The sequence below is a fragment of the Polypterus senegalus genome, chromosome 12, assembly GCF_016835505.1.
Source record: "Polypterus senegalus isolate Bchr_013 chromosome 12, ASM1683550v1, whole genome shotgun sequence".
Lineage (NCBI taxonomy): Eukaryota > Metazoa > Chordata > Cladistia > Polypteriformes > Polypteridae > Polypterus > Polypterus senegalus.
Window position 1 is genome coordinate 14850184 of NC_053165.1, and position 576716 is coordinate 15426899.

At 42.5% G+C, this 576716-nt stretch overlaps 3 protein-coding genes across 8 annotated transcripts in view; all 3 read right to left on the reverse strand.

The window, feature by feature from the left end:
* uba7 (ubiquitin-like modifier activating enzyme 7) overlaps positions 1 to 130228 on the reverse strand; it is a 289490-nt gene extending 159262 nt beyond the window's left edge. The window contains exons 1-23 of one of the 5 annotated variants that reach the window (XM_039770998.1): positions 130162 to 130228; positions 129302 to 129351; positions 124895 to 125063; positions 122271 to 122405; positions 121417 to 121523; positions 118550 to 118640; positions 109055 to 109187; positions 105606 to 105703; positions 104976 to 105122; positions 103781 to 103936; positions 101301 to 101411; positions 99531 to 99611; positions 92461 to 92616; positions 88547 to 88712; positions 84692 to 84888; positions 70606 to 70670; positions 58136 to 58331; positions 48937 to 49005; positions 48331 to 48405; positions 39475 to 39658; positions 39299 to 39387; positions 32989 to 33081; positions 28734 to 28925 (exon numbers count right to left, since the gene is read on the reverse strand). In XM_039770998.1, the coding sequence (XP_039626932.1) occupies positions 28734 to 28925; positions 32989 to 33081; positions 39299 to 39387; positions 39475 to 39658; positions 48331 to 48405; positions 48937 to 49005; positions 58136 to 58331; positions 70606 to 70670; positions 84692 to 84888; positions 88547 to 88712; positions 92461 to 92616; positions 99531 to 99611; positions 101301 to 101411; positions 103781 to 103936; positions 104976 to 105122; positions 105606 to 105703; positions 109055 to 109187; positions 118550 to 118640; positions 121417 to 121523; positions 122271 to 122405; positions 124895 to 125063; positions 129302 to 129348 (2757 nt within the window). In that variant the 5' untranslated portion in view covers positions 129349 to 129351; positions 130162 to 130228. Of the gene's footprint in view, positions 1 to 28733; positions 28926 to 32988; positions 33082 to 39298; positions 39388 to 39474; positions 39659 to 48330; positions 48406 to 48936; positions 49006 to 58135; positions 58332 to 70605; positions 70671 to 84691; positions 84889 to 88546; positions 88713 to 92460; positions 92617 to 99530; positions 99612 to 101300; positions 101412 to 103780; positions 103937 to 104975; positions 105123 to 105605; positions 105704 to 109054; positions 109188 to 118549; positions 118641 to 121416; positions 121524 to 122270; positions 122406 to 124894; positions 125064 to 129301; positions 129352 to 129625; positions 129839 to 129869; positions 130005 to 130161 lie in introns of those variants that run through there. The other 4 variants (XM_039770997.1, XM_039770999.1, XM_039771001.1 and 1 more) reach the window with 4 other exon arrangements.
* A 4908-nt stretch (positions 130229 to 135136) lies between these two features.
* On the reverse strand, positions 135137 to 161713 carry LOC120541044 (TRAF-interacting protein). The gene is made up of 16 exons (XM_039772308.1): positions 161313 to 161713; positions 155868 to 155979; positions 153461 to 153518; positions 153189 to 153272; positions 152092 to 152131; positions 147980 to 148107; positions 146278 to 146372; positions 145881 to 145994; positions 144628 to 144715; positions 142887 to 142976; positions 142015 to 142103; positions 140393 to 140548; positions 139369 to 139414; positions 139167 to 139286; positions 138027 to 138077; positions 135137 to 135713 (listed from the first exon to the last, which is right to left on the reverse strand). Exons 2-16 carry the CDS (start codon positions 155963 to 155965, stop codon positions 135603 to 135605), a joined length of 1368 nt encoding a protein of 455 aa, XP_039628242.1. The 5' UTR covers positions 155966 to 155979; positions 161313 to 161713; the 3' UTR covers positions 135137 to 135602.
* A 16029-nt stretch (positions 161714 to 177742) lies between these two features.
* On the reverse strand, positions 177743 to 431713 carry LOC120540444 (caM kinase-like vesicle-associated protein). 2 transcript variants are annotated; one of them, XM_039771262.1, is made up of 11 exons: positions 431292 to 431713; positions 227701 to 227808; positions 225759 to 225890; positions 222066 to 222140; positions 219303 to 219441; positions 208448 to 208568; positions 205204 to 205279; positions 189087 to 189223; positions 187129 to 187207; positions 184515 to 184602; positions 177743 to 179853 (listed from the first exon to the last, which is right to left on the reverse strand). In XM_039771262.1, exons 2-11 carry the CDS (start codon positions 227793 to 227795, stop codon positions 179488 to 179490), a joined length of 1308 nt encoding a protein of 435 aa, XP_039627196.1. In that variant the 5' UTR covers positions 227796 to 227808; positions 431292 to 431713; the 3' UTR covers positions 177743 to 179487. The 2 variants fall into 2 exon arrangements, with proteins under 2 accessions (XP_039627196.1, XP_039627197.1); XM_039771263.1 differs by lacking the exon at positions 431292 to 431713 and adding an exon at positions 313752 to 313819.
* Between the last annotated feature and the right edge of the window lie 145003 nt (positions 431714 to 576716).

Genomic DNA, 576716 nt, shown 5'->3' on the forward strand with positions numbered 1-576716 from the left:
AGGTACCTTGAAATGACCTTGTGTGTCCAAGAAGGAGGTTTTATGGGAATGCAATTGAGACAGAAAGTGACGGCAAACTCACATTGAGAGACATAAGGATACCGAGGAAAGGCACAGGAGGAACATTTCAAACGCACCAAGTATTCGCAGGTATGTGAATGATGTCTTCATAGCAGGTAATGAAGACTTGTTTACCATTGATGGTAGTCAAAACCAGACAGAAGGTGAGCAAGGTGCCTGAAAATGGCAGTCAGACGTAATCTAGAGAGGAAGCTCTGGCCAACACAGGTTGAGATGCATGAAGATATGGAGGAAAGGCGCAGTAGGAACACTTCAAACACAGGAAGTATTCGCAAGAATGTGAATGATGTCTTCACAGAGGGTAATGAGGGCCCATCTACCATTGATTTTAGTCAAACAGTGGACAGGATGGGAACAAGGAACTTCGAAATGACAGAGTCTAAGAAGCAGGCTGTATGGGAATACAATCCAGGGATGAAGTGACGGCAAACACACATTGAGATGCATGAGGAAACAGAGGAAGGACGCAGGAAGAACACTTCAAACACGAGAAGTAGTCACAAGAATATAATCAATGGCTTCATAGAGGGTTAATGAGGGCCCCACCTACCAGGTAGTCAAAAAGTGGACAGGAGGTGAGCAAGGTGCCTCAAAATGGCAGTCTGAGAATGAATCTAGAAAGAAAGCGCCAGCCAACACAGGTTGAGACATATGAAGATACCGAGGAAGGGCGCAAGAGGAACACTTCAAACATGGGAAGTATTCGCAAGAATATGAATGATGTCTTCACAGCTGGTAAGGGGGACCATCTACCATTGGAGGTAGTTAAAAAGTGGACAGGTCCAAGAAGCAGGATTTATGGGAATGCTAATTGAGAGAGAAAGTGCCAGCCAACACAGTTTGATACCAAAAAGATGTAGAATGAATGATGAAGGTACAAGGTAAGAGATATCAAATATTTTCAAATTTATACCTGTTGTTGACAAGTAACGTAGCTGGTGAAAAAATAAATGATGTGCTGTGGTGCCGCTTTTAAGAAAGTCAATAGATTTCAAATGGATTGACGTTTGATTCATGTTACTACATCCAATGTCCCCATCTCCATGCTGTTCCAGACCATTTTTCTAAAGATCTCGCTTTTCAGCAGGAGTGCACCCAGAACTCTCTTAAAGACCATTCTTTTCACAGAGCATTTGGTTTTTACAGGTGCATTTTTAAGGATTAACGGACCACATCAAGAGCCACCCAGCTGGGTTTCTTATTTGTCTGCAAAATTTGACTTGATCCCGTGAACTCACAAGGTTGTAGAAATAATACTTTGATTTTATTCTTTGCTCATATACTGACTTGTTATTTCATCGATGTAATGATTGCCGTCGTTCTGCTTATCAGTTATGATGACTTTTGATGCTAGGATGCTACGTGCTGCTCCTCGTGGTGTGGACCCGGTCAAGTTAGAGAAGACTGAGATGTTAGAAAGGTTTCTGGTTGGAATTCTGCTTTTGGCTTTGTTATGGACACTGACAGGAGGGTATCTAGAGACTCGAAATTGACCCTGTGATGGGCTGGACCCCCATTTATTTACAGTTTATCGAAACTTTTACTTGCATGCGGTAATCAACATGTAACACAGCACCGCTTGATCAGGGTGGGTTCCTGCCCTACACCCAGTGTTGCCGAGATAAGCTAGAGCCCCCGCAGGCCTGAACTGGATTATGCGAGTTTCAGAGCTCGGTGGCTTAGCACTGATACCTGATAAATCTCTCCATCTGTCCAAACATCTGAGCCACAGTTTGCTATCCTGGTAAACACAGTGCTAACTGAAAAGGTTATGAAGACAACAACGGTAACTAAATCTGCAGGCAGGTTTTCTAGGCTTGTATGAGATGTTGTCGTTGAATGTCACGTCTGAAGGGTGTGAAGATGACATAAGGCCTGTATCCATGTTCAGGAGGCCAGATGGGATGCATTAGTTTGCTATTGACAGAGGCTCAGTGCTGGGCTCTCTGGCTCATGACTGTTGATTGTCCCTAGATGAATGACAAGAAGTCAAAGAGCACTTACATATGCGTTATTTTAAATTGTACGTTTTTAGGTCAGACTTTATAACAACTTTTAATTGGCAAACATTGCCTAAACTTTAACTCCCCAAGATGAGTCACATTGTAATAAAAAATGGCTCTAATGGCACTAATGGCACAGGCTTCAATAATGCAGGGGTCAATTAGTTGCCACATTGTGACAACATAAACTAATTTTATAAAGACATTTACAGCCACATCTCCAAGGGCCAGCTGACTGAGCATAATGGCAGGCCGGAAGGAAGGATCATCTTTCACATTTAAGGGAGAAACTCACACAAATTAATGCAGGTACGGGTTTAAGCCAGGTTAGTAAAAAAAGAAGACTGCAGTGAGGATGGTATTACAGACTCTTGACAAATAGTCTCGCAGGGCCGAATGCGATTCTCAAATGAAAATATACGTCTGGGGACAACCCGTTCAAAAGTGTGCCGTGAATGGCGGTGAAATCCTGTGCTACAAAGGCTACACTCAGGAGGGTTTCTTCCTAAAACACCCGTCCCTGGTTTCTCCAGTCCTTGAATTTTAAACTGCTGCCGGGGTTTGAGGGAGACAGCAAAAGATTCTGAACAGAAGACTTGGCACCGATAGAAAATAAAAAGCTAAAGCCGCTGTCATCCAATCGGGAGCTCAATAGCACAAGGGAACTAAAGCTTAAAAATCAATTTGCCCCACGCCGTAATGAGCGCTGAAACAGTGGAGACACAAACACATGTAGACCACAGCAGCTACCGGACTCCACACATTTGAGAAGTACCTCTGTCTGCAATCTGACATCGTTCTGTCATTTTAACTATTGCATCACTATATGACAAAACGGCAGCAAATCGAGCTTAGATAAACATTGCAGTCTATGGGTATACGACGAGTTAAAATGCTGCGGCTATGTTTGCATTTCCAGTTCATCGGTAATGTTAAATTTCTTTGGTTATTTCTTTAGACGTGCAGTCAGAAGGTGGATGTTGTGCAGTCTCATCTGTGCATCTACTGGTGTCGTTAGGCAGGGTTGTTGATTCGGGTGTTTTGAGCACTGAAACCTGCGTTATCCACTCTCTTAACAGCAGTCCTTTTGACCAAATGTGACACACCATTGATTTCAAATGCATATTTTGTAGTTCTTATTTCTCATGAATACAGCTGCCAACTCTTTCACGCTTACATCGACGTGTCGTTCACAGTTGCCATTTGTCTATCGATGCCACCGTACGTCAACATTTAATCTGATTCTACAGAAAGTTTATTTTTAAAAACACACAACGTGCTCTCTGCACGCGTGACACATATCTATATGTGTTATCTTTAGAAGACTTTTTCGACTGTAGATTACTTCTCGTAAATAGAAACTTACTGTCAGTCAGGACCAGGTAGATGAGAGCACCTCTGATCTTTGCAGGTCAATATCACTGCCCCTATTTTGAGCACCGCCTTCCCGAGGCATTGGATTGGTTCAGAAATGTGCCTCTCAGTGAGATGTCTAATTGGCCCCACCCACTTTTAAGTACAGTTCACTCCTGGTTGTCTCCAGACGTGTACAGTATATGACCCGTCTGACTTCAGCAAGGCTACATAACAAATGGTCGAACCTCAGCATTGTATTAGTTCTTATCAGTGCAGACAATTCTGAAATTGAAACTTACAGATAAGCATATTTATTGTTCAAACTGTAATGCACCGACTGCTCGTCTTTGTACTGATTAGAAAAATTGGAACCTTAAAACAAAAATGTATTTCAATTTTCTACAGATGCACACGTAAAGTTCCAATGCTAAAGTCAGCTTTTCCAGACATTCTGAACATCGTAGAATCAGAATCTAAGCTTAATTCCATAGCAAATTTTTGAAGGATGAATGAGAAAATATTAAAAGGAATTAATGCGCAAAAAATGAATACCATAGACATGAAGGTGTAGGTGAATGATAAAGAAGTTAGAGTGCGGTGGCAGCTAAACGTATAGGACTTTTTTGTGCTCAGCATTTTATTACAATTGCAGAAGGAAGCAATTATAAATATACAGAAGGTGCCGACTTGTCATAAGCATCTGGGGACAAAAAAAATAACTGCTTGAGTTGACAGACTGGTCACTGCTGTTTAAAAATTTAGTGGTAGAGGATCGTAGTAATGACTGTTTAATTGAAACAGCAAGCACTTGAGGAGTCCAGTCCTCGATATGCAATGGAGTGGAGGCTTGAATGGCATTGTAAGCTATTTTGGAATTTATTCTTCCATTTTCATTTTATACAGATGCGGTGGACTGGCGCCTTGCCTGGGGTTTGTTTCCTGCCTTGCACCCTATGTTGGCTGCGATTGGCTCCAGCAGACCCCCGTGACCCTGTAGTTAGGATATAGCGGGTTGGATAATGGATGGATGGATAAATTTTATATGGAATTAGCCACACTAGCAGTCAAAGATAGCTAATAGAACAATTTTAAAAGATTTGCTATCTGTTGCCCTACTTTACCTTCAGTGCCTTTCCTTAGTATCCATTGGTGGTAGAGTGAGAGACCCACCAACTCCAAATTAAATGCTGGGGTGCCAACTGGGTAACCCTTTCTAATAACAGCCTTGGCCAGGCACATGATGGCACAAAATCAAAAATATAACGATTAGGCCATAAGGACTGCAGAATAAAGGCTGAGTAGCTCTGAAGAGCAGTTAAGACTCAGGTTGGAGCTCTGTCCCAAATTAGATGCCACTTTTCAGGAGCATTTTGATTTTATTGTCCTTCGACCAGCATTGGGCATCTTCTCGAGGCTATGGTTGGATTAAGAGATGAGCGGCCCATCGTGTCCCTGCGTAGTAGTGCCTACCTCTTATGAACCTGGAAGGCTACCTTCTGATACACTATGTGTGACCCTGTGTGTGTTTGAACCTCTCTTAACCAACGTTACTTCTCTTGAGTGTGTTCCCATAAAGTCTACTTCTCAGACTCTATCGTTATTTTCAAGGCTCCTTTCTCGCCTATTTTCCGTTTTTGTACTTCCTGTCTTTGAAGGCGACTCTCTCAGCGTGCTTCCCATATCTTTTCTCCTCCTCGTGTGCCTCACATTCACATTTCCTCTTTCAATCATATCAGCAAAGCCAAACTGACCAATCACTCCAAAGCTGATTTGACCAATTACACCAAAGCCAAACTGACCAATCACACCAAAGCCAAACTGACCAATCACTCCAAAGCTGATTTGACCAATTAGATTGCTCAGAGGGACTGGACTGGACACACACACACACACACACACACACACACACACACACACACACACACACACACACACACACACACACACACTCAGACCTTAGTGGTTTATTATAATAGAGAGATATTCATGCTGTTTCAAACAACATCATGTTCAATGTCAATTCTTTTTATTTGAAATTCTCCAACAGCAGACCTGGATAAAGACCCCCACAGGCTATTGGGTGACCTTGGACCTTAACAGGGAGCTGATCGATCTTTTAACAATGCAGCACGCAGATATCCAGTCATTTAATTTAATTTGGCTCATGGAGATTCAGACGTTTCATCAATAGTGAGGAGTCTCCCTTGGTCATTTTTGTGCATGGAGACTCAATCTTTTCATTGAACTATTGGTAAAAAGGCCCCTTTTTGGGCTTTTGGGACCCCGTGTGTGCACCCAGAATGCCCTTATGGTAGATCCGCTCCTATCTAACAGAGACCGTGAAATGAGCTCATTCCTCATTGAGGGAGTCCATAGTGGTTCTCCCATATTTTGATCCAATATGTAAAAGATTCCATAAATATTTACCTCATTTTGAAATAAATGGGCTCTGGAGCCAATGAACTGCCTTCAGATGTACTCTGGGTAAGCTAACCTGCTCCTAAATTAGGAAAACAAGCAGGTTACAATAAACAGGGACATTAAATTGATTTGGTGTGAATAAAAATGGAACCCCTTGTGTGAGAGTGCCTACTGTGACGGACTGACGTTCAGACCAGGGGTGGTTCTTGCCTTGTAACTAAAGCTACAGGGATGAACTGCAGCTCCCTAACAGGAAAAAAAAATACAGATTCAGAAAATGGACAGGTAGAATTTAAAACGTCTATATAATGAGAAGGCAAGCAAAAATGACACCTTTTATTGGCTCACTAAAACAATATGTCAGCTTTCGAGGCAACTCAGGCCCCTTCTTCAGGCTGGATGTAATCACATCTTGTAATCCCAATTTACATCTCACCTGAAGAAGAGGGCAGAGTTGCCTCGAAAGCCGACATATTGTTTTAGTGAGCCAATAAAAGGTGTCATTTTTGCTTGACTTCTCATTACATTCATAATATCAGTATGCTGCTGCTGGAGTATGTGAATTTCCCCTTGGGATTAATAAAGTATCTATCTATCTATCTATCTAATCCTGCCTACTATACTACAATGAATATCTATCTATCTATCTAATCCTGCCTACTATACTACAATGAATATCTATCTATCTATCTATCTAATCCTGCCTACTATACTACAATGAATATCTATCTATCTATCTAATCCTGCCTACTATACTACAATGAAATCTATCTATCTAATCCTGCCTACTATACTACAATGAATATCTATCTATCTATCTAATCCTGCCTACTATACTACAATGAATATCTATCTATCTATCTATCTATCTACCTAATCCTGCCTACTATACTACAATGAATATCTATCTATCTAATCCTGCCTACTATACTACAATGAATATCTATCTATCTATCTATCTATCTAATCCTGCCTACTATACTACAATGAATATCTATCTATCTAATCCTGCCTACTATACTACAATGAATATCTATCTATCTATCTATCTATCTAATCCTGCCTACTATACTACAATGAATATCTATCTATCGATCTATCTATCGGCTAACACGGTACAACACCCTAGTACTACACCAATGTATGTGAAAGTCTTAAGAGGGTAAGGACCAAATGTCGTTTAAAGACACTGAAGTTCCAGACAGTGTTGAAGGAACAGAATGAAGACCAGAATAGAATAAAACAGATGGGCTTCAATGAAGCAGAGTCAGCGATGTCTACAGTATGGCAGGCTGAAGCCTACACCGACAGAGGTCAGAGGACAGGATCACTTTCACCCCTCCGGGACTCATCTGCACCGGCCTACTGCAACCTTGGGAATTGGGTTACGCATTGATTCAGCGCAACATGTCACAAGAAATGGTAACTCTCATCGGTGATGGAACTGGCACACATACAATCCAGACAGCCCGAAGCCTCTGAGTCTGCTTGCTAAACGATCCATTAACGCTTTGATAAAAGGGGGGGTTGGGGATTGGGGGGAGGGTGTCCATTTTCAATCCCCAGGGAGCTGTGGATCCATAAAGGAGAAAATGTTTTCTCAAACCACAAATAAATGCAGGGCTTAATGCAACTAAAATGGGGAATTTGTGTCATTCTGTATTTGCATTCACTTTGGCTGGTCAATCAGATCAGTTGCCTCTTTGAATTCATATAAACCCCAGGATGCACGGCATAGCAACCAAACTGTAGTGCGCACTTTTGGATATTTCACTTTTTAAATTGCATTAAGCTCTTTATGGTTTTCCAAGGAAAAAATTATAATCTGTTAGCCGCCACCACAAGCATGGGCACACTCAGGACTGAATACTCATAGAAGTGTAAGAGTATTTTGTTTTCCTTCTTCAGAATTTTTTTCTAACATAAAACAACAAATTTAGAGTTCCAGTAATTTCAAATAAAAATACCACAGAAAAATATAATTGTAGTTGTTAGACAATCTCAACACATTTGCAAGGCATCATTAGAAATATAGAAACCAAAGACCTGTGTGAGTGTGTGTGTGTGTGGAGCAGTCTGCTCTGCTCATGCTCAACCACAGCCACTAGATGGTGCATGCATGCACTTTTACATTTTTGTGGCACTTGCATGCACCTCACTTCTCACTACGAATGACAACAACGACGTCATGCTAATGAGACAGATAAAGAGACACAACGTCGAAACGAAGCAAACGTCAACAACGTGCAAGTGAAACGCCTCAGTAACGGAAGGCAAGGCTTCAAGTTTTCACTAAAAACATTTGGGGCGGCACAGTGGCGCAGTGGGTAGCGCTGCTGCCTTGCAGTAAGGAGACCTGGGGTTCACTTCTCGGGTCCTCCCTGCGTGGAATTTGCTTGTTCTCCCCGTGTCTGCGTGGGTTTCCTCCCACAGTCCAAAGACATGCAGGTTAGGCGCATTGGCGATCCGAATTTGTCCCTAGTGGGTGCTTGGTGTGTGTGTGTGTGTGTGTGTGTGTGCCCTGCCCGGAATTGTTCCTGCCTTGCACCCTATGCTGTCTAGGATTGACTCCAGTAGATCCCTGTGACCCTGTAGTTAGGATATAGAGGGTTGGACGATGACTGACTGACTGATTGACATTATACGCAGTGCACCACACCCAAATTACACAAAGCAAAATGAATTTGAACAACTAAAGAAAACATTAAAAAAAAATGGTAAAAATGTTTCAATCAAATTTCATCAAAACTAGTCCCCCCACCATGGGCATGGCCTCATTTAAAGTGCTATCGGCTTGGTATGGTTAACTGAAAAGGAATGAAGAAAACTGCTATTTCATGAGTGGTTTCAGAAACCATGGGAAAAAACACACAGTGGAAGTTAAACAGGAACAGATCTGTGATGGTAATGCACCCTGCACCCTGTGTTGGCTGGGATTGGCTCCAGCAGACCCCTGTGACCCTGTGTTGGAGAATGACTGACTGACTGACTGACATTGGCTATTTGGAGATATTTTCTCGAGATAATGATTAATAGTACTCATATGCCAGCGATACTACTAAGATATGGTATCGCCAGTTGGGCAGCAAACACGTGGACTCAGACCCCTCAGTTGTCTCTTTTCTCCTAATTAGCAACCAAACAATAATGAGACCGAAAACGAGCCGCCACATGACCAGCTCCCCTGTGCCCATCACACAATATCTGAAAGTAAAAAAAGGTGAAGGCCTCAGTAAGGCTGATCTCTCAGGTCACCAAAACATTTTCACATTGGTGTTCTTAGAAAAAAACAGAAAATCAGCAGTTTTGGAAATGTCTGCTGTGGCAGAATGAGAGCAGCAACAAGCCGTGGAATGAAATAACGGGTTTAATTACCAGCAAGAATTGGCTTCTCATTAAGAGATCGGCTGGAGTGAAATTGGTTGGAGTTTGAAGGCCCAATTTAGCTGGTCATCTGTTGGCTCTTTTTCATATCACATTTCTGTTTGGCTGCCATTTATTGAAGAAACGAATCAATTCAGAGGACTGAATCCTTAAAAACAGGGCTATTAAAATGATGGGAAAAAAGTTAATTAGCAGTGAAAACTGGTCACTGATTGGGAAAAGGGTCAGAATGAAAACCTGCAGCCACTGCGACCCTCCAGGCTTGGAGTTTAACATCCCGCCATAAGGGATGGCAAAGGTGAACCCCAATAAGGGTGAAACGTGTGTTGTGTACTCTGTTATTTGGCAGGTACTGTATCATACTGTATATGTGTATTTTTTTCCTTAAGTCAACGTAACTTTTAATTTTCTAGGTAAAGCAACACATCACATTAAAAATGTCTACTGAATCCAGTTAGTAAATTATTTAATTGTACAGTTGTACAAGAGGTAAAAATAAAGATCGTCGTGTCTCTCACATGAATACAAAAGACTGAGGTTCGCGGCCTCATAGTGTCTGAAGTGCGCGGTCTAAAACTGTCCTGACTGCAGCCAGATACTCCTCCATGTTGCCCAAGTCCCTCGATTCTACTTTCTCTGCCCTTTCAATGTAGTTTGGTTATCATTTGCAAACCTGACAATTAATTACATTTTACTAGGGACTACAGTCGCCGGAGCATCTTCACACGAACACACTTCTGTAACTTACAGTGGGTACGGAAAGTATTCAGACCACCTTCAATTTTTCACTCTTTGTTATATTGCAGCCATTTGCTGAAATCATTTAAATTAATTTTTTCCCTCATTAATGTACACACAGCACCCCATATTGACAGACCAAAAAAAGAATTTTTGAAATTGTTGCAGATTTATTAAAAAAGAAAAACTGAAATCTCACCTGGTCCTAAGTATTCAGACCCTTTGCTCAGTATTTAGTAGAAGCCCCCTTTTGAGCTCATACAGCCATGAGTCTTCTTGGGAAAGATGCAACAAGTTTTTCACACCTGGATTTGGGGATCCTCTGCCATTCCTCCTTGCAGATCCTCTCCAGTTCTGTCAGGTTGGATGGTAAACGTTGGTGGACAGCCATTTTTAGGTCTCTCCAGAGATGCTCAATTGGGTTTAAGTCAGGGCTCTGGCTGGGCCATTCAAGAACAGTCACAGAGTTGTTGTGAAGCCACTCCTTCGTTATTTTAGCTGTGTGTTTAGGGTTATTGTCTTGTTGGAAGGTAAACCTTCGGCCCAGTCTGAGGTCCTTAGCTCTCTGGAGAAGGTTTTTGTCCAGGATATCCCTGTATTTGGCCGCATTCATCTTTCCCTCGATTGCAACCAGTCGTCCTGTCCCTGCAGCTGAAAAACACCCCGACAGCATGATGCTGCAACCGCCATGCTTCACTGTGGGGACTGTATTGGACAAGTGATGAGCAGTGCCTGGTTGTCTCCACACATACCGCTTAGAATTAAGCCCAAAAAGTTCTATCTTGGTCTCATCAGACCAGAGAATCTTATTTCTCACCATCTCAGAGTCCTTCAGGTGTCTTTTAGCAAACTCCATGCGGGCTGTCATGTGTCTTGCCTCTCCTCAGTGTGTGGAGACAACCAGGCACTGCTCATCACTTGTCCAATACAGTCCCCACAGTGAAGCATGGCGGTGGCAGCATCATGCTGTCGGGGTGTTTTTCAGCTGCAGGGACAGGACGACTGGTTGCAATCGAGGGAAAGATGAATGCGGCCAAGTACAGGGATATCCTGGACAAAAACCTTCTCCAGAGAGCTAAGGACCTCAGACTGGGCCGAAGGTTTACCTTCCAACAAGACAATGACCCTAAGCACACAGCTAAAATAACGAAGGAGTGGCTTCACAACAACTCGGTGACTGTTCTTGAATGGCCCAGCCAGAGCCCTGACTTAACCCAATTGAGCATCTTTGGAGAGACCTAAAAATGGCTGTCCACCAACATTTACCATCCAACCTGACAGAACTGGAGAGGATCTGCAAGGAGGAATGGCAGAGGATCCCCAAATCCAGGTGTGAAAAACTTGTTGCATCTTTCCCAAGAAGACTCTGGCTGTATTAGCTCAAAAGGGGCTTCTACTAAATACTGAGCAAAGGGTCTGAATACTTAGGACCAGGTGATATTTCAGTTTGTCTTTTTTAATAAATCTGCAACAATTTCAAAAATTCTTTTTTTTGTCTGTCAATATGGGGTGCTGTGTGTACATTAATGAGGAAAAAAATTAATTTATTAATTTATGTTATAAACACTGACATAATACATTAACATATTATAGTGGACTATAATATTACCATTTCCCCTGAATATTAAAACACCCCTGCGCTCCACAGGTTGTCCAATGCAGCAGCCTGTTGACATTTTAACAGCTGACTCTAATTCACTCCAGTCTCAGTGCTGCCTACCTATGAAATACGATCAGGACCAAAACGTAACATGCACGGCTTGTGTAATCCTGGGTTGAAAAAACGCAATATTGGCCACTGATTAGGTTACTTCATTTAAAAACAGAGACATAAGGCAACCAGATGGGCATGAAATGAATTCCCCGCTCGCCCCGGTCATTGATGACATGCAGGGCAGTGTGAAACCTCTCCCTTCTTATTTGATTTTCAGTCTGTCACCAGCTCCAACTAAAACACAGCAGTTGGTACTTTTCTCAATTCCAGATAAAACAGAGGAGAGCCATTATTTATGATTAGCTAGCAATCCGATGAGTAGCAAAGTTCAAAAAGTTCTACAAGCATGCGTCACTTGAATTCATTTGTGATGTATGCTCATCCCCTTTAAACACCGTAAAGGACAGACTGAACAGCAGTAATTTATAAAATCGATGGGCTACTGCAGCGTCGGGATAGCAGGTGGGCCATGGCCGACCCTGGATGGAGAACCGAAAATGCTTTGACAATTGTGCTCGACTCACAGTGACAGCATCGCATTTGGATCGTGGCCAACCCCGGAGAAAACAAACTTATCCACCGGTCTGATGATCAAACTCGATTCATGCTGCCAGCATCGTAACTAGATCACAGCTGACCCCAGAAAAACCCCATTCACTGCACGGCTGACCACGGAAAAACCCCATTCACTCATCCAATGATCAGACTCGTTGGATTACAGCCGATCATGGATGACCTTCCCAACCCCAGCTCTGAAGATCACACCGAATTCACCACTGATGACCATGACTGATTCATCTAAGGCTCTTGTGATCGTACGGGAATCCACTTTTGATGATCAACAACAATAACAGCAATGTATTTCTTGTATAGCCCAAAATCACAGGGATATCCTTAACAGGCCCTGTTTTTTTGACAGTTCCAAGTCTTGACTCCCTAAGAAGAAAAGAAAAATCTACCAGAAAAATCTCCACTCCACTCCACTCCACTCATTAGACCATCATGCTAAATTCACAGTGGTTAACTTCCCCAGTGTGGCTCTGGAACACATTGGGCTATTATATTAATCTAGCAAGCCAAGAAATTGCTACCAGACGAAAGAACGCACACAAATCCTCATCACGTCACCAAAAAAAACTCAAGTCTAACATTAGCTGGGTGATGTAACTGGCATCTTGAAATTCGCTTTTTCTTTCACCAGGGTTGCGTTCTGCTCTGTGCCCTAGATGGGCAACCCCATGACCCTGAACTGGATTAAGCAGGGATGATGATGATGGGCAGATGAATCAGTGGGCCCAAGACCAGAGCTAACATTGGGTCAGATCCATCCATCCATCAATCCATCCATTATCCGACCTGCTATATCCTAACTACAGGGTCACAGGGGTTTGCTGGAGCCAATCCCGGCCAACACAGGGCACAAGGCAGGAAACAAACCCCAGGCAGGGCACACACACCCACACACCAAGCACACGACGGGGACAATTTAGAATCGCCAGTGCACCTAACCTGCATGTCTTTGGACTGTGGGAGGAAACCCACGCAGACACGGGGAGAACATGCAAACTCCACGCAGGGAGGACCCAGGAAGCGAACCTGGGTCTCCTAACTGTGAGACAGCAGCACTACCCACTGCATCACCGTGCCGCCCTGGGTCAGATCAGATCACATTATACAAAACAACAGAGACTGATGAACTAAACAGAAGAAAAATCAACAAAGTTGTGCTTCCTTGTGTGGCTTCATGTTTTGACAGTTTAACGGCTCCCAGAGTGTGTGGATTTATGTAATACTTCCTTTTACTTGTCCTCTCCTTTTCCTCCCTAAATGCTAGTAAACTGTTTCCAACCCCTCAAACGTTAAAGCATTTTAACAGGAGGCGGCCACTTACATCAGCATGTGGGGGTCACTTCATGAGTCAAGTATTATCCCAAATATTTTTACTGCTTCTTTGATTTTATTCTAAAATTTGTTGGTTGCTACTTGCGACTGGCACTGTACCTCTGAGGCTCGGCTGTTTTCCTTAAAAGTTTAGGCAGGCACACCATGAGTGGTATCCCCCCCTTGGGTTCACAGTATTCAGTTTCTGGCTTACTCTTTGGAATAACCGTAGATCAGCAGATAAGCACACATGGCAGAGAACATGAGCTCAATTTGATTCTCCTTCCCTGAATATTCATATTGCACCTCATTGGCCATCAGAACATAAAAGTTTGACATTCTGTCCGTCAAGTTTGTTGGCTAACAGCTACGCTGTTGCAATGTCCCTTTGGTTACTTCTCAAATGTTGTCTGTGTTTCCACTTCACCTCCATGACTCTGCTTTCTTTTCCCTTTCTGTAAAGAGATGCTTTCTAATTTGTGTCTCAAATTCACGTCTCTTTACTTTCCACTGCTGTTGTTGAGTACTTTAAAGGAAGGCCAGAATAGACTGGCTTCTCGACTGGGATGGATGATTCCTTGCCTGGCTAAAGGGCCCATGTTGTGGACAGAGGGCACTAATGGAAGGATGTTCCAGTTTAAATGGATGGTGTTCCCTTTCCCGGATGGGATAATGAAACAGAAGGAAAGAGGGACTGCCTATCAGAAGCCATATATTCCCTCCACTGCACTAGGTGGCGACACTCTTTAACTGGATCACCCATGTGCCCACTAGTGTTAGACCGGTATTAAAATTTTCCATCTCAGTCTTCTTCTTTTGGCTGCTCCCTTTAGGGGTTGCCACAGCGAATCATCTTTTCCATATCTTCCTGTCCTCTACATCTTGTTCTGTTACACCCATCACCTTCATGTTGTCCCTCACCACATCCATAAATCTTCTCTTAGGCCTTCCTCTTCCCTGGCAGCTTTATCCTTAGCACCCAATATACCCAGCATCTCTCCTCTGCACATGTCCAAGCCAACGCAATCTCGCCTCTCTGACTTTGTCTCCCAACTTGAGGTGACCCTCTAATGTCCTCATTTCTAATCCTGTCCATCCTCGTCACGCCCAGTGCAAATCTTAGCATCTTTAACTCTGCCACCTCCAGCTCTGTCTCCTGCTTTCTGGTCAGTGCCACCATATCCAACCCATATAACATAGCTGGTCTCAGTACCATCCTGTAGACCTTACCTTTCACTCTTGCTGATACCCGTCTGTCACAAATCACTCCTGACACTCTTCTCCACCCTGCCCTGCACTCTCTTCTTCACCTCTCTTCCACAATCTCCATTATTCTGTACTGTTGATCCCAAGTATTTAAACTCATCCACCTTCACCAGCTCTACTCCCTGCATCCTCACCATTCCACTGACCTCCCTCTCATTCACACACATGTATTCTGTCTTCTTCCTACTGACCTTCATTCCTCTCCAGGGTCTCCTCAACCTGCTCCCTACTCTTGCTACAGATCACAATGTCATCACCAAACATCATAGTCCACGGAGGCTCCTGTCTAATCTCATCTGACAACCTGTCCATCACCATTGCAAATAACAAAAATCTTCCATCTCAGTACCAGTGTCAAAACGATACCAAAGCCAATAGCAGATAACTCTCCCCCATTCCACATGTGTCTCCCTGCTCCGGCGTCCAAATGCTCACCCTGATCTGCCGCACTTTGCATTTCATTACAATGAGCAGCATGTGTGGTATTGCCTGTTGTCACACACGCGCGCACGAATAGGGGACTGCCAAAACTGGCAGCCTAGCTTGACCGTAACACAGACGTCTCCCCATGTTGTGTGGTGTAGGAATGCACACTGTTTGAGCAAAGCACCACCTGAGCTCCCAAAATTTATGTTCCTACCCCTCCATCATGTGACTAATGCACCACAATTGCTGTACAGCAACAGAAAGAAATGGGAGGGGCCAGCGGAAGAAGGAACATAAGAGGGTGGAGCCTAAACCCACACCTGAAAACCGAGGCCTCGGACTCTAACAATATTTGAGTATTAGTTTTAAGTTGGACTAAAGAAGGATATCAGCTTCCTGATGAATTGCTAAAGATGTGAGACAAGAGAAAAATGTAAAGAAGTATGGCAGAAAGGCCATAAATGGGATGGCTACGAATATAAAAAGGGACATACACATTTGTTTATTTGCGTGGAAACAATCTACTATATAACAAAGTGCTACTCTAGATGTCTGTGTCTGGTCCCTCCAAGCAATCTGATTGGGCAGCTTAGCATTTTTGAGATTGGTCAGTTTTGGCTTTGATGACGTGATGAATGGAGCAAGCGCTGGGCAACAGAGGTTGAGACATACAAAGATACTGGTAAAGGTGTAGGAGGCACACTGAAAGTCGCCTTCAAAGACGGGAAGTATTTGCAAGAATACGAATGATGCTTTCACAGTTGGTAATGGGGGTCCCTGTCTACAAATGGGGGTAGTCAAAATGAGGACAGGAGGCAAGCAATGTGCCTTAAAATGGCATAGTCTGAGAAGCAGGCTTTATGGGAATGTGAGAAAAAGAGACAGCACTGGGCAAGAGAGGTCCAGGTACCTGTGGATACCAAGGAAAGGTGTACAAGTAACACTGGAGGTATAATTAGGGAAAGAGATATTACATATTTCAAAATGTCTTCTACTACAGGAAATGTGCCCAATACATGAAGTTGCAGTCAGTACCTCATACACAATCCATAGAATTCCACCACACGGTTCACATTGCTTTTCTTAAGCTATTGTTCCGAGGATACCTCCAAATTGACACTTTGCACAGAATGAAAAGGTAATTAGAATAAGTCAGATTACACCTTCTAAACCACGAAGCAATTCAGACCCAGAGGCTACAGACTCTTGTAATGCCGCACTGTAAACACAAGTTCTGCCGTGTGGTAAGCAGCTTCAGGGCGCCGATTAACACCTCTGATTGTCTCCTATATGAGGCGGCTTGACGAAACACACGGCACACAAGTCTGTAGTCGACAATCAGAGAAATCAGAGGTCGTCAACCCCTCCACCCAGGGGATAGTTTATATCCACTTAAGAGAAATATAACAAATATATACAACTTCAGAGTCGTATTATTATTTTTAAAGGTGGCATCCCGGCCTTGTAGCTGTGTTTGTGGAGTTTCTGTGTTACAAAGGCGTGTTGGATTTCATTTCTGACTATAAGTTGGCCTTGTAGGAATGGGTTCTGTGTGCAACTGTGCCCGCCCGGAGACAAACTGGCAATCACAACAGCAGGGATTGGGTATGGACCAGCTTAACGTTTAGGAGGTTAATGGAGATTCAGTGCGAACATTCAAGATCCACATCCACATGATCCGGTCCAGTATCACGGGAGACTAAACCTGCTGTATCTCTGCAGCACTTGGCTCAACGTATGGAAAGAAAACCAGTCCATCATGTGGCCCACTCGCAAGCAGGGGTCCAGTTTGGAGTAACTCCTTCCTTCCTTGATCTGCTCACCCCCATTTATCATTAACATGGTAGAATTTCTGCCACTTTTTTAAATAAGAAAGTATGGACATTTCATAACTTCAAAGATCTGGACTTGATTCTTGTCCAAGTTACTGTCTGTGTGCCCTGATTTTTGACTTTTTCTCATGTTTTTATCTTGTATTATTTTTTTTTTATCCATGTTCATAGGTTTAGTAATAATTTTCAAATGATTCATCTTAGTTTTGTTCACTACCATTTTGTCTCATGGCAGCCTTTCACATTGGTGGTTCCCACGCAGAGCGGACCCCAAAGTGAAGTGTATGACATCATAAAGATTGGTGCAATGAAAGCAAAATTATCGGAGTTTGATGGATTGTGATAAAAAAAAAAAAATCGGGAGTGGTCTCCCCTAGACTTTCTTGTATACTCAGATAGTAAATCGCAAGACAATGATTGTATTTTTAGATTATGTTCATTACAGAACCATTAACAAATTAAATCAAATTAATAAAAGATTGAGCAATTATAAAACTAAAGTTAAATAAATAGGACTCTGCAGTTGCATGAATAAAAGCTAAAGTACCACTTCCGGTAAACAGAAATAGTGCAAAAGTTTATCAAAATCTTTGCATCAAATTTTTGGACGATCTCAATACTTTGTATACAAGAAAGTCAGGTGGGGCTAAAACATTGAGATTCATTAAAATCTCGACTTTGAACCTTTAGACAATTCCAATATTTTCCCTATACTTCATATACAAGAAAGTCAGGGAAGTCTAAAAGGTCGAGATTCATTACAATCTCGACATCGAATCTTTGGACGATTCCAATACTTTCCCTATACTTCATATACAAGAAAGTCAGGGAAGTCTAAAAGGTCGAGATTCATCAAAATCTCGACTTCGAACCTTTGGACGATTCTAATACTTTCCCTATACTTCGTATAAGAGAAAGTCAGGGAGGTTTAAAACATTGAGATTCATCAAAATCTCGACTTCGAACCTTGTATGATTCAATTACTTTTCCTATACTTCGTATAAGAGAAAGTCAGGGAGGTTTAAAACGTCGAGATTCATCAAAATCTCGACCTCGAACCTTTGAATGATTCCAATACTTTCCCTATACTTCGTTAAGAACCTTTGAATGATTCCAATACTTTCCCTATACTTCGTTTATGAGAAAGTAACGATTTTGAGAGTTATTTTTCCATTATTGACTTGTCTTCTGCTAACTTCTTACTTACTGTGTTTTCAGTAGAGTTTTATGGTTTGCGGTTTGGGTTTTGATGCTCTCACTTGCTCTTCTGGTTTTGATTCATTGCTTGTTTAAATAAGTCCGCTGCTTGTCGGGGTATTCAGACTGGATACTACCTTATCAGCGTGCATTTGCCTGTTTTCAATGTATCTGCACAGAATTTTCTTGTTTTTTTACTCAATAACAGACACTGTATATGCAAAGTCAAATGATAAACCTAAATCGGTCCAGTGTCAGGTAAAGCAGGTTTGATAGTGGATGGACAGATGAATTTTAGATAGATAGATAGATAGATAGATAGATAGATAGATAGATAGATAGATAGATAGATAGATAGATAGATACTTTATTAATCCCAAGGGGAAATTCACAATATAAGTCAATTTTATATAAGTCTGCACATATTTGGTAGATATGAAGGAACAAAATTTTACCAATGAATATTTCTGTTTAAACTTATAAATAAGCAAAATAAAAATGTAAGAATTTAAGCACATTCACACTCTATCAGTCCTATCTTTTTTAACTTTCCACTAAGGATTAGTGCCCTCATGGAGATTAAACCATTTTTCCATCAAAAAGTTTATAGGAACCTGGCACCTCTTGTAGCAGTAACAAGAAACAGAATATTTTCCTGGAAGAAGAAGGCGGCCCACCGCAGAGCACATTCATTCAAAACTAAATGATCACGGAGTGCATTATAAGATATGGCCGATATGGTCTGGCACTGGAGGCCATCAGTAAAGACTTCTGGACTTTTTATTGACTTGCTTTGTGTCAAACTGAAACTCATTCACTGCACAGATGGAGCATAAATGTTTTCTGAACGCAGAATAACATGAAATGTAGGCTGAATTAAAAAGATAAAACAGCAAAGCCCCGTACAAAAACTGTGAAGCATCTTCCCTGAATTTTGGCAGGAGTTTCAATATAATTAAGTTGCTTTCTAAGCAAGGCTTTATTTTTTTTTCCTTTATTGTAGAACTAAATATATGGCCCCATGGTGGTAACAGATCTACAGAGCACACCAGCATTTAGTGGTTTCCACCACACAGCACTTTAGAATACAATCCTGTTATTCTTTAATGAGGAAAAGCAAACCTGCATGAAGAGAGCTAATTGTCGCAGATGAATGTTTGACAATCGGAGTACAGTTGGGGAAAGACTTCAGCTTCAACCCAAACCTTCCAAAAAAACACTTCCCAAAATGTCCACTAGAGCCCCCAAACCACCTGCCCATAAGGACAAACACAGAATTCTTACAGAACAAAAGGATTTATTTTCTCAGGATGCTTTGTCACACAAATGAAGCTCTAAGAAGCACAAGTGGCATAAAGGAGCTGCTTAAAATAAAAAGGCAAACAAACGCGAATGCAGCCCATAATCCAGTAAATCGCACAAGCGCAGCCAAACACAGGAACGAACCAACTCCGGGGGGCATTCACAATGAAGCGTCAGGAACTGTAGGGAGACCCTCCGGTTAGGGAGAGTGGAGGGAGGTTCATGGCGGTGGTTGTTCGGCTCTGTGTATTGTATTTACCCTCTTTTTTTGACACCCACTGCACACCCAACCTACCTGGAATGGGGTCTCTCTTTGAAATGCCTTTCCCAGAGTTTCTTCCATTTTTTCCCTACAATGTTTTTTTGGGGTGGGGTGGGGGGTTGTTTATTTGGGGGTGGGGGGCATCAATAGACAGGGCCTGTTAAAGCCCACTACAGCACTCCTTCGTGTGATTTTGGGCTAGACTAAAATAAATTGTAATTGCAATTGTAATTGGCAGGTGGTTTCATTATTGGGGGACCACCCACAAAATACATGGAACACAAGACGGGCGAAGAAAATACAGAGCAGACAAGCAGCAAAGGTAACATTAACATCAATAAATGGCTCAAAGACGAACAAAAAGGACACAACACATGGATCTGAACCCCAGCCAGGGGAGGAACCCTGACCAAAATATAACACTTTGGGGGGCACAGAGTGGCGATGTGCTGAATGTCGATTGACATATGTAAGAAAGAGTTGGACTGAACTTTGTACACGTGGAAATAATCTGCACTCCATTAGTCACCATTTCTTTCTTTCTCTTTCTTTCTTTCTAACCTGAATAGGTTTCCTAAGACTATCACTGTCATATTTCAAAGAAATGAATGTTAACCCCTTGTTGCCTAAATTTATTTACAGTTATATAAAAAAAGAAATTATTTGTGTTTTTGCTGTCATTTAAGTGGAGATTGATAATTTTGAATATAGCACACAAGCAAACAGCAAGCTGGTAAGTATTTTTATCATGGCACAACTTACCTCAAATTTGGACAATTTCTCGAAATTAGCAGCCAGAATCCATGTGCACAGCCACACCAACAATTTGCTTCCAATCAGGCGGATGTAGTTTCCACTACGACTGCTAGATGGCGTGACCAGTGCTTCCAAAATAATCCATGGTATGTATCGAATACGCGTCAGCCAGCATTGACGGGATACATACTCTGCCTTGGCTGCATTCAGGCCGGAAGCGGTTTGAAGCAATTTGATGACAATCGTCTACAAGGGGTTAAGGTAACTGGAGGTTGCAATTTGACTCAATAGATGTCTATGAGGCCAGCAGGAGGCGCTCACCCTGTGGTCTGTGTGGATCTCAAATACCCCAGTGCAGTGACGGGGACACTGTGATTTTAATAAGGTGGCATCCTTCAGACGAGACGTGAAACCGAGCTCTTGACTCTCTGTGGTCATAAAAGATCCCTGGGCGTCCTTCGGGATACACCACGGCCTGGTCATTTTGGCACCCTAATCATTCCCTGTCTGTGATTGGCGCTCTCTCTTTCACCTCTTTGCCACCTAACAGCTCATGTGTGGTGAGTGTACTGGCACAAAAATGGCTGCCGTCACATCATCCAGGTGGGTGCTACACAATAGTGGTAGCAGTGACGAAAGCACTCTATAAATTTAAATAATAATCATTATTCTAATTCTAATTATTATTAGTTTTGCCTCATATGCCTGATCACATCTTTCTTTTGTCTCAGAGTTTTTCCTCTCCATCCTCTTGCTTTTCTAGCACAGAGGTGCTCATATTAGCTTAAAGGAATACCCAAAAATGAAGTAATCAATGCAGACCTCAGCATATTCAGCATTAATATTTGCATGTAGTAATAAATCTCAAAGCATGTGTCATTCCAACAGATGGCGTATCACAAACATTTATAGTAATAACATACATTACTACAAATGTTTATGATGCGCCATCTGTGGGAATGACAAATGCAATGCATATGTCTGCTAGATGCCATTTGGTATGTGGGGCCAGGGCATCACATGCCTATTCATAGGCAACACCCACTAGCTGGCATTTGCAGTGTGGACTCTGTGTAGTGTGAATAATGCCAAAGCCCCAGGGCATGCAAGTTTAATTCAGCCACAGCTTGCTAGAAATCAGTATGGATAATAAGACACTTAATCTTTATTACTCCAATGAAAATGTGATGTCACTTTCTAACCCGCTTTATCCAGACTAGGATCACTTGGGGGTATAGCATGTCTCAGCTAACACAGGGCGCATGGCAGGAACAAGCCCAGGGCAGAGCAGCAGTTCATTGCAGGGTGAACACACACACACTCTCTCGAGCCAATTCAGCATCATACACGTCTTCAGACAGTGTAGGCCCATATGGACATGGGGAGAACATGCAAACTCCAAACAGGGAGGACCCAGGTGGTCTCCTTACAGCGAGGCAGCAGCACTACCACTGCATTACTGTGCCACCCCTCCATTGAACATGGTGAATTAAAAATGAAACTGAAGGAGCACCGAGTTTTCTCCATTCCCTGCCTTCAGTGAGACTTCAGGAGGCGGCTGAGTGAGGTCAGGCTCTCTGCCCAGGAGAGCGTATTTCTGTCATTGACACCATTCTCTTCATACAGTATTTGGGTGAGTGAATTGTTCATCTTATCATTTTCTGTACACTTTAGGGTATTTATTTTGGGCAGTCATAGTCTTGTACGTTTCCAGCAGGAGTCGCTGTTATTCAGGAGGGCCTGACAAATTCCAAAACAAGGAGAATTTAAAGCAGGCTCCATCAGCATGAGGATGATTTGAGGTTCATCTAAACTCAATCAGTTGCTGTAGCTGCTCTGCCTTCCCCCAGCAGGCTCTCGTCTTGAGTGCCAAGTTTATAAAGACGATGTGTGTTTAATCTAAAGTTTAATGCCTGTTTCCTGTGGCTGATGGGTGCCAGAACTGAAGGCTAAGCGAGAGGTCAGGCGTGGTGCTGAAGTACAACGACCCGTCTGGGAAGCTTGAGACGTGGCTTTGTGCCAAGCAACTGAAAGCGCTAGAGAAAAGAGTTTAAAAGTTGAATATGCTCATGTTATTTAGGGCCAGCTTGAGGGGAAGTTATTAACTCGCAAACAGACATTTCCTCTCTCACACCAGCCTGCACATTTGCTCACTTAAGTCAAGAGGCCCAGACATTCAATGTATAGATGAACTTCATTAGACAAAAATCAGATCCTGCAATCCTTTCCATTTTTGTGACATGCATTATAAAATGTTACTCTTGCTGGAACTGCTCTGGAGGTTGATTCATATTGCTCTCTCTTACTGCTTTGTTTTTAATTGTTCTTTAATTTTTAAATGTGTATGTACATAATGGAAAATGCAAAAGGGCACCTATTGCCGTTGTCACATCTCTCTGCCTCTCCACTGCATGAAACATCTCAGCTGTTAGTACACCCATTTTATTGAAATGTTGTATAATTATTATTCAAGGAAACAATGGAGTCCTCTCTGGGCAGCACTCTCTGGTGGCATCCAGAAACTCCAACAGGGCTGCCATCCCAAACTACAAGCAAACTACAGTGGGTACGGAAAGTATTCAGACCCCCTTCAATTTTTCACTCTTTGTTATATTGCACCCATTTGCTAAAATCATTTAAATTCATTTTTTTCCTCATTAATGTACACACAGCACCCCATATTGACAGACAAAAAAAAAGAATTTTTGAAATTGCTGCAGATTTATTAAAAAAGAAAAACTGAAATCTCACCTGGTCCTAAGTATTCAGACCCTTTGCTCAGTATTTAGTAGAAGCACCCTTTTGAGCTAATACAGCCATGAATCTTCTTGGTTTTAGATGTAACAAGTTTTTCACACCTGGATTTGGGGATCCTCTGCCATTCCTCCTTGCAGATCCTCTCCAGTTCTGTCAGGTTGGATGGTCAACGTTGGTGGACAGCCATTTTTAGGTCTCTCCAGAGATGCTCAATTGGGTTTAAGTCAGGGCTCTGGCTGGGCCATTCAAGAACAGTCACAGAGTTGTTGTGAAGCCACTCCTTCGTTATTTTAGCTGTGTGCTTAGGGTCATTGTCTTGTTGGAAGGTAAACCTTCGGCCCAGTCTGAGGTCCTTAGCACTCTGGAGAAGGTTTTTGTCCAGGATATCCCTGTACTTGGCCGCATTCATCTTTCCCTCGATTGCAACCAGTCGTCCTGTCCCTGCAGCTGAAAAACATGATGCTGCCACCGCCATGCTTCACTGTGGGGACTGTATTGGACAAGTGATGAGCAGTGCCTGGTTGTCTCTACACACTGAGGAGAGGCAAGACACATGACAGCCCGCATGGAGTTTGCTAAAAGACACCTGAAGGACTCTGAGATGGTGAGAAATAAGATTCTCTGGTCTGATGAAACCAAGATAGAACTTTTTGGCCTTAATTCTAAGTGGTATGTGTGGAGACAACCAGGCACTGCTCATCACTTGTCCAATACAGTCCCCACAGTGAAGCATGGCGGTGGCAGCATCATGCTGTGGGGGCGTTTTTCAGCTGCAGGGACAGGACGACTGGTTGCAATCGAGGGAAAGATGAATGCGGCCAAGTACAGGGATATCCTGGAGAAAAACCTTCTCCAGAGTGCTAAGGACCTCAGGCTGGGCCGAAGGTTTACCTTCCAACAAGACAATGACCCTAAGCACACAGCTAAAATAACAAAGGAGTGGCTTCACAATAACTCTGTGACTGTTCTTGAATGGCCCAGCCAGAGCCCTGACTTAAACCCAATTGAGCATCTCTGGAGAGACCTAAAAATGGCTGTCGACCAACGTTTACCATCCAACCTGACAGAACTGGAGAGGATCTGCAAGGAGGAATGGCAGAGGATCCCCAAATCCAGGTGTGAAAAACTTGTTGCATCTAAAACCAAGAAGACTCCTGGCTGTATTAGTTTAAATGGGTGCTTCTACTAAATACTGAGCAAAGGGTCTGAATACTTAGGACCAGGTGATATTTCAGTTTTTCTTTTTTAATAAATCTGCAATAATTTCAAAAATTCTTTTTTTTGTCTGTCAATATGGGGTGCGGTGTGTACATTAATGAGGAAAAAATGAATTTAAATGATTTTAGCAAATGGCTGCAATATAACAAAGAGTGAAATATTGAAGGGGGTCTGAATACTTTCCATACCCACTGTACATACAGCTCTGCGGGTGTCAAAACAGAGGAACACTGGCACCTTTTATACTGGGTGTCACACACACGCGATTAGGGGGCAGCCAACGGGCCTGATGGAGCACAAAAGAACGTGAGATAGGGGTATGGAACAGCATATTTATGCCTTTCTCTCTTCCTCACCAGGAAACCCGAAAATCTGAAGTCGTCACATCAGTCATGGATTCTGTGCTCGAAAACGCCTTCCCGATGCTGGAGATAAGCTAACTTCCGCATTCCGTCCATCACCGATTCATCCGTCTTCCTGTGATGACTTAATTTGGGGTCCCTCTCCAATGCCCTCACCTCTGGCCCTAGTGATGACGTCATCCTCACTTCCTCTATCTCTGTGATACTTCCGGCCATGACTATATAAAAACTCAGTCTACCGTTTTTTCTTTGCCAACTGTTATAATTTGTACATTTTAACTGGTGTATCAATGCCAATTGGCTGCCTGATCCATCAACACTATATAGGGACAGTTCCCCAACCTTTAATCTGTTTTCTGTGGTATTATTTCATCAAATGGGGTATGAACTGTTCTTGGTGAGCAGTATCCCCAGTCCATTCGTTATATCTTATATACCACATCTTATATACATCATATATAAGATATACCATATCTCATATCTTATTATATATGGCCAGGGGGAACACCCATCTGTCCTGTTCTTCCATAATGGCTTCCTGGTCATGTAAGGCACCATATTCACCTCAGTTGGACACCAGTCCACCCATTACATCTATCACAATAGATAGACGGATAGATAAATAGATGGATAGATAGAACTTTACGTGACCCCCAAGGGGAAATTTGTCTTTTTTTTTATAACTAGGGGGCTTTGCTCACCAATCCACCCTCAGCCTGCGCTACGTGCCAGCCACTTCGCGTCTCTGTCGCTAGTGTATGTGGATTTCACTTTCACCAATCAACAAATCTTTTAATTCTCACAGATACGCCTCTTCATTGGGAAACACTACTTTTCCCTGATGGCAACACGAATTAGATGATCTACAAGTCTCCGAGTTAAACTTAAGTTTAAATCCGAACAATATATTCAATCTCTTTTTGTTGTTCCGCTATTTCACCGAGTAATAATTTCCGTTTGTTTGCGCTAGCAAGATCTTTACTATAATTTTTTTCAGACTTTCGAATTTTAGTACTTTCATTACCTCTAACCTGCTTTGCGTGTGTATCACACCAACGTTTTTGAATTCTTTAAGACGTTCTACTTTGTAATCTACTCTTTGTCTTTTATTTCCGGCCCTGGGTGTGGTTAAATCTCTTGGCAAAAAGGCTTGTCTTGCTGTACGTGAAAGTATCTCTCTGAAAAAGTCACGTCTCGTCCCAGGCTCAAAAGTCTCGTCTCATCCCATGATTTTTTCATTATAATAGAGAGATACATTTTCTGGAATAGATAGATAGATAGATAGATAGATAGATAGATAGATAGATAGATAGATAGATAGATAGATAGATAGATAGATAGATAGATAGATAGATAGATACTTTACTAATGACATATAGAACGTAGCTAAAAGTATTGGTACCTTTACACTTAAATGATGTCACAGCTTAAGGACTGCCCTCAGCCTATATACGAGGGGGACGGGGGGCAAAATTTCACGGAATCTACCAAAGCACAGGAGTAGGTGAAGTTCTAGAATGTGTCACTAGGTATCGTATGCCTACAAGCCTGGAGATTCATGCCACTGAGTGGCATCGTGTTGAGTTGCTCGCGTGCATTGTTGCTTCATATACCATTTGTGTTCACCAGATCTTGTACCTTTGAATTCTTTTTTGTTCTCGAAATTAAAACAGACACTGAAGGGAAGATGATTTGCTGCTGTGGAAGAAATCCTGGCTAAAGCTTCAGGGTCGCTAGGTCAGGTCAGATTGGAGAGTATGCACCAGTGCAGTACGTTGCTGCACCCACCACCTTGCGAAAAGACAAGGCGCTAGACAAGGTAACAAAAGATGAGAGTACAGAAAATGTTAACAGGAATGGGAAAAGCACAGAGAGACGTGGATTACAGCTCAAGGAGAGGAGATTTAGGGTGACAAAAAGGAGATTGCTGTAAGTTTTATAATATATACTTTTTTATGACAATTATAGGAATCTGTGGGTCTGCCCCCCGTCGTACGTGAAGCTGGGGAGCAGGTCCTTCAATGATTAACTAGAATTCATTCTGAGTATTTGGAGAAGTGCATTATTTTTCTGGTTCCTGTCTTGGGTTTACGATTACTGGATTTGCTGGTTGTGAATTGTCCATTTTAGGAAAACCTTTTGCTATTTCTCTTCTATTTTGATTATATTCAAATACATATTTTTTATATTTATATTCTTTGTGGACTTATTAATCAAGTCAAAGGTTACATAGCTTTCCTCTCACTCCTCATTTTGGTATATTTTGAACTTTAAAAGCCTGGTTTTCATTTTTACGATCTGGAAAAGCCTGCCAGTAGAGTTTGAAGGGTCAAGCTGCCCGGGGTGAGGCTTACCTTTAAGCAGGCCAGTAAAGACTTTGGCCTGATTTTCGGGGTCTTTTGGAAGCTCACACTCTTTTGCTATTGTGGAAACACATGCAATACCAAAAAAAATGTGGACAAATCCGAACATCGTCCTCTCATAACAGGCTTATGTTACGAGTTTGAGATTTTTCCGACCAGCTGTTTTAGCTCTAGGCCATCCTCAAGAAACTGCAACATATAGACAGACACACATCTATCATCGAGATATCAACGTTTTCTGTATTGGGGACCCTAGAACATCGAGATCTGTTGAAAACCAGACATTCTTGACAAATCTAAAACTTTCACTTCTCCCCCATAGATGATAAGTTATATTGAGGGAGGACACAAAGCAAAAAAAACACACATGAAAAATAATACTTAAAAAAATAGCAGAAAAAAGTCAAAATAAACATAAATCAAGAAATAAACTCTAGCCTCGTATTTTAAATGTTTCTGTCAACCTCAGTGCCTCCAACTGATGTAAACTACGCACACCATTTCATTTTAAGAAGCTAGAAACTCCAAGGAAAACTAAAGATAACAATTTCCAACTTATTGGATGACTTTATAAAGGAATTCAACTGAACTATCAAGTGATCGTGCTTAAGCAAGTTGAAAATACAAATAAATATCAACTAGCCAAGTTGATTGAAGGCACACATGTAAACCTTTTTAGACTTCTAAGCCGCTCTTGGTGTTTAATGAACTGCCTGCCAGGGGGGATGTGTCTGCTCGGATAGTGTAAGTCAGGCACTTTTGTAACGAACAGACATCACGCTTTAAACCAAAGTGCAGCCTGCAGCCATCTGTACGCTCTTTAATTATAAAATATTAATCAGGTGGGGAATCGGGCTTGGCACGTGTTGAAAACACTGCAACCACTGAAGTCCTTACATGAAGAAAGTGGTACGTCGTAAATGAACAGGAAGCCACTGTATATTCTGATTTAGAGCTACATCAATGCTTATTGCAATAGCGCATCCCAGAGGGGCTGGATGATGTGCCAGTCCAGCACGAGGCATTCACTTTCTTCCCTTTTTCTCTATTTTGTGATGCATCAAAGCCAAGGTTTCAAATATATTCAATTTCTGTCTGTTGTCAAGGCCAAGCAAAATAAGGGGCAATGCCAAACAGCAACTTTAAGGACTCTCATCACAACCACCCTGGCAAGGTCTGTCAGCCACCCGCCTCTAACCATAACTTGCGGCTTTTCAGAAAATTTGTAACTTGTGAAGTTTGTATGAAATGTGACAAACTTCAGGATCGATCAATGCATAGGTGGGTCACTCACAACTTCAATTGTGCTTCATTCTGCTTTATACTTTAAATAATGTAAGCTGCTGGTAGAACCTGCAAACCAACGGCTGACTTGATGTTGCTTACGGCGGGGATTACGACACTCCTTACTTACCTTGTATACCGGAGCAGCGCTGGGAAGGAACTGAGCATAGTATGCTGTCGCCAGATTGATGAAACTGTCGCGGTACAAGCTCAGCTTTTTATGGCCTTGAATGACTTTGTACAACTCCAGGCACACGAGACCAACGACTGCCGCTGTAGTGGTGGCAATAGCTGGGATGATCTTACCGACAATCAGTTTACTCTGAAGGAAGCAAAAAGAAACAAGAGAGAGATACATGTAGGCTGAGATGGAACGCTGTGGAGAGTAAAGCACAAACCAAACATCTTCAATGCCCGCTAAAACTGAAGTGGTTGCATTGAAATAATCCGATGCTTTGGTTATGAGGAAAATGCAACATTGGGAAAGTACTAAAATAATAATTTCAAGAACAATAAATGCTTACTGTCTGGGGATCACACCAGGACAAAAACAGTAGAGTAAGGTCTTGTATATCATGACGTCTGGGCTAAGGAATCAGGTAAGGAATAGGGGCTGGAATGATGTCAAACCCTGGGGTTCATACCCGACTCTAAACTGTCCACTTAGTAATATGTAACTGACTGAGATGGTCACAGTGGAGAGAGAGGGACAACACGCACATTGGGTCCACTTGTATGGCATGAATGACAATAAAGTTCACTTACTTACTTACTTACTTAAAGCACAGGATGATCTTGGATTTAAACAGATCAATGCTGTGGTAGAAAGTGTTTTTGTTTTTTCTACCTATCAATAAACTCAAGCCGTTTTTGTTTTAATGGCCTACAAAAGCTCATTCATGCTTTTGTCACATCTCGTTTGAATTATTGTAATGCCCTGTATATCAGGATGTCCCAGCTGGGGCAGAATGCAGCTGCTAGAGATTTGACTGCTAACTTGTGAACATTGCAATCGAGCTCCAGCCTCACTGGGTCCAACATGCTTTAGGCCTGCACCAAGTTAACATCACCCTGAACCCAAATCTTTAAACGCCTGTCAGACAGCCTCGGTGTCACACATCCCTCCTAATCTACTAATAGCTGTGTTTGGTGGGCTCACAGAGGGGCATAAAGTGGAGAATGATAGACAAACTGTAATGGCCTTTACCTCACTATTGGGAGGTGGACTTGTCTTGCTCAACTGGGACAACCCTAGCCCACCTTTTTTAAGTCAGTGGGTAACTGATGTTATATGCTATATAAAACTGGAAAAAAATCCAAATTCTCACTTAGAGGATCTGTGTACTTGGAGGATTTACTGAATGTAGCGTGTCTCCTCACTTAATGGTACTGACACATTGTATTAGTTCTTCTGAGCTCAAAATGTGTTGGCAGCCTTCAGCTGATATGCACCTAAAATCTGGAATAGCTTTACTGATAGAAATTCACCAGGCTAATGTGGTGGAGCATTTTTAAAAAAACTGCATGGCATTCTCATACATTTTGTTAAGCTATGTGTGCATTAACTCTTTGAGGGCTGAATATTTTTACCAAAAAATCATAGTTTCTGAAAAGCAAGCGTTTCCCACAGAAATCAACAAAAAACATCTGTTGCTGCATGTTGTGGCTGCCAGTTTGGCAAGAATGTATGGCAGGCTTGTAGCCAGGCTGTCTTTGCGTGGCTGGGACAACGTCACAGTGCATTGTAATCTGGTTTCTACCTCTTGTCATTGTTAAGTGGCAGTCTTCCCTGGCGAACATTGTCAATGCAATGATTAGCTGGGGACCAATCAGCTACGCATTCACTTTGATTTCTTGCCAAATGTCAGTGCCATTTTTGCTGTTGTTTGTGCCTTGCTACTCATGCAAGCTCAGGAAATCACGGTCAAACCAATGAATCTAACTTTCCTTCTAGCAACGGAGTCCAAATAAAACATAACAGTTATGTTAGTCAGTCGTCAAGTCCTCCTTTAGACAAAAGTCAACATCAGCCCTGAACGAGTTAAATTATCATTTTCATTAAGGCTATGCAATCCCTACTATTCTTTCCTGTACTCTTTCTGGTTTTCTGTGGTGGCGATCCGCGCCACCTCCACCTGATCAAAGCACCGTGCAGTCTCTACATTGATGGATTGAAGGTCCGAGGTCCACATGACCATCGTCATCATCGAATTCTTCCACACAAAGCCTGAAACCCATAAGGCCTGACTGAGATCATTTCTGTGAGGTAGAATGCCCAATGGAGGCTGGGTGGTCTCTTGGCCTTGGAACCCCTGCAGATTTTGTTTTTTTGTCTCCAGTCCATCTGGAGTTTTTTCTTTCCACCTGGTTATCGTACCTTACTTTATTCTTTGTTAATTAGTATTGCCTAATCTTATTTTTGCTTCATATACATGTTTCCTTCTTCGTCCTGTAAAGCACTTTGAGCTACACCACTTGTATGTGCGATAGAAATGTTGTTGTTGTTCTCTTTTCAGTGTCCAACAATAGTCGGCTAGAATCGATGGATTCCACTTGCCCTAAATTCCACTTTTCCATCATGGCCAAGTCCCGGTGAAACCTTTTCGCCGCGCTCCTCATGGACAGCACCAGAATTAGCAGGGATGAAGTCCACCTGAGAATGCAGTAAATGAATCTATCGTTTTGCACATCCTGGTTTTGTATGCTTGAAGCACGCTGGATGGTGTTTGGTGCTCCGAGAAGTATCACATCAGCATCAGCAAGCGATGAAACACTCTAAATTCAGTAAGCGTTCGTTTCATGTTTCTACAAATTCCTACGTGAAGCAGCTCATCTGAAATAATATCTGTCTTCGGCTTCAAGCTATCCATCATAATCACAAAAATTTTATAAAATAGGAAATTAAAAAAAAAAACAAAAAACCGCATTGTTCAGTGTTACTGAGTAAGTTATGGTCGATGCTATTCCACTATCCATGCTGCTTAATCCAATTTAGGGTAGTGGGAGGCTGAGCCTGTATGGGGGGCACTAGTCACAAATATCCACAAACTCACTCATACCAGGCCATTTTAAAGATCTTTGAGAGGATCCTGGTGTGCTCTGAGAAATGGGCACCAATACAGGGAGAATGTGGCGCCAACTGCAGGCTGGGATTTGAACGCAGCATCACTAACCCGAGTGTCACCATACTATTGAGTTGTGGGTCAGGCATGCACACCAGAGGGTCACCTTCCAGGTTTACCAGAAGTAAGTGACACCACCCCGGGGCCAGAGGGGGCGCTGTTGCCAACACTGTCATCTCTGTTTTCATTCACATTGGTGAGGAAATTTTTTCCCTTCTGGCCAGAGTCCTACAAAAGAGTGGACACCCCAGAGAAAGGTGTCTGATTTCGGACCTACCAGAATGGTGCCAGCGAGGGAGACCCACTCGATCGAGCTGCTGCCCTTAAAAGAAAAGTCATGGAGAGCTGCTTTATGTTTCTGTTTAACTGCCATTAAGTGTTCTTTTTGTTTAATATTATTGGGGTTAGGAATAAAAACGGTGACCCTGCTGACACCCTAACTTCTCCTTGACATCCACGCGTGTCCTTTGACCCGTCCACAGGACATACAGCTGCAGACTTTTTATGACTTTCCACTACGCTTTATTCTCGTGCCACTTTTCCTTTTAACTTGATTACTTCAGCGGTGAAACGAGACTTGCACGTCTTCTATAGAAATCTATAAAATATTGTAGCTTTAATGAACAGTTTACATGATGAAACTCGTTCTGACCCTAATAATAAAATAGAATAATAATAATAATAAAAATCAAAAATCAAATCAAAACCACAAGCTGAGTAACGCTTGCACCTGGACGCCATGCGTGGAATGTGGTGTATCTGACTTTATGAAGACAAGCTTGGGCAGGCAAAGCAGATTCGACATTAAAAAGTGGCTTCTATTGAGAGGGAGAGAGAGAGGGGAGCGGGCTCTTTCCTGGAATTCTGCCCTCCCCGCCCACTCAAACTGGCATATGACAAGGTGGAAACCGGAGGCCAGTGCCACTCTCCTCCACACGAGACGCCATACCGCTGCTGCCCAAAGGCTCCAGGCCTGGCTTAACCCTGTAATCACCCGAGGTGTGTGTTTGTCATACAAAGGAGTGCGGGGTTGGGCGAGTGGGTGGGATTTGCTCAGAGAAGGTGACCAGCCGAAGACAATGGACTCCCAAGCCCATCCCAGTCGTGAGGATTTAGGCTGCTTTTAGTGTTGCCCTGAGGTTAAATGCAGTGACTGGCAAACATGGCAGAGAAGGATTTGCACCCCGTGAGTCATTCCATTTGCTCTTTTGTCTTTGTTCCCTGAATTGCTGTCTCCAGTAAATGACGGGTAGTTGGTCTCACCTTGTGGCGGTCAGCGGGGGGAATGTAGTAATTTTCAGCTCGGAGGTTGGAGGCAGCAACAATAAAGTCTACATGCAGGTTAGTGTCATCATCCTGGAAAAAAAAATCAGAAAATAATACAAGCAGTCAGGTCGAGGGCCTTCTCAATTCTGGGGACAAGTTTAACAATTTTTAAAAAGCTCCCTAAACCTTGCTACCTATTGTTTGAACAAAACAAACTAAAATAAAAAATATTTAAATTACGAGTTACGTCTAAAGAGAACTAGAGTTGGCTATACAGTAACCTACCAAGTGATTAATTAACAGGACGACAAAGCCCACGTCATTAGCGTGAAGTCTTGTGCTCTGAGATCACACATCGGCTGCTTTTGAAGACCTTCTTATTGCTTTTTTGGATTTGATTACTTTGTCATACTGGTTGTTGGCCTCGTGAATCTTTCCCTGACATTCATATTTTGTTTTGTCTTCATTTTGATATAGTTGATAACAGCGTTGTGCACTAGCTAGTTCAAAGCAGCGCGTTCATTGAAGAATGGTGAACTTAACGTAACGTATTTGCAAGGGAAGAACCTGAACGTGAGCTATAGTTCAGTTTAATGTGACATTCTGGATCTGGTTTAGGCGCAGATTAAACGTTTTGCCTTACCCTGTAATGTAAGGGTCGGAGCCGAATCCAAATACAGCATTCGGATAAGCACAAGTAATGGATTTTTATGAATATTTATTACGTACGAATGTTTTCACATTTATTTGTATTCGGGGAAAAATAACGTCAAGTCAAATAGGCGCTGTCTGTGTTTGCCTGCTTGTGCTTAAGCTGCAACCTCGCTGACACGATCACACGGTGAAGCTCTGCTTTCGCTTTTATGAAAACGTTGGACTTCACGAGGCCACTTTATATTTTTCACTGTTGGACATGCAATATGTGATGCGAATTTTGAGTGTAATTGGTTATTTCACCTACACGCTGGTTCCACAGTCACCATTTGTATCACACGGTTAGAAACAGAGCGGTAATTTATATGTATACTTGCATCTGTTTCATTTCTTTTTTGACCGGGAGGATATTAGCATATATGGTTATACGTGTTTGTTGCTCGGTGTAACTCAATAAAGTGTATTTAAATAAAAAACAGTATTTATAATTATTGTATTTTATTCAAGAACACCATAACGTCAAGAACACCTCAGCCGGAAAAGGGTGGAGTGCCCTCTCAGGGTTGGGGGGGAGATCCTGCCCCAAGTGGAGGAGTTTAAGTATCTCAGGGTCTTGTTCACGAGTGAGGGAAGAATGGAGCATGAGATTGACAGGCAGATCGGTGCGTCGTCTGCAGTGATGCGGGCTCTGCATCGGTCTGTCGTGGTGAAAAAAGAGCTGAGCCGTAAGGCAAAGCTCTCAATTTACCAGTCGATCGACGTTCCTACCCTCACCTATGGTCATGAGCTATGGGTAGTGACTGAAAGAATGAGATCGCGAATACAATCGGCTGAAATGAGTTTCCTCCGCTGGGTGTCTGGGCTTTCCCTTAAAGATAGGGTGAGAAGCTCAGTCATCTGAGAGGTGCTCAAAGTAGAGCCGCTGCTCCTCCGCATCGAGAGGAGTCAGATGAGGTGGCTCGGGCATCTGATCAGGATGCCTCCTGGACGCCTCCCTGGCGAGGTATTCCAGGCACGTCCAGCCGGGAGGAGGCCCCGGGGAAGACCCAGGACACGATGGAGGGACTATGTCTCCCGGCTGGCCTGGGAACGCCTTGGGATTCTCCCGGAAGAGCTGGAAGAAGTGGCCGGGGAGAGGGAAGTCTGGGCTTCTCTGCTTAAGCTGCTACCCCCGCGACCCGACCTTGGATAAGCGGAAGAGGATGGATGAACACCATAATAGCCTAATATAAGGCATGCAAAACTGAAAAAAGTAAATTCATGGGTCATTTATTCTCACTCCTTAAAAACTACAAAATGAACTGAACATGAACTAGTTCAAAATTGAAATGGTGAACTATGAACGTGAATTTATTCATTTGAATCTGTGTGAACTGAACTTTGAGGGAGTTCTTGTGAGGTGTGAACTTGCACAACGCCGGTTGATAATTATTGGTGTCTTCTCCCGATGCCATTTTGTTCATTTTGATTGCCACTGTTTTCTGTTGTCTTGATGTTGCTTTGGAAATGACCCAGAAGTGTGCACACATGACGTCACCTGGTTAATGGTATAAAGTAGTGGCTCCCAAACTCGGTCCTGGGGACCACCTGTGGCTGCAGATTCACAATAAGTGATCTCATTTAGTTAGCTGGACTTTTTTTCCTGTTCTCTTATTCTGCATTCAGAAAAACACTGCAGTATGAGTTTTTCATGATAAGACCTTTACAAATATTTTTGTTTTAACTAAAGCTTTAAACGTTTAACTCTTTTGTGTTGTTTTCCTATCATTTTCCTTTAATTATGTGTAGTCTGCTCCTTTCATTGTACCCAAATAATGACAATGAACAACAAGCAAATCAGCCACCTGGGCGAACAACACTAAATGACCAAAGGCTGCCACTGCTTCAGCGTCAGATACACTAATTAGTAATAATGGAAAGGAGGAATGGAGATCAGGATGAACATAAATAAAGAGTAAAAAAAATAAATTCATATATAATGCTTAATCTTTATTAAAATGTATTAACACCTCTACCTCTGTCATTTCTTCATTGACCCCAAATCACAGAAACTACGAAATAACAGCTCACTTAATTAGGCTGGGAGTCCAATTAAAAACAAGAGGTAAGTTGGAAGAAAAATCCCGCAGCCCCAGGGGGTCCCCTGGACCAAGTTTGGGAACCACTGGTATAAAGTTTGCACTTGGCACTTTGTCATTACCCAAGTTTGATGAATCGTTCCATTTAGACTTTGCACTTACTTTAGTTATCGTTTTTATGGTCGGACAACCATCTTCTCTCTCTTTCATTTTTACTAAAAAAAATTGAATTTTATCTTGTCTTGATGAAAAACACTCAAGGACAGCAGTTGAAATTAAGGGGAGTAGCATTTAAAACTGAAGCCAGGAAACACTTTGTTTTTTTAAACACAAAGAATTGTGGGACTCTGGAACAAACTACTGACAAATGGAGTTGAAGCAGAAACCCTGACAACCTAGATAGAGTGTACTTCTACTTAAAAGAGTTAGAACATTCGAACATGAGAACAATCTGGACGAGAAGAGGCCATTCAGCCCAACAGAGCTTGCTATCCTGTCCAATTAATTCTTCTAAAAGAACAACAAATCAACTTCTGAAGGTCCTAAAGTTCAGCTGTCTACCACACTACTTGGTCTATTACTCCAAGTGTTTGTGGTTTTCTGTGTAAAGAAAAACTTCCTAATGTTTGTGTGTAATTTCCCCTTAACGAGTTTCCAACTGTGTCCCCGTGTTCTCGATGAACTCATTTTAAAGTCACCGTCTCGATCCACTGGGCTAATTCCTTCATAATTTTAAACACTTCACTCAGGTCTCCTCTTCATTTCCTGTAAAGGCTCAGCTCTTTTAATCTTCCCTCATAACTCATCCCCTGTAGTCCTGGACTCAGCTGAGTTGCTCTTCTCTGGACCTTTTCTAGTGCTGTTATGTCCTTTTGTAGCCTGGAGACCCAAAACTGCACCCAGGACTCCAGATGAGGCCTCACCAGTGCATTATAAAGGTTGACCAGAACCTCCTGTGACTTGTACTCCACATATCAAGGTGCTATATAACCTGACATTCTGTTAGCCTTCCCTAACCCTAACCGTAACCCTAATTTCTGTTAGCCTTCTCTGCACACTGTGTGGCAGTTGATTGTGTCAAGTCCACTACTGAGTTTGTTACAAGAAAGTGTATTCAGAATAAAACAGAAAAAAGATTCAATAAACCCCAAACCATATTAAATGCTCACAAGTGAGCCTCCATGACAGCTGCCTATTGCTGTTTTCTCCAGATCTTATCTGAGGAGGCCTTGGGCTCTGTGCTGCCATATACCATACAGGCATCGTCTTGCATTAATTAACACTTTCAGTCGCTAAAGCAAAAAAGGTGAAAATGTGGGGTTCTGTTTCTTAAACATTTGTAAAGATTTCAAAGAGCACAAGAAAATGTGACAAGAACGGCTTGTTCTACGTCTCGGGAGTCATCAATCCACAGAGGCAGCGAGTTATTCTGCAAGAGTGTCAGGCTCCATGTCACATGAGCTCTGCTATGTGACCTGCTTTGGACCCTTTAATATAAAATATATAGCATATTGACAAATAGCTTATGGTCGTTTGAAAATGAAGCGATGCGAACATCAGATGGTTACTGAGCTGCCAGAGTCTCTTCTAAAGTTTATTGCTAGTTTATTGCAGGGGGTCTTTTCACCACTCGGATTCAATAAAACATTCATGTGTCTGAATGGCAAAATATCCAAGGGGTATCACATACACCCCCACCTCCACTCCTGGGTTGTCCAGGTGCTAAAAATCGCTAAGAGGTGCCACCGTGCCTTCTCCGCTGGAGTCGAGTCTCCACGTGCCACTCATACTGGGCATTACAGCGCTTCATTTAACGGCTGGGTATCCACATGCAGCACTGCTTTTAAAGTATGACCAACTCTCTAATAAGGAACTTTACTTATTGAGTCACCCAGGGGACTGTGGGGGTCTGACACCCTCCCTCACTACTTGCTGTTCTTGTGTAGTTGCTATATAACAGGTTTGACATTACAGACTAGTTTTTCTGTGTTTCCCTCAGTACAGGTAGAGAGAGGAGAGAGACAGGTTGGGAGCAGGCATTGATTACAGCACGTTGCCGCACCCACCGCACAACAAACCACCCGTACTGGGGCTCGAGTGCAGCCGAGTGCAATGGGTGACACCTCAGCACCATACTGGAACTGTTTGAGGTTTTGATTTGATTTTTACGGTGGCTGCCACCAATCCCCAAGTGTTCCCTGTGAGCTGGAGGACCTGCTTGCAGGGCTGGGTGCAGATAAACATCATACCCAGGATGGAGCAAATGCTGGCTAAGGACCCAACAGAGTAGAGTTGCTTCTAGCGTTTTATGGGTTTCGAACTGGCAAACCTTCTGACTGCTGGTGCAGATGCCTAACCACAGAGTCACCTCTCTGCCCAGTACAGGTAGCTGGTGCTCAAACAATGGCTCAAACCAAGGAGCTCACTACCACCCTAAGTCCGCCCACTGTCCAGGGCACCAGTCCAACCCCTTCGCACAAATACCCACACTGGGCCAAATTCAAATAGAAAATTAACTTAACCTGCATGCCTTTGAGAATGTAGAATTAAAAAATGGAGCACCTGGAGGACAACCCACAGAAATATCACTTGGGGTCCAAGCAGAGATCAACAAGGCACTGGGATCAAAACTGGGACACTAGAACTGTGATGCCCAAGGAGAAAGTGCAATACGTTAAATATCCAATGTGTCAAATTATTAGGTCTTGAGTCATTGTAGGCCCTTCTGTGCGTCACTGTGTAACTCTTTGCCCTCTCCTTAGAAACTCTTGGCAGTAATGACCCATACTAAGCACTCTTCTCTTCTTTTCGCTTCCATAGGCAATAAGAATGCCTCTCATGACTTCTGCAACCATCCCTGTGATGATGAAGCTAGAATTCTCCATTCAGGTCACACATATTGCAGTCACGATCTCATCGTGGATGACTGAACGTCACCTGAAACGTAACCTCTCCTAAGTCTGATGATATCTTGTATTTGGCTCGACCCTCAAAACTGAACTTAAGCATCGTCCATGATGATGTCTCCCCTCTCGCCACTCTACACTGTCAAGAGCCCTGGTGCAACCCTGAAAGACTGATCACCTTCTCTTTTCATTCAATGGCCCTGTCCTGTTTTTGCGTTCTGCAGAATTATCACAAGACTGGGCCCTTTCTCACAGATCCAGCATCCTGGGTTCAAATTCTACACCCGGCTATTGATCATGTGGAGATTCCACATTCTTCTTGTGTCTGCGTGGGTTTTCCTCCTGGTACTGCTTTCCTTTTAAATCCCTAAAGAACGTGCAGGTTAGTTTAACCGGTGATGCCCTTAGTGGGTGGCATGTATATGTGGGGCTCATGCAATGGACTGGCATTTCATGCAACCAGTAGGTGCTCTGTCCCACCATGACACTCAATTACACTATGTGGGTTGAAAAAAGAGACATTTTCTAAGCCACTCAGTCCTTGTACAGCGTTGTGGGGGGAGCTGGAGCCTATCATAGCCTGTGCAGGGGGCAAGGCAGGAACAAACCCTGGACAGGGTGCCAGTCCATCACAGGGCAAACACACACATACACTTGAAATGACAGTACCTTCTCAAATTCAATTGGATTCATCTTGAAGATTCCAACTTTCTGTAGAGTGTCCAGTTTTTTCATCGCCTCCTCTAGTCGGTTGTCATCTGCAAAAACAGCAGTGAGAGCTGAAAAACTGAGCAAGCAAGAATTTAATCAAAGCGCCACTGCCCTAAATCAGATGTCACACAGACCTACGGTCTCCTTCTTCATCTCGTCATCTGTGGTAAAGATCTGCACCCCAGACTTGGGGGTAAATTCTGGCACAATGACTATTTTAAGGGTTTCAGCGATTTCTTGGTGGTTTCGGGTTCCCTTGATGCCATATGTGTTTGCAAACAAGTTTGCTGCAGCCACTATGAAATTCATATGGGTGGCCTGGAAAACAAAAGAGAAAAAAAGGGTCATATGAAAGTAACATTTGGAACTGCTGCTCCGGTCTGTCCGTTCAAAGCCACTTTAATATGTAAGCACAATTCACCCCAAAATGTATACATTGGCTACGAAAACTACCCTCACTGCCCCATGGATAGCTTTAAATTACAAAATCATAATCAAACAAATCACCAGGACCAGATAATATTTACCCTCGAGTTCTTGAGGAGGCCAGAGAGTACAGATAGAAACCCTTGACACATGTTTATAGGAAGTCACTGCACACTGGAGAGATTCTGAAGGACTGGAAAATGGCAAATATCCTGTTATATAAAAAGGGCAACCAGGCAGATCTAAACAACGAACAAATGATCGATAGATAGATACTTTATTAATCCCAAGGGGAAATTCACATACTCCAGCAGCAGCATACTGATAAAGATGGCTCAGTGCCATTCAGCACACATGCTTCATCCTTCATCTGCATCAGTGCCATTTCACTGGGCACAATCGATAGATCGATAGATACTTTATTAATCCCAAGGAGAAATTCACATACTTTAGCAGCAGCATACTAATAAAGATCAATATTAAATTAAAGAGTGATAACAATGCAGGTATAACGGACAGTAATCTTATATAATGTTAACGTTTACCACCTCGGGTGGAATTGAAGAGTCACCTAGTGAGGAGGAGGAACGATCTCCTCAGTCTGTCAGTGGAGCAGGACAGTGACAGCAGTCTATCGCTGAAGCTACTCCTCTGTCTGGAGATGATACGGTTTAGTGGATGCAGTGGATTCTCCATGATTGACAGGAGCCTGCTCAGCATCTGACAGTGACAGGACTCCGAGTCGTATTGGAAGTCTGATGTATGTTGGCTGAACAGGACCGGAGAAAGTCCAGTCCCCAGTGGCGCTCCTGTGATGCTGACCACAATGTCAGACCTGCAGTTCCTGAGACGCACATACTGAGGTCTGTCTGTAAGATAGTCCACGATCCACCAATGCCACCAGGTATGAATCTACTCTCATCTCTGTCAGCTTGTCCCTAAGGATCAGAGGTTGGATGGTGTTGAAGGTGCTAGAGAAGTCCAGAAACATAATTCTTACAGCACCACTGCCTCTGTCCAAGTGGGAGAGGGATTGGTGTAGCATATAGATGATGGCATCCTCCGCACCCACCTTCTCCTGGTATGCGAATGGCAGAGGGTCGAGGGCGTGGCAGACATGTGGCCTCAGGTGGTGAAGCAGCAGCCGCTCCATAGTCTTCATCACATGTGACATGTATAGGCCAGTAAGCTTAACATGCATCACAGGAAAATGAATGGAAAGAATTAAGGATAAGATTAAGAAGCACATGGCAAGGATAGGAGATATTAGGAACAGTCAGCATGGGGTCAGTAGAGGGAGGTTGTGTTTTACTAACACGCTGGAATTCTATGAGGAAACATCTGAAGTATATGATCAACGTGGAGCAGATGATATTATTTGTCTGGACTTTCAGAGAGCATTTGATAAGGTGCCACATGCGAGGGTGGGCATCAGACTAAAAGAAGGGTGTTGTGCAAAATTGGTTTTTACACAGGAAGCAGAGGGTGATGGTGTGAGGAACCTCATGTGGGATTTTCTGAGGTTAAGAGAGGTGACCAGCAGGGGGTCAGTGTTTTGGATGCTGCTGTTTTTAACAAATGTAAATGATTTGGATTGGAATATAAAGAACAAGCTGGTTAAGTTCACAGATGATACCAGGCCAGGTGGATTGGCAGATAATCTCAAATCCGTTAAATCATCACAGAGGGACTTGGGCAGCTGCAGGCTTGGGCAGATTTGTAGACAATGAAATTTAATGGCAGTAAATGTAAAGCATTACATGTAGGAAGTGAAACTGTGAGGTTTGAATACACAATACACACCTTATGAGAAGGATTTAGGAGTGTTCAGAAGCCATCAAGAAGGCTAACAGAATGTCAGGTCATATAGCGCCTTGATGTGTGGTGAGTACAAGTCACAGGAGGTTCTTCTCCAGCTCTATAACACACTGGTGAGGCCTCATCTGGAGTACTAGGTGCAGTTTTGGTCTCCAGTCTACAAAAAGGACATAACAGCACAAGAAAAAGTCCAGAGAAGAGCAACAAGGCTGATTGCAGGGCTACAGGGGTTGAGTTATGAGGAAAGATTACAAGAGCTAAGCCTTTAATGGAGATGAAGAGGAGACCTGAGTGAAGTGTTTAAAATTATGAAGGGAATTAGTCCAGTGGATCGAGATGGTGACTTTAAAACGGGGACACAGTTGGAAACTTGTTAAAGGTAAACTTCGCGCAAACATTAGGAAGTTCTTCTTTACACAGACACTTGGAATAAGTGACCAATTAGTGTGATAGACAGTAGGACTTTAGTGACATGTAAAACTCGACTTGATGTTATCTTAGAAGAATTAAGTGGACAGAACTGGCGAGCTTTATTGGTCTGTGGCCTGTTCTTGTCTAGATTGTCCTACAAATGTTGTACTCAGTGTTATCATCAATCTGCCATGGCAAACACAATTAATGGACGCCAACACAGCCCGCCCTTCATCTAGGACAACGCTTTATATTAATGATATCGATTAACAAGCAAAGGTGACACAACACTGAGCTCCTGGTCTTTGGCTGTTTACAGATGTGCACATTCTTCCCACCTCTCGGAGGGTTTTCTTCACATACTCTTGACAAGCATGTTCTACGATGGATGGGCCTCTCACACAGGGTGGATTTCTGTCTTTTTATCTGATTCTGCCCAGAAAGGTTTAAGCTCTCCACTGTCATTATGGAGACGTATGCTTTTTCAAAGTCTGTCTGGATTTTCGGGGTGTTCTCCAGTTTTCTTCCATATCGCAAAGATGAGGTCTGATGATGTGGTAGGTCTACATGCCTGCTTATTTGTATATGTGAGAGTATGCAGCTTGTCTTGTGGTGGGCTGACGTTCATTCGGGTTTAATCTCTATGAGGGACGTTCAAAAAGCTAGCAGACAAGAGAACTACTTATCGGATTTAGATTGGGTTTTTTCTATAATTTGCTTGAACATTTCGGGTTGATTTTGCGACTTCTCTCACTGCGCTAAGAATCAGACTTCCCTTGCAGGAGCGATATATTCATGCTAATCCGAGAGAGAGGCTGCGGGCCGATGGCAGGGGGAAGCATGATGTCAGGAGTGGGGAGCTAGGCAGGGTTCGCCTCACTGTCCCGCTTCACTACTACGCGGGCGGATCCTTTGGGGGGGACAGCTAGTTCATAATAAATGATGTGCCGCTGACAAGACCAAACAGTATCGTTTTGAGAACAGACCCGAATGAACTCATCCAGACGTCAGGCGACAATCGTAGATGCGTATGGATCTGAATTTACATTCTGCAGAAGAACAAAATCTTGAATTGAACTGTCTTGCGACAATACGCTCCAAGGTAAAATTTGAAAGCACGGTTCTTAGTGACGTCCGGCTTTCGGTAAAAGATGAACATCCGCTGCTAAGTAGTAAAGCTCAGTGCATCTTAATTCCTTTGGCGATATCATTATTATGGATTTTCGGCATTCGGTGCGATAAAAAATGGAAATACCGTGCGAAAATCAACGTAGAACACGAAATGAGGGAGGGCTGTACCGTGATTTGAAAAGACGTGTAGTGAACAACAGGCTCATCCGTCTCACTAATTATAACCATCGGTAAATTGGGATTTTTTTGTGATGTTTGCTGTTGAATCTTTTCAACTAAAAGATCATTGCTGGTTCTTAACAATTATATTCATTCAAAAAGGTTAAAAGAAGGTCTATATGCCTGCTTATTTGTATATATGAGAGCATGCAGCTTGTCCTGTGGTGGGCTGGCGTTCATTCGGGTCTAATTTCTATGATGGACGTTCAAAAAGTTTCCAAACTTTTTTTTTTTAAACTCTATTTGTTTCAAAAACAAATGACATTCCTTTTCTACATAGTCACCTTCCTTTGCGATGCGATTTTCCCAGCGTCGTACCATCTTTTTAATGCCCAGTTACTACTCCTACCTTAACCGTTTCCAACAAATATATGAAACATTTTTGAACGTCCTTCGTACCTTGAATCACTTGCTGCCCAGATGGGCTTTGACATCTCCTTGTCCCTGTCTGTGTGGATTTGATTTGTTCTCTCCAAATCTGGTTGGGTGGTCTTCTACTTTTCCTTTTTTCCCTTTCACATCCCAAAGGTAAAGTTACAGTAAATTGTTTGATGTGTGTAGGGGGTGTGTGTATATTCCTCCAATACACATTATTTATTTAGTTATCTTTTAGAGAACTACACTTTGAAAGTATTTCATTTAGTAGAAGGACATTGCTGCCTCCTGGATCCAGCATCTCTAGCATCCTGGGTTCAAATTCTACATATCTGAAAGAAGAGGGATGCCTCACGCCTGGACAAACTGGTGAAGAAGGCAGGCTCTGTTGTAGGCACGGAGCTGGACAGTTTGACATTCGTGGCAGAGTGACGGGCACTGAGCAGACTCCAGTCAATCATGGAGAATCCACCGCATCCACTGAACAGGATCATCTCCAGACAGAGGAGCAGCTTCAGCGACAGACTGCTTTTACCATCCTGCTCCACTGACAGACTGAGGAGACCCCACGCTATGCGACTCTTCAATTCCACCAGGGGGGTAAACGTTAACATTAAACAAAGTTATTATCTGTCTGTTATACCTGCATTGTTATCACTCTTTAATTTAATATTGTTCTTTATCAGTATGCTGCTGCTGGAGTATGGGAATTTCCCCTTGGGATTAATAAAGTATCTATCTATCTATCTATCTAATCCTGCCTACTATACTAAAATTAAAGTCTATCTATCTATCTATATGGAGTGTGTTCATTCTCCCCATGTCTGTGAGGGGAGTTGGAGTAAATGTTGGCTCTGTGTCATTTTGATCAGGAGTTTCAGCATAAATGGACGATGTGATGGGCCGGTACCGCGTCCACAGGGGTTTCCTACCTTTAACCCTGGGATACCAGGATGGGCTCCAGACCCCTGCACCCTAAACTGGATCAAGCTGGAATGAGAGCATTATGTTATGCATATCACTTTGACAATTTGTCATCATTCCCTAAATGCTAAAGCAGATATCCGGGGTAATTGCAATGCCGGCTGCTTTAGGGAGGTCATAGCTGTCTGGGTGGGTTTAAGTCCCACTGGAAAAAAAAAAAAAAAAAAAAAAAAAAGGACGACGGATTGCTTTGGGAGAATTAAGTAAGAACAACAGGAACGTTAAGAAAGTTTTAGCTCCTCTTAGAGGAAATTCAAACCTCACCAGTCCATTTACAAACGGACATGGAGAGGCTTTGGGTGTGTCCCGCTTGTTGATTTAGAGGGGCTTAAAGCCAGTTTTAGTTGTAGTAGATCAGTTGGAAACCTGCGTTACTGGAATACATGACAAGACAAACAAAAGACCACCACCACCCCCCCGGCCTAGAGTCACTTAAATGAATTGGACATTTCAAAAGCTGACAGTTTCACCGTCTTAAAACATATTTTGCATTGTGAGCACAATGTGGGCTGTTTGAAGGGCCAACAAAGAGGCCAGATGTGCCTGAAAATATTAGCACCCTTGCATTTTATTCCAATTATGCACCATTCTTCATGGAAAGAATTGAAATTCAAAGATCTTTTGTCATCCATGCATGCATTTCTTTGCTTTGCAGTGGAACAAAACAAAACAAAACAAAAAAAAAAGTTGTCAAAAGAACTCAATTCTTGCTCATTTTATAAAATGGCCAAAACATCTAGAAGTTATGAGAAACGATCATCTCGTAGTGACTCTTCATGTAGACCTGTGGCTTTTAACGATTATCACGGGTGTCCTCAATCTTGTAAATCCCTCATTCAGCCGGTGTAAATGGAGAAAAGAAATCACTTAACTGTTGGGTTTCACACTAAAACAGAAGGAAAAGCAAAGAGTTGTCTCAGGAGGCAAGGCAGATGGTAGCAGCCAACGTAAAAGTGACAAGACCATTTATGTCCAAATGATGTTCCTGTGACCACTGCTGCCTACACCATCTGGATGTTTGAGACCCACGTAGCAAACATCTCTGAACATGGCTGCTTCTGGGGAAAGCTGACCCAAGACTGACGACTGACTAACTTGTAATCTGATAGAAGAAGAACTCACTTGCTTGCTCTGCTTATTGCAGGACAGCTCAGAATCAGTTCTGTATCGTCTAAACCGATAACGTAGCCACGGATTGAGGACTGCAAGACAACGTGAAGTGTTTTACTGAACACATAACTATTCATGGTGGCTCCAAAATCCATACTGACCCCTACTCTCTCTTCTGTTTCTTTTCCCGGTTTTCTGTGGTGGCGACCTGCACCACCACCACCTAATCAAAGCACCGTGATGTCCTTACATTGATGGATTAAAAGCCAGAAGTCTACATGACCATCATCATCAAGTCCTTCCATGAGAACCCTAAATCCAAAGAGGACTGTTTCATTTCTGTGAGGTAGAACATCTAGAGGGTGCTGGGTGGTCTCGTAGCCCAGTACCCCTGCAGATTTTATTTTTTCTCCCCAGCCGTATTTTTTTTTTTTTTAAGTCCTCCCTGGCCATCGGACCTTTCTCTTATTCTATGTTAATTAGTGTTGTCTTAGTTTAATTCTAACTTTGTCTTTTATTTCTCTTTTCTTCATCATGTAAAGCACTTTGAGCTCCATTATTTGTATCAAAATGTGCTTTAGAAATAAATGACGTTGTTGTTGTTGTGTGTGTTGTGACTGCAGTGCTGTTCCTCATTTGTCAGTCAACGCAGGCTTTTCTTTCTTCACCATTCAAGAACTTTGAACTCTGAGGAGATGGTTTGGGGTTGTCGTTTTATTACAAGCTAAGACCGATGTTTGGGGGGGGTCAGCTATTTTGGGTCTTCTAATAAACATCTGATTGCAATAAAACAGTGCCTTTGTTGGTCTAAGACAGGCTTGCTTTTTGATTTGTGTGTAATGCTGCCATGCCCGGTCTCACCACTGGCCGTATGGGGTGTGCATGTTCTCCATGTGGGTTTATTCCTGCCTCTTAGACTGAATGGCAGGGCTAAACCGAGTGTGAGCACCAGCTGTCCCCATAATGGACTGGCAGAACGTGTGCCATCAGTTCCAGCTTTGCGGTGTTGCGTTGCTAGGCTTTAACTCCCTAAAATTAGAATTAGGAGAGCAGGTCCGGGCAGTGACACAAAGACAGGATTAAGAAAAGAAACAATTCAAGAACAGGGCGGCACGGTGGCACAGTGGTCACACTGCTGCCTCACAGTTAAGAGACCTGGGTTTGCGTGGAGTTGGCATGTTCCCCCCGTGTCTGCGTGGGTTTCCTCCCACAGTCCAAAGACATGCAGGTTTGGTGCATTGGCGATCCTAAATTGTCCCTAGTGTGTGCTTGGCACCCTGCCCGGGGTTTGTTTCCTGCCTTGTGCCCTGTGTTAGCTTGGATTGGCTCCAGCAGACCCCCGTGACCCCGTAGTTAGGATAGAGCGGGTTGGATAATGGATGGATGGATGGAATAATAAAGTATATCATAATCATAATAAGAATCAATTCAACAACCATTAAAGGCAAACATCCCCACAAAAAAATTGGAAAACAGAAGGAAGCAAACCACAACAAAGAACATCTTGATGTTCTGAAAGCTTTGAAAAACTAGACATTGTAAATTCAACCCCAGTATACCACACTTGGGTGGCAAGGTGGTGCAGGGGTGGCACTGCCACCTCGGAGTAAGGAGGTCAGGGATTGTGTTCCCTGAATGCCGTTGGCATGTTCACCCCATGAATGCGTGAGTCTCCTCCTGGTGCTGCAGTTTCCAAACGTGGTGCTAAATTGGCATATGTGTGTGTGTGTGTGTGTGTGTGTTCACCCTGCGGTGGACTGGCACACTGTCCAGGGATTGTTCCTGCCTTTCACCCAATGCTTGCTAAGATAGGCTCCAGATTAAGTGGTCTTAGAGGATAGTATGCTATACCACACGTTCATAATCTGTAGAACTTGAACAGGACAGAGACAATAAATCAAGCAAAGCTTCTACAATAACCGTTTAAAGAGTGCTGGGTATTAAAACCAGCTGCCATGGACCTCCGAGTCTAACTATTTATACCCTTACAGGGTCCCTAAGTGGTTTATCGATTTTGGGTCCCCACCACTTTCCTCTGTGTGGGTCACAGTGCCCCCTTAATGCCGGCTTAGCTAGTCGGAGAAAGTGAAGGGAGCGTCAGGTTGATTTGTTTCAAACCTAGCTTTCTTAAGCCTGACTTACTAGTATGGGATGTTATTTGATTTTAATAAAACCAACACAATGCTGAAAAAATAAACCGTCAACAAACCAGCAAAGCAAACCCTGAAAGGCAGGCGGCTCCAAATTAGCAGCCTTTGGTTTCTAATAAAAATGAATCTAAAAGTCTTATGGGGCAGTGGCACACTTCCCGACGTTATTGTTTTTTCTTTTTGTTACAAACTAATTATAGCATTGTTTTTTGATTACAGGAACTCTCCTCAACACCCTACAATTAAGAGAAATGCCTGCATTATGTTGTGTCTGTGCATAATTGTGCTTTGTAAGAGCATTCAGGTTGCCACATTTAAACACTCTTTGTGAACAAACAGTTTCGACTCGCTGGGTGGTATCCTTACATTGTCTGGGTCAAAGTTCAGAGTGCGTGGACAACGCTTGGTTCCTGACCAGAATGGCTTTCCAGAGCTTGACACCTAAGTTGGGAAAAAACAGAAAAAAAATCAAATCAAATTTATAGACAAGGCCGGTGACAAAGACACAACAGTATTAAAGATAACTCTACACAACAACAACAAAAAGAAGAAAGCTTGTTACATTTTATTGTTTTATTTCTTCCTGGGTGGCATGGTGGCACAGTGGTAGCGCTGCTGCCTTGCAGTTAGGAGACCCGGGTCCTCCCAGCATGGAGTTTACATGTTCTCTCCGGGTGCTCCGGTTTCCTCCCACAGTCCAAACACATGCAGGTTAGATGCATTGCCAATCGTAGTGTGTGCTTGGTGTGTGAGTGTGTGTGTGCCCTGCGGTGGGCTGGCGCCCTGCCCTGGGATTTGTTTCCTGCCTTGCGCCCTGTGTTGGCTGGGATTGGTTCCAGTGGCCCTGTAGTTAGGATATAGCTAGTTGGATAATGGGATATTTCTTCCTTGGTGGGGTGGCATGATAGCTCAGAGGTTAGTGCTGCTGCCTCACAGCATCCTTGGGTTCAAATCCTACAGCTGACTGTTTACCGTGTGGAGTTTTCTTGCTTGTTCTTCCTCATCTGCCTGGGCTTCCTCCACCATTTCCAAAATGGTTTTCTATAATAAATAATAATAATAATAATAAATTTTATTTATATTGCACTTCATATTTTAGAAATCTCAAAGTGCTACATAGTAAAAACAAACATAATAAAACAAGAAAATCTATGTATGCTTTAACGAAATATGTTTCTAAAAAGATGAGTTTTAGATTCCGTTTAAAACATCAGTCGACTGTGGGGCTCTCAGGTAGTCAGGGAGGGCGTTCCACAGTCTCGGCACCACAGATGAAAAAGCCCTATCACCCATACTGCGAAGCTTGGTTCTAGGGACTTGGAGAGTGTTAGTGTGTACAGAGCAGAGAGTGCGTGAGGAGGTATGAGGGGTAAGGAGTTCCTGTAAGTAAAGGGGGGCATGTCCATAGATGCACTGATGGGTGAGGAGAACGACCTTGAACTCAATTCTGAGAGGAACAGGGAGCCAGTGAAGGGTTTTCAGGATTGGGGTGATATGGTCATGCTTTCGCACCCTCATCAGGATCCTGGCAGCGCAATTCTGAATATACTGGAGTCTCTGAATACTCTTGCCAGGAATCCCGATGAGGAGCGCATTACAGTAATCCAACCTGGAGGAGACAAAGGCATGGACGAGCTTCTCTGCATCTTCCAGGGTGAGAGTTGGTCGGAGTTTAGCAATATTCTTGAGGTGGTAGAAGGAAGACTTACAGAGGTGTTTGATGTGGGCGTCAAAGGTGAGTTGAGGGTCCATTTTAACACCCAGATTGGTGACAGATGTGGAAAGGGGAATGTTTTGGCCAGCGAAAGTGATACTGGTGATGGTAGAAGAGCGGAGATGGTGTGATGTGCCAACTAAGATGGCTTCTGTTTTGGATCTGTTTAGCTGAAGAAAATTGATCCTCATCCACGCCTCTATGTCCTCCAGGCAGGTAGTCAATGTAGAGATTGGCAGAGGAGCAGTAGAGGAGGTGGGGGTAGTCCTGAGGTAAAGCTGAGTGTCATCAGCATAGCAGTGAAAAGATAAACCATGTCTGCTAATGACATTTCCAAGGGAGAGCATGTAGATGGTAAAAAGGATGGGGCCTAGCACAGAGCCCTGTGGGACACCACAAGTGACGTTGTGGGTATGAGATTTTGCGCTGCCCAGGGCGACGTGCTCAGTTCTGCCGGTCAGGTAAGATGTGAACCAATTTTGAACATTTCCAGAGAGTCCAATGGTGTATTTCAGGCGGTGAAGGAGAATGTTGTGGTCTATTGTGTCAAAAGCAGCTGTCAGGTCAAGGAGGATGAGTAAAGAAGGGGAACCAGTATCTGCTGTTATCAGAAGATCATTGGTGACCCTGACCAGGGCTGTTTCAGTGCTATGGCCAGGGCGGAAACCAGACTGAAACTTTTCAAACAGATTATTCAGTTTGAGGTGGTCATGAAGTTGAGTTGCAACTATTTTTTCCAGAACTTTAGAGAGAAATGGAAGATTGGAAATGGGCCTATAATTGGAGAGAACTTCAGAATCCAGGGTGGGCTTTTTCAGTAGGGGTCTGATGACAGCAGTTTTTAGTGAAGAAGGAATATGGCCAGCCAAAAGGGACTGGTTTATGATCCTGGTGATAAGTGGAGAGACGGCAGAGACGTTGGCCCTCAGTAAAGCTGAGGGAAAGGGTCCAGGGAACTGGTAGACAGTTTCATTTTCCTGATGACATCCTCCACCTCTTCCCGTTTGGCAACAGAGAAGGAGCAAAGGGGCTGGACAGTCTCAGACAGTAGGTCGACAGTTGGGGGGCAGGATATCCGTGGTGGAGAGGTGTAAGCGGATGTTATCAACTTTTTGTTTGAAGAAATTGATGTGCATATTGCACCTCTCATCGGTGGCCTCAGAGTGGGCAGGTGAAGGAGGTTTGAGAAGGTGATTTATAGTTGAAAAAAGTTTTTTGGGGTTCCTGGAACTGTTGCTGATGATGATGGAATAGAACCTGGACCGTGCAACCTTCAGAGCTTCTGCATACGCCCTCTTGTGTTCCCTATAAGCCTGTTTGTGGACAGTCAGCCCAGAGGCCTTGAACTGCCGCTCAAGGACACGGCCAGCCGTCTTCATTTTCGCAGTTTGCAGGTGTACCAAGGTGCTGAGCACGAGAATGAGACGGACCTGGATGTTAAGGGGGCGTGGAAGTCCAGGAGACTGCTCAGGGACTGGTTGTAAAAGTCCACAAGGTCAGCAACAGAGAGGGAGCTGATAGGGTCAGAGGAGAGAAGTTTAAGGTCCAGGGCCAAGGCATCCACATTGATGTTCTTCAGATTTCTGAAATGGATCTGTCGTTTTAGTTTGGTATGGGGGGAAAGAAAGGGCAGCTCCATTGACACTACTTTGTGGTCTGAAATACCAAGATCATATACCTGTAAGTTACTGATTAAGGCAGAATTTGAAATGACCAGGTCAAGTGTGTGACCCCTGGAATGTGTGGGGACATCAACATGTTGTTGTAGATTGAGAGAATCCAATAGCTCAAGGAAATCAGCAGTGAGATAACCTGTGGGACTGTCAACATGAATATTTATATCTCCTAGAATTATGATGTTGGCAGAGGTAGCACAGAGTGTTGTGAGATCAGTCATTTCCGGGATGAAGGCAGAGTTGGGTTTTGGAGGTCGATAGATAAGGAGAACAGTCATGGGAAAAGGAGGCTTACATTTAAATGCAAGGCACTCGCAGGAGGATGTTGCAGGTATCAAGATACGGGACAACCCCAAATCCTGACGGTGGATGATAGCTAAGCCACCACCACGCCCAGTGCTGCGAGCTGCTTCCAAGTAACTGTAGCCAGGAGGACAGGCTTCATTTAGGGCAGAGTAAACCTCTGACTGGTGCCATGTTTCTGTCAGACACATGAAGTCAAGTCCTTTCTCCCTGATGTGTTCTTCAATCAGTGTGGCTTTATTGCAGATGGATTGAGAGTTAAACAGTTCAAATCTGACTAATGACTGTGAGGTCAATCTCTGTACTGGTCGCAAAACATTAAAATCCACTCCACGCAGCTTAGAATCAACTCCACAAAATAAATCCAGGCGGGGATGTGAGAATCTCGCGGTGTTTCTCTCAATAGCTCTGATGTTTCCCATGCTGGAGTGCAAAGATCTCACGCTACTTTCAGAGTTGATAGTAGCTGGAATGATGGTGCTCTGATGACGTGACGAAAGATGGAATATTTCTAAAGTGGCCCAGTGTCCACGAGTGGGCTCAATGAGGAATTGATGTCCCGTCCACAGATGCTACCTGGCCTTGCACCCCCATGCTGTTGGATCCATATACGACTCTGAATTTGAATTAAGCAGGTGTGTCCCCGTTATGTTGTTTTATTCACTGACGGCGGGGATCATGAAAACATGATGACAATGCATTGCAGTTGGACGGTCATTCTGATTGGCAGATAAATAGTACATTATTATGATCAGATATGGGTTGGCACCTCATGGCTCCGCCCTTGGGCCTGAAGTTGCTAGGATTGGTTCAGCTCCCCATGACTTAGAACAGGATTAGGCAGGTTAGAAACTGGGAAGGACCCAATCAGGACAGCATGGAGTGCGAGGCAGGAGGCCAACCCACTTCAGAACTCTCAGCTCCCTAAAACCCTAAGCAGGTCAAAGGAAACAGAATGAACGGGAAGAAGAATAGAGTAGGTTTCACTCCAAATAAACTATTATTTGAAAAAGATGAGCAAAAGTTGCTGATGTGGCTCTGGAGAAGGGATTCTGGGTAAAATGTCTGAATTTGAGGCTACCTAGAGTTGGGGGAGGGATGAAAGGGATCAGAGCTGTGTGGTTCTTCAAATCCCTAATGTCTATCCATTCATCTACCAATCTTCTTAACCCACTTACTCAGCCCTGGGCAGGCAGCTCCTCATTATCACCCACTCTCATGCCAGTTTATGATCATCAATTACTCTGACATGCAAGTCAGAGGAGGGAAGAAAACGAATGCATACACGGGGAGAACATGCAGTCTGCACACAGACCACGACTGGCCTCACGACTTGAGCCAACAAAGCAGCTTATGTGTGGGTGCTGCCCTAACTACTGTGCTGCCCTTTAATAACCTCATCCTCCCCTAAAACGTCTTTATTTCAAAGGAATACTAAGCTCCATTTGGTTTGGCTATTTTCCTATTGCAGAATGCCTGCAGACATTAAATAAAAGAAACATTTAATGGGGCCACCTGCTTCTCTGATGTTCCCCTGTAGAGGAGCCTCCATGCCATCACACCTCCACACTTTGAAGTATTTACATCTTGACACTCAAAGTTTACTTACAATCACGTCACAAATCATGTGCTGAAACTCAAAAAACAGCACTGTGCTCTCTTTCGTGACATTTTGGGATTCACAAGTAGTCAAAATGAACAAATATTACAGTAAAGTGATGGAATACGGATGTTTTGATTCTACAGAGTACTTAGTATTGGAAAGAACTGGCAGAAAAATAAATTTGAGTTTTCAAAAGAATTTCTCAGAGGCTGATAATTTCCACACGTAATAAGGTACAGCAGTCACGGCATGCCTGGTTTGGTGCACAGCCAAAAAGCTGCCTGTGGCAGACATGAGCGAAGATGACGGGGCTGATAAACTTCTGTGACCTCGGAGAATGAAATGAAAAAGTCTAAGCTGGCAACTCCTGACTAAAGTCAAGAACCTGCGCTGGTCAAAAATGAGTGAGACCACCATCATCAGGCTGTCATCATATTGGTTTAAAACCATAAACAGCAGCCATTAAAGCCCTATTATTATTATTATTATTATCATCAAAAGTAAAAAGTCTGAGTGTATGATTATATTAACTAGAACCTTAGCATTTATTTTCATTTTGTATACAAGGTTTTCATTCTGTTTTTCCTGGCGAGGGTCACAATCTGAGCTGACTTAGCAACCTAAACTCCAACAACTTCCTCCTGGGGAATTCCCAGACACTCCCAGAGCAGAGGAAAGTCATAATCACTGCAGAGGGTCCTGCATCTACCCCTGGCTTTCTCCTGGTGGGCTGTGCCCGGTACACCCACCATGGGAGCCACACACAGGCATTCTAATTAATACTACTACACTACACTGTATATATACTGCTCAAAAGAATTAAAGGAACACTTTTTAATCAGAGTATAGCATAAAGTCAATGAAACTTCTGGGATATTAATCTGGTCAGTTAAGTAGCAGAGGGGGTTGTTAATCAGTTTCAGCTGCTGTGGTGTTAATGAAATTAACAACAGATGCACTAGAGGGGCAACAATGAGATGACCCCCAAAACAGGAATGGTTTAACAGGTGGAGGCCACTGACATTTTTCCCTCCTCATCTTTTCTGACTGTTTCTTCACTAGTTTTGCATTTGGCTACAGTCAGTGTCACTACTGGTAGCACGAGGCGATACCTGGACCCTACAGAGGTTGCACAGGTAGTCCAACTTCTCCAGGATGGCACATCAATACGTGTCATTGCCAGAAGGTTTGCTGTGTCTCCCTGCACAGTCTTAAGGGCATGGAGGAGATTCTAGGAGACAAGCAGTTACTCTAGGAGAGCTGGAGAGGGCCATAGAAGGTCCATAACCCATCAGCAGGACCAGTATCTGCTCCTTTGGGCAAGTAGGAACAGGATGAGCACTGCCAGAGCCCTACAAAATGACTTCCAGCAGGCCACTGGTGTGAATGTCTCTGACCAAACAACCAGAAAGACTTCATGAGGGTGACCCAAGCGCCCCATGTCCTCTAATGGGCCCTGAGCTCACTGCCCAGCAGCATGCAGCTCGATTGGCATTCGCCATACAATGCCAGAATTGGCAGATGCACCACTGGTGCCCTGTGCTTTTTACAGATGAGAGCAGGTTCACCCTGAGCACGTGACAGAAGTGAAAGGGTCTGGAGAAGCCATGGAGAACATTATGCTGCCTGTAACATCATTCAGCATGAGCAGTTTGGTGGTGGGTTAATGATTGTCTGGGGAGGCATATCCATGGAGGGTCACACAGACCGCTACAGGCTTGACAAAGGCACCTTGGCTGCCATTAGGCATCAGGATGAAATCCTTGGACTCATTGTCAGACCCTATGCTGGTACAGTGGCTCCTGGTGCACGACAATTCCTGGCCTCATGTGGTGAGAGTATGCAGGCAGTTCCTGGAGGATGAAGGAATTGATACCATTGACTGGCCACCACACTTTCCTGACCTAAATCCAATAGAACACCTCTGGGACATTATGTTTTGGTCCATCCAATGCCACCAGGTTGCACCTCAGACTGTCCAGGAGCTCAGTGATGCCCTGGTCCAGATCTGGGAGGAGATCTCCCACAACACCATCTGTCATCTCATTAGAAGCATTCACCGATGTTGTCAGGCATGTATGCAAGAACACAGGGGCCATACAAAGTGCTGCGTACAATTTGGAGTTGCTGCAATTTAATTTTGGCAAAATGGACTAGCCTGCCACATCATTTTTCACTCTGATTTTGGGGCGCCTTTGAATTCAGGGCTCTGTAGGTTGATCATTTTCATTTCCATCAAACGATGTGGCATCCTTTCGTTCCTAACACATTACCCAGTCTATATCAGTATAGATATCCAGGAGGATTTCTTTTTCCCATTGAGATCTGATGTGTTTTCAAAGTGTTCCTTTAATTTTTTGAGCAGTTTATATATATATATATATATATATATATATATATATATATATATATATATATATACACACTGTATATTCATTCATAGCATATCTGTAGTCTGAGTCCTGATCTGATTGTATGGGTGGTTACCAGGTAAGGCAATAAGGGCAAAACACGTGTTATGACTCTTTGCATTATTCGACAGTAAACTATGTAATATATATATATATATATATATATATATATATATATATATATATATATATATATATATATATATATATAAATATATATAAAATATATATATATATAAAAATATATAAAAAATCCATACAGACGTTTTTCAAAACATGGCAGGATCTAATCAGTAATATTTTAAAATAAGTTCATGAAGCATAGAGAATTTATTAATTTAGGTATGTTTAAAAGCTGTAAAATTTTTATGCCGTTTGGCTTGCTCTCTCTCTCAAGGGTGGGGATCGATCTGTTCTTAACTCTATTTTTCTTTTGTAAAAACTTGATTGCTTTGTATGAAGTGTAATAAAATTAATAAAAAAATATATATATATATAAATATAAATATATAAATATAAATATATATAAATATATATATATATATAAATATATATATAAATATATATATATATATATAAATATATATATATAAATATATATAAATATATATATATAAATATATAAATATAAATATATATATATATATATAAATATATATAAATATATATAAATATATAAATATATATATATATATATAAATATATAAATATATATATTGTGGACGCTGGCTTGGACACACACAGACGGACATCTTATGTTCACCCAACACACGTTTATTTTTGCAAATATTTACAGTTCAGTGCACTCTCAAGCCCCAGTGCCTCCAGCACTGATTCCCCCAATGTCCAGGCCTCTCAGTCTCTGTGCCTTTCTCTTGGCCACCTCTAGTCCTCCCTCCAGCTCCATCCTCTTCCACCTGACTTCTGCCGATGGCTGGAGGGAGGCGGCCCCTTAAATAGGAACCCGGATGGGCTCCAGCTGCTTCCCGGCATTCCTCGGTAGCCACGCCCCAGTGTGGCGGAAGTGCCAGCTGCGCACCCGGAAGCCGTCCGGGTGTCCCCTGTCATCTTCCCCCCAGCACTTCCTGGTGTGGCCCTTTACCCGAGGCCCCCAACATAACCAGGAAGGATGCCCCCTCACGGTCTGGAGGAGGCACAAGCCCTCCTCTGGTCCTCCTGGGCGTCCCGGCCGGGCTCCAGCCTGTATATAGGCTTGTGCCTCCTGCAAACCACGAGGGGGTGACCGCCCAGGTTGTGTTGGTGGCCTTGGGTAGGGGGCTTGGAAGCCCAATCCTTTAGGGGCCCGTGGCCACCGCCAGGCGGCTCCCCGGTGCCTGAAGAACCCTGGAACCCAGCACTTCCGCCACACCTGGAAGTGCTGGGGGGAAGAAGAATGGGGACACCCATTGCACTTCCGCCACACGGGGGCGTGCCCATGGAGGAATGCCGGGAAGCAGCTGAAGCCCATCCGGGTTGGTATAAAAGGGGCCGCCTCCCTGCATTCGAGAGCAGAAGTTGGGTGGAAGAGGACGGAGCTGGAGAGAGGACTGGAGGCGGCCAGAAGAAAGGCATAAAAGACTGTGAAAGGCACGGACTTTTGGGGGATTGGTGGTGGAGGCACTGGGATGTGCACTAAAGTCTGTAAATAGTGTATATATAAAACATTGATATATAAAAAATAAATATATATTTTTTTTTGGAAGGTCTGTGGTACCAGTTCCTCTGAGCAATCTGATTAGTCACTTTGATGTTGCCGTGATTGGTCAGTTTGGCACTGGTGACATAACAAACGGAGAAGTATGAGTATGAGAAGCATAAGTCATAAGAGGCACACTGAGAGAAATGGCTTGATCCCACTTTGGACTCCAGAAGGGTTCAATGGGACATATATTGTAGTTCAGAAGGACAACCCTGTTGTCGTCCCTGGGTGCCACCAGAGGGCACTCCTGGGAAAACATCTCCCTACTTTGTGGAGTTTACACATGACCCAAAAGTGCTTCTGCCATGCTATGTTGTGACCTCAGAAGTACTCCCGGGTTCATCATAAAAGGAGCCATCTTGCCTTATTGAGGGAAGTCAGAATCAGGAGAAAGAGGTTGACACTCAGTGTGGAGGTGGAAGGAGACAGAAAGGCATCGTATGTTACTGGTTTATATTATGTGGACTGACCTACAAGCCTGTCAATATATTCTTATGCAAACAAATAACTTAACTGTTTTAATTTGGAATGGTGTCTGTGGTAGTTGTGTCTGGCGTGCTGGGCTCAGCTGACCTCCCTGGAGTCCACACAGTCACCAGCGAGTCTTACCCGCACGCCACTGCCGAGACGAAGGGAGTGCCCAGAGTGAAACCCATACAGACCCAAGCAAGAAGGTGCAAACTGCATGTGGAGTACAAACTAACTTAGAAATCACATATGACAGAACACTAAGCACTTGTTATTATAATAATAAAAACATGATACCGATTTTTCAGGAAAATTATGCAGCAGCTGCATTATGTTGTTATTGTAGAGTCTCTCCCATTGGTTCCGGGCCCAGCTGACACAGTCAGTCCAGTTGTTGGGTTTCCACGTCACCAGACTGTCATACACCTCCTCCAGGACACCGAGAGCCTCAGCACTGCCCTGCTTTAATGGATTCTTAACAAAGCCGGGGTCTCTGCAGCCAGACAAAAATGTGTGGTTAGCATTCATGAACACTTTATGTAACCCCAGCTTAGGATCTAAAAACATTTGCTTTGCATCTGATGCTTTTAAAATATTAACTTTCTCCAAAATGTTTAGTAAAGTATGACCAAAAACTGCATAAAAATGACTAAATCATATAAACCTGTATTTATTTTTTCATTTTATTGACCCTCATTTAACCTTCTTGGCATTACCCCCAAAGCATTCTCAGTCTCAGATATCTGTGTAAAAATGGTTAACCCCGAGTATGTCTTAGGTTAAGCTGTTATGAGCCAGTATACTCCCTAAGCCAGAATAACACTAAGGACCATATTCTGCTGCTGTCTGCTGGATAAAGTAACATATATATCCATCCATTTTCCAACCCGCTGAATCCGAATACCGGGTCACGGGGGTCTGCTGGAGCCAATCCCAGCCAACACAGGGCACAAGGCAGGAACCAATCCTGAGCAGGGTGCCAACCCACTGCAGGACACACACAAACACACCCACACACCAAGCACACACTCATGCCACAAAACATCATGAATAGTTTGTTCTGTGCATTCTGCCACATTATGGTAACTCATCAATATTTATGAGTGGGCGGAGCCTTTAAGCAAAACACACAACAGTGTGTAAGCAAAACTCTGTAAAGCCAGTTTTAGAACAAACTGAACCATTAGTTCAATTCTACTTATAACACAGTTCTATTCTATGAGTGAATGGGGGATCAAAGGCAAAATATGATGTGCAATGAATTTATGAGGTTAGAAGATCCATTTTAATCACAACCTTAACTCTTTTAGGGCTAATTTTTTTTTTTTTTTTTCTTATCTCCCAGGGCTGAATATTTTTCCAAAAACTGACATTTTTTAAAAAAGAACACAAAGCAATTGTGTAAAATATCAAATCAACAAAAAATATTTACTTTTGACAAATGTTACTGTCTTGCATGCACTGTCTTTGCAGCAGCACGTACCTATCACCATGCTGCATAACCTGTCCAAAGCCACCAGGGAACAAAGCACATTTGGACCAATGCTCCCTGATGTTATATCACCAGTTCTGTCCCATCTCTATTTGTAATACCACAACACGCTTCATCTCGTCTTTTGTTGTGGGTTTACAGTTTGAAAAACGAGAATGCGATGCAAACGCAGCCCGTGATTCAAAAAATTTCTCTGCCTACCTGTTTATCTCATCTGACGGTAGCTGAAAAGCCGCATCAGGAGAGAGCAGCCTGAAGTACAGCAGCTGGTGATCTGTCGTGTCCAACAGCGAGCCATGCTGTTGTGTGAAGTCCAGCAGCCAGATCGGCTCTCAACGGATCAATGTCTGTGTATTTATCCCACGCGAACCTTGCTGTAGATGCATCGGCTGCGCGAATCGCTCAACTGGCAGCAGATCTGCTGGCGCGGCATCGGCTGGTGTTTGATCAGCTGATGCCGGCTTCTCACTCTCTTGCTCGATCTCCTGATCACTGTCAATAAAATCCGATTCTGAAAAATCAGAGTCCAACTCTGCATTGTCTGCCAAGTGTTTTCTTTTCTGCACTCACTTCGCTCCCTCATCACATGTCGATGCCATCTTGCCATTGTTTACATTTCGCAACTCACGCACACGCTAGGATTAGTTGCCGAGTCAACGAGTCTAGCATTCCTCCAAGCACAGAGGGAATGCCTGTGACGTGACAGTGAGATTTGTCGCCATTAACAGCTGATTATTGCCCTCTATCCTGGATGTCGACTTTAGTCGACATTCGCCCTCAACCCCTCCTGTCGACAAAAGTCGACATCCGCCCTAAAAGAGTTAATATATGGGGGACATTCAAAAAGTTTTTGCACTTTTATATTTTTGTTGGAAACGGTGAAGGCAGAAGGAGTAGTAATCGGTCATTAAAACGTTGGTATGATGCTGAGAAAATTGCATCATAAAATGAAGGTGATGCCATTTGTTTTTGAAATTCTTAATAAATAGAGTTAAAGAAAAAGCGTGGAAACTTTTTGAACATTCCTAGTAGAAAATGTAAAATCTGCATATTTTGTTACGAATGAGCCGACTCCTTAGCTTTATACTGCTTTAGTTGAATTGAGCCATAGTGATGACAATGTGAATTGGTCATCAGAAGATGGCACGGACAGTTAAACTTCTGTAATATGGCACTCTACGACCGAACAGCATGGGGACTTTGCTTATGTGAAGCTTTACCATGGTGTGAACTGGTGCGTGGCAAAAAGTCAAAATGAATGCAATCACAGAGAAAGACAAGATAGACGTTAACCCCCTGAGCACTGACCACAATGTAGCAACTGTCAATGCTTCTGTCAGGGGGAATGTGGAAGTCACTAAGCCTTGCACTATGCCAGCCTATAATAACAAAATGGGTGATATCCATCGTGCGGATCAGGCAAATGTAATAAGTGCACAAAGAAAGACGTACCTACTGTCCTGATTGTGTTTCAAAACATGTCACACTAAAGGACATATCGGTGCAGCAATGGACACTAAGCAGACCTCTCCTACAGTATTTAGGTTGATGTTTAGGTATTGACATAATAACATTTTTTTCTTGTTTTTGGTTTTGCCTCATTTTTCCTGGAGGTAAACATAAACCTGAGGAGGATACTCCACTTGTAACACAATGTGCAGGTGGTCCTTTTCTATATTAAGGCAGTGCTTATTGCTTATTTTGTGCTTCTTTAATTAATGTTTTTGTCATAAATTCTTTATCCATAAACATTATTATTTTGGACAGCCCTGTTGATGCCAGAGGTTTGACGGTTCCTCTCTCTTACAGTTGTATTTTTCTGTATTTTGAACTTTTAACACATTGAAATGGATTCTCACCTTTCCATGGGGGTTTTGGACACTTGTTCAGATATTTTGGGGCTCAGATCCTAGCTAAGCTAACCAACAGACCTGAGACACCTAATAACACCTTCTTTGACTATGGCCGCCAGGCTTACATGTGGCTGCCTTCAGACTTGGCGTATATGTCTTACCTGCTGTGGCTGTTCATTCAGGTCCTGTTCCACCTCCTGTTCAGGTTAAACTTGCCTCCATCTCAGTTACCTCAGATAACTCCTATCAGTGATGGCCTGATCTATGAAGCAATTTATCTGCCTCTCATTTTTGGGCCTGCAGCCAGAACAGACATAAATGAACTGGCCGATGCATTACAACTAATGACTACTTTCACTTCTGAGGTCCTTCAAGAACTTTTGGCTGAGGCTCTTGCTACAAGAAGTGTGCTGTTGCAAATATTGTGACTGACCAAAGATTTGGAGACACCTTGCTGCCCAATGTGCCAAATGGCACGGGAGGAACTAAACAAAGCTAAAAACCTCAACATCGAATTCTTGGACGATTACAATATTCTCCTTAAGAGAAAGTAAATCGGACTTAGTTACTGTGGGCCTAAAACATTGAGATTCATCAAAATCTCAACATCGAATTTTTGGAAGATTCCAATACTTTCCCTGCAAGAAAGTAAATCGAACTCAGAGAGGCCAAAAATGTTGAGATTCATCAAAATTTGAACGATTCCAATACTTTCTCTATACTTCGCATATAAGAAAGTCAGGGAGGTCTAAAATGTTGAGATTCATCAAAATCTCGACATTGAATTTTTGGATGACTACAATACTTTCCCTATGAGAAAGTAAATCGGACTCAGGGAGGCCTAAAATGTCGAGATTCATCAAAATCTTACAATACTTTCCCTATGAGAAAGTAAATCAGACTCAGGGAGGCCAAAAATGTTGAGATTCATAAAAATCTCAACATCGAATTTTGGAAGATTCTAATACTTTCCCTACAAGAAAGTAAATCGGACTCAGGGCGGCCTAAAATGTCGAGATTCATCAAAATTTGGACGATTCCAATACTTTCCCTATACTTCATATATAAGAAAGTCAGGGAAGTCTAAAATGTCGAGATTCATTAAAATGTCGACATTGAATATTTGGACAATTACAATACTTTCCCTACAAGAAAGTAAATCAGACTCAGGGAGGCCTAAAATGTCGAGATTCATCAAAATTTGGACGATTCCAATACTTTCCCTATACTTCATATATAAGAAAGTCAGGGAGGTCTAAAATGTTGAGATTCATCAAAATCTTACAATACTTTCCCTATGAGAAAGTAAATCAGACTCAGGGAGGCCAAAAACGTTGAGATTCATAAAATCTCAACACATCGAATTTTTGGAAGATTCCAATACTTTCCCTACAAGAAAGTAAATCGGACTCAGGGCGGCCTAAAATGTCGAGATTCATCAAAATTTGGATGATTCCAATACTTTCCCTATACTTCATATATAAGAAAGTCAAGGAGGTCTAAAATGTCGAGATTCATCAAAATCTTACAATACTTTCCCTATGAGAAAGTAAATCAGACTCAGGGAGGCCAAAAACGTTGAGATTCATAAAAATCTCAACATCGAATTTTTGGAAGATTCCAATACTTTCCCTACAAGAAAGTAAATCGGACTCAGGGCGGCCTAAAATGTCGAGATTCATCAAAATTTGGACGATTCCAATACTTTCCCTATACTTCATATATAAGAAAGGCAGGGAAGTCTAAAATGTCAAGATTCATTAAAATGTCGACATTGAATATTTGGACGATTACAATACTTTCCCTACGAGAAAGTCATTCGTACTTAGGGAGGCCTAAAACGCGGAGATTCATCAAAATCTCGACATCGAATTTTTGGACGATTACAATACTTTCACTATACTTTGTATACGAGACAGTAAAAAGTACTTCAGTTATGTTAGAACGAATGTTTTGCTTAGAAAATTTGCAGACTGGCTGGAATTAGTCTGCCTTCGACTCATAAGACCACACAAATGTAGTCTATGGCTGAAAATCGCTGGAATGTGACAGAGCCTTTAGCTCTTGTTAATCAGACTGATTTCAGTATTTGCTCCGAGTTTCACAAAAGATAGGCGTGTTTGACTGGTTTTCACTTAGACACATTTCAGGCTATGTTTCCTCTTCCGACCCGTGATGAATTGACGCTGAGGCCTGGCAATGTAGGCTAGCACGGTGGTAGAGCAGTTAGCACTGTTGCCACAAAGATTTCCCAGAACAGTCCCTTTCGATTTGGAGTTTCCAGGTTTTGTTCTCTAGATGTTCAGTTTCTCCTTCATACGTCTCCGAGGTTATTTATCAACTCCAAACTGGCTCAGGATGAGTGATTGTGTGTGTGTGTGTGTGTGTGATGTTTGCCCAGCAACAGATGGCCACTCTGTCCAGAGCTGTGCCCGGTGCTGCTAGGATGGGCTTTGGCTGCCTGGAATCCTGAAATGGATGGAGGTGTAGATTTTCAAATAACAAAAAAAGGTCGCTCATGGGACAAATCAAAGACATCTGGCATTTCCAAAATATAAGATAATCGACATTTGTTTTTTCTTTTAATACCTGAACGTGTTTGAATTAGTGAAGCTTTACTTTTGGTAACAAGCTCAAAAAGTTGGAATTCTGTCTCTGAAGCTCACGCTGGGTGCTGAGCCAGCTTGGATTTTTTGAACAAACACTTTATAAACAGAAAGACTTTTATTTAAACAGTGCAGGGGAAAGTAAAACGAAATCAGTTTCAGATGTTTACACTCGGGGCCTAAACAGGAAGCAGGCCAGATCTGCCTGTCATCTGGTTAGTAACATATGACTGATCTTCAACCATCCAGCCTTACTGGGCCCAAAGAAAAAAAAATCTCCTTCATCTGCAACAAATTGAATCTTTCTTTGTTGTCTGCGGTCTTCCTCAGGTCTGCACGGACTTCAATTTCAAGCTGTTGAAACCTGGTAGGCTGACATCGACCATCTGCCTGGATATGCAGCAGGTAAACCGAGAGCTGCCGTCTGTCTCTCAGTAAAGTGGAAAAAGCAACAATGAAAGATTTACTGGGCATAAAATGAATGGGGGGTCAGCTATCTCACAGTTCATGAGTCCCGGGTTCAAATCCCAGTTTGGTCACTGTGTGTGTGTGTGTGTGTAGTCTGCATGGAGTATAAACCGTGCCATAAGGCGGTGGAGGTTGTTTGGCGTCTATAGTGCCCAGTGAAATGGCACTGCTGCAGATGAAGCCAACAAACTAAATAAACTGGTTCAATTGTGGGAGTCTGGCTGGACTTACTGGAGGACGTAGGGGGAACAGACTGGTCACTCAGGAACCTGCTTACTGTCCTGCACAATGACTGTCCCCGTAATGAGGTCTCGGCTAAATGGAGGACCACCTTCAGTAACAGCCTGAGACAACTGTGCTGCTCCAAGGAGCGTCGTGTTGGGGTTGTTTCTACCCTCGGCCATCAGGCTCTGTAATGAATCACCCTTCTGCTGAGGTGATCTGTAACGTGTGCTGAATGGCACTGAGCTGGTGTGGCAGACATCTTAACAGACAAAGACGCTACGCGCCAATGAATGACAATCTGTACGGTGAATTGGTAACGAATAAATAGGTGCAGTTTTAATCACTTTACACTTAGTAAATACCGAAGCAATGTTCCATTACATATTGGTCATTCTTGTTATGCACTGTTACAGTAGATTATGATATTTCTTGTTATTTGTGTGTATATTTGAGCCTTTCATGTCTGCTACTATAACACTGCAATTTTCTTCAGGATTAATACAGTCTCTGTCTGTCTGTCTATCTGAAATTTAGTGCCTTGCCATTCCTATCTGTCTATTATGTAGTGTCATCTATCTATCACTTATATAGTGCCTTTCATATCTATCAATCTATTATATAGTGTTTCCTATCTATCTATCTATTGCGATGGATGGCCGGCTTCATATTCCGGCCCTCACCCCCAGGCCGCCGGAAGGAGCTCTACTGACAGCATGGACGGGCCCCGAATTCCAGCAGGGCCTCATGGACTATGTAGTTTTTATGCACAGCCCTCCTGGATACCTTGGGGACCACTGGGAGTCGCTCACGGGAGGCCAGTGGACTCATTTATGCCCTATAACCCGGAAGTGCGTCATAATCCCGGGACAGGAAGAAACGACGTGCTTCCGGGGTGAAGATAAGGACTATTCACCCTTACCTGGAAGGAATAAGGACTTGTGGATTGTTGGGCAGGAATACCTCCGGGTCAGGGGGTATAAAGGGACTGTGGGAGCTCCCAGACGGCGAGCTGTGCTGGGTGGTAGGAGGGCAACGCGCCTGGGAGTGGAGGATTGTGGTTTATTATTATTATTGTTATTGTCTTTGGTTTATGAGTAGTGTGGAGTGGAGAGTGCTTAGTGCACATTATTATAATAAAAAGAATTATTGGAGCACTTTTACCTGGTGTTTGGCGTGGTACCCGAGGGGTCAAGGGAGTAATAGCGCCCCCTACTGCAACGCTATCTATCTATCTATCGCTTTCACATCTGTCTTTTGAACCATCTATTACACACTACTAAAACAAATTAAAAGGAAACTTAATCATCCCAGTCTAACATCAAGTCAATGAAGCTTCAGGGATATCGACCTGTCCATTTAGGAAGCAGAAGTGACTGTGAATCAACTTCACCTGCTTTGGTGCAGAGAAAAGTGACAACAGGTGACCTGGAGAGGCCAACAGCAAGACAACCCCTAAAAAGGGAATGGTGGCCAGACAGTTGCTCTCCTCTTACCCTTCCTGACTGGTTCCTCTCTAGTTTTGTGTTTTACCAGTGTCCTTGTCACTACTTGGTAGCATGAGGCAGTACCAGCAGCCAATTCAGGTTACACAGGTAGTTCAGCTCCTCCAGGATGGCCCACCCATATGTGCTCTCACAAGAGGGTCTCAAGAGCACTGAGGAGATGCCAGAAGATGGGCCGTTACATGAGGAAAGCTGGGGGACACAAGGGCCAGTCAATGGCATCAATGCCTTTGTCATCCAGGAACTGACTACACACTCTGGCCTTAACTTTTTTGAGCAGTAGATTTTGCTTTTCACATCTGTCTGTTATAGAGTATCTTGTATAGCCATCTACCTCCTACCTATGGATCTGTCCATTTGTTATATACTGGCCATCATGTCTGTCTGCTGATGTCATTATTATTTATTTAGTGTCTCTTCTATCTATCTATCTATCTGTCTATTAAATAGTGCATTTGCACATCTATCTATCTATCTATCTCATAGGAATCAGACAATGAGGGAGAAAGTCTAGGCTTGGTAATTTTCCAACCCAGACTAAATCTGAAAGTAGGAACCAAGGGTTTTGCCTGGATTGTGATTTAAGTCTTAAAACTCATATACAACATGGTTCTTAGACTGCCTTTTTTAATTTTAGAAGCATAGCAAAGTTAAGATCTGTTCTTTCACTGGAAAGCTGATGTATGTTTTTATTACAAATCATCTTGATTACTGTAACTCCCTTTTTGCTGGCTTACCTAAAAAGACCATTAATAAACTACAGATTTTTCAAAATGCAGCAGCCAGGACACTGAGAAGAACAAAAAAAAAAAAAACAAAACAGATCAGGTTACACCACTTTTGTACAACCTTCATTGGTTGCCAGTGTCTTTTAGACGAGATTTTAAAGTTCTTTTACTCGGTTCTAAAGCACTTGATGGCCTAACACCATCATGCATTACCGAACTCCTGACTTTATATACTCCCATGAGAACACAGAGATCTGGTAATTCTAAGATTCTTTATATACTCAGAGTTAAAGGAAAATATAGAGGAGAGTCAGCACTTGGCTATTATGCCCCAAAACCTACCAGATGAAATTAGAGAAGCTGAGTCACTTACTACCGTTGAAAGATTATTAAAGACCTATGTTTTACTTTCAAAATTTTAAATGAATCTTTTTCTTTATTTTATTTCTCCCTTTGTTCCATTTATTCTTTACGTTGTATGATTCTTTAGTTTTATATGTTGTGGTTGATTTCTTATTTATTCTGTAAAGCACTTTGAGCTGCATTTCATGTATGAAGTGTGTTATATAAATAAAGTTGTTTGTTGTTATTATTTTATAGAGCACATTTCTTATCTATCTATTATATAGTGCCATTCACATCTATCTATCTATCAATCATATAGTGCCTTTCATATCTATCTATCTAATCCTGCCTACTATACTAAAATTAAAGTCCATCTATCTATCTTATCCTGCCAACGATGCTATCTATCTATCTAATCCTGCCTACTATACTAAAATTAAAGTCCATCTATCTATCTTATCCTGCCAACGATGCTATCTATCTATCTATCTAATCCTGCCTATTATACTAAAATTAAAGTCCATCTATCTATCTTATCCTGCCAGCGATGCTATCTAATCCTGCCTACTATACTAAAATTAAAGTCCATCTATCTATCTATATATCTAATCCTGCCTACTATACTAAAATTAAAGTCCATCTATCTATCTTATCCTGCCAACAATGCTATCTAATCCTGCCTACTATACTAAAATTAAAGTCCATCTATCTATCTTATCCTGCCAACTATGCTATCTATCTATCTATTGCATTTTCCTGTCCATTATATTGTGCCTTTTCTATCTGGGTGTGGATTTTCTTGTGATTATTTCAGCTTTCTTCCCACAACCTAAAGATGTGCAGTTTCTTTTTCTGACCCTCAAGTGTCTAGTGAGTAGCCTGCCCTGCTGTTTTGTGGCGGATGCTCCTTAAGACCCCTAAATGGATTAAGAAGGTTTGACTGATGGGCAAAATGTAAATCTAATGCTAAATATAAACACATAAAGTCCAGAAGAACAATTCAATTCCAAATAAAGCAGAAAACAATTTGCACAATCCCAATAAAAGGTTGTGTTACATTTTTAAAGCCATATTTGGTCAAAGAAGGCAAAAGCAGAATAGGCAGCCTTTACAAAGCATTTCTCAGGGCAAACAGACAGCACCAGGAAAATGTAATAAATGTTGTCATCTTGTGGGACTCCTGCCCAATAAAGTTATCTGGAAGCGTCTGCAGGATAATGTGGGCTAATCCCCCAGATCAGGCTGTACTGCTGTCATTTCTTCAATGTGTTTCATTTCTTCTCCTTTTTTTAATTTTTTGCTGGATGGGGGACTTGCTGTGTTTAATCTTTGTGAGATTTATTAAGTTTGTGAAAACAATTACAACCTGCGCCTCTAATTGTACGCCTGAAATGAATAACAGAGAGACTCGTTATAGATACCCGTTAATCCAGCAGGAAATGGAAGTTTATATAAAACTACATTTTGTTCAGCGCTCAAGGACAGAAAACATTTGTATCTCAATGAGACAAAACAGAAATGATTTGGCTGAGCGTTTGATTTTTTTTTTCAGATGGTTACACTGAATGATCTCTGTAAAGAAAAATAGAATTTGGGCTCTAGGGGACTTGCTATAGTGCAACTTTTAGTCATGTATTACCGATAGATACCGGAAGTCCAAACTGATTATCTGTAAAGTAAACCTGACAGTAAACGGCGGCAAAACCCGATGTGAAGCTAACTCTGGTCTGCTGAATAAATGTAAGGGATATGTCACAAAAAAAAAAAGAGGTCCATACTTAATATCCACCCTGTTATTTACATTTTGAATCAACTTCTACCAATAGGTGGTAACAAGAGCTGGAGCACTGAGTTACAGACAGACAGACAGACAGACAGACAGACAGACAGACAGACAGACAGACAAAAAGATATGAAAAGGCATGGTTAGATAGATAGATAGATAGATAGATAGATAGATAGATAGATAGATAGATAGATAGATATTTTAGTGTAGTAGGCAGGATTAAATAGATAGATAGATAGATAGATAGATAGATAGATAGATAGATAGATAGATAGATAGATAGATAGATAGATAGATATTGGTACCTTTACCCTTAAATGATGTCACAGCTGAAGGACCGCCCTCAGCCTCTATACGGGGTTGGGGGATGGGGTGGACCCAAAATTCCACAGAACCATCAATAGCACAGGAGTAGGTGCCCCTTAATAAGACCCCTTATTACTTTGCAAGATGCTGAAAAATGGAGTTGACGCTTTTGTTTTCAGTCGACTAGATTACTGTAACGCACTCCTCCCAGGACCACCCAAAAAAGACATCAATCAGTTGCGAGTACAGAATACAGCTGCCAGAATCTTAACTAGGAAAAGAAAATCCGAGCACATCACCCCAGTCTTAGCGTCACTACACTGGTTACCCGTGTCATTTAAAATTGACTTCAAAATCCTGCTTATGGTTTACGAAGCCTTCAATAATCTTATATTTCAGAATGCCTCTCACCTTACACTCCAAATCGTAACCTTAGATCTTCAAATGAGCGTCTGCTTGTAATTCTAAGAGTTACATTTAAAAGAAGTGGTGAGACGGCCTTCTGCTGTTATGCGCCTCAAATCTGAAATCCGAGTTTACCGATAGAAATTCGCCAGGCTAATATGGTGGAGGACTTTAAAGAACTGCTAAGAACCCATTACTTTAACATGGCTTTCTCACAGCTTCATTTTAGTGTAACCCTGATATTATGTATATTCTTTTAATTATCTTTCTTTTTTTCATGGCTCCGTACTAAGCTCTACTTTCTCTGCTGATCTCTTTACGGTTTTCTGTGGTGATCTGCGCCACCACCACCAGATCAGGGCACACCGTGCAGTCCCTCCATTGATGGATTGGAGGCCAGAGGCCCAAATGACCATCGTCATCAAGTTCTTCCACGTGAAGCCTGACAACCATGAAGACTGATTGAGATCATTGATGTTAGGTAGAATGCCCAATGGCTCCTGGGAGGTCTCGTGGCCTCAGGACCCCTGCAGATTTTTTTTTTCTTTTTCGCCAGCCATCTGGAGTTTTTTTTTTTGTTTTTTGCTGTCATCCTGGCTATTGGACCTTACTTTATTCTTTGCTAATTAGTATTGCCTTATTGTATTTTTAGATTTTTTTCCTTTTTTCTTTCTTCATCTGTATGAAAACATGCTGTAGAAACAAACACAGTGGTTGTTGTGTTTGTTATTACGCACCTGTGGGCGCAGCAGAAACACCTCAACTTGAATTGTACGAAAACCACAAGTGCCAATATTGGTACATCGCACACTAACCCAGGGCTCTCATGTGATGAAATCACTTAAATCCTGAATTACTGCGGAACGGAGGCCATTACTAATAAGAAAGTCTGAAGGAGCAGTGACTCAAACGTGCCTAGAGCTACACTGATCTTCACTGCCAGCATCAGAATCCACCAAATCATTAAAAAGCTAAACACTGGGAGCTTTACCATCAAAGTATTCTTTACAAGGAACAAAGAGAAATCAGGGGCTTGAAATGGTAAACTTACTGAAAGTATCGAGTGACGTTTTCTGCCGATGTTTTGAAGAGCTGTTCGAAGGTGTCTCTGGCCCACTGAAAAACATAAATGAAGGTCATCTTTTAAGTATATAAGCATAAAAAAAGAGATTATACTGCCACAACGGCATAACAGGTCCATAATCAATTCCAAAGAATCCTACTAACGGAAGAGAAAACGTATACCTAAAACCCCGGGGGTCTTTCCTTTAGGACACCCCCTAGCAGCCCCAGGTGTCCCTGCAGCTCCCAACTACTCTCAAGTCACTTCTAGTCATGACAGCAGGTACCAATGTGCCTGTCACTTACCACACAAGAGGAGACGACTGCTCCATTAATTACCAGAAGGACAAACAAACTGGAATTGCTTTTACTTCACTACTGGCACGCAGACTTGTCTTGCTCAGCTGGAAGAATCCTAACTCTCCCCTTTTAAGTCGGTGGGTAACTGATGTTATATACTATTTGAAATTGGAAAAAATCTAATTCTCACTTAGAGAACAAAACTTTTTCAAAACCTGGCAGGATCTAATCAATAACATTTTAGAATACGTTTTTAAAGCACTGAGGAAGTAGATTCTCCCCCTACTCTTTCTTTTCTTCTCCATTTATCCAGGTTCACGTATTAATTTATCTATTTACTTATTTTTACTAGGTTTAAGTTTTATTCTGCTGCCCATGCTCTCTTTCTCAGGGGTGTGGGTTGATTAGTTTTCAATTCTATTCTTGTAAATTGATCCATTTGTATGGAATGTTGTGTGATTTCAATAAAATCAGTAAAATAAAAAAAAAATAAAAAAATGACCATCCCCTCATCCTCCCCACCATTGACCTTCCATTAGTTTAGCAATCCTGTGTGGAGATGATTTGGCTACACTGGCCAAACCATCCAAATACCCCCATAAACCCCTCAAACAGTCAGTATGTCTTTACGGTGATCAGTTTGTAAGTGGTAAGAGAGATAGAGAGATGGAGAGAGAGAGATAGAGATAGAGATAGAGATAGAGATAGAGAGAGAGAGATAGAAGATAGATAGATAGATAGATAGATAGATAGATAGATAGATAGATAGATAGATATGAAAGGCACTCATGAGACAGAGAGATAGATAGAAAGAGAGAGAGAGAGAGAAGAGATAGAGATAGAGATAGAGATAGAGAGAGAGAGATAGAGAGATAGAGAGAGAGAGAGAGAGATAGATATGAAAGGCACTCATGAGATAGAGAGATAGAGAGATATTTGTCCCCAAGGGGGAATTTTATTAAAGCTCTTTAAATAAATAAATACATAAATAGATAGATTAATACTGTACAAGCGCATGCATGGACACAAACACACCCACCAGAACAAAACATCAAATTTCATTGAAGACAGCATCTGCGGAGCCCACTCGGACGCTGGCGCACTCTCCACGTATGGCCAGCTCCAAGTCTATTATTGCTTCTTGATGCAAAGGGAATTGTCGGCAACCTAACATCAGCTAAACTACAGAACTGATGTTGATGTTTCCCTACCAAAGAGCCTCTTTGTCCGGTCGTTGTTCAGGGAGTGGATGCAGTGGTGGTGCACTGCTACAAGTACTTGGGGGTCCGTGCCATTGACAGGCTGGACTGGTCTCAGAGCACAGAGAAACGATCGAAGAAAGGGCACAGCAGATGTTTGTTCATAGGAGACTGTGATTCTTTAATTTGGGTTGTGGCATCCTTGACATCTTCTGCAAATCTGTGATGGCCATTGTGGTGTGTTGGGCCGGTTGCATTACTTTAAGAAAACCCCCTGAATGAACAAATTAATTTAAAGGTAGGCTCAGTTATAGGACACACTCTGGGCCCCCTGAAGGTAGGAGTGGAGGAGACAACCGTTGTGATCAATGCCGCACGACCCCTCTGTGACACACCGACACTGAGGACTTTCAGCATTAAGTTTGCCAAGAAATGTGTCTGGGGCGATACGCTTTCACAATGCCTCACTGTAACAGTCTCTAGTCTTTTTATCTTTAGCCAAGTAATTCTGGTGAGTATTTGAGGAGGTTGTTGTTGTTTGTTATAATTGTCTATTTATTTACTGAGCTTCTGCTAAAAGTTCAATTTCACATTTGTGACAAATCTGTCTATTATAGTGCCTTTCCTATCTATTTATCTAAACAGTATAAAAGCTTGGGTGATGGTAATTCTCCACCGAGACAGGAGATGGCGCTGTATAATAACATTTTCTCTTCTCCGCCCTCTTCAGAACGGAAGACTGACACCTTTCCACCCCTAATGTCACTTCCACCTCTCACTGACACCGTTCTGTCACTTTCTCCCAGAATGCCTTGAAAGCATGAAGAACCACCATCTTGGACAGTCAATACAGGACAATAGTCCGCGGAAGACTCAGATTTATACATTTACATTTTTTTGAGCCTTTTCAAATATGTGGGATTAGCCACAAGGTGCCCCAAACTTCTAACTTTGCTAGTTTAAAGCATTTATTATTGTGTCTTTCCTATCTATGTATCTTTTATATCATGTCTTTCATATCTATCTGTTGACTGCTGGATGCGGCAGAGTGGTTGCTTTTCAACATGAACCCTGGAGTGCCAGAGGATTGCCACCTGGAAGCACTTCCAGGTCCAGTGGATGCTCTCTGTAGCAGGGCAGCCTGCCGCCAGCAGCTCCTCCTAGTGGCACCCGACTACCTCAACAGGGTTGCCCAGCAAAACTACAACTCCCAAGCGTTCCTGCGGGTGTTCAAACGGCAGTCATATAAAAGGGACGCTGCCACCTGCTGTACTGGTTGAGGAACACAAAGCCGTGGGAGGCAGTTGCCCTCTGGACTTCCCTCACGATAGCCTCCTGTCTGGGAACAATACCACTAACTCACCTGATCGGGATGCCCAACCGTCCATATCAGTCCTTTATCATGGCTTCCTAGCTGGGTAAGGAACCAACCACTGCAATCAGGGTGCCAGTCAACCCGTGCCTTCTGTAACATTTCTTGAAAAGCAGTTAGACGGCGCCGTAATCACATGTGACATTCAGTGACATGTACAAAGCAGGATAATTGGAACAATCTGGATGAGAACAGGCCACTCATCCCAAGATGGGGTTTGCATACTGATGTTAGGGGGATAGCAGAGTTCTTTATTTGTAATAAATATGACAAAATCTCTATAGTCCGGTTTGCACTTTGTCAATCCAGGGTATTGAGTGTTTCTTGATTTAAGAAAGAAATAAATGTAAATAATTTAGTCCAGGGCTCCAACATAATAAAATGTGAAAAAAGGTGACAGGGACAGAGTACTTGCATATCTTATTGGAGCAACAAGGCATGAATGGAGTCCCACCGTCACTTAGTGCTTCCCCTGTTCAAATTCTACACTCTTAGTGATCTGCTCCTGTATATCTGGTGAGAATGAAGAGCAGGACTACTCAGTAATAAGCCGGCAAAATGGCCGATTATTAAAAACTATCCATCCATCCATTATCCAACCCGCGATATCTTAACTACAGGGTCACAGGGGGGCTGCTGGAGCCAATCCCAGCCAACACAGGGCATAATAAGGCAGGAAACAAACCCCGGGCAGGGTGCCAGCCCACCGCAGTATTAAAAACTATACTTTCTCAAAACCATATAAATCTGAGGGTCACACTGAAGACTATCTGAAATGAAAATGAGAAACGTCTGTTATTAAGGAAACTGGAAAAAAAAAAATTCCATTTACTTCTCATGCCTCTTGGAATAAACTGATCTTCACTCCAGACGTTGCCAAAAATATGACAAGACACCAACCACAGCTTGATGAGAAAAGATAATAAAAGAGAGAAAAGTAGAAGGCCTTCCAGGGAGTGGAGAGGAAGGAGATAGAGGAGCAAAACAGTGCCAAACAAAATGTTTGGAGCCGTTAATTAAAAAAATAATAACAATAATATAAAAAACAGCCTTGCGTAGGATCCAGAGCAACATTTTCCACATCCACTACCTTTCCTGACCTGGCGTCTCTCCCTCTCGGGCCTCCAAATGCTGTAGTGGCCTTCAGCCATCAGGGCGCTTGTTCTTCTTGCTGTCCTTCAGATTGTAATGGGTGCTGAAAACACAAATCCTGACCCATCTGTTCGGACCACTGTCTAATGATGTTCCTTTATTACACTGTATAGGATTATCTTTTTCTTCATATTGTAGCAGTGCTACTATTAGTTAAAACTGCATCTCCCAGCAGTCCCTGCAGAGGCTCTGACTGGTCTTCTGTCTGGGGTGCAGGGGCTGTTGGGGTCAAAGGTGGTCAGAGTGGTGGGGTCTAAAGAGAGAGGAGTGTTTTTATTTTGTATTTTGTGTTCTGTGTACCTGTCTGGCTGCCTTCTGTTGATTAACCGTACTTAGTTGTTGTGTCCTGGATTGTTTCATTGTTGGGGTCTGGATTGTCTTCTGTCTACGTGTGTGCTGAGGACTGATAGCGGATTCATGGTCTTCCAGCAAGAAAAGGAGCGCTCCTGAACCGTCCACCCATCTTCACCTTTACAGTGTCTACCGGTAGGACTGTCTATTCATTCCCTTTCAGCGTACAGATCTCGGAATTACTATCTTCATCATTTCATTACATCCAATGCTGTTTTCCATGGACTTTGCTGTGGGGGGTTGTTTGTGTTTAAGTGTTTAATGTAATATCGCCGTAGGGGTACGGGGTGGTATGGTTTTCATTCATTTCATTTAATTTCATTATCTATTATATATATTTCTCTTCTGGTTCGTCCTCCTTCCTCTTCAAAATCGGTCCCCCCCACATGCAGCCCACACGGCATTTCTCGATTCCTATCCGTCCTCTTCCAAACCCTTCCCCACGCTGCCTGCGGCCTCCCATACACCTCCACGCTGCTTTTCTCGACTCCTATTCCTCCTTCGGACTACCACATTCCCCGCTCCTCTCTCATGACCCCATTGGTATCACGTCACTGCCCGATATCTAGCCTGACCGCGTGAACTTTCACTTCGGCCATGTGTGCGCCTGGGAGTCTTTTCCGCAGCCTGCTACAGGAAGGTACTCTCTCGTCCATCGGCATTGGTTTTGCTCCTTGCTATTTTCGATATACTGGGACGCTTGTTTCCTAAGCCTTTGTTATAAAATGAACGACAATATCTTCTCTGTCGACGGGTTTTTGTACAACGACATCTGTATTAAGGGGTCCGGCAACTGCCTGTTCCTATCCGTGGGTTATTTCTTGACACAAACGGTTGACGAAGGCAATGCACTCTCAGTGCGACACAGGGTAGTAGATTTCGTTGCATCACATTGGGACAGATTTGGAGACGTTCTTCCTGTTGTTCTTTCCAACGCAAGTCGAGTTATCACAACAAGTCACGAGTACTACCGATCCATGGCAACATCTACAGTTTATGGTGGTGAAGCTGAAATTCAAGCTCTTTCCGAGATTCTCCATGCTACCATTGTCATTTACTTCAAACACGACCCCAACATCCCGCCTTGCATTACATTTGCAAAGATTTGCGTTAATCTACAACAACCAGCCTTCAGCCACGGTCAGTTGTATGTGGTTTTTTCTATGGTTAGATCTTTCGACTCATTATCTGTCATCTCCAGCAGAACACCTATTCACAACTGCGTCTTTCAAGAAGTATTTCGTTCTTCTTGATTTCTAAATTCTTTTCTCACTGTTTTCCCGTTCCTATTCGTACACCGCGGTATGCTACGGCGGGCGTCGGCTATATTCTTTAATTGGTGTTTGATCCCAGTGTGCATTATTTTGTCTCTGTTTGTGAGTATGTGCCGGTCGGGCCAAGGCTGGGAGCATCCCTGGAATCTCCTCCATAAAAATAAATAAATCACCGTCTTCTTGACGGTGTTAATCTTAGTGGCACCGGACCGCTACAATATCAAGGAAGACATCCAATCTGTTTTCCAAGCCCACATAGTAGAACTGACAGTTGTTGAGAGGGAGAATGTGACCCACTTCCTGGTCCAGTGGATCCACCAGCAGCTCCTTCTAGTGGCACCCGAGGACCTCAACAGGGTTGCCCAGCAAAAATACAACTCCCATGCAGCCCTGCAAACGGCAGTCATACATGAGGGATGCTGCCACCTGGTGTACTGGGGGATCACAAAGCTGTGGGAGGCAGTCACCCTCTGTCCTTCCCTCATAATGGCCTTCCGGACCAGGAACGGTACCACTAACCCGTCTGATCGGGATGCCCAGCTGTCCATATCCTTTCTTTATTATGGCTTCCTAGCGGGGTAAGGACCCAGCCACTGGAGCCAGGGTGCCAGTCACCCCATGCCTTCTATGACACATGACATTGCTTGAAAAGCAATATGCACAAACACACATCTGCACTTACTCACACTTGGCCAATTTATGCCAGCGTCAGTTCCTGCCTTGCACTCAGTGCTCCTGGGATGGGCTTCTTGCCCTGCAACCCTAAATTGCATCAAGGAAATTCTAAAAATGGATGAACGGATGGATGGGCTACTCTGCACGCCTTTGCCATTATGGCAGAGAATGAAGAACCCAGAGAAAAAGGAACAGATATTAGGAGACTAGCTGGCTGACTGACTGACCATTATGTTGGTCACTAGCTGAAATACCCAGCTTTGCCCGGGAGGAAAATAAAGTGTTTTTTTTTTTTTATTATTGTTTGGGAAAAATATAATTAAAAAAAAACACAACTTTGAAAATAAAAATAAATTAACAAACATAATGAAGACTCACTAATGTGCTTGTCTTGCGGTCTTGTATGTATGTTACCATCCAGTTGACACTTGGAACTGGCCAACTCTATTTAATTTGAAGAGCAACAGGCGGGCATGTGGTGGCGCTTACACATAAAGAATGCTGGCAGTCACCTCCAGTTCGCCCTCTGGTGGTCGTTCCAAGGTTCATCTGGATGATCACATGCATACAGGACTGCAAGATCACCCCCCACCCTACCCAGAAGGGGGTGGGTTAGGGTTGATTTCACCCTACAGTATTTTTAGTCGACCATTGAGAAACATGTGTACCACGTTACATGAGAATCGCTCCAGTCATTCGGAAGTGATACTGGAATAATCGTACATACACACATACACACACACACACACACATACACATCCACATTGACTTTTATATCTATAGATCTAGGTACTGCGTCGTTAAAATGACGTGTAAACATGAAGGATTTGCAGGTCTTATGCTAAATATGTGATATAAAGAGAAATGCGTCTCCGCTAAGCCACCTCAGACCACTTCCAAGGTGAGGTTATGTTTGTATGTCACACTAAAGAGATGAATACACATTTCACCGACAATCTGTAAGCGTTATAAAGACCCAAAGCTGCCCATTCTAGAGTCTTGTTGCATTAGTAATAAATGGCTAATTGATGAACTTATTATATTTAAACTAAAGTGGGTACCGGCCAACTCTATTTAATTTGAAGAGCAACAGGTGGGCATGTGGTGGCGCTTACACATAAAGAATGCTGGCGGTCACCTCCAGTTCGCCCTCTGGTGGTCGTTCCGAGTGGATGGATGATCACATGCATACAAGACCACAAGATCACCCCCCACCCTAGCCAGAAGGGGGTGGGTTAGGGTTGATTTCACCCTACAGTATTTTTAGTCGACCAATGAGAAACACGTGTACCAAGTTTCATGAAAATGGCTCCAGCCGTTCGGAAGTGATGCTGGAGCAATCATACATACATTGACATATAGATCTGTGTACTGCGTCTTTAAAATGACGTGAAGGGTTTGCAGGTCTTATACTAAATATGTGACATAAAGAGAAACGCGTCTCCACTAAGCCACCTCAGAGCACTCAAAGGTGACATTTTGTTAGTGCGTCACACTAAAGAGATGAATACACACTTCACCGATGATCTAGAAGTGTTATGAAGACCCAAAGCTGCCCTTTCTAGGGTCTTGTTGCATTGGTAATAAATGAATAATTGATGAACATTTATTATACTTAAACTAAAGTGGGTACCATCCACTCAGATTCGGTGGGCACTGCCTCAGGAAGCCAACAACTGAGCTTATTAACCAATCTGTTCTTTACAGTCCTCCTGAGAACCACAGAAAGAGAAGCAGAGGCGCACCACGCTTGTCATACAACAACTACGTCGACAGATGAGTAAATCATGATGTGCCACCAGCGGGAGTTAAACTGGCAGTCGAAAAAAGTGGGGAACGATTGTGAACGTCTGCAAACCCAGAGTATCTGCAGTCAAGTTGCGGTGGTGATGACTGTGTGAGGTGAACAGATGGTGACCTGCAAAGAGGCGACCAGAGACATAAGTGAGGCAAAACACACATTAGAACAGTATATCTAAATTATGATTATTAATACTAGGATGTGTGTGCGTGCCCTGTGGTGGGCTGGTTTTCTCTCACAGTCCAAAGACATGCAGGTTAGGTGCAATGGCAATTCTAAATTGTCCCTAGTGTGTGCCCTGCGGTGGGCTGGCGCTCTGCCCGTGGTTTGTTTCCTGCCTTGTGCCCTGTGTTGGCTGGGATGGGCTCCAGCAGACTCCCGTGACCCTGTAGTTAGGATATAGCGGGTTGGATAATACTAGGATTGATCTATTTACCTCTTTTAGGGTGGATGTTGACTTTTGTCAAAAGGAGGGGTTGAGGGTGGTAATCAACTGTAAACGATGACAAAACCTGCCATTACACTTTCATTTGACTCTCTTTGCTAGAGGGAAAGTTAGCTTGGTTGGTCTGACTGAGATTCCCTATGCTCAGGTGAGAAGTGAAGAGCAAACGACGGCAAAAATGGTATCGTCATCTGGCGGGAGATCGAAGCGAAACTACTCAGTGGAAGACATTTTGGCATATTATCACTGAATTGGGACTCTGACTTGTTGGACTCCGATTTTTGACGCAAGTGATCTGGAGATCAAGATCAAAAACAAAAGCGAGGTACCCGCATCAGCTGATCGGAGGTGCTGAACACGTTCACGTAGCTGACGCACCTACGGCAATGTTCGCCCCCTGTGGACCGTCACTTACAATGACAAGTGGTACAAACCAGATTGTATTGCACAGACAACATGGCAGCCAGCCTGCCACTCATCCCTGGCAGCCCTCATGCTGCCTGCGTGTGGCTCGGGCCACGAGAGACGGCAAACTGGTGGCCACAGCACACAGCAACAGACATTTTATGTTGATTTACATGTGAAATGGTTTGCTTTGTGTGCTTTTCAGAAAACTGCATTTTTTGGAAAAAGCATTCCGCCCTCAAAGAGTTAAATGACGCAGTTAACAGCAGCGCTATTACATGAGGAGCGTCGTGCAGCCATTCAGTCATAACAGGGTCATCTTTCATCCCCAACTTCAGGACAGACGTGCGCACGTACAGTATGTAAAGAATGGCTAAGTCTACGCCGTGTGAAGCAGACGCGCCCAACACGATCAAGTTGCGCAGCACAAACCAGGACAGCCACGTTAGCACATATCTTCAGTCTGGAAGGGATTCCTCTCCATTCTCAGGGAGGACACGTTTCATACGCAGCAACAGATGGACGGCAGCTGGAGTTCATTTCCTGCAGAGGCCCTGCATTCTAACAGGCATGGGAACTCTTAGAGGACTGGGACCCTGACGCCACACGGCAGCACACGGAGCAGGCCAGCTGGGGGTTTGGAAATGATTTTAGGGCAAAGCAGGGGCGACGGGTTCAGCAAATGCATGAGAATTCTCTCAGATTCATCAGCGTTCACATTATACGGTTCCTTTCACTGCAAGCATTATAAGAAGCCAACAACAACAAAAAAATATATATATATATATACTGGTATTTTTACAAGTAATTGCATGGCAAAGAAAAAAGAAACATTCAATCAGAAATATTACAAGAAATTTGTATGCTAGTGGTAATGAGATATGAGGGATTATTTGTGCAACTATTGCATGATTATGTTGGGAAGGCAAGGGGGCGCCAGAGAGCCCCAAACCCCGACACGAACACACCTGGGTTCAAATAAATGGGTGTTTTATTACAAAATGCCTCATACACACACTTTCTGGGTGGCATGGAGGCGCAGTGGTAGCGCTGCTGCCTCGCAGTTAGACCTGGGTTCGCTTCCCGGGTCCTCCCTGCGTGGAGTTTGCATGTTCTCCCCGTGTCTGCGTGGGTTTCCTCCGGGCGCTCCGGTTTCCTCCCACAGTCTAAAGACATGCAGGTTAGGTAGATTGGCGATTCTAAATTGGCCCTAGTGTGTGCTTGGTGTGTGGGTGTGTTTGTGTGTGTCCTGTGGTGGGCTGGCACTCTGCCCGGGATTGGTTCCTGCCTTGTGCCCTGTGTTGGCTGGGATTGGCTCCAGCAGACCCCCGTGACCCAGTGTTTGGATTCAGCAGGTTGGAAAATGGATGGATGGACACACACTCTCCTTAAATCACCTCTCTTCACTCTGCCTTCTTCCAGTTGAGTGTTGCCGTCCTTCCTCCCAGCTCCAACTCACCTGGACAAGGCAGCGCTGTCTCTGTTATTGTGGGCCCAGGGGTACTTGCAGTGGCTGACATGGCCAGTTGGAAGCCTTTCCGGGTCATAAGAAAGTCTCCCCCAGCTATTGTCCGCCAGGGACCCCTACAGCACTGCTGCTCCAGACTCTAACTCCCATGCAGCCCTGCAGGTGTCCCTGCCAGGATCATATATGTGGGACACTGCCACCTATCAAAGTGGTGGATGAACTGCTGCCTGTCGTCCTCTACTGCAAGTCCTTGTATTTTTTGGGCATCCCATTCAGAACAGAGATCATCAGGGGTCCCAGCCGGGTATTTCCCCCATTTAGTCTACCCTTCCATTATGGCATTCCGGCCAGGTTAGGATTTCAGCTCCGTCCTGGGTGGGACACCCAACCGTCCTCTGGGGTATCTACAATGTATGTTTAAGTTGCTGTATAAAATCTGTAAAACTGTAAAGCTGCACTAAGCTAATCTTCAGTTACATACAAGGAAGTCAGAGTGTATTCAGACCCCTTCACTTTCTGCACACTTTATTGCAGAATGTATGTATTATTTGCCATTCTGCCCACCAGTTTACACTCAATAACCCATAATGACAAAGTGAAAGCATGTTTTAATAATAATAATTCTTTACATTTATATAGCGCTTTTTTCACTACTTAAAGTGCATCAGTGGGTGGGAGCTACTTGAACCACCACTAATATGTAGCATCCACCTGGGTGATGCGACGGCACCCATTTTTGTGCGTTCACCACACATTAGCTAAGGGTGATGGAGACAGTTAGTCAGTTAGAGACAGGGGAGGATTACGAGGCCAGTATGACTGGGCCGTGGCGGGCAATCTAGCCATGACATCTGGATACACCCTACTCCTTATGTTCTTTAATGACCACAGAGAGTCAGGACCTCAGTTTTACATCTAATTCAAAGCACGGTGCCCTTGTCACTGCACTGGGGCATTGGGATCCACATTCAGACCTGCTGGCCTCACCAACACCTCTTCCAGTACCATTTGCTGGTTGGTCTCCTATCCAAGTACTGGCAGGGCCTGCACACACTTAGCTTCAGGTGGGTGACTTCTTCTGAAGTGCATACTTCTGTGACAGAATTTCTAGCTATGAGTCTTCTTGGGTGAGTCTCTTCAAGTTTTGCATGCTAGGATTTGGGCAGTTTATTTTATTTTTTTTTTTTTTATTATTTGATATACAGCAATAATCCCTGAAGGGAAATTGTCTTTTCACGTGATCTTTGGGGGTCAGCCATTGTACAGCACCTCAAGAGCAATAGGGCCCAAAACAGAGTAAGATCCCTTCTAGTGGTAATAGGATTTGAACTGGCAACCTTTCAGGTGCCCGCGCAGATTCTTAGCCTCAGAGCCGCCAATCCACTTGTCCTTCTTGGCAGATCCTCTCAAGTGTCATTAGATTGGAAGGAAAGCCTCTGTAAATGTCAGGTCTCTCCACAGATGTTCTCTGGGCTTTGCTGGGGTCACTCCAGGACACTCAGAGACTTGTCTAAAAAGCCACTGCAGCGCTGTTATGCTTACGGGTTATTGAACCGTTGCCCCAGTCTGAGATTGTGTGGTCTCTCTCTGTGTTTGGCTGCCATTATCCTCCTCTCAATTCTGACCAATCTCCATGTGCCTGCCGCTGAGAACCCCCATAGCATGATGCTGCCACCACCATATTACACCCTAGGGATGGTATCAGGGCCATCTTAACACATGGGCATGCTGGGCAGTTGCCCGGGGGCCCCACAAGCACAGGGGCTCCATGCTAATTTATGTATGTTGTGACTTGCTGAGTGGTTCTGTAGGTAGGGACCCCAGTGCACTGCTTTGCCCGGTGGGGGTCTATAATGCTGTTAAGATGGCCCTGGATGGTATTAGGCAGGTGCTGAGCAGTGCCCGGTCTTTGGGTAGAACACCAAGCACAATATCTGCCAAATAGTTCAATTAGTATCTCAGCAGACCAGTTGGGCTTTTTCCCCCCATGCTTTAAGAGTCCAAGTGGGCTATCCTATGCCTTTGACTAAAGACTTGGATGGTATTAGGCAGGTGATGAGCAGTGCCTGGACTTTGACACATGTTGTGCTTGGTGCTCCCCTCCAGACAGATTGATTATTATCTCATCAGACCAGAGGGTCTTTTCTCTCAAGTTCTAACATTCAGGGTGGATTGATGGCTCTGAGGCTAGAGATCTGCGCCAGCAATCAGAAGGTTGCCGGTTCAAATCCCATTGGGCCCTTGAGGAAGGTGTTTAATTCACAGTATGACATGAACCTTCATCCAGTCCTACAAGCAAGTCCTCCAACTTACAGGGTTGGTGTCAGGATTGGCACTCTAGCTCCCATAAAAGAAAACCTCACGCTGTTCCATTCCAGTCAGATTAGTGTGGTGCTGTGGCTGCACTCGGGTCCTAATTTGAGAACCTGAGGTGGTTTGTCATGTGATGGGTGCGGCAGTGTGCCGTATCAGTGTATGCTCTAAGAGTCCAAGTGAGTCCATCTGTTTAGCCACTCCACCATAAGCACCTTATTGACAGAGTGCGGAAAACTTCTGAAGCTCTGTAACAGTGACCTTCCTGACCCAAGGCCCTTCTTGCCCTGTTACTCAGCTTGGCTGGATGGCCAACTTTAGGAAGAGTCCCGGTGGTTCCAAATGTCTTCCATTTCACAATTCTTGAGACCACTGTGCTCCTGGGAACACTCAAGGTTTTAGAGATGGTTTGATTCCCTCACTCCAGTCTCGGGTGACATGCACACTGGAGCAGATTATCTTCATGGACCTCTGTGTTTGGATGCATCCCAATTCTGAGCAGTCTCCATTTACCTGTCACTAAGAAGCCAACTTACTCATTTTTAAAATGCAAATCTTCTTGATTTGCACCTTTGCTAAATTAACATTTTTGCACTTTTATTATATATATATATATATATATATATATATATATATATATATATATATATATATATATATATATATATATATATATATACTCATGCTGGATTATGTTGCTTTTCCAAACAGACCATCACTCTCAATATGCAGAGTGCCATGAAACATTAAATATGAAAGGGGTATCTCACATATAAACGTCTACACGTGGAAGTGTGTATGTCTGTCCGGCCCGGAAGTGAGAGGTGGAGTCGAGCTAAGGGCTCCACCTCCGAGGATACGCACAACGGCAAAAAGAAACCTCCGAAGAAACACAGTCACATAGCTGCTAATACACAAGCGAGACGAGCACGTTGGCAAAACGAATCCGCCTAGGAGAGAGACGCCCAGAGCAGTTCCTTTCAATTGCCTGACATCTCTAGAATTTAATTTTTTTTGCTGACGATTTTTAATAGTTTCTAGGATTGCAGGCTTTTTACAACACGGGCTTACACAGCTAGTTAAGAATAAAAGCTTACAAAGTGCAGCACTGCCATTAATGAATGAAATCAGTGGGCCCCACTTACCTTGACAACCTGAAGCTATCCCTAACCTAACCTAACCTATTCAACTGTTAGACATATTGCTCATATAACAACATTTCAGAGTTTCGTCTCCCGGTCTCGGCGCAGACATTTTGATCAGAAACATTCAGCGAATCATTTGACCAGTCCAGAGCACACACCACAAGGTCGACTTTACCTGCAGAGTGTGTTCAATCGCGTAGGGGAAGTTCTTGAGTGTGCACAAAGGGAACGCGTTCTCCTGCCGGTCTGGCACTTTCCCATAAGATCTCGTCAGGAAGGGTACAATGACTTGTGTGTGGCCTTTGGTGCCCAGAGTTCCGGATTCCAACAGTGGCTTCTGGTGTTCGACACAACACCCGTCTACGTATACTCCTTAAAAAAAAAAAAAAAAGAAGAAGCAGCAGCTTTAAAATGCTGGACGTTTTGAAAGTCAAATTAATAAACTTACTTACGTGAATTTGCTTGGCAGATGCTTTTATCCAAAGCGACTTACATAGGCAGTAAACACAGTCGAGTACCATTAGGCTTGGACCTTTTTGTTCAGCAAGTGTAATAGGAACAGGTAACTACAGTTTAGGGACGTGCGGTCAGGGGAGGTGTCATCATGAAGAGAAAAAAAAAATAATAATACAGCAATGATAACATAAAATGCTTTGTCCACTGGTCTGTGCTATAAAATTATTTTCTGTATCATTCCAATAATTTTGATCGTTGTTATAGTCAAAATTGCTGAATTGCCGCATTTCCTGTTCAAATACAGGGGGGAAACGTGAGGTGTGGTAGCTATGAGCCTCACCTCACCTCAGACTGTGCTGTCGGATGCAGTTGGCGAGTGCCTATTGTTGTTTCTGTATGTCACCAATATAATGTTTGCAGACACGTTTATTATACACCCTGACTTTCAAATATCTTTAATGAATGTGTGCGACATATTTAGTCTTGCTGTTCGGACACAAAACCGCAGTGAGAAGACACCAGGTGAGTGAGGCAGACAGTACCGTGCCGCCCTGAAGGAGGCACATTTGAGCCCAGCAGGTGCTTGTTGCTGCTGTTCTTCTACGCAGAGGCGCCAATAAGTTAGCGAGATCAAAAAGTCAAGTGCATTGCAGCGGTCCGTTTATTTTTTATTTATTTATTTATTTTGTTCCGACTGACTGCCAAAATGGCTCAGTGTGTTACCCAGGTGTGAGCCCATGATGACAACAGTGACCCGAGCCTGGATTTTAAAGGTTGGCTGTGCCTGTTCGAAGAACGTCTCCTCTGGATGCAGGATACCAAACCGGGGTAATCAGAGAATACGTCAGTTGTTTAGAAGGAAGCCCCAGGGCTCGTGAGTTTTTATAGGACAGTTTCTTGCCATGATTTTACCACATTTTAACAGATTATTTACTGTTCATTAGTGACTTTTATAACCTTCACCAACACTGACATTTTGGAAAGTTTACATACTTATTTATTTAGCTTTGATCACTGCACTGTTGCACTTTGGGTTTTGTGAACTTGATTGACTATTTGTTGTCTGCGGTGGACTGGCACCCTGCCCAGGATTTGTTTCTGCTTTGTGCCCTGTGCTGGCTGGGTTAGGCTCCAGCACCAACCTGTGACCCGATTCAAGACAAAGTTGGTTAGAAAATGACTGACTGACAATTTGTTTCGCTGTATTTAAAGGTCTTGAACACTTTGCACCACCTCTAGACTGTGTGCATCATCATTTGCTCAACTCTTCCACGGCCTATAACTACTGACAGTTCCAGGTTCATGATAACAAAGGACGTGAAGCGTGAAACTTGGACCATCACAGTGTCACAACAAGTCTGCTTTGATTGTTCACCTTCCCTACAGGAGATGCCCGAGGTCAGGTGTGGAGGCAATCACACCAAGCCAGTGATTTTGGTTACCGGTTGGGTGAATAAATGGGACTGCTTATTCCACAGTGTGTTATCAAAACTTCATAGATTTTAAAATGGAAGAGTCACGAGCTCTTGGCATGTTGAAAACTACTAAAGCGCCATGAAAGATGTCACGCTTAAAATGCTAATTTGAGCAAAGGGGAAGCACCGGAGGACTAGAAAGTTGTAAATGTGCCACCAGTTTTCCAGACAGGAGACAAAAGAGACCCTGGCAATTGCAGACCAAAATGTCAACAGACAAATCGAGGTCCATCAAACGCACAGTGGTGCTCGAGTATGGAATGCTGACCAAGGTTATTAGTTTTGCCTTTTTATATTAGTTTTTATTTCTAGATTTTTTCTGACCTTACTTATAAATTCAGTTTAGTTTTAGTTTTCCTTCATTGTGTATTTTTAGTTTTACTTTAGTTTTTATTTTACAAAGACATTTCTATTTTATTTTTATATATATATTAGTTTCAGTTTTAGTTTTAGTAATTATGGTACGGTTAAAGAGCTACTGTGGAGTTGAGTTTTTGTGTCACAATGAGTCAGAACTGTACACGGGTTTGGATATAAATATGAGTTTAATGTTAGTGGAAGTTTACTACCCTACGTGACACAGTTTACTATTTGGTTTTGGTTTTGTCAGATTAAAAACAAACATAATCAAAATCAGGCACTGAATATGAACAATCTTACACAATTTTATCATTTTAAAAATATTTTCTATGTCATTTTCTATGTCAAGCACTTTGAGCTACTTTTTGTATGAAAATGTGCTATATAAATAAATGTTGTTGTTGTATTTGTACTAAACAAATCTGCGCTGCTGATGGCACTTTTTTCCTTTTCTGTCCCCCCTGGCCATTGAACCTTACTCTTATTCGATGTTAATTAATGTTGATTTATTTTGTTTTATAATTGTGTCTTTCATTTTTCTATTCTTTAATATGTAAAGCACTTTGAGCTACTGTTTGTATGAAAATGTGCTATATAAATAAATGTTGTTGTTGTTGTTTCCTTTTATTGCCCAGAATGGGCCAATTTGTAATGACATTTTGGTGAATTTTAAGGTGTGAGGGTTTTTTACTCTAAATGTCTACAGCACACAACATATCCTGCTCCAACGACAATGTGCTTATAATGAATGCCTTCAATATTGCATTCAAAAATCTCATATACTGGGCTTTGTTATTTTCTACCAGCCATATTGATCTCTGATTCCATCTCAGGCACAAACAATTTATAGACAGAATTTTGCTACCTGCAGGCCTGAAATGATATCAAAAATCAGAAAACAGAATCTACTGTGCGCTGACAGGTGTGATCATGAAAATCACAGGGGCTTAAGAAGAACAAGGCTCTTAGGCTTGAATCAGTGTGCAGACCCCACCTAGCTGTATTGAGGGAAATAAAGAAAATCAAGCATGTAGTGTGAAAGTTATGGGCAGTGAGACTTGAATAGCCCATCATAAGAACAGTAAACCCATAATGAATATGTGTGGGTGGCTGGTGGTGGATGACTTTCAGTTTTAGAGTTAAAAGTTATCAGGGTTAAAAACTAGCAGCAAGAACATTCATTCAAAAATGAAAACTAAACTTATTTTAGTAAACTATTATTTTATTTTAGTTAGTCTTTCCAGCTACGTTAATAGATTCGTTTAGTTTTAATTTTTCATTTCGGTTTTGTTAATTATTTTATTTCAGTTTACGAAAATGTTTTTTTAATAATAGTTTCAGTTTTGATTTTAGTTTTCATTAACTATAATAACCTTGATGCTGACTTACAAAATGGGAGACTTCAGATGAAAAAACATTCAACTCAACTCGCTGTCGTATTGAGAAAACGAGAGAGCACGGGCTGCTTGCTTAAATCCAAAAACTATAGAAAGACTGAGAATGCACACAATTGTAATAGGTTTCTGAACGCTGGCATATCCCATCTTAATCAAATGAGACCCCTCGTTCCAGAAGCCCCCATACTGTTATTCTGTTTGGTTTACTTTTGGCTTTCAGGGTGGGAGTTTTTAACCCTTCGTGTTTACCACTTGCTGTCTAATGACTTGTACAAATTGTACAGATAATGAGCAAATGTAACCAAAACGAAGCGGTGATGGTCATTAGAAAATGTCACTCACTGGCTTCCACGTTGTCCAGAGCAGTGAATACAACATCCAGCTTGGAAAAGAATTGGTCTCCATACACATCACTTGTCTCGGGTCCGAGTCTGTCCTGGCGAGCTGTTATCCTTAAGGATGGATTCATTTTTCGGACTGCCTTTGCTGCAGTGATGGACTTCATTTTCTAAATTTATGACAAAATAACATTCAACTGTTAAAGCAAAGTATAGCAAAAGAATGCAATTTATTAAATAGTATACAGAATGAAGATTTAGGGCCAGTCGGGACCGGACATCTCTTAATGGCAGGCGGCCTTATTTTACAGGACATGAGATTTGCAGACTTGCATTCCGTGATAATGAGAAGGTCACAAATGGGCACAAATGCACAGTGGGTAGCTCTAGGGATCCAAGTTCCCAGAGTGTGTGTGTGTGTGTGTGGAGTTTATTGGTTTGTAATATGAACCCATGATGGTGGGGCAACAGTGGCAACAATTCCGGCTCCACGACATATCATTCGGATGTGTGGAGTCCTCTGGGCTTGCAAACAGATGAGGCACAATTCAAGTATGCAGAGCAGATGGGGGAAAGTTTCAAGTGTACTTATTTGGCTGACGACTTACAACATTTATAATACAATTGGTTCCATTTCTTTTGGTTTTCCTATTGGAGCACAGGCAGGTCAAGTGACTTGCTCATGGTAAAATGGTGTCAGCAGTGGGATTTGAATCCACAACCTCAGGGTCTGAAGTCCAAAGCCTATTCTCTTCCTGCACAATTTACTGTGTTGTAGATTTCATTTAAAATGAAAATGCATTTGCCATTTTTGGCTGTTAATCTACACTCAGTAACCCATAATGACAAAGTGATGATGTTCAAAAATGCTGCTGCAAGAGTGATTACAAGAACAAGAAAATACAAACACATAACTCCGGTAATTAAATCCTTACACGGGCTCCCAGTTAAGTTTAGGGCAGATTTCAAAGCCCTCCTTTTAACATATGAAGCCTTAAATGGCCGAGGTCTGGCTTACTTATCTGAATTTATCATGACTTATAAACTAGAACGCACATTAAGATCTCAAGATGCTGGTCTGCTTATGATTCCAAGAATTAATAAAACAGGAGGTCGAGCTTTTAGTTACAGGACCCCTAAGCTGTGGAGTGGTCTGCCTGCTACTATAAGAGATGCCCCTTCGGTCTCAGCTTTCAAATCCCGGCCGAAGACTCACAACTTCAGTTTAGCACACCCTGACTAGAGCTGCTGATTAACTGTACAGACTGAATCTCTGTTGTTAGTCACTGGCACTAAAACATAAGTAACATGACAGTTCTAATTTGTTACTAACCCACACCTATTCTGTTTCTCTTCTCGGTACTCAAATGTGCCACGGCCCACGTGCCAAGTTGTTTTGCCCGCCTAAGGTAAAGTCATCCCTGATAGAGGATCGCAGGAATCATCAGGTAGAGGGGTCCTTTCATTGGATTGGCTGACCCAGCGCTGACTCAGCTGTGGAATGGCCAATAGTGGGAGGCGGCTTGATGGCTGAGGTCTCCAGGACTCTGAACAAATCCAAATCGTATTATGGGATATCATCGACTGTTGAATTCTGCTCTCTACTTGTAATATTCCCATTACACTATTATATTGTATTGAGGATGACTTGTGTTCTGTTCTGTGTGTTGTATTGACCCCCTGTTTTTGACACTCATTGCATGCCCAACCTACCTGGTAAAGGGTCTCTCTTTGAACGCCCTTTCCCAAGGTTCCTTCCATTTTTTTCTCCCTACAAGGGTTTATTTTTTAGGATTTTTTCCTTGTCTTCTTAGAGAGTCAAGGCTGGGGGGCTGTCAAAAGGCAGGGCCTGTTAAAGCCCATTGTGGTACTTCTTCTGTGATTTTGGGCTGTGTTGTATTGTAATGCGTTTTCAGAAAGGTCTGCAGATTTATTAAAAACTGAAATCTCTCATTGCTAGAAGTATTCAGACTCTTTGCTGTGGCACTCCAAGTTGTGTGTCAGGTGCATTCTGCCGGATTTGATTCTCCTTGAGTTGTTTCTAGAACTTGATTGGAGTTCACCTCTCAGAAACTGAATTGACTGGACTTTGTTTAGAAAGGCACACACTTGTGTATTGAAATTCCCACAATTCACACCACATGTCAAGACAAACACCAAGCCATGAAGTCTAAGATACTCTCTGCAGGCCTCTGTGATTGAATGGTACAGAGGCACAGATCAGGGCAAGGGGAATCAAACCATTTCTAAAGCTTTGGATGTTTCCAGATGCACAGTGGCCTCAAGAACTGTGAAATGGACAGAGATTTGGGACCACCAGTACTCTTCCTAAGCTGCCTACTCAAAAAGGAATAATCGATTAGAGAGCTGACCAAGGAGGAGCATTAGAGGTCCTCTGCTGAGATGGATGAACCTTGTAACAGTACTACAACTTAATAGACTTCACTTCCCAGCTGCCCCGAGGGTATTGCCATCATTAGATGTCTGAAACAGGCACAGCGGTTGCTGGGGACAAGATGGGCCAGCGGGTGTCCTGAAAAGGAGCCAGCTAAGCAGCAAGGGAAGGTTTGTCTGTGCTTCTGTTCACCCGTTTGTCTCGTCTAACATAACTCGTGTGGAATATCGTTTATATCCTGGATCGTGAGCCTGTAAGGATGTATGTACTGTTGTGTGAATAGTGGTGGATTGGTCATCGTGCTTCATCGGTGGGAGCGCGCCCACAAATCTCACCATTCACCACATCAGGACCACCGGTAGGACTGTTTATTTAATATGCTACTTATGGAAAGCTATTCCCGGGATCGTTATCTTTCACTCCATATACTATGTGAATTTCCCCTTGGGATTAATAAAGTATCTATCTACTTCTTCCGTTAGTTTGTTTCTTGGGGACAGATTCATGGACACTGTCATGGGTGTTTATTGTTGGGTGTTGTATTTTTTTTAATCACCAAAGGGGAAGGGGAGGGTTATCCGATTTTTTTGGTGTTTATATTTAATTTCCATTTAATATACTATTCATTGATTTATTTGATTTATTGGATTTGTGTCTCTGTCTGTGAATGAGTGTGGGTCGGGCCAAGGCTTGGGTGAGCTCCTGGAATTTCCCACCAAAAAATAAATAAATAAATCACCGTCCCTTCGAAGCTGTGAATCTGAGCGGCACTGGACCGCTCCAACCATGCCAGCAGCAATCTTTGAATCAGGTGTTCATGGTACCGTGGATAACTCCTTCTTGGAGTTTGCCACACAACATTTAAAGGAGCCTGAGAGCACAAGGATGAAGATTCTCTGAACTGAAAACTGAACTAATTGGGTAGAAGTCCAAGCAGTATGTCTGGGAGACAACCAGGTCCTGCTCATCACCTTCCTGATACCATCCTTACAATGAAGCATGGTGCTGTGAGGGTGCAGAGACGGAGAGACTGGTCAGAGATGGAATGAAGGATGAATACGGCCAAATACAGAGTGGTCCTGGAAGAACACCTGCTCCAGAGTGCACGTGATCACAGACTGGGGCGACAGTCAGCCAAGACAATGCTGGAATGGCTTCGGGACAAGTCTTAGACTGTCTTTGAATAGCCCAAGCAAAGCCAAGACTTGAACCCAACAGAACATCTGTGGAGAGACCTGAAGATGGCACTTGACAGTCGCTTCCCATTCAATCTAATGGAGCCTGAGAGGATCTGCCAGGAAGAATCGGATCAACTGCCCAAATCCAGTGGAGCAAAGCTTGTACCTTACCTGCTGGGAATTCCTGGGAATCGCCAAGTTCTCCAAAACACAATCTGATGGACCATCACTGAAGGACTACTGTTATCTATGCTGATATTGTTGTTCATTTGTGCACAGATTTCAGTAAAATGAATGTGACTGTAAAAATGACACAACAATAAAAAGCAGGCCTCTGCCCCTTACCCCGACATCTTGAAGCCGAAACAAGAACTGCCGGTTCAGATTTGAGTGCTCGATAGAATCCATGTCCGTCACAGTAATGTTTCCACCCTTTTCAGTCGCAAGTCCCATCATTGCAAAGTTCTTCAGCAGCTCGCAGCCAATGGCCCCAGCTCCCACCTCAAAAAAGAAAAAAAAACCAAATAGCCCAGTTACTGAAATGAATATCAGACTGTTATCAGGACACCTTCTTAGAGAGTCAAGGCTGGGGGGCTGTCAAAAGCAAGGGCCTGTTAAAGACCATTGCGGCAATGCTTGTGCGATTCTGGGCTGTGCAAGAAATAAACTGTATTATGTTGTATTGTAATGTACTAGAGGGCAGCTATGCCAGCTGTGAAAATGACTGAGGAGTATTGGGTAAGGGGCACAGCAGCTGGTAAGTATGGGTGGGAGGAGCATAACCTCTAGGGGGACAGCACTGGCAGAACACAAGGCTCATTCAGAGACTGTCGGAGTCAGGGCTGGGACATATTAATGTATAGCCTTAACTTTTTACCACTAGAGGGCACCAATGCATCCTGTGAAAAAGTCTAGGGAGTATTGGGCAAGGGGCACAGAAGCTGGGGGCAACAGTGGCTCTTGTGAAAATGGTTGATAATTGTAGGTAACTTTTATAGGCAGCACTGGCAGATCACATGATTTGGGGCAAAGCAGATGGTAAGTATGGATGGGGATGGAGGTGCACTGGCAGGCCACATAACAAATTCAGTGACAGTCCTCAGTCAGTGGTGGAGACTGAACTGACAGCCTTACTGGTTACCACTAGAGGAGAGCAATGGCAGCTATGAAAATGACCAAGGAGTATTGGGCAACGGGCATAGCAGCTGGTATGTATGGGGGGCATAACCTCTAGGGGGAAGCACTGACAGACCACACAATAAATTCAGAGACAGTCCCCAGTTAGTGGTGGAGACTGAACTGACAGCCTTATTGGTTACCACTAGAGGACAACAATGGCAGCTATGAAAATGACCAAGAATTATTGGGCAAGAGACATAGCAGCTGGTATGTATGGGTGTTGGGGTGGGATGAGTGGAAGCACTGGCAGGCCACACAACACAATCAGGGCCAGTCCCAGTCAGTGCTGGAGACTGCATGGACAGCTTTATTGGTTACCACTAAAGCACAGTAATTCCATCTATGAAAATGACCAAGGAGTATTGGGCAAGGGGCATAGCAGCTGGTATGTATGGGGGGGACATAACCTCTAGGGAGCAGCAACTGGCAGACCACACAACACATTCAGAACCAGTCCCAGTCAGTGGTGGAGATTGAACTGACAGCTTTATTGGTTACCACTAAAGGGCAGCAATGCCTACTATGAAAAAGTTTAGGGAGTATTGGATAAGGGGCACAGAAGCTCTTGTGAAAATGATAGATAGATAGATAGATAGATAGATAGATAGATAGATAGATAGATAGATAGATAGATAGATAGATAGATAGATAGATAGATAGATAGATAGATAGATCTACTGGAATAGATAGATAGATAGATAGATGACGATCACAGACATTTGTAGAATAAAATACACTTCTACAAATGATGTGATGCATAGATAGATAGATAGATCTGTTGGAATGACAGAGACATAGATAGATGGACACACAGATACACAGACACTTATCCCAAGGGAAATAGATAGATAGATAGATAGATAGATAGATAGATTCACAAATTGTAGGTAACCTTTATAGGCAACACTGGCAGATTACATGATTTGGGGCATAACAGATGGTAAGAATTGGGCATAGGCTCTAGGGGCAGCACTGTCAGGCCACCAGTGCCTCAGACACTGAGCCACACAAAAGCTTTAAAACCAAAATCTCAGTTGGCATTTTGTTATTTTTGCTGTCAGCGTCCACTAAGGCCGATACCAGGCAGATGACTTCATTGAAAACTGGACAGCCTGCCACACAAAGGGCTTTGGTACGTATCGTGTTACGTATTGTGTGACAATCATTGTGTTGTTTACAAGACATACAAATTATTGTAGCTGACATCATAGATGAGTCAGTGCTAGTGTATGAGGCACCCGCCTGCAGTCAATGATATGACAAAACCACACAAGCACGCGTGATACTCAGAATGGAGTCCAAATCAAGTGGCTTTATGTGACACCCTGCTCTTGACACCACAAGGCTGGCACTTTCTCATTCTTTGACCCTAACCAAGCAAGGCGCTTGTGAAGTACGCTGGCACGTACAGGTAGGCACTGCTGAGTTAACAATATACTTCTGTCACATTTTGTTAAGTCGCTGCCTTGCGCTAAATTCATTTTAATTTCACGTGCTCCCTCCTCAAGCAACACTCTGCATGTCAGAATGGCAAAGCAAAATCAAGATTTCTCCAAAAAGTGATATGTTCAATTGAAACAAGTAGTCGGACCCTCGTTCAAGCCCCTTTGGCAGCCATTCCATCCTGGAGTCTTCTTGCTTTCTTGACCCGACAAGGTTTGAACGCCTGGATTTGGATCTGTCTGGAGTGTTTTAGACCATCACAGCACCTCAGATACAGGGAGCTGATTTACTGCAGGTAGCCCAGGAGTGGCCCTGCTTATTTGGGACTTGAGATTCTCACGTTCTGTTTCTGGGATGAGGACATGCGATGAATAAATGGGGCAAAGAGGAAAAGGGAGAAAAGTAGGGGTGGCCGAAGTGAAGGCCGATGGATAAAATAAAAGAAGATCTGAAGGAAAAGGGGTCTGACTGGACAGGAGGGGCAGGAGAAGGTGGATCATGCACATTGACCCCCACCTAGAAAAATGAAGAGCATGACGAAGAAGAAGATACTCGCTTTCTGTTCATCCTTTCTTTGCATGTAGTCCTGTATTTATTTATATATATATATATATATATATATATATATTATATATATTATATATATATATATATATATATATATATATATATATATATATATATATATATTGCACAGTTTAGCTTTCTTGGCATTATTCTACCGGAGGAAGCAAAAATCACAACAAGCGCGCCCCCTTCTGTTCACATTATAATCTCACAATTATCCTTACGATAAAAACTCAACTGTTTTCTCTTTATTGATTACATCTCGCCTGAAGAAGAGGCCTGAGTTACCTCGAAAACAGTCAATATTCCAATAAAAGGGGTCATTTTCCTTGACTTCTTATTGCATCCATAATGGCTAACACGCTACAGCACACCCTACCATTATTAAGAGCAGCGTAATAAACTTTGGCTGACCTAATCCCACGTTAGTCAAGATCGTTTCGAAAATCTCCAGCTGTATTTTTTTCTATAGTTCATACAGTTGTGGATGTTGGCTGAGATACATACGGAGTATCCACGTCAGACACGCGAAAAGTCCACGGGCTGGACATTCATCTTAATATAATCTGTGAAAATGTTCACGTGCTATACATCTTTTTCTAAATTTTTTGTTCAACTTTTATTTTGATCCATTCTGTGATAAAACATTCCCCATGCAAAAAAAGGTATAAGGAGACCCCACCCCCTTGGCAGGCACTTGGTGACGTCTGAAGCACGTGACCTTTGGGTGACGCGTATCGCATCATCAGAGCCGGCTGCTCGTAAGTGAGAAGACATTATGGGTGGATCTGGAGGCGGGGTAACTGTCAATCAAACTCGACTTTAGCAGTTTAAAATGAGGTGTCACGCCCACTTTACTCCTGAACGCTGCAATATCTATTCGCGTGCGTCTCATCTGGTGCTGAAAAAGTGTTTTTAATTTTTTATGGGACTGATGAATAAAGAGATGCGTTGTCCCGTTTATGTTTAATGAATTCTGAACTCGTCGTCGAGATCGGTTATGGAGGGCATCCACGGCCAGCGCTCAGTTCTCTATATATGATCCCTAATAAGGTTAAGTATGTCCTTCCTCTGTTATGGCGCCTAAACATTTCACACTGTTTGCTAAAAGGTGGTCTTCATTCTGCTAAAACTTGACCACTGTAACCACTCTTTTTATAAGCTTTGTCCAATACTTGTTTTCATTGTTAAACTGTCGTTTTTAGCACCGAAGCTGTTCAGCCATTAAGAGTACCACGTATAAGGTACGCAATCATAGCTTTTCTTCGGGTCTCCGTTATTTCCTGTTCAACCAGGCGTCCTGGCCATCACCATAGCCAACGGCCAACGTGCCACATCTTAATTAAACAATCAATTCTTGGGTCTTCTCTTCCACCGCCTTTGTTAGCTTCATCGCCGCAGGTGGAATATCCACAGTGGCAGCGCAGACCAAGTTTGCAGGGTCTTGTGGAGATGACGGCGGATGATGGTGGTGCTTCAGGTGTCTCATGCTCTTCAGATTCTTTAGAACAATCTAGACGAGAGCAGTCCATTCAGTCCGCCCAACAAGGTCTATCTACCGAATTCCTGCAAAATAACATCAAGTCGGGTTCTGAAGACCACTAAAGTCTGGCGGTCGACCATTCAGGTGGCTGTTAGGAGCACCAGCTGCAATGTTACCATCCATCCATCCATCCATTATCCAACCCGCTATATCCGAACTACAGGGTCACGGGGGTCTGTGTCCCAGCCGACACAGTGCGCAAGGCAGGAAACAAACCCAGGGCAGGGCGCGCGCACACACACCAAGCACACAGCAGTAAACTCGAAATCGTAATTTGGCTCAGAATACTTGACTTTAGAGATCATCCCGCAAGCAGGTCCTCCAATTTACAGGGAAAACGTTGGGGTTGGTGGCAGGATTGGCACTCCAGTCACCATAAAAGGCTTCACACTGTTCAGTGTACTGATGAGGTGTCGCCTGTTGCACGCACGGCTGCACTCGGGTCCCAATCCAGGTGGTCTGTCGTGTGGTGGGTGCAGTAATGCGCATGCTCCCAACGTCTCTCGTTCTCTCTTGCTTACGAAGGTCCTGCTCAAGCTACACTTGGTGTGCTTTTCGATTTTTCTGTCACAGATCTTGGGTAATAACCATGAAACTGTAACAGAGCTTAGCCACGGATATAATAATCCACCGAATTCAATTTGAACTCTGAACGCATTGCATCAAATTACTCGTGAAGCTGTAAATTATTCCTTACTTTAATGGACCAACTGGGCAGGGCCCTTGAGGTTAACAATAAAAAAAAAATAAAAATAAATAAATAAAGTAAGTTAGTTGGTCAGTCAGGACTTCTGATCAGTCCCGAGGCTGAACTGTTCAGGAATCTGCCTCTCTTTATGGGCTACAATGTTTCATACGGCGGCGTCATGATGGTAGGCGCTGTGTTCCTCAAATCATGTACTCACCTAAAGTTCAGTTCTGGGTTCAAAAATGGCGAACAGCTTCCTAAGGAAACATGTGTGTTTATTTATACAATGAAGGTTATTGCATGAGACGGATTGCCAAGAAACTGAAGATTTCATGCAAAATAGTCTGTTACTGTCTTGAGAGAAGAGAACAGGCTGGATATGAAGAGGAAGACGGCGATGGGCAAATGTATTAGGAGGAAAAGGTCATCAGAGTGCGCGATGTGGGAAAACAAGACACTCTATAGTACAGGCCCTCAGTTGGCATCTTCCTTAAATATACGCAGAATACCAACCAGTGTCACATTAGAACACTGAGAAGACGACTGCGGACTGCTGACAATAAAACACTTCTCCAGTCATCTTTCGTCCATTGCCATTTTAATCTTTTCTTTTAAATTTGCCTTTTTTATTTGAAGCTACGTCTATGGCCAGCATCCCGGAGTCGTCTTTTATTAGAATGCGAAAAAAGCGCGTTCAGCTATTCAAATTAGCCACGTGCCTGGCCGCGCGACACATCGGCAGGCATTTCCTGGCTTCTTGCGCCCTCTACTGGCTCCTTTACCTTAAGACTCTTACGCACTTCGACGATAACAGAAACCAAGAAAAAGAAATAAATCAGATTTTTAGCGCGCTAAAAGCAAAGAAAATGCATTTTTTTCCGAGCTAAATTGGTAAAAAGTACAAGAAAAAAATATGAAAGACTTTTTCAAATGCAGAGTGGCGTTTGGCGTCTGGCACAAAACATCCAGGAGTGAAGCTAAAGTATATCAAAGTTAAGATAACCAAATTAATAAAATCAGTTACTAATTAACTAAAAGAGCTGACAGAATTGAGAAATTAAAATAAAATCACCTCACTGCACTTTCCTTCGTGTCCATTCTCTTTTGTTTATTGATTTGGGGATGGTGACTGCTGTATAATAGAATAGATAATAAGTTATAGCATTGTAGTGAGATGTCATACAGAATGACACCTTTTATTGGCTAACTAAAAAGATTACAATATGCCGGCTTTAGAAACATCTCAGGCCCCTTCTTCAGGCGAGATGTAAATTGTGATTACAAGATGTGATTACATCCTGCCTGAGTTGCCTTGAAAGCTGACATATTGTAATCTTTTTAGTTAGCCAATAAAAGGTGTCATTTTTGTTTGATTTCTCGCTGCATCCATAGTGGCTAACGCGGTACAGCACCCCATTACAGTCCTAGAGTCATATTGTAATACATTATTTTGTGTGGTCTTTCTTTCTTAATATATAACACCTTTCAGATCTCCCACTTACCCCCATCTTTGTTCAGCCTACTTTGCATATTCTTGTTTCTAGATGCTGTATGGTTTGTTTAATTACTGCTGTAGTTGTGTAATTGTAATTTTGAAGGAATCTCCTGTAAGTGCTATGAATCAACTTTCATTGAAGAGTGAGGTTATAAGATAGATAGATAGATAGATAGATACATACATAGAGAGAGAGAGAGAGAGAGAGAGAGATAACTTTAGAATAGTAGGCAGGATTAGATAGATAGATAGATAGATAGATAGATAGATAGATAGATAGATAGATAGATAGATAGATAGATAGATAGATAGATATTAATTTTAGTATGGGAGTAGGGTGGATCAGATAGATAGACAGGCAGACGTCCATGTGTTCAAAGCAGAACTAAGAAGTCTAACTTGACCTAATGGTAAAACCTTATTTAAAGATCGATAATCACATTAGCTTCACTTTGTCACAATGATTAAAAAGTAATATCCATTTTTGAACATAAACCTACCATGAATAATTTCTGTCTGGACAACTTTTCCTGAAAGGCAGAACCAAACACAGCAATCTGTCCATCGTAGCGACTCCCTCTCTGCAAGAAACACAGTTGAGAAGATTAAACATGGAGCTCGGACCAGCCTTTGTTTACATGGAGTTCCACTTTTTCCAGGTCCTCCAGTTTCTTGAACTTCCTAAAGTTCATTTATGAAACATTTGGTTTTTAAGCTTCAGGTGTCACCAGTCCAGTTCTGACCCAAACTGTACATCAGGCTACACCTTTGCTGGTGGGTCGAGGTGTCCATATTGGTCCAGAAGTTCTGTTTTAGTGTGCATTTCATGTACGTTGCTTTTATGGTGTGGCAGGTGGCTGGCACCCTTGGCATCTAGGATGCCTTCTTAATGGAAGGACCAGGTGAGAAAGCACCTACACGGCATTATCTCCCCCGGATCACTAGATGGAAGCCCCCACTCCCGGGTTGTTACAGTGGCATGGATTCCCACAGGGTTGGGTCCTGGGGGTGCTGCAGGCTCTGGTAATCCCTACTTTGTTGGGCTCCTGCCTCAACCAGACCAGGCTTACAGGACACCGAGGTACTCCCGGGTGCAGCTGCTGCAGCTCTAGGAGCCAAATTCAGGAGAAAGAAAGATGAAGCCTGCTGGGAGGAGTGGAGGCAGACAGACGAAGAGAAGACCAAGTGCGGTGGGTACTTGTGCTTATTACATTTGGTTGGTACTGCTGTGGGGTTGGCATGGTGGTGCGATGGTAGCGCTGCTGCCTCACAGTAAGGAGCCCAGGGTTTGCTTCTCAGGTCCTTCCTACGTGGAGTTTGCATGTTCTCCCCGTGTCTGCGTGGGTTTCCTCCCACAGTCCAAAGACATGCATTGGTGATCCTAAATTGTGTGTGTGTGCTTGGTGTGTGTGTGCCGTGTGGTGGGCGGTGCCCTGTCTTAAATTTGTTCCTATCTTGTGTTGGCTGGGATTGGCTCCAGCAGACTCCCGTGACCCTGTGTTAGATTATAGCGGGTTGGACGATGACTGTCTGACTGACTGCTGTGAGAAACTCTTCTCAGAGAGTTTCACATTATATAGAGAGCCTTGTGTGTTGCTGGACTTGTGCCTGTGTCTGTCTGTGTTGGGTTATCTGGAGCGCCCCCTACAGGCCACAATGAATATAAAATGTATATACGATACGCATTCAGTGCAATTAAAAATAATAAATCTAATTGAATCTGCAGCTGGATTATTTTTGAGAGACACATTGGGTGTGTGTGCGCACGACTGGGCCCTGTGATGGACTGATGGGGGTGCTCCCCGTCTGTAGATTTATTTTTCCTTGTTTTCTTAATCTGTACATCCCGGAGTGTACATTACAATCTCATAATCTCAAGCCGGTGGTCTTTGAGCAGTTCTGCTGATTCATAAATTACCATAGGAGGCTGAGCCCTCAGTTGTAGGCCCTTCAGCTGTGGACTGATCTGTTCACGAGTCTACGAGATGTGCCTTGGGGTGGTCTCAACACTTAACCCCCTTTAACCGATGTGTGCCTTTTATTAGAGCCGCAGATCAACTATTTTTCATTAAAACTTGCCAAGATCTGGACTTTTGTTGCATAATTTTTCACCATTTTTTCTTGGTCTCTCAAATGAATGCAATTAAACGTTCAGATGGCTTCAGCTCAGGACTTTCTGAGGTCGATATTTCTGCAATAAATTCGACCTGAGGTTTCGTTTGTCCATCTATTACTGTCGCTCTGCAGTATTTAAAGTTCATGAAGCGTACCGGTGAACAAGTCTCCTCGGTGAGTCTGCAATCGCTGGCATCTTCAGGCAGACACTCCAGAGCATCAAAGTATAGCCACTGCCTGAGGGGAGTGAACTTGCCGCTGCAGGCCTGGGTAGGGGACAAAGACCACAATAAGAGTTAGGAACAATACACTGAAATCACAAAAAAAAAAAAACATACCGCAATGTCACGGAGTTCATTAAGCTCTTGGGTGAAGGTGCAGCGGCCATCACTATTGCCTCACATTTCCTACCTGTAACTGGTCATTGCCTTTTCTTCTTATGTCTGCATGGGCTTCTCTCCGGCATCTTGGGAGGTGGGTGTGCATGAGTGTGCCCTGAACTGGATGAGCAACCTGTGCGGAGTTGGTCCTTATGTTCTGTACTTGGGTCACTAGGTGGCTATAGAGATATATATATATATATATAAAATTGATTATGGTTAATTGAAATGCATAAATATATAGGGTGGGCCATTTATATGGATACACCTTAATAAAATGGGAATGGTTGGTGATATTAACTTCCTGTTTGTGGCACATTAGTATATGTGAGGGGGAAACTTTTCAAGATGGGTGGTGACCATGGTGGCCATTTGGAAGTCGGCCATTTTGGATCCAACTTTTGTTTTTTCAATAGGAAGAGGGTCATGTGACACATCAAACTTATTGGGAATTTCACAAGAAAAACAATGATGTGCTTGGTTTGAACGTAACTTTATTCTTTCATGAGTTATTTACAAGTTTCTCTTTGTTTACAGCCATTGACATGTCGCAGAGGTTAACACGTGAGGAGCGGATAGAAATTGTGTTGATGTCTGGTGAACGCAGTAACCGGGTCATTGCAGCAGATTTCAATGCAAGACACCCTACGAGACCACCCATCTCCCATGCTACAGTTAGTAAACTGTTTGGTAAGTTTCGTGAAACTGGTTCAGTGATTTGCCAAAATGTGGACGCATGAAAACTGTCACTAATGAAGAAACATCAGTGGCTGTCCTAGCTTCATTCAGCAAGAGCCCACAGCGTAGCACTCGCCGCATGTCACTGGAGAGTGGCATTAGTCGAACATCCCTTCGGCGGATATTAGCTACTCACAAATGGCACCCTTACAAACTCCAGCTACTGCAGCATCTCAACGAGGATGATCCAGATCGGCGCACTGAATTTGCAGAATGGGCAAAACAAAAATTGGAACAGGACCCTCAGTTTACACAGAAGATTTTGTTCAGTGATGAGGCAAACTTTTATGTGAATGGCGAAGTTAACAAACAAAACCGCCGCTATTGGTCTGACACTAACCCACATTGGATGGATCCCTCCAAGACTGTTGGAACAAAAAAATTGATGGTATGGTGTGGTATATGGGGTACAAAGAGAGTGGGGCCATTCTTCATCAATGCAAACCTCAAGGCCACTGGATATGCGAAATTGCTACATGATGATGTGTTTCCCTCTTTATGCACTGAAGCTGGCACGTTCCCTGAGTTTTTCCAGCAAGATGGTGCACCACCACATTATGGGTGTCAGGTCCGAGCATTCCTAGATGAACAGTTTCCTGGAAAGTGGATTGGTCATTGTGGGCCAGTTAAATGGGCCCTAAGGGTCTCCCGATCTGACCCCCTTAGACTTTTATCTAATCGGAGGGTCGCAGGTTCGATCCTGGCTCCCGGCATGAGAATGCAGCTGTTGTGTCCTTGGGCAAGACACTTAACCTACCTTGCCTGCTGGTGGTGGTCGGAAGGATTGGTGGCGCCAGTGTTCGGCAGCCTCACTTCTGTCAATGTGCCCCAGGGCAGCTGTGGCTGCATAGTAGCTTATCATCACCAGCGTATGAATGTGTGTGTGAATGGGTGAATGACTGTTGTGTTGTAAAGCGCCTAGGGGGGTTCTTGAACTCTAGTAGGCGCTATATCAAATACAGGCCATTTACCATTTTTATCTTTGGGGTCATCTGAAGGCAATTGTCTATGCTGTGAAGATACGAGATGTGTAGCACCTGAAACTACGGATACTGGAAGCCTGTGCTAGCATTTCTCCTGTGGTGTTGCTATCAGTGTGTGAAGAGTGGGAGAACAGGGTTGCATTGACAATCCAACACAATGGGCAGCACATTGAGCACATTTTATAAGTGGTCAGAAACTTGTAAATAACTCATGAAAGAATAAAGTTACGTTAAAACCAAGTACACCAAGTTTGATGTTTCACATGACCCTTATATATATAATATATATATATATATTACCATTTCCTATTGTACTTGCTGAACAAACAGGCCCCAGCCTAATGTTACTCAGTTATGTTGACCTTTTTTTTTTTTAAGTTGCTTTGGATAAAAGCATCTGCTACGCAAATAAATGTAAATGTAAATAAAATACAGTGACCATAATTTGAAAATGTAGACCCTACTTCAGAACTTGTTTTTATGATTTGGCCGATTTCTTTCCCCAGACTTATCATCCAAGGTCCCTTAAATTACCTTCATGACTTCATGCGCTGCTAATCCTCCAATGAAAGCATTGACGGGGCTCAGGTCTCCCATTGCGCCAAAAGCAAATTGACGCACAACTTCTTCATTCACTGGACACTTCCATGTTATCTGTTTTGCAATTTCAATGAGCAATTGTGCATCATCCTGGAGAAAAACAATAATATCAGTTTTACACCAGTTATACGTGTGGGAGGCAATGATGCAATGGACTCTCAGACTACAAGAACCAAGATTCTCTGGTTTGATGGAACCAAGATTGAACTACATGGCCTCAATTCTAAGAGTCATGTCTGGTGGACCCCAGGCACTGCTCATCACCCACACATCGCTATTCCAGTGGTGAAACATGGTGGTGGGGTTTTGGGAACTGGAACATTAGACAGGGTTAAGGGGACGCTAAACCAAGCAAAGTGCTGAGATATTCTTAATGCAAACGGACTCCCAGAGGTGCTCTGGACCTCCGACTCGACCAAAGGTTCATAAAGCAAAGACAACACAGGACAACCCTTTGAACGTTTTGGATTTTCCCAGCTGGAGCCCAAACTCAAACTCAACTGAACATCTATGGAGAGACCTGACAATAGCCATCCACCGGTGGTCCCCATCTAACCTGATAGACCCTGGGAGGATCTGCAGAGAAAATCCTCCCAACTCCAGCTGGGTGAAGGTTGTCACGTCAAACTCAAGAAGACTTGGCCACTAAAGGGGCTTCAACTAAACACTGAGTAAAGGGTCTGAATGCTTGTGTCACTAAGGAGATGCCAGGTTTTTATTTTTAAGAAAATTGCCACAGTTTCTAAAATCCTGCTTTCGCTTTGTCATTCTGGGGTACAGAGATGTGGCTTGATGAGGGGGAAAAAATGAACCGAAATGATTTTAGAAGGTGGACGCGACATCACCAAATGTGCAAAAAGTGAAGGCGCATGAATACTTTTTTAAAAGCACTTTATCCACCAGCGTGAAATGAAGCTGTGCTGGTGACTCATGGTGGCCCAAGACCCTTTAATACAGGGGTGGGGGTCTCCTGAATATTGTCAGCTACCTTGAAACTCTTTGTTTCTGTTCTTTAGAGTGAATCACTTTGAAAAGTCGTATTAATGGCAGAGCCCACGTAGACAGGCAGTTGATGTATGATTAAAGTTAAATTAACTTGCCGTCACAAATATGTAACTTCCTTCTTTACCTCTGCTCTTGGTTTAGGAAGCCTTTTAGTCATTTGAACAAAACGGTGCAGAGCTTGAAAGGCGACATGAAGGGTTTTGTGCTGTTCCTCCTTACAATAGTCTGTCATGACGATCTCTGGGTCCTTTATGGACTCACTCAGGGGCTTCTGTGAGAAGCAAAAGAAAGAAAGAAGAAGTCAGTGGTGCAAACAGAAGGATGAACATCTGGCAGGAGGTCTGGCCTTTCATCCCAGGACTCAACACCTCGATAATCAGATCAAAGAGGTAAGGACATCGAGGAGATCCCTGTGGCCAGCCGACTCGAACTGGGATTGCATCTTGGATGTGAATTTCCCCACACGATTAATAAAGTTGATCTAATCTAAGGCAGGGCTTCCTAAATTGAAATGTTTTCCTCTTCAAGATGGACATATTCAGTACGTTTCAAGGCTTCTGTTTTCACGTCTGGACTAAAGCTGTTCGAACTCCATTTTAAAATGCAAGAACAGGCTAGGTAGTTTTATTATTATTATTATTATTTATAAAAACGCTTCACTTTAGAGCAAAGTTTTGTGTGTGACAAATGAATCTCAAGTAAGACAAAATCTTTAAAAAGAAAAAAAGAGTGGAGCAGAGCTGAAGAAACTTACAAAGGAGAAGGTCTGGCTCATTTTGACTTCTGTCACCATCCCTCCTTCTTTATACGCCATGAAGCCCGAGGTGTCGTCGATGCTGAACTCGTAATCATCTACAGTAAGAATCAAAAAGAAAGAAAAAAACAGGTGTCCAGCACAGAACTCTTCATTCATTCACCTTTCTAACCCGTGTGACTCAGTTCAGGGTCATGGCGACCGCACTCTTCTACATCATAAAGACACCACCTAAAGTACAAGGCCCACATTATGATTATTGTTATACTGCACTATTTTTAAAAACATGCCAGTCAGAGGCCTCACAGTTGCCACATTTTTTAATTGAATTGTAAGCAGATCAGGTTGAGTAAATAACCTGAAATGGTACAAAAAAAAAAAAAAAGGCTAAACTGACTGAGGTTAAAAAAATAATTAGGTTATCAATAACAGAAAAATAATGTCAAAGTTATATAAAAAGGCCTTTTTCAAAGAACAGGCAATGGGTTAATAATTTCCAGCTTTTCTGCAGCAATGGAAGTTGATGAAGCCTTGAAAAGGGATGTAAACAATTCCTACAGGTGTCCCGACTTTTGTTGATTACTTACAAACCCTCCATGCTGGAGCCAACTGTGTTGCTAGACCTTACTTGGACAATACTGGACCACACACTGAAAGCAAACAATTTGGACAGCCATGGATAAGGGTCTGAATACTTACATAAATAAGAGATTCCAGTCTTTAATCTTTAATAAATTTGAAAACCTGGCTGAAAAATGTTTTCATTTTTTGTCACTATGGGTTACTGATTGCAAACTGGTATAAAAAAAGGCAAATTTATCCATTAAAAATGAAAGCACATAGTAAAGTGTACAGAAAGTCAGTGGGTCTGAAAAAATTCTGAGTCTACTGTGTGTGTGTGTGTGTGTGTGTGTGTGTTATGTATATACACTAATATATATTAAATAGTGTATATACTGTGGTGGGCTGGCACCCTGCCCAGGATTGGTTCCTGCCTTGTGCCCTGTGTTGGCTGGGATTGGCTCCAGCAGACCCCCATGACCCTGTGTTCGGATTCAGCGGGTTGGGAAATGGATGGATGGATAGTGTATATACAATAAAAAATATATATTCTATGGTTTATATACAATCAAATATGTACACTAATATATAGTATATAGTATATATACAGTGCAAGAATATATATACAGTGTATGATATATATTTTATAGTTTATATACCATCATATATATATATATATATATATATATATATATATATATATATATATATATATATATATATATATTTATTTTATTATATACACACACAGTACATGCTGTCACACACGTGTGCACGGAAGACAGCTTAAGGGCTCAGGTGATGGTAATTCTCCACCAATCCAGAGGGTGGCACTGTGTGATAATGTGCCAGAAGACTGACGGCTGTCCTCCAATGACATCACCTCTGGTGTTTGCCTGCCTGGACCCGCCTCTTCCAGCTTAGCAGCCATATGACTGGAAAAGCTGCCAACTTTGACAGTCAGAATATGACTCAGGTCTAGAAAGACTTGTTTGGTGTGCAGTATTTAACATGTTTTTATACTGTTTCACTTTTATAATAGACAGGGTTGGCCACAGGGTGCCTCATTTCATTTTCATTGTCCTGTGTTTCTATTACCAATATTTATATTTGTACATAAATATATATACTAAACATAAATAAATTATATATATATATATATATATATATATATATATATATATAAATAAATATATATATATATATAAATATAAAAATATATATATATATATATATAAATATAAATATATATATATATATATATATATATATATATATAAATATAAATATATATATATATATAAATATAATATAATATATATAATATAATATATATAGTATAATATATATATCCATCCATCATCCAACCTGCTATATCCTAACACAGGGCCATGGGGGTCTGTTGGAACCAATCCAAGGCAACACAGGGCACAAGGCAGGAACAAATCCCAGGCAGGGCGCAAGCCCACTGTAGGGTACACACACACACTGGGGGCAATTTAGGATCGCCAATGCACCTAACCTGCATGTCTTTGGACTGTGCGAGGAAACCCATTCGGAAACGGGGAGAACATGCAAACTCCACGCAGGTAGGACCCGGGAAGCGAACCCAAGTCTCCTTACTGCAGTGGTTCTCAACCTGTGGGGGCGGGCCCCCCTTAGGGGGGTGCAAAGTAACCAAAATGGGGTGTGAAGATGTGAAAAAAAGAAAACAAGAATCAAAAATATGAAAAAAAACATCTGTTGAAACCAAAACAAATTAACTTAAACTACATTCTGATACTAGAACAATAAATATAGAGTTAGATAAATGTCGATAAAAGTTAAGTAGGTTATAATAAAATATGCATCTACATTTCAAAAAAATATTAGGGGGGGGCACGATTAAAACTGTTATGAAAACTCGGGTCGCAAATACTTAAAGGTTGACAAACGCTGGGTTACTGCGAGGCAGCAGCACTAACACTGTGCCACCCGGTATATACTGTATAATATATATATATCTATATCTATCTATCTATATCTATATCTATACATATCTATATCTGTATAGATATAGACATATACATATACATATATCTATCTATCTATCTATATATATATATATCCATCCATCCATTGTCTAACCCGCTGAATCCGAATACAGGGTCACGGGGGTCTGCTGGAGCCAATCCCAGCCAACACAGGGCACAAGGCAGGAACCAATCCTGGGCAGGGTGCCAACCCACCGCAGTATATATATTATATATATACATATACACACACACATCGATACTGACACAGAAGTGTGCTTAGGGAGCACCTCCAAGGCTCTACTAAGGTAACATTTTTGTTTAAAATGTTTGGGGCACCACTAACTCCTTCCTTTGCCCCCACAGACTGGATGAGAAGTCCAGAGATGACCCCTAATGTCAGCATTTCACCCGTAGCTTCCACCCTGTTTAGAGTTAAGACTGCATTGCTAGACGGAGTTCACTTTAAGGTCTTCCCATGAGAAGGACGCTTTGCCGACTGCAGAAATGAAACTTCAGAAGTACTGAAGAAGCCGACTGAAACAGCCAACACAAGGCAATAGACTCCCTTTATTTGTGTTAGACTTTGTTTTCTTTTCTTAATTTAATTTCACTTGCTTCCATTAAACTGGATACCGGGATGGTCTAACACCCTTTATGATCTCCTTATTTCTTCTAATTTTACTATACAGAAGTTTAAATTACAGTATATACTGCATATCTCTCAGCTTTAATCAGTGAAGAGAGAACACTGAACCCCACTGACTAGCACAGCGGAGCAGCCTGATAAACATGGCGGAGACTGACAAGGCAATACAAGCGGCAGCAGCTTAGTGTTACTGTAACTGTGATCGGCAGCATTTCAGATCAGCTTACTGAGGACTTCAATCTTCACAGGTGGGCGGTTATTGAGCTCTGTCATTCCGAAGACCCCAGAAAATGTGACTTGATCTCCATTTTGAAATCCATGGGCCTCCTCGTCCAAACAGCTCACCACACCAGGATTATCCTAAAAGAGAGAAGGAGCAAAATCAGGCAAAATAAATATAATCCTCTAGAACAACACTATGGAGCAATCTGGGGCTACAACATCAAACTTCATTAGTTTACTTTTTTAAACAATAGCAGTGTTTATGAAAGTGAATACACAAAAGGCGAGATATGAAGACTCTAAAGAAAATCAGCAGCAGAATTAAGCAAGATGTTCTCATGAGAAGACAGACGGATATGACAAGTGCACTATATGACTGACAGACAGAAAGGCACTATATTATGGACAGAAAGACAGCTAGATAAGCCACTAAACAATAGATGGGCCAGCGGGGCAAAGGCCATCGGAGGGACGTTTAGCCCAGTGTCCCTGTCGCAAAATGACGACAGCCCAATATAGCCCTGCAAGTAATTCTGTAGCTTGGCACAAAGCCACTATGGCACCGGGGTAATACCACCTCGAGCAAACAGACTCACTGGGCTTGACTGGGGAGCGAGTTAATAGTAGAAAAGTCAAAAAGAGATAAAGCTACCGAGACCAAGAAGAAGAAGTGAACTAGGAATACTTAAACTACATGAGGCAGCCCACCTGTTAGACTGGGGGGTCGAAGGGGTTTAGAAGCTGTGGAGAGAAGCTACAGGTTTTGCTCTTTTCCTTGTATTTACTACTTTATTTTATCCCATTGAATATTTTTTGACTACCTTAGTCTTTTGGTGTTATTTTGGGCACTATAAAATATAAAAAAAAAAATAGCGTTCATTCTTTACTATATACTGTATGTTTTGTACATGTCAACATGTGTAACACAGACATACAGTCATATGAAAAAGTTTGTGAACCCCTCTCAGCCTGCATAATAATTGACTCTCCTTTCAACACAAAAGATAACAGTGGTATGTCTTTCATTTCCTAGGAACATCGGAGTACTGCGGTGTTTTCCGAACAAAGATTTTTAATGAAGCAGTTTTTAGTTGTATGAAATTAAATCAAACTGGCTGTGCAAAAATGTGGGTCCCCTTGTCATTGTTGCTGATTTGAATGCCTGTCGCTGCTCAATGCTGATTACTTGTAATACCAAATTGGTTGGATGAGCTCATTAAGCCTTGAACTTCATAGACAGGAGTGCCAATCATGAGTGGTCAAAGGTATTTAAGGTGGTCAATTACAAGTTGTGCCCCCCTTTGACTCTCCTCTGAAGAGTGACAGACAGCATGAGATCCTCAAAGCAACTCTCAAAAGATCTGAAAACAAAGATTGTTCAGTCTCATGGTTTTGGGAAGGCTACAAAAGCGATCTCAGAGGTTTAAACTGTCAGTTTCAAGTGTAAAGAATGGAATCTGGAAATTGTAGGCCACAGGCACAGTTGATGTTAAACCAACTCAGCAGGTCTGGCAGGCCAAGAAAAATCAGGAATGGCATATGTGCAGGATTGTGAGAATGGTTACAGACAAGCCACAGATCACCACCAAAGACCTGCAAGAACATCTCGCTGCAGATGGTGTATCTGTACATCGTCCTACAATTCAGCTCAATTTGCACAAAGAACATCCGTATGGCAGGGTGATGAGAAAGAAGCCCTTTCTGCACTCACGCCACAAACAGAGTCACTTGTTGTATGCAAATGCTCATTTCGACAAGCCAGATTCATTTTGGAACAAAGTGCTTTGGACTGATGAGACAAAAATTGAGTTATTTGGTCAGAAAAAAAGCGCTTTACATGGTGGAAGAAGAACACCGCATTCCAAGAAAACCACCTGCTACCTACTGTCAAATTTGGTGGAGGTTCCATCATGCTGTGGGGCTGTGAGGCGAGTTCAGGGACACTGGGGCCCTTGTTAAAGTCGAGGGTCGGATGAATTCAACACAATATCAACAAATTCTTCAGGATAATGTTCAAGGATCAGTCACAAAGTTGAAGTTACTTAAGCAGGGGTTGGATATTCCAACAAGACAAGGACCCAAAACACAGTTGGAAATCTACAAAGGCATTCATGCAGAGGGAGAAGTACAATGTTCTGGAATGGCCGTCACAGTCCCCTGACTTGAACATCACTGAAAATCTGTTGGATGATTTGAAGCAGGCTGTCCAAGCTCAGCAGCCATCAAATTGAACTGAACTGGAGAGATTTTGTATGAAGAATAATCAGAAATACCTCCATCCAGAATCCAGACACTCATCACAGGCTACAGGAGGACAGCGTCTAGAGGCTCAAAGGAGCAAAAGGAGGCTCAACTAAGTATTGATGTCATATCTCTGTTGGGGTGCCCACATTTATGCACCTGTCTAATTTTGTGATGATGCATATTGAATATTTTCTGTTAATCCAATAAACTTAATGTCACTGCTGAAATACTACTGTGTCCATAAGGCATGTCAGATATTAAAAGGAAGTTGCTACTTTGAAACCTCAGCCAATGAAACAAAGATGCAAAGAATTAAGAGGGGATCCCAAACTTTTTCATATGACTATATATATATATATATATATATATACTGCTCACAAAAATTAAAGGAACACTTTAAAGAAACACATTAGATACATCAGATCTCAATATGAAGTTGGATATCTATACAAATAACGACAGGGCAATGTCTTAGGAACAAAAGGATGCCAAGTCTTTTAATGGAAATAAAAGTTTTCTGCCTACAGAGGGCTCAATTGTGTAGACACCCTAAAATCAGAGTGAAATGAAGATGTGGCAGGCTAGTCCATTTTTTCAAAAACTTAATTTCTGCTACTCAAAATGCTTTTCAGTATCTTGTGTGGCCCCACGAGCTTGTATGCATGCTTGACAACGTCGGGCATGCTCCTAATGAGACGACGGATGGTGTCTTGTGGCATTTCCTCCCAGATCTGTATGAGGGCATCCCTGAGCTGTTGTACAGTCTGAGGAGCAACCTGGCAGCGCCTAATGGACCGAAACATAATGTCCCACAGATGTTCTATTGGGTTTAAGTCAGGGGATCGTGAAGGCCATTCAATTGTTTCAATTCCTTCATCCTCCAGGTACTGCCTGCATACTCTTGCCACATGAGGCCGGGCATTGTCGTGCATTAGGAGGAAACCAGGACCTACTGCACCAGCGTAGGGTCTGACAATGGGTTCAAGGATTTCATCTCGATACCTTATGGCAGTCAGAGCACCATTTCCTACGCAGTAGATGTCTGTGCGTCCCTCCATGGATATGCCTCCCCAGACCATCACTGACCCACCACCAAACCTGTCATGTTGAACGACGTTGCAGGCAGCATATCGTTCTCCTTGTCTTCTCCAGACTCTTTCACGTCTATCACAGCTGCTCAGGGTGAACCTGCTCTCGTGGCAGACTTGCCAATTCTGGTGTTCTTGAGCAAATGCCAGTCGAGCTCCACGGTGCTGGGCAGTGAGCACAGGGCCCACTACAGGACGTCGGGCCCTCAGGCCATCTTCATGAAGTCTGTTCCTGATTGTTTGGGTAGAGACATTCACACCAGTGGCCCTCTGGAGGTCATTCTGTAGGGCACGAGCAGTGCTCAGCCTGTTCCGCCTTGCACAAAGGAGCAGGTATCGGTCCTGCTGATGGGTTGAGGACCTTCTACGGCCCTGTCCAGCTCTCCGAGAATAACAGCCAGTCTCCTGAAATCTCCTCCATGTTCTGGAGATTGTGCTGGGAGACACATTAAACCTTCTTGCTGCAGCACGTGTGGATGTGCCATCCTGGAGAAGTTGGACAACCTGTGCAACTTCTGTAGGGTTAAGGAATCGCCTCATACTGCCAGTAGAGATGATTACTCAAGCCAAAACTAGCACGAGTGGAAAACCAGCCAAAAAGATCAAGAGGGAGAAACTTGAAATGACCTCCACATGTAAAACCAGTCCTGTTTTGAGGGTTTTCTAATTGTTGCCACTTTAGTGCACCTGTCGTTAAGTCCATGAACACCAATACAGCTGAAAGTGATTAACAATGACCTCAGCTGCTTAACCAACCAGAAAATTATCAGACAGGTTTAATTGATTTCATGCCAGGCCCAATAAAAAAGTGTTCTTTAATTTTTGTGAGCAGTGTATATTATATATATACATATATATATATATATATATATATATATATATATATATATATATATATATATATATATATATATATATATATATATATATATATATATATATATATATATATATATATATACACTGCTCACAAAAATTAAAGTAACACTTTTATTTTATTTATTTTTTTATTATACATATACACAGTGTTGTGCAAGTTCACACCTGACAAGAACTCGCTCAATGTTCTGTTCACACAGATTAAAAGGAATAAATTCACGTTCATAGTTCACCATTTCAATTTTGAACTAGTTCATGTTCAGTTCATTTTGTAGTTTTTAAGAAGTGAGAATAAATGACCCATGAGTTTACTTTTTCAATTTTGCATGCCTTTTATTAGGCTATTACAGTGGTCTTGAATAAAATACAATAATTATAAATACTGTTTTTTTACTTAAATACACTTTATTGAGTTATACCGAGCAACAAACACGTATAACCATATATGTTAATATCCTCCCGGCTAAGAAAGAAATGAAATAGATGCAAGTATACATGTAAATCACCGCTCTGTTTCCAACCGTGTGACACAAATGGTGACTGTGGAACCAGCGTGTAGGTGAACTAACCGATTGGGCTGCCACTCAAAATTCATGTCACGTATTGCATATCCAAACAGGGAAAAATATAAAGTGGCCTCGCAAAGTCCGTTTTCCTAAAAGCAAAAGCGGAGCTTCACCGCGTGCTCGTGTCAGCGAGGGTGCAGCTTAAGCACAAGCAGGCAGACACAAACAGCGCCAATTTAATTTTAAGTGCCAGGGACCTAAAAAAAATTAGTTGTAATGAGATTCTGCATTTGATTCTCATTTTGAATGAAGATCGAATTACAGTTAGGTCCATAAATATTTGGACAGAGACCACTTTTTCTAATTTTGGTTCTGTATATCACCACAATGAATTTTAAATGAAACAACTCAGATGCAGTTGAAGTGCAGACTTTTAGCTTTAATTCAGTGAGTTGAACAAAACGATTGCATAAAAATGTGAAAGAACTAAAGCATTTTACTAACACAATCACTTTATTTTAGGGGCTCAAAAGTAATTGGACAAATTAAATAACTGGAAATAAAATGTTCATTTCTAATACTTGGTTGAAAACCCTTTGCTGGCAATGCCAGCCTGAAGTCTTGAACTCGTGGACGTCACCAGATGCTGGGTTTCCTCCTTTTTAATGCTCTGCCAGGCCTTTACTCTCAGTCGCTGTTTGTTTGTGGGCCTTTCTGTCCGAAGTTTAGTCTTCAACAAGTGAAATCCACGCTCAGTTGGGTTAAGATCAGGTGACTGACTTGGCCATTCAAGAACTGCCCACTTCTTTGCTTTAATAAACTCCTGGGTTGCTTTGGCTGTATGTTTTAGGTCATTGTCCATCTGTATCATGAAACGCCGCCCAATCAATTTGACGTCATTTAGCTGGATTTGAGCAGACAGTTTGTCTCTGAACACCTGAGAATTCATTCGGCTGCTTCTGTCCTGTGTCACCTCATCAATAAACACGAGTGTCCCAGTGCCACTGGCAGCCATGCACGCCCAAGCCATCACACTGCCTGACTCCACCGTGTTTTACAGATGATGTGCTATACTTTGGATAATGAGCTGTTCCACGCCTTTGCCATACTTTTTTCTTGCCATCATTCTGGTAGAGGTTCATCTTGGTTTCATCTGTCCAAAGAATGTTTTTCCAGAACTATGCTGGCTTTTTTAGATGTTCTTTAGCAAAGTCCAATCTAGGCTTTCTGTTCTTGAGGCTTACGAGAAGCTTGCACCTTGTAGTGCACCCTCTGTATTTACTGTCATGCAGTCTTCTCTTTATGGTAGACTTGGATATTGATACGCCGACCAAGCCCTGGAGAGTGTTGTTCACTTGGCTGGCTGTTGTGAAGGGGTTTCTCTTCACCATGGAAATGATTCTGTGATCATCCACCACTGTTGTCTTCCGTGGACGTCCAGGTCTTTTTGCGTTGCTGAGTTCACCAGTGCTTGCTTTCTTTCTCAGGATGAACCAAACTGTAGATTTTGCCACTCGTAATATTGTAGCAATTTCTCGGATGGGTTTTTTCTGTTTTCGCAGCTTAAGGATGGCTTCTTTCACCTGCATGGAGAGCTCCTTTGAGCGCATGTTGTCTGTTCACAGCAAAATCTTCCACATGCAAGCACCACACAAGTCAACTCCAGGGGGCTCATGTATAACGCCGTGCGTAGAACTCGCACTATAACATGGCGTAAGCACAAAAGCCGAAATGTGCTTACGCACAGAAAAATCCAGATGCTGGAATCTGTTTGTACTCCAACTTCCACGTTCTTCTGCTACATAAATCCCGATCAGCGTGAAAACTAACGCTCGTGCACGCGCTTTATGTCCCGCCCCAACTCCTCCCAGAATTACGCCTCTTTGAATATGCAAATCAATATAAATCGCCCTTAAACTCAGCCTTCTGTGAAAAGACAATGGGAAAAGCACGGGGAAAATATAAGAATTTCAGCGAATACCAAGTGGAGGCAAAGGAAAAACATACTATTTGTTCAAATAAACCGTGGTATAATCAACAAAAGGAAGTTGATCGAGTGACATAGCGTGTTGGAGAAACTTGAAAGCTCACGTTCACAAAATCGCACAGTGCCGGAAATAAAAAAGAAGTCACATATCAAAGTCAACGTGAAAAGCCGAGTTGTAGCCCACTGTCTGAGTGTCATATGAAAGCTTATTAGGGTACAGAGAAAAAAGGCACACGGTGGGGAAAAAGCACTAAATGTCAACTTCAATCTCGACATTTCCACTTTAATCACGTAGTTTATTTTGTCATTAAAGTAGAACATCATAAACTTCATCTTAAAATCGTTTAATTAACCAGTTTCTCAAATCACATCGTAATTAAAGTAGCACGTTAAATGCTTTGTTTTGTATTTGATCTTCTATGTGCTCTGTGTGTGTGAATCACTACTTGCTTCTTAAACCGGCTCTCTTCCTCCAACTGGACACAGAATCCATTACATTCGTGATATTACAGCTCTCTGAATAACTAAAATACTGAGATGTATACGTGATATCATTTTCATGATGATAGGAGTTAAAGCACGTTATTAAACATGTGTTTCACTTGATGAAATAATTTATTGCAGCAGTACTCAGGGGCGGCTCTAGGCTTGTGGTGGCACTGGGCAGAGGAAGAATCGGTGGCTCCTTCCCCCGCCAATGTCAGTAAGGTAGCTTATGCACGGTGGATGGCCACGTCCGTTGCAGACACTGCATAGCCATGCTCATGACACAAGCATTTAACTTTTGCCAAATTTGTCGCTGCTTTTAGCTGTGTTGTTATTTTCTCTTTCTGTTTTATATTCAATATATATTGGCGTAGCCGTCACTGCAGTCAGTGCTTTTCTTTCCCAAGTAACCGATCGCCACACAATCAGCTCTGTAATAAAAGTTAAGCCATCTGTAAGCTTAGCGCATTCTTCAAAACGCTTAAGGAACATTGAAATATCTTCGTAGTACATGTTTAATTATTCTATCCTTAACGACACTCCCAGTGAAGAATATAGATTATTTAAATGAAGTTAAAGTTTTATCTGTATAATTTAATAAACATATTTTGCTGCATTTCACCTTAAAAATGATATCGTCATCATATGTAAATACGCTTTATAAAGTGGCTCAGGTTGTGAGATATTATAACTGTAGTGCAAGTTTACAGTGGGGTGATTGTACTTATAAGTACAAACAGTTCTACAAGGAGCAATTGATTGAGTGCATTTAAAGTTCTTGGGATGAAACTGTTTCTGAACCGCGAGGTCCGTACAGGAAAGGCTTTAAAACGTTTTGCAGTGGCTGAGACAGCGTGTCCTTGAAGCTGTATACCGATAATTCTCTTTCCGATCAGCTGCTGCTGTGATTCACACTCAGATACAGTGATATAAATACTCCAGTGGTGCAGTGAGAGTAATATGGAAAAAGATGATCCGCTGTGGCAACTCCTAACGGAGGAGCTGACAGTGAAGAAGAAGAAGAAGAAGAAGAAGAAGAAGAAAGCAGTTATGGTATTTGGAATACTATGGCTGTTCCCTAGACCATTATATTTTTACGAGTTAATTACAATCAGATGCGTTACACTAATAAACAATATGCGGTTAGTTTCTGTGTATTTATAAAGCCGCGTCAGGAAAATAATGAGTAATCACACAGGAACAGTAGCACTGCTTTGACGCTGGGTGCCGCCAGTCTGCAAAACCGAGCGGAGAACTTGCGTACGACAAGGCATGAGGTACCGTGGAAAAGTGCGTGGCTTTACGCCAAGTGTAGGTTTTATACATCGCGATTTGAACGTGGAAAAGTTCTTACGCAACATTTCTGTGCGTACGCACCATTTATACATGAGGCCCCAGGCCTTTTATCTACTTAATTGATAAGACATAACGACGGACTTGAACACACTTACACATGAAATAGCCTTTGAGTCAATTGTCCAGTTACTTTTGAGCCCCTGATATGAAGGGATTGTGTTAAAAAATACTTTAGTTGCCTCACATTTTTATGTAATCGTTTTGTTCACCTCACTGAATTAAAGCTGAAAGTCTGCACTTCAAACTGCATCAGAGTTGTTTCATTTAAAATTCATTGTGGTAATGTACAGAACCAAAATTAGAAAAAAGTGGTCTCTGTCCAAATATTTATGGACCTAACTGTATTTTGACTTCTGTGCTCATGATGAGGCTTTTTGTTGGTCGTAATGATAAATTAATTCAGAACATGATTGCATTCTTATATGATTTATTTATCAGATAAAAGCAAAACATGTAAACTCTAATAGGCTCGCTGGTTTGCTTTATACTCGCAGGGAAGGAATGTGACGGAGGATTGGCCGACTTGCCAATGACAACTTGAACGAGTCGCCATATCTCCTGGATCAGCTCTGCAGTCAGATTATGTGCGGACGGATCACCGAACTGATAAACAGCGATTTCTGTTTATCCACCGAGGGACGCCGAGCAATGGTGACGCAACTGTCAATAATTTGGAGGTAACTGGCTTAACCCTTGGGTTGAACGAGTTCTTTTTATTTATCTATTTTTCTTCCAGTGACCTAAAACTTGTTCTCTCTCTGTATAACATCTGCTGGGGGTTTCAGTGCAAAAACAATAATAGTCAAAGCACTACAACCTAAAAAAGCATAGAAATTACCAAAAAAGAAAATTTTATTCATGAATGCTTACAAGTCTGATCACTGCCAAAGAGGGAGGAAAATCAAGGTAAGGATTAAAAGCTTTACAAATATGAATGAAAAAACCAAAATGTACCTTGGAGATGTTCAGTACTAAGGCCGAACGCGGCTGCTCTCCATCAGGATCTGACACAACAAACTCTTCTCCAAAATCACAAAAGAGCAAACTGAAATGAGAGAATACACAACGTTACAGTTGATATGCTTAATAAACCATAACCGAATCCTCTCTTCCATTAGGGCTACGCTGTCGTGCCCCTCATACAGCGAGCGAGTCATGGCGTCGAGTGTTTCCAGTTCGTCAGTAATGTTGAATTTCTTTAGTTATTCGTTTAGACGTGCGGTCAGAAGGTGGATGTTGCGCAGCCTCATCTGTGTATCTACTGGGGTCGTTAGGCAGATTTGTCAATTCAGGCGTTTCCAGCACTGAAATCTGTATCTTCTGTGGTTCTTCATAATCAGCACGTCATATATTTTGCAATTCATATTTTCACTAACTGATGAGCGACGTTGTGTTTATCCACCATGGGACACAGAACTACACGACTGCATATGGAAAGGAGGTAATTGGCTTGACTACCCGGGTTGACCCATGGTCATGAGAAAATTTCAACCAATCGGGAAGCAAGAAGCGCCAAAGTGCTGCTGTAACCAGGAGACAGAAGTGGATCACATGACATGATCGGTCGCAGTTTGGCGTATTTCGCAGTCACTCGACACCTAAACACCAATGCCCGGCCCGGATGCCACCCCTTTGGCACTGGATCCGGGGGAGCAGCCATGGGATGCACATTATGTCCCCCGGAACACTTGGTGTCAGCCCTCCTGGGATTGCATCGGGGCCACAATTGTGTTACACTGGAGCTCATCCCTGTTGGGCTCTTTGGCCACCGCTTCCTGCGCCCGTGTGGGCCACTAATCAAAGAGTCAGGAGGAGGACGACGAAGCTGCCTGGGAGGAGTGGAGGATATTTCTTTTGTATTCTCTTGGTGTTTTGGGACGGTGTGGCGGCTGGGGGACACGGGGAAGACAAATATTTCATTTGAAACGGTCGGTCACCACTGTCAACTAATTGGGAAAACTGGCCTTTTTTTCCCCCCAACCACAGGGTGCACCTCGGAGAAGAACTGATGAAAAAACCACTCTAAACATCTGCATTTATATTACGCGACCGTGGCTGTTCGTTTGTCTGTCCAGGATTTTAAAATCGCCCGTAGCTCGCAAACCATTTGACTTATTGACCTAAAATTTGGTACACATATACTACGTGACCTCTGCGATCCACTTTCGCGGTTATGATTGACCTCCAAGGTTATTCCTCTTTTTATTTTATTATAGAATCAGCTCTCGGCAGCGGCCACCAGGGTGGCTGTGCAGCACATGCGTACGGGCGCCGTTCTCTTCCCTACCACCTTCGCCGTCACTTCCCCTGTCTCTTCATATTTTAAATCATTCTTGAGGCAGATTGAAGAATTAAGTGCCAGCTTAAGTGAAAAATTAAGGAAAACGCAACACAAACACTGACTTTTAACGTGAAAAGATGCCGACGGAAGAAGAGAAGCAGCGGGCCGCTAGGGTGGAGAAAAGAAGAGCTGCTCAGGAAGCAACAAGCGCATCAACCTCTGAGCAAACGAACGATAAACGTACAGAGGAAGAGGATGAAAACTAGGACTGCTCAGCCGTTACTGATTTGTTATAATTTGCGTTTAATTCTTTATAACTAATTGTGCCAAGCTACCAACTGCACCCTACATCTGTCAGATATGTATTATAGAGCTATAAACCGTACTATGGATTAATTTAGGGTGCCATGGAAAAATTTTGAAACATTAAGTGCGGCGTGAACAGAAAAAGTTTGGGAACCTCTGGTACAGCCCTTTACCCCCGTAAATTGAACTTTCTTTGCTATATCTGTAAACCGGAGTGTTAGGATATTGTCTCACTGCTAGCACAAACTGTTAGACACGTCTGCAAATCGGAGATGACATACAGTCTCCAGACGGCGCTTGACGTGCCTAAAGTTGCGACTGTATGACGGAACTTTGACAAGTGAAACAAGACTTAAAAAAAGAACTTTTCTTTAATATTTTCCTCTATTTTTCGTGTGAACTGTTTTGCTTTGAATTTCACTCAAAAATTTAAAATGAAGATATTTGGTCTGTGGAATTATTTGAACACGCGCCACACTATTGCCAGAGCAGTCCTATGAAGCAAACTAATAGTGCGAAACTAATTTGGGACCAAACGCAGCTACAATTATTTTAAACAAATAAACAAAACAGCAAAACACAAACTAGTGAAAAGTGAGGGGTCAGTGCTTGGCTGAGGAGTCAATGGTGCGAAGCTACCATCTGCGGGATTATGACTGAACATCTCAAAATCAGAACGAGACAATACCCTAGCGCCGTGGACCCTCAGTGGGCCAGAGATAGCCAGAGGTTGGGTGGACAAGTGAGGAGGCTCGTTCGAGATGGGGCTCATCCGGGCCGCTCCCTCTTCCTTTTTCGCACCGCAAGTCCGTGAGGAAACCTGGTGCTAAATCATTCATAGACGACTTGATGTACGGACATCACACGTAAGAACGTTGACAGCCGAGTGGATGAGGCCCTATCCCTAACCCAACCCACCCGTTTGACGTGGAGGTTTAAATTCAGTGGAGTGAGAGTAGGCCAGGTTCACCCCGTCATGAAAAACTCACAAACTCAAAGGGTTGGGGAATCATGAAAGTCATCTGATTAAAGAATTCGTGGAGGACTTTACAAACAGCGGAGAACGTCCACGAGATTACGGATCACTTGTAGAAGTGAGAGTAGAAATGCGGATTTCCAAGCGACTTGGCAATTCTGCCGTGTGCCATTCCTTGCCTTGTACTTAGAATTGGCACGGCAAACGTGTTCAAGCACCAGAAAACCCACACAACCCACTCAGAGACACATCCCTTACCCACACAAGCCCTTAGTGTCAGCCACAATGAAGCGGATATTCTTGGAATGGCACAGTGTCCCAATCCGAAGTTGCTCATCCAGAGAGGAGTTGGTCAGCACCACCACCTGCAAAAAAAACAGGAAGAGACTAACGCCATATCGTGGAATGGTGCAGTCCACCCTATCCATCCATTATCAGGGTTACAGAGCCCCCCCTTACATAATTCTGCAACCTCAAGCATATGCCAAGACCCAAGATAGGAGAGGTACCAGGCCATCCAAGGACAGGAAAACCTGGAAGACCTGAAGAAAAAAACAAAAACGCACAGAGACAAGAAGGGCATGCAACCTGAAAAACAGGACCAGGACCTGAACCCCCCCAGGAGGTGAGGTGGCAATGGTCACTGCTGTGGCCCCTCCATCATTTACATCTTAGGGATGAGAACTTTCTTACCTTCCCTCATGCAGCCTGCGCTAACATCTGTACATGCAACAAAAAGGGGGCGACAAGATAACTTGTGCCCATTTGCCATTTGAGAAGCTCCATCATGCTCCTGTTGCATTATCCATCCATTATCCAACCCTCTATATCCTAAATACAGGGTCACAGGGGTCTGCTTGAGCCAATCCCAGCCAACACAGGGCACAAGGCAGGAAACAAACCCCGAGAAGGGCGCCAGCCCACTGCAGCCTGTTGCATTATTTTTTTTGTAAATTAAATGGTGGGTTTTGGCACCCTAACTATTTTGGGGGCTCACACTGCCTTCTCCCTCACATCCCTACAGTATAAATGGCAAGAAAGATTCTTAATTCTTGAAGTAGGCCAGTCTTCCTAAAATGCCAAGAAACAAACAAACACTTAGTGATGCCAACCTGAAATGCTGACAGGTAGTGTTGGTTCAGAGACCCGGTGTAGGAAGCCACCTGGACGTAGGCATTGAGTTCAGCTAGATGAGGTTCACAGCATTCAGCCCGGTTCTTCCCAACGTCGCTCTCCTTCAAGAAAAACTACAAGAGCCAAAAAAAAAGAGGAAAAGTTGATGAATTCACGTTGACAATTCTCTCTAAAAATGGGAAATGGGGGTTGAGTTGAAGGGGAAAACGTGGCCGGTTCATACAGTGGGGGAAATAAGTGTCTGATCCTCTGCTGAATTTGGAAGTTTGCTCGCTTACAAAGAAATGAACAGTCTCAAATTTGTATGGTAGTTTTATTTTAATGGAGAGAAAATTCGGAAAAACACATTACATAAAAGTTATCAATTGATTTGTATGGCATTGAGTGAAATAAGGATTTGATCCCCTACAACCCAGCCAGAATTCTGGCTCCCACAGATTGGTTGTGTGCCCACGTGGCACACACATTACAATCAATCAATTTCAGATACCCCTGATCTGAACTCATTATGTGTAAGAAGCACACGGGTCCACAGAATCAGTTTCTTCCATTCCAACCTCTCCACCACAACACCAAAGAGCTGTCAAAAGACGTCAGGGACAAGACCTGCACAAGGCTGGAATGGGCTACAAGACCATTACAAAATAATCTTGGTAAGAAGGTGACAACTGTTAGTGTGATTATTTGCACATGTACAGGTCTGGATGTTCACTGGCAAACTTACGACGGGTCTGTACTGTACATGTGCTTTCTTGAGCGGGGGTATCTAGCAGGAACAGCCAGAATTCAATCCAGAATGGCGTAGTGTGTTAGCAACGGTGTTCTTGGTGACTGTGGTGGTTCCAACTACCTTCAGATCATTAACAAGCTCTTCCCGTGTAGTTTTGGGCTGATCCCTAACCTTTCTCACGATCATCCTCACCCCATGAGGCAAGATCCTACATGGAGCTCCAGACTGTGGGTGATTGATAGTAATTTTATATTTCTTCCATTTCCGCATAATCGCACCAACACTTGTCACCTTCTCACCAAGCTTTTTGCTGATTTTTCTTGTAGCCCATTCCAGCCTTGTGCAGGTCTTGTCCCTGACGTCCTATGAGAGCTTTTTGGTGTTGCCCACTGTATTGGAGAGGCTGGAATGGAAGAAATTGATTCTGTGGACAAGTGTGCTTTACACACATAACGAGCTGAGATCAGGAGTATCTGGAATTTATTGATTGATTGTAATCTGTGTGGGACTGTAGGGTGGATGGTTTAACTGCTGGAACCCACATTCTCGGATGGCGGCCTGTAATTGACAGGACATGTGAACCGGCGCATTGTCGTGAAGAAGCTTCCTTGACTCGCATGAGGACTCTCCTGATCTCCTGCCTCTTAGAATGTTAGACTCGCACTGAGCCACAACTGGGCAGGAGTAACCTTGAGACATATCGCAGCATCCCCAGACCTGCTTCAACATCCTTGCTACTTTCTTTCATACTCAGGTAGATAATTATTGAACACTCCTGGTAGCTATACGGCGGGCCTACCTCAGTTGGCAGCGATTCTTCAACTCGTGGCAGAAAATATTGGCACTGCGGTCATTTTTTCCAAATAATGCACCAGTTCTTACATAAAATGATTGGTGTTAGCAAGTGCATTTCATTTATTTGCATTGGAAGAACACAAAAAACCTGGTGGTGTCGGTTGGGGGACACCAAATCTAATATAATCTTTTATTTCATGCAGAACCCCAACGAGGGTATTGCCAACAAAATTATTGGCCTGCAATGTAAGAAGTAACTGTATTTCAAGCAGGTTGTCCTGTGGTCATTGGTATTCTGAACTGCCCGTCACACGCCACAGGTGCTGGCAATTTTAACGTCACATAATCAAGATGTTTAAATAGAGAAAAAGGTGACGTGACTTGTGTTTTGGGTGCCACATCACTGCACTGAGGAATTGGGACCCACATTCAGACCACAGGGTAAGCGCCCCCTGATGGCCTTGCCAACGCCTCTTCCAGCAGCAACCTAAGCTTTTCCTAGATGGTCTCCCATCCAAGTACTGGCCAGGCCTGAACATGCTTAGCCTCAGACCACAGGGTAAGCACCCCCTGTAGGCCTCACCCAAACCTTTTTCGGCAGCAACCCAAACGTTTTCCTAGATGGTCTCCCACCTAAGTACTGGCCAGGCCTGATCATGCTTAGCCTCAGGTGGATGACGTGCTCTGAAGTGCAGGTGGTATGGCTGTCGACATTCCATTTTATCCATTTAAAATTAAATCACAATAAAGTATGCAGAAAGTGAAGGGGTCTGAATGCTTTCTGAATCCAGTGCAGTATTTATCTTATCATATATTTTTATCCAACATCAGACAGCTTCTCCTCGTCTGCACACGTCTGTTTCAAATTGAGCCCACGCAGCTCAGGGCACCTCACACACAAACACACGTGAAGCCGTCAGCTTGGTGACTTAATGTTTAGGCCACCACGCCACAATAAATGGCAGCCTTCGAGTGCTGAGTAAAGTGCAGACCCAAAATTCAATTGCTATCTGGACAACAAAGGCTCTGCTAAAGCTTCTTCTACGAAGAACGGGCGTGAAGATAAAAGGGGCCTACCTGTGATGAAAGATCCCCCCATTGAGCCTCTTCTTCATCGTGGACGGTGACTGATCGGACTCCAGCTAGCACGACATTCTTAGCTATCTCAACTCCCAGTCCTCTCATCCCAGAGATGAGCACGTTGGTGTTCTGCAGGCACAGCATTGCCTTGTGGCCCAGCACATACCTGAGGGTCAGAGAGGTGAACCAAAATGATTATATCGACCTAACCATCTGGTTCTTTGATGGCACTTTACGGTTCTTCGCTGGGTTGTGTGGTTCCTCGTAGAGCCACTGCTTGACAAAGGACAATTTCATACTGGGAAGGGTACTTTGTGGTTTGAAAAACTTCCTTATAGGTGGGAAAAAAACATTTATGGTAGGCTGCCTAGCAGGACACTGAGATCTACAAAACCTGAACTTCGCTTGTGTTAATGTATGCAGTTAGAGTCTCTTTAAAATCATTACCCCTTTGGTATTTCACAAATCTTTTACCACCTAGTCATGGCTCTTTACTCTGTGGACCCTGTTACGAATCTAATGTGATAGAAACCCGGGTGCCAGTGAGCCCCAAACCCCAACACGATCACATAAAGGCAGTCCCGGGTTCAAATCAAAGATGGTTTATTACCCAAAGATATGACCAAAAGTAATAAAGCACAATTCCTCTCCTCTCACCACCTCCTTCTCCAGTCGAGTGTTGCCTTCTTTCCGTCCTCCCAGCTCCAACTCGCCTGGATAAGGGAGTGAGGTCCCTTTTATTGAGGACCCGGGAGTACTTCCAGTGCCAGGGCTACTGCTCCATTAGACGTACTGCCGGGTCACACAGAAGTCCCATATAATAGGGAGTATATCTCCCTACAGCGTCCTCTTGTGGTACCCTTGGACCCCAGCAAGGCAGTGCTGCCGAACTACAATTCCCATCATTCAACACTGGTTCACAAATGGGCGACAATACAGACTGCTGCTGCCATCTAGCAACTGGAGGGAATAAACACCTCTCATTGACAGTCCTTTTCTTCTTCTTCTGAACCATGTCTGGTCGGCACGCCTGCCTTTTGTCTGGGGCATCCCATCCGGTTAAGGAATCTTCTTCTCTGTCCAGGCTGTCCATCCATCCCCTTGGGGGGGTCTCATTTGGGTATAGCCCCTTTCTCTTTGTTGGCTGGGATCCTTGACTGATCTCTTGAAGCCCCCTGTCTGGGCAAAGAACCATCCCCCATCCTGGTCCAACCCGTGTGGCACTTACACAAAATAAATAAAAGTTCTTTCTGGAACCTCCAGGTTTCTTTTTTCTTAATTAGCCACCATATCTCAATAATGAGATACAAACTGAGTCAAGACCAGCTAACCTGCGCCCTTCATACAATATCTAAAAATAAGAAATGGTGAAGATCTCAATCATGCTGATCTGCTCAGGTTCAGGGCCGGATTAAGGTGGGTGCTATTGATGCTGCAGCATTAGGCCCATTTCTCTAATAGGCCCAGATGAAAACAGACGAGAATTTTCTGGAAGCTGAACAGTTTTCCTTTGCTATATTAACCTCAAAATAATTCTTAGAATGAAATTTGGAGTCCAACTTTCGGACGTCTAGACACAGTGTTACTTATTATACAGTTCCTATTGTTCTTTGAGCTGTGACGTAACTATAACGTCGTTGTGTTTATTGTTAACCGAATATTTCAAGTTAATGCTATCAATTTTACGTTAAACAGTTTACTTAGTAATTTAGCTGCGTTTTTTTGCAATATCTTGGGGATTCTTGCCACTTTATTATTGTTCTGTAAATGCCACGTAGTAAATTTTTCACCTTGAAAGTTAGTTGTACAGTAAAAAAATCGATGGCTATTTAAATGGTTATCTGTAAAGGTAAAACTAAAAGCCGGCATAGATGTTTAGAATTCTTGAAATCCTCGACAGGATTCTGGTCTATTATGAAATTTAAATCGTGGACAAATTTTTACCCTCAAGAGCCTGAACTGGGTCACTTTGACCCAATGTCTCTGCAAACTCATTTTTTCTTACTCTGTTTCGCAAGAGAATTGCAAATTTTTGTGTATTTCATTGTTATGTGATCTACATTAAGTGCACTTATGTGTATTTCCCCTTGGGATTAATAAAGTATCTATCTATCTATCTTTTCAGACAATTGCTATTGAGTGTTAATGTTACATAGTTTGATGTTAATCTCGAGTTGTCACGATACTACGTCGTTATTATTATTCATCCTTATATATAAAAGCGGTCGGGTGAGTGCTACGCAGGCGCGGAGTTTCACACACGCCCCGTCTATTTTGCAATGCACGATGGGATTTGTAGTTTTTTTCCAGGTAAAAGATGATTTTCTACTCCAGACTGTGCGATATCTTCTTCTTCTTCTTTCTTACTATATAAAAGTGGTCGGGATTGTCCTTCCGTCCCGTGAGTGGAAAGCGTAGCGGTATTCTGCTTATCACAGACTTACTACTTGCAGCTTGCGGTACGAAGCGGCATGATGTGAGCAGAGTTCTGGTGCTCACATCGCTCCCTTGCTTTTGTGCGCGATGCGCTGGAAAAATAGACAAAATGATGTCTCTGGAAATAATTAATGTTGATGGAGTACAAATGCCTCACCGCGTAGTAAATATCAGGGGGGTTCAAAAGGGCGACCTCAATATAGAAAAAAAGTTTAATTTCATCACAAATATAACAGAAACTACGAGTATTAAAGTAATACCGCTCAAATGCAATATAACCCAATGAATGAGTTTGTATAAAATATCAAATTGATCTACATATTGAATTGCATTAAAAAGTGGTCAACTTAAAAGTCGGTCGCCTTAACAGGCGGGTCAGCCTAGTGTTCAATAAAGGCTGGCTGGCTGGTTGCGTCGCAAGCAATTAAGGCTCCTCGGTCGGTCTGAGTGCGCATGTACGGTGAGTGTCGAATGCACGTGCGCCAATGCCGAGAAAAAAACAGGCCTTTTTTGCGCTGCAGCATCAGACCCAATTTCGTCTTAATCCGGCCCTGCTCAGATCCACAAAATATTTTGATGACGCTCTTAGAAAAGAAAAAAAGAAAAATCATCCGTTATGGAAATGTCTGCTGTGACAGAATGGCAGCACCCACGTGCCACGGAATTAAATAAAGGGGTTCAATTAACGACAAGAATCAGCTTTTCATCGAGAAATCTGTTGGAATGAAATCGTTTGGAGTTGGAGGCCATGACTTAGGTGGATAAAATGTGGCCATACTTCACATCTCATTTTTGTTTGATTTTTTTGCACCTTTTAAAGAAAAAAAGAAGCAATTCAGAGGACTGAATTTTAAAAACCAAAAGGGAAAGACGGGAAAAGAAGGAACTTAAAAGCAGAAATTGTTCAGTGATTTAAGAAATTGGCAGGAAGGAAAACCTGCGGACCTGGCGCTGTGGCATCGCTCTGAAGAACCACTCTGGCATCTTTATGTTTAAGAGTTTATTAATTAGTGTAACGAGGTTTAATTAACATTTCATTTACATTCATCCAGTTTATACAGTTAAAAAACTTTTTTTTAATATAGTAAGGACCAATAGCAACCCATGGAGATATTTCTTTAAGTTTCTTTTTTTATTATTATTTTATTGTGAAACGCCGCCAGTGCAGAACTGGGAGGTGCTTGGCGTCAACACCTATGCTGTGTGGGCGGGGCTTTGCAAAGGAAAGGCGAGCGCGATCGGGCGCGTGCACGCGCTCTCGGTTGACTACTATGACGGCCGATGTCAGGTGACGGTTTTCTTTTCAGATAATATTTCTTATATTGTATTATTTAAATGTAAATATACTCTTTTTATTACAGGGCATGTAGGTAAGAAGAACCTGTTCATGTTCTTTACTGCATATATCCGTTTTATGTAATGTTTTAAAAGTTTGCCAAATCAGTTCTGTGATGGCCGCTGTTCATATTCTGTACTGTAGCGAAAGAAATCAACTTGCAGATGATTGGAACAAATGATTGTGTGGCCTCCATTTCACATCTACAACAACAAATAAATCACAACGCAGAGGGGCGCCTGAGAGAAAGAATTTACATTATTGTTTTTTTTTTTTAAAAGCACAACGAATCGACTTCATATGAAAAGAAACTTGACAGAATGAAATGGTGCTTGGATCAAGCAGTTCTACGAGGGTACTGTGTACACAACCCAGTAAAGACCCATAAAGTGCCATTAAATAACATTTATTATTATTATTATTATTGAAATAGTGAACATGGTGGTCAGTCAGTGCTATATTATACAGTATAATGGCAACTACCACCCCAAGTCCCTGGACTGGGTTAATAAATTGGATGGATGGATATCCTGAAATGTGTACAAAGTCAATCAATTTGTAAATACAAAAACAGAAGTTACGGAAACAAACAGAAACGAGCCCAGGGCAGAGAACACGAGAGCTGTACTTACAGTTGCCTGGAGTAGAGGCTTTCATCGATTTCCGCAGTCTCAGACATTTTCTAAAAAAACATAAAGAAAAAGGGCAAAAACAGGTAGATTTGAACAGGATAATGTCCTAGCACACACAAAAGCGACATCAAGTGTCAGTTCGCGACAATATTTGATGACAGCGCACGGCCATTCACCGGCGCCCCTCGTCACGCCCCCTCTGAGCGCAGCGCCTCTCGAAGGCTTTCTGATGGTACGATGGACTTTAAGGTGACTGCCTGTACACGTCATTTACGGTTCATAGAAACACACAACGTAAAATAAAACGGCGGTTTAAAGGCGCACCTCCGTTAAAAGGCTGCAGTAAAATTAAAACTTCCCCAGATCATTCTGGGGTGCGTGTGAACTTCGGGAGCTCGCCGTGCAGATTCTCCTTGAATTCATTGATCTTGTAGACGGTCAGATGCAAGAGTTGCACAATTTTAAAGAAAACCGTCTGCAGGAATTGAAACGCACCGAGACCTCCAAGGATGTCTGTCCCAATCCACCCCCCACCATACCCCCCAATACCGTGGCTCAAGAATCCTACCGGTTTGTATAAAGGCGAAGATCGCACGGTAGCGCGCAAGTAGAAGAAACGTTCAGACTCTCAAGTCAGTCAGTCAGCCTGCTCGAGTTTCACTTTCGATTGTTGCGCAGACTCCTCCTCCCCGACTTCCTTGCTCAATTGTTTCGTATCACCGATGCGGCGTTTTCGCAACGTTCTTGCCTGATTGCAGCAAGCCCGTTAAGTCGGTTCACTTTCAAACCTTCCTTTGTCAATCAGCGATGTTTTGAAATTAAAAATTGGAGTAAAACAACAAAACACTGTATAAATTTACCCGGAATTGGTTTGCCTGTTTGCTTTACTTCTAACGTTTGTCCACTGATCGTCGGTGCTCTGCCCCAAATCTCCTTTGCTCTCTTCTACCTTGCGAGTCGCGCACCTCGGTGGAACGAAACCACGCCCCTCAGCGGGCGCGTCTTCCCTAAGCTATGAAAGACACCAAAAAGTGATTCAATGAGTAAGTATGTGTGCCTTGCACCCCATGCTGCTGGAATAACCCCCACCCACCAGAGGGCTTTCATAAAACAGAACATGCGTCTGACATATGAGGTGCCATTTTTGGGTAACACATTCCACCAGTTTGAAATACAAATGTGAACCAAACAGATGTACATCACCAATAACACACATGCAGCACATGCCTGGGGTCCTCACTCCATTTGTGTTAATTCAGTTGGAAATGTGTTGGTAAAAGTGATGAGCTCCTCTATGCACATCATCCATCCATTCCATCCATTATCCAACCTGCTATATCCTAACTACAGGGTCATGGGGGTCTGCTGGAGCCAATCCCACCCAACACAGAGCGCAAGGCAGAAAACAAACTCTGGGCAGGGTGCCAACCCACTGCAGGGCACACACACCAAGCACACACTAGGGACAATTTAGGTATGCACATCATAACAGTCACAAATCCAATTCAACATCACTGTGAGGCAGAGCCTTTCTCGGCAGCACTGGGTGCAAAGCAGGAAACAGCCCTGGACTGTTTGCCAGTTACCATCGTATGCACCAGTTGGGCCACCAGTTAACCTTAACCCGCACGGAGGTGGGACGACAATCTGTGTAGACAAAGCCCTCATGGGCATCAACCAGGCACAGAACTCAAACACAGGATCTGTGACATGGCAGTACTGCCCACTATGCCACCATACAGAACAGATAGTGACCTATACAATGACGTGGGTGTATGTCATGTTCAACTGTTTTTTTTTTTTTTCACCCAGTGCTTGTTTCTGCTGAGAAGTGGCAGCCCCCATGAGCCCCCTTAACATGAAAAAGCTAAATTAGTACACAGAAGTCCTCTTTATAGACCACAGCTCAGCACTTAACAGTGTTCTGTCACCAAATCAGACCATCAAACTCCTCACTTTAGGACTCGGTGCCATCTTAGTGGCGGAGTGGTGGCTCTGGTCTGCGCCAGTATCTGGAAGGTTCTTGGTTCGAATCCCCGTAACTGCCAAAAGAGATCCTACTCTAATTGCTGGGGCCCTGTAGGTAATCCAGGGGTGTTGTGCAATGGCTGACCCTGCGCTCTGACCCCAAGGGGGTATGTGAAAACTAACAAATTCCTAATACAAGAAATTATACAAGGCGACATGAAGAACAACAAAAAATAAATCAATCAATTAAGCTTCTGCAGCCGGATTTTGGACTTTCTAACCTGCAGACCTCATCCTGTTTGGACTCCATGCTGACCCTCAGCCCATTCACTCCACAGGGTGGTGTGCTCAGCCCTCCTCTGTGCTCCTTGTTCACCTCTGACCCTGTGGCCAGACATGGTCCAACTCCATCATTAAATGGGCTGATGACCAACACTAATGAGGAGATGAGAAGAGGTCCACCTCCTGACTCAGTGGTGCCTTGGCTCTTATAAATGCTGGTAGCACTTTCTGGTACCTTACTGAGTTGTGTGGCTCCTCACAGAGCCATTGCTTGACCAAGCACCATTTCTTTTTGGGACGAGTTATTTGCACATGAAGTTTGTTCTTTGTGCTTAGAAAAACGTTCTAATACCTAAAAAAAAAAATAAAAATAAAACAAAAATGAACAACCCTGAAATCTTTAGTGCATGGTGGGCTACCTACACTAACAGGTTGAGAAAACTGGGCGTCGTTGTACATCTTAAGTGAAAGTCCCTTTGGATCCGTGACTCTGGAACCTGTGGTGGATCTAAAGGAACTAAAGTTCCTTCTAGAACCTTCATGTGGACGGGTCCTTTGAGAACCACAAATGGTTACTTCATGGCAGGGGTGTCCAAGTCTGGTCCTAGATGGCTGTAGTGGGTGCAGGGTTTCATTAATGAGGAGGGTTCTTTTGGGAGCCAAAAAAATAGGGGTCTCCTCTGGCATCACTCTAAAAAACCATCATGGCCCCCTTTATTATTAAGAGTGCAGGAAAACAATCTGACCGAAAGAGCTGGCCATAGACTTCAGGAAGCAGAAGGAAGACAACTCTGTCTTCTTCATTAGAGGGGATGCTGCTAAAAGGGTGACCATCGTGGATAAACTGAAGAGGGCACAACACATTTGGACTCTCCAGCCCCTCTAATTCCTCGAGTGTCCGAGAAGAGGTCGCATCTGGTCTCCAGAACTTCTGCAGATGTACAGTGGAGTCCATTCTAATTGGCTGCATTGGATTTTTAATAAATCTGCAAACCTTTCTTGTCAGTTTGTTGTTATGGCTTAACTGAGAGATGGCCAATGAATCCCATTAAAATGAAATCTAAAACACAGTAAAGTGTGCAGAAAGTGAAGGGATCTGAAGGTGGTAAAGTGGGCATGAATTTACTCCAAAACGGTGTACGCAAGCTATTTATCAGAGCCCACCTTATTAAAATGTATTATTTCACCTTCAGACTTATTAATCAACAGGGGCGTGAAAAATTACCTGCGTAAACCAGTCAAACAATACACGAGGAAGTTAAACAACATGAAACCAATAAAATAACCCGTACAGCAATCCATTTAGTGCTATGAATAAACTAAAACATACTGACAGAGCATCCAAGAAATCAATGAGTGGTCCCAGTATTAGGACCACCTGCTCCTTAAAGCAAGAAGCCAATTGTATGGCTCCATCTTCAGGCCAATAATGGGCTTTGGGAGAAGGGGGGCAGTTGTTGTTTGACCGGACACTAGCATGGGCACTGAGTGTAAGCAACACCCTGAGACTGCTAGGCTGGACTGGGGAGTCCCAAGATCTCCAAAAGAGGGCCGTCCTGCAGTTTCACACATTGTAGAGCTTTGTACAGTGAGCACGCTGGCAGCTCTGTGCTAATGGCAGGTGGGGCACTCCCTGCATCCCCCAGTAGAGGGCGCTGTTGTGCAAAAACTAATGTAGTAGTAAACGTGCCTCAGTAATTTAACAAACTGTTAAGACAGATAAAAGTTCTCCTTATGTATCTATCTATCTATCCATCCCTCCCTAGGCTTTTTAAATAAACATAGCTAAATAAATACACAGAGTGTAATACACACATATACATACATATACACACACACACACTATGGTCTAAAACGGCGAAGCCAACTCCAGTTCTGGACGGCCGCATTGGCTGCAGGTTTTCATTCTAACCCTTTTCTTAATGAGTGACCTGTTTTTGCTGCTAATTAACTTTTTGAATTCATTTTAAAAAGACTCAGACCCCTTAATTGTTTCTTTTTCCTTTCATCCAAACAATAATGAGATACAAAATGAGCCAAAACAGGACCAGCAAACTGTCGGTCATACAATATCTGAAAATAAAGAAAGGTGAACGTCTCAGGAATGCTGCTCTTAGAAAAAAGAAAATCAACAATTTTGGAAATGTCTGCTATTGTGAATTTCCCCTTGGGATTAATAAAGTATCTATCTATCTATCTATTACACAATGAGAGCAGCAACAAGCCATGGAATTAAAGAACGGGTTTAATGAACGACAAGACCAGGCGCCTAATTAAGCAACTGCTTGGAGCGAAATTGGTTGGAGTTTGAGGCCTTGACTTAGTTGGTCTTCTGTTAGCTCACTCATTTCACATTTCATTTCTCTTTGGGTACCATTTAAGGAAAGAAATGAAGAAATTCAGGGAAGCAAATCTTAAAAACCAAGTCAATTAAAATTAATTCAAAACAAGTTAATTAGCAGCAAAAACAGATCACTAATTAAGAAAAGGGTTAGAATGAAAACCTGCAAGCACTGCATCCCTCCAGGACTAGAGTTGTTAACACCTGGTCTAAACCCACATCAGAATCACTTAAATGATAGAAACTGTGATTTGACAGTCAAAGTGACAGATTATGCAGGTGTATTCCTGTTGATATGAAGGAGCCCCCCGTAGTGTTTCTTGACACACTTCTGTTGAATAATTCACTGGCTGAAAGTCCTCCGTGCTGGTGTGTCATGGTGGATGTGCAGCGTTGTTCATAATGACACTTAGTGAGGATGTGCAGCGTTGTTCATAATGACACTTAGTCTTGTCTTCATTCTCTCCTCCTCTACTACTTCCAGGGGGACTAGAGTGTGTCCCATAACTGAGCCTGTCCTTTTCATTAGTTGGTTGGTTGGGTGGGCCGCTCTTGATGCGAGGTTACCAGCTCAGCAAACCACACTGGCCATCACAGAGTTAGAGGACGTGAAGGCTGTCTTCATCATAGAGGAATACCGTCACCTAAGGGGAAAAAAAGCAGCCTGCTCTGCCCTTTCTTCAGTTTTTTAAAGACCACTCCAGCCTCTCAGTGATGTGGACCCCCCAAGCAATTGTAAGAGTGGACCACCTCTACATCCACTCCTTGAATACCAACTGGGTACAGAGGCTCTTTGTTGAGCGAAAGTCAATAAGCAGTTCCTTGGTTAAGTTGCAGACAATTCCCTTCGCTCCAAGAAACAAAGACCACCCCCCCCCCCTTATCAAAGCTGCTCTTCTCTGTCTCATCCCCCTTATCAATACACCCCAGAAGTGAAGAGCCATCTGAGAATTTCTGCCAGAGACGCGACCTGCCATTTCATTTTTAGTGTGAGGAGTACAGAGTCACGTATTCACAGAAAAGCTCTTGGACCACCACTGGGGATGAGGCGTCCAGTAAAGAAAAAAAGAGAGAAAGAAGAAGAAACGTATAATACATCAAGGTGAAATGATCAAGAGGGTTCAGAAATATGTGCAAAGAAAAGCCCCCACTGTAAATCAAAGACCAGATACCAGGAGGTGCGAACAAGTGAAAGCAGAAGGGAACGCAGACCCGAATACCACAAACACAGAGAAAAGGCGGGATACAGTCAGACTTCTATTTTTATTCTAGAACTAGTTTTAAAAAGAAAAATGTGGAATAAATTAAACACACAAACATCTACATTTGAAAATGTCAGTACTGAAGGAAGTTCATGGAATGGTGACATCTTGAAATTATATAAATTACTGAGATCATCTACATGACAAGTCTGCGTTATGACATATTCATATTCACAAAAAAATAAAAAAAGGTAAAATTGTTTAGCACAGTGCATCTCAACATGATCTAGCAAATGACTGCGGGCAGCCTACAGACATTATTTTCTGTCATCTGCACATGTCCAGTAAAACCCTACACCATGATAATAGCCGTCTGTAAAGTCCAGGATCCTCCCTCAGTATGTTCTGGAAAAACAAATGACATAATTACAGATAGGATTAGGGTTTGATATGATACTCTTTGTCCACGTTGGTGGTCTAAGTGTATGGTCCATTTCGATTTATGGCTTCATTCCAAGAAGCTGTCCAGCTTAGGTAAATTAACCGAGGGTTTGGTAGGTCTGGTCACCTTCTTGCGCTTGGCCTTAATTGCTAGAGGACGGATTTCTGAGAGAGGAGACTGAGATGAATTAAGGTTAGGGAAAAAACCAAAACGGTTAAAGCTCACAAATGCTCTACTACACGCTGCCGAATAAATCACCAATTCCAATATCTGAAATTAGATACTCTACATCAGGGGTGCCCAATGCGTTGATCACGATTGACCGGTAGATCGGAGAGGGAGTGCAGGTAGATCACGTTGCATTCAAAAATTAGTATTTTTTTTTTAAATGTTAGTCTATCATATATCCTCCCTATGGCATTTGCCACTTGATTGACATACTGGGCGGCCATTCTGAAATCTCCTTTTTTCTAACATACTGGTCATCCCGCATGCACGATCAAACGCGCGAGCTACTGCATAACTCCGGCAGTGATCTAGTTAGCCTTTCAATTTATATAGACTAAAGAAGGGATTTAATAAAAAAAAAAATTGTCCATGGGCTGGATGTGGAATTGGAAGATGAATGTCACAATCGAAGTGCGTTTTTCTGATCTGTCAACCTGTCACTGCTATTCCAAAGAAGGAAAATGTGGGAAGGCACTTTCGAACTGTTCATAAAAACTGCAAAACTGACTTCCTTCCCAAAAGCGATCTGAGAAAGAGAAAGGAGAGGGAACTAAAATCGCAGTTAATCGGACAGCCGTCATTTTTCACTCAGCTGAATTCAAAAGCAAAGGCAGACACACCGAAGCATCGTTCTGGGCGAGTCACTCGATCATTAAGCATAAGAAGTCCTTCCAAGATGGAGAGATGCTAAAAGATGCCTTCGTTGAGGCAGAGGGCTAGGGAGAAATTCATGCTGAGATTTCAAGACCCATGGCCAGAGAAAAAGGAGTTTCTCCTTGTCATTAAACATGCAGAATACAAGCAACTTAATAACAATCAATGGCCGCTAGACTTGGCATTTTTTTTTCCCCGATCTGACCAACATGTTGAATGAGCTTAGTTTACAGCTCTAAGGAAAAAGAGAAAACCAATATGGCCAATATGATTAGCCCAGTTAATGCTTTCAAACAAAAAATATAACATCAGTCCTCAAAGCTGCAGAGCTTTAATTTGGGGAACATCCAACACCTCACGTCAGAGCTGGAGACGCAATGGAAGGCGTGAGCGCAACTTGACAGCATCCGCTACACAAAGCAGTTCAAAAATTGTCTGTCAGACTTTATCAAATGGAAAAAAAGTAACGATTTGAGTGTTGCCCAATGTAGCGGAGTAAGAGTAGTGTTTCTTCTTCACAGATGTATTCAAGTAAAAGTAAAAAGTATGGTGCGGTAAAACTACTCTTAGAAGTACATTTTTAAAAAGTTACTCAAGTAAATGTAACTCGTTACTACCCAACTCCGATACTCAGCATATATATCTATATCTCATGTCATGCATGTGTGCCAGAGGGTCATCTTCCAGGTTCTCTCAAAGTAAGTGAGTGAGTGTGTGTATATGTATATATATTATATATAGCATTTTTAAGGTAGGTAGATCATTTTGACCTGGTCATTTTAAAAGTAGCTCGCATGCCAAAAAAGTGTGGGCACCCCTGCTCTACATGCATTTCTAGGTTTTTCTAAGCCATATTAAAAACTCTGCCCACAGCTGAAACTCATACTTTATAAAAAGATGTTTGTGGACTAGCTGACCAACCACAAGCGTTACCCTGGTAGGTGACCACCTAAATAATCAGACCTATCAATGTAATACTGCGATCTTCACCCTGTCAAGTACGCCAACTCGCCGCCGTGGTGTAATGTCAGAGGTTTTGCCTCAGGTGCTGATGTTTGAGGTTCGATCCCCCCAGTAAGGTGAAGCAAAGCTGCATACACGTGATGAGCCAAAAATAAGAGCGAAACACATGTTGTGTACTCTTTGTATCATTTGGCAGGTACTGTATCACACACATATATATATATATATATCTCATGTCATGCATGTGTGCCAGAGGGTCCTCTTCCACGTTCTCTCAAAGTAAGTAGCACCACCTCAGGACAAGAGTGGGTGCGGTTCCCCTCACAACCTCAACAAACCACCCATTGAGGGCACTGAAACCAAAGCAGGCCCTGCATGATATAAAAGGAGACTGCTCCTGGATTGTGGTGTCTCATTTTCATGGTGACCTTGCTTCTGTGCTCAACTAAACCAGAAATGCTTGTTAGATGTTCCAGAGAGGACAACTATAGCCATTGAGAAGGCGCACAATTTTCTTTTTTTGGTCCCAGTTAAACAGGGTTTTGGCACCTTAAGCATATGACTTTATCCTGCATCTTTATTCGCCCCGCTACAAAACCCACAAAAGTTTAAGGGTTACCATAATGTAAAACTGGAGAAGGATACAGGCTGAATAAATTTTGTTCTTCCGCCAAGCCCATCAAAGCCAGTTCTCATCTGTAAGAAAATTAAAAAAAAATTAAAATAGTTGCATTTTTGTTAACACCCTCTTCAAAAATTAAATGCAAACGACAGACAAATAAATACTGTATAAAACTTTTGGAACTTTCTAACTTCAACTGAAACAGTAGGCTCTTCCTATATTTTTCATTTTACAATCACTGAATTAACCACTACTTCTGTCCTGTGTGGCACACGATTACAACCATGTTATTTACATATTGAGATTTAAAATGTCAGTATGTCAAGCTTCTTTTAACAATTAATTTTTTTCCCCCTGAATAGTAGGCGTCCACTTCTTAAAGCCAACATGGCACACCTGGGCCTGCACCAAATTAACATCATTCTGGACCAAACTCTTTAAACACATTTCAGACAGCCTTGGCGTCACAATCCCTCCAAATCTACTAACAGCTGTGTTTGGTGGGCTCCCAGATGGGCTTAAAGTGGAGAAGGACAAACAAACTGGAATGGCCTTTACTACACTATTGGCACGCAGACTTGTCTTGCTTAACTGGAAAATTACTAACTCATCTATTTTAATTCAGTGGGTAACTGATGTTATATACTATCTGAAACTGGAAGAAAAATAAAATTCGCACTTAGAGGATCTGTGCAGAACTTTTTAAAAACCTGGCAGGATCTGATCAACAACACTTTAGAATAAGCATTTAAATTATGGAAGTGGATTCTCTCCCCTCTTTTGCTCCATTTATCTTTAGTCAATGATTTACTTGTTTTTACTAGCTTTAAGTTTTGCTCTGCTGGCCTAGCTCTCTTTCTCAGGGGTGGAGGTTGATTTGTTTCAAACCTTTTTTTTGTTAATCTTGAGTTATTTGTATGAAATGATTTTATTGCAGTCAAATAGCAATAAAATAAAATAAAAAAAATAACTGGCACACCCTGTGGTGGGTTGGCACCCTGCCCGGGGTTTGTTTCCTGCCTTGCACCCTGTGTTGGCTGGGATTGGCTCCAGCAGACCCCCATGACCCTGTAAGGATATAGTGGGTTGGATAATGGATGGATGGATGGACTGGCACACCTCAAGTTACAATTTTAAAAGAAGAAAGCAGTAAAAATGCTTACCATGCTTGAGACATTTCTCTGTGAGTTAAGCATGCTTCTAAAGGTTTTCTTTCTGAAGAGAAGAGAGTTACAAAGGAAAGGACCTATGGTTGTATCTTCTACTTCTCGAGGCCTCGAGCTCTGGATATGAAAAACAAGATGCAAACCTGTCAGAAAACGAATACCTGAGATCTTTTCTAACTTTGAAAGTCCAGTTTATTACCTTGTTGTCTTCCATGGATTTTTTAAGTTGGCCAGTGTCATTTGATCTGAAAGGGAAAACAAAAAAAAAAAAAGTTTGCTTTTGTTCCCCTAATACAATGCTGACATTCATCAAAAGAGGATAATTAATAAATAACTAAAAGCATTTTACTTTAATTAAATTACTATTTCATTTGATTCAAGACTAAAAGTCTTAAATGATATATATATACGCCCCTTCTACACATGTTCCAGGGAAGCAACCATGGACTACTCAATACCCCAGGACGCTTGGTGGCAGATGGTGCCTCAGTTTCCCGCAGGGCTCCATGGGAGAGGAGTCCTCCACAGCCCTGTGGGGATCAGAGGTGGTCACCAGGGGGAGCTGCATGGGTCTTGGAGCCCTGCTGGACAAGTCTTCAGCCCCATCTGGAAGTGCAATTGGAACCAGGTGGTCAAGCACTTTGAACACTTTCAGGTGGGTTATAAAAGGGGTCAGCCAACACCACTCAACAGCCAGAATCGGGAGGAAGAGGACGAGGTTGCCAGGGAGGCGTGGTGGTGCCAAAACAGGAGTGTTGTTGTTTTGATTTAGGTGCTTTGAGACTGTTATGCCTGTGGGGTTCATGGGGAAGACGTGCCCCACGGGTGAAGAGAAATGAAGTCTTCTTGTGTTTTTACACGTGCCTCAGTGTGAGTCTGTGCCTGGTTGGGCACAATATAGTGCCTTTGATCACAATATATACCAAAATTGAAATTGTACTTAAATCAAGCAATATAAAAAATGAACACAAACTAAAAATAATAAATAGCTTGGATCTTACAAACTTTTGATTTTATTTTTCTATAATTTAATATTTCTAGCTATAGCTAGTCACATACAGACTACTCATTACTTAAATATAAAGATTTAACACAAACTATGACTGGTTAGTATAAAAATAACAAACCACAGTTTTACCTGATTTTACTTATGACCTGAAAGATCTGTGTGTTTAAAAACCTAAACTTTATTACAAGCAATATTAAAAAGCTTCATGACTTACTGTACTGTATCCAATTTGATCTTTTTGCTGGGTGCAGTGATACACTTGTCAGCAGACTGTGTAGGAGTGGGTAAATCATAGGTGGCATTTAAGTCAATGTCCTCATCATTCTCTGGCTGGTGTAGAAAAGGCTGCTTTAATTCTAGAGGAGCTGGGCTGCAAAAAATGAAAACAAGTATGTGTTAAAGAAAAAGTAAGTTAAAGAAAATCACTAATTTTTCTCGGGCTCGGAACTCAATATACAATTATACCAGAGTTACACTGGGGGTGACACGTAACGGTCCGCTTTATAATATTAAGCCTGAATACCTCTTGGGACAGTGTTTTCCTGCAATTTAGAAGAAATAGCATCATGCTGCAAACAAAATCAATTCAATGCTCTCTACCACTTTATGGTAACTCTGAAGTGACTCGGTCATTTTCATGGGTGAGGAAGACTCTCCAACAAAAAAAACACATTGGCAAACAAAAAGCTGTAAAGGCAGTTTTAGAATAAACTGAAATGCTACAATTGAGTGATAGTGATGATAATGTGAATTGGTCAATAGACGTTGACATGGAATATGAAACTAATGCATGATATGGCACTGTAGGTGCGAATATGCCCAATGAATTTGGTCATGTGACAGTAGCTGCGTGACAAAAAGGCAAAATAACTGGGCACACACTAGGGACAATTCTGGATCGCTAATGCAACTAACCTGCATGTCTTTGGACTGTTGAAGGAAACCCACACAGACACTGGGAGAACATGCAAACTCCACCCAGGGAGGACCCGGGAAGCAATCCCAGATCTCCTTACTGCGAGGCAGCAGCTCTACCACTGCGCTACCGCTGCTGCCCCTCTTGCAAAAATGCTAATGTTTTATTACTGTTCACTATTTTGTTTAAGGTTTGCATGGCTAGATGAAATAAGCATACATGTAGTATTTTTACATTTGAATTTTTTAATAATTTCACTGTTACAATGCAGATGCACTGCAGATGTGAAAAGGACATAGACAAAGCGGATGACAAAAAACAAAAGAAAAAAAAAAAAAAACACACACCACTGACTTGTTACGTTTAGCCTCACATGGCATTCAGGTATTGCATCACATTTAACTACCTTTAATACAACTGTGTGAAATCCAATTTGTTCTTTGTTAGTGTATATGTCTACTTTATATGTAATGTTAAAGAAGCTCTTATCTGTTGTCCTAAAGCATCCATTAAATCAATTAACAATTGTGAAAACTCTAACGCCTCTAAACACATGCAGCATCCACTTACAAATGAGTCGTCTGAACACATCTAAAGCAGCGGTCATTCCACAGGGTGCGCGAGACTCACAGTTAATACTCAGTGTCATATCTCTAGTAATCATCAGCTGTCTGGTTTAAAAGTCTATATACTCATTATGTTGTGGTCATCACTAGCATCACACATGTACAGACATTTTAGTTTCAATATAGTGCCACATTATTACTTAATGGAATTTTAAAATTACCCTATGAAAAAGAACACTAAAAATATGGGATATGATACAATTAAAAACACATGTGCAATTAGTAAAAAGAAAAAGCAGAGACCAAATGTGAATTTAATGTTTTGGTGTCTTGTGTGACGTCTCCTTAACTTACCTTTCAAAGACCAGCCGGCTAATTGCTTCATTGGTGCGGGATGGTGTACTGAGACTCTTCTGCAGAAATTCCACCTTTTTTTTCAGACTCTGTGAAATACATAAGTAGTATAGGCCTAAAACCTCGGCAAAAGAGAACACAATTCAGAAAAAGTGTAAAAAAATATACATTGAGTAACTGAATGATTAAATACAGCTTCTGTCATATTATAGATGTATTTAACTCAATTGTTTTATGGTGGTGATACAGAGTGCTTATTGCATCAGTCTTGAAAAATACTAACACCTTTGCTGCATTTTTGGGAGTACTTGATCAGCCATTCATCTAGTCTGAAATAAAATGGGCTGTTGATTTTTAGACAGCACTGCCTGAATTGATGCTAACTACAACGATTATAAATCTGAGCACAGGGGACCTTGTGTGCATTCAGCAGTTTTCCTGAGTCTTCTGATTCTTCCTTTAACTTTCTTCTTGCATGAATACATTAATGAGAGCTTTACACTAAAGCACACTTACTGATCTGTCAAAATGTTATTTTCCATATGGTACTTCTATAGTGGTAGTATGACTTAGACTATACAATTATGATTTAAATCATATTACTCTCTTACGATGAACTCCTTAAACATTTTGTGCATAGCCACTTGATGAACGACTTACAAACAGATAAAGTCTGACATACGTGTCTTAAAAAGAAGGAAATATCTTTGTGTGTTTCCTTTGTACTCCACACTGGTACATCCAGCTAGAAAGGTCCCTGTGAGATGACATTTTAGATACCTAAACAATCCAACACCAGAGCATTTTTATTGCACACAACAATAGTACACTTTAGAAGACTTTGTTTTTATTGTCAGAAAGGCCTCAACTACCGTGATTTGCTTATCTGAATTCCTTAGGTCATCCTGGGCAGCTTCAAAGTTGCATTTTGCTTCTTTTAGTTCCACAACGGTTTTCTGAAGCTGTAAAAACACAGTGTAACTGGATGTGAATATACTTTTGTATTTTTGTAAACAATGAAATTACACATAACTTAGAGCTAGCTAAAAAAAATATAATCCAAGTCTTTAAAGCGTGACCCTATGTCAAAATAGATCAGTGACTACATTAATAAAACATTTAAACCATGTCTTACGTACACTCACCTAAAGGATTATTACGAACACCTGTTCAATTTCTCATTAATGCAATTATCTAATCAACCAATCACATGGCAGTTGCTTCAATGCATTTAGGGGTGTGGTCCTGGTCAAGACAATCTCCTGAACTCCAAACTGAATGTCAGAATGGGAAAGAAAGGTGATTTAAGCAATTTTGAGCGTGGCATGGTTGTTGGTGCCAGACGGGCCGGTCTGAGTATTTCACAATCTGCTCAGTTACTGGGATTTTCACGCACAACCATTTCTAGGGTTTACAAAGAATGGTGTGAAAAGGGAAAAACATCCAGTATGCATCAGTCCTGTGGGCGAAAATGCCTTGTTGATGCTAGAGGTCAGAGGAGAATGGGCCGACTGATTCAAGCTGAAAAAAGAGCAACTTTGACTGAAATAACCACTCGTGACAACCGAGGTATGCAGCAAAGCATTTGTGAAGCCACAACACGCACAACCTTGAGGCGGATGGGCTACAACAGCAGAAGACCCCACCGGGTACCACTCATCTCCACTACAAATAGGAAAAAGAGGCTACAATTTTCACGAGCTAACCAAAATTGGACAGTTGAAGACTGGAAAAATGTTGCCTGGTCTGATGAGTCTCGATTTCTGTTGAGACATTCAAATGGTAGAGTCAGAATTTGGCGTAAACAGAATGAGAACATGGATCCATCATGCCTTGTTACCACTGTGCAGGCTGGTGGTGGTGTAATGGTGTGGGGGATGTTTTCTTGGCACACTTTAGGCCCCTTAGTGCCAATTGGGCATCGTTTAAATGCCACGGGCTACGTGAGCATTGTTTCTGACCACGTCCATCCCTTCATGACCACCATGTACCCATCCTCTGATGGCTACTTCCAGCAGGATAATGCACCATGTCACAAAGCTCGAATCATTTCAAATTGGTTTCTTGAACATGACAATGAGTTCACTGTACTAAAATGGCCCCCACAGTGACCAGATCTCAACCCAATAGAGCATCTTTGGGATGTGGTGGAACGGGAGCTTCGTGCCCTGGATGTGCATCCCACAAATCTCCATCAACTGCAAGATGCTATCCTATCAATATGGGCCAACATTTCTAAAGAATGCTTTCAGCACCTTGTTGAATCAATGCCACGTAGCATGAAGGCAGTTCTGAAGGCGAAAGGGGGTCAAACACCGTATTAGTATGGTGGTCCTAATAATCCTTTAGGTGAGTGTATTAGCAGTATACCAGAGTTAATTGGCATTCTTGACCAGACTTACTGTAAGTTTAGGTAGCTACTCACTACGAAGCAAAAGCTGTTATGTAAGGTTGTTTTAGTTAATGCAGTGTCTATGACATTAAACTTTATTGTCTTCATCAAAAAAACAAACTACACACCTATCATTAATTAATACAAATAAAATGTACAGAATATAAACATTGCACCAGACTAATTCATGTTAAACCACAGAGCTATAATAGTAAACCTACCTTGTTATTGACAGAAAACAGTTCTTTCTTCATTTTTTCTATCATTTCATTTGACGTTTTATGGCTTGCCTTCAAGTTTTCATATTCTCTGTAGGAAAATAAATTCCTTTCATTACATGGGTGAAAAGGAAAAGAATTCATTGTTTCTCTTTATATGTAAACTAAATATTTTGGATAGCTATCTAAATTTAAGCATTATAAAACACCTTACAGTGCTTTATACAATTATGTATAGAAAAAGTACACTTGTTTCACAAACATTTTTATAATTAGAAAATTTTCAAAAAAAAAAAAACAAAAAAAAAAAAACCAGCATTAAATAAGGAAATGTTCTAAAGAAAAAAGTGAAACTGTTGGTCTTGTTCCTTTAAAACATCGGTTCTCAAACTGGGGTCTGCGGTCTCAAAGCGGTTTCAGTGGGACCGTGAGAAATGATTGCATATTTATACTATTTGTATTTTTATATTTATTAACCTTTACCAACCGAGGGGAAGTAACGATGATATGATAAATGATATGAGAGTTGTACTGGACAAAACAAAGCCAAACATAGAAGAACTGGTTAAGGCAAAGCAGATCATCCATCCCATTAAAATTTTAACTTAAATTTAATAAATAAGATGTACGTAATATTTTCTGAATTAATAATGGTTTGTCAAAAAATGTTTTATTCACAGCAGCCTGTACATATGCAGTGCCGCGCAGTGGGTATGTGGCACCCTCGTGCAAAGTATTTGGCGCCCCCAATTTTCTTGAAATAATATTGATTTTTTTAATTTTTAATTAATAGGATCCGCAAGCCACCGAACAATTTTTAAAGGGACCGCCACGCAAGAAATTCTAAAGAAGTTTGAGAACCTCTGCTTTAAAATGTCATTGACGCCATTTTATTTAAACTACTGTCCACGCATATAAGTGAAGAGTTTCTAAATAGCACTACAGTATTACCTCAATAGAAGGATATTTAAATATAATGAATGTTTACTTCTATTCAAAACCAAAGGTCTTCCTTGTTAATACCCCAAGGGGAAAACTGCCTTTTCACGTGACCTTTAAGGGTCAGAGCACTGGGCCAACCATTACACACCAGTACAGCACACCCCTGGAACAATTTTCACACTAAGCGATATTTTGTTTGGAAAAGCTGGAGAGCCTTTCCTGAAAAGAAAACTCACTTTGACATCCATTGAGAAAGCGTCTCTGAATTTGAAATATATCTGAAAGACTTGTACTGTTATTTGCTCAGAGCTTACTTCTTGAGAGAGATACAATAGATGGAGAGTTGCTCCACGGCAGACTGGCCCACGCCCATATCTTTAACCATGGCTTCTACTTCTTTCCGCTGGCCTTGTATCAGAAGATCAAGACTGTCAATGAAGAGGACAAAAGGGATTCCAACAATGAAAACATGCCTTCTGAAACTGTAAATTTACCACATAGATAGTATGGAAAATAAAAAGTTATTACATTCATGTATTAGCATAAGTAGATATGAAAACTTATAAGCATTAACCTTAGTGCAAGTGTTAATACAAGTCAGGTATACCAAGCAAATAGTTAAATAAAGGCACTGTGATATCAGTCAACATAAACAGGGCTTTTCTTTCTATCACATACAGAAAATGCAACATATTGGGTGCAAAAAGATACCTCTCAAAGGTTTTCAGCTTGCTTCTCAGTCGCTGCGACTCCTCCTTAGCTAACTTAGCATCATTTTGTTGCTTTTCAAGGTACTGCATTTGTTTCTTTAAAAAAAAATAAAAAAATCTCAAAATATACAAATGAACATTAAAAAAAATGTTTTAAATTAAAACAGAATCTATACAAGAATGTAGATTACTATTTTAAATCCTACAAAGTGGGCAGCATGAAATACTAGTACTATTTCATGATAAGATGATGGTTAATACTAGCCATACTTTGGAGTTGTCTATTAAATAATGCTTTAGAAACTGGAGATTTATTAAAAGAAAAAAAAACACATTTTTTTGCTGTTACTTCTGCTGCACAAAAATATATCTATTATATGAATGTAGAGAAAAGCCAATCAAAATGACACCTTTTATTGGCTAACTAAAAAGATTACAATATGCAAGCTTTCGAGGCAATTCAGGCCCCTTCCTCAGGCAAGATGTAATACAGAAACTGGAGTACCCTGTGTTTTTATACACACACTAGGACAAGACACAACATTGGTAAATCTTTAAATGAAAAATCTTAAATGTAAAAAATTTAATAGATTCATTCAGGCTAAGATTAATTTAACAAGAGAGAGATGAACAACGTATGGTCAAGATCTTTAGATAAGATAACTGTCCAACAAAGTCCTTTGAAGTTTGTGATGAGTTTTTCAAAACAATATGGGTCTGTAGTCAGGTAATCTGTGTCAGTCTGAGAGATGCAAACAGTCCTCATACCTGGCTATAAAACTCTTGTCTCTATTCAAGCCATGCTGTAATGTATTAAATTTTAACATGAGTTTAACTTCTATTATATGAAAAAATCTAGGAACAAGACGAGACGTGATCTTCTCAGAAAGACACTTTCACGTCCCGCTAGACGAGACTTTGTGCCAAGAGATTTAACAACACCTGGGGCCGGAAAAAGACAAAGAGTAGATGACAAAGTAGAACATCGTAAAGAATTTAAAAACGTTGGCGGGATACACATGCAAAGCAGGTTGGAGATAATGGAAGTATTAAAATTCAAAAGTCTCAAAAAAATTATAGTAAAGATCGCATTAGCGCAAACAAACGGAAATTACTCGGAGAAATAACGGAACAGCGAAAAGAGATCGAATAGTGTTTGAGGAGGCCTGGGGTAGAAGAGACACAACACAAGGCAGTGAGAAAAAGGACAGCTGCTTCACAGGCTTTTAAAATGTTTGAAGCGCCGCACGAGATGCAAATCACACAGCACAGCAGCAGCTGATCGAGCAAAGAGGAGGTAAGAAAAAACCCCAAAAAACTGAACTTGGGGTGCGTTCAGTCCCCCTCTTCAAAACGGCATGTAGCGCAGGCGGGGTGGGATTGGCGAGCAAAGCCCCCTAAGTACTTCTATAGTATACGTCCTGTTTACAACATACCAGCTAACTTTAACAGCAGACATTATTTTGCGTTTTGACGACAGAAACCTTCACTGATCCATCCAATCATTCATGTTGTCAGCGGCTTATGCTGTTTAGGGTCACTGCACCCATGTCAGCTTAACTGAAGCAAGGTTGGGACTAACCATGGACAGGGTAACAATTCATCACACTCTGGGGAGAAGGAGTACCTAGATCCTCAAAAAATGAAGAACTCAAAAGAACGCATATCAACTAGCACTGAAAAATACTTTGCCCTTGCCTTACCCGTAGTGCAGAGCACAGCATATCCTTTTCATCCAGCTCCCTCTTCAGCGACTGCAAATTAATGTTACCAAGATGCACCGTCTCCCTAAGAGATTCAATAATCTTTTGACACTCCTTAATTTCTTTTTCTGAGGAGAAAACCAAACTAGTAAATAGGGCAAAATGTTGGCCTCTAAGTAAGTCTGTTTAATGTGATAATGTTACTTTCAAAAGACCAGATAATGCAATTAAAACACAGAAGTTTGACACCGATCAAAGAAAAGATGTTAAAAGTATCTTTCAAACCCCCAAAGAAATATCTAAGCTAATTCATTTCAGACTTTCATTCATTATACCACTGCATTTTGAAACACGGGAAATATTTTTATTTTTAAAATAAATTATTTATTTAATTTTTTTTTATTCACACATTGTTTGCACAATAGGAAAAATAAGCCAGACTATTACCAAACTGTCATAAACATCATGACAACATCTGATTAAACAGAAGTGTCAAATCTGCTACAATTATCATTTAAACATATTTTGAAATGTACTATATATTTTTGCCTGTGACCCTGTGTTAGGATATAGCAGGTTGGTCAATGACTGACTGACTATATTTTTGATCCTGTGAAACAAGAAGGCGATGAGCTGCATTGTGACAGCAATAAGACAGTAAGCCACATCTTTTGTAAAGAGAAATATACAATAGTAGAGAAATGGGGCACATTTGTCCTCAGTGGTTAATCTAAATATCTTTAAATACACCAAAGTTAAAATGGCTGTAACAATATCCGTAAAGTTGAGTGAAGTGTATCAATAGAAAAAGACCAGTTAGGCCTGGTGCAAATGTATACTTGAGCCATTTAGTGACAAGAACAGGCCAAACATGTTTGTTTTAAGATGTCAATACCTATCTGATCTCTTACTATAACAACCACACCAGATAAACACTCTTACTGTACATTTCGTGATCATTTGGGTGACAATGAATATGTGCAATACACAACTTGCGCTTGTGAAGGGTATGTAATGAGAAGAATCAGTTAACTGCATGCAAACCATTATGACACAAAGAAAACACTGCAACACACTTTGTATGTTCAAATTTAGAAACAATACCTCGATCGTTCACAACATTAACACCACTACCTAGTGAAGTGAATAACATGGATTATCTTGGTACAATGGCACTTGTCAAGGGGTGGGATGTGTTAGGCAGCAACTGAATTGTCACTTTTTGAAGGTGATGTGCTGGAAACAGGAAACATGGGCAAATGTAAGGATCTGAGCAAGTTTTACAAAGGCCAATTAATGATGGCTCATCGACACTGGGTCAGAGCATCTACAAAATATCAGGTCTTAATGTGGTGTTCCCACTATACACTTATTAGAACCTAGTACCAAAAAAAGGCAGGACAACTGGTGAAATGAAAACATGGTCATGGGCACCTAAGGCTCACTGATGCACAAGGTGAGCGAATGCTAGCCCATCTGGTTCAGTCTCAGAGAAGAGCTACTGCCGCACAAATTGCTGAAAAAACTCAATGCTTGCCATAAAAGAAAGGTGTCAGAACAAACAGGGTGGATGTCTGGGTGTGTAATTTCCCTGGGGTAGACATGGCAGCAAAATGTACTATGGGAAGAAGGCACAGCGGCAGAGGCAGTGGGATGCTCAGGCAATGATCAGCTGGGAAACTTTGGGTCCTTTCATTCATGCAGATGTCACTTTGACACGTACCGCCTAGCTATAAATTGTTTCAGACCATAATTCAACAAGAATTATATTCACCATTTCATGGCTAAGATTTTCCCTGATAGAAAGAGTGGTCTCTTTCAGCAAAATAATGTGTCCTGCGGCACTGCAAAACGTATTCAGGAATGGTTCAGGGAACATGGCAAAGAGTTGAAGGTGTTGGCTTGCCCTTCAAATTGCCCAGATTTAATTAAATCTAGCATCTGTAACAGATGCTAGGAAAAAAAAAAAAAAAACAAGTCCGATCCATGGAGGCCCATCCTTGCAACTCACAGGACTTAAAGGATCTGCTAACGTCTCGGTACCAGACACCATAGGACATGTTCAGGGGTCTTGTGAAGTCAATGACTCGATTGGGTTACAGCTGGTTTGGTGGCATGAGGGGCACCTACACAATACACTGTGTGCACAATTATTAGGCAAGTGAGTATTTTGACCATATCATAATTTTCATGCATATATTCCATCTCCAAGCTGTATAAACTTGAACACTTATTTGATTTAAGCATAACAGGTGATATGTATTTGCGTAATGAGGGAGGGTGTGGCCTAAGGAGACCAACACCCTATATCAAGGTGTGCATAATTATTAGGCAGCTTCTTTTCCCTAGGCAAAATGGGCCAAAAAAGAGATTTAACGGACTCTGAAAAGTCAAAAAACTGTAAAAAGTCTTTCAGAGGGATGCAGCACTCTACCAAATTGCTAAGATATTGGGGTGTGATCATAGAGCCATCAAGCATTTTGCTGCAAATAGTCAACAGGGTCGCAAGACACGTGTTGAGAAAAACAAGACGCAAATTAACTGCCACAGATTTGAGAAGAATCAAACGTAAAGCAACCAGGAACCAGTTATCCTCTAGTGCTGTCATATTCCAGAACTTCAACCTACCTGTAGTGCCTAGAAGTACAAGGTGTTCAGTGCTCAGAGACATGGCCAAGGTAAGGAAAGCTGAAACCCAACCACCACTGAACAAGACACACAAACTGAAACGTCAAGACTGGGCCAAAGAGTATTTGAAGACAGATTTTTTTTTTCTCTAAGGTTTTATGGACTGATGAGATGAGAGTGACACTTGATGGACCAGATGGATGGGCCCTCAGCTGGATCAGTAACGGGCACTGAGCTCCACTTCGACTCAGACGCCAGCAAGTTGGAGGTGGGGTACTGGTATGGGCTGGTATTATTAAAGATGAGCTAGTTGGACCTTTTCGGGTTGAAGATGGACTCAAATTCAGCTCCCAAACCTACTGCCAGTTTTCAGAAGACACTTTCTTCAAGCAGTGGTACAGGAAAAAGTCAGCATCTTTAAAGAGGACCATGATTTTTTATGCAGGACAATGCTTCATCACATGCATCAAAGTACTCCACTGCGTGGCTAGCCAGTAAAGGCCTTAACACTAGAATAGAATGTTTATCTTAGCTATAAATTATTTCCGTTGCATAATTATGGTTTTCAGATTTATGACTACAGATAGCAAAGAGACATTATTATGCTTTATACAAAAATCACATTTTAAAATGTTGCACTTTAAACAATCTAAAGTTATTACAATCACTGTTACGGCAATAAGTTATATTGAAATAAAGAAAATTCAATTAACATGTAATCTGCATTAAAATACAAAACTGTCTCCTTTTTTCCTAACTGTCATCTTCTGCATGGTACATACATATTTAGGATGCTCTAGTCTGTGACTGCACCTCAGCAGATAATAACCCACCTTTTCATGTCTTGAATTTTCAAAGGGACAATATTTTTTAGCAAAGATCAATTACATGCACCCACTGTTTGGATTAATGCTGAATAAAATAATAATAATAATAATAATAATAATAATAAGCAGTGGACAGTTTTAGCATATTTATCAAAAATAAATTCCATAGCATAGACCCTTAAAAAAATCAACATGAATTATATTCACATTTGTTTCCAGTAAAGGGAGTAGTTTCCTGTCAAAACCTGTGGAGGGCAGTATAGAGCTTTAGAAAAAGTAATGTGTTCTGGGCTTTAAGGCTCTTAAGTGCGGATTACAGTCTAAAATGTTCTGCTTACACAAATACAAGGTCATAAGAAACATCATCAGGTAAACAGGACAAGAGATATAAATGAAAGTATTACTGAAAGATTTTAAACGTATCTGCTAGTGAAGGAAACAACAAATCAGTACAAGTTTAATCCAGCTCCATTGTATTACACGTCTTTATGACCACCTTAGACATTATAGAATTCCCACGTACTAAAACCCCAGATGCCAAACTTTGAAATGGCACCATCTACTTCTAGTCATCTTAATATCTCTACAGTAAACAATTTAAAGCCATAATGTAAAATCAACAGATAGACAAACAAAATCTTTAATGTTACTTCTTACCTTTTGAGCTGAGCAGAATTTTGACATTATCCACTTCATTCTAAAAATTAATTGACTTGATTTTAGTGGAGGTAGAAATAACTCTAAAATTCACAACTTCTAAGAATTGCAAATCAGTATCTATATTTTATATTCTGAGAAGTGACATAACCACATGTTCAAAATAAAACCCGAGTTTGGAAACAAAGAAGATTTCTCAGCTTCCTACAATGTTTATCACGACTTTATATTGCTTGTGACTATCAACTAATAAATAAAACAAAAAAGCTATTAAATACAGTACCCTCTCCAGATTCCTTGAACTAAAACTCCATGTTATATGTATACTACATTTTAGCAAACTTTAAACAGATTTTATAAAAAAATCTATTCACATTAATCATTTGATTAACAATAATATTTATAATCTTAAATTAAAGACTAGTCTGCACAAATCAAATTTATATCAAATATATTAGAAAACCAGTACCATTATGCAAATTTGCAACAAAAGATTACATATCAGCACTGAGCAGACACCTCTTTAGAAGAAACTTAAATCAGCCTAAATTAGTAAATGCTTTCCTAGTTTCATTCTCTACATTTCCTCACTTGATTTCCCTTCTACCTGATATTTTAACTTACTTTCATTTTCCTTTGTAACACGCTTTTTAAAATGGCCACAATGCTACAATTATCTGTAAAAGTTAAAGTATTTGGTATCTATAAAACTCTTATGCTTATTATAAATTCTGCTTTGAAATTTGCTTTTAATGGTTGGTAAAGTTTATCATTTTTTTCTGGGACATGTACCAGTTTAAAAAAAAAATAAAATTATTTCATTCAGAGCCAGAGCTAGCATGAACAGACAGATACAATAATCCATTAGCTCTACCAAAGCAGTCCGAGGTATACATTTTTCACCCTCTTACGTTACTGTGACAAGATTTCTCTTTTGATTTTCAATATCCATTATTTAATATTAATTACTTGGAAACAAAGAACAAAGTAATTGATCACACCGGGTAAATGGTGATGAAGCAATTCCTGAGTCAATATTGTTACCACTCTTCCACAAACAGGTAAATCAGAAACAGACAAAGTAATTTCTACCACACCTTTAAACTCTCTGCGTCCAGGGGTGTGCCTTCCTCTGTGCCCACATCAAAGAATAATCGGTTTATTATGTGTTTAGTGCTAACCTGTGGAAAATACAAAGATTATTGATAAATATCTAGATAAGAACAAAAAGTTTATTATTTTCCAAGCAGTGATTCTTGTTTAAAAAAACACTCACACATATATACATACATACACACATATATACACACCCACACACATATAAGATTATGAATTAGTCAGGTTTTTGAGGAAAACTGACGATGCTTGCCTGCTTTCTACACTGAGGGCATGTCTTGGAAGGAGCAGTCTGAAACCACTGAAGAAGGCTAAAGAGAATTTGTAGACAGAAAACAAAAAAGAAAGGTTAATTAAATATTAGAAGACAAACACTGTGATTACAATAAAATATGTGCTACCTCCACCTTACGTTTTAAACGCACTTCTCATATTAGAACTACTTAGAATGAGGTTTGTCCATGAGAGTCCATCTGGACAGGAGGTAGCAGACTGTAAGACCAACATTGTGGACTACTGTCATTTCATTACAGAAGCACCTGAAGATTAACGTATACTTAATTTTGTATTTGCTTGAGTGTTCTGGGTCACTGTTTTGTTGCTGAAGCTGAACCTTAAGTAGATTTTGCTTTTTAACAAACGGTTTCATGTTTTCCTCATCAGGTACTCTCTGATATACTGTTGGATTCATGGCACTATGATGGCAAGTCGTCTAGGTCTTCAGGAATAAATACAGCCCCAATCAGTAAAGCTTCCACCACCAGATTCTGCTGGTCAACGCCAAACAAACCATCTGACATCATAACCAAAAAGCTCTGCTTTTGTCCAATACATCCAGAGCACATGTTCTCTTTTTCTCCCAGGTGTTTGCAGTTTGCCAGATGTCATTCATCTATAAATATTTTTGAGACAAAAGTCTTCTTCCTTTTAGGACCTCATATGTTGTCTCTTTTAGATGGTTGACTCGTGCACTTTGACATTGACCAAAGAAAAAGCGGCCTTACAAACGCTTGATATTATCCTGGGGTTCTTGAAGACTTTCCTAGTATAATTCAGTCAAATCCTAGGATGAATTTGGTGGGTCTACCAGGCCGGATAGATTATGAAAGGCCTGCAATTTTCTCCATTTGCGGATAAGTTTTAGGACAGTGGAATGAATGACTAGACATTGCTTGGAGATGGGTTTAAAAACCCTCCCTGTACTCATACGCATCAACAGTCTTTCTTGGGCCACAGAGTTTTGTTTTAAGCTTGGCATGATGTATTTTGATATCTCAAATGGTCGTACCAAACTACACGCTTCTTACCGGTTTCTAATCTTAAAAATATTAGGATGGTGTGTACTTATTTTTCCACACAGTGTAATTTGTTGATTTAAATTGTACAAATAAGTACAAAATATTTTTCAATACTACGTTTTAAAATTATATCAACTTTATCTACTAATGTGGTTGAAACAACAATCTAATATAGGCCTACTTATGTACAAAAATACATTTATATAACACCAAAAATTTAAAAAAGAAAAACCTTTTTGAGTAGTGTTTTTACTTTTTCACACTACTGTATATTCAAAGAATATTTAAATATGAATCATCCTAATCTCAATTAATGCCTGATAACATTAGGGCACATTTAACAAGGGCCCAACTCGAGTCATTTTATTGTGGAGGCCGCCAAATACTTTGAAATTGTAGCCTACAGTAACTTTGTGAAATTTGCCTAATGCCATTAAGGGTGGCAGATCCTATCATAAAAGCATTGAATGCAACAAATGCTTTTGGCCCTCATATTTCTCAGTACTTCCACACTAAGAATAAGATTTAAATATGATGAGTTGTGCTAAAAGGTTCCCCTATGGGTTGTAATAGGTTTATATAAATTAAAAAAAAATATTAATGGTAAAATTTTGCAAATCTATATCCCAATACCTTATATTGTAAAATGTAAATGAATACATTGCATTTTTAACTCGGGTATCGTGATAACATGATTTAGGATATCATGCGGTTATAAGCAATTTTATCCACTACCATATAATACCGTAAAATTCAGCTAATGATGAACATCAGCTCACATACAACACATGCACAGGTAAAGCACTTTGCCATCAATCACCCTTGAAGATGTGCTTGTTATTTAAAACCAAAATCTGAAAATTCTAATTTTCACATAACCATATACAGTGGTGTGAAAAACTATTTGTCCCCTTCCTGATTTCTTATTCTTTTGCATGTTTGTCACACAAAATGTTTCTGATCATCAAACACATTTAACCATTAGTCAAATATAACACAAGTAAACACAAAATGCAGTTTTTAAATGATGGTTTTTATTATTTAGGGAGGAAAAAAAATCCAAGCTTGCCACTGTGGAAGAATTTTAATGCTTAATATCAGACTGATTAAACAGATAATTATGACCACAATAAACAAAGGAGATACAGTGTAGTTGTGTGTAGTTACTAAAAATGGAGATGCATCATGCTAAGGACACCATAGTTATAAAAAAAATATTACAATTGTGTGCACATACTGTATGTTGGGAGAAGAAGAAATAATGAATGAAGGCTAACTGTCTATGGTGATTTGCCAATAGGGATATGCTAACACGTTAATTTCAGCATGAACCTTAAGGAAAACATGTTACAATTAACTTACCACTCATAATGAAAGGTGTGCCCACAGTGTATAGCTGAAACATCTTTTGAATGATCAAAGAAATCGGAGCAGATGATGCAATAAGCTCGAATGGGCATTTTTCATGCAGAATCTGAGAGAAAAACGAAACAAGTGGATTATCACATCTACTTCACAATTAAAACATCAACGTATACTAAACACTTAGTTTTATAAGGTTTTCCATCAATGCCCTCCTCTCAAAAATAAAGTGAGGCATTTGCCAAATTGATAAAATGCTCTTCTTTCTTTGCCATAAATTATATTGCTATGAAAATCTAAAGGCATTGAATTATCACACCATAAAGAGTTTCAAGTTTTAATTTCATTTGTGATTATCCTCTTAAAAAGGATACTTTAATTTTTAGCGTTTTGAAATACTCCTAGAAAGCAGGATTAAAGAAACTGCAGCATAAGCTTCACATGGGGTGATCAATTTCGACAGTTCAGAGGTCAAATCTTAACTGGGTAACACGTTTCAAAACCAGTTCTTTACCTAGCTAAACATTTTCATTAGCTCATTTAACACCGAGCATTTAATGAAAACAACAAGCCATCAACAATACAATTCAACACCATGTTTTTAAATAAGACCTGCTGGAGTGTACTTCGAGAACTTGCTCAGAATCGCACAGCAGCTCGGATGCTGGGGTCCAACTGTTTGTCCTGTGGATGCCAGACAAATGTTTCGGCCATGAGACCACACCATGGTAAATGAAAATGTCATCCTTTAAATGGACTCCACAACACGCTGCACTGTACTTGTATAATTCAGACATGAACAGGGTAAGCATGACCATCTTGCCATTTTTAGAGTTTTATTAGTAACTAGCCATCGCCCGCGGCTTCACCAGGTGTACAAATAGTCCAGACCTTAGGTGTCTGTAAGAACATTTTGAACTTTCACAAAGCAGCAATAATGATGTGGTCCAATGCTGACAGGCATTATAGAAAATTTTACACATACTCCTCTGTTGCCTGCTGTACAAGTTTATCGACTAGATAGATAGGACAGATAGAATCTAGGAGAGTAATTCTTTTTTTCCCCTCTTCAGAAAGCATTTTGCAAAAGTACTCCATGGAAAGACATGAAGAGCAAGGGGAAAAACATTGTAAACACAGAGAGGAGGAGAAAGCAGTGCTTCCTTTCATCTTCCCTAAAACCAAGAAATAACAGTTAATTACTTCACAAATCCTACACATAACCCTCACAGACAAACTCGAAAGCAAGTCTGGCAAATCGTGACCAGATTACTGAATGCTGGCCTGCCATGCCTGCAGTAGAGTAGGCAGGAGTGTTACAGACACTCAAAACCTCAAAATGTGTCTCCAAAACATCTACATTTGGAAAGACCTTGGGGTGTGTGTGTGTTTTTTTAACTATCGTGTGTCTTTGTATATAATTATTTGTATTTAACACATTGCTAATGCGGGTGGCACGGTGGCGCAGTGGTAGCGCTGCTGCCTCGCTGTAAGGTGAACTGCAGGTTAGGTGCATTGGCGCTCCTAAATTGTCCCTAACCTTATGCAACCTCACCTCTTCAATTTGGTGCAATTCGTCAAAACAATTGTACTTATGTATTTCAATCATATTCAAATTTCTGTAAATTTTTTTTATCCCAATAAATATGTTGTGAATTTGTTAAAACACTTCTGTTTTCCTTTTGTCATGCTGTCCGTTTGTGTATTGTTTGTGTAAGATGAGAAGCATTTATTTAAAATGACAGTTGTGTCACACGATTACCTGATCATCTTGTGTGGGGTTACTCATTCAGCCCATTTTAACTTTAAATCCTGTTTGGTACTTGAGAAATACTTGAGAATACTGATGTTCTGTCCAAGAGAGGACAGAGCGGACTATAATTCCTTAGAAGACTGGCATCCTTCAACATCTGCAATAAGAGGCTGCAGATGTTCTATCAGATGGTTGTGGCGAGTGCCCTCTTCTACGCGGTGGTGTGCTGGGGAGGCAGCATAAAGAAGAGGGATGCCTCAGGTCTGGACAAACTGGTGAGGAAGGCAGGCTCTATTGTAGGAGTAAAGTTGGACAGTTTAACATCTGTGTCAGAGCGACGGGCGCTGAGCAGACTCCTGTCAATCATGGAGAATCCACTGCATCCACTAGTGCTGTGCGATATGACGATATATATCGTGGGGACGATAGAAAAGTGTCTATCGTCCTATTTCTCTTCTATCGTTTCTAACCTAATTTTATCAATTACTAAAGAAAATATTGCATTAAATAGGCTATGACAAATGAATGATAATGTCTTGTCGCTATGCAATGCATACTCTGTCCTTTATATAAGTGATAATCAAAAATAAAAATGAACTTTTTCGCAAAGAAACTCCATCTTGTGGTTTTGTGACAGTTCAGTTAAATGTCACTTCAAAATAAAGTTGCAAAAAAAAGTATGCAATGATATTTTTGTCAAACTTTTAAGAGAATAACTGGAAACGTACTTTATTGTGGGTGGTTTATTGTGATATATGGATTATTTTATATCACAATAACGATATATCGTGATATATGATTTTTCCATATCGCCCAGCACTAGCATCCACTGAACAGGATCATCTCCAGACAGAGGAGCAGCTTCAGCGACAGACTGCTGTCACCGTCCTGCTCCACTGACAGACTGAGGAGACCCCACACTATGCGACTCTTCAATTCCACCCAGGGGCGTAAACGTTAACATTATACAAAGTTATTGTCAGTTATACCTTCATTTTTATTACTCTTTAATATTGTTTTTTTGTATCAGTATACTGCTGCTGGATTATGTGAATTTCCCCTTGCGATTAATAAAGTATCTATCTATCTAGAAGTGACTCTGATGCTTTTCTTCTGGATAATGCACAGATGAGAAGATGAAGGTGTCTAAAATATTTACACTTTGTAAATGTCTGTATGTGTGCCCTGTGCTAAGAGTCACATCCCATCTTTGAATTGTTCTTGGCCTACTCTCAACTCTTCTAGTTGCTAGAGGATGTGCAGGCTCAGAAACACAACTTTTAGGCAAAGTAATGAAAAAGTAAAAAAAAAAAAATATGTATAGTGGGTAGAACATGAGAATAGGGTTCAGTGTTACAGGTGACAGCAAACTCGAAGGACGGTAATTTGAAGAATAAGCAAATCAATATCACCTTATTTACTCTTTGACAATGATTATTATCGAAATATGTACTGTATCTACTACAAAATAAGGTTTTATGCAGTAGAGTATTATGAAGTCAAGCAAAATGACACCTTTTATTGGCTAACTAAAAAAATGATAATATGCAGGCTTTCAAGTCAACTCAGGCAGGATGTAATCACAATTTAAAGGGGCCCCGAGTTGCCTCAAAAGCTGGCATGTTGTAATCTTTCTAGTTCAGGGGTGGGCAATGTCAGTCCTGGAGTGCCACAATGGCTGCAGGTTTTTGCTCCAACCCCGTTTCTTAATGAGAAGTCAATTATTGCTGACGAAGCACTCATTGCTCAAGTGAAATTTTGCTGCTTCATTTTAGTGGTCTCGCTTGTTAAAGATCCCCACCCTTAATTGCTTATTTCAGTCTTAAACAGCAGCATTCAGTGTTTTAATGACTCCATATTAGCAGTAAGATATAGATGACAAAGCAGGCAGCAGTTCTCCATCTAGCTTGTTTCCATTTACATCTGTGTGTGTTCATCATGCACGGTTTGGTGTTCGATTTAATATAACACTTCATAGAAAAATGTAACAGACTAAAAATTATCCTTTTAGGTTTCAAATCATTTAGGTGATATCGTTGGAAAGGAAAAAAAAAAATCTACAATATGAGAACTTTACATTGCAGACTAACAAGCCATAAAACTAAATCAGGTCTGAGATTGGTAAGCATTGGTTTCTAATTAAGCAAATGGGTTGGCATGAAAACCTGCAGCCTCTGCGGCTCTCCAGGACCAACATTGCCCACCCCTGTTCTAGTTAGCCAATAAAAGGTATAATTTTGCTCGACTTCTCACTACATTCATAATGGCTAACACGGTGCAACACAGTAGTACTGCAATGGAGTAAGAAATACACCAGGTAAGCCGGTTTCTCATTTCTATTAAAGTAAAATGAAGTATTCAGTATGTGAATAGGTGGAGTGGTGGCTCTGAGACTAGGGATCTGCGCCAACAATCAGAAGGTTACTGGTTTGAATCCCATAAAACGACAAAAGTGATTCCACTGTGTTGTACCCTTGAGCAAGACCCTTAATCTGAAATTGCTCTATCCTGAGTATGACGTTAATCTGCATCCAGTCCTACAAGCAGGTTCTCCAAGTTGTGGGAAAAACCTGGGGGTCGGTGGCAGGATTGGCACTCCACCAACCATGAAAAAAAAAACATTCAAACTGTTCCATTCAAACAAATGGGGTGCGGAGGTGTCACCCGCTGCATTCTGGTCCTAATTAGGGATCTTGAGGTGCTTTGTCGGGGGGTTGCAGGAACGCGCTGTATCAGTCTACACTCCCACAGTGTTTTAATAAATTCTTGTTTATCACGACGGAGTTTTGCTACATATTGGTCAAACACATACAACTTACATGCAAGTGACCATTTTAATGCTCCTATACTACTTTTTTTAAGATTATAAAGCTAAAGTAGCTACTGCCCCTTTCTAAGGGTAATTCAAGTTGTCTTTTTGTCAGATAAGGATCCAAAACTTCTGACAAATAAGGAAAAAATATAAGCAAACTAAGCAAATATTTACAGAGTAAGAAGAATTTACAGAAGCCTGCAGCAGCAGATGCAATGACATCTGGCTTTAAGCACTTCAAACAATAGATTCATAAGAAGGAAATTAGAAGAATTCCCTCATCGAATCATCGAGTCTGGTGATCAGTAGGTTTTAATGCAGCGTATCATCCTAAAACCCTGCTACTCCGGCATTTATGGTCCACAGCGAAAAGCAGCTCATTTCCCAAGATGCCACTTCTCTTGGATTTTATATTGACTTTAAAGACCCATAGCAGATTTCAATGCTCTTTTAATTCCGTAAAAATCTGCATGGCATTTGTATAATTTGGCACACACTTTATTGCTTGAGTTGATGCACACAATAAGATGCAAATTCAAATGTACAGGTTAGGAATAATAACACTAAGAATATGGCATCCACTGTCTTAAGTTTCATCCATCCGTCCGTCCGACCATTATTTGAACCCATATATCTGATTGTAGGCCGCTTTGAACCGAGGGTTATCCCGGATTAATAGAGCAGAAGGCAGAAAAGAGCTTCAGCAAAGGCATCAGCGGCAAGATCTGAGGAGGACTATATTTCAAATTAAAAAGGATTCACTTTTACATGAAGGGAACAGATGTCGATTAACGATTTCTATCCCAGCGAATGGAGCTTGCTAATATGCAATGCGCAGTTCACATGGGGACATTTACTGAAACGAAATAACTCTACTTACGTTTGAAAGTCCGGACACGGTTCTGCTTGCTGACGGTGGTCTGCTTTCCTCCCGTGTGGTTTCATATACAGTAAGCAAGGTAACAGCTCAAACGCTGTAAAAAAATGACAACACCAACGGCTATGGAAACGGGACGAATTAGTAATTGAGCCAGTCACCTTCGAGCAACAGTCATGGTTACCTATAAACACATCCAGTCTAGAAAGAAAGTAATACTTTTAGCACTTGTGATCGCATGAAAAGAAAAAAAAAAGATTTTTTTTTTTTTATCCGATGGAATCAGATTTACACCCTTAAAATCTGTGACATTTTCGAAAGAAAACTTTGGAGTTTTCCGTTTCTTGACAGAAAATGCTGCCTGGACTTGCAAACAAACCGATCACTTCTAGCCCAGTGTTTAAACGCGTTTCCGCTTCCCGCGGTTAGTTCAAATACCTGCGACGCAGCCGCATTGTGCGTCCGAAAAAAGGCCCCGTCCTGCTTCGATTTGTAGAAAACGTTCCGGACTCTGTTTTTAAGTAATACGTGATTGAACTGCAAAAGCGCCGATTATCCTTGTAAGGAACAAAATTGATACGCGAATCACATTTCGTTAAAGCAGCACGATCTTATCTGAAAAATACTTGGTATTTATCCAAAATATTTGTTCTATCGGAGAGAACGTTACTTTATTAGAAATTAAAGGCAGTTATTTTATTGCACAATTTCTAAATTCGGTGGAATGATGAGCAGGCTAGTAAAGTGATGACCGGTGTCTCAGCAAAGGTCTGTAGTTATTAGTTCAAATCCCAACAAGGACGGTGAATAGCGTAATCAATCTAACTATATATCCAGGGCCGGATTTAGACTTGATAAGGCCCTAAACTATTTGAGACATGGGGCCCTTTATAAGTCCAGATATTCTATGTAAGTGCCAAATATGATTTGTTTTGGGGGGCCCCCAAGAAGGCGGGGGCCCTAAGCTGTAGCTTGTGTAGCTTATACGTAAATCCTGCACTGTATATATCCATCCATTATCCAACCTGCTATATCCGAACTACAGGGTCACGGGAGTCTGCTGGAGCCAATCCCAGCCAACACAGGGCACAAGGCAGGAAACAAACCATAGCGGCAGCCCACCGCAGGGATATATATATATATATATATATATATATATATATATATATATATATATATATATATATCCATCCATCCATCCATTTTCTAACCCGCTGAATCGAACACAGGGTCACGGAGTCTGCTGGAGCCAATCCCAGCCAACACAGGGCACAAGGCAGGAAACAAACCACGGGCAGAGCGCCAGCCACGCAGGGATATATACATATATATATATATATATATATATATATATATATATATATATATATATATATATATAAATTTTTTTAATTATGTATTTAATATAAATTTAATTTTAACGCAGCGTTTCTTGTCACATCTAAAGATGTGCAGGATGACTACATATCAGAATTGACGAGAATTAGTGCGCGTTGCCTCCGATGCCCACTCCCCGCCTGCCCTGCTGTCCTGCTTTATAGTAAACTGTTCAGGTAACGCTTTTGAAGTAGTTTAACTTTTTCTTTCTTTCTTTCTTTCTTTTCCAGACTGGACCTGATGGAGCGATGGCAACCATTGTGAGAATGGATTCTCTGCTCTTTCCATGGCTCTTTTAGTGGTTTGCGGTCCATGAAAGGACCACTCTCCATTGCTGCACTAAATGGAATGCTGCTTGCCGTTTTTATACCTTCCCTGCCACTGGTGCTGAAGCTGCTCAATGGCACCATAGAATACCAGCTGCTATGGCTGGTGAACCATCCCCAGGCTGATGCAACTTGTCAGTGCTGTTTCAAAGCCCTCCCTTTAAAGTTTCTGCTGTGGCTGCCCAATAGGTAACAGGCACATCAACAGGGTTATTAAGAGTTTGTTTTCAGGTGGTGCAGAAGGGATATTAAGTCATACACAGTCATGTGGTGCAAACTGCATTTCTGTGTTCAGTGAAATGTTCATTATATGTGAGCAGGTGAACGTCCTTTTATGGAGCTGCAGATATAACAGTTTTTTGGCCATTATCCTTTTGTAAGCTGATGGTTCAAGCAGCATTCCACGTCTGGATCTTAGTTTTGAGACTGCTCTGTACAGCCTCTATGATTTGTCTTGTCCTACCCCTGTGCAATGCCAGATCTGCTTTGCAGTGCTCATCTGGAGCCAACATGAAAATGAAGTTTTGCAGCTCAGAGAGTTAAAACTGTGTCGGAGGAGACGCAGTGCTGGATCTACAGAGGTAGCAGTCAATTGGCTGCCTTTCTTCCTTCCTGTACTGATGGCACGTACAGCATCCCTGATCCTGACTCTCAGCAGCAGAACTCTCCAACAACTCTTCAGAAGTAAATTCTGGGTCCCCTTGGCACTTTGCTAAGTCAAACTCTTGTGCTTCTCCACACCCCACTTCTGACACCAATGTAGTGCCAATGGAGTCCTGCTGTTTATATTGCTCTTATAGGAAGCTCAAGCAAACTCAGGCAGGAGGTAGATACAAGTTTAGTCTAAACTCATGATTTATTAACAAAAATGGCTCATAAAGAATAAAAGTACAATAAGAGCAGAAAAATGTAATGATTCACTTAAAAAGGAATCATCAACAAGCAAAGCCCTCAAAACTCAATCCAGTAGCCAGAATCCTTAAACAGAGCAAAAACAAAAGAAACAAAACAGAAAAATACAACAAGTTTAACAATCTGTGATACTCAAAAGAAACCCCAAACCCACCTTCATCAGAGTGCATACAATGTATACCACAAGGGACTGCAATTCCCATGAGCCTTTATAAGTCCAGGAGCAGTCCCCCAATGGAGATTAGCAGGTGGCCCCGCCCCTTCAGGAGCATGATCGAGTGTCCCTTTCTCTTGCACGATTTGGCTCAAAAACGAATCAGCACATCGTCTTGGTATTTTACCGTTCAGCTGTTTTACCTGTAGACCGTCCTCAAGAAACTGTGACACACAGACAAACACACACACATACCCATCATAGAGATATCAATGGTTTTTGGTCTCGGGGGACCCTAAAACGTTGAGATCCATCGAAAACCAGAGATCAAAATTTTTGATGAAACTAAAGCTTTTGCTTCTTCCCCCCATAGATGATAGGTTATGGTGGGGGCAGGCACAAAGCAAAAAATTTAAAATAAATAATGGTGAGAAAGTGTGACCAACACTACTTCCACGCTGGCCTCACACACCCAAACAAAAGAATAAAAAAATGTATAAAGAAGACACAAGACAAACATTTGAATTCCAGCCCGTGGGAGTGAAGCACAAAAGTAATTGTGTTAGCACGGCTGAAAGTTCTTACTTATCTTCTTCTTTTGGCTGCTTCCGTTAGGGGTTGCCACAGCAGATCATCTTCTTCCATATCTTCCTGTCCTCGTCATCTTGTTCTGTTACACCCACCACCTGCATGTCCTCTCTCACCACATCCATAAACCTTCTCTTAGGCCTTCCTCTTTTCATCATATTGTTCTTTAATACTTTTGGAATGGGGCGGCACGGTGGGGCAGTGGTAATAAGGAGACCTGGGTTCACTTCCGGGGTCCTCCCTGCGTGGAGTTTGCATGTTCTCCCCGTCTCTGTGTGGATTTCCTCCCGCAGTCCAAAGATATGCAGGTTAGGTGCATTGGCGATCCTAAATTGTCCCTAGTGTGTGCTTGGTGTGTGGGTGTGTGTGGCGCCCTGCCCGGGGTTTGTTCCTGCCTTGCGCCCTGTGTTGGCTGGGAATGGCTCCAGTAGACCCCCATGTCCCTGTGTTAGGATATAGCGGGTTGGACACTGACTGACTGACTTTTGGAGTGGACCTTTTAGAGTGGGAAACACGTAGCAGTCCGCTTACCATCATACTGGTTGTACCAATGTTATTGAATATGAGAGGCACGCAGATTGTGGCAGACTGCAGTCAGCAAGAAGAACACTTGGGCTCACATAGCCGGGTGTGCACTTTCTGTGAGTCAAATCCAGGACAATGCCACGTTTGGAGATGACTTACACTATTATAGCTCTGCTGTTTTTGCTTCCTTAGCTCAAATTTGTAATCTTTGCCGCACACTTTTTCTGCGTCAATTACAAACACAGGCTGTTAGATATTTTCCCCTTGCTTCATCCATTCGAAGTACATGAATAAGACAATCTGGAGTCCTTTACGCAGTGTGAAATATATTCTTCTTTCAGATCTGCCAAATCTGCCCACACAATGTTAGTATCCTATTTTATTTTTATGTATACTGTATATACACCCTTCCCAGTGGGGTTTAAAAATGCATTCAGCTATCTGATGCTCCCTGGGTAGTTGTGCATGACTACTTTTTGGCTGTTTGCTTTGAGTGCGTTTAATCACAGCCTGCAATGCAAATGGATTTCCAACTACTGTAGTGCGGCAAAGGCGAGCAGATCATTTAAGGATAGCCAGTCACCTAAAAGTACCATGTACACAAGCAAAGAATCCATATCAGCACTTGACGCTGGAGCTACATTGGTGATAGTAGTGGGATGAGTACAACACTTACCATCCGATTTAGCAAAGTGGGCTATGGAAACCACAGTGGACCTGCTTGGCTTTTCTGAGGAGTTCCTGCAGAGTCTCAAGGCTGAGTTCCAGGATCTGGAGTGCTGCTTGCAGCATCAGTACAGGGAGAAAAGCAGCTGAAGGTCGGCTAACCCTGCAGTTCCACTAATGCTCCTCCATCTGCTAAGGCCCATTAGTGGATGCTAGCGGAGCTTAAAGCTCATGGAGTTGTGAATACAAATGTGGAAGATCGAGTTGCCACTGACCCCAAGTGAGTCTGGTGAAGTAGGGCCGGTGGTAAAACTACACAGACAAAGGACGAGGCAGATCTTAGAGATGTTACCTAGCAGCATTGGAGGGATAGTTTGAAAAGTGAGATCCCCACCTGGAGTGTTATTTGTAGTGTCATTTCAGCAAAGGAAAACACCCAAGAGACTGGTACATGAAGAAGGTGCAACCTGCTCACTTATAGTCGACAGATCACAACACAGAATTGCAGTGTTGCACTACACAACAGCGCAGCGCTCAAAATCCCCAGTGCGCCACCAGAAAACACAGTGTCCACCTCATCTTGACAACAAAGTGCCTATCGCTGTGCTTTTGTTCTTAACCACACAACAAAAGACCACCCCACCGTTTCAGAGTTGTGTGCCGTTTCGAGGAGTTGGAAGTTGTCACTGGTGAGGGCAGCTTTGAAGGGGAGGCTATGTAATGGCACTGACCAGTTACATTAGCCAGGGATGTCACCCATAGTATCAGCTAATACATATTCACTGACCTTTAAGAATGGACGCGCTCCTTTCTTTTTCTCTACCGAACTCAAGCAGACAAGCTGTACTCCTTTTTCTTCTCTGGGGTAGGTAGATAGATAGATAGATAGATAGATAGATACTGCCTTTCCCGAGGTTTCTTCCATTTTTTCCCTACTGGTTTTATTTTTTGGGAGTTGTTCCTTGTCTTCTTAGAGAGTCAAGGCTCGGGGGGCTGTCAAGAGGCAGGGCCTGTTAAAGCCTATTGCGACACTCCTTGTGTGATTTTGGGCTATACAAAAATAAATTGTATTGTATTGCATAGATAGATGCTTTATTAATCCCAAGGGGAAATTCACATACTCCAGCAGCAGCATACTGATAAAAAACAATATTAAAATAAAGAGTGATAACAATGCAGTGCAAGTTAAAAAATACAAGGTGGATAGTGTGAGGCAGGTGTAACAGTCTATAATCTGGTATAATGTTAACGTTTACCCCCTATGGTGGAATTGAAGAGTCGCATAGTGTGGGGTCTCCTCAGTCTGTCAGTGGAGCAGGACGGTGACAGCAGTCTGTCGCTGAAGCTACTCCTCTGTCTGGAGATGATCCTGTTCAGTGGATGCAGTGGATTCTCCATGATTGACAGGAGTCTGCTGTTATGCACCTAAAATCTGGAATAATCTGCCAATAGGAATTCACCAGGCTAATACAGTGGAGCACTTTAAAAATCTGCCGAAAACACATTACTTTAACATGGCTTTCTCATAGCTTCATTTTAGTTTAATCCTGATGCTCTGTATATTCAGTTAATTATCATTACTATTCATGGTGGCTCTAAAATCCATTCTAACCCCTACTCTCTCTTCTGTTTCTTTTCCCAGTTTTCTATGGCGGTGATCTGCACCATCACCACCTAATCAAAGCAGCGTGATGTCCTACATTGATGGATTAAAAGCTAGAAGTCCACATGACCATCGTCATCAAGTCCTTCCATGAGAACCCTGAATACAATGAGGACGGATCATTTATGTTAGGCAGAATGCCTAGAGGGGGCTAGTCAGGTGGTCTCATGGTCTGGAAACCCTGCAGATTTTATTTTTTCTCTCCAGCCGTCTGGAGTTTTTTTTTTTTGTTTGTTTTTTCTTTCCTCCCTGGCCATCGGACCTTACTCTTATTCTACGTTAATTAGTGTTGTCTTATTCTAACTTTGTCTTTTATTTCTCTTTTCTTCATCATGTAAAGCACTTTGAGCTACATTATTTGTATGGAAATGTGCTATAGAAATAAATGTTGTTGTAGATGGCAGCTCCCCTGGATGGAAATGGTTCCTCGGATTCCCTCAGGGCAGCATGGGGCATGGAGTTCATCTCTTCAGCCCTGTTGGGTGCCGTGGGTGCCGCCAGAGGGAGCTCACCAAGAACCCTTGGACTATTACGATTACGCCAACCCGGAAGTACTTTGGGATCACAAGGATGGAAGCCTGGAGTACTTCCGGGACACTTGAAAAAAGAAGATGTGGTGTTGATTTGGAGAAGAAATACTTCCGGGTCATGGACTTTAAAAGGACTGTGGGAAATCCCAGCAGATCGAGCCGGAGTTGGGTGGTAGAGGATGGAGCTGCTGGGAGTGGAGGATTGTTATTGTGATTATTATTATTATTGTTATTAATTATTGGAGACTTGTGGAGAGTGCAGTCCTTTGGGGACTTTATCTGAAGAATATAATTATTAAAATCTTCTAGTGCTTTTACACGTGTGTCTGGGATGTCTGTCTGGTGGGTTCAATGGGGCAACAGCGACCTGTAGCATCCACAATATATATATATATATATATATATACCGTATATATATTGTGATAAAGGCGATATATAGTGCCCGACCCGGCACAGACTACGCAGAGGCACGGGTTCACACTCAAAGGGCTTTTTATTTTCTTCAGCCGTGGGCACACGCCTTCCCCGTGTCCCACAGGCCCAACACAGTCTAAAGCACAAAATAACCCACACCAACCAAACGCTTCCTGGCACCACCACTCCTCCCAGGCAACCTCGTCCTCTTCCTCTCGATTCCGGCCTTGATTGCTGGGAGGCAGGTCCTTTTATACCCCAAAAAAGGGAGCTGATAAACCGTCCAGCGTGGTGGCTGGTTGTCCGCAGCACCCCCTAGCGGCCACCCCATCTCAAAACCGGGCTGCTGTGGTGGACTCCATGTCCCATGGAGCCACGGGGAAGATTGAGGAGGGATCCACGGCCAGGGAGGCTGCCCCAAGCGCCCGGGGAAGGTACTGCAATGTCCATGATGGCTCCCCCGGGGCGTATGCAGCAGAGGCGTCCCGGGCTGGGCATGGGACCCGGCTGTCCTTCACAATATATATATATATATATATATATATATATATATATATATATATATATATATATATATATATATATATATATATATATATATAGATAGATAGATAGGGGCGGCACGGTGGCGCAGTGGTGGCGCTGCTGCCTCGCAGTTAAGAGACCCAGGTTCGCTTCCCGGGTCCTCCCTGCGTGGAGTTTGCATGTTCTCCCCGTGTCTGCGTGGGTTTCCTCCGGCGCTCCGGTTTCCTCCCACAATCCAAAGACTTGCAGGTTAGGTGGATTGGCGATTCTAAATTGGCCCTAGTGTGTGCTTGGTGTGTGGGTGTGTTTGTGTGTGTCCTGTGGTGGGTTGGCACCCTGCCCAGGATTGGTTCCTGCCTTGTGCCCTGTGTTGGCTGGCATTGGCTCCAGCAGACCCCCGTGACCCTGTATTCGGATTCAGCGGGTTGGAAAATGGATGGATGGATAGATAGATAGAGAGAGAGAGATTTTAAGAGTGTATTTCTAATTTTCTAATCTGGCAACCCTACGGATGGAGCAACCCAACAGCTATGCTGCCACCAGGGCAGGCCTGAGCTAGGAAGGCTTCCTGCACAACAGATCCCTGTCACTGGCTGGGCTCAGAAGTCTCCTGGCTATGTACAAGTCTGTGTTTTTCTTCTAAAACCTGGGGTTTGGAGGGGAGAAGTTATGCGAAAGCAAAGCTACTGCTCTGTCGGCAGGAGTGCTAAAACGATCCTGCATTTGTACCAAATTAAAAGTGCAGTGTCTGCAGCTCCAAAGCTATGTCAGCACCAGCTCACAAGTACAGAGGTGTTATTCACGTGCTCAACACTCAAGGTTTATTTGGGCACTCTGTAATGACAGAAAGAGGTGATGTTACATTGATGACATAAAGCAGTTTGTATACAAAACTGAAGGGACGGAGCTGAGGACACGACCAGGAGAGATGGCGCAAACGGAAAGTCACAAGGCAGCTTGTCATTTGGCCACATTTCAGTCTGGGACTATCTGTGATGGGCCTGCCCTGGATGGCAACGCTGGTCGTGAAATCAGATGTCGCTATAACATATTTCAGAATAGATTTAATTACAACGAGGGTGATTTGGTGCTTTCATAAAACTGGTTACCACAATAAATAGCATCTCTTTTTTTTTATTTTGGCAGGGTACACATTGATTTCTGGAGGCTGAGTAATGGTGGCAAAGGTGACCTGATCAATCAATCGATCAATCAGTCGATCAGTGTAACATATCAATTATTTCAGGAAGATAAAGCTCAGTACTCAAAATCAAAGTTGAATGATTTGTGTGGGCGGCACAGTGGCACAGTGGGTAGCGCTGCTGCCTCGCAGTTAGGAGACCCGGGTTCACTTCCCAGTGTCTACATAGTTTCCTCCAGGTACTCGGGTTTCCTCCCACAGTCCAAAGACATGCAGGTTAGGTGCATTGGCGATTCTAAATGGTGCTTGGTGTGTGTGTGTGCACCCTACGGTGGGCTGGCACCCTGCCCGGTGTTTGTTTCCTGCCTTGCTCCTTGTGTTGGCTGGGATTGGCTCCAGCAGACCCCCGTGACCCTGTATTCGGATTCAGCGGGTTAGACAATGGATGGATGGTGACATTACAACATCTGCACTGGATATCCTCACTGCAGTTGGCATGACCACAAGAAAATGGAAGGAAAGGATCCAAAACGACACTGATCATATCATCGTAAAAACTACAAAATAATCCAAATACAACAGTAATGGAGTAAACCAATTCACCTAATGCAGAAATGAAAATATTAGAAAAGAAGCAAAATCGCAACACTGTCACAGATGAATTTTATTTTGGAATACAATCAACTTTTGGAGGTGGCATTGCTGTATGTATGAAAGTAGCCTCCCATCGTGTTTCCTGACACACTTCTGATGAGTGATTTGTTGACTGAAAGTCCTCACTGTTGCTGTGTCAGAGAGAGGATGTGCAGCATTGTTCATAGGAGCACTCAGTTTCATCTTCATTCTCTAATTTGCTACGACCTCCAGGGTGTCCAGAGTGCTTCCCACACATTACCTCTGCATTCTTCTTGCTATTTTGGCTGATTTGGCTGACGTTTCTTTGTCTTATCCTGATTTGGCTGTAATTGTGTATCATCTGCACGGTCCAGGTCACCTAGCTGTGTCGGCTGTTTCCCATTCTTTTTCTTCTTCCCTGCTGTGGTTGATTTTTTGATGCAGTTGATCACCAGAGTTAAAAGGAAAGGTGACAGAAGGCATTTCCTGTAAATGCTCTTTAATTTTCATTTATACCTTTGGAACTTTTGTAACTCAATTTGGTTTGATGATTGCATTTAGCTATGCATTTTTTTGTTAGTCTTTATTAATGGATTCTATTTGCAAACAATAGAATTTGCTCTTGTCATTCGCTTTGCTTTGGAGACCATAATTAAAATGTGTAAGTGCCGCATTATTAATAATGATAATAAAGGCACAGATAGCTACAGGTGGATGATATAAAACAACAATTCTAGAAAGTAATTTTGAGTAATTTTTCTCAAAAAAAAAAAAAGGTGAGCTGCTTCAGGCATTTTTATTAAAGGTAGCCTACTTAACCTAAATAATGACAGAAGCAAGTACAAAACTCAAAATGTTAATGCATGCCATTTATCTTTTTTTTTCTCCACACAACAGCTGGCCACTCAGGTTTTGTTCATAATATGAAATCTGAAAACAAGCCATTGTTTTTATTTATTTTATTTTAGTTAATTTTATTTTATCAACAAAAATCAGAACAAATAAATTAGGGAGACAAAGATAATGTTTTCAGTCGATATTAACATGATAGTAAGCTATCGTCAATGAGCAGAAATAAAATTCATACATTATCCATGTTTGTTTTTGTATATCTCCTTTCTCTGAAACGAAGAAAAACAAAGAAGCTGCAAATTAACAGTATAGAAAAGGTCTATCTGCTAGATAAGCGGACCCTGCCAGTATACAGAAAGTCGATATGAGAACAGGTCAACACAAAGAGAAAGAATTTAAAGCAGTGTGTACAACAGGAGAAGAGAAAGACAGCATCTGATGGACAGAGATTTAATAAAACGTGGACTCCAACACAATCCCCTCCACAAAAGCTGGGCGTCTGCTTTGTCCGAAAGTCCGGTATATACAGTTCACCTGGTGTCAGCTGGGAGATGATGCAAAACTACGAGCAAAATAAAACCAGCAAGACGGAAGGAAAATGTTACTTTAAAGGAGAGTTCAAAAAGGACCTCACTTTCTGAATTTACCCTACCCTACCCTGACTAAAAGTAGTATGGAGTTCCATTGTGTTGCACCTCACATGTCTAAGAACCTGAAAATGTGACTAACGAGAATTTCTAATTTGATTCAAGTTTTTTAAATTCATTCATTCCATTTTTTACTAGAAAAAAACAGCATTTGTTTGCAGCACTGTTCAAGGTGCATTAGCATATAAGGTGAAAAGCACCTACTGCAATAGTCCTGTCGGTTCGTCTGTCTGTCCGTATTAAAGAACTCAGCTCCCAGTGAACAGAATTTAGTGAAATTTAGCCTTCTCATTCTTCAGTTCAATTGCCATGGAGGGCGGCATGGTGGCGCAGTGGCAACACTGCTGTTTCGCAGCAAAAAAGACCCCGGTTCGTGCAAGTTCTCCACGTGTCTGTGTGGATTTCCTCCAGGTGCTTCAGTTTCCTCCCGCTGTTCTAAAGACATGCCAGTTAGGTGATTTAGCAGCACTAATGTGGCCCATCTGTATGTGTGTGTGTGTGTTTGTGTCTGTTCACCCTGTGATGGACTGGCACTTTGTACAAGGTTTGTTGCTGCCTTGCGCCTTATGGCTAGCTGGGACAGGCTTTGGCATCCCACCCTAGAAAATGACATGACAGTTCAGTTGTCGCTGAGAATCTCAAAAACTGGTCTCTGTACACATTTTGGAAATTTCAAAGCATTGCCACGTTTGCAAACTCCTCTGTCTTAAAAAAGAGAAACATTCTCTGTGACTTTGATGACAATCTGGGTGACATGTCATCTACTATTAGTTTGTGTGTCATATTAGTAGTAGATGACATTCTGTGTGACATATTAGTTTACTGTTTCAGTGTTGCCTAAAAGCAGTCACTTTAATATATATCATATATTTATATAAATAAATTGCAGTAAACCATTTTTTGTTGATCCCCACATGCAAGTGCATTATGCTGGCAATTATATAATTTAATGAATTTCACGTTCCCCGAGTCTTTTTAACATGGTCGCACTTCCATGATTTGGGAGGTGCTGAGCTGATTCTAAAGAGACCGCAGATCGTGTTTCGGTTTTGTGCCGTTGACCCACTTTAGAGGCGTTATTGAACGTAAATGAAAAGATAAGGCATAACTGCTTAGGCACAAATAATGCAAATGAAGACACACGAAAATCAGAGTTGCAATTCTATCTTATACTACAGTTCAACTGACAAAGTGAATGCTGATATAAATTTTTTTTATTTCAATTATTCAACACACGTGTTTTTTTTTTAAGCTAATACAGTTCATACAATAAGGTATATTTTTGCATGCAAATGAATCCGCTCTGTGCTTGGCAGAACTCTATCAAATCTTTACCCATCAGATGCTCACAAGCAACATTTTAATGTAGACTAAAATGTCTGAAAGCATGCCATTGTGGCTACTTCTACCAAGAGTATTTTTTATTTATTATTTATTTACAGCAGTAAATAAAGAGAGCAGTTTCCCGTTCATAGGATGCTTGCGTTAAAAAAAAAACACAGTTTGGAAAAGTGAGTGGTTTAGCCAAATTTTTCTCTTTGTCAGGAATCAGAATTGCATCTGACTTTGTTTTCTGGTGTTTTTAAATTAAAAAAAGAAAGTTTTGGAAAAATGGCACAGCTAAAAATTGCCATTCTGTTTAACTTTAGGTAAGGTACCTTACTTAGTGGCTGAGTCCCCCATCTGCCCCTCAGTGGGCACACTATGGCTGGAAATCCTTGAGTCTGGTAAGCAGAAACACAAACACACACAGTTCTGACGGATAATCCGTGTATAGTGTCAAAAGTATAACGAGAAGACATCAAAAAGGTTTGGGGAAGCCAACCGTATATTGTGCCCTGGCTGCGAAATGGGATCGGTTGATGAGTTGTGTTCATGTTCAAGTCCAAACCAGAACTGATTTTAAGGCTAAAGATGGCAGCTTTAAAGGCCGAGAAAGAGAAGTGACGTCATCGGGACCGGAACCAGAGGTGATGTCATCGGGACTGGAAGTGACATCATCAGTGAGCCCGTAACCAGACATTATTGATGGTGTCTGTATCGGAAGTGGCATCATCAGGGCCGGAAACGTGACGTCATCAATGGGGGCAGAAAGCAGAAGTGACGTCATCAATGGTGACGGGACCGTGTGGGATTTCATGTGGATGGTCTACAGAGGATTGAGAGAGAAAGTCGGTGCACCTCGCCACCCCCTGATCTGGCATGGAAATACTATTATTATTCAGGCCCTTTAGCTACCTCCCAATCACACGTGTGTGACAATAGAGGTGTCTTTGGTGAAATGGCACCATATGAGTAAGGACTGTCACACACACACGCATGGGAGGCAGTAGGAAGGACCAAAGGAAGGTAAGTCCACGCCAGGCCAGGGGATGGCAGGGTACAGTAAATCTTTCTCTTTTATTTCATCAGACCAGACACAGGAAATTCTGTCTGATTCCAACAATTTCACTTCTGGTTCCAGGCGCAAGAACTTTGTTATGTATTTTGTGTTAGTGGATCTACTTTTTTGTGGTGTATGTATACTGTTAACCATTATTTGTGCGTCAGGATTTTAGTTGGTAGTTCTAGCTCAACATGCACTAGGCATTACCCGGACAGAGTTAAGGAACCTCCTAAAAGATTTGAATGATAAATTTTTTATGCTGTTATAGTTAAAAATGTATGTAAGAATATATATATATATATATATATATATATATATATATATATATATATATATATATATATATATATATTTATTTTTTATTTTTTTTGATATAGCTTCAGTGCTGTGTGGGAGGAGTTGTTATGTATATCGTGTTAGCGGATCTAATTTTTTGTGGTGAATGTATACTGTTAACTATTATGTGTGCGTATGCACATTTATATAAGTTTTCTTGGTAATACAACAAGTCAATAAAAAAAAAACATGGAAAGTGTTTTTTTTATACAGCGTTTCTCAATTTTATATAAGGTAGAATGTTGTAAGACACAACAAACATCACTTCCGGTTTTGGGCCCAAGAACGCCATTTCCGTTTCCAACCCCAAGAGCATCACTTCCAGTTCTAGCCCCTAGATGATGTCACATCCGCCAACCTGCTTTAAAAGCCAGTAATTCTCCATTTTGTACTCAGTTCTGTTCTGGACTCAAGACTGTACACATCTGTACTTAATGTTTGCCTTTTGCAGCCTGGATTCAAGTATACGGGTGGCTGCCCGAAACTTTTTTCATATCTAGGCTATTCATTTCACAGGACGTACTGTATAGCTGCCTAGCTGGTCACACTATGGCTGACAATTGTGTCCTGGTCAATGGGTTACACGCTCCCAAATAATAAAGAACCTCCAGTTTAGGGTCAGTGTGAAAAGCAAAGCATTCCTCGTGATATTACTGTGCCTTTTCACACAGACCATCTCAAGGCTCAGGAACAAACTTCTCAGTTAGACAGCTGAAGTAGAGACCCTGATGACCCTGAAGAACTAAATGGATGAGATATTTGGACACCTTCTTATTATTATTCTTCTTCTTTGGCTGCTCCCATTTAGGGGTTGCCACAGATAATTATTTGTCTCCATCTATCCCTATCTTGTACATCATATTCTATCCCACCAACCTCCCTCACCATATCCATAATGACATTTATATAACCTGTGGTGGGTTGGCGCCCTGCCCGGGGTTTGTTTCCTGCCTTGTGCCCAGTGTTGGCTGGGATTGGCTCCAGCAGACCCTCGTGACCCTGTAGTTAGGATATAGCGGGTTGGATAATGGATGGTCATTTATATAACACTTTTCTCACTACTCAAAATGCTCTCCACACATGGAGGACCTGGGAAACGAACCCACAGTCTTCTTACTGCAAAGCAGCAGCCCTACCGCTGCACCATAAACCTCCTCTTTGGCCTTCCTCTTTTCCTCTTGCCTGGCGGTTCTGTCCTCAACATTGTCTTCCCGGTCTCCCCCTCATCTTTCCTCCACACGTGCCCAGATCATCTCAATCTCACCTCTGTCACTTGGTTACCAGATTGTCGTAACTGTGTTGTCCCTCTAATTCCTAATCCTGTCTACCCTTGCTACTCCGGATACCAAAACTATTAAAAGAAGCTTGACAGATTGTAATATTTTCTAAAGGTGTAAAAATTCTTCCACGGTTATAGAAAACATAGGGGCTGGAAAATTATTCTACGTGATCATGATTAAGTAGTACATTTCATTACTTTGCTATTTTTTTGTTTTATTGGATTTTTGTACTGTTGGTGTACTTGCACATTGATGACATCACGGGTCAACATTTTAGGACTGGTTGCTGTGAGGCCACATGATGCCAGGAGGTGTGTGAAGGCCGTGTGGCGTTACGTCATTTCCTGCACTTTGTTTCAAAGGAACGACCATTCTGTTTAGCTTGCAAAAACTCATGTTTCTTGAAAATTCGTTTGATTTTTTTTGTTATTTACTAACTACAAGCTACTTTTTGTTTTTGATTTCTAAATCTGGGGTGGCACAGGGGCAGTACTGCTGCCTCATAGTAAGGAGGCCGGGGTTCACCTCCTGGGTCCTTCATGAGTGGAATCTGCATGCTCTCTCCATGTCTGCCTGGGTTTCTTCCAACCGTCCGAAGACACGCAGATTAGGCGGATTGACCCTGGAGTGTGTATGTGCGTGTGTGTGTGTGTGTGGGGGAGGGTGTGTGTTATCTCTGTGAAGGACTGGCACCTTGTCCAGGGTTTGTTCTTGCCTTGCGCCCTATGCCAGCCGTGATAGGCTCTAGCACTCCCAACAACCTGTTTAGAAAAGCACATGACGTTTCTACAGTCCTTACGTGTAACCCATTTCTAAGTCCTGATATTCTTTCTTGTTTTCCCTTTCTTCATTCCACACCTTATTCAGGTTAATAAAAAAAATTAACCCTTTGATCTCCGTTTTATTAAGCATTCTAAACAGTTAAACATTGTAATATATTGACTCATATACCTTATACTTGGTTTCATTATCCTGCTACTGGTCAAAGTCTTGTTTCTGAATATACAAAGTTTCTCAAGGTTAACAGTAACATCTGAAAATGACGACAATGGCACTGAAAGACAAAGGGTGAAGAAACAGCACTTGGTCTTCATTTTCAAATTTTATCTCACAATATTATTATTATTATCGTATTTACGTGTGTACCACGCGCACATTTTTTCCCGTAAATTAGCATTAGAAAATCAGGTGCACGTCATACAAGAGGAAATGTAATTCTGTAATGTTTACTTCTTCTACTTGGGCTCACTCGCTCGCGCTCTCTCTCTCTCGCTCGCTTGCTCACGCACTTGTGCTTTCTCTCTCTCTCATTCACCCTATCTTTCACGCTTGCTTGCTCGCGCTCTCTCTCGCTTGCTCACGCACTCGCGCTCTCTGTCTCGCTCGCGCACTCGCGCTCTCTCATCTCGCTCACGCTCTCTCTCTAAACGCTTCCTATACAATCACAGCGTGCGTCGTACACGGGGCAAAACAATTTTCGCGATTTTCTTTGTAAAAATTAGGGTGCGCGTCTTACACGAGGGCGCGTGGTACACGAATACGGTATTATTATTACTACTACTACTACTACACTGGTTTGCACCGCAATCTTCCCATGCAAAAAAATCACTGTACTTTATAGATTTAGGAGTGGTGACTCTGTTGTTAGACACTGGAATTTCTCTACTACAAACCGTTTCCACGAAATACTGTATATATGAAAAGTGAATTTTTGGAAAACAATTGTTGATTATTATTTTTTTTTTTTAAAATAAGTTACATTTGTTTAACGGCTTACGTATTTTTCATGCTCAGAATTATATTGTGAGCTGAAAAATGGCAGTCAGCTATTATTTGGGGAGGAAACAATCTCAAATCGAGTAAATGCTAGATGTTTTTTGCTCTCCATCCATGTTTTCTTTTTCTCTCTCTTCTTATTCCTTCAAAATTCCCAGGAATTAATATTTAGAGGGATAGAAAGATACCTTTTTTATTTTCCAGAAGAGAGAAAAAGTTGGTCTTTAAATGTTTTTTATGGAGATTTGCAAGGTTGGGTTGCCTTGAGCAAAGTAAGCAAAGTGTTAAAAGGAATTCACAGCTTCCTGTTATTGGAAAACATGAACCGTGTCTGCCACAATTTTCAAAGGCGAGGAAACAAGTTGAGGGGCTTCTCTCTTCCGACCTAGCACTTGGGCGCAACACGTCTTTATAAATTCATTTTTTTACATTCTCATTTGGATTAGAGAGAACATGGAAGTGGTCTCTGATGAACGTGCTGAAGAAGGTCCATCTTTATAGTGGAAACTGCAGTGAGTCTAAGAAAGCAGGCATCCACTGTAAAACACCTTCAGAGGATTAGAAGAGGGAAGAAAATCTACATTTTGTAGGTAATAATTATATTTAAAACAATTATATGTATAATCTGTACAATTTTTCAAGTCTAAATAATTCTTTTTAAAACTGTATTGTTGGTCATTTTAAACCATCATCTCTCAAAAACGGGATGTGATTGCGTAAAATGAATTCTGCCCGCTCAAATTTTTAAAGAACACGTAAAATTTTTGACGTGAGCATAACAATATATTTTGTTACGTATTAAGTACCATTCCTATGCTCAGTGCACTTCAGTAACTTCAGCTGACCTTGCTAATTCTAGAAATGTGTATTATTGCTAATCTTTCAAAAGTGAAATTCCTGATCTCTGGTCTGCATTCATATGGCGCACTGCTGGGAAGTGGTGATGAAGTATAATCTATGGATACATTTTAAGGTGCACCACTATCACTGCCTTGGTTGGTCACATGGTTGGTGTCTCTGGTTTCTGGATGACTCGATTTGCTTACTTACAACATGAAGACCCCCCCCTGAGCTCTAAATGAAGTGAATGTTGGTTTGGACATGTGTGTTGAGGAGGCCATTGTTTTCCATTATTAATGATGTGACTACAGTAACTCACACAAAACTCGAACAAGTTATGGAATGTGAATGCTTTAAAGGTGCAGCGACTACATCTAAAATTGCTTTCACCAGTTGTTAATTTTTCAAAATGTTAAACTCGTGAAGAGAGAGAGAGAGATCGAGATCATTTATTGCAACACTAGCCAAAAGAATACACTAACTTAGCAGGCATCCTTCCAGAACTGACGGGGTACTGCCTCTTTATTCGTCATACTAATTATACTGTGTTAGAGAGTATTGCAAATTTAGCGTCACCATGCCAGCGCCTATATTACAGAATGGTGCCAGGTATACAAGTGGATCTTTAGCCGTTCTGCTTATTTGTATCCTCTGCGACCGCGTTCAGGGGTGCAGAGGTCTCCCCATTACATCTGGACGTCGGCTGTTCGTCTTCTGCGGTACCCACTTTGGCAGAGCTGTCTGGCTGGCCGGCAGCCTCCTCCGTAGCGCTCTCTGCTTTGCTGCTAGGTGCTGGTACGGCGGTGGCCGAGGCATTTCCGGGAACTAGAGAGCTCTCCGGGGTGGTGGTGGTGGTAACCTGGGGTGCGTTGCCCGTTGTTGGCTCTTTTGTTTCAGCTGGTGCTCCAGGTGTAGCCGGCGCAGTAGCCGCTGTCGCACTCTGCTCAGGTGCCCGTAGCCTTTTCATGATTGTGGTCACCCGTACAGCTTTCTGTGGATATAACAAAGGTTTAGAGTTAACAGGTTATATGCATGTTGCTTGAAATTTAGAAGTATTGTATTGTACATGTAGGAGGAAAATAGGCCTCCCAGCCGGAAAGGAGGATGGATTCTTAACCTGATGGGAGGCCAGAGTGGAAAGACAGATGGACTGGCCAGCTGGATAAAAAATAACATTTTGGCCAGCTGTTTTAATACAATGGATGGACCAGCAGAAGCTGGAAGTTGGGAGCAGCTCCTCCCCTAAATAGAAGGTAATAATAATAATAATAACAATAATACATTTTATTTAATAGGTGCCTTTCTTAACACTCAAGATCACCTTACAATGAAATTAAACAACGTTAATAAAATAAAAACAAAGAGAACGATAAAAATCAAATAGCAATAAGGTACAGAGGTAGGAGCAAACATACAAAGATAACTGGCAGTAACAGTGTTAAATTCATAATTGGTATGCCAGTTTAAAAAGATACATTTTGGGGGCAGTTTTAAAATGTGTTATTGAGTTATTGTAGTTGATGGATATGAAAGGGAAGAGAATTCCCAAGATGAGTGGCACTATGAGAGAACGCTTGAGCTCCCCTAGAACAGAGTTTGATGTGTGGTACAGAAAATAAAGCTGCAGATGAGGATCTGAGTGAGCGAGAGGAAGTGTAAGTCTGTAGGTGGGAGTGCTCCTCATGTGGCAGCCCAGGGGTGCTTGGGAGTTGGAGTCCGAAAGTGCAACCCTTTTGGGTTCCCTGGGTGCCGATAGAGGGTGCTGACGATGGAAGACCTCCCTTACTTTCTATATGGCCCAGAAGTACTTCCAGGAAGACGCGGCATGGCACCAGAAACATTCCCGGGTCCAGCTTTAAAAGGAGCCAGCGGCCTAACATTGGAGAGTCAGCATCAGGAAGCAGCAGGCAACATTTAACAGGAGGATGGAAGGAGGAAGAATTTGTTTTGTAATTGTACCTTTTTCATTGATCTTACATGGGTGATTGAAAGAAGATTAAATATCTTTTATTTTACCCCAGTGTTGTGTTGGGTTTTATTTTATCCGAGGTTTGGGGCTCAGTGAATCCCCCTACTGGTTACATACATCAAGTGCTATGGCACTTGATGTTAGCTCTGCTAAGATTTCGTGAGTCTAGTGAATATAGCCCATGCTCTTTCTGATCATTTCTGCTCCAGCTAAGATGACAGTCCCAGCGTGCCTTCTCACAATATATATACATGTATGCTTGGGAGGCAGTCAATGGACTTAAATAAATGTACTTATACGGGGGATCAGGGGGTGGTGATGTACACTAACTCTCTCTTTCCTCTGCAGACCCTCAGAAGGAAACCCCAACTGACCTCACTTCCAGCTCTAGCCCTGACCTCACTTCTGGCTCAAATCCTTGAAAAACATCCCCCTTCCAGCCAACCCACTATAAAACCACCATAATGTATCATGTACTTCAGTTCAGTTGTGGACTCAGTCTGTTAAGATTATTTGAATTGTTAAATGTTGCATTCCTGTCAAGTACAGTATATGGGGTGGACACCTGAAGCCTTCATCTTAGTTTTTGTTGTTTCTTTTTACAGTATATATATATATATATATATATATATATATATATATATATATATATATATATATATATATATATATATATATATATGTGTATAACAAAACTGATGCTGTCATTTCTCAATGTTGTCTCCATCTTTCTCAATGCACTTGCACCACCTGCCTAGAAGTGCCAGGATTCCAGCAGAATAAAATGTTTTGTCTTGTCCTCAACACCATTTGTGCACCTGACTTATTGTCAAACACTACAGCTGAGAGGTACTACTGTCACTAGTACAAGTTACTGTGACATGCTGGAGACCACTGTGAAGCCTGCTATTCGATCCAAGTGGTGGGCATTGCTGTCTCAAGGAATCATTTTGCTGCAAGACAATGACCCACACACTGCTAAGAAAACCAAGGCTTGTCTGGACTAACTGAAGTTTGAGGTATTGTCACATTCTCCGTATTCACCAGATTTTGTGCACTGTGTGATTTCCATCTTTTTGGACCGCTAGAAAACATCTGGGTGGTTGCCGATTCAAGACAGATAATGACGTGAAGAAAGCAGTGAATGAGTGGTGGCAAGGTTGAGACAAAAACTTTTATTCTGCTGGAGTCCAGGCAGGTGGCGCAAGTGCACTGAGAAGGGTGGAGATGACATTGAGAAATGAAATCATCAGTTTTGTGAAGATTCATTCCATTTTCTAATGAATACCTTTTTCTATCTTTAGCTTGACTCCCTCTCATGTATATATATATACACTGCTCACAAAAATTAAAGGAACACTTTAAAGAAACACATTAGATACATCAGATCTCAATATGAAGTTGGATATCGATACAAATAACGACAGGGCAATGTCTTAGGAACAAAAGGATGCCAAGTCTTTTAATGGAAATAAAAGTTTTCTGCCTACAGAGGGCTCAATTGTGTAGACACCCTAAAATCAGAGTGAAATGAAGATGTGGCAGGCTAGTCCATTTTTTCAAAAACTTAATTTCTGCTACTCAAAATGCTTTTCAGTATCTTGTGTGGCCCCCAAGAGCTTGTATGCATGCTTGACAACGTCAGGGCATGCTCCTAATGAGACGACGGATGGTGTCTTGTGGCATTTCCTCCCAGATCTGTATGAGGGCATCCCTGAGCTGTTGTACAGTCTGAGGAGCAACCTGGCGCCTAATGGACCGAAACATAATGTCCCACAGATGTTCTATTGGGTTTAAGTCAGGGGATCGTGAAGGCCATTCAATTGTTTCAATTCCTTCATCCTCCAGGTACTGCCTGCATACTCTTGCCACATGAGGCCGGGCATTGTTGTGCATTAGGAGGAAACCAGGACCTACTGCACCAGCGTAGGGTCTGACAATGGGTTCAAGGATTTCATCTCGATACCTTATGGCAGTCAGAGCACCATTTCCTACGCAGTAGATGTCTGTGCATCCCTCCATGGATATGCCTCCCCAGACCATCACTGACCCACCACCAAACCTGTCATGTTGAACGACGTTGCAGGCAGCATATCGTTCTCCTTGTCTTCTCCAGACTCTTTCACGTCTATCACAGCTGCTCAGGGTGAACCTGCTCGTCTGTAAAAGTTACAGGGCGCCAGTGGCTGACTTGCCAATTCTGGTGTTCTTGAGCAAATGCCAGTCGAGCTCCACGGTGCTGGGCAGTGAGCACAGGGCCCACTACAGGACGTCGGGCCCTCAGGCCATCTTCATGAAGTCTGTTCCTGATTGTTTGGGTAGAGACATTCACACCAGTGGCCCTCTGGAGGTCATTCTGTAGGGCACGAGCAGTGCTCAGCCTGTTCCGCCTTGCACAAAGGAGCAGGTATCGGTCCTGCTGATGGGTTGAGGACCTTCTACGGCCCTGTCCAGCTCTCCGAGAATAACAGCCAGTCTCCTGAAATCTCCTCCATGTTCTGGAGATTGTGCTGGGAGACACATTAAACCTTCTTGCTGCAGCACGTGTGGATGTGCCATCCTGGAGAAGTTGGACAACCTGTGCAACTTCTGTAGGGTTAAGGAATCACCTCATACTGCCAGTAGAGATGATTACTCAAGCCAAAACTAGCACGAGTGGAAAACCAGCCAAAAAAGATCAAGAGGGAGAAACTTGAAATGACCTCCACATGTAAAACCAGTCCTGTTTTGAGGGTTTTCTAATTGTTGCCACTTTAGTGCACCTGTCGTTAAGTCCATGAACACCAATACAGCTGAAAGTGATTAACAATGACCTCAGCTGCTTAACCAACCAGAAAATTATCAGACAGGTTTAATTGATTTCATGCCAGGCCCAATAAAAAAAGTGTTCCTTTAATTTTTGTGAGCAGTGTATAGATAGATAGATAGATAGATAGATAGATAGATAGATAGATAGATAGATAGATAGATAGATAGATAGATACTTTTTTAATCTCAAGGGGAAATTCACAGATATATATATATATATATATATATATTGTAATGGGCAGCCGGAATGCTTACCCGGCCGGGACACCTCCGTATGGGAAGAACTGGGGGACAGATTGCGGCCCTCCTGGCATGCTACGCTGCCACAGAGCAAGGAAGCTCAACCCTGCTGTGGATCAAGGACACCACCAGGGGGCGTGTGGAGAACGGCTGAACCCTCCTGTGCAGGGCTGCCGTCACACCTGGAAGTGCTGCTGGAAGGTGATCATGGAACAGCTGGAGCACTTTCGGGTTCTCTATAAAAGGAGACAGCTGCCGCAACTCAGGCGACCAGAGTTGGGAGGAAGAAAGACTGAGCTTGCTGGGAGAGGAATGGAGGCAGCCAGGAAAGACGAAGAAGGGACTGAGTATTGTGGTGATTGGTGCATTGTACTGTGACAAGAAAAATAAAGGTGTGTTGTGTGGCAAAGTCATGGTGTCTGTCTGTGGTCCGGGCTTCTGTTACTATATAGGGTTATATATACATACATACAAAGACATTAAACAATGTAACATTATTATCAAACATATTTGTCCTATTAAACAATAAGCAGAAAACTTAATATTAGTAATACTGTATGTTTAGCAACATTTGGATTGCAACTGGACCCTATTAAGATAAAAAAGCAACACTATTCAAGCCAGCTGAGGCTTACCTTCCATTTTGCTTTGGCGAAGTTCTTTTCAATCTGTGCACAGACCCCATCTTTGATATTTTTGTCTGAGGCAGCATTCCCAGAAATCCTGTAAGAAAAATGGATTTTCAGGTAAACATAACACCCACTGTAGCTCCACCTCTCAAGTTCAGTCCCCCCCTTGGGGTCCTTTGGCTGCAGGTTTTCATTACTGGTAAATCATTATACTTTGAATTTAACTCATTGCTATTCTGTTTCAGAAAGTTGTGAATATTTGGGAATTTACATCTATAAAAAAATGAAAAGTGAATTGTATTTAATTTTGTCTTAGATTTATGTACTTTAAATGGCTTTGTATTTGTGGTTCATTTTTGGTGCACAGTTTGCTCCCTTGATTGCAGCCATATCTGACAATTAACAAAGACAAAGGTGCAAATGGCACTGACTGCTAAAAAGAATCACCGGCCTCACTGTTATAGTCGCCTGTGTGCTCACCAGAAAATAGAAGCTTGAAAAAGAACTAAATAAAAGTTGGAAAAGCAGAGTAAAATGAAGTATCACCATTTTAAAGTTTAAATGCATGTTATGTTGCTTTACATTTTCAAAAAAAGTTTATAATATATGAATAAAAGGTAGAAACAAGAAAATGAATGAGGTTACAAGTCCAGTTAGGGTGGCACCGCGGGGCAGTGGTAGCACTGCTGCCTTAGAGTAAGGAGATCAGGGTTTGTCCCCCATGTCCTCCCTGCGTGGAATTTGCATGTTCTCCCCGTGTCCGGTGCTCCGGTTTCCTCCCACAGTCTAATGACATGCAGGTTTTGGTGATCTGACGATGCTAAATTGTCTCTAGTGTGTATTTGGTGTGTGTGTGTGTGCCCTGCGATGGACTGGCACCTTGTCCAGGAGTTGTTCTTGCCTTATGCCTTATGCTAGCTGGGATAGGCTCCTTCAGACCCCCATGACCACATTCAGGTTATAAAATGACTGACTGACTGACAAGTCCAGTTAAAAGCAATGCAATAAATGTACGAAGCCATGAGGGTCATCCTGGAGTGGACCAAAGGAGGAGCACTACATCAAGCATTACACGGCAGCATAAAGATGAAAGACGCCTCACGCCTGGACAAACTTGTTAAGAAGGCAGGCTCCATTGTAGGATTAAAGTTGGACAGTTTAACATCTGTGGCAGAGCGACGGGCACTAAGCAAACTCCTGTCAATCATGAATAATCCACTGCATCCACTTAACAGGATCCTCTCCAGGCAGAGGAGTAGCTTCAGTGACAGACTTTTGTCATTGTCCTGCTCCACTGACAGACTAAAGAGATCGTTCCTCCCCCACACTATGCGACTCTTCAATTCCACCCGGGGGAGTAAATGCGAACATTAATTTTATTTTAATTCTTTTCATTTTTATTACTATTTAATTTAATATTGTTTCTTTGTATCAGTATACTGCTGCTGGATTATGTGAATTTCCCCTTGGGATTAATAAAGTATCTATCTATCTATCTATCTATCTACACAGCAGGACAAAGCCCTTCAGGGCAGCGCACTGTAGCTCAGTTAAATCGAAGACCAGTGTGCCCCCTAGTGGCTAACATACTAGCGTTTGATGTCATTACACTGGTTACCTGTGCTATTCAGAATTGACTTTTGTTTATGGTTTACAAAGCCTTAAATAATCTCGCTCCATCCTATATGTCAAAATGTCTTTCACCTTATACTCCAAATCGTAATCTTAGATCTTCAAATGAGCGTCTGCTTAGAATTCCAAGAGCTAAACTTAAAAGATGTGGTGAGGCGGGCGGCCTTCTGCTGTTAGGCACTTAAAATCTGAAATAGCTGACTGATAGAAATCCACCAGGCTAATACGGTGAACTGCTAAAAACACATTACTTTAACATGGTGTTCTCACAGCTTCATCTTAGTGTAACCCTGATATTCTGTATATGCATTGAATTATCATTTCTTTTCATGGCTGCATGATCCATGCTAACAACTACTTTCTCTGCTCTTGTTTTTCTGTTTTTTCTGTGGTGGTGATCTGCGCCACCTCCACCTGATCAAAGCACCATGCAGTCCTTACATTGATGGATTGAAGGCCAGATGTCCACATGACCATCATCATTTAATTCTTTCACATGACGCCTGAAAACTATGAGGACAGATTGAGATCAGTTATGTGAGGTAGAATCCCTAGTGGGGGCTTGGTGGTCTTGTGGCCTTGGAGCCCCTGCAGATTTTGTTTTTCTCTCCAGTTTTTTCCGTCCTCCTGGTCATCGGACCTTACTTTATTCATTGTTACTTAGTATTGCCTAATCTTATTTTTATATATATATTTTTTCTTCGTTCCTTATCTTGCAAAGCACTTTGAGCGACATCATTTGTATGAAGACGTGCTATAGAAATAAATGTTGTTGTAGAACAGAGCCTTTTTCAGTACAGCATTATGTTTAGGCTTAGAGAAAAGTGTGAACCCTAGATAAGAACTAGAATACAAAAATAATAGTGAACTGAAACAAATCAGATCTTTCTAGCATATTATGCCATCCCCCCATGATTCCGATTTTTTTTTTATTAAATAAATACACAGAAGCACAGTCTTCATAGTAAAAATCAGATTTTGAAGTTACCATTCATGGTTAATGGCTTCCTGTGCTGTAAGCCTCTGGTCCTGATCGACTTCCATCAAACGTGCCACCAGACTTTTAGCTGCAACCAGTGAAAAAGAGAAATCAGGATGTTAAACCCAACGGTTACTCTGAAAAAGGACACTACAAGAACAGAATGAGCTGTGTTGACTATACTTTAAAATCACCATGGAAGATGGAGATGATGATGATGATAATGATGGTTACTAGACAGACAAAATCATTTTAGTTTTTGAATTTTTGTGATAGCCTAAAGTTTTTGGATAATACAATTCATCTTTTGTCCTTAGAAGAACTGCAATATGGCAGTTGGTCTTCTTATTGAACGTTCTTCTTCAGTGATTGACACGTAGAACAGTAAGGTATTGGTGGTGGTCTACTAGGCCTGGTTAATCGAGCAGACACCAGGGAATCTCTAGTCTGTGATAATGGGAGGCATTAAGGCACTGACGACTATTGTGTGAGTGAATGTTTAATGAGCAGTGGTCCTTATTTGTCTCCCCAAAACACCTTCAACCCCCCTAAAACTCTTTTAAGTGAGCTTCATGCATTGCAATTGTGAGATCACCAGCAAAATAGATTTTAGAGTTACCGTATATGCTCCAATAGAGGCCACCGGTGTTTATTTTCAAAACTAGCCTCAGCTCCCGGTGCTTAATAGAGACCGGCTGCTATTAGAGACAGGCCATTATTAACAAAAACCTTAAGAACGCAATATTTTTTCACGCATGTTGGTACAGGTAGGTACACAAAAATATCGGCTAATATTACAAAAGGCTACTTTATTTGAATTTCACAGTAGCGCAGTGGTAACGCTGCTCCCTTGCAGTTAGAAGACCTGGGTTCACTTCCCAGGTCCTCCCTGTGTGGAGTTTGCATGTCTGCGTGGGGGTACTCTGGTTTCCTCCCACAGTGCAAAGACATGCAGGTTAGGTGGATTGGTGATTCTAAAATTGTCCCTGTGGTGGGTTGGCGCCCTGCCCAGGATTGGTTCCTGCCTTGCACCCTGTGTTGGCTGGGATTGGCTCCAGCAGACCCCTGTGTTCGGATTCAACGAGTTGGAAGATGGATGGATGCTGCATAAGACTGTTAAAGATAAATGGCAATGTCTTTCTGTACCTTTCGCTGCGATTCATCTTCTGAATCTGCAATGACGGCTTCGTTGTTGTCCAGTTCACCATCGTCTTCCAGGTTTGTCACGACGCTTTGAATTCTTGCTGCAGACAATTACTCTCTTTCTTTAAAACACAGCTGATTTTCTTTGAGGCAATGAATTAATGAATCCTCACTGCCGTCAGTAGAATTAATGATGCCACAATTTTTGAAAGATTCCAGAATCACTTCATTTGAGATTTCATCCCATGCAGACATGATCCATGTCACCATCAGACGTCGTGAAGGTGCGCGCAAATTTCTGCCTCGTGTGAGTTCTTTGTCATTGTCACCTGCTATCCAATTTTCATAGAATGCTCTGATCTTGTCCTTGAAAGATTTGTTCCATGAAACGTCTGCTGGCTGCACATATTTTGTGCAACCTCCTGGAACAACTGCTGTGTCCATGTTGTACTTTTTGAGCTCCCGTTTAATGTTTGCACTGCTATGGCAACGATATACAGACGCTTACAATGTACGCTAGTAGGCAAATATCAAAGACCCGGCTACTGTTAGAGACCGGCTACTATTTGGCTACGTCCCCTCTGAAGCCCGGCGCTTTTAGAGACCGGCGACAATAAGAGACTTGGCGTTTAGTGGAGCATATACGGTAGTTTCACAAAGCAGTTTGTAAATTGAAACTTGGCTATTTTGCTCATCACTACCTACAGTCAACTTTCATTGACTTACTTTACTGAGACAGTGGACGGAACCGAACATTGCTGCTCAATGTTCATCCTGGGTTTGCTAAAAACACCCAACTACCATGTTTAGCCAAAGATCCATACCTGCATCAGATATGTCATCCCAGTATGGAGAATCAAACTCATAATCGCCAGCCAGGATCTTTCGAAATAAATTCTTGTCATGGTTCTCATAATCTTCATCATCTGTTTCATCATAAAATGGGGGATTTCCTGACAGCCTGCAAGGAACACATTTATGAAAGATTTTAACAAAGGAAATTGGTTCCAAGGGAAAACTTTCAGAAGTGTACGTTCGAAACCTGAGAAAAACATTTGAAAGTTCAGAATTTCACACATAGGGAACAATCTCAGAAGCATATTAACAATTCCATATATAATATACAGTATTTTTCACACATGTATTTCCTGACTCATTTGAGGTTAGCAATTCCTAAGTTTCAGGGAGAACATCATGGGTAAAGTAGTCAAGATGGGGCTACCTCCTACATACTCTGTCTAAAAGTCTTCCTCGCCCTGTCAGCATGTCAGCACTGATCAAGGTAATCAGGTTTGACTTCACTACTTTACAGACAGAAAAGCCTGAAGAAAGCCTCATCCAGTCTGATCTAGTCGTAAAGAACCTGGAGAGAAAGTGTCTGAAATATCAGCCAGGTGCAAGGATCACTCGATGCCTCTGCCCAGCTGTGAGAAATGTGGTGAACAGAGTCACATTGTTCACAAATTTCCCTGGCTGGCAAGCTTCTGAACTGCAGATGGAAAAGGGGATGGACTTAGTGACAGCGTCCCCTCTCTGCTTGAGGTGGTGTTTCTTACCTTATTGAAGCCCTGAAGATGTCCCCTAAGCACACATTCTTGACTAATATATATATATATATATATATATATAGTGGACTTGGCTTGTTTTCCAACCACCACACGTTTATTGACAACTATTTACAACACTAATTGGTCACACAGACCCAGTCACGTGCACAAAAACCCCCCAAAATACTCAGTCCTGGCCACAAATGCCTTCTTCGGGCCGCCTCCACACCTCCTCTGTGCTTCGTCCTGCCTCCTCCCGACTCCAGCGCTGAATGAATGGAGACGGCCCCTTTTATACAGTCCCCGGATGAGCACCAGGTGTTCCCGGCATTCCTTGCTTGGCCACTCCCCAGCGTGGCGGAAGTACCGGGTGTCCTCCCGGCAGCTCCCCGGGTGTCTCCCAAAGTCTTCCCCCCAGCACTTCCTGGTGTGGCGGAAGTGTTGGGGCAACAGGTCCCCAAGGCACTGGGGCGCCTCCTGGCGGTGACCATGGGCCCCTACAGGGTGGGGCTTCCATGCCCTGTACCCGTGGCCCCCAAAGCAACCAGGAAGGCAGCCCCCACGTGGTCCCAGATGGGTGCACGCCCACATCCAGTCTTCCAAGGCATCCCGGCCGGGTCATTGCCCCTGGCATCCACGACAATACAGTGGTGTGAAAAACTATTTGCCCCCTTCCTGATTTCTTATTCTTTTGCATGTTTGTCACACAAAATGTTTCTGATCATCAAACACATTTAACCATTAGTCAAATATAACACAAGTAAACACAAAATGCAGTTTTTAAATGATGGTTTTTATTATTTAGGGAGAAAAAAAATCCAAACCTACATGGCCCTGTGTGAAAAAGTAATTGCCCCCTTGTTAAAAATAACCTAACTGTGGTGTATCACACCTGAGTTCAATTTCCGTAGCCACCCCAGGCCTGATTACTGCCACACCTGTTTCAATCAAGAAATCACTTAAATAGGAGCTGCCTGACACAGAGAAGTAGACCAAAAGCACCTCAAAAGCTAGACATCATGCCAAGATCCAAAGAAATTCAGGAACAAATGAGAACAGAAGTAATTGAGATCTATCAGTCTGGTAAAGGTTATAAAGCCATTTCTAAAGCTTTGGGACTCCAGCGAACCACAGTGAGAGCCATTATCCACAAATGGCAAAAACATGGAACAGTGGTGAACCTTCCCAGGAGTGGCCGGCCGACCAAATTACCCCAAGAGCGCAGAGACGACTCATCCGAGAGGTCACAAAGACCCCAGGACAACGTCTAAAGAACTGCAGGCCTCACTTGCCTCAATTAAGGTCAGTGTTCACGACTCCACCATAAGAAAGAGACTGGGCAAAACGGCCTGCATGGCAGATTTCCAAGACGCAAACCACTGTTAAGCAAAAAGAACATTAGGGCTCGTCTCAATTTTGCTAAGAAACGTCTCAATGATTGCCAAGACTTTTGGGAAAATACCTTGTGGACTGATGAGACAAAAGTTGAACTTTTTGGAAGGCAAATGTCCCATTACATCTGGCGTAAAAGGAACACAGCATTTCAGAAAGAGAAGATCATACCAACAGTAAAATATGGTGGTGGTAGTGTGATGGTCTGGGGTTGTTTTGCTGCTTCAGGACCTGGAAGGCTTGCTGTGATAGATGGAACCATGAATTCTACTGTCTACCAAAAATCCTGAAGGAGAATGTCCGGCCATCTGTTCGTCAACTCAAGCTGAAGCGATCTTGGGTGCTGCAACAGGACAATGACCCAAAACACACCAGCAAATCCACCTCTGAATGGCTGAAGAAAAACAAAATGAAGACTTTGGAGTGGCCAAGTCAAAGTCCTGACCTGAATCAAATTGAGATGCTATGGCATGACCTTAAAAAGGCAGTTCATGCTAGAAAACCCTCAAATAAAGCTGAATTACAACAATTCTGCAAAGATGAGTCGCCAAAATTCCTCCAGAGCTGTAAAAGACTCATTGCAAATTATCGCAAACGCTTGATTGTAGTTATTGCTGCTAAGGGTGGCCCAACCAGTTATTAGGTTCAGGGGCAATTACTTTTTCACACAGGGCCATGTAGTTTGGATTTTTTCTCCTAAATAATAAAACCATCATTTAAAAACTGCATTTTGTGTTTACTTGTGTTATATTTGACTAATGGTTAAATGTGTTTGATGATCAGAAACATTTTGTGTGACAAACATACAAAAGAATAAGAAATCAGGAAGGGGGCAAATAGTTTTTCACACCACTGTATGTATGTATATATATATATATATATATATATATATATATATATACAGTGATCCCTCGCTATATCGCGCTTCGACTTTTGCGGCTTTACTCCATCATAGACTGTTAATGTAATCATATCTAAATTTATATCACGAATTTTTTGCTGGTTCGCGGATTTCTGCGCACAATGGATCTTTTAATTTATGGTACATGCTTCCTCAGTTTATTTGCCCAGTTGATTTCATACAAGGGACACTATTGGCAGATGGCTTAGAAGCTACCCAATCAGAGCACGTATTACGTATTAAATAAAACTCCTCAATGATATACGATATGCTTTCCTTGCGGTGCTTCGCACACTTCAAAGCTCTTTACAGCCCGTATTGATTTTTGATTGTTTGCTTTTCTCTCTCTCTCTGACATTCTCTGCTCCTGACGTGCATTACTTTGAAGAGGAAGATATGTTTGCATTCTTTTAATTGTGAGAAAGAACTGCCATCTCTGTCTTGTCATGGGGCACAGTTTAAACTTTTGACTAAAGGGTGTTATTTCATGTCTAGAGGGCTCTAATAATGTTAACAAACATATTTAGAAGGTCTTAAACAGGTTTTCTATGTTCTAACTGCGAAAGTATTAGATTTATAAATAAAGAATCCTACTTCGCGGAAATTCATTTATCGCGGTAGAGTCTGGAACGGATTAACCACGATGAACGAAGGTTTACTGTATATATATATATATATTTATATATTATATATGTATATAATATATATTTTTTTTATATTATATAAAAAATCTTGAGTCGAGACATGATCATCTCGGAGAGACACTTTAACATCCCGCGAGACAAGGAAGTAAGACAAAAGGACAGCAGCTGTACAGGATTTTAAATGATTGACACACAGTGCGACTGTGCAGCTGATCCGTCTGCATCTCCTTAGCTTGAGTTCAGCACCCCCCTTCACAACGTCAGTGGCAGAGATGCGAAGTGACTAGCGTGAAGTGCGCCCCTGGGGATGCAGGTTGCCGGGCTGGGCGAGCGAAGCGAGTAGGGGGCACAGCCCCCTAGTATATCTATATATATATAAAATCCAATGTCTGTCTGTCTGTCTCTATGTCTGTCCGCTTTTCACGAGAGAACTACTTAACGGATTTAGATCGGGTTTTTTTCTATAATTTACTTGAACATTCCGGTTGACTTTGTGACTTCTCTCATCATGCTAAGTATCATAGTTCACTTGCGGTACCGATTTATTTGCACAAATCCGAGAGAGACACTGTGGGCTGAGGGTCCCTCCTCACTCACACGCCACCCTCCGTTTGAGTTGCTCTACGTCTCCCCACGTATCGGAACGTACCTTGCCTCCGCTTAGCTACAATACCTGTTTGTTCAACAGACATTCTCATCTAGAGATTGTTAAGGAGTAACGTTTGACATTTTTGAGAAAGAGATTGGCAGAGATATCACGGCCACGTGCTTTTCTCCCCATGCAGGGGAAGCTGTCCCGTCATGATCAGATAGAGTGCCAACGTTTGACGTTGGAGTGTACCTACCTTCCACTTGGCCAGAATTACATTTTTTTTTTATTGATTTTTAAAGTTTGTTCTGTTTCACCACTATTCCTTTTATATATATATAACAGAGCAAGATGCAGAGGACAGGAAGCTATGGAAAATGATGATCCGCTCTGGCCAAAAGATACTAGACTATTGTCACAGATAAGCGGGGACACTGCCCGGCCGGGACGCTTGGACAGTCCCCGAGTTGGACAACACTGCTCCTTGACCACGAGAGGGCAGCCGCCTGGGTCTATTTGGGGGCCACAAGGACGGAGCTGGGATGCTTGTGAGAGGATGTGGCCTCCGCCGGGTGTGCCAGGACAATTAGAGAAGCCTGGATGGCAGCACTTTCGTCACACCAGGAACTGCTGTCGGAAGTAATTCCAAGGTCACCCAGAGGGCTTCCAGGTGCTTTCCTGACACTTCCGCCACACCAGGAAGTGACGTCAAGAGGAGCACCTGGGGCTCATCTGGGTCATGATAAAAGGGGCCGTCTCCTTCCAGTAGACAAGCCAGAGTTGGGAGGAAGGAGACGAAGCTTGTTAGGAGGAGAGAGGAGATCAAAAGAGGGAGAAAGAGAAAGAAGAAGTAGAAGAAGACAACGACAGTGGAGAGAGTTGGTGCTTGAGGACATTGTGGTGCAGAAACATTTAAAATAAAAAGAAGTGTGTTTTGGACATCCTGGTGTCGGTCTGTCTGTGTCTGGGGGTATGCTTTCCACACTATATATATAGTCACAGACGTTCGCACACATAGGAGGCAGTTAATAGGCTTAACTGAATGTTCTACGCCGAGACAAAGGTTGACTGGGGGCACTAATGCTTTTTATCCTTCCCCAGCAGATCCCCAGAAGGGAAGTCACTCTAAGTTTGTATCCAGTTCCTCCGCAGTATCCACTTCCAGACTACGGCTGCAACCAGGCTCTGACATCATTTCCGACAACGTCTCTTCCTCCTCTTCCTCTATAAAAACCCAACCTCTTCAGATTTTTGGACACAGTCTTTTGTTTTTTTTACTGAATTGTCAAATATATGGGGTGGACCCCCAAATCTTTTTGACATCTCTCTGTCTATCATTACAATATATACAAATATACATATATATATACTAGCTCTGTAAGCCCGTGCTGTAAAAAGCATGGGGTTCTAGAAACTATTGAAATTGTCAGAAAAAAAAATGAAATGTAATGTATAGATGTCAAATAATTGAAAGGAAGCGATCTGGGCATTTCTCTCCTAGGAAGTTTGGTTTTGCCAACGTGCTCGTCTCACTTGTGTATTAGCAGCGGGAGGAAAAGTAAAAGGGATACTGTATTGCTGATGTGTTTGTTTCGCTTCTGTATTAGCGGCTAAGAGAGTTTCTGTTTCCTTGGAGGCGGAGCCCTTACCCCAACTCCATCTGTCACTTCCAGGCCGGACAGACAGACAGACAGACACACTTCCATGCGTAGACGTTTATATAAAATATATATATATATATATATATATATATATATATATATATATATATATATATATATATATATATATATATATATATATATATATATATATATATATAGTGCATCCGGAAAGTATTCACAGCACATCACTTTTTCTACATTTTGTTATGTTACAGCCTTATTCCAAAATGGATTAACACACAACACCCCATAATGACAACGTGAAAAAAGTTTATTTGAGAGTTTTGCAAATTTATTAAAAATAAAAAAACTGAGAAATCACAGAGGCAGTGTTATGGGTGCCGAAGGTTGGGCAATATTTGGCGGAACTGTCCTTGGAAAGAGGGGGACAAGATGTCGGTTTGGACTAATATTCCCCCAAGGTTCTCCAGGGACCAAGATGTTCGAATTAATCAAGGCTCAACCAGAACGTCCTCTTGGAGGAAGACTTCCCGGAGGAAGCAGGCCGCGCCGAATCATTATAATTCGTCGTTGGGAGGGGAATACTGTGGAGGATGGCCGACTGTTTATCCCGGCCAATACTCCCAAGCCGCCAGGTGGAGCCCTCCTTGCAGCATGGAGGTCCTCAGAAGACCAGCAGGGCATCATAGACAATGTGGTTTTTATGCACAGCCCTGCTGGATACCATGGGGGCCACAAGAGGGCGCTGCAGGGAAGACAGAGGACTTCTTCGTGACCTATGACCCGGAAGGTCGTCATAGGAAGAGCGATGGGCTTCCGGGTTGAAGAGAAGAGCTTTTACCTGACCTGGAAGTGATTGAGAATCACATGGACTGGGGATTGGGACCGGGTCAGGAGATATAAAAGGACTGTGGGAGCTCCCAGACGGCGAGCTGAGCTGGGTGGAAGGGTGGCAACGCGTCTGGGAGCTGGAGGATTGTATTATTGTGATTATTAGTAATTTGTATGAGTATTGTGGAGGAGAGGGTGTTTTGTACACTGTGGCTGAAGAATAAAGTCGAATTGAGGACTTTTACCTGGTGTCTTGAGTCGTGGACAAGGGTTCAAGGGAGCAAGAGCACCCTTATCTACAATATATATATATATATATATATATATTTGTATGCATATATTACAATAGGGGCACACTATTTTAGAGTCTAGTGCATTTGGGATGCTGTCATCTACAATATATTTCATTGTCCGTTTTTGTTTTGTGGCACCGAAATGTAAAACATTCCATTAGGATGTGCTAGTGTAAGGATGAATGCCTTCTCTGCCACCAGACTGTGGTCCTGTCCTAAAGTCACAGCTGCTCATATGGCTAAGGATGACATTTTCTTCTCAAATGCAGTAAACCATATAGAGAACTTGAATGGTGGCATTTTCTTTGGTTCTCATCAACCCATCCACTTTTGTTTTTAAAACCAAAGCCTAATCCTGTAGCAGAAATTGACCCCAGTCCATAACAGGGCCTTCTCACACACCCGTCCACACTGACTCATATGGAGGCAGGCATCATGTAATCTAACATTAAAATATTTGGGGAGTGGGAGAGAATGAGAATGTTATATCAGAAAACGCAAGCAGACGTGAAAAGAAAGTCCAGCAAGAAAGCGCCTGTACCATTAATGGATCCCTGAAGGCATGAGGCTGCTGTAATAATCAGTGTGCCACCCTCTCTAGATTCTGAAATACAGTAAATGCAAAAAAGCTCACTAGAGAAGAGACTGTTTATTTTTTGCTGTGCTTTGATTAACATTTAATTTCTGTTGTGTTCGATTTTGTTGCATAATTCAAATAGTACTGCCCACTGCTTCAATTAAAATCTGTGAAAGCATACATTTGAAAAACATTAAACTGTGATTTCATGCTTTTAAAAAAGCTCGTCTCTTATGAGTGAAGGGTGGTGATGGAAACTGTGGAACAGAACGCAGCAGAATACCCTCATTTTAATTATACTTTTTATGTAATTGCTGTTTTTTTATTTATTTTTGCAGTCCTGAGTATCTTAATAACATATAAGAGACATACATTCTCCTACTGATGAATTAACAAAACCTTTTGTCTAACAAAAACAAAAAAAAGTATAAAAACACATTGTCAACTTATTCTTGCATTACCAATAAACCTTTATTTCTTACAGTGTCTTTTATTGAATGATCCCCACAAAGAGCTTTATAAAGCAAAGAGAAACTATAAAGCAAGATAAAAAAAAGAGTTTAAAGGTATATAAACTGAGGCTTTTCATGGCCACTATAATTAAAGGGATAATATTTATTATTATTATTATTATTATTATTATTATTATTATTATTATTATTAAGGGGCGGCACGGTGGCGCAGTGGTAGCGCTGCTGCCTCGCAGTTAGGAGACCCGGGTTCATGTTCTCCCCGTGTCTGCGTGGGTTTCCTCCGGCGCTCGGTTTCCTCCCACAATCCAAAGACATGCAGGTTAGGTGGATTGGCGATTCTAAATTGGCCCTAGTGTGTGCTTGGTGTGTGGGTGTGTTTGTGTGTGTCCTGTGGTGGGTTGGCACCCTGCCCAGGATTGGTTCCTGCCTTGTGCCCTGTGTTGGCTGGGATTGGCTCCAGCAGACCCCCGTGACCCTGTATTTGGATTCAGCGGGTTAGGAAATGGATGGATGGATGGATTATTATTAAGTATTTGTTTCCTCTCACATGATGTCTTTGCAGTTTTAGCTGGTAAATCCAGGCTACAACAAGAAGCCAAAGTGATTTACCTTGTGCAATCAGTCAGTCAGTCATTATCCAACCCGCTATATCCTAACACAGGGTCACGTGGTCTGCTGGAGCCAATCCCAGCCAACAAAGGGCGCAAGGCAGGAACAAATCCCAGGCAGGGTGCCAACTCACCGCAGGGCACATGCACACACCAAGCACACACTAGGGACAATTTAGGACCGCCAATGCACCTAACTTGCATGTCTTTGGACTGTGGGAGGAAACCCACACAGACACGGGGAGAACATGCAAGCTTCATGCAGGGAAGACATGGAAAGCGAACCCAGGTCTCCTTACTGCAAGGCAGCAGCGCTACCACTGTGCCACCGTGCCACCATGAGTGCAGTCTTTAATTATTATTATTATTATTATTATTATTATTATTATTGTCTATGATTCAGTACTCTAGTGTCAGCTCAGCTGTCTAGTGATAAGGGCACTGGGGTTCACGTCTCAAATGTTGGCTCTGTGTAGTTTGCATGTTTCCCCCCACAGTTCATGCCAGTTAGGTGGACTGGTGATGCTAAACTGGCCTGTGTCTCTGATCATGTTCTCCCTACGATGGACGGGCGTCCTCACTGATTGTCACTGCTTTGTGCTCAGTGCTTGCTGGCATACTCTCCATCTTCCCCACAACCTTCATTAAGGATAAATGGGTTCAAAAATGGATAGACAGTTTGACTTAGTGTATTATGCTCCTTGAACAATGGTGAAAATCTAAGGAGGGGTGCCATCAAGAGTGTCCTCACAGCCTGGTTTAGATCCTGCAACGCCTCAGACTGCCAATCCCTCCAGCGGGTCATCAATAAAGACCACTGTGCCTTCCCTACTGGGTATTTACAATGGATTCTGCATTTCGGAGGGACATGATCAGAGAGCCATCCCATGCCACCCCTCACATACCCATTTCGTTTCCTTACTGTCTGGAAGAAGGTTCAAAGTCAAATCATCTTGTATTTTCATCACAGCTCTGTGATACGGTGGATTCAGAAAGTACTCAGACCCTTTCATACATTTTATTGTGATGTAAATTTAATACTAAATGCATACATTTGCCATATTTGCTGTGCCCAGGATGCACATACAGTACATGGAGACTTACAGGGTCCTCAGTGCTCATGTAGCCCACCAGCAGCTCATTAATACTTGCAGCCAATCCAGAAAGCATTTAGACTCCTTGACTTTCTGCACACTTTATTTTTTTGTAGATTTCATTTCAAATGGATACATTCACCATTTTTGACCATCAATCTGCACTGAATAACCCATAATGATAAAGTGACAATGTGTTTTCAGAAAGGTTTACAAATTTATTAAAAATCAATAACTGAAACCTTTCATTCCTAGAAGTACTCAGACCCTTTACTGTGGAACTCCACATTGTGCTCAGATGCATTCTGTTTGCTTTGATTCCTCCTTCTAGAATATGACTGGAGCCCAACTGTGACATACTGAAATGACTGGACATCATTTAGAAAGACACACGTGTACCTTTGATAGAAGGTCCCACAATTCACTCTGCATGTCAAACCAAACCATGAAGTCCAAGGAACTTTCTGTAGACCTCCATGATCAAATGGTGGTGAAGCACAGACCAGGGCACGGGGATAAAGCCAGTTGTAAAACTCTGAGTGCTCCCAGAAGCACAGTTCACCTCAAGAACTATGAAATGGAAGAAGGTTGGAATTCCCAGCACTCCTTAAAGAGCTGGTCATTCAGACAAACTGAGTAACTGGGCAAGAAGAGACTTGATCAGAGAGTTGACCAAAAACGCAAAGGTCACTGTGAGTTTCAGAGGTCCTCTGCTGAGATGAGAGAACTTATTGGAGGGACGACCATCTCAGCAGCACTCCATCAATCAGGCGTTTATAATTAAGTGAATAACTCCAGACTGGAGTTTGTCAAACAAAATTTAAAGAACTCTGACTGCATAAAGAAGAAGATTCTCTGGTCTGATGAGTCTAAATCTGAACTCTTTGAGCAGAACTCCAAACATTATGTCTGAGGAAGGCCAGGCACCGCTCATCACCTGCCTAATGCCATCTCTACAGTGAAGTATGGTGGTGGCAGCATCATGTTATGTGGTTTTTTCTCAATCGCAGGGACAGGGAGACTGCACAGAATTGAGGGAAGGGTGAATGCAGCGAAATACGGAGGGATCTTTGAAGAAAACCTGCTGTAGGATGCACACCACCTTGAACTGGGGCAGCAATTCACCTTTCAGCACAACAATGACCCAAAGTATACTGCTAACACCATACTGGAGTGCCTTCAGGAGTGTCCTTGAGTGGGCCAGCCAAAGCCTACACTTAAACCCCATGAAACATCTCACAAGAGACCTGACGATGGCAGCTTAAAGATGCTTACCATCCAGTCTAACAGAGCTGGAGAGGACCTGCCAGGAAAAAAAGGAATCAGCTGCCCAAATCCAGGTTGGCAAAACTTGCAGATACTTGCCTTTTGATGCAATTACTGCCAAAAGGGCATCTACAAGTTAATCATTTTGAAGTGGATTATTATACGAATGCAAGATTTCAGTTTTTATTCTTTAATAAATTTGCAAACCTTTCTGGAAACCTGTTTTCATTTTGTCATTATGGATTATTGAATGTAGACTGATCGATGGGCAAAACGGGCAGATGTATCCATTGTCACGCATGCACGCCAGAGGGTCACCTTCCAGGTTGGCCTAAAGTAAATAGTACCACCACAGGACACGATGGAACTCGATCGCTAATGGTCTTGTCTCCATTTTTCCCCTCACAGCCTGGAGAAACCACCTCATGTGGCCCACCCAGTATAAAAGCAGAATGCTCCCGAAAGATGGCGTCTCATTTTGGTGTGCAGATCGAAAACCAAAGTTTGCTACCAAGCGATTCTCTCACAAAGAGTGCACTTAAGTGCAACCCTTTCTTTATTTTCTGTTCAAATTAAAGGGAGTTTTTCCCAGCTTGGCACCCCAAGAATTTGGCTTTTCATGGGTGAGAGTTTATTTGTTTCGAACCTAGTGTTATGGTGTATAAAATCTACAAATTATTCTCTATATTTTTATTATTATATTTTGCTCAATCTCAAAAAGATGAATTCAGATGTAGGACACTTGTATAGGCATTATAATAAAAAAGACATATTCTCTTCCCTTATACCTCACATTTTATAACAGTTGTTCACAGCATAGTGCTAAATGGTTTTACACCCTGGGAAAGGAGGACTGAGCCGATACCTCATGCTATTAATTACTTTATGGATGGACATCTGGGACAACAATTTGGTTTACAGTCTGGGAAAAGACAGATTAAAGAGTTTGAGCAAAATTCATCCATCATATTGACAGCCAGCCAATCAGGTGAATGCAACAATCATGTATTGTGAAACCATGGCATGAAACTTTATAATAAATATGCCTCATTTGAAAGCAATGTCAGAAGAAGAGAAACAGAGACGACAGAAGAGCGACATCAGAGAAGAAAACACAGACACGTATGACCAGTTTTCATCTGATCGTCAGTTAACAGCATTTTCATGAACATTGATTGCTAAATCAAATGCCGCCCTTGGACATTCATTCTTGTCATCTCTGCTTTTTTTTTTGTAAGCTTTTTCTGAAGACTATATATATCCAGACTTTTCTATCAGTCTTATTTTCTATTATTCTTTGTTCCAGTGGTATTATTATTATTCCTGTAATAAATACCACGCTGCTTAGAACTTTGTATGTTTTGTCCTAATTTCTATAGAGTGATTGAAGTAATAAGTTAGATTTGTTTGAGCACCATTACCTCTGTGGTGCGAGGTTTATTAAGGCTGAGGGTGAGAGCTCCACCCAATAGTAGGAAACAGGACATCAGGTAAGGCATTCTTGGCTGATAAATGGCCTATAGTCAAGAGTGCTGAGCCTTTGTTTGTTTAAATGTATTCTAGTAGACAAAAAGTAATATTTAGGTCTGAGATATCATTAAAACATTGTATGTTGTTCATGCTGATAATAAGTAAGTCTCTTGAAGTGCTAAAACAGTGACAGGCTTTGTTATTCCTAAAGCACTTGTGTGGTTTAAAGTGCTAAAGGTTAATCAGCATGTGTGTGTGTCATTCATGGGGGACTGTTGTGGTTAGGGTCTGTGTGTATGCGTATAGCTCTGTATGTGTGTGTTCATCTTAAAGTGCCACAATAGACCAACCTGATAACGAACTTGATGAGTACACTTTCCCTTGAGGAAAACAGGTAAAGGGTAAGTAGAGGGAAATACTACGATAACACACCTAGTTTTCGTAAACTTGACTTGCTTGTATGGAATGTTATTTGATTTTAATAAAATTAATAAGATGTAAAAAAAAAAAGAATTTGACTTTTGTCCTGCATCTTCATTCACCCCGCTAAACCATTTATTAGCCTACAACACGATGAAATGCATAGAAAATGACAGGGTCTAAATAATTTCTATTTCCAATGTATATTGATTTATTTTCATTAGAAATTTGCTTCCGATGTTCTACATGGAGACAGTACATAAGGACACAATGAATGAGTGATGGAAGCAAATATGGGTTAATGCTTCAGTTTTGGAGGAGTCTAAAGAAAAACAAGTCTGTGCTTTCAACATAAGAAGGACATAACATTCTGGGTGTTGACATCTCAGGATCTGACTCCACAAGACAAATCCTCCTTCTTCCATTGTGTTACGCTGGAGAGAGGATTTCAAGCCCCTCTGATCTCACCTGCCACATCCATATGACTGTCGATTCAACGATCAGATCAATGAATGGCAAAGGCAGTAATGGTCTTAGCGTCAATAAGCTTCAGTTTAGAGGAATGTCTGGACACATCCAATCCATGTCCACCTCATTAGTTTGACCTTCGATCAATGACATGAATGATTCTAAACAGCAAATTCTGCGCTGGGGCTGGCAGGTCATTCTTTCATTGTGTGCAGAGAGGGAGTGAGAGAATGAGAGGGATCTTAATATCCGTTAATAAGCCTGATCAGAACGGTGTGAACATATCCATCACCCTTTAGTGATCACAGCACAGAGAGGCTCGATGTTACGATAAGGGACTTAATGTTTTAAGAGCAGCATCACACAAAGGCTAACACTCTGTGACTGCCTGTACTTTGGGTAAACAAACCCCCTGCGGTGCACTCTGCTATTGATAATGAAATAAGTTAACCAAACGTTGATACTTAAATTGATTCTGCTGTTATATCTTTGAAAGATGCAGGCAATTTAGTTTAAATCTGGTTCTGTAGTCGAGATGCAGACACCTAAAGGCCCTGTCACTTTATGTGACTTGCACAGGGATTTTCAGTCACCGACTTCATTTATCAAGCCAGAAGCAGTCATACGGCCCTCCCATGAAAAACCACTGTATAATCTGACATACCCAGTAACTCAGTCTGCGACTCACCCCGACAAAGTCAAACAAGTCATAAGGGCGGGCTTGTGTGTGCAAGAAATTGAAAACTGATAAGTGTTCTGCCAAAGCAAAATGATTTTTATTTTAGGAGCAGAAGATGAAGTCACTGCTCACTGGGGAAATTCTGAAGAACTGAAAAATGTCAAATGTTATCCCGTTATATAAAAAGGAGGACCTGGCAGATCCAAGCAACTATACGCCAGTATGATTAACGTGTATCACAGGAAAAATAATGGAAGGAATTATTAAAGAGAAGATCGAGCAGTGCATGACAAGGACAGGAGTTATTAGGAACAGTCAGCATGGGTTTAGAAGAGGGAGGTCGTGTTCTACTAACATGCTGGAATTCTGTGAGGAAGCAACAGAAGGATACGATCAATGCTGAGTGTATGATATTATTTATCTGGACTTCAGAAAGCATTTGATGATGTGCCACATGAGAAGGTGGGCATCAAACTAAAAGAAGTGGGAGTTCAGGGTGTGGTGGGTGCAGAATTGGCTCAGACACAGGAAGCAGAGGGTGATGGTGTGAGGAACCTCATCAGAATTGATTGATTTTAAGAGTGGTGACCAGCAGGGGTCAGTGCTGGGTCAGCTGCTATTTTTAATATTTATAAATGATTTGGAAGTAACGAGCTGGTTAAGTTTGCAGATGACACCAAAATAGGTGGATTGGCAGATAACCTGGAATCCGTTAAATTGTAACAGAGAGACATGAAAAGCATACAGGCTTGGGAAGATTTGTGGCAGATGAAAGTTAATGTCAGTAAATGTAAAGTATTACACATAGGAAGTAAAAATGTGAGGTTTGAATACACAATGGGCGGTCTGAAAATGGAAAGTACACCTTATGAGAAGGATTTAGGAGTCATAGTGGACTCTATGCTATCAACTGTCAGACAGCGTTCAGGCGCCATTAAGAAGGCTAACAGAGTGTTAGGTTATATAGCGCCTTGATGTGTGAAGTACAAGTCACAGGAGGTTCTGCTCAAGCTTTATAACACACTGGTGAGGCCTCCTCTGGAGTCCTGTGTGCAGTTTCGGTCTCCATTAAAACATAGCAGCACTAGAAAAGGTCCAGAGAAGAGCAACTAGGCTGATTACAGGACTGCAGGGGTTGAGTTATGAGGAAAAATTACAAGAGCTGAGCCTTTACAGTTTAAGCAAAAGAAGATTACGAGGACACATGACTGAAGTGATTAAAATTATGAAGGGAATTAGTCCAGTGGATCAAGACTGTTATTATAAAATGAATTCAAGAAGGACTCGAGGATACAGTTGGAAAGTTGTTAAGGGTAAATTTCGCACAAACATTAAGAAGATTCTCTTTATACAGCTAACAACAGACACTTGGAATAAGTGACCAAGTAGTTTGGTAGACAGCAGGACTTTAGGGACTTTCAAAACTCAACTTGATGGTATTTTAGAAGAATTACGTGAATAAGACTGGCGAGCTTTGTTGGTCAGAATGGCCTGTTCTCCTCTGAATTGTTGTCATGTTCTCAATGAAACAAGAACAAAATGGTTATGTGTTTGATCAAAACTACAAAGACAAACTGAACTTTTTTCCAAGCCAGAGACATGAGACATGAGACAAGAATCAGAATAATACACCGGTAAAGTAAGTCAGAAAACCGAACCCACCCATCTCGCTAATTTACCAGGCAAATGATCACTGAAAGTAGACATATGCAATAATGTGGTCTGGTGCAGTTCCAGAGCCTGGTGTTTCACATTTCAAGAGCTCTCTGCATTCTGTGATAATAAATCATTTGTTTGGTGTTGCCCTATAGAGAAGGTCCATCATTTTCCCCTCCTTTCTAAGGGGTCTCATTGCCAACTGGGTTAGGCTCTAGCATCCCCTCACCACAGCCCTGTTCACGACAAAGCAGGCTAGAAAATGACTGACTGATGTTTCCTTAATGGTTCAGACCTCTGATACCTGACACTAAATATAATAAAAGACACTTAGGGCATTGTGCTAAATGAAACACGTCTTTATGGTGGCTACAGAAAATCATCTAATGTGGCGTTCGATCAACTTACAGGATGTACATGATGACTCCAATTGCCCAGCAGTCAACAGGCCTGCCATATCTCTGTCGGCCAACCACTTCTGGAGCTGGGATTGAACAGAAAGCACTCCATTATTCGTTATTCATAAAGTTAATTTAAGACCAACACACTATGCCAAATAAGGCACATTTACTTTTGTTCATTTCCTACTATTGGATCTGAAAAACAACCCTTTTGTTAGTCAATCAAGCATTATTTCACAGCCATTTTACATTAGAATAGACTAGATAAACTTCAAAAATTTCCAAAGGGAAATGTAGATGCATACACTGTCAGAAACATAAAAAAAAGACAGATTCACAGGACAAATAATACAATCAATCAATAGATAAATAGATACATAAATAAAAAATCAATACAGGAATGTATATCATGCAGAAATTGCAAAATGTACTTAAAGAGCGCCAGCATTTGGGATGTCACAAGGAAAAACCGAATTGCCTGATAGCAGCGGGCAGACAATTTGTAGAGCAACATGGTGGAAGTTGACAGCGCTACAAGAGAGCGCCTCCTGGAGGGAATGGGGGGGATTTTTCGTGATGGCTTCCAGTTTTACCACCACCCCCTTTCCCCAGTGTTTTCCAGGGCTCGCCTGTGATGCAGTGGGCTTTATCAATAAATTTGTTCCAGCATTATGCGTCTTTTGAGGGATGGTTAATTGCTGACCTGGCCTTTGTTTTAACTGACTTGCTTTTTAAGAATAAGAACACTTAACTGTTTTGCTTTTGTTTAATCAGCAGAGAAGAAATAATAGATGCAAAGCAATTGAAAAGGAATAAGAGAGAGAAATAGAAATATATGGGTAGTCTGAAGCAGGTTGTGAGGGACAGTAAAAGACCCCCAAGATACTAAAAAAAAAAAAAAGGTAGACTATATTGCCCAGTTAAGGGTGAGGGCACTGAGTGTGTTGCATATCTTGTTGTTGCAGTGGGCTATCAGTCCTCAACTTTGTTTGACAGGAAAACATATTTACGTTTTTCCAACATAGGATGGGTTTAATCATTTGTTTGCACCTTTTCCCTGCACCATATGTGTTGGCTTTCTACCACTTCCATGTCACTTTGCCTGTAAAAAATATCAAATAATATCTAAAGGAACATTTACAGTCCAAAACTGAATGGATGCAGACTGCGGACAGAAGATGCGCCCCCCAGTTCTGTTTACAGTACAATTATATGTGAGGCACTGTGCTGATGAAGAATCGTCCCATGCGTGCACACTGGCTTCCTCTTAGAACATGTCCATGTTTTATTGTCCAGTGCAGGGCTTCTCAACAGCCGATGGGTCATAAATTGCTATTGTTTATAATGGTAGTGGGCTGAGAAGTGGATTGCAGTGGTCATGCTCGATTCCACCCAACGCTCTGACGTTCACACTCAAAACACCCATCATAAAGTGTCCGACTTGTCGCTAAAGTCAGGTCAGCCCTACATGGATGTTCTGCCGCCCACTGGGCACCAACAGTTACCAGCTACTAAATATATTGTGTAAGACAAGCGCGGATAGCACAAAGAAACACGTTATATTTGGGGCCCTTTGGGACTTTTAGTTGTGCTGCTGGACAAAATAAAGTAATCAACGGTTTCTTTACACTTTTGACAGAGTTGCTGTTGATCATAAAACCATGGCTTTTTAAATACAGGGTGGTCCAGATCTAATTATGCAGATCCAGATCGTCTGGATGACTTTGATTTATGCAGGGGACGATTCCAGTTGTTTGCGAAGACAATTCTTCATGTCGTCAGTTCACACACTACTCGATGGTCCAGGATTTTTCGGGTGATTTTCTATGTAATAAAATGAATAAGTTACAGTGGAATGAAAATTTGCATAATTAGATCTGGACCACCCTGTATTTCAAACATAAAGTCCACTCAGTGGATTGTTCATTGTTCTCGATGGTCCGAGATTTTCCGTGTTTTATTGTCCAGTGCAGGGTTTCTCCACAGCCGATGGGTCATAAATTACTATCGTTTATAATGGTAGTGGGCTGAGGAGTGGGTTGCAGCGGTCATGCTCGATTCCACCCAACGCTCTGACGTTCACACTCAAAACACCCATGTGAAACCACCCCTGCCCTGATGATCACTCTCAATTCCCCCTGTGGGTCACAAAGATACTCAACATGGGAAAATGTGGATCATGACACCAAACAGATTGAGAAACACTGGTCTGGTGCAAGCACAGGACTGTGTGGACTCAAAAATCTGGAGGCACACATGACTGCTGATGAAATATATACCAAGTGGACTCTGACGGCCAAGTGGGAACATGGCTAACAGCGTGTTCATAGTAACCAAGCTCTGAAAGTAATAAGCATTTGTAAAAAGGAGTAGCAATGCCAACATAGTCAGCTAAAGTGATATAGCAAGGGTTGTGCCCCTATCTGTCCGGACAACCTCTTTTTGTGAATGCAACATCAATGGTCGTCAATTGACAACTGATGGTTTTCACTTGAAAACTGTCAAGCAGTACACGATCACCTATGTGACCAACAATTATTGTAGAGTAAGTGAGCTCAGGTTTGAAGACAAAGTCAGAGAGGTGAGATTCTGTTGGTTTGGACATGTGCAGAGGAGAGATGCTGGGTATAACGAGAGAAGGGTGCTAAGGAAAGAGCTGCCAGACAAGAGGAGAAGAGGAAGGCCTAAGAGAAGGTTTATGGATGTGATGATAGAGGACATGCAGGTGATGGGTGTGACAGGGCAAGATGGAGAGGACAAGAAGATATGGAAAAAGATGATCTGCTGTGGCAACCCCCAAATGGAGCAGCCAAAAGAAGAAGGAGAAGAAGTGAGCAACTCATTTTCAAGTGGAAAAGATCAAAATGGGGCAAATCATCTGTATAGCATCCTGTGCAGAATTTATCATCTTAGGGCATCGTTTTATGTTGGAACTGAGAATCGGAATGAAGAAAGAGTGAAAGGCAGAATGTAGGCATGTGTTACGCTGTCATTGTCTATGGCAGTAATCTATCTTGGAATGAAAATGGTGTAATGTGTTAATAAAATGTGTGGGGAAAACAAAATTGGTGTTTTATAGGAGAAAAGATAAAATGCCTTACTTTTTATGGAGATGGTGGTTTTGCTTATGATGACTAAAATACTAACAAAGGGTATTCTGTGAAAAGTTTAAGAACTCTGGCTTCATGGAGTTTCCTGGATGATGATGTGGAATCTCAAAAAGGCATCCTCTCCCTCCACGCCACACTTACCCAGGTATTCTGGGGTTCCACAGGGGTCCTTTATGAGACCATTCTCAAGCTTGGCCAGGTGGAAATCACTGATAACGATTTTTGAATTTTTCAGTCGGTTGTAGTAAACCAAGTTTTCCAGCTGAAACAATAAAAGGAAAAGACAGGAGACCCCAGTAAGAAAGGCACACTTAAAAAGGCAGACAGATTTTAACACGGAGAAATTATCTTGGTAGGCACACTCTTCACAAGTAAACATCTCGATTCCTTTGTCTGTTTATTAAGATTGTTCATTCTTAGCTCACCCGAAATTCAGAACACTTGTCCGATATCTTTTAAGAACTGGGACAACCTCCTCTGGCTTTGGATCGTTTTATTTTGGTTTACAAGATTTTTACATTTTAAGAGCTTAAAAAGTATGAAGTAGTGAAAGCTGCTCCAATTTGGGGTTTTCATAAGAAATGTACAGATTTTATTTTGATTACGTCCAATGCTGCTGGTTCAAAACTCTGGCCCACCTGATCATAAATTTCATTAAGCTGTTTTTATAAAGGAATGACTTTTTTGTGTACTACAAGATAATCATTACAGCAGGGGTCCCCAACTTCGGCCCTGGAGGGCCCCAGTGGCTGCAGGTTTTCATTCTAACCCTTTTCTTAATGAGTGCCCTGATTTTGCCACCATACTAATTGACAGTTAACTTGAATTTGTTGTACGTAGCAAAGTAAACGCATATAAAGTGAATCAGTAAACTCTGTGTGGGAAGTGTTTATAATTACTGCACGCAATAAAATGTGAATTCATTATGTTAATACTGGAATGGTAGCTCTTTTGAAAGTGAAATTATTATCGGTATTCTAAAATTCTTATTAATGCAAACAGGCCCACATATCACATTCACGTCAACGTACTTGACATTTTAGAAGTGCTGTGACTACAACATGTGTGGTAAGGACATGAGGGATACTTTTATTAAGTTAACTTGTTTAATGATTTTAGTTGATTGTTAGCTCAACTTCTGATTTGAGGTCCGCACATGGAGTTGTGTGCCAAGCTAATTAGATTAGCGATCAAGTGGCGGGTGCGATAATTAGCAGGCACCGGCTGGGGTTGAATTGGGTATAACAAGGAACGGATTCGCCCTGGATAAAGGTTGAGTTTTGTTTTTCAGAAAGAAATGGAGAGTGAGCGATCACTGATGGGAGAGGCAGCAGTACAAACGAAAGGGCGGCATCAGTGTAAAGAGTCGCCAAGACTCCGTGCTGTGGCTGTGAGGTGAGTTGTAGAGATGACGAGTGGGAGTGAGAGCTGGGAGACTCAGGACAATGATGGACGGATTAAAAGGCAGAAGTCTATGTGACCATCATCATCATCATCAAGCCCTTCCGTGAGAACCCGAAATCCAAAGAGGACTGTTTCATTTATGTTAGGTAGAATGCCCACAGGGGACTGGGTGGTCTCATGGTCTGGAATCCCTACAGATTTTATTTTTTCTCCAGCCGTCTGGAGTTTTTTTGTTTTTCTGTCCCCTGGCCATTGAACCTTACTCTTATTCGATGTTAATTAATGTTGATTTATTTTGTTTTATAATTGTGTCTTTCATTTTTCTATTCTTTAATATGTAAAGCACTTTGAGCTACTGTTTGTATGAAAATGTGCTATAGAAATAAATGTTGTTGTTGTTGACATGATAGGTAAGACGCCATTGGAGCTGTGGCAATTGTTAGCGGTAGTGGGTCGGATCTGCATGGTGGATATTGGATGTGGTGGACTTTGTCATAGAAAGAGTCAGGAAGTCCTTAGAAGTGCAGTTCAGATCTGTGTGGTGGTCTTTGTCATGGAAAGAGCAAGATGCATAGCCATCCAGAGAAGACCCCCTTGCAACCAAGAGTTCGGATCTGCATGGTGGATCAGGGATGTGTCAGGCTAAGTAGAAGAAGGAGCCAGTAAGCCATTACAAGTGCAGTTCAAATCTGTGTGGTGGATTAGTGGTGTGGTGGGCTGTGTCGTGGAAGGAGCTAGATGCATGGCCAACAAGAGAGGGGCAAGACACACCTTGCAACCAAGAAAGACATTATCAGTGCAGCTCGGATCTTCATGGTGGATCGGGCATGCGGTGGGCTGTGACAGTAAAGTCTCCTATTCTCCTGACGAGGACAAGGAAGAAACGACTGGAATGGAAAAGTTTTATCCCTACACCATTTGAGATTTTAACCTTTATTTATTTGGATCATTTATTTGGTTTTATTTCACGAATGAATGTGAAACATTTATTGGACAAATTAATTATTTGACTACACTTTTCATTCCCCTGTTTTTAAATAAACTGCCATTCATTTGATTTTGAAAGTCTGGCCTCATTTCATTTCATTCCCCTGCCCAAAGAAGTCTCACCTCATCGTGTTGCTCAACCACGGCGCAATCCCACCCATGTTCATTTGTCCTTGGCTTCAACTAGACTAATGGCAGAGCGATGCGGTGTACGTGTTTGAACTACCCATAATCCATCACCAACGTGTTGTATTACGTCAGCTTCTATCCGTTGCGTTTACTGCATAACTTTCAAACTGTCTTTACTTTTTGATTTTCCCTCGTATAACTATATCCATCCATCCATTATCCAACCCGCTATATCTTAACTACAGGGTCACGGGGGGGTCTGCTGGAGCCAATCCCAGCCAACACAAGGGCGCAAGGCAGGAAACAAACCCTGGGCAGAGCGCCAGCCCACCGCAGGGCCGTATAACTATACAGGGTGGTCCAGATCTAATTATGCAGATCCAGATCATCTGGATGACTTTGATTTATGCGGGGACTATTCCGGTTCGGCGCAAAGACGATTCTTCATGTCGTCAGTTCGCACACTTCTCGATGGTCCAGGATTTATCGGGTGATTTTCTATGTAATAAAATTAATAAGTTACAACGGAATGAGAATTTACATAATTAGATCTGTATTTCAAACATAAATGAACTCAGTGGATTGTTGAACAGAAGCAGATGATAATCAAAATCGGAGACCCTGACATTATTTCGTTATCTGCTGTAACAGCAAGAAAAGAGAGAGAAAAAGGTTTGGGGAACCAGCCAAATTGTAAGACAAAGTAAAGCAATTAAACGAGTAGTAAAATAAGACTGGGTCCAAACAGAACTTTTATAGGCGGTGTGCAGAAAGAGGCGGGGCTATGCGGAAGTGAGGTCAGTTGGAGGGCGTGGTCTGGACACGAATGCGGAAGCTAATGCCGGTTTAGCTGGGTTTCACCTCTGATGATCTGTAGAAGAGGGAGAGGAGAGGTTAGTGCACTTCGTCAACCCTCCCGAGCTGACATCTTATCCTCAGTTAAACCCTTTGACTACCTCCTATGCGCACGTGTGTGACACTGCTTACTGCAGGGAATCGGCGCCATCCCAGTAAAATCAATGATATTATATGATAATACCACCGTAGAGGATGTCTCCCTTGCTGTGCCCTGCTTAATAGCCATCCCCACCTGTCAGCCTATACCCAGAATCTCACTCTTATCTAAACAGGCGCCAACTGGGTGCTTCTTCTCTGCTGAAATAGCTTAGTGCAAGAGTTGCCATGCAGGTGCAGTCCCGATGACAACTGAAAAGTCAAAGACCAGCAAATTTAATCTTGTGCAGCGTTCCAAAGCTTTTCTCAATAGGAAATGAAGCATCGCCGCTAGAACAGCAGTAAGCTTTACTGTTTTAGTCGAAGATCAGTAACGATAAGTAAGGCAAGTCTGTGGAGTCAGGGTTTCCATTTTTAATTATCATATTCCAAACTGCCACAATGTCTTGTTGGCCAGGCAGCTGACCGTGAATATTTATTATCTGGCTCGTTGACACAGGCCCCAATGCCTACAGAGATCTTCATCTCTCCTGTTAGGTTTTTTATTTGACGTTTTGATTATAGTAATAAAATCAGCCAGATGGCTCTTGTCAATGTTCTAGTTAAGGCTGAGTAATAAAAAAGCATTTTTTTATACTCCTTATTATAAATCACTTTAGTAAATGCTGAAAGGTTTCTTTTGTTAACATCTTTCCATCTTCTCATTATTTTCTAACACTTTCCATCCAAATACAACGTCAGGAGTACAGAGGAGGTGTAAACTGCATTTCCTCTTCGAGGCTTTGGAATGTGTTTGAAGAGACCACTAAAAATAAAGTTACTGGCAGGAGACGAGTGTTATTATCAAGCAGATTCAACCTTAGCAATCGTTTCAGGTTGTGGGGACAGGGCAGTAAAACTGGGTGAGCAGCACACTCCTTCACTTCACGGCCTCAACGAATAACTCAAGCCATGCAGTCTTCGCACCGGGGGCGGCATGCTGGTTACCTTGGGAGTCGTGGATTCGATTCCCAGCTTGGGCTCTGTGCAGTTTTCCAGATAATATTAAATAATAAAAATTGATTTGATTTATATAGCGCTTTTTCTTACTACTCAAAGCACTCTCCACACAGGCAGGACCCAGGATGTGAACCCATGATCTCCTTACTCTGCTCGCTGATGGATTTTATTTTTGGGTATTACTGCTTTCCTTCCACACCCTGAAGATGGGAGTGTTGGGTTAATTGGCAACTCTGTATTAATAATAATAATTCTTTACACATATATAGCGCTTTTCTTACTACTCAAAGAAATTTACATAGTGAGTGTGGAGCCACTTGAACCATCACTAATGTGCAGCATCCACCTGGATAATGTGATGGCAGCCATTTTTCTGTCAGTACACTCATCAAACATGAGCTCTTTTCTGGTCATAACAACAACAACAACAACAACAACAACAACAACAACAACAATAATAATAATAATAATAATAGGTGGTGCAGTGGGTAGCGCTGCTGCCTCACAGTTAGGAGACCTGGGTTCACTTCCCGGGTCCTCCCTGCGTGGAGTTTGTATGTTCTCCCCGTGTCTCCATGGGTTTCCTCCCACAGCACAAAGACATGCAGGTGAGGTGTATTGGCGATACTAAATTGTCCCTAGAGTGTGCTTGGTGTGTGCATGTGCCCTGTGGTGGGTTGACACCCTGCCCGGGCTTTGTTTCCTGCCTTGCGCCCTGTGCTGGCTGGGATTGGCTCCAGCAGCATCCTCGTGACCCTGTAAGTTAGGATATAGCGGGTTGGATAATGGATGGATGGATAGATAATAATAATTCTTTAGATTTATATAGCACTTTCTCTCCACGCCGGCAGGACCCATTTTGTGAACCCATGATCTCCTTACTCAGCTCGCTGATGGATTTTATTTTTGGGTGCTGCTGCTTTTCCTTCCACACCCTGAAGATGGGCTTGTTGGGTTAATTGGTGACTCTGTATTAATAATAATAATTCTGTACAGTTATATAGCGCTTTTCTTACTACTCAAAGTACTTTACATAGTGAGTGGGAAGCTACTGTATATCAACCACAACTAATGTGCAGCATCCACCTGGATGATGTGGTGGCAGCGTTTTTTGTGCCAGGGCATCTCACCACACATGAGCTCTCTTCTGGTCAAGGTTATGGAGAGGCAAAAATCCAGTTAATAAAGAGAAGGGCAACCCCAGGACTGGGTACCAACTCACATCACCCCCACTCATTGACCCCGAGCCATTCTAGTTTGTGAAGGGTCTTCAGAACACTATGAGACCACAAGGGAACACATTCAAACTGTTCCCCGATGAAGGAACTATAGGTCAATAATAATAATCATAATAATAATAGTTCTTTACATATATATAGTGCTTTTCTTCCTACTCAAAGTGCTTTACATAATGAGTGGGAAGCCACATCAACCACCACTAATGTGCAACATCCACCTGGATGATGCGAGGGCAGCCATTTTTGTGCCAGTACTCTCACCACACATGAGCTCTCTTCTGGTCAAGGTTATGGGGAGGCAAAAATCCAGTTAATAAAGAGGGGGGCAACCCCAGGACTGGGTACCAACTCACATCACCCCCACTCATTGACCCTGAGCCATTCTAGTGTATGGAGGGTCTTCAGAACACTGTGAGACCACAAGGAAACGTTATGGTGGCACAGTGGGTAGTGCTGCCGCCTTGCAGTTAGGAGACTCGGGTTCACTTCTCTGGTCCTCCCTGTGTGGAGTTTGCATGTTCTCCCCGTGTCTGCCTGGGTTTCCTCCCACAGTCCAAAGACATACAGGTTCTACATTCTACATTGTCCCTGGTGAGTGTGTGTGTGTGCCTTGCAGTGGGCTGATGCCCAGCTTGGGGTTTGTTTCCTGCCTTGCGCCCTTGTGTTGGCTGGGATTGGCTCCAGCAGACCCCCGTGACCCTGTAGTTAAGATATAGCGGGTTGGATAATGGATGGATGGATATAGTTATACGAGGGAAAATCAAAAAGTAAAGACAGTTTGAAAGTTATGCAGTAAACGCAACGGATAGAAGCTGACGTAATACAACACGTTGGTGATGGATTATGGGTAGTTCAAACACGTACACCGCATCGCTCTGCCATTAGTCTAGTTGAAGCCAAGGACAAATGAACATGGGTGGGATTGCGCCGTGGTTGAGCAACACGATGAGGTGAGACTTCTTTGGGCAGGGGGAATTAAATGAAATGAGGCCAGACTTTCAAAATCAAATGAATGCCAGTGACCCTGTAGTTAGGATTTAGCAGGTTGGATAATAATAATAATAATAATAATAATAATAATAATAATAATAATAATAATTCTTTATATTTATATAGCGCGTTTCACACTACTCAAATCTTCAGTGAGTGGGTAGCCATTTCACCCACCACTAATGTGCAGCATCCACCTGGATGATGTGACGGCAGCCATTTTTGTGGCAGTACACTCACCACACATTAGCTGTCTTCTGGTTATGGTTGTGGGAGGCAAAAATCCAATTAATAAACACCAATGTACATAATACTCAGATCTACACCCTGTCAATTAAGTGAACCAACCACTGTGGCGCAACGTCAGAGGCTTGGCCTCAGGCTCTGACGTCTGAGGTTCGACCCCTTTAAGGGGATGCAAAAGTGCACACCCAATGGCGCCCAATTAGGGTGAAACACAGGTCATGTACTTTTTGCATTATTTAAATATATAGTCACACATGTGCGTCCGAGGATCACCATTCAAACTTTACCCCTTTATGTGATCCCACCCTGGGCACGAGAGTGGGCGCTGCCACTTACTGCCTTGTCATCTTCTGCCTCCAGTCTCAAGAAACCACCCAGTGAAGGCAACCGACCCCACCACTTCCAGTCCCAGAGCTTCAAAAGGACAATTGCCCGGAAGGAGGCATCAGTTATCGTAGAGGCGACCTGACCAAAGGAGCTCCGAGTCAGACGATCCATTAGCAGATCCGAATCCATTAGAAGGTTACCCCAATACATGGCAATGGCCTCTTTTAGTGTTTCCTTATTCCATCGAGTGCCCTTTTTGTTTGGCGCTGTTAGTAAATGGGGTGGGTGGGGGGATTTGGGGTGGGGAGCCGTGTTGCCATCCCAAAGTATTCCTGAGTTGTCGACCTTCCATCACTGGGGCTACCACAATATATATTTTTTCGTTTTGGCATTTCATAAAACTGCTTTCATGTACTTTCGAAAAAATAGGCATTTAGTTGATTTTAATGAAAATTCTTCATTGCTTTCATTTGCTGTGACCCAAATTACTTCTCAGCAAAGATTAAAAACTGCTAAGGCCACCAGCTGTGAGTTATGTGGCCCTGGAGAGCTGTTATGTCTGCCAGTCTTCATCTGAGTTACACCTTTAATTCCCAGTTAATTGTGTCAATAAACATAACGTGGTTTTGGTGTCCTGCGCACACACCGTGTGTCTTCAAAGTGGCTAAGGTGTCGTCACACAAAGCCAAAGACTGCCAGGTTAGCTCCGTCACTAAGTCGCATTTTGAAAGCCGGTACATTTTACGCATTTTAGTTACTTCATCAAAAAGTAAGCGTTTTTTAAACATTTTTTTGTAACAGTAACTCATATTCATTTAATATGTGCAAGTACATGAACTGGATTATGTTAACTACTAATGGGGCGGCATGGTGGCATAGTGGTAAAGCTGCTGCCTCGTAGTAAGGGAACCTGGGATCACTTCCTGTGTCCTCCCTGCATGGAGATTGCATGTTCTCCACGTGTCTGTGTGGGTTTCCTCCCACAGTCCAAAGACATGCAGGTTAGGTTCATTGGCGATTCTGAATTGTCCCTGGTGTGTACACCCTGCGGTGGACTGGCGCCCTGCCCGGAGTTTTTTCCTGCCTTGTGCCCTGGGATTGGCTCCAACAGACTCCTGTGGCCCTGTAGTTAGGATATAGTGGGTTGGATAATGGATGGATAAATACTAATGTAAAATTAGAGCCACATACATAGCATTTGTCTTTTCAACAGATGGCACATTACAGACATTTGTATAACTGTATTTTATTACATCTGTTAGAATGACAAATGCAATGCATTTTATTATTACACGCATCACATAATACATGGTGCACTGACATTAACGCTGAGGTCTACATTGATTTCTTAGATTTCAATCCATCACAGACAGGTAGGATTAGCATAAAATCAGAAAATAGAAAAGAGAAAAGCAACCACATCAAGTTCACTTTCTAGCTATTACATTCAAACATTCAAATCATCCAAGTAACTAGGAGCTTGGAAAAGAATTAATTTATTGTATGATGAGAACACTCAAGACGACACTAATCTTGAAGATTTAAATTTCAGTTTCAAGATACCCAGAAGCCAATAGCATCTCTTCAGACCCCCCAGAACCCCAAGTCAGTCCTTGTCCTGCAATGACTGCTAAACGGCTCTTGCTGTAGCTCTGCTTAGTCCTTGTTCAGCCTCTGTCCCCTTCAGCCTCTTTGTACCCCACAGGATCTGTACCCCACATTACACTCCTTGTTACAGATCCCGCGACTCTAATTTTCTGCCCGTATATCAACTATAGTTTTCCGTCTAAGCCCATCGCACGTTTATATTCATTAGGGGGGCTGCACTGTGAAATTAATTAGCTCAAACACCTCTAAGCTGCAGGTTGATGATTTCCGATCATTGCAGTAATGATGTGCAGATACTGCGGCCGTGAGTTTGTTTTTAGTGTCACTAGGGGACTTCGCCCTCAGCTCGCTTCACTCGCCAGCCCCTTTCCTCCCCCTGCCAGCGCTACATGCCGTTGTGAAGATGGAGGCTGAATGCATTCCAAGAAGATGCGGTCGCTCCTCTGAAACTCCCTCTTAAACGGTGATACAATGGGAAACAAATACATTTTATTTTTTACCTCCTCTTTGCTCGATCAGCTGCTGGCTTACTGCTGCTGTCATGCTGTGTGATCTGCATCTCGTGCGGCGCTTCGAACATTTAAAAGCCTGCACAGAAGCTGTCCTTTTGTCTCACTGCCTTGTCTCTCTTATCCCCCAGACATCCTCAAACACTTTTCGATCTCTTCTCGCTGTTCCATTATTTCACCGAGTAATATTTTCTATTTTTTGCACTAATGTGATCTTTGCTTTCCTTTTATTGAGACTTTCAGATTTTCCTACTTCCATTATCTCTAACCTGCTCTGCATGTGGATCACGATATTTGCTTCCAAAGGTTGTAAGTATGATGTGACTTGTCCATCTCACGAGACGTGAAAGTGTCTCTCTGTCTCTGTCAAAGATCACGTCTCGTCACAGGAGAAAAGTCTCATATCGGTGCAAGATTTTATTTTTATAATAGAGAGATGTAAAGACAGAGTGCACATTTGCTCACTCTGTGCATATACAGTACACTGACCCTTACAAAATTCCTTTTCTCTTCCATTCACTTTCAGCTCAGATTCTTTTCTTTTTTAATATTGAACATTTACATTTAACTCATTTCAGGCAGCAGGAGATATGAGTTAGTGTATGAACAGTGTGAGCAGTAGGGGGCGCTGTAGCATCCCAAAACCCCAAACACAATTGCACCAACACAAGTTTAATATAATAAAAGGGTTTACTTGCACTCAAATACCTTACAAAGGCTTTTGCAATTCTCACACTAATTGTTTTCCTTCACCTTTCACTCGTCCTCTTCCACCCGACTCTGACTTGCCTCGCTGAGGTCGGGTGGCTTTTATCTAAGACCCGGAGTACTTTCTGAGCTGGAGCATAGCCTGTTGGAAGCACATCTCAGGTTGACTGGAAGTCCGAGAAAGTAGGGACTATGAATCCCAGCAGCTCCCCCTGGTGGCCCCCATGGAACCCAACAGGGTTCGCCCATGGGACTACAGATCCCAGCATGCCCTGCAGGTGTCTGTGTGGGAATCCCAACCCATAGATACTTCTATTTGATGTATCAGAAGAGAAAATGTACAATTGTACTCAGCTCCCCCGGTTTTTCCATTGCACTGGGCTCCCTGATGGGGAAGGATCCTTGTCCAATCCCAGTTGGGATGCCAGTCCACTCATGCTGTCCAGTACAACGGCTTGTATGCATGCTTCCCCTGGAGTTTTGACTAACTTGTACTGGAGATCTGAGCAGCTGTCAGATTAGTAAGAGAACAAAGTTTGCAAAATATACCTTCACCCCTCAAGGTAAATTTGAAATATTAAACTATTCCATTGTTGAAGGAGCACAGAATGACGAGTTTGCAAATTCGCCAGTGCTTTTAAATGGGACATTTTGACGCAGTATACTTTAATTGAGATATAGAAAGGAAAACTGAACTGCACAATTGAATTTCAATGAAGAATAAGTGGGCTAAGTCAACAAAATTGAAATAGCTAAAATAGTTGTTTCATGTGGACAGACAGACAGATAGAAATGGCTATTGCAATAGGTGCTTTTTGCCTTATGTTAATGTACCTAAAAAAAGATAAAAGAAGCAGCATGTTGTTAACTAAACAATATGTCTCCTCTCATTATTACCTTCAGGTTTCGGTGTACAATGCGTAGGGAGTGTAGATAGGCCACGGCTTCCATCACCTGGCGGATGACGTTACTAGTGTCCCGTTCAGAGTAGTAACCCTGGTCTAAGATCCAGTCAAACACTTCTCGTCCTGTGGCTCTGCAAAGAAAAGACAACACATAGTCCTCAGACAGTACTCCTCAGATGACTCTCTGCTTTACTTTCTCAGGTCAATGTTCAGTGTGGGACACACGATGACATCAAGCAGCAGAGTGATGACTTTGCTCCATTTCAATCATCTGAATGAACGATTGAACAATTGGAAATGTGTTTGATACGAATTCAAGGAAACAGTTAGTTTGAAAAAAATCATGCTAATCCAGTTATTTAGGATCTATTCAAGGTGTACCAACAAATGTGTCCAGACCATTTTAGAAAATCTTTGTAGAATATGCAATACCTGATCTCTTGTCATGCTTGCTTTGCTTCACTCGATGACATAACATAGTCATGCCGGTCTACAAGTGACAATTACTTTTCATTGAATCACATTTTCTGAAGGCATACGGCACTTTTTCAATGAGCTGTAAGGGAATCAACACATTTGATCACGTCTGTATCTCTCCTTATATAATTTCTTGTATTAGGAATTTGCTAGTTTTCGCATAACCTTTGAGGTCAGAGCAAAGGGTCAGCCATTGTATGGTGCCTCTGGAACAACTGCCTTGCTCAAGGGCCCAGCAGAGTAGGATCTCTTTTGGCAGTAACAGGGATTCAAACTGTCAACCTTTTAGATACCAGCACAGATCCTTAGCCTCAGAGCTAGCAGTGACCTCCATGAAGTTTTTTTGGTGTTCACATCTTTCGTATGGCATACTGAACTGGCGACCTGATTGAGAGTATGACATGACAGAAAGAAAATGAAGAGCAGCAACATCTGCCAAGTGTAAAGCAAAATGCAGAATCCGATTATGTGATAGGAAGGAGAAGAATGACAGCTCCGGCATCTGCTATGTGTCAGGTACCTGCTGGTACTCACAAACTACAGGGGCTGAAACCTTACATATGAAGCAAATTCTAGAAGCCGCTCACGTGATAAGGAACATTGTCATCGGAAGAAAATAAGAGCAGCACCATCTGCTGAGCATCTCACTGTTGGGCGAAAATGTTTATCTTATATATAAACGTCTACGCGTAGAAATGTGCCTGTCTGTCCGGCCCGGAAGTGCGAGGCTACAGCATGAAGCTCAAAGAGCCAGCAAGGAGCTCCCTAGTTAATGAGTTGGAAAAAGAAAGAAGTACGAGGCTACAGCATTAAGCTGAAAATGAAACCACCAACTAAAGACAAACTCGCTTAGCCACTAATACATAAGCGAGGTGAACATATTGGCAAAATGAAAACTTTGAGGAGACAGGAACTCACTTACCCACTGATAGACAAGGGGAGCAACCACATCGGAGAAACGAAACCTTCGAGGAGAGAGAAACTCGCTTAGCTACTGAAAGACAAGTGGGGCGAGCACCTCGGCAAAACGAAACCGCACAGGAAACAGAAACTTGCTTAGCCGCTGATAGACAAGTGAGGCAAGCACATCAGTGAAACGAAAACCTTCAAGGACAGAGAAAGTCACTTAGCTGCTGAAAGACAAGTGAGATGAGCACATTGGCAAAACAAAACCGCCGAGGTGACAGAAATTTGCTTAGCCGCTGATAGACAAGTGAGGCAAGCACATTGGCGAAATGAAACCTTCGAGGTGAGAGAAACTCGCTTAGCTGCTGAAAGACAAAGGGGGCGAGCACCTCGGCAAAACGAAACCGCAGAGGAGACAGAAACTCACTTAGATGTTGAAAGACAAGTGAGGTGAGCACATCGGCACAACAAAGCCTTCGAGGAGAGAGAAACTCGCTTAGCTGCTGATAGACAAGTGAGGTGAATACATCGGCAAAACGAAACCTTCGAGGAGAGAGAAACTCAATTAGCTGCTGATAGACAAGTCAGGTGAGCACACCGGCGAAACTAAACCTTCGAGGAGACAGAAACTCGCTTAGACGCTGATAGACAAGGGGGTGAGCACATCGGCAAAACGAAACTGCAGAGGTGACAGAAACTCGCTTAGCTGCTGATAGACAAGTGAGGCGAGTACATCTGCGAAACGAAACCTTCAAGGAGAGAGAAACTCACTTAGCCAATGATAGACAAGTGGAGCGAGCACATCCGCAAAACGAATCTGCTGACTCTGCATTTCAAATTTTTTTCTGACGATTTCAATAGTTTCTAGGAGCCCAGGCTTTTTACAGCAAGGGCTTACACAGCTAGTTGTAATATAAAAGCTCGGTCCGCGCAAGTCCACCTAATACCCCAGGACACGATACATATGTGTTCAGAATTCACAATTGACTGCATGAATTGTGTTTATTGATCATTGATTATGACAAGGAACTCCACAATAACATTTCATAGACGATACAGAAAACAAGAAGCTGAGCAAGAGAGAAATCCACACCGACATTTCGTTCACAGCTTTGGAATGCAACATCACCAATGGTGTCACCATGAAACCGAGAACCAAAGACTGTCTGGCCAAAACAGATAATTTCAACTTGTTCTATTGGGCCACCTTTATCTGAGGAGTGGAGGTCTGTGTGTTTATTAGTTAAAATGTATTAAAAAGAAATGGATTAAAGAAGTAAATACACTTTTCCTCAGGGTCTTAAATATAAAATAAAAAAGAAAAAAAAAAGATCAAAATGTATTTCCAGTCTTCACCGGAATTAACACTTACAGTTCAAGAAAGAGGAAATACTCTTTTCGGGTTTCAAACACGTCGACCAACTGCAGAATATTTGGATGCTTCACCCTGACAACAAGAAGAGAAGAGAAGAGGACATTTTTAGATGTTGGCTGAGTATTCCAGAGAATTGGCAGCATTCACCCGCACCATGTTTATTTCATAATATGAAAGTCCCTGTTCTGCAGGAGTGCTGCAGGCGGCTGATCTTTTCTACGTTTCTCTTGGAGGAGGAATGAAACCTGAGAAGAGCCTGGGGATGCAGAGGGCCTGCCAAAAGACTGAGTCTGCTATCTTTACTTAGTCATAAAAGAAAAAGAGTACGGTAGTGGGGCCTGATGGAGTGCAGTGAGGGAGAAACTAACCTTTATCTTCATCCCTGCTACAATTCTAACTTTCATAGATTATTCACTTTATTCTCGGTGTGATTTTTATTTTGCTCCTCCTTGGAGAAGGAACATCAATACATTCTTAATATCTGATCGAGCAGAACGCACCAGGAGCCAAAACAAAAAAAGGAAAGAAAAGAAAAGACTTTTACCTGAGGGGTCACCTGAGAAATCAACCGCAACAAAAAAACTACAGCATAGCAAGAAACAAACGTGGCAAACACTTTGTTCAGAGACGTCTCGGTGGATGTGAATGGCATTCAGATGTGAGCAATAGGAACACTTCATTTAATTAGTTAGGAGTCACAACATTAACGGCATATAATCTGAATTAAGATAATCTGAGATAGCATCCTCCCAATTTGAGCCCCATTGTTTTGGACTGGCTGGTGGGACAGAACAATAATGCAAAATTTTGAAAAAAGACGCAAACTAATTTATTTACATACTGCTGCAATTAAAGTACAACGTTTTGCCATTAAAATGCAATATCACATGCCATGATACCACATCGAAATGTTTTTCTCTCTTCCCTGAAAGGTGGCTGAACGGCTGCGTCCACTACAGCACAATCTGCGGGAATGACTTCTTCTTCTTCTTTTGGCTACTCCCATTAGGTGTTTCCACAGCGGATCATCTTCTTCTATATCTTAATCAGCGGGACTGCCATCTTCTTCTTCTTTTGGCTACTTCTGTTAGGAGTTGCCACAGTGGATCTTCTTCTTCCATATCTTAATCTGTGGGACTGCCTTCATCTTCTTCTTTTGGCTACTCCAATTAGGAGTTGTCACAGTGGATCATCTTCTTCCATATCTTAATCTGCAGGACTGCCTTCATCATCTTCTTCTTTTGGCTACTTTTTTTAGGGGTTGCCACAGCGGATCATCTTCTTCCATATCTTAATCTGCAGGACTGCCTTCATCTTCTTCTTCTTTTGGCTACTTCTGTTAGGGGTTGCCACAGTGGATCTTCTTCTTCCATATCTTAATCTGCGAGACTGAATACTGTCTACTAAATGAGAGGGGAGCTTCAGCTTTCAAATGACAATGCGTTCCACTTTCTATGTTTTCTAAGTGAGGTCCCAAGGTGCCTACTTTGAAGGGGACAAAGGCGGCATTGTTCTATGTACAATGTTTCCTCTTTCTCATATCTTATATATATATATATATTAGATATGATCAAAAAATATGGTGAATGTTTTAAAAAGAAACGTTTATTGCAGTAAAAGATTTACAACTACTAGTCACCCTCAAAATACTCTCCTCCACCTCGAATGCACTTATCCCAACGCTCCTGCCACTTTGCGAAGCAGTTCTGGAAGTCTTCTTTCGAGAGTGTCTTTAGTTGGGCTGTTGTGGCTGCCTGGATGTCCTCAACGGACTGAAATCGTTTGCCTTTCATGGTCATTTTCAATTTAGGAAACAGCCAGAAGTCGCACAGTGCCAGATCCTCCTCACACATGCGCCAGTCTCGTGGCGTACCGTACCTCCGCATAGCTAATAAATGAGAGAACTTCTTAACAGATTTAGATCGGGCTTTTTCTAGAATTTTCTTGAACATTCCGGTGGATTTTTGCGACTTCTCTCATCGCACTAAGTATCATAGTTCACTTGTGGTACCGATTTACTTGTGCAAGTATCTGAGAGAGTGGCTGTGGGTCAAGGGGAAGGGGAGACAGGACCTCAGGAGTGGGGAGCCGGGTGGGACCCTCCTTATGAACGATCCAGCCTCCGTTCGAGTCGCTCTACTTCTCGCTAAATGTTGGAGTGTACCTCGCCTTTGCTTAGCTAACAATACCTGTTAGTTCATCAGACATTATCAGCTACAGATTGTGAAGGAGTAACGTTTGACGTTTTTGAGAGAGAGAACAGAGCTAAGTGAGTTTTAGAGGGTAGCTGCTGATTGCCAGAGATATCACGGCCACGTGCTTTTCTCCCCATGCAGGGGACGCTTTCCTGTCAGAGCTGAACACATTCAGATACAGTGCCAGCATTTGACGTCAGAGACTACCTACCTTCTGCTTGGCCAAATTTACATTTTTTTTTTATTTTCACTTTACTTTCACTACTACGTGGACGGAGTCGCGGGCACAGCTAGTCTTCACTAAATGGCCTGGGAACCCCTACAAGTTTTTTTTCCTCCAAACATCTTCCTGGTCGGAGTTTTTATTTTTCTGTCCCTCTGATCACAGCATCTGACTAATCATTATAATCATTGGATGCCTAAGAAATGAATTTAGAAATTGAATGCATAATAAGGAACTGTACTTTATGTATGACTTGTTTTCCTGTATTATGTATGTGTATATTCATTTATTTTTCTTTATTTTTTTGGTATTTCATTTATTTATTCATAGACACTTATTTCTAATCTATTAGAAATAGATATATTTATGTGAAGAAGTCAGTACACCCCCATCTCAGCAAATGGGCTTCTGACTTCTTCTGCAATAATAGGGTCTCATATTATATTACACTTCTCTCTGTCAGCCCTGACCACCCCCAAGCCCCACCCCACTAGTGATGCCCAGCAACCCACGATTTCTCATCATACCCACATTTCATATTTTTATTTTTCATTATCACACACTGTATAATCTGATCCAGTCAGTCAGTCATCGTCCAACCCGCTATGTTCTAACATAGGGTCATGGGGGTCTGCTGGAGCCAATCCCAGCCAGCACAGGGCGCAAGGCAGGAACAAACCCCGGGCAGGGTGCCAGCCCATCACAGGGCACACACCAAGCACACATTAGGGACAATTTAGGATCGCCAATGCACCTAACCTGCATATCTTTGGACTGTGGGAGGAAACCCACGCAGACACGGGGAGAACATGCAAACTCCACACAGGGAGGACCCGGGAAGTAAACCCTGGTCTCCTTACTGCGAGGCAGCAGAGCTACCCACATGTGCCACCATGCTGCCCTAATCTGATCCATCCATCCATCCATTTCCTAACCCGCTGAATCCGAATACAGGGTCACGGGGGTCTGCTGGAGCCAATCCCAGCCAACACAGGGCGCAAGGCAGGAACAAACCCCGGGCAGGGTGCCAGCCCATCACAGGGCACACACCAAGCACACATTAGGGACAATTTAGGATCGCCAATGCACCTAACCTGCATATTTTTGGACTGTGGGAGGAAACCCACGCAGACACGGGGAGAACATGCAAACTCCACACAGGGAGGACCCGGGAAGTGAACCCTGGTCTCCTTACTGCGAGGCAGCAGCGCTACCCACATGTGCCACCATGCTGCCCTAATCTGAACCAATATAATAAAAATAAAAACTTACATCTTCAGAATCATGATTTCATTTTTGGCAGCTTTTCTGACTTTCCTTCCATCCTTTTTTTGGAATTTCTTACAGGTATACATTTTTAAGGTGGTCTTGTCCTTGGCACGAAAAATTTCGCAGAATTCCTCCCTGTGGTGACAAAACAAGAGTGCCGATTACAATAAGACATTTTTAAACTGTAACAATGCCGTTCTGTATCACAAAGATTGTGCGCACTGACTACCGCTTTCTGGTTAGAGCCACCAGTTCAGCTAACATGAAGATCTTTGCAAATGTGGGAGGAAAACCCGTAGAGACCTGCAAAGAATGTGCAGACTCCACACGGACAAGAACCGGGTGTGGAATTCATTTTTCTTTTTTTTAACATTTTATTGAATTTATTAAAATCAAATAACATCCCAAACAAGCAAGTCATATTTTACAAAACTTAGGATTGAATCAAATCAACCCCACGTACGTGATTTGGACTCCTAACCCAGAACATTTGTGCATGACGTATTTTTGTTTTTTAATGCTTACACACATTACATTTTTTTTTGTTGACATTTTTTTGACTTGTTTGCACTTTAGCTGTGATGAAGATAGCTATTAGATTAAATAGATGTCAAACTTGATCTTCATGCTGTTCATAAATTTAATTTAAATACTTTCTGCCATATGTGACATTAATTCATCAGCTTATAATGTGGCTTATTATTTCTAGATGGCATTTATATCCATCCATCTATCCATCCATCCATCCATCCATTTATACAGTTTTGAAAATCATTAATGTAGTTCAGCTGTGCCAAACACGTCAGTTATGCCAAGTTATGCCCTCTTTACCACTGCAATCCTAAAGATGCATCAGAGACAGAAATGAAATTTGGGAGATCCGCAGGCAGCTCCACGTGCAAATCTTCATCTGAAGGAGTCAAGGTGGTGGTCAGGAAGCACCCTTGGTGGTGGGCAGCAGCTTTCTGACTGGTGATGGAGTAGATTGGCATCTCTTTATGTGGAAAATATGTAAAAAATGGACTGTGTCTGCACGATGATGTGAATGTGAGGTATCAAGAGAATTCATTGGGTGATGATCTGGTGGAAAAGTCACATTCTACTGTACTGACAATGTCTGTCACTGGCGATGACATGGTGATGTGCTTGATTGCATACACCTGAAGACAATGGGTGTGGCTGAGTCACCTGAGCACAATTATTTCCATTTTGTCCCCATAGTGTGTATGAGGACCACCAAAACGGACAGACTTCACCAAAGGTACATGGAGAACATGCAGACTCCACATACGAGTTGTCACGCACGGGAGGCAGCTGAAGGGCTCACAAAGGGATAATTCCATGCCAGACCAGGGGGTGGCAGGGTACACTAATCCTTCCTCTTTTTCATCGGCAGACCAACCATGGGAAATTTCGCCTGGACTTGAAGACGTCACTTCTGGTTCTGGGTCGAATGACATCACTTCCTGCTACGGGACCAGTGATGTCACTTCCGGTTCCGGCCACAGTCATGTCACTTCCATTTCTGGGCACAATGACGTCATTTCTTGTTCCAGGTCCAATGACACCACTTCTGGTTCCGGGCACAATGACGTCCCTTCCGGTTCCTGCCTCGATGACATCACTTCCCCTGCCTGGCTTCAAAACCTCCATCTTTGTCTGTTATGATTGTTCTGTTGTTGAGACCTGTTCTATGGAGCCATCTTTTCAATTTTGGCAGCCTAATCCAAGCATACGGGTGGCTGCCCCCAAACCTCTTCCCGTGTCTGTGCGATCAGACCACCAGGCGCAGGACTTGACCCCAGGACAGTGGATCTGTGAGCTAGCAGCTGTAACTAGATGTGCTACCATCCTGTCCAAATATCCACCTTAATAATATTCACCATTATCGCCAATCATACAGTCCAGCAAGCACAAATATTTCTCTCCACCATATTATACTCACGTTTTAATGATCTGCCCCAAATCATATTTGTCGGTCACTTCAGAGGGATTGTTGTAATCCTTCTTCTCCCCTAGCGTTAGACAGCCAAACGGCATGGCCTATCTTACCCTGAAGAAAACAAAAAGACAACACATTGGTTAGCGTAGGGGTTTTGATGAAATTAAATGACCTTTTTGTGATGTGAAATGGAAAAGAAGAACGAGCTTTGCGTTCCAAAGAATCTGTCACCAAGATGAAATCCTTCACGTTAGCTGCCGGCTGTATTCGAGGTTGTAGATTTCAACCCTCAACTACCAGTTTTAATATAAAATTCCGCCACTGTACGCCTCTCAGTGCATCACTTTGCTTACACGCTAGTCAATGGCAGAGCTGCGTGTTTCTCCATATTATTGTCTAGTGCTTCACAGCTCAAGACTACTGTGTTGGAATCGAGCCGTGGTCCTCTTTAGGAGCGAATGTCGACTTGGGCTGCTTACTCTTTGTATGGTGGTTAGTGCTGCAGCCTCATGGCTCCACAGTCCTGCGTTTCAAGCCCAGATTGTGTGCACTTTGCATGTTCCCATCACGTCCGCTTCCATTTTCCTCGGGGTTCTTTGTTTTTCCTCTCACTTCCCATTGACATGAAAGTCAGGTTAGTCAATTACATCCTCTCGGACACCTTTACATTTTATTGTTATGCAACATTGAATCACAGTAGATTTAATTTGGCTTTTTTGACACTGATCAACAGAAAGAGATGCCCCTTTGATGTCAATGTGAAAGCAGTGGTCTAAATTAAGTACAACAATAAAACACAAAATAACTGATTGCGTAAGTATTAAGTATTGCATAAGTCAATATGATGCCCCTAAATCAGTGGTTCTTCAATGTTTTTTTCTCATGACCCAACCTTGGTCTTTTTTGTGTCTTCACGACCCACAATCGCCACAAAGCATCGGTCAGTTCCATTAGAAAATCATCACTGATTGTCATCCTGGGCTGGGTGTGGGGGGTCCCACTTGGAGAATCGGGTTGCTTTAGCTTCCCATGGCGACCCATTACAAGACATGCAACCCAGTTCTCTTCCAGTATTCTTGTGATTCACGACTGTGTGCCACCAAACTTCTGACATCAGTGTAAGAACCAATGCACTAAATGCCCATCACAGGGGCAGCCAACTAGTTTAGAAGTCACAGCCTTAGTTCAATGAGACCACCCATCTGGGGTCTAAACTGATTGCAGCAGTGCCGAACCTTCCGAAACTGGGGCCTTAAGTGGAGCCTCCTTCTTGGACCCCCTACATCCTCCAAATGTCCCACAATGAGTCCACTTTGTCAGTATTTATTATAACAGCTTTAATTTGAATGATAAATACGTAAATGAATAATAAGTAAATAAATAAAGAAGCATACATTACAACCTTAACTATAACTTTTTGATTTGTTTCCTTTATAAATGAAGGTCTATTTGGTAATAATAATGATAATAGCAATAATAACAATGGTCCACTGTATCATTGTGCTATTACTATTGGATACTCAGTATAGCCAAAAATATCACTTGTGACATGATACAACAATTTTAATAATATTACTGCTAATAATGAATTATTAATACTAGTACTAATATTACTATCTATCTATCTATCTATCTATTATATAGTGCCTTTCACATATCTATCTATCTATCGATCTATCTATTATATAGTGCCTTTCACATCTATCTATCTATCTATCTGTCTATCTATCTATCTACCTATCTATCTATCTATCTATTGTCACACATGTGCGAGTAGGAGGCAGCTAAAGGGCTCGAGTAATTGTAATTAAACATCCGACCGGGGGCGGCGGAGTTCGCTGACTGTCTTTCTCAGTTCCCTACAGACCTTTCTTGGGAAATCCTGCAGGGTTCCGGCACCTCTGAAGATGTCACTTCCGAAGCCGGCCCCTTTAATGACGTCATTTCCGAAGCTGGCCCCTTTGATGACGCCACTTCTGGTTCCGGCCCCTTTGATGACATCAGTTCCTCTCAAGACCTTTAAAGTCTCCATCTTAGGCTACTATAGCCAGTTTTGTTTTGGACTTTGTGATATGCACATCGTGTATTTGATTAAGAATACCCTTTTGCAGCTGGGAAGAACAACATACGGGTGGCTGCCCCAAACCTTTATAATGTCTTGGACTCGTTTTTATGACACTATCTATCTATCGATAGATAGATAGATAGATAGATAGATAGATAGATAGATAGATAGATAGATATTAATTTTAGTATAGTAGGCAGGATTAGATAGATAGATAGATAGATAGATAGATAGATAGATAGATAGATAGATAGATAGATAGATAGATAGATAGATAGATAGATAGATAGATAGATAGATAGATATTAATTTTAGTAATGTAGGTCGGATTAGATAGATAGATAGATAGATAGATAGATAGATAGATAGATAGATAGATAGATAGATAGATAGATAGATCTTTATGACATCTGTGGTTATGTTTTGGAATGATTATCAAATGATTCTTATCATGAAATAGTTATAGCAGGTAACCTGCTCAGGAAATGTGACTTTTCCAATATGAATAAATCGAGAAGTGTATGTTGTGTAGAAACGTATGTGCTTGGACTTAGATTAATCTAACGTCTGTCTAAGATTAGGCAGAGCAGATGACAGCCAAAGTCTGTCACTTCCTTAATTTCCTGAGACATGGAGGCAGCGCAAATATAAAGACCTGTGTCATCAGCATAAAGGTGAGTATTGACATTTTTAACAGTTGAAGCATTTTATTGATATAAATAGAAAACAAAGCGGAGTCTAAAATGAAATCCTGAGGGACTCTGGGAGGCAAACAAATCATGGGTGAGTACCTGTGGCCATCTGCATAAATATCAGGGATTGATTCGAGCAGTCATTCGAGTAGTCCATTTACTGCAATCAAATGATCTAGAGTTGTGTTGAGGGCATTTGACAAAGCAATAAATAAAGCACTCTGATGCAGTACTTAGTGCTGCGGCCTCACGGGTCCGGTGACCAGAGTCCTGCTCGCTGTCTTTGTGGTGTTTGCATGTTTGCCTTCTTTCTGTGTGGTTTACTCAGGTTTCCCTTTTCTTGAGTGTACTCTTATGTCCTGCTGCTTTCCAAAGAAATAGAGTTTAGGTTGATTAGTGACTTTATATGGGATTAGTCAGGATGGGTACCTCACCATGTTGTCCGTATTGGAGGCTCCCTTACGTTTTCTTTATGTACTGTATTCTGATCTCAACTTCAAGTTCAAGTTTATTGTGAAATTGTACACTCTACAAGGTGATACTTGCTGTCATGTCTTCACACATTGTAGACAGTAGCGTTATGCAATCAAAAGATGATGGATGCATCACCACCCATTACATTCAACATTACTCTATATATTGACCCACCTGGACAACAAGAGAGGGGATTATGTGTGAATGCTATTTATAGACTCTCGCTCTGCATTTAACTCAATAATCTCCTCTAAACTCATCACTAAACTCATGGACCTGTGTCTAAACACTTCACTGTGCAGCTGGCAGGTGGTTCGGGTGGACAGCCACACTTCATCATCCCTCAATATCAACTAAGGGGCTCCACGGGGCTGCATTGTGAGCCCTCTGCATTTTTGACTACACGGCTATACACGACTCTAACATCATTGCCAAGTTTGTTGGTGACACATCTGTGTCACATCTGGCTGGAGTGCCAATCCTGCCACCAGCCCCGCACGTTTTGCCTGCTTGTAGGACTGGATGAAGGTTACCATCATACAGTATCCAGGAAGGAGTAATTGCAAGGTTAAGGGTCTTGCTCAAGGGCCCAACAGAGTGGATTTATATATATATATATATATATATATATATATATATATACATACAGTAATTAAGTAATTAATTTGGAATGGGGTGGCACGGTGGCAGCTGTGGAGACACCAGGGAACATGTCTTGAATCCTTTCTGTGTGGAGTTTGCATGTTCTCCCTGTGTCTGTATGGTTTTCTCGGGGTACTTCAGTCCAAAAACCTGCAATTCAGATAGATTAAGAGGCCTTAGAAAATGGTCTTGACATTTTGAATGTGGGCAGAAAACCAGGGTGCCCTCAAAGAAGCCCATGTGGGTCAAACAGTTCTCTTGGGTGTGATGGGAGAAATTCATGGCAATGCACATTTTTAAATGAAGAAACAAGAGGCTTCCCTTGTAAGGTCAAGGAGTGGCAGTGGGAGTCTGAGGAGCGAGGCTTGGCCTGGTGTGGCACAATGCCCTGTCAGTGGCCAGTGAAGGTGGCAGGGGCCCGAGTCAGGATCTTCAAGGTTGGCTATGCAGATCAGGATGTCTCCTCTGGCTGTAGGATCCCGTCATGGTGGGGTTAAGCAGAGATGTCAGCTTTAAGAAGGATGCACTGGGACTGCGATTTTATAAAAGTGTATCCTGCCATGTGATTTTAAAAGGATTGTTAATTGCTTAATTTTGGACTGTTTTAAACCTTCACTAGTCGCGTGATAATATGGATGAATTATTTCTTTATTTATTTACAGCCTCAAACTGCACATCAGCATTTTGAACCCTTGTTTGTTTTGTACTAAATAAAAGCACCTGCACACTTACACCACTTCTTGACTTGTCGCGGATCATCCTCGGGTACGTTTTACAGGTCCAAGTGAGTCAAGGAGTGTGGAGCCGACTCAGACCGTCACACTGAGAAGCAGCAATTCTAGCCTCTCTGGCGCCAAACCACCCTTTGCTTCAAGGTGTAATTCAGTCGAGCTAACAGTCACTCTTATTTAAGAAAACAGCAAACACCGACAACTGCACACTGGCATAGGACTGGCATCGAAAAGCGAATAGTGTGGCCTCTTATTCGTTGCTCAATAAGTGGTCTCCGCTTCTTCATTAGGCCTTCGTAGGTAAGGCACTATAACTTGCTAGTTGGGCTGATATTTCAATAGCTCCTATGAGGAAATGAATGCTTTGATTTTCAAACTCAAAACATGACGCCTAATCCTTTAAATATCTTTGAAGTGTACTTTAACAAGATTCTGTAGGATCTCGGCCATGCCAAAAATCTCCTTTTAACATATAAAGCATTAAATGGCCAAGGTCCGGCTTACTTATCTGAACTTATCATGAATAACAAACCACAGCGCACATTAAGATCTCAAAATGCCGGTCTGCTTATGATTCCAAGGATTAATAAAACAACAGCGGGAGGTCGAACTTTTAGTTACAGGGCCCTTAAACTGTGGAGTGGTCTGCCTGCTACTATAAGAGATGCTCCTACGGTCTCAGCTTTCAAATCCCGGCTGAAGACTCACTACTTCAGTTTAGCACACCCTGACTAGAGCTGCTGATTGACTGTGCAGACTGCATCTCTGTTGTTAGTCATTAGCACTAAAACATAAGTAATGTGGTAGTTATAATTTGTTACTAACTCTCACCTATTCTGTTTCTCTTCTCGGTACTCAAATGTGGCGCTTGGTGCCACGGCCCCCCTGCCAAGTTGTTTTGCCTGCCTAAGGTAAAGTCGTCTCTGATGGAGGATCACAGGAATCGTCGGGTAGAGGGGTCCTTTCATTGGATTGGCTGGCTCAGAGCTGACTTATCTGTGGAATGGTCAATAGCGGGAGGCAGTTTGATGGCTGAGGTCTCCAAGATTCTGAACAAATTCACATCCTATTATGGGATATCATCGGCTGTTGAATTCTGCTCTGTACTTGTAATATTTCTACTGCACTATTGTATTGTATTGAGGATTACTTCTGTTCTGTTCTGTGTGTTGTATTGGATTTAGCCCCTTTTTCTTCCCTTTTGGGACTTTTTCCCTGTTTTCTTAGAGAGTTGGGGCATCAAAAGGCAAGGCCTGTTAAAGCCCATTGCAACACGCCTCATGTGATTTTGGGTTATACAGAAGTAAATTGTATAGTATGTGTTGCTCTGCCAATGGAGTCTGAGGGCTTGGCTGCCATTTTAGAGCACTGAGATGATTAAGTGTGGAGGAATGACACGTCGGTGATTCTGCCAAACACTTTAGCTGTAACTCATTTTACTCTTTGGCCCGTGTGTTTTTGTGTCATTGACCCCGGGCTACTGACTCTCAGTTCTGTAATTTATGTACAAGAGAAGTAAGACTGACATTTGGAGATATGGCTCTTTAGTACGGTGGATGGAGATCACTGAAACGGCAACTCTTTTCTTGATGACTAGAGCACTACATGGACAAGTTGCCAAAGGAAAGCAATAGTGGGCATCAGTCAGCTGTGAATTATTCCAAACCTGGGCACCTCAGGAAAAAAAAAATCAATGAGTGATGAACTTGAAGAAATGCAGTTGCTGAAATAAAACTGGGAGTCGTTCCAGTTTAGTGTATGCAGGATTAAGCAGAAGAGTCAAATAAAAAAAAAATGGAGGAGTAGCTATTTCTGTAATTAAGTGTCCGTCAAAAGATGGAGAAACCCGAAGGATGAAATGTTATAAGAAAATGACTGGCACACGCTCAAGAAACATGAGCCTCTGAGCTGCAGGCCACCTTTAAATATGTGGCAGAGGGCCCGCTTTTAGAGGGGGTGCTCTATGACCATCCAATAATACCAAGAAAAAAAAATGCCAACACAAATGTTACCTCAAAGACGTGGCTGCAAATGAAGTGGAAGTACATCCAAATGGCTCCTCACTGAGACTTACTTGGAGTGTGCCAAGTATGGTGTGCCAGGTATGTGGGGCACCCCATGAAATGGTCTGCATGGTCACCTCTACCTTGTAAGCTTTCAAATGTTCAGAAATCATTTGTGGTTGAGTGAATACAACACAAGATCTAAAATAAATGTTGGAGGTGCCAACTGGGAATTATGGGACAGAACTAGTGGTCCTCGGTGGCACAAAGGAAAGCAAAAGACAAGACTGCAGTGCCTCCATTAATGGGTCAGTTCTGGGGTAGAGTCCAGGGCAGAGTGTGCATCCCAATGAGCCGGGAGTGCCAGTCCTGTCCTGTGATTAGAAGGGGCGGAGTCAGTTGGCCTTACTGTGCATTTTCACAGACGATTCTCATTATCGACAGTGCCACCTCTCTTCCTGGGCTGGTATTACTTACCACAGATGAGCCCAGAAGGTGACCCTCAGATGCACCCTAAACTATATGTATTGTGCCTAATATTTGTTTTTTAACCTGTTCATCATAAAACATGGGCAGCTATCCCCTCAGTATTAGCAACACTCCCGTGGAGAAGTGGACAGTTTCAGATACTTTGGCGTCGACATCACAGAGGACCTAACTCTGTCCAAACACACCAACACCTTGATATAGGAAAGTGCCTCAGGGAATTCAGGCCGCCGTCCCAACTACTTGAAAATATCCTGACAGGGAATATCACCGTCTGGCTTGGTAAGAACATGCAGCAGGAGGATCTACAGAGAGTGGTGAGGTCAGCTGAACACATCACTGGGTGGGCACTCGTGAACTTCAAGGACCTCTACACCAGGGGCAAAGAAAATGATCAAAGATACCAGCCATGCCAACATGGCGTCGTCTCTGTGCTGCGGTCAGGTAACGACACCACTACCTGAAGTTCTGCGCAGTGAGCCTATGGAGGGGATTCTGTCCACAGTCCATCCGCATCTTGAATAATATTAAAGTGTCTAGAGCTATAAGATTCCCTATGGTTGACTCCCTTATATTAAGTAATTAAGTTTTTTATTTAGTTTTTGTTTATTATTGATTACATATTTAGAATTCTGGTATTGCAAAGAAAATGATTCAATGATCCCAGCCATTCCAACAATGGCCTCCTCTCTGTGCTGCGTCAGGTTAACGAGACCACTGCCTGAAGTCCTATGCAGGGAAATTATGGAGGGGCTTCTGTCCACAGTCCATCCACTCCTTGAGTAAGGAAAGTGCCTGAAACTACATGGTGCCCTAATGTTAACTTACTTACATTAAGTTACTAGCTGTCCCCCTCGGCTAGGCCCCCGTAGTAGTGAAGCAAGACAAACTTTAAAATTCAATAAACAAACAGGTATCGCTAGCTAAGTGCAGGCAAGGTACGCTCCAGAGGTAGAGCAACTCGAACGGAGGCCGGCGCATGAGTGTGGAGGAGCCTGCCTGGCTCCCCACTCCTGACGTCACGCCCACACCCCAAGGGTAGCGTCTTTGTCGGATTTGCACGAATAAATCACTCCTGTAAAAACGAACTGTGATACATAGCGCAATGAGAGAAGTCGCAAAATCATCCGGAATGTTGAAGCAAATCATAGAAAAAAACCCGATCTAAATCCATTAAATAGTTGTATATGTCATAATATGTCATGAAAACAGACAGACAGGCAGACAGGAGTTGGATTTTACATATATATTGTAAACAAGCGCTATATAGCGCCCGACCCGGCACAGACTTACACAGAGGCACGTGTTCACACTCAAGGTTTTTATTTCTTTTTTCTTCAGCCGTGTGACACGTCTTCCCCGTGCCACACAGCCCAAACACAGTTCCAAAGCACCAAATAAAGCACAACACCAAACTTTCCTGTTCCACCACTCCTCCCAGGCAACCTCGTCCTCTTCCTCCCGATTCTGGCCTCGATTGCTGGGAGGCAGGCCCTTTTATGCCCCACCCGGGAGTGATCCAGGTGCCTGACCAGCTGGTCTTAATTGCACCTCCGGGTGGGGCTGATAAACCGTCCAGTGTGGTGGCTGGATCTCTGCAACACCCCCTAGCGGCCACCCCATCTCCCAACCGGGCTGTTGTGGTGGACTCCATGACCCATGGAGCCACGGGGGAGATTGAGGAGGAATCCACTGCCAGGGAGACTGCCCCCAAGCGCCCCGGGGGAGGTATTGCAAAGTCCATGATGGCTCCCCCGGGACGTATGCATCAGAGGCGTCCCGGCCGGGCATGGGACCCGGCTGTCCGTCACAATATATATATATATATAGAGAGAGAGAGATTAAACTATTTATTTAGGGATAATCTAATACTATCACATCCCTCTATTATAAAAAACAAATCTTGAGACTAGGGAGACGAGATCTTCTCGGAAGACAATTTCACATCCTGCGAGAGACACATTAACATCACGTGAGACAACATTTAAAACAAGTTCACGGACATCTAACTTAGCAGTTGTTGGAATGCTTTTGGCAGACACGCTTCATGTGCTCCCAGCTCTTAACACAATGACAAGCAGAACAGGCAGTTTGCCAGCAGCAGCAAGCCAGAAGATGATCCGACTGCTACTCCTTAACGTGCGTTCACCCAAACACCAATTCACAACGCGAAAGGCAGAGCCACGAAGTGGCAAAAGGACAGCTGCTGTACAGGCTCTGAAATGATCGATGCCCAGTGTGACAAGTAGAATACGCAGTTCGCCAGCAGCAGCAGAAAGACAGCCGCTGATCCGACGGCATCTCCTTAGCGTGCGCTCAGCCGCCCCACCTTCACATTGCGAGCAGCGTTACACATCCTGTAAGAAAGAGATGTAACCACGCCTGGGGCCGGAAATAAAGGACAAGTACAGTATTGTTTATACAAAAGTTTTAATGTAAAAAGTGTAAATAATGCATCCATTATCTAACCCGCTAAATTCTAACTAGAGGGTCACGGGGGTCTGCTGGAGCCAATCCCACCCAACACAGGAAACAAACCCCGGGCAGGACGCCAGCCCACACACACTAGAGACAATTTAGGAGCGCCAATGCACCTAACCTGCATGCCTTTGGACTGTGGGAGGAAACCCACGCAGACACGGGGAGAACATGCAAACTCCACGCAGGGAGGACCTGGGAAGCAAACCTGGGTCTCCTAACTGCGAGGCAGCAGTGCTACTCACTGCGCCACCGTGACACCCATAAATAATGCGTATGTAACAATTCCCATGAGAATTACAATCTCTTTAAATTGTATATCCGGTAAACTAAACCTGGAGGTGAGCGAGCGAAGTGAGCAGGGGGCGGAGGCCCTAATATTTAAAATTCCACTAATGAGTTATGATACTAACAATATCATGTATTATTGTTATTGTCCTTTTATATTCTTCTTAAAGGACACAGTCTCTGGAGTTGAGACACTGAGCCTTTCAATTCCTAGTGTACTGTATGTATAATTTGTATTGAATCTGATTTGTTGCTGTCAGTAGAAAATGGCATCTCCAGTACTTCTGGCCTACCTAACATCCTACAGCTAAATCTGCATCAGGACTCCGCCTCCGCTCCTGCCCCGCCTTTCACGGTTTGCTCTTTGCCCCACCCATGTGGCTGTGCTGCTAGGCAACACTAATTAGGCATCACTTCCATGATGTAAGGGGGCGGGGAAAATAAAACCAGAGCAGTGGCTTCCATCAGGGTTGTAAGCGTTGTATCATTTTAACCACTGGAAAGTCTCCTGCCAAGTGCTGAGTACAGAATTGAGCCCTTTGTGTAGTGTTTGGGCAGACATTGCTGCATTTTTTCCTGCCTTTAGTGCTTTGATTTTCTGTCGGGCTCAATTCTTTTTTTTTTTCCTGCTTGACCCATTCTACTTCACCAATGCACCTCATGCTGTCAAACCAAAAGGTTCCAGAAGGTGGCGCTAAACAGATTATTTTCTCTTAAGTTTCATGTGGGTCACTTCTACTCAAATGTGCCTTTGACATTGATGTGCAAATTCATTTTCATTTACAGTGCTGTTTTTTTCGGTTGCCACTAGGGGGCAGTGCAACCCTTCCTTTTTTTTTTGCTGCATCCTCATCGATGCAAAAAAGTTGAACTTTCTTAAAGAAGAAAGGAGAGGGGCTGGAGGTGCAAAAAAACAGCTGCTGAAATAAAAGTATGTGCACAAGGTGGTAGCGGTGGTCAGCGAGACTGAAAATTAAGGAATTCATCTTTATTTGTGTAAATCCAAAGAAATACGAGCATTTTGACAGTGGAAAACTAGAATGAAGGAAAGATGGCAGAAAAAGAGAGTTGCAGGTAGGGTTTGTGCTAAAGAGGGTGAGGGCCGTGAAGGGTCTTTTATTTTAAACTGTCAACTGCTTTCATTCTCTTCACCCCAACTCTTTAGTTCAAGGTGGGCTTTGAAAAAGATGAGAAAACAAAGACTGCTGTTTAAAGATGGCATCAAGGTTGAAAAATGGGAAACTGGCAAATCTGTGTCCTTCACCATTTAATAGAATTCCTGTTATTGGGTTGAGACTTGTAAGTTGAGTGACCCCCCTTCCTTCTTCACAGGGTAGAAGTGACCATGCAGACCATTTCATGCGGTGCCCCTCATACCTGGGCTGGGCACAAGTCTCAGTGACACTTCCACTTAATTTGCAGCCATGTCTTTGAGGTAACATTTGCGCTGGCATTTTTTTTTCTTGGCTGGTCATAGAGTACCCCCTCTAAAAGCGTGCCCTCTGCCACATATTTAAATGTGGCCTGCAGCTCAGAGGCTCATGTTTCATGAGCGTGTGGCCAGTCATTTTCTTATGAACGTGACACCAAAGTATGAATTTCCTGTGGAAACATTGAGCAGTTCAGAGAATATTAAAAGACTTGGTGAAAAGCGAGGCTGCACATAAAAAGACAAAGGTCTAAAGTTGGGGTTAAAAAAATAGACAAAAACTCAACAAACTATGGAAATAAACAGAAAGAATAATTCAGGGTGAATTATTGTAGTGATTTGAGGGGATTCCTTGTCTGGATGAGATTCCATGATAAAGTAAAATGCAAAGACAGGCTCTCTGACCGGATGGGATCAAGACTCCTTACCCAGCAGGGAGGCCAGTATGTTGGGAGGACCAGGAGAGATGCCAGCATTTCCCTCATATTCTCGAGAGGGTAGCGTCCGTGATTTTCACGTCCCCTTTGTAAACCCACAGGGCATCATGGTAATTAGAATTCCGGAATACAGCCCTATTGGGTCCCGTGGGTGCCACCAGGTAGGGTTCTTCAGTTGCTTACAATCCCGACTCTGTGTGACTTTCACCTGACCCAGAAGTGCTTCCAGTGGGCCATCTCCTAAAACTGTGTAAGAGATGGCCGGGACTACCCTTATGAAGGAAGGATGGGGTAAAGCAGATTTTTCAAGGATGCTGCCTTCCCCAAAACGCCAAATGGCAACTCCCCTGGAGTATAACAATGCCCGGGATTCCCGCAGGGCATCCTGGGACTTGAAGTTCGGTTTCTCATCCCTGTTGGGTATCATGGGTGCTGTCAGGAGGAGCCCAGAAGTAGTCCAGAGTCACGAGGACGGGAGCCCCAAAGTACTTCCGGGCTGATTAAAGAACTTGAGTTCTCCGTCTGACCTGGAAGTGTTGACAAGTCACATGGACGGAAGAGCAGAAGCACTTTCAGGTCAAGGACTATTTAAAGCAGCGTTTCTCAACCTTTAAGTATTTGCAACCCGAGTTTTCATAACAGTTTTAATCGCATCCCCCTAATGTTTTTTTGAAAGGAGCCCACTAATACCAATTTGTTCTTTTTTAATTAATGATATATCATAGATGCATATTTTATTATACTTACTTAACTTTTATCGACATTTATCTAACTCTATATTTATTTTTCTAGTATCAGAATGTAGTTTAAGTTCATTTGTTTTGGTTTCAATAGATGTATTTTTCATATTTTTGATTCTTGTTTTCTTTTTTTGCACATCGTTGTGCCCCCCTTTTTCTTACTTCCCCTAGGGGGGCCCGCCCCACAGGTTGAAAACCACTGAGTTAAAGGACTGCTGAAGACCCAGCAAGCGAGCCGGAGTTGGGAGGTAGAAGACAGAGCTTTCTAGGAGGTGTGGAGGAGAAATTATGAATTATTATTGCTTTATTGTTGTGTTTATTGCGGCTGTGGGGCTTGAAAGGCACTATTTAAAGAAGAAAACTATTAAAAGTCTTCTGGGTGCGTTTACTTTGTGTCCTGAGCGTCCGTCTGTTCGGGTTAAAGGGGCAACAGCATCCCCTAGTGTTCACAACTGGAAGTAGTCTCAGTCTAACATTGATGTTGCTCATTCAACGTACATTTTCTCTTTCAAGCAACTTAAGATTAGTCATTTAGTGTTGTAGCTTGAAATATTTGGTTTCAGATCTCAATCAAAGTAAATAAAATTGTTTGTACCAAAGTAAGTTATGGTGGAGGGAATAAACGTGAAAATCCTATTTCAGTTAACCCAGCGTTTCTCAAACTTTTAAGTATTGTGAATTTCCCCTTGGGATTGATAAAGTATCTATCTATCTATCTATCTATCTATCTATCTATCTATCTATCTATCTATCTATCTATCTATCTATCTATCTATCTATCTATCTATTTGCGACCCGTGTTTTAAAAACAGTTTTAATCGCACCCCCCCTAACATTTTTTTGAAATGTAGATGCGTATTTATTATACCTACTTAATTTATACCGACATTTATCTAACTCTATTTTTCTAGTATCAGAATGTAGTTCATGTTCATTTGTTTTGGTTTCAACAGATGGTTTTTTTTTCATATATTTCTTTCACATCTTTGCGCAAACCTTTTTGTTACTTCGCGCCCCCCTAGGTTGAGAACCACCGAGTAACCCTAATATTTGAGGTTGTTCGTGTGTTGTGTTTGAGGGCCGTTTGTATTTTCTTCTGGTCGAACTTTCCAGCGTGCAGGCTTTCCAACTGCCAAAAAAGAAGAACAACTTAAAAAATAGATTTAGTTCAGTATAAAACAAGTGAATTGCACCCAATCACTCTAAATGATTTGCCTCAACTTAAACATTGTGGGATCAATAAGCTAAAAAGAATGATATTGGTTCAGATTGAAAATATTAAGTGTGAATCATTACCAAACTTTTTTCAGTGTTGGAGGGCCGTTTGTATTTTCTTCTGGTCGAACTTTCCAGCGTGTTGGCTTTCCAACTGCCAGAAAAGAAGACCACTTTCTCGAGTGGAGTGGAGTGGAGTGGACGTGGCTATACAGGTCTGGTCATTTTCAGCAGCAGACTTTTATAACGGAGGATTTCTGGTAAGTAACCCTGCTTCTCAACTGTTCATTTTAAGTATAAGGACTCGTAATAAAACATACTTTCAAGAAAGCTGTAGAAACGTTGAATCATTTTTGTTGTATATTTAAGATTTACACTGCAAAATGCTTGAGTATTTGCACTAGATTTTTAAATAAAATGTAAAAATTACAGCATTGGAATGTGTTATGTTCATATTTCTAACAGCATAAAAACAGGATACGACAAATAAAACATTTTAAATTGTGACAACTTGAAAAATAGATTTAGTTCAGTATAAAACAAGTGAATTGCATCCAATCACTCTAAATGATTTGCCTCAACTTAAAAATTGTGGGATCAATAAGCTAAAAAGAATTATATTGGTTCAGATTGAAAATATTAAGTGTGAATCATTACCTTAATTATTTTAAGTTGAATGGAGGTTATACTTTTTCAGTGATAGATTTGTGAGGCAGCTGGAGTCATTGATTTGGTAAGGCAGTTGGCTTTGCTTTACTGTACAAGGTGCTTGGTGGATAAAAAATGGATTATTTGAACCAATGACTATGTTGGGCATTAGTGGGTCTGGCGTTTGGGGCTGGGTGGCGCCCCCTGCTGGTCACAACATATTAGTCTGTCCAGAGTAGTGGAGATGGCTTTGGACACCCGTCAAAATGCAGAGGGGGGGGGGGAATCAATAAATCAATATGAACTATGCATGTGTTCTGACACCAAGAAGGTGACAAAGAACTTTTAAACAAACTTACAGAAGAGGGGATGGAAGTCAAAAATAAATCCTAACCTGGAAGTCAGTGAAGCGCAACTGTCAACCCAAAGCCACAAAGCCTAAACTGTAGTCCGACTTGGAACTCGGAATTTCTGACTTCCCGACTCAAGCGGAGCGCAGCGTTACATTTAAAGTCCGAGACGTACAGATGAGTGAGAGGACTGGTCCTTGTGGTGCTCCGCTGCAGCTCATGTCCGCGTGGGTCGCAGTCCTGGAGTCTCCTAAACAGTTAATTCATACTGAATAAGGAACAATAACACTAAAAAAAAAAAAAAAGAAAAAGATGAAGAAGAGATAACGACTACATGGCAGGGCCTGATAGATCCTACAGTGCCAAAAGTCATTTAAGTTGAGCAAATATGGAAGGCTTGATTTCTGAGTGCGTCTGAGGCAAACCTTTACATTGCAAAGTGCAAGGCAGAGAGGAGCTCAGCAAGAGCCGATAACAGACATCTCTCATCCATTATCCAACCTGCTATATCCTAACCACAGGGTCACGGGGGACTGCTGGAGCCTATCCCAGCTAACACAGGGCGCAATGCAGGAAACAAACCCCAGGCAGGGCGCCAGCCCACCACAAGGCGTGCACACACACCAGGCACCATTTAGAATCGCCAATGCACCTAACCTGCATGTCTTTGGACTGTGGGAGGAAACCACACGGGGAGAACATGTAAACTCCACGCAGGGAGGACCCGGGAAGCGAACCCACAGGTCTCCTAACTGCGAGGCAGCAGCGCTACCCACTGCGCCACTGTGCCACCAATCTTACATTGTGACATTGCTAATGATGAAAATCGGTGCAGTGGACTCAAATAAATGTTCTTCTGTGAAAGTGTCAGGCCGCTAGATCAGTAGGGTACAAACTGTAGGCAGGTGAACCTTTAAAAAGTTACGGGGGGTTTCGCCATAACAGTGGCCACAGACAGACGGCTGCAAATGCACAAGTGACTCACCTAAGGGTCCAAACCCAGCGGTGGCTTTGCTAAATCTGTTTGAATTAAGTCAAGATGCTTCAATGTTAGATGGACGTCACATTTCCAACCGCTCGTGTAATCCACGGCTTCTCTCGTGCCAGCAGCTCAGAGCTGCAGCAGTCCAACACAGCGCTTCGCCAGCTGGGAAACAACTAACGTTGAAGTGCGCCCGCCAAATGCTTCGGCGTACCTGCCTTATCCGCAAATTAAATTAGAAGAGATGAAACATCGCCTCCATATGCCAGCCCATTTTTATCACCAACGGATTAGTGCTTGCGACACGGCGATAATATGTACGGACGACTGAACAGCATGACTCTGCCACGGTTCCTTAACAGTCACTAAGTTAGAAATGTCTGCAGTGCCAGGCATCTGGGCTTAGCTCGTTGGCGTGAGATCTCCCAGGCCGTCCCGGCCAATCAGTAAGCTTATTACCAGCTTTTCATGACACGGGAATATATGTCAGCTACACAGAGATATGCAATTTCACGCAGAAGCATATACAGTAGAGGACGGGAATAGTAAATGTGGAGGAATCCCAATAGGAATGCTTATCAAAAAAAAAAAAAAAAAAAAATGAATTATTACTGCCCGTGAGCGAAAAATGAAAAAAAAAAAAAAAATCGGGTTTATTAACACGAGTGGATAAATTGTCAGTTTAGTTCAACATGCTCACTTATTCGTCTTGGCTTCTCTGAAGGCTATTTCATCTGACTTTAATATGCGTATTAACTTATATAGCGCCTTTCACAGACAGAAAGTGCAGTCTGGTGGTGTCTGATCTGAAGTGAAAACTGTTAAATAAAAGGTACGCACCTTACCGGCCTCAAAACAGCTTGTTAGTTAGCGTGAAACACTGTGCTGTGTGGAGATGGTGCTCACTATTAAGGATCAGATCACCTAAACAAGGAAATGGACGGGTCTGTCTGTCTGTCAATCTGTAATATCTTTAAAAGATTATAACTATAGCATTCATCTACTCATTTCATTAACCAATTTGGGGTTCCCACAGAGCCAAAGCCAGAGGCTATCTTGGTGGTGTCAGGATGTACCCCTGTCTGAGGCAGTAGACCACCCATCATAGGGCATGCTGCTAGTCAACTTTAGGGCGTGGGAGAAAAACTTACACATACACCTTTGAGAAAATATTGATTTTAACACACGGCTCTGACAGTAAAACAGCAATACGAGTCAATAAATCACCCACCTTAACTAAAGGACAAGTGTCTGTGTATCTGTGTGTCAGTTCGGTTACTAGGTCTCTGTTATATGCCATTTGGAATATAAACGCAGTGTTAATGTTTGTGCTGCACCATCTGTTGGAATGAAGAATGCAATGCATTTTATTACAACAAGAATTGTAAAAAATGTTTTGGGATTTGTAAAAGCAGTGCTAATGTTTGTAATGCGCCACTTGTTGGAATGAAAGATGCAATACATTGTATTACCGCAAGCATTGCAGAAATTTGGTATGAGATTCACAAAAGAACTGATAATTTGGTGATATGCCATTTGTTGGAGTGAAAGATTCAATGTATTTCATGACTACACGCATTACAAAAATGTTGGTTTGGGATTTGTAAAAGCAGTGCTTATGTTTGTAATGCGCCACTTGTTGGAATGAAAGATGCAATGCATTTTACTACTGCAAGCATTGCAGAAATTTGGCATGAGATTCACAAAAGAAGTGCTTATGTTTGTGATATGCCATTTGTTGGAGTGAAAAATTCAATGTATTTCATTACTATGTGCATTACAAATATGTCGGTTTGGGGTTTGTAATAGCAGTGCTAATGTTTGGGGTGCACCATCTGTTGGAATGAATGAGGCAATGCATTTTATTAATACAAGCATTGGAAAATATTGGTATGAGATTCATAAAAGAACTGATAATATTTGTGATGTTGCCATTTGTTGGAGTGAAAAATTCAAAGCATTTCATTATTACATGTGTTAAAAAATTTGATTTGGGATTTGTAAAAGCAGTGCTAATGTTTGGGGTGCACCATCTGTTGGAATGAAAGAGGCAATGCATTTTATTAATGCAAGCATTGCAAAATATTGGTATGAGATTCATAAAAGAAGTGATAATATTTGTGATGTTGCCATTTGTTGGAATGAAAAATACAGTGTCTTTTATTACTACAAGTGCCTTTTATTACAAAAATACATTCCAATAGATGGTGTAGTGCAAATGTCAACACTGAAAACGTTGAGGTCTACATTAATGATTTAGATGTCAACCCATCTTAGATGAATAGCACAGCTAAACTAAATATATACAATTCTAAGGATTATCACTTTATAATGCAAAAACTCACAAACCTCTGTGCATTCAGCCTTGGTCTTGGTGTCATTCAACAGCTTATGCCATGAGATGCATAACATGATCAATGAATTGGACGTGACAGCTACTTTGCACACACAAAACCGGGCATTGGGACCTTCTCAAGGCCGGCAGTGACACAGCCACATATCTCATGGCAAACGGTGACACAAATGTTCAGTGTGGCTGACAGGAAGAGGACCGCAGCAAGTTCTGGTGACAGTGATAGACATTGCACAGGCTGAACGATCGTACACGCCGGGCACAACAGAAAGTTTTAAAGAGGTGGAGATGAGGTGACATCAGATGGCAGTGAAAGACATTGCAGCAACCTCAGTGTAGTGACCTGGAGTGCTGTGTTTCACGAGATGTGCATGCAGTACCTTTCATCGAGGACTGGAGACCCAAAGGTTAGTAGTCCTTTAATGCATATGCAATATATTTAAAAAAATATCAGCATGTCACAGAGTGGCCACGTTCCCATGGTGTAGCTCCTGTTTGGACACTCTCAGGACTTCATGGGGGGCTGTAGTTCTGGAGGGAAGTCCTGTTGGGGTGCTGCTGGGAGGAGGCCCCTTTGTCATCGGGGACCTGGGCATGCAGAGTAATTAGAAGATGAATGCTGGTAGTGTTACCTACTGTGACACCATGCTTTGCTTGTTTGGATGCTTGTCCACAGATATTTCCTATTATTATTATTATTATTATTATTATTATTATTATTATTATTATTATTATTATTACTTGGCTGATGCCAACAACAATCTGGTTACATTTCTTTTGTGTCCCAAACCCCCCCCATTTGGAACATAGACAGACGAAGACTCTTGTGTCACCTACAGGATTTGAGTCCACAACCTCAGGATTTAAAGTGCAAAGCCTCAGCCACTACACCACACTGCCTGTCTTTCCTTGAGTCTGGATATGCATATATAAAGTGTCTCACACGTTTGTGTGATAAACTTTTAAATTGCACGGGTCTGAAACATCACTTTTACAAGCAGTAAACATATAAAAGTAAAACATTTAATAATTGAAAACAAAATGTCAAATGAGTGGGGCTGATTTGGGAGATCCAGAATTAGATAGGCAGGAGTTGAAATCAGACAGGTGGACACACACACACATACACACACACACACACACACATACAGCCACATACACGCAAACACACGCACGCACGCACACACACATGCAAACACACTCACACACTCGCATACACAAACACACACGCACACACATACACACACATGCACACTTGCACACACACACCCCTACATACACACCCACATTCGCACACACAAACACACACACGCACACTCGCACACACACCCACACAAACACACCCTCAAACTCCCACACTCACACACCCATTCATGCACACACACATACCCACGCATTTTCACACCCACATAAACACACACACCCTCAACACACTTACACACACACACTCACACACCCACACACACCCTCAAACTCACACACTCACACACACATACCCATGCACTTGCACACACCCACACACTCACACACTCACTCACACACCCCATATTCATTACACCGTACACAGCTATGGCGCAGTGGCCAGTGGTGCACTGCAGTTTCTCCTGTTTTTGCAGCCCCCCATGAGCCTCTTCTCAGGTATTCACAGAGCATCCTTCTCTTCTCTTCTCTTCTCTTCTCTTCTCTTCTCTTCTCTTCTCTCCTCTCCTCTCTGTTTGAGTACACTTCCTTTCATTCAGCATTGCTCGAGGCAAAACTGCAGTCTAAGCATCGCCTGAGTCTAAATCATTTGTGGCTCAATGCCTTCCTGCTAGATACTCTTCCTCATCTGCATTCCCACAACACCCTGCCGGAGCAGCAATGTTTACTTTGCCAAGTTATCTGAAGGGCAGGTACGGCAACAGGACGGGTTAGTCGGGGGGCTTCTTTCTCGACTGCAGAAACTTTTTGAAAGAGAGAAGTCTGCCATCTGAACTCTTTTGTGGGAGTGTTGCATTGATTGTATCTTTCATTGAGCTGTGGCTTACGTTTTATAATGTGATCTTCACAGGATTGTGTGTATGTCTCATCATTTTGTTATAATTCATTCAAAATAATGCACTTTGCCAACCCAATAAAATGTACCTTTTTATTTAAATCAACTGACACAAATTCAAAGGGAAGCTAAAAGCTCTTTAAACATTGTCAGGCGCGTGCACATGGGAGACAGCTTACTGTAAGAGCTCTAGTAAGTGTAATTACTCTCCGAGCCAGGGGGTGGCACTGTTCTCTGACCCTATCTCCCTCTGTAAACCGGTTGATTGACAGCACTACCATCACTGACATCATCCTCCTGGTCCCGGCCCTTCCCTACCATCTTCCTTTACAAGTCGGTTCTGTTTGGAGCCGTGTCTTTAAAGACATCCCTGCAACTAACAGTGGGTTTTGATCTACTCTAAAAGCTGTTACATTATACAGGGTTACCAAGGTGGGACTCCAAATCTTTATCTGTGTTCTTTGTGTCATTTTTACAACATTTACATTCTGTTTAGTTTTTAATTAAGTGACGTAGAAATCAATCACTCTCGCATTTGTAAGCCTTTCTAGGGTGGCTAACTCTTTGCCCATCAGCTAACTCATCCAGGGGCCCGTTAAAAGACAAAGGATCCTTCATTTCAACACTCTAAATCCCACCGCTTCCACCAATCCCTTATCAAGGTCAGTGCCTACCTGCAGTACCAGACAAGGATCCATCACAGGCCACGCTCTCACATAAACCCAGACTTGTTAGATGGTGGTCTCGCTGAGCCTGGAGTGAAATGTGACTTAAAACTGGGTGGGAACAATTAGACTTCTCACTGAGTGTCACATCTCTAAACCAATCCAACTCCTCTTGGAGGCGGAGCTCAAAAAAGGGGCGGTGATTCAGAGCTCCAAATAGTGAGGTGCTCTTGTTAAGCCGATCCGACAGAGAGCAAGATCCTGATTACGATAAGCTGTCTACAGCCGAAAAGACCCCGTTCAACAAATACACGTGTATCCCGTCTGCTGAGAGCACATTACACGTGTTAAAAATAAACATAACCTGTTGCAAGGGAAAAAACAATTCTGTAAAATCAGATTATTCCTTGCACATCGATGAACTAGGGGTAACCGCAAACGATACGATGTGGCAGGCACTGTGTGTGCTCCCTGCTCTTCACAGTTACGACGACAGCGTAGGAATCGATGTAAGGATGAAAGAATTGGCAGCTACGATCGTGAAAATATGAACTGAAAAATATGCATTCAAAATAAATTATGTGTCACACCCAGTCAAAAGGACAGCCAGGTCCTGTCAATCCATTAGGTGACATAGGCGTGCTGGCATCTGAGGGGTGCCATTTATGAAAGTGTGATTTTCCTTATGTATTTTATTAGTATTGGGTACGTTTCTTTGTGTAGAAACTGCCTGTGTTGTGTGCCTTGTGTTTTGTGAATGGCTCCCTAGGAGGCGGGACCACCCGCACATCACCGGCGGGGACCTTCCTCAGCCCCATAAAGGTGAAGGCTTCTCACAGTTCCTGGTGATTGATTCTCAGATACGTTAGGGAGTCGGTGTGGTACTGTTTCTTCGGTGTGTATTGTGATTTATTAGATTTTTGTCCTCTTTCGCTCTGTCCTTTGACCAATCCTTGAATTCCGGTATTAGGGCTTTGTTTGCATTGGAAAGTCTTTTTGTTTGAGGCGACAGCATTTTACCTTTTGTGATCTACAGGGCTTGTTGAAGAACAGTTTGTGAAGAATAAATCTTTTAATTGTATAAAGATTTGGTGTGGCCCTAGTACCGGGGTTTTGAAGGTGTTATCCCCCTCCAGTGGTCATATTTGGAAAATTTTGGGACTTGTGTGCTTTGAGACTTTGAACTCACAACATCTCCCCAGATTTCAATCTTTCATTTTGAGGGCACAGAGAGTGGAAATTAGAACACTGGAACATTAGAACAATCTAGACGAGAACCAGTCCTGTCCGCTTAATTCTTCCAAAATAACACCAAGTCGAGTTTTGAAAGACCCTAAATTCCTACTGTCCACCACACTACTTGTAAGCTGATTCCAAGTGTCTGTGGTGCTGTGTGTAAAGATAAACTTCCTAATGTTTGTGCGAAATTTGCCCTTCACAAGTTTCCAACTGTGTCCCCGTGTTCTCGATGAACTCATTTTAAAGTCACCGTCTCAACCCACTGGACTAATTCCCTTTATAATTTTAAACACTTCAGTCAGGTCTCCACTTAATCTTCATTTGCTTAAACTGTAAAGGCTCAGCTCTTTTAATCTTTCCTCATAACTCAACCCCTGTAGCCCTCTAATCAGCCTAGTTGCTCTTCTCTGGACCTTTGCCGGTGCTGTTATGTCCTTTTCGTAGCCTGGAGACCCAAAACTGCACACAGGACTTCAGATGAGGCCTCACCAGGGTGTTATAAAGGTAGAGCAGAACCTCCTGTGACTCGTACTCCACACATCAAGGCGCTATATAACCTGACATTCTGTTAGCCTTCTTAATGGCTTCTGAACACTGTCAGAAAGTCGATAGATTAGAGTCCACTACGACTCCTAAATTCTTCTCGTAAGGTGTACTCTCAATTTTTCCGACTGCCCATTGTGAATTCAAACCTCACATTTTTACATCCTATGTGTAATTCTTTATATTTACTGACATTAAATTTCACCTGCCCAAGCCTGTCTACTATCCAAGTCCTCCTGTGACGATATAAAGCAGGGGTGCCCAATGCGTTGATCGCGATCCACCGGTAGATTGCAAAGGTAGTGCTGGTAGATTGCGTTGCATTCCAAAAAAATTTTTTTTAAACATTAGTCCTCCCTATGGCATTTGCAACTTGATTGACATACAGGGCGGCCAGTCTGAGATCTCTTTTCTTCTAACACACTCATCATCCCGCACGCGCGATCAAAAGCGCGAGCTACTGCAAAACTCTGGCTGTGATCTATTTAGCCTTCCAATTTATATCGACTAAAGAAGGGATTTTAAAAAACATATGTTTGGGGAGGATATGAGCTTTATTTGGAATTGGAAGAGGATTTTTTTTCTCTCACAATGTCACAATCGAAGTGCGTTTGTCTGATCTGTCAATCTATCACTGCTATTCCAACGATCTGAGGAGATCGTTCCTCCCCCACACTATGCAACTCTTCAATTCCACCCTGGGAGTAAATGCTAACATTAATTTTATTTTAATTTTTTTCATTTTTATTACTATTTAATTTAATATTGTTTCTTTGTATCAGTATACTGCTGCTGGATTATGTGAATTTCCCCTTGGGATTAATAAAGTATCTATCTATCTATCTATCTATCTATCTATCTATCTATCTATCTATCTATCTATCTATCTATCTATCTATCTATCAAAGAAGGAAAATGTGGAAAGGCACTTTCAAACTGTTCATAAAAACTATGAAACTGACTTCCTTCCGAAAAGTGATCTGAGAAAGAGAAATGGGAGGGAACTAAAATCGCAGTTAATCGGACAGCCGTCATTTTTCACTCGGCTGAATTCAAAAGCTCCTTGACTGCATTATTCGGCTCTACTTATTTATGCGAGTCAGCCTTTTCCCACATGAAGATTATTAAATGCAAATACAGTAGTGACCATAAATGTCTTGAATTGTTATTGTGCCATAAAGGTTATTCAGTAATGCAAGGTACAACAACATATATTTTATATATAAAGTATACTCAGTATATATATATATATATATATATATATATATCCATCCATTTTCTAACCCGCTGAATCCGAATAGGGTCACGGGGGTCTGCTGGAGCCAATCCCAGCCAACACAGGGCACAAGGCAGGAACCAATCCTGGGCAGGGTGCCAACCCACCGCAGGACACACACAAACACACCCACACACCAAGCACACACCCAATTTAGAATCGCCAATCCACCTAACCTGCATGTCTTTGGATTGTGGGAGGAAACCGGAAACACGGGGAGAACATGCAAACTCCACGCAGGGAGGACCCGGGAAGTGAACCCTGGTCTCCTAACTGTGAGGCAGCAGCGCCACTGCGCCACCGTGCCACCCTATATATATATATATATATATATATATATATATATATATATATATATATATATATATATATACTTTTAATGTAGGTAGCTCATTTTGACCTGGTCATTTTAAAAGTAGCTCGCAAGCCGAAAAAGTGTGGGCACCCCTGATATAATGGATTCCAAGTTATCTGTAGAATGCCTAGAGTGGGCTGGGTGGTCTCATGGCCTGGAACCCCTACAGATTTTATTTTTTCTCCAGCCGTCTGGAGTTTGTTTTGTGTTTTCTGTCCTCCCTGGCCATCGGACCTTACTTTTATTCTATGTTAATTAGTGTTCTCTTATTTTAATTCTTACTTCGTCTTTTTTTCTCTTTTTTCATCATGTAAAGCACTTTGAGCTACATTATTTGTATGAAAATGTACTATATAAATAAATGTTGTTGTTGTTGTTATCTGCTAATCCAACTATCATCTGCAAACTTAACCAGCATGTTACTTATATTCCTATCTAAATCATTTGTATATAGGGTGGTCCAGATCTAATTATGCAATTTTTATTACGCTATAACTTATTAAGTTTATTACAAAGAAAATCACCTGAAAAATCCTGGATCATCGAGAAGTGTGCGAACTGACGACATGAAGAATCGTCTTCACGCCGAACTGGAATCGTCCCCGCATAAATCAAAGTCATCCAGACGATCTGGACCTCCCTGTATATTAAAAATAGCGGCGGCCCCAGCACTGACCCCTGCTGGTCACCACTCTTAACATCGGCCAGTTCTGATGAGGTTCCTCGCACCATCACCCTCTGCTTCGTGTGTCTGAGCCAATTCAGATCCCATCCACAAACAACACCCTGAACTCCCACTTCTTTCAGCTTGATGCCCACCCTCTCATGTGGCAGCTTATCAAATGCTTTCTGAAAGTCCAAATAAATAATATCATAAAGCTCCACTTTCATCCTACCCTTTTGTTGCCTCCTCACGGAATTCCAGCATGTTAGTAAAACACGACGTCCCTCTGCTGACTGTTCCTAATAACTCCTGTCCTTGCCATGTGCTGCTCAATCCTTAATAATTCCTTCCATTTAATGTTCCTGTGATGCACGTTAAACTTACTGCCCTAAAGTTGCTTGGACCTGCCCGGTCACCCATTCTTATAAATGTTTTTATTTCAGGTGGCTTCAGAAGTTTCTTCAGGTGGATCCCCTTCACCATACTTACTAGAGCCTTCTGTCGTTCCTTCTGCTGTTCCAGAATAGTCGTGTCTTCTGGACCTTATGTATTACACCTTTAAAAAACTGAGCAGCACTACCGGGGTATTAGAAGTGGGGGGCACATAAACAGGACATGTTAATATGTTGTTCTGACCTTCAACAAGGCCCTGCTTAACGTAACTTGCTCAGAGCATTATGATAATTACGACATTTCTACTTGAGTCCCAGTCTCCTTTAACATCCAGTACTGCACTTCAGTTTTACATTTACATTTATTTATTTGGTCGACATCTTTATCCACAATTGGACACAATTAGTTCCATTTCTTTTCTTTTTTTCCAGCTGGAGCACAAGCAGGGTGAAGTGACTTGTTCTCAGGGTCACACCCTGCTAGTGGCTGAATTTGAATCCACAACCTCGGGGTTTGAAGTCCAAAGCCTTAACCACTGTGCCCCACTGCCCACTTCAGCCACCCACAAGGTTTGCCAATGCTAAATTTGTTGCTAAGGACTGGGTTATCATTTTTATGCAGATGATACTCAACTCTATTCCAGTGTTAAAAGTGCAACTTCATCAGAGTTTTCTCAGCTCACAACCTGCCTCAGTGAAATTAAAACCTGGATGGAGCAGAACTCTTTAAAATTAAATTGCAACAAAACTGAACTCCTGCAAATTGTCACTAAAGCACAACTTAATAAAATGAGCTCCTTCTCAGTCCCTCTTGACGGTGATCTCATCAGACCTTCTTCTGATGTAAGGAATCTTGGTGTCATCTTCGATTCCTCCCTCTCTTATTCCGCCCACATAAACCACATTAAGAAACTTTCTTACTTTCTCCTCCATAACATATCCCGTGTTCGCTCCTTCCTCTCCTTTGCTAACGCTGAGAAACTTGTCCCTGCTTTTATCACATCCCGCATCGATTATTGTAACTCGCGGCTGGCAGGTGTCCCTTCTAATCTTATATCACAGCTCCAGTTGATTCAAAACTCTGCTGCAAGAGTCCTGACACAAACCAGCAGCAGTGAGCACATCACACCCATCCTGCTCCGTCTTCACTGGCTCCCCATGTCTTACACGATTGAATATAAAATTCTGTTAATAACCTACAGAGCTTTAAATGGCCTCGCACCGGACTACATCAGTGACCTTCTAAATCACTAGGCTCCTGTTCGCCCACTAAAGGTCCTCTGATTCTGGTAATCTTGTTGTGCCCCACACTAACCTGCACTCCATGGGTGACAGCAGGGCCTTCAGCTCCATAGCATCCAGACTTTGGAATGGCATCCCGAAATTATTTAGATCAGCCGACTCCATTCATTCTTTTAAAAAACAACTTGAAACTCATCTTTTCATGAAGGCTTTTAACCCTTTCTTGCAGTTTACCTCTCTGTCCAGGTGCTCAGGATAATTTGTGTGTCTGTTATATCACAAATTAGGTTATTTGTTAAGTTTTTCTTTTAGTATTGAATTTAGTATTTTACTCTGGTTTATTGTCCTTTATTCTATTTAATGCTTTGTTATCTGTTTCATTGTTCTATTCAGGAAAACATATCCAATGTTACATACAGTCATATGAATAAGTTTGGGAACCCCTCTTATTTCTTTGGATTTTTGTTTCTCATTGTCGGAGTTTTCAAAGTAGCAACTTCCTTTTAATCTGTGACATGCCTTATGGAAACAGTAGTGTCATTAAGTTTATTGGATTAACAGAAAATATGCAATATGCATCATAACAAAATTAGATAGGTGCATAAATGTGGGCACCCCAACAGAGATATGACATCAATACTCAGTTGAGCCTCCTTTTGCTCCTTTGAGCCTCTAGACGCTGTCCTCCTGTAGCCTTTGATGAGTGTCTGGACTCTGGATGGAGGTATTTCTGACTATTCTTCCATACAAAATCTCTCCAGTTAAGTTAAAGTTGATGTCTGCCGAGCATGGACAGCCTGCCCATAGATATTCAAGTCAGGGGACTGTGACGGCCATTCCAGAACATTGTACTTCTCCCTCTGCATGAATGCCTTTTTAGATTTCGAACTGTGTTTTGGGTCATTGTCTTATTGGAATATCCAACCCCTGCGTGACTTCAACTTTGTGACTGATGCTTGAACATTATCCTGAAGAGTTTATTGATATTGGGTTGAATTCATCTGACCCTCGATTTTAACAAGGGCCCCAGTCCCTGAACTAGCCACACAGCCCCACAGCATGATAGGACCTCCACCAAATTTGACAGCAGGTAGCAGGTGTTTTTCTTGGAATGCGGTGTTCTTCTTCCGCCATGTAAAGCGCTTTTTCTTATGACCAAATAACTCAATTGTTGTCTCATCAGTCCAAAGCACTTTGTTCCAAAATGACTCTGGCTTGTCTAAATGAGCATTGGCATACAACAAGCGACTCTGTTTGTGGCGTGAGTGCAGAAAGAGCTTCTTTCTCATCACCCTGCCATACAGATGTACTGTACTTTATACAAATTGCGCTGAATTGTAGAACGATGTACAGATACATCATCTGCAGCGAGATGTTCTTGCAGGTCTTTGGAGGTGATCTGTGGGTTGTCTATAACCATTCTCACAATCCTGTTTATATGCCCGCTCCTGTATTTTTCTTGGCCTGCCAGACCTGCTGGGTTGGTTTAACAGCAACTGTGCCTGTGGCCTTCCATTTCCAGATTCCATTCTTTACACTTGAAACTGACAGTTTAAACCTCTGAGATCGCTTTTTGTAGCCTTCACCAAAACCATGAGACTGAACAATCTTTGTTTTCAGATCTTTGGAGAGTTGCTTTGAGGATCCCATGCTGTCTGTCACTCTTCAGAGGAGAGTCAAAGGGGGGCACAACTTGTAATTGACCACCTTAAATATCTTTTACCACTCATGAATGGACACTCCTGTCTATGAAGTTCAAGGCTTAACGAGCTCATCCAACCAATTTGGTGTTGCAAGTAATCAGCATTGAGCAGCGACAGGCATTCAAATCAGCACAATGACAAGGGGACCCACGTTTTTGCACAGCCAGTTTGATTTAATTTCATACAACTAAAAACTGCTTCATTAAAAATCTTTGTTCGGAAAACACTGCAGTACTCAGATGTTCCTAGGAAATGAAAGACATAGCACTGTTATCTTTTGTGTTGAAAGGAGAGTCAATTATTATGCAGGCTGAGAGCGGTTCACAAACTTTTTCATATGACTGTATACCCTGCTGTTTTTTTTTTTCTAAGACTCTGTGAAGCGCCTTGAGCATAGGGAAAGGCGCTATATAAATAAAATGTTTTATTATTATGATTATTATTATTATTATTACACGTCGGAGCTATTTTCCGATGAGCATAAAGTCCGTGCCAATGTCGTGAGTCACATCTACAAGGCAAGCGAGGTACAAGCGAGGCTCGTCTTAAACACGCAGTCACCTCGTTGATATTCTCGAGCGTGTTTACAACAACTTAATCAAACTGTACTCCCCTGTACACCTCGGAGTGGAGGATGTGCCGCACATTCATTTATTTTCTTTCTCTCCGACTGCTTTATCTCTCGGCTGTCACATCCTGTGCACGCCTCTCCATGCTTATCACACAGGTGCAATTACTGGATCAGAAATATATGATGTATAGATCCAAAACATCTCTGTTTGGTTAAAACACTGTGTGTAAGAATCATCAATCCCGCGTATGTATAGCAAGCTGAGTAGCTAGAGGAAAAAAATAAATAAAGAAAGAAAAAACTGGGTCAGCCACCCCCACCGCTTTCCAATTATTTCTTTTTCTATTTTTTGTTTAACTTGTGTACTCTTTTCAAGCTCGCAAACTATTCCCAGGCTCCATGCTTGTTTCTCCTGATCGATTGTTTAATAAAGGCATTTATGGTTTTAATAAAAAAAAATGATCATTGCCGATTTTTGCATCAAATTAATGAAACCTATAAATCTAAACGAACTCGCATTAATAGCAAACAAAACAATACCCAGCAGTGACCAACAGATGGAGCTGCACAGGATTAGGCTTAAATGAAAATGACAGCCGACTTGAAAAGAAGGCAAGCAAAGGCCTGGGCCTGGCAATGGAGAAGAGCAGACAAGCACACGGTGAGTAGAAATTCTGTTCTCTGCTTCTGATGTCCTCTAAATGTTCCTGCAGCTAGAAGAGGCAATGAATAGCCTGTGTGTTTGTTTGGGGGTCCACATCAGCCAGGACCTGTCATGGACAACAAACACGACATCAATGGCCAAGAAAGGTCTTCAGAGGCTTCACTTTCTGAGGAACTCCCAGAACAGCTGCTGGTTAACTTCTACAGGTGCACCATGGAGTCTGTCATCACGTATTGCATTATATTGGGGTACTCTGGCTGCACCTCTGAGAACAGGAAGACCCTCCAGCTTATCATCAGAAAATTACTGGCACTCAGCTACCATCACTAGACGATATCTTCACTACCCGCTGCAGCAGAAAAGCAGAGAACCTCTGTGAAGATCAAAACCACCACTGGCCATAACATTTTTGCTCCTCTGCCCTCTGGCAGGCACTTCAGAGCCCTGCATGCCCGCACTACAGCAATCAGCCTATGAAATGCACAGCGATCACTGCCCCTTCCTATAACAGAGACCACTACAAACTGAACTGAACATCTGCATCAACCACACATAGTCACACACTTATACGAGGCTCATTTGGAACCCCTGACCATTGCATTGATGGTAATCTTCACTATGACTTCATTTATTATTTATCTGATTATGCTTACATGTTTACCTTTACCTTTCTAACATATATATTTTTGAATCTAATCTGCACCTGAATCTAATCCGCATTCAGTTTTTGGCAATTTCTTAAAAGAAAAAATCAGGAGTAGAATGTTCTGACGGAAAATGAAGCCTGGCGTGATGAATGAGTGGGTAGTGTTAAATCTCGGGGTGACAAAGCATCCAGTTAAGAGGTTGTTCCTGTCATGGCTTGTTCTTGGGTAATCACAAAGCTGATAAGGGTGAGGCACACTTAAGGAGATGGATTGATCAATACATGGGAGGATGGATGAAGGAATGCAAGATCTTTCAGTGAAGGACTTTTAGTAACCTTTGCTAAAAGATAAAACCTATTGATGTATAAAATCCACATGAGGTTGATCAATCTATCACAACGGCGCCATTAGCATTCATTTCTTATTTATATAAGGTAGAAATGCATTATCAGAAAACAGCATTGTCTGCACTTCAAATTCCATTCAATGAGCCCAATGTTATTTTTTAAAGACAGAATTGTTTTGAAATTCTGAAGCCCACCCACCTGAACCTGCTTTTTCCATTAGTAGGATTGTGAAGAGACCAATCCCAGCAGACATTGGGAGCAAAGGCAGGAACAACCCCAGTACAGACTAACTAAATTTAATCCATGCTCGTAGTAGGGCCTGCAGCCCATCCTGGTAGCATCACAGGGTCCATTCAGCCTGGGACCAGCGATTAGTCATTACATTTAGGGATGCATGAAGAAAAACTGGGGTACCTACATGAACATACAAGTAGACAGAGGGGGTGGGGGGTTTATAAAGGCAGAGTCCACACAGACATCAAGCAGGCTTGGGGTTATGTCATGTTATGTTATGTAAGGTTAGGTTATGTTAGGTTAGGGTTGGATCATTTTATGTCAGGTCAGGTCAGGTCAAGTTATGTTATGTTAGTTAGGTCAAGTTATGTTGTGTTATGTTATGTTAGGTTAGGTTAGGTTAGGTTAGGTTAGGTTAGGTTATGCTATGTTATGTTATGTTATGTTATGTTATGTTATGTTATGTTATGTTATGTTAGTTAGGTTAGGTTAGGTTAGGTTAGGTTAAGTTATGTTATGTTATGTTAGGTTAGTTTATGTTATGTTATGTTATGTTAGGTTAGGTTAGTTTGGTTAGGTTAGGTTAGGTTAGGTTAGGCTTAGGGTAGGGGATATTGCCCGAAGGCATGCATGGGTACACTGTTCCCTTCATAAAAATTATTTTATTTTTAAAGGTACATACACCCATTCCATAAAATGTGAAATAAACTGTCCAGAACCTTCTCTATTTTGTCCTATCTATGGCTATTCTCTAAATTTTAATCTCTCTTAACATTCCCACTCATTTTTTCCTCAGTTTTTCAATTTCAGGTTTGGGTTCAAATATACCGCCCCCTACTGGTCAAACTTGAAAATTACTCAAAATTTGGAATTTAATGAGGTAGCAATAACCATCAATTTTAGCCCTATCCCGGATACTACAGTTAGGTTCCTAACGAATTCTATGTTAGTCCTACAAGGTATTATTCATTATACTTGATAAATACTTAATATGGCATATTTTTTTTAAAAAAAACTTTTAAACTTTTAGAAAACAGGCTTTCTTACTACATCTTATTTTATGTTGTTAGTCAGGTTAGGTTATGTTAGTTAGGTTAGTTTAGGTTAGGTTAGGTTATGTTATGTTTTGTTAGTTAAGTTAGGTTATGCTATGTTATGTTATGTTAGTTATGTTATGTTGGTTGGGTTAGGATAGGGTTAAGTTATTGGCGCTTTTCCACTGCATAGTACGGCACAGCACGGTTCAGTACAGCTCACCTTGGTTCGGCTCAGTTCGGCTCGGTTTGCCTTTCGACTGCAGTTTATTACCGCTTTAGAGTGGGCGGGATTATTCACGTGTCGTTATAGTTGCGCCGCCTCTACTGCTCACTCTTCATTTTTTTTAACTTGTCCCTACACTGTTTGTAAGTCCGATGGTAGCCATGTGCGCCCAAGAGCTTAGCGACCTCCTGAAAAACTTTTCATTCCGTCGCCCATCCAGCTCTCGCTGGATCCGCTCCTCGGCTACCAACGAGAGGAACGTCTGTACTTCCTCAATAGACCACGAAACAGCCATTTTTGGTTAAAACAAAATGGTGCGTCCGAACCTTCGCTGGCTGTGCTAAAAATCTAGCGGGTCTGTTGTGTCTCGTGTCGCAAGTTCAGTGACGCAGTAATGACGATTTTCTCCGGCCAATCAGTAACCAGCAGAGTTTACACGTCACGTTTTGGTAACGGTTCGGCGCGCTTGGAACCTCGGCTGAGGTGGTACTAAAAAAAGGACCAGGTACCAGGTACTGTTCCCAGTGGAAAACCCCCCAAAAGTGAGCTGAACTGAACCGTGTCATGCCGTACTATGCAGTGGAAAAGCGCCTAATGTTAGGGTAGGTTAGGTTAGGGTTACAGAGAATTCTTGTCCCATGAAGGGCAAGATGTGCACAGGTACACGTCGCCATGCAGGTGGAAACTACTTATCCCCACCCTGCAACAACACTTATTCCTAGGTCTAAAAAGCTTTTTAAAAATACCTTAAAATACCTTACAAAATTGCTAAAAGACCTTTTAATAAATATTCATAAATATTACTTTTAATAAACTGTACAAAATTTGCATAAAACTGCAAAGCAATCTTTCAAAAAAACTAATCATAAGGTCTAAAAAGCAATAAAACAAGGAATAAATAAAGCATATAAAAGCCATAAAATTTTAAAATAATATGTTTAGGGTTATTTAAAAAAACAGTGCTTCCTAGGGTTTTAAAAATTTAAAATCAGGGTTCTAAGGTTCTAACTAAATGCTATGTTTTGTTCTGTTCTGTTCTGCTAGGTTGGTTAGGGTTAAGTTATGTTAGGGTTAGGTTAAGTTGTTTAGGTTAGAATTAGCCAGATCTGAACATCTCCCCCTGCTAGCAGGTTTGGTGCACCCTGTAACTTGTCAGAGATGTCCATGTCTTCTCAGCTTACTGCTCGGCATTTCCCAGATTGTCTTTTTAGCGACGGCAAAAAAAAAAAAAGTAAAAATAAATAAAAAAATCAATGAAACAGAACGCTCTGGCGGTAGGAGAAGACAATGTTTCAGTTCATTCCTTGCTTTCTTTCCTCTAAGGCTTGTCTGAATTTATTATACTCAGTACATTTTTAAGGCAAGCATAAAATAAGCAGCATGGTGGCAAAGCAGCTAGCATTGCAGCTTCACAGATCCAACCTCCAGGGTGGGAATCCCATTTGCGGTTGCTGCCTGTGTGGAGTTGCTACAGTATGTCCTCCCTCTCTGTCTCTGTGAGATTTTTTTTCGGGGTGTCCATCCAAAGATGTGCGGATCAGACAGACCAAGGACTCTAAGCCCGCCCTGTGTGAGTGTGAGTGTGTGCGCGAGTGGGCTTCCAGTGGACTGGCTCTTCCATTCGAGGTCAGTGTACCAGATGTTTTGTCCTCCATTACCCTAAACTACATTAAGAAGGCTGGTTAATTCTTTGATGGATGGACTTTCTTTTATTGTCATTAACTAACCAGTACATTTCTCCATAACAGGCACCACCTGTCATCGATGGCAGGGCTTATTTTGAACCTCAAACCCTGAAGAACTCCACCACTATGAAATCTTTGGTCGTACAAATGTCTGGCAAGTCAAGGGAGGCTGTGCTTAAGTTATAAAACTCACTAATGGAGGTCTCACCTGGAGTACTTTGTTCAGTTTTGGTCTCCATATCACAGAAGAGACATAGCAGCACAAGAGAAAGTCCAGAGAAGAGCGACAAGGCTGATTCCAGGACTGAGAGGTATGTGCTGTGAGAAGAGATTGAAGGAGTTGAACCTTTTAAGTTTAAGAAAATGGAGATGAAGGGGGGAATGATTCTTCTTCTTCTTCACCCTCTTCATCTTTTTCTACCTGTACATGTTTGTCGTATACCCAGTGCCTCTTACAGTTACCTGTAACACGGAATTGAAATAATCGACATGTCAACAAAGCAACAAATTGTTCTTACTGCCTCCTAAATAGTGATTCTGATATCCCATTCATTTATTCTAACCATCCATTTTCTAAACCTCTTGTAATGGCATAATGAGCAGTGGGTATACAGCAAGCACCCAGTCCAGTGCAGGGCACCACCATTCATAATGAACATGAAAACAAAACAGCAAAATTTTCTTGCTGTCTCCTTAGAAATAATTCTGATATTCCTTTTATTAATCGAACCATTTTCTAAAAGCACTTATTTTACATCAGTATAGTGACATTATAGCTAGAAACAGCAAACGAAGCACTGGGTATATGCCAAACATCCAGTCCAATGCAGGATGCCAACACTCATAATCAACATGCCAGCTAAACAGCAAATCTTTCTTACTGTTTTCTAATTCATCCAATCCAATCACCCATTTTCAATTCAGTGCAGTGGGTAGCTAGAATTGGCCTAAGGAGCAGTGGGCATAAAGCAAGCACCTAGTCCATCTTAGGACACCACCGTTCATAATCGACATGCCAACTAAGCAGAAAATCATTCTTGCTGTCTCCTCAGAAATAATTCTGATATTTCATTTATTAATTGAACCAGCCATTTTCTAAAAGCAATTATTGCAATTCAATGCAGTGGGTAGCTAGAGATAGCATAAGAAGCACTGGGTATATGGCACACATTCAGTCCAGTGCAGGATGCAAACACTCATAATCAATATGCCAGCTAAACAGCAAATGTTTCTTACCGTTTCCTAATTCATCCGATCCAATCATCCATTTTCTAAACCAATGTATTTCAATTCAGTGCAGTGGGTAGCTAGAGATGGCATGAGGAGCAGTGGGCATATGGCAAGCACCCAGTCCAGTGCTGGGTGCCAATGTTCATAATCAAGATGCCAGCTAAGCAGCAAATTGATCTTACTATCTCCTAAGAAATAATTCTCATGTCTCATTTATTAATCTTAACATCCATTTTCTAAACCAATGCATTTCAATTCAGTGCAGTGGGTAGCTAGAGATGGCATAAGGAGCAGTGGGCATAAAGCAAGCACCCAGTCCAGTTTAGGACACCACCATTCATAATCTACATGCCAACTAAGCAGAAAATCGCTCTTGCTGTCTTCTAAGAAATAATTCTCATATTCCATTTTTTAATCTAATCATCCATTTTCTAAACCCACTTTTTTACATCAGTGTAGTTGGTATTTGGAAATGGCATAAGAAGCACTGGGTATATGCCAAACATCCAGTCCAATGCAGGATGCCAACACTGATAATCAACATGCCAGCTAAACAGGAAATCTTTCTTACCGTTTCCTAATTCATCTGATCCAATCGTCCATTTTCTAGACCAATGTATTTCAGTTCAGTGTAGTGGGTAGCTACAGTTGGCATAAGGATCGGTGGGGATATGGCAAGCACCCAGTCCAGCTTAGGACACCACCATTCATATTCGACATGCCAACAAAACAACAAATCTTTCTTACTGTCTCCTAAGAGATAATTCTGATATTCCATTCATCTATTAATCTAACCATACATTTTCTAAACTCACTTGTTTCAGTTCAGTGCAGTGGGTAGCTAGAGTTGGCATAAGGAGCAGTGGGCATACAGCAAACACCCAGTCCAGTGTGGGGTGCCACCATTCACACAAGGCCAGTTCACATCAGCCAATTAACTAGAAACAGCCAGTCCTTAACTTACTAATTATTATTGATTATATTTTCTGAACACAACATATGGTCATCGGTAATGTAAAATATTACGAGGGAAAAATAGAAAACTGGACCTGCACTGAGTGCTGTATACATAAATACAAAACTCAAGCAACATTTTCCTCAATTAATAGTAAGACTTCTGCTTAGTAAATGATAAATAGCGATACATCTATTTTCTTGTTCAGAATGGGGAGGAAAAAACAAAATTGGATATTCTACAGACACCCCTTGTGTGTTTTCGTCTTCTTCTTTCTTTTTGTGCGAGTGTGATGCAGCAGCTACAAAAGAAAGGCTTGGATAAATTGTTAATGCCAGAATCAGACCAGGCAATGTACTTAGAATTTAAAATCATTCTATCGATCACACACAAGCGTTCTCCAAGTTTAATGAAAAAAAAGAAAAAGAAAAAAAAAGAATAGCTCTTTGCGGAAAGCATTACATGAAAAATGAAAGGCAAAAACTTTTCAAACTGAAAATACAAAATGCAGAAGCAGGGCCTAAGGTGGGCTTGTGAGGAAAATTGGAAATCTTGCATTACTGTGCCGCCGTCCCTTGTTGCCCAGCTGTTGGTATCGTGTTGGTGTGACGACTATCAGAGTGCTGTTGTTTTTGGTTATTTGTCCCCAATTTGTCAGAATAAGCTTTGGCTGAGCCTTCATCAAAGACATTTTGGATGGTATGAAGAAAATCAAGTAGCTCAGTCAACAACAACATTTATTTCTAGAGCACATTTTCATACAGGGGCAGCACAGTTAGGAGACCCAGGGTTCGCTTCCCGGGTCCACCCTGTGTGGAGTTTGCATGTTCTCCCCGTGTCTGCGTGGGTTTCATCCCACAGTCCAAAGACATGCAGATCCTAAATTGTCCCTAGTGTGTGTGTGTGCGCCCTGCCCAGGTTTGTTCCTGCCTTGTGCCCTGTGTTGGCTGGGATTGGCTCCAGCAGAACCCCGTGACCCTGTGTTCGGATATAACGGGATGGATCATGACTGACTGATTAACATAGAATAAAAGTACGGTCTGATGGCCAGGGATGACAGAAAAAAAACAAAACAAAAAACGGCTGGATGGCTGGAGTCCACTTTAAGAGTTCCATTTGGACCAAAAGGCCGGAGTCAGGCAAAGTGCTGATATGACAAGTCAGTAATCATAAACCATTGTTTATAGAAAAATCTTCCTGCTGCTGCCAGGGCCTTTCTTGTTGGCGTGTCTGTAGCAGCACATCATGGAGGACTCACATCAGTGCATCTGAACCTAAAACATTACATTCTGTTAGCCAGGAGTTTATAAAATATGGCAAAAGCGATTGTTCCCAAGCTACACAGCATCACTCCAACATGAAGATTTTGTATGGCCTTAATTGGTTGCATTATCTAAAATTGCTGCTAGTACGTAGTGTGACCACAAGTGGGAACCAGTGAGCCAGTGTATGTATATATATATATATATATATATATATATATATACAGACTGTATATATATACTGTGAACGCTGGCCCGGACACAGACAGATGGACATCTTGTTCATCACTCAACACACCGTTTATTTACAATATTTACAAGTCTTTAATTGTGCACTACCAACCCCAGTGCCTCCAGCACCGATCCCCCAAATGTCCAGGCCACACAGTCCTTTTGTCTTTCTCTCCTGGCTGCCTCCAGTCCTCACTCCAGCTCCGTCTTCCTTCCTCCCGACTCTCGCCTCGACTGCTGGGAGGCGGCCCCTTTTATGGGAACCCGGATGGGCTCCAGCTGCTTCCCGGCACTCCTCCACAGACACGCCCCAGTGTGGCGGAAGTGCTGGCTGCACACCCAGAAGCCGTCCGGGTGTCCCCAGTCGTCTTCCCCCCAGCACTTCCTGGTGTGGCGGAAGTGCTGGGCTCCAGGGCTGTTCAGGCAGCGGGGCGTCGCCTGCCGGTGGCCACGGGCCCCTACAGGGCTGGGCTTCCATGCCCCTTACCCGAGGCCACCAACATAACCAGGGCGGACACCCCCTCATGGTCTGGTGGAGGTACAGGCCCTCCTCCGGTCCTCCTGGGCGTCCCGGACAGGCTGCTGCCTCGGCCGGATGTGGCAGATGATGGTCTGGAAGTGGGGTGCCGCCTGGCGGTGACCATGGGCCTCTACAGGGCTGGGCTTCCATGCCCCTTACCCGAGGCCACCAACATAACCAGGATGGACGCCCCCTCGCGGTCTGGTGGAGGTACAGGCCCTCTTCCGGTCCTCCTGGGCGTCCCGGACAGGCTCCTGCCTCGGTCGGATGTGGCAGATGATGGTCTGGAAGTGGGGCGCCACCTGGTGGTGACCACGGGCCTCTACAGGGCTGGGCTTCCATGCCCCTTACCCGAGGCCACCAGCGTAACCAGGATGGACGCCCCCTCACGGTCTGGTGGAGGTACAGGCCCTCTTCCGGTCCTCCTGGGCGTCCCGGACAGGCTCCTCCCTTCGGCCGGATGTGGCAGATGATGGTCTGGAAGTGGGGCGCCGCCTGGCGGTGACCACAGGCCTCTACAGGGCTGGGCTTCCATGCCCATTACCCGAGGCCACCAACATAACCAGGGCGGACACCCCCTCGTGGTCTGGTGGAGGTACAAGCCCTCCTCTGGTCCTCCTGGTGCCACTATATATATATATATATATATATATATATATATTTATATATATATATATATATATATATATATATATATATATATATATATACAGTATATATTTTTTGTAATGAATCTATAAGAACATTTGTCAGGTACATGTTGTTAATATTTGGGTGTTGGGGTCGAAAATACTATAGGGGCCCAACAACTCGGGATCCCGGTTTGCAACCCCCCAGGCAGACACGCGCTCCAGAAATGATCCCCTATCTGTCCCATCCAGGTGTTACATGGGCATCCCCTTAGCCTGGTCCAACCACTCGGGTCCTCAACAGTGAGGGTCTTGTGAGCCGGGCCACCCTCGGGTAATCGCACCACATGGCCGCAGTGCCGTAACCGACGCTCCCACACAATGTGCCTCATTTGGGACTCCATGAGCACCCGACTCACGACTCAGAATGGGTTAAAGAGGTCGAAAAAGCTCGGATGATTAACTGGTAACAGAATAAAATGAGTGTTAACGTGTAACAGTTACACTCATCTGTCCAAAAATATAAAGTAGAAGAACAATCCCTAAATTATGTGAGCTCTAGAGAGATCAACCGACTAAATAAACAACATTATGTTCAGCCTACAGAAGATGCAAAGAAGACAGCAGCTAAATGTTAATTAGGATAATAGCACCAGAGTCACAAGCTGAGACTTTGAAAAGGCAGATTTAGACCTGTGAAAAACAGAGATTTAAAGAAGAAGAAAAAAAAATATAGAAAGAAATAAAGAAATACGCCATCAGACTAGGTCACTCGCTAAAGTCATTTAGGAAATGTTCTAGAAAATGCAAAAGGGATGTGATCTCAGTCGGGTTACCGAATGAACTTTGACAGACGTGTTTCTGTTCACCTACTACTTTTTATTCCTTCCTCTTCCTTACGCCTCAGGCGTTTCAAGTTGGCATCGCTATTTTTGTATTTTTTAGCATTACGTGTTGTCTTCGCCAGTTTAAAGTGAGCGATTTGTTGTTTCTAACAAATAAAAATCTGAGCATCGTGAAACGGAAATTGCATACAGAAGTGAATTTCTAGTGGACACCCAGTGAAGGCGGACTGTCAGGTGTGTTACCAGTAGATGACAAAAATCTTGGAGCATGAGAGCGAGTCAAATGTCGACATCCAGTTTTCAAACTCACTGTACTTCTGCAGAAATAAACAGAATGACACAAGTGTGACGCATGGAGGATCTCCTCACAGGCTCGTAATTACCCGCTGGGGCGAGAGGGGGCGCTGTCGCTAACCTTCTCTTCTCCTTGTCTCTTCGCCCAGTGAGGGCACTTAGCCCCACCCCTTCTGGTTCACCAGCTATAAGAAAACTGGCCATCCTGGAAGGAGGCGTCTTTGGTGATCCGAATGACCCGCTGGACGGAGCTCCTGTGATAGACCCCAAAATTCTGCGCCTAGAGCTGAATCATTTTGTTTGCATTGCTCCATAAGGGAAAGAAACATTGTGCCAAGTGGCGATCCTTATCACTGGATGCTTCAGTTGATTAAACAGAAAGACCTGGCTGGCATCCCAGCTGTTATCTTTGTGTGACCTGTCATTCCTGCACTTGTCCACAAGACCAACTAGGCACCGTGTTTTGATAAATGATGTCAAAACGAATGAATGAAAAGAAGGCCACATCTCAGGTTCTTGCGTGTCTCAGTCACATAAGGTTTCTCCGCTAAGTAGGCCTGATCCAAATGTGCCCCAACTTCTGGTGCCTTTGCTGTGTAGTTAAGTAGCCTCCAAGACCTCCAAGGTCATCCCAAAAGTAACGTTTAATTCCATCCCGGGACTCGTCGAGTTAGTGATTGCTTTCGCGCATGCACTTTTGTGAATTATCCTACCTTGATAAAGCTGCTTAGACACTCCCCAAGTGTTTGCGCACGACGCCACATAATGCAATCAACGTCACTGGGTGAAAGATAACCAGTCCTGAAATGGGTCATCATAAACGTCATTCACAGTGCGGTGGGGAATTTCAACTCATTTTTCCCCATAAAGCAACCTGTACTTCCAAAACGACTCGGAGTCCTGCCACGTGCAAAAGTTTGCTGATGACACTGCTATCGTGGGCTACATCAGGAGTGGGCAAGAGGAGGAGTACAGGAAGCTAATCAAAGACTTTGTTAACTGGTGAGATTTGTCATAAAAACGAGTCCAAGACATTATAAAGGTTTGGGGCAGCCACCCGTATATTGTTCTTCCAAGCTGCAAAAGGGTTTCCTTCATCAAACAATCGATGTGCATATCACAGAGTCCAAAACTGAACTGCTCTAGTAGCCTAAGATGGAGGCTTTAAAGGTCTTGAGAGGAAGTGACGTCATCAAAGGGGCCGGAACCAGAAGTGACGTCATCAAAGGGGCCGGCTTCGGAAGTGACGTCATCAAAGGGGCTGGCTTCGGAAGTGATGTCTTCAGAGGTGCCGGAACCTTGCAGGATTTCCCGGGAAAGGTCTGTAGGGAACTGAGAAAGACAGTCGGCGGACTCCGCCGCCCCCTGGTCAGATGTTTTATTACAATTACTCGAGCCCTTTAGCTACCTCCTACTCGCACGTGTGTGACAGACTCAAACCACCTACACCTGAACACCAGCAAGACCAAGGAACTGGTGGTGGATTTTAGGAGGCCCAGGCCCCTCATGGACCCCATGATCATCTGAGGTGACTGTGCAGAGGGTGCAGACCTATAAATACCTGGGAGTGCAGCTGAATGATAAATTGGACTGGACTGCCAGTACTGATGCTCTGTGTAAGAAAGGTCAGAGCCGACTATACTTCCTTAGAAGGTTGGCGTCCTTCAACATCTGCCATAAGATGCTGCAGATGTTCTACCAGACGGTTGTGGTGAGCGCACTCTTCTATGCGGTGGTGTGCTGGGGAGGCAGCATAAAGATGAAGGACACCTCACGCCTGGACAAACTGGTGAGGAAGGCAGGCTCTATTGTAGCAGTAAAGTTGGACGGGCGCTAAGCAAACTCCTGTCAATCATGGAGAATCCACTGCATTCACTGAATAGGATCATCTCCAGACAGAGGAGTAGCTTTAGTGACAGACTTTTGTCACCGTCCTGCTCCACTGACAGACTGAGGAAGTCGTTCCTCCCCCACACTATGTGACTCTTCAATTCCACCCGGGGGAGTAAATGCTAACATTACTCAAAGTTATTGTCTGCTTTTACATGCATTTTTATTACTATTTAATTTAATATTGTTTTTTTGTATCAGTATACTGCTGCTGGATTATGTGAATTTCCCCTTGGGATTAATAAAGTATCTATCTATCTATCTATCTATCTATCTATCTATCTATCTATCTATCTATCTATCTATCTATCTCTCTATCTATCTATCTACTACCAAGAGGCAGAAAAAGTGGCAGACCACAATGGCATAGTGTGATAGATCAGAAGACGGAAACGTTAAGTAAATAATTTATCAATAAGTCAAGCCTCTCCTTCTGCAAAATGACAACATAAACCAAAGCCGGAGTCATGAACGCAATTGCTAGTTCATTTGCCAGAAGACCACCGTTATACTTTACACAAGTCACCCTCAGAGTACCTACAAACTTGGACAACGAGTCATTGGTGGCACCGGCTTATTTTCTACATCAGTACTGGGTAATGTCGGTCCAGGCTTCAGGATTTTTGCTCCATCACAGTTTTTTAATGAGAAGTTCAAGTGACATTTTGAGGGTTCATTTTAGTGGTCTCGCTTCTTAAGGCCCCTCACTGCTTATTTTCATCTTAAAGAGCTGCATTCACTGTTTTTAAAGGCTCTTTATTAGCAATGAGATCCAGAAGACAAAGGAGCCAGCAGTTGTCCATCTGACTTGTTTCCATTTACACCATCCATCCATCCATTATCCAACCTGCTATATCCTAACACAGGGTCACGGGGGTCTGCTGGAGCCAATCCCAGCCAACACAGGGCACAAGGCAGGAACCAAACCCCAGACAGGGCGCCAGCCCACCGCAGTTTCATTTACACCTCTATTTGAATTCATCCTGCACTGTTTGGTTTAATAAAACACGTAAGAGAAGAATATGAGAGCCTGAAAATGATCTGCTTTAGGCTTTAAATCATTTGGGTGATCTACTTGCAAAAGAAGAAACCCTACAATATAAGAGCCTAATATGGCAGACTAACAAGATGTTTAATTAATAAGAGTATGATTGGTTTTTAATTAAGCAATTGCATTAAAAATGAAAACCTGCAGCCACTGCTGCCCTCCAGAACCGATGTTGCCCACCCCTGAATTAAGGGTTCAAAATCTTAACAAGCTAGACCTCGAAAATGAAGCAACAATATCACTTGAGCAATAAATGACTCCTCATAAAGCAGTAAAACCTGTGGCCCTCCAGGACCAACTTTGCCCACCCGTGCTCTATAGGGTTGTGTCTGGTCACTGTTTTGGGGTGGGGGCGTGCCAAGCATCAAGAATCTGGGGGTTCACATAAATAACAAACTGGATGGTTCTGACAACACGGTGGCGCTGGACACGAGAGGGGCGGAGGAGACCGGACTTCCTGAGGAGACTCGGGTCTGCTGATGTGTGCAGGAACCGGCTGGAAATGCTCTACCAGTCCATAGTAGCCATTGTGGTGGTCTCTACGATATAAGAACTTAACAAGATATATAACAAGATGTATAATTAATAAGAGTCTGACTGGTTTTTAATTAAGCATTTGGGTTAAAAACGAAAACCTGCAGCCACTGTGGCCCTCCAGGACCGAAGTTGCCCACCCCTGAATTTTAATTAAGCAATTGGGTTAAAAACGAAAACCTGCAGGCCTCCAGGACCAACGTTGCCCACCCCTGAATTAAGGGTTCAAAATCTCAAGCGAAACCATGAAAATAAAGCAAAAATATAATTTGAGCAATAAATGACTCCTCATGAAGCAGTGAAATCTGTGCCCATCCAGGACCAATGTTGCCCACCTGTGCCTTATAGGGTTGTGTCTGGTCACTGTTCTGGGGTGGGGGCGTGCCAAGCTTCAAGAACCTGGGGGTTCACATAAATAACAAACTGGATGGTTCTGACAAAATGGTGGCGCTGGACACGAGAGGGGCGGAGGAGACCGGACTTCCTGAGGAGACTTGGGTCTGCTGATGTGTGCAGCAAGTGCTCTACCAGTCCATAGTAGCCATTGTGGTGGTCTCTACGATATAAGAACCTAACATTGCAGACTAACAAGATGTATAATTAATAAGAGTCTAATTGGTTTTTAATTAAGCATTTGGGTTAAAAATGAAAACCTGCAGCCACTGCGGCCCTCCAGGACCGACGTTGCCCACCCCTAAATTAAGGGTTCAAAATCTTAACAAGCGAGACAATGAAAATGAAGCAAAAATATCACTTGAGCAATAAATGACTCCTCATGAAGCAGTAAAACCTGTGGCCCTCCAGGACCAATGTTGTCCACCCGTGCTCTATAGGGTTGTGTCCGGTCATCGTTCTTGGGGAGGATGTGGAAGTGGAACCTGGGGGTTCACAAAATAACAAACTGGACGATTCTGACAACGCAGTGGTGCTGGACACGAGAGGGGCGGAGGAGACCGGACTTCTTGAGGAGACACGGGTCTGCTGATGTGTTCAGCAAGTGGCTGGAAATGCTCTACTAGTCCATAGTAACCATTGTGGTGGTCCATGCTGCAGGCTTCTGGGGAAGCAAAAGAAATGCAATGCCTGAATAAAACCTATTAGGACAGCCTGCTCCATCATAGGGCGACAATGGAAGTTGCTGTGGAAAAGAGGATGGTGGCGAAACTGGATGCTATCATGAAAAATCCCCTCCAGGAGATGCTCTGTTGGCGCACTTTTAGCCACAGGCTCATCCCACCACAAAGTGCTAAGAAGTGCCTCTGGGGGTCTTTTCTGCCTGCAATTCAATGCTTCCTCCCAACATCCTCTTGAAATATCCTGTTTATTTTTATTTAGAGATTGATTGATTGGTACAAACTGTAAGTCTGTATCCTTATTTTTTTTATGTATCTGCTGCTGCATACATCTCTATATCCCTAAGGGATTAATAAAGTTTATCTAATCTAATCTAATGATGCCCTGGATCAACCGGCCAGTCCCAGGGGTCAACGATACCGACCAGGAAATCCTTTCGTATGTTTGTCGGAATAAGCTGGAAGTGGACTGGTATCTCATCACGGCTATTCTTGTCATAGCATCATATTTTTATGCCTGAGATTCACACGAATCACACGGATTGCGGTTTCACAGATTCAAAAATAAAACAAGCAGTCAGTGAGACAAGCAAGGATGTTACCTGCATAATAATTCCTTATCGTCCAATTCCAACAGAAGGAATGCAAAGTGAGAAGGCGCCTCATAAACCTGCTCTCGTGAAATGGATTAGAACAAACAATACTTTCAAAGAAGTCTCAGACGTTTGTGATTAGGCAAATATGAAGGTTTTGTTTAACAATCCCGACTACCCTGTCTGCTGTCAGTCGTATGCATTGTATTTATTAATCTTCAGGTATAAGAAATGCTCGGTGGGTGAACTCAAAAGGGAACACCATGTGAAGAATGGCGCATGCATATTAGAATATAAAAACCGTTCATTATTTTCGATTTCATATTCTGAATAATTTTTCCTTCAAGATATTTTAATGAACACCTAATACAGGGTGAGCCGAAAAGAAGTAGCACATTTCAAACGTGTATTCTACTAAAACGCTAACAGATAGAATAAAGTTCATTACGACACATGAAAGGGTATACAAAACAGATTTTTTTGACAGTGTTTTAAAAATGATGTCTTCAAGCTGCGATACACTCTTCGAGATGATTTCTGAACGCTCGCGTGACTCGTTCGGCCATTTCAAGGGGAATTGTGGCGGATAACATCCTTGAGGACTTCGAGGTTTTCAGGTCGGTGTGTGTGTACCTTCAGCTTGAGAGAGCCTCACAAGAAGAAATCGCACCGAGTGAGATCAGGCGAACGTGAAGGCCACCCAACATCGCCGGGCAGGGAGATCAGCTTCCCCAGAAAACTTGCATGGATCTCCTCGCCATATGAGCTGTTGCTCCATCCTGTTGCCCCAGATATCCACCACATCCATTTCTTCCAGTTCTCTAGCAATTCAATGTAACGTTCTGAAATGATGGTGACTGTTGCTCCCCTCCCCTCAAAAAAGTAAGGTCCTACAATACTAAATTCTGCAATGGCACACCAAACTGTAGCACACTCACTGTGCTGGGGTCTCTGATGAAGTTCACGAGGGGTTGGTTTCAGCCCAATAGTGAAAGTTTTGCTTATTTATGCAACCGTTGAAATGGAAGTGTGCCTCGTCTCTGCACATGGTTCCGGTGCCAACGATGGTGTCACTTCTGGCGCCAACGCCGACATCACTTCCGGTCCCGATGACACCACTTCCAGTTCAGGCACCAACGATGATGTCACTTCTGGTTACGGCGCCAACGATGATGACACTTCCGGCCCTAGTGATGTCACTTCTGGTCTCGGCCTTTAAAGCTGCCATCAGTTCTGTTTTGGACTTGAACCTGGAACCCAACTCAACAAATAATACCCATTTTTCAGCCAGGGCATAATATACGGGTGGCTGCTCCAAACCTTTCTCGTTTCGTCTCGTGTCGATCCTTGTTACAACGGATACAGTTTGTTGTGTGTGTTAAGCTTTGGGTGTGAGTGTAAGCCAACCGATTATGAAGATGGTGATCTCCCCTAACCCCTCGGTAAGATACGGAGCAAAGACTTTTGTTTGTTTTCAGATTTAGGGTTAGGTTTACAATTAAGGTTTTATGGCTTCTTAAATTATCTGTCTCCAAGTTTTGACCGTTTTTACACATCCTTCCCATGTCACTCATACACACCAGAAGGCCTCCCGATCTACTTAGCCAAGGTAATCACTACCACTCTTGGGCAAGAGGGGACACCATTACAGAAAATATGAATCATATCCAAGCCTGGCAGCAAGGTCAGAAGAAAATCCCACCCCTTCCAGTGCTGGGGACGCAAGAACCAGAACCTTGGGAAGGTGGCATCTTCTAGAGTGGACCACAAAGGAGCTTGGATGAGCGATTACCTGCTACATAAGCCGTTTAGGTTACAATCATGTAATTTCGGGACTAGTTCTGTTGCCATTTCTTCTTCTTGAGTTAAAAAGTAGATGGGGTTACCGGGGTAGTACCCAAAATTTTCATGTTGTCTTTCCTGCTGCCTGGCTCTCAGTCACACCAAATTTCTGGTTCGTTTGCCCTTACTTACCAGGCTTAATTCTTTACTGGCAGAACAATACCTGTGTACTGTAGGTGTCCCCTATAAATAAGGATCTGAGATGAAAGCTGACTTTGCTGACTATTTTTTAATCTTAAATACTTAGAAAAGCACCGACAATATTTATTCTCTTTGAAGAGGGTGTTAACGTGTTGCATGCTGGTCGGACACGCAAGTAAGAATCCCAATGGACTCGTGACACACGTGACAATAAAATGGAAGTAATAGTCAGTCAGTCATTTTCCAACTCGCTTATTCCTGAATTGGGTTGTGGGGGGCCGGTGGAGCCGATCCCAGCTAAAACATAGAGTGCAAGGCAGTAACAAACCCTGGACAGGGTGCCAGTCCATCACCGAGCAAACACACACACACACACACAGGCCAATTTAGTGTTGCCAGTCCACCTAAACTTCACGTCTTTGGGAGGAAGCCATACGCAGACACAGGGAGAACACATAAACGACTGGTAGACGCGAACCCTGGTCTCCTTACAGCAAGGCAGCTGCGCTACCACTGCACCACCGTGCTCCCTTAGGAAGCAATATCACAATCCTATTTTAATAAGCCGCTTTTATAGCAGTGGAAAATAATGAAAGTAATAAATATTAACTGTTTGACCGGTGGTGTGAATCAAAGCAATGGCACAGAGCCCTTTATGAAATATCGCTCTTTTCCAGTTGTTTCAAAAACATCTGGGGAAACGGACGCATGTCTATTTATTGCTTTCTCATTTTGCACGTTTATTTTATTTCACTATTAAATGGCGACAGTGGGGGAAGTGAAAAATAGATATTGCTTATCTTAATGAACTGCTGAGTAAGCATTGCATTTACCTCCTGGGAGTCTGACAGTAGAATTCAACTCATGCGCAGAAGCCTTCACGGGGCACATGAATTCAGTGCCACTCTGATTCTGGCCTGGCCTCCTTTTACGTATTAAGCCTTTATCCAAGCCACTTACTCACTTTACTGAAAACTTTAATTGTTTCATTATTATCTACTAGCAGGAGTACCCGGCGTTGCCCGGGCATCTATAACCGGTGAATTTCCCAAATGAAAGAAACAGAACAAACATTTTTCTGACTGACATTAGGATATTAGCGGGTTGGATAATGGATGGATGGATTTTATTGTAAGTTCCTCCACTCTCGATTCTGTCTGCTGTGGCATTTCAGACGTCCTTGAAATAGACTTTCTTGTGGCATCTGAAGTGGACCCTCCAATTCTATGTCTTTTTTTCGGTGGCATGGGTATATTAGTGAAAAGTAGGACAATTATAATGTGTGACATGGTATGAAGTACGGAATAAGCACCACAGTGAGATGAGTTTACGTTATTTACAATATGTCGGAAAGCGAACAAATAGCAGCAGTCAGTCAGAAAGAGAAACACTGAAATTGTACTGTCAGTCGGGAAGGGAGCAAATAGCACCACAAACACGGAAAGCCAGTGAGAAAGAGTAGCACTGAGACCATACTGTGTTGAACTGTGATGCCATCTAACGAATGTTGGCGATGGTAACTGCAGAGAGAAGTGACATACAACCGGTGGTGCGTTTGGGGAAAACGGTGGAGGAAGGATGGTGTCTTTTTAAGGCAAGCCTCTGTTCAAATGTGATTGCATATAACGGACGTTGGCGAATGAAATACAGCACTATCAGTGTGTGTGGGAGTGTGACGTGCAGAAACACCGGTGTGTCAGCTGGTCACGCGTTCTGGGTCATTCACGTTTTACATCCATATGGCAGTTGCTCTTCACCCGATCAAAGCAGTCGGCATTCTCATAATCGGACACTTCCGGCATCTGTTGGCAATTTAAAGAAACATGGGTAAAGAGCAACGCGCAGGGACTTAAGCTGCCACTAGATGGCGCTGCGGTGAACGTCTGTTGGAACGTGTGGCCATCTTGTCGATGATAAGTACGGGGACATGTGCCGACGGTTGTGTCATTGAAAAGGTGCCCTGCAGTTCACCACGAACATTTTTCCGAACCAAACATACCCCATGACCTTCTCCTGGTCACAATCGAGCCTCATGCCCAGTTTGGTGCCGATCGGACGCCCGGTGCAGATTTGTATGGCGGACAAACAAACATACATACATACATCGACTCTGCTTTATATATTAGATAGCTAGCTCTCCCCCGTGGCTCAGCCCATGTAGTAGTGAAACAGGACAAACTTTAAAAATCAATAAAAAAATGTAATAATTTGTATTGAGAAAAATTTATATTGAATGCTTTTGTATCCGAGGGCCTCTTGATGTACAATATTTTTGGTTTTGCAATCAGGGTGAGAATGGAGCTGTGATCTCTTTGCAAAAAAATGGAAGAAGTTGACAAGGTATCTCTGGCCAAACGGAAGGTCGGTACGCACCAACGTCAAACATTATCGATATATCTGATTGTGTTCAGCTCTGACGTATTAGTAGTTTTTTATTATCTTATTATTAACTAGCTGTCCTCCGTGGCTCTGTCCACGTAGTTGTGAAACAGGACAAACTTTAAAAATCAATAAAAAAAAATTTTAAAAATGTAATTCTGGCCAAGTGGAAGGTCAAACGTTGGCACTGTATCTGATCGTGTCCAGCTCTGACGGGAGAGCATCCCCTTGTGTGAGGAGAAGATCACGTGGCGGTGATATCTCTGCCAATCAGCAGCTACCCTCTAAAACACACGTAAAGCTGATCTCTCTCTCAAAAACGTCAAACGTTACTCTTTAACAATCTGTTGATGATAACGTCTGCTGAACAAACAGGTATCGCTAGCTAAGCGGAGGCGAGGTGCGTTCCAACACGTGGCAAGAGGTAGAGCGACTCAAACGGAGGCTGGCATTTGAGTGAGGAGTCTATCAGGAGGAGCTTAGATGATAAAAGATGTTGTGACAACATAAACCCCTAAATCCTTTTCAGAGGTTACTTCCTGTAGGACAGCGTCACCCATTTGGTATTTATAAATGATGTTCTTTTTGCCCGTGTGTATCACTTTTCTACATTAAACTGCATTTTTCAAGGGTTTGTCCATGATCCAAAGCTTATCCAAGTCTTCTTGAATTGTTTTTACTACCTCCTCAGTGTCTGCCATTCCTCTAATTTTAGTATCATGTCCGAATTTCATAAAGTCACCAACTACTTTGAACTTTACTTCAGAACAGTGGATGGTGATACGCTCAACGGTGCAATGCTGGAAGCTCAAAGTGGGTTTTTGAGGCAGCTGGGCATCACACATATCTTTAGGACCATAGGTTAAAAAAACCCATGAAGTCATAAGGAGAACATGAACAGCAGCCGCCAGGCACAGGATTTGAACCCCATAAGCTGTAGCACTACTCACTGTGCCCCAATTCTTGTGCCCGTGCTCATCTTGTGTCCCCTTGTGAGTATGCCCCATGATGCACTGGCACCTTCCTTACAATGCTCTAGTGCATATCTATCATATATTTTTTCCCTGCCCTATCAGTGCATTAAGTAAGCTCATGAACGGATGGATGAACGTTAAAGCTGAGGACTCATGAAGCTCTTTGTTAATATTTCTGCCCATCTCAGATTTCACCTTCCACCATGTACAGATGCTTAGCATTTGATGAAGTCCACTGCTTGTCAAGGTCCTTCAGATCTATTTTTGGTTTTTGCCTAGCTGACTTGTGACGCACACAAACCCTGCTAGTCCGACTCCACGCACGGCACTATCTCACTGAAATCCTTCCAGACTTGCAGGCACGAAGTTCTAATCAGTGCAGAGCCTTCAAACAGGCTGCTTCTGCTCTCAGCCTGCATGGTGTCGGGGGGAAAGTGAAACTGAACAAAATAACAAGCATAAAAAGAAAAAAAGTGAGAGGGAGAAGAAAAAAAAAACTACCTCAGAAATCGTGTTTTTTTTTCTTGCCATGCCAGTTGACAGTTTGTCTGAACCACGGCGTATTGAACTCTTGGCTCTCCTCCAGTTCCATTTTCTCTTGAAATTTGTCAGAGATGCTTGCAGCCACAGCTTGTTTTCTAACAATCACAATCAAAAGTCTTTGTGTTTTGTTTCTTTGTCATACAAATCACCCCCCACACCTCCATTCATCCCCCACTGCCTCGTCCCCAACCTATTTTATTTCTTGTCATTATTCTATGAAGTGGCACGGTGGCTCAGCAGATCTCCTGAGATCTGGGCTCAGTTCAGTGCCTATGAGGACTCTGAATGTTCTTTCTGTCTCTGTGTGTTTTTATATTTGCAGCCAGTTCAGTAATCCAACCACATCACAAAGTCGTACAGTTTTGGTTGATTGGCATCTCTATGTGCTCCCCTGTGAAGAAGTATGAGTGATTGTCATGAGGACAATGTAATATATTATGATAAAAATATGTGCTTGTAGCGAATTCCTCTAATTGCAATGAAAGGTAAACGACACACACAAGAACCTTTTACCCTTACAAACATTTTCATACGATGGGTTCAGAAATGGGTAGAACTTTAGCCGTAATTTGATCCCCTTTACTAATGGCGAACTTTGTAAACCAGGATAGAGAAAATAGCAAGCCAGACGGGATTAACTCAATGAAACAAGTAGTATGTATAGTAGAGAAAGTAGAGAAAGCAAAAAATAATTATTTATACTGTATATTCCCCTTAGAAGGAAAACAAAAGAAATAAACAAATAATAATTAAAATGGGAATACTATAGAATATAATAGAACTGGCCTAGTGTAGATACGAAAGAAGGAATTAAAAAACCCTATTTACAGACAGAAAATGAATATAAACAGCACATAATAATAATAATAATAATAATAATAATAATAATAATAATAATAATAATAATAATAATAATTATATTTATAGAGCACTTTTCACAAACCCAAGGTCACTTTACATACAGATAATATATATATATATATAGTGACAGATAGGGGGCGCTATCGCTCCCTTGAACCCCTGTCCAAGACTCCAGACACCAGATAAAAGTCCAAATGATGACTTTATTTATATGCCACAGTGCACAAAGCATTCTCTCCACCACAATACTCAAAAACACACTAATAATCACAATGAACAATCCTCCACACTCCCAGACGCATTGCCACCCTTCCACCCAGCACAGCTCGCCATCTAGGAGCTCCTACAGTCCTTTTATATTCCCTGACCTGGAAGAGTTCCCAATCCCCAGTCCATGTGATCCTGTATCACTTCCGGGTCAGGTAAAATGTTCTTTTCTTCACCCCGGAAGCCCGTCGCTCTTCCTTTGAAGAACTTCTGGGTTATAGGGCACAAATAAGTCTTCGGTCCTCCCTGCAGCTCCCTCTTGTGGCCACTGTGGTATCCAGCAGGGTCGTGTATAAAAACTACATAGTCCATGACTCCTGGGGCACCTCCATACTGCAGGGAGGGCTCCATCTGGCAGCCTGGGGGTATTTGCTGGGATGACAAGCCGGCCATGTACCACTATATATATATATATATATATATATAATAATAATATACTGTGGCCTCCAGGAGGTGTACCAGCTCCCCAAACACCTTACACAAAGGCTCCAAAACAGATAGAAGAATTTCCCATGAATAAAGACTCTTTGTGCCTTTGTATTTGTGTCTGAGCCATTGTACTGGGTGTTTGTGGAGCCGGAGTGCCCCCTGGTGGCCTCAAGTGGCGTAGTCGGCAGGATTCCTGGCCGTCTGCTGGCAGGGACCTGTTTCAGCTTGCCGAAAGCCCTTACCCATCCGAAATGAGTAAGAGAAGGAGCAGGCAGACTGGGAATGCAGTGAAGAGCCAGATGCTCCTTCCAACAAGCTTTATCCTTCTTCTTCCCAAGTCTGGCTTGTGTTCATGTGGCAGGCAGCTCTTTTCATATAATCCCCAGGAGTGCTTCTGGTGATATGAAGTTGCAGATCTGAAGCATTTCTGGGTGAGTTTAGAGCCCTAAGGAGTTGGGACTCCCAAATACCGCAGCCACCATGGGATGCAAAAGGGCTATTCCCAGGACTAAAATGCCCGGCATGCCTTGTGGGCACCCATGTGAGAATCCAAACCTGTGTTTACTACCATCTAGCATTCTGGCGAGAGACTAAGCCATTTTAAGCTGTCCTCCCTTGTCCTTCCATCTCGAGGTATGTCCCATCCAGGTAAGGACACTGGACTACCCTCACAAAATAGACATATATTTTAGACAGATATACAGCAAATCTCATACCCCATAATTAACAGAACCCCTGTCCCTTTTTTAAAGAAGTATTCTCATCCCAGTGTCTTCTTCTTCTTCTTCTTTTGGCTGATCCTGTTAGAGGTCGCCACAGAGGATCATCTTCTTCCATATCTTTCTGTCCTCTGCATCTTGTTCTGTTACCCTCCCCCATCACCTGCATGTCCTGTCTCACCACATCCATAAACCTTCTCTTAGGCCTTCCTCTTTTCCTCTTCCCTGGCAGCTCTATAAATGCATCCTTCTCCCAATATACCCAGCATCTCTCCTCTGCACATGTCCAAACCAACACAATCTCGCCTCTCTGATTTTGTCTCCCAACCATCTAACCTGAGGTGACCCTCTAATGTACTCCTTCTTAATCCTAGCCATCCTCGTCACACCCAATGCAAATCTTAGCCTCTTTAACTCTGCCACCTCCAGCTCTGTCCCCTGCTTTCTGGTTAGTGCCACCGTCTCCAACCCATATAACATAGCTGGTCTTACTACCGTCCTGTAGACCTTCCTTTTCACTCTTGCTGATACCCGTCTGTCACAAATCACTCCTGACACTCTTCTCCACCCTGCCCTGCACTCTCTTCTTCACCTCTCTTCCACAATCCCCATTATTCTGTATTGTTGATCCCAAGTATTTAAACTCATCCACCTTCACCAACTCTACTCCCTGCATCCTCACCATTCCACTGACCTCCGTCTCATTCACACATGTATTCTGTTTTGTTCCTACGGACATTCATTCCTCTCCTCTCCAGAGCAGATCTCCACCTCTCTAGGGTCTCCTCAACCTGCTCCCTCACTATCGCTACAGATCACATCCCTGTGTATTTTCTTAAATATCAAACCTACCTGGACAATCCACAGTGAATTCCAAGTTACAGGAAAAAGGAAACAATTGGTGCATTTTCCCATTAAGCTAAAATGGGGTATTCTTACCGGTTAAGAGCTGAATCCTATCCCTGAAGCTGTTGAACACCTCACCCGGCTGTCATGGCATTAAATTGTCCCTCACTATGAAGTTGAAGACACCAGTTTCAATAGCAAAAAAGGCCGCACCACACACACAGATGTCCTCTGATGGTTTGCCAACACTTTTAATCATTTGCAGAAAAAACAATGCACACATGTCGGAATCTCGTGCCTTTTTGGAGGACCCCTTGAACTTCCTATCCAGGGTTCCCTTCTCCTCCTTTCTCATTTTTAGAGAAAGTGCATCCCCCTATGTTACAGACCAGAACATTACGCAACAACCCTCATTCCTCAAAGTGATATTCCACAATTATTTAATTCACAGGATATATAATTTTAAAGGAGAACAAGGTGGCAGGAACAGATAAAGTGAACATAATATGTAGGACCCACTAAACGCTTAGAGAAAAAAATACTTTAGAACTTACTGTAGGTATGATTTGATACGATACCTGAACGATATGATTATACATTAAAAAATTCAGACGTGGAGCGTCTTTAGATTTTACACCCTAGGAACATTTCAGTAATTATTTACCACTCTGATGCTGATCTATCTGATCATAAAATAGATCATTACAATAGCAATTGATGAGAAGAATTCAAAATTAATTGCAGAATGACAGTATTTGAGGGGTCCTCTCGAGTGCCTGCTTCTCTTGCACGATTTGGCTCAAAAACTAACCAGCATATCGTCATCTCATACCAGGCTTAAGTTTCAAGTCTGGCATTTTTCCGTCCAGCCATTTTAGCTCTAGACAGTCCTCAAGAAACTGTTACACACAGAAAGACACACACAGACAGACACATACCCATCATTGAGATTTCAGGGGACACTAAAATGTCAAGATCTGTCGACAACCGGGGTTCAAAGTTTTTGACGAATCTAAATATGTCACTCCCCTCTATAGGTGATCTATCCTGCTTACTATACTAAAATTAAAGTCTATCTATCTATCTATCTATCTATCTATCTATCTATCTATCTATCTATCTATCTATCTATCTATCTATCTATCTATCTATCTATGATATAGTGACTTTCCAATCTATCTATCTATATGGTGGTCCAGATCTAATTATGCAATTTTCAATACGCTATAACTTTTAAGTTTATTACATAGAAAATCACCCGATAAATCCCGGACCATCAAGAAGTGTGCGAACTGACGACATGAAGAATCATCTTTGCGCTGAACTGGAATCACCCCTGCATAAATCAAAGTCATCCAGACGATCTGGATCTGCATAATTAGATCTGGACCACCCTGTATCTATCTATCAATTATATAGTACCTGTCATATCTATGTAATATATAGTGCCGTTTCATATCTATCTATCTATCTATCTATCTATCTATCTATCTATCTATCTATCTATCTATCTATCTATCTATCTAACACCTGAGTGTTCACCTGAAGTAAAGGCTTATAATGCAGCTACTGTACCTCACAGGCCTGTATCTGATGTCTCATGCTTGACATGCAAAAATAGAATGGAAAAACATAACACATTTGCTGAGATTATAGATGAACTCCCGACACCTGGAAGCATTTAAACAACAGCAGCATGGTCAGAAAGCATGTTATTGACAAAATGGTGAACTAACGATACTTTGGAGACATGAAACTGTGCTGCAAAGTCATCACTGAGTCACATAAATGTGTCATGTAATCTGATATCCTCAGGCGATGAGATCAGCAGCTGTCGTTGTCAAGTTTGACATCCCCTATGACTGGAAGTCGTGTACTGTAATGCTGTCCAGAAAATGAATGGATCTGCTGTGTAGTTATTGCGTTAACAAGACACTCTACTACATTATTTTTCTTCCGGTTTGCGTAATATTGCAGTATACTATAACATAATGCACACACACACACAGCCATGTTTATTCCAACAGGAGTGCTCTATATTCAGCTCTAGCACTGAACCTAAATTAATCTGGCAGGGTCTTGCTCATTGCTGCTCAGTCTGGCCCCAAGGAATTCAGACCTACTTTACCAAAGTTTCATAGAAATTCTCTAATAAGGACAGCTAGCAGTCATCTCCAAAATGAAAATTAAATTAGGCTTTTGAGACATCCACTTATTCCAAAAAATGATCGACTTCTTTAAAGACTAATCAGATGACATATGTTCTTCCTGAGAAATGAACTGAAAATAACACAACATAACATTCCCTAAGCCGCTTAGTCCACTTCAGGGTCGAGACAGGACAGGCAGGCGGGCTCAAGGAGCACAGAGCACAAGGAAGGGACTGACCCTGGACGGGACGCCACTCCATCACAGGTCACACACCTGCACAGGGCCCGTTTGGCATCGCCATCTAACCCTCACCTCCATAGACTGCCCATAAAAAGCGGACATTTTCACATTTGATTGTTATACGGCGTTGGATCAAAGTGGACTTCATTTGGTGTAAACAGAAAAAGGTCAAAGTGCAAACAGATCTCTGTAAAGCAGTCCAAATTAATTACAAATATAAATCACAAAATAATTGATCACATATGTATTCACCTGTTATTTCACGCTTTATTATTATACAACATTGAGCCACAGTGGATTTAATCTGGCATTTGAATGAATCATTCTGACCCTAGAATACCTGACCAAGGCGGCCATCAGAACGAATAGAGTTCAGTTCACATGTTGGATTTGTGGACCTGCTCTATCTGAATGTCAATGACGTTAAATGCAAACCTGCAGTACAATGGAGTCCATCCGACCACATCTCACTCCCACCTACAGGCCAGCGATCGACAGCAGCTCTCTTACTCAAACCAGAAGGTCTTATCTGTGTCTTGGGGGGAATGGGTGTTGTTTTTTGTTATAATATGCAGTGTCCTCCATTATGTTTGGGACAAAGACACCTTTTGCCTTGATGTACCCGTCTGCTCCACTGTTTAAAATTACAAATCAAACAATTCAGACATTGTGATTATTGTAGACTTTCATTTAAGGGGATTTCCATACATTTCACTCACGCAACATAGGAATTGACAACACTTTGTCTGCACGGTCCCTCCCATCTCACGGCACCATAGTGTTTGGGACAATTGACTTCCCAGGTGATTCTGATTCCTCAGGTCGGTTTCATTGCTTCATAAGAAACCTCGGCTTGCTTCTTCCCTTTGGGGTCTGTAGTTATCATTGTTCTACATGAGGACAAAAGCTGTGCCAGTCACAGTCAAAAAAGCCATCATGAGAAAAATATAAAACCATTGGAGACATTGATAAAACCTGAAACAACTGTCTGGAATATCATAAGGAAGAAAGAACACACTGGTGAGCTCAGCTATCACAAAGCGACTGGTAGGCCAAGAAAGACCACCACAGCTGAGGACAGAAGAATCATCACTATGGGTAAGAACAAGTCCCAAACGCCTGTGTGAGAGACTTCAAGAGGCTGATGTGTGTGTGTGTGTGAGAGATGACTATCAGCAGAAGACTTCATGAACAGAAACACAGAGGCCATACTGCAGGATGCAAACCTCTAGTTAGACACTCAAACAGCATGGCAGATTATAGTTTGTGAAGAAGGACTTCAAAGAGCCTGCAGACTTCTGGGAAAAGGTCTTGTGGAGAGAAGAGACAAAGATAAACCTGCAGCAGAGTGATGGTGAGAAGTGTGGAGATGAACAGGAACTACCTGAGATCCAAAGCAGACCACCTGTGGAGGTGTTATGGCTTGGGCATGCATGGCTGCGACAGGTCCTGGCACACTTCTCTTCACTGATGATGGAACTGCTAATGGCTGTCGCTCGATGAATTCTGAGGTGTACAGAAACATCTGATCTGCTTGAGTTCCAGCAAATGGCTCCAAACTCACCAGACGGCACTTCATCCCACAACAAGATAATGAGCCAAACACACTGCTGAGACAACACAGGAGTTTATCAAAGATAAAGAAACAGAAAATTCTGGAATGGCCAAGCTAGTCACCTGATTCTAATCCAATTGATTAGGCCTTCCATATGTTGAAGAGGAAACTTAAGGGAACAAGCCTCCTGAAACATCAGGACCTCAAGATGGCTGAATTAGAGGCTTGGCAGAGCATCACCAGAGAAGACCCTCAGCACCTACTGATATCAATGAATCACAGACTTCAAGCAGTCATTGTGTGTGAGGGATATGTGACAAAGGACTAAATGTGACAATGGCTTTAATAGTCCTGCCATTACTGTGCCCAGACATTATGGTGCCCTGAAATGAGGGATTATGTAGAAAAAGGGTCGTCATTTTTACATGGTGTGACTGAAATGTGTGCAAATCCCCTTAAATGAAAGTCTGCAGTGTGAACTGTAATCACAATGTCTGAATTGTTTGATTTGTAATTCTAAACAGTTGAGCAGACGGGTACATCAGGGAAAAATGTGTCTTTGTCCATAACATTATGGAGGGCACTGTATATGCATTTTTTCTGAAGCTTCTGTAAAGTTAAAATTCTATCTATCTATCTATCTATCTATCTATCTATCTATCTATCTATCTATCTATCTATCTATCTATCTATCTATCTATCTATCTATCTACAGTATGTCCCTGTGGAACACTCTCAATGGATGAGGAACATATCCAGGCCTAATTCAAAATCCCATAGAGATTTTCGATTCTATAGCTTTAGATCACTCAGGTGCAGACAGTGGGTCCATCTCATGTACCAGCAGCCCCCCACCGGCATTTTACTGAGGGCTAACCACACTACCCTACATTTGCTCCTGATGGCACCTCGTAACTCCAATTCTTGCTGTTCTGGCCTCTCATCTTCCTTCCTTTCTAGGTGTTTCCTTATTTATGATGGTCTTTCTATCAAAGGAAGGGTCAAACACTTTGGTTTCAGCGTGTGGGGTGGTTACAAAACCCCGCAGCCATTATGTGGCTCTCTAACACCTTCAGAATGTTTTAATGAACAGAAAATACACACACAGAAGCAGAACAATATGATGGAGCTGGAGTTATAATGGTTTTGCATTTTGCATTTAAATTGCAAATCCTGCTTAATATTCCATCAGAGCTGGCTTAAAAGCGAGGTAAAACTGCTTTTCACAACGCCCCCGATCTCTTTAACACCGCTGAATATGACTGCCAGGTCATTGCATACAGACAAGTGGCCCTTGTCCAAAAGCATTCATTTCAACGTTGCTGATGTACTTCGATTAAGCAGGAGTCACTTCATCTGGATGTTCAAGCATGTCTTCAGTTTTCAAGATCCAGATGTAAAGAGGGATAAGGATGTCAGTCGTGATTAGGTGGATGGGTTTTGACTTCCTTGGATCTTCTGATCTCTTTCTCTCACTACCTAACTGTTTGTTACAGTTCATTTTTGCCAAAATCGGAATTTTTTATTTCAGAGAATTGCATAACACTAAAAAAAAAAAAAATAAAGAAATTGTGCCAATTTTACAGCAGGATTGATTAATGCTGTATTTACAATTCCGGCTCCATAAAAATATTTCCTTGGCAACTTGGCTTTGCTCATCTGATATCGCACACGGTGTAGGAGATTTCACAGTTTCATTCACTGTATAGCAGAATAATCAGACGGGATTTAGGCCACATCTGTGGACATGCAACTAGTGGCACAGAGAATGCAGATTTGACCATCTAGAATGTGCTCAGGTTTATTTCTAAAAATGTACTTATACATTGATATACTTGAAATTGCAGTTTGGTTGACACAGAGGGTAACACTGCTGTTGCAAGTCTGTGGGAGCCACTTGACTGTCCTGCCCCAGACATTGGCTTTCCCTGGAAACATGACTTGTTTCATGTGCTATAGTATTTCTCTCTCTCTGCTATATAGTGCCTTACCTATCTATCTATCTATCTATCTATCTATCTATCTATCTATCTATCTATCTATCTATCTATCTATCTATCTATCTATCTATCTATCTATCTATCTATCTATCACCAATGAGTGTTCACCTGAAGTAAAGGATTATCATGCAGCTACTGTACCTCACAGGCATGTGTCTGATGTCTAATGGTTGACATGCAGTAATTGAATGGAAAAACATAACACATTTGCTGAGATTATAGATGAACTCCCGACACCTGGAAGCATTTAAACAACAGCAGCATGGTCAGAAAGCATGTTATTGACAAAATGGTGAACTAACGATACTTTGGAGACATGAAACTGTGCTGCAAAGTCATCACTGAGTCACATAAATGTGTCATGTAATCTGATATCCTCAGGCGATGAGATCAGCAGTTGTCGTTGTCAAGTTATTATTATATAGTGCCTTTTCATTATCTCTCTATCTGTTGACCTATCTAATCTTGCCAACTACGCTAAAATATCTATCTATCTATTATATGGTGCCCTCTTTGAGTGTGTGTCTCTCTCTCTGGTATACATTGCCTTTGCCTTCTCTCCCCCTCTCTCTGGTATATAGTGCCTTTTCTAATTATCTATTTATGTGACATATAGTGCCTTCTCTGTCTTTCACTTTGTGTAATATATTGCCTTTTCTATCAACCTAGTGTATAGTTCCTTTTTTCAATCTATCAATCCATGTGGTATATGGTGTGTTTTCTGTGTGTATGTGTGTGTGTGTCTCTCTCTCTGGCATATAGTGCCTTTCCTATCTATCTCTATGGTATATAGGGCACTTTCTCTCTTTCTCTCTCATGTATGGTACCTTTCCTATCTATCTATCTATCTATCTATCTATCTATCTATCTATCTATCTATCTATCTATCTATCTATCTATCTATCATATTGTGTCTTTCATATCTATCTATATATTTATCTATCTCCTACTTGCAGCCAAATACATACTGAAAAATAAACACATTTCTAATAGGACATGTCACTGATAGTTCTCCAAGACACAGTGTTAAAATTCCATATCATTTTATTAGTGACTTAGATTTCCTTTTTTCAATTGCATGGCTGTGTTTATTTTAGTTATGCTCTAGCCGTGTAACACATTTGTGGATCATTATCTTTTCAATGACAATTACTGTAGTTTCATTACAAGGAGTACAGGACGGCCCAGAGAATAAGGTGCAATAGGATGTTGTAAGCTCCTTTAAAGAAAATGCAAAATCTTAAGTGATCACCTCCTTCCCCGTAGCCATAAATTAACCATCTTTGCTGGATTTCAAGAAATGGTTCAGATTTCTTGTAAATTAATGTCTATCACGTAGTGTCTTTCATACGTATCTATGGTGCCTTCAGAACGTTTCCAGACCCTTTCATGATTTACGCATGTTGTTATTTTGTTCCTTTTCTTTCTCATCAATCAACACTCAATACTTCAGAATGACAAAGTGAAAACAGGATTTCAGGATGGTTTATTTTTGCCACTTTATTAAAAACAAAAAATTGAACTATCACATTGACGCAGATATTCACACCCTTTGGTATGACACTTGAAATCTAAATCAGGTGCATCCCTTCTATTGATCACGTTGAGATGTTTGCACACCTGGTCTGAAGTCCACCTGTGGTCAATGCAGTTGACTGCATGAATAGGAAAGGCACAAAGCTGTCTGTAGAAGGTGCAAAGTGGAGTAAAAAACCAAACCTTGAGGTCGAAGGAATTGCTGAGTCACTGATCTGGGCAAGGCTTATTTATTTTACAAAGGGCCGGCTGTTCAGCCGCAGACCCACCATTCCACATATCTCCCCCCTTAAGCCTCCAGTTGCACAAGAAGGAACCACACACTAAAAACAGGCTGTCACTGCACTAACAACAAATAAAAGCACAATACCACAGTATGCCACTGGGTCCTCGATTTGGCCGCTTGTACCTGCAAGCCCATCCTTTCACTCCCTACCCAAAGCTCGTAAACACAGATACGGATATTAGCATTGTAGTATCACATAGCTATTCGACTGTGACTGACATTTACCATGAGCATTTTTCCACCACGTTCATTTTTCCCCCCTCTGCCATTAAATTCAGTTTGGTGAATCACCTGACAACTTTCTGTGTATGAATTGTTTCTCCCATCACAGCCGTGGAAGACCATAATCACTCTGGAGCTGCCACAGGCATCCTGGAGGCCAACCTAACAAATGCTCTTGTTGCTCAAATACTTTATTTTAGGAAATGCCTTCATGTTCGACATGGACTTATTTGTGTGAATGTAAACACTTAATAACTTTTTACAATGGATTTGTTGGTGGGATTTCTACATTTCTACATCAATAACATAAAATGTTAAATAATATAAGATATGAAGCAATGCTATCTGTCAGGTTACGTTATAATTAGATGTTCATCCTGTCTGGGGGAGAGGCTGTCTGGGTTCAATCCAGAACAGGATATCAACCTCCTTTTTTGGAAGGTTATTTTGACCACTAAATGGACTACAAGATGTGATGGAGGACGGGAGTTGAAGGTCCAGTGCTTGAGGGACTAGACTGCAGCAATGTCCTGCAATGTCCCCATGTCCAACTATTCTCATCCAGAGCCTGTCCCTTTAAAAAACAGTCTGATGAGCGTTTGGCTGCTTTCTCAGAAGGCTGGGTCATCACCATAAGTACTTTTGGGTTATCTATTCCGCTTGAGGGAGAGCAGAGAAGAGGAAAGGCTCCCCAGACAAGGTGGTGTTGAAGGAGGAGGATATGCCAGTGTTGTAAATGAGAGGTTAAAGGAGGAGGAGGAAGGTGAGCAGGTTCAGAACTAAATCAGGTTTTTGAGTGCCTTTCTGTTTGTTGTTTTCCTTTTGTTTGGATAATTATGTCCTTTTACATTCCAGAAAACCATTTTCCCCTTCGATAAGCCCATTTAATATTGGATTTTGTGATGTTTGAGTGGCATTCTCAGTTCAAACAGTCCAGCAGAAACAAAGTCAGAAGCGATTGCCAAAGCCGATTAAAAAAACTCAAGTGAAAGGCAAAAGGAGCAGAGCACAAAGGTCCTCGCCCTAATTAGTTTTATTCAGAGCACAAAATGTAGTTATATAGAAAATGAAAGCTTGGAAGTGGATTAGTGTGCCACTATCTTAAATAGGGAAGGTTACAGTGATACAACCAGGTTAGGTAACTGGCAACAGGCATCACAATCGTAAAAACAATATGGCGGAGGTCAGGCAGGGATATCCTCAAAATAGACCAAACAAAGAAATATAAGATGGCGTCAGCAGAATGGTTATGGAAGTGTTAAGTCGTAGGATAAACGACCAATCCCTCTGGTGCATATTTTTTGTTGATGATATTGTGTTATGTAGCATCAAAAAAGATCCTCAGAGGACGCTGGGAGATTGAAGAAGGGCTTTGGAAGATAAAGGGTTGAAGATAAACAGAATGAAGACAGAATATATGAGGTTTGAAATTTACATTTAGAAGTTAGCCTGCTGAGTGAACTAATTAAAAAGAGTGGACACAGTAAATTTAAATATCTAGGATTAGTGGTAGCCCAAGATGGAAAATTAGATGCAGTGATAACCCTTACAGTGCAGCACGGATGGAAGAGTTGGAAGAAGGTATCAGAAGTGTTGTGTAAGGCGAAGGTTAAAGGTCAGGTTTTTAAGACCGTGGTGAGACCAGCAATGAAGAATGGAGATGAGACACGGGCAGTAAAGGGAGTGCAGGAGAAGAAGTCAGATTTGGCAAAAATGAGAACGTGGAAATGGATGAGTGGAGTTTGAAAGTAGGACAGAATAAGAAATTAGATCATCAGAGGTATAACAAAAGTGGGAGAGACATCTAAGAAAGTACCGGAAAGGAGGGTGAAGTGGTATTGACATGTGATGAGGAGAGATGATGAATATGTGGCCAAAACAGTGATGGGGATGGGAGTAGAGGGGAAGAGAAAGCAAGGGAGGTCCAAGTGGAGGTGGATGGCTAAAGGAAATGAAGATCTGAAGGAAAGAAAAGGGTCTGACTTGCGAGGAGGTGTATGACCGAGCTGTATGGAGAAGGCTGTATGGAGAAGGCACCTTGAACTCACATAGTAGAGGGAAAAGATGAAGACCAAGAAGAAGAATATCTTTTATAAGCAACCTATAAGACTCATCAAAGAATTCCAAAGATGAAACAGATAACATCTGAAGAGGCCAAAACACAATTTTCCACAACATGCTCCTGTCTGAACTATGGACTCTGACACATCACACAATTTTACAATAATTTTCAGTCACAGACTTCATTTATATGTTAATCTGTTGACATCTCCAGAGAGTTCAGAACCAATGGGATCAGCCAGTAGCACAAAACATATAATATTCCTCATTGCTACAATTAACGATGGTGCTGGACCTCACAAACAAAAGAGAGGCTCATCTCTCTTTGATGTCTAGTGCTTTATGTACCATGACAGAATGGAAAAAACACAAAAATGCCATCTGCCGTTACATTATTGGCTGCTAGAAAAAAGGACACACTCATGATACTTTGGAAAAGTGTAACTGTTCTGGAAAGCTGTTATTGGGTCATATGAATTTGTCATGCTTTGTAAAATCTTGCCATTAAGTCTGACATCCCCAGACAATGAGATGAGCAGTTTTATTTATCAAGTTTGACATTCCCCTTCTGAGTAGAAGTTGTGTAATTTGACATTCTCCTGTGTAAACATAACATGTGAGATAAGACGAGACTAGCAACCTCGGCCATCAAGTCTGACATCCCTTACCAACTAGAAGTCATGTGACATCGAGTTAAGGTGGTGGAATTACAAAAGACACCATAGAATTCACTCTTCTGAAATTGTGGACCTGGAAGAAGTTCTAGGACTCTATTGGCTAACTCCGCCCACCTCTCCGCCCTCTGCCACTCCCACTCCACTATACTTTAAAGCAGGGCTGTCCAACTCCAGTCCTGGTGGGCCGCAATCTAACCATTTTCTTAATCAGTGAGCCATTTTTTCAGCTGATGAACTTGTTTTGCCTTCGTTTTAATTGACGTGACTAAGACCGCTTAGTTGTTTCTTTTTCTCTAATGAGCAGCCAAACAATGAGACACAAAACAAACTGCCACATGACCAGCTAACCTGAAAATAAAGAAAGGTGAAGGTCTCGGTTGTGGGGGCTACTCAGGTCACCAAAACATCTTGACGGTGGTCTTAAAAAAAACAGAAAATCAACAGTCTGCTGTGGCAGAATGAGAGCAGCAAGAAGTCATGATATTCAATAATGACTTTAATTAACAGCAAGAATCGGCTTCTCATTAAGGAACTGGTTGGAGTGAAATTGGCTGGAGTTTGACGTTACAGTTTAGCTGGTTATCCGTTGGCTCGTTTCACTTCTCATTTCTGTTTGGTTGCTATTTAATGAAGAAACAAATCAATTCAGAGGAATGAATCCTTAAAAACAGGGCTGTTAAAATGAAGGGAAAAGGAGTTAATTAGCAGTGAAAACTGCTCGCTGATTATGAAAAGGGTTGGCATGAAAACCTGCAGCCACCGCGGCCCTCCAGGACCGGAGTTGGATCCCCCTGCTTTAAAAGGATCTTCACCAGGGACAGCATCTACCCTTCAATCCTTGGGGTATTTAATGGAGTTGTTCCCATTTGGGACCCCAACCATTTTGTATTTTCAGTGTTCTTCACACTGGTTTAAATCTTAATTTGTTCTGATATAGAGCCCATCAGAGATCATTTAAAAAGCAGATTTAAGTGGGGTTACATATTTAGAGGAGAAAAATTCGATTGCATGTTAATTCCAATATATAAAGTTGTTTTTTAAAATTTTTTTGGAGATTAATTTGAGTTCTACGCGCTATCATTTCTAAGCCAACCAGACTTGTCTTTTTTTAGGTTTTAATCATGCCTTAAAAGTTATCTTGCTCCCTAGAAACTCTGCTAGCAAATTACCGAAAATTAAAAGAGAAGAAAGCACAGCTTGAAGTCCGCAGAGCAGAGGGAAAGGAATGAATACCAAGAGCAGGGTTATTAAAAATGAAGATGGTTACTAATTGGAGGGATAAATTGCTTCACCTACAGGTAAGCTAAGCAGGGCGACTTCCTTTTGTGGACGTCTGACTGAGACTAGAACAGGTGCTCATGGAGGGATGGGAATGGAAAACTAACCTCCATCTGAATGGCCATAACGGCAGCTTTTGTCTTTCTGGCACTCTCTAAAGGCTCTTTACCATGTCATACGTGAAAAATGATTATATAACTGTATTATACGGCATCAACCTACGCCAATCCATCCAGGTCATAGCCTCAGTAGGAGTTAAAAGGTTTGAAAGCTACTCCAGGATCTGAAAAGACCAGAAATGCTAAACAAATGAAAGGCACAATGTGAAACAACCACAACCAAAGCGGTAGCAGCCATTCGCGTATCTGCTGTTACCATGTGGCCGTGTCTCAATGCCGTGACAGTAAAGTGTCAGATCATGAAGATTCAGGTCACAGGAGTTTCACTTAATTAAATTTCATACCAAACACCACAATGGGGAAAAATGTGATCTCAGGGATTTCAACCCTGGCATGGTTGTTGGTGCCAGACGGGCTGGTTGGAGTATTTCGGTAACTGGGATTTAGTTTAGTCAGAATCGGTGCAAAAAAACAAAAAAAAAACAAAAAAACATCCAGCTAGCGGCAGTTCTGTAGATGGAAATGTCTTCTTGACATTCTTGAGTTCCTAATGACTCTCCAGAATGCACAGGGGATTCATTGGGAAGGGTCTTTCCAAACCCTGGAGCTGCCATCCTTTCCCCAGCCGTGTCATGTGATTATTATTTGAGCTCTTTTTTGTTGGTTCCAAATACAGGGGAGTCCTCGGGTTACGACACAGTCCCGTTCCTGCGACAGTCGAAACACACCATAGCCTAAGTCACTTACCCATCCTAACACATTTGCAAAATCATAATCTAGAACATAAAAAAAAACAAATAAGCCACAGAAAAAGGAAAAGGACATAAATATACTGTACTGTACACTGTGAGTGATTCCTTACCGTCATTCAGAGGGGACTGGGTGGTCTCATGGTCTGGAATCCCTACAGATTTTATTTTTTTCTCCAGCTGTCTGGAGTTTTTTTTTTTGTTTTTTCTGTCCCCTCTGGCCATCGGACCTTACTCTTATTCTATGTTAATTAATGTTGACTTATTTTGTTTTCTTACTGTGTCTTTTATTTTTCTATTCTTCATTATGTAAAGCACTTTGAGCTACTGTTTGTATGAAAATGTGCTATAGAAATAAATGTTGTTGTTGTTCATTCCTTCTGACCTCTTTACAATGTTTAACTCTACTTCCATCGTGATGGCTTTCCTCTTCTTCGAAGCACTGCCATCTGAAGACTTTGACTTTCGTTTAGGAGCCGAGATAAGGGCCACACATACAGAACACTTCCTCCACGCGCAACAAAACTCGTTTGCCAAGTCCCTCACTCATACTCTGCATTACTGCTGATTTTCATCCCGGCCAATACCCCCAGGCCGCCAGATGGAGCTCTCCCTGCAGCATGGAGGTGCCCCAGATACCAGCTGGGAATCGTGGACAATGGTGTTTTCCTCTACAGCCCTGCTGGATACCACAGGGGCCAACAGGGGACACTGCAGGGAGGCCCAGAGAGTCGTTTGTGCCCTATAACCCGGAAGTGCGTCTTAGTCACAGAGACAGGAGAAGTGACATACTTCCGGGGTGAAGAAAAGGACTTTTCATCTGACCCGGAAGTGATAAGGAATCATGGACTGAAGGATGGGAAACACTTCCGGGTCAGGGACTATAAAAGACTCTATAGAACACCAGAATATTGAGCTGAGCTGGGTGGAAGGGTGGCAATGCGTCTGGGAGTGTGGAGGATTGATTATTGTAGTATTGTGAATTTATTTATGACAATTGTGGAGAGGAGGGTTCTTTCTGCACTGTTTATTAATAAAAAGTCAACTATTTGGACTTTTACCCGGTGTCTGACGTTTGATCTGAGGGTTCAAGGGAGCAATAGTGCCCCCTATCTGTCACACTGCGTATTCTTCCGCTGCGCGCAACCAAACTAGTTCGCCCACATAGTCTGTAAGCACAATGCTAATGCCATAAGCCGAAACACTGATGTCTCAGTTTTTTTAAGTTTTTATGGGAGTGAGCGTTGTAAACTGAAAAATGTTGTATGTCGAGTTGTTGTACAGGACTCCCTGTATCTGACCCACTACCACGAGGAGGTAGCTGCTATAGTGGGTCTCCTAAGTTTCTACTTGTATTCCAGGCTGTCCATTAAGCCAGGGTCAGAAAATGTAAATGTAACCCCCCTGGAGCTGTGCTTACTTAGGCAGGGGAGCAGATGTAGGACCCACTTCCTTGTAGGATGTGAAGTTGTATTCTTAAGGTTTATCCAACCTCTGGGAGGACCACCCGTGCAGTTCCCCCTGTTTTTGAAGACTCTACTCTTTTCCTGCTCAATCCTGCAATAGAATGCCTAACACTGGGCATTCCCTCTGGGGTTGGGGCCATCTTAATCGATTGGACCCCCAAGCGATGCCAACATGGAGCAGAATCTCAAACAACATGTTGTGGAATCCATGGCATGAAGAACTGAGGCTGTCTGGAGAGCAAAAGGATGCCCTACCCAGTACGAGTGGTCCTAAGACTTGGCTAAGTGAGTGTACAGTACGTCAATATGGTGGAGTTCATAGTAATACAGGGCAGCATTTCTCAACCTTTACGTATTTGCGACCCGAGATTTCATAACAGTTTTAATTGAGCTTTTTTGAAAGGAGCCCACTGATACCAATTTGTTCTTTTTTAATTAATGATATATCATAGATACCTACTGTGGAAGCCAGCCCAGACACAGACAGGCGGACACGTTAAAGTCACCCAACACACATTTATTCACATACTCCATTATGTACAAGTGCAGCACCAACCGCCACAAGTCCCCAAAGTCCTGGCCACAACACAGTGCCTCTTTCCTTATTCAGGCCACCTCCTCCTCCTCTCCTCCAAGACCTTGTCTTTCTCCTCCCGACTCCAGCCATCACATGAAGGGAGGCGGCCCCTTTTATATGCACCCGGTTGTGCCCCAGGTGCTTCCCGGAAATCTTCCACTGACACTCCCCAGTGTGGCGGAAATGCCGGCTGCGTACCCGTAAGCACTCTGGGTGGCCCCGCTTCTCTTCACCCCGGCACTTCCGGGTGTGGCGGAAGTGCTGAGGTCCAGGGCTCCCAAGGCACAGGGGCGCCCCCTGGCGGTGACCACGGGCCCCTACAGGGTAGAGCTTCAATGCTCTGTACACGTGGACCCCAGAGGAACCAGGGTGGTCACCCCCATGTGGTCTGAGGCGAGCATAAGCCCTCTTCGGGTCTTCCTAGGCGTCCCGGCCGGGTTGCCACTCCAGTCATCTCCGACACTACTTAACTTTTATCTAACTCTATATTTATTTTTTTAGTATCAGAATGTACTTTAAGTTAATTTGTTTTGGTTTCAATAGATGTATTTTTCATATTTTCGATTCTTGTTTTATTTTTTTCACTTCTTTGCACCCCCCCAGGGGGGCCCGCCTCACACTGATATAGGGGGCACCCAAAATGAGGAATCTAACCAGGGTCCAGGCGGTGCCATCTGCTATTATGGTTATCAGTCATTCCTCTGTTCATTCGTTCATTTCCAAAACCCCAGGTTTTAAAACACAATTATAGAAACTGAAGAGCTGGGCTCCTTTATCCTTTACTGGAGTATGAGAGCACCGCCGTATGTGTAAAATAAATGATATATTTCCCCCCCCATTAATAATGCTAAGCTAAAGAAAAAAAATGATAAATATTCCTCCTGTATGGACTGATAGTTTTGTATTGCTCAGAATGTACAAACACAGCAGATTTGGGGGCTTCGAGCCCCTGCGTATTACCGTGCAAAAGAAAAACAGTCTTGAACACCTAATTAGACCCTCATCGGAGATTGTGCAAAATATCCTTTAATGCGGTGGAGCAAAAAATAAACACACGTATCAATCCAGTTTATGGAAGCATAACAAGACAGAATTTCTTCAGGCGAGATTCTCCTTTCGACTGCCGATCGAGTGCGAACAGAGGGCAGAAGAAAACAAATCCTGAGTCTTTGCGGTGTTACGTCTCCAAAGGACGGCAGGCTGTCTGCTGCTGCTTCTGAGTCCTCTGGAAAGACGAGGTGCGGAGGGAAGAAAAAGCCTGGCGGCTATCTCGCATCTTAAAAAAATATTCACGATAACACACATTAAAGTAAGGATTACGATGCCAACACAGTCAACAGTTGGATTTTTAACAATCGGGAGGAGCTGAATTTCTATATTCAACCTGCGCAGTTTAATTTCAGAGTTACACTTCATTTCTGTAGGATTTCTAAGCTCGCCTACCCAGAGCAGTGTCAAATGGAGGCCATTTCAGCAAGCATCGGGCACAAGGTGTGGGCAGACCCTGGCCAGGGTGCCAGGCCATCACACACACACATACACACCAGGGGCCAATTTAAAGTTGCCAATCCACCTGCCTTTGGACTCCAGACAGCAGAAGCCCACACCGACAGATAACACGAAAACTGTACGATTACAATTAATTTTTCTTCCGGTCAAGTTTCGAAAACCCAGTTCATCAAGACAGGGGCAACCTCAAGACTGGGTACCAACTCCTATGCGCCCGCACTCATTGACCCGGAGCCATTCTAGTTTATGGAGGGTCTTCAAAACACCATGAGACCACAAGGGAACACATTCAGACTGCTCCTAGATAAAGGAGCTATAGGTTGTTAATAATAATAATTCTTGCCATGTATATAGCGCCTTTCTCACTACTCAAAGCACTTTACATAGTGAATGGGGAGCCACTTCAAACACCATTAATGTGTGGCATCCACCTGGGTCATGTGACGACAGCCATTTTTTAGCCAATATACTCATCATACATGAGAAGTTAGGTGGTGAAGCAGTGAGCAACAGTTACCAGTTAGAGCGAGGGATTGATTAGAGGGTCCGGAATGACTATGCTATGGAGGGCAATTTAGCCTGAACATCGGGACGCACCCTACATTTTACAAAAGATACCCCAAAGAGTCAAGACCTGGTGTTTATGTTTCAGCACCATTTTTACAGCACAGTGTCCATCATCACTGCACTGGGGGAATTGGGATCGACGTTCAGAGCACAGGGTAAGCGCCCCCTGCTGGTCTCACCCACATCTCTTCCAACAGCAACCCAAGCTTTTCCTAGATGATCTCCCGTCCAAGTACTGGCCGGGCCTGAACACAGAACTGTGATTGAGTCCATCTGCTATGAGGCGAGGTCCTGCTGCCCGTCTTCTTATTAGTCATCTAATTGGTCAGAATGAACGAATGTGGACATGGCGCTGTGGTAGTTAGTGCTAACCCCTCACAGATCAATCCATTAATTTTCTAAACTTGCCTAGCCAGAGAAGTGTTGAATGGAGGCCATTCCAACAAGCATCAGGCACAAGGTGTGGGCAGACCCTGGCCAGGGTGCCAGGCCATCACACACACCAGGGGCCAATTTAAAGTCACTAATCCACCTAATCTGTCTGTCTTTGGACTCCAGATGGCGGAAACCCACACCAACAGAAAACACGGAAACTCCACACGGGGGTGTGAATCAGAACACCATGAGATCACAAGGGAACACATTCAGACTGCTCCCAGATAAAGGAGCTATAGGTTTTTGTGACGATGCAGGTCCGCTCCACGCTCCCATCCATCTTTACAGGAGCCCCTGAACCCTGCACCATCAGTAATGTCACCGAGATGAGCCGACAAGTGAGGACAATTCTCAAACATGAAGCCAGGTGATATTTAAAAAAAAAAAAGTGCATAAGTGCTTTTATTATAACAATAATCAAAACAAAAAGTGCAGTGCTTCAGTCCCAATAAATATTCCTTAAAACCAGTGTCCAGTGGGGATAAAAATCATCAATAAATAAATCCTTTAAAATCCGAGGTTAAAATAAAATGCAGAAGTTAATGCAGTCTCTCTCATCTCTCTCCTTTCCAGCCCACCTCCGTCTCTCTTTCTCCTCGGCTCACCCATTGCTCTCGCAGCCGGCAGAGGCCCAACAGCCACGAGCTCCTTAAGCCAACCTCCGTATTGGCCCCCTTACGGATGTCACTGCCAGACCGACGAGGTCGGCTCTCCTCCCTTCATCCTACGCGCACTTGTAATCGCTCCTCTGATCCCTCGGGAAGACACCTGCCTTGCTCACCCCACTCTTTCGAACTTTCAGTGGGGCAAACTACCCTCATAGAGCGCAACCGCCAAACGCTCCTTCGCGGGGCCCCAGCTCGTTCTGTCTCCTCTTTCTAGGTGGCCAGATCATCCTCTTCCTCGGACTGCTCTTTCCTCTCAATTAGCCTCCTTTTTCTCCATTTTTCCATTTCTCCCCTTCGATCGATCTCTCTATTCATATCCCCCTTTTTTTTTCTGGTGTTGACCCGTGTACTGTATATACACACACCCTCATGCGTCTCCGTGGCGCAGCGCCCTAATTACACGCTGCAGGAAGCCAATGAGGCTATCAAGAACGACCGCACCCGCACATACAGGTGCGACTCGCTCCAGCCACCTCATTTAACTCTCCGCGGTCGTGCAATCGCGCTCACGGAGAACAGCACGGCTATACGGATTTAAAAACCTGGCCCTTCTTTTTGAAGCGGCGGACCTGCTATACCATAGTTGTTAATAATGATAATAATAACTTGGGTCCTTTGCCCCCTGCTTGCTCCATTCGAACTCCCCCACTCCCGCGCTATGCTCCAGCCACTTTGCTTCTCTGCCACACGCGTTGTGAAGGGGGCGAGGGGGCTGAACGCACGCTTAGGAGCTGCGGTCAGATCAGCTGTTGTCTTTCTTCTGCTGCTGGCGATCTACGTGTTCTGCTTGTCGTGCGGCACGTCGATCGTTTAAAAGCCCGTACAGCAGCTGTCCTTTTGTCTCACTGCCTTGTCTCACGGGATGTCAAGTCTTTCGAGAAGATCACATATCGTCTCCTTCCAAGATGTTTTTTTATAATTAATAATAATTAATAATAATAATAATTCTTGACATGTATATAGCACCTTTCTCACTACTCAAAGCACTTTACATAGTGAATGGGGAGTCACTTCAAACACCACTGATGTGTGGCATCCACCTGGGTCATGTGACGACAGCCATTTTTATGCCAGTATGCTCACCCCACATTAGCTATTAGGTGGTGAAGTAATGAGAGAGATGGCCAATTAAAGAGAGGGGATGATTAGGAGAGGGGCAGAATGACCAGGCCATGGCGGGCAATTTAGCCAAGACATCATGGTATCCCCTACTCTTTATGAAGGATGCCCAGTGATCTTTAATGACCCCAGAAGGTCTAGATCTGGTGCTTATGTTTCATCCGAAGGAGGGCACCATTTTAACAGCACAGCATCTCCATCACTGCAGTGGGAGCATTGGGACACACATTCAGAGAACAGGGTAAGCGCCCTCTGCTGGTCTCACCCACATCTCTTCCAGCAGCAACCCAAGCTTTTCCTGGTTGGTCTCCCATCCAAGTACTGGCTGGGCCTGAACACAGAACTGCGATTGAGTCCGTCTGCCTATTAGTCATCTAATTGGTCGGAATGAACAAAGGAGGAATGATATGGCGGTGTGGTAGTTAGTGCTAACCCCTCACAGATCTGTCTAGGCAGAGAATTATTGAATGGAGGCCATTCCAACAAGCATCATGCACAAGGTGGGGACAGTCCCTGGACAGGGTGCCATGCCATCACAGACACACGCATACACACATAGAGCAGGGGCCAATTTAAAGTTGTCAGTCCTCCTAATCTGTATGTTGCCTTTGGACTATGGGAGGAAAACCCACACAGACAGAGAACATGCAAACTCCATGCAGGGGTGTGAACCCCACTTTCAAGACCCTAGTTCTAACACTACAGCATGACTATAATTCATTATTCTTCTGGTTAAGTTTGTGGGGAGGCAAAACCCAGTTAAGAAAACCAGGGGCAACCCCAGGACTGGGTACCAACTCACAAGCACCCATGCTCATTGACCCAGAGCCATTCTAGTTTATGAAGGGTCTTCAGAACATCATAAGACCACAAGGTGGTCACACTGCTCATAGATGATGATGATGATATAATAATAATAATAATTATTAACATGTATATAGCACTTTTCTCACAACTCAAAGTGGCTTGCGTGCTGAGGGGGGAGCTACTTCATCCACCACTAATGTGCAGCATCCACCTGAATGATGCGACGGCAGCCATTTTCTGTGCATTACGCTCAGCACACCTGAGCAGTTAGGTGGTGAAGTGGTGAGAGAGAAAGCCGCTTAGAGACAGGGGTTGATTTGGGGGGCCAGAACGACTAGGCCATGGTGGGCAATTTAGCTTGGAGATCGGGATACCCCCTGCTTTTTACAAAGGATCTTTAATGACCACGGAGAATCAGGACCTGGATTTTACGTCTAATCTGAAAGACAGCACCATTTCTACGGCACAGTGTCCCAGGTGGTCTTCCATCCAAGTATTTTCCGGACCCAAAACACAGAGCTGAGCTTTGAGGTGAGATCCTGCTGCCCATCTGCTCTTTAGTCACTGGACTGGCCTGATATGAATGAGCGAGGGATGGCCTGGCGGCGCAGTTGTTAGTATTAACCCTTCACAGATCTTTGCATGTTCTCTTAGTGTCTTGAATGGGCTTTTTTCCCTCTGGACACTCCAGCTCTCCTCCCGGATCCCAAAAGCATGGTTCATCAGGTTTTACTGGTGACCGTAAGCCTGTGAATAAGCATGTCCTCCTACAGGTTGGCACCTTTCCTGCCTTACGTCTAGTGCTACTGGGATAGGCTCCAGCCCCCCTGCAAGCTGGATTAAGTGGTCTCATTTTGTTGTAAACGAGTGAGGAATTATCCATGAAGATGTAAAGTTGCCGCTGTGATGGACACGGCATGACTCTGAACAGTGGACGTTACATTTAGGCAAAGAAAAACGCCAAACACTGTAAGGTTTTAACCTCAGTGCCACGTGTTGTCGCAGCTCACTTTGCATATTGCCAGCTTCTTCATTGCTCTTCTGCTTTTATCGACTTGCAAAAGGCTGACGTGAAATGAAATACACTATTTGTATCTGCTGTGTCTTCAATTTTCAAAGCCGTAATAAATAGTAAAATGCAGTTTAAATTTTTTTTTTTTTTTTGCAGAGCGCTAATTGAGGATTCAGTGGAAATGCTGACTGCAGTTCTTGCCAAGTAAGGGCAGATGATTTACGCTGCATAAATCCGAACGATTTACTGTATGCTGCTTCTGAAATATAATCTTCTTGTAATAACCTCATTTTTTTATTGCTCCGTTCCCCTCGCTCTGCGAGTCTACCTGTGAACACCTGAGCCCGAGTTTGTCTTTGTGTGGTGCTTATGGAGAACGACAACCCGTATTATTGAGAGCTCTGGACACTGGACAGCGGCCCCCCCGAAGCTCGGTGTCATGTCTTACAGGCTGGGATTGTAAAACACAAGGCCACTGGCTCATCATGGGGACACTGGGTGACCTTTGAGGGAGTAATGTAACCATCACAACGGTGACAACAGAGCTGCACGTAACCTGTACAAGATGTCCACCCTCCCGGAGACACTGGCTGTACTGGATGATGGGGTAAGTTAATGGTGGGCCTTTGAGTGGTGCTCAGCATTGCCTTGAAGCGTTCACTCAAACAGTACATTTATTTGGATCAAAACCCATCCATCCAGCTATATCCTAATGTCGCAGTCGGGGGCAGTAGTGCTCCCTTGAACCCTCAGGTACCACGCCAAACACCTGGTAAAAGTGCTACAATTATTCTTTCTATTATAACAATGTGCACTAAGCACCCTCCACTCCACACTATTCATAAATCACAATAATAAATCAATAATCAACAATCAACAATCCTCCACTCCCAGACGCGTTGCCCTCCTACCACCCAGCTCAGCTCACCATCTGGGAGCTCCCTCAGTCCTTTTATATTCCCTGACCCGGAAGTGTTCCCAATCCCCAGTCCATGTGCTCTTGTATCACTTCCGGGTCAGGTAAAAAGTACTTTTCTTCATCCCGGAAGCCCGTCGCTCTTCCTATGATGAACTTCCGGGTCATAGTGCACAAATAAGTCTTTGGTCCTCCCTGCAGCTCCCTCTTGCTGTGGTTTCCAGCAGGGCTGAGGATAAAAACTACATAGTCCATGACTCCCTGCTGGTCTTAGGGGCACCTCCATACTGCAGGGAGGGCTCCATCTGGCGGCTTGGAGAACTTGGCCGGGATAAACTGTCCACACCTAACTACAGGGTCACGGGGGTCTGCTGGAGCCAATTCCAGGAAACAAACCCCGGGCAGGGCGCTCACACACACTAGGGACAATTTAGGATCGCCAGTGAACCTAACCTGCATGTCTTTGGACTGTGGGAGGAGAGAACATGCAAACTCCACGCAGGGAGGACCCGGGAAGCGAACCTGGGTATCCTAACTGCGAGGCAGCAGCTCTACCCACTGCGCCACCGGCCGCCCGATTAATAGCCCTTATTTATTAATTCATAAATGACATTTGTGTCTTATATTTGTAAGCAAGAGTGAAGAAACCAGTCACAATGATTTATAATATCACAGGGTGTTCTGTTAATATCAAGAGGTCAGCATTTTCAAATAAAAGAACGTAAGCCAGTCTCATATTTTGTGCATAAACATAATTCCTTCCCTACCTAAATGAAGATCAAATCATATAGAAGTATAAAATCATAGAGCTCTCTGCATCATAACTAATACAAAGTGCAGTCATTGGTTTTTTGTGAGTTAAAATACTTATAATCGTCTGCTGTCGGCTGGCGCCCTGCCTGGGGTCTGCTTCCTGCCCTGTGCCCTGTGTTGGCTGGGATTGGCTCCAGCAGACCCCAATGACCCTGTAGTTAGGACACAGCAGGTTGGATAAAGGATGGATGGATTATTACTGATAATCATTACAGTTAATAATGTTTTTTCTGCTTTCTCAATGCCAACCTTATCTGAACAAGCAAGTTCAAAGAACAAATGAACGATTGAATAGGAAGGGGTGTAGAAGGAAGAAAGATGAAGATGAGAAGGCGTATCTTAGGCCGTATTATAGGTAGTCACCTCTAGGGATGGACGTGGGTGACTGCTTTGACTAGAAGGACACACACAGAAAGTATTTGTTACTTGTCATTTTATTCTGGCTTGTTCCATCTATCTGTGCACACGAGAGACAAAAACGTTAAAAAATGCAAATCAGGTCTCCCTTTTCAGTGCAGGCAGTCCGGCCAACTTTAAACAGAGGTGGCATTCACCCGAGGGGAAGCTATTTCACACTTCAGCTTTAATTATGTTGCTTTCAAATGTATTTACATTTTTTTCTGAAAGACTATTTTTTTGTTTTAAAATGTACATTGACGATTACGTATGTTGGGCCCTTGAGCAAGGCCCTTAACCTGTGATTGCTCCGTCCGGGGAATGACGATAATCTGCATCCAGCCCTGCAAGGTAGGCCCTCCAACTTACAGGGAAAACCAGGGAGTTGGTGGCAGAATTGAATTGGCACTCATAAAAAAAAAAAAATGTCACACTGTCCCATTCCATCTGAACTAGTGTGGTGTCACCGAGGCCGAGGTGTCACCCATCGCATGGCTGCACTCAAGTCCTAATCTGGGATCTTGAGGTGGTCTGTCATGTGGTGGGTGCGACGATGTGCTCTGTCAGCGCCTGCTCCTAACCTCTCCCTCTCTCTGATGATTACCTGAAGTCTCTCAGAATGGCCAGATAGACGCCTCTAGGGGAAGAAAGAGTGAGTCAGTGTGAATCGTACACCAAGAATGGAACATCAGAGGACAGCTCTGGAGGAAACTAAAGACATTGGATGAAAGGGGACAGCATGTCCACCTGCATTAGGAAGGGGGGGGGCTGTAACAAAAACTACATAGAGAGGTAAAATATATTTACATTTAAGAGGGTGCATTTTGAATGTGATTGTATTTGTATAGGGCGGCACGGTGGCACAGTGGGTAGCGATGCTGCCTCTCAGTTAAGAGACCTGGGCTCGCTTCCCGGACCCTTCCTGTGTGGAGATTGCATGTTCTCCCCGTGTCTGCGTGGGTTTCCTCCCACAGTCCAAAGACATGCAGGTTAGGTGCATTGGCGATTCGAAATTGTCCCTGATGTGGGTGTGTGTGTGTGCCCAGGGTTTGTTTCCTGCCTTGCGCCCTGTGTTGGCTGGGATTGACTCCAGCAGACCCCGTTGATAATGGATGGATGTATTTATACTGTATATGTTTGTCTACATCTGTGCAAAAAAAAAACACAAAAGAAGTGCCCAAAGGAGTCAATCCACAGTGACCAAGTCCCAATACATAAATGACAAGTTCAAATTCTTCAGCAGTACAAATTAATGTAAAAAAAAACAGAAAATACAAAGAGCAGCAAAACAGGGGCAACTCACCAAACCACCGGCGCATACACAACGTACCACAGAGGGACTGCAAATCCCATGAGTCTTTATAGAGCTGGAAGCAGTCCCTCACTGGTGATTGACAGGTGGCCCCGCCTCCTGGGGAACCTCCCATAAAAATGCATGAAACATAAAAGCTTTTAAAGAAGTGGTACGTAATTATTTTTTAAACTATAATACGTTAAACATATTGACTAAATGACAAATGCATGGAAAAATATTAGCAGAAGTAATAATAATAAATAATTCAAATTGAAAAGTGAATGAAGGAAAAAGAAACAAACATATGCCAAGGAAGGAAGGAGCCCAGGCTAAAACATAACCGATTGTGCCAATGATCCAAAATACAATACAATACAATTTATTTTTGAAACATCTGAGGACACCTGAGTGAGAAGATCTTGACAGCTCTGGAGGAAACTAAAGTCACCCCCCAAGGATGAAAGGGGACAGTGAGTCCACCTGAATTAGGAAGGAACTACATAGAGAGGTAAAATATATTTACATAAAGAGGGTGCATTTTCAATGTGAATGTATTTATATAGGGCGGCACGGTGGCGCAGTGGTAGCGCTGCTACCTCGCAGTTAGGAGACCCGGGTTCGCTTCCCGGGTCCTCCCTGCGTGGAGTTTGCATGTTCTCCCGTGTCTCGTGGGTTTCCTCCGGGTGCTCCGGTTTCCTCCCACAATCCAAAGACATGCCAGTTAGGTGGATTGGCGATTCGAAATTGGCCCTAGTGTGTGCTTGGTGTGTGGGTGTGTTTGTGTGTGTCCTGCGGTGGGTTGGCACCCTGCCCAGGATTGGTTCCTGCCTTGTGCCCTGTGTTGGCTGGGATTGGCTCCAGCAGACCCCCGTGATCTGTATTCGGATTCAGCGGGTTGGAAAATGGATGGATGGATGTATTTATATATGTTTGTCTGCATCTGTGCAAAAAACACAAAAGAAGTGCCTAAAGGAGTCAATCCACAGTAACCAAGTCCCAATACATAAATGAAAAGTTCAAATTCTTTAGCAGTACAAATTAATGTTAAAAAAAAAAAAAAACAGAAAATACAAAGAGCAGCAAAACAGGGGCAACTCACCAAACCACCAGCACACACACAACGTACGACAGAGGGACTGCAAATCCCATGAGCCTTTATCGAGCTGGGAGCAGTCCCTCAATGGTGATTGACAGGTGGCCCCGCCTCCTGGGGAACCTCCCATAAAAATGCATGAAACATAAAAGCTTTTAAAGAAGTGGAACTTAATTATTTTTTAAACAATAGTACATTAAACATATTGACTAAATGACAAACGCATAGAAAAATATTAGCAGAAGTAATAATAATAATAAATAATTCAAATTGAAAAGTGAATGTAGGAAAAACTGCGGTGGGCTGGCACCCTGCCTGGGGTTTGTTTCCTGCCTTGTACCCTGTGTTGGCTGGGATTGGCTCCAGCAGACCCCCCCATGACCCTGTAGTTAGGATATAGCGGGCTGGATAATGGATGGATGGATGGATGTAGGAAAAAGAAACATAAACATAAGCAGAGGAAGGAAGGAACCCAGGTCAAAGCATAACCAATTGTACCAGTGATCCTGAATACAATACAATGCAATTTATTTTTGAAATATCTGAGGACACCTGAGTGGGAAGTAGATCTTGACAGCTCTGGAGGAAACTAAAGACACCCCCACAAGGATGAAAGGGGACAGCGTGTCCACCTGGATTAGGAAGGGGGCTGTAACAAAAACTACATAGAGAGGTAAAATCTATTTACATTTAAGAGGGTGCATTTTCAATGTGAATGTATTTATATATGTTTGTCTGTATCTGTATGGTCAGCTTTCAATTTTTCTTTTTTCAGTGTGAAGTAACACAAATCAAAACTTAAAAAAAATAAAAAAGAACAATGTAAAAAATTGTATTTCAGCAAAGAAAAAAAATGGAATGCCCAGGATGTTTGGCTTCTTTATCAGAGGAAAAGAGAAGCCATAGAGAGCTGTCAGAAACCACAACCCTCCAAGATAATGGACGGTAACATGAAATACCCTTGTCAGGATGTCTGGGACCACTTCTTGTTGTGGTGTCAGAGTGGAGACACCATAAGAATTTTAAAAAGCAACCAGGAGATGAAACATAAATAAAATTGGAAACTAGGAGTCTGTCCTGTGTTTCTTCAATGCCAAAATGTCAGATCCAAAAGAAATAATAATAATAATAATAATAATAATAATAATCAGAGCCAGGGATCAGGCAACCATCTAATCTAATTGTAACACAAAACTACCACTGCCACAAAAGACATAGATTATCAGGAAATCTCAGTGGATCCTGAAGTTAAATGGCCTGATCTGACCGAGTCAGTTAGCCTGAGTAGTACACCACAAGTAAAACTACATATTTAAAGCTTTATTTTTTTCTCTTGTGGAGGACTGCCGGCTTCCCATGCCGGTCCTCACCCCCAGGCCGCCAGGAGGAGCTCTCCCGACAGCAGGATCGTGTCCCAAGGTCCAGCAGGGCCTTATGGACTTTGTAGTGTTTATACACAGCCCTGCTGGATACCTTGGGGACCACCAGGAGTCGCTATGGGGGGGGCTTATGGGCTCTGTGATGCCGTATGACCCGGGAGTACGTCACGGTCACGTGACAGGAAGAAATGTCGTGCTCCCGGGTTGAAGTAAAGGACTGATTGCCCTGACCCGGAAGGAATAAGGAACTGTGGACTGTTGGGACAGGAACTCCTCCGGGTCAGGGGCTATAAAAGGACGATGGTTCAGTCCAGAGAATGAGCTGTGCTGGGAGGTGGAGGAGCAAAGTGTCTGGGCGAGGAGGAGAGAGATTATTGTGTTTATTGTAGTTATTGGCAGATTTATGAGTAGAGTGGAAGTTGCTTGGTGCACATTGGTGGAAGACGAAAATAAAGAGTCTTGGACTTTTACCTGGTGTCTGGAGTTGTACCTGAGGGTTCAAGGGAGCACTAGCGCCCCCTACTGCCACACTCTAAATGATGATTTTTCTTTTTTTTAATGTACTGTGTGGATTACCTGAACTGTGCCACTATGTGAAGTGACACGTGTCTGTGCATAGGGGACACCTTAAGGGCTCTAGCAGTGGTAATTCCCTGCCGTTCCACGGGTTGGCGCTGTGCATTGACTAACACTCTCTCTCTCTCTCTCTCTCTTCATCTTCTGCGGACCAAATGATTGATAGCTTTAACACCGATGATGTCACTTCCAGTGCCTGTCCACCAGGACCCGCCTCTTCCTCAACAAATGAAGGCAGCGCCATGTTACTCAGTCTCTGTTAAGACTCCCAATTTGAAAATATGGAATTTTGCAACATCATTTGTAAAAGACATGTTTTTTTTTTTCCTCATTCCAATTATACGGTGGGTTTGCCTTCAAATGCCGCAACATTTTATGAGTCTCTGTCTCTCTCTCTCTCTCTCATACAATAGATAGACACCTCTAGGGGATGAAAGAGCAAGTCAGTGTGAATAGTCGGAGTGAATCGTACACCAGGAGTGGAACATCGGAGGACACCTGAGTGGGAAGAAGACATTGGATGAAAGGGGACAGCATGTCTACCTGCATTAGGAAGGGGGCTGTAACAAAAACTATACAGAGAGGTCAAATATATTTATGTCTAAGAGGATGCACTTTGAATGTGAATGTATTTGTATGTGTTTGTCTGCATCTGAGTGGTTTCATTTTTCTTTTTTTAATGTAAAGGAATGTAAATCAAAACTCTGAAAAATTCACAAAAGAACAATGGAAAAAAAAAATTGAAATGAGAGGAGATGTATACCCTGGATGTTTGGCTTCTTCATCTGAGGAAAAGAGAAGCCATAGAGAGCTGTCAAGCTAATGGACGGTAGCATGAGATTCACTTGTCAGGACGTTTGGGACCAAGCTGTTATGCTTCTTGTTGTGGTGTCAGAGTGGAGACACCATAAGAATTTTAAAAAGCAACCAGAAGATAAAAAATAAATAAAATAGGAAACCGGAAGTCTGTCCTGTCTTTCCTTAATACCAAAATGTCTGATCCAAAAAAATCTCTCTATTATAATAAAAAAAATCGTCGGAGATGAGACTTTTTATCCTGCAACGTGATCTTTTGAAGAGAGATACTTTCACGTCCCACAAGACGAGACTTTGTGCCAAGAGATTTAACCATGCCCGGGGTCGGAAATAAAAGTCAAAGAGTAGATGACAAAGTAGAACGTCGTAAAGAATTCAAAACCGTTGGTGCGATACACTTGCAGCACAAGTAATGACAGTACGAAAATTTGAAATGATAGTAAAGATCGCATTAGCGCAAATAAACAGAAATTATTACTCGGTGAAATGACGGAACAGCGACAAGAGATCGAATATATTGTTCAGATTTAAACTTTAAGTTGGAGACTTGTAGATCATCTAACTCATGTTGCCATCAGGGAAAAGCAATGTTTCTTCCCAATGAAGAGGCCGATCCACGAGAATTAAAAGATTCGTTGTTTGGTGAAAGTCAAATCCCATGAGACAAAATTTCAAACCCCGTGAGACAAGACTTTATGCAAAGTGATTTGAAAAAGTTCTGCCCACATCTAAAATATTTACAACCACACACACGGGTCAATAACTTCACATTTGTGTGAATGCTACTATCAGACATACTTCGTGTAGAGAGAAAGAAACAATATTCACTCATGGGCAGTTATACGTTGCGTTGTCACGACGTCATTCCAAACACGGAATCAAAATTCAGTGCGATACTGATGAAAGCTAAATGCGAAAAGAGATTGAATATATGGACATATTAAATCCGTACTAACCCTTACTCTCTCTTCTGTTTCTTTTTCCGGTTTCTTTGTGGTGGCGGCCTGTGCCACCACCATCTACTCAAAGCATCATGATGCTCCAACATTGATGAACTTAAAGCCAGAAGTTTACATGACCATCATCATCAAAGTCCTTCCGTGAGAACCCTAAATACAAAGAGGACTGTTTCATTTATGTTAGGTAGAATGCCCAGAGGGGACTGGGTGGTCTCGTGGCCTCGGTACCCCTGCAGATTTTATTTTTATCTCCAGCCGTCTGGAGTTTTTTTTTTGTTTTTTCTGTCCTCCCTGGCCATCGGACCTTATTTATTCTATGTTAATTAGTGTTGTCTTATTTTAATTTCTTACTGTGTTTTTTATTTTTCTATTCTTCATCATGTAAAGCACTTTGAGCTACATTTTTTGTATGAAAATGTGCTATAGAAATAAATGTTGTTGTTGTTGACATAGGCGATATGACAGAAGTATGTAGATATTGTTTGACTTTAAACTTTACGTCAGAGACTTGTAGATCGTCTAATTTGTGTTGCCAAAATAAGGTAAAGTAGTATTTCTTCTCAGTGAAGAGAATTGAAAGTTTTGTTGTTTGCGAGTGGCAGAAATGCAAAGTTGCTGTCGTGTAGTGCAGGCAGGGTGGTTGGCGAGCGAAGCCCCCTAGTTAATAAATAATAAGAATCAGAGCCAGGGATCGGGTAACCAACTATTCTAATTGTAACACACAACTACCACTGCCACAAAAGACTTTGATTATCAGGAAATCTCAGTCGATCCTGATATCAAATGGCCTGATCTGACCGAGTAAGTCAGCTTGAGTGGTACACCACAAGTGAATCTACATATTTAAAGGTTTTTTATTCTCTGAATGATGATTTTTTTTTAAATGTACAGTGGAACCTCGGGTCACGAACTTCTCGGACCACATACAAATCGTGTTACGACCATAAAGTTTGCCAAACTTTTACATCTGTTCATGACCACACACTCAGGTGACGAACAAGCCAGTTTCCCTTCTAGTTCATACGCGTGTATTCAGTCTCTCCCTGTGCATTCCCTGTGAAGCGAGCGAGCGAGCGAGAGAGAGAGCGAGAGAGAGCGTGAGAGAGCGAGCGAGCGAGAGAGAGAGAGAGAGAGAGCGAGAGAGAGAGAGGGCTGGCCGCCTAAGGCCGAGAAGGCAGTTAAAGAATGAACCAGGCTTGTTTTTAAAGAGACTGATTCGAGCATTGTTTTAATCTTGTTATATTTAATGAAGACTTTTTTCTATTGGATTTTAACCTCCACTTCAGTTCTGTTTAAATGGGATCATTTATTTATTGAAGGATTCTGAAAGCACTGCACTTTATTTAATTTGGTCTTTGTTTTTAATTGTTGTTTTGTTGATTTTATTAAAAGCACTTGGCACTTTTTGCACCATCCGATTGCTCCATTGTAGTGCCTCACTGTCGTGCTCATCGGTAACAATACCGACGGGTTTAAGGGCTCCCGGAAGCAAGATGGGAGCTTGCAGCGAACCCACATCGTCACAGACTTTACCTCAAAACTGTAATCTCCTCTCCACCCAGTTCCTCCTCACTTCCTTTATGCCAGAACTCGACTCATGCAAGGTTAGTTTTCTTGGTTGTTTATGGTTAGTTTTTGTATAAATTAAGGATTTTTCAAATTTTCATTTATTTCCCTGTGCTTAAAACTCATTAAAAAAAGTGTTTACTATGAACGGTTTGTAAGGCTGTAGCATGAACTCTTGCAATGTTAGTTTTCTCTGTTCAAGGCTTTCTCAGTGTTGTTCAATGTTTTTACATTTAGTTTACTATTACACTGTGCATTCTTTGGTATGATTAACTATTTTTGTGCTTAAAAATCTTTAAAAAAATATATTTACATATAGTTTGCATGGTCGGGAACGGATTAATTGTATTTACATACAGTCCTATGGGGGAAATGACTTCGGGTCACGACCAAAGTTTTGGTATGAATTACAGTTGTGACCCGAGGTTCCACTGTACTTGAATTATGCCACTATGTGTAGTGACACATGTCTGTGCATAGGGGACAGTTTAAGGCAGGGGTGTCTAACTCTGGACCTAGTAGGCCACAGCAGTTGCAGATTTTCATTCTAACCCTTTTCCTAATCAGTGACCAGTTTTCACTGCTAATTAACTCCTTTTCCCTTTTATTTTAATAGCCCTGTTTTTAAGGATTCAGTCCTCTGAATTGATTCTTTTCTGTATTAAATGGCAGCCAAACAGAAATAAGATGTGAAAGGAGCCTACATTTCACTCTAGCCAGTTTCTTAATGAGAAGCTGATTCTTGCTGTTAATTAAACTCATTATTTATTCCTTGTTGCTTTCTGCTGTTCTCATTCTGCCCCAGCAGACATTGCCAAAACTTTTGATTTTGTTTTTTTCTAAGGACACCGTCAAAATGTTTTGGTGACCTGCTAATTAAGGAAAAAAATACTAAGGGAGCGTGAGTCAAATTAATTAAAACTAAGCCAAAATGAGGTTAATTAGCAGCAATAACTGGTCACTAATTAAGAAGATAGTTAAAATGAAAACCTGCAGTCGCTGCAGCCCTCCAGGACTGGAGTTCTACACCCCTGGCTTAAGGGCTCTAGTAGGGGTAGTTCCCTGTTGTCCCACGGGTTGGAGCTGTGGACTAACTAACACTCCCTCTCTCTTCATCTTCTGCGGACCGATTGATTGACAGCTTAACACCAACGATGTCACTTCCAATGCTGGGCACCTGGACCCGCCTCTTCCTCAAAAAGGGCTCAAAAAATGAAGGCAGCACAATCTTAGTCAGTCTCTGTTAAGACTCCCATCTGAAAAGATGGAGCTTTGAAACATCATTTGTACAGTCGGGTCAGGTCAGGTTGGGGAGCATACACTGCTACAGCACGTTGCCACACCCACCACACGACAAAACACCTCAGGACCCTGGTTGGCAACCCCCCAGGCAGACACGCGGTCCAGTCCCACCCTCTGGAAATGATCATCTATCTGGCACAGCCAAATGTTACGTGGGCATTCCCTTGGCCTGGTGACTTCTGAGAACGCTATGTGCGCAATTACAAATAATAACAAAGGTAAAGTAAGAAAACCTTCAGACTAGGTACAGTAAATAAGATGGTAGGTTACCTCAAATTGCAAGCAGGTCTCTCCTGCAGCACAGTCTGTTTCAAACTGAATGCCTCCTTACAGCAGCTGGGGCCTTTAAGGGGCGGGGAAACCAGAAGAGGCGGGGTCTGTTGACCTCACTGGGTGTCTCTTCGGTAATGCGGAAAAAACAAAAGAGGAGAAGGTTAGCGCGGGTGCCTCCTCTCGACCCAGGGTGGTATTACCTACCTTAGATGATCCCAGAGGGAGAGGGAGATCCACAGACAGCGTCTAACAGTAATACATAACAGATAATGGCGGAGAAGAACAAGTAGAAACGCACTGTTGAGGCCTCATCTAGAGTGCTGTGTGCAGAGTTTTGGTCTTCAGGCTACAAAAGGGACACAACTGTGCTGGAAAAACTCCAGAGAAGAGCGACTAGGCTGATTACAGGGCTACACGGGATGAGTTATGAGGAAAGATTACAAGAGACCTGACTGAAGTGTTTAAAATTATGAAGAGAATTAGTCCAGTGGATCGAGACAGTGACTTTAAAATGAGTTCATCAAGAACATGGGGACACAGTAGGAAACTTGTTAAGGGTAAATTTCGCACAAACATTAGGAATATTTTTTTGCACAGAGAACAATAGACACTTGGAATAAGAGACCAAGTAGTGTGGTAGACATTAAGACTTCAGTGACTTTCAAAACTCAACTTGATGTTATTTTGTGGATAGGACTGGCAAGCTTTGTTGGTCTGAATGGCCTGTTCTCGTCCAGACTGTTCTCATGTTCTAATGAATGCCAAGAACAGAAGAGTTTTTGTTGAACTTTGGCCTTATGCTCACAGTCAGACACAAAGGGGCATCCCACCTTTGAGTTAGCTTCTGTCAGTAAAGACACAGGGGTCACAGATAGTAACATTAAGTGACAGCGGGTCCTGCAACAAGTACCATATGCCAGGAAGCTCAGAGCTTAAGATCACTTCTTCATACCTCAACAAATAAATTAAAACACTGCACACATTATCAAAAAAAAGGGCAGCCATTTTTGAGGACTATATTTAAAGTCAGCTCCGACCCGTTTGGAATATGCCGAGGATTTGGGTACCAACAGAGAATCTTCTGTGGGCGCCTCTGATCTTCATTTGATAAAGAGGGCCTGACGCAGTGCAATCGTCTCTTCTCTTTTGGCACTCATCCTTTCAGTAGCCTACATACTTCAAGTAAAAGAATTTGGCAATTACAGAATGCAGAAATGTGACATGTAAGCTAACAGCAGGAGCAGGAGACAAGCTAGGATTTCTTTTATAGTGCTTTGTATCACGGTTCTTTTTTTTTTTTTCTTTTATTTCTCGCCACTTGGAATGTAGAACTTTGTGTATATAGCCCATCTGTTGAGGAGGTGGAGGAGACGGTTCCAACATAAACTGCAGATATAGACATTTTGAATATCATCCATACATTTTCTCAAACCATCCCCCCCAAACAAATACCTGATTTTGGTGGTTGCGGGACCTTTGCCGAAAAAGATGAACACGAGAACAGAACAAAAACTCCCACTCGCTAGTCTTACTGGTGGCTCTTCAGACTGGACATCCAATGTGAAAGGTGAGGGATGGGCTACGTATGTAGAGGTCGGATTCGCATTAGCACTGGGACCACCAGAATTGAGGAGAAACCAACGTCTGTTTTAAAGGCTGTCAAGGTGTGTTATTAGTGAAGGTAGCCTCCCTTGTTAGTTCAAATCTGGGTCTCCACCTACACTAATATCACACCACTATAGCAATGCAAAAGTTGGCAGTATGGCCAAAAACAAGCAGACCGTCTGCCTGCTGAGCAACTCAAGCCCAGTTGGAGTCCAAAGGTTCATAAGGCCATAGCTTTATTAGCACAGAACTGCAGGATTAGTCTCTTTTATATGTTTGTTTCTGTCTATTATGGGGTTTTTATACATAAAAGTTAGTAAATAAAAGCATTTCACCCAGGGACTTGTCATGATCTGGCTTGAAATTTTTCAAACTGTTCCTTATTATTTGGGTATGGTGTTTGGGGGTTTCTGAGGCCAAAAAAGCTGCTGGTTATTTTCCTCCTTTGCTTCCTTGTGTTTTTAATCTTACTAAAACTGAATTACGAGGATAAATCCAGAAGTAAAGGCAATCTGAAAATTACATGGTAACTGCAACGGATCGAAGCTGACACAATACAACTCCTTCGTGATGTCTTATGGGTAGTCTGAACACACCCAGTGCAGCGCCTTGTTAGTCTAGTTGAAGCCAAGATCAAATGAACACGGTTGAATGATGCACCACGGTGAGATTTATTTAAGCTGAGGGAGTGAAACCTGCTGAAATTCACCGACAGATGTTGGCTTGTGCAGATCAGTTGGAGTAGCCATTTTGCACAAACTTTGTGATACCCCGATTCATCATTGGGGAAACCAGAGATGCTCCAACTGGCCCAACCAAGACACATACAGGCAGAGAAATGAGTTCAGGTCAGGTCAGGTCAGGTTGGGGAGCACCCACCACACTACGAAACAGCTCTGAATACTGGTTGGCAACCCCCCCAGGCAGACATGTGGTCCAGTCCCACCTTCCCGATATGATCCTCTACCTGCCGCAGCCAGGTGTTATGTGGGCGTCCCCCTGTCCTAGTTCAGCCACTCTGGTCTTCAACAATGAGGATCACCCTTGGGGAATCGTGCCACATGGCCGTAGTGCCATAACTGATGCTCCCTCACAATGCAGGTAATGTGCCTCATTCAGGAGTCCATGAGCAACACAAAGTCAAACCAGCTGTACCCAAGGATTCTCTGAAGAGACATAGTAATGAAGGAGTCCAGTCTTCATCTCAGGTCACTGGATAGCGTCCATGACCCACAACCATATAGCAAGACAGGAAGCACCAGGACTCTAAAGACTTGGACCTTTGTCCTTATGCAGAGATATCGTTAGCGCCACACACCCCTTTCCAGTGACCTCATGACCCCCCATGCTCTCCCAATCCGCCTACTGACTTCATAGGAAGAGTCAGTAGAGACATGAATGTCACTTCCGAGATGAATAAACCTCTCGACACGATCGACAGTCTCTCTGCAGACAGAAACACTACTGATGGCTGTGCCCAAGAGGTCATAAAAACCCAGACACTCAGACTCCTCACTCAGTCTCTCGAGAGCCCCGATCAGAGCATTCATTGACTTAGATAGATAGATAGATAGATAGATAGATAGATAGATAGATAGATAGATAGATAGATAGATAGATACTTTATTAATCCCAAGGGGAAATTGACACATGAATTCATGAATTCACTTCATGAATATCACAGCATTGTCAGCAAACTCAAGATCAGAGGACCCCACGACCTTGCCCCACACCCAGTCCATGCAACCATTGAACAGAGTAGGAGCAGAACACACCATTCACCAACCCTGGAATCAACTGGGATAAACACTGACGTTCTGCCTCCACTCTCCACAGCACTCACGGTACCAGTGTACAGGCCGACCACAACATCCAGCAACCTTAAGGGGATCCTGCAAAGTCTCAAGGGTAGCACAACCCACGTTTATTTACAAAAGGGCAAGTGCGTCTTCCTCGCTGCCTCCAAAAGCACAGTACACCAAGTACCACATATACAGTCCCGTCTTTTTCCTTTCTTCTCCCTTTATCTTTCTGCCTCCTCTAAAAGCTTCGTCCTCTTCCACCCGACTCTGGCTCCCCGAGTGAAATGAGGCGACTCCTTTTAAGCAGGCCGACTGAGAAGCTCATTAATCAGACCTCTAATCACTCCCAGGTGTGGTGAAGGCCTAAAGTAGGGTTCTGCAGCTCCCCCATGGAACCCAACCGAGGTTGTGCCAAACTCCAACTCCTAGCGTGCCCTGCGGGAATCCACGGTGCCACAGTCACCCGGAGAGCTGCCCTCTAATGTCCTGAGGGTGAGTAATGCCTTGCGGATGCTCTCACCCTTGGTCCTTCCGTCCAGCTGGTGTCCCGGCCAGGTAGTAGCTGTGGCCGCCCATCACATCATACATTATGACATGTGCAGATTCATAGCTGATATTCAAACATGCATCAACAACAAGCAATGTAATACGTCGATCTCCTCTGATAAGACATTTGCCATGTCGATGTGGGCTTGTGTGTCCGATGTTGCTGGTCGACCAGATTGAGTTTCGTTGGTTACAGTTGCTCTTCCTGCTTTAAACTTTTCTACCCATTGAAAGACTTTTCTTGGCGTTGTGCCGTTCTCACTTCTGTACTGAGCTCACAACTCAGCAGGGTTCACTCCCTCACTATGGCATGTTGTTCAACATTTGGTGCAATGAAACAGCGGAGCGTCCACGTTCATTTGACCTTGGCTTCAACTAGACTAACGTCAGAGCGCTGTGCTGTGCGTGTTCGGACTTCCCAGAAGCCATCGCCAACGTATTGTATTGCATCAGTCTCTATCCATTTTGTTTACCATTCCATTTTCAAATTGCCTTTATTTTTTGATTCACCCGCATATATCGTATTTACTCGTGTATGCGCCCTCGTGTATGACGCGCACCCTAATTTTTACAAAGAAAATAGTGAAAATCGTTTTGCCCCGCATACTACGTGCATTGTGATTGTTTAGGAAGCATTTAGAGAGAGAGAGCGCGCGATCGAGAGAGAGCGCAAGAACGCAACCAAGTGAGAGAGAGAGTGTGAGTGTGCGAGCAAGCGAGAAAGAGAGAGAGCGAGCGAGAAAGAGAGAGAGCGAGCGAGCCCAAGCAGAAGAAGTAACCATTACAGAATTACATTTCCTTATGTATGACGCGCACCTGATTTTCTAATGCTAATTTTCAGGAAAAAATGTGATCATGGTACACACATAAATACGGTATTCTCCTTCAGTGCCATCTTGCTTTCTTATGGACCATGAGAGAGAGGTGATGTGTTGCTAGGATGTGAAGCCCTATTGCTAGGAGGCAGTTCCCAAAAGTCATGTGTTTTGTAGACAGAAAGGCAAACTAAGAATCTTTTCAAATTGAAGAGAGTCCTAAAAAATAGGAAATTACAAAGAAAATGCTCAAATGAGCAAAAACAGACACGAGGGGATGCCTAAAACTCAAACAAATGGCAATACGCAATCCAGAAATCTTAATCTTTAAACAGAAACAAGAAGAGAGCCGTGATGACTGCACAGGATGGCAGCAGTTTTAAGGAGGATGGAATCGAGAGACGTAACGTGATAGTAAGAGCGAGCCGCCAGTCAAAGCCAAATGAAGTATGGCCAGGATGTGAGACCAAATGGTAAGTCAGGAATCGCAGCGAGAGAATCAAATAGTAGAATATTATCCCAAAAACACAAGACGTAACTCAAAGTCGATAACAGAAAATTATTTGTAGCCAGAGAGATCTTTAAAATAATTTGATTAAATTAGATAACATTTTGTTAAGTCAATGGGGAAATTCAAATGTGTACAGTAGCAGAAACATAAAATACAAGAATACAGACTCAGAGGACTGATAATACATCCAATCGATCAATCTTTAAATAAGTAATAAATAAAAATAAACTTAACTATTACATTGGGTGGAAACATTGAATTACCTTATAGCATCCATCCATCCATTGTCTAACCCGCTGAATCCGAATAGGGTCACGGGGGTCTGCTGGAGCCAATCCCAGCCAACACAGGGCACAAGGCAGGAACCAATCCTGGGCAGGGTGCCAACCCACCGCAGTACCTGATAGCAGTGGGCAGAAAACCCCCCAGAGGCTCTTCTTCACACACTATGGTGGAATGAGCCTGTGGCTTAAAGTGCTCCCAGACAGAGTGCCTCTTGGAGGGGATGGAGGGCATATTTCATGATGGCGTCCAAGTTTGCCACCATCCTCTTTCCCACTACAGGTACCAGTGTGTCCAGGGTTCAATCTGTGATGATACCGGCTTTCCTGAGAAGTTTATTCAGGCATTGTGTGTCTTTTGAGCTCAAGTTGCTGCCCCAGTAGACTGCAGCTTAGAACACCACACTGGCTACTGTGGACTGGTAGAACATTTCCAGCACATAAAAAGACCAGAGTCTCCTTAGCAAGCACAGTCTGCTCGGGCCCTTCTTGCCACAAGTACTGAATTAGTCACAAACAGTAAAGGAGTGTACTATATGATGGCGACCTTTACACCACCGGAGTAATTATGTCACAGGTCTCACACTCCCAGACGTCTTGTCCAGCAACATCATGACAACCATGCATTACAAAGAAGCAATTGCATTGCAACAAAATGGTTCCTCGGGAAGACATATTTTAAAATGAATGTATTTATAAATGTCCTAAATCAAAAAAACGGACCAGACTATTAAATTCTGTGATAACCTCTAAAACCCACCAGTATACTACCTCCATTATTTTTAGAGGCCAAGGAAAAGGCTGTAAAAAATAATAAGCAAATAAAAATAAAAAACAAAGTCCAAATCATGACCACCAGAAGAATTAATAGAAAACTCCAAATACATAAGGAATGATCTCCTGCTCCGGAGCCTTCTCTGCTTCTCTGGATTTAAGGAGCCAGAGGGTGGGCACAGGAGTGGTGACATCAGAGTGGCCCCGCCTCCCAGGGCTCCACCCACTAAGAATAAGGAACATAAGCAAGCCTAAAGTACACAATTGATCACTTAAAAAAAGACAGAAATGGCAAAAGTATGAAAATATTAATTCAAAATTGACAATGAAACATAAAATACACATAAATACAGACTCTTACATAGCATAGTCATGCACTCAAATATTTATATTGTTTTGGCTAACCTTGCCTGGTGAGAAAGACAAAAATGAATACAGCAATAAAAAATTACCAGTAACAGAATGGTGAGAGAAATTCACAATTTTATAGCAGACTTGAAACGTCAGAAATGACACATGTCACCATAAGTAAGTTGAACAGCTGCTGCTAAATACACTGAATGGTGTAAACAGTTGGCCAGGACTGCTCACAGTCACACACATTCGGATTTTGTATAATTTTGGACAATTTATAGTAAATTAAAAGACCGTTGCCAAATGATGCCCACAGGGTGATGGTTATATTAGAAGGAAATTAAGCAGACTGCACAGGGCAGAATCCCTGCGGTTTTCTGTATTTAGAAACGCATGAGTTGGCCTTCTGACAGATTAAGAGTAAGGATACACCGCTAAGGCAAGGCCTTTCTATTTGAGATTTTAGCTCTGTGACCAATGGGAGGACAAAATAAAGATGGGAATAAGAGTTGCACAGATTTCAGTTTGGAAAAGATATATTCCAGATTAATTGTCATTTCAATAAATGTGGGGTGGTGGATAACACTGCTCTGTCAGCGCTCCAGGGTCTTGGGCTTAAGACCTGCTTAGGGATTGCAACTCCTCCTTCTAGACCAGCAAGAAAAGACGGCATGACCAGTAGATACACCTTAACGGTAATCCAAGCCTAGGCTCTTTAATCAAAACTCTGTCTGATGTCGTGCACGAGAAGTCAGAGAGCAAAGCAAGAATATTACGAAACCAGAAAATCACCCAAGATAGCGCACACCAACAAGGACAAAGTGTCATAAATGTTCCACCATCATATAGGCTCAGTCACGGTGTACCTGAACCAGTGCTGTACCGCAGATAACAATATGAGGGTCATTCAAAAAGTTTCCGCACTTTTTATTAAGCTCTGTTTATTAAGAATTTCAAAAACAAATGACATCACTTTTCTACATAGTCACCTTCCTTTGTAATGAAATTTTCCCAGCGTTGTACCAACTTTTTGATGCCATCAGCAAAAAATGTTTTTGGTTGAGCGTGTAGCCACTGATGGCACCGCTGCTTTCTCATCATCATCATCACATGGCTGTAGCTGGACGCCCGGAGCGCTCTCTGCATCCGTCACAGTAGTACGGCCATTTTGGAACATTTCAATCCACTCATAGACGACTCTATGAGAGAGAACTTTATCCTCATACTTAGCACACATGCAGAGATTAATTTGTGTTCCCAGCACACCTTCTGCCCACAAAAAGCGTATGACAGAACGCTGTTCCTCTTTATTAGTTTGGCAGCCATCTTCACCACAGGGTGACAACTCTTACTCTACTAAACTGGAATGGCAGCTGGCTTGCCAGACAGAACTCGTCACATGGCACTCTCAGAAACAACCAATCAGTACTCCTGCCTCCTCCGCCGTTTCTAACAAAAATATAAAAGTGCGGAAGCTTTTTGAACGTCCCTCGTATTAATAATAATAATTCTTTATATTTATGTAGTGCTTTTCTCACAACTCAGAGCATTTTACATGGTGAGCGGGGAGCAACTTCAACCAGCACTAATGTGCAGAACCCACCTGGATGATGTGCCGGCAGCCATTTTTAAACCAGTTCGCTCACCGCACATGAGTTATTAGGCGGTGAAGTGGTGAGAGACAGAGAGAGAGAGAGAGACACAAATAGAGACAGGGGATGATTGGTGGGGGGGCACGGGGGACAGAATGACGAGGCTGATGTTGGGCAATTTAGTCAGGAGATCGGGATATCCTCTACTCTTTACGAAGGTACCCCCTGGGAAATTTTATAACCACATAGAGTCATGTCCTTGGTTTTACGTCTCATCTGAAGAATGGTGCCATTTTTACAACACAGTGTCCACCATTACTGCACTACACTTCACACCATGGAAGTTGACTGGTGTGCACTCTCCCTGCCTCCAGCTTTTGGAAGTATGATAATAATGTCCACAGTATATAGGCAAAGGGTTGGCATTTGCATTTTTGGAGCAACACACACCCCGGGCACCAATTCCCCCCACACAGTTGTCAAAATATGATGATAATGAGTGGGAATCATTAAGTTATTGAAAGTAAAACCAAAGAGTAAGGGTTGTCAATGCTGAGTGGGCAGCATTTACAAAAGCAAAAGTGCGCATGGTCTGTACACCATGGGACATGCACTCCATAAAGTCCACAGTATATACACAAATTAGTGCTATTTATTATTATTATTATTATTATTATTATTATTAGATTGCAGTCTAATAATAGCGTCTATCTGCTATGGACAATGAGGGGCTCCAAATGGGCTTCGACTGGCACTGCCTCAGACACTTTTTATCTGCTAATATTGCCAGTAAATTGCCAAAAGTATTGGGGCCCCTGCCTTTACGCACACATGAACTTTAATGACATCCCATTCTTAATGCATAGGCTTTAACATGGAGTTGGCCCACCGTTTGCAGCTCCAACAGCTTCATCTCTTCTGAGAAGGCTTTCCACAAGGTGTAGGAGTGTGTTTATGGAAATTTGTGACCAGGAGAGCATTTGTGAGGTCAGGCACCGATGTTGGACCAGAAGGCCCAGTTCGCTCGCAGTCTCCACTCTAATTCATCCCAAAGGTGTTCTATCAAGCCAGTCAAGTTCCTCCACACGAAACTCGCTCCTCCATTTCTTTAGAGATCTTGTTATGTGCACTGGTGTACAGTCATGCTACCATCCCCAAACTGTTCCCACAAAATTGCCCAAAATGGCTTTGTATACTGAAGCATTTAAGAGTTCCTTTCACTGAAACTAAAGGGCCAAGTCCAACCCATGAAAAACAACCCCACACCATAATCCCCACTCCATCAAACTTTACACTTGGCACAAGGCAGTCAGGTGAGTACCGTTCTCCTGGTCAGACTCGTCCATCGGATTGTGTGATTTGTCACTTCAGAGGACACGTCTACACAGCTCGAGAGTCCAGTGGCAGTGGGCTTTACACCACTGCATCCGACGCTTTGCATTGCACTTGGTGATTTAAGGCTGTTCGGCCATGGAAACCCATCCCATGAAGCTCTCGGCACAGTTCTTGAGCTTTTGGAGGTCTGTAGCTATTGATTCTGCAGAAAGCTGGCGACTTCTGCACACCTCAGCATGCACTGTCCCCGCTCCCCGTGGCCTACCACTTCTTGGCTGAGTTGCTGTTGTTCCCAGTTGCTTCCACTTTTGTTTTAATACCACTAACAGTTGACCGAGGAATATTTAGTAGCGAGGAAATTTCATGAATGGACTTCTTTCACAGGTGGCATCCTATCACGGTACCAGGCTTGAATTCACTGAGCTCTTGAGAGCTTTCACAAATGTTTGTAGAGGCCACCTACATGCCGAGGTGCTCGATGTTATACACCTGTGGCCATGGAAGTGATTGGAACAAATGAATTCACTGATATGGAGGGGGTTCCCAATACTTCTGGCAACATAGTATTTAAAATATATATAAAAAATGTATTTAATATATATAAAAAATATATAAATGTATATAAAAATGTATTTCTACTCTGAAATTACCATCACACTCAAGTTTTTGTGTGGTATCTTTGTGAGGACATTTTCTCGAGCACTGTGAGCAGAGCGCCAACACATACAGCACACTTCTGGAATGCTTGATCGCAAAGTGGATAAATCTAATTTCAGGAGACTCCTGCTCTAATTTAGCTTTAAAGTGCTTATTAGCTCATTAAAATACTTTTTCCTTGTAGATCTAGGAGGCCATTAACTTCTCCCTGAGATGAAATTATGGGTGAGAATTAAAAAAAGAAAAAAAAAATCACAATGACTTGGAGACAAATTGAGCATAATTACTATACAGGGAGCACAATTTTGTCAGGTGGAGCAAAAGACTGAGAAGCAGTTACGCTTCAGAAAGGCAAAGAAGAGCTCTCAAATGAGTTCAAGTGACAGTGGGATATGGTGACGAAGAAGCACCGGTGTCCGTCAGGCCTCTGATCACAATCAGTCAGGAAGAAAGTACAAAATTTAGGTTCAATTTAGGTTTAGAGAGTAAACACTAAGGATACACAGTGTCAGACATGTGTGATTAGGAGGCAGTAAAGAGCCTAAAGGTGAGTGAAATATCGCAAGATCAAGGGTCATCACGTGGTACTTACCTAAATCTCTTTTCATTAACAGAAAATCAGAGGAAAAGTAATTACCTCCACTTCTGGGTTCAAAATGGCCACAGACATCACTTCCGGTCAGACACGATGACTTCCGGTTCCACAAGATCACCTCACTTCTGTCGACTCCTGATGATGCTGGTTCCGGTTCCTGTCTCAACGTCACATCCTGCCAACCATTTCCTGTCCCATAATCCCTCTGTCTATAAAACCGCCATCTTTACAGCAGTAAAATGTTCATTGTTTCCAAAAAAGACTTTGAATCAGTTTCTTTATTTATTGTCTGTACGACAATATATGGGGACGGTCCCCAAACCTTTATACAGTGGTGTGAAAAACTATTTGCCCCCTTCCTGATTTCTTATTCTTTTGCATGTTTGTCACACAAAATGTTTCTGATCATCAAACACATTTAACCATTAGTCAAATATAACACAAGTAAACACAAAATGCAGTTTTTAAATGATGGTTTTTATTATTTAGGGAAAAAAAAATCCAAACCTACATGGCCCTGTGTGAAAAAGTAATTGCCCCCTGAACCTAATAACTGGTTGGGCCACCCTTAGCAGCAATAACTGCAATCAAGCGTTTGCGATAACTTGCAATGAGTCTTTACAGCTCTGGAGGAATTTTGGCCCACTCATCTTTGCAGAATTGTTGTAATTCAGCTTTATTTGAGGGTTTTCTAGCATGAACCGCCTTTTTAAGGTCATGCCATAGCATCTCAATTGGATTCAGGTCAGGACTTTGACTAGGCCACTCCAAAGTCTTCATTTTTTTTTCTTCAGCCATTCAGAGGTGGATTTGCTGGTGTGTTTTGGGTCATTGTCCTGTTGCAGCACCCAAGATCGCTTCAGCTTGAGTTGACAAACAGATGGCCGGACATTCTCCTTCAGGATTTTTTGGTAGACAGTAGAATTCATGGTTCCATCTATCACAGCAAGCCTTCCAGGTCCTGAAGCAGCAAAACAACCCCAGACCATCACACTACCACCACCATATTTTACTGTTGGTATGATGTTCTTTTTCTGAAATGCTGTGTTCCTTTTACGCCAGATGTAACGGGACATTTGCCTTCCAAAAGTTCAACTTTTGTCTCATCAGTCCACAAGGTATTTTCCCAAAAGTCTTGGCAATCATTGAGATGTTTCTTAGCAAAATTGAGACGAGCCCTAATGTTCTTTTTGCTTAACAGTGGTTTGCGTCTTGGAAATCTGCCATGCAGGCCATTTTGCCCAGTCTCTTTCTTATGGTGGAGTCGTGAACACTGACCTTAATTGAGGCAAGTGAGGCCTGCAGTTCTTTAGACGTTGTCCTGGGGTCTTTGTGACCTCTCGGATGAGTCGTCTCTGCGCTCTTGGGGTAATTTTGGTCGGCCGGCCACTCCTGGGAAGGTTCACCACTGTTCCATGTTTTTGCCATTTGTGGATAATGGCTCTCACTGTGGTTCGCTGGAGTCCCAAAGCTTTAGAAATGGCTTTATAACCTTTACCAGACTGATAGATCTCAATTACTTCTGTTCTCATTTGTTCCTGAATTTCTTTGGATCTTGGCATGATGTCTAGCTTTTGAGGTGCTTTTGGTCTACTTCTCTGTGTCAGGCAGCTCCTATTTAAGTGATTTCTTGATTGAAACAGGTGTGGCAGTAATCAGGCCTGGGGGGCTACGGAAATTGAACTCAGGTGTGATACACCACAGTTAGGTGATTTTTGAACAAGGGGCAATTACTTTTTCACACAGGGCCATGTAGGTTTGGATTTTTTTTCTCCCTAAATAATAAAAACCATCATTTAAAAACTGCATTTTGTGTTTACTTGTGTTATATTTGACTAATGGTTAAATGTGTTTGATGATCAGAAACATTTTGTGTGACAAACATGCAAAAGAATAAGAAATCAGGAAGGGGGCAAATAGTTTTTCACACCACTGTATGTTTTTGTGCAGTATTTTTTCTTGTTTATTGGACTTATCACAACAGATAGATAGATGGTGGCACTGACCAGAAAGCGGGATAAAGAGCTGGAGGTGGCAGAGTTAAAGATGTTAAGATTTGCATTGGGTGTGACGAGGATGGACAGGATTAGAAATTAGGACATTGGTGGGTCAGCTCAGGTGGGACGGTTGGGAGACAAAGTCAGAGAGGCGAGATTGCATTGGTTTGGACATGTGCAGAGGAGAGATGAGGGGTATAATGAGAGAAGGGTGCTAAGGATAGAGCTGCCAGGCAAGAGGAGAAGAAGAAGGCCTAAGAGAAGGTTAATGGATGAGGTGAGAGACAACATGCAGGTGGTGGTGTAACATAGCAAGATGAAGAGGACAGGAAGATATGGAAGAAGATCATCTGATGTGGCAACTCCTAATGGGAGCAGTCAGAAGAAGAAGTTTTCAAGTGACTACTCACACTGCACCATAGAGCTGACAGTCATATTTGTGCTCAAACTGTTCTAACGCACGTGCACTTGGGAGACAACATAAGGGTTCTGGTAATGGTGGTTACCCACTGAACCAGGGGATGACGCTGTTTGCTAATGACTTCTTTCTTCTTCCCTTTGAAGAATAGGTGGTGTGAATCTTAGCTGGGTTTTTCAGACCACTACAAGTTGGAGGAAGAAAGGATACAAAACCTTGAACATACCGTAACCAGTTGAACAGGTCGACCCCCCACCCCCAAATATCATTAACTGTAAATAAAATAGTAAATACCATTGATTTGCCTACAGTGTTGACACAGTCACTTTGATAAAAAAGTGTCAAGGGAAGCATCCCATCCTTTCTGGTGTGATCCCATCAAGTGATATCATGCCTCCATAACTCTGTTCCCACACGTTGCGGCCTATCGTATCCAACAACAGCTCTTTGTTGTCACCTTTTTTCCCAGAGACCACTTTCGACAAGGATCTACATCAGTGTTTCCCAACCTTTTTTTTGTGTGATGACACACTTTTTGTAACCAAAAACATCCCCAAGACATACCACTCTTCTACCACATTCATATATGTGCTCAACTGTCCAAAGGGGATGGACTACTGGAAGAGCCGATAAAAAATCAGCTGACACAGCACTTAGAGAGTACTTTGGTGACCGAGACCCCATGTTCACTCTGGCTGAATTCCAGATAACTTCTGTGATGATGGGAGAAGCTTCCATAAGGACAACCATCAATGACCTACAGTAGATTTACTATGGAGTGACCAGACAGAAGCATCTTCTTCTTCTTCTTCTTACATAGCTATTCCTGTTTTCTATATGGGGGTAGCTATTTTTTTTTCCACTAAGTTGCTTCATCCCTTTGTCCATGCCTCCCTGCCTCAGATGCACCTCCTATGCCCACTATCCACCAGCCCTGTGAGACCCACCGGCATCCACACACCCCAGCAGATGGACTCTAGCAGCCAGGAGACATGTCCGAAATGCGCCAAGTGCTGTGTCTGTGACATAGTGGTCATGGAGCCGCTCTATTGCCAGCTTCTCCAGGCAGTCCTGTCTTCCTCCTCAGGCAGTTCTCGGCCACCTGCGGAGCTCGTCTCTCTCAGGTTCAGACCCAAGTGCGCTATAACTATTATTTGCAAGGCACACCTGGGTACCACTGTGCCGGGGCACACTGTTCGATAAACCGTGATGTACCTACTGTGTATTTTAATACGTCAAGGTGGTGAATAGCATGAGAGCAATGATGATAAATTACAAGCTGTGCTTGGTCACCCAGATGTGGATGTGTAAATCAGAGAAGGTGATTAAAGGCTCAATCCGGTGCTGTGCGGTAATTGGCTGGTGAGTCCCAAGTGGGAGTCCAGCATGCAGTTCTGCTCACAGCAGTAGAAGGCAGCTGTAACTCGTGAAAAGAGTTCATAGAGGTGTAAAAATTATCATTTCAATTGTTACTTGCTGTCTGCTTTTCCTGGTGAGGGTTATGGTGTTAACAGCCTGAACAGATTCCGACTATAATTCCTTATTTAAAAATTATATCAAGTGCATGGAGGGAACACAATGTCATTATTTTGCTTGATCATACGAAGGATGTCTGAAGATTCTAATTTAATGAGCAAATCAGTAAAACAGATAACCCATATTTAGGTGTTGTTTCGAGATTTGTTTCTTGGTACTGCCCTTCTTTATAATTCAGTTTTCCTTTCATTGTCCCAAAGACATGCAAGTTATGTGGACTGAAGGCTCTAATATAGCCCGGCGTGTGCAAGTGCATCATGTGATGGGCTGGGGTCCCATGCAGAGTCATTTCCCACCTTGAATCTTCAGCTGCCTGGGTAGGCATGTGTGGTGCAGGTGCTGTACAGGACAGTCACCAGGAGGAGCTCCACCCGTGGTGTTCAGAAGCTAGTGGTGGGTTTGTCGCTGGATATGGTAGCTACCAAAGTACAAAACCTATAAACTGGTGTGAGTCCACAACCATACAGCAAGTACTCCCCCAGGACCCTAAACTGGGTAAGCAGGTTAGAAAATGGAAAGATGTGTGAGTTTATTCCAAAAATAATGAGGAAATGCTCTGACCCTAATACAATAGAATCCAATTTATTTTTCTATGGCTCAAAATCACACAATGGGCTTTAACCCGGGCCTTGTCTTTTGACAGCCCCCCAGCCTTGACCCTCTAAAAAGACTAGAAAAAACTCCCGCTAACTAACACTACGGTTTCCTCTAATTTGTTTCTTATTAGATACTTATTGTTTTGCAGCCACGTTCCCCCTGTCTGGTCTTCAAATTTCTCTTTTTTTTTAATCTTATTGATTTTATTGTAATCATTCCATACAAGTAGATCAATTTTTGCAAAAAATAGGATTGAAAACAAATCAATCCCCACCCCTGTAAATTTTCAAATTTCTCTTTTATGCTCAATATTTAAATTTTTGCTTTGTGAACTTCCCCACCATAACCTATCGTCTATGGGGGAAGATCAAAAGCTTTTAGATTCATCAAAAATTTCAATCTCTGGTTTTCGATGGATCTCGACATTTTACGGTCCCCAGATACCGAAAACACTGATATCTCGATAATGGATGTGTGTCTGTGCCTCACAGTTTCTTGAGGATGCTCAAGCTAAAATGGCTGGATGGAAAAATACCAAACTCAAAACTTAGATGACGATGTGCAGATTAGATAGATAGATAGATAGATAGATAGATAGATAGATAGATAGATAGATAGATAGATAGATAGATAGATATTAATTTTATTATAGTAGGCAGGATTAGATAGATAGATAGATAGATAGATAGATAGATAGATAGATAGATAGATAGATAGATAGATAGATAGATAGATAGATAGATAGATAGATATTAATTTTATTATAGTAGGCAGGATTAGATAGATAGATAGATAGTGTCACACATGTGCGAGCAGGAGGTAACTAAAGGGCCTGAGTAGCTGTAATACCACCACTGACTGGGGGGTGGCAGAGTGTAATGACTGTCTTCCCCAGCTGCTTGCAGAACCTTGCCGGGAAATCCCGCAAGGGTACGGCACCTTCTATGATGTCACTTTCTGGTCCCGATGACACCACTTCCGTATCCGGCCCCAAGATGGCATAACTTCCAGTCCCGAGGACATCACTTCTGGTTCCGGCACTAAAGATGATGTCATTTCTTGAGCGGGCCTTTAAATTTGCCATCTTTACTATACTGTATGTGATCAGTTCTGTTTTGGACTCAATCTTGTCAACAACTCTTTACATATTGTTACATTTGCAGCCAGGATACATTATACGGGTGGCTGCCCCACACCTTCATGATGTCTGTTTTATTTTTTTGTGACAATAGATAGATAGATAGATAGATAGATAGATAGATAGATAGATAGATAGATAGATAGATAGATAGATATTAATTTTAGTATAGTAGGCAGGATTAGATAAACAGATACAGTTGATAGATTGGTCTTTGCTAAGTTCTCTCCAAGTTCCCGACAATTCCAAGCTATATTAGAAAACAGATATAATGATATGCAATGAATTCCAGCTGCCCGCTAGCCTGGTCCACCTTTAATTAACTATTCTTCACTACATCTCCTTGACTGGACCCCCACCTAATTAGTGCTGGACACCCCGGAGCTGGCAGATCCCACTGCGATACAGAAGATTATTTTGAACATTGTGGATGTTGTTTTTTTGGAGAGTGCGGTAACATGTTGCTTTACCCGCACAATGACAGCAGACCTTGTTGAGCTTTCCTGAACAATGGGCTCAATAGTGCTAACAGAAATGGGGAGAAGAGACTTGTTAAGCAGTGATCAAGGAGCAGTCCCTGGCAGCTCTGGAGAGCGCAGTGTGAAAGCGGTCATGATTAACAGAGAGCCTCTGCTGCAGAGTGGTACACAGAGACTGCTTACGCTGATCATTAAGATAGGCCTGGAAAGAGGAAGGCGCCTTGTCCGACGGGCTCCTTCTCTTTCACTTGGCATTCCCTTCATGCTTGTGCTTTTGTGCCTAATGGATCTCCTGTCAGCCAAATTACATCCAACAGCGTCTTGTGGCCAGCTGGTGGACACAGACAGTAAATTAGTTATTTACAGAACACCTTTCTTCTTACAGTAGCCACACTCAGCCTCGCTCTTCATGCAGGCATCTAACCAAATAATCAAAAGGGCAAATTAGAAAGACCCAGAGTAGAACTCAAAGGGCAAGCATTTTTATAATCCTGTTCAGTTTATTATTCACTAAGGTTCTGGGAATATTTTAGAACAGAGGCTACCTGGATGAAAAACAAGTCAAAGCCCACTTGGAGCTCATCATTGTCCATAGTGAGTAGTCGGTATTATTAGACTCCGATGACCTTCCACCCTCTCATTGTCCGAAACACTCAGCCCTTTGCACTTTAAGGAGCACATGCCGCATGGCACCTACTCAGTATCATCACAGTTCGATGACCTGGAGAAGGAGGGTCCCCCTCGGGTTTACTTTCAATAACTCAATGACGCCCACTCATTATCATCATAGTTTGATGACTGGGTGAAGAGGGTCCTCATCGGGGTCCGGAGCATGCGCACCTTCTTTATCCAGAAAATAAGTTTAATATGTCACTGTGCTCTGTGCAAATATTTTAAATCCACTTTTCTTTCTGCTCACATGTACAGCTAACACAAGGCCAGCTTTAGCGCACAGGGGTTCACCATATAAAAACTACTAGGCAAGCTTTTTAAGACAAGACAAGTTAAGGCCAACTGTGAAATGGGCACCTTGTACTATTTCTTTGTGTCAAACTCAGCGTGAAATTGTATCCTCTCTTGGCCTTGTTTGGAATTGTATTATTCACCTAAGTGGGGGCCTGCACATGGAGAAAGGCTATAAAGCCTTGGAACATTGCCCGGCACACCTTTGAAACTGACGGATGGATGGGAGATAACGTCAGCCGATCCGGAAAATCCTTCCAACGCAGCGACGAATATGGCAGACTCTACACATCGGGCCCCCACTACCCGAAAGGTCTTGTCAAGGCTTCGTTGTCTGTTATGCTGTGTAAACTGTCATTAAAGAAAGCAAAGTTATTTCTCCTATGTTATTTCTTACCACCCTATCACTCAGGGAGGGGTATCGCCTTTTTATATTACAGTGGACCCTTGACTTATGAACTCAATTCGTTCGCGAGGGCTGCTTGTAACTCAAGTTGGTTGTAATCCCTACCCTAACCCTAACCCTAACCCTAACCCTAAGTCAAGACTATTTTTCCCATAAGAAATAATGGAAATACCCATAATGCGCTCCGAACCTCCCACAGCAACACTTACTTAACCTTTTCATAATAAAAAAGGGTTGTATAATGTGCATAATTTACCAAAACACCAATAATTTTTCTAATGTACTAACCGAAAAGTTCTAAAAAATGCCTAGACTACCAGAAACAACAATTTCATACTGTACTCACCATTTAATTTGACATCTTTGGGCTGCTGGAAGGGAGGAGGAGGAGAATGAAACGGAAGGTGGTTATTGTTTAGAAGGAGCCTCCTTATGCAAATCTTTTCTCTGTAAAATTGTCGAGATGGTGGATTTCGACATGCTGTACATATTAGCGAGATCGTTCACACGAACACCACTCTCATATTTCCGCACAATTTCCTTCTTCGTTTCGATTGTGATCGCTGTTTCTCAAGTTAATAATGACAGTGGTCGAGCACTCAGTTCAAAGCTGGTCGCGATGTGAACTGCTGTAATAATACACTCCAAAGCAAGCCGGTGCTGACTCAGCCTGATGACATCATCATGTGCCGCGCCAGCCCACAAGCTAACATCGCTTAACAATCACTTTCTTTACCTTCGTTACCTTCTCTTCCTTCCTTAGCAATTATGTGTCTTGCTTGCCATGGTCTTAGTGAATTATATATATAGATAAATCACTGCACTGACCGAAATTACGTCCACAAACACATGTATCTGGGCTCCGACTGACGCTTACGAACGCTCTCGGCTGTTTGTTTACAATCGCACAAGCGGATACAGGTGACTGCATTCGGGTCGTAACGCAAGACGTTGGTCGTAAATCAAAACAAAAATTTTGGTTGTAAATCAACTTGTTCGCATGTCAGGCCGGTCGTATATCAAGGGTTGACTGTATGTCTATATAGTTTTGAGTTATGTAACATGCCGCAATTACAAAAGAACTTATTCCAACAAGGGAGCTAGCGCCCCCTGCTGAATACACCTTCAGAAACACAAACCCTGCCCCTTTGTATACATACTGCGGGTGATATCAACATATTTCTATGACCCTGGGGTGTTGAGAGTGCACTTCACTCAACTTTTATAAATGGCAGCCCTCAGATGCGGCCCCCTACGTCACGTAATGATTGAGCGACTCTGACCTGGATGCATCTATTAGTTGGAACATGAGACCACGACTAAAGTGTTTATGTGGTCTTAATGAGACTTACAAAGCACAAATGACAGTTTAATGTATGGGCTACCTGCAGCACACACATCTATTAGTCACTCATTGCTCTGCAACAAGAACTTCACAAAGGCTTTATTCGGTCTCAATAAGATTTGCAAAGCACCAGCGACCACATTATGGAAAGGGGGCTACCTGGAGTGCATCTATTAGTCACCTACTGCTATGTGAGAAGACCTTAACAAAGAACTTATTTGTGTTACATAGCAATTAGCGACTAACCAAAGCATCATGGTGACCCCCTGAAAGACCCTCCTGTTCAAAAGTGTTACCAAAAAAAGTTGTTTTTTTAGGAGTAACAAATATAGAAAAAAATCGCATTGTATCCAACAAGCACCTCTGTTTTCTTTTATGAAAGAAATGCATTTTTTTTCTCCATGGCAACCATAACCTATTCAAATAAAAAATAAATGAAAGGGAGAAAGAGACACGGAGACGCTTGCTCAGCCGAGGAGATGACGCAGCTTTAGTGGAGGAGAATGTCTCATCCAAGTCAGAGGGAGCGTTCGGCTTTTCAGAATAGTAAATGTTACATATGAACAAATGAGAAGGATGAATGAAGGAGTATACAAAGCTTATCTCTCTATTATAAAAAAAAAATCTTGGAAGGAGACGAGATGTGATTGTCTCAGAGACACTTTCCCGTCCCGTGAGTCGAGTCTTCGTGTCAAGAAATGTAACTAGGCCCGAGGCCGGAAGCCCCGTGAGTCAAGAGCTTATGCAAAGAGATTTGGAAAAGTCCTACATGGTTATGTCAGACACATTTCTTGTAGTTAGTAAGAAACTATATTCACTCACCGGCAGTTATACATTGCATTGTCAAAATGTAATTCATCCATCCATTATCCAACCCGCTATATCCTAGCTACAGGGTCATGGGGGTCTGTTGGAGCCAATCCCAGCCAACACAGGACGTAAAGGCAGGAAACAAACCCCCGGGCAGGGCGCCAGCCCACCGCAGCAGAATATAATTCCAAACACGAAATCAAAATTCAATGTGATATTGACGAGAAGGTAAAAGCGAAAAGAGAACGAATATATGGACATAGGTGATATCAGCAGCAGCACCAAGCCAGCAGCTGATCGAGCAAAGAGGAGGTAAAAAAAAAGAAAACTGCATGTGTTTCCTATTGTATTGCCGTTTAAGAGGGGGCGTCGGAAGAGCGACCGCATCTCCTTGGGGTGCATTCAGTCCCCCTCTTCACAACGTGAGCAGCAGAGACGCAAAATCGGCTGGCATGTAATGCAGGCAGGGAGCGGGGGTATCGCAGGTGGAATGGGCGAGCAAAGCAAGCAGGGGGCTTCTTAAAGTTAAATCAGTTATTAAGGTTAATATTGTCACATGTACAGAGAAATTCTGATCAACATGCAACATTTTGACACTCGTTGGTGACAGGACCAGTAGGGGAGAGAATGACCAAAAACACCACAATACTTCTTCTTCTATGCTTGATTTCCACCGCTGTGGTTATATCTTCTAGGAGGTCTGCTGTCTGTTGTAGTTCGTCAGAGTGCCCCCCACTGGCTGGCACCCTCTGACCAGATATGGTTTTTCACTGTCTACAGAGGTGGGCAGATTTGGAGTATGTGCTCAGTGGTCTGTTCCTGTGAGTCAAACTCACAAATCGCTGAATCTCTGAGATCGAATCACTTCAGAGGTTTATCGAGGCAGCAGTGCACAGTTCTCAGATGGAAGATGGCGGGTCCTCCTTAGTTTATTGAGGTGGTCCCGATGTTGCCATATCTAGTATGGATTTTTTTTTTTTGCTTCTGTTTTAGAAGAGTCTTTGCTTCATTGTATGAGGTGGGGATCTAAGATTGGGGAAGCTGTGCTCCTCTTTTGGCCTCCTGGGCAGATTGAGCTCCAAAGTCTTGTTTGGCAATCCTTCTAGGAAACTGGGCTGAAGGCATCAAGACCAACACTCCAGAGCAAGTGGAAGAGATCAAACAATGTTTAAGCGAACGTCGGCAAAGATGGAAGAGAATAATACATAGAGGACTAAAATCGAGTCGAAAGCCCAGTAAGGTGACTTATTCTTGGGGAGGAGGAGGCAACCCTGAGTGAAAAGCTCAACCACCAAAGTTGGTAAACTGCAAACAATTTAAAGTGAGCAGAAAATCGTCCGCCTGTGCTTCAATGATACAATGGCCTTGCAGTTATCTTCCGAACTACAATCTTTTCGGAAGAAGGGACCTGAGTTGCCTCGAAAGCTTGCATACTGTAATCTTTTAAGTTAGCCAATCAAAGGGGTCATTTTGCTTGACTTCTCATTGAACTACAATACAATAGCGAGAGAGCATCATTTGGTTACTGGTCAGGTCAGGTCATGTTGGTGGCAGCGTTAGGCTGTTGGCGACGATTCTCTACAGCAGGCCCTGGAAGGCTTGTGAGGGTAAAATGAAGGCAACAAAATTCTGGAGGAAAACTTCATGTAGTCTGAAAGAAGCCTTGCCGGGACCACAAGGATCAAGCCAAAAGCTTTCAAGCAACATTGTGAATGTCCTGGAATGGCCGAGTCAGAGTCCGGATCTCCGCCTGTTGCAGGACTTGAGAGAGGCTGTTGGTAACACTTTAGTTTAGGGTACTACAATTACGGCACTATTACTTATATACTGTGTGGCAGACTGCTGGGGCCCTTACCTGGCCAGGATGCCTCTATACTGCAAGGACTTGGGGAGAGAACATATCCAGAGCTGTACATCCCCCAGAGTGATAGATGGAAGCCCCCCTGGTTTGCTGCAGTACCTCAGACTCCAACAGGGCTCTGTGGGAGTTGGAGTTTGGGGCTGCCCTGTTGGGTTCCGTTGGCGCCACCAGGGGGTGCTGCAGGTGCTGTTGAGCCCTGAGTGGCAGTGCTTCCACTACACCTAGAAATGCTGCTGGAAGAAGGTCGTGAAACACCTGGAACACTTCCGGGTGCCCTATAAAAGGAGCCAGCCGCCATTACTCTGGGGGGCACAGTCGGGAGGAAGACGGACAAAGTTTGCCTGTGGAGGAATGGAGGCAGAAAGACAGACAGAGAAGAGAGAAAAATACTACATTGCATATTGTGCAACGGTGGCACAGTGGTAGCGCTGCTGCCTCGCAGTTAGGAGACCCGGGTTCGCTTCCCAGGTCCTCCCTGCGTGGAGTTTGCATGTTCTCCCCGTGTCTGCGTGAGTTTCCTCCCACAATCCAAAGACATGCAGGTTAGGTGGATTGGCGATTCTAAACTGGCTCGCTTGGTGTGTTTGTGTGTGTCCTGTGGTGGGTTGGCACCCTGCCCAGGATTGGTTCCTGCCTTGTTGGCTGGGATTGGCTCCAGCAGACCCCCGTGACCCTGTATTCGGGTTCAGCGGGTTAGAAAATGGATGGATGGATATTGTGCTGCATAAGTGGGAAACAAGACAAAAGTGTTTCCCACAGCTGAAGAAACGTGTGCTGCTGATCACACCTTCATTCACCTTTGTGCAGTGTGGCATATTGACATACTGGTAAAATGAACTGTGACTACGAGGAATTCCCAGGTCTTACACTCATATCTGTAATATCAAGACAAACACGTCTCTGTTAAGACACCTCAGACCAGTCCAAAGTGAAGTTATCTTAGTTGGTCATATTGCAGAGATGAATAAACAATTATTTAATGTTTTGCACGTGTTATTAAGACCCAAAAAGCATCTGTTACTGTCTTGTTACATGATAGTTACTGAGCAATCGATTCATGTTACCGCTGTGTCATCTCCAAGGTCCTTGTCGTACATGCATGTCACAGGATAACCTTTCAGGTTTAATAGACGTAAGCAATACCACCCCATCCAAGAACAGTTTGGTGACCCACAATGCCTTTTCCAGCATGATGGAGCACCGGGCCATAAGGCAGAAGTGAGGACTAAGTGGCTCGTGGAACAAAACATCAAAATTTTGGGTCCATGGCCAGGAAACTCCCCAGACCTTAGTCCCATTGAGAACTTGTGGTCAATACTCAAGAGGCGGGTGGACAAACAAAATCCTACAATAATGGGCTGCCATCAGTCAGGGTTTGGCCCAGACATTGATGGACAGCCTGCCAGGGCGAATTGCAGAGGTTTTGAAAAAGAAAGATGTGCCAACACTGCAAATATTGACTCTTTGCATAAACTTAATGTAATTGTCAATAAAAGCCTTTGAAACTTATGAAATGCTTGTAATTCTTCTTCAGTGTTCCATAGAAACATCTGACAAAAAGATCTAAAAACACTGAAGCAGCAAACTTTGTGAAAACCAACACTTGGGTCACTCTCCAAACTTTTGGCCACGGCTGTACTAATTCTTAAATGGCACTTTATGGTTCATTAAAGGGTTGTGTGGTTCCTCATAGAGCTGTTGCTTGACAAAGTATTCATTCTGGGACTGTTTCTTTGCATATAAATTTGGTTCTTTGTGCCTTGAAAAACTTTCTAATATGTAGAAAATTACTGGAATCTTTAATGTATGGTAAGCCATCTAACAGGACACTAACAGTCTAAGAAATCCTGAACTTAGCCTGTGTTGTTGTATGCAGCAACTGCCTTTCAAAATTATGACCTACCGCATACAAAAGTTCGCTGCGACACTGCTATTGTGGGCTGCATCAGGAGTGGGCAGGAGGAGGAGTACAGGAACCTAATCAAGGACTTTGTTAAATGGTGCAACTCAAACCACTTACACCTTAAGACCAGCAAGACCAAGGAGCTGGTGGTGGATTTTAGGAGGACAAGGCCCCTCATGGACCCCGTGATCATCAGAGGTGACTGTGCAGAGGGTGCAGACCTATAAATACCTGGGAGTGCAACTGGATGATAAATTGGACTGGACTGCCAATACTGATGCTCTGTGTAAGAAAGGTCAGAGCCGACAATACTTCCTTAGAACGTTGGTGTCCTTCAACATCTGCAATAAGATGCTGCAGATGTTCTATCAGACGGTTGTGGTGAGCGCCCTCTTCTACGCGGTGGTGTGCTGTGGAGGCAGCATAATGAAGAGGGACGCCTCACACCTGGACAAACTGGTGAGGAAGGCAGGCTCTATTGTAGGCACGGAGCTGGACAGTTTCACATCTGTGGCAGAGCGACGGGCGCTGAGCAGACTCCTGTCAATCATGGAGAATCCACTGCATCCACTAAACAGGATCATCTCCAGACAGAGGAGCAGCTTCAGCGACAGACTGCTGTCACCGTCCGGCTCCACTGACAGGCTGAGGAGACCCCACACTATGCGACTCTTCATTTCCACCCAGGGGGGTAAACGTTAACATTATACAAAATTATTGTCTGTTATACCTGCATTGTTATCACTCTTTAACTTAATAATTTTTTTTATCAGTATGCTGCTGCTGGAGTATGGGAATTAATAAAGTATCTATCTATCTATCTATCTATCTATCTATCTATCTATCTATTGTGACAGATAGGGGGAGCTCTCGCTCCCTTGAACCCCTGTCCACGACTCCAGACACCAGGTAAAAGTCCCAACAATGACTTTATTCAATTGCCACAGTGCACAAAGCACCCTCTCCTCCACAATACTCATATAATAACAATAATAAACAATAAACCAATCCTCCACTCCCAGACGCGTTGCCACCCTTCCACCCAGCTCAGCTTGCCGTCTGGGAGCTCCCACAATCCTTTTATATTCCCTGACTTGGAAGTGTTCCAATCCCCAGTCCATGTGACTCTCAATCCCTTCTGGGTCAGGTACAAGTCCTTTTCTTCACCCCGGAAGCCTGTCATTCCCCTTGTCCACGTGTGCTTCCAGAGCGTAGGGAAAATACCCGTTATTCCTCCCTGCAGCGTCTCCTTGTGGCCCCCATGGTATACAGCAGGGCTGCGTATAAAAACTACATTGTCCATGATGCCCTGCTGGTCTTCTGGGGACCTCCATACTGCAAGGAGGGCTCCACCTGGCGGCTGGGGGTATTGGCTGGGATAAACGGCCAGCCATACATCACACTATCTGTCTATCTAATCCTGTCTACTATACTAAACGTAATATCTATCTATCTATCTATCTATCTATCTATCTATCTATCTATCTATCTATCTATCTATCTATCTGTCTGTTTCACAAATCTGGTACCAATTATTCATGGTTATTTACTCCATGGAGCCTGTTACGAATCTAAACAAATAAAAGTTCACAGAGGAATTTTCACGTGGATGGGTCCTTTGGGAACCAATAATGGTTCCTCCTATGGTATCGCTCTGAAGAACCTTTATTTTTAAGAGTGCACACTGGTGCCTAATCCAGATCTTCGAAATTCTAAATGGCATTGCTAATGTTAATCCAGCAGAATCCCTCCTGTTAAACAGTGACTCACATACTTTGTGGGAAATGAAGGAGTAGTACATTTAAGACAGAAGTTAGGAAGCAACTCTTCAAACAGTGAGTCCCAGAAATCTGGAATAAACTACCGAGTCACATTATTGAAGTGGAATTCTTGACAAATTAATTAAAAATTATCTGCTTGAGATAGCGGGACAACAATCTTCATGGGATGAATGGTCACTTCTCATTTGTTGCCCCCTTCTTAGTCAACTGAACCAAAGCAAAACTCGCTTCAGTGGGTTTCTAACCTAAAGCTCTCTTTCTGTAACAGGCTCACTGAATTTGAGAATATGCAGGATAGCATCATACAAATTAGAGACTAATGTACTAATGCCAATGAGAAATGAACACAAATTATTGCAGATCTGCTGTGAATTTGCAGTGCCTATACAAAGCATTCACTCCCCTGGGTGTTTTTATTGCATGCTATAAGAATAAATAACCAGCAGAATCAGACCAGCACTGTAGGTGGACAAACAAGACTGCTAAGCTGACTGGTAAGTCATCTTCACTCTATAGGGCCGAGCAAGTGAAGAAATCTGAACACGAGCATTTATAGAAAGTGAAATCCACCAATGACCAGTTCAAAATTTAAGCAATGGAAGCTCCTAATGTGCTTCCTTTTACATGAGAGAAAACCAGACTGTCAAAATAACAGGTGGAAACTGGTCTTAGCCTGGTGGTGCAGCCCACAGAATAACCAGAGCATGTCAAAGCTAACACCAAACTCTGGCTTGTGTAGGACCAACCCAACCTCCTGTCTGCCACATTAGGCTTGTGCAGACGCATAAACATAAATCTGATTGTATGGCTAGATCTACTCAATAGTGTCCATCATAGGTAACATCAGATACATTCAGACTGCCAGCATTATTTTCACTAAGTAAACAGAACAAGTAAGCCAGGGGGAACTCAAGTACCATCTCAATGGCACAAATGGAGGGTTTAACGGTGTCAAGCAGTGCCTTCCTTCTTGTCCTGTCAAGGTCCCATCTGTCATCACTGCAGGAGAGCTGTGTCTGCTCTTTACTTAGGCTCATGTCTCTGCCATGTGCCATGTGTTTTTAGCCTGTCACCCACCGCCCCCCATACCTGACCAAACTGAACAATAGATAGATACTGTAGATATTCATTTTAGTATGGTAGGCAGGATAGATAGATAGATAGATAGATAGATAGATAGATAGATAGATAGATAGATAGATAGATAGATAGATAGATAGATAGATAGTATTGTATAGTAGGCATAGATAGATAGATAGATAGATAGATAGATAGATAGATAGATAGATAGATAGATAGATAGATAGATTTCTTTTACTTTTTCATTTGTGTTCATGTGCAGGAGCAGAGTGCTGAAGAGAGGTGACCGTCATTGTTTTCTTATTTTTAGCGTCAAGAGACGTTTGCCACCAGGAGAGGTTGAACAGATGGAGATCAAGTTTCTGAATGGCTGCTTTAATTTAATTATCTACAGGGTGAGGCTTTAGTCTCAGGACGCTACTTTCGCTGCCTTCCTGGGCAATGCACAAAGCTCATAACCCCACTCCATGTCACTGGATAATACAATAATAAGAATAAATGAATGACAATGACAACACTACAACAATGCAATGTACACTCAGACACCAAGGACTTCCATTTCACATTGTAAAGGCTCAAGATAACGCACTTGCATTGCAGTAAATCAGCTTTTATTCACCATCTTGATTTAAAGGTTTATTTGGATTCTGAAATATAGACAGTAACAAAAAATAAAAGAAGATAAGCATCCTGGCACTGACAGTTCACTGTGTATTTTGTGTCATTTTCGTTAGTGAACGAGCACTCATTATTTTAACTTGGCTTTCTCATTGTTTCATTTTAATGTAACTCTGATACTCTGTATATGCATTTAATTATCTTTTTTTTATATCATGGCTCCATAATCCGTACTAACCCCTACGTTCTCTTCTGTTCTTTTTCCGGTTTTCTGTGGTGGTGATCTGTGCCACCACCACCTGATCAGGGCACCGTGCAGTCCCTACATTAATGGATTGAAGGCCAGAGGTGCACATGACCATCATCATGTAATTCTTCCATGTGAAGCCTGAAAACCACGAGGACTGATTGAGGTCATTGATGTCAGGTAGAATGCCTAGTGAGGGCTCGGTGGTCTTGTGGCCTTGGAACCCCTGCAGATTTTTTTTTTTCTCCAGTCATCTGAAGTTTTTATTTTCATTTTTTTCTGTCCTCCTGGCCATCATACCTTACTTTATTCTTTGTTAATTAGCATTTCTTAATCTTATTTTTATATTTTTCTTTTTTCTTTCTTCATCTTGAAAACGTGCGAGAGAAATAAATGTTATTGTTGAAGGACGGTTCAGCCAGTGGGCACTATGCCTAGGAGAATTACAATAAAAAATAAAACGTTCTGATTGCCAACTGTTCCAATGGATATGTAAAACAATCTGTACCCATGTTGGTGCAGTGGGCACTGTGACATCTTTTACGACCTAAACTGGCGACACTGTACTTCAGGTGGGCTCTTGGCTAACCAAACTGGAAAGACACGACACTTAACTGATGGATAATAAGAAAAAGTTTTATGCATGTGAACTACTTAGACACACATACTGTATTTTCAAAATGTAAGCAATAAGATAGATAGATAGATAGATAGATAGATAGATAGATAGATAGATAGATAGATAGATAGATAGATAGATAGATACTAATTCTTGTATAGTAGACAGGGTTAGATAGATAGATAGATAGATAGATAGATAGATAGATAGATAGATAGATAGATAGATAGATAGATAGATAGATAGATAGATAGATACTTTATTAATCCCAAGGGGAAATTCACATAATCCAGCAGCAGTATACTGTTACAAAGAAACAATATTAAATTAAATAGTAATAAAAATGAAAAAAAATTAAAATAAAATTAATGTTCGCATTTACTCCCCCGGTGGAATTGAAGAGTCGCATAGTGTGGGGGAGGAACGAGCACCAGAATATATTATTATTATTATTATTATTATTATTATTATTATTATTATTATTATCATCAATAAAAAATTGGAAAGAGCAGGTTGAGGAAATGAAAGAATGAATGTATTGGGCAGACTTTACCCAAGAGCACTTACAAAGCTGGGGTGTATGCCGGAGCTAAGAGTTTACATTCATTTTCTGAAATCCCATTTTCAGGGGAGAGAGCAGACTTAACAATAACAATGAAGATTATTTAATTAACAACTTTGATCCTTCATACATTTGCAAACCTTTCTGAAAACGTGTTTTCACTTTGTCGATTTTGGTTACTGAATGTGGATTGATGGCAAACGTATCCATTTAAAATGAAATGTACTGTAACAAGCTATTAAAGTGTGCAGAAAGTGACGGGGTCCGAAGACCTTCCGAATCCACCGTATGTACTGCACTGTACACATGCATATATTTATAAACAAAACAGTTCTAAATCCTGTTCTAGGCCTGATTAATAATTAATTCCTAAATGACTAACGCTCATAAAACAGCATCAATATTTTATCTCGGAGACTTTGCTGACAGATAACGCTTCACTTCAAGCCGTCCTTAAAGGCAGGGGGCTCTCCGCTTTCTCCTGGTGTTGATGCTCTTATTTGTCTTTTCCTGATCACAATACAAACAGAGAGTTTTCCTATGGTATGCATAAAATGAAATAAGTAACTAAGAATAAAAAAAGAAGTAGTTATTTGGTAACAGTTTGAATTCAAAAGAAAGTAACCTGTGCAATGACAAGCTGGATATGGCATCTTTAGCCTCAGGTTTATATCAAGAAAGACTCGGACAGTTTTATCATTATTTGACATAACTGTATTTGGTCAAGTAACAGCGCTCCCCTTAACACCCAGTCTTGTGCTGGCGCTCCCTAAAAGATCCTGCGCAGACATCACTGCCGATTTAGTATAATTTTATTTGATTTTTTTTTTTTCTTCTTCTTTCTTTTGAGCCAAGCAGCACGCTTGAGTGCTACTCGGTCTTTCTATGGCTTTGCAGGAAGTCCATTTTTCTGTTACCTCTTTTCTATGCCACTTATTCAGACAGGCATAGTGCCCTATTCCTGGCAGCACTGGGCACAAGGCAGGACACCAAATGAGGAAAATCGCCACAGAGGGACTCATTCAAATCATCAGTTATTCAAACAAAATGGGAGGAAGGCTGGAGTGCCTAAAGGAAACCCCACACAGACATGGATGAACATCACAAGCAGTGATTAAAACTGGAGCTGTGAGGCAGCAGCACCCACACTGACCTGCCACGCCGCCTGACAAATTTCATATGCTTTTGAGTTCTTTGTTTCTGAATACACCATTTGTCGTCGCCAAATCCGACTTTGCATTGTTTTGGTTAAATGAACAGAGCTCAGGTTAGGCTCCATGAGAAGCTTTATGTGTTGTTTCTTTTGTATAGAAAAAGGAAAATATAAGGACAGGCCGTGCAATTTCATAATGCCTAATAAGTTACTATCTTAGACTTCTTCTTCTTCTTTCTGTTGCTCCCGTTAGGGGTTGCCACAGCGGATCATCTTCTTCCATATCTTCCTGTCCTCCTGTTTCCTTAGGAGGCATTAGCTCTCCGGAATTGTGTTCTTTTGACATTGCGGCATGTTAAGTAACCGAAAAATACAGAAATATGACAGAAAAGGCGATATCCCTCCCATCGTGATTACGGCGGCACAGACATTGCATGAGAGACAAAGATATACTTTAGCTTACTTTACTGACGGTTTTTACGCGGTTACAGACGGGAAACTTATGACAGACTTTATCAAGGTGTGGGAGTCTTGATCTACGCAGTCTGCCATCTTTCGTCACCACGCTGAAAGGGTTTTCCGGACAGATGACATAATCTTCCACCCGACAGCTTCAAAGGGTTTGACTGCTTGTTCCATGTATTTATACTGTCTTCGCCACGTGCAGGGCCCTCTCTGGTCTCCAAACAAGGAGAGTAAGGATTCAGTTTCATCTCAGGAATAGTACAAATAAACTTAATATTATAACAAACTGAGTATAACACCTCCTCATCCTGTTACACCCACCACCTGCATGTCCTCCCTCACCACATCCATAAACCTTCTCTTAGACCTTCCTCTTCTCCTCTTACGTGACAGCTCTATCCTTAGCACCCTTCTCTCATTATACCCTTCATCTCTCCTCTGCACATGTCCAAACCAACGCAATCTCGCCTCTCTGACTTTGTCTCCCAACCTGAGCTGACCCTCTAATGTCCTCATTTCTAGTCCTATCCATCCTCGTCACGCCCAATGCAAATCTTAGCATCTTTAACTCTGCCACCTCCAGCTCTGTCTCCTGCTTTCTGGTCAGTGCCACCATCTGCAGCCCATATAACAAAGACGTATTTAATGGAGTCTACTTCTTCTTTTTTCGGCTGCTCCCATTAGGGGTTACCACAGTAGATCATTTTTTTCTATATCTTCCTGTCCTCTGTATCTTGCTCTGTTACACACACCACCTGCATGTCCTCTCTCACCACATCCATAAACCTTCTCTTAGACCTTCCTCTTCTCCTCTTACGTGACAGCTCTATCCTTAGCACCCTTCTCTCATTATACCCTTCATCTCTCCTCTGCACATGTCCAAACCAACGCAATCTCGCCTCTCTGACTTTGTCTCCCAACCTGAGCTGACCCTCCAATGTCCTCATTTCTAGTCCTATCCATCCTCGTCACACCCAATGCAAATCTTAGCATCTTTAACTCTGCCACCTCCAGCTCTGTCTCCTGCTTATTAGACTTCAAGGAAGTAAAACGACCGGCAGATATGAACCCCCTGTTTGCATCAGCATGCGCCCTCCGTTAAATGATCTTTTCACTGCAAGAAAATTAACCACAGAGAGAGTGATAACGCGCTGCAGAAAATCTCTCACCAAACAAAAAAGGGAATTCTAAAGATGACAGTGAATAACGGTTTATAGTACTGCCAAAGTATGAAAGTGCAAAACAAATAACAAGAACACAAATTTCTGTAAAATGAACCCAAGAACAAGTCAATGGGTTTTTGAAAAGAGCTTGGGCCGTGTCACGACACTGTGAGGCGTCAGACTTCTTTTACACATCGACTTTCTTTTTGTGTGTGATGACCCCCTATATTAAGGCACTTGTTTTTTTACGATTATTTATTTCTTTATTTTATTACTCCCTTCCTTATATTTTTGTACACTTACTGAAGCTGCTTTTGGATGAAAGTGTGCAAGTTTACATCAAGACCTTTATTACATACACACTGTGCATTACACATTTGGGAATGTGGAGTGACTAAAAGACTGTACGGTGCAGTTCGGCTGGATTAGTGTACACTGATATTACAGTGGTGGGCTCTCCCTTGGGTGGGTTTAGCAGGTTTAATCAAGTTGTTTTATTGCAGTCACTTATCTGCTTTTCTTAAGGCATCTAAACAAGTTGGATCTGGGAATCTATCACCGATTAGCTTATGTGCCATGTTCATGTAAGTGATAACGACAAAAGCATATACACACATTAAATTCTATCTATCTATCTATCTATATCTATCTATATCTATCTATCTATATATATATATATATATAGGATGGCACGGTGACGCAGTGGGTAGTGCTGCTACCTCACAGTAAGGAGACCTGCTTGAGTTTCCTCCCACAATCCAATGACATGCAGATTGGGTGCATTGGCAATCCTAAATTGTCCCTAGTGTGCACTTGGTGTGCGTGTGTGTGTCCTGCGGTGGGCTGGCACCCTGCCCGGGATTTGTTCCTGCCTTGAGCCCTGTGCTGGCTGGGATTGGCTCCAGCAGACCCCCCGTGACCCTGTGTTAGGATGTAGCAGGTTGGATAATGAATGGATGGATGGATGGATGGAGATATATATATATATATATATATATAGTAACAAAGGTGCTATATAGGCACCTGACCTGACACAGAAAGACACGGAGGCACGTATAAAAAGTACAAAGACTTTTATTTTTCTTCAGCTGTGGGACACGTCTTCCCCGTGCCACACAGCCCAAACACAGTCCCAAAGCACACACTGAAACCACAACACACTTTTCTTCCTCTACCACCACTCCTACTCAAGCTTAGTCCTCCTCCTCCCGACCCAGGCTCCCCGAGTGGTGGTGGCTGGCCCTTTTTATAACCCACCCGGAAGTGTTCCAGGTGCTTGACCACCTGGTCCTAATTGCACGGGTGGGGCTGAAGAATCGTCCAGCCAGGCTGCTGAGTCCATGCAGCTCCCCCTAGCGGCCAACCAAACCCCCAAACCAGGCTGTGGAGGACACCATTTCCCATGGAGCCCTGCGTGTGGTTGGGGAATCACCATCAGCCATGGAAGCTGCCACCAAGCATCCTGAGGTACTGGAGTGCCCATGGTGGCTCCCCCGGAACATAAGCAGCAGGGGCATCCCTTCCGGGCATGGGACCCGGCTGTCCTTCACATATATATATATATATATATATATATATATATATATATATATATATATATATATATATATATATATATATATATATATAAAATTCTAAGACTAATAGTGCAATGATTTTGTGCAACAATTTTATGTCACGCTTTAAATTGGGCTTATTTAAAAACCTACACATACATGTTTGGTATCAACCTTTTCAGAATTTATTAAACTTTAATGTGATGTTGTTAGATTTTTAGATTCTTATTCCGTTTTTTAATTATAAACTAAAAAAAATATCAAAAACTCACATTCCGAGAGAAGAGAGTTTATGCCAAGAGAATTAACCACGCCCGGGGCTGGAAGTAAAAGACAAAGAGTAGGACAGCTGCTGTACAGGCTTTTAAATGTTCGAAGCACCGTGCGAGATGCAGATCACAGGGCACGGCAGCAGCAGCAGTCAGCAGCTGATCGAGCAAAGAGGAGGTTTAAAAAAAACATATTTGTTTCCCATTGTATCACTGTGTAAGAGGGGGTTTCAGAGGAGCGACCACGTCTCCTGCATACACACACACACACACACACACACACACATTCAGGGGTGGGCAAAAGAATTTGCAATTACGCAAGACTGGTAATTTGAGCACTTACAAGATTGTACCGAAGTGCACACTGCCACTGTGACATTTATTTGAGTTAATAAAGTTTAATGAAGCTATTGAGTGAATAAAGCTATTGTAATAATCATAATCTGGATGGCTTTTTTCATACAAAAAATTGTAAACCTTGTTTTACCCAACCATGTGTGTATGTATGTATGTATGTATGTATGTATGTATGTATGTATGTATGTATGTATGTATGTATCTATCTATCTATCTATCTATCTATCTATCTATCTAAACTATTATATAGTGCCTCTATCTATCTATCTATCTATCTATCTATCTATCTATCTATCTATCTATCTATCTATCTATCTATCTATCTATCTATCTATCTATCTACTGTATCTCTCTCTCTCTCTCTCTCTCTCTCTATATATATATATATATATATATCCATCCATTATCCAACCCACTACATCTGAAGTACAGGGTCTGCTGGAGTCAATCCCAGCTAACACAGAGCACAAGGCAGGAAACAAACCCCGAGGGGGGCACCAGCCCACCACAGGGCACACACACCTACACACCAAGCACACACCAGGGACAATGTAGGATCGCCAATGCACCTAACCTGCATGTCTTTGGACTGTGGGAGGAAACCCATGCAGACACGGGGAGAACATGCAAACTCCGCACAGGGAGGACCCGAGAAGCGAACCCAGGTCTCCTTATTTATATTATATAAAAAAATCCTTCGGCACAGCAAGACTTTTTAGAGATGCGCTAAGAATCATAGTTTGCTTGCAGGAGCGATATATTCGTGCTAATCTCTCTCAGATTTGTGCAAATAAATCGCTCCTGTAAAAGCAAACTATGATGCTTAGCACGATGAGAGAAGTTGCAAAATTATCCAGAATGTTCAAGCAAATTATAGAACAAAATCCAATCTAAATCCGTTAAGTAGTTCTCTTGTGAAAAGCAGACAGAGAGACGTTAGATTTTATATAGAGAGAGATTTGCAAAAAAAGGTCTAAAATGTTGTTTTTGCTCTGTTATTCTTGGGTACTGAGTACCACGTTACGGGGAAAATAAATTTAAAGGATTTTAGCACAAGGCTGCAACCTAACAAAATGTGAAAATAAGTGAAATGGTCTGAAAATTTTCAGGAGTCAGGAGCAAGAAAATCTGAGGGCATGAGAAAAAAGCCAGTATGAGAAACCAAAAGCAGACGGTGAAGCTGATAAAGAAATCAATTTCACTTTTCAACATTTAGCCATAATAAGAAAATGATTGTCTTACATCCATAAAGTGTTTTATTTTCTCTCCTGCTACTTCCAGAAGAATCCATAACTGGCGTCACTGCGGTCCTACTTGCAACTGTCCTCCATCGACTTCAGCATGTTGTCTCCACTGTAGCTCACTCCACATCTGCTCTTATAATGGCAGGCACTTGGCTTTTGTAACCCTCTTAAACTTTCCCTCTACAAGGTTTGGTGTGACAATTGAACTTGCCCACGTGTGACGGCTCCCGGGCTCGACAAAAATGTTGTGTGTGTGCGGCCCACCATTCTCCAAGTAAAAAGCAATATGTCAGCATCAAAGACGAGGTTGTGCTAACTGATTAAGTTATTAAATGCACGGGTCCTGCCAGTGAACAACAGTTAATTGGACGCACTGAAGTGTGTCAGATTCTTGTTAATTGCCTTGCCCACTGGCATGATAATTTGATGCAATTAACTCGAATATGCAATCATTATGAGCAGATACTGGCACTTTTTGTAATAAAGAGTCTACATACCTCCACCATTCCCATTTTTTTTTTTTGCATCGCAAACAGAGTCGCTCAGATCTCGGACACTAAAGAGGGGGATGAGCCATTTTAAATACACAAAGAGTGAGGGTCACAAAGAAAATCTCATTCAAGGGTGACAAAAGATGATGCTGGCTGCATACAAGGGTGGCATGGCCGTTATGGGAGGTGGGGGGGGCCTGAGCGCTGGCTTTTGTTTTGTGTGTTTATGCTAACGGTCTGCGTCCTAAGTGGTACAATTTGGCCTGTCCTTTGGCCTACCTGACCAGTTTTACCCCAAGTAGTCATTCAGTTCCTCGAAAATAGTTATGTTTTGCACAAGTACCTTTACTTAATCTGTCACCTCAATAAAAAGACAAGTGTCTGGCTTGTGTGTCCACCTGTCCATTTGGTTGTAACAGAGTGTAACTGCAGACTGCAGTACCTACAAAGTCAATCATGTAATGCCCCAAAATCACATAATGCTTACAACACCAGTACAGAATGCTTGGTAACACAATGGTTCAGGTTAGGGTTGTGGGAGCTTATTGGACTCAGAGGATGTTCTGTGATATTGTCGGAGTTAAACCAATTGCGGGCTGTGGTTAGACCCATGTCTCTGGTTACTATATCTCTTTCATTCCAACAGATGGTGCATCACAAACATTTCCAGCAATAAAATGCATTGCATTGCATCATTGCAACTGATGGTGCATCACAAATATTAACCCTACTTTTACGAATCCCATACCAAATGGCATTGAAGAGACACATATACATTGCATTTGTCTTTCCAACAGATGGCACATCACAGACATTTGTAGCAATTAGTTACACTGCATTTGTTATTCCAGTAGATGGGGCATCACAAACATTATCACTGCTTTTATGAATCCCATACCAGATGACATACAGTACAGGCCAAAAGTTTGGACCCACCTCCTCATTCAATGTGTTTTCTTTATTTTCATGACCATTTACATTGGTAGATTCTCACTGAAGGCATCAAAACTATGAATCAACACATGTGGAGTTATGTACTTAACAAAAAAAGGTGAAATAACTGAAAACATGTTTTATATTCTAGTTTCTTCAAAATAGCCCCCCTTTGCTCTGATTACTGCTTTGCACACTCTTGGCATTCTCTCGATGAGCTTCAACAGGTAGTCACCTGAAATGGTTTTCACTTCACAGGTGTGCCTTCTCAGGGTTATTGAGTGGAATTTCTTGCTTTATCAAGGGGTTCGGACCAGCAGTTGTGTTGTGCAGAAGTCAGGTTAGTTGGACGCTCATTTATTTTTTAACAGGACAATGACCCCAAACACACCTCCAGGCTGTGTAAGGGCTATTTGACCAAGAAGGAGAGTGATGGAGTGCTGGAAACGGTCATGAAAAGAAAGAAAACACATTGAAGGAGGAGGTGTGTCCAAACTTTTGGCCTGTACTGTATAATAGAGACATTTACATTGTATTTGTCACTCCAACAAGTGGAGCATCACTAACATTACCACTGCTTATTTGGCTGGGTCTCTAGACATCTTGTTGGCTCCCACTGCCTAAAATGGCCATCTTCAAAACAGTGATAAGATTTACACAGTGACAAAAGGAAATACATAAATAAATAATTTTATTCCTGCCTGTACTCTTCAGTCCCCCACTTCATTATACAGCACTCTGTGTTACATCCCCTGCTACCAAGAATTGAGTCAGGTCCCTTGGGATTATTGTAGCAATGCAGGTCTTCACTGCAGTTCTCTTCCCCTCACATCCCAAAAGTGTATAAATGAGGTTACTCTTGTTTTGCCAAATGAGTTGTGAGCCAGCATGCCCTGTGACGAGCCAGTGTCCCTTCAAGTGCTGTTTGGGGATGCCACAAAAAAGGCTTCTGCTTCACAGAGCCCTAAACATTATGTAAATGGGTGGACAATACGATGAAAGGAGAACCCCACATCCCAGTCATCAAGCCAATTGTATAAGAAAAAACCTTCCTTAACTGTACCTGTAAATGGTCCACCTTAATAGGCTTAGTATCTGTGCTTCTATCTAGTTGCCGTGTCTCTGTCATTCCAACAGATGGTGCATTACAAACATTTTTTATTAACAAAATGCACTGCAATTGTCATTCCAACAGATGGTGCATCACAAACATTTTGCATTGTGTTTTCCGTTCCAACAGACGGCATATGACAAACGTTACCACTGCTTTTATGAATCTCATACCAAATAGCATATAACAGAGACCTATTCATTGCATTTGTCATTCCAGCAGATGGAGCATCACAAACATTTGTAGTAATGTATGTTATTGCCGTAAATGTTTGTGATGTGACATCTGTTGGAATGACAAATGCCTCGTATTACTACATGCATTACAAAATACATTCCTATTAATGGTGCCCTTGAAACATGAACACTGAGGTCTACGTTGATTACTTAGATTTCAACTCACTTTAGATGGCTAGCATAGCTAGGTTGAATATAAATAATGGCAAGCATTGCATCTGCGTGTCATGCAGTTACTCACAAACTACTGGGGCTAGAACTCCGATTTCGGGCTTAAAAGCTTATGATGTGATACACGCTGGCGAAGCAAAAAACTATAGGAGGAGGCAACCTCTGCCAAATAATTGAGGGACTTGTCTTTCATATGGCAAACTGTTAGAGGGGGTGAAATGTCAGAAAGAAAAAACTCTAAACTACTAAAAATGAAGCACATTGCTGAAGGCACTCAAAGGAAAAAAAAATGAAGAAGAAGAAGAAAAGCTCAACATCTGCTGGGCATCAAGTATGGGATGCAGAATGCCTATACAAACTGCCCTGTGCTCATGTCCCCACATCAAATGTGATTGTAATGATCACAGAATCAAGTCAAGTCAAGTTGGGGAGCATGCACTGGTACAGTTTGTTGCTGCACCCACCACACAGCAAAACAACTCAGGATCCCGGCTTGCAACCCCCCCAGGCAGACACGCGGTCCAGTCCCACCCTCCAGAAATGACCCTCTATACTGCCGCAGCCAGGTGTTACATGGGTGACCCCTTGGCCTGGTCCAGCCACTTGGGTCCCCAACAATGAGGATCTTACGAGCTGGATCACCCTCAGGGGAACGCACCACATGGCCGTAGTGCCGTAACTGACGCTCCCTCACAATGCAGGTCATGTGCCTCATTCGGGACTCCATGAGCAACACAAAGTCAAACCAACGGTACCCAAGGATTTTTCCGGAGAGACACAGTACCAAAGGAGTCCAGTCTTTGTCTCAAGTCACTGGATAGCGTCCATGTCTCACAACCATATACAGTGCATCCAGAAAGTATCACTTTTTCCACATTTTGTTATGTTACAGCCTTATTCCAAAATGGATTAAATTCATTTTTTTTCCTCAGAATTCTACACACAACACCCCATAATGACAACGTGAAAAAAGTTTACTTGAGGTTTTTGAAAATTTGTTAAAAATAAAAAAACTGAGAAATCCCATGTACATAAGTATTCACAGCCTTTGCTCAATACTTTGTCGATGCACCTTTGGCAGCAATTACAGCCTCAAGTCTTTTTGAATATGATGCCACAAGCTTGGCACACCTATCCTTGGCCAGTTTCGCCCATTCCTCTTTGCAGCACCTCTCAAGCTCCATCAGGTTGGATGGGAAGCGCCGGTGCACAGCCATTTTAAGATCTCTCCAGAGATGTTCAATCAGATTCAAGTCTGGGCTCTGGCTGGGCCACTCAAGGACATTCACAGAGTTGTCCTGAAGCCACTCCTTTGATATCTTGGCTGTGTGCTTAGGGTCGTTGTCCTGCTGAAAGATGAACCGCCCCAGTCTGAGGTCAAGAGCGCTCTGGAGCAGGTTTTCATCCAGGATGTCTCTGTACATTGCTGCAGTCATCTTTCCCTTTATCCTGACTAGTCTCCCAGTTCCTGCCCCCCACAGCATGATGCTGCCACCACCATGCTTCACTGTAGGGATGGTATTGTCCTGGTGATGAACGGTGCCTGGTTTCCTCCAAACGTGACACCTGGCATTCACACCAAAGAGTTCAATCTTTGTCTCATCAGACCAGAGAATTTTGTTTCTCATGGTCTGAGAGTCCTTCAGGTGCCTTTTGGCAAACTCCAGGTGGGCTGCCATGTGCCTTTTACTAAGGAGTGGCTTCCGTCTGGCCACTCTACCATACAGGCCTGATTGGTGGATTGCTGCAGAGATGGTTGTCCTTCTGGAAGGTTCTCCTCTCTCCACAGAGGACCTCTGGAGCTCTGACAGAGTGACCATCGGGTTCTTGGTCACCTCCTGACTAAGGCCCTTCTCCCCGATCGCTCAGTTTAGATGGCCGGCCAGCTCTAGGAAGAGTCCTGGTGGTTTCGAACTTCTTCCACTTATGGATGATGGAGGCCACTGTGCTCATTGGGACCTTCAAAGCAGCAGAAATTTTTCTGTAACCTTCCCCAGATTTGTGCCTCGAGACAATCCTGTCTTGGAGGTCTACAGACAATTCCTTTGACTTCATGCTTGGTTTGTGCTCTGACATGAACTGTCAACTGTGGGACCTTCTATAGACAGGTGTGTGCCTTTCCAAATCATGTCCAATCAACTGAATTTACCACAGGTGGACTCCAATTAAACATCTCAAGGATGATCAGGGGAAACAGGATGCACCTGAGCTCAGTTTTGAGCTTCATGGCAAAGGCTGTGAATACTTATGTACATGGGATTTCTCAATTTTTTATTTTTAATAAATTTGCAAAAATCTCAAGTAAACTTTTTTCACGTTGTCCTTATGGGGCGTTGTGTGTAGAATTCTGAGGAAAAAAATAAATTTAATCCATTTTGGAATAAGGCTGTAACATAACAAAATGTGGAAAAAGTGATGCGCTGTGAATACTTTCCGGATGCACTGTAGCAAGACAGGAAGCACCAGGACTCTAAAGACTTGGACCTTCGTCATTTTGCAGATATTGGGAGCGCCACACTCCCCTTTCCAGTGACCTCATGACCCCTCATGCTCTCCCAATCTGTCTACTGACTTCATAGGAAGAGTCACCAGAGACATAAATGTCAATGCTGAGGTAAGTAAACCTCTCGACGAGGTTGACACTCTCTCCACAGACAGACACAATGCTGATGGCCGTGCCCAAGAGGTCATTAAAGGCCTGGATCTTGGTGATCACAGAATACAGTGCTAATACGACATCTGCCAAACTCAGGAAGTGTTTCAGTGATGAAGAATGAGAAGTTACCTGTATAAGATGAAAAGACACTGAGGCAAATAGCAAAGTGAGAGATAAGCCTGAATACAGAGCCACTGTGCAGCTGGCTAAAGCTACGGCTCATCGTCATGCCAGACACACTCTGCGATACACAGTAGACGACAACAACAGAGAAACAAGGAGATTGTCAAATACTGGGAACCTTATGCAGGCATTGGTTTTACATCCTTACTTTAATGTTTGATTGAGGAGCACAACTTAGAAAACTTCAGTTGGTAAAGTGCTCCGTGTCTGGGTTTTTTTATTTTTCATGCCACAATGGAAATGTTCAGCTTCCTTGATATGAGCCACCAGAACTAATAAAAGACATTATAACTTCTACAGGAACTGAAAGATGAAACTACTTAGAGCGCATAAGATGCATCAACAGCTCCTTATCTTTTGGATTGATTGGATGCTCTATTGATAATCCCTCAGGATGCGGTGCATGCGTTTTCAATTCCCCTTTATTTTAGGACTGAAGGGTCCACTTATCCCACTATTTTTTTTTTTAATTGTATAAAATCTGGAAACAAAGTATGACTGTAGTTAGCTTCCAGCTGTTTGAGTGTGGGTGTAGGCAGCCTCGGGAGAGGCCTATCAGGTAGGCCATGGAGCAGAATTAAGGACAGGTCTGGCCTTTTGAGTGGCTCTGCTTCTTTGTGGCAGGAATCTACAAGACCTTTGGCAGGTGATCTTTTAGAAAATGAGGGTCTTTGGACTGTGCTTCATATGTGACTATTTTTACAGAGTGGCCTTTGAAATGAGAAACATTTGAAAAACCGTGCAGATGGCATGTAATCTGACCTATCAGCGGTACGTCTGCTTCCCATGGCATCCCACCTGCTATCGACTACAGCCAACTCTTTGGAGAAGCCAAATTCAGACATTACAAGAGATGGCGAAAACACTGAGAGTCTCTCTCGCTGATCCCAGGAATCTCCTTCGTCTGCTGGAACCTGTTGCTTTGCCCTTCTGCTGTAATCTGTAAATGTGTCTTCGAGAAAGGGTAACTGGGTTCTGCTAATTGCAACTTTGTGCCCTGGACAGGCAGCCATATTGTTAGCCAGTCCACCCTTTTATCTTTAAAAATTGCTTGATGTTGTTTAAAATTGTCATGCATTTGAAATCAATTCTCCATTTTTTTTTCTTAAATCGTATCATTGCATTGGAGAAGCTCAGTGGAGTCTGTCATTCTGGCATGGAGATGAATAGAGTAAGTATTGACATGAAAATGTGGCGGCATCTGTTTATTTCATTCATTCAACCATTTTATTAATCTGTGTCTAAGATAAGCCAGGCACACTGGTGAAAACTGTATTTGTTTCCTTAAAATGCTTGGGTGATTTTGCTATTTTATACTTTTAGGTGTTGCACTTTTTGATGCCACCATCTTGACTATGGCTTTAGCTGCTGTTTTGGGTAAGGGGACTCCGGTTTTGTGACTTGTTCTTATCCCTGGCTCATATTTAAAGTGCTTCCTTGTTGTTCTTTCTTCATTTTAGCTCATTGTTTACCATCGTCTTATATATAAACGTCTATGCGTGGAACTGTGTGTGTGGCTCTCTGTCCGACCCAGAAGTGCGAGGCTACACGGCAAGGCGGACCCAAGTTTAGGAGACAGAAGAAGAAAGAAGTATGAGTCTACAGCATGAAGCTGAAAGAAAGCTCCAAAGTGAGACCACCAAGGAAAGATAAACTCGCTTAGCCACTGATACACAAGCGAGGTGAGCACATCAGCAAAACTAAACCTCCGAGGAGAGAGAAACTCACTTAGCCGGTGTTATACTAGTGAGGCGAACACATCGGCAAAAGGAAACCACCAAGGAAAGAGAACCTTGGTTAGCCGCTGATACATAAGCGAGGCAAGTGCATTGGCAAAATGAAACCTCAGAAGAGAGAGAAACTCACTTAGCTGCTGATAGACAACGGAGGAGAGCACATCTGCAAAACAAAACTGCAGAGGAAAGTGAAACTTGCTTCAGCCGATGATATACAACTGAGGCGAGCACGTCAGCAAAATGAAACTGCAGAGGAAAGAGAACCTCACTTAGCCACTAATACACAAGCGAGGCGAGTACATCGGCAAAACGAAACCTCCGAGGCAAGAGAAACTTGCTTAGCCAGTGTTATACTAGTGAGGCGAGCACATTGGCAAAATGAAACCTCAGAAGAGAGAGAAACTCGCTTAGCCACTGATAGACAACAGAGGTGAGCACGTCTGCAAAACAAAACTGCCGACTCTGCATTTCAATTTTTTTTCTGACGATTTTAATAGTTTCTAGGACCCAGGGCTTTTTACAGCATGAGCTTACATAGCTTGTATTATATAAAAGTTTTCAGTTGACTTAATATTTAATTTAATTATGTACAGTATTATTAAATTACCCAACATTTTCATCAACTAATCAACGCACAGAAGTGATTAAAAAGGCAAATAAAATGTTAAGTTATATCATAAAAACTGTTGAATTTAAGTCATGGGACATTATACTTAAACTACGTAATGCACTAGTAAGACCTCATATGGAGTATTGTGTAAAGTTCAGGGGCTTATGTATAACGCCATGTGTAGAATTCACACTCAAACATGGTGTACGGACAAAAGTGGAAATGTGTGTATGCACAAAAAAAAATTCAGTTGCATAAAACTGGGCGTAAAAGCCGGCGAAAAACAGAAACATACGTACGCAAGGATGGGGAGCTGCCGTGAGAATGTGTGTGGGTTTATGCCAAGTTTAGTTTTTATACATCGCGATGTGAGTGTAGAAATGGACGTACTCAACATTTTTGTTTCATATGTTGCAGCCAATCCTCAAATACATGGGAGGCTGCCCCAAACCCCTTTTTGTGTCAAGGCTTGATTATTTACCACACTAGTAAAACATGATCCATGTTCAGCTGAACACTAAGTCACAGTAACAACCTCTGCTCATGCGTGGTTAAACAGAGTGAAAGTGATAAGGACTTCATGTGATTTGATGCCAGCCCAGACAGACAGGGGGATCTTCAAGAACTGTCTGGAAACGGCACTAGTAAACACTTCTCATAAGAATTCTTGCAAAACTCTCCAAGACTTATTTACATAGAATACTGAACAGAATTTGACAATCATGAAATATTTAAAGCAAACTGTGGTAGGTACAGGTCATTTCTGCTGGAAAAGAAAAACATTCTAATCTAAGTCTCCGCACCATGCCGTTTCTGTGGTCTCATGCTTCAGTAATGACACTGCCCAGATTTTTTTGCGGTTCATTGAATAATCTTTTGGGGTTTTATTCTGATCTTGTTAGTTTCCTTGGTTACCAAAATTGTTTGGCCTAATTTTTTCTTTCTTTTTCAGTACAGAATACAAGACATGAAACTCGCTTTCCATGCTTTCTCCTCTCCCTCAGGTCATTGTTTTACAGATGGAGCCTGTCCGAAGAGGATATTTTTCCTAATCCAGCCATGATCTCTTTCCTTCCACCACTAAATGTCTTGTCTGTAGCTTTTTGCAACGGCAACACTACTTTGGAATAGAAACCTCCATGTCACTTGCAGATAATGTCACCAACAACATCCTCGTGGAAAATTTAAGATAACATAATGGACCTCCTTGTCAATCAACAAAATCTTATTAATGCAATTTTTGCAAAAGATGTACCACCATCTATATAGTCTATCAGGGAGGTGGTTTGTTGATCATTTTTGGAAACGTGTTCTAGATCCAAGACCACGTGTGTTATCATGTTATCAAATCACCTTTGACATGCACCTCGCATAAAAAGGTACCAACTAACTTTGTAGGTTTTTTTCTTATGGTGGATAGGGAGAAATGTCAAAACCAACTTTGTAAGTGTTACCTGTTGACTGTCCTTCTGTCCATGCTGTACCCAACGTATTCAACCCAAAGGACCCCTAATGGCAGGCTGCCCAATGACTCTAAGCAGTTAGCAATGACCGAGGCGTCTCTCATAGCGTCAGAAAGGCAACAAAAAACTGAACTTTAACTCTCTTTGAGGAAGGTTCTCATAAAAGGCAGCCACTCACTACCCCCTTGACGTTCAAACCTGGTTTTCTTCTGCTAGAGGAGCAGGCAGATTCTCAAAACACAGGGCTGTTATTAAGACATTATCACAGTCAAGGTTACTTTCTCATGGGAATCAAAAGCTGAACTAAGCTGCACACATCCTAAGGTCCAGCTTCGCCTTTCGTCTTTCCTAGAATGCACTCCTGTTAGTTTTGACAAGTCTTCCAGGCCTCAGCCGTTTATCTGAAAGCTGTCAGTTGAAAAGGACAGAGCATCCTCCATATACCGTGCAAAGCTAATTGTAAAACATTTAACCACCTCTGATCACAGCTTCTTTGTCGGTGTTCTTTTTAACAGGTTCAGGTGGCTACAGCTTACCATATTGAAGGGGTAACCCTTAAATGTTTACTTCTGAGGAGGTAATGGATGATGCCATTCCACTAACTAAATTGTGGTCTAATGTTCAAAGGTATATATCCCTCTTTCATCATGTCAAAAAGCTTTCACCCTCAGCCTCAAACCCAACCTGAGCACACGTCTTCCTTCAGTTTTGTGATCTATGGTTAGGCCTGAAGAATTCAAAGTGCAAACAATATAGCAATTCATCTCAGTTGGATCTCAGTTGCAAGTTTTCTGGTTGCATTCTGATTGTCCTCTAGGATCACCATGTCGGAGAAATGCCACAGTGACGGCTGTTCTTGACCAACTAGAGTGAGATGAATCAGTGAGGTCCACTTGGCCTTTCTCAGAAGTTGCAGAACTATCCCTATATACTGTACATGTTTAAATCAGGTTCATTGCTGATTCATTCTTCACCACATGAAATTTAGTAACAACCCAGGATTTGTAGCAGAGGTCCGCAAAGTTAGTCCTTCAGGGACGAATAGCTGGAGATTTTTGTTCCAACCCAAATCTTAATGAGATGTCACTTGTTGCTCTAACGTCATTTTTTTCCTTCATTTTCGTTGTCTCGCCTGTTAAGATTGCCCACCCTTAATGTCTTATTTTAGTCTTAAACAGCTCCATTCACTGTTTTGAATTTCTCCTTTTTAGCAATAAGATGGCAAATGACACATGAAGCAGCTGTTTTCTAGCTAACTTCTTCCCATTCACACCTGCGTGGATTCATCGTGAACTATCCAGTTTAATAAAATAATTGAAAGGAAACTGAAGATAAAAAGGTGAAGGACTGAGAAGTTCTCATCCGCTTCAGGCTATAAAAGAATGACCTGACATGTCTGAAAATTAAATAAAATCCATGAAGACATCCATTAGAAGTCGTTAAACTCATCTACCTTGTCAGTCCCCCTTTAGTCATTGTCACACACATGCGCATAGTGGACTGTTTAAGGGCTCTGGTAACAGTAATTCTTCACCACTGCAGGAGTTGACACTCCACTCTCTGTGGGGACCTCATCTGGGTCTTTAAAATCCTCCAAGGCATTCACAAAGCAGATCCAGCAACGTTCTTTCAGCTTAAGGGTGAATCGCATACTCGAGGACATCAATGGAAATGAAGTGGAAGTGCATTTAATACTGACGTCAGGAAGCACTTCTTAACGCACCGAGTTGTAGGAATCTCATGCAGTTGTGGCGGATGACCGGGACCCATGCCTGGTCGGGACGCCCCTTTGACGCTGGATCTGGAGGAGCAGTCATGGGATGCACACTACGTCCCCTGGAACACTTGTTGGCAGCCCCCCTGGGTTGCATCAGGGCCAATATTTTGGAACACCGGAGCTCATTCCTGTTGGGCTCCGTGGCCACCGCCAGGGGAACCTGCATGGCCTAACAAGCCCATTTGGGCGGGAACTGGGCTATAAAAAGAGCTGACAGTCACCACTCCGGGCGCCAAAGTTGGGAGGAGGATGACAAAGCTGCCTGGGAGGAGTGGAGGAAGATTAGTGATTTTTGGGGTGTTTTGTTGTTTTCTTTAGTGGTGTTTTGGGACTGTGTTGGACCTGCGGGACACGAGGAAGATGTGCCCCACGGCTGAAGAAAAATGAAAAACCCTTTTGTTTATTTTTATACGTGCCTCTGCTGTCCATCTGTGTCAGGTCGACGCCTATGTAGTGCCTTTGCCACAAGTTGAAACAGAAATGTTGACGACCTTTAAGAAATCTGAATGAGATATTGGGACAGCTTAGCTATTAGCTAAACATAGGGGCTTGATGGATTGAATGGTCTCATCTCGCTTGTCAAATCTCTTGTTCTACGGTAACACCTTCTCTTTCTCTCTCTCCGCAGGTACGAAGACTGATGGCTTTTCCACTGCTGAAGTCACTTCCGCTGTTCGTCCATCTGGACCCGCCTCTTCCTTCCAGAAACGGTCTTAACCGGAAAGACCACCATCTTTGACAGTCCGGACTCCTGTCTGAAAAGACGCAATGTAACGCTTTAACCTGCGTTTCGCTTCTATTTTTGAGACAACAATTGTATGGGATTTGCCTACGGGTGCCCCAAAACTTCTCACAGTGTTGGCTTTGTTATTACACCACGATAAACAATTACAACAACACAGTGTTTGTTCACTTAATTTTTTCTCTGTCTGCTTTTTCGCTGTCGCGCCCCCGCTATGGATTTGTGGCCAGAATGTGTCCACGACTACAAAGGGTTCTCTCCTGATGAAATTCATCATTCAGCAGTGGACAAGGCAGTCAAGCTGGCTAAGTTGCTAGGAGGAGAAGGCTTCAATGACATGACGCACGATGAAGTTAATGACCTCATCGATAAACACTCAGATCCTCTAACAGTCGAGGATTTGATTGAACTCATGAAGTCTACAAGTGACGAGGAGGAGGAAGAAGATGAAGGCCTATCACTGGAACGGCTGGCAGTAGTTGTGAGAACAGCCAAACAACTGCAGGCAATGATAGATGATTGGGATCCCAAAATGCTTTGGGCATTGCCATTGATGCAGCCATTGAAGTCTATGAAAACCTCCTCGCCCAAAAGAAGAAGCAACGAGAGCAACTGCCTAAAACGATGTTCCATATCCCAACAAACAAAGAAGACATGCCTGCACCTTCAGTGGAAGTTGCCATCCAGCAGCAGGAAGATACCTCTCCTAAACTACCTGAAGGAGAGCCTTCAAAAGAGCTGTAAATGCTCTGCTTTGCTGTGCAGTACGTACTCATCACCATCATCACCTACATATGTACTTCATCGTGTACTGCACAGCTAATTCATCATCATCATTCAAGTTATGGAGTGTATCTTCACTGGTGAGTACCTATACTGAGCTTAAAATGCTTTCCTCTGTCCATACATTGCTATATTATAGTATAGTATGTGATGAAAGTTAATTACTTCTGTGATGTTTTTGATTAAATTCCATTTGTTTAATGTAAAATTGTACTTCTGTCACTCTCTTGTTCTTATATCGTATTGCTGTGTCTGTTCTCCCAAATTCTCCACTAAACATTTCATTGCCATTGTCAGCATCACTTCTCTTTAATGTTCTGTCAATTTAAACACACGTCTTGGTCATTATTCACCAGTGAAGTAAGAGCAAGTGATGTTCTAAGCAGCGCCTCACATTAAGTGGGGATCTTTCACACCTTCCCGTCGAGGCACTTAAGGTAAATATCTGCAAAAAAAAAAAAAACGCTTGAAACAGGATTGCTCCATCGTGTCAGATGCATGCTGGAAATAATTGAAGAAATTCTGTGGAAAAGCATTAGGAATGCTGTGTTTTTACACCTTAAACACATAATCATGAGAAATGACACTCCACTGTTTTATGGCAACAGCACTGAGGAACTGAAGTCTGCGTTGGGCTTCCTTTTTCAGAGCTACAGTCGATCACATGCATTCCTTAATTTAACTGCGCACACTTCACTTTTGATTTATTTTTAGGTGTGTTCACATCTAACGCAAAAAGCACCAACTGCGATAGCCATGTCTGCCTGTTCCCATAAAACAATTTGACTCCCAGTGGACTGAGTTTATTGAAACGCAGCATGCTTACTGTTTCTAGAAATTTGTCAGGATAGTTGAATGTTTGCTGTGATGTCCCAAAAACAGCACACCATAAATGATTTTTGAAATGTAATAATTTCCTATTAAAAAGCATTGCCAACTCTTTATCCATCCATTATCCAACACACTATATCCTAACTATAGGGTCACGGGGGTCTGCTGGAACCAATCCCAGTCAACACAGGGCTCAAGGCAGGCAATTAACCCTGGGCAGGACGCCAGCCCACCGCAGGGCAGGAACACACGACAATTTGGAATCGCCAGTGCACCTAACCTGCATGTCTTTGGACTGTGGGAGGAAACCCACGCAGACACGGGGAGAACATGCAAACTCCACGCAGGGAGGACCTGGGAAGTGAACCCAAGTACCACTGTGCTACCATGACGCCCTAGATAGATAGATAGATAGATAGATAGATAGATAGATAGATAGATAGATAGATAGATAGATAGATAGATAGAAATGTGTAATATAGTAGGCAGGAATAGATAGATAGATAGATAGATAGATAGATAGATAGATAGATAGATAGATAGATAGATAATATAAAAAAATCCTTGGGCACAACTTTTGCACTGCGCCACCGTGCTGCCCCAACTCTTCAATCAACTACTAATTACTTTACAGAGTCAGTTATTTTTAACTTGTGTATATACAGTGATCCCCCGCTATATCGCGGTTCAGCTGTCGTGCCCCCGCTATATCGCAGATTTGTGGCCATGACTACAAAGGGTTCTCTCCTGAAGAAATTCATCATTCAGCAGTGGACAAGGCAGTCAAGCTGGCTAAGTTGCTAGGAGGAGAAGGCTTCAATGACATGACGCTCGATGACATTAATAACCTCTTTGAGAAACACTCAGATCCTCTAACAGACAGGGATTTCATTGAACTCACGAAGTCTACAAGTGAGGAGGAGGAGGAAGAAGAGGGTCCAGGGAAGGAAAAAGACGAAGGCCTTATCACTTGAACGTCTGGCAGTAGTTGTGTGAACGGCCAAACAACTGCAGGCAATGATAGATGATTGGAATCCCGAAATGCTTTGGGCGTTGCCATTGATGCGACCATTGAAGTCTATGAAAACTTCCTCGTCCAAAAGAAGAAACAACGCCAGCAACTGCCTATAACGATGTTCCTGACCCCAACAAACAAAGAAGCCACGCCTACGCCTTCAGCAGAAGTTGCCATCCAGCAGCAGGAAGATACCCCTCCTAAACTACCTGAAGGCGAGTCTTCAGAAGAGCTGTAATTGATCACCTTCATCACCTACATACGTACTTCATCGTGTACTGCACAGCTAATTTATCATCATCATCATCATCAAGTTATGGAGTGTATCTTCACTGGTGAGTACCTATACTGAGCTTAAAATGTTTTTATCTTTACATATTTCCTTACGTATAGAGAGAGAGAGAGGTATATATATATATATATATATATAATTGTGGTCCCCGGCCGGGACGCCCAGGAGGACCGGAGGAGGGCTTGTGCCTCCTCCGGACCGCGAGGGGGCGTCTGTCCTGGTTATGTTGGGGGCCTCGGGTGAAGGTCTTGGAAGCCCAGCCCTGTAGGGACTCGTGGCCACCGCCAGGGATCCCAGCACTTCCGCCACACCAGGAAGTGCTGGGGGGAAGACGACAGGGGACACCCGGACGGCTCCCGGGTGCGCAGCCGGCACTTCCGCCACACTGGGGTGTGGCTATAAACGAATGCCGGGAAGCAGCTGGAGCCCATCCGGGTTCCCATTTAAGGGGCCGCCTCCCTCTAGTCATTGGTGGATGTCGGGTGGAAGAGGACAGAGCTGGAGAGAGGACGGGAGGCGGCCAGGAAGGCATAAGGACTGTGAGGCCTGGACATTGGGGGAATCGGTGCAAGAGGCACTGGGGAGTGCACGTTAAATTGTAAATATTGTAACTAAAGAGTGTGTGGTGAGAAACAACGATGTCCGTCTGCCTGTGTCCGGGTTCAATTTCACAATATATATATATATATATATATATATATATATATATATACAGTACATATACATTACATATTATTATTATTATGATTATTATGTTACTCATATCCTTAGCCCGACATCCACATATCATATGTGTTTACAAAGTGTGTTTTAATAAGTTTACATGTGTTTAAAGAGTGTGGGGGGGGGTATTTTAAGGCTTAAACTATAAAAAAAAAGTATATTTATATGGTCTTTCTATATCGCTGATTTTCACCTATCGTTGATGGGTTTGAAACGTAAGTTCCGCAATAGGCGGGGAATCACTGTATATTTGTATATATATAGTAGAAGGAGAAAGGGGGTCCCAGCCGAGAGGGAGTAGGGTATCTTACCTGGACAGGAGAATGACAGATGGAGTGGCTTTTGGGACAGGAAAATAACTTTGTGTCCAGCCAGCATGACATAAAGGGCAGACTGAGAAAATCTGATGATTTCAGAGTTCCATTCCCATACGCCAGGTGACAGTGGTCCTCATATGGGAACCCAGTTGGGCAACTGAGTTCCCATATCCTCTGCTTTTCTCCATCCACCCATTATGTTGTGATGGCCGGACACAGCACTCAACACAGGAGAGAAGGAGGAAGAATTATTGGTTTATTGTACATTGCTTTCAAGGGACAGATTCTGCTTAGGATTTTAATCAAACTTTTAATGGATTTATTAACCTCCACTTTGCACATCGTTTTATGGATTTATTTATTTATGGTGAAACCGCTGCTGCAGGGGGATGTGGCAGCCCTTCAGAAACCCCCTCTTAAACAGTTTTTAATGGGAAACAAGCTCACTCTTACAACTCCTCTTTGTGGGATCAGCTGCCGGCCTGCTGGCTTGCTGTACGAGGGCCACAAACATTTAAAAGACAATGTCGTGGCCATCCTGAGGTCTTACTATCCCGTCTCTCTTCCCCCAGACTCCCTCTGCTCTGGCCGCTGCTACTGAGCTGCTGAACCCCCTTGATGAAGAAGACTTTGTGTTCTTTTGAGAAGGAGTCGGGGCCGATGCGTCAAGCTTGACAGCTGTTCCTCGTGAGGCCGGATCGCCTCTGTAAGAGACTTGTGTTTGGATCTGGCAGAACAGCAATAAAGTTCCTACTCCTTGGAAAACCTGCCAAACTTTCCAGTGCAACTTTGTGGCCCAAGTTTGACAAATGGTACCAGAAGTGGGGTGTTGCACAGATGCATCTTCAGTACTCTCCAGAGTTGGACCCTCAGTACATTTCCCTATCTCCGAACCCAGAGGATCAGCCACCTCTTCCAGCTACTGACTCCAGAGACGTGCTTGTGAAAATAGGCACTAAGGACGACCCGGAAGGTTTTCTCCAAGGCTTTGAGTACACGGTGATGTTGATACGTTGGGACAGATGAAACTGGGCTGGCATCGTCACCCTGTATTTATCTGGGGATGCCTTGCTGGTCTTGCGGAAATTGGAGATTATGACTTCTTGAAGCAGCAAATTCTTCTCCATACAGCTACCAGCTCCCTTGCCAAGGGGCATTCGGTCTGACTTTGGCAGTTTGACCCTGATCGCCCTGTCCGTGCTCAACTATAGGACCTACTTCATCTTATCCAAGGCTGGTTCCAGGAGACGCCATAGAGCACATAGTGGAAATGCAGTGCTGTCTGAAGAGATCCAGGATGAGTTACTATGGCAAGATTTTTTTTTTGTTCTTTATTTCACCTTATACAATTTCTTGTATTAGGAATTTGCTAGTTTTTCGCATACAGAGTGCTGGGTCAGCCATTGTACAGCTCCCCTGGAGCAATTGAAGGTTAAGGGCCTTGCTCAAGGGCCTAGCAGAGTAGGATCTCTTTTGGCAGGGATGGAGATTTGAACCGGCAACCTAACAGCGCAAATCCTTAGCCTCAGAGCCACCATTCCGCCTTTTAACATATTGACTCGTTAAACGTCTTGGCTCATAGATTGAAAGGTGCCCAGGCTGCTTGGAAGCGGGGAGGATGCTCTTGTCAGGCTCCTAGACCTCCTTAACCCCCCAAGCCCCTTCCTGTGGGCAATCACCACTCCTTCATGCCTCAGTGACCCAAGCTTGATAATGAACTAACTGAAGCACTGCACTTTTGGACACGACCAGTTTGTTCTGTTGGTAAATAAAAGCACTTAAGCACCTCCACCAAAACCTGCTGACTGTGTTGCGGCTCATCCTCGGGTACGTTGCTGGAAGTTTTGGGTTCATGTGTCAACCGAACTGTCACAGTGACGTGGATGGAAAAAGAGAGCAATGGAGAAAACCCAACACAAACACAAGGAAGATGTGCAGACTTTAAATAACGGTGATTAGTGTTAGATTTCAAGCCAAGACGCTATATTTGAGGGGCTTCAGTGTTAGCCAATGCACCACCGCCAAAAAGAGTTCGAGCATGTTTGACATATCGGCATGAATCTAAAGGCCTGCTTTGGCTCCTGTCACCCATCCTTTTCAATTTTTGTCGTTGTCCTAAGCTTGCCTTTTGTTGAAAATCAAAGAGTACTTCCATTACACAAATACACAGGAACAGAACAGATTTCCTCAGTCGGCCGGGACATCCCCATTACATTCTAAGCTGGACAACTCTACACCCACCATTTCAGTTGGCTTTATAAAATGTTGTACTACGTGACAGCTTCAGAAATGATGCTTTAATAAAAGAAGCCTGGCAAACAGTCCAAGTATCATTTCATAAATTACTAATCGAAAGTGCTGCTTGGACAAATAATCGGGGGGCCCGTAGCCCTGTTTGTTTATACGGACTGGCTTGTGCAATCACAATTTCACTTTGCATTACTCTCTGTGGTGTTAAAATGGCTTTATTAAAGGTGATGCGCTTCCTCGTTCTGGTTTATTACAGACAGCCTTTGTTTTCTATTCTATTAATATTTTAAAGTGCAGTGGATTGAAATAATTCAATTCCCTTTTAATTAGGAGTGCGAATGGGCTTTGTGCTACGATTTTTTTTTTTACGATGAATGTAGAAATTCTGGGAATGCTTCAATTTGCCTTTTAAAAAGCTCATTATCCTAACTACCTCTGCTCTCTTCCAACTTTAATTGATCCTCCATGACATTTTACTTAAGATATTCCCTGAGCAGTTGGTGAAAGTGCAGAACACTCCTCCTAGCCTTCGTGAATCGGCCAGATGATGGTAACAACGTTAATAAAATGTTAACAAGACGGTAGATTCCTTTTGTGACCTTGACAGATGTTTACAAGCAGGGAGACACAAGGAGATGATGGGGCGGCACATCAGGGGCTGACATACATGTGTGAGATTGTAGTCCAGCAGCAGATTTGTATGTTTTCTGCCATTAGACAACGGGTAGTCCTCCAGAGCCCATGGGAGTTTTCTTTGAGTCTTCCTCTAGCAAACCAAAGACACACTGTCTTAGCTGACTGACGACCCTAAATTGGCCCAGTTTGAGTGACGGTCCAGGTCAGCTCCATGCTCTCTTGTTGCTCCTGGTAGTCTTTCCACCATCGATAGTCACAGTCCGAGATGAGCTGGGCAAATGAGGACACACGCTTACAGCAAGGGGTAGGTGCAAAAGTGTCAGTTCTTTCATCTCTCTATATATAAAATCCAACACCTGTCTGTCTGTCTGTCTGTCTGCTTTTCATGAGAGAACTACTTAGTGGATTTAGATCAGGTGTTTTTCTATAATTTGCTTGATCATTCCGGTTGATTTTCCGACTTCTCTCATCGTTCTAAGAATCATAGTTCACTTGTAGTTGCGATATATTCGCGCTAATCTGAGAGACAGAGGCTGCGGGCCGAGGGGAGGGGAAGCGTGATGTCAGGAGTGGGGAGTTGGGCAGGGCCCTTCTCGCTGTCCTGCTTCACTTCTACCTGAGCGGAGCCGCAGGGGATGACTAATTATTAATAATTTATTGTCCAACTTCTCTCAGTATCATAGTTCGGTTTGGGGCACCGATTTATTCAAATAAATCCTGGCCAATGGAAGGGGGAGGCGGGTAGGGCCTTCCTCACTCACGTGTCAGTCTACCTCGCGCCACGTTGCCTCCGTTTAGCTAGTGATACCTGTTTGTTCAGCAGACATTATCATCTAGAGATTGTTAAAGAGTAACGTTTGACGTTTTTGAGAGAGAGATCAGAGCTACGTGTGTTTTAGAGGATAGCTGGTGATGGCCAGAGACATCACAGTCACACAGTCTTCTCCCCATGGGGGTGACGCACTCCCATCAGAGCTGAACACGATCACATACAGTGCCAACGTTTGACGTTGGAGCCTACCGACCTTCCTCTTGGCCAGAGATACCTTGCCAACTTTTTACATTTTTGGCAAAGAGATTTTTGGCTCTATTCTCGCCCCTGATAGCAAAACCAAAAATTGTATATAAAGAGGCCCTCAGATATGAAAGCAATCAATATAAATTCTTCTCAATGCAAATTATTACATTTTAAAATTATTTTATTGCTTTTTAAAGTTTGTCCTGTTTCAATACTACTCAGGCGGAACTGCTGTGGACAGCTAGTTAACGATAAAGTGTTTCAAAACGAACAAAGTGCAATGCAAATGTTTTTGCATAAATTAGACATATATAAATGAAAGGCCTTTGTGTGTGTGTGTGTGTATCTGGAGCAGCCTGCTCTATGCATGCTCAACCACAACCACTAGATGGCGCAAGCAAGCACTTTTAAATTTCTTTGGCGCTTGCATGCAACTCAGTTCTCACTACAAAAGACGTGTGTGTGTGCGTATGGAACAGTCACGCTCAACCACAGCCACAGGAGTTGGTGTGAATGCTACAGAAGATGTACAAGCTTATACAAGTGTGACTTGCACTTAGTGAGATGGCGTATGCATGCACTTTTAAAGATTTTCGGCACTTGCACGCCCCTCCCTGGTCATTCAACCCAACCAAATAAACTCAGCTTTGTGGTACATGCATGCTGTACGTTCAGTCCTTACCTCGAAGGGACGTCAGTATGCTGGAAGAACCAGTGTAGACAACAGCATCTGTGTACTGTATCCCCTGATACGCTAAGAGGGCAGTGTCCCTGGGAATCGAGTCACATTGGGAGACCCACAGGGCATAATGGGAGTTGGAGTCCCAGAATACAGCCCTGTTGGGTTCCATGGGTGCCAGCAGGAGGTGCTGTAACAGGAATATGGTTTCGTCACACCTGGAAGTGCTTCCGACGGACCATGTGCTAGCCCTGGAAGTACACCCCGGGTCAAAGATAAAAGGAGCCGCTTCACCTTGACCAGGCAGTCATAGTCAGGAACCGGTGGGCGATGCTTGATAAGAGGAGTTTGGAGGAAGAGGGTTGTATTTCTCTGCTGCTTTGTCCTGTGTTTTAAGGTAACATCAATTAATAAATTAGATGATAAATAGCAGAGCGACGGGCACTGAGCAGGCTCCAGTCAATCATGGAGAATCCACTGCATCCACTGAACAGGATCATCTCCAGACAGAGGAGCAGCTTCAGCGACAGACTGCTATCACCATCCTGCTCCACTGACAGACTGAGGAGACCCCACACTATGTGACTCGGGGGAGGTAAACGTTAACATTGTACAAAGTTATTGTCTGTTATACCTTCATTTTTATCACTCTTTAATTTAATACTGTTTTCATCAGTATACTGCTGCTGGAGTATGGGAATTTCCCCTTGGGATTAATAAAGTATCTATCTATCTATCTATCTATCTAACCCTGCCTACTATACTAAACTTAATATCTATCTATCTATCTATCTAAAAGGGACAATTTTTGAATCCGTTACTGTGTTGGGTGCAGTTGTGTCTGGGGTTTGGGGCTCAGTGGTGCCCCCCCTTACTGGTTACAGTATATCTACCAATAGTCCAACTGAAGAGCTGCATGGGTATCATGCATGAACCCTCACAAACTGGAGTTGATCATTTGTCTAATTTGCACGTGTTTTCGGGATGAGAGACAAAAACCCAAATGTTTAGATGAAAATTCTGACAACATCCAGTTGTGAGATTCAAATGCAGGACCCTGGAGCCACTAGGAGACAGCACTCACTCCCTGCTGCTCATCCGTGCTACCTAGAAAAATTAAAATGAAATACGACAGCAGATGGAATGCTATTTGGTAAAGCAAAAGGCTATGAAGTTTATGTAGAACTATGGGTAAAATATTAAGGCTGTGAAGTTATTGAGATGTGCGTGTCATGCCCCGTCATACATTTGCTGTCAATTTACGTTTCCTAATCCAGGAGAATTGGATGCAGAGACAACATTCGCAGTCAGCTGGCCCCCTTGTTGGATGTCGTACTGTAGGCTCGCACATTATAATTATTGAAGGACTCTTTGAAAAATGCACTGCTTACTGTCTGTGCTCTCAAAGGATTTGTTCAGATTTCATGCATTACCATTGCAAATATCTGCTTCTGTAACATCTCTGTGAAGAGTGATGCCAATCACACCCAGGAAGACTAATCAATGGCAGCATTAGTGTGAGCTCATTAGTGCAGGGGAAAAAAAAAAAACACGGTCAGGGCAAATGGCTCATGGCGCCTCACGTAAAAGCACTTGCCGTTGTGACTAATGATGGATCTTTTTGCACAAAGATGCAAAGCAGGAATATTTAAAAGGAAGATTACAGATTTCATTTCTCCGCTGCTGGTGGCACGATGGCACACTGGTGACCTCCATAGCCTCACATCTCAGGACGTGGCCTGGTTATGGTGAATGTGGATTTCTTTGTTCTCTTCATGCCCGTCTGAGTTTTCTTCAGGTAATTTTGTTTCCTCCAATGAGTTATGCTGGTCACAAATATCCAAAGCACCTCAACTTGACTCGCTTGACCTTCGTTGTAATCCTAGCCGACGTCTCCATATCGTCTGCTAGTGCAGTGAACTGTGTGCCACTACAAAGATGTGTCGGAGTTCCAGAATGCAGCCCTATCAGGTTCTGTGGGTGCCACCAGGGGGTGCTACAAGGGGGATATCATCTCACCTTTGTGGGGCTCCCATGTGACCGGGAAATGTTTCTAAAGCACCATGTCCTAGCCCAGGAAGTACACCCGGGTCAAAGATAAAAGGAGCCACTTCCCCTTGACCGGACAGTCAGAGTCAAGAGGTGGTGGAAGATGCTTGATGTGAGGAGAATGGAGGAAGAGGATTATATTTCTGGGCTGCTTACACTTTGATTGTGCACACCGGTGTGTTAAGGTGGCGTGATGGTACACTGGCAGCCTCCACAGCCTCATATCTCAGGACTAGGCCTGGTTATGGCGAATGTGGATTTCTATGTTCTCTCTGTGCCCATCTGAGTTTTCTTCAGGTCATTTCATTTCCTCCAATGAGTAATGATTGGTCACCAATACCCAAAGCACCTTGGCTTGACCCACTCGACCTTCTTTGTAATCCTAGCTGATGTCTTCATATTGTCTGCTACTACAGTGGACTGTGTGCAACTACAAAGATGTGTTGGGGTGTCAGAATGCAGCCCTTTCATGTTCTGTGGGTGCCACCAGGGGGTGCTGCAAGAGGGATATCATCTCACCTTTGTGGGGCTCCCATGTGACCTGGAAATGCTTCTAACGGACCATGTCCTAGCCCTGGATGTACAGCCGGGTCAAAGGTAAAAGGAGCCGCTTCACCATGACGGGCAGTTGAGTCAAGTAGCAATGGATGATGCTTGATGGGAGGAGAGCGGAGAAAGAGGATTGTATTTCTGTGCTGCTTACACTTTGATTGTGCACACCTGTGTGTTAAGGTGGCATCATGGTACACTGGCGATCTCCACAGCCTCACATCTCAGGATTTGGCCTGTTTATGGTTAATGTGGATTTCTATGTTCTCTCCATGCCCGTCTGAGTTTTCTTCAGGTCGTTTCATTTCCTCCAGTGAGTCACGCCAATCACGAATACCCAAAGCACCTCAGCTTGACTCGCTCGACCTTCTTTGAAATCCTAGCCGACGTTTTCATATTGTCTGCTACTGCAGTGGACCGTGTGTGCCACTACAAAGATGTTGTTCAAAAATGGAGTGGAACATTTGTGCCTTTTCGAAAAACGGTGTTCTAGAATAATGAAGTACTGTTATCAAACACAAAAATCCAGAAGATTAAACCATTACCCCGCAAAAATAAGGGCTGTTATCAAAATCCCGAGAATATCAGCAGAACAAAAACATTATGGCTATCAACCAAATCGAGAAGTGGGAGTCCATGAGCCATTAACCAGAATACACTACTGTATGAAGTCCTTCCAAGGTTTAAATACATAATCTCGGACAGAGAGGGGAGTTTTCTAGTGGAGGTTCTGTGATCTATTGGGCTTTTGGGCAGACATTCATTAATAAAGACATAGGGTGTCCGAGCAAATCTCCAACAAAATGCTAAGACTCTAAAATGACCATGCAATGCCCCAGAAATTTAATAACAAACTTGTATCTTTCTTAGACTGAAAGGTTCATCCTAAACAAACATATGTCGAGGGTACTAGAATAGGACATATCTGTGCCAACATCATAGAAGAGCGTCCCTTTTCTTCCCACCGAAGCTTTGTGCTGGACCTGTACAAAAGATATACTGATGATTGTGTTGGTTTCTCCTGTAACTCCAGAAGCCAGCAGCAGGATTTTGATTCATTAACAGTTTTACTAGTTTGCATCCCCCCTCTCAGATTTACAGTTGATGTTTCCACCACTTTTTGGACATCTGTTTCTCTATCAGCTTTCCGGGATTAAAAGCCACTGTCTATTACAACCCTACTGAGTCACACAGTTCCCTTCTCTACAGTTCCTTCCATCCCTGGCCTACTAAAAACTCTCCCCCTCTTTCACAGTTCCTTAGACTCTACCGCCTCTGCACTAATGAAGTGGACTTCAGAATGAGGAGCCACTTCATTATTAGAGGATACCCTTCTCATTGTGAAAAGGCCCTAAATCAAGCCAGGAGTAGACCTCCAAACAACCGCTCTAAACAGAACCCCTATAATGAAACCCGTATCCTGCTGGTCCTCCCATTCCACCCTAACACTATCTCTTCCATAGGTTGTCAGACAAAATTTCACCAGTTTGTAGACTGGTCCTTCCACAGAAGCCGTTTTTTGATAACCCTTGTCGTGGACGACCAGGACCCTTGCTCGGCTCGTACTCCTCCACACCGGAAGGATCAGGGGAGGAGATGTGGCCAGAACACAAGGTGGCAGCCGCCCTGGATTATAAAGGTGCCTCAGACTCCTGCATGGGAGTTGCAGTTTGATACAGCCCTGTTGGGGTTCGTGGGCACTGCCAGGGGGTGCTCCAGAAGACGTTGAGCCCTGGAACACAGCACTTCCACCACATCCAGAAGTGCTGCCGGAAGTTCATCACCAAACACCTAGGGCAGTTCCGGGCGCCCCTATGTATTAGGAACCAGCAGACACTACTTGGGGAGCCAGAGTTGGGAGGAGGAAGACGAAGCTTGCCGAGTAAAGAAAAGGATAGAGAAATAGAGTATTGTGTGGTGTTGTGCTTTTGAGACTGTGCTAAACTTGTGGGAAACGGGGAAGGCGTTTCCCACAAGGGAAGAAGAAATACAAACCGTGTGCTTTTACAAGTGTGCTTCCTGCGTCACTCTGTGTCGGGTTGGGTGGCTGGTATGCCCCCTTGTAGTGTCACACCTTCCTTTGGTCTTCTTCTGCCGACCACCTAACCTACGCATACTTCTTGTCCATTCTTCACTTTACATAGGAGAGCCACATTCCTCACCAGACACTTTGGAGCTGCAACAGGAGCCGATGTGTCACCAACAATACCTTTGTATCCGGTCCAATGTGATATATTCAATTTTAAACAACGGGCCTCTTGGCAGTCTAAAAATCGTATCTACTGCAATCCTTGTAGCAAGTGTCCAGCCGTCTGCATTGGTAAAACAAGGAGGCGACTAGCAGACCATTTCAGGAGGCCCGTTCAAGCCATTAAGATCAAAGACCTCACAACTGTAGAGCACATCACATCCCTCGATCACAGCCACACTGGTCTCACTCTTTGTGTTCTTTCACAGGGATTCAAAGACACTTTTCAAAGAAAAAAAAACAGAAGAAGCTCAGTTCATTCTTGGCCTGGGATCACACGTTTCTCCAGATCTTAATGACTGACTAACTTTTTAATCTCTTCTTTCATCCTCCCTTTTTCACACCTACTCTCACCTGTCCTCCTTTCTTCTGCCTTGACCTCTTTGCCTTCTTCTCCTCCGATATTCGTTACCTGCACTTTCCATTTCAGTTGCATACCTGATATAGGCTTATGCGGTCAAAATGTGGTGTCTTTGACCTTCTTTCCTTTTTAGAGTAGAAATGAACGTTTAACTGTTTATTTCTTATTACATAAACTGGCCCATTGTGGAGGAGTATGTTCTACAGGAAGATGATATTCTCTTCAGGTTTGGTCCCGATGTATAAACTCCATTCGGGCAATGACCAGGCCTGGCTTTGAATTCAATCCCCCAGAACTATGAGCTAACCTCTAAGCCAGTATGCTCAGCTTTTGTGTGTATTTTTATGATGTGGCTTTCTTTCCATCACATGAAGAATTATGGTGGAGTTTGAGTCCCATCCTCTCATCTGTACTGCCTGCAGGCCTGCCACCGGGGGGAACAAACGGGACTCTGGTCCGGGGCCCTAACTGAAGGGGGCCCCTTCACGCTTGATTTTTTTTATGCTGATGTTGTGCGCGTTGATATATATTCGGACAATTATTCAAGTTACATGTAATAGAAAAGTTAAATCATTTATCATTTTTAAAAAAATACAAGTGAGTGTTTTAATAGCCGCACGCTCCACGCAAGTAGATATCGTGCTCGTGTCGAGTGAAGCGCGCTTGTCAAAGGGGGCCGGCAGCGGAATGCTTCTCAAAGACAAAGGACAGCCGACGCCGACGTCCTTGAGCTTGACGTTGAGTAGTATGTTTGTTGTACACGGTACGTGGATAATGGATCGACTTCGCCGCTGTAATTGAATACTCCCGTTTCACACACACAGGCGCTGTTCTGTCTCAGACAACAGCGATATTGTTGTGCACTATCGTGGATGTTGACGTGTATGGTGTAGCAGACGTCCGTCTCCGTAGTTTGATAATTCATTCGCCTGGGTGTTTATTGTTGCTTTTAAAGCAGTGACGAGTGTGCGTTGGTTTTGTGTGTATCACTAAAGATTTTGGATCACCCGGATTTTTTGAAAACTTTGAAGTTTGATACAGCAAGTTACCATACTGATTGTACACCATGTAGATAACCCTAACCGTTAGTGTGTATTAAAATGTTCAGATGTTACTCCTATTCATTGCATTGGTATAATTGTACTGTTACACGTTAGATAATACATAGGCTTATTTCATTGATGTATTGTTTCAATTCCGCTATGAGCTTCCCGTTAGCACTGGCTTTCCTTCTCTCAGTCAAACTTTGATGTGCGAGAAAGCGTAACTCATCAAGTATGGTATTCATAAATGCAGCATTGTCGCTGTCGGATAAACATTTCGATCATTTTGTGTACGTATTTGAAGGTTTTTTGGCATGTGGGGACTCGGGGGAAGGCAGAGGAGCCCACACTTACCCAGTTGTCTGGGACCCAAATATTTCTGGCGGCGGGCCTGCGGCCTGACACCATCACTCTGCATGGACGATCAGCATCAGCAGGTAATAAACATCAGGGCAAATAAGATATCCCGATAAGCAGATCTTCATTTGTTTAGTGTTTCCAGTTGGAGAGATTATCCAGATATTTATTCTCACGCCACACACCATCATCATTACAATCTTAGACTCCATAAAAATGTTCATTTACCTCCAGATCAAACACAAAAAAAAATGCTACATTAACACAAGTAGACAAAGCACTGCAGTCGCCGTAATGCATGTGTTTTCAAGCCATCTCCTAACCAGCCCAACAATCAATAGCACTTTATGGTCTCTCCTGGGAAATCTATATGGACTTTAGACCCATAAAACATTAACACAGAAAATATTCACGGACAACGCTGGTAACAAATAAAATAATAGTGACATAAACATTCCGGTTGTCGATTATATGAAATTAACTTTTACTTTACAGGAGTTATGGCAGATTCCATCAATAGTGGACACGAGTCAGGAGTCAAGTCTGGAAGGGACGCCGCTCCACCATTCGGCACTGTAAGGTTTTATTCAGAGTTTGTCCCCTTTTTATTGTCATTTCCATTATTTTTCAGGTGTTTTTCTTATTGGGTCATTCTTATTAATATTCTTATGTTTATTTATTACTTGCTTTGTGTGCCTATGTTCCTTGTTTTCTCTGGGTTGAACCCCATGAAGTGGGTCCACCATGATGTACCTGCTGAAGGGCAGCAATCAGTCTTTATACTTCAGACTGGGAAGCAGGACCCTCAGAGGTTCATTGATTGTGATGTCTCTTTACTTATAATTCATATGGTTATTATGGGTCTTTACTCCAAATAACATCCTGTGGACCACCAGGGGGTGCACCGCCACCCAAACCCAACACAGACAAGCGTGGGGACACAAGTTCAAGGCACACGTTTTTTATTTTTTCCTCGTGGGAAATGCCTTTTCCCGTTTCCCACAAGCACAGCACAGTCACAGCACAGCACGCATCTCATCTTCTTTCTTTTTCTCTTTCCCCTTTTCCTCCTCCACTTCTCCAGACAAGCTTTGTCTAATCTCAGACAAGTGTCTGCAGGCTTCTTTTATAAGGCACCCGGAAGTGCTCCAGGTGCTCGTCATTCCACTTCTGGGTGTGGCAGGGGACAAGGACAAGACAAACCCTTTCAGGCAGGTGGCACCAGTGCATTGAGAAGGATGAAGACTCCATTGAGAAATGACAGCATCCGTTTTGTTAAGGTTTGTGCCATTTTCTAATAAATCCCGTCTTCTAAATTTAGCTTGACTCCTCCTCGTGTACATCTATCTATGACTGGCTCTGCAATGGAGCGGGTAGCGCATTCCGATTTTGTAGTCCCATTGGGCACATGTTGGGTCCAGAAGGTGGGTGTGACAGGCCACAGTGTCAAAACAAACCTTTAAGCACATAAAATAATACAAATAAAAGGTTTATTCCTTCCATTAAAAAGCTAAAAACGCCTAGTAAACAGTAATAAATCTCTTTCTTCTTATTATTACCATTTCACAGGGTTTGAGGTCTGCTTTGACTCGGCTCAACTTTGGCGATTTTGGAGATGATCAACAATACTCTAATCCAGCGGTTCTCAAACTTTTGTCTTTCACGCCCCCCACCCTTTCTACCTAGAAAAATTCTGCGCCCGCTGCATAATATAAGATAGATGAGAATATCCCACGATACAACTAAGAAAGGTATGATACTCGTGCAGTATCGCGGTATTCTATCATTTTTACTTCCATAAGATTTGCATGTGTTCGGCTAACTTCGATAGATAGATAGATAGATAGATAGATAGATAGATAGATAGATAGATAGATAGATAGATAGATAGATAGATAGATAGATACTTTATTAATCCCAAGATTGTCGATGAACAATTTGCACTTTATTTTTTTTAAAGTACTTTAATAGCTGTTAAAATGCCTTGTGTGGTTTTTGATAGTAATTCTAATCCCAAAAATATCCAACCATCCATCTTCTAACCCACTGAATCCGAACACAGGGTCACTGGGGTCTGCTGGAGCCAATCCCAGCCAACACAGGAACCAATCCTGGGCAGGGTGCCAACCCACTGCAGGACACACCCACACACCAAGCACACACTAGGGCCAATTTACAATCGCCAATCCACCTAACCGGCATGTCATTGGACACCCATGCAGACACGGGGAGAACATGCAAACTCCATGCAGGGAGGACCCGGGAAGCAAACCCGGGTCTCCTAACTGCGAGACAGCAGCGCTACCACTGCGCCACTTTATGTAAAGAAACAATTAAATATGTTTTCATTTTTAAAAATCTCGTAAACGAGGACACCGATGAAGTCAATCTGCGCTTGACAAACGTATTTTTGTCCGACAAATATTATACCACTGTTAGTTGTATCATGTGTGGCACGGTGGCGCAGTGGTAGCGCTGCTGCCTCGCAGTTAGGAGACCGGGTTTGCTTCTCGGGTCCTCCCTGTGTGGAGTTTGCATGTTCTCCCGTGTCTGCGTGGGTTTCCTCCCACAGTCCAAAGACATGCAGGTTAGGTGGATTGGTGATTCTAAATTGGCTGTAGTGTGTGCTTGGTGTGTGTGTGTGTCCTGCGGTGGGTTGGCACCCTGCCCGGATTGGTTCCTGGATTGGCTCCAGCAGACCCCTGTGATCCTGCGTTCAGATTCAGCGGGTTGGAAAATGGATGGATAGATGTATCATGAAAATAACCCAATACGCAGTAAATAATTTAACTCAATTTGGCAATATTGGCTACGCTGCAGTTGCGCCGCATTATCACCTGATCTACTGTTACTCGAATGTTCGCAACAGATACCGATACGTTTCCAACTTTCTGGATTGAAAATATTATATGCTTGCAAATTTAAATTTGAAATAAAAATGTAAAAAATTAATTTTGATGTCTTGTTCATTTATTCGACACCCCACTTTGTACAGCTTCATCTCCCCACAGTTTGAGAACCGCTGCTCTAATCCAAAAACTCCCCAAATAGGTGCAAGAATAAAATGAAATTTAAACATTATAACTACCAGCACAGAGGGTAACACTCTAAGGAGACCCCCAACTCAACATGCGCATCATTCATATAAGGAAAAGAAAGGCCCACCTTGCAGGTGTCTGCATACTTTAAAATCAGGGACTGGTGGGCCCCAGTGGCTGCAGGTTTTCATTCTAACCCTTTTCTTAATGAGTGACCTGTGTTTGCTCCTAATTACTTCTTTTGAATTCATTTTAGTTGACTTGCTCTTGAAGACTTGGACGCCTCAATTGTTTCTTTTTCCTTAATGAGCAGCCAAACAATAATGAGATACAAAATGAGCCAAAACAGGACCAGCAAATTGTGACCATCATACAATATCTGAAAATAAAGAAAGGTGAAGATCTCAGGAATGTTGGTCTGCTCTGATCCCCAAAACATTTTAGCAGAGCTCTTAGAAAAGAGAAAATCCACAATTTCAGAAATGTCTGCTATTACACAATGAGAGTAGCACCAAGCCATGGAAGTAAAGTCAAGTAAAGTCAAATTGGGGAGCATACACTGGTACAGCATGTTACAGCACCCACCACACGTTGGCAACCCACCCTGGCAGACACGCGGCCCAGTCCCACCCTCTGAAAATGACCCTCTATCTGCCACAGCCAGGTGTTACGTGGGCGTCACCTTGGCCTCGTCCAGCCACTTGGGTCCACAACAATGTGGATCCTGCGAGCCAATCACCTTCTGGGAATCGTGCCACATGGCCGTAGTGTCGTAACTGACGCTCCCTCACAATGCAGGTCATGTGCCTCATTTGGGACTCCGTGAGTAACACAAAGTCAAACCAGTGGTACCCAAGGATTCTCTGAAGAGACACAGTACAGAACGAGTCCAGTCTCAGGTCACTGGATAGCATCCATGTCTCGTAACCATACAGCAATGGAATTAAAGAACGGGTTTAACTCTTTCAAGGCAGATGTTGACTTTTGTCGAACTTCAGGGGACAGTAATCAGCTGCAAACTGTGACAGAACTCACCGTTATGTCTTTAAAGTTAGCTTTGTTAATTTGACTGAGATTTCCTGCGCGTGCATGAGTAGCAAAGAGCAAACAACCTCTCAAATGGCATTGACATCTTGTGAAATACCAAAGCGAATGGGCAACGTGGACGATGTTTTACATATCATATCGCTGAGTCGGACTCTGAGTTGTCGGATTTTGATGTAAGTGATCTGGAGACCGAAGGGCCAGCATAAGTTGATTTGTGGTGCTGAACATGTCTGTGTAGCTAATGCACCTACACCAACGTTCACCTGGGAGGACCACCTCATACGATGACAAGAGGTACAAACCAGAGTGCGTCACACTGCTACTGTTATGTGTATTCTTGCTGGTCACTGAGCTGCCCCTGCGCAGCCGCGGCTGCCAGAGATGCCGAGCAGGTGCCAACAGCAGCCATGGCATGCTGATAAAGACATTTTATGCTGATTTATGTGTGAAACCATTGCTTTGTGTGCTTTTCAGAAAACTGGAAAAAATATTCAGCCCTCAAAGAGTTATTTAACGACAAGATTCGGCACCTCATTAATGAGCTGTTTGGAGTGAAATTGGTTGGAGTTTGAGGCCCTCACTAAGTTGGTCTTCTGTTGGCTCACTCACTTCACATTTCATTTCTGTTTGGCTGCCACTTAAGGAGAGAAGTGAAGCAATTCAGAGGAGCGAGGAAGAAATTCAGGGGAACAAATCTTAAAACAAGTTCATTAAAATTAATTCAAACGGAGTTAATTAGCAGCAAAAAACTGGTCACCAATTAAGAAAAGGGTTAGAATGAAAACCTGCAGCCACTGCGGCCCTCCAGGACCAGCATTTGAGACCACTGCTTTAAATAAATGTCAGGAATCCATCCATTCTCTAACCCGCTGAATCCGAATACAGGGTCACGGGGGTCTGCTGGAGCCAATCCCAGCAAACACAGGGCACAAGGCAGGAACCAATCCTGGGCAGGGTGCCAACCCACCGCAGGACACACACAAACACCAATTTTAGAATCACCAATCCACCTAACCGGCATGTCTTTGGACTGTGGGAGGAAACCCACGCAGACACGGGGAGAACATGCAAACTCCACGCAGGGAGGACCCGGGAAGCAAACCCAGGTCCCCTAACTGCGAGGCAGCAGCGCTACCACTACGCCACCGTGCCGCCCATGTCAGGAATATAAAACCCCAAATTGCATTTTCTCTAATTCTGTGTCAAGGTGGCGGCGAGAGCATCAGTGACCTAAGGGCTGACGTCTTTAAAGCCTTCACATTCTGCTTTCTCGTTGCCCATTCGGTCAAAAGGAGTTACCCCAAGGTAGGCCGTGCACTTTTATTTCGTCTTTTTCCTTTTGTTTCCCCCTCTGTCACACAGTTGGGCAGTCTGCTGCTACTCTGCAGGATTAAATCCTATTAAAAATAAAATTCTGCTAGATTGGAAACTAATTAAGCATAGCTCAAAGAAAAAAAAAATGCCTTGCTCCAAGTTGGCCTCATTGGGCTGATTTCCTAGAAGTCTTTATTTTAAATCAAGGCTTTGGAAAACTGTCAAGATGCGTATCGCGTGAGATTAATTCTGTGCAAATATAGATCTGTATTCCCTTTCTTTATTTACTATTTATACACAAGAGTAATGACTTAATCTGATCTACCGGGAGTGCGGTGAAAAGAATAAATATGCTTTGACATGAATTTATGGCACATTTGTTTATTTATTACAAGCTTCTCTCTGCTATGGTCCCATTATTATCAGCTCTGCATATAGACTGCAACGTTCCAGCTCGCTAGTCGTACAAATTGGTAATCTTATGGCTGAACTGCTGTCGACTTCTGTGATTTAATAGATCTGTTATAATGGGGAGCTGAAGTGATGTGCGTTGCGCAAGAAGAATGTTTGCAAAAGCCGAACTCCTTCCTCTTCTGAGATATGTAATCAGATCATTAAAATACACAAATAAAGCCAAGACCAAAGTGGAGCAATTACACCAGATTGTCACCACAAGTTTCAGGTTGAGTTCTTCTCATTAGCACTGACATATGCGAACGTCATCGAGATCAATTCTTACATTAAAGTAAAGGGAAAGAAAAAAACGAGGGAAAAAATAAATAACTATGGAAAGAGGTGGTGGGTAGGGAAGCCGAGAGAGGACGTACAATATCGTTATTTTTTTAAATTGTCTCCTCGACATAACAGACTAATTTTATCGAAATCTCGAGAAAACGAACTTTGTTTTCTTGAGATAACGGAATCATTTTATCGCGATCTTGAGAAAACGAAACTTAACCTTTGCTCCTGGCATCAGGCTCGCTTAGATTGCGACGCCTATACAGTATAGCCTTGCTAACCGTCTTCTTAAAAGATGGACACTAACGTTATCATTTTCTAAACTAAGGTATAAACATATTCCATTCCTGCATCAGCCCTTGATTGAACAATTATGTGACACGCTGATCAATATAGTTCTGCTCTTCTGCCATTTTAAACAGGACGTGGCTTCAATAAGCTAAACATTAAATGTTAGATACAAGTATTTCATAATTTCGAGAAAGGAAGATCTTTTGTTTAATTGTGATCTCGATAAAATTAGTCCATTATCATGAGAAAGCAAAGTTCGTTTTCTCGAGATCTCGATAAAACAAGTCCATTATCTCAAGAAAACAGTTTAAAAAAATAACGATATTGCACGTCCTCTCTCGACTTCCATAGGTGGACAAGCAGAATGGTTTGAATCATTTCAGCAGTGGTGGAAATCCCGTCATTTTAGAAGTCAGAAGGGACCACTTTACTGTTTTCTTAAGGCAATCGATAACACAAAATATTGTTTTTTTTTCTCTACCGTCAAACATTGTAGTCGTTCTTTATAGATTCGGGGGTGCCCAATCCAAATTTGGTGACAGACTTGCTCTACCACATTACCACCTCACCTATTCTGTTTCTCTTCTCGGTACTCAAATGTGGCACCTGGTGCCACTGCCAACCTGCCAAGTTGTTTTGCCTGCCTAAGATAAACTCATCTCTGATGGAGGGCTGCAGGAATCATCGGGTAGAGGGGTCCTTTCATCAGATTGGCTGGCCTAGCGCTGACTCAGCTGTGGAACGGCCAATCGGAGGGAGGTAGCTTGATGGCCTCCAGGACAAATCCAAATCATTTTATGGGATATCATCGACTGTTGAATTCTACTCTGTACTTGTAATATTTCTCTTGCACTATTATATTGTACTGTGGATCACTAGTGATCTGTTCTGTGTATTGACCCCCTATTTTTGACACCCACTGCACGCCCAACCTACCTGGAAAGGGGTCTCTCTTTGAACTGCCTTTCCTGAAGTTTCTTCCATTATTTTTTATCTACTAGGATTTTATTTTGGGAGATTTTCCTTGTTTTCTTCAATAGTCAAGGCTGGGGGGCTGTCAAAAGACAGGGCCTGTTAAAGCCCATTGCGGCATTCCTTGTGTGATTTTGGGATATACAAAAATAAATTGCATTGTATTGTATTGTACCACATGATGCTTTGGAGAGATGAAGGTTGTGATTGATGGCAGAATGGACACCCTACCCATGCCTGGCCAGGAGACCCAGGTTTCAGATAGACATGGAAAGAGGCTGGAGGACTGTTGCCTACACAAGGACATTGGATGGCATTTGAAGAATGGGTATGCTGGCAATCCAGCACGGTTTAGATGGAGGATTGGCCAGGAGGCCAGCTTGATAGAAGGACAGGAGGATTATTCAAGCTACATACTCCCCTGAACTTCTAGGAGGAGGCAGGCACACCAATGGACACCCACAAGGCATGCTGGGAGTTGTAGTGCTGTAGAGCAGACCTGTTCCACCAGGGGGTACTGGAGGGAGCCGTGCTCAGTTGTTTCTGGGACTTCCAATTGAATCGAGCTATGCCCTGGCACCAGACATACTCATGGGTCTAACATAAAAGGAGCTGGCCCTGCCACATCTGGAGAAGTCGGATTTAGGAGGAAGGAGGGCAAAGCTTGCCTGGAGGTGTGAAGAAGAAGAAGAAGAAGAAAATAATAATATATATAAAAAAAGATTTTATTGCACTAAAATTATATAAACAGTATTTTTTTTTTCTTGTACTAAGATAATGTTGGTCATATTTGACTAAAATTAAAATCATGGGGCACCCATAACAGAATTAATTTAATTCAATTAAAATACATAGATTCATTACAAGTGAAATTTCTAACCAGCTTAAATGGAAAGAAAATGACACGTCACATAAAAGTTGATTAAAGTAGGTAAGATATTGGGTATAATTGGAGAAATGTTCAAATTGTAAGAGTCATTTTTTGGAATCATTTAAGCAACATTCACACACACTGAGCCCAACATTCACACAGAGGATGTAGGACTCGTCCCTCTATTTGATTAAAAAATCATTGTATCACTACAGCTGTGGTGGGTTGGCAACCTCCTCCGTCATTGGTTCCTGCCTTGTGCCCTGTGTTGGCTGGGATTGGCTCCAGCAGACCCCCGTGACCCTGTGTTCAGATTCAGCGGGATGGATAATGGATGGATGGATGTATTACTACAGCACCTCAACAGAATTAGGAGGCAGCACACCAACATTTTAAGAGGACATGTTACCCCATTTTGAAAGTGGATACGACTGCCAAGGGGCAATTAGAGGAGCATTAAACCAGCAAAAAGAATGAAGCAATTTGGAGGAGACTAATAAGGAAGCAGGGGTCAGAAACCGAAGACGGTAAACCTAATAAAGTGCTAACGTCTTATAAACGAAGTCCAAGCACTGATGGCTAATTTTGTCCTTAGATCGTCCCCTAAGTTTTATTTTTTGTTTGCGTGAGCAGCACCTCAAATTCTCCCATAAACGCAGTTAACCAACGAGCAGCTTTTTCGCAGTTTGTCTTCACCGCTAAATGCTTTGTCAGCCAAGCATAAACCTTGCCTAATCTGCCTCAGTACAAAAATGTGGCCATGAATTATGGATCCACTCTTTAATAAATACGGAAATGCAAACCCACTTTGATATGGGAGAATTATATGAGGTGTTATGGTGAACTGAATCAGCTCAAAGCTCAATATGTGTGATGTCTGCTTTCGGGGAAGTGTTTCCAACAGGCTATCCCCTAGAACTCCTGGGTCAAAGATAAAACTCGACCTCGAACTAGTCAGAGTTAGTGAGAGAGACACACACTCACCATGGAGGAGAGCGGGAATAAATGAGAGAGAGGAAAAGAACATTTCTGTTGATACAATACAATACAATTTATTTTTTGTATAGCCCAAAATCACACAAGGAGTGCCACAATGGGCTTTAACAGGCCCTGCCTCTTGACAGCCCCCAAGCTTTGACTCTCTAAGAACACAAGGAAAAACTCCCAAAACAATCTTAGTAGGGAAAAAATGGAAGAAACGACGGGAAAGGCAGTTCAAAGAGAGACCCCTTTCCAGGTAGGTTGGGCTTGCAGTGAGTGTCAATAAAAGGGGGTCAATACAACACAATACACAGAACAGGACACAAGTCATCCTCAATACAATATAATAATGTAATAGAAATATTACAAGTACAGTGCAGAATTCAACAGTCGATGATATCCCATAATACAATTTGGAATTGTTCAGAGTCCTGGAGACCTCGGCCATCAAGCTGTGTCCCCCCTATTGGCCAGCCAATCTGATGAAATGACCCCTCTACCTGACGATTCCTGCGATCCTCCATCAGAGATGACTTTACCTTAGGCTGGCAAAACAACTTGGCAGGTGGGCCGTGGCATCAAGTGCCACATTTGAGTACCAAGAAGAAAAACAGAACAGGTGAGGGTTAGTAACAAATTATAACTATCATGTTACTTATGTTTTAGTGATAATGACTAACAACAGAGATGCAGTCTGTACAGTTAACCAGCAGCTCTAGTCAGGGTGTGCTAAACTGAAGTAGTAGTGAGTCTTCAGCCGAGATTTGAAAGCTGAGACCAAAGGGGCATCTCTTATAGTAGCAGGCAGACCCCTCCACAGTTTAGGGGCCCTGTAACTAAAAGCTTGACCTCCCACTGTTATTTTAGTAATCCTTGGAATCATAAGAAGGCCGGCATCTTGAGATCTTAATGTGCGCTCTGGTTTGACATCAATCAGTTGCAACGAGTGCAGAATGCAGCTGCTAGAATCCTAACTAGGAAAAGAAAATCCGAGCACATTTCTCCAGTTTTGATGTCACTCCACTGGTTACCTGTGTCATTCAGGATTGACTTTAAAATTCTGCTTATGGTTTACAAAGCCTTAAATAATCGCGCTCATTCTTATATTTCGGAATGTCCGATTCCTTACATTCCAAATCGTAACCTTAGATTTTCAAATGAGTGTCTGCTTACAATTCAAAGAGCTAAACTTAAAAGAAGTGATGAGGGGGGCGGCCTTCTGCTGTTATGCACCTGAAATCTGGAATAGCTTACCAATAGGAATTCACCAGGCTAATATGGTGGAGCACTTTAAAAAACTGCTAAAAATACATTACTGTAACATGGCCTTCTCATAGCTTCATCTTAGTTTAATCCCGATGCTCTGTATATTCAGTTAATTATCATTATTATTCATGGTGGCTCTAAAATCCGTACTAACCCCTACTCTCTCTTCTGTTCTTTTTCCGGTTTTCTGTGGTGGTGACCTGCGCCACCACCTAATCAAAGCACCGTGATGTCCCTACATTGATGGATTAAAGGCCAAAAGTCTACATGACCGTCATCATCAAGTCCTTCCATGAGAACCCTGAATACAATGAGGACGGATCATTTATGTTAGGTAGAATGCCTAGAGGGGTCTGGGTAGTCTCGTGGCCCTGGAACCCCTGCAGATTTTAATTCTTCTCCAGTCATCTTTTTTGTTTTTTCTGTCCTCCCTGGCCATCGAACCTAACTTTTATTCTATGTTAATTAGTGTTCTCTTATTTTAATTCTTACTTTGTCTTTTTTCCTGTTTTCTTAATCATGTAAAGCACTTTGAGCTACATTTTTTGTATGTAAATGTGCTATCTAAATAAATGTTGTTGTTGTTTGTAAGTCATGATAAGTTCAGACAAGTAAGCCAGACCTCGGCCATTTAATGCTTTATATGTTAAAAGGAGGATTTTGAAATTTGCCCTAAACTTAACCGGGAGCGAGTGTAAGGACTTAAGAACTGGAGTGATGTGTTTGAATTTTCTGGTTCTTGTAATAATTCTTGCAGCAGCATTTTAGATTAACTGGAGGCTGTATAAAGAACAGTTTGAACAACCAGTGAACACAGCATTCCAGTAGTCAATCCTACTAGAAATAAATGCATGAATTAATTTCTCAAAACCCTGTTTATTTAGAAAGTGCCTTAATTTCCCAGCGTTTTTAAGATGGAAGAAACAGGATTTGGACAGCTTTGTAATGTGCACTTTAAATGAGTCAAAGATAACTCCTAGATTGCAGGCTGATTCATTAAGATTGCGGGTTGATTGCAACGTGTGAGAAACCCTGCGTTTGAACCCAGGACTTGCGCCTTGGGTGCTGCAACGCCTCCTACTGGTCACAATGTTCTGGCATTTACATGCTTCTCTTACGCCTCGGAATACTTTCTTCTTGTTGAAACAAATTAAATATTTTTGGCTTGTTTCTCTAGGGGTAAACGTAATTCTAAGGAGGTTAACATGTTGAGTAACCCCAAGAGCTCCTCGGTGATGTGGACTCAATTTGTGCTCAGTTCTTCTGCAATTAGGCCTTCCCCTCTAAATCTGATGAAGCAGGTTTGAAAATGTATGGATGGAGACAAAAATTATGAGGGTCTTTCATAAGGTCGGGTCACACAACGAAGGTTGACAACACCAAAGAGACCCCCTGTCAGACACATGGTCCAGTCTCACCCTCTGGTAATGATCCTCTATCTGCTGCAGTCAGTTGTTATGTGAGCGTCCCCTTGGCCTGGTCCAGCTGGCCCTACATGGCTGTAGTGCCACAACGGATGCTCCCTCACCACGTGCCTAATCTTTTACAAGATTGACCAAACAAAAAATTGTCAATTGTTAATAACCAAGACCTCCCCTGCTGTCTCATCCAAATACTCCAAATTTGAAAATATTAAGACTCCATTATGAAAGTAAACTTTAATTCATAAAATTATCATTTTAAATACAGCTGTGTACAGAACACAGAGTGTGAAAACTTTCCATTTCCAAAACGCTCAGGGATTTTAGAGTTTTAATGAAAGGGATTGTGGAGAAGTGCGAGAGTCTCTCTGCTCAGTGTATCGGACGTAACAGCATAATGTTTCCAAAATGTCACGTCACCTTGCCTACAGACTTATACTTTTCTCTATTAATAATCTCAAGGCACTAATTGGTAGCTTTGCAATCTGCCTCTTCAAGAGAATGGTGACTGCGTAATTAGAGAGTCTGAAGTGTACTCTTTTACCAAAGCGTCTTGTCACTTTAACAGGCAGATGATGTTTTCTCATGGCTAGCTAGGAAAGTAACCTGAAAGCAGGCGGGAAACTGGGATGCATTGCTAAACCAGAAATGATCCAATTATGCTAACGTGGCAAAGGAAACTCATGGCTGGAGTTCAAGGAAAAACTTCAGAAATTCTCTTTAGTATATACTGTGGACCACCAGGGCGCTCCCGCCACTCCAACCCCGACACAGACAGGCAGAGACACGAGTTCCAGCACAAAACCCTCTTCTTCTTCTGTCTCTTCCTTTCTCTTGCTTCCACTTCTCCTCTTCCAGCAAGCTTTGTCCTCTTCCACCTGACTCCGGCTCTCTGAATGGAGTGAGGTGGCTCCTTTTAAGCTGGTTCTGGGAGTGGCTCATCAATCAGACCTGGAATCACCCCCAGGTGTAGTGAAAGCCCAATGTAGGGCTCTGCAGCTCCCTCTGGTGGCCCCCATGGAACCCCCATAGAGCTCCCAGCATGCCCTGTGGGAATCCATGGTGCCATAGGTGCCAGGAGGGCTGTCCTCTAACATCCCAGTGGAGGTAATGCCTTGCAGATGCCCTCTCCCCAGGTCCTTCCATCCAGCTGGCATGGCAGCTGGGTAATAGCCGTGGTCACCCTTTCACAACACAAAATGTATCTCCTCATGATATCTGTGCACCTTGTCATCATGTCTACCGTGGTATTTCTCCTGGCACTCTGGGTCCTGCTCTAACACCCCAAATACATTTAAGGTAATTAAAATGGCTAACATCGATGAGTGAGGTCAGGCATGTTTATGCGTGTGCCCTTTGATCGACCGGCACCTCCTCCTGGGTCAGTTTCTGCTCCTATTGGCCAAATCTAACCCTATTATTAGTGGCCGCTTAATTAGGTCCATCTTCTGTTCCTCCCTGAGATGTTAGAGGGCAGCCCTCCTGGACTTAGTGCCAAGGGGGCACTAAGAGGATTTACAAGCCCTACTTCACTGGGATCCAGACTTACCTGGAAGTACTCCCAAGCCACAGTATTGGGACACCAGAAATGCTCCTGGGTTTTACATAAAAGGAGCAGCCTCCATCCTGATCATCCAGGCGAGCCAGAGTCTGGAGAAAGCAGATGAAGCGTGATTGAGGAGCCAAAGAGAGACGACAGTGTTACTGATAGGGAGAATTGTAGTTGTGGTGTGGGAAACGCTTCATTGTGTAAGACTTTCACACCAAAAAAACCCTTTTGTTTAATAAGAATGTGTGTCTGAGTCTTTCTGTCGCTATTTTGGGAAGCTGCAGTACCCCCTGGTGGTCCCAATACTTGCTTTGATTCCAAGATCTATTAATTGTAACTTAGTAATTACGACAAAGCCGGCCAATGTGTTGAGTTGTTGGTGTGACTGCAACTGAAAAGTAATAATGTTGTGAAGGGTAAGTTCTAGCGGTTTTAAGTTTCTTCCTAAATCCAGTAAGGAAGTGCAAAGCAGCATCCCACACTCAGACAGACTGCTTGACTATCTTCTATTGTACTTGTTATGTCATATTATGTTGAAACCACAATACAGAAAGTCAAAGTGTTTCATGTAGAATTTCGCCGATTTATGAACCTCATCGATAATTGTACAGATCTCTTCATATTTTTAGCATCTCATCAGGAAAATGAAACAGAGATCACTTACACAAGCTACACTCTCAGACAGCTCTCTTTAACATCAAAACCATAAAACAGAATTTGGCTCAACCAAAGTAAGTCGTATCAATTAAACACTCAGGATAAGGTTTACTTCACCATAAGGCAAAGTCCAAGAACATGTATTTGAGGACAGAGCCGCACCTCTCGAAAAGTCGGCCACCGCTGCCTAGCAACCGACTTCACTCCCGCGGAGCATGAGTGCCACTGGGCATGTAATGATAGTGATGCCACATGTCACTCACGACAAACATGTAATCACAGCACCACAAACGATTTTCCTCCAGGCGTTTCCCAAATCTGCTTCGGACAAACATTTTGGCCCATAGGGCACCAAAGCCTATCCTGGCACCGGTGATCAAAAACCAGGAATCAGCCCATGACGTCTATTAGAGAGCACACTCATACACGTACCCTCACAGTCACTTATACCAGGCAAGCAGTGCATTGCTACAAATCACTTATCCAATTCAGGGCTGCAGGAAATGATAACCAGCACAGTTTGAGAGCTCTTACAATTATAAGCAAGACAGTAAAACAACAGGGGGGCAAAATTTCAATACAAATTAGAAGAGTTACCATCAGTAATTCGTGTGTTCTTCTATTTGCCACCCCACTTTTGATTTATTAACTCTGCATAATCCAATAAGGCACTAGTAGGGGCCGAGAATGAATCTGTGCCAGCTGCTTGAGTCACAAATCCTGAAGGAAGCACCACATTATTGAATCCGAGGCAATAACCATCAGTGCCCATAAACAGTCTTCACCCCATTGGACATTTTCACATTTTATTGTTATACAACGTTGAATCACTGGGGATTCAATTGGGCTTCTATGATTAGCAGATCTCTGCAAAATGGTTTAAATTAAATGCAAATAAAAAACACAAAATAATTGATTCCATTAAGTATTTACCCCCTTTAAGGTGACACATCTAAATCTTCACCAGTGCAGGCCATTGGCTTTAGAAGTCACACAATTAGTTCAGTGGAGCTCACCTCTATGGGGTTGCACTTGACTGTCATGTAAATGCACCCAAATTTGGAAGGGAGAACATGTTGTGTGTCAGTATGGTGGTCTAACCTACACAATGAAGGCAAAGGAACACTCATTGCAACTCCATGTAAAAGTGTTTGAAAACACAAGGCAGCGGATGGAGACAAAAAAATATCCAAGTCACTCAATAGCCAGTTAAATTAATCATGAAGAAATGGAAAGACTCCGGCACCAGCTTTAAATCTGCCTAGAGCAGGCCATTCACAAAAACTGAGCCATGGTGCAAGAAGAAGGAGACAATGACAACAAGTGAGGGAGGCCACTAAGAAACCCCTGAAAGAGGTGGAAGCTGGATGGACTGTGCAGATGACGAGTAACAACGCTCTGCACACCTCAGATGATGTTGAATCCATGATGTGTATTGATAAAGGCGATAAGAAAGAGTAAAGGAGTCGGGTGGAGATCTGCGTTTCCTAGTGCAGAAAGACTTACCTGCAATTTAACATCAGCAAAACCGAGGAGCTGGTTATTGACTTTCACCACACCAAAGGGCCACTGTGTCCAGTCACCGGATGTAGAGGTGGTGCAATGCAACAAGTAACTGGGGATCCACATCAATGACAGATTGGACTGGTCTCAGAACACAGAGGGACTAAAGAAGAAAGGGCAGATACTGTGTTCCTTTAATGTGAGTGGTGACATCCTTCACATCTTCTACATCTCTGTGATGGCCAATGTGGTGTGCTGGGCTGGTAACTTCAAGAGAGTCCCACTGAATCATTAAGCTAATTAAAAGAGCAGGCTCAGTTACAGGACACACTCTGGACCCCCTGGAGGTAGTAGTGCGTGAGACAATGAAGACAAATCCAAGTGTCATCATGGATAATGCTGCATATCTACTCTGTGACACACCAACACCGAGGACTTTTAGCCAACGAATCGTTCAGCAGAAGTGTGTCCAGAAATGCAACAGGGGCTCCTTTTATACCAACAGCAATGCGTCTGCATAACATCTCACTGTGATTGGCACTTAACTCAGAAGTTTACTTTCTGCCATAGATTTGAGAGGGGTTTGTTGTTTTTGATAATATATCAATATTTATTTATTGTGCTTCTGTATAAAGCCAAATATACCAAAGGAAATATTACACTTCTGTATAAAGCCAAATATCGACAAAGTAGGTTCTAATTGTTAATAATATAGAGCATTTCCTATCTATCTATCTATCTAATCCTGCCTACTATACTAAAATTAATATCTATCTATCTATCTCATATAATGCCTTTCCTATCTATCTATCTATCTAGTGCCTTTCATGATCTATCTATCTATCTATCTAGTGCCTTTCATGATCTATCTATCTAACTATCTATCTATCTATCTATCTATCCATCTCTTAGGCTTGGAGAGCAATTCTAATGTTGTTATCAGGATGAAATTAGCCATCTTTTTCTAATTGTTTCAATCTGCCCACCTCTGTTATTTTACCATCACCGTGCTATTTGGTAAATCCATTTAATCCCAGACAGTGAGAGTTTATGGGTCAGGTAGGTGGGCACTGTCTATAAAAGGCATTACAGCGTTGAATTTTCCAAACTGGAATCTTGCACTATAGTTTTGTCCCACATTGTCCAACTCTGCATCTGTTAAGCCTTCACTTCAGATAGCTCGCCTCACATAGATCATTCACCTTGATGGAAAGTGATGATAATGTGCTGGATTATACCGAGGACATGCTTGCTAAGATAAATTATACATATCATTAAGAACTCTCGAGGGCTGGGAATGAAAATGAATGTCGACAGTAGCATTAGACTAATCGAGCGTTGGTCGATAAAGAGCTCCACTTCTGGTCCAAAGAATACCTTCACTTGCTCAATTCCTAGAGAGTGCTCATGTTAATACACAGGAATTCATGAAACTCGCATTACCCCCCAAACCCCAGTCTTTCAAAGTTAAACTGGCAGCACCCAATCCATGGTCTGCCCCTGCTTTGCACTGAAGTCTGCCCTGATAGGCTTCTTTTTCTTTTGGCTGCTCCTGTTAGGGGTCGCCACAGCGGATCACCTTTTTCCATATCTTCCAGTCCTCCTCATCTTGTTCTGTCACACCCACCACCTTCATGTCCTCTCTCACCACAAACCTTCTCTTAGGCCTACCTCTTCTCCTCTTCCCTGGATGCTCTATCCTTAGCACCCTTCTCCCAATATACTGTACCCCTCATCTCTCCTCTGCACATGTCCAAACCAACACAATCTCGCCTCTCTGACTTGTCTCCCAACCGTAAACTTGAGCTGACCCTCTAATGTCCTCATTTCTAATTCTATCCATCCTCGTCACACCCAATGCAAATCTTAGCATTTTTAACTCTGTCACCTCCAGCTCTGTCCCCTGCTTTCTGGTCAGTGCCATCGTCTCCAACCCATATAACATAGCTGGTCTCACTACCGTCCTGTAGACCTTCTCTGTCACTCTTGCTGATACCCGTCTGTCTCAAATCACTTCTGACACTCTTCTCCACCCACTCCACCCTACCAGCACTCTCTTCTTCACCTCTCTTCCACAATCCCCATTACTCTGTACTGTTGATCCTAAGTATTTAAACTCATCCACCTTTGCCAGCTCTACTCCTTACATCCTCAGCATTCCATTGACCTCCATCTCATTCATACACATGTATTCTGTCTTGGTGGTCCTACTGACCTTCATTCCTCTCCTCTCCAGAGCAGATCTCCACCTCTCCAGGGTCTCTTCGACCTGCTCCCTACTATCGCTACAGATCACAATGTCATCAGCAAACATCATAGTCCACGGGGACTCCTGTCTAATCTCATCTGTCAACCTGTCCATCACCATTGCAAATAAGAAAGGGCTCAGAGACGATCCCTGATGTAATCCCACCTCCATCACTCCTACCGCAGACCTCACCACGGTCACACTTCCCTCATTCATATCCTGTACAACTCTTACGTACTTCTCTGCCACTCCCGACTTCCTCATACAATACCACAGCTCCTCTCTTGTCACCCTGTCATATGCTTTCTCCAGGTCCACAAAGACACAATGCAACTCCTTCTGGCCTTCTCTCTACTTCTCCATCAACACCCTCAGAGCAAACATGGCATCTGTCGTGCTCTTTCCTGACATGAAACCATACTGCCCAGATAGGCTCCAGCCCCCAAAGTCTCCCAGCTGAAAATAGACAAATGGATAAGTGGAGGTGACTTACTGTATTAGACTTTGGCACAGGGGCTCTCCAGACAGCCCTTCTAGTAAACTCCCATCCATTCTTCCATTTTATACCCATCAGATCCTACTACAAATGCGGTTAACAAGGAAGCATTCCACCTAAAAACTGCTCCACGAGTTTGGAGCTGAGCGACAATGAAATGGTTGACAAGTGAGCCACCTAAATCTGCACCCTAGGCCTGCTGATTTTTGGTTTCATGGGAAATTGTTAAACCTCTGTCCCATTTACAGTACAGATGAAACACACTGCAATTACATTCAACATATTTAGTAAAAAAATCCTAAGGCACAGAAGCAGCAGGGATCAGACAGTGACTGGATAATGACCGTACAGCAGCAGGGGGCAATGGAAGAGGAGGAGGACTGCAGCATCTGAGTGTTCATAATAAGCTTTTGTGTTGACATGGGGTTGTATGAGGACATCTCCACACCAATAAAACAATGCTGCTTCTTCAAGACAGGTTTGGTGGAATGAGAGGACAGGACGCCAAATTCTGGGTAGCAGAATAATAACGAGGTCCTGCTTTCAGAATCACTCAGTAGCTGGAGTGGGAAAGATCTTTAAAATATGTCACCCATCTTAAGCTGTGACTGCTTCGACTTTCTTTACTCTGCATAAAGTTTATCGAATATATTTCAAAATAACCTGGCAAACTGAGTATACATTGTATTGCACATTTCATTTTTAATGGATGCATTTGCAGTTTTTGCCCATCAGTATACACTTAATAACCCATAAAGACAACATCCATCCATCCATCCATTATCCAACTGCTATATCCTAACTACAGGGTCATGGGGGTCTGCTGGAGCCAATCCCAACCAGCACAGGGTGCAAAGCAGGAAACAAACCCCGGGAAGGGCATCAGCCCACTGCAGGGCACACACACACACCCTCACACCAAGCACACACTAGGGATAATTTTAGGATGGCCAATTGACAAGCGAACACAGGTCTCCTAACTACGATGCAGCAGCGCTACCACTATGCCACCGGGCCACCCCTAATGACAATATGAAAACGTGTTTTCAGGAAGATTTGCAAATTTATGAAAAATCAAAGCAATAAGGTACCCATAATGCATCTCACCCAAAATTCTTGACAACTTTCATATATTATACTTGGTGATATAAACCAGGCAACCATATGAGGCCTACAAAAATACAAATAAAAATTCATTACATTTATATATCACCTTTCAAGGTACTTAAAGCACTTTACACATTGAGTGGGCAGCCACTTCAACCACCACTAATGCGCAGCATCCATCTGGATGATGCCACGGCAGCCATTATTGTGCCAGTACACTCAGCACAGATGAGCTTCTAGGTGGTGAGGGGGTGAGAGATAGTTAGTTAAATAAAGACAGGGGATTACAAAAGGGCCAGAGTGTCTAGGCCAGGGGTGGGCAATCATGGAGGGCCGCAGTGGCTGCAGGGCTTTGTTCCATCACAGATTCTTAATGAGAAGTCAATTATTGCTAATGAGGCTCTTACTGCTCAAGTAACATTCTGATGCTTTATTTTAGTGGTCTCTCTTGTTAAGCCCCCACCCTTAATTGCTTATTTAAGTCTTAAACAGATGCATTTATTCTTTAATGGCTCCTTATTAGCAACAAGATGCAAATGACAAAGGAGCCAGCAGTTCTCCTTCTAACTTGTTTCCATTTACACCTGTGCACAGATTTAATAAAACACTTAAGAGAATAATATGACTGAATGATAATTATCCATTTTAGACTTGAAATCATTTAAATTATATAATTAGAAAGGAAAAAATCTACAATAGAAGAACCTAACATTGCAGAGTGACGCATCATAAAATTAAATAATGTCTGTGGTTGGCAAGGATTGGTTTCTAATTAAGCAACTGGGTTGGAACGAAAACCTGAAGCTACTGCGGTCCCCCAGGACTGACATTGCCCACTCCCGGTCTAGGCCGTGGTGGGCAATTTAGTTAGGACATTGGGATACACCCTGCTCTTTACTTTTATTACCACAGATAGTCAGGTTGTCAGTCTTTCATCTCATCTGAAAGACGGCACCTTTTTTACAGCACGGTGTTCCCGTCACTGCAATGGGGCATTGGGATCCACACACAGACCACAGGGTAGGCGCCCCCTGCTGGCCTCACCGACACCTCTTCCAGCAGCAAGAACCAGCAGCTCACACCAATGCCAGCCAACTCCCAGGTACTGCTTATACAGGCCCAAGAAAAAATGGAGAACTGCTTTAAAAAGTAAAGAAAGTTCCAAAATATGTCAAAAATGAGTTACAAGGGAGTAAAAACCTTAACACTCTGGCATGTTGAGACAGCTTCAAAACCAAAATCTTTATAAAATAAATATTATATAAATAAATGAATTGACAAATAAAGAAAATTGAAAAAATAAAATAATTGAAAAATACAATAAAAAAGCAGGGGAAAAGGGCAAATCCAAAGCAAACAAGTCCCAATATACAATTCAAAGGAATCCAGAAACCAGAAAATAATTCAAAGACAAGCAGTTCTCACAAAATTCTTAAACAAACTCAGTGATCCAGTGCTGGCATCCACTTTCTGAGCGAATATAAAGGCAGTGACGTCAGGGTGGCCCCACCTCCTAGGGCTGCACCCACAAAGTACCTGAAGTGACATTACACGGATATGAAATAAGCCGGCGGTACTCAACCTGTGGGGCGCGAAGATGTGAAAAAAAGAAAACAAGAATCGAAAATGTAAAAAACTAGCCAACCTGCGGCGTAGCATACACCGCATAATTATTTATTGATGGGTGAACAGTTCCTGAAAGACACAGTTGTTCAAATGGGGTGGGTTTGAGGATACAACTGTGAGTGAATGAAAAGATGGAACTCTGGAGAGAGCAACATACAATTGTCTGTGACTGAAAACGGGTTTTGGCAGATACAGGCATATCTTTTTGAAAGTTTGGCCCTGTGCCTTATTAATTTCCATTGCAAAGGCTAATCTAACAGGAAATTGTCTGCTTGTAAAAGTAAAAGGCAAATTTGAATCTGATGGGGTCAGGGAAATCCGGGGAATATGGACAGTTTGTGAGGTGGCAGCTGCGATAGTTTTACACTCTAGTACATTGCGGTGAATGCTGGTAACAGTCAGGCAGGCGGACAAGCCAACAAAAGCACTATGCTCTTAGTATGGTATTAATCAGGTTTTTGTAGACAAAGGTTTTCCCTGTTCCTGCAGGACCATCTAAGAAGAAGCATGTTTGTCGCGGATGGGAATCGCTGTATGCAGCATGTAGAACAGTTTGCAAGGGTGGACGCAGGAGGAGGGTTAGAGTTGGCGGGCGGGGCTCTGTCGTGCACATCCCATGGCGCGGGAGGACGGTTAGAGTTGGTGGGCGGGGCTCTGTCGTGCGTATCCCATGATGCAGGAGGAGGGCTAGAGTTGGCGGGCGGGGCTCTGTCATGCGTATCCCTAGCCCATGGTCTCTGTCTTGCGTGCCAACTTAGTATATAGAAAAGCAGCTGGAACCGAAAAGAACAATGAAAAGTCAACGTGGCTCAGAGGTGCATGTGGACTGTAGCAGAGACGAAAGCGACTGAGGCGGTGTTTGGTGAGGTGTTGCGTGCGGGCACATGAGCAGGCAGTGTGCATGCCTCAAGAGCGAGGGTGGACGCGGGAGGATGGTTAGACTTGGCGGGCGGGGCTCTGTCATGTGTATCCCATGGTCTTAAAGTTGGTGGGTGGGGCTCTGTGAGTTGGCGGGCGTGGCTCTGCCGTGCGTATCCCATGGTCTCTCTCTGTCTTGCATGCCATGGTCAGCTGCTTAGTGAATTATATATATATATATATATATAGATACATCTATTGAAACCGAAACAAATTAACTTAAACTACTTAAACTACAGTCTGATACTAGAAAAATAAATACTGTATAGAGTTAGATAAATGTTGATAAAAGCTTAGGTAGGTATAATAAAACTTGTATTGGTGTATCGGCAGCAAAAACATATAGGAATAAATTTTATTAGGATTTCAAAAAAATGTTAGGGGGGGCGCGATTAAAACTGTTAAGAAAACTCGGGTTGCAAATACTTAAAGGTTGAGAAACGCCGAAATAAGCCAACATAACAGAAACGACATAAAAATGTGAAACGCAAGAGTTCAAATCTAGCAAAAGACACAATAAAAAGGTAAAACAGAAGTCTGGAAAGGATTAGAAAAGAACCAACTGGAGATGCCAGGACACCCACAGTGACCACAAAGTAGAAAAGATTACACTGAGGGAGATGTTGGGAGTGTTCACTAATACAGCAGCACCCACCACACAACAAACCACCTCAGGATCCCAATTAGGACCCCAGCCCAGCCGCGCAACGTGACGCCTCAACACCACACCACACTAGTTTGGATGGACAGTGGGAGTTTTTTTTTACAGTGGCTGCCACCAACCCCCTGAATTTTCCCTGGCAAGTTGGAGGACCTGTTTGCAGGGCTGAATGCAGGTTCACATCATAGCCAGGATGGTAGCAATTGCAGGTTAAGGGCCCAATGGAGTGGAATCACTTCTGGCATTTATGGGATTCAAACTGGCAAGCTCAGATCCACCACTCTGCCCATATACCACTCACATTGTTTGCAAAGTACCAGGTTAAACTTTAGATCTGTGGTTGGGACATGGACACTGTAGCAGCTGCCACCAAATTGCCGTGATAAACTAACATAATAAAACTGTGGTGGTACAATGACATAAGGATTAGCACTGCCACGTTATGGATCTAGCATTTTTGGGTTGAATGTTGTGCCCAATCGATGTCTGTGTACCAGAATCAAGGACGCAGACAGAGGGAGAATGCACAAACTCCACACAGATGGTGTCCACACTGGCATCTGAACTCCTGAGAAACTTCTACAAAGAAGACTTTATCAACTCTGCCGATTTTGACAGCTTATTTAAGAACACGACTGAGGACAAAACGTCTTTAGGATTATTAGGACGTCGGTCCGAGACGTACCACGTTGTGTTCACCAAGGCCCGACTAACAATGTGCTTGGACGGCTGTCAGCGCCTTGATAGAGCGATCTCTCCAGCTGAATCTTATCTCATCATCCCCTCAATTTTATCCACCAACTAACTGCCTGCTCCTCTGTGTGCCAGTCTTATCCTCCGAATGCATTCATACGCCAGTTACACAGCAACTCATAAGACAGACGTTTTAGCACCGACGTGGGAAATTTACTCGTCAAAGGCGGATTGTGACATATGAGACAGACAGATTTATACTCCATTACAGTGTGTCATTAACAGCAGAGCCGGATCATCAACAAAATTTATGAGCAGAATAAAGGCAGAGTATGGACGTTCTCATGGAGCGCTACATTTATGGGATCCACAACTCAGTTCTGTGAGGCTCCATCAAAGTCCCCTGCCATATTCATCAATGTACCAAAAAAAAAGTGAATTGAAATTGAAATTGATGAGGTGCTATTCTTCAGTAATAAGGAAGGAGAAGACCTCCAGTAAATATGTGTGAGGGAGTGAAGGAGAGACCCTGCGTTTCATAATGGATTGGACTACCAGCATTAGTGATGATAAAAAATTCGGATGTGAGCGTCAGTAGGCTTAGGACCCAAGTTACCCGAACTATTCTCTAACATTTCAGTAATGATCTACCACTCTGATGTTGATCTATCTGATCATAAAATAGATCTAGCAATTGACAAGAAGAATTCATAATTAATTACAGAGTTACAGCATTTGAGGGTTCCTCTAGACTGGCTCTTCCTCTTGCACGATATGCCTCAGAAACTAATCAGCACATCGTCATCTCACAGCAAGCTGAAGTTTCGAGTTTGGGATTTTTCCATCTGGCCATTTTAGCTGTAGATCACCCTGAAGAAACTATGGCACACAGAGACACACACATACAGACACACTCATCATCGACATATCAGTGTTTTTGGTATCGGGGACCCTAAAACATCGAGATCAATTGAAAACTGGAGATTGAAATTTTTAACAAATCTAAAGCTTTCGCTCCCCCTCCATAAATGATTGGTTATAGTGGGGTAGGGTGCAAAGCAAAAAAAAAAAAATCTACCAACATACTAAATTATTTTGCCATAAAGGTCAACAACCATAGGGCAGTCTTAAGCTGATGTCACATCACGTAACTTTTTGTCATAGGTTATGTCTGATTCGCCGACCATAGATGCTGATCTCATTGAAAATCGCAGCCCATGTCACATTTGCTGCCCATCGGGGTGCCCTGAGCCCAACTCCCTCAACCTGCTGCCTTCATCGGTGACTACAGGCTTCCTGGCACATTCGAATGATCCTGTTTCCATATCCAACTGTCCACCCTTAGGACGTCTCTGACTGCACTTATTCTCCACGGTCCCTGACTGCTTCGCCGCCCTTCAATTCCCACTGGCTCCCACCCAATCCCGTTCTCTCTTTCTCTTTCCACGGTTCCCCTTGATTTCTATCCCATTCCATGTTTTTCCCTTGTGTCCCACTCAGACCCTCTGTCATGCCTGGTGGGTGTAGGTGCTTCCACTAACAACCCACGGAGCATCAATGAGTAAGGACGAGGATGATTGTTCTTGCACATGAACAAGCAATCAGCCATTTTCCCCTTTAAAAACACTCCGGGAAGGTTTGGCTTCCCACCGGCAAGCATCTACAACCCACAATGCCAGAGCACTGCTGTTTTATTTTTTCCTTTTTAAATCATGCCCGGCCATGGACTCCTGACATACTTCAATAAAAGAAAACGAGGTGGCCAGCCAATAGCTGATACTGCTTTGTCCACGTGGCTGCTTGAGACTGGGTTCAGATTCTGGTGTGGTCAACCTGGGTCTGATGTTTGCTTGTTCTCCACATGTTTCTGTACCAGAGAATACTAGTGACTCCAGACTAGCCTGGCACCCTGTCTAGGGTCAGTTCATGCCTCCCACCTGAGAATCCCTGGGGTAGACTGTGGGTCCCAGTGACCCTGTAATTGCATTAGACAGATTCATTAAGCGAACAAATGGATAGACGATTGAAGGACGCATTAACTGCTGATGATATCTCCACTAATTTGAATTGATGCTTTGCCTCCCTGCTGCTTTACTGTATTGCTCATAATTGTTCTACAAAGAGCTCTCATATTGTGCTTGCAAAGAGAAAATCAAAACTGGAAATTAACTGTGTTTATTCACCTATTTATTTTCTAACTCACATTTCCCATTCAGGGAGTGTAGCACAAGTAAATAATATTTATTACAGTAATATCTGTTACCTTTACCACCATCCAAAAGTTTGGGCACATCCAGAGATCTTGAAGTTTTTAATAGAGCCTAACACCTTTCTTATCATTATACCTTTTCAAAACTAAAATCAAGACATTGCTAGCATTGCTAAAGGCTATCACTGCTTGGAACGACTGATGTTTCATTTATTATTCAAACACAATTACAAGGCCCATTTTCAGCAGTCATTCCTTTGGTGCTGTTGGGCTCAACTCCCTCATGGGAGCCATGGATTAATTCCTAATGGGTTATTAGAGAAACCTTTCTGACAGAATGAGCACCACTGAAATCTGTTGCTCTGTTCAACGCAGGTACCTAAAGTTCAGTTCCGAGTTCAAACATGGCCAAAATGAAACAGCTTTCTCAAGAAGTATGTCGGTCTATTGTGAAGGTTATCTCATCTGAAAGATTGCCAAGAACCCAGCTTGCAAGCCCACATGGGCACCAAATGTGTTTTCTAAGGGCCAGTATATGGGCCCATCAGATTGTTCACCCAGGGTCAACATAGCTTAGTCCACTATTATTAATTGCCTGGTACAGATGTGCTGGAATCGAGTGAAAACCCAAACAATTCGGGGGACCCCTGCTGGGTTGGGAACACTTATTCAATTAATTAATGTTTTACTAGTGTAGTAGTAAAACAGGACAAACTTTAAAATTCAATAAACAAAAAAGTATCGCTAGCTAAGCGGAGGGAAGGTACACTCCGAAACGCAGAGGTAGACCTCTCCTCGGCCCGCAACCTCTGTCTCGAATTAGCGCGAATATATCGGTCCTACAAGCGAACTCTGATTCTTAGCACGATGAGCGAGCTCGCAAAATTAACCGGAATGTTCAAGCAAATTCTAGAAAAAAAAAAAAAAACAATCTAACTCTGTTTAGTGGGTGTAAGGTAAGCCCCGAGGCTGACGCGTGAGTCGGCTCGCTGCATCTCTCTTGGATTCGTGCAAATAAATCGATACCGCAAGTGAACTATGATACTTAGCGCGTTGAGAGAAGTTGTAAAATCAACAGGAATGTTCAAGCAAATTATAGAAAAAAAACCCAATCTAAATCTGTTCTCTCTAGTTCTCTCGGGAAAAGTGGACAGACATACAGACAGACAAATGTTGGATTTTATATATATAAAGATGTTTTGTCATGTATACATGCCAGGGGACCAACTTCCTGGCTCTGATAAGCTATGCGTTCCCACTCCAGAACAAGAGAGAGTGCTGGCATTAACTGCATTTTCTTTTCCCACAGCAGCTCTGAGAAGATGCCCCACCCACAGTGCCCAGATAAGGCTCCACCCCTTCTGCCTTTGACGCCATAAAAACAGGAAAGGCAATGTTCTTTTAGACTCTCCCATCGATGAGACTGGAGCCATGGTTAATTTTCTTGTCAAGGGAACTATTTGCTTTGTTTTTCTATCTGCTGATTAAATGGAGTTGCCCTGCTGGTTGCCCCAGCATTCTCTCTGGCATCCTCTGGTTTGGTCACCCAGTCACAGTTGGTATTTACTTTAGATCTGTTTTCACTTTGACGTTAAATGGGACCCCAAATTAAGCCCACTGTGATTCAATATTGTATGGCAATTAAAAGTGAGAATGCCCAAGGGGGTGAATACTTTTTATAGGCACTGTATTTTATGTCTGTTTGGGATTCCTTGATTATTGGCAATGTCAAATTAAGCCTGGTGTGACCGAGTGTTTATGACTGTGGGGCTGCCACCCTGATGGGCCACCAGTCCACCCAAACTCATTCCTGGCTTAGACCCTGTTGCCAGGACAGGCTAATTTGGACTATACATATTTAAAAACTGATAAACTGGCATTCCACCAGGGAGTTATTTCATTCATTGCACCTGATTCTGTCATAGCAGGGTCCAGCCACCATGACACTGAACTGGCTTAAGTGGTCCTGATAATTCAATGTGTAAAAAAATGAAAAAAATCAAAAGCCTGGAGTTAATCCAGTGATTGATTTCTGCTTTTCCTCCGAAGTTGTCACAGCAGACTCTGGTCACCATGACCCCACACTAGATTAAATGGTCCTGATAATGGATTGATAGATGGGTATTAAATAAGTAGAAGTAATTGAAGGAGTGCTCTGAATGGACCACCCTAGAGTATACTCTTGCTTTCGAAACCTGTTTGCTGTGACCCTGAATTGGAAGACAGTTTAAAAGGATGCATGGAAGAGCAGTAAAAGCTGAAGCCTATTTGGAGTCCTAGGCAGGATTGAGGGATGTCACCCCTCATTGTCCATAGCTGGTAGGTGGTATTATTAGACTGTCAATGACTGGCGTCCCCCTCATTGTCTGAACAACTTGCCCCTTTGTGCATATACCACAGACTTTATGGATCATGAGTCCCTTGGTGTATGGAGCGTATGCACTTTTGCTTTTTTAATAAATGGCGCCCAGAAGGTAGCAGATCACACTTAACCACCCAGGGAGTTTTCCCTTTGGTGCCCAGAGAGTGTATGCTATAAAGGACAGCCTGAGCTACGGGATGCCTGTGGAATGGAAGGACCAGGGGAAGGACCAGGGGAAAAAACACATACACGGCAGTATCTCCCATGGGGCATTGCTGTAGGTTTGCCACAAGGATTTTTTTAAAACAGGTTTATGCTTTGCAGATGGCCAGAAATCCTACTGACTATGCCAATTGTGAACACAAGGGGGCACACCAGCTCCCCATACCTGACACAGACAGACACTAGGCATAAGTCCAGCAACACCCACCTCTTTTATTTTGTGGGAAATGCTTTCAATTGTTTCCCACCTGCAGTGCACAATACAAAAGCACACTATAAGCACAAAACCACACTTTTCTTCTTTCTCTAACTCTCTCAGTCTGTCTCTACTCCTCCTGGCAAGCATCATCGTATCCCTCCTGACTCTGACTCCTGGAATGAGGGCAGAGGGCTTTGTTTATCCTGCAACTGGGGAGTGCTTCCAGTGGCCTGTTATTGTGCTCCGGAAGCACTTCCTAAGTGAGGCAGAAGCTCACCAGCACCCCCTGGCAGCACCGACAAAACCCAACAGGGCTGTGTTAAACTCCAACTCCCATGCAGCCCAGTGGGAATCCAAAGCAATGCTGTACCCCTGGGGGCTGCCATCTAGTACTGTGGGGAAAATACTGCCCTCTATGTGTCTATCCCCCAGTACTGCCATTTCACAGGTGCCCCATCTGGGTAGGAGCCCCGGCTGTCCGCCACGGCACCTTCAGGAGCACAAATGGCACCTTTTATATGCATATACCACAGACATTAAGGTTTGTACAGAGTATGTGCACTTTTACTTTCATAAATGTCACCCCATCCGGTGTTCAGAGTGTGTGTGCCTTCAGAAACACAAATGGCACCCCTTTGTGTACATACTGTGGTTAATATTATCATACTTCTATGACCTGGTGATCCCCCTCGGTGACTGGTCTGCACGCCCCTTCAATAGCACAAATGGTGCCGTCCCTTTGAACACATGCTTTATGGAATGTGCACCCTTTGGTGTACTTAGCCTACTGGTGCACCCTCAGTATCATCAAAGTTCGACAACCAGGGTGGAAGGTGTCCCCCTCCGTGTCCAGGACCATGTGCCCCTTCAGAAACACAAATGGCGCCCCTTTGTGTGCACACCACAGACATTACAATCATATGGTACTTCTAGCACCTAGTGGGATCCTCGATGGTCTGAGCATGTGCCCCTTAACTTTCGTGAATGGCGTCCCTCAGTTGATGACATCCTAGGCAGCCACCTAATGGCTCTGTAGTGGAGCGAGTATTCTTTTGGGAATAGTAGTGACCTGTGATGGACTGCTGTTCTGTCCAAGAATGGCTGCTGCAGGGATAAACGCCAGCCCACCACAATTCTGTACCACAAATATCTTCTTATTTCTTTCATACTGAGGTTTCTTCAAAGTGCCCTGTTGCTAGGCAATGACTGTCTGCCATGTGACTTCCGGTCTCCCAGATGATCTTCATAAAATGGATAGACGTCTGGGTACCCTGAGGAATACATGTTACAGATACAGCAGACTGCGCTGGTCCCAGCAGACCCAGTGTGGTTGCTGGTTTTTGTTCTAAAGCGTTTCTTAATTAGGAGTCGATTATTTTTGCTTATGGACTGATAGCTTATTTCTGCTCACAAGGCCTGAAATGACCAGCAGTCCAGATTGAACTTCTCAATGAACCTCTAAACAAATGTATTGCAAACATAGCTCTTTCTGTGCAGAATTTTATTTATTATCTGCATTTTTTCTGCTTAATTAAAATGTTCATGCTCATTAAAAATTCAATGTTCTTTGATGATACCCAGCTCCCCACCATGAGGTGCGAATATAAAAGGCAGGCAACAGCGGAGTAGTTTACACCTGTGAGCAGGTATCAAAAAGCAGATGTTTCAATTAAATATTTGAGAACCGGTGGGCATTAATGAGGACCTGCTCACCACATACACACATTGAGCAACTTATTAAGACCACCATACTAACAGTGGGCGGGGCCTCCTTTGGCTCTCAAAGCAGCTTCAGTTATCCGTGGCATGGATTCAACAAGATGCTGGAAGTGTTCATTTGAGGATCTGGTCCAAGTTGATAGTTTCTTGAAGCAAATGGCAACGTTTATTTATACACCCATTGGGCAAATTCTTTGGACCACTATGTCAATAGAGGGTAGCGGCCCCTTTTGTTCTCAAGACAGCCTCATTTCTTAATAGCATGGATTCCACAAGAAGTTAATTTCATCAGATCAGTCTCATTTCTCAGTCCCTCAGAATCCCTTAGGTGCCTTTCTGACAAACTCCAAGTGGTCTTTCATGAGTAGAGGCCTCTGTCTGGTCACTAAGCCATACAGCCTAGACCAGTGGAGGGTTGCAGTGAAGGCCGTCCTTCTGGAAGTTTCTCCCACCTTCATACAGGTTCTCTGGAACTCAGCTAGAGTGAACATTGTGTTCTTGATCACTTCTCTTAGTATGGTCCTTCACCCCACAAATCGCTCAGTTTGGCCAGACAGGCACCTTTAGGAAGGTTTGTTCCAAATTTCTTCAATTTAAGAATTATGAAGGCCAGTGTGCCCTGTGGAACTTCCTGCAGATAGACATGCTTTTGGAGCCTTCCCCAGATCTGGTCCTCCACAAAATTCTGTCTCTAAGCTCTGCAATTCCTTCAACCTCATTGCTTGGTTTTTGCTCATCATGCTGGACCTTCTATAGACTGGGGGGGGGCACCTTTCCTAATCAATCCAATCAATTGACTTGACCATAGATGGACTCCAAACAAGGGGGAGAAACATCACAGTGCTGTTCCATAAAATGGGACGCGTCTAAGTCAAATTTCTCATAGCAAAGGATCCGAATACTTGTGTCAAGGTGATATTTTAAAAAATTTTTTGCTTTCACTTTGTCATTCTAGTGTCTTGAGAGTAGCTTGACGAGTGGGAAAAATGAATTTAAATGATTTTAGCATAGGATCTGGAAAATGTGAAGAAAGTGACAGGGTTTGAGCAATTTCTGAACCGACTGTACAATTAGCCAACGTCTACGTGGTGATAGAGACATTCAGCCTTTTCTTTGGTTGTCAAAAACCGAAATCCTTTGACTCAATTAAAGTCCCAGCTTTTAAAGTAGCTAGATTCTCATCAGCCTTGCTAACAATACTCTAACCTGTTTGGGGTAACTCTACGATCATCTTCATTACTCGCCTTCTTCCTTCAACACCACATGTATGTATTATAAAAATACATACATTACATTTTCTTGTTTCCTATCTTAGTTTTAGTTTCCAATTAGCCAAAGGTGTCAAGCTAACCATCTAATACGCTTGAGACACCTACCTATTTAATTAAACCTTCCTCAAGTCTAAAGGTCACTTAAGTTATAGCTCACAGAAGAGGCCCTCATCCCTGTGGCTTTGCATGTCTTGTACTTTATCCAGGCCCGCCATTAACAATTTCACATTTTTTCTGGCTCAGCAAGCTCTCATTTGATTATTAATTGCCTAACTGAACTGTAAAAAGTTCATATGAATGTTTTAGGCCTCGCAATTGCCAATCCACGTCTGACCAAAAACCAGTTTCCAGGTCGAGGTTATGGTAGAGGGCCAAAGTGGCTTATTTTATAGGATCATATCAACATCATTTCAATGAATTCCTTCTCTAGCAAATCTTTGTTTAGTCAAGTCTTCCTTTCTACTTGCCAAGTTTGGGTACATGCTGCTTTAGGTGACCGTCCTTTATATCATGGCCACTATGATGTCACAAGTCACGTATTAAGATTATACATGGGGAGCAGACAAGCTATCACAGTGGCCATTTGCAGACAGATGGAAGTTCATGCAATAATTTGTAGGCCTGTATGACACAAAATGGGGCCAAAAGTCTATGGACACACCTCTCCAAATTACTGGTGTTCCACTTTCATCAATTGTTTATGCACTATGGGTCAGAAGTTATAGAACACCTCAGTCTATCTTCAAATTTAAATCAGTTGAAATGCAATGAATGACCTAAAATAGTGAAAAGATAAGTAGTACACTGCCAGAGATTTAAATTTAAAGCTTAGGTTAGCCAAAACTTAAAAAAAGGAAATGTCAGAATATTAAAAATAGGCCTTCCTCTGGGAACAATTAAGAAGTTACAACCTACAGATGTTCTGCGGCAATTCAAGTAAATGAAGCCTTGCAAGTTAAAGGAAACAATTTGCACAGGTGTCCCAACTTCTGTTGATTACTTAAAAAACGTCCATGTGTCTTAAAGCAGAGCTGGAACAGACTGTGTTACTACACCCTCTGAAGTTCGACTTGGACAATATTACACTGATAATGGCAAGAAAATGGCAATTAACAAATGAAATGAGACTGAGCATTATTACCCTTAGATGTGTAGGCCTTTCATTTAGAGACCTTGCAAAAAATCAAAGTGTCATTGAGTCCAGTGGTGTCCTACACAATCCAAAGGCAATTGGGAACTGGAAGAAACCCCGATAGGAGGAGATCTGGTAGAGCCAAAGTCACAGGCCAATCAGAAGACAAGTTTCGGAGGATCACCAGCTTAAGTGATGGGCACAGCTCCAAGCGCAATGCAACAATGCAGGTCGATAAATGTAAGTGTCAGTTTGTACTGGGAAGAGGAGACTTTGTGCTGCAGGTTGGACAGGATGAGTGGGATGGAGAAAGCCTTTTCTTGAAGGACAAAATAGGGCCTGGAAATAGCGACTGTGGACTACTGCGGACTGGACGAAAGACTTATGGACCGATGAATCAAAATTTAAAATTTCCAGTTCATGACACAGGGTGTTTGTATGCCATTGATTTGGTAACAGGATGGTCCCTCAATGTGTGACACCAACTGTCAAACGTGGAGGAGGATGTGTGATGGTCTGGGGTTCTTTTGCTGGAGCCAGAATTGGAGACTTGCACAGAATGACTGACCTTCTGAAACTAAAAGGTTAAAACAGTTTGGCCGTTATATCAGCAAAAGGTGGAGGCTACTTTGATGAATCATAAATTTGAACAAAATTGTGTACGCTTAATGATTCCTTGACTTTTGTTTTATCTGCCAGTATTTATTTTTTCTATGCCTTGATTTCATGAAACATTAAGATATTAAACTGCGTGCATTTCCATTAAAACTGAAAAAGCTTTGGTGCTCTAAAGCCTTTGACCGGTAGTGTGGGTGTATAAAATGAAGCACATAACCATCCGCTCTCCAAGAGCTCTGTGACTTTAAACGTGGCACCGTCCTAGGATGCCATCATTGCCACAAGCTATTGCATGGAATTTCTACTGTTCTCGGTATGCCCCGGTCAACAACAGCAACATTTATTTCTATGTCACATTTTCATACAAGTGGTGTAGCTCAAAGTCTTTTACAAGATGAAGAAAGAAAAGCTTATAAAAAAATAAAAATAACAGTAGGAAATACCAAATAACAATAAAGTAAGGTCCGATGGCCAAGAGGACAGAAAAAAACAAAACAAAAAATACAAAAACTCCAGAGGGCTGGAGAAAAAAAAAATCTGCAGGGGTTCCAAGGCCACAAGACCATCCAGCCCTCACTGGACATTCTACCTAACATAAATGACCTCAATCAGTCCTCATGGTTTTCAGGCTTCACGTGATTAGATGATGATCGTCATGTGGACATCTAGGCTTCAGTCCATCAGTGTAGTGACTGCACGGTGCTCTGATCAGGAGGTGGTGGTTTAGAACAACTGCAAATGCTGTTATTGTGAAGATGGGAGCTCCAAGGAGAAACAACAATTCAGCCATGAAATGGTAGGCCATGTAAATGTGAATGCTGAAGAGCATAAAAATCGCCTAATTTCTGTTTAATCACTCACGACGGAGTTCAAACTGCCTCAGGAACTTCTTGAAAAGGGTTTCCATAACCAAGCAGCCTAAGATGGCTATGGATGATGTCAAGCATTACCTGGAGTGGTGGACAGTGTGCTGCCTTTGGGATCTGGAATAGTGGACATGTGCGCTATGGAGGGATGGATCACACTTTACTATCTAGACGTCTGGTGGATGAATCCGTGCCAGGAGAACACTACCTTCTGGGCTTCAGAATGCCTACTGTGAAGTTTGGTGGAGTAGATATGATAGATTGTGGCTGATTTTTGAGGATTGGGCTGGGCCCCTTGATACCAGTGAATGGTACTGTTAATGCTACAGCGACACAACTGTGAACTTCCAACTCTGTGCTAACAGTTTGGGGAAGGACTTTTGTGTTCCAGCATGACTGTGGCCTTGTGCACAAAGACGGCTCCATAAAGAAATGGAGAGACTTGAGTTGCATTGGGAACCTCAGCTCTATTGAACTCCTTCAGGGTGAATTGGAATTCTGATTGTGAGTCAGGTGGTCTTCTCGTCCAATGTCAGCATCTGTCCACACAAAGGCTCTATTAGCTGAATGGGCAGAAATTCCCACAAACAAACTCTAATTATCCCGTGGAAAACATTCCCAGAAGAGTTGAAGGCTATTATTGCTGCAAAGCTGGGGGCAACTCAGTATCAATGCCTATGGTTTGAGAATGGGATGTCCAACAAGCTCAGATTAGGCATGAGGGTCAAGTGTCCACAAACATTTGGCCACATTAGTGTATGAGTGAAACATCATTTACAATTTGTGTGGATGCCAAGGGACAAAATGACCTACACATCCAATCCCATCCATTTGGAAGTTCAGGGTTGTGAGAGGTTGGGGCCTACCTCAGGGTCATCAGGCACAAGGTAGGATGGGGTGATAGTCCATTATAGGACACAGTCACATACACAGGCACTCAAAAATATACTCCTTCTGATTATGAGATCAACAAATGGAAATTAAAGTCTTACTCTCGTTTCTTTGAGTTGCTTTTTGACCCTGCGACGAGTCTGTAGCAGCTCTAAGATCAATCTGCATTACAAGTGCAGGCTAACAGGAATCGTTCGTCTCATCACGCATCATGTCAGATTTTACAAAGCCAAATTCATCAATCTTGGAAAGGGATTACTTGTGTGGAAAACAATATTTGAATAAATGTGAAGGAAAAGATCATTAAACTATTATATGCAAGAAGGTTCACAAGGCAACGCATTAGCAGGTAGAAATCCTTAAGGTAATGGATACACTGCACCAGCTCAGAAATTATTCATTTATCTGCTTATCTATCCATCATGGTAGAATCTCATTATAAACTCTCATTTATGCTTAATAAATTGTCTGATGGATTACCACACTCATTCCTCACGTTCCCTATATTTTGATGTATTAAAGAGGGTGTGATTACCTGTACAAGACCATCCAGCAGCCACACCACATGCACTGCAGAAGAGTTCATCCCACCTGCAGCTAAGCATGGTCAGGCCCGGCCATTACTTTGATGGAAGACCATCTAGGAAAAGTGAAGTGATGGTGGACACTGTGCTATAAATATGGAGCCGTCCTTTGGATGAGATGTAAAAACTGAGCTCCTGACTCTCTGTGGTCATAAAGGATCCTTGGGCATCCTTCATAAAGGGCAGGGGGTATCCCCGGCTAGACTGCCCACCTCATCCTAATCATCCTCTGTCTCTAATTGGCAGTTTCTCTCTCTCGGCACTTCATCACCTAACAGCTAATGTATGGGGAGCGAAATGGAGCAAAAATGGCTGCCGTTGTATCATCCAGGTGGATGCTGCACATTAGTGGTGGCTCTCCATTTACTATGTAAAGCACACTGAGAAGTGAGGAAGGAATTATTATTTAGACACAATGACTAATCCAAAAGGAACCAGAGAGAGGCTTCTAGAAGAAGACAGAGAAGTCACACGTCTATCTGCTCCCTTTACAGTTGCACTAGCATGGACACGGAAGCTTTGCCCACCTCTCTGTCTATTGCCACTCCCTGGTAGGTCACCTTTAAAATGGTGACCAGACTTCATCCCTGAAAATGTGAAGAAAGAAAACTAACGATGAGGGACGCTTCACGCCTGGACAAACTTGTGAGTAAGGCAGGCTTTATTGTAGGAGTAAAGTTGGACAGTTTAACATCTGTGGCAGAGCGACGGGCGCTAAGCAAACTCCTGTCAGTCATGAAGAATCCACTGCATCCACTGAACAGGATCATCTCCAGGCAGAGGAGTAGCTTCACTGACAGACTGAGGAGACCCCACACTATGCGACTCTTCAATTCCAACCGGGGGGAATGGTTAAACGCCAACATTACTCAAAGTTATTGTCTGCTTTTACATGCATTTTTATTACTCTTTAATTTAATATTGTTTCTTTGTATCAGTATACTGCTGCTGGATTATGTGAATTTCCCCTTGGGATTAATACAGTATCTATCTATCTATCTAAAGCTACGTCTACACAACTACATTTTTGTTTAAATGGTCGTTATTGTGTAGACCCAGTGGTTCTCAAACTGAGGGCAGCCCCCCCCCCCCAGGGGCACAAAGTAACAAAAAGGGGGGCACGAAGATGTGAAAAAAAGAAAACAAGAATCAAAAATATGAAAAATACATCTATTGAAACCAAAACAAATTAACTTAAACTACATTCTAATACTAGAAAAATAGAGTTAGATAAATGTTGATAAAAGTAGGTATAATAAAATATGCATCTATGATATATCATTAGTTAAAAAAGAACAAATTGGTATTAGTGGGCTCCTTTCAAAAAAAGTTAGGGGGGGCGCAATTAAAACTGTTATGAAAACTCGGGTCGCAAATACTTAAAGGTAGAGAAACGCTGGTGTAGACCAAATGTGAAAACAGAGACTGTCATTTTTAACTCCTGAAAATGTAAGCTTTGGACAGCGATCTCCAGAGCTGCAAACTTCTGAAAACACTGGCCTGGCATTGCAACACGAACGGGTGAAAACATAGACTTTTGACAACTCAGATTCTAATTGCGCTCTGATTTGTTTGTGCTGTTACGTGGCCCTGCCCCGATTGTATCCTGCTCATTAAAACGACTCATTCTCCAATTGGTGACCCTTCACAGAAGAAAGCCATATTCAGACTTAGCAGACACAGAGGGTGCGCACTGGGGACAACTGAAGTGACTGTAATTCTACCGCAGCACCAGGGGTTGGCACACTGTGTCCCAATGCCTTTCTCTCTTCCTCCCTCTGCAGAATGGATGATTGACAGCCGTAACACCTCTGACATCACTTCCAGTGTCCATCCACCTGGACCCGCCTCTTCCTGCCAGAAGGACTGAAAACCGGAAGCTCTGCCATCTTGGTCAGTTCAATTGCAATTATTGCACATTTTCATTTTTGCTTTGCAATTCATTTCTATGGGATTACTAGGCCGGTACCCCAACTCTGTATTGCCGTCATCTTGTTTCTCTTACAAGGGGTTATTCTCCATGGCCAGTGGTCATTCCTGTCCTTTTAAGGATTTTCCTGCATTTTCTTAGTGTAGGCTAAATTTTACGTCATGTATATTTTCGGGAATATTAGTGTGGATGGAGATCGTTTTGTATAAAATGAAAACCTGGCAGCATGGATGTAGTTTTATTCTGCATTCAGAAATGCACAGCAGGGCTTTCTCTGCGGTGGGCTGGCACCCTGCCTGGGATTTGTTCCTGCCTTGCGCCCTGTACTGGCTGGGATTGGGTCCAGGAGACCCCCGTGACCCTGGGTTAGGATATAGCGAGTTGGAAAATGACTGACAGTGCTTTCTTCACACTTACAGGACGTTAACAAATATTTGTATTTTTGTGATAGTTTGCTTCTTCTGTGTGGCTTGCTTCTTTAAATGTATCCAAATACAAACACCATCATCATCATCATAATCATCAGGCCCACTAATGTGCTCAGTGGTAAATAACTGGAATAAAGAATCAGAACATATGGAAAACCAGAATGAAATTCAGGACGATGATCAAAATCTTTAAAAACAACATGAACAACACTAAATTGTCCATGAAACATACATATTTGTTTACGTAACATACACAAATTCGATTTTTTTATGTTGTTATTTCCCACTTCCGGTGTTTTGAGGTCTGTTTGCTTAATTAGGATAGGATTTCAATTAAAAGCAGACATTGGTTAGAACAAAAACCTGCAGCAACATGGTGACCCCGAGAATGGGGTTTGAGAACCACTAGGTTAGGGTTAGGGTTAGGTTAGTCAGTTAATGATATTAGAATTGCTCCATTTCTGTGGTACCTTCACACTTGTATAATTTTATTTCATTCATTCTTTCATCATCCAGCTCTTGGTGACAGCAATCTCGGCAATACTGGGCAAATGGCAGATACCTGTTGGCCATTACAGGACACATTGATACACAGCATATTTAAAAATTAACCCAACACGTTTGTCTTTAAGGGTAAAGCCACAGCACTGCACGAGGAACCCACACAGCCCAGAGCTCACCACGTCCACAGCGACCATGACTGGACTCTTTGTGTGTCCTGGAGCTGCGCTAACCACAGGATTGCTGAATTTTATTCAAAGACTCAGCTCTTTTGTTTAGTTTAATTGATTAAGTCAAGACTATGAATGTCGGTTCAATCTTCAGGAAAAATGTGTGAATTACTTGAAATCGTTGACGCCTGATTTACTGTTCCGATTGGCTTCTCCCGTTTTGTGAAAGCTCAGCCATTTACCATTTCATTGTTAGCGCACTCTTTAACGGTTCTGAGTGAGAAGACGCAGATAAACCAGTGAGACAAGTTATCATGAACAATCACAGCTCCATCGGCCGCATCTGCCAGCCCGGCCTGCAGACTCTGGCCCATTAAATCACACCTCAGCCATTCAGGAGAGGCTCGATAAAATGGTGCTTAGTGAGTCATAAGGAAAAGGAAACAAAATGGACCTGCTAAAGTCTTAAAACAAAACATCAAGTACAGCAAACGCTGAATGTAAATGAATACACAAGATTAACAGTTTGTTTTTTCTTCTTTCAGGTGGATCAAATCCATCCATCCATTATCCAACCCGCTATAACCTAACTACATGGTCATGGGGGTCTGCTGGAGTCAATCCCAGCCCACACAGGGCACAAGGCAGGAAACAAATCCTGGGCACGGCACCAGCCCACCGCAGGGCACACACACCTACACACCAAGCACATGCTAGGGACAATTTAGGATTACCAATGCACTAACCTGCATGTGGGAGGAAACACACACAGACATGGGGAGAACATGCAAACTCCACACAGGGAGGACCCGGGAAGCAAACTCAGGTCTCCTAACTGCAAGGCAGTAGCGCTCGCAGATCTCTCCATTAAATTTGTAAACCTCACTTTCCCCATTACAGTCTGTGCAGAACAGTGCCAGGCAGAAAGCAAAAATGCCCGAGAGCAGAATGCCAGTCCTTCACCGGGCATGCACATGCAGTGTATTCAGATTCCTTTTTTTTCATATTTATTATGTTGCAGTCTTATGCTAAAGTCATTTAAATTACTTTTCCCCTCTCCTCATTCAAAATAGTACAACACAACACAAACTGGGTGGCACGGTGGCGCAGTGGTAGCGCTGCTACCTTACAGTTAGGAGACCCGGGTTCACTTCCCAGGTCCTCCCTACGTGGAGTTTGCATGTTCTCCCCGTGTCTGCGTGGGTTTCCTCCCACAGTCCAAAGACATGCAGGTTAGGTGCATTGGCGATCCTAAATTGTCCTTAGTGTGTGCTGGATGTGTGTGTGTGTGTCCTGCCTGGGATTTGTTCCTGCCCTGGGCCCTGTGTTGGCTGGTATTAGCTCCAGCTGACCCCGTGACCCTTTTTTAGGATATAGCAGGTTGGAAGATGACTGACTGACTGACAACACAAACTGGAGGAGATCAACGGTCAAAATCCTTACAGAGATGGCACCTGAAAATTAAAAATTAGAATAATGTAGACAAGAACGGTGCCTTGCGTCCTGTGTTGGCTGGGACTGGCTCCAGCAGACCCCCGTGACCCTGTACAGTAGTTAGGACATAGCGAGTTGGATAATGGATGGATAGATGGATAGAAAAGAACAAGCAAATCAGCCCATCAAAGCTTGCCAGTCCTTGTGACGGTGTGGGTCCTGCTCCACGCTCCCTGGAACCCAACGCTGTGGCAGATGAACTGGCAGATGGGGACAAATCGAGCCGAGCAAGGGGATGGTGTAAAAAGTGTACAAGTGCTTTAATTAAAAGCAAACAAAATTAAAACAGTGTCCATAGTGCAGTTTTCAAAGTTCATAAATAATCCAGAAAAATCAGGTGAAAATCTGAACGTTTAAAACGAGACTAAAAACCTGCACCCATCATTGGGGCAAACCAGCCAATCACAGCTCCTTCTATGTCTCTCCCACTCAGCCAAGGCTCGCTCAGCTGGAGAGACTTCGGCCGCCGCAGTTCTCTTGCTACCGTCCCCCATCTTGGCTGCCTCGCTCGGGGTCGGTTGTCCTCCCGTCTTCCTTCTGGCACACGCATTCATCCCTCAGATCCCTAGGGAAGATGCCACCTCGGTCGAACCCACTCCTCTAAATAATCAGTGGGCACGATCCGTCCCTCGAGCGCCGATCCTTCGCTCTGATCCGGGACCCCGGACCGTGCTGACCTATCCCTTTTTCATCTGGCTGGCAGGTCCACCTCTTTTACTGCCCCAATGCTGCTCTTGCTTTCTGCCTCTCTTTCGTTCTCTCTTTCCCATCATTTCTTCTTCATCTCTCCTCTCCCTCTGTGCCAGCTGTGGGCATATCGGCTCAATCATGCCCCGCAGGAAGCCAATGAAGCCATTGAGAAAGATCGCACCCTCACGTGCAGGTGCGACTCACCCCGATTACCTCATCCACTCCCCGCGGATGCACGAGCTTGCCCACGGAGACTGACATGGACAAATGGACCATTTAAAAAACTGGCCAGTCTTTCAGAGCCACGGACCCGCTATATCGCAGTCCTATCCACTTCACACAAAGTCGAGTAGAGTTAAACTCCAATTAAACTTTTAGATTTGTATACGTTGTCACACACACGCACATGGGAGGCAGCTAAAGGGCTTGAATGAGGGCAATTCCGAGTCAGACCGGGCTGTGGCAGAGTGTACTGATTCTTTTTCTCGCTTTCCTGCGGACCATTCACAGGAAATTCTGCCTGGCCCTGTTGACGTCACTTCTAGGTCCGAACCTATGGACGAAGACCTTTCAAAGTTCCGGCCCCCTTGATGACATGTCTGGGCCCGAGCCTATGGTTGAAGACCCTTCCGGTCCCGGCCCCTTTGATGTCACTTCCTATATTGACCTTTAAAAGCCTCCACCTTTTCCTTATTCCCTCAGTTCTGTTTTGGACTCCAGTTTGCGCACATCAGTGCTACCATTTATCTTGCAATTTAGCAACCAGGAAAACAATACAGTGGAACCTCGGGGCACGACCGTAATTCGTTCCAAAACTCTGGTCGTAACCCGATTTGGTCGTGACCCAAACTAATTTCCTCCATAGGATTGTATGTAAATACAATTAATCCATTCCAGACCATACGAACTGTATGTAAATATATTTTTTTAAAGATTTTTAAGCACAAAAATAGTTAAATTATACCATAGAATGCACAGTGTAATAGTAAACTAAATATAAAAACATTGAATAACACTGAGAAAACTTTGAACAGAGAAAACTAACATTGCAAGAATTCACGCTACAGCCTTACGAACCGCTCGCTGTAAACACTTTTTTTTTAAATGAGTTTTAAGCACAGAGATTTGAAAAATCCGTAATTTATACAAAAACTAACCATTAACAACCAAGAAAACTAACCTTGCAGCAAATCGCCATGAATCTTCCCTGGCTTTCTCGCATAACATCGCCTCGCTTACGCTGTCCCCTTTAAATTGCTTCTCGTTCAGCCACACTACATCAGTTTTTCCACCTCTTCCAGCACTTGAGGCCTCTGCCTGGTTAACACTGTAACTCCTTTTGTAACATCAGCTGCTTTAATGGCCTCTTTCTGCTTTGGAATAGTCGAAATTGTAGATTTTTGACTTCTTGCACTCGGCGGCAAGATCAGCAACACGAACGCCACGCTCACAGTTTTCAATCATTTCTTTCTTTAATTTGATTTCAATTTTCTTTCTTCTCACCAACACTACTACTCTTCACTTGCTTCAGAGGCCATTGTTCATTGCAAAATGAACGCAAAAGCACACAAAATAGAGCACAAAGAGTTCACAGCGAATGCACGCACGTCTGACCGAGAACGACGTACAGGGAGAGACTGAACACGTGCGGAAATCATCGGCGCATACGAACCGGAAGGGGAACTGGCTTGTTCGCCACCCGAGTGTGTGTGGTCGTGAACAGCTGCAAAAGTTTGGCAAATTTTTTGGTCGTAACCTGATTTGTACGTGTTCAGAGACGTTCGTGACCCGAGGTTCCACTGTATACGTACGGGTGGCTGTCCCAAACCTTGCTATGGTTATTGTGCGAGTTTGTGACAACGTGTGCAGCTGTCTCAGCCTGACAGCAGAAATTCCCTCAGGATGCAATCCCATTGGCAGGGTGCCATAGCCTACCCCAGCAGTGCGGACTGCAAGGCAGGAACTGTAGGACAGGACACTCGTTCATTAGTGGGAAGTGCACTCTAAATAGAAAATGAATGAAATACAAATGGTGGACAACACGTTCAGTTTGGATAAAGACCAGAATACATAATTGGTACAGAATTAGCATAAATGTTCTAATTAAGTGCAAATAATAACTTTTAGAAGCACATCCTAAACCTGATGGAGGTTTTCTCAGCTGCAAATAAGAAAGAAATCTGGTGATTTAATTGTCAGGTTCCAGGAATTTGAACAGGCGGTCTACTGAAAACATCACAACTGTCTGCTGTTGTCACTTTAGCAAGTGCACCGCTTAGGATTTACTAAGGAAAACAACTGAAGACAGCCGGCTTCCATTTTAATTGCAAATGAAGTGCTGCCGGACTGGATGTTAGACCAGGGTGGGATTGACAGAGATGGCCTCCGAGTGTCAGTCAAAACTTTGGCCGGAATTCAGAGAGTGTACTGAGGAGATAACGAGTGCTTCACAGAGCACAGCAGAGAGCATCCGAGAGGACAGGACATTTCCAGGAATCTTTATGGAACATTTACACAGCATTCTTAAACATTCTTACTTCATGGTGGCTGTGGTTTTCAGGGGACATGGAAAACTGGTTTTGAGCCCCTGATTCTTATTGGAGTTAAAAACACTATGAACTAAGAATGATGTCAATTTGTCTTAAACATGGGGGGTGATGGGGGACATGCAAAATAAAATTATAGGTATTCCCACATTAATAACAACAACAACAATCATTATTATCAAATGGACGTAGCATGGGACAGACAGAGCCAAATTAATTTAAACAATGAGTGCAACGGGACTGCATGACTTAAGGCCGATTTAATTCAAAGTATAACTATCTCTCAAATGGCCATTAAAATTCAACAAAATACCATCCTCTGTCGTTCATCACCATCTATGGCTTGACTGGTTGACTACAGCCAGTTTAGTCAGAACTTTTGTCTCTTTTGAATTTTCACACATTATAGTCATTCTGGTGTGTGCGTGTAGATTTGTTTAATTTATGTATTTACTTAATTACCTACTTAAAGAGCTTCTATCAAAAGCCAAATTTCCAACCGGGGACTAATAAAGTTCTATCTATTGTGATGGATGGTGGCCAGCTCCATTACCCAACCAGGGCGTCTCCATAATGGAAGGACATCGGGAGATGACTAATGAAGGGCACTATCTCTCCCAAACTGCTGCTTGGCAGCCCTCCTGGGTTGCAACGACGCCATGGATTCCCATAGGGCTGTACGGGACTTGCTATTTGTCGGCTCAGCCCTGCTGGTTTCCCATGGATGCTCACCAGGGGAATCTGCAGAACCCTACTTTGGGCTTCTTCAACCCTTGGGAGTAATTCCAGACCACCTAAACAAGCCACCCAGAATAGTCCTGTCTCACCGAGATGAGCCAGAGTCGGGAGGAAGAGAAAGAAGAGGAGGAGGAGTAGTGAAGTAGAGTGGAGTGGAAAGAGAGAAGGAGAGAAGTCATCGTCAAAGACAGTGCGCTGTATTTATTGTACTGTGCTGCTGTGGGGAGCGAGTGAGAAGCACTTCTCCACTTAATAAACGGGTGTTGTGTGCTGAACTTGTGCCTGGTGTCTGTCTGGGTTGGGTTTGCGCCCCCTGCAGGTCACACCATCTATCTATCTTCCTGAAGAAAAGCCTCTCTGACGTGGTGCACTGCTTGGATGGTGATATTGCGTTCTTTGCATTCACTGAGAAAGGTCTGTAAACAGGAATCATGGGTAAATGTTTAAAGATAATCATTATAGTTATATTTCATTGAATTTAATAGTCACAGTAGAATAGTCAGTTTATTTAGGAGACCTTAATCTAATTGATATGTTTATGATTTATGGGGTTGCACAACAAGATTATAATTTTGCGGTTATCACCATTAATTTCCATTTAGATTGGTGTATTAAATAGAGAGCTACTGTCGTGTACATCTGTATATGGGGTACTCACAAGCCACTAGTGACGAGGTTTTCGATTCACTTTACTGAATGGATTCTTTCACTTAAGTGACTCAATTCATTTGATCAGTTTGATTAATTTTCAGGTTTGGAAGCTGGGGCAAACATAAAATCTGAGGGACCTAATTAGCTACAGTGGTGCCTCGGTTTGCGAGCATAATTCGTTCCGGAAACGTGCTTGTAATCCAAAGCACTCCTATATCAAAGCAAATATCCCCTTATTCAGATGATCCGGGCCACAACCCAAAAATATTCATATAAAAATGATTAATACAAAATATAAAGTAAAGATACATAAAACAAATCAGCCTGCACTTTACCTTTGAAAAGAATCGTGGCTGGAGTGAGGGAGATGAGAGAAAGGAGAGGAGGAGCAGGGTTAGGGTTATTGTGTAGGATGACTTTCACTCGAACTAACGGAATCGCTGCTATCTGTTTCTTTTTTTGCGACTTTAATAAAGGAACCTCTCCAATGACAGTTGCTTTTGCAGCCTTTTGAGGATTTTGCAGAAATGTGGCATTGCATTGTTGTTAAACAGATTCATCGCTCGCACACAAAATAAAAAATAATAATTTACGCACACACACGTGGTCACAATGTTATAATAAACGGCATCCGCTCATACAGATGTTGACTATACGAATGAGGCACACCGACTGAGACTGAGCATGGGAGACGATTACCCACAATCCTACAGCAAGAGAGAGAGAAGAACCATCGGCTCAGTTGTGATCATGTGACGCTCAGCAGACAAAGTGTATACGTACTTCTCATATTGCAAGACCTCGCTTGTTTATCAAGTTAAAATGTATTAACAATTTTGGCTCGTAATGCAAAACACTCGCAGACCAAGTTACTCGCAATCCAAGGTTTTACTGTATATAATTTTGCATGATGGTAAATCATATGACATTCAGATCACAAAGCATGACAGCACGTTTATCATGCATAATTCAAATAAGACGTTATTAATTACAGAATCACAAGTGAATGAGAATCAGGCGACTCGTTTGTCGGGAATGATTCAGTTCACACACCAAATGAACGAGTATTGTGCCACTGGTTCTCGGGTTTTAATTCAGTTTGAACTCAAAAGAATGAGAGAATGATACATGCCCAGTACGGTCAATGAGACAGAAAAATGTGTGCTAAATTACAGTTGAAAGGAAATAGGTAGAAATTAAAATATTTAGTGTAGTTATTTGCTGAATGTATTGAATTAAGAAAGGAACATTTTTTAATAGTACAGTGGAACCTCAGTTTACGAGTAACTTGGTTTATGAGTGTTTTGCAAGACAAACTAAATTTTTTAATAAATTTTGATAAACGAGCGATGTCTTGCAATACGAGCAGTATGAATACACTTTGTTAGCTGAGTGTCATGTGATCACAACTGAGCTGATGGTTCTTCTCTCGTTCGTGCGCAGCGCTCCCCCCCCTCCCTCTCTCTCTCTCGTCTGTCTGTCTGTCTGTCTGTCTCTCTCTCTCTCTCTCTCTCCTTATCTTGCTCGCTCGCGCGCACGTCTCTCTCACTCTCCCTCTCTCTCTCCTCTTGAGGGCAATCGTCTCCTATTCTCCGTCTGAGTCTGTGTGCCTCACTCATATAGTCAACATCCATACGAGTGTATACTGTTTACTACAGCATTGTGACTCTGTCTGTATGTGTGTATGTGTGTGTGTGCGCACGTGTGTGCTGTGAAGTGCGAGTCCCCATCTTGCGCCCCAAAACACGAAGCTCAGTCTCAGTACTTTAACAACACCAGCTTTATTCAGCTTGAAACAGCAACAGCGCTGTTATTTATTGTAGCGGGATCTTTATAATGTTCCTTATATCACCCATCGACGGCAGGAACTTACAGCATATCTTTTTGGATGCGCTTATACGGCGAATTGCTACAGCGCTGGGAGACTGCGATTGCTTTGGGACACTCTTCTGCGTGTCGTCCCGTTGGGTGGAATCCAACAAGAGTTTAGAAACTCCCTCACACCAGCCATGATTCTTTTTAAAGGTAAAGTGCAGGTTAATTTGTTTTATGTATTTTTACTTTATATTTTGTATTAATCATTTTTATATGAATAGTTTTGGATTGTGGAACGAATCATTTGATTTTCCATTATTTCTTATGAGGAAATTCACTTTGATATACGAGTGCTTTGGACTGCGAGCACATTTCTGGAACGAATTATGCTCGCAAACTGAGGTTCCACTGTATTTATGCATTTAGTTTGAAACAATTCCAATAACAAACCATACAACACAAAATGATGAATTCATCCTAATATAAATGTGTTATTGCATTGTGAGTCGACGGCACCTTAAATTTCGTTGTTCCTTCGTAAAAGTGACAATGACAATAAAGATCTATGTATCTATCTACTTATAAGTTGAATGAGAGAATCCTCAGTGACAGTTTTCGTTTGCCGATGTCAATAAAGCTTGAACTCAACAGAAGCGAGATGCGACTCCTGATTCAGGCATTTCCTTTAAACATCTACCAGCGACAACATACCAAAATACAGACACCAATGACATCACACAGGAATTCCGTGTTCTTCAGCACTCCCGAATCGATTAATTCGACTGGCGAATCAGTTCGTATGATCCACTGATAAGAGTCGTTCAAAAAAAGAATCGTTCGCGAGTCGCCCATCACTACAAACCACTTCTTTTTACTCATGTGATACAGATTCAAAATTTTTTGACAAAGGACAAAAATAAATTCTGCGCATTTTCTAAAATCTTGCCTCTCAAACGCGCATTATTCCACGTCGTACGTTGTCATAACCAAATGACCACCTCAACATTTGAAAAGAGTGAAACCGCTATACCTCATTAAAAACTGCTCCGTATGTTGTTCCCAGTACCAGTTCGGGTTCATCTCCTGTGTCTTCAGGTTTCTATGTGCGGATACAATGATGATCATCTCACTCAAAGGTTCTCTGAGCACTTGCCAGCTGGTGAATTTGCAGATGCCCACTAATATAACCAATCTGAAGTCGACATATCAGTAAATCAGCATGTCACTAGTATTCTTGGTGATCTGTTAGGTTGCTTCTGTCTGATGAATTCATTTTTTATTCATTTTGTGGATTCAGGATAGATATTGATACACAGTCATTTAGGATTTGAATCGCTTGTAAAATAATTTGAACAGACAAACACAAAAGAATAGAATGTGATCAAAAAAAATAATAAAAACGAAATGGAAATGGCTGACATTTAACTGTGATCTGGATGTAGCCTAAGTAGCCTGTAGCAACACAAACTCAAATGCCACAGATATTGACTTTTCATATTTTTATAATCACGACTTTTCTCTAGTATTGCTCCAGGACTGGAGGTTGGTGGGGAGGAGTGGGGGTCTCCCTTTGATCACACAAAGAGGTCACCTAAGCATACAGACGGACATTCTTGGAGCCCTCTAGTGGTTCGGACCTTATGTAAGCCATCCAAGCAATGCATATGCTGGGATTCTGCGTACCCCCTATTTGTGTCCCCGGGATGAATCTATGCGAGCAGCATCAGGGGGAAGGTGGAAGACAAACCTGTACTGGGAACCAGTTCATCAAAGGACCCCAGCCCCTATACACACACCCATAAACCACCCCAAACAATGTCAGTTATCTATTTATGTGTAGATGATTTGTCACCAGACAATTCCTGTGAAGATTCCACAAATATGAAAGTGGAACTTGGGGGTAATGACCAGTGGAGCCAAAACTCCTGTTTTCTTGAATTTCTCCAATAGGCTTATGTAGAGTGCATTGGTCACATCTCCGGTAATAAATATGTGAAATATGGTTGGTGCTCGGTTTTTATTAGTGACTTTTATTCACACTAAAATTAACAGAACAACTGCCAGCTGGCCTCTTACTTTATGGGTGGTCCAGGTTCTTATCAGCCCCTTACACATGGGCCAGATAGAGGGATTCTGTCTTTGCTAGTAGGATGAGGGGAGGCGTAATCAGTGGCTTAATGAGCTGTAAAAATGTGCACAGGGTGTAAGACCATGGAAGTCCATACGACAGTGTTTAAAAGTGAATTATTTCTCGAATGGTGAGCAGCTTGATCACACTTATATACCTTTATTAAGCAACCCTAACGATGCCCTAACCTTACATGTATGTGGGTTAGCCAAATGGGAACAGCGTTAGACCGTAAATCTCAAGCATGCTGGTTCAACTGCTTGCTTTGACTCGCTCTAAGGACGTCGCTTATCCTACTTGGGATCGCGTGGTAAAACGACTGTAAATCAGAGTACTGCGAGTGTGTGCACTGCGAGTTTCAAGTGGGTATAAATCGCACCACTTCAGATGGGGTTATTTTCTTAGAATGTAAGGCATGATGAACCATTTCAGTTTTATAAAATATCCCTAACAGAACCAGAACACTTATCGGGCTACGTATTTATAATAGCATGCCGTTGGGGAAATAGGAAGCTGTGTATGCTGTTCGATTATTGCAAACCATAACAATTATGTCTTTAATAAATAGCACCTCAGCATATTGTGATACAAGGCAAGGGTGGGCTTGCATCTCGGCTGTGACGGAAGATCAGTTACCAAGCAGGGCCTTCTTCGTGTATGGACACTGGCCTGGGACCCCAGGAACATAGGGGCCCACAATGTTTCTGATGTCTATGTGTGTTTCTGTTTTGCTATCAAAACAGGGGCCCCAATCATGGGTGTCATAGTCGGGTAATGATTACCCACTGGGTGGCGGGGCCCTTGAAGCCTGGAATGAAAAGGACACATGGGCACACTGGGCAGTTGCCTGGGTGCCCCATGCTAATCTATTTATGTTATGACTTGCTGAGTGGTTGTGTAGGTAGGGGTCCCAGTGCTCTGCTTTGCCCAGGGGGCCTATAATGCTGTTAAGAATTTTCAGTAGAACATAAGGTAACTTTCCTTTTTTTTCCGGAAAAAGTATTTTACTTTCACCATTTACAGTATTTTTACCGTTAAATTTACTGACATTTTTACCTGAGCGGATTTGAGAAATACCAAACTCTCGCTGCATACGCAATAACACAGGCTGCGTAAAGGTTTTCATTTAAGTTTTTACATTAAAGATTTCCGTTTTATTTCTACATATAAGAAAGTTTTTCAATGCACAAAGAAACCAAAGTCATATGCAAAGAACCCATCCCAGAATGCAACCCATAGTTAAGAGCCATCAAAGAAGGCGCATTTTCAAAAGCATACGTGGTGTTAGGGTGCTGTGCCGTGTTAGCCATTATGGATGTAATGAGAAGTCAAGCAGAATGACACCTTTTATTAGCGAACTGAACAGATTACAATATGCAAACTTTCGAGGCAACTCAGGCCCCTTCTTCTGGCGAGATGTAAATTTCGATTACAAGATGTGAGTACATCCTGCCTGAAGAAGGGACCTGAGTTGCCTTGAAAGTTTGCATATTGTAATCTTTTTAGTTAGCCAGTAAAGAGTCCGTGTAAATGTTACAGCGTGAGGGACCACAGACTTCATGGTCTACGCAGACCCGGTCAGCAAAAAATAGTACCCCACCCAAAACAACAAACCGCCCCACCCGAATATTTTTCTAATACAAGCTTTCCTGAACAGTTTTTTTTTTTAAACCCCTGAGAGGAATTGTAGGAACCCAACCTGCACAGCACACACTGAAAAAAGTATAACGTTGATGTTGTTCATTCAACATAAATTTTATCTTTCAAGCAACTTAACATTAGCCATTTAGTGTTGTAGCTTGAAATATTTGGTTTCAGATCGCAATCAATGTAAAAAAAAAATGTGTACCAAAGTAAGTTATGGTGGAGGGAATAAACATCCATCCATTTTCTAGCCCACTGAATCCAAATACAGGGTCACGGGGGTCTGCTGGAGCCAATCCCAGCCAACACAGGGCACAAGGCAGGAACCAATCCTGGGCAGGGTGCCAACCCACCGCAGGACACACACAAACACACCCACGGGACAATGTGGGAGGAAACCGGAGCGCCGAAGCGAACCCGGGTCTCCTAACTGCGAGGCAGCAGCGCTACCACTGCGCCACCGTGCCGCCCGGGAATAAACATAAAAATCCTATTTCAGTTAAACCTAATATTTGAGGTTGTTCGTGTGTTGTGTTTGAGCGGCCGTTTGTATTTTCTTCTGGTCGAACTTTCCAGCGTGCTGGCTTTCCAACTGCCAAAGAAGAAGACCACTTTCTCGAGTGGAGTGGAGTGGACGTGGCTATACAGGTCTGGCCATTTTCAGCAGCAGACTTTTATAACGGAGGATTTCTGGTAAGTATCCCTGTTTCTCAACTGTTAATTTTAAGTATAAGGACTCGTAATAAAACATACTTTCAAGAAAGCTGTAGAAACGTTTAATCATTTTTTGTTGTATATTTAAGATTTACACTGCAAAATGCTTGTGTATTTACACTAGATTTTTAAATAAATGTAAAAAGTACAGCATTGGAATGTGTTATGCTCATAATATTTCTAATAGCATAAAAACCATTTCAAATTGTACAAATTTAAAAAACAGATTTAGTTCAGTATTAAGCAAGTGAATTGCACTCAATCACTCTAAATGATTTGCCTCAACTTAAAAATGATGGGTTCAATAAGATAAAAAGAATGATATCGGTTCAGATTGAAAATATTAAAGTGTGAATCATTATACCTTAATTATTTTCAGTTGAATGGAAGTTATACTTTTTTCAGTGATGCCTCGAAATTTTAAATCTGCAGGAACCCTTGAGAGAAACAAATGAGCGCAGGTAAAATAATGGAACCCCGAGCCCCGACCCTGCGAGGCCGAGTGACAATGGAGTTAACCAAGGCACCAAAGCAATATTCCATTCATCCCTCCGCCGATGCACCTCGCAGCCTGCTCAGATCCAGCTGAGCCGTTGCCAGCCCGGGAGGCAAAACGAAAACCAAGCGGTGCGCGGAGAGCTCGAGGGGTTAAATTCCGTTTATATGCTTACAAAGTGCACTTTAACTTACGGACACCGCGACCTGTGCTTTAAAAACACATACATTATAGAGAAAATATCATCCGAAGTGGCATCCGGAATATTCGCATCATCCGCCGTAAATAAGGGGTTACAAATAAAACACCAGCACGTGACAGACATCATTTTAAACTGCTGAAGAAAATATTTTTGGCTCGGCGTTATTCAGATGTGTTCATTAGCACATCGAGCTCATGCCTCCAACTGATGTCACCGTGTGGCGATAACGTACTGTGCGGATAATAAGGCGATGTGAAAGTACTGCAGGTTATAACTGCCAATCTACATATTATTAAAAGAATGTTATAACATTAGCCTTATCGTATAATAATATAAGATGGCAAATGAATAATAATTCTGATCATATACGGATAGGATTGAAGAATAAACTCAAATGCATTAGAGCTCAGCAATCTAAAATATCGAATGACAACTTGTGACTGAAGTTCCGAAAGGAGCAACTACAAAGCGGTCGCAATTCATTTGTTATGTAATTAGAATCCACAAACCGGGTACACAACAGGCGCGTTTATATTTCATCCATATTACCATAAGGAGATTGGTATGTTTAAATTACCAATTTAAAGGAGAATGCTCTTGAAATCGTTCTACAATGAACTGCGTGGGTTTAAACACATTATGTAACTGCACATTAACATAACAAATAGATACACCGCGGTGGAGAATTTACGAAATGACGGCTCATTACTGCGCGCAGACAAATAGCGGAGGTTTAAACGGCAGTGACGCTTAAGTCCCGGTCCCTTTAGTCGTGGGGCGACGACTTGCACAAACTACAAAAAAAAAAAAAAAAGTTTTAAATCATAAAGACGAGCAGCTTGAGACTCTGCTCTTGTAAAATGAGCGATGAACACAGAAACTAAATGTGTACACTTATCAGTATGTATACATTAAAGATTTAAGATCCTAGAGCTTTCAAGCTATGCTTTACTTAATTTGCCACAGGCTGAACTGTAATGTTTCTTTTTCCTGGGAGAAATAGCTGTATAGCTCGGCTTAAAGAAGCCATGTACACTATTTCTGCCTGCCCACTCTGAGCAGAAGACCCTAGCTTGGATGATACATATTCGTCAGTGACGATCTATCTATACAGCGCCTTTCATATCTCTCAATGCAGAGAGTATGGAGTAGTGGTCAAGACTTTGGACTTCAGATCCTGTGACAGTAGGTTGATATCGTACTACTAAAACTGTGTGACCATGAGCAAGTCACTTCACCTGCCTCTGTTACAACTGGGGGGTATGGGGGGTTGAAAGGTAGCAAACTGTCTCTCTCTCAGATACTGTAAGTCGCCTTGGATTTGAGATGTCAGTCAAATTATTCATTTTTCTATTGCATCGTCTTTTATACCTTCGTATATTGCGTCTTTCAATTTTATATGTTAGGAAGTGTCTTTGATATCTATCTGTCTAGCCACAACATCTTTCTATCTATTGCATAAAGCGCCTTTCATATCTCTTTACCATACTACGCCTATCTGTTTTATCTATAATAAATACCTATCATGTAGTGCCTTTCATATGTATCCACCTCTCATGTCCATCTTTTGCATATAGCGCTTTTAATATCTGTTTACCGTATTCCGCCTTTCAGTTTTGTCATATAGTGCCTTTCCTAGAGCACCTTTCATATCTATCCATCTCTCATATCTATTTCATATAGCGCCTTTAATATATGTTTACAATATTCTGCCTTTAAGTTTTATCTATCATGTAGTGCCTTTCATATCTCTCTATCTATCTTCCTTTCTTTCATTTCTATTGACCGGCAGTGTGGCGAGGTGGTTACGGGTTTTGGACTTCAAACCCTGAGGCTGTGGGTTCAGATCCGGACACTGTGTGACAATGAGCAAGTCACTTCACCTGCCAGTCCTCCAACTGTAAAACCAAAAGAAACGCAACCAGTTGTAAATATTCTTGGATAAAAGCATCAGCCAACTTATAATTATCTATCGACTGCATTGATAACCTTTCATATCTATCTGCCCTATGGCTTCCTTTCGTTAATCAATCATATAGTGCCTTTCGTATATATCCATCTCTCTCATATATATATATATATATATATATATATATATATATATATATATATATATATATATATATATATATATGTATATTGCATCTATCGCCTTTAATATCTGTTTACCATAGTCTGCCTTTCAGTTTTATCATACAGTGCCTTTAATCCATCGTATAATGCCTTTCATATAATAATAATAATTAATAATATATATACTGCATATATCGCCTTTAATATCTGTTTACCATATTCAGCCTTTCAGTTTTATCAATTAGTGCCTTTCGTATAGCGCCTTTCTTATCTGTTCACCATACTGCAATTTCCGTTTTATCCATCGTACAGTGCTTTTCAAATCTACCATGTTGCATCCGTCCATTTTATCATTCATATAGTGCCTTTCGTATCTATCTATCTCTCATATCTATTGCATATAGCGCCTTTAATATCCGTTTACCACATCGCGCCTTTCAGTTGTATCTATCATAGAGTGCCTTTCATGTCTGTACCATATCGCACTTTTCCGTTTTATCCATCGTGTAGTGCCTTTCAGATCTACCAAATTGCATCCTTCCGTTCCGTTTATCCATTATATATTGCCTTTCATATCTATCTATTGCATAGAGCGCCTTTCATATCTATTTACCATATTGCGCCTTTCAGTTTATCCATCATATAGTGCCTTTCATATCCATCTCTCTATAATATAGTGCCAGCAATGAAAAGTGCAGAGCCATACATGACATCAATCGTCACTGTAGTCATCCATTAACTAATAAAATCAGATGTTTAACCAGAAATCCACATTCCTTTCCTTTTAATCGCTTGCTCTTAAACTGAGGAGCATTAATACCACGTGCACAAAGCATCTTCGTAGAAGAGACTGTCCGTTTAATTTAGAGCTGCACTTTATACATAACTGATTTTGTGACTGGAAGCCACACGCAGCTTCTGAACTCCAGGCGTAGCAACGGGAGAGCAAAGAAAGAGAGTGCAGGCAGCAGAGTAAGCATCCACAGACCAGCGCGAGCTCGTTTCCAGTTGCATAGACATTGGATTTACATCATCACATTCTTAATGAAATAAGAATCAAGAAGGTATTCATTGCATTCACTCCATAACTTGAAAACAAGATTGTATACGCTTGAAATGAACTTTAAAAAGGAACTAGGCTTTCAACTCCTACCTTCAGATCTTAAGACCTCCGTGAATACAAGTGGCCACTATCCTTCCTTTTTTCCCCCCCGAGTTCAGCTTTTGGTCCAAAAGAAGCAGCTCGGTGCAGTTACGTGCGGTCCGGTTCTCGTGCGTGGAAGAGAGTCCGTCGTTTACTATTCAAATAAGGTAAAATTCCAGTGTTGCTGGTCCATTCACCGTTCCACTGCGCGACAAGCGGGAGTTGAACAGGATTTGCCGAAGGATGGAGACTCAGAAAGCAAGCGAGCGAGAGAGCGAGAGAGAGAGAGAAAGAGAGAGCGAGAGAGAGAGCGAGAGAGAGAGGGAGTAACGTTGAATTAAACTGACAGGCTAAGCAGGGGTGTGGCTACTGTACTGTACGGCTCTTAAACTGTTAAAGCACGAAGGCAGAAGCGTTTCCGCAGAGACTTACAGAGACACGGGCAGCTATCGACGCTCACTCAAGAGAGAGAACGACCACTGATCCGGGTAATGCGCCCCTGCAGTCCACTCAGGTGGTACCATTAAACTTCGCGGGACGGGACAGGTGCAACACGTGCTTTACTCCGTACATAATCTGCAACAAATAACTCGCCCTTGTTTTTTAATTTCCTACCAGCCTCTCCTGCTTTAAAATTTAGATTATAAAATTTGCTTTAGGCGATCTGTTCCAGACTTGTTTCTGCCTACTGATTCACCGCGTCTATGTAGCGAAAAAAGCAACTTAAAAAAATAAATAAATGTATATTTAATGAAAACACATTGGTATAGTTAGTGCTATCCAAATGGGATATGCCTTCAAGCCTAAGCCTTTTAACACAGCAATATCGTCAGTGTTAAGTGAATTCTTACAGTGTTAAAGTAACCCTGCAAAGTGAACATCTGGAACCTGTTTATGTACATGAAGAGTTAATTCCGCGGTGGCAATTATGCTGAAGTCTGGACAAATGTCATCATTTACAGTATCTTCAAATACAAATGAAGTACTCTGATTTCTCTCTAATTTACTTCACACAGAGAACCACCAAGACATACAAGAAGTGTGGTAGACAGTAGGAGTTTAGGCACCTTCAAAACTTATTGTTCTGTTGGAGAAGTAAAGTGCAGGGGATTGGCAAGCGTCGTTGAGCAGAATGGAGCGTTCTCATCAAAGGTTTATTAAACAGATGGAGTCAACCACCACACTTTTAGATGTATCACTCATTTTCTGAATTCCAATAGTCTAGTGGGCAGAAACCCTAGATGGGGCCGGAAGATTTAGAACTGGGTGACATTAAGAGTGGTGTTCCTCTGGGGTCAGTGTTGGGGATGCTGCTGTTTTTAATATAAGTATATCTGATTTGAATAAGAATAGGAATAGAAGTAACAAGAAGGATGAGTTTGCAGATGATCTGGCATCTGTTGAATCATCACAGCAGACAGGCTTGGGCTGATTTGTGGACGATGAAATTTAATGTCAGTAAATGTAAAGTGCTACATGTAGGAAATACAAATATTAGGGGCGGCACAGTGGCGCAGTGGGTAGCACTTCTGCGTCGCAATTAGGAGACCCGGTTCGCACCCTGCGTGGAGTTTGCATGTTCTCCCCATGTCTGCGTGGGTTTCCTCCAACAGCCCAGAGGCAGGTTAGGTCCCTGGTGTGTGCTTGGTGTGTGTGTGTGTGTGTGTATATATGCACCCTGCAGTGGGCTGGCACCCTGCCCGGGGTTTGTTTCCTGCCTTGCGCCCTATGTTGGCTGGGATTGGCTCCAGCAGACCTCCATGTCCCTGTAGTTAGGATATAGCGGGTTGGATAATGAATGGATGGATGGAATTCACAATGGGAGGTCAGAAAATCAAAAGGATTTAGGAGTCATAGTGCAATGTCAACTGGCAGTGTTCAGAAGCCATTAAGTAGGCTAACAGAGTGTCAGGTTATATAGCGCCTTGATGTGTGGAGTACAAGTCACAGGAGGTTCTGCTCAACCTTTATAACACACTGGTGAGGCCTCATCTGGAGTCCTGGGTGCAGTTTGGGTCGCCAGTCTACAAAAAGGACATAGCAGCACTAGAAAAAGTCCAGAGAATAGTAAATAGACTGATTACAGGACTACAGGAGGTGAGTTATGAGGAAACATTAAAAGAGCTGAGCCTTTACAGTTTAAGTAAAAGGAAATTAAGAAGAGACATCAGTGAAGTATTTTCAAAGACAATTAGTCCAGTGGGTCAAGACTGTGACTTTAAAATGAGTTCATCAAGAACATGGGGGCACAGAATCTGGTTTTGCACACAAACATTGGGGCGTTTTTTTCTTCACTCCCACATTGAGTAACAAACTGAGTAGAGTGGCAGACAGTAGGACTTATGGAGCCTTCAAAACTAAACTTGATGTTACTTTAGAACAGGGGTCTCCAACCTTTTTTCCTCTGAGAGCTACTTTTGACAAAATGAAAAATGGCCGAGAGTCCTTTTCCCCAATGATGAGAAGTCAAGCAAAATGACACCTTTGATTGGCTCACTAAAAAGATTACAATATGTTACCTCAGGCTCCTTCTTCAGACAAGGTGTAATCACATCATGTAATCCCAATTTACATCTTACCTGAAGACAGAGTTGCCTCAAAAGCTACCATATTGTAGCTTTGTGGGTGTCATTTTGCTTGACTTCTCATTACATCCATAAGGACTAACATGGTACAACACCCTAGTACTACTTTTCCCCCCAATCTAAACGCTTATTCTAAGATTTTTGTACTTAGATCGTGCTGTATGTTAACCCTTAAACCGCCACATACTTGGGGGTTAATGCACCCCTGAACACCAAATACTTTTTTGCTGCGCTTTTTAAGTAAACGTCACAATTCACAAAGAAAAGGTGAAATTTTAATGGAACACACATTTTGTTTCATGCAAAGAGCATCACAATTACTGCAACATTGATCATTTTACACACTGCCAATGAACTGTAAAAACTATTAAAAAAAACTACTGTAACAATCTTTGATTATATGTACAAGGTGCAACTGACACTCTTTACTTACTTTATTAATCCCAAAGGAAATTACTTGGTTTTTCGCCTACCCCTTGGGGTCAGAGCGCAGGGTCAGCCATTGTACAGCGCCTCTGGAGCAATTGAAGGTTAAGGGTCTTGCTCAAGAGCCCAGCAGAGTAGCATCTCATTTGGCAGTGACGGGGATTCAGACCACCAACCTTTGGGATACCAGCGCAGATCCTTAGCCTCAGAGCCACCACTCCTTAATGAAATTCAGTAAATCACCGACTGTGCCAACTGCACTTGGACTGGCTGCACGCAAGCACACAGAGGTAAGGCTGATACTTGCATGCCGGGCTAGTGCAGCGGCTGAATCCCGGGGACAGTGGTGCTGCAGTTCTGCCGGGGCTGGCAGTGGTCATGAGCTGGCTGCTCAATGAATATACGGCACTGACTGATCAGCTCTGGCGTGCTGGCAAATTGGTCTGGGAAGCGGAGTTCAATGAATGTACGTCGCCGAATGTATGCCAGCGAATCTACTCGACTCCGGCATGCTTCCAAATTGCACTGGGAAATGAGTATAGCCGGTTCCGGCGGTTTAGGGGTTAAAAAAGTTTTGAGCAGATTCTCTGTGTGAGAATTTAATTTTTTCCAATTTCAAATAGTGTAGAATATCAGTTACCCACTGACTTATAACGGGTGGGCTGGGATTCTTCCTGTGTGCATGTAGTGTGGTATCGGCAATTACAATCAGTTTGTCCTTCTCCACTTTAAGCCCACCAGGGAGTCCACCAAACACAACTGTTAATGGGTCAGGAGTCATTGTGACTCCCAAGGCTGTCTGATAGGCGTTCAAAGATTTTTGCCCAAAATGTTGTGTGGCACGCGGCTGGGGGTAGTACCCAGCCAGGATGCTCAGGAGGACCTTCTTCAGACCATGAGGAGGCGACCGCCCTGGTTGTTTTGGGGGCCACGGGTGCAGAGCTTTGAAGTTCAACCCTGTCGGGGCCCGTGGTCACCGCCAGGGTGCGCCCCAATGCCTGGAGAGCCCTGGACCTCAGCACTTCCGCCACACCAGGAATTGCTGGGGGGAAGAGGAGCAGGGACACCCGGAGTGCTTCCGGGGATAGAGCCGGTACTTCCGCCACACTGGGGCATGTCGGTGGAAGATTGTCGGAGCACACCTGGAGCACATCCGGGGGGACATAAAAGGGGCCGCCTCCCTTCATTCAGGGCTGGAGTCGGGTGGAAGAGGACAAGGATAGAGAGAGAAGGAGGTGGTCTGAAGAAAAAGGCATTGTGGACAGAGGCCTGGACTGTTGGGGTGATTGGTGCTGCGTCACTGGGTTTGTGCACTACTTATTGTATAAATAAACGTGTGTTGGACTTGACATGATGTCTGTCTGTCTGTGTCCGGGCTGCTTCCCACAGTTGTTAATTTGGTGCGCGCCTAAAACGTGTGGCCCATTGAGGCTGGAGCTCGATTGCAACGTTCACGGGTTGAATCTTGCCCTGAATACATTTTGGACAATTTCAAATGAGATAAATGAGTTTGATCAAAGATTTTGAAGTTGGATGATTGAAATGCTTTGCGCAAATGGTGGTGGAATGTAACAGGTGCAGACTCCTTAGGATGCGAGATGTTGTTGGAACAGGAAGGTGCTCCGGTTTCCTCTCATTGTCTAAAGACATTAAAGTTAGGTGGGTTGACGATGTGTGTTCACCATGCAATGAAGTAGAAGATGGAATTACGAAGTAAATAACTGAAATATTCCATTGATAAAAACACTCAGACCCTTTCCTCAGTAAATAGTTGAAGCCCCTTATTACGCAGCAGGTCCAGCATGGAGTCATCTTGGGTTTATGTTTCGTTGCAAGACATGTAAGATAATCAAAAGTGGGTAGTATATTAGGTCTTGGAAACACTTTAGATTTGTATTTATATACTTTATTTTCATACATACAGTATATACTCACTTATAAATCAGGTCTTGAAACCTGAAAAATCAATCATAAAATCAGACTCCGACTTATACGCCAGTTCAAAAATGTGACACTTCATTTTTTGTTTTTTTAACATCTTCTTGCCACCTCCAATCTCGCAGCAGTTTCTCAGATGCATCAAATTTTGTTGCAGCAGTGCAGTTACCAATTTTGTTAATTAATGTTGACTTATGTTAATTTTTTATTGTGTCTTCTATTTTTCTATTCATTTTGTAAACCACTTTGAGCTACATTTTTTTTTGTATGAAAATGTGCTATATAAATAAATGTTGATTGATTGATTGATTGAATTTCTTTCGCTACTTCAACGACTTTTAATTTAAAACAAGCTTCACATTATCTTCTGATCGAACACTTCATCTTAGATAAGGTATGCTCTTACGATAATGGTGTATGAGGGTGTGAGATACAAAAAACACAAATCAGTGCAAATGTCGCTTCGGAATAGTTTGGGTATTACCGTGTGGTCACGTAGGCGCAATACATAGAAAAGAAAGGCTGTGTGCTCTGTGGTTACTCTTTCAGGTGGGAGTTAGCATATCGTAATCCCTTGGACCAATAGTGTGAGTTTTCTGTATTCAAATTATACGACGACATTATAAAATACCAGACATTATACGGTAAAATCAAGCCCTGACTTATCTGTGGGAGAACGTAAACACGAGTATATACGGTACTATCTGTATTGGACTGTGTTTCATCGGGCTGTGTACTGAGCACTACAGGTGGGGACAAGTCAAATGTGTTTCCCACTATAATAATAAAGGCTTGTGTTGTGTTGCACTTTGGTCCGGGCCTGTCTGTGTCGGGGTTGGGGCAGCTGGAGTGCCCCTAGTTTCCACAATACGTTTATTATAAGTGAGGAATCGCTTCTCTCTCACTCCGCACAGCAGCACAGTACACAAACACCATCCATCCATCCATCCATTATCCAACCTGCTATATCCTAACTACAGGGTCACGGGGACACAAACACCAACAGGACACAAATCACATCCCTCAAATCATCCCTCTCTCTCTTTTTCCACCACTCCTCCTCCTCACAACTCAGGCTCAGCTAACTCCTTTTAAGCCACACTTGGGAGCACACCAGGTGTCCCATTAGTATGTTCTTGAAATACTCGCAGGTGTGTCAGAGACCCAACGTCCTAGGGGTCTGCAGCCTCAGCAGCTCCCCTTGGTGGCACCCATGGAATCCATCAGGACCGCAGCAAACTCCAACTCCCAGTATGCCTTGCAGGAATCCGTGGCGCCAAAGCTACCCAGGAGGGCTGTTCTCTAGCGTCCTGAGGGAGATAATGTCCTGAGCCCGCTCATCATATACAGTTCATCCGGAAAGTATTCACAGCGCATCACTTTATCCACATTTTGTTATGTTACAGCCTTATTCCAAAATGGATTAAATTAATTTTTTTCCTCAGAATTCTACACACAACACCCCATAATGACAACGTGAAAAAAGTTTACTTGAGTTTTTGCAAATTTGTTAAAAATAAAAAAACTGAGAAATCACATATACATAAGTATTCACAGCCTTTGCTCAATACTTTGCCGATGCACCTTTGGCAGCAATTACAGCCTCAAGTCTTTTTGAATATGATGCCACAAGCTTGGCACACCTATCCTTGGCCAGTTTCGCCCATTCCTCTTTGCAGCACCTCTCAAGCTCCATCAGGTTGGATGGGAAGCGTCGGTGCACAGCCATTTTAAAATCTCTCCAGAGATGTTCAGTCGGATTCAAGTCTGGGCTCTGGCTGGGCCACTCAAGGACATTCACAGAGTTGTCCTGAAGCCACTCCTTTGATATCTCGGCTGTGTGCTTAGGGTCGTTGTCCTGCTGAAAGATGAACCGTCGCCCCAGTCTGATGTCAAGAGCGCTCTGGAGCAGGTTTTCATCCAGGATGTCTCTGTACATTGCTGCAGTCATCTTTCCCTTTATCCTGACTAGTCTCCCAGTTCCATCCACAGGGTGATGCTGCCACCACCATGCTTCACTGTAGGGATGGTATTGTCCTGGTGATGAACGGTGCCTGGTTTCCTCCAAACGTGACACCTGGCATTCACACCAAAGAGTTCAATCTTTGTCTCATCAGAGCAGAGAATTTTGTTTCTCATGGTCTGAGAGTCCTTCAGGTGCCTTTTGGCAAACTCCAGGTGGGCTGCCATGTGCCTTTTACTAAGGAGTGGCTTCCGTCTGGCCACTCTACCATACAGACCTGATTGGTGGATTGCTGCAGAGATGGTTGTCCTTCTGGAAGGTTCTCCTCTCTCCACAGAGGACCTCTGGTGCTCTGACAGAGTGAGACCATCGGGTTCTTGGTCACCTCCCTGACTAAGGCCCTTCTCCCCCAATCGCTCAGTTTAGATGGCCAGCCAGCTCTAGGAAGAGTCCTTGTGGTTTTGAACTTCTTCCACTTATGGATGATGGAGGCCACTGTGCTCATTTGGACCTTCAAAGCAGCAGAAATTTTTCTGTAACCTTCCCCAGATTTGTGCCTCGAGACAATCCTGTCTCGGAGGTCTACAGACAATTCCTTTGACTTCACGTTTGGTTTGTGCTCTGACATGAACTGTCAACTGTGGGACCTTCTATAGACAGGTGTGTGCCTTTCCAAATCACGTCCAATCAACTGAATTTACCACAGGTGGACTCCAATTAAACATCTCAAGGATGATCAGGGGACACAGGATGCACCTGAGCTCAGTTTTGAGGTTCATGGCAAAGGCTGTGAATACTTATGTACATGTGATTTCTTAGTTTTTTTATTTTTAATAAATTTGCAAAAATCTCAAGTAAACATTTTTCATGTTGTCATTATGGGGTGTTGTGTGTAGAATTCTGAGGGAAAAAAATGAATTTAATCCATTTTGGAATAAGGCTGTAACATAACAAAATGTGGAAAAAGTGAAGCGCTGTGAATACTTTCCGGATGCACTGTAGGCGTCCCGGCCTGGTAAGGACCCCTGCAGTAGACCACAGGGACCTTCTCTAGAGATCAGTGTGTCTTTCCTAATCCTGTCCAATCTATTGAACTGACCACAGGTGGACCCCAAACATGGTGTACAAACATCTCAGTAATAATCAAGAGAATGGGATGCCAAAATGTATGTGTCATAAAAATGGTAAAGGGTCTCAATACTCTTGCCAATGGGATATTTCAATTTTCATTTTTAATTTATTTGCAAACAATCCTAAAATGCTGATTTTGCTTTGTCATTTGGGAGTACTGAGTGCTGCCTAAGCCGCTGGATGGGCGCTGGTGAGGGGGTTAATAAATGTAATTCATTTTGACACAAAGCTGCAACATAACAAAATGTGAAAAAACGGAAGGGATCTGAACACGTGGTGAACACACGGTATGATGAAATCAAATTTGAGACACACAGAAATCCATTTTGAAATATCACGAAATTCATTTGCGATATCAGACCAACGCGTGTAAAGATAACAGGAATATTTTAATTACATTTTGAGACATTTTAAAATATCTACCAAAACATTTTTAATGCGTTTTGACTTATCTTTAATTACATTTTCTGGTATTGTCAAATAAACCTCTTTGCATTTTAAAATAACTTAAAATACATTCCTGTACAATTAAAGGTATCTCACATTAGCAGTAAGTATGTCCTATTGAAAAACAGGAAATTTTACTGAAAGCAAAAATGAGATATTTTAAATTGCATTCCAGATATCTCACATTTACCTCATCTCTCTATTATAATAAAAAAATCTTGGGTCGAGACGTGATCTTCTCGGAGAGACACTTTGACGTCCCGTGAGAGTAGACTTTACAACCTTAGGAAGCAAGACCCGTGAGACGGTGACTTTTGCACTTCGCGCCCTACTTACAAACAATTTAAAACAAGATCACGGACATCTAACGTCTCAGTCGTTGGAATGCTTTCAGCAGACACATTTCATGTGCTCCCAGCTCTTAAAAATTTTATACGTTCTAGATGGCACGTGAACGACTAAGCGAAGAAGAAAGAGCAGCACGTTGAAAAAGCGTAGGAGAGAAAAGAAGGCAAAAAGGAATTCACTAAAGAACAATGATAATCTATGTGCAAATTCTGAAAATAAGGAAAGTAATAATCAGCCTGGAGCAAGTGGAATTGAAAACCTTCTATGTCCAATCGGAGTCAGAAATAAAAGACTTCATAAAGATGTTCAAAAACGCTACAACGATACACATGCAGAGCAGGTGAGAGATTATGAAAACAGTGGAATTCGAAAGGCTCAAAAAAAACGCCGGCGCGATACAAATGCAGAGCAAGTTAAAGAATATGAAAGTAGCAAAATTCGTTAAGTATCAAAAAAAGAAAGTAAAGATCGCATTAGCACAAACAGACGGAAATTATTACTCAGTGAAATAACGGAACAGCAAAAAGAGATCGAATATATGAACATTGGTGATATGTCAGAAGTATGTAGATATCATAAGGCTTTAAAGCTTAAGTCAGAGACTTGCACAGTTGTGCTTGAAAGTTTGTGAACCCATTAGAATTTTCTATATTTGTGCATAAATATGACCTAAAACATCATCAGATTTTCACTCCTAAAAGAAGATAAAGAGAAACCAGTTAAACAAATGAGACAAAAATATTATACTTGATCATTTAATTATTAAGGAAAATGATCAAATATTACATATTTGTGAGTGGCAAAAGTATGTGAACCTCTAGGATGATCTAGCAATAAAAAGGCCTCCTGCGTTCAAATCACTCACTCACTCACTCATGTTTGCTGTTACAGATACACGGGGCACAGTACCTCAGGAATGCTCTGTTCAGATGACCGTCACTATGTTCTGCAGCGCCATTATTTCATTATAGTCTTTAAGGGTCAGGCTTTTTGATCTTCATTTTTGTCAGCACACCCAAATATAAAATGGCAAAGGCTTTTGAGATCCTAAAGTTTGCAGTTGTTGGGAAAAATTGATTTTGAATTAATATAGTTAATTGAACGCATCAAATCAATATTCCCTCTGCTAAGTCAGCTCATGAAACTGATCACTTTTCACAATTAATTTAGGGAAATGTCATGAGCAATTTCAGAAATATATTTATATCCATTTAATCAAGAAAATATGCAGTGTCTGCAAGCTAAAAGAAGCAAGTAAATGAAAACATAGACAGAGATAGATAGATAGATAGATAGATAGATAGATAGATAGATAGATAGATAGATAGATAGATAGATAGATAGATAGATAGATAGATAATGAAAAGGCACTATATAATAGATAGATAGATAGATAGATAGATAGATAGATAGATAGATAGATAGATAGATAGATAGATAATGAAAAGGCACTATATAATAGATAGATAGATAGATAGATAGATAGATAGATAGATAGATAGATAGATAATGAAAGGCACTATATAATAGATAGATAGATAGATAGATAGATAGATAGATAGATAGATAGATAGATAGATAGATAGATAGATAGATAGATAATGAAAAGGCACTATATAATAGATAGATAGATAGATAGATAGATAGATAGATAGATAGATAGATAGATAGATAGATAATGAAAAGGCACTATATAATAGATAGATAGATAGATAGATAGATAGATAGATAGATAGATAGATAGATAGATAGATAATGAAAAGGCACTATATAATAGATAGATAGATAGATAGATAGATAGATAGATAGATAGATAGATAGATAATGAAAGGCACTATATAATAGATAGATAGATAGATAGATAGATAGATAGATAGATAGATAGATAGATAGATAGATAATGAAAAGGCACTATATAATAGATAGATAGATAGATAGATAGATAGATAGATAGATAGATAGATAGATAGATAGATAGATAGATAATGAAAGGCACTATATAATAGATAGATAGATAGATAGATAGATAGATAGATAGATAGATAGATAGATAGATAGATATTTTTTATTTTTAAAAACAAACTTTATTAAATAAACACAGGAATAAATACAAAAAACACAGTAAACTCAAAATCTTAAGTCTTACAAAAAAACACGTACACACTTTCCTAATGATGAATATTCATTTTTAAACCATTACATATTCATATTGTTCTTGGAGTATATATTTATCTAATCCCTCCCATTGTTTCCACCCTCCAATCCCACTTATTCTCAATTTATCAACCCAATTTATAAAGGAGTAAAACACCAAACTCAGAGCACAAATTGCAAATTATCTTCATCACATACACAAAGCACATTATTCACGCACCACATTTCCTTAAACTTTGCTAAATTATTTGTGGACTTATAAAAATTAAAATCCACTAATATCCTACTTTCACATACTTTTCTAAAAAATACAACAACATTTTCATTTCCACTCCCAGTAATCTTGTTTTACGGGTCTTCCATATTGACAGTTTTGCTTGCCCGATAATAAAATTAATTAAGTTCATATTTTCTCTGGTGTGTTTTGTAATTCTAACCCCAAACACAAACACCGTGCCATTATACGGGACCCCCAGCCCTTCTACTATTTTTTCAATTTTACTAAAAAAGGTCTGGAGCCTCTCACAATACAAAAAAGCATGAAAGACACTTTCCTTCAGACCACAAAAAGGGCAGCAATCTGAGACCCCCGGACATATAATCGATAAGAAGGAGTTCACCGCTAGTATCCCATGTACCAACCTCCACTGCAGGTCTCCCACCCTACTGGCCAATGGCGGCTTGTACAACGACCTCCATGCGGGGTTCAGTCCTTGAGGGGCTCCAAGCTTGTCTCTCCAAGGTGTGTCGTGTCTTCTTGTCCTCAGCTGCTCCAGGTTGTTCACCTTCACACAAATCCTGTACAGCTGTTTCCCCGGCACTGTAGGTAGAGATAACGCCTCTAGAGAACTTAAGGCTAAAACATTAGTCTCACCATCCCTCAGTTCAACAGCCGGAGACACAGTAAGCGTTGGAAAAGGCGTTTCGTCAGTTGGCTTCAGTTGTGATGAGAAAATTCCATGCAGGAGTGTCATGGATTCCCTGTCCATTGATGATTGTACCTGCCACAGAAACTTCTCCATTAAGCGGACTGAGTGCACTCCTGTCTCCACTGCTACCACTTGTGCACTTTTCCAAGTGTAATTTTCCCAGTCAATTATGTCCTTTATCGTGGTTATTCCATGTATTATGAAATGATTAATAAAGTTTTCAGAAATTCCTATAGCAGTGCCAACAGCAGGATTGTAGAACAGCGGTTCATCAAGGACCCAAAATGTGGAGAGATCATCACAGTCCTTTTTTATCGATAGCAGTTGCCACGCTGCTAAAGCGCTTTTATAAAACTCTGGCACCTGTAAAGTCCTGATCTTATCTAAGTGGCACAGCAGTAAACTTTTCCCAAGTCCCATATGCCTGGCCTGTTTAAAGAAGAGTACGGCCAAGTTCATCCACTGGCTCTGCTCAACAGGGTACAGCAGTTTTTGAATGGTCTGAAGGCGGAAAGCAGCAATCCTGCTGGTAATGTCAATAAGTCCTTGTCCGCCTTCATCCAATGGTAAAAATAGAACGCCCTTCTGTATCCAATGGGTACCAGTCCAAAAAAAATCCATGATCGCCTCCTGTATCTGCTGAACAAGCAAAGGTGGAGGTTGTAGACAAATACACTTATGCCACAGGCTGGAGGTCACCAGGTTATTAATGACCAGCATCCGTCCTCTATAGGATAACTGAGGGAGTATCCACTTCCACTTGGCAAGCCGAGCTGTAACCTTGTCCAACAGACCCTCCCAGTTCTTTTGGATGTAGTGGTCATCTCCGAGATGGACTCCCAGGTACAGGAAGCCTCCAGTTGTCCACTGCACACCCCCCTCCAGTCGAGGAAGACTACATCCTTTCCAGTTCCCAACCAACACTGCACTACTTTTGTTCCAATTCACTTTAGCCGAAGATGCTTTGCTGTAATTCCTCAGACAGTCAGTTAGTTTGTCCAAATCCTTCTGGCTTGTGATGACTACAGCAAGATCATCTGCATAAGCAGTGACTTTCACAGGGTCCATGTTGCAGTTGGGGATGGAGAGACCAGTCAGCACCTTCCTCAGGTGCACCAGGAAAGGCTCCAGCGCCAGAGCATATAACATGCCGGACAAAGAACATCCCTGTCTGACTCCTCTTCTGACACTGAAAGGCGCACACAAGCCACCATTGACTTTTATGATACCAGAAATGTCACTATAAAGTAAGCGAATATGTTTAATAAAAGACCCCCTAAACCCAAACGCCTTCATGGCATTCCATAAAAAAGATTGACTGACCCTGTCAAAAGCTTTTTCCTGGTCAAGAAAAATAAGACCAGTCCGAAAACCAAACAGTTTGCAGCAGCCAAAATGTCCCGAATTAAAAAAATGTTATTAAAGATGGACCTGCCAGCCACGCAGTAATTCTGATCAGGATGCACCACTCTCCCTAAAACTTGGACCATCCTGTTAGCTAAGGCTTTAGAGAGAACTTTATAATCAGCGCATAAGAGAGACACAGGCCGCCAGTTCTTTATGAGACACAAGTCTCCCTTCTTCGGCAGCAGCGTGATCACGGCTCTACGGCAGCTTTGAGGTAACAAACCAGTTTTAAAACTCCATCGGAACACTTCCAATAAGTCCAGGCCGATGACATCCCAGAACTCTTTATAAAACTCCACTGGTAACCCATCGATTCCAGGGACCTTCCCTGTTTTCAGCTGTCCCAGGGCTGTGGTGAGTTCTGCAAAGGTCACCTCACTATCTAGATCTGCCACATCTGCATTGGGCAGCTGCGGTAAGTCCTGCAAAAAGGCCTGTTGGTGTTCACTGCCACCATCACCATCTGCAGCAAACAAAAGTTCATAAAATTCGCGACCACCTGCCTTATTTCACTGGGCTCTTGTGTCTCTCTGCCATCGGGTGTTCTTATGCAATGTAAGATTTTACTCTGCGAGTTTTTTTTCTCTAAACCAAAAAAGTATTGAGTTGGTGCATCCATCTCAGTCAGTCGTTGAAAACGGGCCCTCACTAAAGCCCCCTGAGCTCTGGTCTCAAGCAGGTGGGACAACCCCAGTTTAGCAGAAGTCAGGCTCACCTGAAGCTGCTCATTTGGACCCTTCTCTAGTAGCTGTTGAAATTCAGCTATTTTAATTTCTAAAGCTGCCATTTCTGACCGCAATACTCGGGTGACATTTCTGGTATACTCCTGACACAAGGCCAGGATGTGACTCTTCCCAACCTCCCACCACTGTTGTAAGCTGGTGAACTCCTTCTTCATAGCCTTCCAGCCTCCCCAGAAATGCACAAATAACTCTTTAAAGTTTTGATCCTTAAGGAGGAGTGTGTTAAAATGCCAGTATGGACTATGGGGTCTGTACGTGTTAAAAAGAAGTGTACAAATCACCAGACTGTGATCAGAGAATCCAGTAGGCACAATAGAGCACACCTTAAATAAACCTAACAGGTGCTTAAAACTATAAAAATGATCGAGTCTTGCCATTGAGATCGTATTTCCACTCGTCCTCCCCCAGGTGTATTGCCGACAGGCCCCATTTTTTGCCCTCCATACATCTTCCAGCCCAAAGTCCTTAATTATTTTACCTAAAGCTCGTGCTGAGCGAGGGTGCGGTTCCAGCCCATTATTTCTGTCTATTCTGGTATCAAGTGTACAATTAAAATCCCCTCCTAACACCACCACTTCTTCAGGGTCACACTTGGATAAAAGATCTCCTAACTTGTTAAAGAAGTGGAGCCTCTCCTCACCCTCATTCGGGGCGTACACGTTGATGAAAGTGACGACACTGCCTTGAAGTTTCACCGTCACTTTCAGGAGTCTCCCTTTCACCAGCTCCTCAGTACTGCAGACTTCTACTTGAAGTCCTCCAAGAAATAAAATGGCCACTCCAGAACTAACATTTGTCCCATTACTAAAAAAAATGTCCCCCTTCCAATCTCTGCTCCACTCCCACTGATTTTGCTCATCAATGTGGGTTTCTTGTAGAAAGGTGACATTCAAGTGTTTCTGTCTGATAAAATCAAACAATGCGACCCTCTTATCTGGACTTCTCCCACCGTTAATATTTAGGGTTCCTATGTGTACACTTGCCATGGTAACAGAATAGATTGATAAACACACAATGAAACACAGGGAGCACCACAAAGACTGTGGAGTGGATTTAACAGGGGACTTAGCCATTAGGTGGTGTTTAGATTGGACTGTTTTCTCAGTTTACTTGTTAAATTCTTTAGCCTCACGAGCTCTTTCACATCAAACATCGCTGACAGACGATAGAAAGAGGTCAATGTCAGGGAAAAATTCGGCCACGTCCACCCCCTTTTTTCCGGCGGTATTCACCAAAAACTCTTTCACACTTTGAGCGCTGTAACCCCCCCTGGCTTTTAACTCTGGGGGCTCCGAGGCAGCAGACCCATCGGAGATATTACCGTCGTCATGCTCTTCCCCGACACTCCCTGCATTTGAGACGTTATCGGACGTCTCCGCAAAGACGGGAAAATCCTCCTGACAAGGACCATAGGCGGGATCCTCTCCAACGACCCCCGAGCCCTGACTTAAAACAATTTTCTTTCGTGCCCGATCTTCTCTTTCTCCTTGCCTTTTTTGAGCAGGACGTTTAAATTCACTTTTTTCCTCAGGCTCGGTCCTGCCTCCCTCGTCCATATCAATGTCTCCCCACACACTTTCTGCTGCAGCCGCTGTTTGATCTACCGTTTCACTACCGCCTTCACTCGGCTCATCTCTGGGAGGCACTTGATTCTCCTGCCCTTCAGCTCTAGTAGCATTTCTATTCTTATCACCTTGTGCCTCTGCGCCATCAGCCACAATTTCGTGATCTACCACTTTCTGCCCTTCTATTTCTGTATCTGTACGGCTAGTTTTCTTGTTCCCGTGTTGTTTCTCAGGACACTGTTTAATTAAATGTGCTTCACTCCCGCACCCAAAACATTTCATTTCGTTAGAGGTGACGAAAATCACATAATCGAAACCGTCCACTCTAAACTTCATTGCTACATTTAATTCGTCATCCATTCTATTTAAAACCATATAAACTTGTCTCCTAAATGACAAGACATGTTTTAAATCAGGCGATTTACACCCTAAAGGAATATACCGAATTTTTGATATCAAACGTCCATGCCGCTCCAATTCTTTTGCTATTATTTCATTCTTGAGAAAGGGCGGCACATTTGAAATGGTTACTCTACGGGACGGGACTGCTAGAGGGGAAACCTGTACAAAGGAGTCATTAATAACGACCCCCTTCTCAACCACTGTGGGAACTAAATCCACAGAGCTCAAAAAAACCACGATATTCCCGCTCATTCGTGAAGCTGACTTAATATTTTCACATCCAACCACTTCGCCTACCGCCAAAACCCCGCCTCTAAAGGAACAGACTCCTCCGATATAAGTTTAATCCCATGGCGGCGGCTCAGACGTTCAAGATTCGCAGCCATTGCGGCTGCCGTGGCCTAAGCCACTCAGTATAAAAACAAGTGTAGCTGTTTACACCAATGAAAAGATAGAAATAAGAAATTAGAAAAATTAGAAGAAAGAAGAAAGAAGAAATCACCACACTCACCTCACAGCGTCCACCACCAGTTCCACTCGCTCACACTCGAGACAACCACCCAGCATGCACAGCGACAGCAAAACAGGAAGGAGATAGATAGATAGATAATGAAAAGGCACTATATAATAGATAGATAGATAGATAGATAGATAGATAGATAGATTTGTCTTTATTTGAGATCCACACAGTGACCACTCTGCTGGCAGCCCTTACACGGTCACAATTAATTCTTTTTCTTTTTTGCTCTTTTTGATGCCGTCTTGCCATACCTTTCAATGCCCCGAGGATTTCTATAATTGCAGGCAGTTTGGCCTAATGGTTAAGGAGCTGCACTATTAACCACAAGATTGTCGCTTCAGTCATTGCCACTGACTCGCTGTGGGATTCTGAGCAAGCGGCTCCAACTATAGAAATATTGAAATAGCCTGAGATTGCTGCTCATGGTGGAAAGGCTTTATATACAGTCGTGAGGAAAAACTTGAATAAATGACTCCAATATGATCGTCATTTAAGTTATAACTGCATGAGGTCAGTCGGATATAAGAAAACAGATCACTAAATAAAAATAAATGCCTGCACATCAATGTCCTAGGTTGAAATGTGCAGTCAGTTTTTCTCTTTGCTATCCCATTCTTTGGTTTCTTCCCTTTCATGGAAAGGTTGCTATCTGATTTAGTAAACGACACCCTGTTGTCTTCATCTTAAAAAAGAATGAGTCCTTCTTTGTAAAGGTGCAGTTTCCTTTGCAGCAGGACTGTCATTTGTTTTGCTTCTGCCTCAGAGGCAGCAGGTGTGCCATGTTGTGCCCATGTAGACATGTACATATTGGTTATTAAATTGTGATGCCATGTTTGCTTCATACTACATTTCACATGTTGGTTTGATCCTACTGTATTAACAAAAACCACACTGTATAATGTGAGTTTTGTTAATCGACTGTATAATTAAAACATTTCCAATCGGCTTTTGATGATTTGTGTCAATCGACTTGAGAGGTGGAGTTAACAAAGGAGTACTTTATACTCATAAAGTGACAAATTAAAACACTGCTTGTTAATCTGTACAATTCATAATTTTCTGAAAACTAAAACTATGGCTATTTGTATTGTGCCTCAAGGACTCAAAAACACCTTTTAAAGATACACAGCAGAACCCAAAGTGATTCTTAATCTTTGTTCTCACATTTCTCAACATATCTTCTCACATGGTCATGTTTTCATCAAGTGGCCTACTAAATGCAGTGAAATGTCCAATTAGACACCATTTAAATAGGAAGACACAAACTGATTAGATTAATTTGCTGAGGTGTTAGGGGTTAGAAGGCTAGTAAACTGACTCTAGTGGGCAGAATGGCTACCAAGCCATATACTGTAATTATTATGGATGGATTAGCTGTGTTCTCAAGCTAGAGAATTCTGCTGAGTCTGTCCCTCCAGTGCTCAAGGGACAGTGAACGCACAATTCAGTGGCAATAAATTTAAAATCTCTCTTGTCAACTGTGTTTTACTACAGCAAAATCAAATGAGACTGATAGGTTCCTTAAAGTGGCAGTTGAAAAAAATGATGAACATGTGGATGAGTAAGAAGCTTATCTGCTTAGAGGAAAATACAGAAAAAATATGTGAATACAATACTGCAAATTATACAGTATATGCCAATAAGCAATGAAGAATTACTTATGTATTGCTAAAAAAATTGTAATTACTTCAATGTATGTAAGTGCCTGATTATTATGAATATTAAATTATGCATAAAGTGACCTGCCTTGGATAAGATGGAGGCTAGCAGGTGAACAAGAGAAGGCATTTAGGAGATGAGAAGCTATCTATCTATCTATCTATCTATCTATCTATCTATCTATCTATCTATCTATCTAATCCTGCCTACTACACTAAAATTAAAGTCTATCTATCTATCTATCTATCTATCTATCTATCTATCTATCTATCTATCTATCTATCTATCTATCTATCTATCTAATCCTGCCTACTACACTAAAATATCTATCTATCTATCTATCTATCTATCTATCTATCTATCTATCTATCTATCTATCTATCTATCTATCTATCTTATCCTGCCTACTACACTAAAATATCTATCTATCTATCTATCTATCTATCTATCTATCTATCTATCTATCTATCTATCTATCTATCTAATCCTTCATAATATACTAAAATTAAAGTCTATCTATCTATCTATCTATCTATCTCCTTCCTGTTCTTGCTGTCGCTGTGCATGCTGGGTGGTTGTCTTGAGTGTGAGCGAGTGGAACTGGTGGTGGACGCTGAGGTGAGTGTGGTGATTCTTTTTTCTTCTAATTTTCTAGTTTCTTATTTCTATCTTTTCTTTGGTGAAAACAGCTACACTTGTTTTTTACTGAGTGGCTTAGGCCACGGCAGGCGCAATGGCTGCTAATCTTGAGCGTTTGCCGCCGCCATGGGATTAAACTTATATCGGAGGTTTGTTCCTTTAGAGGCGGGGTTTTGGCAGTAGGCGAAGTGGTCGGATGTGAGAATATTAAGTCAGCTTCACGAATGAGCGGGAATATCGTGGTTTTTTTGAGTTCTGTGGATTTAGTTCCGACAGTGGTTGAGAAGGGGTGGTTATTAATGGCTCCTTTGTACAGGTTTCCCCTTTAGCCGTCCGTCCGTAGAGTAACAATTTCAAATGCGCCGCCTTTTCTCAAAAATGAAACTATAGCGAAAGAGTTGGAGCGGCATGGGCGTCTGGTATCGAAAATTCGGCACATTCCTTTAGGTTGTAAATCGCCTGATTTAAAACATGTCTTGTCATTTAGGAGACAAGTTTTATGGTTTTAAATAGAATGGATGACGAATTAAATGTGGCAATGAAGTTTAGAGTGGACGGTTTCGATTATGTGATTTTCGTCACTTCTAACGAAATGAAATGTTTTGGGTGGGGAGTGAAGCTCATTTAATTAAACAGTGTCCTGAGAGACAGCAAGGGAACAAGAAAACTAGCCGTACAAATACAGAAATAGAGGGGCAGAAAGTGGAAGATCACGAAATTGTGGCTGATGGCGCAGAGGCGCAAGGTGATAAGAATAAAAATGCTACTAGAGCTGAAGGGCAGGAGAATCAAGTGCCGCCCAGAGATGAGCCGAATGAAGGCGGTAGTGAAACGGTAGATCAAACAGCGACTGCAGCAGAAAGTGTGTGGGGAGAAATTGATATGGATGAGGGAGGCAGCAACGAGACAGAGGAAAAAAGTGAATTTAAACGTCCTGCTCAAAAAGGCAAGGAGAAAGAGAAGATCGGGCACGAAAGAAAATTGTTTTAAGTCAGGGCTCGGGGTGCGTTGGAGAGGATCCCGCCTATGGTCCTTGTCAGGAGGATTTTCCGTCTTGCGGAGACGGCCGATAACGTCTCAAATGCGGGAGTGTCGGGGAAGAAACGACGACGGTAATATCTCCGATGGGTCTGCTGCCTCGGAGCCCCCAGAGTTAAAAGCCAGGGGGGGTTACAGCGCTCAAAGTGTGAAAGAGTTTTTGGTGAATACCGCCGGAAAAAAGGGGGTGGATGTGGCCGAATTTTTCCCTGACATTGACCTCTTTCTATCGTCTGTCCGCGGGTTGCGACGAGACAAAGCAGTCTCCGCAATGTTTGATGTTAAAGAGCTCGTGAGGCTAAAGAATTTAACAAGTAAACTGAGAAAACAGTCCAATCTAAACACCACCTAATGGCTAAGCCCCCTGTTAAATCTACTCCACAGTCTTTGTGGTGGTCCCTGTGTTTCATTGTGTGTTCATCTATCTATTCTGTTACCATGGCAAGTGTACACATAGGAACCCTAAATATTAACGGTGGGAGAAGTCCAGATAAGAGGGTCGCATTGTTTGATTTTATCAGACAAAAGACTTGAATGTCACCTTTCTACAAGAAACCCACATTGATGAGCAAAATCAGTGGGAGTGGAGCAGAGATTGGAAGGGGGACATTTTATTTAGTAATGGGACAAATGTTAGTGCTGGAGTGGCCATTTTATTTCTTGGAGGACTTCAAGTAGAAGTTTGCAGCACTGATGAGCTGGTGAAGGGCGACTCCTGAAAGTGACGGTGAAACTTCAAGGCAGTGTCGTCACTTTCATTAATGTGTACGCCCCGAATGAGGGTGAGGAGAGGCTCCACTTCTTTAACAAGTTAGGAGATCTTTTATCCAAGTGTGACCCTGAGGAAGTGGTGGTGTTAGGAGGGGATTTTAATTGTACACTTGATACCAGAATAGACAGAAATAATGGGCTGGAACCGCACCCTCGCTCAGCACGAGCTTTAGGTAAAATAATTAAGGACATTGGGCTGGAAGATGTATGGAGGGCTAAAAATGGGGCCTGTCGGCAATACACCTGGGGGCGGACGAGTGGAAATCGATCTCAATGGCGAGACTCGATCATTTTATAGTTTTAAGCACCTGTTAGGTTTATTTAAGGTGTGCTCTATTGTGCCTACTGGATTCTCTGATCACAGTTTGGTGTGTTGTACACTTATTTGTAACACTTACAGACCCGTAGTCCATACTGGCATTTTAACACACTCCTCCTTAAAGATCAGAACTTTAAAGAGTTATTTGTTCATTTCTGGGGAGGCTGGAAGGATATGAAGAAGGAGTTCACCAGCTTACAACAGTGGTGGGAGGTTGGGAAGAGTCACATCCGGGCCTTGTGTCAGGAGTATACCAGAAATGTCACCCAGTATTGCGGTCAGAAATGGCAGCTTTAGAAATTAAAATAGCTGAATTTCAACAGCTTCTAGAGAAGGGTCCAAATGAGCAGCTTCAGGCGAGCCTGACTTCTGCTAAACTGGGGTTGGCTCACCTGCTTGAGACCAGAGCTCAGGGGGCTTTAGTGAGGGCCCGGTTTCAACGACTGACTGAGATGGATGCACCAACTCAATATTTTTTTGGTTTAGAGAAAAAAAACTCGCAGAGTAAAATCTTACATTGCATAAGAACACCCGATGGCAGTGAGACACAAGAGCCCAGTGAAATAAGGCAGGTGGTCCGAATTTTATGAACTTCTGTTTGCTGCAGATGGAGATGGTGGCAGTGAAGACCAACAGGCCTTTTTGCAGGACTTACCGCAGCTGCCCAATGCAGATGTGGCACAGCTAAATAGAGAGGTGACCTTTGCAGAACTCACCACAGCCCTGGGACAGCTGAAAACAGGGAAGGTCCGGGAATCGATGGAATACCAGTGGAGTTTTATAAAGAGTTCTGGGATGTCATCGGCCTGGACTTATTGGAAGTGTTCCAATGGAGTTTTAAAACTGGCTTGTTACCGCAGAGCTGCCGTAGAGCCGTGATCACGCTGCTGCGAAGAAGGGAGACTTGTGTCTCATTAAGAACTGGCGGCCTGTGTCTCTCTTATGCGCTGATTATAAAGTTCTCTCTAAAGCCTTAGCCAACAGGATGGTCCAAGTTTTAGGGAGAGTGGTGCATCCTGATCAGAATTACTGCGTGGCTGGCAGGTCCATCTTTAATAACATTTTTTTAATTCGGGACATTTTGGCTGCTGCAGACTGTTTGGTTTTTCAGACTGGTCTTATTTTTCTTGACCAGGAAAAAGCTTTTGACAGGGTCAGTCACTCATTTTATGGAATGCCATGAAGGCGTTTGGGTTTGGGGGGTCTTTTATTAAACATATTCGTTTACTTTATAGTGACATTTCTGGTATCATAAAGGTCAATGGTGGCTTGTGTGCACCTTTCAGTGTCAGAAGAGGAGTCAGACAGGGATGTTCTTTGTCCGGCATGTTATATGCTCTGGCGCTGGAGCCTTTCCTGGTGCACCTGAGGAAGGTGCTGACTGGTCTCTCCATCCCCAACTGCAACATGGACCCTGTGAAAGTCACTGCTTATGCAGATGATCTTGCTGTGGTCATCACAAGCCAGAAGGATTTGGACAAATTAACTGATTGTCTGAGGAATTACAGCAAAGCATCTTCGGCTAAAGTGAATTGGAACAAAAGTAGTGCAGTGTTGGTTGGGAACTGGAAAGGATGTAGTCCTCCTCGACTGAAGGGGGGTCTGCAGTGGACAACTGGAGGCTTCCTGTACCTGGGAGTCCATCTCGGAGATGACCACTACATCCAAAAGAACTGGGAGGGTCTGTTGGACAAGGTTACAGCTCGGCTTGCCAAGTGGAAGTGGATACTCCCTCAGTTATCCTATAGAGGACGGATGCTGGTCATTAATAACCTGGTGACCTCCAGCCTGTGGCATAAGTGTATTTGTCTACAACCTCCACCTTTGCTTGTTCAGCAGATACAGAAGGCGATCATGGATTTTTTTTGGACTGGTACCCATTGGATACAGAAGGGCGTTCTATTTTTACCATTGGATGAAGGCGGACAAGGACTTATTGACATTACCAGCAGGATTGCTGCTTTCCGCCTTCAGACCATTCAAAACTGCTGTATCCTGTCGAGCAGAGCCAGTGGATGAACTTAGCCGTACTCTTCTTTAAACAAGCCAGGCATATGGGACTTGGGAAAAGTTTACTGCTGTGCCACTTAGATAAGATCAAGACTTTACAGGTGCCAGGTTTTATAAAGCCTTCTAGCAGCGTGGCAACTGCTGTTGATAAAAAGGACTGTGATGACCTCTCCACATTTTGATTCCTTCATGAACCACTGTTCTACAATCCTGCTGTTGGCACTGCTACAGGACTTTCTGAAAATTGTATTAATCATTTCATAATACATGGAATAACCACAATAAAGGACATAATTGACTGGGAAAATTACACTTGGAAAAGTGCACAAGTGGTAGCAGTGGAGACAGGGGTACACTCAGTCCGCCTAATGGAGAAGTTTCTGTGGCAGGTACAATCATCAATGGACAGGGAATCCATGACACTCCTGCACGGAATTTTCTCATCACAATTGAAGCCAACTGACGAAACACCTTTTCCAACGCTTACTGTGTCTCCGGCTGTTGAACTGAGGGATGGTGAGACTAATGTTTTAGCCTTAAGTTCTCTAGAGGCGTTATCTCTACCTACAGTGCCGGGGAAACAGCTGTACAGGATTTGTGTGAAGGTGAACAACCTGGAGCAGCTGAGGACACGAAGACACGACACACCATGGAGAGACAAGCTTGGAGCCCCTCAAGGACTGAACCCCGCATGGAGGTCGTTGTACAAGCCGCCATTGGCCAGTAGGGTGGGAGACCTGCAGTGGAGGTTGGTACATGGGATACTAGCGGTGAACTCCTTCTTATCGATTATATGTCCGGGGGTCTCAGATTGCTGCCCTTTTTGTGGTCTGAGGGAAAGTGTCTTTCATGCATTTATGTATTGTGAGAGGCTCCAGACCTTTTTTAGTGAAATTGAAAGAATAGTAGAAGGGCTGGGGGTCCCGTATAATGGCACGGTGTTTGTGTTTGGGGTTAGAATTACAAAACACACCAGAGAAAATATGAACTTAATTAATTTTATTATCGGGCAAGCAAAACTGTCAATATGGAAGACCCGTAAAAACAAGATTACTGGGAGTGGAAATGAAAATGTTGTTGTATTTTTTAGAAAAGTATGTGAAAGTAGGATATTAGTGGATTTTAATTTTTATAAGTCCACAAATAATTTAGCAAAGTTTAAGGAAATGTGGTGCGTGAATAATGTGCTTTGTGTATGTGATGAAGATAATTTGCAATTTGTGCTTTGACTTTGGTGTTTCATTCCTTTATAAATTGGGTGGATAAATTGAGAATAAGTGGGATTGGAGGGTGGAAACAATGGGGGATTAGATAAATATATACTCCAAGAACAATATGAATATGTAATGGTTTAAAAATGAATATTCATCATTAGGAAAGTGTGTACGTGTTTTTTTGTAAGACTTAAGATTTTGAGTTTTTACTGTGTTTTTTTTTGTATTTATTCCTGTGTTTATTTAATAAAGTTTGCTTTTAAAAATAAAAATATCTATCTATCTATCTATCTATCTATCTATCTATCTATCTATCTATCTATCTATCTATCTATCTATCTATCTAATCCTGCCTACTACACTAAAATATCTATCTATCTATCTATCTATCTATCTATCTATCTATCTATCTATCTATCTATCTAGCTAGCTATCTTATCCTGCCTACTACACTAAAATATCTATCTATCTATCTATCTATCTATCTATCTATCTATCTATCTATCTAAACGTGCCTATTACACTAAAATTAAAGTCTATCTATCTATCTATCTATCTATCTATCTATCTATCTATCTATCTATCTATCTATCTATCTATCTATCTATCTATCTAATCCTGCCTACTACACTAAAATATCTATCTATCTATCTATCTATCTATCTATCTATCTATCTATCTATCTATCTATCTATCTAATCCTGCCTACTACACTAAAATATCTATCTATCTATCTATCTATCTATCTATCTATCTATCTATCTATCATCTGTCAGATTTATTGCCTAAATGTTGCACTGTACATCTAGGAAATTTCTTACCATTGTATAAAGTACCAGACTATGTGTATATAAAGAATGGCAAGAAAGCCCAAATAATAGATAGATAGATAGATAGATAGATAGATAGATAGATAGATAGATCATCCTCAGCTATGAACTACACGAGAGGGTGAAGCCAGTCACCAAGTCTTTGGGGGTACACAACATTTGAAATCACAAATGAAACTGTCTTTTTAATATGGAGCTCATTTGCAGTAGTTGCCAAAAATCACCAACTTCAGGACATCTTCATGGATGACTCCCTCGTCGGTGATACTCACGTGTGCACTGGAGGGTGATGTGTAACTTTAAAGTTTGAGCTGAATGGTCACGGCGAGGCTAAATGGGAATCTAAAATGGGTATGGCTAATATTATCGTGCAGCTAGCAGAGCAGTTAGGGACTGAGTGTCGTATTTGCAAGCTGTTTAAAATGACAGAGCTCCAACGATAAAATCTTCTTTCATTATTTAAACTGTGCCCCTAAGCTCATAGGCTGCATCTTTCGTAAACTTGCCATTGCTCTGTTGAATTACTGTAATCATCTGCAGAAGTAATATTTCGCCCATTTGTTCCTTCCAGATCTCAAGTGCTGAATCTCTTTAGGAACATTCTGTCTTTTTTTATTTTTTTTGTAATTCCCCAAATTGTTCTCTAAGCTCTTTATAAAGATAAAAATGAGTGTGAAACACGGCTGTGCTCTTTTACTGGGCATAACCTAGGGGCACAGACATGGTGGACAAAGGAACAAACTGAAATTGAATTTGCACCTCCTTGATCTGAAACAATTACTGTGTCAAAAATGAGTTGTTCTTTCTATTGATGGCTATCACCTCGGTCATCAGAAGTGGTGGGCCAGACGGCTGATGAGACAGGACACTTTGTGTTGCACCGCTCCTTCGAGAGCCCTATTTCCCCTCCAAGACAGCACGATTATATTAGAGTATGTGCTACTGAACCCTAGAGGAAAAAATGAACAAATGACCTGGAGCGCAAGTGAACAACACTTTCCTACTGGCTACACAACAATTAGATAGCACATCAGCAGAAGCAAATGTATAAATGGAAAGAAAATGATATTTATAAAGATAGAAGATATTCTCAATAATATTTCCATTATTTACAAAATCCCGCCCCCTCCACTCCCCAAGATGGCACCTTTTCTTCTTAATGTCCTTTAGTTTGGATGTTTAAGTCCAGCAGAAATAAACATTCACCGTCACTTCCCACAGGTTCTCCAAACCCCCTCCCAAAGAAACAACATCCTCATTTTATTCATATACTCTTGAATGCGGGTTCCTCTAATGGCTTCCTACAGGTGGTGTATTTTCCTTGAATGCCGGCCACTTCCTCTGCTTTCTCTCTGGTGCTGTTGTCTTTTGTATTTTTTCTAACACAGCTCTTTTAATCTTTCTGTAGGCCTACTTAGCTCCTTCCTCTTTAGGCTCTTATTGGGCCTTCTGGTCAGGTGGTCTTTCCAAAGCGGTCCACAGGTTTCCATTTCCCCTTCCGACTGGTCTATGGACTATTTAAAGAAACAACAGACAGACACAGACACCAAATCCACACAAAAACTGCTGCAGTGTGCTCTGCTGTGTTTGCATATTACAAAAAAAATGGAACCTACCGCAGTCACAATGTCTGTCTGTCTGTCAGCATCAACCTTTAAAGCTTGAGCAAAATGGACCATTTTTGTTGAAATTGGGCACACTTGTTCTGAAAGGAAATCACCATACAGTCTCGAAAATTCCCAAACCTCCCATTGAAAACCATTGTGGAAATTTCTATCTCCTCTTGGCCTACACTGTTCCATTCAAAGCAGTGTGGAGCTGCACTGCTCCCAATGTCCTCTCCATCTTACGTTGTGAAACAAATAAGCATTTTGTGCGACTTCAATTGGAGATTAGTTTACTGTTTCAATTTTACCTTGATAGTAGTCATGTTAACTTGTATACAGTTATTACAAGAACAAGAAAATACGAACACATAACTCCAGTACTTAAATCCTTACACTGGCTCTCGGTTAAGTTCAGGGCAGATTTCAAAATCCTCCTTTAAACATATAAAGCATTAAATGGCCAAGGTCCGGCTTACTTGCCTGAACTTATCATGACTTACAAACCAGAGCGCACATTAAGATCTCAAGATCCCGGTCTGCTTGTGATTCCAAGGATTAATAAAATAGCAGTGGGAGGTCGAGCTTTTAGTTACAGGGCTCCAAAACTGTGGAATGGTCTTCCTGCTAAAATAAGAGACGCCCCTTTGGTATCAGCTTTCAAATCCTGGCTGAAGACTCACTACTTCAGTTTAGCACACCCTGACTAGAGCTGCTGATTAACTGGACAGACTGCATCTCTGTTGTCAGTCATTAGCACTAAAACATAAGTAATATCAGTCAGTCAGTCAGTCATTTTACAACCCGCTATATCCTTACACAGGGTCACGGGGGTCTGCTGGAGCCAATCCCAGCCAACATAGGGCACAAGGCAGAAACAAATCCCCAGGGAGGGCACCAAGCCACCGAAGGGTACACACACACACACACACACCCACACACCAAGCACACACTAGGGGCAATTTAGGATCGCCAATGCACCTAACCTGCATGTCTTTGGACTGTGGGAAGAAACCCACGCAGACACGGGGAGAACATGCAAACTCCACGTCAGGGAGGACCCGGAAAGCGAACCCAGGTCTCCTAACTGCGCCACCATGCCGCCCATTAGTAATATGATAGTTCTAATTTGTTACTAACCCTCACCTATTCTGTTTCTCTCCTTGGTACTCAAATGTGGCACTTGGTGCCACGGCCCACCTGCCAAGTTGTTTTGCCTGCCTAAGGTAAAGTCGTCTCTGATGGAGGATCACAGGAATCATCAGGTAGAGGGGTCCTTTCATCGGATTGGCTGGCCTAGCACTGACTCAGCTGTGGAATGGCCAATAGGGGTAGGCAGCTTGATGGCTGAGGTCTCCAGGACTCTGAACAAATCCAACTTGTATTTTATGATATTATCTACTGTTGAATTCTGCTCTGTACTTGTAATATTTCTATTTCACTATTGTACTGTAATGAGGATGACTTGTGTTCTGTTCTGTGTATTGCATTGTATTGTATTGACCCCCTTCTTTTTGACACCCACTGTACGCCTAACCTACCTGGAAAGGGGTCTCTCTTTGAAATGCCTTTCCCAAGGTTTCTTCCATTTTTTCCCTACTAAGGTGGAGCACCCTGGTGGTCACATAGTGTAAACAGTGGGCAGCTCATCATTATATTAAATGTGATTACGGGGTTTAGTCTCAAAGGGAGTAACATTCATCAAGGTTTTACCACATGCCATTATTGAGACACTCTATTAATTTTTTGACTTACATCATTTGCGTTTTACTTGTACAGAACCTGCTCCAAATTCTTTCTAGTAATGATGGATTAGCTGGCTTAATAAGATTTTCAGAGAATCCAGATAATTGAAATGTGAAAGAAGGGTCCCAGAGCAGTTCAAAACTGGACGGGTTTCTGAATTTTAAAAAACAATTGAATGAATTTCAAAGTCAAATGAGAAGCATGCGGTCAAAATTTCTAATGCTCTCCAGTATACCAGGGATTGGGGATAATCGGAATTACTTCACATGGAATTTGTTTAATTTCCCAGAATGAAAAACAGATTGGGGCTCAGCATATGAACGTAATCTGCCTAGAAGTCACTGACCTGTCACAAAAAAGTCACTTGAACTTTCTGCCACCTGGAATATTTGCAAAACGGAACCATTTTTTGTTTTGTTTTCTCTAAGAAAAGTTCCTTTTTGGATCGATTTTAAATCATCCCATTGCATTTGCTGTGTTACTCTTATTTGTTTGATTGAGTTGAGTTCTATTGTAAGTTTTTATTTTCAAAAATGAGACAAAAGACTAAGAGAATTGAAGAATTGTGTGCTAAAAGGTTGCACGGAGGAGAAGTTAAGACTAGATTAAAATATGCTAATATATATTGACTTCCCAATTATTATAGACTCGCGATGAAGCTGGCACCTGTCCCAGACAGAACCTCGAGTGTCATCAGTCTTCTTTATGAGATCATTACTGAGAGAAGAAATGAAAGGCTGAGTGGCCTTTACATCAATTCACTTGTGCATTGTAACTGCCAGCCATCCATCAGCCTGTTTTCTGAACTCATCTCTTCTATTACAGGATTGTGGGCAGCCAAAGTCCATTCAGGCAGGTACAAGACAGGATTCATCCCTGAAATAGATGCCAGTCGTTAGCTGAGCACATTCACACCACCACATTCCCTCAAACAAGGGCACTTTAGATATGGACATTACAACTATGAATGTCTTTGAAACGTGGCAAGAGACTGAAATACTAGCAGAAACACTGGTGCAGATGTAAGAAAAATAGATAGATAGATAGATAGATAGATAGATAGATAGATAGATAGATAGATAGATAGAAATTTTAGTATAGCAGGCAGGATAAGATAGATAGATAGATAGATAGATAGATAGATAGATAGATAGATAGATAGATATTCATTTTAGTATAGTAGGCAGGATTAGATAGATACAAAGTGTCACACACATCGTGAGACGAAGGGTGGATATACGGTAACGATGTCTCTCTCTCTTTTTCTTCCCGTCAGAAAAAAAGAAGTGAAATAAACATACACGGATGGACTTTAAAGATGGCTGCCTTAAACGTCACACCCGTCCAACAAAGATGATGTATCTTCCGGCCCCTTCACATGACTTCAATTCCAGCTCCTCCTGATAACATCGCTCCCCATGCCACATCACTTCCTGTCCAACAAAGATGACGTTGCTTCCATCTCTCAGCTTTGACGTCATCTCCTGCCAACTCACTTCCCGTTTCCATTTTGTTTTGTCTCTGTATTAAAAAGCCATTTTGACATAAACCGATCATCAAATACTTATTCTTTTTGATCCCATACATGTGTTCTTGTTTTTCTTTGTCCTTTGGACATTATACAGGGACGGTCCCCAAACCTTTATGTTTTGTGAAGACTCTTATTTAAAAGAAGATTATCACAATAGATAGATAGATAGATAGATAGATAGATAGATAGATAGATAGATAGATAGATAGATAGATAGGGACAAAAAAGGCCTGGAATGGTAACTAACCTCAGGACTTTGAGCTGGAAGGCAGAAACATTAACCGATGAGCTGTGGAAGCATAGAAATCTGAGTTTGTCATGTTTGGGGGAAAAAAGGACCAAATCGATCAGAAATCTGTTCATCACCCTTCTTTATGCTCTAATTACAGAAAGCAGGAAGGATAGCCTAGGAGGCCTCATATTGATCAATGTGAGCAAATAAATGGCCAGCCATCTATCCATCCAGTTTCTCCAATACAGAATTGTGAGGAGCCAATGACAGTAGCATTAGATGCAAAGTACAAAACATGGATGCAATGCCAGTGCATCAGACGGCACATCCACCCACGCAAAGTGACTTCTGACTTTTAGCCTAGCTCCTCGTTTTAGTATTGTTGGAGGAACTTGTAGTCTTCTTCTTCTTTCTCTTCATCTTTTCCCATTTTCATGTTGGATCGATGTGCCTGATCAGCCTTCTCCAAATTGTGCCATCCTGCACCTCCTCCTCAGTTGAGCCCTTTTGCTTCAGATCTTCTTTTACTTTATCCATTCACCTCCACTTTGGCCTCCCACACTTTCTCTTTCCCTGGACTTCCTCTGATTGTTTCATTTTTTATTCTGTCCTTTTCTGTAACTCCACACATCCATCTCAACATTCTCATTTCTGCCACATCCAGCTTCTTCTATGCTCAATACATAATTGCTGGTCTTATCCACTGTCTTAAAAATCTGACCTTTAACCTTTGCCTTACACAATACTCATGATACCTTCTTCCAATCTTGGACTGTCACTGATCCTAGATGTTTACATTTATCTACTCTTTTCTAAAGCTCTCCATGAAGGCTATCTTCTGAATCCTCATCATCAGTAAACCTCAGATATTCTGTGTTCATCCTATTTGTCTTTAATCCTCTATCTTCTAAAGCCTTTCTTCCAATTGGACATTCTTCCAATGTCCTCTTTTCTGGTGCTACACAACACAATGTCATCAGCAAAAAGTCTTTATTCCATAAGTCAACTCTTCCATGACCAGATCAAAGACGTAATGACTTCAAGAAGATCCCTGGTGCAGACCTCCTCCAACTGGGATCTTGTCTGTTATCCCAACACTGCTTTTTACGTGAGTCCTTCATACATCTCCTGCACAATCCCCACACACTTCTCTGGTCTGCGTTTTTCTCTCATGCACCTCTGGACCTCTTGATGAGACACTCAATCGTAAGACTTCTCCAAATAAATAAATCACACATATCACACTAGTGAGGTCTGACCTGGAGTATGGTGTACAGTTCTGGTCTCTAAATATAGAATTGTAATCAATACTTTATATAATTTTACAATTTAATACAATTATATACTTATAGGAAGTTATAATAATGAATTATTAAATATAAGGATAAGAATTGAATATAACTAAAGGGTCAACTAAAAGTTTTTTAAACCTGGGCTTTTACCTTACCTTAGAGGAGCCACCAAGATAATTGCAAAGGGTAAAATGAAGTAGATGAGCAACAAACACCCCTCTAGAAAGTGGGGATAAACTAATGGGAAAGCCCAAACACCTCTCCTATGAAATCAATGGAAGAGTTTGCAGATCACCCGTATTTACAAGGTAATGTTCAGATTAATGGGAGAGTCATAAGGAGTCAGAAAACACTGGTGTCTCTCATTGATTGGATGAAGCTCAGACAATGTGATGCATTGGATGAGGTCATGTAACAGAAAAACATAAAAACAGATGAATTGTTTAATTGAGACATTTGTGAGACATTTGTGAATATCTGTATGCAAATAAAGAATCATTCTGCCTTTTCATTTGGTCTCCATGAATCACTTCTTTATAAACAGAGGAAAGTTTTTTTTCCCTAACACATATTACAAAAAAAGACATAGCAGCACTAGAGGAAGTTTCAAGACGAGTGACTAGACTGATTCCAGGACTCAGAGATATGAGCGATGAGGAGAGATTGAAGGAGATGGACCTTTTCAGTTTAAGCAAATGGAGATAAAGGGATGACATGATCAAAGTGTTTCAAATTATGACGGGAATTAGTCCAGTGCAACAAGGCTGTTACTTTAATATACTGTAAATTCTGCAACAAGAATATGAGGACATGGTAAGAAACTAGTTAAGGACAGAATTTGCACAAATGTTAGACAGTGTTTCTTCACACAGAGAACCAAAGACATGTGGAATAAATTAAGAGGTTGTGTGGTGGAGGGAAGAACTTTAGAGGCCTTCAAATCTCAACTTGATGTTATTTTGAACAACCTAATCGAATAAGCTTGTTGGGTTGAATGGCCCGTTCTTGTCAGAAATGATCTAATGTTCTAATTACAACAAACAAACACAGGGTGAAAAAGCACACTGCGTTCACGTGTCTCTCAGAGTTTTTGGAGCTCCGACTTGTGCCCATTTACCTTCATGTGACTTTGCGGTTGAACTTTTTAGATTTCATTAAATTTGAAGACTTTGACTTTCAACGATTGAGATCCCCGGTAAGAGGTTTTCTCTGCAATTTGCTTTACAATAAATTAGAACATGGAGTGGGTGGTGTAGTGGCTAGAATGGCTGTCTTGACTCCTACACCCAGTCTTTGTCTGCCCCCGAGTCTGATCATTGTCAACATGTCTACATGAGTTTTAGTGCCACATCCTTCTCTTTGTCCACAGAAGGCCAGTTGGCGATTCCAAATTGTCCCTGTGTGGATGAGTGCATAAGTGGGCCCTGCAATGGACATGCGCCCTGAATAATAATAATGCAAAACACCCGCCCTGAAAAGTAACAAAGAGAAAGCTTGTTTTCACAGTCCAAGGGGTACATAGAACCCTGGAAGCACAGGACACCTGGGCACCTCTGCCAATTAAGGCAGAAAGGAGAAGAGAGGAAGAATAATAAAGGGAAAAAACCACGAATCATAGACCAACCATTGCCCAGTCTTTACCTAACTGCATTACATGAGTCCAAGTCTGGATAGGTGGAGCAGTTGATCCGACAGCTGAAAGTTCTAAACATAAAAGCTTATACAAAGAAGCTTTCCAAGTGAGGGCCACGGCTGGTTCTTGTCTTGAGCCCAGTGCTGTTGGAATCAACAATGGCCATTGTGACCTCGAATTGTATCAGGTGGGCATAAAAATATGTTATTGTTGTTAATGTATCCAGCGCTCGGCCTGTCTAATACCTAAATAAGAATGAATTGATTTGAGTGGCTGGGATAGGAAATTCTGGAAAAGGGAATGCTAGCTGAACGAGATTTCATTGAGGCAACTGCCATTGAGAAGATCTGGGGTTGTCATCTCAAGTACAGATTCCCTGATGCGTGAGGATTTTTCTTCTGAACATCCTCTTCCCATCACCCATACCTTTTTGCTTCATGCTGCGGGTGTTCTGCATGTCTCTAGTGGTTATGGCAAACAGTGTATTGATTCACCAGAAACCATACAATAATAAAATAGAGCTGACTGGTCTGAATTTAAAGCCACCTTAAGTATAACCGATCACTTGTAACTTGAATCGATTGTATCATCAATCATCCATTTAATCTTCTGACTTTTGCACTGCTTGTGGACAGCCAGAAGCATCCCAGAAGCAATGGCCTGAAGATTTGGACCACCAGGCACTGCCAGTCCATTGTGGGATACACACTTACACACACTCACCATTTCAAATCTGTAGCCTATGAGAGTAAGCTGCAGTCTCCAGTTATGAGCGTGGTGAGAAGATATACACACTTGCACAGAGGTTCCTCCAGCTAGGAATTGACCCTTGCTGAGCAATACTGTGCCAGCCAGTGTAACCAGAAATGAAAAATGACTATTCGACAATTGAGAGTTGTCATCCTAATTTGTCAGCATACATGCAGCTGATGTAAGGACAGTTCTTTCAGGCAAAGATTTTGGTTGATGAAAGCAGACCTGACCCATGGCTTTGAGGCAGAGGCCATAAGTGATTAGAGCAGGCCCACAGCGCACAGGTCTTAGATGAGCACAGTCCATAAATGACCATGTTCAGAAGGTAGATATCCATACCTGGTAAATTTCATAAAAGCTCACTGAAAATGAAAAATGTGTATTTATAATGGTGATGGGCCATCTTGGAGCCAGAAGCTGTCTGCAAGAAGAATGCCACATTGCACTCTGCTGAACTGGGTGTCCATTCATCAGAATTCCTTGCTGAAGAACTGGATGATGACTGTACTGCTCAAATGGCTTCTCTTTAGCTTGGATTATGTATGTATAAATGATTATATGACATTGTATATTGGGAGTGAAAGTTGCATTTTAAATCAAGTTAAATATCTATACAGATGTATCTCTTAATGTACCATATTTTCTCTAGTCTGATCATTTCTGCCATGGTTACTGAAGCAGTGTAAATATACAGGATCCTGCATTTCTATAAAGAACACAATCCCAGGGAGCAATCGCGTGTTCGAGCCAATTACCTTGAAATGGAGTCATTTAGACAATGGATGGGTGAGTGACGTGATAGTAATTTGTAGCGGTCAAAATGAGCCGCTCAGATTCTCACTGTTTTTAAAACGGTGATTTATTTCTTTCAATCCCACCCCACCACCTACAAAGCATAATTAGATAAACACAAAGAATAATATGTATAATGAACAAATGAAACATAAATACAAACAAATGATAGAAAATTTGACAAATCACACAACTTTGAACCCCAGCCAGGGGAGAAAGGCCCAGTGGTGTCATACTACTGGGGCTGCTGGGATTTGTAGGCCATTTAAGTAGTGCTGCCACTATGGTCAGGTCAGGTTAGGTCAGGATGGGGAACATGCACCGGTACAGCACATTGCTGCACCCACCACATGACTAAACAGCTCAGGATCCTGGTTGGGAACCCCTCAGGCAGACACGCGGTCCAGTCCCACACTCCAGAAATGGCCCTCTATCTGCCACAGCCAGGTATCCCCTTGGCCTGGTTCAGTCACCCAGGCCCTCAATAATGAGGGTCCTGCGAGCCAGATCACAACTCGGGGAATCAAGTTACATGGCCGTAGTGCTGTAATTGTTGCTCCCTCACAATGTGCCTCATTCAGGACTCCATGAGCAACCGCTCATTCGACACAAAGTCAAACCAGAGGTACCCAAGGATTCTCCGAAGTGACATAGTACCAAAGGAGTCCAGTCTTCGTCTGAGGTCACTGGATAGCATCCATATCTCACAACCATACAGCAAGACAGGAAGTACCAGGACTCTAAAGACTTGGACCTTCGTCCATTTCTAAAGTTATCGGGAGTGCCACACCCCCCTTTCCAGCATCCTCATAACCCCCCCAGTCCATCTACTGACTTCATAGAGCACCATCCCCACAGTCAAGCATGGAGGTGAAAACATTACACTTTGGGGCTATTTTTCTGCTAAGGATACAAGATGACTTCACTGCATTGAAGGGCGAAATGGACGGGGCCAAATACCATACAATCTTGGATGTGAACCTCCTTCCCTCAGCCAGAACACTGAAGACGGGTCGTGGATGGGTCTTCCAGCATGACCATGACCTAAAACATACTGCCAAGGCAACAAAGGAGTATCTAAAGAAGAAGCACATTAAGGTCATGGAATGGCTTAGCCAATCTCCAATCCTTTAGAAAATCTGTGGAGGGAGCTGAAGCTTCGAGTTGCCAAGTGGCAGCCAAGAAACCTAAAGGATTTAGAGAGTTTCTGTAAAGAGGAGTGAGCCAAAATCCCTCCTTAGATGTGTGCAGACCTGATGACCTACTACGAGAAATGTCTTACCACTGGGCTTGACAAGAAGGGTTTCTCCACCAAGTACTAAGTCATGTTTTGCTTGGCTATCAAATACTTTGCCCGGCTGGGACACCTCTGCTATGGAGGGACCCGGGGGAGCCAGTGTGGGCAGAACACTACCTTTCAAGAAACACTAGATGACAGCCATACTTCAGACTCCCGCAGGGCTTCATGGGAGATGGAGTCTGATACAGCCCTGTTGGGATCCGGGGACACCGCTATTGTTCCTGAGCCCATGTGGGCGGTTCTCTTGCCGCGGCTGGAAGTAAGGCAACAAACACGTGAAGCACTTCTGGGGACATTATATAAGGGACCAGTGGACAGTACTTGGGGAGCCAGAGTCGGGTGGAAAGTGGGTGAAGCTTGCCGAGGAGGAGTGGAGGAGTAAAGAGTACCATACGCCGCATGATCAGGCCGGTTTTTTTATAATTTTTAAGCACAGGGAGAAAATTAACATTTGAAAAATTGGCAATGTAATAAATCAGCAAGAAAAGCAACATTGTAACAATGCACGGAACGAACCAACACACAATCGTCCGTGCGGCGCTCAGGCGCGGAGGGTGGAACGGGAGGAGAGGAGAACGACATCCATTCCGCTCCCTCCGTCATGCTAGTCTGCTGATTTCTCGTTCAGTATGCACTGCCTGCTCATGTGCCCACCTCCAACTCGTCACTCGAGTCGTTGTCGTCTTTACACAGTCCAGATGCACCTGTGACTCACGTAGACTTTTCATTGCTCTGTGTGGTTTTGGCTGCCTTTCTATATATAATCGACCAAGACACCCGACCACGGTGGTAGCAAGGTGGGAGGGGGGTGTGTACAAAGTGCAGGAGCATCTAAGAAGACGCACGTTTGTCGCGGATGTGAATTGCTGTATGTAGCGTGTAAAACAGTTTGCTATGGTGCACGCGGTCCTGCGTCATAACCGAAAACGGTTTGTAAAGACTGCTTACTTCATTGTGTTTTAACCTCAGTTGTAAAGGAATGTTTTAAGGATCCCATGGGATACCCCTCGCAAACCGTTTTACATGCTGCATATGGCGATTCACCTCCGCGAGAAACATGCCTCTATGAACAGTCAACGTGGCTCGGAGCTGCATGTGACTTCTACGACAGACGAATAGAAATGATGCAGTTTTTTCTGTGTCGTCGCGTTCGAGTTGGTGGGCGTGGCTCTGTGAGTTGTCGTCGTATCCAATGGTCTTGGAGTTGATGGGCGTGGCTCATTCCTGCGTGCGCCATAAGGTGTCTCACCTGTCGGCGGCTTAGTGAATCCACGCCCCTTCCAGCGTGCTTTCCATGGTTGTCTTGCCTTAGTGAATTATATATACTGTATAGATTGTGTGTGTTTGCGTTTTGGGGAAATGGGGAAGGCATTTCGCACACGTTGAAGAAAATAATAGAAACATTTTTGTTTTTAACAGTGTGCCTCTAGTGTCTGTCTGTGTCGGGCTGGGTGACTGGCGCCCCCTAGAGTTGTTAGAACGTATTTCTCTCAATGACATGCAAATCAGTTTATAACTTTTATGTCATGTGTTTTTTCTGGATTTTTGGTTGCTATTCTGTCTGTCTCCCATTAAAATGAAACTACCATGAAAATTCGAGACTGTTCATTCTTTGTGAGTGAGCAAACGTACAAATTCAGCAGGGGATCAAATAATTATTTCCCCCACTGTACTTTGTAGTGTATAAGTGTTCCGAATCCCTGCCAAAGTTTGTGTGAACTGTACAAAGTCCTTATGTTATTTGGCCACTTCCCTTGCATCTTCTTTTTGCCCACTTTTTGCAAGCAGCAACCTACAAGACCTGAATGGGGGACAACAGTTGTAAAGTAACAATTCCACCTATGGTGCCCATGGCGCAAATGCAGGAAGAGTTCATTTCAAATTAGAGACCACATCTAAGATTTATATTGTATGATGCTTCATACTGCTTACACCAAAGATACCCTTGTCAGAAAGGCGCATCTTTCCAAGTACCCATTTACATAGAAATTCATGCAAAACTGAGATGAAAAATCAAAAACTCATGAAAGTTAAATATTTTGGCTGTAAAAATTGTCTACTTTGCATATGGCAACCAGCATCTGTCATCACCTCCTCACATCCAAAGTCAGGCATTACACAGTCAGGTTGCTGATTCAAGGTGATGAGGCTTACATGGGCCGTGAAGAAAGAGAGAGGTTAGGAGCAGGCATTGATACAGTGCATTGCCGCACCCACCACACGACAAACCAACTCAGGATCCAGATTAGGACCCAAGTGCAGCCATGTAATGGGTGATACCGCAGCACCACACTAGTTCAGGTGGAGTGGAACCAGTGGGAGGCTTTTTTATGGTGGCTGGAGTGCCAATTCTGCCTCCAAACCCCAAGTTTTTCCCTGCAGGTTGGAGAGCCTACATGCAGATTAACGTCATACCCAGGATGGAGCAATTGCAGGTTAAGGGCCCAACAGAGCAGAGACCCTTTTTTACGGGATTCGAACCGGCAACCTTCCGATTGCCAGTGCAGATCCCTAGCCTCAGAGCCATCACTCCGTCATAAGAAGAAGGGAAGCCAAAAAAATGTCACGAATCACAAACACATTTTCTAGTCTTTAAACACAAAACAAAATGATCTGAGCAGGTGCCATAAAGAATATGCTCAGGGTGCAACCTTAATTTCTCATCTGCCATTAATTGGTCTGAAAGCCTCATGCCATCCATTGGACTCAACCCCAGCTTCTGATCATTTCATTAGCTGCTTAGATGTTAGTTGATGAAAGGAGATTTAAAAAATAGAACAATATGCCTCATTTGTATAAGGTCCCAACAGGACTACTCAAGCACTAACCTTCATTTTTTGTTATCCCATCTAATATCTTGTGGTCGTTGAGGGTAGAAGGGTTGATACACCAAAAGCAGTGTGGTCTGCCAACATGGACCTTCCCGTTTAGTAGCGGTTCTTTTAAATCTATATATGTAAAAGCCAAATACCACTGATTCACTCATCACAAAATCTCCCGAACCATGAGGACTTGGAACTTGAAATTTGGAATGTAGGTTACCCTTGGCCCATAGGTGCTCACTAAGAACGGTTTTAAAGATTTTTCGTGGTCCAAGCGCAAAATATTTTATAGTTTTCTAGACCCGTTTGTATGTCTGTCCGCTTTTCACGAGAGAACTACTTAACGAATTTAGATCTTTTTTTTTTCTATAATTTGCTTGAACATCCTGTTGATTTTGTGACTTTCTCATCACGTTAAGTATCATAGTTCACTTGTGGTACCAATTTATTAGCGCAAATCCGTGAGAGACTCATCGGGCTGTGGGGCCTTCCTCAGTCACGCATCTGCCACGGGGCGTAAGCTTAACTCTGCTTAGTTAGCGAACGAGAGAACTACTTAACGAATTTAGATCTTTTTTTTTCTATAATTTGCTTGAACGTTCCGGTTGATTTTGCGACTTCTCTCATTGCGCTAAGAATCGTAGATCACTTGCAGGAGTGATATATTCACGCTAATCTGAAACAGATGCTGCCGGCCGAGGAGATGGGGAAAAGTGACGTCAGGAGTAGAGAGTTGGACGGGGCCCTCCTCACTATCCTGTTTCACTAATACGCGGGTGAAGCCAAGAGGGATGGCTAGTATATGGATATTCATCCCGGCCAATACCCCCCACGCCACCAGGTGGAGCCCTCCCTGCAGCATGGAGGTGCCCCGAATGCCAGCAGGGCATCATGGACATTGGAGTGTTTATTCACAGCCCTGCTGGATACCATGGGGGCCGCTAGAGGACGCTGCAGGGAGGAACAAAGAGTATTTGCCTTGCACCCCGGAAGTACGTCCGAGTCACATAGACAAGAGGAATGACGTGCTTCCGGGTTGAAGAAAAAGGAGTTTTATCTGACCCATAAGTGATAAAGAGTCACATGGACTGAAGGATGGGAAACACTTCCAGGTCAGGGACTATAAAAGACTCTAAAAAACACCAGAGCGTTGAGCTGAGCTCAGTGGAGGGGTAGCAATGTGTGGAGTGGTGGATTATGATTACTGGTTATTGTATTGTTATTTAATGAGTACTGTGGAGAGGAGGGTGCTTTGTGCACTGTGCAGTTCAAATAAAATAATAATTTGGACTTTTATCTGGTGTCTGACGTATTGCCCGAGGGTTCAAGAGGACGATAGCGCCCTTTATCTGTCACAATATATATAATATGCTACAGTGGCTGTCCATTTGTCTGTCCAGGATTTTAAATCACCTGTAGCTTGCAAACCGTTTCACCTGATTGACATATACTACCTGACGTCTACTATCAGCTTCCGGGGTGATGATTAACCTCCAAGTTTATTCTTCTTTTTATTTTTATTTTATTGTAGAATCAACTCTCGGCAGCGGCCAGCAGGGCAGCCATACGGCGGATGCCTAAGGGTGCCGTTCTCATCCCTACCACCTTCACCATCACTTCTTCTACCTCTTTATATCTTAAATCATTCTTGAGGCAGACTGAAGACTGAAGTGCCAGCTTAAGTGAAAAATGAAGTAAAACGTACTAAGCGATTGCAACACAAACATTGACTTAACCAGTTTTAACTCAAAAAGTTGCCGACGAAAGAAGAGAAGCAGCGGGCCGCTAGGGTGGAGAAAAGAAGAAGTTGGTCAGGAAGCAGTAAGAGCATCAACCTCTGAGCAAACGAACGCTAAACGTACAGAGAAAGAGGAGAAAAACTATACAGGTAAGTCAAGCGTATTCACTGCACGTTATCGTGCTGTACGTCATTACTGGTCAAAAACATGAAAATAACAATGTAGCAACTGCCACAGTTTATGGAAAAGTAGCCCCTCACATTTCACCCCCAGCAATTCGCCTCCCACGTTTCGCCTTCCACAATTTGTCCCCTGTAGATAATAAGTAGATTACAGAACTGTAAATAATGCACCTCATTTTTTTATATCTTGTAATTTCTTTTGCTTTAATGAATGCACATGTTAAAATTGCCAAAAAAATGAAACACGCCCTTTGCAGGTGGAACATTTTTCACAAACCCAGATTCCATGTTGTTCATCTACTGTTCTTTTTGAACAACACGTAGTTGTCATCATCTACCAATTTTCTTTTGACTCTTTTTGCCATTATAAATTTTTATAGTATTATACAGCGTGGTGCATGCCATGGAGGCGTATATATTGATATTGCACTGCATGCAACGCGATAGTGTGTGTTCGGACACATTAAATTGAGTAATGGTGCTGACGAAAAAACTGTGCGAAATCCAGTAACTCTAGTTCTATGGAACGTTATTTCGAGATTTAAAATAAAATCAAAGTAAAAAACAATCAAATACAGGTAATAATAATTTAAAAAAAAAGTTTAAATGATTCATTTAGGTGATAGGAAAAATATCTGGGGTGAAGTGTGAGGGGCGAAATGTGAGGTGTGAAATTGTATTAGGGGCAACTTTTCTAAATCCCAACTGCCACGTAGCCAAATGTCCTCAATCATCAGGCTGCTGCACGTGACACAAGCTCTCATAACGAGGTTCTCACTCCGGATTCTCTCCTGGGTCAAAGACATTTGGACAGACGATATATATAAAAGCCCCCAGACTGTAAGGGTTGGGGTCAATTGCCCTCATTGTGCATTTCCTCCAGGGCTGTGGAGGAAGAACATGGCAAGGCCATTAGCGACAGCACCCCTTCTCGGCCCGGGGTGGTACTACATACCTGGGAAGAGCTGGGATGGTGAACCTCAGTTGTGATGTGATGCATGGCAATTCATAGATAATTCTAAACTTCTCAACCGACCGACTCAACCAAACTCAGCACTGTATTCCAATTATTTTCAAACTGGAAATCCAAACTTATTTTCTACACATACAAAATGCAAAAATAATCAGGTTTTGTCCTAGGCCAAGCATCTGCCAGTTGGTTTGCCAGTTTGCCAAGAGAATATTGTAACAAAGTGGGTGATCGTTCCACCTCACCCCTAGTTCCCTGGTGTAACCATGAAAAGGGTACCCTGTACTACTCTCCACTGTTCAACAAACTGTAGGAGGCGTTGGTAAGACATAGTCAAGATGTCACGTCCGCCACCCCCTGTCCCCTCTCATGTCAACAGACAACACGAAAACTTCAACTTGACTCACGCAGTTCATTTTGGGAACAATTAGCTTAGATTTCTGTTCTAGAAAGGAAAGTATTTCTGTATTCTCTCTAAGATTCATTAATTTTCAAATATATATAATTAATTTTCAAAAGATGAAACAATGAATGAATCATCTTTCTGTTGTGAGAGTCACTGCTAATCTCGCTGCAGTTATGATTCATATGAAATATTAACACCATCAACATAATGAAAAATGGTATTAAATACATTGGCATTAAAAATAGCTGGACAGTTCACTGGTATGAGAATATTAAAATTACTACAATGATGTAAAAATATACTATGTAATTAAAATAAATTAAAAAATACAATTACCTCTAAACTATACTAATGTTCTACTGCAATCGGCCAATCGACAAAACCTTTCGACTGAAGCAGACATGCTGCTTGTCTTGTATGTGTAAGTCTGAGTGTTGATTAACAAGCGTTTGTTAAGGAGAAATCAGGAGCACTCAAGGGCTGTGGTCCTCAATGGGCCGAGTTCAGCAGGTGAGTTCTAGAACCTTCTCAATTCATTTCAGGTTTGCGAGGGCCAAAGACTATCTCACCAGGATTGGGCAAAAGTCTGGAAACAGGCCACTCTCACGCACACAAACACACGCCCCATATTCACAATCAGTGACAACTGACATAACCTAAATGAAAAAAACAAAACAAAACCCGGGTAATTATTTCCTTCTCAGCAAATTGTAGGGAATAACAGAAGTTAAAGACTATAACATGATTACAGCGACTGACCATTATGGATATCAGGTAAATGTGGCATTCTGATGGTAAATTTCAGGGTGACCAGACTTTCAAAGTCTCAAACAGGGATTGTATTCATCCTTCCCTCAATTGTGACCAGTTCCCCTGTCCCTGCTGCTGAGAAGCACCCCATAGCATGATGTTGCCACCACCATGCTTCACCATATGGCTGGTATTAGGCAGGTGATGAGCAATCCCCGTTATTTTTGCCAGGCCTAGTGCTTGGAGTTTAATTCTTATCCCATCCCAACCAAGGATTTCTTTTCTCAAGCCCTCAGAGTCAATACAATTGTGTCATATGCGTTATACTGAAGAGTGGCTTCTGTCTTGTGACTCTTCCATAAACACCTGACTGATGGAGTGCTGTGGAGACAGCCATCCTTCTGATAGGTTCCCCCAAGCCAGCAGAGGGCATTAGAAGCTCTGAAGAGGAACAGGTTCAAAAAATCCTGGAAAAGCCTGGAATCTGACTAAAGCCCTTTTTGCCCAATTATTGAGTTTGACTAGATTTCCAGTTATATGAGAAGTCCTGGTGATTCCAAACTTCTTCTATTTCATAATTATTGAGGTCACTTTCTTCCTGGGAAGACTCAAAGCTTTACAATGGTTTTATCATCTTGATCTGATCTATGTCTGTGACAGATAGGGTGCGCTATGCCCTTCCTCTTCCCCATTCCGGACATGGAAAATTCGGGTTCTAGCGATACTGTGGTGAGTCCTGACGCCATTGTCTTCTCAGAGTTTGCTGTCCACAGAAAATTTTGATACAGGTCCTCTGCAATAGACACTGGAGTATCCTGCCGACTACGCCACTGTAACAGATAGGGGGTGCTAGCGCTCCCTTGAACCCCTGTCCACGACTCCAGACACCAGGTAAAAGTCCAAACGATGACTTTATTAAATCGCCACAGTGCACAAAGCACCCTCTCCTCCACTATACTCATAAATAACCAATAATAAATACAATAAACAAACAATCCTCCAACTACCAGACGCGTTGCCCTCTTACCACCCAGCTCAGCTCGCCGTCTGGGAGCTCTCATAGTCCTTTTATATTCCCTGACCCGAAAGTGTTCCCAATCCCCAGTCTATGTGATCTTGTATCACTTCCGGGTCAGGTTAAAAGTCCTTTTCTTCACCCCGGAAGCACGTCATTCCCCTTGTCCATGTGACTTGGACGTACTTCCGTGGCGTAGGGTGAATACCCGTTGTTCCCCATTGCAGCGTCTCCTAGTGGCCTCCACGGCATCCAGCAGGGCTGCGTAGCTTCTGTAAGATGAGGCAATGACCACACATGCTTAAATTATACTGGGTTTACCTTTGAGTTACATTCAGTCCTTTTCCTTGTATTTAATAATTCATTCTGTTATGGCTTCATATATATATATATATATATATATATATATATATATATATATATATATATATATTGTGATGGACGTCCGGCGTTTCAGTCCGGCCGGGACATCCCTCAACAAAAGAAGACAGCCTTTTTAGGACACTACTTCCCCCGGGAAGCTAGATGGCAGTTCCTCTAGATGGAAAAGGTTCCTCGGATGCCCGCAGGGCAACATGGGACATGGAATCCGTCTCAGTCCTGTTGGGTGCCGTGGGTGCTGCCAGGGGGAGCTCACCAAGAGCCCAGGGACTTTTACGATTATGCCAACCTGGAAGTACTTCGAGGAAAGATGCGTTGTGGATTCCAATCAAGTTCTAGAAACATGACAAGAAGAATTAATGCAAATCGGAGGCACCTAAACACAATTTGGAGTGTCATGGCCAAGGATCTGAACGCTTCTAGGATTTGATTTTTTAATAAATTTGCAGACCTTTCTGAAAAAGATTTGTCATCATGGGTTATTGAGTGTAGACCAATGAGCAAAAATGGCAAATGTATCCATTTAAATTGAAATCTTCAACACAGTACAGAATGAAGGGGTGCGAGTTGTGAATCCACTGTAAGCACATATTTTTATTTTGCTGCATACCCACACGAGCATTCAAGAAATGTTTCCTGTTTTGTAAATGTCCTAATGTGCTTTGCCGCACTTTTCCTTCTTTCAGCCCCTGCTATCAAGCATTTTATTTAAGTGAAATTTTGAGCAGTCACTAATCACGTAGAGCCGGCTTTGGTCTTCAGCTTGAGCTGGTAGATTTGTTCAAGGGTTAAATAGGTCAACGTCTGCATTTTTTGGCATTCAAACAATTTATCACCATTTGGGGAATGCTGCACTAGATTGCTCCTTAGTAAAGTTGAAACAATTATCTAGTGAAGAGATAAAACACAGTGGTGACGGCTGCTCGGCTTCAGAAACTCATTTACAGGCAGACATTTTAAGCCTGAGCTGAAAAATACCCGCTGACATTGCTGTTATCTTTCTCTTCATTACTTTAACCATTCTGAACTGCTCTCTGATTTCCAATATTTCCTACCTTTAATTTTCTTTGCTTATAATATTGTATTTGTTAAATATCTTTTTCTTCTTATCTTGGTGCAATAATGTGCTACATAGAAGTAAGCATTTTTATCTCTCACTGCCTATAGTTTCTGATAAGAAATTAAGTTTTTTCTTCATGATTCTAACATATATTTTAATGTTTAAATTTCTTAAATGAAAATCATCCATACTGTTGTAGACACTTCCTCCACCACAAATAATCCACCCAGATGCAGCAGATACCGTAGGTCCTCGGCGCTACAAATTGAGGCTGTGAGTCATACCTCTGAGCTGACCCCTTAACAGGGATGGCTGGATGGTATTGAAAGCACTGGAGAAATCAAAAAAACATCATCCTCATGGTGCTACCAGCTTTGTCCAGGTAAGAATAAACCTTGTGGGGCAGAGAGATAATTGCATCTTCCACTCCAACCTTTGTCAGTCCTGATGCCCAGAGGGGACTGGGCGGTCTCATGGTCTGGAATCCCTACAGATTTTATTTTTTCTCCAGCCGTCTGGAGTTTTTTGTTTTTTCTGTCCCCCCTGGCCATTGAACCTTACTCTTATTCGATGTTAATTAATGTTGATTTATTGTGTTTTCTTATTGTGTCTTTTATTTTTCTATTCTTTATTATGTAAAGCACTTTGAGCTACTGTTTGTATGAAAATGTGCTATATAAATAAATGTTGTTGTTGTTGATGGTCTACCACAAGAGGACTCGTATAGTCCGGGAACAGCCCCTCAAAGCTCTTCATGATGTGAGACGTAAGGCCACTGGTCTGTAGTCGTTAGATGAAGAGGCGTCTGCCTTCTTTGGAACAGAAAACTGGGAAGACAGTCTTTGGGGACTGTACTGAAATTGTACTTGAAATAGTTTTACGTGCCTTTTCTGAATATTCAATAAAGATTGTTTTTAAAAATAAATGATGAAAAGTAATATCTATCTATCTATCTATCTATCTATCTATCTATCTATCTATCTAATCCTGCCAACTACGCTAAAATATCTATCTAACTAATCCTGACAACAATGCTAAAATATCTATCTATCTATCTATCTATCTATCTATCTATCTATCTATCTAATCCTGCCAACTACGCTAAATATCTATCTATCTATCTATCTAATCCTGGCAACTACACTAAATATCTATCTATCTATCTATCTATCTATCTATCTATCTATCTATCTATCTAATCCTGGCAACTACACTAAATATCTATCTATCTATCTATCTATCTATCTATCTATCTATCTATCTATCTATATATATATATATATATATATATATATATATATATATATATATATATATATATATATATATATATATATATATATATATCTATCTAATCCTGCCAACTATGCTAAAATATCTATCTATCTAATCCTGACCATTACGCTAAAATATCTATCTATCTATCTATCTATCTATCTATCTATCTAATCCTGCCAACTACGCTAAATATCTATCTATCTATCTATCTATCATGAACATCAGGAGGTGCTCCCACTCCCCAAACACCCAACACACACAGACACGGACATGAGTTAAAAGCACAAAGAGTCTTTTATTGTGGGAAATGTCTTCTCACAAGCACTGGACACTGCCTTATTCCCTCCTCCTCGCAAACTTTTTCCACCTTCCTCCCAACTCTGGCTTGTCCATCTGAGTCAGACAGCACCTTTTATTTTCTACCCAGGAGTATTTCCTCTCTTCCACACGCGTGTTCTGAATGCACTTCTTGGTGAGATGGAAACCCCATGAAATAGGACTCCCCAGACCCTGCAGCACCCCCCGGCGTCACACATGTAACCCAAAAGGGCTGAGTTGAAGAACTCCATGTCCCATGCTGCTCTGTGAGAATCTGATCTCTCTTTCTAATTGTGCTCCCTTGTGGCTGACAGAAGTAAAAAACTGGGGAAGCTTTGCTTCTGTTTTTAGGTCAGAGGTTGGGCTGGGCAGCCTTCATTAGTCTCTCCCCTGTGCTTAAGGATAGTAAGAATTTCTAGCAACTAAATGAACAGCTGTGTGCCACATCATGGAGGAGGATTTGGAAAGAGAGCCACAAAGCAGCCAGTGTGTCACCAAGTGTGACATGATTTATTAACGTAAAGCTGCAGTGGGGTGTAATATATTCCACATTTTTTTTATCCCAGGCAGCTCCATACATCAGTTCAGCATTTAAGTGTGAAATTACAGGAGTCCACTTCTATAGTACAGCACAGACTGATGAGATGTTAAGAGTCCCCTTAGAGCTGCACATACATCCTCCAGCAAAGATCCATGGTGCTTCCAGGCCACAGAGAGAGAGAACATGTATGAACTAAAAGATGGGATGTCAGCCCTACAGGACCTGTTATATTTAAAGGGTACTCACATTTGGTGGCTCGCAACACACCTGTACAGGCCTTGCCAGCTCCAACTGGCGATGTACACAAAGCAGCCTTCTGTCTAGAGGGCTGGGGAAGGTGAGTGACCTGTGAAAAATAAAAGACACATCCATTTTACTAATTCTATCCACAATGTATGGGTAGTAAACTACAAGTCGTGAAGAAAGACTCAGACTGTGTCAATGGCACGGGGCATCAGCACCATTTCTGTAATGAACTCCTGAAGCAAATTTATACACCAAACCGTGAACAGCAGTTGTTACAACCTGAAGTGTGGAACCATGACAGCCTCCACTATTGTCGGTGTACCTCTAGACTACATAAAATAAGCTACAATCACAAGCTTCATATTGGACGACTCATAATGAATGACACATCAGGGCAGTGCACAGGTTATGTCCCAAAGTTCTAAGATCAGAAACAGTGGCAGGATAAGCGACCAGCTCATGAGCATCATGTAGGGCAAATACTGAACAGTGGATTCCAAAAGTAATCAGACCCCTTCACTTTTCTGCTGCGTACCAGCTTTGTGCTAAAATGGCAAACTAAAAGCAAGATTTTAGACTTTTTTTGCAAATGAATTAAAAATATAAAACTAAAATATGACATTGGCCCAAGTTTTCAGACCCTTTGCAATAAGATTTGAAATTTGGCTCAGGTGTATCTCATTCCATTGACCATCGTTGAGATGTTTCTACACCTTGTCTGGAGTCCACCCTTGGTCATTTCAATTGATTGCACAATGTGGGCATCGGCGCCCCCTCTTGTCTCGGCAGGTTACTACATACCTCGAGAGAATCTGTGAGGATGTCCTGTGATGTGCATGTGTGACCCATGTTCTGCTCTGTTCTGTTCTGTTATGCTAGTGAAACATTTGAATACGTCTCTCCTGTGCTCCAGACTATTAATCTCCCTGGAAAAAAAAAATTAAGAGATTATCTCAGGAAAATAATTACAGTGGATCAAGAAAGGTCAGCCTGTGTTCTCCCACACCTAATCCTTGGTCTCTCAGTGATTCCCAAAATGAGAAGTCATTAGTACAAAGACACTCTGGGATGCCAACCTTTAATTATACTGAGAAAAGCAAAGCAAAGTGACAACTAAAGTACGCTTTCATTATTCCTAAATAACACAGAAAAGCAGCATTAAAAATGGGGGGGGCGGGAGATTGGGGTGGGGTATGTTTGGTTTGATAGCAAAGGATGACAGTCTAATCACCACGTGGGAATTAATTATTAAGCAAGAAAAAGAAAAGACTTAAAGAACAAGGCAAAGTGATAAGACTGGGAGCCACACAAAACAAAACACAAAAAGCAATGGAGACATCGACAGGACTTACCTGTCTGGAGATTCCCATTTTTTTCTAACTATGTGCCACTCAATAAAATGAGATACTAGGAGCTAATAGATATTTCTTAATAGCATGACATTCTCAAACGTGCTAAATCCAGTCCTGTCCTGACAGCATCACGTGTTAGGCAGGAACCGTTCATGTACGGGGTGCCAATCCGTCACATGGGGCGGGCACACAAACCATCTCACATTAGTCACCAAATAATACAACATGCACACTTTTAGGATGTGGGAAGAAAACTGGTGTAAAGCCCATCATAGACATAGGAATAGCACACTGCATGAGGGATTTGAAGACGTGTTCACTGGATTCAAGATGAAGCACTGCAATCCACTGTGCCAGCCTTCTGCTCATGTTTTTCAATAGTCACGTTGTAGCTCATGAATTATTTAGTCATTAGTCATACCGCAGAATATTAAGTAGCTTTGAATCCAGTATAATAGCGACAACTAGGCAGAGTGACAGTTAATTTGCCGATACCTCCATGCCTGGCATTGTCACATCTATCCTGCCTACTACACTAAAATTAAAATCTTTCTATCTATTCTTGCATGTTCTGTGCCAGCAACCAGAAGGTTGCCGGTTCGAATCCCATAAATCCAGAAGTGATTCCACTCTGTTGGGCCTGTAAGCAAGGCCTTTAACCTACAATTACTCCATCCTGGGTGTGCTGCTAACCTGCATCCAACCAACTTGCAGGGGAAAACACGGGGGTTAACAGCAGGACTGGCACTCCAGCCACCGTAAAAAAAACCTGACGCTGATTCACTTCATTCGAACTAGTGAAGTGTAGTGTCACCCGTTGCACGGCTGCGCTCGGGTCCTAATCTGGGACACTGTGGTGGTTTGTCATGTGGTGGGTGTGGCAACATGTTGTATCAGCGCATGCTCCCAACCCCTATCACAACTTCTGGTCCCTTTGGTCTTGTCACATCTCCCAAGTTGCTATCATTACGACAAACTAACACACACACAGCATCTGTGATGTCAGCGATCAGTGTGCGTCATACGCCTTATACTCTCCATCACGTGTCTCACACAAAGTCAAACTGACCAATCCTAGCAAAGCCAAACTGACCAATCAGATTGCTTAGAGGGAGTGGACACACAGTTCTTACTGTTTTATCATATTGTAGATACTGACTCGAGTTGACAAAGTTCTTTTTCATAATCGTTGTTTACGTGATGCTCCACGTAGCACAATGTGACAAGTTCAGTTGCATTATTGATGTCACAGCATATTTATGCTGTACTGTAAATATGGTAGCATTCATCTCACTCGCTGTTCTCTCTGTGGAAACACTTAATGACTGCCTAAAGAACTTTAGCAATAGTTTCAATCCAAATAGGCCCTAATGTTGTGTTTTGCACTCCTCTCTCAAGAACGTTAGCAGTAATTTCAAATGAGGTAAGCCCAAATGTTGTGTTTTGGAATCCCTTCTCGAGAACTTTAGCGATAGTTTCAATCCAAGTAGGCCACAGTGTCATACGTTGCACTCCTCTCTCAAGAACTTTAGCGATAGTTTCAATTCATGTAGGCTGTAAAATTTGTGTTTTGCAATCCTTTCTCAAGGACTTTAGCAACGGTTTCAATCCAAGTAGGCCCTAATGTTGTGTTTTTCAATTCTTTCTCAAGAACATATGCGATAGTTTCAATCTAAGTAGGCCCTAATGTTGTGTTTTAAACTCCTCTCTAAAGAACGTTAGCGATAGTTTCAAATGAGGTAAGCCCAAATGTTGTGTTTTGGAATCCCTTCTCGAGAACTTTAGCGATAGTTTCAATCCAAGTAGGCCACAGTGTCATACGTTGCGCTCCTCTCTCAAGAACTTTAACGATAGTTTCAATCCAAGTAGGCCCTAATGTTGTGTTTTGCACTCCTCTCTCACGAACTTTAGCGATAGTTTCAATCCAAGTAGGCCACAGTGTCATACGTTGCACTCCTCTCTCAAGAACTTTAGCAGTAGTTTCAAATCAGGTAGGCCCAAACACCGTGTTTTGTACTCCTTTCTCAAGAACGTTAGCGATAGTTTCAATCCAAGTAGGCCACAGTATCATGTTTTGTAATTCTTTCTGAATTTTTGACTCTTGTCTTTTGGGTTTGGTCTCTCTGTCTCTTTGTCCTCACGGGCCTGACCACCTCTCTGTTGTGTGTTTCACATCTCCTGGTCCAAATTCTCTTCTCAGAATATTTACACCTTAAGGTTATTTCTCTAGGACCCAAAGCCAATTACGTAAACTATGCAAAGAACTCACTGCTTTCTCACTGTTCAGGTTGACCACATTTCAAGCTAAAGTTATCGTCTATCAGGTTCAAGTACCCCCTTATACAAAGCCTCTTGGTTGATTTTGTGTTAATAGACTGCAGTGGTACAAGATCACATCATGACTGCACCCTAAATATCCCACTTTCCATACCTACAGTATCAGGAGCTTGAAAGACACTGGTGGAAGACAAGCCACCACACCCCACCATATCTTGTTTAGCCTAATCAAGTAAACATCAGTCTGGTTTACTGCTTTGGAATAAGTGCTGTATGACATGGCTACAAAATGGATCATCACCACAAGTGAAGAGGTCAGGACAAAACACAGGAGAGTTACAACTCCTAGGTTATTAAACCTAGCTAGACAGAAATTCACCAAACAAGAGAGTCTTCTTAAACACAGTGAGGTAGTCAGAAGTTCAGATGTAGGGTGGCACCTCATTTCATCGTCTAGGGACTACACATAAATAGAATGTGGATTGAGATTTGATGCCACACAGAGGGAGCATCACCACACACCATACATCAGGAGACCTGAGTGAGCAAGAAGGAGCTGTCGCAGGTGGCTGGGTGTGGTCAACAATCAGCCACCTACTTAAGGAGCTGCTGCCCTGCAATCAAGGCTTGAGTCGGGTGAGGAGGAGGACAAGGTCGTGGCAGAGGAGGCGAAGAGAGGCCCGAGTGTTTGTGTCTATTGAGAGAAAGTGGCCATTGAGAGCCTAGGCTTTGGGGTGGTTTGGTGGCGGTGCACATGACTTTTATAAATATTTGTAAATAGTGTAAATAAACGTGTGGTGATGGCTAAATCGGTGTCCGCCTGTGTGTGTCCGGGCCGCTTGGTTTCACAGAGCATAGGACCTCACAAGTGTCTCCAAATATGTAGGTGCTGACCCATTGACTACTCAGATTTGAACTTAACATGGTGCTAACAACAGCCAGTGGAGTGACCTAAAAAGAGGAGTGACATGTGCTTACCTCGGTTTATTGAGCACTTGACGTGCCACTGCACTTTGAGTCCTCAGCAGTAGCTTGATGACACATGCCAGCACTCCTGCCAGCATATTTTAGATGTGACAAGATCAAAGCCGAGACAAGGAGTTGTGCTGAATACTCCATCTGATATGGTCTGATTTTGTGGATGTTGCTTAGAGTGAATCTGCAAGACCGAGAGACCACCGCAACCTGATCAGTGAAGGACAGCTGGTCATTGATTACCACCACAGGTCTACATGCACACTTGAAGGGTGTTAGCGATAGCAAGACGGGCTGAACAGAGATAGTGTGCTGAGAGATAGTAAGAAGGTCCATCCATGCCAGGTTAAGTTTGAGTTGGTGCTCCTTCATCCTGATTTCAATAAAATGGAGACATACAGAAATTCTAGCTGATCCCTTGTGGTCCTCAGGAGGGAATGACTGGTATAGCTATGTATCAATGACATAGCACTAATCTGAGAAACCATGGGATAGGATGACGGAGCGCAGTGAGGAGGTGCATAGATAGAAGAGGACCGGACTCGTCACCGATCCTTGGTGCACAAGTGACATCCCTACCTGCCAGAGCACATGGTAGGATCTGCCCAAAAGTCAGAACCCAAACCACCTCAGGGCAGTCCCAGCGAAGCCAAGGTCAGAGAGCGTGGAAATGAAGATCTGGTGGTTGGCCGTCTCAAGGAAGAGAAGAGGAGATCTATAAGGATAAGGACAGACGACATTCTGGTATCTCTAGCCAGCCATAACATGCAGTGTGTAGAGTATGAATGAGCATTCTTCAACTCACGTATTTGTCTGTCACTTTGAGTGTGATGAGCTCTGCCTATCTGACTACTCTTCAAAACTTCATGCTGCTGATTCAATCCCGGTCTTCACAATCACTCCATGGGCCTTCATACAGCCATGCCAGGACCAAGAACTGCTGCGTACCACTTCTGCTCCCCACGTTCACGGCAAACCTCACAGCCTACCACTTCATTTATTCGGACAAAGTTCTTGTTACTTTCTTTTTTACTCTCTTTTTTTGTTTCTTTTTCCGGTTTCTTTGTGGTGGTGGCCTGCGCCACCTCCACCTACTCAAAGCTTCATGATGCTCCAACAATGATGGATGGATTAAAAGGCAGAAGTCTACGTGACCATCATCATCAAGTCCTTCCGTGAGAACCCTAAATCCAAAGAGGACTGTTTCATTTATGTTAGGTAGAATGCCCAGAGGGGACTGGGTGGTCTCATGGTCTGGAATCCCTGCAGATTTTATTTTTTTCTCCAGCCGTCTGGAATTTTTTTTTTGTTTTTTCTGTCCCCCCTGGCCATTGGACCTTACTCTTAATCGATGTTAATTAATGTTGATTTATTTTGTTTTATAATTGTGTCTTTTATTTTTCTATTCTTTTATTATGTAAAGCACTTTGAGCTACTGTTTGTATGAAAATGTGCTATAGAAATAAATGTTTGTTGTTGTTGTTGTTGTTGTTACATGGTGGACATGTGGTTAGGATGACAGTCATTACCGATTTCTTCTAAAAAACTTTTGCAGAACTAATCGTTTCTGTAATATTAATCCTTTAATTTGCTTGTGTAATTGACAGTGATTGATATTGATTCAAAACTAACAGCACCATTAATTTGAGCGATTGACTGCCTCCAGACTCATCCAAAACTTAATTCTGACAAATCTAAGGAGGTGTTAACATTCATTATGGCAAAATATGAATTTCTACGACTGTTACGGCGGAACATCTTTATTCGCTAGAAAATATTACTTTATCTGCCTCAAGCAAAGAAGCAATAAATTTACGCTATCAGGAAATCTTTCATCTTCATTGAGGCTTCAAAACATTTTACATTTATCAGGCTGAAAGGTTGTTAATTCAATTTCACATTTTCAATCTTTGTCTGTTGTTGGCAGATTGTAGGCATATATCATCTTCATCCATAAGTATCATACTCATTATTAATAATTTACAATGCAAATTGAAAGAAGTAGGTTAAAAAATGGATAATGATATAAATTATGTTAAGAATATAGTATACGTGTGGCCAAGTGGTTACCGCTGCTGACTCACAGTTCCAGGGATCTGGCTGTGATTCTTGTTGACGGCATTTTATTTAATAAAAGACGCAGGTTGATGTGCTCCTCATAATTTTAGAGGTCCTCTCGCTATTCTTATGGCTCAGGCTTTCCCGTTTCTTCTTAAAGAAGTGCAGGTTTGGTTAACTGGTATGAGAAACTGTGTGCACAATAGACAGGTGTGTAGCATCAAGGGGGGCTTACTGATGTGTCCTTATTATAGAAAAAGATGGATCAATAAATGAATTGGAACTGATGCTGGAACTCCTATATAAAAAGAAATAGTTGCAAGTGTCATAAACCAATGGTGCTCATTGTACTCTATTTTCTTAAGAAGATTTTCAAAGATTTTAACGTTAGAGAAATTAGTAATGGAGAACAGAGTCCAAAACGGAACTGATTAGGTTAATCAAATATGGCGGCTTTAATGGCCAGAAAAGGAAGTGAAGTCATCAAGGGTGGAAGCGGAAGGGTCCTCTTCCATAAGTTCGGACCCGGACGTGACGTCATCAAAAGGGCTGGAACCGGAAATCTCCTCGGTCATGGGTTCTTCACCAGAAGTGATGTCATCCAAGGGTCTGGAAATCAGAAGTGACATCATTAGGGCCAGGCGGTCCGTAGGAAAGTGAGAAAAAAGGTCAGCGCACTCTGCCACCCCCTGGTCTGGTGTGGAATTACTCTCATTTAGACCCTTTAGCTGCTTCCTGTGCACACGTGCGTGACAACGGGTAAAAGAGGGGTGTGGAATGGAAGTCCAGGGGAAGAGAAAGTGTGGGAGACCCAAGTGGAGGTGGAAAGTTAAAGAAGATCTAAAGGAAAGAAAAGGGTCTGACTGGCGAGGAGGGAAGGACCCACCTGTATGGAGATGGCTGATCAGGCAAGTGGCAAAAGATGAAATAATTAGAACATTTGTATATAACCTGCGGTGGGCTGGTGCCCTTCCCGGGGTTTGTTTCCTGCCTTGTGCACTGTGTTGGCTGGGATTGGCTCCAGCAGACCCCCATGACCCTGTAGTTAGGATGTAGCAGGGTGGATACTGGATGGAGGGATTTGTATATAACCAATCGTGAATCTGGCATATAATGAAATCTCAAACAAGCAAAAACATATGACTGACAAATGATATTTACGACAGCTCTGGTTTGTTTCCATCTCTCTACTTATAACCTTTTGTTCTTCATTGCACGTTTCAGCTAAAGAGCTTGTTATGGCTTTACATTATTAAAATTAGAATATTCCAGCTGCGTTTTTTCTGCATATTATGTCACAATTATTGGACACTGCGCTTAAGATCGGGTCGTAAATACACATGCCCTGAAGCAAATTGGATTATACTGATTTAAGACGAAACGGATCACATTCATGTGCCATTTATTGGAAACGAGTGAAAAAGAAGGGCAAACAGATGACTGTTGAAATCGTAGCACTTGCTGCAGGCTTGAACAGATCGCGTGGAAAGAGATGATTACCAGCACCGCAGTGTGTGTGTGTGACGGTAAATTGATCATCAAGTCAGAAGCAAAAATTGTATTAATATTATTTTTGTTTAATTGAAGTAATCTATGTTACTTTGACCTGTTTTTGGTTTTGCAATTATATTTTCATTAAGGGAAATTGCATTTTAATTTTTTATCATGCACTTTTAGCTGCCTTCATCTAAGAAATATTCCATACAAATGCAGTCTGTTGTTATTTTTATTATTATTATTATCATCATTGTTTGTCTTGTGTTAGGACTAAACCTATCAATTTAAAACATCAACTGCCACCTCGTGTCTCCTATGGTCGGTCATGATTCTCAAGATGAGAACACGTTGTAACGCTGCCATAAAAATAAATACAGTCAACCCTCGTTTATCGCGGTTAATCCGTTCCAGACTCTGCCGCGATAAATGAATTTCCGCGAAGTACAAACCATATGTTTGTATAGCTATTTTTATATATTTTAAGCCCTTATAAACTCTCCCACACTGTTAACATTATTAGAGCCCTCTAGACATGAAATAACACCCTTTAGTCAAACGTTTAAACTGTGCTTCATTACAAGACAGAGATGGCAGTTCTTTCTCACAATTAAAAGAATGCAAACATATCTTATCTTCAAAGGAGCAGCGCTCGCTAAGAAAAGCAAACAATCAAAAAATCAATACTTGCTTTTAAGTATACAGAAGCACCGCGATAAAGCGGCATTTTGTTGAGGAACGTCCTATCTTCTAGCCAAACAGCCACTGTGTAAACAGCCCCCTCTGCTCACACCCCCTCCGTCAGGCAGAGAGAAACAAACAAAACAAGCGCCACGCGGGAAGCATATCTTTTAGCATTGAGGAGTTTTAGTTAATATGTAATACATGCTCTGATTGGGTAGCTTCTAAGCCATCCGCCAATAGCATCCCTTGTATGAAATCAACTGGGCAATCAAACTGAGGAAGCATGTAACCTAAATTAAAAGACCCATTGTCCGCAGAAAGCGTCGAACCAGCGAAAAATCCATGATATATATTTAGATGTGCTTACATTTAAAATCCACGATAGAGTGAAGCCGCGAAAGTCGAAGCGCGATATAGCGAGGGATTACTGTATAACGTTTTCTGCTGTCGATCGGGTGTTGTGGGGATGATTCGTACATCCGGAGATTGACAGCGGTGCCCCAGAGGCGGAACTTCCGGTTTTACTGTTTTCTTTCGGGGGACTGATTTGTATAAAGTGCGCCTTTTAAAGAGAAGGGGAAGAGGAGAGGAAAGGAAAAAAGGAGAATCGGAGAATAAAAAAAAAAACAGATCAGCTGCTGCACGGGCCATGTAAGAAATCCAGGAGCTCCTACAGTCCTGTCAGAAGGTGGAAGTGATTCTTTTGATCGGGGAATTGAACGGACTCGGATGAGCTATATTAAAGCATTTATTGTACTGTTATTATAGCGCAAGACTGGCTGTGTGTCTTTTATGATGAAGACGTGATTACAGCCAGGAGTCTGCAATTGTTAGAACTCCTCACTGATGCCTGTCAGTATCAGCGGGGCAGAAGTGTGGACAACTGTGGATTTATTTACCATCTCTGGAAGGGGAGCTGGGGGAAGGAATATTGTTATTGTGTATTTATATGTATATATTTGTGGCGCTACAATATAAGGGTTATTTAGGGTGAAAGGGGGTACATGTGTAACGGATTGTATTCTTTTTTCATTTTATGTAATATTTCGTTATGTGATATGATTGATATTGACTATTAGTTTTTGTGGGCTATAAATGTATAGGCATTAAGGGACTGAACCGAGTAGAATAAAGAGTATACGGGAAATTTATTGGGGTGTGATATTGGCCTATCCTTTTATCATCTGCCGTCACCTAGGACAGATTAGCGGTAGCAATCGTCTCGTGGCAGTGTGCGGGACGAATTGTTACAAGGTGTCTGAGGACAACTCGCTAAAAACACTTTGGAGAACGACGGCAAGATTGGCTGTGTAAAAGGCTCCGCCCACAGGGTTTTTTTTCCCCTAAAATCCCACCCCTAATTTCCTCCAGTCCATGCATGTTTAAGGTTTGGGTTTGCCGTGTCTCATTTCTCCTCATGGCTATTAGAAAAATACGTACAACAAGACCAAATCAAGTCAAGTCAAGTTGAGGAGCATGCACTGGTAGAGTGTGTTGCCACACCCACTACATGACGAAACAACTCGGGATTCCGGTTGGCAACCCCCCAGACAGACATGTGGTCCAGTCCTACCCTCTGGAAATGACCATCTATCTGCCACAGCCAAGTGTTACGTGGGCGACCCCTTGGCCTGGTCCAGCTACTCGGGTCCCCAACAATGAGGATCTTACGAGCTGGATCACCCGTGGGGAAACGTGCCACATGACCGTAGTGCCGTAACATGAGGCTCCCTCACAATGTAGGTAATGTGCCTCATTCGGAACTCCATGAACACCACAAAGTCAAACCAACGGTATCCAAGGATTTTCCGGAGAGACACAGTAATGAAGGAGTCCAGTCTTCGTCCCAGGTCACTGGATAGCGTCCATGTCTCACTACGACATAGCAAGACAGGAAGCACCAGGACTCTAAAGACTTGGACCTTCATCCTTTTGCAGTGATATCGGGAGCGCCACACACCCCTTTCCAGTGACCTCATGGCCCCCCATGCTCTCCCAATCCGTCTACTGACTTCATAGGAAGACTCACCAGAGACATGAAGGTCATTAAACCTCTCAACACGGTCGACACTCTCTCTGCAGACAGACACACTGCTGATGGCCATGCCCAAGAGGTCATCCAGGCCTTTCATGGATTTATTTGTGGACCCCAAAATATTTTAATAGATTTTATAGAGTTTAAATTGAAAGTCTTTGAAAAACATCTCAGCATTAAATAGGAACTCGCACTGAAAATTTTCCCTAAACTACCCCCGCCTTTTCCTTCTTCCAGAAAATTCAGTCAAATTATCAGATATCATCAAGAGTGAAAGAAGATTCTGCTCCCACTTGAGCAATATACACAGTTACACTGAGAGTCACGATACGCAGAAAAGCAGCAAAGTCAGCCAATTCACTCAGTTAACGAAAGACATAGCAGCACTTGAAGCTCTGCAAAGGGGAGCAACCAAGGGCATCCCAGGACTTAAGGACTGTGACAGACTCGGAGAATTAAACCTGTTTTTCGTTTTGACCTGGCGGGGACCTAATCCAGTCTAATTCTTCAAAATCCTCAAAGGCATCCATAACGGAGACCCAGCTGAATTCTTTCAACTAAACGTGAATTATGTGAATTTCCCCTTGGGATTAATAAAGTATCTATCTATCTATCTATCTATCTATCTATCTATCTATCTATCATTCGTTTGCTCAGAGGTTGATCCACTTGGTGCTTCTTGAGCAGCTCTTCTTTTCTCCACCCTAGCGGCCCACTGCTTCTCTTCTTTCGTCGGCATCTTTTCGAGTTAAAACTGATTAAGTCAATGTTTGTGTTGCAATCGCTTAGTACGTTTTACTTCATTTTTCACTTAAGCTGAAACTTCAGTCTTCAGTCTGCCTCAAGAATGATTTAAGATATGAAGAGGTAGAAGAAGTGATGGCGAAGGTGGTAGGGATGAGAACGGCACCCTTAGGCATCCGCCGTATGGCTGCCCTGCTGGCCGCTGCCGAGAGCTGATTCTACAATAAAATAAAAATAAAAAGAAGAATAACCTTGCAGTTTAATCATCACCCGAAAGCTGATAGTAGACGTCAGGTAGTATATGTCAATCAGGTCTAACGGTTTGCGAGCTACAGGTGATTTAAAATCCTGGACAGATAAACAGACAGCCATGGTAGCATATTATATATATAGACTAGCCATCCCTCTTGGCTTCGCCCGTGTATTAGTGAAACAGGATAGCGAGGAGGGCCCGGCTCAGCTCCCTACGCCTGACGTCACTCTTCCCCCTCCCCTCGGCCCGCAGCCTCTGTTTCTGATTAGAGTGAATATATCACTTCTGCAAGTGAACTCTGATTCTTAGCACAATGAGAGAAGTCGCAAAATCAACCGGAATGTTCAAGCAAATGATAGAAAAAAAAGATCTAAATCCGTTAAGTAGTTCTCTCGTTCGCTAACAAGCGGAGTTAAGGTTACGCCCCGAGGCAGACGTGTGAGTGAGGAGGGCCCCACCCCATCTATCTATCTAATCCTGCCTACTATACTATAAATATGTGTCATATAGTGCCTTTCTTATCTATCTATCTATCTATCTATCTATCTATCTAAATGGTGTATCACATACTCAAGGACACAAGAGGACAGTAAGGGAAGTGTATTTAGGACTGAAGCCAGGAAGCTCTTCTTTATGCAAAGCGTTGTGGGAATCTGGAACAAAGATGTGGAGTTAAAGCCAAAATATTGAGAACTTTTAAGAACAATCTGAATGAGATATTGGAACAGCTTAGCTACGTATTAGTTAGAGAAATGGGCTTGGTGGACTGAATGGTCTTCTCTCGTTGGTCAAATTTCTTATGTTCTTTATTACCAAAATTTACTCTGAGGCTCAATGTGAAAGAGAGATAACAATCATAGTATTAAGTACAGTCTTCTGACATTAAGACAATCACAGCAAGAATACCAATTGCTGCTATGAGCAAGTCCTGCTTCCATCTTGGCTTATAATTTATTCAGGCAATACTTTTATCCTCCAAGGACAGTGGTTAGCCCAGGTCACTTGGAATGTCTTGGTATGGCACTGAACCCCAAATATGCCATTTAAACTGGCACATGAAAAGTCGTACATAGTCGGGACTCAGCTTTATAACTGTAACTGGAATTCTTGTTGTCCTTTTCCTCCTGTAAAAAGATGGCTGTGGGCAATTTGGAATGAACTGTCGTCAAGTCCCACAGTACCCTTTAGGCCAGGGGTCACCAACTCCAGTCCTGTTGGACCACAGTGGCTGCAGGTTTTCATTCTAACCCTTTTTTTAATGAGTGCCCTGTTTGTGCTGCTAATTAACTTCTTGTGAATTCATTTTAATTGACTTCTCTTTTAAGATTTGTTCCCCTGAATGTCTTCCTCGTTCCTCTGAATTGCTTCATTTCTTTCTTAAATGGCACCCAAACAGAAATGAAATGTGAAGTGAGTGAACCAACAGAAGACCAACTAAGTCAGGGCTTCAAACTCCAACCAATTTCACTCCAACCAGCTCATTATTGAGGTGCCAAGTCTTGTCATTAATTAAACTTGTTCCTTAATTCTGTGGCTTGTTGCTGCTCTCATGGTGTATTAGCAGGCATTTACAAAACTGTTGATTTTCTCTTTTCTGAGAGCTCAGTTAAAATGTTTTGTAGACCTGAGCAGATCGACACTCCTGAGACCTTCACCTTTCTTTATTTTCGGATATTGTGTGATGGACACCAGTTGTTTTGGAGCAGGGGTGTCAAACTCCAGTCTTGGAGGGCCACAGTGGCTGCAGGTTTTCATTCTAACCATCTTCTTAATTAGTGACCTGTTTTTGCTGCTAATTACTTCTTTTGTCTTATTTCAGTGGTGTCAAACTCCAGTCTTGGTGGACCGCGGTGGCTGCAGGTTTTCATTCTAACCATCTTCTTAAATTAGTGACCTGTTTTTGCTGCTAATTCACTTCTTTTAATTAACTTGACTCAGGCCCCTTAGTAATTTCCTTTTCCTTAATTAGCAGCCTAACAATAATGAGACACAAAACAAGCCACTACATGACCAGCTCACCTGTGCCCATCACACAATATCTGAAAATAAAGAAAAGTGAAGGTCTTAGTAAGGCTGATCTCTCAGGTCACTAAAACACTTTGGCAATGTTTTTATGAAAAACAGAAAATCAACAGTTTTGGAAATGTCTGCTGTGGCAGAACGAGAGCAGCAACAAGCCATGGAATTAAATAACGGGTTTAATTAACAGCAAGAATCGGCTTCTCATTAAGAAACTGGTTGGAGTTTAAAGCCTCAGTTTAGCTGGTCATCTGTTGGCTCGTTTCATGCCTTATTTCTGTTTGCCTGCCATTTAATGAGGAAACAAACTAATTCAGAGGACTGAATCCTTCTAACAGGGCTATTAAAATGAAGGGAAAAAAAGTGAATTAGCAGTGAAAACTGGTCACTGATTAGGAAAAGGCTTAGAATGAGAACTGGTAGCTGTTGCGGCCTTCTAGGCCTGGAGTTCGACACCCGTGTTTTGTCTCATTTTGTATCTCATTATTGTTTGGCAGCTAATTATGGAAAAAGAAACAATTAAGGGGTCTGAGTCTTCAAGAGCAGGTCAATTAAAATTAATTCAAAAAAAGTTAATTAGGAGCAAAAACAGGTCAATCATTAAGAAAAAGGGTTAGAATAAAAACCTGCAGTCACGGTGGTCCTCCAGGACTGGAGCTGCAACCCCTGCTTTAGGCAAACCTGAATAAAGACAGACAGGGTAGACAGACACCATTAAAGAACAACTGGGTTTGATGATCTCAAACTAATTTACGATGGTGTTTTGGGTTTTTTTTACCACATATTTTCAAGATGTGTTCATTAAGTTTATTGGCCATTCTTAACTATGCCTTGTGTTCGACTGGAAGGCTGTCCAGGGTCACTTCCTATTTTCACAATAATTGAACACACTGACAGAGAACCGTCTGTGTTTTGTACTGGGAAATTTGCACATCGTATTAAATTGTATCTCTTTTACCAGCATTGCCTTCTTTTGTAATTGGCAAGACCTTCATTGAAGATGCTCTTTATTCTTTAAGGGCCAGCAGGAAGGTATCTTTATGTTTCTTTCTCAGTTCCCGGTCACAATTCCAATGTGTGGATATCAGGCTGTGTTATACTGGGCACCATTCCAAGCTGTCAGTTTTCTAGAGTAAGCTGACCTACTGAGTCAGTGTGCATTTGTATTTCCTGCCATGTCCTGACTTTTAATTAATGAACAATTTTAATTTAATTAGGTTCCTTGTCAGTTTCCCTACAGAAAAGGTCTTGCTCAATGAAGGGCTACATTTTGTTACACTATTGTGAATTTGTTTCTTCCCTTTTTAATTGAAATGTAATGGATGTTAGCAGATGGACAGCATGGTAGTGCAGTGGACAGTGTGAAATAATCAGAATTGACACGTACTAAAAAGGTTTGGGGCAGCCACCCGTAGACTTAGAGATTTGGCAGTGAAAATAGGTTGCACAGTTGTGTACAGATTTGAATCCAAAACCGAGCTGATTAACGATGATTAAGAATTAGACGATGATGGTCGAGTGGGCATCTGGCCCTCAATCCATCAATGTAGGGACTGCACGGTGTGCCCTGATCAGGTGGTGGTGGCGCAGATCACCACAGAAAACTGGAAAAAAATTAACAGAGAAAGTATGGGTTAGTATGGATTTCAGAGCCTTGAAAATAAATGATAATTAAATGTATGCACAGAATAGATAGATAGATAGATAGATAGATAGATAATGAAAAGACACTATATAATAGATAGATAGATAGATAAAGAAAAGAAACTATATAATACATATATAGATAGATAGATATTTTAGTGTAGTAGGCAGGATTAGATAGATAGGTAGATAGATAGATGGATAGATAATGAAAAGGAACTATATAATAGATATATAGATAGATATTTTAGTGTAGTAGGCAGGATTAGATAGATAGATAGATAGATAGATAGATAGATAGATAGATAGATAGATACTTTATTAATTCACATACTCTAGCAGCAGCATACTGATAAAAACAATATTAAGTTAAAGAGTGATAACAATGCAGGTATAACAGACAATAACTTTGTATAATGTTAACGTTTACCCGGTGGAATTGAAGAGTCGCATAGTGTGGGGTCTCCTCAGTCTGTAAGTGGGGCAGGACGAAATTGGGTTGAAAGGTTGAAATGGCGAATGAAATTGGTAACTGCACTGCTGCTACAAAATTCAATGTGTCTGAGAAACTGGTGCGAGATTGCAGGAGGCAAGAAGATGTAAAAAAAAAATAAAATTAAGTGTCGCATTTTTGAACGGGCGTATAAGTCGGGGTCTGATTTTATGATCGATTTTTTGGGTTTTAAGTCCTGACCTATACATGAGTATATATGGTAGTTGAAGATCATAAGGGTCTAACCTTAGTACTGCTAAAGGCAAGGCAAGAAGCAATCCCAGATGAGCTGCCAGTCCATTGCAGGTCACATAACCCCAGTACACATCCATACTTACTCATATGCAGCTAATCATCCTAACACAGGTCTTTTGTCATGGGGGTGTTACTGAGGGACAAACCCCCCCAAAATTTAACTCATTCAGTTTATCTGTCAGTCATTTATCAGGCTTCATTGACACTAACATTGATCACCGACAGACCAAAGCAGGATTGACTGCACACGTCGCCCGTCATTAACTTACTCAGAGGCAGTAGAGTGTGCAGCAGTCAAGCAGGGGAGCAGGTACCATCTTTTATTCACTCATTATGAATCGTTACCATAAATGTGGGGTGGCATGGTGGCGCAGTGGGTAGTGCTGCTGCCTCGCAGTAAGGAGATCTGGATTCGCTTCCCGGGTCAGGATGACATAATGGAAGGACAGAGTGAAGTCTATTTGCTCCCCCAATTTGCAGGGTGGCATCATCCCCCTTCTTGGCACTACAGTGTGCACATCTGCAGGGCTGGCTAGGAGTTGCCAGGGGATGACTAAAAAATACTCCATCCATTTTTTTTAGTATATTACATAGTTTGTAGGGCAGCATGGTGATGCAGTGGTAGCGATGCTGCCTGGAAGTTTTAATTGACTTTAATTAACATCATTACACACGACTACCCGGCACTAATTCTCCTAACAAACGGGATTTGAGTTATAACAGCAACTCATTTTTGGGTGTTTTTTGAGTCTGATTCTAATATCCATTTGTGGTGATTTTCCTTCATGTAGATGGTAAAATATTTCTTGGATCACTTGATCTGCCATTTTAGTTTTTCATTCTCACAGCCATTTTGGAAATCCCACTGTTTATGGCAAAGCCATCCGTTGCTAGGGGGCGTGTCTCTTAAAGTTGTGACTCAACACAAAGGATTCAAAGCTCCTTCCAGAATTCACTTCCTCAACTGGGTGGTGGCTTTAAAAACTCAATGAAATTTTGGTTATCGACTTCTTTGCTGGGTGGCACGGTGGCACAGTGGGTAGCGCTGCGGCCTTGCAGTTAGGAGATCTGGGTTCGCTTCCCGGGTCTTCCCTGCATAGAGTTTGCATGTTCTCCCCGGGTCTGCGTGGGTTTCCTCCCACAGTCCCAAGACATGCAGGTTAGGTGCATTGGCAATTCAAAATTGTCCCTAGTGTGAGTGTGTGTGCCCTGCGGTGGGCTGGCACCCTGCCTGGGGCTTGTTTCCTGCCTTGCACCCTGTGTTGGCTGGGATTGGCTCCAGCAGACCCCCGTGACCCTGTAGTTAGGATATAGCGGGTTGGATAATAGATGGATAGAAAAATAAACGTCTTTATTTCATAAAATGTGCCTAAAGTTGAAGCAAAGCAATTATGTAGAGGTGTGGCAATTACTCCCAAATACAACCTGGATGGATAGCAGTGCTTCTCATCAATCACTTTTTCAATCTATTCCATACTGAAATATCCATCCATCCATTTTCCAACCCGCTGAATCCAAACACAGGGTCACGGGGGTCTGCTGGAGCCAATCCCAGCCAACACAGGGCACAAGGCAGGAATCCAATCCCGGGCAGGGTGCCAACCCACCGCAGGACACACACAAACGGGCCAATTTAGAATCGCCAATCCACCTAACCTGCATGTCTTTGGACTGTGGGAGGAAACCGGAGCGCCCGGAGGAAACCCACGCAGACACGTGGAGAACATGCAAACTCCACGCAGGGAGGACCCAGGAGGCGAACCTGGGTCTCCTAACTGCGAGGCAGCAGCGCTACCACTGCGCCACCGTGCTACCCCATACTGAAATATAGCAAGTTTAAATCATTTGGGATATAATACTATACTATATACTATAATACTATATATAAGTATATATATATATATATACAACTATACTATATATATATATATATATATATATATATATATAGTTCGCTGATGACACTGCTATTGTGGGCTGCATCAGGACTGGGCAGGAGGAGGAGTACAAAAAGTTAATCAAAGACTTTGTTAAATGATGCGACTCAAACCACTTACACCTTAACACCAGCAAGACCAAGGAGCTGGTGGTGGATTTTAGGAGGCCCAGGCCCCTCATGGACCCTGTGATCATCAGAGGTGACTGTGCAGAGGGTGCAGACCTATAAATATCTGGGAGTGCAGCTGGATGACAAATTGGACTGGACTGCCAATACTGATGCTCTATGTAAGAAAGGTCAGAGCAGACTATACTTTCTGAGAAGGTTGGCATCCTTCAACATCTGCAGTAAGATGCTGCAGATGTTCTACCAACGGTTGTGGCGAGTGCCCTCTTCTACGCGTGGTGTGCTGGGGTGGCAGCATAAAGATGAAAGACACCTCACGCCTGGACAAACTTGTTAAGAAGGCAGGCTCCATTGTAGGAGTAAAGTTGGACAGTTTGACATCTGTGGCAGAGCGACGGGCACTAAGCAAACTCCTGTCAATCATGAAGAATCCACTCCATCCACTGAACAGGATCATCTCCAGACAGAGGAGTAGCTTCAGTGACAGACTTTTGTCACCGTCCTGCTCCACTGACAGACTGAGGAGATCGTTCCTCCACCACACTATGCGACTCTTCAATTCCACCTGGGGGAGTAAATGCGAACATTAATTTTATTTTAATTTTTTTTTTTCATTTTTATTACTATTTAATTTAATATTGTTTCTTTGTATCAGTATACTGCTGCTGAATTATGTGAATTTCCCCTTGGGATTAATAAAGTATCTATCTATCTATCTATCTATCTATCTCTGTCTATTATAGTATACTATAATAATGTACTATAAGTAGTACAAAGGTTTCAGGTGATGTCTTAAAGAGTGAAAACCAAGGATTCGACTCCCAGGTTGTCTCTGTCAGGTTTACATATTGTAAAAATTTTTTTGTGAGATTTTCTTCAGGTGTTCCTGTTTATCTCACACATCCCCTAAGACTGACTGTTGTAAACTGGCCTTGTGTGAGTGTTGCTGGGCGCCATAATGGACCGCGTTGCTTCCTGTCGTCCATCCTGCTGCCCATCAATGAATATATGGATATTTCAGTCTATTCTTTTAGAAGCACCAATTTCTATTACTGTCTCCTCAATCACCAGGCCTTCATCCATTAGAGAACAATAGAGTTTGACACAAGTGAAACATATGGCAGTGCTGTTTCAAATTTGGAAATAATAATTTTTATTCTTCATGCTGTTCATACATCTATTCATTTCTTTGCTCAAGCTGTATGGCACGTATTCAAAGCTGCTTGTCATTTTTTTTTATTGCAGCAATACATTGCAGCAAAATGGTATGACTCAGTTGCTTGTTAATCTGCCCTTGGCTCTCTTGCCGAGAAGAAATGTGTTGAATTATTTAAAAAAAAAAAAAAAGATATTAATGGAAATCACAGATCGGTGTTCTTAATTAATCACACTGCCGGCTCCATTCACCACAATCCAATTGTCCAGAAATGACACACGACTTGTTATTTTCTACGGGTCGCTGACTCCAAAGTACCTCTGGTCCACAGAAAAAAAATGAAACTCAGTCGCCCCTTAACAAATGGCAATAACTTCTTAAAGGCCAAGAGACTCCAAGACGAGGACTCGTAAGATCTGCACTTTTAGCAGGAACAGATAAATGTTACGGCTCAAGGTGTAGGAAACAGGGAGCACAAGTGGACCTGATCCTCCTCTCATCCTTCAGTTATTTCCAGTTTCTTCGTATACTCTCCCTTCTCTCTCTACGCTCGTTGTGATTTCAACTTTTTCACACAAGCATGTCATTTTTTTGTTCATTTGTGGAGTTGGGCCTTGTTATTCATTTTTAATAATTTTATTTACGACGTTTCTATACCATTGAAACCCCTTTCACATTTGAATACTGTGCAAATCTTCACAGTGTGTTCATCTAGGCAACGATCACCTTGAGGAGATGGAACTTGATGTATTCTTCTATTCTATTCTTCTATTGGTTACCATTTTGGGTTTTCTGGCTGTTGTCCCAGACCGTGTTTGTCTCCTGATTCCTGCTGAGTAGACGCTTTGTGTCTCGAGGTTCACAATTGCTGCAGATGTAGTGAGACGAATCCCTTTCAACTAGAGGACCCATAGGCCAATGAATAACGCCATTGACATTTCTCAGAAAGATTGTGTTTCTACAGTGTGAAAATATAATAAGTACTCCTGACGACTCTGCCATCGCTCTCCTCACAACCTCTGAAGAAATGCAATATTCCATAAACGATGAGCAGGTTTCATTTTTAGACTCTTTCAAGGTCAGTGATTCAGAATATAATGTAAGTTTGGATTTTTCCTCCATTACTAGAGGTCTAGCACTCTATGGACCAGAGGTCACCAAGTCCGGTCCTGGAGGACCACTGTGGCTGCAGATTTTCATTCTAACCCAGCGTTTCTCAACCTTTAAGTATTTGCGATCCGAGTTTTCATAACAGTTTTAATCGCACCCCCCTTAATGTTTTTCTTAAAATTTCACTAATACCAATTTGTTCTTTTTTAATTAATGATATATCATAGATGCATATTTTATTATACCTACTTAACTTTTACCGACATTTATCTAACTCTATATTTATTGTTCTAGTATCAGAATGTAGTTTAAGTTCATTTGCTTTGGTTTCAACAGATGTTTTTTTCATTTTTTTATTCTTGTTTTCTTTTTTCACATCTTCGCGTCCCCCTTTTTGTTACCCGCCCCACAGATTGAGAACCACTGTTCTAACCCTTTTTTTTAATGAGTGCCCTGTTTGTGCTGCTAATTAACTTCTTCCAATTCATTTTAATTGACTTGTTTTTTAAAGATTTGCTCCCCTGAATTGCTTCATTTCTTTACTTAAATGGCACCCAAATAGAAATGAAATGTGACGTGAAGGAGCCAAGAGAAGACAAACTAAGTTAGGGCCTCAAATTCCAACCAATTTCACTCCAACCAGCTGCTTAATGAGGCGCTAATTCTCGGTGTTCATTAAACTCGTTCTTTAAATCCATAGCTCTCATTGTGCAATAGCAGACATTTCCAAAATTGTTGATTTTCTCTTTTCTAGCACTGATAAAATGTTTTGTGAACCTGAGCAAATCGACATTCCCAGGACCTTCACCATTTCTTTATTTTCAGATATTGTATGATGGACACCAGTTGTTTTGGCTCATTTTGTATCTCATTATTGTTTGGCTGCTAATTAAGGAAAAAGAAACAATTGAGGGGTCTGAGTCTTCAAGAACAAGTACATTAAAATCAGTTCAAAAGAAGTTCAATAGCAGCAAAAACAGGTCACTCATTAAGTAAAGGGTTCAAATGAAAAGTTGCAGCCATGATGGTCCTCAAGGACCGGAGCTGGCGACCCCTGTATGGACCCCTCTCAGAGGGTAACAAAGGACAAATTTCTGTTACAATCGAGAATTTGTAAGCTTTAAGCTTTTAAACTGAAGCACACATTTTAATATTTCAAATATCTGATGCAAGGCTTGTTTATTATCTACTTCTTTTACTGATTTATTGATCCTTGAAAACCAAGGATTCGACTCCCAGGTTGTCTCTGATTTATTGAACAGTCAGCAAGGGTTCAGAAGAGATATCAGCACATGATGTTATTTATGGTGACTTTCAGAAAGCATCAAACTTAAAGAAGTGGGAGTTTAGGGTGTTGTGTGCAGAACTGGCTCAGACACAGGAAGCAGAGGGTGATGGTGCGGGGAACCAGAGTGGTATCCAGCAGGGGTCACTGCCTGGGCTGCCTCTCTTTTTATCCTCTTTAATAAAACCCCTGTGTGCGTCCAGGTGTCCGTGTGTGTGTGTGTCTCCAGGTGAAGTGCGCATGCGCGGGACACACACTGGAAGCTGGGCACACAGTGAATGGCGTAGTGGCGGCTTCGCATGATAAGCAAATAAAGGACATCATTGCTGGGAAGATCGTGGATGCACACACAAGACACCCGACCACGGTAGTAGCGAGGTGGGAGGGGGGTGTGCACAAAGGGTTGGGACGCAACCAGTGGGAGCGTATGAGTCGCACTTAGTGGGAATTCCACGGTTTGCAGCCCGAATGGGGTTCAACGGCTTACCCATGCCTCTCTGCGCCGGGTAGACACACGCTCAATCTCATGCATAATTATTTATTGAATGCTAAACACTTCTGGAAAGACACGGTTGTCTAAAACGGGTTGGTGTGAGAATACAGCAGTAAGTGAATGAAAGAGAGCGAAATACAACACAATAGTGAACCTGCGGCATAACAAACGCCGCATAATTATTTATTGATGGTTGAACACTTCTGGAAAGACACAGTTGTCTAAAAAGGGAGGGTTTGAGGATACAACAGAAAGTGAATGAAAAGATGGAACTCTGGAGCTCAGCATATAATTGTCCGTGGGTGAAGAAGACGCATGTTTGTCACGGATGCGAATTGCTGTATGTAGCGTGTAAAACAGTTTGCTATGGTACACGCGGTCGTGAGTCGTAACCGAAAACTCGGCTTTTAAAGACTGCTTACTTCATTGTGTTTTAACCTCAGTTGTAAAGGAATGTTTTAAGGATCCCATGGGATACCCCTCGCAAACCGTTTTATACGCTGCATATGGCGACTCACCTCCGCGAGAAACATGTCTCTATGAACAGTCAAGGTGGCTCGGAGGTACATGAGGCCTCTATGACAGATGAATATAAATGACGCCATTCTTTCTGTGTCGTCGCACCTGAGTTGGTGGGCGTGGCTCTGCGAGTTGTTGTATCCAATGTTCTTGGAGTTGGTGGGCGTGATATCGTACTTGTCGGAGGCTTAGTGAATCCACTCCCCTTCCGGCGTGCTTTCCATGGGTGTCTTGCATTTCCACGGGTGTCTTGCCTTAGTGAATTATATATATAGACGTTTGCTTTCCACTTTTCTCTATTAGTAACATTCATGTCACAAATACGCTTGAATGAAAACAAGCACTTTCCCTATTTTTTTATTTTGTGTCCGTTGTTTTTTTTTGCCTGTGTGTTGTCCTGCTGTCATTATGGTTATAATCCTCTTGTTGAGTCCCATTATGGTGCTGATTTTCTTATTTGGGTCCTCAACAGTTTAAGAATTCTTGTTCTGTTATATAATACTAGCTGTGTAAGCCTGTGTTGTAAAAAACCCGGGGTCCTAGAAACTATTGAAATTGTCAGAATAAAAAAAAAATGAAATGTAGAGATGTCAGGAAATTGAAAGGAACTACTGTGGGCGTCTCTCTCCTAGGAGGATTCGTTTTGCCGACGTGTTTGCATCGCTTGCGCATTAGCAGTGGGATGAAAAGTAAAAGGGATAATGTTTTTTTGCTGATGTTAGCGGCTAAGCAACTTTGTCTTTCTTCGGAGGTTTCATTTTGCTGACGTGCTCACCTCACTTGTGTTATTGGTGGCTAAACGAGTTTTCCGTTTCCTTGAAGGTGGACCCCTTACCCCGGCTCCACCTCTCACTTATGGGCCGGACAGACAGACAGACAGACAGACAGACACACACACTCGCTTCCACGCATAGACGTTTATATACAAGATTACACAGTCCACGGTGTCATTCCCGCAGAGAGATGACAATGGCTACGTCCAATTTCTTCTCGGCCCATCACTTTTCATGTTATACAATATGGAGGATACCCAGCCTGGTATGTGACGCTCATTCCTTTTCTCACAGGTTAAAACCAAACTCTTTATTTTTTCACTTCACCCAGCCAATGACTTGAATTTAAAAAAGAAAATCAAACAAATTACCCAATGGTGACCTGATAGGATGAGAAGCGACAGGTGCCCTTTGTTAGTCGCCAGCTGAGTTTTGATTAATATTTCATTGTTTCCTCCTTTGCTGTCAAGTAAAGTCAAGTCAAGTCAAGTTGGGGAGCATGCACTGGTACAGCGCGTTGCTGCACCCACTACACGACGAAACAACTCGGGATCCTGGTTTGCAACCCCCCAGGCAGACGCACGGCCCAGTCCCACCATCCGGAAGTGACCCTCTATCTGCTGCAGCCAGGTGTTACGTGGATGACCCCTTGGCCTGGTCTAGCCACTCTGGTCCCCAACAATGAGGATCTTATGAGCTAGATTACCCTCTGGGAAACGCGCCACATGGCAGTGGTGCCGTAACTGACGATCCTTCGCAATGTAGGTAATGTGCCTCATTTGGGATTCCATGAGCAACACAAAGTCAAACTAACGGTACCCAAGGATTTTCTGGAGAGACACAGTACCGAAGGAGTCCAGTCTTCATCTCAGGTCACTGGATAGCGTCCATGTCTCGCAACCTTATAGCAAGACAGGAAGCACCAGGACTCTAAAGATTTGGACGGTCGTCCTTTTTCATAGATATCGGGAGCGCCACACATCCCTTTCCAGTGACCCCATGACCCCCCACGCTTTCCCAATCCATCTACTTACTTCACAGGAAGAGTCACCAGAGACGTGAATGTCACTGCCAAGGTAAGTAAACCTCTCGACGAGGTTGACACTCTCTCTGCAGACAGACACACTGCTGATGGCCGTGCTCAAGAGGTCACTAAAGGCCTGGCTCTTGGTTTTTATCAGGACCCTCGCAAGCCCAGACACTCAGACTCATCATTCAGTCTCTCGAGTGCCACGATCAGAGCCTCCATTGACTCCGCGAAGATCACAGCATCGTCAGCAAAGTCAAGATCCGTGAACCTTTCTTCACCAACAGATGCCCCACATCTGCTGGACCCCATGACCCTGCCCAACACCCAGTCCATACAAGTATTGAACAGAGTAGGATCAAGAACACACCGCTGACAAACCCAAGAATCAACTGGAAAAAAACGCAGAGGTCCTGCCTCCACTCTGTACAGCCCTCACAATACCAGCGTACAGGCCGGCCATGATATCCAGCAACCTCAAGGGGATCCTGCGAACCCTCAGATGTCCCACAGGGCAGCTCGATCAACTGAGTCGAATGCTTTGCGAAAATCGACAAAGGCTGCAAAGAACCTCTGCCAATATTTACGTTTGTGCTCCATAAGAACCCTCAATTCCAGGATACGGTTGATGGTAGACTTCTTAGGCGTAAAACCAAATATTTTGCAGCTCACTCTCCATTAAGTCTCAGTTTATCTGATGGAAACATCGGTTTGCTTGCCTCCTTGGATTTTTTCAAACTGCTATCTACAAACATCTACGACATGGACCCAACAAGATTCGTAATCATGCTGTCAAAATATTTTATTTTCTTAAATTTGTGAATTATTTATCTTTTGAGTGCCGAAGCCATCACTGTAATCATCACAAGCTTTTTTTTTAAGCTAAACAGAAATAGTTTCCATCCAGGTGCAATGCAACAACTGCAAGTGCATTTCTCACTTCATTTGTGCGCATGCAAGCTCTGAGTCGCTCATAGCCAGAAATAAAGAACAACACACCGAGCGTAACAGAGAGCTGAAAGGGTACATGGAGTTAGCTTGGGGGTCACCGAATGCCAACTTTGGAACTAATATGTGAGTTCTCTGGCATCTTCTACCACCCTTACCTCTGTGATCTTCTTTGCTTAGTGCCACCCTGACAATACATGAATTTTCAGACCAGCTTAGTCCAACTTAGTGTTGCAGCAGGAGGTCCAAACCCCATACCACAGCAGCACTGGTTACAAGGCAGAAAAGAGCCCTGGAGAGGGGAACCAGCCCATAGCAGGCCCCACTGCGGCACACACCCATAAACCAGTGGATCTCAAACAGTGCACCGCAAGAGGGGGCTAGGTGTGAACATTATTGAAGGAATAACTCTTACCCACTGAACCACGAGGTGAACAACTCCTGATTCACTCTAAAATGGAGGAAAAATTCAAGTGGGACTCTCCATTCCACAGAATAATTTTTATACATTTATACAAAAACGTTTGAGGACCACTGCCATAGACTCTAACATGGACCACCTTAGAATTGCCGATTACCTAAACACTAATTTTATGTATTAATGAGTTTTGAATTGTATTGAGTCAGCTGATCTCATTAATTTACGGAGGTGGTTCCAAAATCTGGGTGCTATGCAACTGAAGGTTCTGTCATCCATAGAGCACAGGCTTGTCTGGGGCACAATGAGATTGATGGAATCAGTGGACCTTAGTGGGCAGACAGGTCCGTAGGGATGGAGGAGGTCACCGAGGTAGTCATGTGCAAGGCAACTTAAAACTTTAGTAGAATAGGATTTAGTAGATAAGATCTCAGTTAGAGGAGGTCTGCAGCAGGGGTCTTCTTCAAGTCCTTACCTCTTTGATCTGGTTACAGATGTGCTAAGTCACGTAATAAAAGACCAATCCCCCGGATACAGGCTTTGTGCTGATGACATTATGTTGTGTAGCACCAGAAATGAGGAAGATGGAAGAGTGGAGAAGGGCCTTGGAAGATAGTGGGTTAAGATAAAGAGGGCGAAGACCGAATATTCTATATGAGGATAATATGAGGATTTAGATGGCCTGAAGGGAAAGCTTTGAAAAGAGTGGAGAAGTTTAAATATCGACAATCAGTGGCAGCCCAAGATGGAGAATCAGGTGCGGAGATGACCCATAGAGTGCAGGAAGGATGGAACAACTGGAAAAAGGTATCAGGAGTATTGTGTGTTTGAAGAAGTAAGGCGAAGGTTAAAGGTCAGGTTTTTAAGACAGTCATAAAACCAGCAATGATGTCTGGAGCTGAGACATGGTCATTAAAGGGAGAACAGGAGAAGAAGTTAGACGTACCAGAAATGAGAAATTTGAGATGAATATGTGGAATTACAAAATAGAACAGAATAAGAAATGAGACATCACAACAAAAGGGTCAGAGATATCTAAGAAGGTGGAAGAAAGTGAAATGGACATGTGATGAGGAGAGACAATGAATATTTGGGCAAAAGAGAGATGGAATTGGAAGTACAGTGGAACCTCGGTTTGCGAGCATAATTCGTTCCAGAAACGTGCTCACAGTCCAAAGCACTCGTATATCAAAGTGAATTTCCCCATAAAAAATAATGGAAACTCAGATGATTCATTCCACAACCAAAAACTATTCATATAAAAATGATTAATACAAAATATAAAGTAAAAATACATAAAACAAATTAACCTGCACTTTACCTTTAAAAAGAATCATGGCTGGTGTGAGTGAGTTTCTAAATTCTTGTGGGATTCTACCCAACGGGGTGACACGCGGAAGAACGTCCCAAAGCAATCGTAGTCTCCCAGGGCTGTAAAAAGCGAATCCAGAAAGATCACGGACATGCTATAAGCGCCTGCCGTCAGTGGGCGATACAAGGAACATTATAAACGCGCAGGGCATAGTACTACTTGGCCACGACCTTGCTTGATTGCTGTGTCTGTGTATAGGAGAGTGTCAGATCCTGCTACAATTAATAACCACGCTGTTGCTGTTTCAAGCTGAATAAAGCTGGTGGTGCAAGACGGGGACTCGCACGTCACAGCACACACACACACACGCACGCACACAAACACAGTAAAGAGTATACACTCGTACAGATGTTGACTATATGAGTGAGGCATGCTAACTCAGATGGAGAATAGTAGACGATTGCCCACAATCCCACAGCGAGAGCGAGAAGAACCTTCAGCTCAGTTGTGATTACATGACGCTCAGCAGACAAAGCGTATACATACATACTACTCGTATTGCAAGATGTTGCTCGTTTATCAAGTCAATATTTATTCAAAATTTTAGCTCGTCTTGCAAAACACTCGTAAATCAAATTACTTGCAAACCGAGGTTCCACTGTACAGTGGAAGAAAAAGCAAGGGACTCCAAAGCAGAGGTGAATGGATAAAGTGAATGAAGATCTGAAGGTAAAGGGTCTGACTGGATAGGAGGTGCAGGACCGAGTTGTTTGATCAAGCACATTGTCCCCACATATAAGTGGGCAGAGATGAAGAAGAAGAAGGTTATTAGTAGAATTTTGTATTTATTCCTATAAGGCACAGGGAGCCGGTGAAGGCGCAGCAGGATGAGTGTGATGTTTCCGCTATTGCAGCTTTTTGTAAGGACTCTTGCAGCAGTGTTTTGAATAAACAGGAGCTGTGATAACAGATTAGAAGGGGCACCTGCCAGTGGGAAGTTCCAGTAGTTAATTTGGGATGTAATAAAAGTAGAGGCAAGTTTCTCAGCATTGGAAAAGGAGAGGAATGAGCACATGTAGGATATGTTACACAGGTGGACAGACGAAAGTCTCCTAATGTGGTTTATGTGGGTAAAATCAGAAAGAGAGGATTCAAAAATGACACCAAGATTCCTTGCAGTAGAAGAAGGTCTGATGAGATCATCACCAAGAGTGATTAAAAAGCAGCTCAATTTTTAAACCTGAGGTTTAGTGCCAATTAGCATCACTTGGGTTTTGTTGTAGTTTAATTTTAAAGACTTACAGTATCTTCCATCCAGGTCTTAATTTCACTGAGACAAGTTGTGAGCTGTGAAAGCCCTGATGAACTTCACTTTTAACACACTGAAATAGATCTGAGTATCATCCAAACCAAAATGGTGACATAGCCCAAAGCTAAGAATAATATGGCCAAGGGGAAAGGTTGTGGACACAAAACAGAAGAGGGCTGAGGTCAAAGACTTGAAGCACTCCTTGTGTGACAAACGCTGAACTGAACCTACTGTTGTCAAGACTAAAAGACACTGGAGGAAAACCTGAGTATAAGGAAGAAAATCCCCACAGACATGAAGAGAACATCCAGGCAGTGCCCAGGCCAGGCTTCAAACACCAGGACGCCGTGACATGATCTGAATGAATGTTGGTGTTTGGTGAGCTCCACTGTGCTAAAGATACCTCAAGATTCAAGTTAGCTTTCTGTGCCAACGTACATACAGTAGATACATTCAATTTTTATGTGGTTTTATAGCTAATGTTAAACAGATTTACAGGTGTTTTATTATGAATCATTGTGGATACTATGCAAATTTATTTTTGATGAACATAATAATGTAATTTTAACTGCTGCTCACTGCTTTAAAAATATGCTTTAAATTCTGACCCCTTGTAACCCCATTTTTGAAGCCAAATGGCAAATCTCTAACTAGCAGAAATGTAGACATGGTGTCCCTGCAATTATGTTGTTTTCATTTTTAATATGCGGTTGCAACACATGAGGCAGTCAGCTTTATGATCTTAGTACAAGGCAGCAAAATGACAAACTGTGAAGAAACTGAAGGGGACAGAATGTGTGCCCTGGGGACAATTAGAGTTCTATCTATCTATCTATCTATCTATCTATCTATCTATCTATCTATCTATCTATCTATCTAATTAATTTTATCCTGCCTACTATACTAAAATCTGTCTATCTACTGTATTAATTTTATCCTGCCTACTATACTAAAATCTGTCTATTATATAGAGCCCATCATAACTATCTATCTTCTTCTTCTTCTTTCGGCTGCACACGTTAGAGGTCACCACAGTGGATCATCTTGTTCCATATCTTCCTGTCCTCTCCATCTTGCTCTGTTACCTCCATCACCTGCATGTCCTCTGTCACTACATCCATAAACCTTCTATTAGGCCTTCCTATTTTTCTCTAACATGGCAGCTCTATCCTTAACATCCTTTTCCCAATATACCCAGAATCTCTCCTCTGCACATGTCCAAACCAATGCCATCTCGTCTCTCTGACTTTGTTTCCCAACCGTCCAACCTGAGCTGACCCTCTAATGTCCTCATTTCTAATCCTGTCCATCCTCGTCACACCCAATGCAAATCTTAGCATCTTTAACTCTGCCACCTTCAGCTCTGTCTCCTGCTTTCTGGTCAGTGCCACCGTCTCCAACACATATAACATAACTGATCTCACAACCGTCCTGTAGACCTTCCCTTTCACTCTTGCTGATATCCGTCTGTCACAAATCACTCCTGACACTCTTCTCCACCCACTCCACCCTGCCTGCACTCTCTTCTTCACCTCTCTTCCACAATCCCCATTACTCTGTACTGTTGATTCCAAGTATTTAAACTCATTCACCTTCGCCAACTCTACCCCCTGCATCCTCACCATTCCACTGACCACATGTATTCTGTCTTCTTCCTACTGACCTTCATTCCTCTCCTCTCCAGAGCAGATCTCCACCTCTCCAGGGTCTCCTCATCCTGCTCCCTACTATCGCTACAGATCACAATGTCATCTTCAAACATCATAGTCCACAGGGACTCCTGTCTAATCTTGTCTGTCAACCTGTCCTTTACCATTGCAAATAAGAAAGGGCTCAGAGCCAATCCCTGATGTAATCCCACCTCCACCTTCAATGCATCTGTCACTTCTACCGCAGACCTCACCACTGTCACACTTCAATCGTACATATTCTGTACAACTCTTACATATTTCTCTGTCACTCCCGACTTCCTCATACAATACCAGAACTCCTCTTGAGGCACCCTGTCATATGCTTTCTCCAGGTCCACAAAGATGCAATGCATCTCCTTCTAGCCTTCTCTAAACTTCTCCATCAACACCCTCAGAGCAAACATGACATCTGTGGTGCTCTTTTTTTGGCATGAAATCATACTGATGCTCCCTAATCATCACCTCATTTCTTAACCGAGCTTCCGCTACTCTTTCCCATAACTTCATGCTGTGGCTCATCAATTTTATCCCCTTGTAGTTACTGCATTCCTGCACATCCCCCTTATTGTTAAAAATCGGCATCAGTACACTTCTTCTCCACTCCTCAGGCATCCTCTTACTTTGCAAGATTCCATTAAACAATCTGGTTAAAACCTCCACTGCCATCTCTCCTAAGCACCTCCATGATTCCATAGGTATGTCATCTGGACCAACAGCCTTTCCATTCTTCATCCTCTTTATAGCTGTCCTTACTTCCTCCTTGCTAATGTCCAAATCATCCTACCTTCTCTTTCTCTCATTCTCTTCATTCATCAGCTTCTCAAAGTACTTTTTCCATCTGCTCAACACACCCTCGTCACATGTGAGTACGTTTCCATCTTTATCCTTTATCACCCTAGCCTGCTGCTCATCTTTCCCAGCTCTTCCCTTCTGTCTATCCCGTTGGTCCTTTTCTCCCTCCTTAGTGTCCATCCTCTCATACAACTCATCATACGCCTTTTCTTTAGCCTTCGCCCCCCCTCTCTCTTCACCTTGTGCCTTATCTCCTTGTACTCTTGTCTACTTCTTCTTCGCCATCCTCTTCCTCTGTATACTCTCCTGTTTCTTCCCCATTCCACCACCAGGTTTCCTTGTCCTCCTTCTTCTGTCCAGATGCCACACCAAGCACCCTTCTTGCTGCCACCCTTGCTACGTCTGCTGTAGTTGCCCAGCTGTCTGGTAACTCTCTATCCTTTCTAAATCCACTGTACATATTTCACATATCGTTTTAATACATAAGTAAAATTCACCCACTTCAGCTGTTCATAGTATTCTTCTACAGAACTATTTTTTTCTATTCTGAAGTGGCAGAAACAATTTCTATATACTTAAGACATTTTTGTTCAGTGTTAATAAAAGCTGCATGATCCATGATAATAAAACAATTAATGTTAGTTCCCCTGAGCTGCTTCACGGACTACTCAAACAGCAATATAAGTGGGCTTTAGCTTCCAGGCTCACCGTCTACTGAGTCTCTTGGGTCTCGGTGTAGCTTAAGTGGTCCCATCACTTATTTAAAGCATTTCTCTTTGTTCATATTGGCACGTCTAACTGCTTATTTCTGCCTTTTCCTTGTGTTTTAAGGTGATGATGTTGAAAATAAATTGAATAGGTCAACCACCATTGATATGTTTTGGGGCCTTGACAATTGTTTAGCCAGTTGAGCCCGTGAATTATTTAAGTAAAATTATAGTTCATGGTTTACATGATGTCCCTTAGCTTTAAGCTTTTGGAGCCATCTTTAAGGAATTGCCTTACCACATTTACTGCTGGGACATTTATTATCAGGATGCTACTCCATAGCTCTATGATGAATAATGAACTCAATCAAAACCTCTAAAAAATGTAAATAAATGTATTAGAAATCAACAGGTTTTATTATCAACAGTAGCTCTGCCAAAAATGTAAAGAAACCATCAATCTTCTTATATAATACGTTACTGAGGCTGTCCGTTTATCTGTCCAGGATTTTAAATCACCTGTAGCTCTGCAAACTATTTGAGCTATTGACCTGAAATTTTGGTACTATGTGACCTTTACTATCCGCTTTCGGGGTGATGATTGACCTCCAAGGTCAAAGGTCAACCCAGGAAGGTCAAGGTCAAAAATCAAGTAACCTTTAGCCTGAAATTTGGTACACATACTGTATACTACGCTGAAACTCTGCACTACAGCTTTATGTTAAAAGTGAAGAGTTTTGGAATTATTACTCTTTTTCTTTTTATTTTATTTTATTGTAGAATCAGCTCTCGGCAGCGGCCAGCAGGGCGGCTGTGCGGTGTATGCATACGGTCGCCATTCTCATCCCTATCACCTTCGCCATCACTTCCCCTAGCTCTTCATATCTTAAATCATTCTTAAGGCAGATTGAAGACTTAAGTGCCAGCTTAAGTGAAAAATTAAGAAAAACATACTAAGTAATTGCAACATAAACACTGACTTAATCAGTTTTAACACGAAAAGATGCTGACTAAAGAAGAGAAGAATTGGGCTGCTAGGGTGTAGAAAAGAAGAGCTGCTCAGGAAGCAGTAAGCACATCAACCTCTGAGCAAACAAATGATAATTGTATAGAAAAAGAGCATGAAAACCAGGAATACGCAAGTCAAGTGTATTCACTGCACTGGTCTATATATATATATATATATATATATATATATATATATATATATATATATATATATATATATATAATATGTATAGTGTAATATGGACGCTGTATAGCGCCCGACCCGGCACAGACTGACGCAGAGGCACATACAAGATTACCACACTTTTATTTAATTCTTCAGCTGTAGGACATATCTTCCCCGTGCCACACAGCCCAACACAGTCCCAAAGCACACTTACAACAAACACTACAGCATCAAAACACTCTTCTCCTTTACCACCATTCCTCCTCTAGCTTAGTCCTCCTCCTCCCGACGCTGGCTGTCGAGTGATGGTGGCTGGCCCTTTTTATAGCCCACCCGGAAGTGTTCCAGGTGCTTGACCACCTGGTCCTAATTGCACTTCCGGGTGGGGCTGAAGACTCGTCCAGCCGGGCTGTTGACTCCATGCAGCTCCCCCTAGCGTCCATCCGAGCTCCCAACCAGGCTGTGGAAGACTCCATCTCCCATGGAGCCATGCGACCGGTTGGGGGATTACCGTCGGCCAGAGAGGCTGCCACCAAGCGTCTCGGGGGAGGTATTGAGCTGCCCATGGTTGCTCCCCCGGAATAGATGCAGTAGGGGCATCCCGGCTGGGCATGGGACCCGTCTGTCCATCACAATAGATAGATAGATAGATAGATAGAAATGTGTAATATAGTAGGCAGGGATAGATAGATAGATAGATAGATAGATAGATAGATAGATAGATAGATAGATAGATAGATATACAGGGTGGCCCACGAAAAAGTAGCCTGCCTCCCTGGCGAAAAAAGGCGCCCTTCCATAAAGAAAGAAAGAACTTGAAATGCAAAAATCTTTACTCACTCTTTACAGAAAGTGCTGAAAATGATCTCCTTGTGCGTCAATTCATGTCGCTCAGCTCGTACTCACACGTTTGCACTACGTCTACACAGCTTTCGTGATGAGGGTAGTCAATCTGTGCGCCACTCTGGCAGGAAGGCGGGCTACTTTTTCATGAGTGTTAGGTATGTCTGCTTTATAACACCCCATGTGTACGGCCATATTTCGACATGGACAGCTGCTTTAAGCAAAGAGACTTACAATCTTAACATAAGCAGTCCAAATGGTTGTCTTCAGCCCTGAGCTACACCTGTGCCCATCACCAAAGCAGGTGCCTGCTCACCGCACTGCTTTCTATTGAGGACGTCTCTTCTCAGCTGCTAACCCCTGTGGGATTGTGGTGCTTCTAACAATATACCTTGACTCAAACAAACAGTATCCGCTTTCGGAGTGAATATTGACTTCCAGGGTTATTCCTGTTTTTATTTTTATTGTACAGTAGAATAAACTCTCAGCAGCGACCAGCAGGGCGGGCCATGTTGTGCATGCGTACAGGTGTCGTTCTCATCCCTACCACCTTCACTGTCACTTCCACTACCTCTTCATTAAATTATTGTGCACATATATGGTAAATGAAGGTTAACGCCAAGGGTCAACAGAGTATGGTCAAGTCAAACTGTATTCACTGCATGTTATTGTGCAGTGCGCTTTTACTGTCATTCCTTTATGTTGCTAAAAGTCTACACTTGAATGAGAATCCTTGAAGCATGGCACCTCACAGAGTGCAGGCTTAGAAGCACACATGCTCCAGATATAACGTATTTCCTTGCTGTTTCCATGCTTGTTGCACACAACACATTTGGTAGTTGGTAACGGTTTGCACTCAGTGGGCGGCAGAATGTCCATGCATTGCTGATCTTAAAAGTTGTGACAAATCGGATGCCTTGTGATGAAGAAACACCTTTGGAGTAGCCAACCAGATCAGTAGCACAGTCTACAGGTTTCACAACATCCAATTGATTGTCACTGTCTTAATTGCTGCCATTGTCATTAAAATATTCATCTTGCAACCAATCTAGCAATTTCTAAACCTCAGCAGCTTTTTACCTTTTCCGTAACGACGTATCTGTGGACAGTCTATTTATATGTACAGACGACCCCCGAAATTCGCAGGGGTTACGTTCCTAGAGCACCTGTGAATTGTGAAAAACTGTGTGAATTTTGGATGTGGTCAAAAGAATGCCTATAAGTGCCTATTTTTATAGTGTAAACCCAAAATATGCCCCCAAAACACTTTAATTTCATTTCAAACTCAGCTTAATACATTACCCTAAAAAAAATGTAAAGGTAAACCCGTCTACTGTACAGCACAGTACTGCTATGTCTCCCACAGTGCTAGAATATAAAATACCGATGTTACCGCTATATGTACTGTAATTCATGCAGGCACGTTTTCTTTGGTATGTGCTGTCATTTTCTTTGGTATGAGTAGAGTAAATACGTAATAATTTAATTTAATAAAATTACAGTAAAATGTACGGGTACTCACCAATAATGAATGATATTGATTGAAGATGATGATGATGATGAATTAGCTGTGCAGTACAATGAAGGTATGAAGATAATGACTGCACGATAAAGCAGAGGATTTACAGCTCCTCAGGTGGCTACTGCGGCATAACTTTTTAGTTCCAGGAGCAAATCCAGTACAGTCTTATACTTTTTCTGGCACTTAGGTTCATTGCCAGTAGCCTTAGAAGGTGCAGGGCATTGGGACAGCATCTTAGGGCTTTAAGAAGAACAAAATGAAAAACACGAGAATGCTCAGTGAAACACTCCAGATAGCTACACGTGGTAAACTGTTATGATATGGGAATGTTGGGCTGCATCTGCCGGAGATGCGTCACAGGGCAGCAGCCAATGAGCAGCAAGGAGAAATGAATAACGCTCCCAGATTGGCTACTTTCACTATCCCAAGCTGCATTTTCATCTAATGTTGCTTTGTGTTCTCTCTACAGTACAGTATTGCCACGTAAAAAGGCATAACAAAATTATAGGGTCTAAGGAAAAATCCGCAAACGACTGAGGCCGCGAACTCTGAACTGCAACTTTGCAGGGTCTACTGTATCCTATTTCGCACAAAACAAAAATCTTTGGCTATCCACTAGATGGCAGCACTGTAGTAGGTAACTGAGACACAGCAGCAAAGCTCACCAGCAAGTTGGCTGCATTTATCGTGGCTGTATACTGAGGTACGAGTTCTCTCATACGTCACGTCTAGACAGGCGCAATGAGATACGAGTTAACTCGTGCATTCAAAATATTAATTCAATTAGGAACAATAAAGCAGAAGGAGTGATTTGTGCTGGATCTGTTCAGAGCGGATACACTGGGGCCGTGGGGTTTGCTTTTGCTTTGTTTATTAATTTATTATGTTCTTTAATTTTCAGCCCTTCTTTTTTGTGTAAGTTAGCCATCTGTGTAAAGAGATGTTTGCTTCCTTTGCATTATTCCAGGTCTGCAGAGCTGCCAGTAGTTTCATTTCTTATTACAAAACCAACATACTTAACGCACGTAATATCAAACCTGTAAGGATACCTGAGCTCAAAACAAAGGAGGAAGCACCAGGCTACAAAAGACAAACCTCCGGCCTGATGAGACAATGCGAGAGCCAACTCTTTCAAAAGGTATAAAAACAAGCAGTGGGCTCAGTAAGTACTCAGACCCCTTCACTTTATGCACACATAGATAGATACATTTATCATTTTTGTCCATCAATCTACACTCAATGACCCATAATGACAAAGTAAAAACCTGTTTTCAGAAATGTATTCAAAAACTGAAATCCCTCATTCATATAAGATTTGTAGATAATTTAAAGAATGTACGGGCATAGGAATATAGCATATGAAGAACAAATGTACAAAACTCACAATACTGAACTATGAATTAAACAATATACATAAAATCTAGCTGTGTAAGCCTGTGATGTAAAAAGTCTGGGGTCCTAGAAACTATTCAAATTGTCAGAAAAAAAATTGAAATGTAGAGATGTCAGGTATTTGAATGGAACTACTGGTTTTGCTGATGTGTTCGCCTCGCTTGTGTATTAGCGGCGGGAGGAAAAGTAAAAGAGATACTGCTTTGCCGATGTTAGCGGCTAAGTGACTTTGTCTTTCTTCTGAAGTTTCGTTTTGCTGACGTGCTGGCCTCGCCTGTGTTATTGGCGGCTAAGCGAGTTTTCTGTTTCCTCAGAGGCGGAGCCCTCACCCTGACTCCACCTCTCACTACTGGGCTAACACACCCACACACTTCCACGTGTAGACATTTCTATATAAGATAGGAACTTCTACTACGAGCAAGCCAAACGTGAACTGTGTCAGCCAATACTGAATAACAAGCCAGCTTCTCAGGACCACCTGGACATTAACCTTATGGCACATGGTGGTCCAGATCTAATTATGCAGATCTGGATGACTTTGATTTATGCGGGGACGATTCCAGTTTGGCACGAAGACGATTCTTCATGTCGTCAGTTTGCACACTTCTCGATGGTCCAGGATTTTACAGGTGATTTTCTATGTAATAAACTTAATAAGTTACAGCGTAATGAAAATTGCATAATTAGATCTGGACCACCCTATATATAAAAGTCAATGTGTATGTATGTAGGTTCCAGCATTACTTCTGAATGGCTGGAGTGATTTTCATGAAACTTGGTACACGTGTTTCTCATTGGGTGACTAAAAATACTGTAGGGTGAAATCAACCCTAACCCACCCCCTTCTGGATAGGGTTGGGGGTGATCATGCAGTCTTGTATGCCTGCTGTCATCCAATTGACACTCGGAACGACCACCGGAGGGCGAACTAGAGGTGACTGTTTTTGAAATTAAATAGAGTTGGCCGGTTCCGAGCATCAACTGGATGATAACATACATACAAGACCGTAAGACAAGCACGTTTAGTGAGTCTTCATTGTTTGTTAATTTATTTTTTATTTTTAAAGTTGTGAGGTTTTTTTTATTATATTTTTCTCAAGCAATAAAAAAAAAACACTTTATTTTCCTCCCGGGCAATGCTGGGTATTTCAGCTAGTAAATCATAAAATTCAAGGCTGCTCTCGTTGTTGGCCTTCCTCTCTTTCTCATGGCTGGGAGTTGATTTCATTTGGCTTTAGTTTTATTAAGTTTGACTTGATTGTATGGAATGTTACATGCGTTTTTAATACATTCAATGAAAGATAAATAAAAAATAAAAATAAAATAAAACTCAAGGATGCAGGGCACTGATTTAACTCTTAAATCTCAAACCATACCTACATGCTTAAACAAGCCATAATTCTACCTGCTGAAATCTTTATTTTGTATCTTTTAACTAATGCAAAAAAAATAACGACCCAATAAGAGCTACAAAAGAAGAAGTCTGGACCGCTAGACATTTACTTAAACTTTAAATCTTTTAGTGATCAGAATCTTTAAGCAAACTTTATTTATTAGCCAAAGTAATTAGGGTCCAAATGGACACACAGGCTGAGAAAGGCAAACACTTATTGATTATTCTTGTAATCATTTTTAATTTGGCGTGAAATGAGGCTTTCAAGTTTAGGATGTATGCTGAGCTGAGAAAGGAAAAACAGAGGAGGGAACAACAAAAGAAAGAAGAAAACCCAAAGAAATTCTGCGGACTGAACAACAATTTAAAGTAACTCTGCACCCAGGCCTGATAAGACATCATCTGTATTTTCTACGCCAGTATTTTTTTATTAAGACTCTTTAACAAATCATTTCCTAATCTTTTAAGTCTCTTTTCAAAGACATTTCCTACTTTTACTGCCATCGGTTTTACTGTGTTTTTATTTATTTTGCTATACAGTAATACTGATTTTATACTGTTTGTTTGAGTCAAGGTATATTGTTAGAAGCACCACAATCCCACAGAGGTTAGCAGCTGAGAGGAGACGTCCTCAATAGAAAGCAGTACGGTGAGCAGGCACCTGCTTTGGTTATGGGCACAGGTGTAGCTCAGGACTGAAGACAACCGTTTGGACTGCTTATGTTATGATAGTAAGTCTCTTTGCTTAAAGCAGCTGTCCATGTCGAAATATGGCCGTACACCCGGGGTATCATAATTCAATTATAGAACCAATTTATTTGTATGAACCCAAGAAAGCAGTTGTGGGCCAAGGGGAGGCAGGTAGGGCACCAGCCTCCGTTCAAGTCGCTCTACATATCACCACGCGTTGGAGCGTACCTTGCGATACCTGTTTGTTCAGGAGTAACATTTAACGTTTTTCAGAGAGAGATCAGAGCTGCATGGGTTTTAGAGGGTAGCTGCTGCTTGGCAGAGATATCACAGCCACGTCCTTTTCACCCCATTCGGGGGACGCTCTCCTGTCAGAGCTGAACCTGAGCAGATAAAAGTGCCAGTGTTTGATGTCAGAGCGTACCTACCTTCCGCTTGGCCAGAAATACATTTATTTATTGATTTTTTTAAGTTTGCCCTGTTTCACTACTACGTGGGGGGACTTGCAGGTGACAGCGAGTAAACAATATGGTTAACAGTAACTATAGTGTAGGTGCACCAAAATGACAAACACAGAAATCTCCATGATAATATATTCAAGGGATAGCGATAAGAGTACCAGGTGTGGGTGACGGCCATAATCCCACAGCTGAGGTGGGACGCCTTCAATAAAAAGCAACACAGTGAGCGGGCACCTAATTTGGTGATGGGCACAGGTGTAGCTCAGGCCTGAAGACAACCATTTGGTGTACTTGAGCAGAGCCAGCAAGTCTCTTTGCTTAAAGTCGCTGTCCAAGTGCAGGTGAGGCTGTATATATGGGGCGCTATGAAGTAGATATACAGTATGTAACACTCTTTCATAATACTATAGTTAACAGTAGCTACAGTATTGATGAACCAAAAAAAACAAAGATAGGAATCTCCATGATCATACATTAGAGCATTAGAACAATTTAGACCAGGACAGGCCATTCAGCCCAACAAAGCTCACCGGTCCTATCCACTTATTTCTTCCAAAAAAACATCAAGTTGAGTTTTGAAATCCCTAGCGTCTTACTGTCCACCACACCACTTGGTCTCGTATTCCAAGTGTCTATCGTTCTTTGTGTAAAGAAAAACTTCCTAATGTTCAGGCGAAATTTACCCTTCACAAGTCTCCAACTCTGTCCCTGTGTTCTCGATGAACTCATTTTAAAGTCACCGTCTCAATCCACTGGACTAATTCCCTTCATAATTTGAAACACTTTAATTGTGTCACCTATTAATCTTCTTTTTTCTTAAACTGTAAAGGCTCAGCTCTCTTAATCTTTCCTCATAACTCATCCCCTGTAGCCCTGGACTCAGTCTAGTCGCTCTTCTCTGGACCTTTTCTTGTGCTGTTATGTCCTTTTTGTAGCCTGGAGACCAAAACTGCACCCAGGACTCCAGATGACGCCTCACCAGTGTGTTATAAAGCCTGAGGAGAACCTCTTGTGACTCGTACTCCACACATCAAGGCGCTATATAACCTGACATTCTGTTAGCCTTCTTAATGGCTTCTGAACACTGTCGGGAAGTCGATAGCTTAGAGTCCACTACGACTTCTAAGTCCTTCTCATAAGGTAGACTCTCGATTTTCCGACCACCCATTGTGTATTCAAACCTAATATTTTTACTTCCTATGTGTAATACTTTACATTTACTGACATTAAATTTTATCTGCCACAAATCCGCACAAGCCTGTCTGCTATCCAAGTCCTTCTGTGATGATATAGGGTGGTCCAGATCTAATTATGTAATTTTCATTACGCTATAACTTATTAAGTTTATTACATAGAAAATCACCCGAAAAATCCCAGACCACCAAGAAGTGTGTGAACTGACGACATGAAAAATCGTTTTTGTGCCAAACTGGAATTGTCCCCTCATAAATCAAAGTCATCCAGACGATCTTGATCTGCATAATTAGATCTGGACCATCCTGTATAACGGATTCCAAATTATCTTGATATCATCTGCAATCTTAAAAAGCTTGTTACTTATATTCCTATCTAAATCATTTATATATATTAAAAACACCAGCGGCCCTAACACTGACCCCTGCTGGACACCACTCTTAACATCGGCCAGTTCTGATGAGGTTCTTCACACCATCACCCTCTACTTCCTGTGTCTGAGCCAATTCTGCACCCATTTAAAAAGGTCACCCTGAACTCCCACTTCTTTTAATTTGATGCCCACCCTCTCATGTGGCACATCATCAAATGCTTTCTGAAAGTCCAAATAAATAATATCATGAGCTCTACGCTGATCATATCCTTTTGTTGTTTCCTCTTTGAATTCCAGCATGTTAGTAAAACACGACCTCTCTCTTTTGACCCCATGCTGACTGTTCAGAATAACTCCTATTATTTGAGATATAGTGATAAGAGCACCTGGTGTGGGTGACTGCCATATTCCAACAGGAGTTAGAAGCTGAGGTGGGACGCCTCCAATAAAAAGCAACACGGTGAGCGGGCACCAGCCTTGGTGATGGGCACAGGTGTAGCTCAGGCCTGAAGACAACCATTTGGTCTACCATTTGAGCCTGTAAGTCTCTTTGCTTAAAGTAGCTGTCCAAGTGCAGGTGAGGCTGTATATATTGGGCGCTATGAAGCAGATATACAGTACGTAACACTCATTTATAATAATATAGTTGTATTAGTAGTTAGATAGTAACTACAGTATTGATGAATCAAAGTAACAAAGATAGGAATCTCCATGATAGTATATTCGAGGTATAGTGATAAGAGAACCTGGTGTGGGTGACTGCCATATTCCCACAGGAGTTAGCAGCTGAGGTGGGACGCCTCCAATAAAAAGCGGGCACCTGCTTTGGTGATTGGCACAGGTGTAGCTTAACCATTTTGCTTGCTTGTCTTCAGCTAGTAAGTGTTATTTCTATAAAGCAGGCAAATTTCCACAACACTACAAAGAAAACTCTCTCATGTTCTTGTGATTAGTTTTTCTTGATTTTCTGGGTACAAATTCTTTTCTATTTTTGATGACGATTTTCTTGGCCAGGTTAGTCAAAAAACGCGTGGTCTCTGACCCTTCCGTCTTCATTTATTGTACTTGATTTTGGTTTCAAGGTCTTTTGCTTTTTAAAAGATAATGCAAATGTCTCTCTATTTTTGACACCGACACGTTTCAGTCTTTGATTGTATGAATATTACACTTACGTGTTATTGCAGTTTTATCTTTGCCTTGTGATAGACGGCCGGGGTCTTTGCCCGGCCCGGGATGCCCTTTTGAGGAGAGGACCGGGGAAGTGGACATATCACCAGAAATCCCTCCCCTGGGACACAAGAGGGCAGCCCCCCTGGCTTACATCGGGGCCACGTGACTCGAGCTTAGAAACTCCACCCTGCTCGGGCCCTTGGCCGCCACCAGGGGGCACCTGGACAGTTCCAGAGCCTTAGTCTACAGCACTTCCACAACACCCGGAAGTGCTGTCGGAACTTGATCAAGGAGCAATCTGGAGAACTTTCACCTCACTCCAATCGGGGAGCCGGAGTCGGGTGGAGGTGACAGAAGAAAGGACTGAGTTTGGGCGTATTGGAGCACTGTGTTGTGTGCAGGACATTTCTAGAAATAAACGTGTGTGTTCTGGACATTGTGGGTCTGTGTGTCTGTCTGTAGCCGGGCTGATCTTCTACAGCCTCTTGTCTTCCATTTTTTTTAGGAAAAAATCGCCACTGTGATATTGCTTGCCGGCACTGTGTCATCACACTCACTGCGCCATGTCACCGTATCAAAGACGTCAAAGAAGTACCGTGGAAAAACCACATAAAACTACGTTCAATCAACTAAAACACCTCATGGATGAATGGAATTATGTGAACATTTCTTCTTTACTCTTATTTTTTTTTAATTTTATTAATTTTGTTACAATCATTCCATACAAATCAATTTTTACAAAAAATAAAATTAAGCACAAGTCAACCCCCACCCCTTTTGTCATTTTTAATAATATTTTTTTTAATTATGCCTCATGTGGTCATTTCGTTCACATTGTTTGCCTTTAAGTTGCATTTGCTATATTTTACTAATCGTTTCCCTTCATCTTGAAATATCTGTTATCTTTCTCGTTTCTGTTCTTTCCTGAATGATCGACGTACGACTTTGGCAGAAGGGTTACATTTTCTAATTTGAAGGTTTGCCTTTGATCACTTTATCCTTCCTGCCCATTAACCAGTTCGTCATCTCATTAGGTCTATGACAACGGACACTGTGCCTTACAACTTCGTTATAAATTTCTTTGTGGTATCTCATCAAAGTGTTTTTCGAATGTGTAGGTAAACTTAAAGGAAATCGCAGTCTTTATTTTTATCCACAAAATGTACAGCCGATTTACAAGGGCATTTTTTTTTTTTTGTTCCTCCTAAATCCTTATTGGTAATTCTTTTGAATATTTTACTCATTTACAAGAAGAAAAAAAAATTATACAGTGAATCATAAACAACTAGCTGGGGGCTCTATGATAGCAGAACCACAAGGGAGCCTTTCTTTTTTTAATCTAATTACATTTATTGTGTAAATACTTCAATAAGGATCATATGCAGGTTAAATTCACTTTTTTGTTCCCTTTGGTTCATAGTGTATATGTTTACTTAAAAGTGTAGGGTTTCATCCATTATCCATTATCCAACCCGCAATATCCTAACTACAGGGTCACGGGGGGTCTGCTGGAGCCAATCCCAGCCAACACAGGGCGCAAGGCAGGAAACAAACCCCGGGCAGGGTACCAGCCCACCGCAGGGCACACACCAGGGACAATTTAGAATCACCAATGCCCCTAACCTGCATGTCTTTGGACTGTGGGAGGAAACCCGCACAGACACGGGGAGGTGTAGGGTTTCATTTATTTGCTTAGCAGACACTTTTGACCGGTAGTGTAAGTCGCTTTGGATAAAAGTTTTAGAACACGTCAGTTTTTCTTCAAATCCAATCAACTGAAATGCATTGAAAGACCTAAAATGGCGAAAAGATAAGCAGTAAACTGCCAGAGGTTTACATTTAAAGTTTAGGTTAGCAAAAACTAAAAAAAAGGAAATGTCAGAATATTACAAGTAGCAAAATACCCGTGCTTTGGCCTTAAAATTTTTTATTAAGAAGAGAAGTAAACCTTTTTAAACTGAGTGGAAATATACCAATAATTATTTGTTAAGGATCTCTTTGTATACCACGCTGTCAGTTCGGCCCTCCAGTTGTAATATGACCAAGCTGTGTGCTGAGCTTACTCTTAAACATGCAACGTACAGTTGGCCATGTGAAAAGCAAATTTGGAATTAACTTGCTTAGAGATCTTTATATAGACAACGTCTTTGCATCCTATGAACAATTACATTCCAAATTTAACATTCCAGCTACACATTTCTTTCACTATCTTCAAATCAGGAACTTTGTTAAACAGAACCTTCCAGATTTTCCTCATCTTGCACCCTCATCCACGCCGGAAAAAATATTGCTCAATCTCAAGGACTTAGACTCCATCTCTACAATATATAGAATCATTTTACAATCCCTTCCCTTTCAAAGATCCAAGAGGACACTGGGAAAAAGATCTCTCAATTAATATGTCAGAAGAGGAGTGGAAAGTAGCAATGCAGAGAATTCACTCGAGCTCCATATGCGCAAAGCATACAATTATACAACTTAAAATTATATATCGAGCATATCTGTCTCGACTAAAACTCTCCAAAATGTTTCCAGGACATGATCCAATCTGTGAACGTTGCAACCAAGCCCCAGCCTCACTAGATCACATGTTCTGGGCCTGCAAAAAATTAACATTATTCTGGACAAACATTTTTAATTACCGTTCAGATAGTCTTGGACTCACAATCCCTCCTGACCCATTAACAGCTGTGTTTGGGGGTCTTCCAGAGGGGCTTAAAGTGGAGAAGGACAAACAAATTGTGATCGCATTCACTACACTGTTGGCACGCAGACTCATTCTGATAAACTGGAAAAACCCAAACTCTCCTCTTTAAGTCAGTGGGAAACTGATGTGTTATATTATTTGAAATTGGAAAAAATCAAATACTCAGTTAGAGAATCCGTACAGACTTTTTTCAAAACATGGCAGGATCTAATCAGTAATATTTTAAAATTACTATTTATATTACTAGATTTTAAAATTATATTTTAAAGTTTATAAAGCACAGATAATTTATTAATTTAGGTATGTTTACAAGCCTTAAATTTTACGCTGTTTGGCTTGCTCTCTCTCTCAGGGGTGGGGATCGATCTGTTCTTAACTCAATTCGTCTTTTTGTAAAAACTTGATTGCTTTGTATGGATTGCAATGCAATTAATATTAATAATAAAAAAAAAATTAAAAAAAAGAAAAGCAATGTTGCCTCAAATCAATGGCAACCTTTTGTTGGATCTGTCCCTGAGACTTAATTAATTGTCATTGAGAAGCAGAGCCTTTCGGGAAATTGGAGGCGTTTGAATTGAAATGGGAGATCAGAGGGTATAACAGGGATGCGAGGAATAAAAACTCTCTCCCCTGAGCCACTGCCAGTAAAAATAGTTGCCTCAATTAGGTTCTTTTGAAGACACGTGACCTGAAGTCTCGCTGGCTGTAAGTTTCTCAGTAACGTTATTGGTGCCCCAACCTTCAAAATTAGATTATGCTCAGGAGTGCCTGGAGGATTCAGAGTGTGGAAAACCCCAACGGTTAAGTGCACCGGGTCTTCCACTTGAATTCAACTGAATCCACAGACTGATATGTTTTCGGTTGTGAAGGTAGTTCTTGAAGTAAAATGTGGTTTATAGCCATAGTCATGTCATTTCTTGGTGTCAGGATAGCTCTCTCCCTCAACCATGACACGTCGTTTTCATTGGAAAGATCAATATGGCGGCCGACGGTGGCGTCATACCACTGAAATAAGTACGTAAAATCGGTTCCATTTAGCGCAGGGAAGCCGCCTACCAAATTTCGTGATAGATGGGGCCATAAATAAGAAAGTTTAAGATGGCGGACGTTGTCGACCGTTATGACCGTTACGCGTAGAATTTCGAAATGAAATTTTGTAAGTAAGCTGTAAGGAATGAGCCTGCCAAATTTCAGCCTTTTACCTACACGGGAAGTTGGAGAATTAGTGATGAGTGAGTCAGTGAGGGCTTTGCCTTTTATTAGTATAGATGGGCCTTCCTCAGGGAACAACTAAGAGGTTACAACCTACAGATGTTCTGAGGCAATTCAAGTAGATGAAGCCTTGCAAGTTGAAGGAAACAATTTGCACAGGTGTCCCAAGTTCTGTTGATTACTTAGAAAACGTCCATGTGTCTTAAAGCAGAGCTGGAACAGACTGTGTTACTACACCCTCTGAAGTTCGACTTGGACAATATTACACTGATAATGGCAAGAAAATGGCAATTAACAAATGAAATGAGACTGAGTATTATTACCCTTAGATGTGTAGGCCTTTCATTTAGGGACCTTGCAAAAAATCAAAGTGTCATTGAGTCCAGTGTTGTCCTACACAATCCAAAGGCAATTGGAAATTGGAAGAAACTCTGATAGGAAGAGATCTGGCAGAGCCAAAGTTACAAGCCAATCGGAAGACGAGTTTCTGAGGATCACCAGCTTGAGTGATGGGTCAACAGCTTCAAGCACAGCTTAACTGGGCAGGGCAAAATAAGTACGTCTCAGTTGATTTTTTTTTTGTAGGTTAGTGGAGTTTGGATGAAAGAGCTGGAAGAGCATGATGCCCCAGAGGACCTGGTGGCACAGTGAAGGCACGCTAAGGATAAGGTTAGATAATTTAAATTTAAGTGGCCACCACAAGCTTTGGATAGACCCTGGCCTTGGGTCGGTTCACGGGAATTGGGGGACAGTGTTTCAGTCAGGTGGCCTCTAACCCCAGGTTAGCGGAGTTTGGTGGAGCCGGGCATTGAGTGTATGTGCCAGCCAAATGGATGAAAGAGCTGGAAGAGCATGATGCCACAAAGGACCTGGTGTCACAGTGGAGACATGCTAAGGATAAGGTTAGGTAAATAAAATTTAGGTGGCCACCACAAGCTTTGGATGGACCCTGGCCTTGGGTCAGCTCATGGGAATTGGGGGACAATGTTTCAGTCAGGTGGTCTCTAACCCCGGGTTAGCAGAGTTTGGTGGAGCTGGGCATTGAGTGAATGTGCCAGCCAAATGGATGAAAGAGCTGGAAAAGCATGATGCCACAGAGGAGCTGGTGGCACAATTGAGGCATGCTAAGGATAAGGTTAAGTAATTAAAATTTGGGTGGCCACGATAAGCTTTGGATGGACCCTGGCCTTGGGTCGGCTCATGGAAATTGGGGGACAGTGTTTCAGTCAGGTGGCCTCTAACCCCAGGTTAGCGGAGTTTGGTGGAGCTGGGCATTGAGTGTATGTGCCAGCCAAATGGATGAAAGAGCTGGAACAGCATGATGCCACAAAGGACCTGGTGGCACAGTGGAGGCACGCAGAAGACACCAAAAGTCCTTTTGAGGGCCACACTAGCAGTCTGGAATAAGGTGGCCAAATGCATTCCTCCAGGTTGTTACCATAAACATATCATTGCTTTCAAAGTCCACCAAACATTAAATTTCCTGTTAACTTTCACTTAACCGTTTTAATATATGTCCACTTTGCAGACAGTGGAAACAGAATTAAAACAAAAAAAGTATAAAGCTAAAAGAGAACTTTGTGCATGTCAGCGTAAGAAGCTACACGGCCAGCTCAATATTTGGCATTCAGTACGCAATGATTTATTTACATCACAAGTGCTTAATCACCACATCTGAGATTATAAAGCTGGCATTGTGGAGATGTCAGCATTTAAGTCAAATAATTAAATGGAAGTGACCCAGAATTTGATAAAACTATGTCAGGTCATTTTTCATTTTATTTACAGTAAAAGGGAGGAAAGACACAGTCGACTAAATGAAAACAAGTGCCGCATATTCAGACTGGTGAGAGAATAGCTAGAATACCCGCACCAAATGTGGGACAGATGGTCTCCGTCATGCAGGCTGTTTCAGGAGACGAAAGAGTCAGCAGCTCGGAAGATAATTCTCCTTAATGTGCTTTATAGCCGTATTTAAACAGTCAAAACTTATTGGCGTTTAGAAGAAGATGAGAACACAAAAGTCAGGGTCCTGTGAAATCAGCTGCAAAGGATGAAGCCTTGAATGTTTTTAAATGATTAGTTATATTTTCTTAACCTTTTAATATTAGTACATTAACAACATACCTAGCAGGATTGCACTGCGCCTTCAGGATCTCGAAAGCTAGAGGTGCAACGATGTTCAGATAACATAATTATGCTAACGAAACAGAAAATTTCTCGTGGATAATGCATTACTTGGTGTTTTTAGCAACTTTATGGACATTTTTATAAAGATATTGATGAAGGACATTCTTTTAAAGGAAGATAAATAAGGAAGACTGTAAATAGGACCTTGTCATTACTGCGACATCAAGGGGCCCGACCCCCTTTGGTTCAATGTCAAAGTAACACAAACAGCAGCCGCGTTTCCATTTCAGTTATTCGAAAAATAGAAGCAACACTTCTGAAAAGTCGACAAATGTAAATTGTCTGTGTTTCCATTGAGTGATTTTATGCAAATAAAGTGTTTTATCGCCTGAAATTAAAAATAGCGATCGATATGATGGGTGTTAATTCTGTTACCATGGCCAAAGAACAACTGGGTTTCCTAATTTTAACGTAATTCACGATGACCTGGTGTTTTTTTTTTTTTTCACCTCACTGGTTTTCTCAAACAGAGTTGTGGGAATTTGCAGCTAACTGGTGAGCCATGGAGTTGAAGCAGAAGTGTCTGGATGAGATACTGGGACAGCTTAGCTATTAGCTGAACAAATTAGCTTGATGAACTGGATGGTCTCCTCTCGTTTGTCACATTTATTATATCCAGTTTGCTGATGGCTTAAGAGCACAATCCCTCTTACATTTACAAAGAGGCTGACAAGAAGGCTGGATTAACCATTAAGCACAAAAAGCACATGCTTAGGGCAACAGGAAGGGGGGGCGTGGTAGAAATTTTCCATTGCCGCATTTACCATGACTATATGGTGCAAAAACGCAAATGGTGAAGCTGAACAAGGTTCTGCAAGAAGGGGGTCCCATATTAAATGAATGTAATAGTGAAACAGGACAAACTTTAAAAAAAAAAAATTAAAAAAAATTTTAAATCATTTGTATTGAGAAGAATTTATATTGATAGCTTTCATATCTGAGGGCCTCTTGATATAGAATATTTTTGGTTTTGCTATCAGGGGTAAGAATGGAGCTGTAATCTCTTTGCCAAAAATGTAAAAAGTTGGCAAGGCATCTCTAGCCAAGAGGAAGGTAGGTACATTTCGACATCAAACGTTGGCACTGTATCTGATCATGTTCAGCTCTGACAGGAGAGCGTCCTCCTCGTGGGAAGAAAAGCACATGGACGTGGTGTCTCTGCCAATCAACAGGTATCCTCTAAAACGCACGTAGCTCTGATCTTTCTCTCAAAAATGTCAAACGTTACTCTTTAACAATCTGTAGATGATAATGTCTGCTGAACAAACAGGTATCGCTAGCTAAGCAGAGGCAAGGTGCACTCCAACATGTGGCAAGAGGTAGAGCGACTCGAACGGAGGCTGGCGCGTGAGTGAGGAGGGCCCTGCCCGGCTCCGTACTCCTCAGGTCCCACCTCCCCCTCCCCTTGGCCCACTGCATGTCTCTCAGATTCGCGCAAATACATTGGTGCCGCAATCAAACTTTGATACTTAGTACAACGAGAGAAGCAGCAAAATCAACCGGAATGTTCAAGCAAATAACAGAAAAAAACCCGATCTAAATCTGTTGAGTAGTTCTCTTGGGAAAAAACATACAGATAGACAGATGTTGGATTAAATATATATATATATATATATATATATATATATATATATATATATATATATATATATATATATATATATATACTCACCTAAAGGATTATTAGGAACACCTGTTCAATTTCTCATTAATTTAATTATCTAATCAACCAATCACATGGCAGTTGCTTCAATGCATTTAGGGGCGTGGTCCTGGTCAAGACAATCTCCTGAACTCCAAACTGAATGTCAGAATGGCAAAGAAAGGTGATTTAAGCAATTTGGAGCGTGGCATGGTTGTTGGTGCCAGACGGGCCGGTCTGAGTATTTCACAATCTGCTCAGTTACTGGGATTTTCACGCACAACCATTTCTAGGGTTTACAAAGAATGGTGTGAAAAGGGAAAAACATCCAGTATGCGCCAGTCCTGTGGGCTTAAAATGCCTTGTTGATGCTAGAGGTCAGAGGAGAATGGGCCGACTGATTCAAGCAGATAGAAGAGCAACTTTGACTGAAATAACCACTCGTTACAACCGAGGTATGCAGCAAAGCATTTGTGAAGCCACAACACGCACAACCTTGAGGCGGATGGGCTACAACAGCAGAAGACCCCACCGGTACCACTCATCTCCACTACAAATAGGAAAAAGAGGCTACAATTTGCACGAGCTCACCAAAATTGGACAGTCAAAGACTGGAAAAATGTCACCTGGTCTGATGAGTCTCGATTTCTGTTGAGACATTCAAATGGTAGAGTCAGAATTAGGCGTAAACAGAATGAGAACATGGATCCATCATGCCTTGTTACCACTGTGCAGGCTGGTGATGGTGGTGTAATGGTGTGGGGGATGTTTTCTTGGCACACTTTAGGCCCCTTAGTGCCAATTGGGCATTGTTTAAATGCCAAAGGCTACCTGAGCATTGTTTCTGATCACGTCCATCCCTTCATGACCACCATGTACCCATCCTCTGATGGCTACTTCCAGCAGGATAATGCACCATGTCACAAAGCTCGAATCATTTCAAATTGGTTTCTTGAACATGACAATGTGTTCACTGTACTAAAATGGCCCCCACAGTCACCAGATCTCAACCCAATAGAGCATCTTTGGGATGTGGTGGAACGGGAGCTTCGTTCCCTGGATGTGCATCCCACAAATCTCCATCAACTGCAAGATGCTATCCTATCAATATGGGCCAACATTTCTAAAGAATGCTTTGAGCACCTTGTTGAATCAATGCCACGTAGAATTAAGGCAGTTCTGAGGGGTGGGGATCGATCTGTTCTTAACATTATTCTTTTTTTTGTAAAAACTTGATTGCTATGTATTGGTTGTAATAAAATTAATAAATAAATAAATAAAAAAAAAAAAGAATTAAGGCAGTTCTGAAGGCGAAAGGGGGTCAAACACCGTATTAGTATGGTGCTCCTAATAATCCTTTAGGTGAGTATATATATATATATATATATATATATATATATATATATATATATATATATATATATATATATATATATTGTCACACATGAGCATTTAGGGAGCAGCTTAAAGACCCAACGAGCAGCACGAAATGGCACGTAAGGGGATGACGGCAGTGTACTAACTGCTCTCTCTTTGTTCTGACAGGAAAGATGAGAAAATGCCACCTTGAATTCACCCGAAAACCTTAGTCAGCAGAACAAGCCATTTCCAGGTTGCTACCTTCCCTCGGGTCCCCCAATGATGACGTCACCACATCCCATCTACCTCAGAGGCTCCTTTCCCAGTATTCCCTTTCCATTTCCGACGCCACAGCATAAAATGTCCACCGATCATCATATGCACTGTCTGTGTTGTATTTCATGACTGACCAGATAACTAAAACAAACCAGTTTTTACAGTATACGGGGATGGATTCCCCAGCTCTTACAGATTGTGTTTATGCTTTCTTTCATTATATATATATATATATATATATATATATATATACTGCCCAAAAGAATTAAAGAAACACTTTTTAATCAGAGTATAGCATAAAGTCAATGAAACTTATGGGATGTTAATCTGGTCAGTTAAGTAGCAGAGGGGGTTGTTAATCAGTTTCAGCTGCTGTGGTGTTAATGAAATTAACAACAGATGCACTAGAGGGGCAACAATGAGATGACCCCAAAACAGGAATGGTTTAACAGGTGGAGGCCACTGACATTTTTCCCTCCTCATCTTTTCTGACTGTTTCTTCACTAGTTTTGCATTTGGCTACAGTCAGTGTCACTACTAGTAGCATGAGGCGATACCTGGACCCTACAGAGGTTGCACAGGTAGTCCAACTTCTCCAGGATGGCACATCAATACGTGTCATTGCCAGAAGGTTTGCTGTGTCTCCCTGCACAGTCTCAAGGGCATGGAGGAGATTCTAGGAGACAAGCAGTTACTCTAGGAGAGCTGGAGAGGGCCATAGAAGGTCCATAACCCATCAGCAGGACCAGTATCTGCTCCTTTGGGCAAGGAGGAACAGGATGAGCACTGCCAGAGCCCTACAAAATGACCTCCAGCAGGCCACTGGTGTGAATGTCTCTGACCAAACAACCAGAAAGACTTCATGAGGGTGACCCAAGGGCCCCATGTCCTCTAATGGGCCCTGAGCTCACTGCCCAGCAGCATGCAGCTCGATTGGCATTCGCCATAGAATACCAGAATTGGCAGATGCACCACTGGTGCCCTGTGCTTTTTACAGATGAGAGCAGGTTCACCCTGAGCACGTAACAGAAGTGAAAGGTTCTGGAGAAGCCATGGAGAACATTATGCTGCCTGTAACATCATTCAGCATGAGCAGTTTGGTGGTGGGTTAATGATTGTCTGGGGAGGCATATCCATGGAGGGTCACACAGACCGCTACAGGCTTGACAAAGGCACCTTGGCTGCCATTAGGTATCAGGATGAAATCCTTGGACCCATTGTCAGACCCTATGCTGGTACAGTGGCTCCTGGTGCACGACAATTCCTGGCCTCATGTGGTGAGAGTATGCAGGCAGTTCCTGGAGGATGAAGGAATTGATACCATTGACTGGCCACCACCTTTCCTGACCTAAATCCAATAGAACACCTCTGGGACATTATGTTTTGGTCCATCCAATGCCACCAGGTTGCACCTCAGACTGTCCAGGAGCTCAGTGATGCCCTGGTCCAGATCTGGGAGGAGATCCCCACAACACCATCTGTCATCTCATTAGAAGCATGCACCGATGTTGTCAGGCATGTATACAAGAACACAGGGGCCATACAAAGTGCTGCGTACAATTTGAGTTGCTGCAATTCAATTTTGGCAAAATGGACTAGCCTGCCACATCATTTTTTCACTCTGATTTTTGGGGCGTCTTTGAATTCAGGGCTCTGTAGGTTGATCATTTTCATTTCCATCAAACGATGTGGCATCCTTTCGCTCCTAACACATTACCCAGTCTATATCAGTATAGATATCCAGGAGGATTTCTTTTTCCCATTGAGATCTGATGGGTTTTCAAAGTGTTCCTTTAATTTTTGAGCAGTTTATATATATATATATATATATATATATATATATATATATATATATATATATATATATATACTTACTGTGGTGGATTGCTGGCATTTTACTCCAATCTTTAAGAGTGTGGTGGGCTGGCACCATGCCCAGTGTTTGTTTCCTGCCATGTGCCCTGTGTTGGCTGGGATTGGCTCCAGCAGACCCGCCGTGACCTTGTAGTTAGGATATTGCGGGTTGGATAATGGATGGATGGATGAAACCCTACACTTTCAAGTAAGCATATACACTATGTACCAAAGAGAACAAAAAGTGAATTTAACCTGCATATGATCCTTATTGAAATATTTACACAATAAATGTAATTAGATTAAAAAAAGAAAGGCTCCCTTATGGTTCTGTTATCATAGAGCCCCCAGCTAGCTGTTTATGATTCACTGTATAATATTTTTCTTCTTGTAAATGAGTAAATATTCAAAAGAATTACCAACAAAGATAATGGATGGATTACTTTAACATGGCCTTTTCATAACTTCACTTTAACTTAATCCTGATACTCTGTATGTTCAATTCATCATAATAACTATTCATAGTGGCTCTAAAATCCGTACTGACCCCAACTCTCTCTTCTGTTTCTTTTTCCGGTTTCTTTGTGGTGGTGGCCTGCGCCACCACCACCTACTCAAAGCATCATGATGCTCCAACATTGATGGACTGAAAGCCAGAAGTCTACGTGACCATCATCATCAGGTCCATCGATGAAAACGCTAAATCCAAAGAGGACTGTTTCATTTATGTTAGGTAGATTGCCCAGAGGGGACTGGGCGGTCTCGTGGTCTGGAACCCCTACAGATTTTATTTTTTTTCTCCAGCTTTTGGAGTTTTTTTTGTTTTTCTGTCCACCCTGGCCATCGGACCTTACTTATTCTATGTTAATTAATGTTGACTTATGTTTATTTTTTATTGTGTCTTCTATTTTTCTATTCATTTTTAAAGCACTTTGAGCTACATTTTTTGTATGAATATGTGCTATATAAATAAATGTTGATTGATTGATTGATTGATTGATATATATATATGTATATATATATATATATATATATATATATATATATAAATATATATATATACACGTATGTATATGGCGGATGGCCGGAGCACTTACCTGGCCGGGATGCCCTGAGTATGGAAGGACCGGGGGAGAGTGAATTTTCAAGACTGTTTCTCCCCCTTGGCTTGCAGAGGGGCCACAGGTTGTGAGCATGGAAGTTCACTCCCGCTGGGTCCCGTGGCCACCGCCAGGGGACGCCTGGACTTTTACAGGGCCCTTTTTGGCAGCACTTGCGCCACACCTGGGAGTGCTGCCGGAAGAAGCTCGTTGGCCACCTGGACTCCTCCCGGTTGCCCTATTAAAGGAGCCAAACACCACCACTCAATGGCCTGAGTTGGGAGGAATTCAATCAATCAATCAATCAACATTTATTTATAGCACATTTTCATACAAAAAGATGTAGCTCAAAGTGCTTTACAAAATGAAGAATAGAAAAATAGAAGACACAATAAAAAATAAACATAAGTCAACATTAATTAACACAGAATAAGTAAGGTCCGATGACAAAGTTCTGGAGATCGAGTGAAGGCGGAAGGACTGGCAGCTAAAGGGAGTATGATATGGGCCTGTGCTGGACTGTGTTGTGAATTAATAAACCGTGTGCTGTGTGGCCACATTGTGTCCTGCCTGTTCATGCCGGAGATAGGGTGGTTGTAGATGCCCTGGGCTTCACAATATATATATGCAATAATAAAAATAATAGTAAAATAGTAATAATACAGGTTAAGGTTGTATATTAAGTTTGGGAATTCAACAAAATTAGAATCTGTGATGACCTGGCGCACGATCCAATGCGTCTCATGTGATCGTTCCTGTCATGTCAGCTGTCCCATTCAGTGGTTCAGTGAGAGCAAGTGAAGTGCAGCATTGCCTGACATACGCTATCATACATGTACGATAATTACATGGCATGTATGATAATACATAACATACCATTATCTTACACACTTTTTTTTACAATAATTTGAAAAATAAATTAATTTTGAGCAGTAATTTATACAGAAAAAATATACATTTTTAATGCAATGTGTTTTGAATTACACACAGAGTGTCCTTATTGTACACACATGCAGTGCTTAGAAATGTATGGGGGCACCATCATCCACGTTAGTGTTAGCGTTTGCAATGCACCATCTATTGAAATTTACTTTGTAATGCATGTAAGAATGACATGTCTTTCCTGTATCATTCCAACAGATGGCATATCACAAACATTTGTAGAATAAACTGCATTACTACAAATATTTGTGATGCACCATGACTCTATTATATGCCATTTGGAATGGGATTCATAAAAGCAGTGTTAATATTTGTGATGTGCCATCTGTTGGAATGACAAATGCAATGAATATGTGTCTGTTATATGATATTTAGTATGGGATTCATAAAGGAAGTGTTAATGTTTGTGATGTGCCATTGGTTGGAATGACAAATGCAATGCGTTTTAAAGCTAAAATCTTTTAGGTGCTCAGGGCCTCTGAAGGTCTTAATCCGGCCCTGACAAGAATAATCTGCATGGTGCTGAGATACTGAATGAAAGCTGTCAGGTTTAATAAAGTGGACATTATTGCCAGAGCAAGAAAAAAAAAGTAACTTTGGCCGCTTGGCAAACATTAGTGGCTGCTGGCGACATCCTTCTCACACTAACGGTGGACATGTCTCTTCTCCTGGGTAAGTTGTTAACTAAAGTCGTGGCTGCTCAGAACAGGATTGCCATGGAAACCACTCATTCATGAAGCCCTGCCGCATGAAAGCTGAACCACCACCACTGCCCTCATCTTCATTAGATGGGCACAGAAACTGAGGGCGGAGGTGGGGAGTGGGAAGCCTTTAGTTTTGAGCAATTACAGGATGGCCGTGTCGGGGAGGTCAAGGGGACTCAGTCATTCTATTGTCAGCTCAACAGTCCTTCAGATGAATTACTCAATGAAGTGAATTAGGCAGTTATGTAAATTTCCCATTGTTTATTCATAAATTTGTCTAAAAATATCCAAGTAAGTGTACATCATGTCAGTGTAACTGTCTGTGGAATTTAGTGTGCATTGTTGCTGAATAAACAAGGGAATAAAGAAATGAAAATGAATGTGCAGATGAAACAAATCTGCAGATTGTAGCTGTGGTGGTTTATAGTCTCACCGTCCCCGTCTAAAGTCTCTCTCTGTGACTTTTTTACTTTCTTCTTCTTCTTCAAAGTGTTGACGGTAGCCTGACCCCTGACATGAAGACCATCAGGGGTTAGGCTCATAACTTTGGCATAAAATGATGGGAGTGTAATCCAGGATCAGACTGTAGACTTCCATCCCAGCTCAAGCCTGGTTTATAAATGACACGTCCGTGCTGGCAGCTAGCAATAATGACGTGAGACGTGTCCTGATGTACGCCTCGGGTGCACTGGGTTTTCACTTGCATTGCGTAAAGACATTTTCCCTTTGTTTCGCAAAATTGTGAGCTTTGAGGAGAGGCTGGTGGAAGAGGTGAGGCACTATAGGCACCTATGATTCATAAAAGCAGCGTTAAAGTTTGTGATGTGCCACGTGTTGGAATGACAAATGCAAGAAATATGTGTCTGTTATATGCCATTTAGTATGGGGTTCATCAAAGCAGTGTTAATGTTTGTGATGTGCCATCTGTTGGAATGACAAATGCAAGAAATATGTGTCTGTTTATGCCATTTAGTATGGGGTTCATCAAAGCAGTGTTAATGTTTGTGATGTGCCATCTGTTGGAATGACAAATACAATGAATATGTGTCTGTTATATGCCATTTGGTATGGGATTCATAAAAGCAGTGTTAATGTTTGTGATGTACCGTCTGTTGGAATAACAAATGCAATGCATTTTAAAACTACAAACGTTTTCGATGAGCTATCTGTTGGAATGACAAATATAACACATATGTCTCTGTGATATGCCATTTTGGCATTGGATTCGTAAAAGCAGTGTTAACGTTTGTGATGCAACGTCTGTTGAATTGGCAAATGCAACACATTTTATTGCCACGAATGTTCACCCATCTAAGATGTGCTCAAATCTAAGTAATCAACGTAGGCCTTACATTCATATATGCAGTGTACCATCTATTGGAATGTGTTTTGTAATGCATGTGTTGCATTTTTCATTCCAGCAGATGGTGTGTCACAAACATTTGTAGAATAAAATGCATAACTACAAGTATTTGTGATGCAACATCTGTTGAAATGACACGTGCATATGTCTCTGTTATATGCCGTTCGGAATGGGATTCATAAAATCAGTGTTAATGTTTGTGATGAGTCCATCTATTTGAATGACAAATGCAACGCGTTTTAAAACTATAAATGAGATGAGGCATCTGTTGGAATGACAAATCCAAGCTACATAAACAAAATGTATTATTATTACTAACACATTTTGGTATGGGATTTGTAAAAGCAGTGTTAATGTTTTTGATGCAACGTCTGTTGGAATGACGGAGACTCAGCAAACAGATGGACACACAGATGTACTGACATTCACATGTTTATCCTTTTATTAAGATGGATTTTGTGAATATCCAGAATAATGAAGCACATGTAAGCGCACTCATTATTAGGTACTGACCAAACACTGCCACCTACTGAGTAGGAGAATACTGAAGTGGCGATCGAAAAGGCCATCACAAGTGTAAATGTGATTTGGTCGCTCACAGCTCAAGTGCGCTTTGCCTCCCAGTCTGCACACAGGCTTTGCCATGGGAAGTATAAACTGGGCTTAAGACAGGACACACTACAATGGGATACATGGCACTGCTACAGTATGTCACCAATTTGATGCATGTTGTCCACTTCTGGAAGCAACCAGTGTGATGCCACAATCAGATCAAATCTCAAACAACTTGACAAAAAAGATTGTAAAATGTAATTACACCTGAAATTATTTCAAAGACTCCAAAATGAACCAAAAACAACTGCAGATCACGACACCTTCCTCCTGCACCGTCACAAAGAGATGTCTCATCCCTGCCAGCTCATGGTGCCCTACATGGACAAGTGATGAAGTGCAACTCCCAGACAAAGAAATATCGGGGTGCCATATCATTTACTTCTTTCAGATTTAACGGAAATAATAAAATATTAACAACAGCCACAGCCTAAGCCGGTCTTCGATCAGGTTTAAGTGAGGTCACGGGATCGCTGTCCCTGTCTTGTTCTGCTCTCAGAGTGATGCCTCCTTCTGCTGACCTCTTAATATATAAAATGGAGAAACCGGAAGGTGGTGGGGTTAGGTGCCCTCTGGGGGAGTCTTCTCAGTGCTGTTGGAGGAAAAGGATAAGAGATGGTTAGCGGCAGAGCCCCCTGTTGACACTGGGTGGTACCACATACCCCTGAGGATGAACCACAGACGCACATGCGTGTTACCTTGTTTTGTCTTGGTAGAGTACTATATTACTCTACTTTCCCCTTTTGTATTATTAATGTGCAGCCTTTGTCAGAATGCCTCAAATGTCACAGACATACCACTGTTTCTAAGGTATTGTACCATATAACTTCAACCCACCTTCCCTTCTATATTTATAACCTCAGGCTATTAGGTGTAGTAAAAGACAAGCAGGAGTTAAGTTACAATTTAAATAATGTATTATTGATAATATTCATAAATAGTAATAATAAGCAAAGTACAAGTGAATACTGGCAACCTTACAACCTGATAAATGTTGATGTGGAGTTTCAGACCTGTTAGTTACTTAAAATGTCTCTAGTTAAGGCATCATTTCTGGTCAGCTCTCTTCAGAACAGGCCGCATACCTGTCTCAATATGGCTGCCGCGCTGTGCTCTTTATTGTGTTGTCTTTGTCAGTTCATGACGTGTGAGATTGTCTTTCATCAGTTTGGTAAGAGAGAGGGGGTGACGTAAAGCAAGCAAATTTATAGATTCTCTGTCCAACCCCTAGAGCCAATAGGGCATCATGGTACTTAAAGGCTTCTGATACAAGCCAATTCCAAACAGCCTTACTTCAGACCAATGGGGGGGACAGAACATCTTCACACTTGCCCTCCAAAACCATATGATAAAGTAAAGCTTGGCAGTTAGGCAGCCTGGCTTTCCTGTGGGGGTTGACTGAGAGACTTTAGCAGAGAAATATTAGCCAAACTGGTTTGAGGCCCTTCCTCCTACCCTGTCGTAAAATTCCAAAGAGACTCATTCCAAAAAGGCGCTCACACAGGAGGCATGTATAACAACCAAGAAGTTTTTATTTTTCTTCACCTGTGGGGCACGTCTTCCCCGTGACCCGCACAGGCACAACACAGTCCCAAGTACACCCACTAAAACACACCACACCACACTCTTTCTTCTTCCTCCACCACTCCTCCTCCTCCTGACTCTGGCCATTGAGTGGCTTCTGCTGGGCCCTTTAATAGACCACCCGAATACGCTGCCCAAACAGGATCAGGAGTCCCAGCTGCAGCAACCCATGATGGTGCATGCGGGACCCAACAGGGCTGCACCCAATTCCAATTCCCATGGAGCACTGCGGGAAACTGAAGCACCGCTCCAACTCTTCATGTAGTGTCCAGAGGGAGGTATTGCACAGTCCAGGGCTGCTCCCCCTAAATATACAGCGAAGTAGAGTCCCTCGAATGGGGGTCTTAAACCATCAAACCATTGCTGTTATTATCTCTAATGTAACACTAATATTATATTTGCTTTGTCTAAGTTACATGTTGCACGGTGGCGCAGTGGTAGAGCTACTGCCTCGCAGTAAGGAGACTTGGGTTTGCTTCCCGGGTCCTCCATGCGTGGAGTTTGCATGTTCTCCCCGTGTCTGCATGGGTTTCCTCCCTGCCCAGGGTTTGCGCCCTGTGTCGACTGGGATTGGCTCCTGCAGAACCCCGTGACCCTGTAGTTAGGATATAGCGGGTTGGAAAATGAATGAAAGTTACAAATAAAGACCTACAAAATATTTATCAACTTGTATGCAGAATTTCACATCACAACATACCTCGTTCTCGCCTGCTGCCCCCAACTCATGCCCTGTACCACCTGTCCGAGTCAATATCCATTGTGAAATCAGAGCGTATTCAGCAATATTTTCTTAATATAAAGAGCTTACTTTTTGATTATTTTATTACTGCAGTTGGGAAAAATCTGTTAAGATGTGTAAATCAAGGGCTGTTTGCTGCAAATTTGCTTTTGTAACCTCAGGAGAAATTTTCACTTTGTTGCTCTTACAGCATTTTAATATTTTATTGGTCAGTGTGTTTGCTGCTATGCTTTGTAATTGGCTTACATAAGTGTGTTTGTTTTCCTCTTTTCAGCGGAATTTCTTTGGTATTCTGCCCGTCAGGCTCTGAAATGATAGAATTCTTCATTTGAAAAGTACTTATACACCATATAGCGTAAACGTAAGTAGATACTCCTCCAAATGATTACATTCAGGTGTTTGAGTCGCACCCGTGGCTAAGTGGTGCATAAAATCAATAAAAATGCCGTGTAGCCTATATTGACAGTAAAATGGATCACACTGAAGAGCTCAGTGACTTGAAACCTGGCACTGTCAGGGGATGCCACCTTTGTCACAAGTCAGTACTCTGCTAGGTCTGCCTGGGCAACTGTGATTACTTGGAAGTGAAGACAATCGAGGAGCTGCCATGAACTGGTAGACCATGCAAACTCGCCCGATACTGAAGAAGATAGAGTGTGAAATAATATGGCGTTGTCACTCACAACAGAGGTCCAAACTGCCTCGCTGGAAGCAACGTCAGCCCAAGAACTGTGCATCAGGAGCTTCATGACTTGGGTTTCCATGGCCGAGTAGCTGCACACAAGCTTAAGACCACTTTGAGCAATGCCAAGTGTCAGCTGGAGTGGTGTTAGGAATGCCACCGTTGGACTCGGGAGCAGGGAAATGGTGTTGTCTGGAGTGATGGATCACATTTCACTATTTGGAAGTGTGATGGATGCCAGGAGAACTACTACTACTTTCTGGACTGGGTAGTGTGTACTGTACAGTTTGGCGGAGTTTGGGATGAGGCCCTTGGTTTGAGTGAACAGTATTGTTAATGCTACAGTGTACAAAGACATTTCAGACAATTGGGCACGTCCGACTTTGTGACAACCATTTGAGGAAAGCCCTCTTCTCTTCTACCATGACGGTATCTCTGTGCACAAAGCCAGGCCCAGAAAGCCATGGAGGAACTCGAGTCGTGACCTCAACCCTACTGAACACCTTTGAGATGAACTGAAATGCCACCTGTGAGTCTGGTCTTTTCCTCCAATCTCAGTTCCTGACCTCACAAATGCTCTTGGGGCTGAATGAAGAACGTAATTGTAGCAAGAACATTTGTCTCAGTTACTGTAGGATTAGGTTTTGCCTTCTATATTCTGAACATGGGATTGGAAGTTGTACATTTTAAAATTGTGGATCTGTGTGGGAAGATTAAGACAAAACAATTTTTATGACGAAGTACCAGCATAAAATGGTCAAAATCAGAGATCACAGCCACAAAACCAGAAATGCTAACGCAACAATCAAGTCTCAGCCTAAAAAATTCCCAAAAGAAAGCATGTAGTTCTCAAATTAATTCAGTCTCGGATAAATTAGAACTGCAAGAGGGGACCTGCACATACTCATGGTGATAATGATATCATCGCATCGTCCAAGTGCATTGTGGGGTGTGTGTGAAAACACCAGAAAGGTGGGATAATTCCTTTCCAAAGCTTCAGAAATACTCTAGAAAAGTAAATATGAGCGTCAGTTGCAACAGGCACTCTGCGACAACCTGGCATCCATTTAAGTTAATCCTAGCCTGAGCCCTCTGTTGAAAGATTTATTTCTAAACTCCAGTTTTTACAGTATAGGTCTTTAAAAGCTGTATGGAAAAAGAATATTAACTTGTCACATTAGCTGAATTATAAAGCTAACACATTCATTATTTTCATGTGCAGGTGACGAAAATGATCATGAGGCATGACTTTGCCTCAGAGTCACTTCAGTCATTTCTTGGTTTTAATATGCAAGTCACATTTGGACAATTCTAAAATGAGTGGAGGAACATTTGTAGCCTGGTAATGTAGCGTTGCCAGACTCCCTGGAGAATGGCTCTTAGTCAGACTTCGATATGCCTCATAACATGTTATTGATCCCTAAGTTCCAGGCAAGGGTGAAAAAATCCAAATGAGACACTGGGAGCCATCATATGACCATCTGTTCACCGAAATCAAGATGCAATCTGGTCAGCCTCATCCGGCAAAAACCGAGTGCTTATTTCACTGTACCTGTGAACCGGTGAAGTAAGCGCAGCACCTTCATTCTTACAAAGCAGTATTTTAATATGTAGTAGCCTCAAATAACATCATCCATATTTAATAATACTGTAGATAGATAGATAGATGGTATTGTATAGTAGGAAGGGATAGATAGATAGATAGATAGATAGATAGATAGATAGATAGATAGATAGATAGATAGATAGATAGATAGATAGATGGTATTGTATAGTAGGAAGGGATAGATAGATAGATAGATAGATAGATAGATAGATAGATAGATAGATAGATAGATAGATAGATAGATAGATAGATAGATAGATAGATAGATAGATAGATATGAAAGAAACCATATAATAGATAGATAGTATTGTATAGTAGGATGGGATAGATAGGAAGACAGACATACAGATAGATAGATAGACAGACAGACAGACAGACAGACAGATAGATTTTTTTTATATTTAAACAGACCTTTATTAACAATTATAACATAATTGCAGTCAAATTAAAAGCCATAATTAAACAACATTTAATAACAAAGTTTTCCTACTCATACTTTAGTACTAGACATTCATTTTCCATGGAGCATAAAACATCATTTACAGCTCAGATTTCTCTAAATATATCTAACAGAGCATCAGTAGTTTTCAGATCTTTATCTCTATTTAGACATATAGATAGATAGATAGATAGATAGATAGATAGATAGATAGATAGATAGATAGATAGATAGATAGATAGATAGATAGATAGATGGTATTGTATAGTAGGAAGGGATAGATAGATAGATAGATAGATAGATAGATAGATAGATAGATAGATAGATAGATAGATAGATAGATAAACTCCTTTTCCCTTCATTTTAATAGCCCTGTTTTTAAGGATTCAGTCCTCTGTATTGATTCTTTTCTTCATTCTTCATCTTCAAACTCCCACCCATCTCTTAATGAGACGTCGATTCTTGCTGTTAATTAAACCCGTTATTTAATTCCGTAGCCTGTTGCTGCTCTCATTCTGCCACAGTAGACATTTCCAAAACTTGTTTTGGTGACCTGAGAGATCAACCTTATTGAGAGAGACCTTCACCTTTCTTTAATTTCAGATATTGTGTGAGGTGCACAGGTGAGCTAGCCACTTGTTTTGTGTCCAGGAGCGGAGTTCAACCCCGTGTGCTACACAAACAGGTGACAAAGGACTGGATGTTCTCCTCTCGCCTGTCAGATTTCTTATATTATGAAATGGTTGGTATGTGTGGGAACGGAGAAATGAGAGAAGTGGGAAAGGTGTAACAGGAAAAGAATCTCTGCATTTGTTAAGAAAGATTTATTGCTTTAGGTGTCACCAAAAGCTTCTTCCACATTAAAACTTATCTAATACAATTACTTGACAAAACTTAAGTTCGACATGCCAGTCCTGATAGCGACCCTTTTTTCATTTTTCTTGAAGGTCACTTAAGCTGGTAGGTTTGATGAATAATGAAGATGATTGGCTGGTGAGCATGACAGGAAGCAGATGGACTATATAACTGTTAAAAAGCTACACATTTAAAAAAGATGAGACAGAGACCAGACTATGTCAGGTTAAAAAAAAAAAGAAAAGTTAATAAACTGTTCAAGTAAATTATTCAAAGAGAGATAAGCCTTCGCAAATGCCTGCAGGAAGAAGATGCTGGCAGAGTTGAAGAGACAATTGCTACCAATAATTTGCTGGAGTTCAAATAAAGTTTTTTTTTTTTTAAATATCCATACATTTATTTCAGTTAATGTAATGAAACTGCGCAGATGAATGGAGACAAGACATCACCATTACAATAGGGGAGAAAATACTAATTATTATTGCCGGCAAAGAAAGTCCGAGTATATTTCGTTCTTTTCAACACAGACTGCTAATCTCTGCATAACTACAGTAACTTTTTCTCCCAGAAAAAGGTTATTGCTATGGCTGTTGAAAGGAAAAAAAAAAAGATATACGCAGTAAATTAAAAGTAATTTAAAATGAATTCCAAAATGTAAATCAGGTTCATCTGTTAACGCTGCATTTAAAAAAATTGTGTTTATTCTTTCTTCGTCGAGGTCAGAAAGTCTCTTCCTTTGTTACGCAGAAGTCGGCTCTTTCTGCAAGCGGATATTCCAGTTCACACACACAAATATGAAGAAGATATGGATTTGGATTTGTATTAATTGCTTTATTCTTTAGGACCAATTTACATCAAAAGCACATTTTCCCATTTAATGAGCTGCAAAGAAATAAAATGCTTGAACTGCTGCAATGGTCTAAATTGTAGTTTAATGATATGGGTGCTCTATTTATAAAATGTGCTTTATGCCAATATGTGGCAGAGGAGCAAAGAACAGAACGAGAACAGGAGAAGAACGCGCTCTTCTGATTCTTTTTTAAAACGACGGCCCTTCACCCTGAATTCTGAGCAGACGTGGTATGTGAAATAGAAACGAGAACAAGTCTTTTCTTAACAATTGCATTCAATTCTTTTTCTAGTCTACTGATCCTCAGAGCAGCCTTGCCACGGACTCTTTCCCAGTGCAATAAGGACTGATCTGCCATACAGACATACAAAAGAGTAAGGACAACAGATTTGATGAGTCTACCTTATACAGTAAATCTCATTGAGTGCCATGTGACAGGCTGGCAAGCACTCCAGGGCTTTATGTGCTTCTTTTGCCAGGATAGGCATCACTCCCTCATGACCCTGAACAGCATCAAAAGGTTGGACAGATGTGCCCGAGGTCATGTGGGTTGCTTCTCCTTAAAACCCCTTTATGAAGTTGAAGGATCTCCTTTTCTCTTTCTATTAGCTATTCTACCTTTTCCTTCATTATCCATCCATCCATCCATTATCCAACTCGCTATATCCTAACTACAGGGTGAAGGGGGTCTGCTGGAGCCAATCCCAGCCAACACTGGGCGCAAGGCAGGAAACAAATCCTGGACAGGGTTCGCCAGCCCACCGCAGTCGTTCATTATCAAATTTGTTAAATCCAGTCCAATACTGGTACTCGTCAACCCTGAATTTTGAAATGTCAGCAATCAATGTAGTCCTCATGTTTTTGATTTGATTTATGGGCTGCCCATTTGGTCTGGTGATCCCTTTCATCGTGGTGGACTTTTCCTCTTCGGACAAGAGTCGCCCGTTTTCACCGCTTCTTGTCAGTGTCGCTCATCATGCTCACCACACTTATAGTCAAAGTGTTTTGCTGGGAAAATGTGGCATTGGTCGCTACCACTTTGGCCTGGTTCAGTGACTTTGGCCTATTAATGTTGGGGCTTTGCTATCCTACGCAGTCGATTTATGGTTATTTTCACTCGTCATGGCCTGAGCAAATGCAAGAAAGTCACTAGTTCTTCGGGTGGAGTTGCCCATTTTCACCTCTTCTTGCTCATCAAACTAACCTCTCTTATAAGTCAAAGTGCTTTGCTACGAAATGCAGCATTGGTCGCTACCGTATTGGCCTGTTTTGTGATTCTGGCCTAGCTGTTTTAGGGCTTTGCTTTCCAGATGTGCACATCGATTTATGGTTATTTTCACTCCTCCATTCACCATCACTAAAAAGTACAAAGTATATTTATTAGTTTTAGTTCAGTTGTATTACATTCAAGTACATTCGGTATTGTTGCAGCTATAAACCTCGTTCACATGGCCTGAGCAAATGCAAGAAAGTCACTACCTCTTTGGATGGAATTGCCCTTTTTCACCGCTTCTTCTCGGTGTCACTCGTCAAGCTCACCACACTTATAGTCAAAGTGTTTTGCTGGGAAAATGTGGCATTGGTCGCTGCCTCATTGGCCTGGTTTAGTGACTTTGGCCTAGTCACGTTGGGGCTTTGCTATCCGAAACAATCGATTTATGGTTATTTTCACTCATCATGGCCTGAGCAAATGCAACAAAGTCACTACCTCTTTGGATGGAATTGCCCTTTTTCACCGTTTCTTCTCGGTGTCACTCGTCAAGCTCACCACACTTATAGTCAAAGTGTTTTGCTGGGAAAATGTGGCATTGGTCGCTGCCTCATTGGCCTGGTTTAGTGACTTTGGCCTAGTCACGTTGGGGCTTTGCTATCCGAAACAATCGATTTATGGTTATTTTCACTCATCATGGCCTGAGCAAATGCAACAAAGTCACTACCTCTTTGGATGGAATTGCCCTTTTTCACCGTTTCTTCTCGGTGTCACTCGTCAAGCTCACGATTCTTATTGTCAAAATATTTTGCTGCGAAAATGCGCCATTGGTCGCTACCACTTTGGCCTGGTTTAGTGACTCTGGCCTAGTCATGTTGGTGCTTTGCTTTCCTACACAATCGATTTATAGTTATTTTCACTCATCATGACCTGAGCAAATGCCCACCGCAGTCGTTCATTATCAAATTTGTTAAATCCAGTCCAAGATTGGAACTCGTCAACCCTGAATTTTGAAATGTCAGCAATCAATGTAGTCCTCATGTTTTCGATTTGATTTATGGGCTGCCCATTTGGTCTGGTGATCCCTTTCATCATGGTGGACTTTTCCTCTTCGGACAAGAGTCGCCCGTTTTCACCGCTTCTTGTCAGCGTCGCTCCTCATGCTCACCACACTTATAGTCAAAGTGTTTTGCTGGGAAAATGTGGCATTGGTCGCTGCCTCATTGGCCTGGTTTAGTGACTTTGGCCTAGTCCTGTGGGGGATTTGGCTTCCTGACGTGTGCATAAATGTATTGTTACTTTCACTCTTCCATTGCCCACCACACAAGGTTATTAGTCACTAGCATTACAGATTGTGGCGGATGGCCGGGGTCCGTGCCCGGCTGGGATGCTCCTTCGCTGTATATTCAGGGGGAGCAGCCTTGGACTATGCAATACCACCCCCTGGACGCTAGATGGCTGACACCCTGGGTTGGAGCGGTGCCTCGTTTCCCACAGTGCTCCATGGGATTTGGATTTGGGTGCAGCCCTGTTGGGTTCTGCAGGCGCCACCAGGGGGTGCTGCAGCTGGGACTCCTAAGCCCGTATGGGCGGTGTATTCGTCACACCCGGAAGTGCAGCCAGAACTCGGCAATCAACCACCTGGAGCAATTCCAGGTGGACTATAAAAGGGGCCAGCAGCCACCACTCAATGGCCAGAGTCGGGAGGAGAAGGACGAAGCTTGGAGGAGGAGGAGTGGTGGTGCCAAAGAAGAGTGTGTTTTGGGTGTTTTTGGTATACTAGTTGTGCCTGTGGGGATCACAGGTGAAGACAAATTAAAGTTCTTTATTTTTATAAGTGCCTCCGGTGTGAGTCTGTGTTGGGTAAGGTGCCTATATAGTGCCTTGTTACAAGTTATAAACCTTGTTCAGGGTTCAAGAAAGTTGGCACATCTTTGGAGAGAGTTGCCCATATTCACCGCTTCTTCTCTGCGTCGCTTGTCAAACTAACCACTCTTATAAGTCAAAGCATTTTGCTGGGGAGATACGGCATTAATCACTACCTGTTTAATGATTCTGGCCTATTTGTGTTGGGGCTTTGCTTTCCAGATGTGCACATCGATTTATGTTTTTTTTTCACTCACCCATTGCCCACCGCACAAAGTTATCACTCATTAGTTTTAAACATTGTTCACATGGCCTAGCTAAGCAAGTGCAAGAAAGTCACTACCTCTTCGGATAGAGTCGCCCATTTCAATCGCTTCTTCTTAACGTTACTTGTTGTACTAACCATCTTATAGTCAAAGAGTTTTGCTGGGACGATGATGACTGCATTGGCCTGGTTTAGTGACTCTGGCCTAGTCATGTTGGGGCTTTGCTTTCCTGACATGCACATCGATTTATGGTTATTTTCACTCATCCATTTCCCACCACAAATAAGTTTTAGTTCATTAGTATTACGTTCAAGTACGTTCATTAATATTACAGCTATAAACCTCGTTCACATGGCCTGAGCAAATGCAAGAAAGTCACTACCTTTTCGGATGGAGATTTCAGTGCTTCTTCCCAGCGTCGATCATCATACCAATCGCTCTTAGAGTCAAAGCATTGAACTGGGAAAATATGGCATCGGTCTCTACTGCATTGGCCTGAATGTTTCAGAAAGGTTTGTAGATTGAATAACAATCAAAGTCTCTCATTCCTAGAAGTATTCAGACCCTTTGCCGTGGCACTCCAAATTGTGGTCACGTCCATCCGGTTTGCTTTAGTTCTCCTTGAGATGTTTCTGGAAATTAATGGGAATCTACGGACCCAATTAATCTGTGGTAAACTGAATTGATTTGGTATCATTTACTGTAGAAGGACACACACGTCTACCTGTGGATGGAAGGTCTCACAAGTCTTTTTTTTTTTTTTTACATTTTATTGAATTTATTAAAAACAAGCAACATTCCATACAAGCAAGTCAAACTTGACAAAACTAAAGAGAGCAAGGCCAGCAGCCAGAGTAAAACTTTAAGAGTAGTAAAAATAAAGGGAGAGAAACCTTCTCCTGAATTGAAATGCTTATTCTAAGATGTTATTGATTAGTTCCTGCCAGGTTTTAAAAAAGTTTTGAACAGATCCTCTAAGTGAGAATTTGATTTTTTCCAATTTCAAATCTCTATATATAAAAGCCAAATACCACTGACTCACTCATCACGAAATCTCCCGAACCATGAGGACTTGGGACTTGAAATTTGGAATGTAGGTTACCCTTTCCCATAGGTTCTCGCTAAGAAACGGTTTTAAAAATTTCGTGGTCCAAGAACGAAACTTCCTATAGTTTTTTAGGCCCGTTTGTATATCTGTCCGATTTTCACGAGACAACTACTTAACAGATTTAGATCGGGTTTTTTTTCTCTAATTTGCTTCAACATTCTGTTGATTTTGCGACTTTCTCATCGCGCTAAGTATCATAGTTCGCTTGTGGTACCGATTTATTAGTGCGAATCCCAGAGAAAGTCATCAGGCAGTCGGGGAGTTGGACGGGGCCCTCCTCACTCACGCGTCGGCCTCGGGGCATAAGCTTAGCTCCGCTTAGTTAGCCAACGAGAGAACTACTTAACGGATTTAGATCTTTTTTTCTATAATTTGCTTGAACATTCCGATTGATTTTGCGACTTCTCTCATTGTGCTAAGTATCATAGTTCGCTTGTGGTACTGATTTATTAGCGTGGATCCCAGAGAGACTCGTCGGGCAGTCGGGCAGTCGGGCAGTCGGGCAGTCGGGCAGTCGGGAGGGTGGGCGGGGCCCTCCTCACTCACGCGTCGGCCTCGGGGCATAAGCTTAACTCCGCTTACTTAGCAAACGAGAGAACTACTTAACGGATTTAGATCTTTTTTTCTATAATTTGCTTGAACATTCCGATTGATTTTGCGACTTCTCTCATTGTGCTAAGTATCATAGTTCGCTTGTGGTACTGATTTATTAGCGTGGATCCCAGAGAGACTCGTCGGGCAGTCGGGTAGGGGGGGCGGGGACCTCCTCATTCACGCGTTGGCTTCGGGGCGTAAGCTTAACTCCGCTTAGTTAGCAAACGAGAGAACTACTTAACGGATTTAGATCTTTTTTTCTATAATTTGCTTGAACATTCCGATTGATTTTGCGACTTCTCTCATTGTGCTAAGCATCATAGTTCACTTGCAGGAGTGATAATTTTGTGCTAATCTGAGAGTGAGGCTGTGGGCCGAGGGGAGGGGCATGAGTAACAACAACAACACATTTATTTCTATAGCACATTTTCATACAAACAATGTAGCTCAAAGTGCTTTACATGATAAAGAAAGAGAAAAAAGACAAAATAAATAATTAAAATCAGGGAACACTAATTAACATAGAATAAAAGTAAGGTCTGATGGCCAGGGAGGACAGAAATAACAAAACAAACTCCAGACGACTGGAGAAAAAAAATTAAATCTACAGGGGTTCCAGGCCACAAGACCACCCAGCACCCTCTAGGCATTCTACCTAACATAAATGACCTCAGTCAGTCCTCATTTTATTCAGGGTTCACATGGAAGAACTTGATGATGACGTCAGGAGTAGGGAGCTGGGTGGGGCCCTCCTATGTCCTGTTTCGCTACTACGCAGGCGAAGCCACAGGGGATGGCTAGTCTATAAACAGGGCTATTCGAAATGAAAGAGCAGATTTTATAAATGTATTTCAAACAAATTGTATAAGACAGAAACACATTCTGCACATCACTAGATAGAGGACAGTTCAAAGTTTGGTCCTATGGTCCTTGAGGTTGCATGCACTCAACATGAGCACCATGTGTAGCGAGACAAACATCAAAATGGTAGACCATTTCTTGCCACAGACGAGTCAACTGGCCCCTAGTTACTGAACTCACAGCTTCCTCAATTTGATGTTGCAAATCTTGAAGATTAGTGGGCATAGGTGGAACAAACACTCTTTCTTTAATTGACCGTCACAGATAAAAATCGCAGGGGGTAAGGTCTGGAGACCTGGGAGGCCATAGACGATGATCAAGATCTTGTTGTCCACCTTTTCCAATCCATCTGGACACTGGAATGGTGTCGTTCAGGTAACGTCGGACCTCCAAAATGATTTCTCTTATGGTGTTATTGCCATTTCACTATAAACGAGAAACAATGCTTGGTGGCATTCACTGGTACTTTTAGGTGGGCTTTTAAACTTTGAACTTTCCTCTATCCAGTGATGTGCGGAATGTGTTTCTGTCTTATACAGTCAGTCTGTCAGTGATTATCCAACCTGCTATATCCTAACACAGGGTCATGAGGGTCTGCTGGAGCCAATCCCAGCCAGCACAGAGCACAAGACAGGAACAAATCCCCAGGCAGGGCGCCAGCCCACCGCAGGTCTTATACAGTTTCTTGGAAATACATTTTTGAAATCTACTCTTTCATTTTGAATAGCCCAGTATTTACAATCCAATGTCTATCTGTCTGTCTGTCCGCTGTCCTACTTAACGGATTTAAATTGCATTTTCTTCTATAATTTGCTTGAACAATCCGGATGATTTTGCGACTTTTTTCATCGTGCTAAGTATTATAGTTCGGTTGCAATTTATTTGTGCAAATCCAGGCTGAGGGGAGGTGGTCAGGGCCTCCTCACTCATGTGCCAGCCTCCGTTCGAGTCAGTCTACCCCTCACCATGCGTTGGAGCGTACCTTGCCCCTTGTCTGTTTGTTCAGCGGACATTATCATCTTGAGGTTGTTAAGGGGTAACGTTTGATGTTTTGGAAAGCTACGTGTGTTTTAGAGGGTAGCTGTTGATTGGCAGAGATATCATGGCCACATGGGGGACGCTCTCCCGTCAGAGCTGCCCACGATCAGATACAGTGATAATGCGTGACGTTGGAGCATACCTACCTTCCGCTTGGCCAGAATTAAACTTTTTAAAATTTTTTAATTGATTTTTTAAAGTTTGTCCTGTTTCATTACTACATCGGTGGAGCCACGGGGGACAGCTAGTAGTCTATAACATCAATTACCCACTGACTTAAATCCCGTGGGTTAGGATTCTTCCAATTGTGCAAGACAAGTCTACGTGCCAATAGTGTAGTAAAGGCCATTCCAGTTTGTTCGTCCTTCTCCACTTTAAGCCCCTCTGTGAGCCCACCAAACAAAGCTGTTAGTAGACTAGGATGGATTGCGACATCAAGGCTCTCTGATAGAAATTTAGAGATTTGGGTCCAGAATGATGTGAATTTGGTGCAGGCCCAAAACACATGGCACTCAGTGAGGCTGGAGCTCGATTGCAATGTTCGCAGGTTGGCTCTTGCCCTGGAAACATTTTGAACAATTTTAAATGAGACAGATGTGCTCGATATATAATTTTAAGTTGAATAATTGAATGCTTTGCTCATATGGAGCTCAAGTGAATTCTGTGTGTGGCTGCCTTCCATTCCTTTTCTGAGATGTTGAGTGACAGATCCTTTTCCCACCGAACTTTGGGATCTTTGAAAGGAAGGGACTTTAAAATGTTCCCTCTTTGCATTACAACCCCTTGCCCTGATTTGCCATCTAGTGTACATTTTAAGCTGAACCAACATCAACACACATACGGAAGTACAAGTTTCTGAAAAGCTGTTTTTGCGCGATTACTCAACAAACAGGCAAACAGCTTACAAGTTTATTTAAGTAGATTAAACATTCTCTCAGAATAATTAGTTGCCTTTATAAAAGGATAAATGAAATTGAAAGGGCTTGTGCTTCTTAAATGGTAAGGGTTTTGACCTTCCACCTAAAGGTTTGATGACATTTTGACAAGTTGACTGATAGAACAAAGCGGAATGTTAAATTTTATTGATCACAGCTTAAGGAAGCAAATCCTGATCAAAACTGTTTGAGGCACTTCAGATGTATGCCATTTTCACAAATAAGAAATTAATGTCCACAAAAATGAGATTCAGAATGGAAGTAGAGGAGATATGTTAATTATATCAATACTCTCAGACAATACCTGCTTATAGATTATTATTTTCCTGACTATGATCTATGAGCTGGTCAATATGCTCAAAGTATTATTCTGTCCAATTGATTATGATTGCTCACCATGCCTTTTTAGAAGAATTTTATGATACAATATACAAAGTGTGCGGATTTGAGCCCTGAATGTCATAAATATTACTCCGGACTATTAGAGAATGAACTCTAAAGAAAAGCCAGGACTTTGCTAATATTCTATCAGGAAACTGGCACCTGGCACTGTCTATAAAGGCCATTGCTTTAGTTCAGGGAGGGCCATACTTATGAAGGTATCCAAAGTCTATCTATTGAATGAATGAAAAATAGGCATAAATTGATTGATTATGTGCCATTAACAACAACAACATTTATTTCGATAGCACATTTTCATACAAATGATGTAGCTCAAAGTGCTTTACATGATGAAGAAAAAGAAAAAAAGACAAAATAAATAAGAGTTCAAATAAGGGAACACTAATTAACTTAAATAAAAAGTAAGGTCTGATGGCCAGGGAGGACAGAAAAAACAAAAAACAAAAAAAACAACTCCAGATGGCTGGAGAGAAAAAAATAAAATCTGCAGGGGTACCAAGGCCACGAGACCACCCAGCCCCCTCTAGGCATTCTAACTAAAATAAATGCCCTCACAATCAGTCCTCATGGTATTCAGGGTTCACATGGAAGAACTTGATGATGACGGTGATGTGGACTTCTGACCTTTAATCCATCAATGCAGGGATATCACGGTGCTTTGATCAGGTGGTGGTGGCGCAGATTGCCAACACAGAAAACCGGAAAAAGAAGAAAAGAGAAAGTAGGGGTTAGTACGGATTTTGAAGCCACCATGAATAATAATGATAATTAATTGAATATACAGAGCATCAGGATTAAACTAAAATGAAGCTGTGAGAAAGCCATGTTAAAAGAATGTGTTTTTAGCAGTGTTTTAAAGTGCTCCACCATATTAGCCTGGTGAATTTCTATCGGTAAGCTATTCCAGATTTGAGGTGCATAAAGGCCACCACTTCTTTTAAGTTTAGCTGTTGGAATTCTAAGCAGACACTCATTTGAAGATCTAAGGTTACGATTTGGAGTGTAAGGTGTAAGACATTCTGAAGTATAAGATGGAGCGAGATTATTTAAGGCTTTGTAATCCATAAGCAGTATTTTAAAGTCAATTTTAAATGACACAGGTAACCAGTGTGGTGACGCTAAGACTGGGGTAATGTGCTTGGATTTTCTTTTCCTAGTTAAGATTCTAGCAGCTGTATTCTGCACTCGGTGTGATCGATTGATGTCTTTTTGGGTGGTCCTCAGAGGAGTGCGCTACAGTAGTCTAGTCCACTGAAAAGAAAAGCGAGAACTAAGTCATTTTTGACTTCTAGCGACCACGTTGATGTATTTTCTCCAAGACAATCTATTGTTAACCTGTTCTTTTAAGTCACCCAGTGGTGCACTCATCACCTCTGTAACTGAATCCTTGTTGCTGGACCTCTTTCTCTTCCTTCTGACTTTCCTGGCATTATAGCTTTTTCCAGAGAGTTGGGTCTTCTCATGACGTGTCCAAAGGTAGGATAGTTTGAGCCTGATCATCTGTGTCTCGAGTGAGAACTCTTCTTTTTAGTTCATCTTTTCCAACTTGTATGTTCAACGCTCATCCTGCTGCGCCTTCACCGGCCTGTGCCTTATAGGAATAAATACAAAATTCTACTAATAACTTTCTTCTTCATCTTTTCCAACTTCTATGTGGGGTCTCCTGCACCTCCTCCCCAGTCAGGTCCTTTTCTTTCAGATCTTCTTTTACTTTATCCATCCACCTCTGCTTTGGCCTCCATCACCTTCTCTTCCGTTTTACTTCCAATTCCCATCACTCTTTGCCCACATATTCCTTGCCTCTCTCCTCATCACATATCCATACCACTCCAACTACTTTCCTATCTTAGATATCTTTTCCACTTTTGTTGTACCGCTGATTGTCTCGTTTCTTATCCTGCCCTTTTTTGTAACCTCACACTGGACTCCACAAATTCCTGACTCATCGTAGCAGAAAGAAATGATAGCGAGACAGAGGGGATAGCCAGCAATAGCAAAAGGGTCAGCATTTAAAAAACATAGAAATATGTACTTTCTAAACTTAACCCATTACACAGATATACCCAGGAAACTCTTGGTCCTACCGTCATCTACTTTAATAAAAGGGAAGCGTCTGTGTGTGTGTGTCTGTGTTTCTGTATGTCTGTCTTGTTGCCAAGGTTATTAAGAAAAATTTCAAAGGGTGAAAAAATCAAAACTCAAAAAAATCAAAAAATGTTAATAAAAATACCAAATAAGGGTCTAAAATTAAGAATATCTTATTGGGCTTTTCTGCTGCCCATCTTTACAAACCAGCAACAGCAGCGTGATGGCGCCTTTCTTGCACTTGCTCAGGCCACGTGAATGCAGTAGCGACCAATACCAAATTTTTTTAACTATAAGAGTTGTTAGTTCCTGTGGTGGGTTGGCACCCTGCCCGGGATTGGTTCCTGCCTTGTACCCTGTCTTGGCTGGGATTGGCTCCAACAGACCCCCGTGACCCTGTATTCGGATTCAGCGGGTTAGAAAATGGATGGATGGATGGAGTTGTTAGTTCGACGGGCAACACAAAGAAGGAAGGGTGAAAATGGGCAACTCCATCTGAAGAGGTAGTGACATTCTTGCACTTGCTCAGGTCATGTGAACCAAGTTTTTTAGCCGTCATGCTAACGAATGAAAATTTTGTGCGGTGGGCACTGGGAGTGTGAAAATAACAATAAATCGAGGTGCACGTCAGAAAAGCAAAGCCCCAACATGACCAGGCTGGAGTCACTAACCCAGGCCAATGTGGTAACAACCATTGTCACATTTCCCAGCAAAATTTTTTAACAACGAGCGAAACGGAGAAGAAGCAGTGAAAATGGGCAACTCCATCCGAAGAGGTAGTGAATTTCTTGCATTTGCTCAGGCCATCTGAACGAGGCTGTAATACTGCCGAACATAAAGTAATGAATGTACTTTTTTGTGGTGGCAACAGATGAGGGAAAAAAAATATAAATCGATGCACGCATCTGGAAACCAAAACCCCAACACAGCTAGGCCAGAATCAATAAACAGGCCCATGTGGTAGCGACCAATGTTACATTTCCCAGCAAAACAATTTGACTTATAAGAGAGGTTCATTTGACGAGAGACAGCGAGAAGAAGCGGTGAACAATGGGCGACTCTATACAAAGATGTGGCAACTGTCTTGCATCCTCTCGGGCCACATGAAGGATTATAACTGTAATGCTAGTGACTAAATACTTTGTGTGGAGGGCAAAGGATGAGTGAAAGTAACAATAAATTCACGCACACGTCAGGAAGCCAAATTCCCCACAGGACTAGGCCAGAGTCACTAAAACAGGCCAATGCAGTAGCAACCAATGCGGCATTTTAACAGCAAAATGTTTTGACAATAAGAATCGTGAGCTTGACGAGTGACACCAAGAAGAAGCGGTGGAAACAGACAATTCCATCCGAAGAGGTAGTGACTTTCTTGCATTTGCTGAGGCCATGATGAGTGAAAATAACCATAAATCGATTGTTTCGGATAGCAAAGCCCCAACATGACTAGGCCAAAGTCACTAAACCAGGCCAATGAGGCAGCGACCAATGCCACATTTTCCCAGCAAAACACTTTGACTATAAGTGTGCTGAGCATGATGAGCAACGCTGACAAGAAGCGTGAAAACGGGCGACTCTTGTCCGAAGAGGAAAAGTCCACCACGATGAAAGGGATCACCAGACCAAATGGGCAGCCCATAAATCAAATCAAAAACATGAGGACTACATTGATTGCTGACATTTCAAAATTCAGGGTTGACGAGTTCCAATCTTGGACTGGATTTAACAAATTTGATAATGAACGACTGCGGTGGGCATTTGCTCAGGTCATGATGAGTGAAAATAACCATAAATCGATTGTGTAGGAAAGCAAAGCACCAACATGACTAGGCCAGAGTCACTAAACCAGGCCAAAGTGGTAGCGACCAATGGCGCATTTTAGCAGCAAAATGTTTTGACAATAAGAATCGTGAGCTTGACGAGTGACACCGAGAAGAAGCGGTGGAAACAGACAATTCCATCCGAAGAGGTAGTGACTTTCTTGCATTTGCTGAGGCCATCTGAACGAGGTTTATAGCTTTAACACTACAGAATGTACTTGAACGTAATGCTAATGAACTAATACTAATAAACATACTTTGTACTTTTTAATGGTGGTAAATGGATGAGTGAAAATAACCATAAATTGATGTGCACATCTGGAAAGCAAAGCCCCAGCACAACTAGGCCAGAATCAATAAACAGGCCAATGCGGTAGCGACCAATGCTACATTTCCCAGCAAAACACTAACTTATAAGAGAGGTTAGTTCGAAGAAGCGGTGAACATGGGCAACTCTATCTGAAGATGTGGCAACATTCTTGCACCCTCTCAGGCCACATGAAGGTTTATAACTTTAATGCTAGTGAATACAAACTTTGTGTGGTGGGTAATGGATGAGTGAAAATAACAATAAATTCATGCACACGTCAGGAAACCAAATTCCACACAGGACTAGGCCAGAGTCACTAAAACAGGCCAAAGTGGTAGCGCCCAATGCCGCATTTTAGCAGCAACATGTTTTGACAATAAGAATCGTGAGCTTGACGAAGAAATTCCATCCAAAGAGGTAGTGACTTTCTTGCATTTGCTCAGGCCATGTGAACGAGGTTTATAGCTGTAACAATACCGAATGTATTTGAACATAATACTAATGAACTAATACTAATAAATATACTTTGTACTTTTTAGTGGTGGTAAATGGAGGAGTGAAAATAACCATAAATCGATGTGCACATCAGGAAAGCAAAGCCCCAAAACATCTAGGCCAGAATCACAAAACAGGCCAATACGGTAGCGACCAATGCTGCATTTCGTAGCAAAGCTCTTTGACTTATAAGAGAGGTTAGTTCGACGAGCGACTGCAAGAAGAAGAGGTGAAAATGGGCAACTCCATTCGAAGAGCTGGTAACTTTCTTGCATTTGCTCAGGCCATGATGAGTGAAAATAACCATAAATCGATTGTTTCAGATAGCAAAGCCCCAACATGACTAGGCTAGCGTCACTAAACCAGGCCAATGTGGTAGCGACCAATGCTACATTTCCCAGCAAAACACTGACTTATAAGAGAAGTTAGTTTGATGAGCGGCAGTGTGAAGAAGCGGTGAACATGGGCAACTCTATCTGAAGATGTGGCAACATTCTTGCACCCTCTCAGGCCACATGAAGGTTTATAACTTTAATGCTAGTGAATACAAACTTTGTGTGGTGGGTAATGGATGAGTGAAAATAACAATAAATTCATGCACACGTCAGGAAACCAAATTCCACACAGGACTAGGCCAGAGTCACTAAAACAGGCCAAAGTGGTAGCGACCAATGCTGAATTTTAGCAGCAAAATGTTTTGACAATAAGAATCGTGAGCTTGACGAAGAAATTCCATCCAAAGAGGAGGTGACTTTCTTGCATTTGCTCAGGCCATGTGAACGAGGTTTATAGCTGTAACAATAAACCAGGCCAATGTGGTAGCGACCAATGCCACATTTTCCCCGCAAAACACTTTGGCTATAAGAGTGATTAGCATGATAAGCAATGCTGAGAAGAAGCAGTAAAACTGGGCGACTCTGTCCGAAGAGGTGATGAAAGGGATCACCAGACCAAATGGACAACCCATAAATCAAATAAAAAGCATGAGGACTATGTTGATTGCTTATATTTCAACATCAACAGCTAGTTTGATAATATTGTAGCATAAATACGTGAATTTGAGATGTTGTGAGCATACAACTGGATGCCTGGCTTATTCATTATGCGACACAAGAAAGCAGATATTTCATTTCTTGGATGTTTTGATATTGTTTGCTGTTTCTTCACGTTGGTCCCCACTGCAGCCTGTTATGTCAGGGCTTTGTTTGTTCTCCCTAAAACCTCAAGATTTATAATGTTTCTCTGCCATTACTACAAGCAACATGGGATTAGTAACACATAAAAAAAATGATTGGCTTACTCCTTTAAGTCTTCACCAGTGAAACCGCGCAGGGTTTTTTAATGGTCACCAGTGGCAGCGGTGGACTTATTATCTGGGCTGGCTTGTCTTGCTCTTGTAGTGTTTGCCGCGGTGTGTGACAGCTGTTGCAGCCTGCTTTCTCCATGTTACTATTATTATTATTTTATGTTTGACTAATGCCTTTCTCTCTAAGGCTTACAAGCCCAGCATTCATTACTCTTGTTTCATGTATTTTTTACAAGTGAAGAACAGGCAGGTTATGAGACTTACTCAGGGTCACGGAATGAGTCACAAGCTGGGACTGAAGTAGCCCCTGGTGGTTTACAGTGTGAAGCCTAAGCCACTAATTGAGCAACTCTTCAACTTTAGGAACTGTGACACAGCCAGAGAATTTGCAGGACAACCGCAGGATGAATTTTGGACTTTGTGAGCCGCACTAGAAGAAGCCCTGCTTTTTTGACACATGAGCAGTGTCACAGGAGGCTGGGGGACAGACCCAGCCAGAATGCCTGGAAGGGCCGAGAGGTGGCGTATACGCCCTGGATCTTGAGAAGACCACAGGAGAGGAGCAAGGAGGCTCAAGCCCATTGTGGCCTATGGCCTGTGGCCTCTGCCAGGGGGTGCCCTGAGCCTCAGAGAGCCCGGGAAACATTTTCATCCGCCACACCTGGGAAGATGGAGGCAGAGCCTCCCAAAAAAGAGCATCATCTAGCACCTGGAGCATGTCCGGGTGAAAATAAAAGGGGCCGCCTTCCTACAGTCTGTGAGCTAGAGTTGGAAGTGGGAGCAGGACGAAGCTCCCGTGAAGAGAGGAAAGGCGGCCCACGGACAGAGAGAGAAAGGCCCATGTTGGGAGTGATTGGTGCTGCGAGCTCTGTGTGCTGTGCAGGACTGTGCTTACTTGAAAATAAACATGTGCTTTTATAAAGATGTGGCCTCAGTTTGGTGGTGTCCGGGCATGTCTCACAGCAGTTAAATTACAACTCAATGACGCACCTGTACGTTGTGTGCTTAGAGAAAAAAAATCAGTTGCTGCTCACAAGTCAGCTCCTCAGCCAATCCCCGGTTCATCTTTACTACCAGGTCTGTGGTTGCAGTGTGCAGTGGAACCTCGGGTCACGAACGTCTCGGACCATGTACAAATCGGGTTACGACCAAAAAGTTCGCCAGACTTTTGCATCTGTTCACGACCACACACTCGGGTGATGAACAAGCCAGTTTACCTTCCGGTTCGTACACACCGATGATTTCCGCACGTGTTCAGTCTCTCCCCGTGCATTCCCTGTGCAGCGAGCGAGAGAGAGAGAAAGAGCGAGAGAGAGAGAGAGAGCGTGAGAGAGCGAGTGAGCGAGAGAGAGAGAGAAAGAGCGAGAGAGCGAGCAAGAGAGAGAGAGGGCTGGCAGCGTAAGGCCGAGAAGGCAGTTAAACAATGCACCAGGCTTGTTTTTAAAGAGACTGATTCGAGCATTGTTTTAACCTCATTGTATTTAATGAAGACTTTTTTCTGTTGGATTTTAACCTCCACTTCACTTCTGTTTACAGCGATCGGTTCGTAGCGTGCATTGTTGCAATGTTACTTTTCTTGGTTGTTAATTAAATTACAGATTTTTCAAATGTTCATATTTTTCCCTGTGCTTAAAATTCATTTAAAAAAAAGTGTTTACAGCGAGCAGTTCGTAAGGCTGTAGCGTGAATTCTTGCAATGTTACTTTTCTCTGTTCAAGGTTTTCTCAGTGTTATTTAATGTTTTTACATTTAGTTTACTATTTTACGCTGTGCATTCTATGGTGTAATTAACTATTTGTGTGCTTAAAAATCTTTAAAAAAATATATTTGCATACAGTTCGTACAGTCTGGAATGGATTAATTGTATTTACATACAATCCTATGGGGGAAATTACTTCGGGTCACGACCAAAATGGGTTACGACCAGAGTTTTGGAACGAATTATTGGTTTCATTGTATTTCAATTAACGTCACAGTGTCTATAAAAAATATTCACACCCTTGGAGGTTTTTACAGGGTGAGCCAAAATGAAGCAGCACATTCCTCAAGGTCATTGCGCGAGGTAGAGGCAGTCGAGTGGGTTGCAGTGAATAGGGGTCCTTTGATAGGCAATCCCTTGTAGTTTTCAATCGGCCACATGCCTTAGTCAGGTTGTGCACACCGTGCTTTATCTGTCGAAACGTTCTTCAAAAATACCGAATCCATCATCACTACACAACGCACTACAGCATTCCTCCTAACGATGATGTCCCAAATCAGAAAACAATTCTTCAGTGGGTGGTTAAATTTAGACAGACGGGTACAACATTGAACAAAAAATCTCCAGGCCGTCCTCAGACTGTACAAATGCCTGAAAACATCCAAGCTGTTAGGGCATCCATTTTTCAGTCTCCTAGACATTCAGCATGCAAACCAGCTTCTGACCTGCATTTCCAAAACATCTTTGAGGAGCATTTTGCATGAGGACCTTAATTCCCATCCATACACAATGATGGTAGTGCAGGAACTCACTGAGAGAGACTAGGAGAGCTGTAGAGAATTGTGCACTAACATTCTGCAAACCGTTCATCGATATGCCATCGTCATGTGCAGTGACATTTCCATTTCAATGGTTGCGTAAATAAGCAAAACTTTCGTTATTGGGCTGAAACCAACCCTTTGTGAACTTCATCACAGACCCCTGCACAGTAAGTGGGTTACAGTTTGGTACGCATTTCCAGAATTTGGCATTGCGAGCCCTTACCTTTCTGAGGAGGGGGAGAGCAGCGGTCACCGTCACATCAGAACGTTACATTGAAATGCGAGACAATGTTTTGCGGCTCCAACTGGAAGAAATAGATGTAGTGGATGCCTGGTGTCAACAGGATGGAGCAACAGCTCATAAGGTGTGGAGATCCATATAGGTTTTGCGCACAATGTTTCCGGGGAAGATGATCTCCCTGCTTGGCGATTTCAGGTGGCCTTCACATTTGTCTGATCTTGCTCTGTGCGGTTCCTTCAAGTTGAAGGGATAAACACACCAACCTCAAAACCTTGAAGCCCTCAAGGACGCTATCCGCCACGAAATTGCCGCTATGCCCCTTGAAATGGCCAAACGAGTCACGCTAGCGATCAGAAATCGTCTCGAAGAGTGTGTTGCTAATGATGGCCACCACTTTGAAAACATTGTTTTTAAAACACAGTGAAAAAAATCTATTTTGTATACTCTTTCACGTGTAATGAAATGTATTTTATCTTGTAGCGTTTTTGTAGAATAGACGTTCGAAATGCGGTACTTCTTTATGGCTCACCCTGTATAGTAAACATCTTATTGTTATTCTTCACTGAATGACAGTGGATTTAATTTGTCTTTTTTGACTTTTTAATGTCAAAGCGAAACAAGACCTCTTCAAAATGATGGAAATGAGTTACAAATATAAAGCATAAAATAAATTTTCACCCCCTTTAAATGAGTCTCGGTGTACAGGACTCTGTCAGCTTTGCACATCTGGATTCTGCAATTTTGTCCACCATTCTTGTTCTTTGCCTGTCTGCTTGAGCTCTGCTAGGTTGCATGGAGATCGTGAGTGGACAGCTATTATTAATAGCCCATTGGTGATAGAATACAATACAAAACATTTTATTTTTGTATAGCTCAAAATCACACAAGACGTGCCATAATGGGCTTTAACAGGCCCTGCCTCTTGAAAGCCCCCCAGCCTTGACTCTCTAAGAAGACAAGAAAAAAAAACCCTTTGACCCAGGAGGCTGGGGGCCAGACCCAGCCAGGGGGCGTGGAAGGACCGGGAGGTGGTCTATATATCTCCCGGGCCACGAGGAGGCAGCCAACCTGGAAAGTAAGGAGATCATAGGGAAGTAGCAAGGAGTCTCAAGCCCGTGGGGGTCCATGGCTACCACCAGGGGGCGCCCCAAGCCTCATAAAGCCCGTCAGATCCACACTTCCGCCTCACTTCTGAAGGTGGAGGAAAGACCTTCCAACAACGCCCGGTGCTCATATGGCATTTCCGCCACATCAGGAAGTGCTGCCAGAAGAGCATCAGCGAGCACCTGGAGCACGTCCGGGTGACTATAAAGGGGGCCGCCTTCCTACAGTCATGGAGCAAGAGTCGGGAACTGGTGGTGGACGAAGCTCCAGCGACAGAGGGAAGAAAGGAAGCCCATGGACGTTTGAAAGGCCCGTGATTGGGGTCTTTGTGGTGTGTTGGGAGTTTATAAGAATAAACATGTGTGTTTTTGTACTGATACTGGTGTCTGTCTGATGGTGTTTGGGCGACCTCTCACACCTTGCAGGGAAACAAAATGGAAGTAACCTTGGGAAAGGCAGTTCAAAAAGAGACCCCTTTCCAGTTAGGTTGGGCGTGCAGTGGGTGTCCAAAAGAAGAGGGTCAATACAATACAATACAATACAATACACAGAGCAGAACAAAAGTAATCCTCAACACAATATAAAAATAAAAATTGTATAAGTACGTAGCAGAATTTAACAGTATGATGATATCCCATAATATGATTTGGATTTGTTTAGAGTCCTGGAGACCTTGCCCATCAAGCTGCCTCCCCCTATTGGCCATTCCATTCCAGCGCTGGACCAACCAATCGGATGAAAGGACCCCTCTACCTGACGATTCCTGTGATCTTCCGTCAGAGACGACTTTACCTTAGGCAGGCAAAACAACTTGGCAGGTGGGCAGTGGCACCAAGTGCCACATTTGAATACCGAGAAGAGAAACAGAATAGGTGAGGGTTACTAACAAATTATAACTACCATATTAATTATGTTTAGTGCTAATGACTAACAACAGAGACGCAGTCTGCACAGTCAATCAGCAGCTCTAGTCAGGGTGTGCTAAACTGAAGTAGTGAGTCTTCAGCCGAGATTTGAAAGCTGAGACCGTAGGAGCATCTCTTATAGTAGCAGGCAGACCATGTGATGTTGGGATGTGTGTGGGCCTCCCCATCAGACAGACAGGGGTTCAAGCTTGTCCAGCCTATCAGACAGCTAAGGTTTATTGTGGTTGGTCTGTTCCTTTCGGTTGTGTCACTATTTTATTGGTGCATACGTACTGCTAATGGGCACTTTTCTGTTATACATGAAAGGAGAAAGAAAGAAAAAAAAAGACGTCCGTAGAATAATTATGGACCACCATGCATATGCCCACCTACCCGCCCCCAATTACAGCATATAGCAATTTATTCACAAGAATTACTGAATTAACTTCTTATATTTTAAAAAGGTTACTGAAGCTTTATGAATATCAAATCAACCACTAACAAACCAAAATGCATTTTCTGGGTTGCAAACCTTTAAAAAGGCTTTTCTAAGTACGTAATAAAGCAGTCGTCATGGATACCAGTGCTGCAACAATGAGACTTAAATAAAAGATTTTTACTGAATCAATATTTTTGGTTAAATAATTTCATAGAATTGGTTTCAGCTTGTCATTGTATATCCTTGACAGCGGGTGGCCTGGCACAAAGCTTCATTTTATTGTGGACTCTTTCAGGCGCGTCTACACATGCCAGCATACGAAATGAAGAATGCTTTCCAATAATAATATTTAAACACTCCGACTGAACATTATCAGTCCCATAAATAACAGCTGGCAATTAAACTTAAGTGAACACTATCATCGTAAAAATACTTTTTATATAATCAAAATTCATTGACAACTATATTACTGTCACAAACAAATTAGAAAATGTATGCGTGACATAAGATTTGGGTGTGGTTGGGTACTTAGTTAAATGTTTTAAAAGTTGGAACCTATTTACGTTTTTTTCACTACTTTATCAAACTAAGTCAGTAATCAGATTTTGATTAAATCTTTGAAACAGTGCGCCATTGCTCTCTATATACAGTATAAAGCGGTAAGATGTCTCTTCGTCTGATGTCTGCGCCCAAGAGTAATGTTGTCTGGCATGAATGTTTGATGCAGGAAAACAAGTGGCCAGCATTTGATACAAAACCATGTGGCATATATCTGTGCATCACATCATCTGGCATACCCAACAGGTCTGGAATGTCCGATGAAGAAAGGCAAGTGGCCGGCATATGATTGTAAACCATGTGGCATACGTTCGTGTCTCGTGTCATCTGGCATATCCAACACGGCAGGAATGTCCAATGAAGAAAGGCAAATAGGCGGCGTAAAATAGTAAACCGTGTGGTGTATATCTGTGCTTCACATCATCTGGCATTCACAAGAGGGCAGGAATGTATGATGAACAAAAAGCAAGTGGTAGGCATAAGACAGTGCACCATATGGCATACATATGTGTGTCACGTCATTTAGGATACCCAATAGGCATGGAATGTTTGACAAAGAAAGGCAAGTGGCCGGAAAATGATAGTAAATTGTGTGGCATAAGTCTGTGTGTCATGTCATCTGGAATACCCAACAGGCCTGGAATGTCTGATGAAGAAAGGCAAGTGGCCGGCGTATGATAGTAAAATGTGTGGCATACATTTGTGTCTTGTGTCATCTGGCATGCCCAACACAGCAGGAATGTCCAATGAAGAAAGGCAAATAGGCGGCGTAAAATAGTAAACCGTGTGGTGTACATCTGTGCTTCACATCATCTGGCATTCAGAAGAGGGCAGGAATGTATGATGAACAAAAAGCAAGTGGCAGGCATAAGATAGTAAAACTGTGTGGCATACATCTGTGCATCACGTCATCTGGCATACCCAGCAGGCCTGGAATGTCCGATGAAGAAAGGGAAGTGGCATGTGTATGACTGTAAATCATGTGGCATATGTTTGTGTGTCACGTCTTCCAGCGTCTATAACAGGGCAGTAATGTATGATGAAAAAAAGGCAAGTGGCAGGTATAAGATAGTAAACTGTGCAGCATACATCTATGTTTCACATCATCTGATATCTACAAGAGGGCTGGAATGTCTGATGAAGGAAAGCAAGTGGCCAGAATAAGACAGTAATATAGCGTTTTGTACCCAAAAATCTGTGTTGACATCTCAAGCTAAAATTGTTGGCTGCATCAGACCACGATGGATAGCAGGTCATTGTAGAGTTCTGGCGATAAATTGTTGCATCAGAGTCATGATGGACTGCAGATAATGCAGCAGTAAGGTCGTTTATGGTGTGCCATTAATATAAAGTACACTCACCTAAAGGATTATTAGGAACACCTGTTCAATTTCTCATTAATGCAATTATCTAATCAACCAATCACATGGCAGTTGCTTCACTGCATTTAGGGGTGTGGTCCTGGTCAAGACAATCTCCTGAACTCCAAACTGAATGTCAGAATGGGAAAGAAAGGTGATTTAAGCAATTTGGAGCGTGGCATGGTTGTTGGTGCCAGACGGGCCGGTCTTATTTCGCAATCTGCTCAGTTACTAGGATTTTCACGCACAACCATTTCTAGGGTTTACAAAGAATGGTGTGAAAAGGGAAAAACATCCAGTATGCGAAAAGGCGAAAATGCCTTGTTGATGCTAGAGGTCAGAGGAGAATGGGCCGACTGATTCAAGCTGATAGAAGAGCAACTTTGACTGAAATAACCACTCGTTACAATCGAGGTATGCAGCAAAGCATTTGTGAAGCCACAACACGCACAACCTTGAGGCTGATGGGCTACAACAGCAGAAGACCCCACCGGGTACCACTCATCTCCGCTACAAATAGGAAAAAGAGGCTACAATTTGCACGAGCTCACCAAAATTGGACAGTGGAGGACTGGAAAAATGTCGCCTGGTCTGATGAGTCTCGATTTCTGTTGAGACATTAAATGGTAGAGTCAGAATTTGGTGTAAACAGAATGAGAACATGGATCCATCATGCCTTGTTACCACTGTGCAGGCTGGTGGTGGTGGTGTAATGGTGTGGGGGATGTTTTCTTGGCACACTTTAGGCCCCTTAGTGCCACTTGGGCATTGTTTAAATGCCACGGGCTACCTGAGCATTGTTTCTGACCATGTCCATCCCTTCATGACCACCATGTACCCATCCTCTGATGGCTACTTCCAGCAGGATAATGCACCATGTCACAAAGCTCGAATCATTTCAAATTGGTTTCTTGAACATGACAATGAGTTCACTGTACTAAAATGGCCCCCACAGTCACCAGATCTCAACCCAATAGAGCATCTTTGGGATGTGGTGGAACGGGAGCTTCGTGCTCTGGATGTGCATCCCACAAATCTCCATCAACTGCAAAATGCTATCCTATCAATATGGGCCAACATTTCTAAAGAATGCTTTCAGCACCTTGTTGAATCAATGCCACGTAGAATTAAGGCAGTTCTGAAGGCGAAAGGGGTTCAAACACCGTATTAGTATGGTGGTCCTAATAATCCTTTAGGTGAGTGTATATGTTTATTCACGGTAATGCACGCTTAGGGAGCTTCTTTCTTCTTCTATTGATTTTTACGTTGAGTTAAGTTGCTTGATATTTTTATTTCTACAGAAATGCAGATCATTTATGTTATGTAGTATGTACAATGACAATATCACTGAATCATCATCATCATCATGATTTCTAGCAACATCAGAAGTGAGTATCATTAGACACAAACACAACAATGTAGACATTTCACCGTTTTGCTGTCGAGAACGTCAGAACATAAGAAATTTGACAAACCAGAGGAGACCACTCAGTCCACCAAATTTGATTTTTTTTAGCAAATAGCTAAGCTATCAAAGTAATCTTATCCAGATATGTCTGCTTCAACAATTTGTCTCAGGAGATTCTTTTAGATTCCCACTACTCGTTACGTAAGGAAGTGCCTCCTGGCTTCAGTTCTAAATGCACTTCCCCTTAATGTCCGCTGGTGTCCTCGAGTATGTGATTCACTGTTTAGTTGAAAGAATTCTGCTGGATCTATTCTCTCGAGGCCTTTGAGGAATTTGAAGACCTGGATGAGGTCCCCACGCAGTCTCCTCTGCTCGAGACTAAGCAGATTTAATTCTCTGAGTCTGTCAGAATTCGACACGTCCTCAAGCTCTGAGATGCCCTTGCTTGTTCTCCTCTGCACAGACTCAAGTGCTGCCATGTCTTTCTTATTTAGTGGAATTGTGGCTGTCAGATTAGCAAAAGAGGAAAATATTTCAAATATACAAGTTGAAGCTACTTCTCTCACGGTAAATATAAAACAGCAAACTAATCAGTAGTTGAAGTCGTTCAGGATGCTTCTATGTTCTATGATAGATGAGTCTGAAAATTCACCAATGCCTTTCAATTGGAGATTTTGAACTTTCAACAGTTTGTAGTGCACACTCTGTTGGCAACGAAAATTGAACTTTCCCCACAAAAATGAACTAAATGTCAATAAAATCAGTCCACTGGGAGCCATTTGTGGACACACAGACAGATATGACAACAACAGTAGATGCTTCTCACATTATATGTCAGCGGTTCTCAAACTCAAACAGCCCTGAAGCTGTACAAGGGGGGCGTCGAATAAATGAACAAGACATCAAAATAAATTTTTTACATTTTTATTTCAAATTTAAATTTGCAAGCATATAATCACAACGAATGCATTATAACTAAAATTAAAATAAAACATTTCTAAAGCATAGATCTAATGGCTAATATGTGCCTGCTTTAAAGTACACAGCCCGTCCAGGTTTGGTTTGATATTCGAGATATCGAGACACTCGGAGCTCCTTTTCTATCTGAAGTTTGTTTCTATGAGGAGTGGCGCCGCTGCTGCTGCTTTTATAGTTGCGTATTTTCAATCCAGAAAGTTCGAGACGTATCGGTATCTGTCGCGAACATTCAGGTAACAGTAGATCAGGTGTTAATGTGGCACGACTGCACCACATTGGCAGCGTAGCCAATATTGCCAAACTGAGTTCAATAATTTACTGCGTATTGGGTTATTTTCATGATACGACTAAAAGAGGTATAATATTTGTAGGTCGAAAATACGTTTGTCTCGCGCAGATTGACTTCATCAAGTTTGAGAACCGCTGTTATATGTGGCCACACTTAAAAACAGAAAACAGCTTGCTAAATGAAGTAGTCATAAATAAAGACAGCATCTTAGTCTAAAGCATCCGAAAGTGCTTTACAAGTAAAGAGCTGCAGTACAGGTGGAGCCCGGGCCAGTTAAGGGATTTGCCAAAGGCAAAGACTGAAGTGGAAAATTTGTGTTTTATGGTCCAATGCCTTAGCCACACTGTTTCCATTATTAAATATGTATGTGTGTATGCATTAGCATATAGGCACAATGTCATAGCGGTTAGGGCTTTTGCCTGATGAAGTCAGCATTCTGGGTTCAAATCACATGCCCAGTCTCTCAGTGTGTGGGTTTTGCACTTTCCACCCCTATGCCAGAGTCTGAGTGGGACTTGTGATGGACTGAGGCTCCTTCCACTGTTGGTTTTTGCTGTGACCCAGACCTGGATAAATGGGACTGAAAATGTCACTTCACTGTTCAAGTCCAGGGAATAACCTGAAATGGTACAAAGGTAAGCAGTAAACTGTCAGAAGTTTTAAAAAAAAAAGTTTGGTTACCAGAGTTAAAAAAAAATGGTGTTTTTTAGAGAACAAGTAACGAGTTAACAACTTCCAGCTTTTGCTTGGCAGTGGAAGCTAATTAACTCTTCAATGTGGATATAAACAATTCTTACAGGTGTCCTGACTTTTGTGGATTACTTATAAATCCTCTGTTTGAATACAACCAGCGTTGGAAAGAGACCCTCAGGAACCTTACTTGGACAACATTGCACTGAATACTGCAATAATAACAGTGAGAAATTGGCAATTAACAATGGAAGAATGACAGACCACTGTAACCTTTAAAAGTGTAGGTCTTTCCCTTAGAGAAATTACAAAGAAACCTAAGGTTTCAGTGAGTACAGTTTTCTACGTCATCAAAAGAAACCTGGAAACTTGAGGAATCTCCGACAAGAACTGGTCTGGCAGACCTAAAGCCACAATAGAGTCAGACGCCAAATTTCTGAGAGTCTGAAGTAAGCAAGTGCCACGTCAAAAGGGAAGAGAAGACTTTCGAGCTGCAGGTTTGACAGGTCGAGTGGCAGTAAGAACACCAGTGCTGAATGGGTCAAATGTTTAATGTCTCAATGTACCTACAAAACCATTCCCTTTTTGGGGGATGTCTTGCTTTTGCCTCTCTTGTGTACCTGCTGACACTTTCATTTGCACCAAAGCAGGTGAAGTTGACTCACAATTGCTGATGCTTCCTAACTGGACAGATGAATATTCTTGGAGCTTCACTGACTTGATGTTAGACTCTGATGATTAAATTTTCCCTTCATTTTTTAAGCATTATATATATATATATATATATATATATATATATATATATATATATATATATATATATATATATATATATATATATATATATATATATATATACTGTCACGAACGGCTGGGGTGGAGCCCAGCCGGGACACCCAAGGGGACCGGAAGAGGGCCGGTGCCTCCTCTCGACCATCTTTATTGGTGGCCTCAGGTAAGGGGCTTGGAAGCCCAACCCTGTAAGGGCCCTTGGCCACCGCCAGGCGGCGCCCCGGTGCCTGAAGAAACCTGGAGCCCAGCACTTCTGCCACACGGGAAGAGGAGCAGGAACACCCGGAGGACTTTCAGCTATGCAGTTGGTGCTTCCGCCACACAGGGGTGTGTCGGCGGAAGCTCCTCAGGAAGCACCTGGAGCCCATCCGGGCGTACATAAAAGGGGCCGCCTCCTTCCAGTCGACAGCAAGAGTCAGGTGGAAGTGGACGGAGCTTGGAGGAGAGGAGTGGAGGCGGTCTAAAGGACTGAGCAAGGCATTGTCGTGCGGCCAGGACTTGAAGGGGTGATTGGTGCTGCGGCACTGGATTAGTGCACTTATTTGTAAATAATTATTGTAAATAAACATGTGTGTGGTGAAACAACATGTCTGCCTGTCTGTGTCCGGGCTGTACCCCACAATATATATATATATATATATATATATATATATATAGTCACACACTGTCAGAGGCACTGACAGAGGCAGAGGTTGATGAATGGCACTAATGCCTTTTCTCCCTCTTCCACACACCACCAGAAGAGAAACCCAACTAAGACTACGCCCACCTCCGCCACTACATCACGCCCTCCTGCAGACCTCATTTCCAGCTGAGATCCCACCCCTTCCTGTCCTTCACCTATTAAAAACCTAAGTCTTCACTCTGTTAGTCAGTCGATGTTTGACTTAGTCCTTTATGATTACTGATTACTCTGTTGGAAACCTTATCAGTTTGTTGGTACAGTACACAGGGTGGACTCCCCAAATCTTTATCTTTGTTTCTGTGTTTTCCTCACTATATATATATATATATATATATATATATATATATATATACTGTATATAGATATTGTCACATACATGCACATGGGAGACGGTTTATGGGCTCAAATAGTGATGTTTGTCAGTCAGACCAAGGGTTGGTGCTGTCATCTGATCCTTTCTCCTCTTGTCCCTCTGACCAGCCAAAGACCAGGCCTGTTAATGATGTCACCTCCACCCCAGAAACTGATTACATCACTTCTGGCACCATATGATGACGTCACATCTGGTATCCAGAAGCCACCTACAGGTGACCCACCTCCTGTTCTGGCCTCCCTGAACCCACCTCCTCCTGTTTCTGCTGTATTTATCGACTAGAATCACTGTTAACTCAGTTCTGTTTTGAACTCCTGTCTGTAAAGACGTGTTTGTTTATGGGGTGGCCATCTCTAGTACACATGCTTTTTATGTCTACTGCCTTATCTTTTGACTATACAGTAGACCCCCGTGAAGTCGTTCATGGATTTTTCCTTAGAACCTAACTATTAATTGTTAGCGGAAAGTGCAAATATCCTCCTAAATTTTTTATGTCTTTTTTCGTGGCAATACTGTGCTGTAGAGAGAATAGGAAGCAACCGCTGAGGGAAACGCGGTTTGGGATGGTGAAAGTAGTCAATCCGAAAGCGTTATTCATTTCTCCTCGCTGCTGATTGACTGCTGCCCTGTGACGCATCTCCAGCTGAGTGTCCTCGTGTTTTCCATTTTGTTATTGTATTCATTTTGTTATTCTTAAATGCACAAGATGTTGCCGAAATGCCCTGCACCTTCTAAGGCTTCTGGCACTGAGCCTAAGAGCCAGAAGAAGTTTAAAACACTCCAGGAGAAGGTTGAACTATTGGATTTGCTCCGGGAACTAAAACGTTATGCTGCTGTAGCGAGCTAGTATGTCATTAATGAAAGCAACACACGCTACATAAAGAAGAACGTATCAGCGATCTGGAGTACCGTATCTGTAACTTTCTTTGATAGTGCCAAAAAGGTAATGACTGTAAGGAATAAAAATATCATCAGGATGGAATCTGCCTTGGCATTGTGGATCACCAACTGCAGGAAGAAGAACATCCCCTTGTATGGTAACATCCTCCGTGAGAAAGCACAGAAATTGTACCAGCAGTTTGTTACTGGAGACAATGTAGCAAGTTCCCATCACAATGTTCCTGAAACCTATAAAGAAAAGCCAACATGAAACCCCACCAGAAAAAGACCCATCCAAAGAAACGACTCCTCCTGAAGCACCAGAAGAAGAGGCGCCACCCAAGGAGTTTTAAATCCTCTGCATTGTACTGCACAGCTACTTCATCATCAATATCATTCATCATTGGTGAGTACCCGTACATTTTACTGTATTTTAATTAAATGAACTTATTATGTATTTACTCCACTTATAACAAAGAAAACGACAGCGCATACCAAAGAAAATGCGCTTGCATGAATTGCAGTACGTATAGCGGTAACATCGGTATTTTACATTCTAGCACCGCAGCAGACATAGCAGTATAGTACTATACAGTATACGGGTTTACCTTTACATTCTGTTTTTAGGTAATGTATTAATGTATTAAGCTGAGTTTGCAACGAAATTAAAGTGCTTTGGAGGCATACTGTATTTAGCGTTTAAATTATAAAAATAGGCATTTAAAAGGCATTTTTTAACCACATCCAAAAGTCGCAGTTTTTCACAATTCGCAGGTGTTCTAGGAACGTAACCCCCACCAATTTTGGAGGTGTACTGTATATGCTGTAAAAGCCCAGGCTCCTATAAACCATGGATTCTGGCACTTCAATCAATCAATCGCATTGGTTGTGCATTAGCAGCTAAGCGAGGTTTCATTTTGCCGATGTGCACACCTTGCTTGAGTATTAGCGGCTAATCAAGTTTCTCTCTCCTCGGAGGTTTCATTTTGCCGATGTGCTCACCTTGCTTGAGTATTAGTGGCTAATCGAGTTTCTCTTTCCTCGGCGGTTTCCTTTTGCCGATGTGCTCACCTCGCTTGTTTATTAGCAGCTAGGTGAGTTTCTCTTTCCTCTGTGGTTTCTTTTTGTCGATGTATTCACCTACATTGTCTATCAGCAGCTAAGCGATTTTCTCTCTCCTCAGAGGTTTCATTTTGCCGATGTGCTCACCTCGCTTGTGTATTAGCAGCTGGGTGAGTTTCCCTTTTGTTGGTGGTTTCACTTTGGCGACAGAGTTGATTTCTTTGAGCTTCAAGCTGTACCCTCTCACTTCCGGGCCGCCTCGCACTTCCAGACCGGACAGAAAAACACACACACTTCCACGCATAGACGTTTATATTTAAGATTTAATGTACTCTATATATATATTTGAGCATGTGTGCCTGATATGTATGGAAAGAGAGGTTATTCATCCATCCATCCATTATCCAACCCGCTATATCCTAACTACAGGTCCCACACTGAAAAGAAAAGAATGCAAGAGAGTGAATATTTCAGCTATATAACTTTCATCAGGTTGTTTTTCTTACCTTCTTTTCTTCTCAGCATGTTCATATCCTTCACCTTTTTCATCTTTGCATATACATGCTGATGCAGCCCCTTCGCTAACTCTCTCTATGTGTATATACTATACATACAAATACAGTATATATACATGTGCTGCATGTAATTTTTATGAACTTTTTACACTTTCTGCACATTCCTAACAGTTTGGGAGCCTAACTAAATGATTTAAGGCTGGTTGCCAGTTGACGTCATGATGATTTATTCTCTGCAACACACAAGGCAACTGAAAAACCATGCCGACGGTGGTCTCATCTCAGATGCTTTTGAGGTGCGTGTGAGGGTGAGTGCGTACTTTAGAGCGTCTCCCTAACTGTGGCCCGCTTGCTTGCAGGCCAATGAGAGAGCAACTTTCACTGCCTGAGATCTGGGCTTCGAGTTGCCATGACAACGTGTTGCACAGAACTCCTGCTGTTACTTTTCTGTAATGACCTCTCTGAAGTGCAGTAGGTGCGCGCCAGTAATAGCAGCAAATGTATATATTTAGAGTTTCAATGTATTTTGTTTTTTAAAAATTTGCGGGGGGTCATTTGATAGAAAATATTTGACTTTCTTTATAGAGCTGTTGCATTGTTATGCATTGTAATGTTGGCTATTGAGAAAAATATAGATTGTTGTGAATAAAATATTGAATGAACTGGAAAGGGAGAAAATGACTAAAGACTCTTTAGAGTTAATTTCTTGCACATTCATTCCTTGATGATTTCATTTTCTTCTAACTTATAAAATAATCAGAAATAATGTAATAAAACAATGGAAGTATGCGGTGGGCTGGCGCCCTGCCCGGGGTTTGTTTCCTGCCTTGACCCCATGACCCCGCCCAACACCCAGTCCATATAAGCTTTTAACAGAGTAGGAGCAAGAACACACCCCTGACGAACCCCAGAATCAACTGGGAAAAAACGCAGAGGTCCTGCCTCCACTCTGCACAGCCCTCACAATACCAGTGTACAGGCCAGCCATAATATCCAGCAACCTCGAGGGGATCCCGCAAACCCTCAGGATGTCCCACAGGGCAGCTCGATCAACTGATTCGAGCGCTTTACGAAAATCGGCAAAGGCCAAAAAAACTCTGCTGATATTTGCGTTTGTGATCCATGCGAACCCTCAGTGCCAGGATGCGGTCCATGATAGACTTCTTAGGCGTAAAACCAGACTGTGCCGGTCGCTGGTAGGTGAGCAAGTGATCACAGATCCTATTGAGGACGACCCTATCAAGGACCTTACCCGGCACCGAGAGCAGTGTTATCCGCCTGTAGTTGCTGCCAGTGATGCCAGTCTCCCAAATGGAAGCAAAGATTGCTTGCAATGTCAGGAGGACAGCCTTACCACCAGCCTGGAGAAGTTCACCCTGGATACTGCCTACTATCTACTATACTAAAATCTATCTATCTATCTATTGTCAACGGCACCCGGGCACAGACAGGCAGACATCTTGTTTTGCACAAACCACCACACGTTTATTTACAATATTTACAAATTATCGTCACAAAGACCCCAGTCTATTTGGTCACTCAGACCCAGTTTAGTGCACAATACCCCAATAAACACTCAAAGTCCTGGCCACAATGCCTTTCTTCGGGCCGCCTCCACTCTCCACTGCTTCGTCCTCCTTCCACCCGACTCCAGCCTCGAATGAATGGAGACGGCCCCTTTTATAGAGGACCCGGATGAGCCCCAGGTGTTCCCGGCAATCTTCTTCTGGCCACGCCCCAGTGTGGCGGAAGTGACGGCTGTCCTCCCGGCTGCTCTCCGGGCATCCTCCAAAGTCTTCCCCCCAGCACTTCCTGGTGTGGCGGGAGTGCTGGGGAAACAAGTCCCCAAGGCATTGGGGCGCCTCCTGGCGGTGACCACGGGCTCCTACAGGGAAGGGCTTCCATGCCCTTGACCCGTGGCCCCCAAAGCAACCCGGAAGGCAAACCCCACGTGATCCAGGCAGGGCTCTGACCCTCTTCCGGTCCCTCCTGGCGTCCCGGCCGGGTCATGGCCCCACAGCCAGCGAAGACCACTCGTGGGTAAGAGCGACCCGTCCCGAGGGCAGCAGAGCCCCGAAATGGGTCCCACTCGAGAATAGCCGGGGTCCGGCCCCGCACTCCTAGCAGGGACAGGGGCGGAGACACAATCTGAGCACCAACCCATGGTGCATCCCTGTGCCTCGCACAGGTTGTGCTCCCCCCTTTTACCGGCACCCCGGGGCCTCCTCGGTCGGCACCCCCTCCGAGACCTCCACGCCCTTTGTTCCGAGCCACTCGTTCCCCCGTAGGCTCCTCCAGCTGTGAGCGCACCTGCGCACCGGCAGAGAGATCATTCCGCAGACGGCCCGACATCAGAGGGCTGTTCCGCCACGAACGGGTTCCTTCAGCTCGCCCGGGGTCCGTCCCTACAAAAGAGAACACAGGGCAGAACCGCTGCCAAAGCACCCAGCTCGTGCCACGCACGGGCAGCGTCCCCCCTCCAATCACCCCGGCACTTGCCTGATCGGCACCCTCTCCGCGGCTTCCGTGTCCCTCTCGATGATGGAGCCGTCGGCACCGCCTGCTCTCTCCGCCGGCCTCAGGGATTCCCTCTGCTCCCCAGAGGGCAGCCAGCCGCCGTCTGCGTGCACCCAGCAACGCGTCTCACCATATTGGAGGAAGCGGCACCCAGCCACTTAATCCTCCCTTCACTCTTGGACGCCTTGACGGTATGCGACTCTGTATTAGCCAACACGAGCCCCTTTCCCGTCTGCGTCCCTACAGTACAGCGCGAGGCCGCAGCCAACTCGGGCGGGCGCTAGGACCCGGGGCACTAAGCAGCCCGTGTCCATCCTGCGTCCTCTCGGACTCCCCCCTCGCCGCGCATACAGCCATTAGCGCGCACTATTTGTCGGAGGGCTGCTTACCGAAACTGCTCATCATTATCACAGCCATTTTCGGCAGACCCTCCCGCATGCTGTACGGAGTCGGCTGTACTCACCGAATCCGCCGTACCTCTCCGGCTGAAGATTCCAGCGCCGCGCCGTCCCGCTGTCAGTCGAAACTTCCGTAAGGTCGCGAGCGCCTTCTTCTCCAGATCCCGCACTGCAGCCCGGAGGGCACGTAGCAACTGTAACACTCTCTGCTCCGCAGGCAGAAGGCACGCCCCCAGCTCCGTCAGAGCAGCCGGCAAAGACAGAAAGTCAACCGATGCAGAGCTTACCTGTACGTCAGCCTCCGACGTCGGCCACTTCCTGTGGGCCCTCTCCTCTGGCCCAATCGGTCTCCCCGCCCGTGATTTAACGTTCCTTGGTCCCGCCTCTCTTCGGTCATTGGCGGGCACCCAAGACACACCGTCCCAACAGCGTGCCTGTCAGGGGAGGGACATCCGTCCGCCATCTTGCCTCCCTTTTTCGGCGTCGATATGCCTGCCGGCAGCCTTGCTGTTGCCAGCGCTCTTCGAGACGCAGCGTCTCCTTCTCCGCAGCCCTCGCGGCTGGCGCCGTGGTGCCAGCGCCCACAGACCGGCATGAGCCCGCCACCGGCGTGAATCGGGAAGTCCCTGCCTGAAAAAGAAAAAACACGCCTGGCCCATCCGGGCCGGCTGCCACTAGGCAGGGGACTCACCTTCCCGGACCCGTCCAACCGAGGACACCTCCTCGGCGAGGCTTCTTCCGACGCCATGCCGTCTTGGCCTGCAGCAACGGCGCGATCTCTGGAGACCACTGCTCTCCTGCTAGGCATACCGCCCACCCGTGTCAGGGAAGTATGGCCATCAAACGGACCCCTGGCGGTTCGTGGGGTTTCTTCTCTCCGCGGGGCTGTGTGCACGCAGCACCGCGAACGGGTGGTGTCCCCTGCTGCGCCCGGCCGTCCACAACAAATTTATTTGTTGCAGGTCCCCGCCGGAGCAGG

Excerpts from the sequence above, each read along its gene's own strand:
- LOC120541044 (XM_039772308.1), bottom strand. The coding sequence starts at position 155,965 with ATGCCCATTCGAGCTTATTGCATCATCTGCTCCGATTTCTTTGATCAT. Across the intron at positions 153,273-153,460 it reads GCCCTCAGTGTAGAAAGCAG|GTTAGCACTAAACACATAAT; the intron begins GCAAGCATCGTC and ends TATTTTCCACAG. Across the intron at positions 138,078-139,166 it reads AGAGAAATGTCTCAAGCATG|ATGAGAACTGGCTTTGATGG; the intron begins GTAAGCATTTTT and ends ATTTTCTTACAG.
- LOC120540444 (XM_039771262.1), bottom strand. The coding sequence starts at position 227,795 with ATGCCGTTTGGCTGTCTAACGCTAGGGGAGAAGAAGGATTACAACAAT. Across the intron at positions 208,569-219,302 it reads TTGTACACCGAAACCTGAAG|CTGGAAAACTTGGTTTACTA; the intron begins GTAATAATGAGA and ends TTATTGTTTCAG. Across the intron at positions 189,224-205,203 it reads GGAGTCATCATGTACATCCT|GCTGTCAGGAAATCCCCCAT; the intron begins GTAAGTTGATCG and ends TGTTCCTTGCAG.